This window comes from Canis aureus, chromosome 3 (genome assembly GCF_053574225.1).
Source record: "Canis aureus isolate CA01 chromosome 3, VMU_Caureus_v.1.0, whole genome shotgun sequence".
Classification (NCBI taxonomy): domain Eukaryota; kingdom Metazoa; phylum Chordata; class Mammalia; order Carnivora; family Canidae; genus Canis; species Canis aureus.
Window position 1 is genome coordinate 56,281,116 of NC_135613.1, and position 415,769 is coordinate 56,696,884.

Consider the following 415,769-nt stretch of genomic DNA (forward strand, 5'->3'; position numbering starts at 1 on the left):
CAGCACCTCGGGGGTCGCTGGCACCCCATGTTCTCCACCAGCTCCCCAAGGCCACACTCTCAATCACAATGGGGTGCCCTGGATGCGAGGGTGGCTTCAAGACAAGCCCTCTCTGCCCCCCCCAGGGGGTTTATGTCCTGTCTGAGACACGTGGAGCGGGGCCCCAGTGGGAGAGATGGGTGCAGAGTCCTCTAGGTACCCGAGTGCAGGCCAATGCGAATGCGCACGGGCACTTCGGGCATGTGACGCATTCGGAAGGAGCCCACGGCGCTGAGGATGTCCAGGGCCATGTTGGCGATCTCCGCGGCGTGTCGCTGCCCGTTCCGCTGTGGCAGCCCCGAGGCCACCATGTAGGCATCCCCGATTGTCTCCACCTGCGGGAAGGGGTAGTGTGGATTCGGTACTGAGCACCCCTCTCCCCCCAAGCAATTGTCCCTGGTCAGGGGTTAGTGCAGAGATCCTGGGGAGGCTTCCGATCCCGGAGGGCTGGACTGGGGTCTGGGGCAAATGAAGGAGGAGGGCCAAAGACTAGGGCAGGTGTGCTGGGGACTGGGGAAGCCAAAGGAGGCCTTGCCCCCTGCACAGCCCACCTTGTAGACGTCATGGGAGCCAATGATGGCGTCGAAGAGTGTGTAGAGATCGTTGAGCAGATCCACCACCTCGATGGGCTCACTCATGGCTGAGATGGTGGTGAAGCCCACAATGTCACTGAAGTACAGTGTCACCTCCTCAAAATACTCGGGCTCCACCGGCGTCCCCATCTTCAGGGCCTCCGCCACAGAACTAGGGATGGCGGGAGGCAGGGTTACCCCAGACCAGCTGCATTCCAGCTGCCCTCCCCTCGACCCTTGCCCCCCTCCCCACGGGCACGCACGGAGGCAGCATCTGCGTGAGTAGCCTGTCGGTCTTCTGCTTTTCCAGCTCCAGCTCCTCCGTCCGCTCCCGGATCAGGTCCTCCAGGTTACTGGAGTACTGCTCCAGCATCCTCAGCATCGAGTCAATGATGTTGGTTTTCCGACCCTTGTTGATGCTTTTAAACTAGTTGGAGGAGGAAGCTGGTGGGACTTGGGCTGCCCTTGAGAGCGGCTGTATTAGGCCTGAACCTCCCCTTCCCCCATCACTTTTGACTCATCACCTGCCCCCTACTCCGGGGATAATGTTTTCACACATTATCAGGAGGCATATGGGAAATGAGGGTTCCCAGAGGTCTACTGCTCTCAGCTAGTCATTGACAGGGCGCTGGAACCAGCCCAGCCTTTGGACTCCCAGGCCAAAGGTCTTTCTGCCACACTGTGCTAAGCAATTCAAATGTCATTTGAATTGAATTAAAATTTCTCCCACCCAGAACTCAGTCTCCCACTCCAAAGGCCTCCACAGCCCCTGTTCTAGCTCTGCCCCCACCTAATCCCAGTCTTCAGACTACCCCTTGGAGAGCAGAGATCCTGATATCCTGCCTTCCTGAAGCTTCCCCAGGTGGCCAACAGGTGGCCAGCCCAGCCCCTGCCCAGTCCCAGCCCCTGACCTGGTCGAAGATGTGGCCCAAGGAGGGCCGAAGATCAGGGTGCTCTGCCCAACACTGCTTCATCAGCTGAATGCACTCCACAGGTGCCTGGTCCATGGACACGGAGGGCCGGCACAGTGGAGGGGGGCTCCGCACCCTCTCCACCACTTCTGAAGGCATAAGGGGACCGAGAGGAGCCACCTGACTCTGGCCTGATGGCTGAAGCCCAAGATGGGGGGACTCTACTGGGGTTCTTTAAATCAGAGCTCCAGTGGGTGGAGGAGTGCAGTGAGGGAGGGGTTGCTGGAACCACAAGAGGACCCTGAATCCAGGGGGGCAGGGGGCAGTTAAGAGATGACAGGGGGAGCCTAACATCCATTGCACATAGAAGAGGGAGGGTGAGGGTGATCAAGGAGCTTGCTGACTCTCATAGATGGTAAGTAATATGGATTTGAACCAGACTGGAATGCTCTTCACCCCCTTCCCACAACACTGCTGCCCTGCTGGGATTTGAAGGAGCAGGTTGGATCCTGGATGAGGACCAAGGCCACCAGTGAAGTCTGGGCGCCTTAGAGCCACCTGTGACCATCCCTATGCTGGCCTCTCCACTGTTCTGACTCCTCAGACCCACATAGGGGTGGCCCAGGCTCAGCTCTGGGCTTCTGGGAAAGAGGCTGGGTCCGGCCAGGCTCTAACGCAGGCTGACTTTCTGTGCGCACGGCCAGGCCCCGGCGGGGGTGGGGGTGGGGGTGTGGCTGCGTACCCTCGGGAGTGAGCTCCAGCATGGCATAGGGGGCGCTGCGACACACGACCTCCTGCATGATGATGCCCAGGCTGAAGACGTCGCCGGGCAGCGTTCCCCGGCGCTCCAGGGCCGGGTCCCGAAGCAGCTCCGGGGCTGTCCATAGCTGGTCTGGGGGCCGGGGGGAGGGGGGGGAAGGGGCGTGGGCATGAGGAGGACCTCGGGGGAGGGGGCGCTGGAGACAGACCCCCATCCTAACCGGAAAGGCCAGGCTCGCACCCACTCACCAACTCCCAGCCTGAGTCTGGCCCCGCTGCCTGCAGCTACCCCCAGGAGGGACTATGGGAAATGACGGGAATCCCAGGGGCTTCGCGTCCCCGCGGGAGGCAGCCCGGGAATCTTACCCTCGGCGCTGGGAGGCTCCAGTAACACCCTCTGAGCTTCCATAAGTCGCGCGTGGCCGTGGTCCGTGACCTTAAGCACGAACCTCCCGTCCACCACGCAGTTCCGCGACTTCAGGCGCCCGTGGGCCACGCCTCGATGGTGCAGATACCTCATTCCCTGGGGCGGCAGGAGAAGAGGCAGCCTCAGCCCCGTGGTTCCCGGCCCTGTCCTCCCCGCCACCCCCGCACCCCCCTTACCCCGCACCTTGATGAGGTCCAGCAGGAGGGAGGACTTGAACATCCAGTCCAACTTAATGTCCCTTTGGGCGAGGAGGTCGTGGAGGGAGCCCCGGGCGCAGTGCTCTGAGACCACGGCCAGCACGCCTTCCCCCGCGGCCGAGCCACCAGCTCCCCCGCTGCCGAGGAAGAGCCCCAGGTAGAGCACCACGTTCTCATGCCGGAGCTCCCGGAGCTGGGAGGGAGAAAGTGAACGGGCCTTTTCTGCCCTGGAAGCAACGTGGGAAGGAGACCTGTTATGCAGGCCTGTTTCTGGGTGTCCCAGCTGGGAAGATGGCAGAAGAATGACCAATGGAAAGATCCGTGGGGATTTCTTCCACAGATGGCCTCTCTCTGCAGAAGGCACCAGTCGGTCAAAGGCCGGCTGTTCGGTGCGGACTATGGTTTAGTTTCAAGTTAGGGCTGAAAAGACAACCTTGCACGGGGAGCCAGGACCCAGGCAGGTTCTGATGGATTAGCTGTAAGACTTTGAACTGCCTGGCTTTAGGGAAAAATACCGCAGGCAGAAGCCCCTGGCACCACGACCCTCCCCTCCTTGAAGAGAGAACCAGGAAGAGGCCGCACCACCGCTTTCAGAGAACACCAGAGGGGCCTCTGGGTGACTCAGTGGTTGAACATCTGCCTTTGGCTCACGATCCTAGGGTCCCACATCAGGCTCCCCACAGGGAGTCTGCTTCTCCTTTTGCCTATGTCTCTGCGTCTCTCTCTGTCTCTCATGAATAAATAAATAAAATCTTAGAAAAAATACACATACACACAAAAAACCCAAAGAACACCAGAAATGGCTGTGCTGGTGACAGCTCAGGGCTGTTTTGCCTGGTCCTGTCACTGTGTCAAGTATGTCGGAGACTCCCCACCTACCCAGGTTAGGGAGGCAGGGACTGAGCAGTCAAGCTGTGGCCCCAGAGAAGGACAGGGGCCCTCACAATCTGGGCATGCTAGGAAAACTGGGGTTCATGGGTGATGGCTGTCCTTTCTGGTTTTCCTTTGGTCCAGTAAGACAAGACCTTTCATCTGAGATGCCTGCCATTAAATGGTAATTTAGCTTGTTGACCCTAAGTCATTCTGCAGCCGTGGCCAAAAGCTTCTGTGGAGACATCAGGGAAGGAGGCCAGGTCGAGGCTGCATGATGTAAGGGGAGCTTTAGGGAGAAAGGACTAGAATACAGTCTACAGCCTCCTGGCCAGCTTTCCACCTCACTCAGTTTGCATTAACTAGGCCATTCTGCACAAGTGGCTCAACGAAACTGGAAAGCCCTTATTGTCTCACTCAATAAACATTCATTAGGTCTCTCTAGTCTCTGTTCCAGATACTGTGCTGCGTGCCAAAAATGCAATGATGGGGCAGGGGGAGCCCTCACTTAGCTCACAGTCCAGTGAGGGAGGCAGATAAGAAATGAACTAGAAGAACACCTGGGTGGCTCAGTTGGTTAAATGGCCAACTCTTGATTTCAGCTCCAGACATGATCTCAGGGTCGTGGGACTGAGCCCCGTGTGGGGCTCCACAATCAGTACAGAGTCTGCTTGAGATTCTCTCCCTCTCCCTCTGCCTCTCCCCTGCTCATGTTATCTTTCTCTAAATAAATTAATTAATCTTTAAAAAAAAAAAAAAAACCATGCAAGGGCAGCTCCGCTGGCTCAGCAGTTTAGTGCCGCCCAGGGCCTGATCCTGGAGACCTGGGATCAAGTCCCACGTCAGGCTCCCTGCATAGAGCCTGCTTCTCCCTCTGCCTGTGTCTCTGCCTCTCTTTCTCTCTCTGTGTCTCTCATGAATAAATAAATAAGATCTTAAAAAAAAAACATGCAAGCACACATTGAACATATCATGACAAGCACACCACAGGAAAGAGCTAGCATATGAGAGAGCGGAATGGGAAATCTGCTTTTGAGAGGAGGGGACACCTCCACTGAGACCTCTTGGTCTCTCCCACATTGGGGTCTACCTCTGTAGGGTAGGGCAAAGAGAGGGCAGGGAGGTTAGGAAATGATGCCCACCCCACACCCCAGCCCAGGCCCACCCTCACCTTGGAAAAGGCCGTCTTGGTTGCTGGGCGGATGGCTATGTGCTGGTCCCCGGGGAATTTCTTCAGCCAAACCCAGTCTCCCTGGAGTAGAGATGGGAGCAGTGAACTCAGTTTCTTAAAACCCCACGAGGCAAGGAGCCCTAGGGCCCCTACATTTGCACTTGCCCACTGCCCCAGAACATATCTTCCCTGTGACACAGAGCATCAGGGGCAAGGGGTCTGAGGTCTGCTGGCCCACTTCACAGCTAGCCAGGAGGGAGGGAGTCCACACTTGCAGGGGTGTCCTCACCACCCCAGATGCACTCACCAACAGCCTTATTAAGCAAGCCATTGCTACCACAAATGTCACTGAAATCACAGCTCTCGGCACCATCTGTTGCCACGAGAGAGCACTGTGCTGGGGAGTCAGGAGTCTGGGCTTTTTATTACAAACTGCAAAGTATAGGCAGCTTCCCTCCAAGCTCTGAGCCTCCCTATCCTTAGCTGTCAGTCGGGCTGGTGGGCTGGTTCACGGGGACACAGCCCCAGCAGTCCCACTGGGCCCCACGCTCAGAAGCGCCTGTGTTTGGTTCACCCATCTGCATTGTCACCCTGGATGAACAAGGAACCCTTCACTTTAATTCTGCCTTAGGCTTTGCGACCTATGTAGCCGCCTCGTCTGCCAGTGAGGGATTTGGACTAGAGGGGAATCCTGGTGGTTAGGTATTGACTCCCTAAGGAGCATTTGGAAATAAATATGAGACATTCTTAATCGGGAACTGTGTTTAGCAGACAGGACAAGAGACGCTATCTATTCCTGAAGGCACAGGGTACTCCCTTATGGAGGAGTAACAGCTTGCCCCAAATGACAATAGTGCTCCCCTGAGAAGCAGCTGGCAGTGGCCTCTAGGTGACAGGGCGGGAGCCTCTGCGTTTTCTAACACTTGGGAGCTCTAAATGTCCACCGACTCTTTTTTTTTTTTTTTTTTAAGAATGTTTATAAATTTTTTTAAAAATTTTTATTTATTTATGATAGTCACAGAGAGAGAGAGAGAGGCAGAGACACAGGCAGAGGGAGAAGCAGGCTCCATGCACCGGGAGCCTGATGTGGGATTCGACTCCGGGTCTCCAGGATTGCGCCCTGGGCCAAAGGCAGGAGCCAAACCGCTGCACCACCCAGGGATCCCCTACCGACTCTTGATTAGCTGAGCTCCCTCTGACTCTGTTCAAAATATTGCCCACATCCCACCACATTCAGATCAGCTGACCCATAGTTGAGATCCTAATGCCCTTTTATGACTTTCTTTTCTCCCCTCTAAGGCTTGCTGTTCCTGAATCTGAGCTGAACTGGGTGGAAATGCTGGATGGGGCTCTTGAGTGGGGGATAACCCCATCTGGAAACTTTCCATCCTGAATAATCCATGCCCTAGAAATGTCCTCTTTGTGACCATGAGGCCACATCCCAGATGCTGCTCTGCCCCAAACTTTCCAGGGAGGCCCGTGTCCTCTGGTAACCTGAAATCTTGGATGACTGAGGGGACAGGGACAGGGGATCCCAACAGGGCAGGGGATGGCTTCAGTGGCCACACCAGGCTGCATGGTCCCAGTACACACACCCCCACCAGTCAGGCCTCCAGCTTCTGAGCCACTGTGATTTGCCTTCAAGGAGCTCTCATCTGGATAAAGGCTAAGGCATAATTTTGGGGCAGGAAGTAATCTCAGATGCTCCCTATTGGGGAACCCGTGACCTCTCCCTAAAGCCCATTCTGGACTCCTATCACCATTTCCTGGAGCCTGCAGGATATGACACAAGTCCAGGAATAGAGCTGGGCCTGGCTAGGAGTAAGACTCACTTCAAAGAGGCCAATGTTGGAGTTATCCAAGGGCTGGCTGGGGACGCTGCGAATGTCTGATGTACTGCGGGCGGCCAGACTCGAGCGACTTCCCTGGACCACCTGGAGGGTAGAGGCCAATCAGTGGAAAGAGTCAAAGTATACTGTGGGGTCAAGTCATAGGTTGAGGTCAGCCTGAGTTCTGGTGGTTACAGAGGGGAAGGGGAAGAAATCTCAATTTAGGAAAGTGATAATGACATTACCTCCTCATAGCACTGCACTTTACAGTTTACAAAGCTAACAAGTAGCTTTTCTTGGAAAAGCTAGAAACTGCCCCAGGAAAGCAGTGGGGACAGGGGCTCTTACTCTCACTGCACACCCCCAGAGCTCAGACCTGAGATGGCATCAGGGCAGGAAGCAGGCCTTCCCAGGTGGGGGCTGGGATGAGGGCTGGCCCAGGCAGGGGAGCAGATATACAGGGAACACTTGGAGACCTGGCTCCCTGCTGTCCCACCTTTCGCGTGCTGCCCCCATGCGGGTGGAGAAAGGTGACATCGTCCAGAGTCAGGATGATCTTGTTGGGGCCAGAGACCATTTGGATGTGAAGTAGCCGATGCCTGGTAGAGGGAAAGGGCATTAGCGAGGAAGCTGGCAGAGGATCACGTTGGTTCAGGGGAGACCAGCTGCCCCCAAACCAAACATCCTCTGGTCTGCCTGCCTTTTGGGGCAGATCCCAATCCTCCCTTTTTCTACTCTTGAGTGGGTCCAGCCTGCTGTCTTTGCTGCACAGATGCAATTCTGGAAGGTGGGGAGCTAAGCTCACCTCCTACTTACCTCACTCCCATACTCACCTCAAATAATGGGCCAGGAACGCCCCAGTCAGCCCCATCCCAACCACCAGGAGGAAGCCGAGAAAGACGAGGCCGGGTTCCACTCCTGCAGAAGCAGTGAGAGGAGGGACACTGAGGATGGTGGCCTGAGGGAGGCACCCTCTCTATGGAGGTTGCAGTCATGTCAGATGGCGGATGCTCTAGGGAAGGTGGATGGGAGCCCAGGACCAGGTCTGGGGAAAGGCCATGGGTTCTGCAAAGGGGAGATGCTAGAAAGGTTCCAAGAGGGCATGGGTGGGGGGAGGGGGAGGTTGGCAAGGGAGAGGTTCTGCACAAGCCAGGGGTGTGAGAAGGCTCTGGAAGGAGTTACGGGATGAGAGTTGACTGTCTTTCACCACTTTGTGGAGGGTCTGCGTTGACTGTGACTGTCCCAGGGCAGGCGTTGGAAAATGGGGCGGGGGTGGCGCTGGGGTGCTTGCCCTCACCTCCGTTGCAGATGACACCTGGCTCGAACCAGCATGAGGGGTCGGACCCAGGTGTTCCTCCCCCTCTAGGGAAATGCACGGGGGTCCCAGCTGAGAGGAGGGAGCCCCGGGTGGGGTCCAGCATGTATGTGGCGAAGAGCCGGTCCCCCGCCGCGTCCGTGTCCAGCAGCACAAACGGTGGCTCCTGGGCTCCTCCCAGGGTCCCACAGAAGCCGGGGACCTGGGCATCCGGGATGTGGTGGGCTACCGCGGCTCCCGACACCCAGCCGCCCCCTGCGGCCGCCCGTGCCCGTGCGACGCCCCCCGCCAGCAGGAGGACCGCGTCGTAGATGGTGCCGAAGAGCGGGGACACCTGCGCCAGGACAGCAGGGACTCAGGGCCCGGGCTCTCCGCCCACCTCCTGGCTTCTCATGGCTCTTTTCAAGCCCTCAAGCCCCGAGGGTATAGACTGTTCACACTTCTGGGGTGCTTCCCTGTGTCCCTCAGTGGAGGCGCCCTCCTCCTCTCTCCCCATTGGCTCGCTCGCTTCCCCTCTCTCCTCATTGGTTCTCTCTCTCTCTCTCCTTCTCCTCCTCCTCCCCATTGGCTCACACTCTCCGCCCCCCATCGGCTTACTCCTCCCCTCCTTCATTGGCTCACTCTCTTCCCCTCTCCTCTCTCTCTCTCTCTCTTTCTCTTTCTCTCATTCTCATTCTCTCTCTCTCTCTCTGTCCCCCTCTCTCCCCATTGGCCCACTCCTCTCTTCCTCTCTCCCCACTGGTGCGCGCTCTCTCTCCTCTCCTCTTCTCTCCCCATTAGCTCCCTCCTCTTCCCTCTTACCCACCGACCTTCCTCTTTCCACTCTCTCACCCCTGGTTATCCCTACTCTCCATCACCTGCAGCTCCTCTCTTCCCTTTCTGATTGGTCGTCCTGCTTATAGTTTTAATATCATTACTTCTCATTCACCTAAAAGCTTCCTTTCCTATCTTTTGGTTGGCTTCCATTTTCTATTTTTCCTTTTCTTTCCCCAAGGCTCTCACCCCATGTCATCAAGCTTATTTTTACCAGTTTCCATCTCTCCCCAGTGCCAGGCACTGTGTAAAGCGATAGGTAAGATAAAGTCCCTGTCCCAAGGAATCTTTCATCTAGTTAGGAAGACAGACAGGGAGGCTGAGATAGTGCAAGGGATGGGGACAGGGGGAGGAGGGAGGAAGAGGAGGAGAAGGCTTCTAGAAGTGACCATCCTTCAGAGGATGAGTCAGAATTATCTGGGGGAGAGGAGGGCCAGGGAAGAGTACACCCAGCAGTACAGAGGCAAAAGAGAAAGGCACATTTAGGAAACACAAAGTTGCTCTGTCTGGCTGAATGTCAGGGAAGGTGGAAGAGAGAGGAAGACCAAGAGACCTGGTAAACTGTGTGAAGACACCTGTTTCTATCCAGGATGAGAGAAGCCCCTGGGAGGCTCTGAACAAGGGTGTGGCAGAGTCAGATTTGCCAGATTTCTGAAGTTTGAACTGATTATTGGGTGGAGAAAGGCCCAGGACAGGTAAGCGTGGAAGCAGAGACTACTGGGGAGATGCTGCTTCAAGATTTAGATCAGAGGTGCTGTGTCCTGAACCAGGACAGTGTTGGGGGAATGGAGAAAGTGGAAGGATTCAAATGACTTTTACAAAGTAAAACTGTCAGGACTTGATGTCTGGATGTAGGGGTTGGGGGGAAGGTGAGAAGAATCAAGGATGACTTCCTAGGGATCTCAGAAGGAGCCAGTAGCTGAGAACTGAAGATGCGTTTCACCACTTTCTCCACCCACCCCCCATCCCATCTCACCACGTTCCTGACTCTTGTTCTCCCCTTCTTATTGACTAGTCCCATCCTTCTGCTACTGGCTCCCCCAAATCTTCCAGGAGGAGACTAGGGGTGTTGGTGGGGAATATTTCAACCTGCCTCGATTCACAGCACCTTTGGGGTGGTTAGTTTATTGCCCACTGACATCCAAACTCTCTTCCCTCTTAGTGCTTTCCAGCCCTTTCCCCTTTCTAGGAATGGTATGGAGTCAGACGGTCTGAACGGGGATTCTGGATTCTCAGGGGATCTCAGCTGGTTGTTTGGGTGTAAGCCGTGGATCTAAATGATTATGGAAACTCCTGGTTCCACCTAGGGACCTTTCTGCTCCTCACGAGATGGCAAGGCTGCCAAAAAGCTATGACCACTAGATGAAGCCCCAGAGGAAACCCCTCTAAATGGGGTGTGGAGATTGGATCTGCATCCTTGCTCCTTCCTGTTCTGTATTACAGATCATGTGTGGCCACGGTGCTGGAAGTGGGTTTACTTTGAAGCCGACTGCAGTGTTGAGTTCATAGGGTCTAGTGACCGGAGCTGGGCTGGAGAGGTCTCATCGTCTACACTCTAGAAGCAATCCCAACACACTAACATGGCCCGAGCAAGGTCAAAGCCTCTACTTTACCCAGAAAACGACAGAACAGGAGGGGCTGCTTAGTTGGTCTCTCTCTACTGGTGCAGGGCTCCCAGCTCCCATTGGCTCCATCCTCCTCCCCCCTCTCGGGCATGTCCTCCCCTCTGCCCTCCTCCCTGGTCCCTCTACCTGCTGCAGATCTAGGTCCGAGGGCAGCTCCTGGTGCTCCTGGGCCCTGCGCAGGTTGTCCATCACGCTGCCCCCTGGGGGACAGTGACGCGTCAGGATGAGCACCGCATCGTGGGCCCTCCTCAGCTGTGAGCTGTTGGCGAGCACGGCCAAGGCCTCTGGGCCCGGGGACAAGGCGTAGTGGAGCGTGTCGAAGGGCAGGAAGACCAGGGAGCCATCGGCCAGGCCCAGCTCTTCCGCAGCCTGCAGCAGACAGCGCTGCTCCTCGCCGCCCAGCAGCACCGAGTGCATCACCATGATCACCGCTGCGGACCGTCGGACACTCGGGCTCACCGCCGCGCCCCGCTGCCTGCCTGCGGCGCCCCCCACCCCCACCCCGCGCCCTGCAGGGGAGCCTACCTCTGACTCTGGGCCCGTCCTGGACCCTCCTCAGGGCCTCCCGGGCCCCAGACAGGTCCGAGGGCTCCATGGTGGTCACCAGCGCCACGGGCAGACCCCGGGCCCTGAGCGCCGCCGACAGCGCGCGTCCCGCCTCCACCCACAGGTCCTGGGGCGCGGTGATTAGGGCCACGCGCGCCCAGCGGAAGGCGCGGAGCAGGGCGTACAGAGCATCGGCCGCCGGCGTCCCGGCGGGGGCTGTGGTGCCCCCCGCCCGCGTCCCCGGGCAGCTCCAGGGCACCAGCGCCACCCCCGCCTCCTGGGCTAGTAGCTCAGCCGGCCGGCAGGCTGCGGGGTTCACCGGCCCCACGAGGCCCGAGACGCGGCCCAGCGCGGAGGACACGGCCCCCAGGGAGCCCGGCGTCCGGCATGGCTCGGGCAGCAGCGTCACCTCGAAGCGGGGCCCGTCTTCCAGGGCTGCGTCGCGGTTCAGGCGGGCGGCGGCCAGGCGGGCGGCCAGGTCCGGGCGGGCGCGGGCGAAGATGGGGTCGCAGGCCCAGGGGCCCAGCACCCCGACTGTGAAGACGGCGGAGAGGGCGGAGGGCGGCAGGAGGAGCAGCAGCAGCAGGAGCCGGAGCCGGGGCTGGGGCCAGGGCGGGGCCCCGGGGACGCCGGGCGGGGACCGAGCCCACCGCGCGGGGGCGCAGAGCCGGGGGTCGGGGAGCCCACCCGCCAGGAGGGCGCACGCGCTCATCGCCGGCTTCTGGGAGCAGAAGCGGGGTGCGATGAGCGGCGAGGCCCCCAGAACTCTCTCAGGGCCCTCTCCACAACCCCCAGCTTCTCAAAGCCCGACTAACCCTGGAGGCCACTTCCATAGCCCCAACTCTGGCTTGGATGACCCTCCGGGGGTGAAGGGCATGGCCTGGAAGCCCACCGCACCCCTCACCCCAAACCCCTGTTTCCCTTGCTTCCTGTTCCCTTCTCGTCTGCCCCTCCTCTCTCCTAGAGCCAACAGGGGTCAGGGGAGACATGCCCACTCCCTCCGTACACCCACTTGGGGCAGAAAGGACCCGGGTCCTGGCCAAGGGGCCTTTGCCACTCACCGGAAAGTCCGGGGCGCGGGCCCAGGCCCGGGGTGAGGGGTCACAGGGCTGATCCCCCTTCTGACGTCCTCCCACAGGTCTCTTTGCCACGCGGCCCAGGGTGGGGGTGTGGGAACAGCTGTCCAGAGCCCTTAATCTTCCCAAGCTGATTAGGGTTCCTTAATCAGTCAGGGAGGAGTTGGGGGAGGATGGGGCTCCCTGGAGTGGGATCTATCCTGGCCTCCAGGCAGGCAGGCAGGCAGCCCGAAGATCCCGTCTCCTCCATGCATCTCAGCCCTGGCACCAGACACCCAACATGAAAGCAGCTGCAGGTGTCCCTTCTCAAACTGCTGCCACCTTACCCTGCTCAGCCTGGAAAGCCGGAAGATGAGCCCATCACCTGTGGGTGATCAGTTTCGGGGGAGGGGGGGGAAGGGGGTGTCTCTCAGGTTCATTCTCTCCAGAGGCCCCATCCCTTGGCTGGCAAAGTCCATACCCCAGAGACCCAGCTCAAACTAGTCTGATATCTCTCTTCTCTCATCCGCCCACACTTGATTCTCTGATTTCCCACTTCTCCATGCCTGGAAAACTGGCCCATGGGCCTTGGGAAGTCAGAACCCCGGGAAATAACACAAAAGAGCTCTGGCCTTGGGCAGACCAAGGGTCAGATTCCTCCTCCCTGGCTTTGTGACCTTGGGAAAGTTGCTTCACCTCTCCAAAGGTTGTTGTGAAAATTACTTGTGATAGTGAATAGAGTGCCTGGATGACAAAGATGGCTGAGACAAATTTAAAGGAGTAGGTGATGGGTCACTTGCTCTACCATACATCAGAATTTATTACGAAGTGATAGGACTTAAGACACTATAGTATTGGTGTGGAAATAAACAAATAGACCAATAGAACGGAGTAACAGAATAGAGAACCCTGGAACAAACCCAGCAAAAAATGAAAATTCGACACATGAGAAAGTGGACATTTCTTGCCAGTGGGAAAAGAATGAGCTATTCCACAAATGAAGCCGAGTCGTTAGACATATGAGAGGGGTGAAGGGATAGGATAAGATTCCTCACACTATATAAAATCAAATTAATTTAAAGGCACACATAATAAACAAAACTTAAAAACATTTAGGTGATTCATTTTTCAACCATTATGGCAAAGATTGGATCAGGCAAGAATCATCAGTGGGTGCTGATAACGCTACGGGGAAATTGTCACAAGAAGGGGGAGGCTTGGAAGTCTTAAAGCATCTCCCTAGACGACTTACCAGTTGGAAGGAAGCACAAAATATAGAAAGCATTATCATACAGGGGAGAGATTGGACAAGAATTAGAACCAGGGATCGAAGTTAACCAATGGGTGGCAGATAGACATTGTGTGGCCTCCAGACATGATGCCCTGAGAAAGACAATACTGCATCTCCACGACACTGCATAGATGCAGTACCGCACACCACACAGCTGTGCAGAGCTCCAGCTGAGACTGCTTTCACCAACCTAAATCATGAGCAAACTGGATAAACACAAAATGAGGAACATTCTTCTAAAATGGGGGAGAGGGGACTGTATTCTTCAAAAATGTCAGTATTAAATAAGACAAAGGTTGAGGAAGTATTCTAGATTAAAGGAAGCAAAAAAGACATGACAGTTCAATGTGATACCTACCCCCGGTTTGGATCCTGCATTTAAAACTGCTATAAGATTATGGGGCATCTGGGCTGGCTCAGTTGGAAGAGCATGTGACCCTAGAGCTCGGGGTTGTGAGTTCGAGCCCCATGGTAGGTGTAAAGATTACTAAAACAAATTAGGGACACCTGGGTGACTCAGTGGTTGAGCGTCTGCCTTCAGCTCAAGTCGTGACCCTGGGGTCCTGGGATCAGTCCCACATCAGGCTCCCTGCAGGGAACCTGCTTCTCCCTCTGCCTGTGTCTCTGTCTCTTTGTGTGTGTCCCCTCATGAATAAATAAATAAAATATTTTTTAAAAATTAAATAAACTTATAAAAATAATCATCTAAAACTACTATATGATTATATGATCTATAGGGTTATGGAAAGGCTATGGAGAATGTCCACATCAAAGTTGATGACTGGCAAAATTGAGATATGAATGGGAGGTTTGATAAAAACTATTTTATCTGTGTAAATTTATGAAGTTGATAACTGGTCTGTAGTAATGTAACAGACTATCCCTACTCCTAGGAAATACACACGAGAGCATCTAGCTGTAAAGTACCGTGATGTATGTCACATACCTTCAAATAGTCAAGGAGAAATATGATATGTGTATGTATTACATATGCTGTCTTGCATATATTATATGTATCAAGTGATAAATGCATAAAATGTTAACACTAGGTCAACTAGGTAAAGGGTGTATGAGTGCTCTTTGTACCATTTTTAATTTTGCAACATTTTGTAAGCTTAAAATTATTTCAAAATACAATGTTAATAAAAAAAAGCTTTTAGGTTAAAAAAGAATATCTATATCAAATCAGGGTAGGAAAGGATTTCTCCAACAAGACACATAAAGTACAAACCATAAAGGAAAAGACTGATACATTAGAAAACATTAAAAATAAAATGTCTGGGGGGCACCTGGGTGGCTCAGATGGTTAAGAGATCTGATCCTTGGTTTTGGCTCAGATTATGATCTCAGGGTCATGAGATTGACCCCCATGTCAGGCTCGGTGCTCAGCCAGGAGTCTGCTTGAGATTCTCTCTCTCTCTCTCTCTCCCTCTCCCTCTGCCCCTCCTCCTGTGCTCTCTCTCTCTCTCACACAAATAAATAAATTTTTAAATTAAAATTTCTGGGGGCACCCGGGTGGCTTAGTGGTTGAGCGTCTGCCGTCAGCTCTGCCTGTCATCCCCAGGTCCTGGGATGGAGTCCCGCATCAGGCTCCCTGCAGGGAGCCTGCTTCTCCCTCTGCCTGTGTCTCTGCCTCTCTCTGTGTCTCTCATGAATAAATAAATAAATAAAATCTTAAAAAAAAAACCAGCAACTCATGAATTTCTACTGTGATAGACACTGTTTTAGGCTCTAGGGATCACAGTGCATAAAGATTTCATGGAGGTGAACACTTGATCACTCTATAGAGGGATTTTGCATAATTTTAAATACAAAATTTTGATGTCTGGCCTGTAGTAGATTCTCAAAGCCTAGCAGGTGACAGTGTTCATTTCTCTAGTCCTGGTTATCTTTCTTTTTTTTTTTTTCTTTTTCTTTCTTTTTCACCTTAATTTCCATAGGGTTATTTCCCCTTAAGCTCTCCTCTTCTGACATAGCGTCTTGACTTGGAATCACAGATTCTCCACTCAACTCTTTTATTTCATAATGATCAGACCGAGGTCTAAAGATTAACTTGACTTAGTCCTTAATTTCCTGATTTTCTTCTGGGGTCTGTGAAGCGACAGGTAATATACTTGGGAATGAAGAACAAACCTTTTTTTTAAAAAAAGATTTTATTTATTTTGGGGAAGACCGGAATGCTCAGCGGTTGAGTGCCTGCCTTCGGTTCAAGTTGTGACCCGGGGTCCTGGGATCGAATTCCACATCAGGCTCCCCAAAGCGAGCCTGCTTCTCCCTCCGCCTGTGGCTCTGCCTCTATGTCTCTCTCATGGATAAATAAATTAAATGTTTTTTAAAAAAGATTTTATCATATGGTAATTCTACCTGCAACGTTTTGAGGAAAGGCCATACTGTTTGTCGAGTGGCCACACCATTTTACATTCGAGGGGCAGGATATTGTGAATCTGTCCGGGTCCTCATGTCAAGGTGACACAGCTAGATTCCAGCCACCACACTGACCCCCCTCTCCCAGTGACCCACAGCAGAGCTTGTTTACGTTTCTAGGCTGTTGCCTGCAAAATTTGTATTCAATCTGTAATTGCACTGAAGCCGCACAGCCCTCTTACGTGCAGGGTGGGTAAAGGTGGGGCCAGCTCTGAAAGCAGCAGTTCCTTGGAGTTACCTGAGGGCAGAATTAAATTTAAATCCAACTCCTATAAATAACCTCAGCCACAGGTGGAGCTCCCCCTCTGGAAAGTCTTGGTTTCTCTCCCCATTTAGGGAAGGGAAGAGGTCTTTCTCCTGGGATTTTTTTCCACCACTGCCCCCCCCCCCCCCCGCCCCATAAATTCATGACATTTGGATTAGACGGAAGAGATTAGAAGTTTCTGTTTGTGGAATCGCTATAGCAGTAACAAGGAAAACCACGATTCCTTAACATTGAAATGAGGCAAAAGGACTTTTGATCCTTTTTATCCACTCTGGTCTGAATCTGAGAGTAGCAGGCAAGTCCTGAGGGAGTCTGATGTTTAAAAAAAAATAACTCAGGTTTAGTTAGGAAAGAGCACTGCCTAAGATGGAAGGCAAAAGCCAGGATTGCCCTGCTGTTTGTCACAGTTAAAGAACAGTGAGGAGGAAACATAGAAATATGTTTCCCTATGAAATCAGAAAATGAACTTCAGATTTTTAAAACATTGGTTTATTTGACAAAGAACACAAGCAAGTAGACAGAGTGAAGTAGGCTCCCCGATGAGCAGGGAGCCTGATGTGGGACTTGATCTCATGACCTGAGCCAAAGGTAGACACTTATCCAACTGAGCAACCCAGGCATCCCAGAAAATGAACTTAAATCATTTTTTGGGGTGCCTTGCTGGCTCAGTTGGAGGAGCATGTGACTCTGGATCTCGTGTCATGGGTTCAAGCCCCACAATGGGTGTAGAGATTACTTAAATAAACAAAACCTTAAAAAAAATGGAGATAAAAATGACTAAATAAATCACCATGTTTGGTTGTTCTGACTACAGAGACAACGCACATTTCCTATACAAATAAAAGCAGACAAAAAAGTGTAACAAATACAAGCCTACAATGATACCCACTGTTAATAGCTTTTGCAAAAAACATATACTGGAAAGTATATCATTTTATATACTACTCAACACTTTGCTTCCCTTCTCAAAAATATTTTATTGTATATTTGTTTTATAAAAAGATAATGCATTTATAGGATCAAAAATAAAATAAATAAAAAAGAATACTGTGGAGTGACCAGATGCCTCGGTCAATTGGGCCACTGACTCTTGATTTTGACTCAGGTCATGATGTCAGAGTCATGAGATCAAGCCCCACAATGGGCTCCTCACTCAGCACAGTGAGGAAATTCTGGTTGAGATTCTCTGCCTCTCCTTCTACCCCTCACTCTGCTACCCCCCTGTCTCAAATAATAAAAGATTTTTTTAAGTACTGTTAAAATTCTCCCCCCTACCCCTGTGCCCTCTCAGTTTATCCCTTTGGGTAGGCAGCCACTGCCACTGCAGTTTTAAAATCTTCCCATCTGATATTTGGAAAAAAAAAAAAAGGCAGAAAAAACATCTCAGTGTAGTTTAAATTTATGGCTCTCTTACAAGCAAGGATGAATGTATTTTCATGTTTATAAGCCATTTATATATCATATTGTGAGACGTGTCAGGGTGTATATCACTGCTGTGTTGAGTTATTGGTATTTTTCTTACAATTTTTCAGAGCTTTTTAAATGGTGAGAGAATTACACATTTGTGTGATATGATTCACAAAAGTAGTTTCTCAGTGTCTGTGTTTATTGGTTGCTCAGAATGTGGGTGTGTTTTTGACCAGCATATTTTTAAGTGCGTCTTTTTAAAATCTTTAGGTACTTTTTGGATTTAAAGTAATTTTTTCACAAGCCTTTGCCAGACCAAAGTTATAAGCAAATCCTCCCAGTGGTTCCTTCAAGGACTTACAGTTTCACTTTTAATGTTTAGATCTTTGGCCCATTTGGAATTTGTCCACATTATTAGGGATCCAACATTGTTTTCCTCTAGCCTCTCCTGCCCGTCCTATTACGTGATGCACCGAGTAATGCATAGACATTCCTGAATCTATTTGCATCGATTTCTGGGCTTTCTCTTCTCTTCCATTGGTCAGACTGTCTAATATGAACCAGTAACAGACTGTTTGCATGACTGATGAGAATATTTCAAAATAAGTAATAGAGCTACTCGTTCCCCCTGCATCATTGCATTTCTTTCCAGGATTTTCCTGGGTATTCTTATGCATTTACTTTTTAAAATATAGCCTTTACAATCAATTCATCCAGGCTTTTTTTTTATTTATTTATGATAGTCACAGAGAGAGAGAGAGAGAGAGAGAGAGCCAGAGACACAGGCAGAGGGAGAAGCAGGCTCCATGCACCGGGAGCCCGACGTGGGATTCGATCCCGGGTCTCCAGGATCGCGCCCTGGGCCAAAGGCAGGCGCCAAACCGCTGCGCCACCCAACCCAGGGATCCCCATCCAGGTTTTTATACTAAAACACTAGTATTTTCATTGTTATTGTATTTTTTAAAAAGATTTTATTTTTAAGTAACCTCTATGTCCAACATGAGGCTCAAACTCACGACCCCTGAGATGAAGATTTGCATGCTCTTCCAACAGAGCCAGCCAGGGGTCCCTCACTGTGATTGTATTAAATTTAAAAATTAGGGACCCCTGGGTGGCTCAGTGCATGAGTGTCTGCCTGCAGCTCAGGGTGTGACCCCAGGGTCCTGGGATCGAGTCCGGCATCGGGCTCCCTCCAGGGAGCCTACTTCTCCCTCTGCCTCTCTGTGTGTCTCTCACAAATAAAATATATATTTTTTTTATTTAAAAATTAGTTTATGGAAGATCTCTGTTTTATGATGTTAATATCTCTACACAGGAATATGGCATATATGCTGATTTGTTCAAGTGTATCTTTGTGAAAAGTTTTAAATTTCTCTTTAAATAGGTTTGATATGTTTCTTATTAAGTTAATTAGAAGGTATTTGTCTTTCAATTGCTCCTATAGGGTCTTCTGTTATATCTTCTGTCTGGATGTTGCTTGTTAACTTCTTTTTCTCTTTGGAATATACCTTGGGCATTTTGTCATGTTCTTGAATACAGATTTACCTCATTTCCTTAAATAGTGTTCCTCTGAATGTATATAAAGGTAAGGACCTTGGGATGGGAAATTATTTGGGTGGCTCTAAATACCATCACAGGTGTCCCTATAAGGATGCAATTATAGGGATCCCTGGGTGGTGCAGCGGTTTAGCACCTGCCTTTGGCCCAGGGCATGATCCTGGAGACGCCGGATCGAATCCCACGTTGGGCTCCCGGTGCTTGGAGCCTGCTTCTCCCTCTGCCTATGTCTCTGCCTCTCTCTCTCTGTATGTGACTATCATAAATAAATAAATAAAAATAAAACCTTTAAAAAATGCAATTATATGGGCTCCTGGGTTGCTCAGGGGTTGAGCATCTGCCTTCGGCTCAGGGTGTAATCCCGGAGTCCCTGCAGGGAGCCTGCTTCTCTCTCTGTCTCTCTCTCTCTCTCTCCCCCCGTCTCTCATGAATGAATAAATAGAATCTTAAAAAAAAAAAAACCAGAATGCAATTATAGGGGTGCCTGGGTGGTACACTTGGTTAAGAGTCTGACTCTTGGTTTTGGCTCAGGCTGTGATGTCAGGGTCTTGACATTGAGTTCCGTGTGGGGCTTGGGGCTCAGTGTGGAGTTGGCTTAAGTTTTTCTCCCTCTGCCCCCCCCCTAAAATAAATACATACATACATACTTTAAAAGAATGCAATTATATATAACATGTAATAGAACATATGCTATGGGACATCTGAGTGGCTCAGTCGGTTAGGCATCTGCCTTCAGCTCAGGTCATGATCTTGGGATCCTGGGATCGAGTCCTCACATTGGGCTCCCCGCTCAGAAGGAAGTCTGCTTCTCCCTCTCCCCCTGCTCACACTCATGTTCTATCTCTCTCTCTGTCAAATAAATAAAATCTTTCAAAATAAATAAAAGTCAATTAACTCACATTTTGTATGATATATGTATTATGCATGTGTTTTTACAATAAAGTCAGCTAGAGGAAAGAAAATACCATTAAGAAAATCACAAGGAAGAGAAAATACATCTTTAGTACTGTGCTGTATTTGTCAGGAAAAAAAAATCCACACTGTTCCAACCCGGGTCATTCAGGGGGTTCCTGGAAGGTTTCCCCAATTCCCCAAGTAGTAGAGTCAGTCTGTTCAGGGGCAGCCACAGGGAAAAGCCTAGATCACACCTTAGGCTGACAGATTCTGGGTCTTTCTCATCCACCTGGGTTTCCCATAGCTTACCACCTGTAGAGGGTGTTCAGGGAGTGCTGGGATAATGATAGGGAACCCTTGCCCTGCCCCACAGAATTGCAGTGATCTCTTTTTCAGTTCAGGACACGTGTCCTGAGAGCTGCAAAAAAAAAAAAAAAAAAAAAGGGTGAGTGGCACACATGGAGTCTCACCTGCATCTGGACCTGATTTGAAGGATGAAACCCCTAGGCTTTGGGTTGATGGCATCCATGAGAGGTGATAAGAAATGGGGCACTTATGGGAGGAAGCATGTGTGTCATGTGGGTGGAATGTGAACCATCGCGGCCAGAGGGTGGTCTGTGGCAGCACCACCACCCCTCATGTCGCATCGTGTGACTTTGACACTCCTTCCATAGAAGCAGTATCTCCGTCCCGTTGGTTCTAGAAGGGCTTGTGATGAGGGCAGAGGGGCTGCCTCGCACCTTCCAGGGCTGGGTCATGAAAGCCACCATGCAGCAGTCTGAGTACCCTGAGGCTCCATGCTGTGGCCACATGGAGAGACCCGAGTCTGTACACACAAATGGGGGGAGACCCTTGTGGTTTTTCTTTTTTTCTTTTTGTTTTTACGATAGTCACAGAGAGAGAGAGAGAGAGGCAGAGACACAGGCAGAGACACAGGCAGAGGGAGAGGGAGAAGCAGGCTCCATGCACCAGGGAGCCCGACGTGGGATTCGATCCCGGGTCTCCAGGATCGCGCCCTGGGCCAAAGGCAGGCGCCAAACCGCTGCGCCACCCAGGGATCCCTGGTTTTTCTTTTTAATCTGAATTATCGAGGCACAATTCACGAGCCATAAACGCATCCGTATTAAATGCACACTTTGGTTGGGTCATGATACATACATACACCCCCATAACCACCACCACCATCTAGATTTAGAAGATTGTCGGGATCCCTGGGTGGTGCAGCGGTTTATCGCCTGCCTTTGGCCCAGGGCGCGATCCTGGAGACCCGGGATCGAGTCCCACGTCGGGCTCCCGGTGCATGGAGCCTGCTTCTCCCTCTGCCTGTGTCTCTGCCTCTCTCTCTCTCTCACTGTGTGCCTATCATAAATAAATAAAATTAAAAAAAAAAAAAGAAGATTGTCATCATCTCAACACTTTCATGGCCATTTGCACCCAGTCCTTCCCCAGCCCCTGCCCCTGCCCCTGGCAACCACTTGTGTCTCTCACTATAGATTAATTTGATTTGGCTTGTGTGTATGTGTGTGTGTTTTGTAATTGAGATACAACTGACATATAACATTGTATTCCTTTTAGGTGTACAAGGTAATGATTCTGTGTACATACATATTGTGAAATGATTATCACCATAAGCTTAGTTATCCATCAGCACTGCAGAGAATTTAAAAAGTCTTTTTCCCTGGGGTGCCCGGCTGGCTTAGTCAGTAAAGCAAGCAAGTCTTGGTCCTGGGGTCGTGAGTTTGGGCCCCACATTGGATATAGAGATTACAAATAAAGTAAAATAAAATAAAATAAAATAAAATAAAATAAAATAAAATAAAATAGGGGCACCTGGGTGGCTCAGCAGTTGAGCGTCTGCCTTTGGCTCAGGGTCCTGGGATTGAGTCCTGCATCAGGGTCCCCACAGGGAGCCTGCTTCTCCCTCTGCCTGTGTCTCTGCCTCTGTGTGTGTGTGTGTGTCTCTCATGAATAAATAAATAAAATCTTTAAAAAAAAAAAGACCCAAATAAACCTGAAAAAAAATGTTTATGATGAGAAATATTAAGATCGACTCCTTAGTGACCTGCAAAAACATAAGACAGTGTTGTTAACTATACTCACCCTGCAGTACTTTACATCCAGGGGACTTATTTATCTTATAACTGGAAGTTTGTAACTTTTGACTGTATTTACCCATTTTATCCACTCCCCCCCCACCCCACCCTGGCCAGCAACAACCAATCTGTTCTCTGCATCTGTAACTTTGGGTTGGCTTTTTTGTTTTTTTGGTTTTTTTTTTTTTTTTTTTTTTTTTTTAGATTCTACATATAAGCAAGATCATACAGTATTTGTCTTTCTCTGTCTGACTTCTTTCACTTGGCATAATGCCCTCAAGTTGTCACAAATGGCAGAACTCCTTTGTTTTTTATTTTATTATGTTTTAAAGATATTTATTTAGTTTTTAAATTTATTTATTTATTCATGAGAGACACACAGAGAGAGGCAGAGACACAGGCAGAGGGAGAAGCAGGCTCCGTGCAGGGAGCCCAACGTGGGACTCAATCCTGGGTCTCCAGGATCACACCCCGGGCTGCAGGCGGCGCTAAACCGCTGCGCCACCAGGGCTGCCCAATTCACAAGATTTTTAAAGCAGTATTCATTCTCTCCAGTTTGTCACTTTTTACCATTATATTCTAAATTTCTAAGAATTCTTTTTTTCTGCTCCTTTTTCTACAATAGGTTGGTTTGAGGGGGGTGGTTTATTGTAGTAAGATAAATATCACCTAAAACTTACAATTTTAACCATCTTTACATGGTACAGTTTAGGGGCACCTGTCTGGCTTAGTCTGTAGCATATGACTCTTGATCTCAGGGTCACGAGTTCGAGCTCCACGCTGGATGTGCAGCCTACTTAAAAAAAAAAGTACAGGGATCCCTGGGTGGCGCAGCAGTTTAGCGCCTGCCTTTGGCCCAGGGTGCGATCCTGGAGACCCGGGATCGAGTCCCACGTCGGGCTCCCGGTGCATGGGGCCTGCTTCTCCCTCAGCCTGTGTCTCTGCCTCTCTCTCTCTCTCTCTGTGTGACTATCATAAATAAAGATTTTTTTAAAAAGTACAGTTTACTGGCATCAAGTATATCATGGAAGCATCACCCAGAATATCTATATCCCCAACTTTTCCATCATCCCAAAAAAACTGTGCTCATGAAGCAGTAACTTCTCCTCCCCTCGCTCTAGCACCTGGTAACTGTCATATTTTTCCATCTCTGTACATTGGCTTATTCTAGGTACCTCAGAAAGGTGGAATCATGCAGTATCTATTCTGCCTCTACCTTACTTCACTTACTACAATATTTTCAGGGTATATTCATGGTATAGCATATATCAAAATCTCATCGTGTATGAATGCCACAAACGAGGTTGGTTTTTTTATGTGTGCAGTATTTTATCATAAACATGTTTGAGGGGCAGCCCCGGTGGCGCAGTGGTTTGGCGCCGCCTGCAGCCCGGGGTGTGATCCTGGAGACCCAGGATTGAGTCCCATGTTGGGCTCCCTGGATGGAGCCTGCTTCTCCCTCTGCCTGTGTCTCTGCCTTTCTCTCTCTCTCTCTGAATAAATAAATCTTTAAAAAAAAAGTTTAAAAAAAAAACATGTTTGAGGTGTTCATTTGAATATTCTAAGTACATTTGTTTTCCCTCCGTTCCACGGAGGGCCATTCCTTTCTAGCCCATCCTTCTTGATTGATCCACCTTTTTCAGGATGCTGACAGTGAGGGGATTCTCTGTTGTCTAGGAGACTTCAGCGTGGTGGTAGGAGTCGAGGAGGCATACAGGCTGGTGGGAGCACCCTGGGTATTTGCACGAATCATTTTTTGCCTCCTCCATCTGGTCTTGTCCCCTTGCTTAGCAGAGCGGAGGGCTGTGTGAGCGGAGACAAGGCAATAGGGACATCTCCCTCCGGGGACCGGACCAGCCACCAGGCCCCCCAAGGGGGTAAGACCAGGGCTGGGGGGACAAGGGGCTGGATCCACACAGATCTAGGGGCACCTGGCTGCTCTGCCCACCACTCTGTAGAGCCGTGTGGGGCAGGGCCACCCTCTCCCAGCCTCTCCTCCTCTGGCTGCCACCTCTCTGGCCAACCTTAACCTTTCCCACCCATTTCAAACGAGGCCTTGGCAGGTTCCCTGCTGGCTTATTGAGGAAGGGAGGACAGGGTGCTGAGCCACTAGGCACCAGCGCAGCTCACAAACCCTCCTGCCTGGCCCCGTTCTCAGTGCTGGGGGCTTGCAGGGGATGCGCTCACAAGGGCAGGTGAACGCCTGGATTGTCTTTGAAACCAGAAACTAAAGAGATCACACTTGACCGGATTTTAACATCCCACCACCTTACAGTTTCCAGTGTCTCTTCTATCCTCCTTCTTATTTTTCTCTTTTCTGATAGTTGTAAAAATAGGCTCCTAGGGGGCAACTGGGGTGCTCAGTGGTTGAGCGTCTGGCTTCAGCTCAGGCTGTGATCCTGGGGTCCTGGGATCGAGTCCTGAATCAGGCTCCTTTCAGGGAGCCTGCTTCTCTCTCTGCCTGTGTCTCTGCCTCGCTGTGTGTCTCTCATAAATAAACACATAAAATCTAAAAGATAAAAAAAGTAACCCAGACATACACAGACTAAGGGGACACATCGATGGAAGTCCTGGGCTTATACCTGGACTCTGAAAAAAAATGCAATATTTTCCACCAGGGGGAGCTGTAGGCCATGTCTGCAGATTTTTAGAGGCATTGTTTCTTTGTGTCTTTCTGGTGCCACTTTTAAACACGATTCTCCTGCCAGATGCAGGAGGGCCAGGAGACCAGACTGGCTAAGTGGGAGAGCCCAGATGGTCTCTTGTTACTGAAAACTCCAGCGATAGGGCTCACTGCAGGCACAGCTAGATCCAGGCGTGGACAACCCATCTCAGACCTTGCTCCAGATCAGCTTGATTATCCCAATATCATCCTGCTCCTCTCACAGTGGCAAAGTGGCTGCAGCTGCTCTGGCCCCCAGCCTCCCACACTTAAGTCTAGCAAGCAAAGACCCCATTCACCCGATGGCTTCAACAAAAAGTCCAAGAATTTGGGTCTCTTGTCTCTGATTGGCCCAGCCTTGGTCAGGAGTCTACTCCTGAGCCCATCTCAGCCACCGACAGCGACAGCGTGATGGACTGGCAAGGACTGGGCCACAGGGGGCTGAGGGTGGGGCCAGCCCAACCCAGAGGACGGGGACGGAGGGTGAGGGTGGAGGGGTCTACAGACAAGATCAGGCTCTGCAGGGTGAACGCGGGCTGGTCGGTCCCCAGGAAACCTGGTGAGGATGCAGAAAACTGGGCATTCACAGACGGGGGTGGGGTGGGATCTCCTTTGGCCCTAGGGAGAGACTCCCTGGCCATCGTGACCAGCAGGCCAGTGCTGAACTAGTGACTTCAGCGATGGGATGGGAGAGGATGCAGCCCAGCCTGAGCTTGGTCCTGTGAGGGGGTGGCTGAAGCACGTGTGCTCTGCATGCCACAAGGAGGCAGGAGTGACAGAAAGTTCCATGGGGGGCGGGGTGCCGAAGTCTCCAGGATGAGAAGAGGAGATGGAGATGAGCAAATAAATGGTGTGCTCCTCAAAAAGCACTGGCAGTAAGGAAGACGGCGACCCCAAACCTCCCAACCGCTGGGAGGACCCCCAGAGCAGAGGAGCCCATGGGTAACAAAGGAAAATTCTGTGCACATGGGAAGAAGGCAGGAGAAATGACAAACCCACAGATTAAACATCTATTTGTCTCTGCTCCATCCCAAAGCCCCACAGAAATAACTCTAAAGGAGCCGAAAGGGGTTCCTTGTGAACCCACAAGGACAAGAGGAACAAGGGAGGGAATGAGAGCAGATAGAGAGAAGTTGGCATTCTGGAACCTGGGAAGGGTGTGGACGAGGGAGAGTGTAGACGATCCTGGCTTCATGTGGCAGAGAAGGGACAGCTGAACCCAAGGGCTGGCTGGGACACAGATGTCCAAAAAGCAGAACCTGGGAAGCCTCGGGAATTGCAAATACCAGGTGTTTCGTCTATTGATGCTGGAGAATAAAATGCCCCAATATTTATTTATTTATTTATTTATTTATTTATTTATTTATTTATTTGATTTTTAAAAATGTTTTATTTATTTATTCATGAGAGATGCAGAGAGAGGCAGAGACACAGGCAGAGGGAGAAGCAGGCTCCTTCCGGGAGCCCGATGCGGGACTCGATCCCAGAACCCCGGGGTCACATCCTGAGCTGAAGGTAGACGCTCAGTGAAGGTAGATGTTCAACCACTGAGCACCCCCAGGCATCTCATCTTCTCCCCGTTTATACGCACATCTTTCCACCTTGGGAAGGGACACTAAGTTTGGCCACCGGGCTGGTCCAGAATGCCCTTGGCAATGCCGTTCTGGCAAATGCCTTCCCTCTCAGTCCCTCCCATTCATCCAGAGTGAGTCCTGCACGCACAGAATAGTGGGCTGTCTCCACCACCAGGTAGCGTGCCGTAGTCATCGTTCACCCCAACTTTGCCAGATGAGGTGAAGACACATTCTACCCCATGAGGCCTTTAGGGATTCTGACACAAATGTTTAATGGTGCAGTTTCTTGCTTTGGAGTCATGCCCCTGCTTCTGGTCCCCACGATCGCAGCCCTGGTCCTGGGAGCCCTGCAATGGGTAGGCCAAAAGGAAGGAGGGGCGCCTGGCTGGATCAGCTGGTGGAGCACGCAACTCTTGATCTCAGGGTTGTGAGTTTAAGCCACACATTAGGTGTAGATATTACTTAAAAAAAAAAAACACACAAAAACTTAAAAAAGAAAGAAAGGTGATGTGAGAAAGAGCTGTAGGACTGTGCCAGTTTCTTTATGCTGTGGCTGCTCTCCAGGGCCTCCCGTCCTGTGAAATGTGGCCACACGCTCAGGAAAGTGTGTATGCCAGCTCTTCATGCCTCATTTTGGACAACAAAAGTTTCCATTGTCTGTTCTGATTCCTGTCAAAGCACTGCTCTGAGGGTGAAGGTGTGGTCCTGGCTTGAAATACAGGCCTCAGGACCACAGACCAGGGCAGCGTTTTCTGTTCTAATCCTCTTGCAGAGTTTTGGGCATTGGCATATGCCACGAGTGTGTAAAGTTCCGTCCAGAGTACATGTGTGTTCTTTTTAGGGCTCACTGGTAGCACCCTACAGTTCCCTGTCTCTTGCTGCCAGATGGAAAGGTTCTAGGTAGCCCTTGGCACTTCCGAGGGTGCAGGAGCAGTCTGGGTCCATTCAATGCATCTCTGCTTTCTCCGGATGCACCCATGTCCACTCACTTTATGGATGCATGTGGCCTCTTCAAGCGAGAGCGCCAGGATATGCTGGCTCACCTTGCTGTCACCTCCCAGGCCTGGAAGAGAGTTCTTGTGGGGGGCATTGGCATGTCCTAACGTAAAGCACCCCTTAAATTCTCAATGATTTCCATGGAGCCGATGCTCCCTAGAGGCATCCTTTTAATAGTCTGGTCTTCTCCAGCCCCTCGGATGACCCTATGGCCAGGCCATCAGCCACCACCCTTGAGCGGGTCGAACCACATGCCACTCCGCCTCCTGAGCTGAATGGACCTTCCCTTCTTTGGAGAGGTGGTCTTCTAAACAGGATGCTGCCTCTTTGTCTTGGAACCAAGAAGCTCTTTGCTGGTCCCTGGAGAGCTGTTCATAGGGTGCCACCCTAGGATCAGCAACTCTTCAGGTGGCTCTGGAGCTGACCCCGGAGGGGAAAGAGATTTCTGGCTCCTAAGGAGCTTCTGGCATCCCCCTGGCAGAATGTTCCTGCATAAACCATTTCTATTTAGTCATGGAACTCCTTCCAGCACCGCCCTTCCCATTGGGCTGGTTCTCCAATGTCGCCCAAGGTGTGGGTATTTAGGTTCAAGATTATTCTCTAATCTTGCGGCCCTAGAGGCAGTTTCAGTGAAGGTCCACTAGCAAGCTAGTAATTTGTGTCTCAAATGGAAATCTTGTGGCCCCAAATCCCAGTGGTCAGTTTTGGGGGGCGCTGTAGCCACAGCCCAGGTCCATACGGCACACAGGGCTGCCTCACAGACAACCTGTGGACACTGGGCCTCCACCTGCTAACCTAGCGCTACTTAAGGCGGCAACCACCTCTTGGCCACCTGCTATCCCACACTGTGTCGAATTAACAACCTGTGTGGGCTCGGGCAATTTTATGGGCTCCCATTTAGCATGACCGATCAGTATTGGCAGGAGGGCAGATTTACGTGTGCTTCATGGCACCAGGCCGGATGGGGTGAGAGAGAGCTGTCTCCAGACGGACACCATAGCCATCCCTGGAGCACGCTCACGTAAAGGACGCCAGACCACTGCACACGAGGTCTGTTTAAACACTACAATTTGCATCTGAACTTCCATTTTCATCCCATCAGCTGCATTCCCAAATCCTTTCAAGCTAATTGTAGCCCCCAGGAGGACTCACCACGGTTTGGGAACCGTAGTAATTGAGGGCTTTGATAGCGACAAGTCCTGGAAACCCAGGGACACGGGCCCTTCCAAAGGTCCTTCTTTGATTAGACTGTGGGGTCTAAGGCAATTTGAAGTGAGGGTTCTCGTATTTCTCCAAACCATGGCAAATAAAGCAGATTTGTTTAGGGTCCCTCAGTGTTGGTGGAGCAGTGGGAGCTTTCATATGTCTCCCCAAATCCTAAGAGTGCTCCCTGAAGACCTTTGTTTTGACCTCACCAATGGAGGTCCTCTTCATTCATTCCATTTCTTGTAAAGAATTAATTTATTTATTTGAGAGAGAGCGTGGGAATGATCAGGGGAGGGAGAGAATTTCCAGCAAACTCCTTGCTGACTGTGGAGTCTGACGCAGGGCTCGATCCCATGACCTCAAGATCATGACCTGAGCTAAAACCAAGAGTCGGATGCTTAACCCACTGAGCCACCCCGGCGCCCCCATTCCATCCCTTAATTACCCTTTGAAGATTTTCACCTTGCTGGGATGAGTCCTTGAACTCTCCTCTCTCTCTCTTTTCCATTCTCTTACAAGCCAGTCTCACTTTTTTTGCCCTGGGTGGCTTCAGCACAAGCTTGACCCTTGGCAGAGACCCAGAAACTAGCAGCTACAACGGACTGGCTGGAGTGCAAGGCTGCCCCAGTGAGATCCACCCCAACACTCCCTCTCCTGTCAGCTATTGTGGAAAACAATACCCAAGAGAATGTGTCTTGGAACCTTGCACTTCCTTCTGTGTCCAGTGAGCCAACGACTTGGGAGGCAGATCCACCATTTCTAAACCTCACTGGTAACTTTTATCTCTCTTAACAGATCACGGTGCAGCTGCAGTGTCAAACCAGGGGTGACTCATGCTCAGACTGCAGGGGTCTCTGGGGACCGTCTGTGTCACCATTCAGGGTCACTTATTTCTAATGATGGCCCTGAATCATTGGGGAAATTATTTATTTTTCTAAATATTTAATTTATTTATTTATTCATGAGAGACACAGAGAGAGGCCGAGACACAGGCAGAGGGAAAAGCAGGCTCCATGCAGGGAGCCTGATGTGGGACCTGATCCTGGGACTCTGGGATCACGCCCTGAGCCGAACACAGATGCTCAACCGCTGAGACACCTAGACATCCCTCATTGGGGAAATTAAATTATGTTCACTGGTTTCTGCTTTTTACAGGAAGGATTTTAGGACTATCTTCCATTAAAAAATGATTTAAGTGATTTAAATTGTGTGCTTCCCGGTTGCCTGGAAAGTCCACTTCTTTGCCCTCCTTTCTGGAGAAGAGGCTCCAGCTCCTTTGGGAACTGTTCCCTCTGGCTCCACAGGCTTCTGCAGTCCCTATGGGTCACCTCAGGTCATTCCATGGTGCTCATTCCATCCTGGTTACCCTCTGGTCCTGTGCCACTTACAAGTGACCACGATGCCAGAGCTAAATCCTATGCAGAACCCCAGGGAGCTATGGTTGACCAGTTGTCCAGACAGTGTGGGCTTTTGGGGGACTGTTGACACAAAAAGCAACAACCTACATTCCTCCCCACAGCGTGTGCTGCCTCTTCTTTAGTAAAAGGACTTAGGGCTGGAGTTACTTTCACCAGAAATCTGGGCTGCAGAGCTTAGTTTCACACTATTCACTAGGAACCCTAGGCAAGTGAATTCTCCTCTCTTCGTTTCTCTCACTTGTGTAAGAAATAAAAATATGGAACTAGATGACTTTGAAGGCGGCATCCTTCTCCAACATTGACGAGCTCTGCCATCCCATCTGTAGATCCCTGAGCTCCTGTTCATGTCTGGCATCCCAAATAACAGGTGACAAGTTCCATTCTACCCTCCCCTGCTGACGGTCTCTAAGTCTTGGGAAACTTTTTTGCAAAAACAACTAAAAATCATGGGACACCTGGGTGACTCAGCAGCTGAGCATCTGCCTTTGGCTCAGGTCCTGATCCTGGGGTCTTGGAATCGAGTCCCTCACTGGGGAGCCTGCTTGTCCCTCTGCCTGTGTCTCTGTCTCTCTCTGTGTCTCTCATGAATGAATAACATCTTTTAAAAAATGCTAAAAATCACAACTGTATAAAAAGGCATCGCCAAGAAGCCAAGAAGCCTGGCTTTCCCTCTTGTCTGCCTTGCTTTTCCTCCTCCCCCCTCCTCCCCTAGAGACTTTTGGTACAAATGTGTATTCAGATCCCCTTTCTTCACGATGAAACAGCATACCCTTTATATTGAACATTGTTTTCTTCACTTAGCAATGAACCAGGAACTCTCTATCAGTACATGAAGACCTTCCTCTTTCTTTCTTTTTTTTTTTTTTAAGATTTTATTTATTTATTCACGAGACACACAGAGAGAGGGGCAGAGACACAGGCAGAGGGAGAAGCAGGCTCCGTGTGGGGAGCCCAATGCAGGACTTGATCCCAGGACCCTGGGGTCATGCCCTGAACCTAAGGGAGATGCTCAACCCCTAAGCCACCCAAGTGTGACCTTCCTCTTTCTGACCCTCATATTCTATTAGTCTATTATGTACCTGGCTCATAATTGATCAACCAATTGCCATAACAGGACCGTTTGTTTCCAGTCTTTTGCTATGAGAGCGTCCCATTGACTATCCTGTGCTCGTGTCATCTCATTTTTATGTGTGGATCTCTATCTTGTGCACACCTGTATGCATCCCAGGTGTGCCATTGCTGGGCCAAAGACTACAAATGCAGAGTCCTGTTTCCAGCCAACAGAGTGTTTGCCCACCTTTGGATATGGGTTTTTTTGCCAATCTAGTAGGTAGAAAAAACGGTGTCTCACTTCATTGTAATTTGAATTTCTCTTATGAGGACGTTTGAATTTCTTTTCACATGCTTCAAGACTTATCCTTTCTGTGAACTGTCTCTTCATGTCCTTTGCTTTCTTTTTTTTTCCTATTGGATGGGTGGTCTTTTTATTCTCAATTTGTAGAAGCTCTTTGTATATTAGAGTCAGGCCTTGGTCTGTGATAGGAGCTGCAAATATTTACCACAGCTTGTTGTAGGTCTTTTGACTTTATTTACAATGTTTTAATTTTACTTGTTATCTTGAGGTGCGTGTAGATTCACATATAGCAGTAAAAAAAATAACACAGCATCATCTTGTGTACACTCTCCCTAGTGTATCCAAGGGGTATGTAACATCCTGCAAAACCACAGTGCAATAGATTTCTGATTTTATTTTTATTTTTTATTTTTCCTACCCAAAGTTTTTTTTTTTTTCTTTTTCTTTTTAGGCTTGGACGTGGGGGTATTTACCCACTGATTTACAGCTTCTGGATTTTGATGCAGCCACAAAGCCCCTCTTGCAGTATCTGTGCCACCACTAGAGGAAGCAGGGACTTCCTCTAATCTCCTACTTCCTTGGGCAGGGCAAAAGGACTCCTGGAGAGCTGCTGTCTTCCTCAATGGTCTCCAGTAGTCCTGGTGCTCCTCCTCCCAGCAGAGCCTGCTTCCAGTAGCCTCTGCCTTCCATCCCAGCCTGGGGCAGACCGGTTCTGGCCACCTGGGAGCACACTCAGCAGCCCTGTGAGGCTCCACTCACAGGTCAGCAGCTGGGTAGGCAGGCTTGAGGGGCAGTGCCACCGTCAGCGCCCCCTCGGTCCTGTCCCCCTCCCCCAACCACCACTGCCCTGGGCTTGGGACAAACCTCTCGATAGCTGGTTTTTCAACTGCGGAGCCTCTTCTGCTCGCCACTCTCCTGTCCTTCCTGCCCGCTAGAGATTCAGGGGCTTTGAAGTCAAACTCATCCCCAGGCTGCTATCGATCACCTGTCATTTCTGCTGCTTAAGCCACAATTACTGCGCTTCCTACACTTGACCTATAATTGAATTTCCTTGGGAACTCAATGACAAGATTGATTCAGCCTAATTGAGTCAAAGATCGACTCTCTGTGCCATTCATCTAGTCTCTGTCTCTGCCTGGGGCTGTCTCCCGTGCGGCTCTAAGATTTGCCCAGTTTTGGTCTTAAAAGTTGAGAGCCAGCTGATACATTTTAAGGGCCATTTCTTCAAACGATCCTATGGGATGTTACCTTTCTTCACCTTCCCCTGTCTTGGCCCACGGAGAGCAGAGGAAACCCATATTTAAATTGCTTGTATTCCCTTCCAATGAATGCTAAAATGAAACTCTAAGGGAATGAAAATCTGGTCTGGCACAAAAGCAGGTGGGAAAATGTATAAGAAGTAGGGGTCTGGGCAGTTTGGGAAATTAGCAATTTGTTCTTCCTAAATTCTCATGATAGGACTCGATGATAAAAAGAAAAATAGCCCCATTTTAAGATGGGTAAAGAATCCAAACAGACATTTCTCTAAAGAAGACACATGAATGACCAACAAGCACACGGCAGGATGATTAACATTGCTGGTCATCAGGGAACTGCAAGTCAAAGTCACAGCGAGCAATCCCTTCACACACCCCAGGATGACTGGAATCAAACCAAGAGGGCACAGTGTTGGTGAGGTTGTTGGAAAACTGGATCACTCCAGTGCTGCTGATGTGTGTGTGTGTGTGTGTGTGTGTGTGTGTGTGTGTAAATGATGTTGCAGCTGCTTTGGAAATAGTCTGGTGATCCCTCAAAAGGTTAACCACAGAGTTACTCTGTGACCCAGCAATTTCAACTCTAGGGATGTTCCCACGAAACAAAAACAGGTCTTCGGGAAAAACATATATACAAATATCTAAGCAGTATTACTCACCATTACTGGTGAGTAGAGAAACAGAATGTGGTTTATCCACACAGAGGAGTATTACTGAGCCATAAAAAAGAGACAAAGTAGGGACATCTGAAGCGTCTGCTTCAGCTCAGGTCATGATCTCAGGATCCTGGGATCGAGCCCTGCATCTGGCTCCCTGCTGCGCTGAGAGCCTGCTTCTCTCTCCACCTCTGCTTGTTCTCTCTCTCTCTCTCAAATAAATAAATAAATAAAATAAATCTTTTTAAAAAGTCCTTGAATTGATCATGGCTGTGTTTATGAATAGAATAGAAACTCTTGAACTGTATATGTCAAATGGGTAAATTCTATGGCATATGAATATCCCAGTAAGACCATTAGGAAAAAGAAGTTAACTCCAGGAAAGGGACCTTCCTGAGGCAGAGTGTCCCCAGCTGCAAAAAAAAACAAAACCAAAACCAAAAGCCCTCAAAAAACAACCCCCTAAATTGCACACCCACATAAAAAGACCAAAAAATCTGGTCTGTTGAGAAACACACAGAGAAGCAGAGCATTTGTTGCCTACCTTTCTCGAGCTTTAACTTTCATGAATCCAAGAGGATTCGCTTGCTTTTGGGATGCTCACCCCTGCCCACCCCCTGCAAGAAGCCAGGCACTGTGAGGAGTCGGGGCCCAGCCGAGCTCCCCGCCAGCAGCCAGAGACAACTGCCAGCCACGTCATGCACTCGGACGACCTGTGGAGGGGAGGCCCGAGATGGGTGCCCTCCACTGCAGGTCCTTGGCAAGAACCCCTCAGGAAGTCCCACATAGCACCGCCAGTGATGGGGAGACCTTTTTGTTTAAGCTGCTGAGGTTTGGTGTGGTTTGTTATGTAGCAATATACAATGGGGACAATGTACTACCCCACACTCGTCACCTGACAACTGCCTGAAACTGTGGAGGTCAGGGTAGCAAATACTCTGTACCCAGATCATCACTGGTCTAGTGCTGCATGCCAGGGGCCAGTGACTGGTTTTATTGCCTAAATTTCAAACTCCTTAATAAGCCCCTCAGGCAGTTCCCAGGTTCGAGATATCACAAAAGAAAATGAGGACAGGAAAAGAAGCATAGAAAAAAAATGGGAGCAGCTTAACAACAGGAGAGTCAGAAAAATGAACTTTTTATTATGTGTTATTATTTATTATGTATTTATTTTATATTTATATTTATTTATTTATTTAAAAAATTTTTTTTGAAAAAATTTAAAACTTCTAACATTTCTCAGAGATGCCTGGGGGGCTCAGCAGTTGAGCATCTACCTTCGGCTCAGGGCATGACCCCAGGGTTATGGGTTCGAGTCCCACATCTGGCTCCCCACAGGGAGCCTGCTTCTCCCTCTGCCTGTGTCTCTACCTCTCTCTTTCTGTGTCCTTCATAATAAATAAATAAAATCTTAAAAAAGAAAACAAAACTTCTAACCTTTCTCAAACAAAGACTTTATCACAATATCCATGTGACGCATCTCTGCCATGTGTGATTGTGAACAAGTGATGGGTGCAAGTGACAGAAAAACCAAAATTAAAGACAATAACAAATTAAGTTCAAATGGCACATATCACAAACGACTTCTTTAAAATATTCGTGAAGAAAGTCAATGTAATGGCAAGAAAAGATTCCATTCACAATAGCGATCGAAGGCTTAACTACCTGTGAAAAATTAATAAGATATATGCAGGACCTATAGGAATAAAATTGTTAAGCTTTATTGAAGAAGAAAAAAAGAAACAGATAAATGGGAAAAATCACAAAGATAAGAGATGTACTATAGTAAAGACAGAAATTCTCCTAAATTAATTTGTGTTATATCTTGTTTCTTTGATGCCCTTCAATTATTAGCTCTGTAATTTTGAGGAGCTTTTCATTTCATTTACAAAACATGATAGTTCTATTCTTTCCTATTCTTTATGTGTCTCTTTCTGACTCTCCTCAAAGAGCTTTGTCAGAATTTTAGAGCTAAGTTAAATACTGCTGATAATGTGCCCTTGTATTGTTGGCGTTTCAAAGAGGAATAATTCATGTTTCTCCATTAAGTGTAATTTTGACTTTTGGTTTTCAATAGAGCCTTTTGTCATGTTAAAGAGGCAACCTTCTATTGCTTTCAGAAAGAGTTTCAATGAAGAAATTCCCTTTTGGCATTGATAGAAATAGTTACATGAATTTTTACAATTTTTTCCAATAATATTATTGATTATATTGATGACTTGAGCTTTAGCGAGGGTCAGAGAAACCGGGAACTAGTTAAAGTGTATGTTCCTTTTAAACTTATATTATATTCTGATTGCTAAAATATTTTCTAGGATTTTTGCATATTTGTTAATTCATGAGTTTACCATACAAGCTTTTTTTTTTTGGATGTTATTCTTGAGATGTATGTAATGATCAAAATCTCTTTCATCAAAGGGAATAGGACAACCTACAAAAAGGTGAAATAAATAGCAAAAAAAATTTTTTTTAACTCCAACCTCACGAAAAAGAAGAGAAATGTTAGATAGAACCATAACAAGATACCAAAACAACAAATTGACAATTTAAAAAATAGTCCTAATTCAGGGGATCCCTGGGTGGCTCAGTGATTTGGCGCCTGCCTTTGGCCCAGGCACGGTCCTGGAGTCCTGGGATCGAGTCCTAGCATGGAGCCTGTTTCTTTCTCTGCCTGTGTCTCTGCGCCTCTCTCTTTCTCTCTATGTCTATCGTGAATAAATAAATAATTTTTTTAAGATTTCATTTATTTATTCATAGAGACAGACAGACAGAGAGAGAGAGGCAGAGACACAGAGGGAGAAGCAGGCTCCATGCAGGGAGCCTGACGTGGGACTTGATCCAGGGTCTCCAGGACCACACCCTGGACTGTAGGCGGCGCCAAACCATAAATAAATCTTTTTAAAAAAATAGTCCTAGTTCAGAAAAAACAAACAAACAGATGCCTTTCAAGCATTGCTGGTAGGAATGAAAATCAATACAAACTTAAAATTGCATGTACATAACCCCAAATGCAATAAATTCAGTGAAGGAAGGAGGAAGATGGTGGAATACAAATGATTTTCAATTTGTGGGGGAGGGTTGTACTTCCCAAATTTTTATTTAATATTTATTTTATTTTATTTATTTTATTGTAGGTTCCATGCTCAACATGGGGCTTGAACTCAAAACCTTGAGATCAAGAGTTGCACACTCTACTGACTGAGTCAGCCAGGCGCCCCTCTGTGTATATGTAAATATGTCACTTTCATAATAAAAATATGCATATCCAAATTCAAACCACAGTGAGATTTCACTACGCATCCACCAGAATGGCTAAGATGAAAATGATCGACAATACCAAGTGCTGAGGAGGATAGGCAGTAAATGGGACTCTCATCCATTACTAGTTCGAGCTGCTTTGGAAAACCACCTGACACTCATCTACCAAAGGTCAACAGACCTGCCAGCAATTCCATTCCTAGGTATATTCTCAACAGAAATAAGTGCACCGAGAAAACACACAAGAACACTTGCCACAGAATGTGAACTGGTGCAGCCACTCTGGAAAACTGTGTGGAGGTTCCTCAAACAGTTAAAAATATACCTGCCCTACGACCCAGCAATTGCACTGTTGGGGATTTACCCCAAAGATTCAGATGCAATGAAATGCCGGGACACCTGCACCCCGATGTTTATAGCAGCAATGGCCACGATAGCCAAACTATGGAAGGAGCCTCGGTGTCCAACGAAAGATGAATGGATAAAGAAGATGTGGTTTATGTATACAATGGAATATTACTCAGCTATTAGAAATGACAAATACCCACCATTTGCTTCAACGTGGATGGAACTGGAGGGTATTATGCTGAGTGAAGTAAGTCAGTCGGAGAAGGACAAACATTATATGTTCTCATTCATTTGGGGAATATAAATAATAGTGAAAGGGAATATAAGGGAAGGGAGAAGAAATGTGTGGGGAATATCAGAAAGGGAGACAGAACGTAAAGACTGCTAACTCTGGGAAACGAACTAGGGGTGGTAGAAGGGGAGGAGGGCGGGGGGTGGGAGTGAATGGGTGACGGGCACTGGGTGTTATTCTGTATGTTAGTAAATTGAACACCAATAAAAAAATAAATTAAAAAAAATAATAATAAAAAATAAAAAATAAAAAAAGAACACTTGCCACAGCTTTGTCACATCCCCAAACTGGAAACCACCCAGAGGCCTGTTAAAGGGCAGCAGATAGGTTTGGTATATTCAAACAACAGAGTGCAACACCACGCAGGGGAAGAGATAGAATGAGTAGTTGATACGCGTGATACAACGGATGACTCTCACCGACATGACGTTGGGACAGAGAGTCAGATGCGAGAGAGCGAGTACTGATGATTCAATTTATATGAAGTTCAAGAAGAGGCAAGAATATTCCTTCGTGACTGCTGGGGAGTGGGTGGGTGAGCACTGACTGGGAGGCGGAGTATGGGAGGCTTTCTGGGTGATGGACATGGAGACGCTATATTTAGGTCTAGAGAGCATCTACCTGGGTGTTTATCAATGTTAAGATTTCATCAAGTGTGAGACATACGCACCTTTTACGTAAGTTACATCTCGATAAAAAGAAGAGAAGAAAATGCACATATCCTCTTTAAACTACTTTAATCCTACTTCTGGGAAATCACCCTAAAGAAATAACCTGGGGGGCCCCTGGGTGGCTCAGTGGTCGAGCGTCTGCCTTTGGCTCAGGTCATGATCCTGGGGTCCTGGGATCGAGTCCCACATTGGGCTCCCCACAGGGGGCCTGCTTCTCCCTCTGCCTGTATCTCTGCCTGTGTCTCTTATGAATAAATAAAATCTTTAAAAAAAAAGATGGGAGTTTATATATACCTATTCATAGGGAAAAGGGAGTGGGGAGGGAAAGGCTTCTATGGGAGGAACAAATGGGTTTCTTTAGGAAAGATAAATGGGCTTTTCTGGAAATAAAACAGGAGATAACATAGTCTGTGATAATGCTTGTGGTCTTTATCTTTCTCAAGACCCTGTATCTCCCCCAGAGAGGGGATTTATGATAGTTTCATGCTGGATCTCCTCCGGAAGGAAGCCACCCCAAAGAGGGGATTAATGGTAATCTCCCTCCCAGAAGTTCCACTTTTGGTCAGATAAGGGAGGGTTCAGGCAAAGCCTCATCCCTCATCTGTTAATTCTCACATGTCTTTGGCCCCAAATAATTTTTATGCCGCTGTGATATAATTGGAACCACTTCACATGCATGAAAGTATAATACTTTGAAATATCTACCTCTTTCCCCCTCTTCCCCTGAAACTCTCACCCTTCCCTCCCTCAATCTTCCAAGTAGTATTCTGCATTTACTGCCTTGGGAGAAGGGTGACACTACCTGAACACAGAAGGAAAATGTCCGCTTCCAAAGCCAGGGCCCTGGGGGACACAGGGAGGAAGTGCTGGCAAATAGGGTATGGCTAGACTCTTCTCTCCCAAGACAGGATGGCTGAGTGTTGAAAGAGGAGGGGAGTGTATGCAGGATGTACTTCACCCTCACACCAAAACCAGGCTCAACCTCAGGGTGGGTTGAGTCAGAAATCCAGATAAGGGGGCACCTGGGTGGCTCAGTGGTTGAGCATCTGCCTTCAACTCAGGGTGTGATCCTGGAATCCTGGGATCAAGCCCCTCTGTTCCTCCCTCTGTACCTCTCTCCCTTGTGCTCTATCGCTCTCTGTCTCTCTCAAATAAATAAAACATTTTTAAAGAAATTCTATGTACTTAAACGTTAATCTCAAAAATGCCTTCATAGGGATGCCCAGGTGGCTCTGCAATTGAGTGCCTGCCTTCCGCCACCTGCCTTCAGCCCAGGGTGTGACCCTGGGATCCTGGGATCGAGTCCCACATCGGGCTCCCCTCAGGGAGCCTGCTTCTCCCTCTGCCTGTGTCTCTGCCTCTCTCTCTGTATCTCTCATAAATCAATAAATAAAATCTGTTTAAAAACCCAAAAAGCGATATATTATTCAAACATACACAAGTGAACATGCCTCTGGGACCGCCACAGGACAACTTGAAATGCTGGTTCATTTGCTGATGTTACAAGAGCCCAAGTCCAGGCTAGGAAGGAAGTTTCGGGGTCTCGGTGGTCTGTATATAAGATAAACATGAAAAAGTTGGTAACAACTCATAATAGAGACTAACCTGAGTCCTGCATGCTGCCTCCCAACCTCACGCCAATGGCTGCTGGGAGATCTTCTATGATCATGAATGAAAAACATCTTTAGAGGGTGCCTGGCTGGCTCAGTGGGTTAAGCGGCTGACTCCTGATTTTGGCTCTTGTCATGATCTCAGGGTCCTGGAATGGAGTCCTGCATCAGGCTCTGCTCAGCAAGGAGTCAGCTTGAGATTCTCCCTCCCTCTCTCTCTCTCTCTCCATCCCTCCCTCTGCTTGCTTTCTCTTTCTAAAATAAACCAATACATTAAAAAAAATAAATAAAAAGGAAAGCATCTTTTGGTCCAGAATCTCTATGACGGTTAATTTTATGTATTAACATGTCTAGATCACAGTACAGAGGTAGTTGGTCAAACGTTATTCTAGATGTTGCTGTGAAGGGATTTTAAAAAAAAAGATTTTATTTATTTATTCATGAGAGACACAGAGAGAGGCAGAGATACAGGCAGAAGGGGAAGCAGGCTCCCTGTGGGGAGCCCAATGTGGGACTCGATCCCAGGATCCCGGGGTCACACCCTGGGCCGAAGGCAGGCAGCGGAAGGCAGGCGCTCAAATGCAGAGCCACCCGGGCATCCCTATGAAGGCATTTTTGAGATTAACGTTTAAGTCCGTAGACTTCCTTAAAAAATATTTTATTTATTTGAAGAGAGACAGTGATAGAGCACAAGGGGGAGAGGTACGGAGGGAGGAGCAGAGGGGCTCGATCCCAGGATTCTGGGATCATGACCTGAGCTGAAGGCAGACATTCAACCCACAGAGCTCCCCCAGTGCCTAAGTCTGTAGACCCTGAGTAAAGCAGATGGCTCTGCATACAGGAGGGGGCTCGTCCCTTCAGATGGAGGCCTAAATGGGAAGGCTGGCCTCCCCCTCTGCAAGGAGGAGCTCTCCCTGCAGCAGTGGGCAGCCTTTGCTCTGAAATGGCAACTCTGGCTCCCGCCCCCAGCCTGCCACCCTACCCTGCAGATCTGGGACCTGCCAAGTCTCTGCAATTGCATGAGCCAATTCCTAAAAATAAATCTCAATCTCTCTCTCTCTCAATATATGTACATATTTATTTATACACACACACACACACACACACACACACATCCTATGGGTTCTATTTCTCTGGAGAGCCCTGACTAATACAACCTATAAATATTCATGTTCCATATTTACTCTCACCAAAGACTTCCCAGTGCAAAAAAAATAAAATAAAATAAAAAGCCTTAATATTATACTGCATACAAACACTTATTTTGTGGTTGTTGGTCCTTCTACTTCAGTCAACCCAAAAGGCAGGGGTAATAAATTATTATCAACATCGGCAGCACCAATTTCCTGCCCCGATGTGGCGCGGCCACAGCCACCAGTGCGGAGTCCCGCCGTGTGGTTAAACCATGCGGTTTGCAATCCTGGCTTCAGAGCCCAGAGCCAGCCTTAGATCATTTCAGCACAGACACAAGAAGATGTTTTGTTCACCAATTTCTGACTATGAGGTAGTATTATATTTGAATTTTATTTTTTAAAGATTTTATTTATTTGAGAGAGAGAGAGAGAGCAAGCACAGAAGCAGGGAGGGGGAGTGGCAGAGGGAGAGGGAGAAGCAGGCTCCTCACCAAGCAGGGACCCTGATGTGGGACTCGATCCCAGAACCCTGAAATCATGACCTGAGCCGAAGGCAGACGCTTACCCGACTAAGCCCCCCAGGTGCCCCTATATATTGATTTAAAGAAAATTTACATACACTGTAAAAACAAAAGCCAAATGATAAAAAGTGGTGCCAAATGAAAAGCCTCCTAGTGAGAGAGACTCAGAAGAAGGGGGAGGGGGCCCAGGACACCTCATTTTTAATTTTTTATTTTTTTGAGTCTTCTGATACAGCAAAAGGAAAAAATGCCAGAGAGCACCAGTGTGAGAATAGAAGACTCTATGTTGGTCTCTACACACAGAGCTCTTGAAAACCCTGTAGTCTCCTGGGTGGCAGGAGTAGTTTGCGTTCTACTGAGGTGACCCTGAGTGGGGGGCCCCTGGGTCGCTCCTGTTGGGGGCTGAGCCAAGCTGGGAAGCTTAGGAGTTTTCAGCCTCTTGAGAAGGGAGGTGGTCTGAAAGTAGACTTAATGATCCATCATGCTTGCGTGATGGAGCCCCCATCACAATCCCAGTGGTACAGGGTTTGGGGAGCTTCCAGTTGGGTGAGCACATCCCCTCCATGGGGGCAGAAGATCCCACACATCTCTTCACTGGCTGGTCACCTGCATCCTTTACGACACCCTTTAATAAAACGCTAAGTGTGTTTCTCCGAGTTCTGGGAGCTGCTCAAGCAATTTAGTAACCTGAGGACGGGGTCGTGGGAACCTCCAATTGGCAGCTAAAGCAGACAGCCGTGGGTAACGGGGAACCCACTTGCTTGCAATGGGTTCTGCAGTGGGGGGCAGTGTTGCGGGGCCAGGTCCTTAACCTGTGGGATCTGATGTTGTCTCCAGACAGATCGAGTCAGATTTACCTTGTACTTTTATCCCGATCCAGACCTGGAATGGACCATTCCCCCCAAGGAGCCCTCTTCCTTTTCAGCACAGAATGGCATTTAAAAGGCAAGAGCCGGGTGCTAGGTGTGTTCCTTGTTAATGGGATTGTTATGGGTTGGATTTGTATCCTCCCTCCCCAAAAAAAGATATCTAAGTCCTAACCCCTGAAACCTCTGAAAGTGACCTTATTTGGAAATAGGGTCTTTGCAGATGTAATGAGATAAGATGAGGTCCTACGGAATGAGGGTGGGTCCTAATCCAACGGTTGGTGTCCTTGTAAGAAGGCCAGGTGAATGCACAGGGGGGGCGGACAGACAGAACCCTGTGTGACAACAGAGGCAGGGAGGTGCTGTGTCTACAAGCCAAGGAATGTCAAGGACTGCTGGTGGTGGAACTAGGAAGAGGCAAGGAAGGACCCTCCCCTAGAGTCTGCAGAGAGCAGGGCCCTGTGGACATCTCGATCCTAGCCTTCCAGCCTCCAGAACCCTGAGAATACACTTCCGTCATGGAATGCACCCCGTTGGGGGCGGTTATAGGGCAGTCCTAGGAAACTAATACGGGGGTGTGCTGGGGAATCTGTGAACACACAACACACACCAACTTACACCTACGTCTATTTCCATAATATCTGTCTAATGTGGGAGGCCAGGAGTCCACACTGACACATCCAGTTCTAATCCAACACCAGAGAGTTCTAGTTTTTTCCCTTTTTGGTGTTTGTAAATCCTTTCTCCAAAAGTGAAAATCCCAGCTCCCACAGCATCATCCCACACTTGGTCCTCCTCCTGAATCCCCGTATTTGACGATCCGCCACCACATCCTCCCCCACACAAACACCCTGCCTCTGCCATCCCTGCCCCGACACCTGCCGGCTGTCCTGCCAGCCCCTTGCCTGCAGCGCCCAGCCAAGCCACCCCCGTCGGGGCCCCTTCTCACCCCCTTGGTCTCCAACAACACCCCACGCTGGATTGGACTGCTTGTTTTCAAACTTTACATAAATAGTGTACAGTGTATTTTCTTCTGCAATCTGCTTTTTTCCACTCAACATTATGTTTGCAAGATTCATCCATATTGATGTGTGCAACTTTAGCTCATGCATTTGCACCGCTGTGCAGTGTTTCATCACACGAGGGCACGTCTGCTAAGGGACGTTCCTAGTTTGCAGGTTTCTGCTGGGACATTCTCGGGACTGGTCTCAGATGTGCACGCCGGCAGGTGTGGTTCTAGAACACACCTCTAGGGATGGATTCACTGTGTCTTAGAGTGTGAGCATCATCACCTTTACTAGATAAAGCCAAAATGCTTCCCAAAGGGGCCTGCTGACCCTCTCCTGGGTTCCCCACCAGTGGAGCACGAGGGAAGTTTCTGTTGCTCCTTGGGGACACTGGAGGCACCTGAAAGCTTAGGAATATGTACACATGCCCGGTGAGTTGTTCCTTTGGCTGCAACTTAGTACTGATGACTGGCATGCACTTCTCAGCAACTGTTGTCACCGTCTCCGAAGTGCCACTCGCGATAGGACAGACTGTCTGCTCCAAATCCATCCTACCTTCTTCCCTCCTTCTTGCATCCTCCCAGAGGTAGGCCTGCAAGCATGGCGGCCAGCCCAGCCACACTTCTGAGTCTCCTGTGGTCGTGTGTGGCCATGTAACTCGGGTCTTGGCAATGAAACATAAGCAAGCGCTTGATGCTTGGCATTTCCAAACTTGGGTCTCAAAACATCAGGCCTGGATCTTCCCCACCTCTTGCCAACTGGGAGTCCCATGTGACAACCATCTTGCTTCGACAACACAAATGACACTGATCTAGAAGGAGGCAGAGGGACGAAGAGCCTGGGACCCTGGGTGACCAAGTGGAGCAGGACCAGACACCCGCTGCTCTGGACCATTTCTAGGGAAATTACACTTTGCCCCAGGGCCAGCGTACAGCTGGATTTCTTGGTTGTGGGGCTTAGTATTCACCCCAACAGATTCCCCCGCTGGAACCCCCCACGCGCACCCTCTGGTGGCTGTGGGGATTCTTGGTGGACAGGGTCCCATGTCACACTCCATCCACACTAAGTGGAAACTGACTGAAAGCCTGCACCCACCCCCTTCTCTGTGTGTGGGCCTTTCTAGAACTCAACATCTTTCATTTCTTCCCCTCTTAGAATATTTCCAGGATGATTATGGAAGGAAAAAGCGAGGGTGCTGCTTGTCTGTGGGTTTTCTCCTGCTCCCCAGCCCCTCATTGCTGGTCTTCAGTGAAGAAACAGGCTTTTAACATACATTTTTTAAAAACTGACGTTGTCTTACTATAGTTAGCTCACAAAATGGTTAAATCAGCACTGTGCCCCATTCTGATTTCGTTCTAGAGAGCTGGGCAGCATTCTGCAGACCATCCTTCACGTCAAGAAAAATGCAGGGTCATGTTGACGGATGGTGGCAGGTTGAGACCCAGGAAACGAGGTGAGACTCAGTGTTCATTTTACCAACTTTTCAAAATGGCACAAAATGATCTCTTGCCCATGGTGACAGAATGCCACAAATCACAGAGCTTGTTCAGATCGGTTTTATGCACTTGAGGTTAAAAAAAAAAAAAAAAGCAAAGTAAATGTTTTCCTAGGTGGGTAGAGACAGACGGGGCTTGGAGTGTGGCCCGAGAGGCCCTCTGTTTCTCCGCCAGAGGGACCAGCCCTGAGCATAGGCACTGGGGGCCAAGCTGTCCCGGCCAGAGCTAGTCCTGGGCACTCACATCTCCTTTTCCCTCCTCTTGGGGGCTAGAAGGTGACTTCATGGTGGCGGGAAACAAGACCCATACATTCGCTGATAACGAACCCGTGTGACGGGTTCTATCACGTTCTATTGCATGCTATCGCGTCTGTTCTGGTGCTAACCAAGCCATTTGTAGCTCTGGGCTCCATGTGCTCTGGGCTGGAGCCAGTGTGGGTCCCAGAGTGTCGTCCTGCAGCTGGACCCCAACTGCACTCACTGGTGTTCAGTGTTTGTGCTGTGATCCTGGAGCCTTCCTCAGCTTCGCACACGGGTCAGTTCTCAACTGGTGTTTCCTTATTCACTTTGGTATGAGGATGGTGGGTTTTGTAATGATGGCTTTTTTTTTTTTTTTTTTCCTGGCCAGCAGTCTAGTCTCAGACCCATGTTTTACCACCACAGCAAGTCTGCTGGCTGGAGCATGAGGCCAGTCAGCATCCTACCCATGCAATCCGCAGGCTTTACTGGCTCCTGAAAACCAATAATCTCCTTGACAATCAAATTTTTACTCAAACTCTTTATACAATAATTTATCTTTTATTACAGGATTTTTTCCAATTATTAAGTAATACATACTTGTTTTAGAAAATGTGGAAATACAGAAGTGTATGAAGAAAATTAGGATCATCCATAATTCCTCCACCAACCACGGCTAATCACTGTGTGCTCTACTCTTGAAACACTGAACCTTAGCTCAGTGGAACTACTCAAACCTAGCCAGGGGTGGTCTTTTCTTCAAAACCTAGCCAGGGGCGGTCTTTTCTTCGAAGCATTCATGTCTTTTCCACAGAATAAAAAACAGGAACACAAAACATATAAAAAAAACCATACTCAAAACAGAATGAGGTTTCTTTTCAAAGTCGTTTCCTAGAAAAATCTCCATTTTTTCAGATTCCTAGGAGTCAGAGACTTGAACACAGATTCTCGAGTATTTATTAAAAGAAAAAGAGTAGAAAAAAAAAGAAAAGAAAAAGAGTAGGAAGGGCAAAGGGGGCTCATCTCCAGATGCCACCTCGACTTCTGGTGCTACTGGGGCCAGAGTGCCCACCTTTCCTGCGAGCTGGAGGTTTTTCAGTCTTAGGGGCTGGAGCCAGGCGGCGAGGGAGCACCTGGGAGGGGATCTGAGGTGAGAAGAGGAGGGAGAGTCAGTGTCCCTGCCAGGGGAGAAAGGCACCTGAGCGGTCAACAAGCAGAGGAGAGACCATGCTACCCAAGGTGCACAGGAAGCAAGGGGTCAGGCAACAGAGAAAGGGCCCCCACCATGCCCCCGTCCCTGCCCCACTATCCCTCACCTCTTTCCGGGGGATCTCACCCAAGCGGGAGTCTGTGTTCCTTCTGGGGACATTATCCCCTTGGCCGTCCATCCTGCCACACAAACCGAGGGGTGAGGATGGGGAGCTGCCTCCCACCCCACTCCCCAATCTGTCTCCTAGGAGGAGGAACAAACGAGACAGACCTGCGGATCAAACATGAGGAGCCACTGGTGGACTCACTAGTGGGCTATGCTAGGAGGTCACAGTCCTACATTGTGGGTTCTGAGCTGCGGGGCAGAGAGGAGAAAACTAAGGCAGAACCTACAGACATGGAGGTGGCGTTTACAGGTGAAGAGAAGACAACAGAAAGGAAGAGACCAGACAAAGGTGGGAGCAGCCAGTGACGGAGGGAGGGAGGAGGCCCTGGGCCCACTGTTCACTTGTGCTTTCCTCCCCCGAAAAGGACAACAGATGCTTCTTGGGAACCACACTCGGGCCTCTCCTCCTGCCTGAGCTGGGCCCACCCATGGGCCAGACCCTAGACCTGTCCGTCTGCCCCTCTCCCCTCCCTCCAGGCCAGTACCTGCCCTGGTCCTGCCTCTTCAGGTAGAGCAGCAGGTCCTCGGCAGGCAGTGCCCCCCAGCCCCGTGCCTGGTACAGTCGCAGCAGCTGAGACACATCCATCAGCTGTCCTGTGGGGGCTGGCCCATTTCCACCTGAGGGGCGCATGGGAAAGGCCGGTCATGCTGGGGCCCTGGCTCCGCCTCCCCAGGAACCCAGAGGGGCCTTCAGTCCCTGATCCTGGCTCTGCACCCACAACCTGCCCTCTTTGTGTCCTGGGAAGCCCTGGCCCACGTACCCCTCTCTGAGGAGCCGCCACTGGGACCGCTGCTCTGGGAGTGGCTTGACGGAAGCTCATGCCCCCGAAATAGACTAGACGCCATGGCTAGGGGCACTTTTGTTTTATGAACAGGGGGTGGGAGGTGCGGCACTGGCGGGGCTTCCTCCCAGGATGGGACAGCCAGACCTAGAAAGGGAAAGACATGGAAGAATCAGGAAACGGGTAAGAGCTAAGGACACCCTACCACCCAGCCTTCCTTAGGCTCTAGGATGTTGGCCAGCTCCCCAAAGTCCATCCTGATAACCAGCTCCCACCTTCTCCACGCCTAGGTCCAATCCTCTTTGGAGCTGGCACTCACCAGACTTAGGGGGCAGATCAACAGGGGGGCCCTCGCTGTTCTGGGGTACCGTCTCCAGGAGCTGGGGGAACAAAACATAAGGTTCCCTGAGAGCTGATAAGGAAGAAGACCTGGGTCTGGGAGGCAGGCAGAGGCCAAGGAAGTAAGGTGAGGGTTAGCCACCGAAGGTCCAGAAGGCGCTTAGGAGACAGGACTCAGGCCAACTGGGAGAGAAGCCCTGTCCTTGAAGGGGGTGCAGCTGGCATCCTGGACTCCTGGAGGAGAAAATGAAGAAGGGGAGAAGGTGCAAGGTACGACGAGTGGGCCCTCTCTCACCTGGTGCAAAAAATGCTTGAAGCCCTCGAGCTGGGTAGGGGGCGGCAGCCTCTGCTTTAGGAAGCTTTCCCCATCAGATCCAGGATCTTCCTCAGGGAATAGCCGCTCGGGCCTGTGGTCAGGGTGGAAGGCCCCAGCTGGAAAGTGAGACAGGGCTGCATGTGCTGCAAGGGAGGGGAGTCCTCCACTAATCAACTCCCCAAACGCCCAGGGAAGGGGCCTGTGAAATACAGGAGGGAATCCCAGCTGGGAGAAAGGGAAGGTCAGAGTTCACAGCAGCAGAGGTGGCTGGCAGGTAGCACAACTGAGCTCTGAGAAGTGTGGACACAAGGGAAAGGCTGTGGTGCTCAGACTCTAAGAAATCCCACCATAAATTCCCTAATGGACAGAAATAGATACTTGGACTGGCTTGGGATTAATAGACACAGTCTGGCCTTTACCAGAACACGCCCTCATCCTTCTTAGTTATTACTACATAATTTTTAAATTTAAAATTGTGATGTAATTCTTCCCTCATTCTTCACTGGACCTGGGTTGTCACGTTTGCACCACACAGAGCACCGCTATCCACCCAAGCCCCAGCTGAAGGAGCTAGGGAAAGCCACCGCACCCAAGGGTGGCCGATCCAAGGAACAGTTACCAACCTGCCAGGTCACCTCTCCTTGACGGACCCAAGGCACAGAGACATCAACATGTCTATATGGTTGTCTAGGGTATCGGCTGGAGCCAGGATCACAGCTGTTCAAACCCACATGCCAACCCAGCTTAGGAGAGCAAGAGCCTAAGAGAGAGTGCTGGTCTACCAGAGGAAGGAGCCATGCAGGGAGAGGCAGAGGGCCCACCTGGCTCAAGACCAGTTCTGGAGAGCGCTTGGGTCTCAACGCTGGTTCTCATGAAGCCCAGTGACGTCGGATCCCCATGAGCTCTTGCTCCCTATTTGAACCAACATGAGTGGATCTCTGCCCCTTGCACCTTCTGGTCACTAAGACATCTGGGAAACTAATTGCTTAAGTCCCAGGCAAAAAGGAAGCTCGGTAAGAGGGAGCCCGTCAGTGTGTGTGCCAGGAACCCCAGTGATGTCTGTCCTGTTACCAGAAGATGAGGTGAGGCCTGGCTTTGGCTCCAGGGGCTGGAAGGCGTGTTGGCTCTGGAAAGTGGGGCCCAGCAGGAGGCTGAGATCTGGGGAGGAGCTGCAAAGAACCTGCGGCCCTCCAGGCAACTCTTCGCCAGCTTCCCGGCTCTGCTGCAGTACGGGTTTCAGGGCCACGGCCACGGGAGGCAGAGTCCAGAGCTTCCTCTCCCCCTTCTCTAGGTCCTGCGGCCCAGGGCTGGCAGGGCTGGTGGTCGGAACCTGGGCAGAGGATGGAGGCAGGAAGGAGGATCAACACCCTTGTGCGCACACACACACACACACACACACACACACACACACGGTACAGACACTGGGATTCCAAGTACAATGTTACAAATTAGCACAGAGTCCTTAGAAGGGGATTTGGTGACGTCTATCACATTTCTATCCACTTTTGAAATGCTTATTTTTGACCTTACAATTCCATTTCCAGATGCTGTACAGAGATGCTTGCATGAAGACAGGTGTGAATGCTATTTATTTCAGCACCGTGTGTAGCAACAAAATACAGAGAGCGACTCTGACGTCCACCAATAAACACCTGGTCAAACGACAAGTCGGACAAGTCACAAAACCACATACAGGAGGCGACCGCTGGGGGCCAGGGCCACACCTGAGGCTCGAGCACCAGCGGGTGCTTCCAGGGAGAGGGCCCAGAGACTGCGGGGGAAGAAGATTACACCTTTTTGAACTGTTCAAATTTCTTTTTTGACCACGTGCATGTTATCACCCCATTCCAAAGAATATTTTAGCTTAAAGTAACAATCTCATAATTACAAAGAGGAAGGGAAAGCTGCCAACATAAGTGTGCCAGGGCAGGACGGAACAGTTCTCGGCCCTCGCCACGCAGCAGAACCTGGGGCACGCTATCCCTTACCACCTCTCAGGCTGTGGCAGGAGAGCTGTGCCTAGTGCCAGCGCCAGTCTGGGTGAGCTGTGACCACGACAGAGACTTCCTGGGATGAGGGTGCTCTTGGAGCAAGTACACGGGGTTGTTCCCCCCCACCCCAATGCAGGTGTGAGAACTGAACTTAGGACCAGCTGAGCTGGGGGGCGGGGGGGATGCCTACCGGGGGGTTAGGAGGCAAGGTGGTGGCGCTGAGCAGCTGGTTGGCCTCCTCCCAGTGGGCGTGCAGCATGGCCTGGAGCCGCTCCACCAGCTCTGCCCGCTGTTCCTCTAGCTGCTGCTGTCCACTCTGCAGGTCCCGCACACGTGCTTGCTCCCGGGCCAGTCTGAAGGAAAGACGGGAGAGGGGGTGGATAGCCTTGGAGGGAGCAGACGTGTGAAACCTGGCACAGTGCCGGGGCCTCCGCAGGCTGTGGGCAGGCAGCCCTTGGCCACTCCCAGAGTGGGCTCCATGCAGGGAACAGGCAGAGGCCTACCTGAGCTCATACTCCTGGGCCACCTGCTGCTGCCTTTCCTCTCGCTCAGCCATCTCCACCTTAAACTGGGCCAACTGGGTGGACAGTTCCTGCTGGTGTTGTCCGTTCAGGTCCTGCAGCTGCTTCCTGAGAGGACACAGGTGAGGGAGGAGGACTGAATCTGGAAACAAAAGTCATCAAATGCAAAGAGCCAGAATGCGTGTATGTGACAGCGAGAGAGCCAGCCAGCCAGGCCAAAAGCACAGCGGTTTCATCAGGAAACAGGGACAGAGCTGGTGACTTAGGACAGGCTCCCCTGGGGGAAGAGACTGGGGTGAGGAATTATGGGATAAGTGATTCATTCAAGAGGCATTTCCAGAAAAAGCTGGTAGGGGAGAGGGGATGGGAAGGGAAGGGAATGGTACAGGTCATAGCTCAGCACTGTCCCCATCAATACAAGGGAGCTGGAGATTTATATGCACCCATAGGGTGCATGCACAGGTTAAGGGCTGGCCCCCAGGGGATGGACACGCCCGGGCACTCGCGGCTCTCCGTGTGCACCCAGGGACACTCTCCCTCGAGAAGACTCGGGTCCTGGCTGATGGGAGCCAGGAAGCTGGAAAGTGGCAAGGGGACGAGGACACGTGTGGGTGGCGCTGCTGTTCTGCAGCCACAGAAAAGCAGGATACAATGAGCGCCAAGTACCTGTGATGCTCCCGCAGGGAGGCTGCTTGCCGCAGGCTGCTCTCCTGAGCCTGGGCCAGCCGCTCTGTCACCCGCTGCTCCAGTTGCACAGCCAGCTCTGACTCCATCTGGATCCGCTGGCTCTCGTACCGGGCCTGGGAGTAAAGGGAGGTGAGCTATCGGCTCAGTCCAACTTGGGCTGCGCAGAGGATGGAGGCCATGAGGGCCTGAGGCACAGCTGGTGCTCAGCTAGTGTCTCTGACCCCTCCTGCTGCAGGATAGGGCTGCATTGCCGTCTCTTCTTTCTCACCTTGTAGCCCTTCTGCAACTCACCATAACCTGATTTCCCCTCATAGGAGTTCACGATGGAAAACTCAATTTCTAAATTTCAGTGATGATCTCAGTCTCTCTCTCAGGGGATTCCCCTGCAACACCTACCACCCACACCAACCCCTGCGACCTTGTGCCTACTGCTCCCCGGCCCCAGCCCACTGCTCTTCCTCCAACTGCTCATGCTTGAGTTCTGTCCTTGGTCTTCTTTCTGACTCCGTGCTAACATTCCAAGTCACTGCTCTGACACGTGGATAATAAATGTGCAGCATTTAGGCCATGTCTTTTTTTTTACCACTTACACCTTAAAATGCTTTCTAAGTATCTCTCTTTAGCTGGACCTTTCATCCTCCAGGCTTTAAGTCCACATGCCCAGAAGCCTAGTGAAGAAGTGTACTTGGATACACTTTGAATAAAACACGTTCCAAGTTGAGCTCATTTGGTTTCTGAATCTTGAATCTTCTCCTCCTATTATATTTCTCACCTTAGTTCATGGCACTGCTCTCCACTGAAACATTCAGGCTATCTGAAACCCTGTGTTACTCTTGACTCCGACTTCTTTCCATCTTCCAAGGAATGGGTCATTCCATCCTACTTCCTTAACATCTCCTGAATTTATTCCTCCACTCACTACACCATGGTAATTCAGTATTAAAGATTTATTTATTTGAGAAAGACAGATTTATATATATATATATATACATATATATATGTATATATATATATATATATAGAGAGAGAGAGAGAGAGAGAGAGAGCGCGCACGAGCGTGCATGAGCAGGGGGAAGGGCAGAGGGAGAGGAAGAAGCAGACTCCCCACTGAGCAGGGAGCCGGAGGCAGTACTAGATCCCCGGACCCTGAGATCATGACCTGAGCCGAAGGCAGATGCTTAACCAACTGAGCCACCCAGGTGCCCCTTTTTAACCACTTTTAAGTGTACAGTTGAGTAGTGTTAACCATATTCACATTATTGTGCAGATCTCCACAACTTTTCATCTTATAAAATTAAAACTCCCCACTGAACAAGCTCTCCCCATTTCCTCCCACCCCAGCCCCATTCTAACTGCTGTTTCCTGATATTGACTGCTCTTGACAGCTCATTACCTAAATTCTCCTAATGCAAAAGTCCCTCTGAGCCGGCAATGGCACTTTATGGAATCTATCCTACAGAAGTGGCACTGAAGATTTATGTACAATGATGCTCACCGCAGCACTGCTTTTAATAGTGTAAAAAAACTGGTGTCAGTGCACATTTCTCATGGAAAGGAAAATGCTTAAGAAAACTATGATTCACCCATTCACTGCAACATTATACAAATTCTTTCTTTTTTTAAAGACTTATTTATTCATGAGAGACAGAGAGAGAGAGGCAGAGACACAGGCAGAGGGAGAAGCAGGCTCCCTGCAAGGAGCCTGATGTGGGACTAGATCCCAGGACCCCAGGATCATGACCTGAGCCAAAGGCGGATGCTCAACCACTGAGGCACTCAGGTGTCCAACATTAAACAATTCTTAAAAATCCACAATGTACATCTACCTACATGTACTGGGCATACTGGACATGGAAAGATGTTTCTATTAAGAGGTAACAATGACAAGTTGCAGCAAATGTATAGTTTTTTTAAAGCAGCAACCCCCAGGGGCACTTGTGTGGCTCAGTCAGTTAAGCATTTGACTCTTGGTTTCAGCTCAGGTCATGATCTCAGGGTCCTGGGATAGAGCCCCACATCAGGCTCTGCACTCCGTACACTTTACTTGGTATTCTCTCTCCCTCTGCCTCTGACCCTCCCCCCACTCGTTCCCTCTCACAAATAAATAAATCTTAAAAAAAAAAAAAAATAAAGCAGCAACCCACAAACTTAAATGAAAAGGTCCTGAAAGGACACACACAAAGGGGTGTGGTAACAGAAGGTAATCAATACTTTTACCACTGTATTATTTAAACTTGCCTCATAGATAACTTTATATCTTAAATATACTCTTAAAACTTCTTTGGGAATCACCCAAAAATGTTGATACTGGCTCCCTTCTTCGTCCATGGTATTTACCTCCAATAAATTCACTTTGATTGAAGTATGAGTGTTATAATTCCTAAAGGAGCCCCTAAACAAATAGAAACCAAGTTTGTGGCTTTAAAAATAGCTGACAAAGAAAGAAAATGAGGGGAAAAAAGTAATGAATCTAAAAGATGACAAGAAAGGAAAGGAAAATAAACATTAAATAGGTAAGACAAAATGAAACCTAAAGTTAAAACACAGATCGGACCATATTCACCAGGAAAGCTCTACTTTAAGGAAAAGACTTAGAAAAAATATTTTTTAAAAAGGCTGATATAAGTCTTATAACATTATAATATACTATTAGGCAAAATTAGACTTTAAAGATAAAAAGAGTCACCTCATATGGATAAAACATTCAATTTACCAGCAAAGATATAGCAATTTAAAAATTTATATGCTCTTAACAACGGCCTTAAAATATATAAAGCAAAAACTGATAGACTATAGAAGGAATAGAAAAATCTACATTCAATGAGATTTTAAAGAAAAAAAATCAATAAGGAAACAATGATTTAAACAGCAAAATTAACAAACTAGACATATACAAATAGACACACACACAAAACTTCACCCAACTATAAATTATACTTTCAAGCACACGTGAAACACTTAGAAAAATGGACCACATATTAGAACAAAAAATAAGTCTCAAAAAGGTTCAAAGAATTTACGTAATAAGAATAACATATTATCGGGCAGCCCGGGTGGCTCAGTGGTTTAGTGCCACCTTTGGCCCAGGGTGTGATCCTGGAGACCCGGAATCGAGTCCCACGTTGGGTTCCCTGCATGGAGCTTGCTTCTCCCTCTGCCTGTGTCTCTGCCTCTCTCTCTGTGTCTCTCATGAATAAATAAATAAAATCTAAAACAAACAAACAAAAAACATATTCTCTCATGTCTACAAGAAAACTGTACAGTGATGGGGCTTGGGGAAGAGAGAGAGAGGGACAGGGAGGTGCAGCCAGACAAAACAAAAATGTTGCAAAATGTCAAAAATGTCAACTGGTGAATCTGTCATTTGTAAAAAAAAAAAAAAAAAAAAAAAAAGTCATTCATTATACTATTCATGCAACATTTTGTTAACATAGAACTATTTCAATACAAAAAGTTGTGTGGAATACACATCAGCAATTCTTTTTTGAAAAGACCATGCTTTTTAATCACAAAGTTAAGCTATAAATCAACAATAAAAATGTAAATAGAGGGGCACCTCAGCAGCTTAGTGGGTCAAGCAGCTGACTCTTGATATTCGATCAGGTCATGATCTCAGGGTTTTGAGATCGAGCGCCCGCATTGGGCTCCAGCTGAGCTCAGAGTCTGCTTAAGATTCTCTCTCCCTCTGTCCCTTCCCGAGCTTGCACTCACATGCGCTCGCTCTCTCTCTCAAATAAAGTCTTTAAAAAACACATACATAACGTACACAAAAACCCAAAAAGTAAATTGAAAAACCATAAATGTTTGAAGATAGCTCAGGAAATCAACAACTACAACTAAGATGGTTTTAAAAAGAGACAAATGAAAAAAAGAATAGTATCAGGAACAAATAGAAGTAGAAATGATGCCATGAACATTAAAAAATAAAATTACGTACAATTTTAAGTCAGTAAATTAGAAAATTTAGACTGGATGGATAAACAGATAAAGAGCGCCAAAAATAATTCAAGAAGAAACAGAAAACCTAAATGTTTCCATAAACAGTAAAGAAGCAAAACTGGTAGTCAAATATCAAATATTCAAGAAACACATGAAATCCAAATGTACAAACTACTTTAGAGTATAAGAAGAGAGGCGGTACATCTTCATGTTTCTAATACTGGCAGGTAAAGTTGTTCAGATTAACTCTCCTGCTGAACCAAAACAAACAAATATTTTTTATTATTTTACTTTATTATTATTATCATTTCTAAAGATTTTATTTATTTATTCATGAGACACACACAGAGAGAGGCAGAGACACAGGAAGAGGGAGAAGCAGGCTCCCTGTGGGGAGCCCAATACAGGATTTGATCCCAGGACCCTGGGATTGTGACCTGAGCTGAAGGTGGATGCTCAACCAGAGTCCCCCCAGGTACCCCTATTTTATTATTCCTTTTAAGTAGGCTCCACAACCAGCATGTAGCCCAACGCGGGACCTGAATTGATGATCCTGAGATCAAGACCTGAGCTGAGATCAACAGTTGGATGCTCAACTGACTGAGCCACCCAGGGAACCCTGAATTAAATATTTTTATATATATATATATATATTTTCCTAAAAAGCACCAAAGAGTTAACAGAACCATATGGAATTACTAGGCCAGAGCAAAGGAAACATGGGGGCTCAGCTACGTTAACAACCATGGTAGAAAGCCATTTTTGCCGTAGGGGTATCTGCCTACCCTAGAAAATTAAAACCCTTGTTTGGACTGTCTTTCAAGGGCACATGAACAGAAATCAAAGGCCAGGGCCCATACAGGTTGGAAAGTCTAACCGGAGACGCTCTCCACCATAAATTAGGGCTAATATCCTTACCCTCAGGATGGAAGGTGAACCAGAAGTATAATAGCCTAGACAAAATTAAAGTTCAGCTTTAATAATAGAAGAATCCCAATCCCTGAAAATTTGGTTTAAATCCTGGTCTTGTAGTGTCTTTCAGGGCCTGATAAAAGCAAATCTTCTCTGGAGTAAAGTACTTTCACTGTAGGCGTCAATTTATTCCTATAATTTTTCAAATACAGAGTGTAGCACACAATCTGATATACACAGAACCTGGGGGTGTCTAGCTGGTTCAGTCAGTAAAGCATGCAATTCTTGATCTCAGGGTCTTTTTTTTTTTTTTTTTTGATCTCAGGGTCTTGAGTTTAAGCCCCACGTTGCATATGGAGCCTACTTAAAAGATAAAAGAAAAAAAGAAAGAAATAGGACCTAAGGAAAGTAGACTCTATGGGAACTGGTAAAAACAAGAGATAGCAAAAAAGGATCATCAAACATTTTACATAAAATTATCATCTGTAAGTAAGAACACTAAAGCGATCAAAGACAAACATGAAAATATCAGAAAACAAACTATGAAAAAGCAAGATTTAAAAAATAAAAATAGTGGGCAGCCTGGGTGGCTCAGCGATTTAGTGCTGCCTTCAGTCCAGGGTGTGATTCTGGAGACCCGGGGGTCGAGTCCCACGTCAGGCTCCCTGCATGGAGCCTGCTTCTCCCTCTGCCTGTGTCTCTACCTCTCTCTCTGTGTCTCTCATGAATAAATAAATAAAATCTTTTAAAAAATTTAAAAAATAAAATAAATATAGTACCTTATAAAATGAAAAAATACAATAAATACAATTAAAAACCCAGTCAGTGGCTAGAAAAATAAATTAGACAAAACTGAACACAGAATTAATGAACTGGAAGATAGGAAGTTATCCAGAGTAAGTATGAAAACAGAAAAGATGAGGGAAAAAACGGCAGCAAAGACACAGAAAAAAGGTAAAGGTACACTTAATTGGATTCCAGAAAGAGATGACAATGACAATGGAGCTGAGGCAATATGCAAAGATAATGACAGAATTTTCTAGAACTGATCAAAGATACCACACTGATTCAAGAAGCCAATTGAATCCCAAAAAAGATTATTAAAAAAAATTCATATTAAGGGCATCCAGTTAAAAACATAAAAATTACAAAGAGAAAAATTTAAAAGCAAGAATAGTCCAGTGATAGCTGATTTCTCAACAGTAATAATGAACGTCAGGATGACATTTTCTATATGTTAAAATAACTACCAACCTAGCATTCCATGTCCAGGAACTACTTCAAAAATGAATGTGAGGGACACCCGGGGGGCTCAGTGGTTGAGTGTCTGCCTTTAGTGTCAAGGCATGATCCTGGAGTCCCAAGATTGAGTCCCGCATCAGGCTCCCTGCATGGAGCCTGCTTCTCCCTCTGCCTGTGTCTCTGCCTCTCTCTCTCTCTGTATCTCTCATGAATAAATAAATAAAATCTTAAAGAAAAAAGAATGTGAAATATGGAGTGCCTGGGTTGCTCAGGTGGTTGGGCATCCAACTCTTGGTTTCAGCTTCAGTCATGATCTCAGGATTGTAAAACTGACCCCCGACATTGGACTCCGTACTCAGTGGGGTGTCTGCTTCAAGATTCTCTCCCTCCGCCCCTCCCCCATGCATTTTCTCTAATAAATAAAAATAAATCTTAAAAAAAATGAATGTGAAATATATTATTTTATTTTTTAAAACTAAAAAAAAATTTTAATTAATTGAGTAGGCTCCACACCCAGCATGAGCCCAATATAGTGCTTGAACTCATGACCCTGAGATCAGGACCTGAGTCAAGATCAAGGGTCAGATGCTTAACAGACTAAGCCACCCAGGTACCCCTAAAAACTTTTTTTAAAGGATTTATTTATTTATTCATGAGAGACACACAGAGAGAGGCAGAGACACAAGCAGAGGGAGAAGCAGGCTCCCTGCAGGGAGCCCGATGTGGGACTTGATCCCGGATCCCAGGAGAGAAGGCAGAGACACTCAACCACTGAGCCATCCAGGCATTTCCCTAAAAACGTTTTCAAACTAAACTAACTAAACAAAAACGTATGTACATACATATATACATGCATAAGAGATTTTTCCATCAAGAAAAAGATCTCACCTGGGAGGTCTGAGTTCAAAGAAGGCTAGAACAGCAAAGAAAACAGCAAATTCTGTAGATACTCCTAAAGAATATTGACTTTAGAGAACAGTATCAATAATGTTTTATGGTGGTTTTTTTATTAAAACAATTTAAAATAGTCACATCACAGAAAATGGCAAGACAGGAAATTGCAGGGGTTAGTCCTTCTCCTGAAATATCCATTAAGCTGGTGGAAAAATATCAAAACCCACTATTTGGGAATTCTGGAACCTGATCAGACACTGAGACAACCAGGAGGGTGCTTGATGAAGGCAGAGGCTGCTGGACTTTGGTACAGAGCTATGTATGGGAGTCTGCTTCCATTCCTGCATCCCTCTGCAGCCCTGACAATGGTAGCCCTAGAAACCAGAGGGGCTGGCTAAAGCAGGGTGGGCAGTAAAGACTCTCTCCTCTAAAAACATGGGACTGGGTGTTCTGGTCAATTTGGCAGTTCCCTGAGGATCCAGAGCAAACTACCACCTTTGTTTGGGGCCACTGCAGAAGCTTCCCTGGTGGCATCAATCATAAGATTTAAAGAGACATATATACTTATTTGGGAGAGGAATTCAGACATTGAAGGAAATCTCTGTCAACTTCCAGGCTAATCAGAGAAAACAGAACAGAAATGTCAGTCACCACACACAACAAGAAACAGACTTTGCAAAAACAGTTGAAAAAGTCACTATACAAATGGATGACTGTAGCCATCAAAAGAAACCCAAGGAGAGAGAAAATATCATTTCTGTAATTATATTATAATACATAACATGTCTAGTTCTCAACAACAAACTATAAAACATCAAAACAAGAAAATATGACTCAAAGGAAAAAGACAACTAGGAGCACCTGGCTGACTCAGTCAGTAGATGCAACTCTTGATCTTGCGGTTGTGAGTTTGAGCTCCATGTTAGGTGTGGAGAGTGCTTAAAAAAGTAAATCTTAAAAGAAATAAAATAAAATAAGGAAAAAAGAGAATTTGACAAGAACATTTCCCGTGGAAGTCCAGACACTGGGATTACCAATCAGAGACATTAAATCAACAGTCTTAAATATGCTCAATGAGTGATTTGGACAACAAACTAAATGAAATCAGAATAATGTTTGAACAAATAAAAAAATATCAATAGAGACGTAAATTGTAAAAAAGAACCAAAGAGAAATTCTGGAGCTGTACAGTATAATTGACAACATGAAAATTTCACTAGATACCACTACATACCCCCATTTTGCAACATAGCCCTATTGAAATAACCAAAATCTAGAACACTGACCACAACAAACATTGGAGAAAGTGCAGCAAGAGGAACGCTCGTTCATTGCTGATGGGAATGAAAATGGTACTGCCCCTCTGGAAGACACTGTGGTGGTTTCTTACAAAACAAAATGTACTCTTACCATACGATGTAGCAACCACGGTCCTTGGTATTTACCCAAAGGAGTTAGAACTGAGGTCCACACCAACACCTGCACAAGGATGTTTATAACAGCTTTATCCTTTTTTTTTTTTTTTTTTTTTAATTCATGAGAGATACAGGGAGAGAGGCAGAGAGAGAAACAGGTTCCATGCAGTGAGCCCAACACAGGACTCGATCCTGGGTCTCCAGGATCATACCCTGGGCTGAAGGCAGGCGCCAAACCACTGAGCCACCCAGGCATCCCTAGTAGCTTCATTCTTAACTGACATAAGTTAGAAAAAACCAAGATGTCCTTCAGTAGATGTATGGATAAATAAACTATGGCACATCCAGACAGTGGAATATTACTTAACACTGAAAAGCAATGAGCTATCAAGCCATGAAAAGACATGGAGGAAACTTAAATGCATATTATTAAGTGTAAGAAGCCAGTCTGAAAAGGCTATGTACTGTAGGATTCCAACTACATGATATTCTAGAAAAGGCAAAACTATGGTGACAGTAAAAAGATCAGTGGTTGCCAGGTGTCAGAAGGAAGAAGGGATGAACAGGCAGCACATAAAGGATTTTTAAGGCAGTGAAACTAAGTGTGACACTATAAAGGTGGATACATGTCATTACAAATTTGTCCAAACCCACAAAATGTACAAAACCAAGAGGAACCCTAATGGACTCCAGGTGATAATGACGTGTCAATGTAGGTTTATCAATTGTAACAAACATACTACTCCAGTGGGGGATGTTGGTAATGGGGGCAGCTATGTATCTGTGGAGGTAGGGAGTATATGGGAAATCTCTGTACCTTCTGCTCACTTTTGCTCTCAACAAAAAAACTGCTCTAAAAAATAAAGACTATTTTAAAAATTCACTAAAGGGGCTCAATGGCAGATTTCAGCAGGAAGAAAGGGCCAATGTACTTGAGGATAAGCCAAAGAAATTATCCAACCCAATAAGGAAAAAAAAAAAAATCAAGGAAAACGAATAGAACCTGAAGGATCTGTGAGACATCATACCAACCGATGCACTAAGGAAGTCTCAGATTGACAAGAGAAAGAAAAAGAACAGGAAAAAGTAACGGAAGAAACAGACAAAAACTTCCCAAATTTGATAAAAGACATAAATCTACCCATCTCCAAAACTCAACAATCTCTAAGCAGAATAAACCCAAGGAGATCCACAGTACAACACATCATAGTCATAGTGTCAAAAGCCAAACACCAAGGGGAGCCTGAGTGGCTCAGTAGGTTAAGTGGCCTACTCTTGATTTTGGCTCATGTCATGATCTCAGGGTCATGGGATCAAACTTGCGTCAGGCTCCAGCTCTGCACTGGGCTCTGTGCTCAGCACAAAGTCGGCTTGTCTCTCTCCATCTGCTCCTCCCCCCGCTGGCGTGCATTCTCATTCTCTCTCTCTCTCTCTCTTTCTCTCTCTCTCCCTCTCTCTCAAATAAATTAGTTTTTTTTTTTTAAAGACAAACACAAAGAAAGGAGCAAGGGAGAAGCGCTTTATGAAGCCATATGAAGGGGATCCCTGGGTGGCTCAGCGGTTTAGCGCCTGCCTTTGGCCCAGGGCGTGATCCTGGAGTCCCGGGATCAAGTCCCACATCAGGCTCCCAGCATGGAGCCTGCTTCTCCCTCCTCCTTCCTGTGTCTCTGCCTCTCTCTCTATGTCTATCATAAATAAGTAAATCTTAAAAAAAATAAATAAATAAATGAAGCCATATGAAGAAATAAAAACACAAATAAGGAAAATACAAATGTCTATTACTGTACTTTCAATTTATAACTTCCTTTTTTCTATAGGATATAAATGGCAGATGCATAAAACAGTAATGGTAAATCTGCACCAGTAACACTATGAAAGAAGAGGAACACTGATACATAGGAATAGTAGTTGTATGCTACTGAAACTAAAGCTAGTATCATTCAAACTAGGTTATTGTCACTTTAAGATGTTAATTGTAATCTTAGGATAATCATTAAGAAAATAACTTTGAAAATGTACAGAAAAGGAAAAACGAAGAGAATCAAAAGCGGTACACAAAATATTGATGAAATACCCCCAAAAGACAGTAATGGAGCAAATGAAAAACAAAATCAAGTAAGGCATACAGAAAACAAATAGTTAAATGGAAGAAATAAGTTCCTCTTTACCAGTAATTACTTTAAATATAGTAGGATTAAACTCTCCAACTAAAAGGAAGAAATTGGCAGAATGGATTAAACAACAAAACAAAATATGATCCACCTGTATATTGTCGACAATTCACTTTAGATACAAAGAAACAAAAGCCTGTTAAGTAAAAGGATGAAAAAAATCAGCCCATGCAAACAGCAACCAGGAGAGCTAGGGTGGGGGCTAAATTATCATTAGACAAAATAGATTTTAAGCCAGAAAAGGTTGTATCAAGAAGATATAACAATATAAACTTCTATGTATCTAACAAAACCCCCAAACATATGAAGAAAAAACAGCCAGACTTGAAGGGAGACATGGACAGTTCTATAGTAATAGTTGGAAAAGTCAACACCTCCCTTCAGATAATGGAAAGAGCAATAAGAAATTGATGACACGAATAACACTAAAGCCAGGGACTATTGTGGGATTCAATAATGAACAGACAAAAATCTTTGCCTTCAAAAAATACACCAGATTTTTTTTTTAATTTTGTTTTCTTTTTTTTTTATTTTTTATTTATTTATGATAGTCACAGAGAGAGAGAGAGAGGCAGAGATACAGGCAGAGGGAGAAGCAGGCTCCATGCACCGGGAGCCCGACGTGGGATGTTATGAGAATGTATGTATGTTAGGAGAATCAAACAGGGAAGGGGAACAGGGATTGTCAGAGGTTACAGATTTCATTCAGTGTGATTGGGGGGAGACCTCACTAGGAAGATGACATCGAGTCAAGAGTAGTTCTCCTGTCCATCAACTTATCACCTATCATACTACTTCAAGAATGTGTGTGCTAGGGACATCTGGGTGGCTCTTTTAAAAAGGGGGGGGGGGCACACTGATGAGGTTCTCAGAACAAGTCAACCTGAGTGACTTTCCTTATTAATTAATGATCAATGGAAGGAAATGCACCCAGGTTCTGGGTTAGTGAGGTCAGTGTTTGGAAAAACACACTCCTTTTACTTTTCACCTAGCACACTGAATTGGCGGACTGAATGCACGGAAACTAATTTCTCACGAACCAAGGGTAAAGATGTTTAGTACAGTTCCATAGCAGTGCATGAGCCCTCTGGACTGGTGCTTGCTGTGTGCGTGTGTTCACTGAGTCTACTCAATGGCCCCACTGAGTAAGTGCTGTTTTGGGAGCTGGGAATAGTCCTGGCTGATGAGGAGCCCAGTAGCTATATGGGGAGTTGCCTAGCACATACATTCTTTTTTTTATTATTATTTTAAATTTTATTTATTCATTTATGAGAGACAGAGAGAGAGGCAGAGACATAGGCAGAGGGAGAAGCAGGCTCCCTCTGAGGAACTCAATGTGGGACTTGATCCCAGGACCCCGGGATCATGACCTGAGCCAAAGGCAGATGCTCAACCACTGAGCCACCCTGGTGCCCCTCACTGTGCCCTTAGCACCCTGTTTTATACACACTGTATTCCTCTCTCCACAGTTTTGCTCTTGGCAGTTTCAGTTATCCACGATCAACCGTGGTCTGGAAGCAGGCAATCCCCCTTCTGACATATTGTCGGAAGGTCGGTAGCACCCTAAGGCTGTCACACACCTGTGCCCCTCACTTCCTGCATCCCACCCTTCGGGCACTTCCCCAGCTCACATCCTCACTAGAAGATGAGTGAGCGCAGGACATTAAGATGTGTTGAGCAAGACCTCATTCACATAACTTATTACAATCTGTTGCTATAAGGATTCAAGTTCACAACGAGTTATCGTTAACCTCTTACTGTGAATAACTTATAAATTAACCTTTACCATAGGCATACACATACAGAAAACATGTGGTATATATAGGGTTTAGTACTGCAAATGGTTTTGGGAATTGTACCCCCCACCCCATGGATAAGGGAGGGGGGCTCCTGTAAAAGCAGAAGCCTTTAGGAGTCAAAATTCTAGCTAAAACTGGGAGTGACTGCCATGACTCCCAAAGGGTGCCTCAGGCCTACTTGTCCTCACCAGGAAGGCAACCTCAGGTACCTGTCACCACCTGACCTGCACCAAGCTCATTTCCAGCTGCAGGGCGTCTCTCTCTCTCCGAGCTGTATCCAGTTCCCCCTCTAGCCGTCGCACCTCTGACTGCACCAGCACTAGCTGCTTCTGGGCCTCCCGCGCTGCCTGGGCCTCCCTCTGGGTGTTCTCCTGACAAGGGAAATCAAGCATAAGTACAGGCCTTGTTTCCTTTCTCCTGTTACCTCCATTCCCCAAGTCATCCTCCCATGCCCTAAAACCCGCACTGCTTCTCTCCTTCTTCAAGTTTGACTATTAGCTCATCTCTGGTTAATCTCACTCTTCTGCCTTCTGTGTATAGCCCTCCCTGCTGGCCCAGCACTCTCTACCTCGTCCCCCACAAATCGTTCTCCACTCTCCAGACCAGCCCCCTACCCGCCATATTTGGACATCCCATTTCATTCCATTATTTTGCCCTTCATTTGTTCCCCATTCCCCAATGGCCACTCTCATACCTTCTCCTTTTCTAACTGAGCCTGCACCTCCTCCTGCAGGGCCCCATAGCGCCCCTCCATCTGGCGCTCTTGCTGAACCCAGGCCTGCCGCTCCTCCTCGAGAGCCAGCTTCAGGGTCTCCAACTGTCGATGCTCACTGAGCTGCCCAGCCCGAGCCTCGTCCCGTTCCTCCTGCAGAGACCGGCACCGCTGCTGCTCCAGCTCCAAGCTCAGGCTCAGAGCTTGCCTCTCCTCCTCCTACAGGGAAAACCAAGATTCTCAGCAAGCCCTCAAACGACCAGCAATCGGCCCCCTCACCCGCATACAGTGTACCGGCTGAGAGTCAGGTCCTCTGAGAACACAGCAGTTGACAAGCCCCCAGGATTGTAACATAGGAAACAGGAACTTCTGTTCCAGAATTAGGTGCCTCTGTGTTCAAATTGTTTGAATCGGTTTGAATCCCAGCTGTCACTATGTTCTTAGGCACACATCTTTACCTGAGAAATTGGCATAATATCTAGGGCCTACTTTTTGAGGATTAAAATAAAGAGTGTACAGAAAGCAATTAGCACAGTGTCTGGCACATAGTAAGTGCTCAATACAAAATAGCGGTCACAATCATCATCAAAAGAAGTTGCACAAAGACTAGAAAACCCAGCCTCCGATCATGTACTAGACAACCGGCAACCATCATCAGTGCTGTTGGATAAAGCCTGCTATGATGACAAGTGCCAGCACGCGTGGAGCAAGCATGCATCATGCATACAACTGAGTTCCAAACCCGGCTACTAATCGTATGGGTAATCACCTTATCATTTCAGCAATAAGAAGCCTGAGTCTCATCCCATAACTTTTTGGGCTCTGCCCTGGTCCAGAGTTCCCAAACCTGGCTGCACACAATCACCCAGGAGGCTGCTGAAAATATTTAATCTCCCCAGCCCCACAATAGATCTACTGAATCAAAACCCCTGGTGATTAGTCCCCCAAACCTACATCTTAAAATGATCCCCCAGATGATTCTAATTAGGAAATGATTTGCAGAGTCTCTCAGAGCCTTGTTTGCAGAGGATCTAGCAGAACAAGTGTTCTAAGGGATACACTTTGGGAAACACTCCCCTGGCGCGGTTCCCACAACCCACCAATGGGCCACAGTCCTGTAGAATTAGTTAGTGGCCTTTACTGGAATGAACCCAGCCTGGCATCCTCACCAGCGTCTCTTTTTCCCGCTGTTGCAGTCTGGCACTTTCCTGCTCACGATTCAGGGCCTCCACAGCCTCGGAAAGGCTTTGCTCAAGGTGGGTTACTGTCTTTCAGAGACAGGGGGGCACAGGACACAGGAAGAGAGGAAAATCCCTGCAGGTTATACTTCAATAAGCATTAGTGATATATATATATATTTTTTTTTTTTTTTTTTATTTTTTATTTATTTATTTTTTTTATATATATATTTTAAAAGTGAGACCTAACTCAATGACTTAGGGGCCAAAGAGAAGACTGAGTGGTGTGGGGAAATCTGGAAAGACATCAATGATGCAAGTCTGGCAGCAAAAACAGTGAGGGGAAAACGGGAGAATGACCAGGTCAGCAACTGCAAGGCTGAGCTCAATCTATTTCGGAGCTATTTGGACTCCTTTCCCTCTACCGATCTGTGACTAGGTTCTATGCCATCTGATCCAGGTTGCCCACCTCCTGCTGCTTGCTTCTGGTGATTTCAGCTGCCTGGCGTTCCTCCTGGAGCCCCCGAAGCACCTCTGCCCGCTCAGCTTCGTGACGGTTCCAGCCTTCCACGACACGGGCCAGGGTCTCAGGAGAGGAAAGTCATAGGGAATTTCAAAATAATTGTTTTGCCCTCTTTCTGCCCCTAGGGGCGGGGTCAACAGCCACTTTCTCCCAGTAGTCAATAAACCCACCCTGTACCCTAGCTCCTAGCGTGAACAAAGAAATGCTGGTTGGCCACCCCCTATTTACTATTCTTTGGCGCCCCGCCCCAAGGAGAGACCCTGGCACCTTGTCCAATTGTTCGATCATGATATCTTTCTTGCGGTCAGCAGTCACAGCCACAGCTAACTGTTGTTGAAGCTCTAGCACTCGGGTCTGTAGGCTCTGAATATGGTGCTCACAATGCTGGGAAGAAGGATGGGAAGTCTGGGTGTTACCATCCCTAATCTGACCAAGGCATCAAACCTTCCAGCTCCTTTAGGCAAACATGGGCGGGAGACAGGAAGCCTAGTTCCCAAGAACAGAACAGGTTTGGAGAAGAATAATCAAGAATTTTGGAGCGGGAAATTAGAGGCCTGAGACCTCTGACACCTTCCTCTACAGCTCAGGAGACAGGGGCTTGGCTTTCAGGCTCTTTCCTCCTCTGGATATCCTGAGAAAAATTTCCATGAACTTTTTTCTTCTTTTTTTAAAAGATTTTATTTATTTATTCATGAGAGAGACAGAGAGAGAAGCAGAGACATAGGCAGAGGGAAAAGCAGGCTCCCTGTGAGGAGCCAGATATGAGATTTGATCCCAGGACCCCAGGATCACAACCTGAGCCAAAGGCAGATGCTCAAACACTGAGCCACCCAGGTGTCCGTCCACGAACCTTTTGGCAGGAGCTCAACAGCCCACACTGCAAAGAATGGAAAGGGACTCATGCCTAAGAAGCTCACATAGTGAAACACGGCAAGGAGAAAGGAGAAAGCCTTTCATTTAGGTCCAAGCAGTTTAAAATAGATAAAGAGATGGTTCCCAAAGTGACAACACAGCCAATGATTGTAATCTTTCCCCTGCCCAGTCTGTCTCTCTGCCCCCTTCAGATAAGCTGAGGTTTGCAGAGATAATGTCACCAGTAGCTATAAAGCCTTCACACAAGCCAGCACAGCTTGTTGTTCATTCAAGACACAACACATGCTTCTGGAACGTTTCTTTGTGTTAGGCACATTCTAGACCTTAGGAAGACAGTGCTGAACAAGATAAGGTCTGACCCTCATGGAGCTTAAATTTTAGAGAAACAGACAAGATATACCAGACGGTGATTACCTATATGAAGGAAACACCAGAGTGCCCAGAATGAACACCTGGAGGAGAGGTGTGCCTCTTCGATGGGATTTCAAAGTCGACCACCCTGAAGAGCCATCTGAGCAAAGTCTCAGCTTGCAGGCCCTCAACCTTCAGCCCTTTCCAGCACCCAGCCTATTTCTAATCTTTGCTACTTTCAAAAGGAAGCTTTGGTAACTCACCTTGCGACGGGTATGCTCGGAATCCAGTGCATCTCTCAGGCCCTGGAGATCCGGAGGATTGAGTGGGGGCCCTGGCCGAAGACTGGTGTAGCGGGGAAACAACTCCTCCAGGGCTTGAGCTGAGCTAGATGGAGATAAGTCTTGCAGGGGCCGAGTGCTGAGCAAATCAGGCAGAGAATATCAGGGTGGGGAAAGCTTTCGAGAGCCCCTAGTCCAACTGTGACATTTTACCAATGAGGAAATGGAAACTCAGAGCAAGAGACTTGCCCAGTCTTAGAGCTAGACAGCACTCAGGTTCTGTGATTCACTCTAGAGTGCTCCTTCCTGTATACCACAATCCCCGCAGTGAAAGTCTTAGCAGAAACAAGCTAACTCTTCTGGGGAAAGATGGACTAGAGGTTGGGAGGAAGCCAGGTAGTAGGCATCAGATGCCCATGTTCCTGAAGGAGTAAAGGAGGCAGAAGACAGGAAAGAAAGGATGAAAATGAAAACTAAAGCACAAGCACCTTAGGTCCCTAAGAGGTAGAAGAGCAGTAAAGAGAGAACTAAGGAAGAGAACAATTGGCTTTCCAAGAAAGCAAGCAAGCAAGTTAGCAGAACCCTAAAGGGAACTCACTTAAGCAAGGTGGCTGTGCTGTCACTGTCAAAGGAGTCCTCTTCTCGCCTTTCTGAGCCAGGACCTGGAGTGATGGGATCCCCTGCATGCAGCCACAGGGACCCCACAGCCAGGGTCAGTTAAGGATAAGAAGAGGGACCACTTGAAGGTGAAGGGAGGAGAGGGCCTTCCTTTCTCCTTCACCCGCTCCTCCAGTCCCTCTTCCTGGAGCCTTTCCTCCTAAACTCTCTTGTCTCCAATGTCTTTCTTTCTCCACCTTCTCCCACCCCTTAAATCTGGGTTCTTCTTTACAGAGAATGCGTTAACTCACGATAGGCTGTAACACGTGAGGTTTGGAGCATGCTCTGGAGTTGACCTCGAACACTTTCCATCTCAAAGATATGCCTGGAACCATCCTAGGAAAAAGCAACATGAAAATCGGATGCAACCTGAATGATCTATGTTCTACCAACTGCCAGGGTACATGACATCTGGTACCCTCTAAAATACAAGAGTTTTTACTCCAGCACCTGGGAAAGCCCAGAAAGCCAGAACTGGCTCAGCAAGGGTTGAAACTCAAACGTCTACAGAAGCCAGACAAGGGATGCCTGGGTGGCTCAATGGTTGAGCCTTCAGCCCAGGGCGTGATCCTGGAGACCTGGGATCGAGTCCTGCATTGGGCTTCCTGAGGGAGACTGCTTCTCCCTCTGCCTCTGCCTCTCTCTCTGTGTGTGTCTCTCATGAATAAATAAATAAAATCTTAAAAAAAAAAAAAGAAGCCACACAAATAGTGTAAGTAAATTAACAGGGTACAATAAGACAAGCCTGATGAAGATTCTTGCAGACTAGAGAGTAAGTATCCTGTCTGAAGACTGTACAGTCCATGGCTATCGGTGTTTCAAACTCTGGAAGACCTATGCAGTCTTCAAATTGCTTACGACACTTTTTCTACCCAACGCTAATAACCAATCTCTAACACGTGACATCAATTAGACCGTATTTTAATGATTGACAATACCAAACTGAAAATCACATAATCAAACTAGCTTTGAGCTGGAAGGATTTTAGCATATTTTGCTACCCCTAAGGACCTAGTTCCCCCCCCTTGAGCTGAAGAAACCTTATCCTCACTTGGTGCCCAAGTCCCAATCAAAGCACAGCAATCTGTCCCACGGTGCAGGTGTCTCTGACCAAAAAACCCTACAAATTTCACCATTTTCCAGATTATGGCATCCCAGGACACTTCCTCCCTCATAAACATTTTGTTCCCAGGAACAAGCACAAAGAACACTCTGTAGTTAAAAGGAATTGAAATCCAACAATAGGAGTTCAAATCTCAGCAAATTTTTTATCACCTCCAATTCCAAGATCCTAGAAGTCCCCAAGACACACCTCTCTCACCTGTTTCTTCAAATTGTTCTCCAATCCAACCGACAAGCTGTGACTCAGCTCTTGGGCCAAGCCATCTAACATTTCATGAGGAGGTGGGGAGGCGGTGGGGAGATACAGCTGGGCTCGGGCTGTCGCCTCCGCCTGACGACTGAGGTGCAAGGAGGCATAGAGCTGGGAGGTCACCTCAGAGGATACTTGGTTCAGCCCAGGGGCGTCGGATGGATCACTCAGAAGATCCTCAGCCCGGAGAGGTGAACCGGGTCTGGTAGCTGACGTTGCCATGAGTACAAGCAGGAGACAACTGCAGACAGCAGAGCTAGGAACACCTGGTCCTGCTTCAGGAGACCCCAGGCGGGGAAGTGCACGGGGAAAGATTTGGGAGAAAGGAGAAAGGCTCCAAGCCAAGAATCCTTGGTGAGTAACGGTAGGGAAGCTTTCTGGTTAGAGGAAAGGTTTCCAGCAGTTCCAGAGGCCATGGGAGAGGGCAAAAGCATTTCCTTCCACAGGGCCTGGGACCGGTGGAAAAGGAGGGTGAAGCAAGTAGGGGCTTGGGGAGAGAAGACCGAGGGGTGACAGCACTACTGCAGTTCCTTGGAGCGCTGCAGGTTCTTAAATTCTCACACCCAGAACGTGCAAAGTGAAACGGACCTAAATCCAACAGGGGCCTGATTGCCCTCCAGCAGTCTTACTGGGCCCTCACCTGGTCCCGGTCTCGGAGAGGCAGGACCCTCACGCTCCCCACCTCCTCATGCCCCTCGCCTCGCCGTGCACCTGTTCCAGCCACGGTCAACCCCTCTGTATGTCCCCTCTGACCGCTCCTGGCAAGAAAGCCATTGGGGGCTCCCCAGAACCCCTCCCTCCGTGCTATCCCAAGAGAAACTGTGAACACCCGGTCGCCTCCTCAGACCTCTCTGAAAAAGTTCGCCGCCCCCTAGCCCAGGCTGAGATCCTCTACCCCGACTACGCCCGGCCACTCCACGCCACACCGCCGGACCTCAGCGCCCCCCAGTCTGCCAAGGTGTGGACCAGGGATCTTCCGCCTCCCCTGAGCCCGGACCAAGGACCCCTCCACACCCACCCTCACCGCCTTCCCTACACTCAAAACCGTTGGCAGCCTCCCGCCCACCGTCCGCAGCCCCGCCTCGCCCGCCTCGATGACGTCACCAGCCCAGCGCTCTCCCTGGTCTGCGCCCAGACAGCTTCTGCAGCCCGGGAGTCCTAGACGCGCATGCGCGGCGCCACGGATTGGCTGAGGGAGGCACGGGCGGAACTATTGCCCCACCGCGGCAGTTTGAGGAGCCGACGGGGCGGGGCTCTGCGGAAACCGGAAGTATCTGGTGACGGGCCTCACGAGCAGTTCCGGTGAATCCGGGGGAAGGGTTCCCGCCTGCTTGGGGGAGTCAGGGATCCGGCTCTGGAGCCCCCGGAGTGTGGGGGTCTCGCATCGAGGCTTACACCCTCTGCCCTGCAGATGACCGTTCACAACCTGTACCTGTTTGACCGGAATGGAGTGTGTCTTCATTACAGCGAGTGGCACCGCAAGAAGCAAGCGGGGATCCCCAAAGAGGAGGTGACGGGAGGGCCCCGCGCAATCCGGGTGACCTCGCATCTCCAAATGCATATAGCCCCAGCCCAGCCCTTCCTCTCCAAACCCCGTCTGGTTTCCAGCTCCATCCCGTCCCCTTCGACAACCCGAGCTAACTCTGCCCCTTTCCCTCTAGGAGTACAAGCTGATGTACGGGATGCTCTTCTCTATCCGCTCCTTTGTCAGCAAGATGTCCCCGCTAGACATGTACGCGGAGTCAGAGGGGATGTTGAGGGAAGGAGGGCTAGCCTTGGGAATTTGGGGGTTGGGGGAGACTGGAGTGGAAGAGACATTGGCACCCAAGAGAGGGAAAGGAGACAAGAAAAGAGAGGCTGAGTCTGGAGCGAGAGCCCTGGAGCTGTGATGGGGAAGATCTGACGATAGAGAGGTTGGGTGCAGGGGACAAATTGAGGGGTGAAGATGGGAGGTGTCTTTACTAAATCAAGCTCCTAGGAATGATATGTTTAGGGAGTCGTCCTAGACAGGATCAGAAGTATCTCTTTGGAAGAGATTATGCTCCTGTTCCTTAATGTCCTCATCTCTGCAGGAAGGACGGCTTCCTGGCCTTCCAAACTAGCCGTTACAAACTCCATTACTACGAGACGCCCACTGGGATCAAGGTGGTCATGAATACTGACTTGGGTGTCGGACCCATCCGAGATGTGCTGCATCATATCTACAGCGCGGTCAGTGCCAGCCCCTGGGACCCTTCCTTCCCCTAACAGCTGTGGCCACTTAGAGCCTCAAGACTCCTTGAGCTTCCCAGCCTTAATCTTATCGTAGCTCTGTTGAAGCCAAGAGTTCTCCTCGGGACTCTTGAGGTCTTGAAACACCACCACTTTCTCCTTAGGGAGAGCTTGCCTCCCAGCCCGTGATCCTTGTGTATTTGCACACCCCTGAGGTTACACTAGGTTTGGGGTTGAAAACAAGTGTCCAAAGCCTGGTTCTAACACCCTTCTTCTCCGTAGCTGTATGTGGAGCTGGTGGTGAAGAATCCTCTGTGCCCGCTGGGCCAAACTGTGCAAAGTGAGCTCTTCCGCTCCCGGCTGGACTCCTATGTCCGCTCTCTGCCTTTCTTCTCTGCCCGGGCTGGCTGAAGGAAGCATCCTACCTCACCCCTCAGGAGAATCCCTGTCTACCTGGGGCCATTCCTAACCTGTTTCATGTGAGGGCCCCCACTGCATGCCCCTCCACCCCCTCCAGCTCCCCAGCAGCCCTCCTGGGGCAATGGCCTACAGCCCACTCAGGTGCCCTCCCCATCAGAGGAAGGAAGTGTACAGGAGTCCCTACACCTCCACACCAGGCCCTCTCCAGTTTTATCCCCTACCTGGTGCTGCAAAAGTACAGAATAAACTTTGTCACCCTCTGCAGCCTAAGTGTGTCACTTTGAGTGGTCGGTCAGGGTCCTGTCCCACTCACGAAGGCATGAACAAGGGTGGCCACATCCCCTGAGCCTGTAAAGAGGCTTTGTCCATGGGTTTCTCAACAGTGACAGATCTTACTCAACTCACAGTGGGGTACGTCCAGATAAACCCATCATTAATTGAAAATATAAGTCAAAAATGCATTTAATGCACCTACCATACCAAACATCATAGCTTAGCCTTTTAGTATGTGTGCTAGTATATGAGCACCATAGCTTAGCCTTAAATGTGCTCAGAACACTAGTTATATTAATCTACAATTGGCCAGAATCATCTAACACAAAGCCTATTTTTATAATAAAGTGTTAAATAGATCATGTGACTTAATACTGTACTGAAAGTAAAAAACAAAAAACCACACACAGTATGGCTGTAACTGTATCAATGGTTTACACTCAGCATCCCGTGGCTGACTGGGGGCTGAGACTCCCTGCCACTGCCCAGCGTCAGGAGGTATACAGTATATTGCTAGGCCAGGAAAGATCAAAATGCAAAGGTTTCTACTGAATGCCTATTGCTTTTGCACCATCCAAAACAACAACAACAAAATTGTAAATCAAACAGTAAGTAGGGACCCTCTGCATTGACATTTTGGGGGAGAGGGTCTGTCCTGCGTTTTGTCCTGGCTGCTGATAGCACATCCTTGCCCCCCAGTCCCAGTCCTGACAATCAAAAATGTCGCCAGACCCTGCCACATGACCCCTAGGGGACAAAATCGCCCGGGACTGAAAACCACCGTGCTGGAGGAAGGCCGACCTGCTGCGGGTCCCAGGGGGGTGGGATTCTGCCCTCTAGGCTTCTCCTAGCGCACAGAATATTCAAGCTGCAGAGCCTTCGAAGGCGGGGCTTATGCAGATAAGCGGCAGGCTTGGCTGAGAGGTGGGTTTAGCAGATGAGGGGGCGGTGCCTACATGTTGATGATCTGGGCCGGCTGCCGCCGCTGCTGGGAGCCTAGCGGTCCCGCTGCGGTCTGGACAGAAGTGGCACCTCTCTTCCACCACCGCCCCTCGTCCCCGGGTCCCTATCCTCCGAGGACCGCCCTCGACCTTCACCTTCACTTATTTTCCCGTCCTCCTCCCCGCGCCAGGGACCCCGTATCCGAATATCTGCACTCGTGCCGCCCCCCGCGTTCCTCCCCTCCCGCCGCAACCCCGCGACCTCCAGCAGCCCGCCCCCGCGGGCCCGATCCTGCCCCGCGGCTCCCGCCGCATCCCGCTCAGCCCTCCCGCTCTCCCGGGGCTTGCGCCACTACACCCCCCGCCGTCCGCACCGGGGTTTCCCCGTTCCCAGCTCCTCCCGCCCCCTTAGAGCCCCCTCCCCCGCCCTGGCCAGCTGACATGCAGGTGTCTATCGCGTGTACCGAGCAGAACCTTCGCAGCCGGAGCAGTGAGGACCGTCTGTGTGGACCCCGGCCGGGCCCCGGGGGCGGTAATGGCGGGCCGGTCGGCGGGGGGCATGGGAATCCTCCGGGGGGAGGAGGGTCGGGCCCCAAGGCCCGGGCCGCACTGGTCCCCCGACCCCCAGCGCCCGCTGGGGCCCTCCGAGAGAGCACCGGCCGAGGCACTGGCATGAAATACAGGTATGGGGGTGGCCGAGCAACCCACCCCAGCTGCTCCCCTTTCCTGACCCCTGAGGCTTCCTGGGATGCCGCCAGGACCCCCTCCATCTGCGTCCCAGCTCATTCTATCTCTTCTTCCCATCACGGGGGTACTCCCTTACTTATTCCCTCTCTTTGTCTCCGTGGATACCCCTGACTAGGAGAAAATCAACTTTACCAAGGTTGACTGGTTCTGTCAGAGAGCCGGGGGATGCTCCTGAGCTTACCTCCTTATCCCCAGGAGGGCCAGGGATGCACAGATCTCCAGGCTGGGCCCCTTCTGGGATGGAGTGTCCTTGGGTCGGTGTCCTGGGAAGAGGCAGGGAGGAAACAGCTTCTCACTCTGGCCTGCTTGGGATACCTGACCCAGATACTGCCCTCACCTGCCCCAAGGGCCAGGTCTCCTGGGACCTTTCTTGGTAGGGAGGGGAAGGGGGCTCTTGGAACATTAGACTCCATCTCTCAACCCCATGCTGAGGGACAGAGGCCTGGCGGAGAAGGTGGACTGAACTGTAATCGACTTTCTTAGAACCACTGGGCTCTCGGATTTGCATAAGGGAGGGAGGGAGGGGCTCCTGCTTGGGAGTGAGCAGAGGTCACTGATCTGACCTGACTCTGCCCCTTGAGAAATTAGATCTCCTTCATGTGTTGGCTCTGATTGAGAAACTGAGCCAACTCCCTCGGTGAGGAAGCCTGGGGAAGAGGGAGGAGGCTCTCTGGGTCAGAGACAGACTCCACAAGCCCGCAGGAGTGGAGGGAGTAGACAGAGGAAGAGGGAGAACTGGCCTTTCCCAACCCCAAACTCCACACACCCCAGAGGTGACTCAAACACAGACGAGACCCCACCAAAAGAAACCTGAGCCAGGTAGCACACCATCAATGTGATAGGAGGGAACAAAAGCGCTGGACATGGGCTCCAGAGTCATTTACTCATTCATTTGCACTATGGGCATAGCAATGACCAACTTGGGAGGCCCACGGGGTCTAGTTCCTTTGGACTGAGATACCAGAGGGCTTCTGATTCTGGAAGGAGTGGAGCTGGGGGCTGATAATCTCTGTCCTTAATGGAGGCTCCACCGTTTCCTGCTGCTTCTGTATCCTGCAGGAACCTAGGAAAGTCTGGTCTTCGAGTATCCTGTCTTGGCCTAGGTAAGTTAGAAAGCAGAGGAATTGGGGGCTTGTGTGGCTTGTGTCCCCCCGCCCCATGGTCACATGCCTGGTTTCTTTCTCCCTTGCAGGCACCTGGGTCACATTTGGTTCTCAAATCTCAGATGAGGTATAAGTGATGGGACCTAGAAGCAGGGTGAGGGGGTATGAGGGAACCAGAGAAGAGGGAAGTGGATTTGGAGACACGTTTGCACAAGGCACAGAGAATGGGGGGCCTGAGGCTGGTGGGTGGGGGAAAGGGATAATGTAGAGGTCAAGGCCAAAGTGCAGTGGGGCTGGAGTGCAGAGGGAGATCCCTGAGGGTCAGTGGCTGATCTTCATCTATTTCTGTCACCTCCCTAGACAGCAGAGGACGTGCTGACGGTGGCCTATGAGCATGGTGTAAACCTGTTTGACACGGCTGAAGTGTATGCAGCGGGGAAGTAAGGACCAGGGTGAAAGAGCCAAGTCACATTTGGAAAGCTTCTTATTTTCCCTCTAGAGAACCCTGGGAACTCTGGGAACACCAAGTTCTGACCCTTCAGCTGATAGGCCCCCAAGGCACTCTAGGAATTGTAAACCCAACATTGGTCCCTCTTCAGTTTAGAGGACAAAGAGCATTCTGTGCAGTCAAAATAAAATAAAGCCAACAAATATATCCTGGGCATCAGTGATGTGCCACAATGTAAAGATTCCAAAGCTGAATTTTCAAACTTTGCATACCTACGGCTTCACACTGGGTACTCCCAAACCCAGCCAAAACCTAGGATGACCTTTCCCTGCTGCTTCTCCATCTGGCAAACTCTTCTGCTCATCTTCAACACTTGGCCCAATGTCAGCTCCTCCAAGAAGCCTTTGCCCAGCTCCCCAAATTGGTCATCACCCACCTCAGCTCCTAAAGCATTTTACACTGCCCTCTGACACACCATCTGCCAATGATGGCTAATGTTGATTGGCTAATGTAGCCATGTTTGCTGCTCAACTGGGAGGGTCCTCCTTCCACAGAACTTGTCTTGCTCTTCCCCATGTCACCTAAGTACCTACACAGAGCGGAGCACAGAGCAGGCACTGCTTGTGGGATGACAACACGCCCCCCCCACACACACACCCCAAGCTCATAGTTGAAGTGGTTAAACAAACTGAAAACACAGGGAGATAGGTTAAGTAATAGGAAATCTTCAGTGACTATCCACCATAACAACCTGAGACCTGTCACATGTTAGCTCCTAAGTGCCAAAAAATTTGAGCCCATAGCAGCTATGCAAGGTGATGAGAAGGGCTGAGCACAGACTGTGACAATCAGAGAACATTTTCAATAAAAAGAGGAAGAATCCAAGCTAAGCTTTGGAGGATGTGTGGGATTTTGCAGAGACTCAAGAGAAGGGGAAGGGCAAGGTGGATGGTTGGAACCAGACTAGACAATGCAGTGTCCTCCCCCCTACATTCATCTGTCCCTATGCCCTCATATTCTAACCCTTTGACACCCGGAAGAGAGCTTGGTGTGTAGTTGAGGTACAATTTACCAAATGAATGAAAAGTTTATAGGACTTCACCCCGAGTTCTGGGAACCCCTTATTTTGTCCAGGATGGGTCTGACAGCCCAATGGGTTCCTGGTGGATGGTCTGCTTTAAGAGAGAGGAAATGGGTTGAAGAGGTGGGGAGGAGGGGAAGTAACTGATATACCTTGGAGGGTCAGTGCTTCCTTGTCTTATTTCCAGGGCTGAAAGAACGCTAGGCAACATCCTCAAGAGCAAAGGATGGAGGTGAGACTGTGGTTGGAGGGGTCACTGGGGAAATAGTCATCCCGAATTCCTTTTCTTGCTTTTCCTTTTGTCTCTTTTTCCAGGAGGTCAAGCTATGTCATCACCACCAAGATTTTTTGGGGAGGACAGTAAGTGGCTGCCACACTCTATTTGGGGAGAGCTACAGAAAATGTGTGAAAGCACATGGGAGAGGTGTGGGGACAGCTGCCACCCCAGGCGTGTGTCCTGCCTGTGAGGACCCGTGCAATCCCAGCTCCTCATGGCACCAGGCCAGCCCTGGTCCCCTATCTTTTCATTTTTCTGCAGGGCAGAAACGGAGCGAGGCCTGAGCCGCAAGCACATCATTGAGGGTGAGAGTTAGGGGCTAGGTACAGAAGCCAGAAGAGTTGGGAACACCCTCTGAACCTTTGCATTGGAGGCTTTGAAGAGGGAATCTGGGAGTTATGTGGCTGTGGCAAGGGGGCAATGTCTGAATTCTCAGCAAAGGGAATCTTAAGTATTGACCTTTCTCCCCCACCCCTGCCCCAGGCTTGCAAGGATCCCTGGACCGCCTCCAGCTGGGATACGTGGATATCGTCTTCGCCAACCGTTCAGACCCCAATAGTCCAATGGAGGGTAAAAGCAGCACCTCAACCCTGACCGTCCTTCAAAATGGCAGTTCCTCAAACATTCAGCAGGAAGCCAGCTCCTGCTCAGGAGGCCTCCCAGCCTCCACGGTGGAGGCTCAAGACCCCAGGTCTTGGACAGGGAGGGAGGTGAAGAGCAGATGCCCATCTCTCCGGTTACACAAAGATGCCTGGGGTCTTGGCATGGCCTGCAGAGGTCTACCGACCTGGTGCCCTGGATGCCAGGGGGGTCTGACAGGTTTGCTCTCTCTCTCCCATGTGCCTAGAGATTGTCCGAGCTATGACCTATGTCATTAACCAGGGCCTGGCCCTCTACTGGGGGACATCCCGATGGGGAGCTGCGGAAATCATGGTGAGTGTGCTGCCCCACATCCCCCTGCCCCACAACCAGTTTCTGCTTTTCACTCCAAAACCCACTCTACTGTGGGGGTAGGGAAGGGTGTGGAATAAAGTGGGAAAAGTGCTCTGAGCCCCCCCCCATCTCTTCCCCGCCCCCAAACTAGGAGGCCTACTCCATGGCCAGACAGTTCAATCTGATTCCTCCTGTGTGTGAGCAAGCTGAGCACCATCTGTTTCAGAGAGAGAAGGTGGAGATGCAGCTGCCAGAGCTCTACCACAAGATTGGTTCGTAGCCCCCATACCCTACCTTTCCTTTCGCCTATTGGTCACCTGGATCCCAATCTCCACAATCCAATTCATCTTAGGTGTTGGCTCAGTGACCTGGTCCCCTCTGTCCTGCGGCCTCATCACTAGCAAGTATGATGGGCAGGTCCCAGATACCTGCAGGGCCACCATCAAGGTGAGATTTGGGGGCTCAGGATGGCAGGAGGGGCTATCTGGGCAGCTCTCTCTCAGGGGGGGAGTGCTGATTCTCCTTGGCCTGCAGGGCTACCAGTGGCTCAAGGACAAAGTACAGAGTGAGGGGAGCAAGAAGCAACAAGCCAAAGTCCTAGACCTTCTTCCCATTGCGCACCAGCTGGGCTGCACTGTGGCGCAGCTTGCTATTGGTGAGACACTGCCAGCCCCTGGACCCTGCGGGGGTCCTCATCTCCTGCGGGGATACCCTTGGGTGTCCGATTTGACCCTAGGGAGGACTTCCTCAGTGGCACTTCTGAAAGTGTGGGTGCTTGGTGTTCCCATCAATTCCCTTTCTTCTCTCCTCTGGCCGCAGCATGGTGTCTCCGCAGCGAGGGTGTCAGCTCGGTCTTGCTGGGGGTGTCAAGTGCAGAGCAGCTGCTAGAACACCTGGGGGCCCTGCAGGTGAGCTAAGGACTGAGAGGCAGAGCCCATCCCGGTCCCCTTCCCCATCAGTCAGGGCCTCGCTGTCCAACCGGCATGGCCTTGGGACCTTCAACCACTACGTCCCAAGGAGGAGAGGTCCCGGGGGACAAGGCTAGACTCTGTTCCAGTCCCCCACTTCCCCACCCCCACCTCCGACCCCGCTGCGCTGCTCCGGGGCCCTGGAACCCCACGTCCTGTTTAGGAGAGCCAGCCTGTGCCGCTCTCTTCTCCAGGTGCTGAGCCAGCTGACGCCGCAGACGGTGATGGAGATAGATGGGCTCTTGGGGAACAAACCGCATACCAAGAAATAGTCCGTCGGGGGGCGCAGGCACCCGCAGCGGGGCCGCCTCACTCGCCCAGTGCGCTTTCCCGCGGCCACCCCGCCTCCCGCCGCGTCCCCCCTCTGCCCCGCGGCCAGGGAGGCTCCACCCCTAACGAGTCCCGGCTTCCAGTAGCGATGCGCATGAACAAAGCCATATCCTCCCGCAGTGGGGCTCGAGAGGAAAAGTAGTGCGCCGCCTCCCAACCCCCTCCTCCGCTGCGCTCCTCCAGGCCTCCTGCTAATCCCAGGCATGAGCTTCCGGGCTGTCCCCTCTCTGCCCTTTGGTCTCGTTTCCTTCTCCCTTCCCCTAATCGCTGAGGCCCGGGGGGGGGGGTGGGGGGGGGGCGTAAAAAAAGAAAACAAACCACAAAAAACAGGGCAGATACAGGAAACATGCACATTACCTCAAAAGTGGCCCTAGAGATGTCATCAAGGGGTGATAATCTAGTAAGAAGTGAGTTGCGACGTCATCTGGGACCAAGGAGCCGGGGCTCTAGCGTTATTCTGTACAAAGGCAGCCAGGCTGGTCCTGGCAGGAAGTAAATGACAGTTTTGAGGGACCCTGCCTCCCCGTAGAAGAAGGTGAAGGGGAGCTTGAAAGTAGCACTAGTATCAGTCAATACTTTGTTCTTGCCGAGAGGGGACATGGGGGGAAATGCAGTGACACAGCACTGAGGCAGGTAGAGTGGTTCTTGGGGTGGCCTTGGGGAAAGAGTTGGGCTGTGCTTTGCAGGACATGGTGACAGCCTTTGAGGGCAGGGCAGAGACCTGGGGCTGGCATAAAAATGCCAGCCTGGAGCAGGATTTCCTACCTAGCAGTGGAGGACTGCAGTTTTCCTCCTGGCAATAATCTTTTAAAGCAATAATGCTGGCCCCTCTTCTGTAAGACTTCCCAGGGAATAAAAAATAAAAATAAAAATATGTAAATAAAAATCTCAGCTTGATCCTCAATAACGTGTCTGAAATTGTGGGGTTGGGAGGTTAGGACCTCGGTCTTGGATAGCTGGACCTCGGCTAGCTCCCTGCCATTAGAAAGCTCCAGTACTTGCTTTCTCTCCACTGACCAAGGCACCGTGTTACCCATCACTGCCCTCACGGAGGACCCAGGCCCCAAGGGCCACAGGCCTTAGAGGCCAGAGATCTGGCTCCATTGTTTGGTTGCTCTTCCCTCTGACAACTTTGCCTTTTTTTTTTTTTTTTAATTTTATTTATTTATTCATGAGAGACACAGAGAGAGGCAGAGACATAGACAGAGGAAGAAGCAGGCTCCCTGCAGGGAGCCTGATGTGGGACTTGATCCTGGGCCCAGGATTATGTCCTGAGCCAAAGGCAGATGCTCAACTGGCTGAGCCACCCCCCCCACCCCGCCTTTTTTTTTTTTTTTTTTTTTTTTTTAAGATTTTATCTACTTACTCATAAGAGACACAGAAAGGGAGGCAGAGACAGGCAGAGGGAGAAGCAGGTTCCCTACCAGGAGCCAGATGCAGGACTTGATCCCAGGACCCCGGGATCACACCCCTGAGCTAAAGGCAGATGCTCAACCACAGAGCCACCCAGGTACCTGCCTTTGTTTTGTTTAGTTATATGGGTCACACTTTTTGGCCCATACTTCTCAGTTCCCTTTTCCAGATACCCACACAGACGCCAGGGAACTCTTGGGATGGTCGTCTTGTGTGGCTGAGTGGGAGGGGCCATTCTGAAGTTGAAGCCTTGGGATTTGGTGAAGGAGACATAAGCTGAAAACTGGTCTATGGCTGAGATGATCCAGAGGGAGGGAGGGAGGGGAAGGAAAACGTGAGACCAGTGAAAGATGGGCTGTGAGAGTGGCAGAAAAGCAGACTCCAGCGGGGTTATATCAAGATACCACCCCTTAATCTTCCCTAAAGGACTCTGATTTCCCTGGGACACAGAGTGGGTGGAAAGTTACAAGCTTTAAGGATCGAGACACGGGAGGATGCGCTCTGCCTTCCTTAAAATTCAACCTTTCCATCTCCCTTCCACCCGTCCTCACCCTTCCTTGATCCTGAAGCTGGGAGAGCAGCCTAAAACCAATTTCCAAAAGGAGAAAAGTCAGCAGTCTGACATTTGCTGGCTGGCAACCAACTGGATCAACTAATGATACTTCCATCCACTCCTAACATCTCCCACTCGTTTTGGAAGACTGTGGAGGAAACGAGGTAAATGTGTGACTAAACTATGATTAGTTATTCTGTAACAAGCATACAAAAATTCATAAATTCAAAATAGTATTCCCTTTAAATGGTTACCTTGGAGGAATATTCTTTTAATAGATATTTCTCCTCCCAACCTCGCTCATTAAAAAAAAGTCCTCTAAGAAATTACCTTTAGAGGCTGTTTGTAGAGCCTTGGTAAGAACCTTCCTTTATAGTCACACCTCATTTAACGTATTTATCACCCATCTTGTTCATTAACTTAACAAGTATTTATATACTGAGTCCTACTGTGGTATGGCACAGAGACACAGTGGTGAACAAAATCAGACTCAGAACAACCTTTGTGGAGTTTACAGATGGGAGAGACGAATAACATCGAGCAAACACATTTACATTGTCCAAAGTCCAGAAGCAAGCATGTGCTGCTTGCTACCAGTCTACAGTGGCATCTGACATGGCCAGGCTGCACACTGTGGTGACGGATCAGCAGGTGTTAATAAGGTGAAAACAAGACGGTGAGGGGAAGAGTGCACTTGGAAGTTTTGTGGCAGAAGGGAACACTCACCAAAAGTCTCCAGAGCTAGAGGGTCTAAGGAGAGCATAGAAGCAGAATGGGAGATGTGGGTAATTCAGAACATACAGGACCTTATAGGGCAGTTTGGGATATTCTCTTTATCCTAAGGGCAACAGGAAACCTATATTAGTTATTCAGTGATACCTACAAACCACCCTGGAAATTTAGTGGCTCAAAACAACTTTTTAAAACTTTAGTTTTTCTGTATTGTCCTGTGGTTTGGCCAGTTCCTCTGCTCTTTTCACCTGGGCTAAATCATGTGGCTGGACTAAGCTGGCAGGTCAGTTGAGTGGGAAAGTCAGATGGCCTCACTGTACATCTGGCCATAGGCTGGGACTCCTCAGTTCTCCATGTAGCCCTGTGTGCTGGTAAATTCCCTTACATAATAGACTCAGGGCAGTGATCCAAAGGAATGAAGGCAGAAGCTGCAAGGTCCCTGAAGGACCATGCCCCAGAACTCATACGACATCACCTCTGCCACGTTCTGTTAGTCACAGGAAGTCACAAGGCAAGCCCAGATTCAAGGATAGGGAAACACGTGGAGGCTGAGAAAAATTAAGGCCATTCCACCTCAAGTTTAGCATTAGCACAAGTACAGCCATCTTAGGTCCCTGGGAATAAAAGCTGAACTTTACAGGAAAGACTGCAGATTGTCCTAGGCAGGGAATCCCATATCGGAAAGACAATAAAGCTCAGAATGCCCTCGGCAGAGAATCCTATATCAGATCTTAAGAAACTCCCCCACCCTTTCCCCCATATTGGAATGGAAAAAATTCCTCCACTCCTTCTGAAGATCCCCTAGACCAGCCCATGCTGCAACCCGCTTCGGGGTCCAAGTCTCTGCTCTGCTGTGTGGAGTATACTTGGACCCAAGCTCGAGCTTGTAAATAAATCCTCATGTACTTGCATCGGCGTTGGCTCCTTGGTTTCTCGGATTCGCAATTTTGAGCACAACAAACAGACCCCAATTCTTGACGGAAGAAGCAGCAAAGTTGCATGGCATAGGAATTTGGGGCTACTAAACTATCACTACATTAAAAGATTTTATTTTATTATTTTTTTAATTTATTTTTTATTGGTGTTCAATTTGCCAACATATAGAATAACACCCAGTGCTCATCCCATCAAGTGCCCCCCTCAGTGCCCGTCACCCAGTCACCCCCACCCCCTGCCCACCTCCCTTTCTACCACCCCTAGTTTGTTTCCCAGAGTTAGGAGTCTCTCATGTTCTGTTTCCGTTTCTGATATTTCCCACTCATTTTTTCTCCTTTCCCCTTTATTCCCTTTCACTATTTTTTATATTCCCCAAGATTAAAAGGTTTTAAATAGGAATGGAAGTGGTGTGTGGTAGAAGCTGGTCGGGCTTGAGATCTGGAAAGATCACTGGGAGCAGTGTAGAGTGAAGCCAGCAGAAGGCCAGAATGGCCATGGACAGACTGGTGAAGAGGGTCCTACCAGGGTCTAAGCAAGAGATGATGGCAGCCTAGATTGGGATGGTGTACTGGAGGTGAAGAAGAGTAGGTGGAGCAGGGAAACATTTAGGAGGCAAGATGAACGGGGCTTGCTGAGAAGTCGGTAAGGAAGGTGACAGTGTGGGGGGTTGGTGATCAAAGATGACTTCAGTTTCTGGAGCTGGGTAGATAGTGAAAGAGGTGGGAAATGCTGGAAGAGGTGCCAACTTGGGACAAGGAGACCATCACTTTGGGTTCCTGAAGACGACAAGAAACGAAGGTCTGGAGCTCAGAGAGGCTTTGGCTGTCAAACACTTTGGGAACATCTATATAATCACATCTACCCTAAAAGTTTAAGATGTAATAATCAACCAAAGATATTAGAAGATGTGAGGACAGGGTACCTGGATGGCTCAGTTGGTTAAGCATCAGGTCATGGTCTCATAGTCTCAGGGTCACAGGGTGGTGGGATCAAGCCCTGTGTCAGGCTTCCTGACCCATGGGGAGTCTGCTTCTTCCCTCTTCCTCTTCTCTCACCCTGCTCATTCTCTCTCTGTGTCTCAAATTTAAAACCTATAAATACATAAAGATGTGAAGAGACCTCTGAACAGCATTCCAAAGTTCCCAAAAAGTTTTGAGTTATGACAGCATCGCTGGCATACATAGATAGCTTCCCTCATGTGACCATGAAGACAATGCAACTCAGAAGTTCTGAACTATTCGCTTTCAAACAATGGTATGCCTCCTTGCAAAAGATTATCCTCTAGGGTCGTAACAATCTAGTTAAAAAACAAAATCAGGGATCCCTGGGTGGCGCAGCGGTTTGGCGCCTGCCTTTGGCCTGGGGCGCGATCCTGGAGATCTGGGATCGAATCCCACGTCGGGCTCCCGGTGCATGGAGCCTGCTTCTCCCTCTGCCTGCGTCTCTGCCTCTCTCTCTCTGTGACCATCATAAATAAATAAAAAAACAAAACCTATAACAAAATGAGAAAATTCTTAAAAAAAAAAAAATCAGCTCTGTGCTGCCTGTTAAAAGCCAGCAATGCCATGCTTGTAGAGAAGCCCACCCTGTACTGACCAAAAGACACAGGTACGAAGAAGTGAACACAATATAGGCTGGGGACACAATAAAAACAGCGAACACATGGTGCTAGCTGGTGTAGGCCAGGCTCCATTCTGAGTACCTTGTCTCATATAAGCTCATTCGATCCTGTTATTATCCACATTGTATAGACGAGGAAACCAACCAGCCCAGAGAAGTTAGGTAACTTGCTCAGGGTGTCACAACTCCTGAGTGCTGGAAGGCTAGGATTTGAACTCCAGCCAGCTGCCATAGAGTCTGCCCTACAGCCTCCCACCACAGAACCATGCCTACAGGTCCAGGAAAGGAGGATGAGGAGCCAGCTGGAGATAGGTGTGGTACCACAAGGGCATGTGGGCTGTGTTACGTCCTGTTTACCTGTGGGGGAAGTCAGACCCCTGAGTCAGAGCTCCAGCTGGGCTGCTTTGCTGAAACCATCAGGGTGTGTGGGTGTCCGGGCCTGGCTTCTCCGGAAGGAAAGGATTCCCAGCATTCTTGGGAGGAGGGCCACCTATGGTCCTGGCATCCAAGTGCCTCCACAGGCTCAGAGGTCAGGTGAGATGTGAAGTTTGGGAATGAATTCAGGAAGCTAGCCTCAAGAAAACGCAGGGAGGGCGCATGTAATATAGCAAGCAGTGGGCTGCAGCGGTGCCGATGTCCAGGGGCCCACCAAAGCTTGGGCAGCCTGGGCAGCCTGGGCAGCCTGGACAGACCCTTCCGCCGTAGGCAGTGTGTCTGGGTGGGGCTGTGATGAAGCGTAGGCCTCCGAACCAACAGGCCAGGTGGGCTGCAGGCGGCCAGGGCTGGGGCGCTGCGGCAGGAGGCTGGAGACTTGCACACAGGCTCCAGGAGCACCGGCTCGCGGCTGGGGGACGACGAGGGAAGGCGTGGAGGGCGCGAGGGGCCGCGCGGGGCCGTGCACTACCCCGGATGCCTACTCCGCTCCGTGAGCTCTGGCGTCGGGGGCATCCCAGGCCTCGGGCCTCCACGCCCCCACGCGTGCCTCGGCGGGGAGCGGCGCGACGGCGTGACTCCTCGAGGGGCGGGCTCTCGCTCTTAAAAGGGGCCCGAGGCAGCGGCGCCCGCCCCAAGAGCCGACCCAGCCGCGGGGCGAGCGGCCCGTCCCGTCCAGCGAGTGCGCGCCGGGCACCATGCAGCTCTTGGTGAGGGTGCCGTCCGTCCCGGAGCGGGGCGAGCTGGACTGCAGCATCTGCTACCGGCCCTTCAACCTCGCGGGCCGCGCGCCCCGCCGCCTACCCGGGACGGCGCGCGCCCGCTGCGGCCACACGCTCTGCACCGCGTGCTTGCGGGAGCTGGCGGCGCGCGGCGACGGCGGCGGGGCGGCCGCGCGCGTGGTGCGCCTGCGCCGCGTCGTCACGTGCCCCTTCTGCCGCGCGCCAACGCCGCTCCCGCGCGGCGGGGTCACGGAGGTCTCCGTGGACCGGGACTTGTGGTCGCGGCTGGAGGAGAGCGCGCGGGCCGAGCGCAAGCAGGATGAGGCGGGCGGCCCGGTGCCGGGAGGCGGCGACGCCCACGACGGAGACGAGAGCGAGGAGGAGGCCGGACCCAAGACCGCGGGCTGGCGCGCGTTGCGGCGGCTGTGGGAGCGGGTGCTGGCGCCTGCGCGCCGCTGGCGGCGGCCGCTGCCTAGCAACGGTGAGGGGCCGGGGCCGCGGGGCCTGAAGGCGGGAGGGCAAGGCGGGCCGCCGGGGGACTTTGGGAGGCCGGGGCACCCGGGATCGCCAGGGGAGGCTTCCGGGATCGGAGTGTGGGGGGATGCCTGGGATCGCCGTGGGGAGGCCTTGGGGTCGGGGTGTAGGGGAGCGCCCGGGATCGCCAGAGGAGGCCGTGGGGTGTGTGTGTGTGGGCGCCCTAGGTCGGCAGGGGAGGCTGCGGGGACCGGGGCCGGGGGGGTGCGTGGAGCACTCGAGGAAGCTTTCGGGGTAGGAGTGCAGGGGGCGGGGTGGGGGGGAGGAGAAGGCTGTGGGGACCGGGTGCGTGGGAAGCGACCCGGAATGCTTTTGGGGTCGAGGTGCAGGGGGGCGCTTAGGGGTCGCCGGGGAAGGCCGTGGGGTGTGTGTGCCTGGTTTTGCCGGGGCAGGCAGCGAGGGGCGCGGTTGGGATGGGAGCGCCCCGGATCGCCAGCGCTGCCCCATGCCCCGCCGACACTGACCCTCCCTCTCTCCCCCAGTGCTGTACTGTCCGGAGATGAAGGACCTGGCCCGCATGAGCCGCTGCACGCTGTGACCACGGAGCCCGGTGGGCGCTGCATTCTCGGGGCGTGCTGGAGTGCAGGGGTGATGACAAGGCCACCCAGCGCCCATCCGGGGAATGGCGCTGCTGCAGGAGTTGAACCTAGGGCAGGAGGGGCCACCCTAGCCAATGGCCCCCTCCCGTGTACCGGCTGGACCAGCCTCGCCAGTCTTGTGTCTTCAGGGGGAGAGGCCCGGAGATGGTGGAGATGGGTCCTCATTCCCGTGAGAAGGACAGAGTGTGTCCCTAGCTGTGACTCTGGCTTTTGTCCAGGGCAGCTCTGGGCAGTGGGAACAAAGGCCTCTTCTAGCAATTCTGTTAGTGGTTTGAAATTTTTTTAAAGATAGAACATGAGAAGAGGCTGATTTTTGTGTCATGTTAATGTCACTTCTGTGGCAGGTTAGAGAACTGAGAAAAAATTTTTTTCCAGTGCTGGTATGCCTGTCTCCCCAGGCCTAGTAGTGTGTTCCTAAAATTATTGAGATGCCTCTGTGCCTCGCTTCATTTCACAATCTCCCTTCAACCTGTGAGGGCAGGTATCACAAGGTCCAGAGGGCATTCATCTGAAGCACCTAATTAGGGCCTATCAGGGATAGGAAAGCCATCTGGTATCACATTATTGTTTTTTTTTTTTTTTTTTTGGTATCACATTTTAATCTTTTGATATTATCTATATAATCACAGGGAAAGCATTGTTATTATGGAAAAAGATGTGTATCATACAGATTTTTTTTCTTTTTTTTAGAGTGAGCACAGGGGCAGGTACAGAGAGAAAGTGAGAGGAGCTCAGGCAGGCTCTCTGCTGAGCTGGAGCCGGACTCAGAGCTTAATGTCACAACCCTGAGATCATGACCTAAGCTGAAACCAAGAGTCGAAAGCTTGACCCACTCAGCCACCTTCCACCCAGGTACCTGTCATCCTCCAATTTTAAATTTGTGCTCCTTACTTGGACATCTACTGTAATGCCATGGATTCTATTTTAAAATCCTATAAACATCTCAATGTAGTTATAGTTTTAGTCTAGGAGCCGCAGCAGCATCACTGCAATTATAAGATCTCAGGATCCCACTTCAGACTCCTCTGAGTTTTCACAAGAATCCCAGGTGATCTGTGTGCACATAAACATTTAAGCATCACTGATTCAGGTCCTGGACTTGCTGGGATGTCACCTTCTGTGGGTAGTATATTTAACACTAGTTGGTATAAAGGATATAAACTCTATTGGAAGTTGTAAAGGACGTTCTGTTGCTAAAGAAATCTGTATGTATGTGTGGCTTATTTATTGTGTGACCTTTTCCTGAATTACAAATATGAATTTATGAAATATAAACCTCAATTTTTATAACCATATTTTGGTATTTTTCCTGTGTTTTGTCTCAACATCGATGTTCCCTCTTTGGGGAGAACTTTCTCAGTATTCCAGAGTGTGGCCCCTTCCCTCACAGGTCCTGTTACAGAATGAATGCCTTGTTTTATAACCCAATAGCATGTGTTTTGTGGGCAGAAGCTCCATGATCTCCGGGACAAATGGTAGTGTTTCACATGTAGTATGTACTTAATAAACTTTCGTTGGATTTAGCTTTTTTGATACACTAGCCCCTAAAACTAAGTGTCTGGTCCGAACCCTTGAGAAGCTCTGGTAGTGAACATCACGTGTCAAGGAAGTGTCTAGCAGCTCACATCTTGGGCAAGTATGAGCCCCCAACTCTACAAAAAACCAGCACGCTACTTGGAACCGAACCTGTGGAGCTGTACTGACCTCTACTGACTCTTGGGGGAACTAGGCAACTTGGTGGAGGAAAAGATGATCAGACAAGGCCAAAAGGGAGGCAGCTAAGAATCCTGCCAGGCACCCTCCCCCTTTTTACCTCTGCCTGGTGAGCCCCACCATGTTTCTGATCTCAGCCCTGGTGACTGGGTATCCTGCTGCTCCCTCCAACTCTACACTGAGTTTTTCACATTGGGGTTTGATGATCCAAGAAAAAAAAACAGTAAGTCACAAGATTAAAAAAGAGAGATGGGTAAGGTGGAATGGCAGAAAGCAATACCCTTTCTTTCCTTATCCCCCCCACCACCAAGAACTACCCCCCCAAAAAAAAATAACAGAGCACACAGAAAGGAAAGTATAATTTATATGTACAACCAATACACCTGATACAGAAGAGGGAATTGGGACAGCCCAGGAGTGGGTGCCAAGAGACCGGGAAAGGGGCAGCAGAGGGGAAGTGGGGGGTTCGCCATGCAAACTGCCACTCTCCCCAGCCCCTCCTGGGGAGGAGGACGTGCCCACGTCTCCCCAGCCTGCCCTCCACTACTTTGTTCTGGTCCCAAAGGCAAGGGAGTCCCCCAGCTAGGCCTCCCTGCCTGGTCCATTCAAAATTCAGTCAGTATCTAGGCCTTGGCAGGGAGGGAGGCGGGGGTAGGGTAGAAGTGCTCCCAGAACCTGAGCCCCAGAGCTGGGGTTCCCCCACATCTGGCCTGTACGTTTTCTCCCACCCTTTCTAGGTTACCCGGTCCCTAGAACAGATTGAGGAGCTCCTCTTTGGCTTGAGGGAGTATCACCCAACCATCACTCTCTTGGGGGCGGGGTGGTGGTGGTGGTGGTCCTTGGTCCCTAGGGAGAGGGAAGAGTCCCAACACAAGATGCCGGTACGCAGGAGGTAACTGAGCCAGTGAATGGCGCCTTTATTCGGAGGCTGAACAGCAACCGACTCCCTCCCTTATAACTGCTCCTCCCTCCTTTTGGGAAGAGGTAAGGGGAAGGAAACATGCAGCCACCCCTCTTCTTCCCTTCCTCCCTCTCTGAAGTCCCCCCTCCTCTCTTCAAAGCTCTTTGCCCCAACCAAGTTCCTAAGGTCCAGGCCAGGCTAATCCCCCAGGGCTGTAGATGGAGCTCAGCTGTAGATGGAGCTCGTATTGCAGGAGTAGAGACCGGGGGAGGCTCCACCGCTTTCCTCCCTCCACAACCACTTACTGGGAAGCTGTGTGTGTTTGGTGTGGGGGATAAAGATACTTGGAAGACCCTGCTCACCACCCCCCACCCAGACCTCTTCTCACCAGCACAGGCTTCAAAGCGTGGTGGGAAAGGTGCACGGGAGTGGAGAGAGACAAGGGGCCCTTCCCGAAAAGAGGAGTTGTAGAGAGGGGCAGAGGGGCTCCTAGCCCAGAGGTGGCCCATGGGGTGGGGAAGGTGGAGGATTGGCAGCAGGTCCCAGAGCCTGAGCTGGAGGTCGACCTCGGGCACGGGGTCTGGGTGATGGGCAGGCCTGGGATCCAGTCAGTCGTCTATACAGATCACCTCCCCGGCTCGGGGCTCCTTCCGATCCAGCCCGTCTGACACCAATGCCCCCACCATTTCCTTCTCCTTCTTCACCAGCACTGGAGGGCCGTTGGTGGCGGCTGTTAGGGAAGGGAGTAAGGAAGTGAATCCCTGACTCACTCCTAAACATCACCTCCTGTGCATAGCGTAGTACTGCTAGGTTGTCTCCTGCCACTTTTCCGTTCCCGGGGTAGCAGGAGTGGGAAGACCAGGATGAACCCCTCTCCCTGAGGGTCCCCCTGTGCCTGTGATAGACCCCACGTGCCAACTCTCACCATACCCCCCTCCTGATCTCATATTCTCTTTCCTGGGGGCAACCCAGACGGAGGAGGCTTAGGAAAAAGGTACCAGCCATACAGCCACTGACACCCTTGGTGCATTTTGGATGATGAGAATGGTAGAGAAGTCAGGGCTGCGAAGAACAAAGCCCAGAACAACTCTGTTCCCTAGAACCGTGGATGCTTATAAGGAAGTGACATAGGCTGGAAAGATAAAGGGTGGCTGAGCGGGGCTGAAGCTTGGAAAAGAGAGCTGGGAAAGGCAGAGAGTGGGAAGTCATCACCTGACCTGTGATGAAGGACCCGGCAGGCATCTGGCTGTAGTTGGCGCCTGCGGCGGCCAGGGCCCCGACGGGTGCGGCGCTGAAGGCCGCCCCGTATCCCGGAGGTGTAGCGTAGGGCCCCGGGGGAAAGGCCTGGAAGAGAGAAGAGAGGAGGCCCACATCAGAGGCTCCAGAGTCTGTGAGAGGAAGAAACTTAGGGGAAACTGGGGCCAGGCTCCAGAACTACCACGACTGTAATGTACAGGCAGGGACACTGGATGGTAAGGAGTGTGTCGGAGCAAGTCTCCACACTAAGGTGCTGGGAATGTGTGTGGGCGTGCACATGCATGTGTGTATAGAAGGAGGACTTTCAGGGACAACTAGAGTTAGGGGGAGGAGGGTTACCGGTGTGGGGTGAGGCTCCGTGCCCTTGCTGGCCAGCCGGCTGAGAATGCTGCGCTCGGACATCTGAAGGCGGGCTGCGATGGGGGGGATTCGGGACAGCGTGGCTGGCAGGCGGGTCACGTCCGCCTTCATGTCGCTCAGCAACTCCTCCAGCTGGTTCAGAACTGGGGCCCGGGCCACAGAGAAAGAAGGGCAAGAGAAAGACAGGGAAAAGGAGAGATGGAGCCAGGAAAAGAAAAGGAGTCAGATGGACAGACACAGTCAGAAAAGGAGAGAGAGAGAGAAAAAGAGAGAGAGAGGAGAGAGAGGAGCACACAGATGTCAAAGAACCAGAGGCCAAGAAAATGCCAGAAGGAGGCAGAAAAAGTGACTCGGGGCAGAGGGGGGAGAAAGAAGAGGCAGGTGAAGAGGCAGAGACCAGATGAGCAAAGGATAGACAGAGAAAGAGGACAGGACAGGACACGGGAGGCGGGGGGGACATTGGGAGACATGGGGCGGGGAGTTGTCAGAACATCCCATATTGCCAGAGTGACGTTTAGGGGGTGGGGATGACGGGGAGGAAATAGGAGATGTGGGAGGAGGTAAGTGGTGTCAAAGATTCCAGGAGTCAGGGTTTTAATATGTGAGGGGGAGGGAGGTTAGATGGTCAGCATCACAGATTCAGGGAATTAGAACAGGAATCAAAGGGGCCGGGAGTCAAGTCACTAGTCAGACAGGATTAGGTCATTAGAGGGCTCTGGAGATCAATCTATCATCATCAGGATAAGAGGGTTTGGGAGGAAGGGTTGGGGATCACAGGGAAGTTTCAGGGGGTAGGGTCACAGGGGTGAGATGGGGGGGTAGTTTCTGCCTGGTGGGGCAAGTGAGATGGGGGGATGTGATTTGCAGGATGGGGGTAAGGATCTAGGAGGGGTCTATACACAGGCCACGGCCCCGGAGAGGGTGCTACTAGCAGTATGGCAGGCGTGTGGGTCAACGAAGTTCCGCCCTGTGGAGGGGACGTGGCACAGTCTCACGGAGTCTGGGGAAGGCGGGGGGGAAGGTCCCTCTACCGGGCACTGGCATGAACACTCTTAGGTACAGACAAGGGCAGCCTTGCACAAACCCAAGAGGCTAAAAACCACGGGGTGGCCGGGTGGGTTGGGTTGGGGTGGGGTCAGAGGGGGGTGGTTCAGAGGGAAAGGGGTCAGAAGGGTGGGAAGATTTTGAGGGGTGCGGGGTGAAGACTTACGCAGCGTTGTGGGCCCTCCCCCGCGCGGGGCCGCCGCGGCCCTTACCCTTGTGCAGGACGGCGTTGGCCGGCTTGTTCCCCGCCAGCGACTCCTTGGAGAGGTGCTGGTGGCTCTCGGCCAGGCATTCGGCCTCGGCGAAGCGGGCGTGGAGGGCCATGGCGGGGTGCGCCGGCTCCTGCGATAGGTTCAGGTAGGCCGCCCGCCGAAGCTGCTCCTCGATCACCAGCGCCTGCTCCAGGAGCTGAGGGCACGGGGGTGGGGGTGAGTGCGGGCATCTGCCAGCCGTGGGGGCCCAAGACCCATACTGCCCTCCCTGCCCGCCCATCCTAAGGGTGGACCTAGCACAGACCTCAACCTACACCATCCCAGACACAGGGTACACCCCGCTCTTGGCCTCAGGCACCTTCCCTCCATTCCAACCACCCCTGGTCCCACCTCTGACCCAAGCTCTCCACCTCAACGCTGTTCCTCCTCTCTCTGATCCCCACCTTGAATCTCCGGGCCAGGAACTTATTTTTCATCTCCAGAAAGTTCCCCTTATTGGCTTCAGTTTTAAATGGCTCATTGATAATGGCAAACTGAGCATCATTCTGGATGTCCTGCCACCGTGCATAGCCATGGCTGCGACGCAGGAAGGAAACGTCAAGGAATTTAATAGGAGAATTTTACACTGTGCCATAAACACTTCCTCCTGACTCGATCTCCTAAGTGAGGCACGACTCCCCCTTCCCTGGGTGTGGACTCATCCCCGTTCCAGGTTAAGAAAACCACTTCTTTCTTGTGTTTGTATCAAAGGATACAGGACAATCCCAGCCAGAAGCCAATAGTCATGTCTTCGGTGCCAGATCTCATTGAGTTTTCCTGAGGAAATAGCTGCCCGTTCCTCATTCTGCCACAGCGTGTGAAGCTCTGAAAAGCGGACCACAGGGGGAGGGCTGTCAGGAGTTTGGGAACCACTGCCAGCTCAACAGATAGGCAGAGATGAGGGACCTGAACAGTGGGAGAGGACCAAGGACTCTTTAGGAGAAAAGGGAAAGGTTAGGTTCAGGGTGAGGAGCAAAGTGGTTACAAATAAGGTTCCAGCTCGAACTAGGAATAAAGGGGGGATAAAAGACGCTCTGGAGGTAGGGGTGCGGCCATGGAGGCCTGCAGGCCGGGGAGGGATTGGAGGCAACACAGCAGGCGGTGCTCCAAGGGCAGCTACTTGGATGGAAGGCAGCAGAAGGCCTCAGGCAGAGCAAGAAGACTCAGGAGGGGGAGCACACCTCAAGCGAGGAGCCCACCTCAAGTGAGGAGCCCAGGGGAGCGAGCACAGCCCAGCAAGGGGCCCCCACCTGTGAAGCCTCCATCTGCGATATTGAACATGAACCGAGGCTTCTCTGCCTTCTCCTCGCGCCGCCCATTGGGCCGTGGCTCGTCCCGGGGAGGGCCAGGTCGCAGCTCCCGGTCCCCTTTCACATCTTCTGCTAGGACAGACGAGGCAGAGCTCACATCTGCCGCCAGCCTCTGCCCACCCCGAAGACTACCCTGTACTGGACTGTCCCTTGAACAACTACCCCCCAGAACCCAGGCGTCTGCGCCCCCAGACTCCACCTCCCAATTCCCTCGGGGACCCAGTGCTTCCACCCATTACCTCGCTTGCCCAAATCCCCTGTTTCCCCCTCCGGCCTCTCCCTGTGCTCCTGTCCATCCAACGGCTTCTCCTCCCCCCTCTCTCCTGGCGTCGACTCTGTGGCTGTGGGAGGGGGTGGGGGACAGGAAGGGAGGATGTCACCCTCATCCCCTGACCCCAGAAGAGGGAAATGCTGGATCCTAAGCACCTCATCGTCCCTAAGCCCATGCACCCACCTGACTTCTCTCTGTCCCCCCGGTACCCAGGCTCAGGCTCCATTTCTCCAGGCACTCCTGGCACCTCCTCCTCTAGAGAAATCTTCCTTGGCTCCAGCCGCTCCCCAAGTGATGGGGCTGGGCTAGGGGCATCGGCCTAGAAGATGACCGTGGAGTTAGGATGGGGCATAGGGATCCCAAGCACCCGGCCTTCACTCTCTCCCCTCCCAGGGAGTCAGGGAGCCACAAACCTCTGTCTCTATCTTCTCCCCAGTTCTGTTCTTCTCAGGCTTCTCCTCCTGGTTTTCCACTTCATCCTTTTCAAGAGGTGTCCTCGAGCCGTCTCCCTTCTCACTTGGAGCTGGAGTAGCTGCGGGGGAGGCAGAATGAGGAAGCAGAAAGACCCACCCTGACTCCTGTCTATGTTGGCAGGGCACTGACCCCAGCCCCACCTCTCCTGTCATCCTGCTCCTTGTTACCAGGTTTAGAAGTGCAAGGACTGTTGGTGGCAGAGGCCTCAGGGGTGGTGGGAGACGTTTTGGTAGGAGAGGAGGCTCTAGAGGAGCGCTTAGAGTCGGCACTGGGATCAGGCATCAGCTCAGGCATCGACCAGCGCCCATTGATGTGTTCAAACTCCTGTACCTGAGGGGGACAGGGGGGCATAAGGACGGGTCAGCTGCGGGCCTTGAGGGGGGCAGGTCGGCTGCAGGCAGTGGACATACAGGAAGCTCAGTCTTGTGTCCCCTCTCCCGCAAGCCTGATTCCAGAACTGAGCAGTGCTAGGCAGAGGGGGGACAGGGACTAGGTGGCCAGTCTGACGCAGGCCAGAGAGATGGATACCTTCTTCTTGACAAGAGACATGACTCCAATTCGGGTCAGCACTTGCTGGCGACTCAGGCCCTCCCGAGGAACGCCGTCAGCAAATGTTTCAGAGCCGTCCGCCCCGGGCTCACAGAGATGGCGCATGAACAGAGACACGTAGGCCCTGACAGGCATGGGGCAGAATACAGGTTAGGAGGGAGCAAAGGGCCTACCGAAGCCCTCAACCCTTCAACTCCGCAGGTGCCTCCATGGCTCCTCCTAGGGATGAACCCTCCACATCCCCACTCCCACTTCAGCCCCCCCACTCCCCGCATCTCCAAGGCCCTCGGCTGCCAGGCCCCATCAGTCAGCACATCATCCTGTCCACTGGCTCCGGGCCGAGGAAATGTGAGGCCAGGACAGGCCCAGGGCAGGGCTCCTATCTCCAGCGCCTCTCCCGTAGTAGGGGGACCAGGCCTCTGTGCTCTAGGCTCGGCTGAGGGGACATGGGGCGCACTGAGCCCACGCCCCAGGAAACCAAGCCATGTGATGCCCCACAGTGCCATGTGGCCAGGAGCACGGTGATCAGTTGAGTAAGGTCACATCATGTGGTGGCCGAGCGAGCACAAGACAGGAAGACCCAAGGCTCCCTCCCATCCCCTCTGGCCAGCTGGGCCTGAGGCACCCACACTTACTTGAACTCCTTCTCTGTCTTTCCCCTCAGGTCCCGCACCAGCCACTGTGTGGTGAAGGCATCCTGTGGGGGCATCCCCCAGCGCATCACTGCATTGAGGAAGGCCTTCCGCTGCCGGGTGTTAAAGCCCAGCACCTGTGGAGTGGGGTGGGGGAGGGCATGAGCCATCAGTGTCCTGGGATCTCTCTGCTGGGCCCCCCCAGGGGACACACGGGGGCCTGAGCCCAGCTCCCACCTCGATATTGCCCCCGACTCGAGCCAGCAGCGGAGGCAGTGGTTTATCCTTCTCATTCCGGAGCTGCCTCTTTGACTGTCGACGCCCTGGGTTTGTGTGGGGGGGATTGGCCTGGTTAGTGGGGGGCCCCATCTCCCTCAACCCTCAGTCCTTCTCTGCACCCCACGCCCCCAGGAAGCAGAACCCGGGAAAGGCCTGGGTCACATCTGAGCCACTTCTAATTTTCTTTCAAGCACTTTCTGACCTAGCAACCGAGCAGATCTAGGAGAAGCCGGTCCCGTTAAAAGCACTAGTACCAAGACCAGCCCGTGAGGATGTAAAACATAAACTCTCGATTTTCCCCTAGGCAACTAAGCCTGTGTAATCCTACACTCCAAGTTTTAACAGTAGAGAAATTACGTTATGTCTTGCACTTTTAGCTTATCTGTGACCTTTAGCTCATCTACACAAAAGCACTTGTCTGTAGAAAAGCAGATGAAACAGATGTCGTGAGGCGAATGGGAAGAGCTATAGCTCTTCCTCTGAAAATGAGAAAATCAGATGTCACCTTCTGGACGCTCATCAAAGTCTTCGTCTTCTTCCTCTGATCCCACTGAGTATTCGGACTGGTTATCTGTGGGGAGACGGCTCAATGGTCAGGGACAGCTCCTGCGCTAAGCCCACACAGGGGCCCTTCCTGCCTGGAGGCCTCCTGGGGATGCCGTCAGACTCCAGGGCCACATACCCTGCACAGGGCCCACTCGTCACTCACCTGGTCCCTGGGCACCTCCCGACCCCCACACATCTTGTGCCAAGTGAGGACCCTGGGTGTCCAGCGGGCCCCCCTCTGCAGCCACCAGCCGGCTGAAACCACCTGCAAGCCCCTCCAGCCTCCAGGCAGCTCCTTCCCTCTCAGCAGGAAAGGCCCTGACCCCTAGGCCTCCCTCTTTCCCTTGAAACGCCCTCCAGGCTCCAGGCTCCCTGTCAGCACTCCTGCCTTTCCTGATCCTCCCTCTTGGGCAGTCCTCACCTTGGTCCTCCTGAGCAGCATCGTTGTAGTTGACCTGTTTGCGAACTCGCTTGCCTTTGCCCAGGTTCCGGGCCAGGTCCTCCTGCTGCTGCTCATAGTGATGCCTCAAGAGCTTCTCCCAGTAGTCGGGGTCCACATTCTCCTCCTGCTTGATGATCTCCCGTTCGATCTCCTCAATCTGGAAGGCAGCACAACACATGCTGGCAACTTCCCTCTGCCACCCGGTGCTCTCACCACAACCAAATTCCAACTCCCCTGCTGCCCGGTCTCATCAAGGCTGCGTGAATATTCTGGATGTGGCCCATCTTCTTTGCCTCTTACCTGCAACGTGCTTCTCCTCTCTGCTCCCTGAATCTTCCCTGGAACCCTCCTCTAGCACCCTCCACATCCCTCCCACTCTGACTCCTAGGCACCTACTTAGGTTCTCCTTAAAGCCTGGTTTCACCTATCAGACCCTTACTGCCTTTTGTTGGGTGCTATAGTAAGAGATAGGGTCAAAAATGAGAACAAAGAGGGATCCTCGCCCCTCGAGGTCCAACAAAAGGACACTGTTCTGAGGTGGTCCAGGATAGAGCATCTGGTCCCCAGTCTCTCACCTTGTCTTCCTCCCGCACCACATACTGGGCCACCTTGAAGGAGCTAAGATACTCGTTCATGTTCTGCACGTCTGTGTCCTCTGTTGCATCCTGGTTCCGGTCCAACAGCCGAGCGATGGCCTCGTTGTCATAGTGAATAACACTGCTGTCCTCCTCCTTGTTCTCGCCTGGTGGAGATAGGGAATGAGAGGGGACTCTGAGTTCCAACCAGAATCTGGCGCAACTGGACAGAGGTCTGGGGGAGAAGGCCCTTCCCCAGGGAGTCCACGGACACGTGTTGGGGCTTCCAAACATCCACGCAAGAGAAGAGACCCCCTTTCCCCCGAGGGCCGCACGGGAAAGTTTTTATTCTGGAGCTTCTGAAAGAAGTGTGTCCAGGAGAGCAGGTTCTCACCCTCGTTTTCATCCTTGAACAGCTCCTCAGTGCCAAATTTGAGGATGTCATCCAGCTCCTGCTTGGACATGGAGCCCGCCTTGGAGCCTAGCCCAGGCCGTACCACCAGATGCGTCAGCATCATCTTCCTCTTGGCTACTTGCGTGATTCGCTCTTCCACGGATGCACGGGTCACAAACCGGTAAATCATCACCTTGTTGGCCTGGCCGATCCGATGAGCGCGGCTGAAGGCCTGCGGGGAAAAGGAAGAAGTGGGGATGGACCAGGGGACATGCGGCCCACGTGCTGGGGAAAGGAGGCTCTTCTACCCCCCGGAACACAACTCCCTCCACTGTGAACCCACGTCTCCCTGCTAATTGGTACACGGGCTTTCGGAGGTGAGCTCCCACCTGGATGTCGTTATGGGGATTCCAGTCAGAATCGAAGATGATGACCGTGTCAGCAGTGGCCAGATTGATGCCCAGGCCTCCAGCTCGGGTGGACAGCAGGAAGCAGAACTGCTGCGCCCCGGGAGCTAGGAGGGGACAAGATTATGCAATGGTTCTGTGCAGCTGGTACCAGACACCCTGACCGACAACCATGTCACCAACTCAGAAGCTAGGAGGCACATATCCTCCTGTACCAGGGGACCTAGCACAAGTGGCTCGGGCCTTGCACACCCAGCAGGGACCAGGGCCTCTCGTCCTCACCATTGAACCGATCGATAGCCTCCTGCCTCAGAGCGCCTGTGATGCCGCCGTCAATGCGCTCATACTTGTACCCTTCGTAGTCTAGAAAGTCTTCTAGCAGGTCCAACATCTTGGTCATCTAGAGAGAGAGAACCACAGAGTTCTCTGGAATGACGAGGCAGTGGGACAGGCCCAGTCTGTACTGACCATCTATCTCACCACCGTCCTCAGATGCCATGCCTCCCCAGTGCTGCTCCCCCTCCTCACCCCACACTCTTATCACACTCGCTTGACTTAGGGTCACTTCTCCTAAAGCAGAGGTTCTCTTCTGAGACCTATGAGAATGTTTCAGGGACATCTCCAAATGCCCTGAAACTTTACGAAATTGTCTGTGTGGCTTTCCTCAGATTTCCAAGAGCTCTGAGCCCTCCTCTCTCTCCCGTGGTTAAGAAACAGGAAGGGTCCCACAGGTCACCCTCAGGCGACACGTGATTACACGTGGAGTGGCTCACCCTTGCCCTGCTCCCCATTTCCAAGAAGCTGGCCTGCAACCTCCCATGACTTTAACTAATAATGGGGGTCCGCCCGCCCAGAACCTCTCAAGACTGCCACCACTTGACCTCTCACACCACGGCAGCCACAGAAACAGGGAAGGGCCTGGCCCCAGGGGCGACACAAGGTGAGGGGTACAGGTCACCTGAGAGAAGATGAGGACTCTGTGTCCTTGCTCCTTCAGCTTGCGGAGCATCTTCTGCAGGAGCATTAGCTTGCCAGATGCCTTAATAAGTGCCCCACCTTCATAGGCCCCACTGGGGAGTTTGGGGGACTCCTGCAAAGAAGAGAGCAGAGAGGAGAGGGTCAGAGAATGCACCCCCATGTTTGGACCAAGCCCAGAAAGCCAGGAGCCGAAACCCAGCCTCCAGTCCTTTTAACTGCCCACTCGTCTGGGGGATCCCATGCCTAGACCCCTGCCCCCTGCCCAGCTCCATGCCTGCCTCGGCTCCTCCCACCCCCCATTTTCAAAGAGCAGCACAGCGGAAGCCCCCAGCTCATGCATCACCATAGCAGCCACGGGGAAGAGGTAGGGGTGGTTGCAGCACTTCTTAAGATCCATCATGATGTTGAGCAGCGACACTTGGTTCCCACCACCTCGCGAATTCAAGGCCTCAAAGTTCCGAGTCAGGATGTACTTGTAGTATTTCCTAAAGACCAGGGTGGGGGCGCAGAAGAGACAGAGAAAGGAAGTGGTGATGAGGCCACTGCACCCCCAACCAAGCCCCCAGTCCAGGTCACCCTGCTCTCATCTCACTTCTGCATGGGGCTCAGCTCCACCCGAACAATGAGCTCTGTCTTGGCTGGCATGTTCTTGAAGACATCAGCCTTGAGCCTCCGCAGCATGTGCGGCCCCAGCAAATCGTGCAGTTTCTTAATCTGGTCTTCTTTGGATATGTCGGCAAATTCCTCCAGGAAGCCTTCCAGGTTGCTGGCAGCCGGGAGGAGATAAGGAACTGAACAGGCTGTCGGGGTGTTTTTCCCCTGGCCTGGGGCTCCCTTCCTCACTTGGAGGAACCCTCTGCCCACTCAGGTTCTCAGCCCCTCCACCCTGCATCTCCCACCCTGGTGGGGCACTTACTTAAACCTCTCTGGGGTGAGGAAGTTCAGCAGATGGAAGAGCTCCTCCAGATTATTCTGCAACGGAGTCCCTGTCAGCAGCAACTTATGATCTATCTTGTAGCCATTAAGGACCCTGAAAAACTAGAAATTGGGGCAAAGAAAGGCAGAACGGTCCCGTTAGTGGCAAACGGCTGGACCACGGTATCTGCCTTTTCCTGTTCCCTTTGGGATAAAGGCCCCAAATCGCTAGTCCTCCCTCTTTCCCAACCTGCACTTCACTCCTTCTGGACTGCACGAAGTCCAGAACCTTCCTTTCTCAGGAGCAGGGCAAGACTCCAAGGTCTGGGGATCTCACTCACCTTGGACTGGTTATTCTTGAGCCGATGGGCTTCATCCACCACGAGGCAGGCCCAGCGGATGGAGCCAAGGGCCGCCTGATCGATGGTGATCAGCTCATACGATGTCAGAAGAACGTGGAACTTCACCTGCGCCTCCCTCTGCCAACACAGCCACTGTCCGCCGGGCTGCCACCCGACACCCACGCACCTAGACTTCCACCCTGGTTCTTTCCCCGACACCCCCCCTTCCTGACTGAGATTGCCAAAGGGAGCCAGGAACCCTGTCCCGCTACTTGGTGTCCAGGTGGGGATTACAGAACATGAGCCCCCCAACCCCTACCACACCATCCACTAGGGACATAAGTGTACATTCCTCAGAGGACCTGCAGTGCCTCCAGGACAAGACAGCAGGGCGTGTCGTTGGGTGGAAGACGGGGAGAGGCCAGTGGGGAACAGAGAAACTGAAATGCTGGTCAGGGGGCAAAGAAGTAAGATGTTGGGGTCTTGGAGAAGACAAGATTGAGGGGCCTACCTTCATCTTAAAAGCTTTCTTGCCACCCTTGATAGCATTATCTTCAAAGGAAAACTCGTTCTCTCGAATGATGGCGCGGCTGTCCTTGTCACCCGTGTACGTCACCACATAGAACTTAGGTGCCCACATCTGGAACTCCCGCTCCCAGTTAATGATGGTAGAGAGAGGGGCGCTCACCAGGAAGGGACCCTTTGTGTGGCCCTGGGAATTGGGCGGGGGTGGGGTGGCCATCAGTCAGGGTTCGAGGCTGTCAGCCTCCACCCTCACATTCCCCCGAGCCAGTCAGGCCTGAGCCTAGCTGCTCCCCTTAGGGCCCCCAGCCCCCCACACCTCCTTATAGAGTGAGTAGAGGAAGACGATGGTCTGTATGGTCTTGCCCAGTCCCATCTCATCAGCCAGGATGGTGTCAGTTCCCTGGGCCCAGGAGAAGCGCAGCCAGTTCAAGCCTTCCAGCTGATACATGTGCAGTGTGCCTCCCGTGGCTGTGATAAACCGTGGCTGAGTCTCATATTTCACCGTAGGCTGTGGAGTCGAGAAGGCAGGACAATCAGGGGAATGAACATCTGGGCTCCTCTGGTCCTAGGTCTCCTCTGCCTGCCTCCCTGGCACTGATCTCAAGCTGGGCCACAGTTCCCTCCACGAGGCCTAAGCTCAGGAAGATTCTCATCTTCATTCCCCCGCCCCCAGTTCCTTAAAGCCAGACAGGATAGCAGCAGCAGCATGAGGAAGGGAGCTGGGGATGCCAGAGCCCCGTCTGCTGCTACTCCTAGCTGCTCTCCGGTTCCTTTGCCAGAGTTCCTAGCTGCTCTCGAGGCATGGCTGGATACTGTTCGGGAGGCTGCTGAGACTCAGGCAAGCCCTGTCAGTAGCCCCTGGGAAATCTTCAATCACCACACTTCTAGAAATGGGAGAGAGGCCAAGAGAGAGGACTTACGTCATTAGTAGGAGAGCTGGGAGGTCCATCTCCCTGCAGCTCCTTCTTCTTCTTCTTGTACTTGCGGGGCTGGGCGGGGTCCTCCCCCATAATCAGTTCTCTGGGAAAAGAGCAGGTCTGAGTGAGGCCTGCTCCTCAGGACCTTGCTTTCTCCTGAACCCACTCCAGACCCACCTCCTGCTTCCCGTAAGCTTGATTCTCTCACATTTGCTTTCTCCCAGGCTCTTTATCCTCACTGCTTGATTTTCACCTCTAGAGGTGACCCTCCTCATCCTCAGCATCCTCTTCCCCACAGCTCTGGCTGGAAGTCTTCACACTGCCTCTTTGTCAGTCCCAGCCCAGACAGCTAGAGCCGGCTCCCACTGCCCTCAATTCCAGGTTGGGTCTGTCTGGAGTGGACCTCTTCTTATCCTAGAGGGGTAGCTTTTGCACCCCCTGCCCTCAGCATCCCCTCCACCTCTCAACCTGGCTCCCTCACCGGTGTCTCCAGTAGCTCTGCTTATGGTCTTCATATTCAGGGATATTCATTTCATCCTCCTCCCACGTGGACTGGTCATAGGGCAAGTCCCTCCATTTCACTAGATAGTGGTAATTCCCCTTTTTATCCACACTGTAGGGCAGAAAACAGAGAGAAGGAGCAGGAAGAGAAAAAGAACATGAACTATATGCAAGTAGAAAGAAATCTTACCAAACGCAATCACAGGCAAACACGGAGCCTTTGTTATTAGTGAATTAACCACAGTGGGCCCCTGGGAGGGAATTCAGGATGGCTAGAGTACCACCCTACCCTTTTCAGGACAGCTGCTTAAAAAATCAATGATCAGGGACGCCTGGGTAGCTCAGTGGCTGAACATCTGCCTTTGGCTCAGGTCGTGATCTCGGGGTCCTGGGATCAAGTCCTCCATCAGGCTCCCCACAGGGAGCCTGCTTCTCCCTCTGCCTATGTCTCTGCATCTCTAGTAAATCAGTAAATAAGATCTTTTTTTTTTTTAAAGATTTTATTTATTCATTAGTGAAAGACAAAGAGAGGCAAAGCAGAGACACAAGCAGAGGGAGAAGCAGGCTCCACGCAGAAAGCCTGATGTGGGACTCGATCCCAGGACTCGGGGATCACGACCTGAGCCAAAGGCAGATGCTCAACTACTGAGCCATCCACGCGTCCCTTAAATAAAATCTTAAAAAAAAAAAAAAAATCAACAATGAGAAAATATCCCTGGGCTTCTTACCATGTGTTCGTCTAATTAGTATTAACCAAACAGCCATTAGGTGTGAGGCACTATTCCAGACGGCGGTGATTCAGCAGTTGTGAACCAAACAGACCACCGACCCTATTCTCATGGGGCTCACGTTCTGCCGTGCATGGCAGCAACGAAACGGGAATACACGCACAGAGAGCCATCACGCTGTGACAAGGGCCACAATGGAAGAACCACTGCAAACACTGGCCTGGTTGAACTGCATTTTTCATATTTGCTTTCACACCCCATTATACCCAGCGTCATGTGTCCTCAGATTAAAGGCAATGGCTGGACTCTGCTCCTGGATTCTCTCAACCCTCCCAAAGGAGCCAAGCCCAAGGAGGGCTGGCGGGCAGGCAGGAGTTACGCAGGTGGAGCAGGTGCCGGGCTCATGGACACACACCTACGTGGGGCTGTTGCTGCCAGCCCCAGAATGGCCTAGCCCAGGAAGCCGTGCCCACGGCCAAGGCTCACCTGTGGTTGATGATACGGTGGACGGTCATCCACTCCGGCTTGATGCCAAAGCGATAGTACTTCTCTTCCATCTCCGCGTAGTGCGGGTCCTTCACCTTGCGTTTATCGCTCTTCCCGTCGTCCTCACCGGAGCCGTAGTCCAGGGGCGGGGGCTCATCCATGTCATTCTTTCGCTGGTAGTTTCGGTACATTACCAAGTGGAAGATCTCCAACTGAAGGGGCACAGGAGGGGAGGGAGAGAGATGGTCAGAAAGGACTCAAGGGGATGGGGACAGGCCACAGGGGCAGTGGTGGGGGATAAGACACCCAAAGTGACCTGGGCAAGCTCGTCACAAGCAAAAGGAAGCAGGGAATATGGTGTGATAGAGGAAGAAAGCTGAGGGAGGCTGCTGGAAAAAGGACTGGAGGTGAACGAAGGAGGGAGGGTGTGAGGGCGGAGACCGGAAGTGAGGACGAGCACAGGGTCTGGAACACAGGAGCCACAGGAGACAAGCGAGAAGAGTGGTAGGTAGGGTCACAGGGAGGCACAAAGGGGCCTGGTACCTGAAGCTCCTTGGCCCAGGAGCAGTGCCAGTAGGACAGCCCCACCCACTTGACGAAGAACTCGCGCTCTGAGCGGCCTTGAAGAGGACGGGGCGGTGGGGCATCAGGGTTCCCGTCCGCCTGCTGGGGTGCTGGCACAGACACGGGTGGCTCCCCCCACCGCCAGTGCAGGATCTTCTGCACACGGCCCTTCAGTACAGGGCACTGCGGGAGGCAGAAAAGTGCATCATTAGGGGAGGAGGACCGTGGTCCCCCCCAAGGGAGGCAACAGCCCACTGATGGGGCGAGAGAGAAGGATGGAGCTGGATGAGTGGGTCCCAGGTATGGGGTGAGTTGGGGAAGCCAGGTAACACCGCAGGAAGGGGCCACTCACCGTGCACCGGGGACACAGCCACTCCCCATTGGGGATGTCGGGCAGGGGCGGGTTCAGACAGTGAATGTGGTATGAAGAAATACATGCATCACAGCACAGGAGCTCGCCCCCATCCTTGCACACGCGGCAGTACTCCATGTGGTCATCTTCCTCCTCCTTCTCCCCTTCTTCCTCTCCCTCTTCATACTCTTCCTCCTCCTCCTTGGCCTCCCACTGTACCCCCTCCTTCTCCTGGGAGGCCAAGGCCAGACATAGAGATACATGAAGGGAAGGAGACGGGCAGTGAGACCAGGAGATGGGGACAGCGACAGGACACCTAAACCCTAGATGCACAAAGGAGACGGGCAGGAACGAGGGAACGGGACACCTCTGTTTCCAAAAATGATGATGAGAGCCAAAGGGGATGGGGCGGGGGTGGGCAGAGGAGCCAAGAACATAGACCCATACACACCAGCCACCGAGAAGGCCAGGCTTCAGTGGGCAGGTGGGGGATAGGGGGCAGGTGGAGGACAGTGAGCCAGCACAGGAAATGGCCAGTGGGTTTCCGGGGGCACCAGGTACTCACACAGTGGGGGCAGCTCCATTTGCCCTCAGGAGCCCGGTCCAGCTCAGGATCGAGGCAGACAAGGTGGTAGGCACGAGGGCAGGTGTCACACAGAATAATTTCCCCACCCTGCTGGCACACCTCACAGTAATCCTGATGATCCGTCTCGTAGCCATCAACCTCCTCCTCCCCGGCCACTGTGGGACAGCCCAGGACTGTCATATACACCAGTGGAGGCACATGGCAGAGAAAGACAGTGAGAGAGAGATGATGGAAAAGAAAAGGACTGAACAAAGCAGTCAGAGGGGAAAATAAGAGGGGCCCCCAAGGAATGAGGGGAGGCCAGACCACCAGGTCACATGTGGCTGGCACTCCCTACCTTTCCTCTTCTTCCTTCCTGGCCGCCCTCTCTTGAGCTTTTTGGTGCGGACAGGGCCGTCAGGCCGGCCTGAGGCGCTGTGGACGCTCCCGCTGTCCAGATCTGACTCCTCGGCCTCTGGTTCAGGGCCCTCATCACTCTGCAAGACATACTGCCCGTAGCCCCGTGGCGGTCAGGGAGGCCAGCTTCATCCCACTCCCCTCCCTGGGCCTCTGGCTCCCGTTCCAGCTTCCCGCACGGACCCCTGGCCCAACATCCCCCTCAACCCCTGGGTGCCTAGTAGATGGGGAAGAGCCACTCACCGAGCCTCCCTTCTTCCTCTTGCCACCTAGCAGCCCTAGTTTGATTTTGAGCGGTGCCATCTTCTTTCCCCGAAGCTTCTTGCGTCCATCAGGCACTCGGGGGCTCTTACTCCGCCTTTTATGGCCTGGACCTGAATGAGGAGAGGGGTGAAAAAGAAATAGCAGAGATCATGACATCCTGGAATCATAGAGGTCATAGGGGCCTCTGGACCCTTCTGTGGGCTACGGCTTCCCTGAGACCTCTAGGAAGAAGCGTTTCTTTTACCACAATCGCGGCTACAAAGACAAAAAAAAGTTCTAGACTCTAACTTGAGATTGTGTGGTTTAGAGAGCAGGGGCGACAGTTGTTCTAACCAGAGATTTTCTCACCTTTGCCCTCTTTGGTTTTGGCTCTTCGGATGGGTGGGGGCTGGGTATCAGCAGAAGGAGGTGGTGGGAGGGTGGGGGGTCCGGAAGGTGCTACTGGGGCAGCCGATGACACAGCAGCTGACACCTGCTCAGCCACAGCTGCGGCCGCTGCTGCCGCCGCCGCCGCCACAGCAGCTGCCGACCCCTTGAAGGGGTTGTTGGCACTGAACTCTCTCCACTTGGCCCCAAGGATGGTCATCATCTTAGACATTGGGATCTTAGGATTCTTCTTTGCAATCAGGGGCCTGTGAACACAGAAGCAAAGACGCAGGACCTTCACAGATGCTCCGTGAATACTTCTCTGTCCCTCACTGGCTAAGTCTGGGTGCTGAGGACACATCCGTTAGGAACGACGGCACTTTGAAGGTAAACAGATACAGAGCCGGAGAGAGAAAAAAATTATACAAAAAAAACAAGAAAAAGAAACCGCAAATGTGAAACAAATAAAACAGAGATAAAACGACATAAATAAAAATGCTTTGAACGTTTTAGTTTGTGAGATTTTTAAACACAGGTTAGGTCTCATTTCATCTTCATGAGAACATTGCAAGCTGCTAGGATTCTCTGCATTTTTCTAGTAAGTTCCACGGGCCCTGGTGAAGGGTTCCCGTACTTGGAGCCTGACGGGCTGCGCCGGTTCTGCTCTGTGGCAGGGTGTTAAACTCCCGGGACAACACGGAACCACAGTGCTCACAAGAGCCCTGCCCTTAGCAGCGAGGCAGGAGAGACAGAGCATCAAAGACACCAACGAAAGCTACCAGGCATGGAACACACACTAGGGGACAGGCCCTGAGCACACAGGGCTCTGCTTACCCCAGCAAATCTCCACAAGACCCCCTAAGGGAGGGAGGGACACACTGTGACTGAGGGACACACCACGACTACATCTATTTTGCAGATTCGAAAACTGCAAAGCAAAGAAGTCACCTGCCCCAAGACGGCAGCAAGACCGCTGCTACCTAAAGCACCTGCTCCCCAACAGGCATCTCCACTCTGGCTTATTCTACTCAGGGAGTCACTGAAGCTCAGCCTCCTCAGCCAGCAGGCCATGCGCCTCGCGGCCACAGGGTCCTAAGCAAGGGACAGAGGGCTTGATAACAGAGCAAAGGAAGTTGGGCAACACTGAACTTGCAGCTTTGGTCTAGAGAGAAGTCACGCAGGGGAAGGGCCACGGGCCCTCGGGGTCTGCCATCTCTTGGGCTTTTGAACCTAGCACTGGAGTTAGGACCCTCCACCCTCCACCCCCAGCCATTGGGAAGGGCTCCTGATGGGGTCGGGTCCCTAGATCCTCTGGAGTCCAGAAATTCTCCGAAGGTATGTGCACAGTTGTGTGTGCCTGTGCTGTGCATTTCTCTGGGGAGCAATGTCTGAGCTTTTTATTGGATTCCAGAGGGGCTCTCATGCCACTCCCCCCACCACCCCTAAAGTAAAGCATCTGCTCGCAGGCGCCCACCAGTCCTACCGCACCTCATGAACTGGCTAAAGGCTTTGTAGTTGGTAAGTGTGTGGTAATCCTCCTCAGAGAACACATGTTCCACGTCCTCCAGGCCCCAGGTCAGAAGCAGAGTGGCTGACGACTTCTGTTCTACCTGCTGCAAGAGACCGGGGTTCATGGGGCTTTCAGCGGGGGGGCTTCAGTGGGGGTCTCCCCCACATGCCTCCCTACCTACCCAGAGCTTCCAGCTGTGCTCTCCAGCTGATTCCCCCTTCACTGCCGCTCCACTGAGCACCCCTCCTTGGGGCCCTCACTTCCTCCCTCTTCAGGGATTGATGTGTCCTCCCTACACTAATTCCACTCACCTTTTGTCCCCCATCTCCCTCCCCTTTTTTCCGCCGCTTTGTCTTCTTCTCCTTTTTTTCCCTGTGCTTCCGCCTCCGTTTCCGACCTGGTCCAGTTCCATATTCGCTGCCTCCACTCTCTGACTTCTCCCGGTACTCATCTCGCTCAGAGCCAAATTCCTCCTCACTGTCCTAAGGGACAGAAATAAAAATAACATTTCTTCAGTCCGACCATGTGCCAGGAACCATTCTTAGCCGATAACATGTATTACCCCTTTCAATCTTCACAACAATTCTCTGGAGATAGTAGCTCATCTATTTTTACCTAGTTTTTTTTTTTTTTTTTTCAGATAAGGAAACTGAGGCACGCGGAACTAAGCAAACTGCCAAGGAGACAAAGGGCTGCTTGTCTCTGAACACATACAGTCTGCCCCCTGGAGCCTGCTTGCTAGGGCGAGTCATGTGCACAGAGGGGCTCTTTCCGGGGTCATGGTGAGTGAGGTTAGGGTCCCAGATCCAGGAGCCACAGGCCAGCCAGAGGGGAGAGGATGTCAGGCCTCCCTGATTTCCAGATTCCCCTCCTCCACCCTTGAAATAATAGGACCTGAGAAAACTCCTGGTCCCTGGGAAAGGGTCTGCTGAGCCTTACTGTGGAGACAGGAGTCTTTAACACTTACAAGCTTCTTGCGTTTTCGGGGTTTTCCTGGCTTGTTCTCCTTCTGCTTCTTGGGTCCTCGTTTTCTCTTCTTCACACCCAAAGCTGAAGGCAGCAGCCGAATGTCATCCTTATCTTTGGAGCAGAGAGCACCAGAGAAACTAAGTTTCCAGGTTCCCTGACTCAGCGGCCCCTAGACCTCCCCCTCCTCACCTTTTCTGTTCCCACTCTCTAGGAACTCAGGCATTAACTCCTGCAAACCTCACAGCCCTTCACTGGGTGCAAACACAGAGTGTTTCGAGTACTCTGGGATCCTTGGGTTCTGAATGGGAGGTCAGGGGTCAGAAGGGAAGAGTAGCCAAACCACTCCCCCCTCTCTCCTCCTACTAACAAGGGAGCAGGCTCTAGGCCATGGGCTCTGACTGTGGCAGGTCCTTTCAATCGCCGCCAGGGCTCCTCCTGCCTTCCCCCTCACTTAGCCAGCTGGCATCCTGCCCAGGAACTGGGGAAGCCATGCCCAGCTGCTGGCCTGGCCTGACCCCAGCACTTGGAGTGGGGAGACACAAGCTGGCAGCTCCCTAAGCCAGATGCTGAGAAGGGAGAGCCAAAGGTGGACACCTGGGATCTCACACTAACACCCGGGGCCCTCACATCCTTTCTGCCACGAGGGAGGCCTCTATTTATACTTCCTCAGACGATTGCCAAGCCTCCTGTCACCCCAACACAGCCCTGGAGGAAAAGAAGTCCTTGCCAGTCATTTTCACATCTTGCCCACAGGACCACAGCGGCTGGCTCCTCCATAACACCCTAATACTATGGGGAGCAGTCTCCACAATTACCTAAACGTTCCTCCTCTTCCCAAGTAGCCTGGAACTTTCCCTCAAATCTATTTCCATATCCCTGCTCCTTTTGAGAACTCAGGGGCACGACCCTTTGACCCTTTGTCTTACCCTTCGTGTCCAAATTTAGTCCCATTCATACACAGGCGGTGTGGGAGACCCAAACAAAGCTGGAGACAAAGACACACCCAGCACACACATTGTCAGATGCACAAGCATGCACACACAGTCCTGAGCACAAATCCAGAGGACAGCCTGTACCCTTCAGCAGGACTAGGTGTCTGGCTTTCTCCCCAGATGTCTGTCAGGGGCCTGAGCTTCCCTGATGTGTTCCCAGGCCCCCCTTTCCACACGGGCCCCTGCCAGTCTGGGGAAGACACAGATGCCACACATCTAGGGCCCTGCTTGGCCTCTCCCCCCACCCCCACCATGCCCCTGCGGGCACTAGACTAACCAGCCAGACCTGTCCTGCTCAGGCAGAGGCAGCTGTGCAGGAGGAAAGCCGGGGCGGGCCCAGCCCCTTGCTCTAGGACACGCAATCCTTCGGCCCATAGCAGCCAAGGGAAAATTAGCCACAATTAACACGGCTTGCTTCCACTGCCTGCGGTTCCGGGCGTCTCCTTCCTCGGCGCTACCTGCCCTCAGAACTCCAGCATCCTGTGTCCTCTGCAGAGTACAGGAACACCCTCTAGGACGGAGTGCGGAGGGGGGGGGGGGGCGCGTGCTGCTGCCCCAGGGCGTGCAAAGAGCGTGCGGGCTGGAGTAGGAAGTCAGAAAGACGCCATGCTCCCCCACCCCGCACCCTTCCCCCGGCACCCTCCTCGGTCCCCGGCCAGCAGCCAGCTCTCCCCAAACCCCGGGACGTCGCTTAATGTGAACATGGGAACGGGAGGCCACTAGGGCGGCGGCAGGGGCAGGCCCGCTGGCTCCGCGTCAGGGAACAGGCCGGCGCGGCCACCCGCCCCTCTGGGGGTGGGGCACCTAACCCCGGGACCTCGCCGCCGGTCCGCCCCGCTCTCCACTCCCCGCCCCGCAGGAGGCTCCCGAAGTCGGGAGGCCGGCGGCGGCGGCGAAGGGAAAGGCAGGGCAATAAAGCAAATCCAAGTCCCAACCTCGGTCTCAGCAGCCACTCAATGCTGGCCCGGCGCCCAGACTCTCCCACACCCCGGCTCGGATCCCGGGAAGCGGGCGGGGGCGGGGGGGGCGGTGCGCGGCGGGGGCGGGGCCTGGCGCGCCGGGCTGCGGGCGGGGGAGAGGCGGGCGGAGCCGGGCCCAGGCCGCGCCTCCCGCCCGCCCCGCTCTCCCTCTAATCTCACCATCAATCTCTCACACATATATTTATTTTTTCTCAAATTCCCCTCCCTCCCCCACCACGCACCACCATAATAGGTCTGCTGCACATGCGTACTGCAGGCAGGGGGTGGGTTTGTATTTTCAGACCTTTTGCAAAGAAACTACCAGAATTTTCCGCACCACCCACAATCATTCCCCACCCCCACCCCCAAGGAATCACATCTATATATTATGTTATATTATTTCTCGAGACTTGCCAGAAGGGGGAGGGAGAAGAAATGAGTTTTTGGCTTCCTGCTCCCTTCCCCCACCAACATGAGTGCTATTATTTTAAACGTTTTACAACGTAAGGAGCCGAGAAGGGAGGGAGGGATAAAATTGGTCTTGGGTAAGAATGTAAAACAAAATGGTGAGAATCAAAGCAGTCAGGATGAAAAACAATAGACCTCTAATATGTGCGAATTCATATTCTGGAGAAGGATGAGGGAGGGCAGCCCGCACACATTTCCTTCTAGGAGGCTTATTTTGCCCACACCTAGGTAGACAGAAATAACGAGCGGACCAAAAATATTTTTCTCAAAGTTTTGCCTCAGAAAGTCCGGGGTGGGGGGGGGTAGTGCATCTGGGTCACTCTGTTGACTTGGGAGGGCCTCAAGACTGGGGGAGGGGGGGTACGATCGCCCTGGAAGAGGGAGGAGGTGGGTTTTCATTTCAGATACAAATTTTTTTAAAAACATTTGACGTTTCTTCTGGGCTGTTGAGAGAGCAGAGGGGAAGTGGGGAGGGAGGACTGACACAAAAGACCCAACCTCGACCTCAGATTCTTTCATGCCCCTCTCTTACATTCCCAAATCTCAGACCAAAAACGCATAAACACCACATTCCAAGTTGGCCCTACAAATAGGTGAGAACTGTCCGCGGGGCAACACAACCTGACATCCTTTCTCTCCCTCTTTTTAGCACATCAGCTGGGTTCCAGGCACCCCCTCCCCACCATCCTTTATTCCTCCTCCCTCCTGAAACCTCGTGGGTTCTCTGGGATAACTTTCTGAAAACTTTTCTCTTTTTCAGACAAGCTTGGGGAGGGGAGGTGTCCCCGTTTCCATCAGACACGTACCCTCCACCACCCTCACCCCAAGAAGGTACCCCATACTCCTCAAAGGCTGTCTCAACCGAACAGGAACAGTTGCCACATAAGCCACACAGATCAATGTGACAGTTTTACAAAGATAGACGTCCTGAAGTTTGATGCATTCGTGCTACAGGGCTCCCAGAGGCCTGGGGGTGTGGATGTCCCCTTTCCAGCCCCAAAGATGCGAGCACCGTAAGGATGCTCCCCTGTCCTCCAGAAGATCGGCAGTCACTGCATTAGGAGGGTGGTCTGAGGGGGGCCGTTGCTGCCGCCCCCCCTCCACTCCAGGCAGCAGGCTGTCCCAGTCCCTTCCAGCCCTGGTGGAACTGCCCAGAGAGCGCCAGAGGACTTGTCATCCCGGGGGAGGGGTGCCGAGTGACGGTCAAGCTGCAGAACAGCTGGGTGGGCAGTGCACGCCCCCCCATTCCCCGGCATGATCAAGGTGCGGGTGGTTTCAGCGAGAGTGACAGTGAATGGCAGCCACGTGAGAGTCACAGCTGGGCAGCTCGGCCACCCCAGACTGACGGGGTCACACGGCGGGGGGGTGGGGAGGGGGCTCGCACTTGACACAAAAGAGCCTGGAGCAGGGTGCTGATAAAGGGGGTGGAGTTGGGGGCATCTGGTCACAGACACTCTCCCCGCGCTCCCCAATCTTCAAGGAGTGCTCTCCCGATTAGGACGGGGGGGGAGGGGGCGCCCTGAGGCGGATTAAGCGTGAGTCCAGGAAGTGGTCTGCGTGGAGTGCGGCCACCACCTGCCCCCCATCACCCGCCGCCCGCAGGCGCTCACGCGACCTCTCCCCCACGCGCCACCGCGAGCCCCGGGGAGTCGGCGGGCGCCCAGGTTCCCGAAGGTGGGGGGTCCCAGGGACGCTGGCCCCCACCCCCACCCCCGCCTCCCCCGCCCCTGAGGGGGGGCGGTGAGGCCCGCGGTCCGCTCCACGCGCGGAAACTCCCCGTCACCTCAGTGCAACCCCACTCGGGCGGGAGCCCGAGGGGCGCCCGCGCGGCCGCCCCTCCCCCACGCGCCCCTCCTCCACGCCGCCGTCCGGCCGCCAGGGTCTCCGCGGTCCCTCGCTCGGCCAGGGAGGGGGCCCTGGCTTCGCCGCGGCCGTTTCCTGCCTACCCCCTCCCAGCCGAGGGTAAAAAAAAAAAAAATCTCCTCCTCCTCCTCCCCCGAAAGCCGCGACCGAGTGGCCCGGTCCGCGCGCGCAGCTCGCGCCCAGCGCTCTCCAGCCCGGGCGGCGGCGACGGCGGCGGCGGTGGCGGCGGCTGCGGCGGCGGCGGCGGGGGAGGGGTGCGGCGGGGGAGGGGAAGAGGCCTGGCCCCGCGGCCGCCGCCGCCGCCCGCCGCCCGCCGGCCCGGCCCGCCCGGGGCCCCGGGCCCGACGCTGGCGCCCCGCGCCCCCGGATTCACCTCGGCTCGGCCGCGCGGTGGGTGCCTCGCCCCCGGCCGGCCTCGCGCGCCCGCGGCTCCCGCTCGGGCCGGGGGGTGGGGGGCGGGGGGAGAGCTTCGGGGCGGCCGCTTACCTGGCGGCGGGGGCGGCGGCGGCGGCGGGGGCAGCGGCGGCGGCGGCGGCGGCGGGAAGAGGTGGCAGCCGGGGGGGCTGTGGCGGTCGCGGCCCCGGTCGTGGCCCGGCCCGCGCCCGAGCACTCCCTCGTCGTCGTCCTCCTCGTAGTCCTCGTCGGCCGCCTCCACCTCCTCCTCCTCCTCGTCGCCCTCTTCTTCCTCCTCTTCTTCCTCCTCCGACACCACCATCTCCTCCTCCTCCTCCTCCTCGTCCCTCAGAGGGGAAGCCATCCTGTGGCTCTGGCCCCCCCACCACCCCCCCACCCACCGCCCGCCCGCCTCCCCCACCGCTACCACCACCACCTCCTCCTCCTCCTCCTCCTCCTCCTCCTCCTCCTCCTCCTCCTCGGCGGCGTCCTCCTCCTCCTCCCCACCGCCTCCCCCAGCCCCCCAAACCCCCGGGCCACCCCCCTCCAGAACCCCCCCTCGGGGCCGCCGGCTGAAGAGGGGGGCCGAACCACCCCCAAAAATTGTCTTGGAAAAAATTGAGAGACTTTCCCCCCCTCCCCTTCCTCCCAAGAGAACGAGAAAGGGGGATTAAAAAATATATATATATATAAAAGTTTTCGACTTCTCTCTGCCCCCCTCTCCGTTGCTTTAAATATATTTAAATTCTGAGGGGGGCGCTCAGAAATATTTCTCAGAGCTGAGGCAGTAAGATGGCCGCCTTGAAATTATTTTTAAAACAACCCCCCCCCAAGCACCGCCACCCCCTCCATGAAGAAAGGGAGAGGGGGGAAAAATCCCCTTTTAAAACAAAATGGCTGGCTTAATATTTCAGTTTTCACCCCCCCATTCTCCTCCCTGTTACACCCCCATCTCCTAGCCTCTACCCAGAAACCCACAAATTTCTCCCTTTTTTCATAACTGATTAGTGCACAGATTAATAGAGATATTTTCCTTGTGTACTGTGTGTGTGTGAGTGTGTGTGAGTGTGCGCGTTGGGGGGGCACGAAGGGTTTCTGCATAAAACAAAAATGGCTGCTCTTTCTAACTCCCCCCCCATAAAAATATTTGAGGGGGGGCATTAATCAGTACTCATGCTCAGTCTGACATCAGCATAAATTGTTAAAGGTTAACTAGTTAGATACTAGTCCAACTAGATTTAAATATTTTTCTTTTCTTTACTAGTCTCTTCCTCCCCACCTCCCTTCTCTTAAAGAAAAGCTTTTTTTTTTTTTTCTGAATACTTCAGAAGGGAGTGGTTTGATGTGAAGGTTTTTTTTTTTCCCCTTCAGGCATTGAAAAGGAAAAGATGAAATATATGTTTATATATAACTCTTGTTTCTACATACCTCGCTGGAGTCAAAACGCATTTAATTGTGTACGTACCGTCCAAGTGAGGCACGGGGCTGGATTTTTCCCCCCTTTCTTTTAAAAAAAAGTGACAGAAATCCTAGTGACTTTTGGGGGGAAGAGATATGAATAGATACGATGATTGAGGTTTTTTTTTTTCTTCAAAGGAGTCCATGTTTGATTCTCCCCTTTGCCCAGGCTTTTCAGTGATTTATAATTGTTGTAAATTTTATCTGCACTCTTTTCTGATTTACTCGCTCCCCCCTTACCCGACCCCGCCTCCCCCGATTGCCTCGACTAGAAAATTCATCTGACTTGGGAAATGAATTTAGGGGGCCAGGAGTACAGATTTTTAGAATAAAGGGGAGTCAAGTCTGAAAAATTGTGAAATTGTCTCCTCTTTTCTCCCATTGCAGTACGTTCCCCTGTCTCCGTGGTCTTCCGACAGTGGTAAAGTGGAAGAAACTGAGGCACGGTGAGATACAAAAGTATCTGGGACTGAGGAGAAGACAGAGGTAGGGGTCCCCCTGGCATTTCCACTGGGCTTGCCTGGGATTTCTCACTGTACCCCGGTGTTTATGTTAGAAGTGGTGCCGGGAATCAGATGGAAGATTGGAGAGGAGTCCAAAAGTGGCTCTCCTGTCCAGAGATTCCATCAGTGAAGTCCTCTAAAACTTGCCTCTGGAGCAGTGCTAGCAAAGGAGGGAAGGCAAAAAGCTCAGATCTACCTTTTTTTTTTTTTGGTCCTCACCTTTCCTAACTCCACCTTCCTTTCATTCTTTTCATCTCTTTTTGCCTGTCCTTGCCCCAGGGCATCCTTTCTGTCCTGGGTTATTTCTCTCCCCCTGGAGTGTAGCTGCCAGCCCCCTGCCCCGGCCTGGCAGCCCCGCAGTCCTCCAGAGCGTCTCAGGCCTGAGGGGTAGGTAGGCAGCAACCAGAAAGCATTAATGACAGGGGATACCATGCCAATGTTTGCTTAGGAGGCTGGAATGTTCTTTATTGACACGCCACCCCCCTACACACATGCACACTGATGCACTTCATTGAGCGTGGATGTCCATCTTTTTCTTAACCTGGCCTTTGGATGTCTCCCGTCTCGGCTCCTGTGTCCTTCCTGTGTGCTCAGTCTACCTCCTGTCCCTCTTCTGTTCCAGTCTGTTCCCTTGCCCGGTCTCTTTGTACGAGGCCATCTGGGTATCCTCCTCTTTCTGTGCGTGGGCTCCTCTGTACGTGTAATTTTATTCCCCCTTCACCCCCCCCCCCCACACGGACTCCCATCCCTTCGATTCTCTGGACTCTCAGGCTCTGTCACCTCCAAGTGACTTTCCACCTCTGTCTTGTTTGTGTTTACTTCTCTCTTTCCGGCCTCTGACTCCATGTGTGTCATCCTCGTGTGTGTGTGTGTGTGTGTGTGTGTGTGTGTGTGTATGTGTGTGTGTGTCCGGCTCCCTCCTCTCTCTGGCCCTTCTGTGTGTGTGTGTGTGTGTGTGTGTGTGTATCTGTCTGTCTGGGAGAAGTGTCCCCACGTGGATATGGGCCAGCCTACACACTGGTGTGCACCGTAGCTGCCCCATCTCCCTGCACCCCCTGCCTGGGTGCCAAGCACCCAGGCCCGCTCGCCACGTGTGCCAGGAGCTGCAGGTGTGCCTGCCTGTCCAAACATTTGTCATGTTGTTAAGTGTGCTTTGCATGTGGATCTACTCATTTGCTCCCTTCCCCCTCTGGTCCAGGGCCCCCCTCTGCCTGCCTGGCCTGCCCTCGCCTGGCCTCTTTCCTTTCCGACGACCTCTCCATTTCCCCTTGTTGGGTCGTTGTTCCCGCCTGCCTCCCTACCTGCTTGCTCCTGTTATGATGTTTGCCTGCCTGCCTGTCTGCTCCTCCCTGACTGGCTGGCAGCCTCTTTCTCGGTTGTCTGTCTGCTTCTCTGGCTGTTTGCCCACCACTCTCTCTCCAGCCATCTGTCTCCCCGCCTGCCTGTCTCTGTCACTTTTTTAGCCCCCGTCTCTTGGTTTGTCTACCTTCCAGGGCCTGCCATGCTTCCCCATCTTGGTGGGCCTCCTCTCTTGCCCTTCTGCATGGCCCACCACTCACGTGTGTGCCCGTGGGGTGGGTGGGTTACATTCACCTCCCTGGACGTCCGGCCTCCCGGCCACCTGCCCCACCGTCCAGTCCTTGCATCCTTCCAGTCTGACTTCCTGGCAGCTTTTGGTTCCTTGGCTTCCTCAAAGCTGCACCCCCATCCATACGGGTGGCCTCTCTGCCCCAAGGCTGGCTGCCCCCGTGCCCCTGAGTCTCTGGGCCTTCTGGCTGCACCATCGTCGTGTCTTTTCCCTCTTCCCTTAGACGAGCAGCCCACCCCAGCCTCCCTACTACCTTCTTTGCAGCGCCTGCTCTTTCCCGCCTTTTTGCCGCTGTCTGCCTGGCTGGCTCTGGCTGGTCACGTCTCCACCTGCTCTCTCATCTTTTTCTTCTTCTTTCCTTGTCCCTCGGGGTTCAGATAGGCAGTACATACACAGCACAAGATATGTGAAGTGCTAACGGTGTCCTGTGGGGAGTAAGCCTCCCTCCTGCATCTCTCCCCGGGGTCCCCTGTTCCTCCCCCAGAAGTAGTCACTGCCTGATGCTTCTTGGATGTTCCAGAGGAGAGGCCAGGCATATCTGAGTCCACTTGCTGTTGGCCACACCCCTTCCTACTTTCCTCCCTGTTGTGCTGGACACTTCCTTTTCTGTCACTCTTATCAATATGCTTTCCCACTTCCCTGGGCTTGCCATTTCTTGCTCCTTGTCTTTTTGAGTCGACTCGGTGGCACCTGTCTCTTTGATTGACAGGCTGCTAGTTGTGTGCTTTTGTTGCCAGTACCTGAGGATGCTTGGGAAGGCCAGCTCCCTCCTGGGTCCTCCTCTGAGTAATGAGCTACCTGGAGACAGCACAGCTCTGCTGGTCCTCTCATCGCCAGCGAGCTGCGTATTAACCAACACAGATGTGAAGGCCCAGGGAGAACTGAAAAGGACCACATATAAACGGGCACGGTTACTAAGGTACAGGTAGCCCGTGTGTACAGAGTCCATGCAGGCCCGTGCGGCCTTCCCAGCACATCTGCGTGCACACCCATCCGGGTGCAGTCTCGACAGGCCTAGGATTCTAGATCCCTGGAGTGCGTCTTCCTCCTGGTCTGAACAACTGTTTCCTCCTCTCACTTTTCTCCCCCTCTCCTCCTTCCTGTGGGCTCCTCTGCCCTGCCACCTCGGAGATGGTGACGCTCAGTCCGGGGGGGAAACAAAGACATGCCCTCTGTCCAGGTCTCTCCAGAAGGACAACAAGGAAACTTTGGCACAGAGTGCACTGCCCTTTGCCCGTATTCCTGAATCGCATGGTGTCAGCCTCTGCCTCTGGGCCTCCAGGCTTCTGGGCCTCTGTCCTCTTTCCCGCCCGCCCTCTCTCACTTCTCTTTTCTTGGTTCTGTCCTTCCCCTCAACTGTCTGTCTGGGGCTGCATTCCAGCGTCCCTCTGATTGGCCACCTTCCCCCTCTTCTGTCTGATTGGCCTACATCCCTCCATCACCCCATCTATCTGCCGGATTCTCCCTGTCTGCCTGTGGTAATGTATGTGATGGCACTTTATCAGTCACCGAGCCCCGTGCGGCATTAGACACTGTTACCACTTTGTCTTCTCTCTCTCCTTGTTCTTTCCCCTCCCGGCTGGCCTGCCTTCTCTCTCTCTCCCGAGGCCTGCTTGTCCTCCCTGGTCTCTCCTTGCACTCTTACCGGCCTCCCTGTGTCTGTCTGTCCTTAGGCCTTTTTTCTGTGCCCGCATATCTCCCTGTCTCTAGTTGCTTGTCCCCGTACCTATCAGTATCAACGTGGGCACTGCCCCCTGCCTTTTTCTCTCTCTCTCTACTTCAGAAACTAAAACTGAAATACAAAATTAAAATGCCATCCACCTCATGGTTAGAGCAGAATGGTTTTTGGTTTTAATGAGAAGACCATTAAGGTGAGAAAAAGGAACTTAGGCACACAGCCTGTCTAATGCAAACCAGAAATTAGACACCCCCTGCCCCCAAGAAAGAACTAGAAGAAAATTTTGAGGGACTCCTAAGCCACAAGATTACTTCTTTAAAGCAAAAGCAAGAAACTTACTTATCCAAAACAAGAGTTGCTAATCCTTTTTGGTTCATGGAAAGCTACAAGCCCTTCCCCCAGAAAAACAGTATACAGTTGACCCTCGAACAACACAGGTTTGAACTGCGTGGGTCCACTTTATGTGGATTTTTTTTCAATAAATATATTGGAAAATATTTTGGAGATGTGTGATAATTTGAAAAAACTTGCAGATTCACTGCATAGCCTAGAATCATTGACAAAAGTAAGAAAAAGGTTATTTCACGAATGCATAAAATACATGTAGATACCAGTTTTTCATTTGCTACCTAAAATATCACATAAATCTATTTTTTAAAGTTCAGACTTATGCACAAAAATATTAGAGACCACATGCTATGTTTTCATTTTGACATCCAGTATTAGCAATGCACATCCACGATATATAACATCTACCAAGTGTCTATATTCTATCAGACAGTATAGACATAGGTACTGACAGATGATTCATCTTGTAAACAGATGACATAAACTTACAGTATCGAGGACGTCTGGGTGGCTCAGTGGTTGAGGGTCTGCCTTTGGCTCAGGTTGTGATCCCAGGGTCCTGGGATTGAGTCCTGCATCCGGGTCCCCAGAGGGAGCCTGCTTCTCCTTCTGCCTATGTCTCTACCTCTCTCTTTCTGTGTCTCATGAATAAATACAATCTTAAAAAAAAAAAAAAAAAACCTTACAATATGGATACGGTACTGTAAACACTTTTTTTTAAAGATTTTATTTATTTATTCATAGAGACAGAGAGAGAGAGGCAGAGACACAGGCAGAGGGAGAAGCAGGCACCATACAGAGAGCCTGACGTGTGACTTGATCCGGGGTCTCCAGGATCACGCCCTGGGCTGCAGGCGGCGCTAAACCGCTGCGCCACGGGGGCTGCCCTGTAAACATTTTTTTTTTTTTTAAGATTGTATTTATTTACTCATGAGAGACACAGAGAGAGAGGGGCAGAGGGAGAAGCAGGGTCCATGTGGGGAGCCCAAAATGGGACTTGATCCTGGGACCCCAGGATCATGCCCTGGGCTAAAGTCGGCGCTGAACCGCTGAGCCACCCAGGCTGCCCTATAAACATGTTTTTGTTATGACTTCCTTAATATCATTTTTTAAAAATATTTTATTTAAGAGAGAGCACAAGTAGGGGCAGGAGGAAGAGCAGAGGGAGAGGGACAAGCAGACTCCATGCTGAGCACAGAGCCTGATGTAGGGCTCGATCCCATGACCCTGAGGTCATGATATGAGCTAAAATAGTCATTTGCTCAACCCACTGAGCCACCCAGGCACCCCGCCCCATAGTAATATTTTATCTTCTCACAGCTTTATTGTAAGAATACAGTATGTAGTACGTATAAAATATGAGTAATCAACTGTTTGTGGTGTCCAAAAGGCTTCTGGTCTATAGTAGGCTATTAGTGGTTACCTTACGAGAAGTCAAAAGCCGGGGCAGCCCAGGTGGCTCGGCAGTTTAGCACCACCTTCAGCCCAGGGTGTGATCCTGGAGACCCAGGATCGAGTGCCACCTCGGGCTTCCTACCGGAAGCCTGCTTCTCCCTCTGCCTGTGTCTCTGCCTCTCTCTCTGTGTCTCTCATGAATAAATAAATAAAATCTTTAGGAAAAAAAAGTCAAAAATTGTGCACGGATTTTCCACCACACAGAGGGTCAGCACCCCTAGCCCTCATGTTGTTCAGGGATCGACTGGTATGTGCAAAATACCATGTATGTTTTCACGGTGTTAGGAACACCCAGAAATCTGTGGGCCCGGGTTAAAACTCTGATGTAGGGAACCGGTGACAACGATTGGTAGAGCACAGACGTGTCATCGTGGCACCAGGCAGGTCAGAAGACTGAAAAATCGCTCTGCGGCCTATGATATATCTACTCAAGGAAATGTTAAAAGAGATTCCTGGTTGTCTTCTGAAATCTATAATTTAATGGTAATCATGCAAGTCATGTAAATACTGAGGGTACTCTAGACTTATTCACGGAATTTTAGAAAGGCATCTAGACCAGTGGTTTCCAAATGGCTAAATAAGCTTGCCACCATCCCTCCCTGGGAAGGTCTGTCCTTTGTTCTAGGATGACTTTTTTTTTTAAGATTTTATTTTATTTGACAGAGAGAGCACAAGCAGGGGGAGGGGCAGAGGCAGAAGAGATAGGTTCCCTGCTAAGCGAGGAGCCTGATGTGGGGCTCGATCTCAGAACCCCGAGATCATAACCTGAGCCAAAGGCAGACGCTTAACCAACTAAGCTACCCAGGTGCCCCAAATGACCTATTTCTTATATAGATTTTTTATATGGAGTAAATACAGAATATACTATGTATGTAAAAAGCATGTCATATATATGCATGCTCATATATTAATAATATATTTGTTTAAAAATGACCTTTCTGGGCAGCCCCGGTGGTGCAGCGGTTTAGCGCTGCCTGCAGCTCAGGGTGTGATCCTGGAGACCCGGGATCGAGTCCCACGTCAGGCTCCCTGTGTGGAGCCTGCTTCTCCCTCTGCCTGTGTCTCTCCCTCTCTCTCTGTCGCTCATGAATAAATAAATTAATTAAAAAAATAAATAAAAATGACCTTTCTAAAAATAAGATCTGTGTGGAAGGAGGTCCATAATAGATTTTATGAAGGAAGAGAAAGAAAGTGACTTTTTATACTTCCATACATTTGAAAATTTTTCTTTTTTTTTAAATTTTATTTATTTATTTATGATAGTCACACAGAGAGAGAGAGGCAGAGACATAGGCAGAGGGAGAAGCAGGCTCCATGCACCGGGAGCCTGATGTGGGATTCAATCCCGGGTCTCCAGGATCGCGCCCTGGGCCAAAGGCAGGCGCTAAACCGCTGCATCACCCAGGGATCCCTGAAAATTTTTCAACATGCACTTCTTTTATAATTATACAACATTGTAAGGATCATTTCACTAAATAACGGTGATAGGTATATAGGTTTGAGTTTTGTCGTTCTTAATGTACTTAAGACAAAAAGCAACTCCATGTTGGTCAATACTTTTTTGTTGTTGTTATGTTTTGCTGGCTATCAAAGTCCAAAGGTGTGGGATCAGGGTGCCTCAGTGGTTGAGCATCTACCTTTGGCTCAGGTTGTGATCCCCAAGTCCTGGGATTGAGTCCCACATTGGGCTCCCCTCAGGGAGCCTGCTTCTTTCACTAGGTCTCTGCCTCTCTCTCGTGTCTCTCATGAATAAATAAATACAATCTTTAAAGAAAACCCAGAAAACAAAAGTCTGAGATCTATAGCTTTAATCTAACCTCTTCTTGGTTCCACGAACAAAGAAAGAAACTTCAGTTCTTCTTATACTGTATTCATGATTTGCCATATTTGCATACCACCTTGTGCTGTTGTACGCATGCTATTTTTCTTTAAGTCAGTTTGCTTTAAGTTAAACAAATGTCCTTTAAATTTTTGTTTTAAAGTTTATTATTAGGGACACCTGGGTAGCTCAGCAGTTGAGCGTCTGCCTTTGGCTTAGGGCATGATCCCGAGGTCCTGGGATCAAGTTCCATATTGGGCTCCCTGCAGGGAGTCTGCTTCTCTCTCTGCCTGTGTCTCTAACTCTCTCTCTGTGTGTGTGTGTGTCTTTCATGAATAAATAAGTAAATCAACCTATAAAAGAAATAAATAAAGTTTATTATTATTATTTTTTAGTAATCTCTGCCCTGAATGTGGGCCTCAAACCCACAACCCTGAGATCAAAAATTGCATACTCCACTGACTGAGCCAGCCAGGCACCCCAAACAAATGTCCTTTAAAAAGTAAATTTCATGGTATGGAGAAATAATACCTATACATATAAATCCTTGATTTGATAGGGGAATTACTTCCTAATTTGTTTTTTTTTTTAAGTTTATTTATTTATTTATTTATTTATTTATTTATTTAGAGTGCAAGCGGGGGGAGGGGCAGAGGCAGAGGAGAGAGAAAGAGAGTCCCTGCTAAGCGCAGAGCCCGGCTTAGCTTGGGGTTCAGTGTCATAACCCTAAGATCACGACCTGAGCCAAAATCATGAATCAGACACTTAACTGACTGAGCCACCCAGGTGCCCTGTTCCTAATTTATTTTAAAGTACAAGTAACTTTTTTTTTTTTAAAGATTTTATTTATTTATTCATGAGAGACACAGAGAGAGGCAGAGACACGGGCAGAGGGAGAAGCAGGCTTCCTGCAGGGAGCCCAATGTGGGACTCAATCCCAGGACTCCAGGGTCATGCCCTGAGCTGAAGGCAGATGCTCAACCACTGAGCCACCCAGGAAACTGTAAACTACAAGTAATTATTAAAAAATAATAATATACTAGTAATTATTAAAATAAAAATCAAGAAAAATAAAAGGATCTTGCATGCTATCAATGGTGGTAGAGGCCATATTTTAGGAAACCACGTTTCATCTAATTTTGTAGATCCAAAAACAGACCCTTAAGTTGAAAGGATTACCTGAGATCAAGTTGGTTTTTATGAACAGAAGCAGGATTTGAGCCTCTATCTTCCAATTTCTAGTCTGGCATTCTTTGTACTATATACGAGACAAGACAATGCCTAAGTCAATGGGATATCCTCGGGTTTTAAAGGGACTAATGTGAAATTGATGGCCCCAGGCATAACTTATCTGAAACAACTATATTGTAGGACTGGCAGTAGTCCATTTAATTGTATCTAGTACACTTTTAAACTTTTTTCTTTTTGAAGTAATGTGTCTGCCCAATGTTGGGCTGGAACTCACAACTCTGACTACCAACTGCACCAGTCAGGTGCCCCTCAAGTACACCTTTAAACTTACTTTAAACTTTTCTTTTTTGTTTGTTTGTTTTGATTTTATTTATTTATTTATTTGAGAGAGAGAGAGCACAAGCAGGGGGAGGTGCAGAGGGGGAAGCTGACTCCCCACTGATCAGGGAGCCCGAAGCAGGGTTCCATCGCAGGACCCTGAGCCAAAGACAGATGCCTAACCAGCTGAGCTACCCAGGTGCCCCTAAACATACATGTTTTCTTTTTCTTTTTCTTTTTTTTTTTTTTAAAGATTTTATTTATTCATGAGAGACACAGAGAGAGAGACAGAGAGGCAAAGAGGCAGAGACACAGGCAGAGGGAGAAGCAGGCTCTATGCAGGGAGCCTGACATGGGACTTGATCCCCGGTCTCCAGGATCACGCCCTGGGCTGAAGGCGGCGCTAAACTGCTGATCCACCGGGGCTGCCCAATATACATGTTTTCTGACACAGAATTCCACTTCTTATCATCTACCCTGAGAAGCAGTCATCATACTTGTGTGTGCATAAGATGACACGTACAAAGATATTCATTACAGCATTATTTGTAATAGCAAAAAATTAGAAACACCCAAATCTCCAGCAGTAAGGAATAGCTAAATCAACTACCCAGCAATTGAGAAAGTGAATTACATCTACGTGATAAGATTCATTACTGTATTACCAAAAGACAAAAAGCAAGCTGCAGAACAGTAAATATAATCATTTAGTTTATGTTCAAAGAAACTAAAAACAATGCTTTATGTTTCTACAGACATATGTAATTTTTAATTACATATAAATTATACATGTTCTCTATATAAATTATATATGTTACATATAAGTATTTTATATATTTATTAAATGCCTTTAAAAATTCTGGCCATAATACATACCAAATTGATAATCATGCTTACTTTTGGGGAAGAATAGTCAAGGGGGTATTTAGCTCTATTTATAATTCTGAATTTTTACAATGAGAAAATATTAATCATATGTATAAACAAGGGCACTTGGGTGACTCAGTCGGTTGAGCAGCTGATTCTTGGTTTTGGCTCAGGTCTTAACCTCAGGATTGTGAGATCCAGCCCTGCATCAGGCTCCATGCTCAGTCTAGAGTCTGCCTTGCCTCTCTCTCTACTCCTACCCTTTCTCCCCCCACTTGCTCACTCTCTTTCTCAAATAAAAAAATCCTAAAAAAAGACATTTAAGTAGCCTATGATCACGTTAACAAATGAAGCCAAAAGGGACAACAAGTAGTACAATTTCTCTAAAGAAATCATTCTTCACTAATCTCTAATTCTTTGAGGAGGAAAATACTTCAGCAAAGTATATCTGTGGCTGTAATGTAAGTTTGTACACAACTTTTGAAAACAACAATGGGGTTCTAGTTTACTTTGGGGGGGTTCTAGTTTAAATACAAATGAGAGTATGAAAGGAAGAAAGGAAAGGTACAGAAGAGCATATATATAATATGATACTGTTGATGAGAGGAAAAAAATGTGTAAATATCCATAAAATATTTCTAGGAGTTATACAAGAAAATGTAGTGGTTACCACTGAGAAGAAAAACATTTTTTCACTGTGCATCTTTTAAAGCAGCCTGGAAATTTTTTAGTGACCAAAGGATTACCTAGGCAGAGGGAGGAGAGACACTTGAGATTAGACGTAAAACACACCAAAAAATTAACTAGCAATATGTGGTAGTGATTATTGCTATGGGCTGTAAAATCGGAGAAATCAGAGAAGAGAGACCTTGGTGGGGAGAGGGAGAATCACTGAAGACCTCTCATGTATAGTCGTATCTGAAGTAGGTCCCTAAACATCACTAAGATGTATAGCAGAAAGGAGGAAGAAGTCTATTTTGATCAAGAAAGTACTTAGCAAGTAGTGTGTTGACCCATCTAGCTAGGGTGGTAAGGTTGTGATAGAAAGTTCTAGTAGATGTTGGTACCTCTTTAAAAGGTAAGAACTGTTAGTATATCAAGTGAAGAGTAGAGGCCAGAAGTTCAGAGGAACTTTGAAAAATGGAGAGTGGAGAAGAGAACCCAAAGGGAAAACAGAAGTTGCTAAAATGGTAGGTACACCAGATGGTGTTACTGTGGTGGGACAAGGAGACAGCTTCTGGAAGCAGGCAGGCATGATCAGTATTGCCGGATGCCTAGTGGAGGGCAAGAAGAGCGCCAACTGACTGTTCCTCAAAATGTGAAATACAGAGTTATTGTATGACCCAGCGATTTCAATCTTAGGTGTGTACCCAGGAGAATTGAAACGTGTCCACGCAAAAACTTTTACGTGCATCTTCATAGGGGCATTATTCATGATAACCCCACAGCAGAAACAACCCAGATGTCCATCAACCGATGAATGGAGAAGCAAAATATGTCCAGAATATTATCCCGCCAGAAAAGGGAATGAAGTAGCAATAAACACTGCAGCATGTAACATCACACTAAATGCAAGAAACTAGATACAAAAGGCCACATGTCATATGATTCCACTTGTATGATATGTCCAGAATGGATCAATTCATAGAGGTAGAAATCAGAGTAGTGGTTGCCCAGAGTCTGAGGGGAGTAGAGCATAGGGAATGAGTACTAATGGGTAGATTTCTTTTTGCAGTGATGAAAATGCTCTGGAATTAGATAGTGGAGGTAACTGTACAATCTTGTAAACCTTATATTAAAAGCTCCTGACCTGGACACCTTGAAATCATAAATTTTATGGGATATAAATTATATCTCAACTTTCTTTTTTAAGTGCAAACCGTGAAAAGTATTGTTCTTGGCAGCTGATCACCTTTTTTCTAAGACTTTAATTTTTTAAAAATATTTGATTTATTTTTAGCAAGTGTGAGCAATGGGGAGGGGCAGAGGGAGAGGGAGAAAGAGAATCTCAAGCAGACTCCCCCCTGTACACAGCCCGAGGCAAGGCTTGATCCCATGACTCTGGGATCATGACCTGAGCCAAAACCAAGAGTCAGATGCTCGACCAACTAAGCCACCTGGGTGCCCTAGATTTTCATTTTTTTTAAAGTAATCTCTACACCCAGCATGGGGCTTGAACCCACCATTCAAGAGTCCCATTCTCTACTGACCAAGCCAGCCAGCAACCCCAGCAGTTGGTTACCCTTAAAGGTAGTTTTGGTGAGGAAGTCAGCAATGAAAGATTAGGAGAAACCATTAACATGTTATTTATGGAGCTTTTTAATTTAAAATTCTTACCTACTAATGAGAACTATTCCATAGGCTCAAAAGAATCCACATAACATATATAAGCCACAAAGAATATTACAATGAACATGCGAATCCATTACCTGGTTTAATAAATGTAAGACCCTGTCTCATCTTCCCACATTCCACATCCCCCCCCCACCTCCACCCACCCAGTATCCTGAATTTTATGTTATTGTTTCCTTGCTTTTTCTTTGGGATTAGGTCCCTTCCCACCTGTAACTTCTCAATTTTGAGAAATTGCAAACCTACAGAAAAGTGGAAAGAGCACTGTAGTCACTATATACTCGTTTTTTTTAAGTTGTTATTTACATTCTAATATTATGTTTCAAGTGTACAATGTAGTGATTGAACACTTCGTACATCACCAAGTGCTCATCACAAGTGCGCTCCTTACTCCCCATCACATACATCACCCATCCCTCCCCTTTGGTGACTGTCAGCGTGTTCTCTACAGTGAAGAGTCTGTTTCTTGGTTTGCCTCTGTCTCTTTTTCCCCCTTGCTCATTTGTTTCTTTGTTTAACCGTTTTTAAAATTTGAATTCAATTACTTAACATACAGTGTATCATTGGTTCCAGAGGTAGAAGTCAGTGATTATCAGTTGTATAGAACCCCCAGTGGTCGTTACATCACGTGCTCTCCTTCATGCCACTCACCCAGTGACTTCATCCCCAGGTCCCCCTCCCCTCCAGCGACTCTCAGTTTGTTTCCTATGATTGAGTCTTTTATAGTTTGACTCCCTCTCTGATTTTGTCCTGTTTTATTTTTACCTTCCTTCCCCAATGCTCCTGTGTTCTGTTTCTTTAATTCCACCTACAAGTGAGATCATGAGGTATGTGTCTGTCTCTGGCTGACTTATTTCACTTAGCATTCTAGCTCCATCCATGTCATTGCCAATGGCAAGATTTCATTCTTTGTCATGACTGAGTAATATTCCAAGTACACACACACACACACACACACAGACATACACACACACACATACACCGTGTCTTCTTTATCTATTCATCAATGGATGGACACCCCCTCTGCTTCCATGATCTGGCTATTTCCCATAATGCTGCTATAAGCATCAGGCTACATGTATCTCTTTGAATTTGTATTTTTTTATCCTTTAGGTAAATACCCAGTAGTGCAATTGCTGGGTCGTAGGGTAGCTCTACTTTTAACTTCTTGAGAACCCTCCACACTGTTCTCCAAGAGTGGCTGTGCCAGTTTGCATTCCCACCAACAGTCCCCTTTCTCCAGACTCTCACCAACACCTGCTGTTCCCTGACCTGTTGATACCTATACACTGTCCTAAATTCACTGACTGTTCACCTTTTTCCACATTGACAAAATGACTTGAGCAAATGCACATGATCTGATTTCGTTTTGTTTTTTGTTTGCTTGGTCAGGTTTTTTTCAGGTGTACATCTTGAGTTTCTACCAATGTATACTCTTGTGTAAACACCATCCAGGTAAAGACATAAAATATATTTACGGCACCCCAGAAGTTTCCAATGTCTTCCGAGTAGAGGCCTCTTCTAGAAACAAGCACTGTTCTTACTGCCAGCATGGCTCCTTTTTTTTTTTTTTTAACAGCTTATGATCTACTGTGAATTGCATAAGGCAATATAAAGTCATTTATGTAGTATAATCGCAACCATGTAGGAAAATACTAGGGAGGAAGTGGTTAAGATGTTAATACTGGTTTCTGCTGAGTGATAGGAATAAGACTGATTATGCTTGCCTACCTGGAATTTTCTGTATGCTCTACAGTGAAAATTGAAACTAAGCTTTAAAAAAATTAAAAGAAAAAAGGAGGGCACCTGTGTGGCTCAGTGGTTGAACCTCTGCCTTTGGCTCAGGCCGTGATTCTGGGGTCCTGATATCGAGTCCCACATCGGGCTCCCCACAAGGAGCCTGCTTCTCCCTCTGCCTATGTCTCTGCCTCTCTGTGTGTCTCATGAATAAATAAATAAAATCTTTTAAAAATCAAGTAAATAAAATTTAAAAATTAAAAGACATACAGAAATAGAGAAGAGGAGGTAGTATCGAGCATTTGGTCACCAAGTTGGGTAGTCTCCAAAAACTAGTTTACAGTAAAGTGGCCAGTAAGTCTGGAGACCACACATGTAAAGGAATCTGTTTCTTCATCTCCAGGGTTGATTCCAGGTCTCCCATCCCAGGTGACAAGCCCCACCCGAAGGTCCTGCAGCCTGGCTGGGCACCCCGGCACTCATCTTCCTGGCCGCCCATGCTCCCCCCTGGTCCTGCTCCTCATTCACTGAAGGGTGGCACCTGGTTTGCCAGGTTTCCGCCCTCGGCTCCCTAACCAGAGACCTTTCTCTCCATTCCATGCTGGTCCCACCTCTACACTTACCTCTTCTGAAATTCTAGATTTCGAGCCCCCTGTTCTGCCTGCAAATTTGTCTCTCCGGCTGTTATTTCTCTGCTGTTCTTGGGTCTGTAAGACAATCAAGTGCCTTAACCGGCCATGATCCCTGTCCAGCTTAGAGCCCGCGGTCATTTCAGCCACTGTCTGGCCGGTGTCCTGTTCCAGTTGTCCCCCACACGTTGCTAACTGTGGCCACTTCTGCTGCCTCTTACCACCCAGCTGCCCAAGGAACCCCTGAGGCCCTGCCCAGAAATCCTTTCCCCTAGCCCACCTCCTTTCAGTTCTCTAAGGTTACTTTTCCAAACTGTCCTTGCCTTCCTCAGGCCGCCTCCACCCTATTACCCCAGTAGGAAGCCTTCTCCCCTTCCAGGGGCCGGATCACCAGGTGAAGGCTCCCTGGCACTGAGGCACAAAAGCCTGCATATTTTGTCCTCCCTCCTTAAAAATTTTTTTTAATTTTTTTATTTATTTATGATAGTCACAGAGAGAGAGAGAGAGAGAGAGAGAGAGAGGCAGAGACACAAGCAGAGGGAGAAGCAGGCTCCATGCACCGGGAGCCCGACGTGGGATTCGATCCTGGGTCTCCAGGATCGCGCCCTGGGCCAAAGGCAGGCGCCAAACCGCTGCGCCACCCAGGGATCCCTGTCCTCCCTCCTGATGGTCCTGTCGGAAGCTGGTCTAGCGGCCCCGGCCCTGGTCCCCAGCCCGGCCGCCTTCTTGGGATCCAGCAGTGCTCCCTCACCTCCCATTTCATCTGCTCCTTCTCAGCCACATCCCCCTATCTTTAAAAGAAGTCCTCTGGACCCCCACCTCCCTCCAGCTGCCGCCCTACCTCCCTGTGCCCATTCACAGCCTCGCTGCCTGCACTCACCATCTACCTGCCTACACATGCCAGCTCCTCCGAAGCTGCTGCCATCAGACTACCAACAGCTACCCGGTTGCCAGTACAGAGGCTATTTCTGAGTCCTTAACTTGCCACCCCATCCTTGAAATAGTCTTTGCTTGGCTTCTGTGATCTCACATCTGCTTACGCTTCTATTGCTGGCTTCTAACTAAATTCATTCCCTGGCTCTTTGTTGAGGAGGAAGCTCTAAGCCACCCCCACCCCCGCCCAGTCCTTGGTCTTTCTCCTAGGCCTGCACCAATGGACCACTGTCATGGAAATCAAATGGCTGAAGCCAACCCTTTCTTCCATTCTGCCTTTTAACGGTGTCTTAATACCATTGGCAGGCCAGCTAGAAATGCCATCTAATGTCAAGCCCAGCATTTGAGTAGAATTGCCCTGACACCTTTCCTGGCTGATTAACTGTCTTTCAGATTATAGATTTGTCTTCCAGATGATAGATTTGTCATACTAAATGCCAACCCCAAGCTTGTTGCATCTTGTGTCTTGGCCTGCCTTGGGCCTTTTCACCATTTAGCTCTCTGGACAAGAGTCATTTTGTTTTTATTTTTTTTTAAGATGCATTTATTTATTTGAGAGAGAGAGAGAGAGAGCATACAGGGGGAGGGGCAGAGGGGGAGAGAGGATCCTTAAGCTGACTCCTGCTGAGCGTGGATCCTGATGCAGAACTCGATCCCACAACCCCTGAGATCATGACCTGAGCTGAAATCAAGAGTTGGACACTTAACCCACTGAGCTACCTGGGCACACCAGAAGTCATTTTAATTTTAGACTAAATTAGATATAATCAGTAAATTAAAATCAACTTTTTTTTAAAAAAGATCCCATCTTCCAAAACCGTGTAACTCCTAGCATGTAGTCCAGAGCCAAGTAATGAAGTTTACCCAGTCCTTGCGTTGGAGTTTGAGCTTCGGGGTCAGGGAGCACCTGCAATCCAAGCTCTTCCACCTACAAAGTGACATTGGATGAGCGGCTTCTCCCTCTGGTCTCAGCCTTCCCACCCGTGAAACAGGCCTATGTCTCAGGGAGAGGATTAGGGAGCTAACCTCCATGCTGGCCACTCCGACCCTAACCAATCACATTCACCATTGGCCATTTCTCACTGCAGAGAGATTCACTTAAGGGGATTGAAGGTGAGAGGATTCGGCGACCTGAGGTTCGGACAGCATGTAACTCTGAAGGAGGTGGGGACTGCTTGCAGCTTCTCTTGCTCCCAACAGTTGGCCCTGTTTCCAGACTCTCGCCAGCTTCCTCTCTATAAGCCCAACCCTGGAAAATAGGAAACAAACCAGGTTTTTGGACCCCATTCTAATGGAGGCACAAACACAATTGTTAGTCACAGGTATGCCCACTGGTTGTTTTTGTTTTAAGATTTTATTTATTTGTGGGAGACCCAGAGAGAGGCAGAGACACAGAGGGAGAAGCAGGCTCCCCGCGGGGAGCCTGATGCGAGACTCGATCCAGGACCCTGGGATCAGGACCTGAGCTGAAGGCAGACCCTCAACCACTGAGCCCCCCCAGGCGCCCCGATCTACTGGTTTTCTAATCATGACAAGTGTTACCTGGATGTTGAATAACACTGAATCTCAGGCAATCCCACAAGAAGCATGAATTACTAAATTGTGGCTGGCCCGAGGAAGGGAAAAGAAAACTGAAATTTTAGGGTGCCCGTTCAAAGCGCCCTTCGTACTGCTGGCGGTTCTTCCATACTCCATCTCATTTAATTTCTCAACAACACCGTAGGGAGCTTCTACGTAGAGAGATCGTGTCCTGCTTGATGCCTTTTGCGGAAACTACCTCCTATTGTTCATAGGTGTTCATAGGTCTATAGATGTTTACATCTATAGAAAGGGAATCTGAGGAAAGCGAAGTATTCTGTGAGTGGTTCCAAAGCCTCCTGCAGGTGTGGTTTCCTCGTCTGGGTCTTGATGGAACTCTGCACACCTGCTGCACACCGTGTAGCACCCCCTCCTCTCAGACTCTCTCTTTGGCGTCCATGGCGCACCATGGTCTCACCACCCTGGCTTCTCTCCCTCCTCCAGGGGCTCTTCCCCAAGCCTAGCACCTGGCGACAGCTGCTCAGCTGTGCTCTCACAACCCTACCTCCAGCCCTGAGCCCTCTTCTCTCTTCAGGATCCTGTCCCATGGAGCCATAAGAGCGGGACATTGGTGTTCAGTGTTAGTGTGGCCCAGGTCACTTCCCAGCCAACTCACAGCACATCACCTGCTTCCCAGATCAGGTCCCCTGCTCTGCCAGTGAACTCTTCACCCTCTTGCCCTGTGGGGTGTCCCTTTGTCTCCTCCTGCTGCCCCAGCTCCTGCTCCCAGGAATCATGTAGCTGTGCGATTCTGTCCTCACGTCTGTCCTCCTCTGCCCTCCACTGCCCCTGACTTAGTCCCAGCCTGGCCACTCCAGTCCTCTCCAGGATGGCTCCACTTCCTCCCTCCCTCTCTCATCTCTGAGGCAAGTCACCTTCTTAAAATGCAAATCCGATTGCACCATCGCACCCTTCTCCCTATAAAACCATTAACCCTGAATTGTATGCTTTGAAAGGGTGAATGTTACAGTGTATGAATTATATCTCAACAGACAAAAGCCAGGTTGAGAAAGTCTCACTCCACCTGGTCTGACCTCCACACCCCTCCTCACCTCCCCTCCCCAGCCCCTAGCCTCTGTTTCTTAGCTTTGCCTTCTCTCCAAGCTCTGAGCTCTCTGCTCTTACCCCTAAACTCTGCACTGTTTGTGCTGTTTATTCTTTGCAGGAGGCCATTGGCCCACCAGGCTCCGGTTACCCTCCCCCGGCCCCACCTCTGATCCCTGTCCTGGCCCTCTGGGTCTCAGCTGAAGGTGATGCTTCTCCCTGAGGCCTTCCCTGATCACCCAGCTGGGAGTCACGTGTTCCTCAGGCACCTTGTACTTAGTCTTGGGTATTTGTGACTGATCAGAGACACAGAGACATGCTGTCTGCCCTCCTAGAGCTTCGAATCTAAGAAGCAAGGAAGGCAGACATTAAACTGTGAATTATAGTCAATAAATTCATTGCAGGGCAGCCTGAGAGGGGGTGAAGGAATATTTGACCTCAGCAAAGGGATCCGGGAAGGCTTCCCTGAGGAGGTGACACTGGAGCACAGCTTTCAAGGGGAAGAGCTGGCCAAGCAATGAGTGGGGGGTGGAATGTTCCATGCAGAGGAAGCCATGAGACAGAAGGGATCCTGGGGGTTGAGGGTGTCTCAGGAATCACATCTCACAGCAGCATGTGTTTGCTACAACGTAACTTTGACCCTTTTCCCTCTGAGCAGCCCAACATGGTTCCCTCCCTTTGGGTAGGAAGCTCCCTGGTAATTACAGAGGACTCCAGCCACCAGGCTGGGAGGGATCCCACACTGCCCTGCAGAGGGGTACAGGTCAAGGGGTCCCCACCGTCCCCAGCACCTCGCTGCTGTGCAGGTGAGCCGCCTTGCAAGCAGATCCTGCGGCTCTGGGGGTGGAAACACACAGTGCCCCCTGCGCCCTGCCCGCATCACATCCACCCGCAGAATGAAGGGTAGTGGTTGTTTGAAGTCTCCTCCGGAGTCCTGGGCTGGCTGAGATAAGCAGGCCACTGGGGCGGCACCCGTGTATGGCATGCAGGGAGGTGGCGCCACTCCGTGGTTAAGTGGGTGGCCCGCAACCGGCTTGGTTCGAAGCCCATCTTGGCTACTAACTAGGTAGTCCTGTGACCTTTGGCGAGTTACTTCATCTCTCTCTGCTTCCACGTCCTTGCTTTGCAGTGTCAATAAAAACAGCTCTTAAGCCTGTTGTGATGGCAGGTGAATGATTGATTGGGGCCGGTGAATGCAGCTCTCCAGGTCACAGGGGCCCGGCCTGTGTCATTGGCCCAGGCAGGCCTCGGATCATTTGACCATCACTCCTTCAGGCGGCTCTGCTGCTTTGTTTTTATAGTACTTGTAGCAGATGTGAGCATGTGGTGTATGTGTGAGCACATGCATATACAGTGTATCGCTCTTAGTACTATGTGCAGTAACCCTGCCTGTGCATTTACTGTTTATCCCACCAGAATGCTATGTCCCTGGGAGTCGGGAACCCACACATGACCCTCACTTACGCATCCCCAGTATCTGCAACAGGACACAGCACCTAGTAACTTTTTGTGGCTCACAGGTGGACAAACAGCATTGCTCATGATTCACGGAAGACATCGCTGGTCCCCACCAGTATCCATCCTGACCCTGCTTTAGTTGTGGGCGTCAGTAGAAAATACACCGTCGGGGATCCCTGGGTGCCTCAGCGGTTTAGCGCCTGCCTTTGGCCTAGGGCGCGATCCTGGAGTTCCGGGATCGAGTCCCATGTCGGGCTACTGGCATGGAGCCTGCTTCTCCCTCCTCCTGTGTCTCTGCCTCTCTCTCTATGTCATAAATAAACAAATCTTAAAAAAAAAAATACATATCTGAGCTTGCACACAGGTGCCAACACACACACAGAATATTTAGACACCACCTCTGCAGTTCTGCAGATCCAGCTTAAGAATCCACTTGTGGGGGTCCCTGGGTGGCGCAGCGGTTTGGCGCCTGCCTTTGGCCCAGGGTGCGATCCTGGAGGCCCAGGATCGAATCCCACATCGGGCTCCCGGTGCATGGGGCCTGCTTCTCCCTCTGCCTCTCTCTCTCTCTCTCTGTGGCTATCATAAATTAAAAAAAAAAGAAGAAGAAGAATCCACTTGTGATTTGCCATTAAGGTGGAAGAGTCTCTATACCATAATCTGGTCCTTTATCACATACTGTTTTCATTTCCCTGTTCATGTGTGTGTGTTTTAGCCCACTGAGTGGGCGGCTCCCTGCAAAGACGTACATGTCTTTATTATCTTCAGTGATATGTGCTTGTAGGGACCCCGGTCGTGGGAAGTATTTGACAGTTGAGTCCTTTGAAGTCACAATATCCCAGCTATCACCCCACGCCCCTCCAAAACGAAAGAGGTCACCACCAGAGGACTTGGAGCCTACACTCATGTGTTATTTACTCTCTAGATTTTTGGCCCAGGCATTTTCTACTTACTCATGCAAGTACCCAGCCTTGGATTGGGAGAGAACGACGTAGTGCCTCGTGAAAAGCCTTACACTGCACACACGAGTCCCTAACTATTCCTAAAGGAATGTAGTCTATTATCTTTGAAGCACGTGGTCTGTAGGCCTCCCACAGCCCCCACGCTTGCCTGTAATCAGAGCTCCTACTTGTGCTACCCCATGGATTTTCTCTCAAACTGCACTCCTTTCCTGGCACGAGCTTGTGGACAAAATGTAGAACAGAATTTAACCCAATACTGATAAAATAGCAGCCATGTGGTTTTTCCTTTTTAAAAAGATTGTACTTATTCATGAGAGACACACAGAGAGAGGCAGAGACACAGGCAGAGTGAGAAGCAGGCTCCCTGCCAGGAGCCCGATACAGGACTCAGTCCCAGGACCCGAGGTCACGCTCTCAGCTGAAGGCAGACGCTCAACCACGGAGCCTGCCAGGCATTCCTTCCTTATATTTTCTGATCCTTCCCTCCACCGGTACCTCTGGAGGAACCACCTTTGATTGTAACCTCTTTAGAATTTGGGCAGGTTTTCCCTCCTCCCCCGCCATGCCAACTCTGTAGGCGATTACAGCCACCTGGTGGCAGTATGGGGGAATGGCAGATGGATGCCCCCCTCCAAATTTGGGGAGAGGAAGCCTCTAGTGTTAGGTCTTGGTTCTGAGGGGAGCCAGCCGAGAGCCAGACCTCCTACTGCTTGGCCTCACCTTGCCTCCAGGACACAAGGCCCCATCCACTCATTATTAGGGACACATGGATTCACTCAACATTTGAGGTCATTCTATCAAAGTTTATTGAGCAGCTACCATGCACCCAACACTGGGAAGATGACCATGAACAAGGTGGACCCGGCCTTTGCCCTCATGAGCTTCCAGCCTAGCAGCTGAGCAGCCAACCACATCTAGGATCTTAAAATTTTCATTGTAAGAAGTGCTCTGAAATAAGGGCGATGCTAAGAGACCATCTCATGGAAAGTCTTGCTTTCTACACCAAGATAGCAGAAAAGTTTGCCAGAGGAAGAAACCTGCAGGGTCAGCTAGGGGGTCGATGGGAGGAAGAGTGTGGGGGCAGAGGGAACAGTGTGTGGGGGTCCTGAGGCAGGAGGACATTCCATGGGCGGCAGGGACATGGAACAGAATAGAGTAATGCGAGGCGGGCCCAGGCTGGTTCACGCAGCGTCTTCGGACTGACAGGGCTTTATTGCCAAAGCACCTGGAAGCCACTGAGGAATCTGAAGGAGCAGAGGCAGATGCCCGGGTTTGGTTCTCAGAGCTCACCTGTCCTGCTGCATGTGGGGGCAGGAGTTGGGGGCTGGTTAGGACATCAGTACAGCAGTCTGGACAAGAGGGGACAGTGGCTGGGAGGAAGAGGGAGCAATGCCCCTGGGGCATTTAGGGGCTAGGATCTACTTGGAGGGTGACCAGGGTGCAAGGAGCAGGAGGCACTGAAGCAGAAGACTCTGGGGGAGGGGGGAGGGGAGCAGGTTTGGGCTGACCCTGGAGGCTGGCGCCAGAGCAGCAGCATTGCTTGGGTTCTCGAGTCGGGTCAGTGCAACTGAGCCAACAAGAGGCACATGAATCCACCGCAGGGTTGACTACACATCAGAAAGCTTCATCACTCACGGCCTCTTGGAGGACGGGACAAGGGGCAGCCCTGGGTCTCAGTGTGTTTGGAAAGTGCTGAGGCAGGTACCTGCCTCCACCTCCGGGCAGCCCCTCAGCCAGCCCCTCTGAAAATGCCCAGGCCTATGAGCCTGGTCCTGAGCCTCTGTGGCCCCTATCGGGACATTCACCTGTCATTCTCATCCCCCTTCCCAAGGTTCAAGGGGACAAATCTGGCCACTGCCTCCCACGCGGTTGTCTTTTGATCACCAGTGTTCTGACCCAGTGAGCTTCTCTCTTTACATCACCCCTGTCGAGCTCCCTGTGGAGTCGCTGTCTTGCAAGTGGACCTTGTTTTCCTCACCTTCCCTAAGGGGCACAGGCCCATCATGAATATGTGCTACCATCTGCCTCCATTTTGATCCCCTATCCAAAGGCCCTTTCCCTATTCTCGTCTTCCATGGAGTCCGTATCCATCCACCTCTTTGCCTCAGAAAAGCCAGAAGATTTAGCTGTGGGCTACTGGGGGGCAGCCTGGCTAGCCATTGCTTAGCTGGTGGCCCTCCCAGCCTCCTCCCTGCCCCTTCCCTGCCACCACAGAGCTCTGCTAACTCCCTTCCCGAGACACTAAGGGCAGAAGAAACTGCGAACACAACAGGCTGGCAGGGTCTTGTTGTGCAATGAGATGAGGACAGCGAGGTCCTCTCTGCACTGAAAGAACGTGAACTTTGGATTTGGATTCGAGTTTGCATCCTGGCCGCTAACTTGTGTGCTTCTGTGCTACTAAATATTGTTGAGTTTAGGTAGCTCCCCTCTTACTTGCTAGAGGCAAAGCTGCCAGGGTCACCCATTGCTTACTAACCCCCAATAGGGGAAAAAAAAAAATCTAAGCTTCAAAAGACTCATGTATAAAATCGTGGGGATGGTGCCCATCTTAGAGTAGTCGTATTAAAAAGGGTGTATGAGGCACGTGGCCTTAATTACCTACTAACCGTTCACTTTCTTTCTTCCCTTTGGGGTTTCAACTATCAAGCACTCTTCAGGAGGCGAGTCAGCCAGTTTTGTAAGGCTAGCAATAGACATTTCCTGTTCCTGTCTGTGTAAATCCCATCTTCCTGCCGCACTGCCACAAAACTCCTTCCATCCCTCATCCCTGGGTAGGACTTCTTCTCTGACTGTCTAAAAGTTCTTCTTAAGCTCTGGCTGGCTGTCTCCCTCCTCCAAGATACTTCTCGTTTCACTCCTGAGAATTAAGTAACGTGCTTCCAACATTCTCCCTAACTCTCTCTGAGCAAATCACAGTGGGCCTAGGAAAAAGATGTGCACGCTTCAGAAGGACGCAAGAGCCACTGGCCAGTTCCCAGCATGGAATGGAGGTCTCAGCCAGCACTGCCCGCCACCCCCCACTCCCGGCTCTCTTCCTGCAGGGGCACAGAAATAGCAAACTCAAAACATGTTTTGAGTCTACATAAGCAGTCATCTCGTCCCCTATAGCTCCGTGAGGTCATCATTGAAGTAGAGCAGTATGGCAGGTATGTAGAGTGTTCCATCCATATTGAGGTAATCAAATTCTTCATCCTCATCCCGGATCCCATTCTCTTCCAGGGTATAATCCATGTTCAGTTTCTTCCCTTCGTATTTCCATGTATAGCTGGCAGCATGTGCGTTATAAGGGAGATACCGGTGGAGGATTTCCCACATTGATTCCAGGGCCCCCACCTGCAGAACATGAAAGCACCCCATCCCCCAGGATTTCGGATGGGACACGTGCATGCATCATGTGCATGTCCCACGCTGAAGCCAGGAGCCCAAAAGATGACAGTGCTGAGAACAGAGAGCCTCTCTTTGGTGGATAGCATTTCTAGGCACTTCTCTGGTCCCCAAATGAAGCTGGGGCTCCAGCACGCAGTGAATGACCCCGAAGTGTCACCTGTCTCTAGGGCAGCCACTTTTAACAAACAGATGGCCCTAAAGGGTCAGAGTCAGTGCCCCCTCCCCTCATCCCTTTAACAGAGTTTATTAATAAGAGAGTCCGGCTGCAACTGCTCTCCAAAAGACAGCCTGGAAGTGCTTCCAAGCCACCACCGTGGCTAAGGTGTATGAAGGAGTCTCGGTACCCTGTGATCCGGCCACTACTAGGGTCCCAACCCTGGAGACCGCTCTCCAGGTGGTCCGCCCTCCCCGGTCGCCCCTAAAGATGGGAGGGAAGGGATCCTGCTCCCATTTTCTACGGGGAGACCCAACGGCCCGAAGATCTCCTGGCAGACTTGCTGGGATCCCCAGTTCCCTCCAACCTGCCCGCAGGCGCCCGTTCTCACCTCCAGCGTGTGCTCCTGCGACGTGAGCGTGTTAATGATGCGGATGCTCCGGGTCTTGGCCGACAGCCGCCCCACCTCGTAGCGCGTCCCCTGCCACCAGGGCTTCCCGAAATCGTTGGCCCAGTCGGAACGGGGCAGCTGAGGCGGGACGTGCAGAAAGCGGCCCCGGGGGGTGCGGTATCTCAGCGTTCCGGTCAGCGGATCTACGTGCTTGCGGATCTTTAAAGAGGGTTGGGGAGGGGGTTGCAAGGGGGAGGGGCAGTCAGCACCTCCGACTCCCGCCACCCCCGCTTCTCCCCCCACCCCACCCTCAACCCGCGGTCCGGCAGGGCTCACGTCTCTGGTCTTCGGGTCAAACCAGTGACTGATGTCCTGGCCCGCAACTTCTATGATGGGTTTTAGCAGCAGGTCCCCTGGGGAAGGAGCAGCCGCCGTCAGGGCTGGCTGCCCAAGCCCGCCCCCGCTCCCATGCACGCCCTGCCCCTGGTCCAGGGAGCGGCCCTCACCCTTGTGCTCCTGAGCCAACGGCGTCAGGTCGTACACGGATCCCAGGTAAGACACCCACAGGTCTTCCGGCAGGTTGTGTTCGGCCACCTCGGCCGGCGTAAAATAGCGACGCTGGAAAAACTCGAAGTCCGGCCCGTCCACGAGGCCCCGGCGCTGCATGGCTCCTGCACTGTCGGCCATCAGCTTCTCTGGTTGCTTCGTCACCCTCAGCACGCCCTCACTCACTCACTCATTCACTCCCTGCGCGGCATCTTTCCTCCTAGCGAGCGCGTTGCTCCGCTGACATGGAAACCATTGTCCCTTCCCGGCCACCGTCCACGGAGATCAAACACTCGGGACGAGGGGCCGTCCGTGCTCACGGGAAACGTAGTCTGAATCTAGCTTTCAAGAAACTGAGGCGTCCTGCAGAGGTTTGGGGGCGGGGGGAAGCGAAAGCTCCGTGTTCAGAGTGGTCTGGGCTGGAGGGGATATTTAGGACAGACTCTGTCTCGAGGCAGAAAAGCAAGGGACGATGGGGTGCAAAGCGATGACGAGAAAAGATCGTCTCGCTACATGCCAGGATTTCTGAAGGATTTGTATGAAACTAAAGAGGGAAAACTTCTCGCGATATCTTAAGGTATCCGGCGCCGTAGGCCGCAGTGAGCCACAGTGCGGAACAGTAGGAGAAACTCGCGAGATCTCTGCAGTTGCCCAGGAGACAGGAGGAGGAGGGGAGGTGATCTCGCGAAAGAAAAGAGGTCGGGAGCACTCGCGAGATCTCGGACCAGCGGACCCAAAAGGTTCTTAGGAAGTTGAAGGGCCCGGAGCCGGCCCCGGGGCAAATGGCCGGAGCTGGACCAGCCATGCTGCTACGAGAAGAGAATGGCTGTTGCAGCCGGCGTCAAAGCAGCTCCAGCGCCGGGGTTAGCGCGGGCTCGGGTTCTGGGATCGAGGGCCAGCCGGGGAGCAAGATGGGGGGGACGGAGGGGGAACTGCAGCTCCCGGCAGCCCCCGGGCTCCGTGTGAGCGCCCCGCGGGCTGTCGGGAGCTGTGGTTCCGCGGGAGGGCGGCCGCCGGGGCTGCGCCGTCTCAGCGCGTGTCCCGCCCCGCGCAGGACTCAGACGGGGAGCGCGAGGACTCGCCGGCCGCGCGGGCCCGGCAGCAGCTAGAGGCGCTGCTCAACAAGACTATGCGCATTCGCATGACAGACGGTCGGACCCTGGTCGGCTGCTTCCTCTGCACCGACCGCGACTGCAATGTCATACTGGGCTCGGCGCAGGAGTTCCTCAAGCCGTCGGGTCAGTGCCCGAGGACATCCTCCCGGGACTGCGGCGGAGTCCCCCGGTGTTCTGGGGCGGGACCGGCTCTGGCCTACCTCCCTGATGCTCTGACCTCTTCTTTGCAGATTCCTTCTCCGCGGGGGAGCCCCGCGTCCTGGGCCTGGCCATGGTACCCGGCCACCACATCGTCTCTATTGAAGTGCAGAGGGAGAGCCTGGCGGGGCCTCCCTATCTCTGAACACGATCGCGCGTGCTTTGCACACCATTAAACCTGTAACGAAGTGCCTGGTGTCCGAGTGTGGCTGGGATGTCGGGAGCACTCTCAACTCTCCTTTGCCTACCTGGCCGTGTGGGGCAGCCAAAGGCTCCCTCCGGTTCGGGGGTGGGGATGCACTAAGGACCAGCAGGCCCCAGGGTGGGCCCCTCCATCTTCCCTCCCACGCTGCTGCTCCAGAATTGTGGCTGGAGGGGGTGTCATCCTGCTCCGGAAGGCCCATTGTTTCCCTTCCCGGCCTGGCAACACCCGAGTTCCTCCAAGCTGGGGTCAGAGAACGGGCTCGGGTCCCCAAGGGGGAGCAGGGCAGGCGACAGAGGCCTCTATTGAGGGGGAGGTGACTCTAGAGTCAGGGACGGAGCTCTGGGGTCTAGCCAGGAAGAACGGGCTAACGCGATAAGGGAAGGCGGGGAGGCTGAAGGATGCGCTCTGGAGCCCTGGCCCCCCACCCCGTGTTGTTTCCTGCCTATGGGCACCAGGCAGGAGTGACAGGACGTGTGCAATCCCTCTGTTCACAGGATCCCGGGGACGCATTCAGTTCACTCTTTATTTGATGTGTGGTCACTCCTTCCCCTCCAACCTCACCCCCCCAGCCCGTAAATACTAGAGGAGCTGCACCAGAAGAGGACACGAGGCTGAGTGGTCCCAACGACGAGGGCGGGGGAAGGGAAGGGTGGAGTGGTGGAGTGTGTGTAGGGTCCAGCCCAGATGTTCAGGATTCGGATCTAGGTAGCAGGAGGAACGTGGGTTTTCCGGGGTGTGGCGGATTTCCGCCAGCTTTGGGTCCGTAGATGCATAGCAGTTCTTCGAAGGGATGCTGGGCCCCGGCTTAGGCTGGGGTGGGGGCGGGGTAGGTCGGGCGACCCCTGGGCTTCAAGTTCTCGGGGAGACTGAGAGACGGGGGGTGGGGGGTGGTCGTCGGGGTGGCTCTTGACTCGAGAGGATCCTCAGACCCAGACCTTTCCTGACGTGGGGCCGGCCTGGGTGCCCGGCAAGGCCCGGGTCTGCCGCGGCTGCGGGGAGCGCCGGCGCCGGTACAGAGCTCGGCTGTAGGGCACGAGGCAGTCGGCCAGGCGGAGGCGCAGGCACAGGCGGCGGTAGCTGGCCAGGGCCAGCACGAGCAGCGGCACGAGGAGCAGGAATCCGGTGACCAGCAGGGCCGTGAAGCCCGGGTCCCGCAGGTGCGCGGTGCAGGGGGGCGCCTGGGAGCGCAGGAACTGCAGGAGGAGACGAGGCGTCGGGCCCTGGCCCGCGGACCCCTGCGCCCCCCTCCCCACGAGGGCCCGCGTGCTCACCTGGGAGTGGCAGAGGAAGCCGAAACCTAGCATGGTGACGGCGGGCAGCAGGATGGTCCCCAGCACCAGCGCCAGCAACAGGAGGTTGAAGGCGGCCACCAGCAGATTCTGGGCCGTGACCAGCACCGCGCAGGCCCAGCAGTCCAGGGGGTCCCGGGGCTCCGGGCCGCCGCCGGGTGCGGGGCGCTGCGCCCCGGGGACCTCCGCCATGGCCGGCCTGGCTCCCGCCCGCCGGGGCCGCAGCCCTTATAGCGCTCCTTCCTGCCCCTCCCCCGGCCCAGCCTCTCCCCACCCCCCCTTATCCTGGAATGCGGCGCCGGGATTAGGCACCCCCCCACCCCAGACCGAGGAGCGGACCGGCGCTCTGGACATTCCACAGGCGCCTGGGGAGGGGCTCGGCCGCCGGGGTCTGTGCAGTTGGTCCCATAGCACCCCCCCCCCGCCGGGGCGCGCCCCGCCAACATGAGCACGTTGTCAAAACCAAATGTTTTTCTCTGATTTTATTTTTAATATTAATATTCTCACACAAAAATCACCGAAAATAGGGATAGGGTTGGGAAGACCCCTCTGCCCCTCGGGCAGAGAGACAGTGCAGTGCGAGGGGCGGGACTGTAAACCCCCCACCCGACCGCAGCCCCAGCGTGGGAGAAAAAACCACCGACGAAACAAAAATCAAGCCCCAGAGAAACTCATCCCGGGGTGTCCCTGCCCCAGTGAGGCCCTGGCCCTGGGCTGGTTCACGCTTTGAAAAGAAAAGGGGGCGGGAGTGGGTAGGGAAGGGGAAGGTCCGTGTGTTTAAAATTGGCCGGGGCTGGGAAGGACGGGGTTCCTTTTCCTCATAGTTCTTTCTTTAAAACTTTAAATTTTTTTATTTATTTATTATTATTATTTTTTTTTTTACAAAATACCATTTCAGTTCCCACTTCTTCCCCTACAGTACAGGAGTCGCTCACCCTCAGGTGGGGTTGGGGTCGGGTCGGGAGTGGGGGCCTGGTCCGAGAAAGTGCAGGACGTCGGGGAGGGGAGCGGGTTTGAGCACCATGAGAACCCGGCTGGAGCCGCGGGCAGAGACGGACGGGCCGGGCCCAGACACACACTGGGGGGGCAAGGAGAGCCCGGCTACGGGCGGTCCCTGGAGGGGCGGGCAGGATGGCTTGGGGAGGGGGGTGCGGGAGATCGGGTTTTCCCAAAAATGAATAAATAGAGGTGAGTGGGACTGTTATAAATTAAAAACCAAAAAACAAAAAAAACCCAGAAAGTACAAATCATAACCGAGTGAATAAACAGAGACATGTACAGGGATCACAGCTAGCATTGGAAGTAAAAAAGGAGGTTCTGGGGGAGGGGTAAAGCCCATAGAAAGAATCTCATGAAAACCTCGGCTGCCGTAACGTCTATGTACATACACGAGCCGCGTGCATCTGCGCCGGGCTGCGCGCCGGGCGGTCTGGCGGCTGGCAGGCGTGAGGGAACCCGTATGTGACCCCCGCCGCCGCCGGAGCCTGGTCCTTGTGTCTGTTGCTAGAAAGGCCAAAGTCGGTGAGGGGAGGCGCTGGTGGGCGAGGGGCTGCCAGCCCTCTCCCCCGTCTCCCATTTTTTTTCCTTTTTTCCTCGTATTTGTTAAAAAAAAAAACAAAAAACAAAAAACAAAAAACTTTCTTAATAAATTAAGTGAAGGGGAGCTGCCAATGGGGTGGAAGGGCTGGGCCCGACCCCCTTCCCGGCCAGAGGCGGGACCTAGGTCCAGCCCAGGCGTGTGCTGGTGGCCCCGCGGCGCCTGCGGGCGTGCGGGGCGTCCGGCCTCATCGCGACGTGCTGGCGGGGGCCTGCCGGGAGAGAGCAGGCGGCGGGCTCAGCGGGGGCGGGGCACAGCGGCCCCCACGCCTGGCCCACACCTCTTGCCCACCCGCCCCGGTGCTCACCAGCGTGAAGGCGTCGTAGGCCTGCGCCAGCTCCTCGGTGCGGTACTGCTCCAGCACCACCACGCCCTGTAGGCCCGCACTGCGGCGCCGCGCACAGGCCTCGCAGTGCACGAGGTACGTGTTGCGGCTGCCGTTCTCGCTCGTCACAAACAGGATGTTGAACACCTCCACCTGGGGCCGGGCGCAGGAGGCGGGCAGGGGGCCGTCAGCAAGAGGACAGCTCCCGGGGGAGGGGAAGGGGGAGGGGCAGGGGCGGGCCCACTCACGTCGCACTCGTTGCAGTAGTAGGCGGGCTCGTCCTTGACCCGGCCCTGGTAGGCGATCTTCTTCCCGGCCCGCACCAGGCTCTCGCGTTGCACCTGGCAGTGCTTCATGGACTGCAGGAGGCAGAACCTGCGCGCGGTGGGGGGGTTGTTGGTGGCGGTCAGGCCACAGGTGGGGAGGGCCCCGGTCCCCGACAGGTGATGGGGTTTGTATCTATTTGGAACCGGCAAGCGCCTGGGGGTGGGTCCCTGTGGTCTGCCCCGGGGGCCCAGGAACAGCACAGGGCAGGGGGGCAGGGGTGGAATCAGACAAGTAGAATGGTAGAACTAGAGCCTGGCCAGGTGAGGTGGAGAGGGATTCCTCCCCCCGTGGGGCCCTCACTTGATCATCCTGAACAAGTCCGGGTCGCTGATTTTGACCGTACGAGCCACATTCCAGGATACGTGAATCATGGGCACGATGGATTTGACGTTCTTCACCTCGTTCCACTCGTATCGTTCCAGGGCCAGCTGGTACTGATAGGCTGCGGGCCGGAGGGGGACGCTGAGGCTGCCAGGCCCACCGGGCAGCGGGGATGGGGTGAGGGGCAGGCCCTTCCCCTCCCAGCTGTGGCCAGCTCCCACCACCCCCCTCCTCCACCCCGCGCTGGGATCACTCCCTAAGGGCCCCACCCTCTCACCGGTGAGGGGCCCCACGTTCCAGGCGATGTTGTTGCACCAGCCAGTGGCCTGCACCCAGTGCACGGTGCCTGCATTAATCCACACGAGGTCTCCGGGGCGCTGCACGAAGCGGTACACAGGGATGTTGGAAGCATAGAGGTCATCCAGGATTGGCCACCAGGAACCGGTCAGGTAGTCCACGCCGTGCCTGCGGGGTGGTCACAGGGTCAGGTGAAGTCCGGGGCACCCAGGGTCAGGTCTGCAGGGCAGGGGCCGGGGCGGCGCGCACCGGTCGCAGAAGGCGCTGATGGTCTCCCAGTAGTGTTCGTGCACCGCGAACCACTCGCAGTCGCCTGGCCCGATGTTGATGTTGACGGAGCAGAAATTGTTGTTCTCCTGGTGGCCTGCGGGAGGCGACAGAGTACGGCGTGGCTGGCCAGAGCGGAGCCTGCGCTCCGCGCCCAGCCCGCCCTCGCGCTCTCATTGGCTGGTGGAGGAGCGCCGGCGGCAGCCCCGCCCCCGACCCCCCCTAGCCCCTGCAGCGCGCGCGCCACGCCTAGAAGCGCACCTGGAGTTCGACTGCCAGGGACCTTCATGTACAGCTGCACGGTGTTCATGCCCAGGATGGTGTGGCCCACGTGGCTCAGCATGTTGCCAGTGGATGTGACCCGCATGAAAGCGGGCAGCTTGAGCAGCTCCTGCAGCTGGGGCTTCCACCTGCGGGGTTCAGGGTGCAACAGAAGTGAGGCGCGACCCCCACCCAACTCTGCCCACCCAGCAGCACAACAGGCCCGACCTCACCGACCTCTTGGCATCGGATAGGTCGATGTTGGTGCCAAACTTGATGATGTGATGGTTCTTCGGGTCCGGTGCACTGCTGCCGGGGGCAGAGAGCAGGGGTTGGTGGAGAAGCACCGAAGGAAGGAAGGAGTCAGGGAGGGGAGGGCCGAACCGGACCCACCTGGGAGGGGTTCCTGTGGTGCTGTCGGGCTCCTCAGATTCCTCATCCTCACTCTCCTTCTCCTCCTGCTTGGCCGCGAGGGTGTGAGAGGAGCGCAGGAGTGGGTCAGTGCCTATCCAGGGGGTGCCCCCCATCCCTCCGCCTACGATCCGGACCACCTGCCTCCACCACCCCCCTCACCTGCAGGGACTCCTGAAAGGATGAGGCCTGGTACTGCGCATACTTGGCAATGGTGGTATGGGAACGGGAGCTCTCGCAGGGCCAGATCTGCCGCGTGCCCGTCAGATCCCAGTTCTCATCGGAGGGCTGCTGCACCTGCGTGCGCACCTCCACCGTGTGCTCGCCGCTTGCCTCCACCAGCGTCTTGGTGGAGAAGAGGCCCAAGTCTGCAAGGGAGGACCAGGCAGTGCGTTGGGGCAGGGGCAGAGGGTGGGGGGTGGGCCTCTGACGGGCTCAGCCCAGGAAGCACGGGCCACAAGCCCAGGCCCACAGGCAGCTGGGAGGCTTGGCTCTGGGGGCCTGGCCTTCATCTGGGTCACCTGCAACCCCCTTTCTCCCACTGCTGCTGGGCCTCTCCACCAGAATTGTCGATGTGCACACAAGAGCGCTCTACGCATACAGGTTTCCTTAAGTTATCGTTGGCTTCCACAAGAGATTTAGTCACGTGACAGCCTAGAATATGTTTCAAATAACTCAGTGGGGAGAAGGGAGGGTATGTGGAGATAGAGGATGCTACCGGGATAGAAAAAACAGAATTTTTGTTTCTACGTGGTTTCCCTTTCTGTGTATGTACCTCTGTCTGAAATTTTGCACAATAAAAGTTTTGAAAAAGGGAAAACCCCAAACCTGTGGGTTCTGTATCATCTGTACCCTTCTCCTATAATCAACCAAGAAAACCAAAAGTGACTCTAACCAGGTCCTGGGATCCATCCCCAGTGCAAACAGCTGGGACAAACAGCTGGGAGACAAGCCCGAGGCCCGCAGACCCATCCCTCTGAGCACTCTTCAGATATGGCCTACAGGTGACCAAGAGCTCATGATAGGCCCTGGCAGGGGTCCCCAAGTACAGGGGCAGCCCTCAGAGGCCTCTTCCCCACACCCTCCTGTCCTCTCCCCACTCACTGAGCCGCAGGGAGCCCGCCAGGCCCCGGATCACGGTGATGGGATTTCGAGGGTCCGTACAGAACTGCAGTAGCACGGGTGAGAAGGCATCCCGTTTGCTCTCCAGCTGAGGTGTGAGGAGATGGACAGGGGTGAGAGCCGGGTCTCAGGCTCAGGGCCTGAGGGTCCCCCACCCAGCCCCTGGCTGAGAACCCGGTGGCAAGGGTGGTTCTGAGCGTGCAAGAGGCACACGTACATAGATGCTGGGGGTGGGTGGGTTGAGTTTTTCCCGGGGTAGCTTCTCCTCAGTGTTGATCTTGGGTTTCACAGACTGGGCGGGGGAAAGGTAGGACTCTCGAAACTTCCCTTTCACCTTGGCGTTCCTGTGGGAGGACAGAGACGGAGTGCAGGGATACCAGGGCAACAAGGCAGGTGTGGGGACAGGTGGGGGAGCCTCCTGGGTGCCTGCCCCTGACTTACTTGCTGGCCCGCACGACGTCGGCAGCGCAGTGGCTGATGGTAAGGTCCGCCATGCGCAGCCTCCGCTCTTCCACCTCAGAGGCAATAAAGGTCTCCTTGTCACCGCTCTCCACCTTGATGAGGCGGATCTTCAGCTCCTTGGGGGGCCCCTCACTAAGTGAGCGCAGCTTCAGCATGTCAGCCCGGCTGACCCCGGGGGGCCCCGGCGCTTCCTCCCGGGCCTTCTTCCCGGGTGTGGGAGCGGAGGGCGGTGTGGGCTGGGCAGCAGGTGCAGGAGCTGGTGGAGGGGCCGGGGCTGCGGGTGGCTTGGCCTTGGAGGCCCCGCCGAGATCGGGCCGAGCCTTCTCACGCCCCTGGATCTCCTCACTCTGCAGGTCCAGGTTGCCCAGCACCCGGCGGCTCTTTTCTTTGGGGGCCTTGGCCTTGGTCTTCACTCTGCCCTCTCGGGGCCGCCGACCCGTGCTGTCCTTACAAGCTCGCCGGTGCCGCCGATGCTCCTTCTGGTGCTCCTTCTGATGCTCCTTCTGCCGCCGCTTGCCACTGCCAGGTCCTGCTGCTGCCACTGCCCCGCCACCCTCCTCCCGGGCCTGGGCAGGAGGCAACAGCCGCTCTGTCCCACAGTCCACCGGGCCTGCCGTGTCCACCGGGCCGGCCAGGTCTGCGGCGCTCCGGCCCACCCGTTCCACGAGGGTCTCACAAGCCCGACTGATCTCTTCTAGCACCTCAGACTCAGATCGAGCAGGAGGCAGAGGCAGGGGTGGGGGCGGTGGCGGCGGTGGGGCAGGGGCTGTGGGGCCTCGGGCTGGCTCTTCGCCCGCCCTGCGCTCCCGGGCCCAGGGCCCGCCTGAGGTAGAGAACTGAGATGACGAGGAAGCAGAGGGCTGCGGGGAGCCCCGGGCGCTGGGGGCCGCCGAGGCAGGCGGCGGGGCGGTAGCACCTGACGGGGGGCCGGGGGAATACTGCGTGGTGGGCAAGGGCCCGGGCCGGGTGGCAACAGCTGCTCCGGTCCCCCGGTAACAGTACTTCTGTCCCTCCAGCACGGAGGCCAAGGATTTGAGCAGGCTGGCTGGGCTGGCTGCTGGGGGTAGCGGGGGCGGCGGTGGGGGCTGGGGCTGGGGCGGTGGGAACTTCGCAAGAGGCGGCGGCGGTGGCAGGACTGGTGGTGGCTTCTTCTCTTCTTCCTGGGTGGCAGTGGTGGTGGTAGCGGTGGCTGCCGGGGCTGCCGTGGTGGCTGGGGCTGTGTCACTGGGGAATGAAGGCTGCAGAGATGGAAAGGGCTCCTTCAGCGGGGGCGGGGGGCCCACGCCTGCCTCCTGTTGCTGCTGCTCCTCCTCCTTGCGAATGGATTCGTCCAGCATCTTCATGATGTTGGCCAGCCCGTCAGGGAGGATCTTGAATTCAGCCGGCTCCTCAAACTGGTCCTCCAGTGGGGTAGGGGGAAAATCGAAGAGCCGTGGGCCTCGGGCAGGCAGCTCCCCAACCCCGGGCGGCACAGGCTGGGGGGCTTTATTCAGTGGGCCTGGGGATGGCCCCGGCCCCACCTCGGGGGTCTTTGGGAAGGAGACCCTGGGCCGAGGGCTCTCCGGGCGCCTGAAGCTTCCTGAGGTATTTTGGTGGCAGGAGGAGGGAGGAGCTGGAGGCAGGGCAAGAGTCAAGGGTGCAAGAGGTGGGTCCTGGGGGCTCAGTGTGGGGCTGGGGGGCCGCGGAAGGGGGTCCAAACTTCTGGCCAGATAGGGAGGCGGAGGGAAGGACACAGGCCCCGTAGGGCTGCTGCTGTGGCTGCCATGGTTGCTGCTGCTGCTGCTGGTGGCTGGGGGGGTGGGAGGGGTGTGAGAATCCTGAGTGCCCACAGAAAAGCGGGGAGCCGGAGGCCCCAAGAAGCCCTCGCGGTGGGGGAGGGGTGGTGGGGGAGGGCGGGGGCGTCCCTCAGCCCCAAAGAAGAGCTCCTCTAAGATCTCCCCATCCTCGCGGGCTGCCCGGCAAGCCGGGCCCTTCAGCCAGGCAGGAGGTGGTGGGGGGCGTAGGAGGCGGGGACAGGGTGGTGGAGGAGGGGACGGGGGTCCAGGTGGCAGGGACAGGTGAGGAGTGGCAGCGGGAGCCGCCAGGAACGGTTTCCGACTGCTGTGCGCCGAGGGCCCCAGGCGGCCTTGGTGGGAGGAGATGTCCAGCGCGGGAGTTTGGTAATGGTCAGTGCCGGGCTGCAGGCAGAGAATGGGGGGAAGCACCAGTCAGAGGGCTGTTCTGGCCACTCCCCATCTCCTTAGAGTTCCCGGAGGCCCAGCGCCTCACTCTGCCCGCCGCGGGCACTCACGATGCCTGGGTTCGGCTCCGCGCCCCGGAGACCGGTGTTGCTGCTGCTGCTGCTGCTGCTGCTGCTACTGCTGCTGCTGGTGGTGGTGCCGGGGAGGCCAGGGGGCCGGGAAGGGGCGTAAGGCACGCAGGCGGTGGTTGCTGCTGGTGAAACGCTGGAGTCCATCCGCGACCTCTGAACTCTGCTCTCTCTAAGGTCACTTCCGGGGGGACGGGTGGCAGGCGGGCAGCCATGGCTCTCTGCTCCTGGGGGGCGGGGGCCGGGGCCTGGGGGTGCGGCCGGGACCAGCCGGTGGCCAGGGGGGTGCGTGGTATAGGCCGGAACCGGGTATGGATACGGGTGGGGCAGCGGGTGCCGCTGCTCCTGTAGGAGAGGAAGGAGGACCACAGGTGAGGAATGCAGGGCATGGACCTCGCGCTTGAGAGATGAAAAACAATAAACAGGTAGGTGCTTACCTGGCGTTCTGGGGGCACCGAACCCTTGCGGTCAGGGCCCCAGACGTCTCCATGCAGGGTACTCCACAGCCCTGGCTTGGTCAGCTGAAATGGAGGGCTGGTGGCTAGGCCAGGCAGGGGTGGGGGGGGCGGTGGCGGTGGTGGCGGCGGTGGCAGTGGTGGTGGAGGCAACGGCAGCCCTGGGGGAAGGCCAGTCTAGAAGGAAAGGGAGTGTGAGAACCCCTGCTCCGCGCCCCAGCCCTGTATGCTGGCTGCCTGCCTGGTCACACACAACCATACCTGCTCTGAGCTGCAGCCTCTCCTGCGCTTGCCTCCAGGACTGAGGCCCTCGTCCCCCGAGGGGCCTGAGAGCGCTGCGGGAGGCACAGGCTGTACCACAGGGGGTTCAGCAGCTCGCTTCACTGGGGGGCCTCCCCGCTTGGCCCCATAGCTCCGCTTGTGCTGGAGACAAACAAGAGAGAGAATGGCACAGCTGCAGCCCCAGCCCGGGGCACCTCCCCACTAGCCCAGTCCAGCCCCCAGTCTCACCTCGAGGTGCAGCAAGTTCCACACTTGCTCCAGTGGGGGCAGGACCTTGGCTCGGTGCTGGCAGGAGCCAGCATGAAAGTTCCAGAACTGGGCCTGGGGGCAGAAGCGGAAAACGAAGATGAGGGTCCTGGTGCAGAGGCACAGTTCGGGCTCCCCCGGGGCCTGCCTCATCCCACCTGCTGTAGTCGCCCGATGCGGGGCCCCAACTCAGCCAAGCTTCCTCCGTATCGAAGGGCGCTGTGGTAGCAGCGAATGGCCTCCTCACTATCGTGCTCGGACTCGTACAGCTGCCCAAGCTGCTCCCACAGCCCTGGCTGAGCTGGCTCTCGGAGCAATGCCTGCACGCAGCCATGCAGAGATTCCAGCTTCCCATGGAGGGGTCTCGGGGTGGGGGTCCTAAAGAGCAGAAGGGGTTGTGGGGGTTGGTGAGGCTTGGGGAACTCTTCCCAGGGCTCCAGACTTACCACCTGTCCCCAGCACCTTTAACTCCTTACTCACCCTGGAGCATAATACGGTTTGTTGGGGTGCCCAGAGCTACTGCCATGTGAAGGGGGTAAGGGAGCAGAGAGTGGGGGCTGCCCGATGCTGGCAGAGCACCTAGAGAGAGAATGGCTGTTAGCATACAGCAAGATAAAGTAGTCCTGTCCCTACCTAGAAAGGAGGAGCCTGAGAGGCCAAAAGAAAGCAGCCAAGGGCTGTGCGGAATGGCAAAAACCCAGAGAATGACAGGGACTGAGGAGCCAAGGGGATGGGAAAAGGGGTGCCTGGAGACAGACCCCAAGTTCTCACCTGCCTCCAGGCAGCCATGCGCTACGAGGAGGGGGATGGGGCGGGCAGGAGCTCCAGGCCCCAGCACAGCTCAAGCCCCCAAGGGCAAAGGCTTCCCGTGCAGCGCGGGCCCCTGGAGGGTCCACTGCCCGATGCATCCAGCCTGAGCCAGGGAGAAGAGATGACGCTGTCAGTGGGGGCGCAGCTTGAGCCGGCCGGATGCACCCCGCCAACCCTGTCCCAGTCTTTCCCTTACCAGGTCAGCAGTGGCCCCAGGAGCCCTGGAGATCGGGCACGGCCCCCTGCCCCAGCTCTCGGGGGCGATGGTCCGCTCCAGCTGCTCTGACAGGAGTGCCCGCTGCCCCCAGATGGCCGCTGGGGCCGTTCACAGACAACTCTACAGAGGGGAGGAGGAGGAGTGAGGGGAGCTGGCCAGCACTCACCTGAGGCCCAGGGGCTGGCCAGCGGTCATCTGCACCAAGGGTCCCGCCCCGGCTTCCCCCAAGAACGGACCCCCGCCGCCCGCAGAGCCCCCAGCGGTCCGGGAGGGAAGGCGGGCGGCCGGCGGAGGGGAGCGGGCCGGGAGCCCGCAGCCCCGCGGTCCGGAGCCCCGGGGAGGACCGGCAGCACCAGCACCTTGGCGGCTTACCCGGCCTCCGTGGGAGCGTCCTCTCACGGCGTCGGCGAGCTCTTGAGATCCGGCCAATCACAAGACTTCCTCTCTCCCCAGACAGCCAATCATCACCCGTGTCTCCGCCTCAGTAACAGCCTGGCCGGGACCAATGGGAGCCAGGTTAGCCCGGCCGCCGCCGGCCGGGGGAGGAGGGGTGGCGGAGCCGGTCAGACGGGCTCGGCCCGGGGTGACCCCGCAGTGACCCCGCGGCTCCCAGCTAGAGTCTCCATCTCGGACCTGCCGCTCGGGCCGCCGGAGCCCGGGACCCCCGCGGGTGACGGCGGCAGATCGCACGCTTGGGCCGGCCTGGGGGACGGCGCTACCCACGGGTCCCACGCACCCACGGAGCCACCGGTAGTTCCCGCAGGAGCGCCCGCAGCGGCCCCCGCCCCGCCGCCGTGAGACCGACGACCGGCACGGACTCCCCGCGCGGACTAAGGCGTCGCTCCCCCTTCCTCACCTCCCCTCGCGCAGTGCCTCGCTCCCACCTCGAGCGCCCCTGTAACTAAGTGCTCCGGCTGGCCGGGTCACGGCGACTTCTCCGGTACCCGGGCCCGCCCGCGCCGCGAGCTGAGCGCTCCACCCCCGGCGCCTGACCCCATCCCATCCACAGCCAAGCCCCCCGCCGCCTCGCACCTAATTCCCCCAGCTCCTCCACTCCCCCCACCTCTCTACATCTTCAATACCTAGCGGCCCCCCAAACCGAAATCTTCAATCCCCCCAACTTCTGAGAAGTCGCGCACCGCGGTCCCGAGTGGCCCCTCTCGCGTGGCTCCCGTATCCTCTATGCCCTTCCCCGTCGGGGCCACGCGGTTCCCCACGGCCCACGTGGCCCCCGCCCCCCAAGGGAGGGGGGATTTCGGGGGTTGCCCGTGACGTGGCTACTTGCGCAGCGGAAGCGGCGTGTGTAAGTGTAAGGGGGGGTCCTTTGGGAGGGAGGAGGGCGGGGCCCGACAGGCGGTGACATCACCCCTGTCCCACTCTCACCGCCCACTCCCTTAAAGAACCCAGAGCCCGTTTCACTTCCTCCTTCGCCTCCCCCCACCCCCCGCCCCTTCCCGTTGGTGCCTCCACGACCCACGACGGGCGCAGTGCTCCCCTTGCAGGCACCTTCCCTTCAGCCCCAGCTCTTCCCGGTGGCCTCTGCGGGCCTAGGATCCCCGTCCCCGCGCCTCCGCCGCGCCTACCCGGCGTCCCCCAGGTAGGGAGCCGGCTCCGCTCCCGGGATCGGTCCATTGAGAGTCTAGAGTACAAAGAGCTGCGAGAGGCGAGCGTAGAGTACAAAGCGGCGGGGGCGGGGCCAGCGCTCCAGCTGGAGCGAGCGCCGGGCAGGAAGCCGGGGGAGAGCGCGGCCCCGGGCTGGGGGCGGCTGGAAAGTTCGCCCTCGCCCGGAGAAGTGTGCGCCGCGGGGAAATTTCCACCCAGCCCGCAAGGGCAGGCGGGCTTCTGCTGAAAACAGCTTCCCTCCGCCGGACAAGGTCGTCTGTTGATGTGCGAGCGCTTGGACCCCACCGGCCCCAGCACGTCCCTCCCCGCCGAGGCCGGCTCACGTCTGGGCGCTGCAAACCCCCCCTCCGCGGCTCTGGTCGAGTTTCTGCCCCCAACTCTCTCTCGTCACCACAAAGACTTTCTCTCGGTTCCCAAGCCCCGGGGCGAGTGGAGCGCTTAACGGCGGTCAAGGGGAGCCGCGACCAGGTTCCCGCACCCAAGTCCCGGGGCACGCATGGGAAGCCGGGGGGCGGGAGGGACGGGACGGGGGGGGGTACTGGGAGTCCGGGCATCGGAAGAACAGGTCCCCGCTTGCGAAGAGATGCCCAGGGCGCCGGCAGTTGCCAGGAAATGCAGCTTCCCCCAGTGCGATGATGACACTTCCCCTCCACCACTTCCCCTTTCCCACGGGGAACTGACTCAGCTCTCCCTAAAGCGCGGAGCCCCGTCCCTCCAGCCCCTCTCCACCTTTGTCCACTTAGAATGCAGCAGCCCTCACCGGAGAACAAAAACTTCCTGTTCACTAAACACACACGTACTCTCGCCAACAACCTCCGATCCCTGTCCCCACCCGGGACCCAGGCGCCTGACTGTCCCCCCACCCCCACCCCGTGCCCCATCCGCCTCCCGTACAAAGCCCTCCCTCGGGGTCTGATTCAGGCTCGGGGTGGGGGGGGAGAGCGTGAGTCACCCAGAAAACCTTCCCCTATTCCCACTGACTCAGTCCCCGCCTCCCTGAACACACACAGACACACAGTCAGAGGCAGACACAACTCAGCCCACACACCGCTCACCACCGGTCCCGCGGAAATTCCCCTCCCGTCTTCCCCACGATGCCCCCCCCCCCGCCGCGCCGCCAGCCCCGACGCCCCGCGCACACCTGTTCCCCAGGCGCCGGCGGTGGCTCGCGGTCCACTCTCCCCTCGACTCTCGCTTGGGGGCAGGAATAGCCCTCCCCGACTCCCTGCGTCCGCACTAACCGAGGGGAGGGGACGGCCACGGGCAGGCACAAAGACAGACACAGCCACAGACTCCTCGAAGGCAGAAGGGAGGAAGACGTACGCGGCCAGGGCCAGGCTGGGGAGGACGCGGTACTTCTGGGGCGGACCTTCCATTCCGGCCTCTCTCGCCCGGCCCGCGCGGTGCCGGGCACCAGCCGCCCAGAAAGGGTTAACGCTTCTCCCGCCGAGGCCACGCCCTCTCCATCCGGGCACTCCCGGCCGAGCCCAGCTCCGCCCCTTCCATCCGGGCCCTGGACTCGGGGACTTTAACCGACCCCCTCCCCTGGAGACCCGAGAGAGAAAGAGAGAGAGAGAGGAGACAGAGAGAGAGAGAGAGGAGAGAGAGAGGAGAGAGACACCCACTCCATCAATCACACCCACTTAACCCTCTCCCGGCTCGAGCTCGAGAAGCCCCTCCGCGCGGCGCTCGGGAGGCGCGGGGCCGGGGGCCAAACGTGCGCACGCAGACTCACGTGCCGGCCACCGACAGGACCCCGCCGCCGCGGCCGTCCCGGCAGGCCGTAGTCAGGCAGGCAGACGCGCCGAGGTGGGGCCGGTCCGGGGTCCCGCCGCGTCCCACTCCCCGCCAGGCCGCATTCTGCCCGATGGAAGCGAGGGGTTACACGCTCGCTTCTTACCTGGTGGAGCGGAGGGGGGGAAGGCGGAGGAGGGGAGGGCCGCCGGCTGGGGCGCCGCTGTGACTCAGCCGCCCGGGCAGGCCGCCCGCTCGGGATTCCCTTCCCCAGCCTTCCCCCGCTGCCGGCCCCTCCCCGCCCCCACCGCGTAGTGACAGTGCCGGCCCCGGCCCGCTCGGTGTCACTGCGAGCCTTGTGTCTGCCTCTGACTGGACCGCTGTGTTCCCCAGTGTGTCTGACAAGTCGGCTGTGTGCACCTGCATATCTGCTCATCTGGTCCCCTCCAGTGTCTGTGTCTGACGCGCTCCTGTCATTATGCCTGTCTACATGACTCTGAGGGGCTGGCTCTGTCTGTGTGTCTGCCTGGCTCCTGTCTCGGTCTTTTGTCTGGGTCTGCCTCTGCATCACTTGCGTGATCACGTGTGTCTCTGCACATGCCCTTCTGTGTTTGCCTTCATGCTCCCGAACAGAGTCTGGGAAACACTGGAGCCGGCTGACCCTGCCGACTCCCTGCCTCACTCCCCTGAATCCTGCCGGCTTGCTGGATCAGTGGTCCTTCTGTTTGAGTCAAATATTTGGGCGTCTGTCTGCCTTCAATCAAGTTCTGTCCTATTCCTCAAGGTCCTTGCTTATCCTCACAGCTCCCTGCGGCTCCCATTATGATGATAATTGCTAGCATTTAGTGAATACTTATTACATGCCTGGCACTGTGTTAAGCACTTTACATACATTTTTAAAATTACCCCCCCCAACACCCCAAACCTAAAGTAGGAGGTACTTTTTTTTTTTTTTTACCCCATTTTACAGAGGAGGAAATCGAGGCTCAGAGAGGTTAGGTAACTTGGTCAAGTTCACTCTACAAGAGAGTGGAAGAGCTGGGCTTCTAACCAGGGCCTCATGCTTTCCATTCTTCTAGAAGGCCTCTGTCCTATTCTGGCTCCCTTGGTGTTATCTTCACAGGCTATCTCCTGGGCCAGCCTGACCCCAGGGTTCCACCCCAGACATCTCTACCATCCCAAATGCCTCATGGCCTCTAGAGCAGGTGTGGGCAGGAGACTGTGTAGCAGATCTCAGAAGCCATTCCTTTCTTGGCAAGAAAGCTCATTCAGTTAACACATTCATTCAACACAATTCCACTGAGGCACCCCAAAGTGCAAACCATCTTGCCAAATAGAGACACACAGAAGAAAACAGTCCCACTCAAAAATTCAGTGAGCAGTGGAGAAAAGCGACACACACTCAGAGAACTCAAGTCCCTGGCTTAGGTATCATCTTTTCTCCTAGAGAGTGAGGGGTGGAGGATCTGTCCTCCAGAGCCTCAGACAGGACCAGCAGAAACAGAGGCAAGCAGAGGAGATGGAAGATGGAGGGTGTGGGGGGGCAAATGCTGTAGTACAGTGGGGACAGAATGGTACAGAAAGGACTCTGGAAGGAAAGGTGAAATTCCACGATTGCCATGGCAACAGCAGGCCCTGGTGGTAGTGGCCTCCAGTGCCTCTCCCCATCACTTTCCAATCACCATCCGTAAACCAGACTTCAACAACTCTTACAGGGCACCCCTGCCTCAAGAAAACCCACCCCCCCAAGGCAGCTCAACGTCTATCTTGCTGCCTGCAAACTCTGGCTCAATTCAATTCGATAAGCAACTGAGTTGTAGCACTGGGGGGTGACGGGGAGATGATTTTTTGGTGGTAGTGGAGAGGCTGGTGAAGTACGGGGGCTGAACCATTCAGAGGCAACAGAGGGGAGCTCCATAAACCAGGAAGGCTGAACCACTCAAGCACCACATGGTGGGGGGATGCTCAGAGTTGGACTGGACCATTCTGAGGAGTGGGCACGATACAGATCATACCACTGCTCTTCAAGCATGTGGTTCAGAGTTGGACCGAGCTGGTAGGGGGAGGTGTCGCTCAGGGGCAGGACTTACCAGATGGAATCTGATGTGCCCTGTCTCATTGGAACCAGTGCCCCAGCGGTGGGGTGCAGCAGACCACAGTGGGTGGGGTGAGTGGTACTATGGGGCTGGCATGGTGCCTGGGGGAACCTAAAAGGGAAAAAAAGCCAGTTAGAAGTAGGGTCTCCCAGACTGAAGAATTTTCCTGTGCTCCCTATCTTCTTATTGAGGAGAAACCTGGCACTGGTGGTCAGATGGGATGGGAGAACCTGTTTCCATGGCAACCAGAAAAAGCCATCCCCAAAGTGGTCCTCCAGCCTTCCCCTTTCGGAAGCAGCCTGGACAGGAAGGGGGCCATGCCATGGCATCTGTGTAAGTCCATGGCAGACACCCAATCCACGATCTCTCTGCTGACTGAACCCTCCTGCTGGGAGCCCCTGGTCCCAGAGTAGCCCCAGTTGCCCCTGACCTCTGCATCTGAGTGGGGCCTCCATCCTGGCCCCAGGCCTACAGATCCTCAGCGGCCTTCTGCTCAGCTTCCTCCCTAACCTTATCAAGACACCCGTCAACCCCACCCTCTGGACTCTGCCCCCTCCCCTTCCCCCAGGCGGGTGCAGGCAGGTCTTGGCGAGGAGCACAGGTGGCCAGACTAGATGAACGGGCCCAGCAAGGAGGAGTCTCCCTTGGAAGGAGGCCCTGACTCTGGGCCTGGGTCTGGAAGTGGCCTCTGCTGAAAGCCACCCTTCCATCCCACCCCTCAAGGCCATATCCTGTTTCTCCATCACCTCCTTCCTCTCTGTGGCCCAAGAAGGTGACAGAGGCCCACTCCCTCCCCTCCTCTCACAGACAAAAAGCTAGGCTTTTGAACAGAAGTCCAGGGTCAAGAATCAGGTGTCCGTCTAGGGTCAGGCCTAACTCTTGCCCTTTCACCTCCAACTCCCTCCTCAGAGACCTATGGTTGCTGCTTCTTTAGCCACAGCTGTCTGCCCTCAGGGTCCCAGACACTTGGGTTCCCAATCTAGTCCCTCCATTCCCTGGCCTTCCAGCCCGCATCCTTCCCCCTGCCCCAGGGACTCAGGCCTCCAGCCCCCAGCCTCCATGATGCAATGTGCTGCAAGCTGCCTGGGGTGATGACACAGCCCCAAGGGAGGTGCTACTTCTGACCCATGCAGGGCCCCTCCCGTGGGCCAGGTAGTGGTCAGTGGCAGGCGAGGGATGCCAGGTGGGCAAAGTTCTCACGCTAGAGAAGGAAGCTTGAGGCTGGAACCTTCTGGACAGGGACATTGAGAATGTGGGACAACTGTGTGTGTGTGTGTGTGTGTGTGTGTGTGTGTGTAGTCTGTAGCATTTGTGTTTGTGGTCCTGTGGCAGGGGAAGGGGGAGCTGGGAAGGGTCTAGCCTAGAGAGAGAGGAGTGGCAGGCCCTTAGGGCAGACCAAAGAAGGAGTGAGGGGCAGCCAAGGGGGTCACCGGGTGTGTATGGGGTATCTGGACACAGAGTGGGGGAGGGGCCACCAGCCATTTAAAGGGCCAGCCCCAGAGCTTTAATCCCTCACCAGCCCTGGCCCCAAGCCGGAGGCTGTAATTCATCTGTCCAACAGCTGGGGTGGGTGTGTGTGTTGGGGGGGGCATGTGGACGGGAAGGGGGAGCTGGGGGAGGGGCTGGGGCTTTCTTGTGCATGGAGCCAAACAACAAAAGGGAAAGCTGAAGGGCCAGCGCCAATGTGCCCAGGCCAGGCTTCGGACCTGCAAATGTGCCGGCGGTCCCCACCTGATGGCCCACAGACTCCAGTCTGGACTGAAGGACTCTTGGCCAAGGAGTCCAAGAACCCAAAGGTGGGGCCCAGGAGAAGGCCCAGGCTGAGTGCCCCCCTCCCCCGCAAGCTGTCACCCCTCCTTGCAGGTCCCAGCTGCAGCACCATCCCAGACCTGGCAGGCCCCACAACAGATTCAGCCTCAGATGCCCTGCTCACCAGCCCTGCCTCCCCAGACACGGCCTGCCGGCTCCCCCTCCCGCCGGCACCGGGTGGCAGCGGCCACACCGAGGCTGTCCCTTTAAATCATTACCACCCCTGATTGTGTGGACAAACCGAGGGCCCTGCCCCCCCAGGCAGGCGGCTGGCCACCTCCCCCCCAAGAGTCCCCAGAAATGTGAGGGCCATTTAAAGGGACACAGAGAGGCAGCCAGGTCTCCAGCAGCCCCCACCCCCACCCCACACGCACTCATAGCCCCTTCCCCAGCGGGCCCCCCAAATTCCGGTTCTCTCCCCACCCCTGGAGACTGCTAGAAGGAGAAAAGGGGCCAGAGTTGGGGGGGGAGGGAAGGACAGGGACTGCCTCCTTACTCAGAGCCCCAGGGGACAGGTCGGAAGGAGAGCAAAGCAAGCCGGAGCCCCGAAAGGTGCCGCAGGCAGAGCCGGGGTGCACAGGCTGTGTGGCTGCATGAGACGGCGGCGCGGCCAGCAGGCGACAAGCCCAAGTGGGGGAGACGGTACAGGGAGGGCAAGGAGGCAAGGCCGGACGAAAACGGGGAAAGGGGTCATCCGGGAGGGTGTGGAGGAAAACCCGAGAAGGAAGGGCCAGCCAGGCCGGGGTTACCTGCTGGGTGTCTGTCCCCCGGCGGTGCCCCCGGAGTCCGGGTAGGGAGGGGGGGAGCAGCAGGGGGGGGAGTGGGGGCTGGGGGGGCGGGGAGACGGTCCCTCCTCTGCCTCCTGGGCCTGCCCCGGCGCTTGCAGCCTCTGCCTCCCTCCCTCCTCCTCCCCGTCCCTGAGTCCCGGAGTCAAACAAAGAACTGTAGCAGGCTCTCCCCAACCCCCTCCCTCCTCCTCCTCCTCCTCCTCCTCCTCCTCCTCCTCCTCCTCCACCTCCTCCTCCCCTCCCTCCCTCCCCACCAGCAGGCTCCCTCCTCCTCCCTTCCGGTCTCTTCCTTTAACCACCCGCCCCCCCCTCCAGCCCCCAGCACTCGGCTCTCTCCACCCACCCACCCAACCTTTTACACACCCCTCAGCCAAGCCCCGGCCCCGCAAAGAAAACTGTGGAGTCCCTCTGCCAAATTGAAAGGCTCCAGAGAACAACACGGGAGGGGATCGGGGTCTTGCTTAAAAATCAAGAACCACAATACAATTATTTTATTTCACGGCCAGAGGAATAATGTGAGCTGTTTCTTCTCCAAGAGAGGGAAAAAATAATACTCCTAAAGAAAGCAATACAAATCTGACTAAAGCCCTCATCAAATAAAGTGCACAAAGCAGTGGACGCTAATCCCTAGCCCCCTCCCTCCCACCCGCCAAATTAACACCAACTCTCCACTCCTCCCTAACGAACTCCTGAGGTCCCAGCCAGGCCGAAGCCAAAGCCGGCCTAACAACTATAACCATAAAAAGAATAACTACCACCATTTAACAAGAATGAGCATTTCATAACAAGCATCCGTTCAGGATTTATTCTGTGCCAGGCACTGTGCTAAGTACTCTGCATAAATTATCTCACCACCACCCCATCGCCTAGAAGGTATGTACTGATATTTAAATTTTCCAGATTAAGAATATGAGGCCCTGGGAGGTGGTGACCTTTCCAAGTCCCTACAGCCACTAAGTGGCAGAGCTGGGAAGGGAATCTGGATCTGATCTGACAGCCCAAGCTCTAAGGTACCTGAAAAGAAAAACAAAATTTTGCCAATATCATAACCAAACCCCAAGACTTAATAGGGAAGGGCACTTGGCAGCTATGAGCCAAATCTTACTCCCTCAGAAGGACTTTTTGCTCTAATACTGTTTCCTGACTCTTTCCTTCACGGTTGGGGTGTCAATGATTAAGGTCAGAGAGGAGCTGCCGTCCAGCGAACCCCCATTGCGCACACACTCTTCTCCCGGGAGTAGCTACCTTGCAACCACTCCCACTTCAACTCGGAATGAGGAGGGGGCAATAGGACCCTCAGCAAGGCAGCAGGTGGGAAATTAGAAAGACGCTCGGAGGCTCTTTCAAGGAGAGCAGGGGGCTGGCAAGGAACGCTCTCCGTACCAATGAGAGGAAAAGTGACCCGGGGTTCCCGGAGCCAGCCAAGGGGCAAAGTCTCAGGGCCACACCACACCCGTGCCCCTCCCCCTCCCAAAACTCCAGGCCAGGGTTTCCCACCTGCAGGCCGCTGAGGCCAAGGGAAGGGAGAGGGGGAAAAGATGGCACGGGGTTGGAACTGGACTCGGGGCAGGGGTGGGGGCGGCGAGTGGGCAGGGGAGGCGGCCTCTGGCCTGGCAACAGTCCCAGGGCACGTGCATTGGTGACATCATCCCAGGCCACCTCTAACACAGACCTTTGACCCCTAGGGCGGAAAGGGGCCTTTGGCTAAGCTTCCTGGGAAATAGCCTTAGGAATTCTGGGAACCCAAAAAGGGGGGGAGGGCAGGAACCCGGGCGGCTTGCCTTTATCTCTCGTACCCCCAGCACGGCTCCAGTTCCGGGGCTCGGGCTTCTCCGCTCCTCCTCCCCGCCTCCAGCCCCTGACCTCCCAACCCACATTTCTGACGGAGTCCCGACACGCCTCTCGCAGATACTGTGCCTTCTCTCCCCCGGGCGGGGTCTCGGGTGGGGGGCGGGGCGCCGGGTCCCGCGGGGCTCCGTCTCCCATCGGCGGGCTCCCCTGGGGCCCGGCCGGCAGCCCGCCGGAACCCGTCTGGGTCCCCAACTCTCCTGCCCCTCCCCGCGCCGTTCCAGGGCGGAGTCTGTGGAGTTGAAACCAGGACACGGCGAGAGGAAGAGTTATATAACCGGGAGAAGCCGGGAAGGACGCGCGGAGAGCAGGGCGCGCGGCCCGAGGGGAGCCCCGGGAGCTCGCAGAGCGCGAGAGCAAGCGCGGAAGGAACGTTAGGGGTGGGGGGATTTCGGGATGCACCAAGGAGGAAGCCACGCGGACGAGGGGCGGCAGGCCCGGCGGGAGTCACCCGGGCCGCCGGGGGCTTCCCTGCAGCGTCCTCCCCGCCGCCCACGGCCGCCGAGCCCGAGTGCGAGCAGCCGGGGAAGGGGCGCCGATACCCGGTCCGCTCCTCCTGAGGAGGCAACCGGAGCCCAAGCCCGGGAAAGGCGGCGGCGGAGCAGAAGGGGCCGGAAACCACAGCTCCGCCCAGCCCACCTGGGAGAGTGGGGCGGCAGCTAGGGTGCGGTGGGAAACAGGTAGCCGGCCCCTCCCACGCCGGGCCGGGTACAAACGGTTCGAGACCTAGCGAGCGAGGACGGGCGCGTCCAGACGTCTGGGTCCCCAGGGCCCGAGGAGCGCGGCCCCGGACTAGTTTGCAAACAACACAGCCAGAAACCGGGTTGGGGAGGGGGACAGTGAACAGCGCGCGCCGACTCGCCGCGCAGGCGCAGGGGAGCACCGGGGCGCGTGCGGAGGAGGGAGGGGGGGTGGGCGCGAGCGTGTGGGAGTGCACGTGCGGGTCCCGAGCAGCTCCCCCCTCCCTCCGCCACTCCCCCCCCCCTTTCCAGTCGCTCTACGAGGCCCCCTCCGTATTGGCTGCCGGGGCCCTGATGTCAGGGACGTCCGCCGGAGCGGATTGGCGGACGCGAGAGTTCGGGAATCCTGCTCCGGAGCCCGGCTCTCCGGTTACTCCGGCAACGAGGCAAGCAACCCCTTGGAGGGCGGCGGAGCGCCGCTCGCGGCCGCGCCTGGGGCCCGCCTCCCTCCGACGACCGCCGCGCCTCCACTGCCGCAGCCCGGCCCGCGGCCTCCCTCCGTCCTTCCCCGGCTCTCCAGCTCCCGAGAAGCGGTCGCCCCCCCCCGCCGGGTCCCCAGGTCACCGCCACCAGCTGCGGCGGACTGGAAGCGAATGCGCGTTGCTTAGTAACCTAGCCGCGTGCCCCCCTCCCCGCTATTTACCCGGGCCCGAGGAGGCGGAGACTGAGTCCCAGCCCCCTCCCCATCCTTCGCCCTTCGCCCTCCCGCCCACAATTTCCTGTGAGGGGCCAAGATGACAGGAAGTCGGCGGCGCACCTCGGCCCACCTGTCCCTCGGGCCGGGCGGGGGCTGCTGCCGCTCTCCCGGCCACCGCGCCCACCCGGCTCCCGCGGTTCGGGCCGCGCGTCTCGCCCTCGCCATCTCGTGGCTGCGCGGCGAAGGTCCGCACGGCGCTGGGCTCGGGGCCGGGCGAGGAGCGGCCAAGTGGGGTCGGACCGGGAATGGAGCGGCTGGCGAGGGCCGGCGGACTGCACGGAGGCGGGGGTGCCGCGCGGAGGCTGGCTGCCGGCGCCAGGGGCAAGGCTGAGGCCACACACACACCTCACGGTGCGGAGAACTGGGGGACACCGAGGGAGCCCCGGGCCCGGAGCCCCATCCCCACCCGACCCCCGGGGAACCGTCGCACTGCCCCAGCTGCAGACTCTGACCTTCCCTCCTGCCCTTCCGTTAGGGGCCGCCGCGCCACGCCCCAGTGTCGGGGAGGGGAATCCCAGCCAGGGGGGACCCGGAGCCCTAGCAGGCCCCTCTGGACACTCGAACCCAAGGGTTCCGCCTCCCAGCTCTTCCCCACAGCGCCCCGCCCCCCTCTAGGGAATCCTGGCATCCTGCGCCCCGGTCGTCTCGCCAGGTCCTTTGCTGAGACCCGACCTTCCATCCCCAGCTCTACCGGTCCTGAGACTCAGGCGTCCCGCCCCCCTGCGCGGAGATGGGCTTCTCTCTCTCCAGACGCCCCCGCAGCCCCCCGTTACCTGGTTCTGGGGTGTCCCAGGTGCTCATGCTCCCCGAGGTCTCCCAGGGGGTCGAGCGGGCCCCCCCTCTCCCAGGCCAGGGCCGGGGGGGCCGCTCCGCCCCGTGGCGCAGTTGGATTTTCCAACACAAACACCGCCCCCCCTGCGCCCCAGCCCCGCCCCCTCCTCGTGGTCCCGCCCCTCCTCGCGCCCGAGTCCGTCTCCCGGGCCCCGCCCCGCCCCCTGCCTGTCCCACTCGCCTCCGCGCAGGTGCGGGGTAGGGTGCGGGATGCGAGGTGCGGGTGGTGCGGCGCAACGTGCTGGGCCCGGCCCCATCCCTGCCTGACAATCCCTATTCGGATCACGCGCCTTTCCAAAGTAAGCCCCGCCCCGCCCTCTCAGGTCCAGCCCCGAAATTTAGCCACACCCCGATTTAGGTCCCACCGCCCTGCTGCGGGTTCAGGGCCACGCCCCCTCCATCTCCTAGCCTCCTACTTCCCTAGCTCCCTTCCCGGTCCTGTAGCAGTTCCCTGGAGTTCCCTTCCTCTGCAAAGCCCAGACTCCCTCCCTCCCTCCCCGAGCCCCCACCCCATTGAGAGGCTCGGTTAGGGCGTCTGGTTGAGAGTGTTTTACTGCTCTGAGTTCCAATACAGTTCTTCCACCTTCACGGCTAGCACGACTGGCCATCGGTCGCTGTTAGGCAACAAATTCAGCCACGGCCAACCCCCCAGTTAAGTCCGGCCTTGGTCCCTGGAGTCCCCGACCCTCCCTCCAGCGGGGAGGAAGAGGGGGCCCTCTCAGTTGTCCAGGCTCATGAGGAGAGCAGTCCCCCTCTTGATCCAGTGATCGGGGGGCATGGTCCCAGACCGAAGGTCAATGCCGATGACAAAGGAGGCTCTCTCGGAGCTGCCGGCCCGGTCGGGGTAGTAGTAGCACGGACAGGAGTACATGCCTGAGGAAAGACGGGGAGGGGGGTGAGAGCCCTAGAGCCTCTGGGAGAGCAGGCAGGAGGGGGGGCAAGGGTGGACTAGGACCCAAACTAAGGATGGGAAGGCGGGTCCCAGGGAGCTATCCCACCCTTGGCGCTCTTCTTTCGACTTTCTGTAGGCCTGAAGTGGATCGTGGGCATGAGGCAGACAAGCTGCATGGGCTCTGCCTCCACCAAGCAGGAGTTCTTCCTATCCCAGCCGGCACCCTCCAGGTACAGGCCACGGACCCAGACACCATCCTGGGAAGACATGGGGGCAGGTTTGGGGGGGGAGAAGTCCACATCTTCACTTGCCAGCACCCCTGATTTCTCTTTTCTCTCTCTCTCTCTCTCTTTTTTTTTTTTAAGATTTTCTTTGACAGGGCAGCCCTGGTGGCTCAGCGGTTTAGCGCTGCCTTCCACCCAGGGCGTGATCCTGGAGACCTGGGATGGAGTCCCACATCGGGCTCCCTGCATGGAGCCTGCTTCTCCCTCTGCCTGTGTCTCTGCCTCTCTCTCTCTCTCTCTCTCTCTCTCTGTGTGTGTCTCTCATGAATAAATAAAATCTTAAAAAAAAAAAAAGATTTTTCTTTGACAGATAAAACCCACAACCAGGGGGAATAGCAAGCAGGAGAAGCAGGCTCCCTGCTGAGCAGGGAACCCGAAGGCAGGGCTGGATCCCAGGGCCCTAGGATCACGACCTGAGCTGAAGGCAGATGCTTCACCAACTGAGCCCCCCAGAGGCCCCTCTTCTCCCATCTTAACCAGTTGTTTTTCACCTGTGCTCTCAGCACCCTCCAGACCTGCCTTTGTTCAGAGCCCTAAGCTCATCTGGCTCCCACCTTGGGTGGGTACACGAGGTTGCTGTCATCCACCGTGGAAACAATAAACTCCCAAGAGAGGTTGTCCACTGGAATCTGGGGGTTAAAGGTGAGCATAAAGGAGAACCCCTCAGGAGGAGAGCAAGTCTGTGTCCCCAGCAGCCACCCTGCATCACACTTGCCACACTGCTCACATTGTTCTGGCGAGCTGAGGACTGCAGCACAGCAGTGAGGAAGCCGGTGGGGAAGGTGAAGCCAGACAGCCAGAAGATGACAGGAGGCCGGGCACGGCTGGCCCACAGCTCAAACTGTTCCACACGCATGGCCAGGTCCCGGGTCCATGAAGCCAGGGGCTTTTGTGAGGGATATGCCTGGAGGAGGAGGCAAGTGTGTGTTTTTGCACTTATTTTCTCATGCATCGAAATCTTGATTTTTGAGCACTTGGAGCAGATACGAGAAGTATCAGCCCATTCCCCAGTTACAGTTGGGCAAAGCTCTCCAAAAGCCAGCTCCCGGGCGGGAAGCATAAAACAACAACCATTTCACAATGAGAGCAACAGTAAGACTAACCCGTTCCTGTTAACGAAGCACCTACTAACAGTCACACACAGTACTAAGAATCCTGGAAGCGTCCTTGGGGAGGTTAGGAACTTGCGCTAAGTTCCTAGGTTAATAGGTGTAAAGCCAGTCTGGGAAGAGCAGAGCCAGATTTCCACCTTGAATCTATCTGGCTCCAGACCCCAGGCTCCCTGCATCCTGCCATATGCCTCCCGGGACCCAGAGACTGAGGGCACAGGGGGTCAAGAGCCAGTGATCTTGCCTTTCCCCAGAGTGGAGGGACATGAGCATCGAAGATGCAGTTGAAAATCTCTTCCAGGCTCGTAGACATGACGATGAGGCCCTGGATGCCTTTTTCCAGGTCTGTCAGTGAGGACCTGGGCAGGATAGGGTGGGTGCTTAGAGATGGGATGGACCTGGCAGAGCCATGGGGGGGTGGGGGAGGGCATTGGCAGGGAGCTCTTTCACTCGCCCCTCCCTGCAAGCCGCAGAGCCCCTCTCCATCTTACAGGATGGTCTCCAGGAGCTTGTTGTATCTCTGGATCTCCTGCAGGAGGACCACGTTGAGGGGGGAGGGATCCATGGCCAGCAGTTTCCGGGTCCCCTCATAGTCGATCATTTCAGGGATCTTCTGTTTCACATCAGTGGCCAACTCGAGGACCTGGTGCGGTGGGAGCTGTGAGCAGAGGCCTCTCTGCCTCCTTGCTGGCCTCCCCCCTACGAGTGGACCCGCTCATACCTTCTCTTCCCGGCTCTGGCCCCCTACCCTGGTGGGTGTAATCTGGGGTTGCAGGGACAGCAGAGTCTCAAACAGAGTTCGGGCCTCGGTGATCTGGGAGGCCACATCCGCATTGGGGTGCTGGCCAAAGGCCTCGGGGGGGTCCATGCCGGGCAACATGCTGATGTACTCTTTGTAAGAGGCCAGACTCCCATCTTTGGGGATGACATAAGCCTCCAGCACCGACAACCTGGTGGCCCACAGCATAATTATCACCATGCAGTGGGCCTTGGGGGCTTCAGTGCCAGGCTGAGACCCTGGTCACTATGCAGGTCCCCGTTACCCTGCTCCCGCATATCTGCCTCTCCTCGGTCTCCTGGCCTCTCCTCCCCACAAACGCATCTGCCCCCCCACCCAGTCCTGCCACCTGGTCTGTCGGTGGCCTCTGGCCCCGGGTTCAGTGCTACCTCCCCTCACCGGTAAAAGGGGGTTGACAGAGCCTGGTCACAGAAATAGTCGTTGATGTAGGTCGTGAGCAGACGCCGGTCCCAGTCATCCGTGACGTGCCCACCGTAGTTGACACCGGCAATGAGATACTTGAGTGCGTCCCATGGTGTCTCCTCATACTCATCCAGGTATAGACTCAGCAAGTTCTCGGACACCTGTGCGTGCCCCCCCACCCCACGCACACTGTTATGGCAGGAACTCTTCAACACAGGCTTTTCATGCAGGCTCTCTGTCTGTGGCTCTTCCCACAGGGGGGCCCAGGGCAGGAGGTGGAAGGACAGAGGGCTGGGGGGACAGACACCTGTTAGTACAAACCTCAAAATCAGAGTCATTGAAGCCATAGATAATATTCCAGCCAAGCTGCAGGAACTTTTTGCGTTCCAGCAGCACAGAATGGAAGAAGCAGAGTGCAAACAGCAGCTTCTTATACTTGGCAGGTTTGGAGCAATGGGAAAACTGTGGTTCCGTCATCAGCTGGTAGAGACGTGTCATGTTGGCCTTCAGGCCCTGGGGACAATGCAGAACAGAGGTGGGGTGATGTGCATAATGCTCAGTCCTGCCCCTAGCACCACATTGTACAGTTGTGGAGGTTGCTCACTGCACAAGGGCGCTGGCTGAACGGGTGAGTGAAGGCTGAAATTCAGCCCTTGATCTGCATGCCAAGATGTGCACTGATTCACAGGATGGGGTGGGTGCCTTTCTTTAATTTGCATGCAGGCACTTGTCTCCCTCAGTTTTGATGTTCTCAGCCACATTGTTCTCCATAGTGGGTAGGTACCCAGAAATACAAAGGAAGATGAAGACAGAGACATGCAACTATCAATGAACAAAAATGTACACTGCCATGTGCTAAGGTTCAGCGTACATTAAGGGGCCATAGTATGTCATCAAGGAGGGACTGTCTGTGTGATGGATTTTCAGGCTTTGTGAATGCCCTTGTGGGTCTAGGTGGATTTACCAATAGGAGGGACATGAGGAGGCTGAGGGGAGGGCATTGGTATCCTGGAGATGGAAAGGGTGGAAGGGATAAAGGGGAGAAGAAGTGAAAAGAGAGTGTAAATGAAGTCAAGTGCAAGGACACGGGTGGGGTCAGAAGGGGCATGAACAGATGGCACCATCTGGACTTGATTCACCAGGAATCAAGTCACGGGGCCACTTTCTATCTTGAGTAGCTCAGTGATATGTTGAAACAGCGCTTTTACGAGGACGCGTCCATAATGGACGTGATGGAGTGTTAAAACATTGGAGTAAGAAACCTTCCATTTATAACCTCAAAATACATAGAGTTTCTAGGAATAAATAAAAATGTACAAATCTTAGAGCACCTGGGTGGCTCAGTGGTTGAGTGTCTGCCTTTGGCTCAGGTCGTGATCCCAGGGTCCTGGGATCAAGTCCCACATCAGGTTCCCCACAGGGAGCCTGCTTCTCCCTCTGCCTATGTCTCTGCCTCTCTCTCTGTGTGTCTCTCATGGATAAATAAAATCTTTTTTAAGAAAGAATAATTTTTTTTAAAAAAATGTACAAATCCTTATAGAGAAAATGACAAAACTTTGTTGAAAGAAAGATCACATGTGGAGACATACTATAATCATGGAAGGGAAGGCTCGATAAGAAAGATGTTTTCCTCCAAACTGACCAATAGGATTTTTTTGAGTAGAACTTAACAAGCTAATTCCAACATTTACATTGGGGAATAAAGGGCCATGAATAGCCCAACAAGGAATATGGTATAGAGACTTGCCTTACCAGCCATCAAGGATTATTGTAGAGCTACATAGCAATTGAGACCATGCATATAGACCCCAATGCTAACAACCTGACCAATGCACAGGATAAAGAGCTCAGAAACCTTGTGTATATAAACATGATTTAAGGCTTAGCAGACACAGCAGGTCCAAAGGGTAATTGTGGGCCATTCAATGATGGTCCTGGGAGAACTGGTTATCTCTGTGGGGGAAAAACCCAAATTAGACCCCTCCCTACTCATTCCACACTTACAAGAATCAACCTCAAGTGATTAAAACACTGAAATGGGGAAGTCAAATTATAAAATGCTTTTTTAAGATTTTGTTTATTCGTTCAAGAGAGACAGAGGCAGAGACACAGGCAGAGGGAGAAGCAGGCTCCCTGTGGGGAGCCCGATGCGGGACTTGATCCCAGGACCCTGGGATCATGCCCTGACCCCAAGGCAGATGCTCAACCACTGGGCCATCCAGGGGTCCCTATAAAATGCTTTTGAAGACAAAGTATAGGAGAGCGATTTTACCACCGTGGAGTAAGCAAAGATTTCTTGAACAAGACCTAGGAGGACAAACCACAAAGAAGAAACAAGGTGAATTCCGCCCACCTCCTAAAAATTAAGGACCTCTATTCACCTAAATAAATAAACAAATAAATAAATGACAAAGAAAAAAGACAACCCACAAAACACAAAACTGACAGAAGGAGTAGGATGTGGAGCAAGGGGATCCTTGGGTGGCTCAGCGGTTTAGCGCCTGCCTTTGGCCCAGGGTGCAATCCTGGGGTCCCGGGATCGAGTCCTGCGTCGGGCTCCCGGCATGGAGCCTGCTTTTCCCTCTGCCTGTGTCTCTGTCTCTGTCTCTCTCTCTCTCTCTATCATGAACAAATAAATAAATCTTAAAAAAATAAAAGGATGTGGAGCAAAACAAGGAACCGTGGAACGTGAGCCCAGAGTGCTGAATGAGAAGAGCACACTGCTGTGCGTGTGCAGCTGGTGCAGTCCCTCCAGCCAGACACCTCAAGGAGAGCGGCTGTGTTCCAGGGCAGAGGGAGGGCAACGGGAGGGACAGTCATGGCAAGACGGGCAGGCGGGTGTGTGTGGAATTAGGATCCTTCACCCCTTGCATATGTTTTCTATTCTTTTGTATCTGCCTAATATTTAGTTAAAAGGAAAAGACCAGACAGCAGGCAGTGACCCAAGAATACACTCCAGAACCAGATCCTGACTGGCACCTGGAGGCTTCGGTTATGCGGACCTTCTTATTTGAAGTAAAACTTGGATGAATCACTGTCCCCTTGACTGTTGGGGTTGGCTTGTATGTCTAGATGCAAAAACTGGCCTCCCTCATGGGACAACAAAATTGCAATATCTGATCTAGAGTGGATCCTGTGTTGGGGGGCGAGGGAGGAACCGTATAGAGGACAAGATTGGGTCACTTAAGAAAATTAGAATATATAATAGATTTAAGTTAAACATCATTGGGGTGCCTGGGTGTCTCAGTCAGCAAAGCATCTGGCTCTTGGATTCCCGCTCAGGTCCTGGTCTTGGGGTCATGACATTGAGCCCCACATCCGACTCCACACTGAGCATGGACACTGCTTAAGATTCTCTCTCTTTCCCTCTGCCCCCCTCCCTTTGCTTGATTGTTCCCTCTCTCAAAAAATAAAAAAATTTAAAAAATCAGGGGTGCCACGAAAAAATGGGACAAAGAGGCACTCTCTGGTGGCGGGGCCTGGCAACTTCTTTTGTGAGTGTGGGATTTCCGGGGCTGGCTGCCTGGAAGCCATGTGGAATCCAGGCCTGGGACTGAGTGTGCTTACTGAGGCCGGAGATAAGGATTGGAGTTGAAGTGAGGGAGAGGACAATTTCTCCACCAAAGGAGGAAATGTAGCATGGGCCGAGCTGGGGGCCAAGGAGCAAGTGTGGAGCTAAGACCACAGGAGGACAAGGGACAAGGAGACACGGATGTGGTAAGTGACCAGGCAGGAGGTGGAGGGAGAACCCAAAGCTGGAAGAGCACAGGTCACAGAAACCAGGGGAGAGACCAGCAGCTGTGTCAACGCCCAGGGGCAGCCAAGGATTGAAGTAATGAATGATGCGTGTTCAGATGATATTTGTTGAGCTCCTACTACATCTAAGCCCTGGCGCTAGTCAGGAGGTGAGCAAGACATTGAGAGGGGAAAAAATTTAGAAAGACATGGCCTCTGCCCTCGAGGAGCTTCCAGTCTCGAGAAGACAGGAGTCTATCTGAACCTTGCGATCGCGGGTAAGATGACCGGGCAGCGGGGGCTGCAGGAACAGTGGCAGCGGGAAATGGTTTTATGAGCAGGGATCCCTGGGGTGACGGCCTAAACGTGCAGGGCAGGGGCTTCTCAAGGAACTGGTAATAGGCCCAGGAGGGGGTGGGGAGGACATAAGGGGGGCTGCAGCAGGTGCTTCCAGAAGCCTTGGGCTGGGGGAGTACAGAGTCTAGAGGAAGAGGGACAAGACATTTTAAGAATGAACTGTGGAGGTGCAGCAAACAGAGCCAAGGGGACCCCGTGGCAGTGGGTGATGCCAGGAGGCCCCCTCTGGGGGTGGGGTGGGGGAGGGGGACACACACAGGCCATGTAAGGACGGGGTTTGATCTTGGCTGAAAGCGAGGAAAAGGGGCTAAGGCAGTATACGCAGAGGTAAAGGCCAGCATCAAGATGGTTGTGGGCTGTGGGATCTTAGAGGATCAGCGTGGTTGCATTTAATGGTGACTTTGTCATTCTGGAGAGAAGCTTCCAACAGAGCTTGCGGGGGGAAGCAGGGAGGCTGGGGCCCAGCCCGGACCTCAGGGAGAGATGAAAAGAAATGCTGGGAGGCAGAAAAGTTCTATCCACTAGTTATTTACTACTATTCTTCCCCTTCCTCCCCTCCTCCTCCTCCTTCTTCTTCTTATTCTTCTTCTTCTTCTTCTTCTTCTTCTTCTTCTTTTTAAGATTTTACTTATTCATGAGAGACACAGACAGAGAGACAGAGACACAGGCAGAGGGAGATGCAGGCTCCCTGCGGGGAGCCCGATGCCGGACTTGATCCCAGGACCCCAGGGTCACGCCCTGAGCCAAGGGAAGACACTCAACCACTGAGCCACCCAGGCGCCCCATACTATTCCATGCCTCAGCTTCCTCTCTGTAAAGTGGGGGTAGCAGGACTTGCCTGATAATAAGGTGTGTGCATTTTAAATGAACTAATAAATAAACAACGCCTGGCGTGCAATAACGCTCAAGAAATGTTTAGGGATTACTGTTACGTTCTAGGGGTTTGGCACATGGAGGGAAGAACTAGGGTAGAATTTTTTGAGAGCAGGAGAAGCAAAAAGCCGTGGTTAAGGCTGGGACTCCCCGTGACGCTAGCAGGAAGAGCGCGGTGCCAGATGGCACGGTCGGGACTGGCTATCTAATGTCACGGTACCTTTGGTGGTTCTGTGGTCATCTTGATGCTGGCCTGCAAGATGGAGATGGGGAAATCTGGGTGGGGGCTGGAGCTGAGCCAAAGGCGGAAGGAAGGGTGAGGATCTTCCACCTGCAGCTGTTCCACCAGTTTGTCCAGATTCGGCATCCAAGACAGGGACAGGTGGCAGTTGGCTAGGAACACCCAGTGTCCTGCAAGGAGATGCTGGAGTCAGTGGGAACCGTTCCCCGAGCCCCATCTGTCCCATGCTTTGCACCTGATGGTGTGTGCTTGGTGGGGAAGGGGTCCACACTCCTGGGTCTGCCTTTCCCAGGCCTCCTGGGGAAGTGGGGGCCACAGTCAGAGTCCTGGACTGAGCTCAGAGGCTCCGGGGAGCAGGACTAGTGCCAAGGCTGGGGGCTGAGGAGCCAGGTGGCTACTGACCCTGAATGACACCCTCTCGGAGGAGCCGCGCCGCGATGGGGGCCTGGCCCTGGCCCAGGGACAGGGCGTGGAAGCGCTGGGCCATGCCTGTGTGCTCTGCCAGCTGGAGCAAGGCACTGGTGGGGTCCACACCAGGGGACAGGATGAATACCAGTGGGGTTCGTGGAGTCGAATCCTCCATCACCTGCCGGGATCACAGGACGTGGCCTCAGGCAGGAACCGAGAGAGAGAGAGAGAGAGAGAGAGAGAGAGAGAGAGAGAGAGAGAGACTGCAGAGAAGCGTGAGGATGGAGGGACAGAAGGAGCCAGGGCGGGGTGGCCTGGGAAACCAAGCCACTGACCAGCTTCATGTTCAGCACAGGTGACTCGATGAAGCGGGAGCCCAGGTTGGACACGATGAAAGACGTAACACAGAAGGCCACGCGGTCCTGGCGCAGAGAGCGGACGATCAGCATCCGCTGCATCTCGTTGCAGGTGTTCTCCCACTCACCTAGGGATGAGGGGAGCAGCCGCAGGGACTGAGCCCCCTGGGGGTGTGGGGGTGCAGGAGTCTAACCCAAGGGGCCCCTGCCAGGGATGCTCCACCAGGAAGCGCAGGCAGGGCTGCGGCAGAGAGGGGCGCACAGAAGGCGGGAGAGAGCACCTGGCAGCATGGCCTTCTCCGGGGTGGCATTGGTGTACCACAGGTGCCAGTCCCGGGGATACTGCTCAAAGGAGTTCATGAGTCCGTGGAAGTTGGTCAGTTTGTCCAGTTCTGTGATGTTGTCCCAGTAGGCATCCGCCAGCCAGCTGGTACATGGGTTATCCATTTGGCCCTCCCGGTCCAGGACCTGGGCAAGGAGGGAGGAGGAAGGGATTGAGCAAGAACATCTCCAAACAATGACCGTTATTATTATTATTAATTATTATTATTATTATTATTATTATTATTTTATGATGAGGAGTCTTGCATGAAAGAGAATGAAGGAAGGAGGACAGGAATCTGAGATAGATTGGAATGTACCTTTTTTTTGTTTAAAAGGATTTTATTTATTTATTCATGAGAGACACACAGAGGCAGAGACACAGGCAGAGGGAGAAGCAGGCTCCATGCGGGGAGCCCAATGCGGGGCTCGATCCCAGTACCCCGGGATCACGCCCTGAGCGGAAGGCAGACGCTCAACCACTGAACCTCCCAGGCGTCCCGATTGGGGTCCACCTGGATGGGGGAAGTCTAGGTGGGGGTCCAGGTCTCCGCCTGCAGTGACCGCGCAGTGCAAATTTAGGAAGCTGGCGCCCTCTGGTGGTTTGCTGGTGTTACTGTCCCTCACCGTAAAGCTTCCCGGCGGCAGCCTCGCCCCTTAGAGTGGTTTGTTCATTCCCTTCTTCAACAGATATTTATTGCTCACCAACTACGTATTTTCGGCCCTTGGGGCACATCAGCAAATAAACAGGATAGATATCTCGGCCCTCGAGGAGCTTATTTTCCAACACGGGAGGGCAGATAATGAGCCAAAACACATACCAGATAATTAAACCATCTAGTCGGTTAAAGATGGTAATGTCACACAAGAACAGAGTAAGTGGAGGAGGATAAAGACTGGAAGTTCTGGGGGGCGGGGGGCGATGAAGTATTAAATAAGAAGGGGCACCTGGGTGGCTCAGTCCGTTGAGCATCCAACTCTTGGTTTCAGCTCAGGTCGTGATCTCAGTGTCCTAGGATGGAGTCCATCCAGGCTCCATGCTCAGTGGGGAGTCTGCTTCTCCCTCCTCCTCCCCTACACCCCGTCCCTCACTGCTTTTCCCTTCCCCTCAAATAAATAAATAAAATCTTAAAAAAAAAAAAAGTCAAGGAGGTCTCAGGGATTCCAGCGCAGCTCGAATCCAGTGTCAAAGGAGATGAAGGCGGGCTGCCTGCACATGTGTGGCCAGAGGGACGAATGCAGAGGTGCCAGGGTGGGGCCTGCCTTCGGAGGGCTTCTGGGGCTGCCGCAGGTGGACAGAGGGAGGAGTTGGGTGGGGGAAGGTTTTAAAAAGTCTCTGGGCGGCCAAGTTGAGAGGGTGGGGGCAGGGAGCGTTGGGAGGCCTTTGCTAAAATCTGGAGGAGAGGTGAAGTGTGTGCAGCCAAAGGAATAAAAGGGAATAAAGGGGAAAGGAGAGAAAATGAGTGGGAAGTATCAGAGAGGGAGACAAACCATGAGAAACTCCTAACTCTGGGAAACGAACAAGGGGTGGGTGGAAGGGAGGTGGGCAGGGGGTTGGGGTGACTGGGTGATGGGCACTGAGCGGGGCACTTGACGGGATGAGCACTGGGTGTTATACTATATGTTGGCAAATCAAATGCCAATAAAAAATATACAAAAAGTAAAATAAAATAAAATAAAATAAAATAAAATAAAATAAAGAAACCGGTTTGCCTTCGAGGGTGGAGAATGACTGGCCGGAGGAACCTGCCATTGCGGTCTGGCGTTTTTTTTGTTTTTTGTTTTTTGTTTTTTTTCGGTCTGGTGTTTTTAAGGGCCTAAAGGATTTTGAGCAAGTCCGTTCAGCGTGGGAGTGCACAGGAGCAGGAGAGCTGGGTGCCACCAGGGTGGCGGTTTCGCCAAGCAGAAGAACCATGGGGGTGGGCAGTAAGGGTGCTTGCAGGGAAGAGAGCGGGATGTGGCACGGCAGTCAGGTGGGGGGAGGAGAGGATGAGCAGCAGTGAGAGAGGCAAGATCACACCAATCAGTAGGTCCCAGGTCAGAGGGGCCCCAAAGCTCTGCCCCTAATGCAAGTGAGGAAGCACGTGGCCAGTCAGCCCCCACGTCCCCAGGGAGGTGGGCGTGCACCTGCTCCCACTGGTGCTCCTGAGCCCGCTTGCTAGGGCCTTGGGCCTTCCGGTCGGCCTGGAGTCCTCCTCACATGTACCCCCAGTCCCCAACCTTGATGCCTCCGCCCGACTCACCACACCCCCGCGCAGAAAAAAGTTGTACTCATCCATATTGAGCTTGCCAGAGGTCTCTAGGATTTTGGCGCACATCTGGAAACTGAACAGTAGCTTATGGCGCTCAAACAGTGTGCGGCAGGTGTACCTGTGAGATGGGCGAGGAGGGTGGAGGAGGTGGGAAACACAACGTGAACACTTGCTGCGCAAACATCATGCAAATGCAGGCTTGCAGGGCCGCCGGGCAGGGCCATTTGCAGAAAGACTGGTGAGCAAACCCTGGTGCCCGATCTGAGGAGGAGGGTCGGGAGAGGAAAGGTCAGGGACAACTTCCGATTTCTGGCCTGGGTGACTGGGAGGTGGGTGTTGGTGCCACTCGGGGTTGGGGGGAGGCCCCTGAAGGAAAGAGGGAGGTGAGGGGTTTGGTGTGAAACGCGCTGAACCTGATAGGCCAGGGGGCCATTCATGTGGAGAAGTCAAGTTCACCACTTCCCAGAGGTGGTCCCCAGACCACCAGTAGCTGTAGCGCCCCCTGGGACCTAGCTACGGATGCGCAACCTCAGGCGGGCCCCAGGCCCCCTGAATCTGAATCTGGATCTTACCAAGATTCCTAGAGCTTCCAGGGCATTGCCCCTCAAGAAGCGCAGAGACAGTGGACACTTGTAGGTACAAGTGTAGGGCTCAGGGACAGCTGATGGCTGGGCCCAGGGGTCTGGCTAGAGCCCCAGGGGGACCTGCTGCCTAGGGAAGGTGTAGGGAGAGGGGAGCAGGGGACTGGGAGTGGTGGCCGCGGCTGGGACAGCACCAATGCGGGAGGGCAAGAGGGGCAGCAGCCACACAGACGCAGTATGGTGCGCCGACCTGTACACTGCGTAGGTGTGGTACTCGTTCAGGTAGTCGATGCGGTCCTCCAGCTTGTTGCTGCGGTGGCTCTTGTCGATGCTGAGGATGAAGAGGCCAATGTAGGCGTCCAGCGAGAACTGGTACATGGGGTCGATTCGGCCCATGTCGTTGAGCACAAAGAACAGCACTGAGGCCCGCTGGGCGCAGGGACGGTAAGCCTGCAGAGGGGGGGCGTCAGGGTGCGGAGCCATGGGGCGAGGTGGGGGTTGGCCACGGGGATGACCCCCCCACGGAGGCAGGATCCCTCCCCCCCAGCTCACCTCGCGGGCCATGTCGATGTTGATCTCTGTGGTCTCACTGGTCTCCAGCTGCTCCGTCACCTCGGTGGCCGTCATCTTGGAGGTCCGAAGGGTGTTCACCAGCTGCACATCATCGAGCAGGGAGCCCGTGGCCTCATTCAGCAGCCTGCAAGGAGCCCCGTGGGTGCGTAGAGCCAGAGATCAGGACACGGGTGTGGGCAGGCCTTCCTCCACTGCCCCCTGGGGCCCTGCAGGGCCTGCAAGGAGGCCAGTGGCGGGTCAGGGGCGATGGGGGTGGGGGCAAGCTCTCACCGAAGGATCTCATCTTCCAGCTCCTTGAGCTTCCTCTTGCCAGCAGCAATATTGATGACGAGTGAGTCCTTCTGCTCCTCCAGCTCCGGCCGCTCCTTCCGGACCACAATGCCCAGCAGTTGAGCCTCCAGGCCCTGGAAGTAACAGGATGTATGCTGAGAGCTGAGACTCTCACTCTGGTGACCTCACCCTTGTCGCCCCACACATCTCCCAAGCACTCATCCCCTGTGGCCTGATGCCATGGGCCTCCTTCTCCATCCCTCTACAGTGCCTCCTGCTTCACCACTTGAGTCCTGCCACTGCCCCCCCCACTTACCTGCTCTTTAACAGCAAAGTTGACAATGGTGGTCTTGGCAGAGGTCTCCGGGCTGTAGTGGGGGTTGGAGAGCTTGGTGGTGATGTAGAACCGGAAATTTGTATTGTACTCCACCTCCTTGTCACCAATACGCATCAGCAGCCGCCCACCTGTAGCCACGGGGGTCAAGGGGGTCAAGGGTGAGGACCCACTGTGACAGTCATGGGCTAGCCCATCTCCCCACTCCAGTGACAACCCCCTCACCCCCCCACCCCTGCCCTCAGCAGCCTCAGCCCAGGGCTAACCGATTCGGGCAACAGATTTGTTGAGCACAGGGTTGAGTGTGGGATCCAGATACTCCTGCACATTCTGGAGCAGCACAGGGTATCCAAACTGGATGGCCTTTTCTAGAACCTGAAGGTAGTCCCTCATTTGTAGGTCAATGATCTGGAGACCCTAGAGAGCAGAGGGGACAGTGGGAGAGCCACTGAGGGACCAAGGGGGAACAGTCTCAGGGGCAGGGCCTCGGGAAGAGAGAGGGTTGGGGAGCAGCCCCCACCCCCAGCTTTGCACCTGGTTCCCTTCCATGTTCTTGATCCACTTCAGGGCCTGGGCCTGGGGGTCAATCATCAGTGCCCACCTGCAGGAGGACGGCCCTTCAGAGGACAGGGTCTGCCCTCATCCCCCTCCCATCACCTCTCCTCGCCCCCCCTCCCATCACCACCCAACCCCTGCCCCCAGGAGCATCCTAACCTGTTGCCACGGGTGACGATGATGCCATTCTCGGTGGAAAAAGCATCCGAGGGTAGCCCTTGGATGTTCCAGTCTCGAACTTTGGTAGGATTGGACAGGAAGTTATCAAAGGTGAAGCGAGGAGAGCAAGGGACCTGAAGTTCTGAGATCTGGATGAGGAAGTGCCCCACATGTCAGCCTGGAGACCTGAGCCTGGCACCCTGGCCCCTGCCGGGGATCCCGAGCCCTGCCCGAGCCCTGCCTCACCTTCCTCATCCAGATCTGGTTAACGATCTCGTCCCGGTAGTTGGTCAGGAAGGGGCCCATGTAGGACAGGAAGGCAGCAGCCAAGAGACAGTCACCCACCAGGTAGCCCAGATCCTTCTCCAGGCCCTGGGGGGCAGCAAGGGGGGTGTAAGCCCTGCAGGCTTCCTCCTTAAGACACTGTCTAGATCAAAGAGGTGCCTCCCCTGTCCTGAACCTTTGGCCCTGAGGGCTCTAAACTGATTCTAATAACTTTTGAGTCTTTCCCCCCCACACACCTTGTCTTTAACAGCAGTTCTGTTTACACTGTGGTGATAAGGCCTAACCCTTTCCCAAAGCCAGGAACTCAGTAAAGGCGGAGACAAGATGCCCCAGGACTGTTCCTACCAGGTGGGCCGGCCACAGAGAGGGCCCTGTTGTGTGACCCCTAAAGTGCACAAAGGTCTTTCCTTCTACTCTTCTCCTGAAATAGGGGGAGAACTCCCACCCCGCATTCAGACGTCCCTGCACCCATCCCCAGATGTCCCCCTGTCCCTTGACTGTCCCTCAGCCAGAAAGGGGTGGAACCCTGGGAACTGGTGGGCGCGGGGAGGGGGTGTGGAGGGCGGGCGATTGGTGGCGCTGAAGTCACCTGCACGGTCTCCTCCCAGCGCGCCTTCTCGCCAGCCAGCCCCGACACCAGCAGCCCGGCGCGCTCCAGCTTCACCTCCATCTCCTCGGACCTCTTGCGAAGCTCCTCTTTCTGCGCCAGCTTCTCATCATACTGTTTCTTCAGCATCTCCAGTTTCTCGGCCACCTGGGAGGGACCAGAGCACAGGGTCGAACACAGCGCTGGCCGCCCAACGGCTCTGGGTTCGAATCGCCTGTCTGGCATTTTGTGGCTGTGTGGCCTCGGGGTGAACTGATTTCTTTGTGCCCCGGGTTCCAGGCATGCAGAATACAGATACGAACACCTGCCCTCTAAGGCTGTTGTATACAGAAAACGAGATAAAGCATGCGTGATGAAAAGAATTTTCTTTCCCTTCCCTCTGCCACGGTTTCCTTAGGCCAGGAAACCACTTGTGGTGAAACCCAAGACTGGGCTGCAGGCGGACCTCTTGTGGCAGAATAAGCCACGCGAGATATGATGGCAGGAGAGGGTCAGATGGCACAAAACACCTGCCTGTCTACGCAGGTGTTTTGTGGCAGGACCTGGAGAAAGAAAAATCTAGAAATGGTCCCAGGAACTGTTGGGAGAGAGGGTGAGGGGCTCTGTTCCAGAGAAAGGCCCAGGTCTAAGGACCCACATAGGGATGGGGACCTGGGAGGAGCTTTCCCTACTAGAGAAGCCTCCCTAAGGGCACCTGGGGGGCTCAGTGGGTGAGCACCTGCCTTCGGCTCAGGTTGTGACCTCAGGGTCCTGGGATCTAATCCCACGTCGGGTTCCCTACAAGGAGTCTGCTTCTCCTGTGTCTCTGCCTGTCTCTGTGTGTCTTTCATGAATAAGTAAAAATCTTTAAAAAGAAAAAAAAGAAGAAGAGCTCCCGTGGACTCATTGCCACCTGTAGGCTCTGCTGAGCTTGGCACCTGTCGCTCAGATCTGAAGTACAAGCCTGATGAGCTTCTTCCAGGATGCAGACGTGTGCCCGACTAGCTAACACAGTACTCGCTGTGTCACCCCCCCCCCCACTTTCACGAAGCGCACAGGTCTGGCGTGGCTGTAAGCACCTGGCACACAGTGCACACAGGACAGACATTGGTTCCCTTCCTGCTGCTCCCCCCCCGGGACAGGCAGCCTACAACAGTGCGGAGCTTGCCCTCTTGCCCTGCTTCACAGACAGGCCTCGTCGGGTGGTTGGAAGGAGAGTGCAGTCCTGGCACAGAGCACTTAAGCGGTACCTGGGCCAGAGGGAAATGGGACACCCGACTCCCCAGGATGTCGTCCTTCAAGCCGAGTAGAGGTTCCAAACGTCACCTTCGGATGACCGCTTCTCTAGGTGGGGCCTCAGCGGCCATCCATAAGACAGCAGTAATATCTACAGAACCACGGGGTGAGACCTGGGGATCTGGAGGTTTCGAAAGGGGCACCCTGGCCCCTGCCCCGCACGGTAGGCATCATCCCCAGGCGAAGCCACACATCCTGTGGTCCGTGCTGTGTGCCACCTGTCATCGGTTCACATGAACCCTGCACTGGGTCCACACTCATCAGCAACGCTGATTATAATTGGGCTTCCCGTGGAGATGTCTGTGGAGAGGCAGGCAGCCCACAACCGTTCTGTGTTTCACTATTCATTTCGCATGTGCTGTCGTCTTCACGGTTTTTATTTTTTATATGAGAAATCTGTGCAGAAGGTTAAAGACCTAAATGATATGATGGAAGGGTCATAATGACAAGCAGGAGTCCTCTGGCTGCCTCCTGGTCCTGCCTTTCTGTGGCAAATTCTTTTTTAAGTATTTCTCTTATGTCTTCTGGCAGCTGCCTCTGTATCTTTGAATATTATACTTAGGCTAGTTTTTTTTTTTTTCTTTTCTTCTTTTAAGTAGCCTCCACCTCCATCACAGAGCCCAATGCAAGGCTCGAACTCACAACCCTGAGATCAAGACCTGAGCTGAGATCAAGAGTCGGTCTTTTAACTGAGGGAGCCACCCAGGTGCCCCCTTAGGCTACAAATATATATGTATGTATTTTATTAAATATTAATATACATTACATATGTATATACACACAAATCTGCAGTTTTAAAATTGTTGTAGTTTTAATCTTTTTAATTCAAAAATTGTGGGATTCCTGGGTGGCTTAGCGGTTTAGTGCCACCTTCAGCCCAGGTCCTGATCCCGGAGTCCCGGGATCGGGTCCCACATCAGGCTCCCTGCATGGAGCCTGCTTCTCCCTCTGCCTGTGTCTCTGCCTCTCTCTCTCTCTCTCTCTCTCTCTCATGAATAGATAAATAAAAATAAAAACCTTTAAAAAAACAAACAAAAAATTATGAAAAATCTCGAACCTAAGGAAAAGAATCCTATGGTAAACACCTCTAGGCCCGTCACATTTTTTTTTTAATTTTATTTATTTATTCATGAGAGACACAGAGAGACGCAGAGAGAGGCAGAGGGAGAAGCAGGCTCACTGCAGGGAGCCTGATGTGGGACTTGATCCTGGGACTCCAGGACCATGCCCTGGGCCGAAGACAGGCACTAAATCGCTGAGCCACCCAGGGATCCCCGCCTGTCACATTTAACAGTTGTTCACATGTTGCTATTTTTAATCTCATTGCCTTGGGTTTGGCCAAAGTATCTCAAAGGAAGTTACAAACTCATGAAATTCCCAGCCTCAAGACTTCATGATGCTTCCCGAGAACAAAACCATGACATTTGCCACATGACCATGACCATAACCCCATTATCACACCTAACCACAACTTTGTCTTTCTTTTTCTTTTTCTTTTTTAATAATTTCCCTCTTTTATATGTCTTTTCATAAACAGTGAATCCACTTCAAAAGGAAGGAAGCGTACACACAGTGAGGCATCCAGCTTCCTCCCAGTCCTGGGCTGCCCCCCACCCCCACCCCCCTTGCTGGCTGCTGGCTCCAGAAGCTTTCCAGACAGAGCCCGCCAAGAATAAATACAAGCTCCGTGAAGGCAGAGCCTTGCTCGCCTGCTCAGTCCTCACACATAGAAGAGTGCCTGGCGCTCAGGAAGCGCTTCATGCCTGCGTGGATTTTTTTCCATGAAGTTAAATGCTGGCACATTACTGGTGCTTTACTATTTTTTTCCCTGTCTCCAAGTCGGCGCTCGTCAAGCTGCCTCATTCTCTTTAGCAGCTGCAAAAAGAATCTTGTGAATGACTGAACCATAATTTATATAACAAGTCTCTTTCTGATAGACATGTGTGTCTTTCCCACATTTTCTATTATTAACAATCCTGGGACGGATATCCTTGTACGTGCGCAAGCACATCTTGACACGGCTGTTTCTTTTTCGTTTACGTGGTGAATAAGTCGCTCAAAAATTCAGAAGGCATGAGCGCCTGGACAGTGTCCCAACCCTGCCCTCCATCGGCCCTCCTCCCTCCTCCAGGTAGCCAGTGTGACCAGCTTCTTGAATATTCCTCCAGAGGCATCTTGTGGACACACAAGTACATTCCACACGGCTGTTTCCTGATTTCTCCATTCAAAACTATTTTTATTACATCGATGCTATGATGGAGGCAGGTGTCACCCCTGACCCTCCACACCGCCACCTGTTTCTCCCTGATCCTACTAGGTTTTTGTTTTGTTTTTTTAAGATTTCACTCTTTATGTATTTATTTGACAGAGAGGAGGAGGGTCAGAGGGAGAGGGAGAAGCAGACTTCTCACTGAGCAGGGAGCCCGATGCAGGGATCGATCCCAGGACCCTGAGATCATGACCTGAGCTGAAGGCAGATGCTCAACCGACTGAGCCACCCAGGCGCCCCCACTCTTTATTTTGTTTTTTTAAAGATTTTATTTATTGGGCAGCCGGTGGCGCAGCGGTTTGGCGCCGCCTGCAGCCTGGGGTGTGATCCTGGAGACCCGGGATAGAGTCCCACATCAGGCTCCCTGCATGGAGCCTGCTTCTCCCTCTGCCTCTCTCTCTCTCTCTGTCTCTATGAATAAATAAATAAAATCTTTAAAAATATATTTTATTTATTTATTCATGAGAGAGACAGAGACACAGGCAGAAGGAGAAGCAGGCTCCCTGCAGAGAGCCCGATGCGGGGACTCCATCCCAGGACTCCAGGATCACACCCTGGGCTGAAGGCAGGCGCTAAACTGCTGAGCCACCCAGGGATCCCCCCCCACTCTTTATTTTGTAAAGTACTCTACACCCAATGTGGGGCTCTAACCTACAACCTTGAGATCAAGAGTTGCACACCCCTCTCCTACCAGTTTTAATGCTTCTACTGTTGTTACCTTTGTAACGCTGAAGAACATCTTCAAACCCTGTTTTACCTTATCTACTACAGAAGCATTGCCCAATCTCCCCTGTTCCCCCACCTTTATGGTCATCTTTTTATTTTTACATGGTCGAGATTGATAACAATGTTCCCACTCAGAAGTCACCGTCTTCTCTAGGTCAACCGTAGTGGCCCAATGCACGAAGAGCCCCAAACGTGCCTGTGACCAGGGTTGCTGTCGCATGCACCTGGTGGCTGGCTGAGCCACCTGCAGGTCACTGCACATGCCGTGCTGATTGTGAAGTATTTTCCTATTGAATTTCCTTGTGGGAATTCTTATCGGAAGGATCAGGTCTCGGGTCTCGTAGCTCTCTTGCAGGGTTGAGTTTGTTGTGGCTTTTCATATTCCTTGACCCTGTCTTCCCACCCTTCTACTGACTGTCAGATGTTGATTGTTTTTAATTTTCCCGGAATTCTTTCTTTTTCTCTGTTGGTGATTTTTCTCTTACCGTCCTCTTTTTTTCTTTTAAGATTTCATTTATTCATGAAAGACACAGAGAGAGAGGCAGAGACAGGCAGAGGGAGAAGCAGGCTCCCTGCAGGGAGCCCGATGCAGGACTTGATCCCAGGACCCCGGGGTCACAACCTGAGCTGAAGGCAGACACTCAACTGCTGAGACACCCAGGTGCCCCTCTTACCATCCTCATTCTGCTTTCTGGGTGTCATTTCTTCCTTAATTACCCTCTGATGATACCAATTTTTACCTTCAGTTTGCTTAAGTGCTTCTCCATAACCCGAATGATCTCTGGGTTTATTTTTTCTTCTGGGGCCATGCTTTGCTACAATTCCTAATCATGGCCATGCCCTTGTATGCTGGAAGACTTCTTCAGGGCTTCACACACTCCTTCTCCAGGGGACGTGTGTGGCTGATCTGAGTGGTGAAATCAGGGAGAATAAGCTAGAATGCTCAGCCGAGCTCAGCCCCTTTCCACTCTGGCCCCCAGCATTGCCCAAGACCAGGAATGTGTGTCTGATGCCCAGGTCACGTCTAGCGAGGCCACTCACAAACCGTGTCAGCCACGTCCTCCCACATGGTCTCTACAGGGGATCTTCTGGCCAAACCCCTTTTGATTTATTTTCCAGTGTGTTTAGAACCCCAGGGGTAGAAGGCAGCTTCTCAGCTTGCTCAGATTCCTCGAGAGTATGTGTGCAGACTCAGAAACCCACTGAGAGGTTTTGGGCGGATGCAGGGGCGGCATGTCACGCGCACACTTTGGGATGTGGATGCAGACGATTTGTACGGGCTCATATTAGGCTGGGTGGGTTTTTGCACCGGTACAGTCTTCTTTTAAAGATTTTTTTTTTTTAATTTATGAGAAACACAGAGAGATAGAGAGGCTGAGTCACAGGCAGGCTCCATGCAAGGAGCCCAACACAGGACTCGATCTCGGGTCTTCAGGATCACGCCCCGGGGCTGAAGATGGCGCTAAACTGCTGAGCCACCAGGGCTGCCCCGGTTGGCTTCTAACAGCTGTCGCAGGATGGTAGGGGGGTAGGAGGAAAGCCGTCGCCTCGATATTCTGACCTTGGCAGATGACGGTGGCTTTGTCCATGGGTGGGTGGTGGCTGTTTCTGGAGAGGCACGACTGTCCCACTGTGAGCAGTGAGAACCCGTCAAAGGAAAGATGTGGGCTGCAGGGGTGGGTGGCCTCCCGATGAAGGCTGCCATGGCTACGGCACAGAAGCCACCTGCCCCGAGTGGCTCGCAGTGGGGGCGGGGTATGGAGGCTTGAGGACAGCGAGGACAACATAGGACGTGCGCGGTTTTCCAACAGTAAGACGATGTGATCTGTGTGCGCTACGGGTTCTAGCTTTCAGTGGTGATTGCCAGGCCTGCGTGGCGCTAGGCCAGCTGTGTCGCTCTTCAATTTCTTTGCGTTCAGGGCTAAGGAGGCAATCGTGGCAGATGGATCTGAGTCCATGTGGTCTGTCCACAGGCTTGTGGGCCACCAGGATTCCGTTTGGGCTGAGATTCCAGGAGATGCAGGTAGGGTAGGCGGCAGGTGGGTGTTACCTATGCCTGGAACACTTGGGGCACTCAGATGAGGAGGAAGGCTGTGCCCTGAGATGCAGATGGCAGAGGACCGGTGCCCTGCAAGGCATGGTGAACATCTTCATGCCACTCGATTCTATGCTTTCTGATGGGCGATGGTGGATCTGCAGGGGTAAATCTTGTATTTTAACCGTGATAACTGCCATCTCCAAAAAGTACATACACACGTATGGATTTCCAGCCTGCCCTCGATGTAGCAAATGCCTTTTGGTTGGATGACATCTCATATTAATGTCTTGTGGGAGGCTCCCCCAGTTTAAGTTCACAGGTCACGGTATCCTGATAACTGACACACCGGTGGAGCTAAAAGCAAGATTTTCTCCATGAATTCTCCCTCCGGCAAACACCGCTGAATTTTTACTGTGGTCTCTGGGGCAACAAGAACGGCTGGTTCCCAGGAACATAATTTTATCTGGAAGTCATGTATGCCTTATTAACTCCTCCAATTTTTTTTTTCAAATGCTGCTCACAAGAGACTTGATTTGGAACTGCTGCAGCCTCTGCGGCCCTGCAGGCATGTCGCCCGGTTCCAGCGCGTGACAGCCCTGGCTGAGGCTGAAAGAAACGGGCTCTCCTCCCCATGCTAGGAACCCCTCGGCTGAGACTGAGCAGAAGAAACTGGATGGTTTGGGGACTTTAACTTGACAGTGTTAGATTCTAGATTTTTAACTCTCAAAAGCAAGATAATTTGATTTCAGATTTTAATTGGTTTGGACTCTAGTTCACATGAGGATGGAATCTTTGAAATGTAGTGTCGTTCTCCCCGCCCCCCAGGGTTATATTCAAATGTGTGGACTTTCTATGGATTATTCATACTATTACAGCATTTACCGCTGCCACACAGTCTCCCTGCACAGCCTGTGACACGCTGGGTTGGGTGGGGTGACCAGACATAACTGGGATGGGCAAGGGGAGAGAAGGCCAGCATTCAGCCCTGGGTATACAGTAGCTGTCTTGAGGTCGATGAGGAATCTGCTCAGATCCATTTCAGAGCCTTTTGGGGCAATACTAAGCCAGTGGTTTGTAACCCCGGCTGGGGGAAAAGAGGTTTTCAGGGTTCCCAAGCAAGGGAGTCAAGGTTAAGACTATGTACTCAAGATCTGAATCGATAAGCCATATAGCTGAGGTCGGGCCCTCCTACCGTGGCTAGCTCTGACAGGCTTTCAAAATGCTGATTTCTGGGCTCTTGCCAAGTTGTGCCCTAGCCTGTCTGGGGTGGGGCCTCAGCACCATGTCCGCATGGGTGAGGGCAGGCAGGCCGGACACGTGGCTCTTGCACTTCAGAGCCTGTCCAGGAACGGAAGGGAAATCTGGGGTCCTTGTCTGCTTCCTCTTATCAGTTAAGGGCTCTCAAGGGACCTGACACTGGGTGCCCTACGAATGCTTGAATGCTCGTCCAGCGCCTGATGTTGGCTGGTGACCCTGCAGGCCCCACTTTTCACATGTCAAGAGAACACTTCCTAATTATTCATCCCAGGATATGAATCATCCAGGGGTGAGAAACCTTTCCAAATAAATCTCCATCTCTGTGATTATTCACTCTCATTAGAGAGAGGAAAGGAGTGGCTGCTCTGAGAGGGGCTGGGAGGTGACACTGCCATGGGGAAAGGCGGGGAAGAGGGTGGGGAGGAGCAAGTGCAGGCAGGAGCAGCTCGCCCAGCCTGGGCGGCTCTGCCCCAACGGAATCAGAATGGAAAGAGGCCCCACGGGCAGCTGCCCTCTGACAGCAACTTCTGTCCGAAGCGGGGAGAGTGGGGCCTGGGGCCAGGAAGCCTGGGCTCTAGCCCTGCTCCAAACCGGAAAGTCACTTTGTTTCACTAAACCTTGGGGAGGTCCTCATCCCATTCCAGGGGGTTAGGCCTGCATGATCTTCATTGGTGGTTTCTGGTGAAACATTCTGAAATGGTAGGACCAGCTTTGGATCCATAAAAACTTGGAACCGTGCTGTGGTTAAAGCTAGCGTCAACAAAGTTTGAGGACCCACAAAGATCCAAAGCTTGGAAACAATGAATATCTCCATCAGAAAGGGCAACAGAGGAGCAAATGCACCCTCCTGCAGGGTAAGAGGGAAGTGCAAGCACATGTGCCCACACAAAAGGAGCTTCCGTGCACAAGACGGGAAGGCCTAGAAGCTGCGTGTATAATGTGGAAAAAACGACAAAAATGTGCTTATGTAAGCATGGAACAGCGAGCGCCGGACGGATAAACATGGAGTTGTAAGGAGGCTGCTTTCCAGGAAGGGGAGCAGAAGGCATGAGGGAGGCCCCTCGCTCGATTCTCTCTATACCTTTGGAAGTTCACAGCACCTGGATATTAAATCCTATTGAATCAGGGTAGGAGGCGTACAGAGAGAGGGGAAGAACTCTGAGCTCTTGACACTATCATTCTGCGTTCTGCCTCATGGGAGGCGCTCGGCCCCGTGTCTCCTAGGAAGGCACCTGGGAGTTTGGCCTGCGCCACAGGGCTGCTCCCTCTCCCTGCAGCCAGCCAGGCACACCCCCACTGCTCTGGGCCTCCACTACAATGCTTCACTCCTGCCTGGTCCCCCATGTCAGCTACTCTATCTCCAGGTCCACCTCCCCAGGCCACAAGAGCTTACCAGGCCAGGGGTCAGTGTCTGGAGGGGCTCCCCTGGGGCAGGGCCTTTGCAACCCACTGCCAGGGACTCTGCTCTCTGAGCCAGGGCAGCCCGTCCCAGAGGGCACAGGGTGGGGCGTGCACGGGACAGTGAGGCAGAGGTGGCCGTGAAGCTCCCCAGAAATCGGGGAGGGCCGCTGCGGAAGGGACGGGCTGAGGCTCACCTCCCGCAGCTTCTCCTGGGCCTCGGCCAGCGCCGCCTGCTTCTCCTGCAGCTGTGCCAAGGCGGCATTCATCCGGATCCGCTTGGGCTCCACCACGCGGTATAGGCGCCCATACAGCTGCGGGTGGACAGCCGGGCTGTGGTGGCTGCCTCCCCACTACCCCGCCCTAGGCCTCCCGCAGCATCTCCCCCCACCCTCCACTGCCCCAGGGCTGCCCGCTCACCTCCATGGCCCGCACCCACATGCACAGGGACTTGGCGGCCAGCGACACCCGTCCGATGATGTCAGGCTGGAAGTCGGGCTGGGCGCAGTAGGCCCCAATCTTCTTCAGAACCTTATCTGAGATGTTGTCTTTATCAAAGTGGATCAGGGACTTGATGAAGTTCTGCTCCCCTGGGGGGTGGAAAAGGGGGGCCTCAGCCTGAGCGCCTAGCAATTCCCAGGCGTAGCTGCCAAGGCCGGAACGTCTGACCTCATCCCGACATCCCCCCGAACCCCCAAACTTGCTCCATCCCTGGACCCTCCAAGCTGCCAGGACCTTCACCAATCTCCCTAGCTCCATCTGCCACCACTTTCCTTGGACACTCTCAGCTAAACCCCCCACCCGTCCCAACATGCACACATGCACACGCACATGTGCACACCTGCACCATCATTTCTACATGCACACACTGACATTTTAGGGCAGGGCTCACCACCAATGGCTCGCAGGCTTCATTCTACCAACACTCTGGTTTCACATTTTCTGATTCTCGTCCCTTGGGGGCCCCCAAAGGCATTGCTGTCTTTGGATTCTGACATGTGTTCCTAAATCTTTATAAAAATTTCTTTTTTTTTTTTTTTTCATAAAGATGAGTTGTTTTCTGTTACTTATGACCAAAGAATCTTAACTGCTAGAAGTCTCCTCCTTCGTACTAGGCTCTATCTGCTCTTGCGGGTCAGAGGGACGCCTCACTGGTCTCTGACGTACAGCAGATGATTTAGAAAGCGCGGTGAACTGGCATGGGTCCTGCCGTGGCTCTCTAGCTTACCTAGCTGCCTCTTGGCCTCTGCCCAAGTGGGCTCGTTGCCACGGAGAATCATGACTGCCTGCATCACGATTTCCACTTGGGCGGGGGGCCGTCCATAAGACTTGATCTCCCCTATATCCTTCTTGTTCAGGGACTCCAGGGCCTGGGCAGAGGGACTCACTTAGGGAGTAGGGCCAGAGGCGACTCAGGTAGCAGGACAGGTCCCAGCTGAGGCCTGCCCACCTCTTCCCACTTCCCCTGGGACTTGAAGGACGAAGAAGACTGGTCCCATTCCCTCCCCTGGCCTTCCTGCTCTGATACCCGCATGGCTTCCTCCAGGGCTGGCAAAGCCTCTTCTAGATCCTTCTGGGCATTGTCAGCCAGGGTCTGGCACTTGACTTCCTCGATCGCAATCTTCTCACTATTGGCTGTGACCGCCTAGGGACAAAGAGGACAGGGTTTCGTCTTCACTTCGGGCAAAGGTGGGAGCCAGTGTTTGTGGCAGTGATGAAAATGAGGAAAGGCATGAGGACAGTCACTGGGCAACTGGGAAGCCCCTGCCGTGGGTGCTGGTAGTGGTAGGGTGGGGAGTGCGGCGGGGGGCAGGGCACGGGGCTCCCCACCTTCTGCTGCTCATCCGCTTCTCGCTTCTGCTGCACGATGATGACCAGGTACTCCTCACACTGCTTCTGGAACTCAGCCACCTTTTTCTTGGCATCCTCCAGCTCCAGGGACATCACTTCGACCTTCTCTCTGGTTTCATCGATCTTAAACAGTCCCGTCCGCAGCTTGTTCGCCTGGTCCAGCAGCTCCTGCCGCTTCTCCCCCAGCAACCTGGGGTGCGGAGGAGAAGGTGCTGGGGATGCTGGGCCCCCAGAATGAGGAGCGCCCCGGATGGGTCCCCATCTCCTTTTCTTTTGCCACCACTGCCACCACCACCATCAGGTCTTTATCATTTCCTGCCTGAATCACTGCTAACAGCTTCCCAGCTGGTCTCCCTGCTTCCAGACTCTCATCCCTCTGGTTTATTCTATGTGCCGCCGCTGTCAAAGCAGTCTGTTAGATGCTGTTGTCCTCACACCCGCTCCCTCTGTGAGGTGCTCCCCACTGCTCCCCACTTGCAGTAAGCAGGGGCTGCAGCAAAGCAGCAAACACAAGCCTGTCCCCAGGGGATGGCCACCCCTCATCTCCACCCCGTTTTTCCCACATGGAAAGGAACGCGGGCTTGGTGTTGACCCAATTTCTGATTTTTAAAGAAAAGCTGGAAATCTGGATTTTTCTAAGCCTCCCATGTTGTTAAATGCTAGCAACTTATTTAAAAAGTTTTCAACACTGTACAGGCCAAAAAAAAAAAAATCTATGCAGGATTATTTTCTGGATGAAGTGAGAAAATGTGTGCGAAGGGCTCAGCACAGTGACTGGCAACTGGCCACCTTGGTGCCCAGGGAAGGCAAAGGGCTTTATTTTGCAAACTGTGGGACTGCCAGTACCTGGAATAGTGCACAGCACGTAACAGCTGCTCAGAAGTATGTTAAGCGGATAAGCAGATGATCATCATTATTACAAAAGGCTCTTTCTTCACTTTGATGGAAATACTGAACCCAATAAACTAGGTGGGTTTCTTTTTACATCTGTCTTACATCTTTCAAAGCAAATTATTGCTGTGTCATGCACATGAAAAGACACTTGATTCAGCTTAAAAAATGAATATATGATTCTCAAGAGCAGTGCCAAGCTTAGAAGACATGAAAGGCGGAGGGGAGAGGACTGGTCTCTGTCTTATTGGGCGGATATGGCACTGGCCATTGTGTGGTGCTTGGAGAAAGAAACGTCATGGCAGAGAATGAGGACAGAGCAGAGAGGGTGTAGAGAGGAGTGCTGGCCTGAGGGCCCTAGAGAAGGCCATGGGCCTAGGCGGCACCCTGGCTCTCATTAACTCCCCTGGTGGAATGAGACACCCATATCTGGGCCTCTCCACCTGGGTGCCTGGGTCCTCGAGCCCCTGGGTCCCCCACCCCCTGGGCTGGCTCCAGATATTTCCCATCCCATCATTCCAGCAAGTTCCCTGGGCCTCCCTGTCCTCCACTCCCCTTCCTACTTCTTGTATCCAGATACGAGCTCTAGGTAGTTGGTGGGTGTGACGTAGTTGTGTCTCCGAAGCTCCAGCAGCATCTTTTGAGAGTACTGTGCCACTGACCAGTGCATGGTGACGAAGATCTTGGCCACCTTCTTATGGATCTGAGGCCCGAGGAAAGGATGGGGGATGGACAAGGAGTGAAGGCCAATGGAAACCGGATGTGGGAGGGGGGCCAAGGCTGGGTGCAAGGTGGGGAGGGCTCACATTCTCCTGCGTCCCCAGGTCCACTCCCACAAGGTACTTCTCAGCCACCTCCAGTAGGGCCTCGCGGGGCCACTCTGAGAACCAGTTGATGGTTGTGCAGTTCACCAAGGCTGGATACTGGCGGATCCAGTTCCTGGGGAGGGGTTTTGAGAGGCAGTTAAGCCCCTCTGGGGAGGCAGCCTCCTCTCTTGGCCTCCTCACAGGTCCATCCACTTTTCAGGAGCCTCAGGGTCCCATCCCTGTGTCCTGATCCCGTTCCCCTCAGAGCTAGCTCAATGTGGGATTTAGGAACAGGTTCTGGCTCTAGCTGGGGATCTTGGGCAGGTGCGCTAACCCTTCGAACATCAGTTTCCTCATCTCTAAAATGGGAGTAACAGGAGGAGCTAGGGGGGCTCAGTCAACTGAGCATTTGACTCTTGAGTTCAGCTCAGGTCACAATCTTGGGTCGTGGGACTGAGCCCTGCTTTGGGCTCTGCGCTAAGCATGGAGTCTGCTTGAGATTCTCTCCCTCTGCCTCTCCACCCCCACACTTGCTTGCTCTTTTGCTCTCTCTCTCTAAAGAATAAATAAATAAAATCTTTTTAAAAATAAAATAAAATGGGAATAAGAGGAATACTAACCTGGGTTGTTACTGGATTCAATGAGGTGACACATATAAAATAGTGCAGCACCCAGTGTGCAATAAATACACCACGTACCACAAACATAAAAACACAACATGGGATCCCAAATTGCCTCTCCCTACAATTCTGTTTCCCTCCTCCTTTCTGCTGCCCTTAAAAATTGAGTCACACCAAAAATGGATCAACAGAACATGGTACATACATATAATGGACTATTATTCAGTCTTACAACAGGAAATTTTGAGGCTTTGCGGCATGCTACAACAAGGAAGAACCTTGAAGACACAATGCTGAGTGAGCTAAGCCAGATGCAAAGACAACTACTATATGATTCCACTTACATGAGCTATCTAGTCACTTGAAGAAACAGAAAGGGGCTGGTGGTTGCCAGGGGCCGGGGGTTGGGGTGGGGGGTGGCGTGGAGGAAATGAGGAATTATTCAATGGATATAGAGTTTCAATTTTGCAAGATGAGAAAGTTCTAGAAATAGAAATCTGTTGCACAATGATGTGAATATGCTTAACAACACTGAGCTATATGCTTGCAAAATGGTTACGGATGGTAAATTTTATGTTCTTTTGTTTTTGTAAAATCACAATTAAAATTTTAAAAACAAAACACAAAACAGCAGCAACAAGGTAATCTAGTCATTGGAAAAGGGAGTGGACACCTCCTCTGTAAGCAGCAGGAGCTCTGGAAAAAAGGGGAGGTCTGGGGAGAGGAGCCAGGCCATCCAGGGCGGGAGAGCCCGGATCATGTGGGAGACTCACTCGTGGAAGGCAGGGCCACCCCCCCAGAAGAGTGGGGGGCCAGGACAGGGGGAGGGAGAGGCTGTCACCAGAGTCACCTGAAGGGGTCGCCCACAGGGCTGAGGCAGAGCACGATGTGCAGATTGTTCCGCACACGCTCAATGAGGTAGGTGAAGAGGCTGTCCGAGGACTGGGACACCTGGTCGGCCTTGGCCTGCTCTGCGATAAGCATCTGGATCTGCACCAAAGCCACATGCGCACTCGAAGGGCTGCGCCACTTCCAGTGGCAGAGCCCTGGGAACCAGGGTAGGGGGGACGGCAGGGGGGGGCAGGGGAGCACCTTCAGAATAGCCCCCCTGCCCCAGGGAAGGGACTTGATGGGGGGATAGAGGGGGCAGGAGGGACGTGGGAGGGATGGAGGGGGAAGGAGGGATGTGGGGGAAGATGGAGGGGGAGGGAGGGACGTGGGGGGACGGAAGAGGGTGGCAGCTCCTTCCTCAGGAGTGAGGCTGGAAGCGGCTGGAGGGTATGGAAGGGCTGGTACCTCTTCGAATTCATCAGTCTTGTAGAGGTTGGGGACCTCACCGGAGCTCAGGATGTTGTTAATGTCCTCCAAGAAGGACTCGTCTGCGATCTGGGTGTCCACGAAAAGGAAGGATGTGGCCTTGAGCTCCACTCCCGCCTGGCGGTACAGACGCTTGATATCTGGGTCAGAGGTGGGAAGGAAGAAGGGGGGATAGGCTGACTTCAAAGTTGCCCTCCACCCCCAGCCAGCACCTGGTAGTCTAACTGCCTGTCACTCTGGGCCTCCCCCCTCCCTGTTCAGGTCACCACAGGAAGTCAGGCAGCTGACCTCGCTCCTGCCCCCAAACACCCCCCCATCACCCCCACCCCCCCCAGCTCAGGAGCCCAGCTGTACCTTCTCGGAACTCCTGCTTTCGGTAATGCTTGGTGACCTCGATCTGGAAGGTGATGTACTCGCAGATGGAAGAGGCCAAGCGGGCCAGGCTCTGGCGCCCACTGCCCCCAATGCCCACCAGGAGCATGTTGCCGCGAGGCTGTCCAATGACTCGCACGATCCGCGTGACTGGGGAGTCGAGACAAGTGCAGTGAGGTGGCCGGGCCACCTCCTGGGACCCCCAGGCCTTAAGCTAGAGACAGGGATGCCTGCAACTGAAGTCGAGGGACCCAGGGGTGTGGGGGGGGGGCCTGGTGCCTAGACAGCCACGCCACTTGGAGCAGCCACCCCGTCTGTAAGGCACCACCCTCAAGCAAAAGCTGTTGGGCCAGAAGGGAAGGCAAGTCCCTAGCCTTGCAGGGGCACAGCTGGCCATTGGAATTCCGGGATGGGGACGCAGGCGCGGTGGCTCACTGTGCTCTATGGCCTCACGGAAGAGTACCAGTTGCATTGGCACCACAGCAGGGGACAGGTTGTACTCCTTGAGCGCCGTCTCCATGGCTGCCTTCAGTACCCCCAGGTCCGTCAGGTCCTCGTACACCTTGGGCTCCCGCATGAAGTCCCCTGGGCCGAGGGAAGTGGGGCTCAGATCTCAAATCCCAGCCTTCACCCCTCCCCTCCACCATGGCCCCAGCTCTGCCCCCAGGGCACCAGCTCACCGAAGATAGGGGAACGCCTGCTGGGACAAAGATTATGAAAGGTGAGGTCAAAGAAGGAGCCCAGCTTGTCGCTGATGATGGCCATGAAGGCCTCCATGTCTGTTGCATCCACCAGCCGGTCAGAGAAGACTCTGCAGGGAGGGAATGGGCTGAGACCTGGGGACACAGAAGGGCAGCGGGCAGGGGCAGGGGGCGGGGCACAGGCATTGCACCTGAAACACTCATGGATCCAAAGTCTTGTGATGCTAGACTTGGTGTCGTGAAAGTCCTTGTTGGCTCTGAGCATGCCCTGGAACACCTGGGGAAGGGGCGTGGCCAGTGGGTGGGCGATGTAGAGGCCCTCTAAGGCTCTAGGGGGAAGGGGCAGGCTGATCTAGGGGGGGTACTGAGCCTAGAACCCTCCCTATGAGGGGAGGGAAGGCCTCCATTGAGGCAGGGTGAGAGGCCAGAGTGTCACCTTGGAGATGTCACGGAGGTTAAAGAGGTAGTGGATCTTGGCGGGCGTGGGCAGGAAGCGCTGCACCACTGTGTTGTACACGTCCAATGTGGCTTCGGTCACCACGTTCCCGATGGGCTTCACCTCCTCCTCAAAGTCCTGAAGCTTCTGATTGATCATGGTGCCAAATATCTGGATGATCTGGGACTCCTAGGAACAGGCCCCCATACTCACCTCCTTCTAGCCGCCGCTGGGACCCCAATGAGGGGAGCACAGTGCCAGGGTGAAGGGCCACTCAAAGGGGCACCAGAAAACCCCACAGGATCAAGAGAAATAATGTTTGTGTGCAAGATTTAAAAATCACAATCAGGGCTGCCCGGGGGGCTCAGCGGTTTAGCACCGCCTTCAGCCTGGGACGTGATCCTGGAGACCTGGGATGGAGTCCCACATCGGGCTCCCTGCATGGAGCCTGCTTCTCCCTCTGCCTGTGTCTCTGCCTCTCTCTGTGTGTGTGTCTCTCATGAATAAATAAATAAAATCTTTTTAAAAAAAGTTTAAAAACATAAAATTAAAAAAAATAAAAATCACAATCAATGCAGGATATCCACAACGGACAAATCCCAATATATTATATGCAGAGGGCTCAGGATTGTTGCTTCCTTTTGCCTTGGGCTCTAGTATTGCCAGCAACTCTCGACGCCAAGCTCATGTGTGTAAAATCGTGGTGCTTGTTCACCATGAATTTTTGGCATCAGCTGCTTTCATGTTGCATTAAAATGTAATTTATCTTGATTCCCGAGGCTTTGGGGGGGCACCCCTGGGAGCCTTGCTCACCTCCCCAAATCCTGGCGCTGTTCTGGGCTGCCAGCTGTAGGATCTTTTTTTTTTTTTTTTAAGATTTTTTATTTATTTATTCATAGAGACAGAGAGAGAGAGGGGCACAGAGACACAGGCAGAGGGAGAAGCAGGCTCCATGCACCGGGAGCCCGACGTGGGACTCATTCCCGGGTCTCCAGGATCACGCCCTGGGCTGGAGGCGGGGAGGCGGCGCTAAACCGCTGTGCCACCAGGGCTGCCCCCAGCTGTAGGATTTATCTTCCTTTGTCTACTTGGGCCCCCTGAGCTATCTGCCCACAGGGGCCACTGGGACCCTCAGGCTTCACATTCCAGAGACTGCAGCTAAAGCTTGCTTCCTGTAGCTTTCATGGCTCAGGAGAAGCTAGGGCTCCCACAGTAGCAGCCTTCCCCCCACAACCCATACACACGTCTACTCAGGGGTCTCCCGGCCCCCCTGGATCTGCCCCCTTGTTCTCTGGGACACGGGTGATTTTGCCTCTTACAGTACCCGCATTCCCCCATGGCCCCCACTGCCCCCTCACTGTGGGGAAGGTCATGTTGATGATGTTGAAGCGACTCTGCAGCCTCGGAGAGATGACAGTGCGTCCGCCCCCAGGGGGACCCATGGCGGCCATCAGGAACATGTCCTGGGGAGCAGAGATGGTCAGTTGGGTGGGAAGAGACAGGGGAGGGAATAAGGAGGGTGTCAGAGGAGCCGGAGGAGGGGAGTAAAGGGAGTGAGGATGTGTAGAGGGGAAGAAGGGCTGGGACAGAAGGGTGCAGGGAAGGTGAGGGAAGGAAGGGATCGGGGTCATTTCCTTTAGAATTCTCAAAGCATCATATTTCTTTGTCATTCACTATGATCCATGTACCAAAAACAGAAAATACAGGTAAAGTTAAAGAATATTTTCTAGCCTTCACCTTTTTCTCCTTTTCTCTGTGTGTGTGTGTGTGCACGCGCATGTGGAACGTGTGTGTGTTCTTTCTCAGAAACAGAAGAATATGCTAAGTGTTAGGAGAGTTTCTGGCCCCAAGTGCCAGATGGACGGGCCCCAGCAGTGAGGATGGAAGGGTTGCTGCCCATGGATTTGGGAGAAGGAGTCAAACAAGATGCTCAGAATCTCGGGGGAGCAGAGCTTGGCTGGAGGGAGATGCTGGAAACATGGGGGAATGGGGACCCCAGGCACTTGGGCTGTTGGGGGCGGCAGCAAGGTTGGCATGTGAGCTCACGGAAGGAGCAGAAGGGAGAGCAGAAGATCGTGAGGTCCCAAAGCACAGGGCAGAGTCCCCAAGGAGAGTCGATAATAGGGACGGACAATGTCTGGGTGGAGAGGAACCCAGGTTACAGGATTCTTTCGGGGGGTCCCCGGGCATGGGAACTGACCCTGCCATGGCAGGGAACAGAGGCCTGAAGAGCAAAGTCTTGGGAGGCTTACTCTGATGTACTTGATGGTCTGCTTGGAACGATCATACCAGAAGCCATAGTCGATCCAGAGGCGAATCAGTTCAAGGGGTGGCTGAGACCCAAAGGTGTCCTTGGCTGGCATGTTCAGGTCATCCATAAAGGTGATCATGCTTTTTCCCCCAAATGGCACGTAGACACCCTTGGTTCGCTTCTCTACCCTGCTCTCAATGATGCTCTGCACATTATTGGATGTGGTCTGGTGGAAGGGGGGGAACAGGAGGAGGGCTGGGGTCTCACAGGAGAAAGACAGGGTTCAGAAGCAGTGTGGCCAGGCCCGGGACCCCAAGGGAGGGCCAAAGGCAGGCAGAGCCAGGGTCCCCGGCTGCACACCTGCGCAGACATGTTGACCGTGAGCACCGACCACTGGATGGAGGGCAAGGACTGCAGAACACTCTGGGCGATGGATGTCTTTCCCGTTCCCACGGGGCCCACCAGCAGGATGGGGTTCTGGTTGGCCACCAAGGTGCTCACCAGATAGTTGTAGCGAACAGTGTCAACAGTAGGCACCATGATCTTATAGAAGGGGGAGCTGGAGAGGAAGGTGAGCACTGTCCAAGGGCCCGGGCCACTCCTTTCCTGCTCCCGCTCTCCTTTGCCTCACCCGTCACCAACCCTGACCCCCGCAGAGCAGGCGTCCTCCTTCCCTCCTTAAGAACCCTGTCCTCGCCCTCTAGACCCTGCTGCCCCCCATCCGGGAGCCCCCCTCCCTCCTATAGCTCCCTTTTGCTTCTGGCCACATCTCCCACCAACCATAGCCCCAAGGCCGGCCCACCTGGGGCCTGCTCTCACTTGGGAGGGTAGCGCCAACTCTTAGGAAGCTTGCCCTCAAAGGATGTCCAGTTCCGCATCTTGGGATCCACAAAGTATTCGTACACCGTGTCCTGAGGAGGGAATGTGTGTGAGGCTACCATGGCCTTCATTAGTTCTCTGCAGCCCGGCAGGGGTGCCCACGGCCCACTGGGTGAGAAAGCAGCGTTGGCAGGCTGAAACCCCGGCAGAGCGTGGTTTCAGGGGTACTGCAGAGTTCTGAAAAAATAGGACACCGAGGGGGCGCCTGGGGCCTGGGTGGCTCAGTCCGTTGGGCATCGGCCTTTATCTCGGGTTGTGGTCCCCAGGATCCTGGGGTCAAGCCCTGCATCCCTGGGCTCGACCTGCTCAGTGGGAAGCCTGCTCCTCCCTCTCCCTCTCCCTTTTTCCCTCCCCCCTGCTTGTACTGTCTGTGTGTGTGTGTGTCAAATAAATAAATAAAATCTTAACAACAATGAAAAAAATAGGATGCTAGGAGAGCTGGGCCCAAGCGTCCTGACCTTATTGGGAAAGGAGCCCTCAATCTCCCGGAGGTAACTGTCGATCTTCTTGCGTCCCTCCTCATCCACGGAGGCGCACACTGACCAGATCATGCTGAATACAAAGGTCAGCTCCACCATGGAGATGTAGTTTTCACCATCGGCTGGGTTCACCTGGATGGGAGGAGGGAAGGGGAAGTAGCCTCCTCTTTCTGTAAGAGATGAGGGTGCGGGAGGGTGGGGTTGTCTATCCTGACAGATCACTGCAAGGGCGTGGAGTTCTCCCTTCCTGCTCTGCTTGTAAAACCACGTTGTTGTGGATGACCTGGATTTAAAACACTGAGGTAAGCCTGAAACTTCTCATAGCTCAGCAGTCACCCCAAGTCTCCTCTCTGCTGTTCTGTAAAGACACGGTGTCAGGGTGCAGTCAGCTGAGTGTCCTCTTGGTTTCATCTTGGGTCATGATCTCGGGGTCGTGAGATTGAGCCCTGCATCAGGCTCTGCACTGAGCAGGGAGTCTGCTTGACATTCTCCCCCTCCCTCTGCCCCTTCCCCTGCTCATGCTCTCTCTCCCGCTCTCACTCTCTCTCTCTCAAATAAATAAGTAAATAAAATCTTAAAAAAAAAAAAAAGACACAGCAGAGATGTCACCACACCATATCTACCCTAAAGAAGCGCCAAAGGCGCTCAAGGAGATAGGTCCAGGGGCATCTGCGGTGTCTTCTTTGTAAGTGCAAAAAATTGGAGATAACCTACACGTCCACCAGTAGAGGGATGGAAAAATAAAATGCCGTGTTCTGTGGTGGAATAGTATACAGTGGTTATGAGCAATGAAATCAATCTACACGGAGCAACGCAGAACTCAAAACCACATTGCCGCTTAGTAAGCATTTTGCAAACGCGCTATGTAACATGATATGGTTTTCAAATACCATATCATGGTATTTGGGGCCATGATAGGGCTTGGGCCACCTATTGACTTGCACATAAATATGTACATAAAAGTTCTGTAACAGGGATCCCTGGGTGGCGCAGCGGTTTAGCGCTTGCCTTTGGCCCAGGCCGCGATCCTGGAGACCCGGGATCCAATCCCACGTCGGGCTCCCGGTGCATGGAGCCTGCCTCTCCCTCTGCCTATGTCTCTGCCTCTCTCTCTCTCTCTCTCTGTGTGTGACTATCATAAAAAATAAATAAATAAATAGTTCTGTAACAATACTACAAACACACTGCAGTGGTTACTTGTGTAGAGCAGGGGAGGTGGCAGGGGGCAGGCCAGGATTGGGAGGGGAGGGTGACCCAACCAGACTTGAGCTTTTTTATATGAAAATTTTTAACTTTTATAAAGGAAATTAGATTCAACTATCACTTGTGTAATGCAAAATGAATCTAAAAAAATGAAAATTTTAATTTAAAATGGACCACGTTCGCGGCAGAAACAGCATGTTTGTTTATTTTTAAGTAAGCTGCACGCCCAACGTAGGATTTGAACTTATGACCTTGAGATCAAGAGTCACACACTCCACAGACCCAGCCAGCCGGGGGCACCCCCAGAAATAGCGTGTGTAGACTCCTGCTCTCAACACCCACCCCAAGGGCAGGTGGCAGGTGCTGCTGACACAGGGGGTGTGGAACACACAAGGCTGTCTCGGGGACGGTGGCATCTGCAACCTGCCACAGGCATGAGTAGGGAGCTCTTGAGGATGGGTTCTGAACTCACATACCTAGAACTACAGATAACATGACACACAAGTTGTTGTCCAATCCAGAATATTGGATTGGGGCCCAGAATAACCCTCAATCACGAGACGTAGGTGGGAAACCATAGGAAACTTTACTGTCCATCACATTTGATGTGGGGTCCTTAGTCGGCTCTTCTAGCTTAGCTCAGCACACAGCTCACCTCACCCCCTCTCCCCTCCCGACCCCACTCTGGCCTGCCCTCCCCAGTACCCCTGTGCCACCATCACTCTACCACGGGCCTTGTTCTGTCCCTTGCCTTCCTAGTTCATCTAGAGAGTTTCAATTTAGATTAACTGTACCAGGAACGGCACATACTGTTGTCCTCTAACTTCATATTAACAGCCTGGTTACCTGGCACTGTCCTTATAAACAAGAGGAACCGTTTCTAGGCAGTGATTTAATCTCAGAAAAATATCCAGTTTTGGTCCTCACCCCACAATCCTAAACTGAACAACATTTTTCCTAAATATCAGTCAGCCTGAAAATTTCGGAAACCCCCTTGTCAGAGGAGGCTGGGGGCTCCGTCCAGCTGAAACAGCATCCCAAGGCCTCCCCTATTCCAAAATTTAATATATATTTTTTGAAAGGATGGAGAAATGAAGAACCAAATGAACTACCCTCCCAAAATAATGGTCAGAGATCATAGTGAGATTTCACTGTGTACGTAATAAGCAAGTCCGAGTCCTGAGTCTGGCCCTCCACGACCGGCACGCACATGCACACGCACACCCTGCACTGTGCCACCATGGGTGAGGTCACCCTCTGGAGGTCCCTGTTCCACTCAAGTCTATTCAAACTGAGGCTGAGACACACCATGTCCAGAGGTTGTTCCCATGAGATCATGAGCCCTTCCTGCCCTGGCTCTGCTCCAACCCCGCTCACCCCATTCTCCGGTGTGGCCAGGGCTGAGTATAGCTTGCAGAGGGAGACAATCCCGCTGTATTCCGGTAGGGGCACCAGCTCAGTGCAATTGTCTTTCTTGAAGGCCAGCATCTTGTTGATGAACTTCTCAAACATGCGCTGCAGGGGCTCCACCTCAGTCTGCAGGCAAACAAGAAGGGTTCTGCAATCGCTCTTCGCGCCTCGGGCCACATGGGCTCCTCTCCCTCCCACAGCTCCCTTCAGACCTTTGGCCTCTTATCCAGCCAGGACTGCACATATGGCTTCCAGCCCAGGTCGGTGTAGTCAGTGTAGACCATCCCGCAGCGGGAAACGGTGGCAGGAGAGGCCATGGCCAAGTTCTCCACTTCAAACACAAGAGACACCTATGGAGATATTTTGTCAGAGCTTCATCTTTCCCACCACTCGACCCCCAGTGAGAGAAACACCCAGAGGTCCCAAAATGTCTCTATCCAAGTGCCAGGTGTGGCAGGATGAATAAAGAAGGAAGGTTTACAAACGACTGGCTTTTTAAAAAGAATTTAGGGCTCTTTCAAGGTCAAGCTTACGCAAGACCACTCTCTGGCTGCACCAAGTGGATGGATGCAGCCCAAGAATCCAGAACCCCAGGCAAACAAGGGAAGGTGGTGTCCCCGCAGGTCCTTGGGGTCTGCATCACTGTGCACAGGGCTTCCTGGTACACAGGCTTCTCTTCTAACAGTTGTCCTCACAGCCGCTGGGATACTCTCCCTCAGCCACAGGTCTCTCTGAATCCAGGTGTTCTCTTCACCCCACCCCCAGAACCTTTCTCTCTGGGGGTGCCCCTGCCCCACTACCAGCCCTGCTGGGTCCGCACCTGCTCAGGCATCGCGATGCGCTCCCCATTGATGAGGGTGAGGACTTTGTTGTCGTCCATGACCGAGTTCATGCTCTCGATCCACAGCGTGTCCACGGGGCCGTCGAAAAGGATCCACTTCTCATCCGGCTTCTCATCTTGGCAGGAGGAAGATGGTCAGGAAGCCAGACCTACTTTCCCCAGATACCTCCCCCTCCACATCCCACACATTCATCTCCTCAGGGATGTGAGCACGTGCCTCCTGGTACCTCAGCACTCCCCAGGCATCTTCCCCCCAAATGTGGACTTCCTAGCCCCAGACCATCCCCCCACTCGCCCCCAAGACTCAGGCACCTGCCTGCCCACCCCATGGCCCTCTGGGCACCTGCGCATGCTGTCCGCATGACGCTGGACAGGACGCCATCTGTCCACTCGTTAGTGTTGAGGTCATATTCCCCATACAACTCCCCTAGGGACAGCGCCTTTGGGTTCAGAGGGAACTCCTAAAGGGACAAGGGGGTGGGGTGTGCGTTGAGCGGCTGGCAGACACCAAGGCCAAGGTCTCCGTCTACTTCCACCCCCACCATCTCCATTTGCCCTTGGGTCTCCCATCTGTCCCAGAAACCCCTCCTGGCTCCCAGCCCTGCCCTCCTGGACCACACTGCGCCCCTGGTCCCCGCACCCCCAATACCCCCACCCCGCCACCACGGTCTGCCCACCCAGCTGGCCTCCTCCAGGCGCTTCACTGTCCCAGCTCAGTACCCTGACGATGTTGAAGTTGGGCTCTCCGGCGCGGCACAAGTTGGACAGGGAGGATTGGAGGACACGCCACGAGGTGGTCTTGCCACTGCCCGTGCAGCCCACAATCATGGTGGAATGGCGGGAGTTCTTGGTCTCATACAGCTGGATGACCTTGGTGAGGGTGAACAGTGTGCTCTGCAGGCCCATGTCATGGATCTCCTGCTCGATGGTCTCCCGCAGCTGAGAGAAGTGAAGATACACAGACATGGAAGAGAAAGCCAGGGGCCAAGAACGACTCTCAAACCACCCCCTGCCCATCGCCGCCATCCAGGGTGGGGGGTGTCACTTTCGGGCTGTTAGAAACGGCTCCAGGGCCCCTGAGCTCCAGCCACCACACACTCAGGAGCAAGCCAGCTCACTGAAGGGCAGAGACCCCAAAGGGTCTGCTCTGGGCCTCAGTGTCCTCCTCCACTAAATGGGAGTGATGAGGGCGCATTCCTTGTCAGGGTGTTGTGTCATCTCCCTGCTTTCACCCCCTCCCACCCCAGAATCTTTCTTGTTTCTTGCCAGCTTAGTGACACATTTACAAGGATATATTCTAACCAGTACGTTAGTGGTTTCGAGTGAAAGGATCATCCAGGGTATCTAAACCATTGATCCACCAGAGAAGATAATTCCTGTACTTTGGAGAATCGTCTTCCCTCCCACCCCTTCGGTCCTACTGTTCTGACACGGCTCCTGCTCTGGCAACCTCTCCACACCCCTGAGGAGGGTAGAAATGTAGAGGCAGGAGGGGCGGATGGGTGCAGAGAAAGTAGGAAGGCTCTGGGGGCTCCATAGAGTCAGAGACCCGCTGAGTCAGGAGCGTGGGGGCCGCAGCAAGAGTGCGGTGTTGGAGTAGGTCTACATGGTTTCGTGGATAAGGAGGCCCGGACTGTGGATGGAACAGGGCCTGGGAGCCAAGCATCCAGCACCTGCACCCACATGCCCATGTGAGGTCGGTGAGGGTAACGAGGAGCAGATACCTTGCCGTAGTCAATGACAGGCAGCTCGACGTTGGGGAACAGATCTTGCACGATGGCATTGAAGAGAGGCATGTCACCCGAGGTTAGCTTGGCAATGTTCATGTCCCGCATCGAGAGCAGCAGAACCTGGATGGGGAAAGATGAAGCCTCCGGCCTGAGGAACCAGGGCCTAGGCACCCACCAGGCCCTCCCTCTGTAAAGGGCTGAACAAGGCACACACCTGAGTGAGTCGTCAGCAGTATGACAGGCAACGTGGGGAACAGGCAGAAGGGTGGGGGGGTCTTGATCTGGGGAAGGGATCTGCAGAGCTTTGGTGGAGGCACCAGGGGACCAGTGACTGTGGAGGGTATGGCCCAAGGGCTGGGGCCCCGATCTACCTCTTCATCAGACAGATCCGGTTGCAGGCGGCGCTTCTTGCCGGCGTAGCGCAGGAGGGACGTGAGAGCACGCAGGCCAAAGTCATAGTGGTCCTGCCTGGAGAGCTGCTGCACAGCCAGCGAGTAGAGTGTGTACACTTTCTTGGCCAGAATCTGGGGAAGGAACACAGAGAGGGAAATCTCGACCTCCCCAGCAGCCTCCTGCCTCCACAGGGACTATTAGCAGCCAGCCCTGGGATGCAGGGTGGCTGGCTGCAACCTGTGGACAATCCCAAGGAGAAGATGTTGGGAATGGTGGCAACACGGATCAGGGACTTGACCGAGGGGAGGCCTCTGCACCCCATGGACAGCAACCAAGACGTTCCATGGAGGACAGGCCGGCTGTGAGTCTCCTGGGGCGCCTCCGTGTGGGAGTCACCGTGGAAGGGAAGCAAGATAATCAATGCCAGGACATCGAGGGCATACCTTACAGTTGCCAAAGCCCTCCCCAAAGAGGATAATCTCTGCGATAAGAGTAGAATCAGGCACCACCATGGCGATGGGGCGGAACATGGATTTCAGGTTATCCGGCAGCTCCGTGCGACCAGCATAGCCTGGAAAACAGTGAGTTTATTTAGAACCCAGACCACTCCCCACAGACCCACTTCTCACTCGGCCCTGTTCTCCCCAACCCTAGCTCGCCCCCCGCCCCCCCCCTGATTCCTCAGCTCCAGCTCCAGGGTCTCCCCTCCTCCGGGGGGGGGCGGGGGCTCAGTCCAATCCCTGGTCCTCTCCTTCCTTTCTACGCGGCCCTGTTTCAAACTCAGATCACAGAGCTGACAATCTCCCACCTCTCCGAGCACGTGCATAACTCACGGCAGCCCGTGTCCTCACCACCCATCTCTCTGACTCATTTCAGTACTTGAGCCCCTTCCTGTTGGCCCTGCAGATCCCTCCCCAGGGCCCATCCTAGGGAGCACAGAATCCTCTGCATTCTGTGGAGATCCCTCATGTCTGCAAAAGGGGTGGCAGGTCGACCAGAACTTAGGGAGCAGGTCCAGCAGGGGGATGGCAAAGTATCCCAGAGGACTGGGGTGGGTGTAGACACAAATGGTTATCCACCCGTTTAGGGCAGCCAGGAAGACTGCCTCCCCTCCTCCAGAAAGTTGGATGTTTACCCTCCTATCATGCTTTCTTGTCCTTAGCCACCTTCCACTTGGGCTAAACATGCTTCCCTGGGAGGGGGGCAGCATGCAGCTATTTGCCCTGGACACCCAGTTCCGCTCCCCACCCCATACCAGGGTTCATGGTGATAAAGATCCCACAGGACCACACCAGGTTTATTTCAAAGCCCTCAAAGTAGAAGCGGGTGAGGCTGGCGGCCAGGGCAGACAGGATGGACAGGATCTGCTGGGCCACCACTGACAGCACCTCCACGTTGATGCGGTTAAACTCATCAAAGCAGCCCCAGGCGCCGGTCTGTGGATGGGAGGCAGAGTCGCTGGGGCCAGAGAAGTAGTGGCCCCTCCAATGGGGAGGCACTGGGAACCGTGGCTAGCATAGCCTGCCTGAAATGTCCTGATGGGTGTGGGGGTCTCTAAAACATCTGTGCTTGGCCAGGGAGAGGGCAGTGGGGTGGCATGTAGCCCCATGGCAGTCTATGGCCAGAACTTCCTGGCCAGACGGGACAATCTCAGAGAGTGCTAGAGCAGGTGGGGGCTGGGAAGAGCCCAGGGTGGGGAATTTGTGAGCACGGAAGCCTGTTCCCTGAACCGGTTGATATGCGCTACCTCATTGAGCCCTGACATCATTCAGGTTTTCAAATAAGCAGAAATTAAGCCTGAGCGAAGCTCCGGGAGGCACAGGGACCTGAGGGGATGACCTGAAGGATGAGGTGGTGGATGTGACAAAGCAGGGAATTGCACTGGGATTTAGCTGACCTTCTGGGACTGTACCATACATATGGGGCCTCTGGGTTGGGGTTCGGGGTATGGACCTGGGCCAGGCCTGAGTACATCCTGCCCATGGACTTATAATCCAGGCCCTCGGAGCAGTTGACCACGATGACGTATATGCCAAGCGCCTTGCCCAGATCCTTGACGGTCTCCGTCTTGCCTGTGCCTGCAGGACCTTTAGGGGAGCCCCCCCGATGCAGGTGCAGTGCTGTGGTCAGCGTCATGTAACACCTGCCAATTGAGGGCAAGAGTGGGTCAGACTCCTAGCAGCATCCCCACAGCATCTGCCGCCCTGCCCCGCCACCGTGTCATGGCACCCAGCCCACCTGTCTGTCAGGGGGGTGATGACGAGCCGGCCAGAGTTGCCCAAGTACTCATAACTGTACTGGAACTGCGTGTTGGTCTGGCGGATCATACAGTCGTCCAGATCCTGGAGAAACGGGGGCGGGGGGTGCTTGCAGGAGCCAGAGGGCCGACTGGGAGGCGGGAAGGCTACCATTACAAGAACAGGGGTTCTGTTTGGACTGCGGAGGGTTCATGGCCCGGATGAACAGTGGGTTTCATGCTGCACGACCCCCTTCCCCAATGTACACAGCAGCTGCCTGCAGTCTCTCTGGGCCCAGTCAAGTGACAGTCATGGTGGGCACCACCAAAAGAATGATTTGCTACTCCTGATCCAGGAGACGAACCAGAGTTAGGAACTAGGTTAGGCTACCGTGGTGGGACCGAGGATGGGGTTAGGGTACCATGGCATCAAGAGAAGGTGATTTAAAGTATGAGGCCCGCAAGCACCTTCTCCCAGTAGAAGCGCAGCTGGCTGAGCCAGTCGAAGGAGCTCATGTCCATGAGGCCACTCTTGTACAGCTTCTCCAGCACGTCCCGGGCATGGACTTCTATCGTCACCAGCGCCACAATTTTCAGCCGCATGATTTTGGTCAAGTTCCCCCTGATGGCTTCCGAATACTTGTTCAGCACCGACACCTGTGGGACAAGGAGGCGGGGAAGAAAGCAGAGGGGGCAAGGCAACCAAACCCTGACCACACCTCATCCCAGCCTCACCCGACTTCCCATCCCAGCGCTGATCCCAAACCCCCGAGATTCCTGACCCCCAACATCCACCAGGAAAGTGCCCTTCTGAGCCTCCCAGACTTTCATCGCCAGACTTCTGCCACAAGGCACCCTCGCTGTGACCCTATCTCTGACCCATAGGGCTCCACACCTGCTTCTTCTTCATGACCTTGAGGATTTTCTTGTCTCCTCGCTCCTTGGCTGTCAGCAGACACTTGGTGACATCTGCCGTCCACTGGATCTGACTGGCAGTGATCACCATCTGGGACACATGCAGAGGCTGGATCTGCTGGTCACCCCCGCAGCCCAGCTCCCAAACCCCTGCCTCTTTCTGTGCCCGGTGCTACTCCTCTCTCCATACACTTCATCTGCTTTGAAGTATGGGGCACAGGCCTACAGGCAGGAGCTAAGCGTCTAGCACTCAGGGTGGCAAGGCCTTTGCCCAGAACAGGGGCAAGAAGCTTGCATTTGGTGAGACTCAACATTCTGTCTTGACATTTGCTGCTCCCCTTCAGCCCTTTCTTATTCCCCGGTTTCTGCTGACCCCAGCTCACCTGGCCAGCCCATTCCTTCACCCATTTGTCTCTCTTGTTAAGAAACTTCTTGAGGGCCAGGCGACAGTTCCGGAGAAGGTCCCGTAGGGTTACCCTCATGGTCCGTTCCACATCACCAAGCCAGGACTGGGGGGAGGGGACAGGGCCTTGGGCCAGAGACAAGCATCCCCAGAGGGCAGGGGTTTAGGAAACGGGACTCCAAGGCTTTGGGCCCCAGAGACAAGCCCAGGCTAGGCAGCAGCTGGCTAGGATCCCTGAGGGACCTGGAGGCTAGGGGGCAGGCTGTCTGCTTTTCAGGTTCAGGGGAGAGCTTAGGGTTTTTAGCAATGGCAGGTGGGAGGGGGGAAAGTGATCAATGTGCCTTCACAGAAAGGTTCTCTCCTCACAGAGCCAAGCAAACTCTCCAAGGGGAAGAAGAGTCAGCTAGATTTTTAGACCCTCACTACCACTCACCTCCACGGGCCCTTCTAGAAGTACTGGGTGGAGGAAATCAATGTACTCGCCATCACCCGAGAACATTCCTACAGCTTCCCATTTGCTGCTGGGTCCCCCAACCTATAAAAATGGGAAGCTCTTAATGGTCTGGCCTGCACACTCATGATATCCACCTAGAAGTTCCTGGGCCCTGTGAAGGTAGTCTCTGCTCCTCCCGCCAACCCTAATGTTAACCAATCAGTTAACCAATTCTAAAAGGTTCTGTCCCAGGTAATCCAGAATCATTCATGTCCCCCTCCTGTTGGGAGGGGACAGTCCCCTCCAAGGCCTGGAGTACCTCTAGGTCATCACTGTCTCTCCCCCGCCCTCCATCCCATCCTGGCTGGCTCTGCTGACCTTCTGTATTCTCAGCAGTTTGATGTTGTCAAAGCATTTTTTGAGGTGGGGCTGGACAGCCTCTGGGTTGCGGGACTGGCCCAGAATCTCCAGGAGGTCATCATTGGACAGGAAGTAGAAACGGGGGAAAATATGGCGCTTGGTCTCTAGATACATATCCAGAGACTTCTGGATATCTTCCAGGACTGTGTTCATTTCTATCAAGGTGTCCAGAAGGCCTGGAATAAGAGCAAGGAATGACATTTGAGGGCCCTTTACCATGGCCCTGAGTGGATCTGGAGTGTGTGACTGTACCCACTTTGCCAGCTCTTGGATATTGGGGTACACATTGCTATAATGGTTGCTAGAAGCAGAGAAGTGTCTCCAAATCACTCTATCCCGCTTAGCCCATCCTCTTCATTAATTAATCATCAAGTGTCCATTGTACACTAGTCTGCATTTTTTACACTATGCATTAATTATACGGTATACAGGATTCCACTAATATAGCGACATGTCATCTCCCTTCAGTCTTACAATGACAGTTCCATCCCTCCAGCTCAGCCAGTCACCTCAAGAGCTGGATATTAGAGCCTGTTCCGCATGAGCACAATCCAACAAATTAGATCATTTGATTTCAATATATATCATATGCACACATCGAAAGAAGTCTGCAGGCACCAGTGTCCCTCAGGTAGAGTGAAAAGCGCATTAGACAGAGGGGCAGAGATGGCCATTCAAACTGCTGCCCTTTCACTAACTAGCACGTCTGTTTGAGCTTTTACCTCTTTATGGGTTAAATGGTAATAGTATCTACCCCAAAGAACAATTCCAGGTTCTAAGAAAAACAGATTCACGGTTGCAGGTTCTCAATAATCTTAGTTTCCTCCAAGCTTTGGGTTTTGATTGGTTTATTCCCTTGTTTTCCCAGTTTCTAGCTTTCTGGAGAAAATATGAATGCCCTGGAATCCAAACTCTGAGGAGATCCTCGTGCCTTCAAGTACAAAGTCTATGGGCTGCTGGGCCTCTGCGTGGCCCCTGAAGATCACAGGGTGACTCAGTAGCAGTGGGTGAGATGAATTTGGTGCTTGTGCTCAATGAAGGGATACTTGTTTCTCTGGCTTTGCTTATAAATTGTTCCAAAATGTAATTTTGCCAATGATCTCAAATATTATTTTCTAACAAATGCATGCTGTCACTCAACTTTGCATATCCTGATGCAGATATTTTATCAGAATAATTAAAATTAAGGCTTTTTAAATACATATACCCAAGGTTCTTGGGAAAATGAAAAATCATTAAGTTGGCCCAAGGGTAAACAAAGGTGTCTTCTGAACCTTGTGACAGAACTCTTCTCCTCAGGATGCCCACGCTTGGCATCCATCATCAGACCTCACTTCCTGAGTCACTTCCTCACACTCTACCAAAACCAACCAGCCTTTCTGTGTGTATGTCTCTCTTTCACCTCCTCACACGCCATCCCACTAGTTTACTCCACCCAAGTATTTGTTGAATTTCACTCACTAAACTGTTATTTCATGCTCAGAAGAGGCAATGATGGTGCTGGTACAAAAGCCAGGTACCACAGCCTCTCAATAAATGAAGCATGTGGACACAACATCACACGTACTCAGCATCAACCCAGCCTCTGTCAGGACAAGAGGCTATGAAGCTCAACAGACCTGGATGGTGAGTGCTCCGGAGAGCATTGCTGTCCTTGCTCATCCGGTCCATGATGGTTTTCCAGTTGCTGTTGACCTGGTCAAAAAGGGCTGATTCACTAGGCAGCTGCTTACGGATGTCCTCTCCAAGGAAGATATTCTGAGGGGCCAAGAGTTGGGGATGAGAGGCTGTTTCTCACCTGTTCCCCACATTCTGCTCTCCACTCCCAGACGAGGAATGACAGCTAAGTGGAAGGTAAGGAGCATTAGAACCAAAGGCAAGATGCCCAAGTTCTGGAAGGACAGTTGGGGCTGGGAGGCCAGATCCTGGGTTCAAGAAGAAAAATGGAAGAAGGGCTAAGGCTGGCTGCTCAAGGAGGGAACTGAACCTGAGAGGTCATCACTAAGACTCAGACACTTGGGCCCAGGGAAAAAATGACTTGAGAGGTGGGAAAACATGGCCAGTAGAGCCAATATATAGGTCATATGCAGAGAAAGGAGTAAAGGTGGTTTACAGGAGCAGCTCAGGCAGGGAGTCCTGACCTCTAGGTACATCCACTGGCGCTGCACCGTGAGCACCATCTCAACAACCTCCAAAATGAGGGAGAGGCAACGTTCCCAGTGGTCCACGTCCTTCTCAAAGGCCTTGACAAAATGAGAAGCCTTCATGGTAGACAGGGCCACCTGGTTATCTTCCAATGCCTGGAACACCTCCTCTGTGCCTCTGCAGTAGAAAACATCAGAACTGTAGTCCATCCCCACGTGCCAAACCTCCAGAGGCTATGCAGCCCGGATCATGCAGCCTGTCCCCTGCCCTGCCACCCTGAGGCCCTCACTACCTGAGTCGGTGATGGCCTTTATCCTTATAGGGCACTATGTCCAGCTGAATCACCTTCCAGGTCTTGGCAATGTTCTGTAAAGCCTGGGAAAAGAAATTGGGGGACAGAACAATCCTGTTTTTAGTCCCTAGGGGGAACAGAACTCAGAGAGGCCATTGGATCCTGAAAAGCTGGCTGCAGAAGACTCAGGGAATGGGGGCTGTGGGAAGGGAATCAGTCATACCAACTCTATAGCCAGTTCTTTGGTCGCTGATGCAGAGATCTCCCCAATTTTCTCCACATGCTGGTCCCTCCCAAGGTCCACAATCTGCTCCAAGGTGAAGCTCTCAGATTCTTGATCAAACTCCCGTTGGATCTCGTCCCTGATCTGATCCCAGTGCCTGTGGCCAGGGACAGAAGGTCAGGTCATGAGGCCCGATATCAAAATCTACTAGAAAGTGTTCGCATCAATCTGCAGATTTTCTTTTTCCCATTGGGACAGAATACGCCATTTACGTATTTATTCACGATTCAACACACATTTACTACATAGGCCCTAAGATGCGATCTTAGGCACTGTAAGGAGGTGAGAGATTAAGGTGTTGATTCTCTAGGAAGGGAGTTCAGACTGATCACTGCAGGTTTACTGTAGACCGTGCACAGGGCCAAGCACTTTGCATGAAATGCCCCATTTAATTCACATATCCACTGCAAAGGAGGAACTTTGGTTCTTCCTTTTGGACCCAAGGAAGCTGAGCCTAGGGGAGCTTGAACAACTGAAGCAGGTGAGGTAGTCAGGTTGTACATAACCACCAGATGCTTAATGGTAAAGCACTATCAAAATCACTGTACTGGATGCAATGGGTAAGAAATGAAATTTTTTCCTTCTAAATGGATAATTATTAAAATGCCACTTATAAAAGAGTTTATTCTGTTCTCAGTGGCTTCAAAGGCCTCCTCTACAATGTAATGGATTCCACACACGTCAAAAGAGTAAAACTTGCAAAATAAAATTATAAAGTATTAGAGGAAAGTACAGAAAGAGTGCATGTTTAAATCTGGGAGGTTTGGGGTCCCTGGGTGGCACAGCGGTTTAGCGCCTGCCTTTGGCCCAGGGCGCGATCCTGGAGACCCGGGATCGAGTCCCACGTCGGGCTCCCAGTGCATGGAGCCTGCTTCTCCCTCTGCCTATGTCTCTGCCTCTCTCTCTCTCTGTGACTATCATAAATAAATAAAATTTTTTTTTAAATGCTTAAAAAGAAATCTGGGAGGTTTTCTTCAACAAAGACCTAAAGCAAAAACCATGAAAGAAAGAGATACTTTTGGCTACAAAAAAAGAAAACCTTCCAGGGGTGCCAGGTGGCTTAGTCAGTTAAGCATCCAACTCTTGGTTTTGGCTTAGATCATGATCTCAGGGTTGTGAGATCAAGCCCTGCATCGGGCTCCATGCTAAGCAGGGAGTCTGCTTGAGATTCTCTCTCTCCATCTGCTCCGCCCCCCCATATTCACTTTCTTTCTGTCTCTCTCAAATAAATAAAATCGGTTTTTTTTTAACATTTTTTAAATTTATTTATGATAGTCACAGAGAGAGAGAGAGGCAGAGACACAGGCAGAGGAAGAAGCAGGCTCCATGCACCGGGAGCCCGACATGGGATTCGATCCTGGGTCTCCAGGATCGCGCCCTGGGCCAAAGGCAGGCGCCAAACTGCTGCGCCACCCAGGGATCCCATAAAATCGTTTTTTGAAAAGAGAATAAAGCCTTTTGGAGACAGAAGACATAAAGCGAGGGAGATGCAAGGGGGAGGAAATAGGGAAGGAGCCAAGAAGGCTAGAAAACCCAGGACGATGCATGAGACAGAGGACTGGGCAGGCCCAAGTGAAGGCCTCCTTAGGGTGTGTGTCTGTGGGCATCACCAGGTGGTGGCCCAGGCCAGGGGATGACCCTGAGAAGCAGAGGAGCAGCCTCACCTCTCTCTAAGGGCTGGGTTTCGAAGGTCCGAGATGACAGGCATGATCCTCTTGAACTGCTCTATTTTGGAGCGAGTGGTTTCAATAATTTCCCAGTTGCGATCCTGGGCAAAAATCAGAGGCATCAGAAGCCCTGACCACTGTCCCCACACTGTCCCCCTTCCTCAGCAGGCTTACCTCCTGCTCCCCCTCCACCCTCCACACACCTTGTACTCTTTGGCCAATCTGGTGAGGCGGCGGAACAGACCATGTGCCATAGTCTCCATGGCCTCTGTCTGTAGGGTCAGGAACTGGCCAATCTTCCACTGGTTCCAGTTCTCCTCCCAGTCCCGTGTGATCTCCCAGACTTGCTGGAGTGCATCCAGCTCCTTCATGGCCAAGAGCAGAGAGGTGCATTAAGTGACAGAACACCTGCCCTCTTCCCCGCTGATGACACTTAGGTCCACAGCTCCTCTCATTCTAAGAAGGCTTTCCCTCCACATAGTAGGGCTGCCTCCTCAGTTCAAACTTTTTCCCTACTCACTTGCCTTAGGATCTTGTCAAGAGACAAACACACGAAAAGATCCTTGATATCATTTGCCAAGAGTTGGACATGCAAATCAAAGCCACCTTGAGATACCACTTCACACCCAGCAGGATGACCAGGCCAAGAAATGGCATGGGGTGGGTGTGGATGAGGATGTGGAGAATTAGGAGCACTCACTTGGTGCTGGGGGGAGCATAAAACACTGCCCTCCTGGGGAAAAGAGCTTGATGGCTCTACAACAGATTAAGTGCAGAGTTGCCTCCTGACCCAGCAATTCTGCTCCTATGGCTGCACCCACGGGAACAGGGAGGGGGCCGCTGGCAGATACAAGAACACACACGTTCATAGCAGCTACACAGCTGAAAGGTAGAAACGAGCCAAATGTCCACACAACAGAAGATTTCTCAGCCATAGAAAGGATCAAAGCACCAACGTGTGCAACAATGTGGATGAGCCTCCAAAACATTATAGTGAGTCAAACAAGCCAGATCTGAAAAAGCCACATATTGTGTGGTTCCATTTATATGAAATGTACAGGGCAGGCAAATTCATGGACAGAAGATGAATCAGTGGTCATGGGAGGCTGAGGGGAGAGGGCTGTAGGTTTCCTTCCATGGTGATAAAAGTGCTTTGGAGCCAGAGCTGATGACCTCACAACATCGTAAAATGTACAAAATGCCACTAAATCGTTTGCTTTAAAATGGTTATCTTGCTTTCTGAATTTTACCTCCTTTTTTTTTTTTTTTAAGGTTCTCACGCTCCCATCTTCCTGGTTGGGCCCTCAGACCCCAGGCTCCTGCTCCCAGCGCCCAGCCCCGCTCACCACAGGGGCCTCGCCCAGCACACCACCTTCTCCAGGTTCTGCAGGTCCTTGGAAGCTGGCTGCTCGATCTTGAAGATGCCCAGATTGGAGCGGAGGCTGTTTTCTTCTTCCTGCATGGCATTGAGCATGGCCCGCACCTGGGCGATCTGCTCTAGGGCCGTCTGATATCCCACATTACTGGTGAAGGGGCCTGTGGGAAATTCAAGGTGAAGCTCAGGTTCCTGCTTGAGGCCATTGTCCTTTTGGGGGATCATCATGGCTCTCCTGACTCTTTGTGGGTAAATCTCCCTTCTTGCCTTGCACAACAGAGGTGGGCAGGAAAACAAGGGAATGCATTGAAAGAACAATGATTAGCCTTAGGAAAAACTCCTAATTGTGACTTGAGAATCAGAGATGGTGGGCCATGGAAAAGAAAACATGGAAAAGAAATACTGGGCAGTGTGTCGCTGACAGCAGTGCCAGGCCTCTATCCCTCCCCAGCAGCAGCCTTCCTCTGCTCATCCTTGTCCCTATCTCCCAGAGAATGAGGCTTTGAAAGATTGGGTCAAAACAGCGGTAAAGAGGGAGGGGTCAAAAACAAAGTACCTTTGGATTCAAAGTCTTCCAGAAGATTATGTGCTTTCTTCTTAAAATCATCAGCTGAGTGGATGAGGCCTGTCTTGAATTTATCCTTGTGTTTCTTCAGCATTTGCTCACTGTCCAGCAGGATTTGTTGGAATATGACCCACTCCCCATTGAGACTGTCCAGCATCTCCAGGACCTGAGGACATGAAGGAGGGGATGATGAGCCACGAGCAGAAGGTCTGTCCTCTTCACCTATGCTCTTAAGGGTTCTTTTCTGACCCTGTGGACCAGAGTCTGTGACCATGTTCTACATGCAGTGAGGCCCAAAGACATGAAGCCACAGCTTCTGGGACAAAGAGGAACCCATCACCTGACCCAAAATATCATTTGAGGTCTTTGGCTCTCTCAGAGGCCTTGGAATCTCACAACTTCTGCCCAGATCACTTCTCTGCTGCCCCTCCTGGTGGCACAGGGCCTGCTATGTGGGGGTTCACTCTTTCCCCAAATCCATGGCTGGTATGGGCCCAACTCCAGCAGACCGTCTGCCATGGGAACTCACGTTTTCCTGAACTAGCACCTCATACTTCTCAAGAATGGTGAATTGCTCATGTATGGGGGGGATCTGGGTCTCCAGGTTGGGCAGGTCATGCTGCAGGGTTTCCATGAGTTGCAGGCTGACCCCTAGTTCCTCCAGCGTCTGTGGGGGATGGCTGATTCTGAAGTCAGGCCAAAGAGAATGTTGGTGAGCAGAAGGGACCAGGCCTGCCCTCCCGCACTCCTGCTGCCCTGTGCCAGCACCCATACTTCTCTGCATTGTCCCGCAGGTAGGTGTGAAGCTCCAGGAGGCGCCGGGCTGCCATCTCCTTGAGCAGAGTCATGAACTTGTTCTGCCACTCATTGCAGTGCTGCACCAGTGAGAACTTGAGGTGTGAGCAGTCCAGCAGCACAAACTGGATGTTGAGGACCGTCTCCTCCTTCTGCACGTTATTGGCAACCTCCGTGTAGCTGCAAGGGCCCATGTCCCCATGAGGGTGGGTTTTTTTTTTGTTTTTTTTTTAGCAGACAAGCCTACTGCCCTGTTGCCAGTTCAAGTGCTGGCTTCCTACCCCTACACCCATGCAGGGTGCTCCTTGGGTCTCCCATTTCAATCCACTCCAGCCATATGGCTGGGATCGTATCATTTTCCCAATCCCTGCCTACTAGGCAGCAGTCAGACTCTGGCATTCAAGGCTTGAGGATCTGAGTTGAGTACCCAGTGCTGCTCCCTAACTCCATGACCTCAGATGGGTTATTGAAACTGTCTGGGCCCCACTTTCTTGTTTTTTAAGAATTTATTTATTTAGGGATCCCTGGGTGGTGCAGCGGTTTAGCGCCTGTCTTTGGCCCAGGGCGTGATCCTGGAGACCCAGGATCGAATCCTACGTCAGGCTCCCAGTGCATGGAGCCTGCTTCTCCCTCTGCCTATGTCTCTGCCTCTCTCTCTCTCTCTCTCTCTCTGTGTGTGTGACTATCATAAATAAATAAAAATTTAAAAAAAAAAGAATTTATTTATTTATTCATGAGAGATACAGATAGAGGCAGAGACACAGGCAAAGGGAGAAGCAGGCTCCCTGCAGGAAGCCTGATGCGGGACCCAATCACCGAACCTGGGATCACACCCTGAGCCAAAGGCAAATTCTCAACTGCTGAGTCACCCAGGCATCCCCCCACTTTCTTATTTCTTATTATCACATGGTGATAATAAAAGAACCCATGTCATGAGGCTGTCAAGAGAATTACATTGTCTACTCTACATAAATCCCTGGGCGCCCTTCCTTTCCCGCCCCTGTGTTCTAGAACACTCACTGCTCAGTGAGCATATGCACATGTTATCACCTTCATGCCTCTCTCACATCATGTTCTCTACCTGAAATGCCCTCCCACTGCCCATTTCTGCCTGTGGGAATCCTACCCACTCCATAAAGCCCAGCCCCAGCCATTCCCTCCAAGTAGCCTCTCCTAATGTCCTGGCTGGAGTGCTCTGTCCTTCCACTGACCTGTGCTGATGCTCTGTACGCCTTAATTACAGTCCTTATCACACTGACACTTGAATAATGAGTACAATTGACAGTGCTTTAGAGTTTGCAAAGTGCTTTAGAGTTTGCAAAGTGCTTTAGAGTTTGCAAAGTGCTTTCACATAGATTTCATGACCTCACAACCTTGAAAGGTAGGAAGGGTCATATCTGCTCCCCAGGAATCTGAGGCCCAGAGAGCAGAGTAACCTGCCTGTGGTGCCGCAGCCCATGAGGGGTAGGGCTGGGATCTCAAGCATCTTCAGGACACCACTGCTGCTGCTCTCTCAGGGACACCTTCACCTTCCCTACTGGGCTGTATCCCTTAAAAGAAAATCCTGTTCATTTCTTTATTCCTCACTTCCCATTCATGACACAGTGGGGTTTACTGAGTGAATAAAGAGAGGACAGAGAGATGGGAGCTCAGAGCAAGACTCAGGAATGATCTTCTTTTTTTTTTTTTTTTTTTTAAGATTTTATTTATTTATTTCTGAGAATACACAGAGAGGAGAGAGAGAAGCAGAGACACAGGCAGAGGAAGAAGCAGGCACCATGCAAGGAGCCTGACGTGGGACTCGATCCTGGGTCTCCAGGATCAGGCCCTGGGCCAAAGGCAGTGCTAAACTGCTTGAGCCACCTGGGCTGCCCAAGACTCAGGAATGATCTTCAATGAAACTCTAATCTGCCTTCTTTTTTTTTTTTTTTTTTTTTAATTCTTTTTAATTTTTATTTATTTATGATAGTCACAGAGAGAGAGAGAGAGAGAGAGAGAGAGGCAGAGACACAGGCAGAGGGAGAAGCAGGCTCCATGCACCGGGAGCCCGACGTGGGATTCGATCCCGGGTCTCCAGGATCGCGCCCTGGGCCAAAGGCAGGCACCAAACCGCTGCGCCACCCAGGGATCCCTCTAATCTGCCTTCTTAAAATCGAGGTGCTCGCTTCTCACCCTTCAAAACTTTATGTTTCTTCTTTCCCACCAGGACCCTGTAGGTGACCCCTCCACACACACACACACACACACACACACACACACACAAAGGCTTTTCCCCTAAATTTTGTCCAGCTCTTATGTGGTCCCCACCCCACGAGAAATAAAGGTCCTGGAGTGCCTGGGTGGCTCAGTGGTTGAGCGTCTGCCTTTGGCTTAGGTCGTGATCCTGGGGTCCTGGAGCCTGCTTCTCCTTCTGCCTCTCTCTGTGTGTCTCTCATGAATAAATAAAATCTTTACAAACAAAACAAAACAACAACAACAACAAAAACAAAGGTCCAATGCTCTAGCTCCTGATCTTCTCCCATAGTTGAGGACACAAATTTTCTACAGCTCTCCCTACCCCAATCCTCTTCCAAGGTTTGTAGGCCTGGACCTCCTCCCAGGATTCTATACTTCACAGAGACAGAGCTTCACAGCCACCATGACTCCTTACCGGGCAATGTCAGCATCAAAAGAAGAGACAGGGGGGTTGAGACGCTGATAGCGGCGAATAAAAGAATCCTTGTTGATCTCCCAGATCTCCCGATACAAATCCCAGGTCTTGAGGTAATTCTGTAGTAGGCTTGCGTTGTTGGTCATGCCACTGCTGATCTGGGCCTGGATCTTCTTGATGTCCTCATCTCGCTCTTCAAGAACCAGCAAAATGTTTCTCACTCACTTACAGCCCAACCCAAGCTCCAGCCTCTGTGCTGGCCACGGGACCCTCCTCACCACATCCCAAAAGAAATTTGGCTCAAACATGAACATTAATGAACAGAGGGAGAGGTGGAAAGTAAAAATAAGACTCCAGCCTAGGATTCAGATGGGCACCTCCTATCCTGCCCCAGTCCCAAACTCATCCTTCCTAATCTCCCACCCTAATCCCAAAGTCCTTGAGCATTGGTCTCCTACTCTCCACTCTGACTGCCACCCTTGCTCCCTTCCCCAGTCTGGTCCCTGATCTGGCCCCAAACCTGGCCTTCCCAGCATCATGTGTCTGGAAACATCATGTGTCCCAGCATCTTCCCTGGCCTCTCCTCCTGGCTCTGCCCATCCCTAAGTCTCTGATGCCCCTGCACCCAGTGCCCTCCCCACTGCCCACTCACCCACGATTACATGGATGGGGTCACGATGAAACTTGCGCTTGATGAGAATTTCTGGGAGGTGGCGGAAGACAGAGATGGTGGAGAAGAGGTGGTGGCCAATGTCATTGACTACACCTGCCAGAGTCTGCAGAGTTGGTGAGAATTCCACCTGGGGGGCAGGGGACACAGGGGAGAGAGCCTTAGCCTGGCTGGAAGAGACCAGCCTCAGGGCTGGTAAGGTTGAACACCTCAGAACCAGCCCTGGAGGGGCCATAAGATGAAGTCACAGCTAAGGGCTGAGGTTAAGGGTTGAGGGAAACTGAAAACAGAGTCTGAGAGTTTTGGAACATGAGGAGTAAAGGTCCTCACCTGTGCCACACCTCCCTGCGTGTCATTCTGCAAAATGACCAGGACTTGGAAGAGTGGGTTGGGTGTGGTCTTTCCATCCCCATTGATGGCCTTGGACAGTTCTAGTAGCGACCACTTCACATTCAGGCGTAGGGCATCCTCCATCATGTGGTCCAGCCTGATTGTGTACAGCATCCACTGCTGCTGAATCTGGGTGGAGAGGGAAACCCTCAGGGGAGATGGGGCAGGTCCTGGGGAATAGGAACCAGCAAGAAGGGAAGGAAACGAGCTAAAGAAAAAGGTAGGATTCTGAGTCCCAAAGGAAGAAGGTCTGCAAGACTGAAGGCTGGGTGCACCCAAAAGTAGAGCCGGGCATCTGAGAAGCACCCACCAAAAGTAGGAGGGAAGAACCGAGAGAAAGTTCTGATGGCACCAGGGGCCTCACCCAGCCCCAAAGCCTTGACACCAGGACCCCCCACCTCAGGGCCATCATTCTTGAAGACTTCGTAGGAGTTGGTCATGATAGCCACCACATCCTGGTGCAGGCTCATCAATTTCTGCTGCACAGCTGTCCGGTGCTCCTGCTGGTCCTCCTCAAATTCCAGGTCTCTATACACCCGCTTGTTGCTGATGTGCACCAACAGCGTCTCGGATATCTCTTGGGCTCGCCAGCCAATGGTCAGAGTGGAGGCCTTGAACTCGTTCACAATGGTCTGCACCTAGAGGCAGACCACACACATGGGTGTGGGAGGGGTGCTCAGTTTGGGAAGGAACCCTCTGGGCCTAGTTCTAGCCTCCCACCTGTCCTATCACTAGACTTGCTGAGATTAGAAATAAAAATAGAAGTCCTGGGGCACCTGAGTGTCTTAGTTGGTGGAACATCTACCTTCAGCTTGAGTCATGATCATGTGTTGGGCTCCCTGCTCAGCGGGGAGTCTTCTCCTCCCTCTGCCCCTCCTCCCGCTCATGTACACTTGAGCGTGAGCACCTCTCAAATATATAAATAAAATCTTAAAAATAAAAATAAATAAAAGTCTTCTATAAGCACAGTTGGCTTCTTTCCCACCACCCCCTGGTCTCTCCAGCACTAGCCAAGACTCAGGTACTGATTATCCATGCAGCGACCTTTGGGTGAGCCTCACCAACCTCCAGAGGCCCATGATTGTGACCCACCTTGCTGGCGTGTATACGGCATTCTGTGATGAAGAAGGCACTGGCCCCCTTCAGGGCCCAATGCAGTTTCTTGAGTCCAGGGTGGATCTTCTTATCCAGGAACCGGATACGTTCTTTGAAGAGGGCCTGCTCATCTGGGGACAGCATGGCAATGATCCTGTGCATGAGAGGAGACCAGCAGCTGGCGGGACAAGCTCTACAGGTCTCTCCTCCACAACAGGAGACCTGGTGGAGAACTCTGGAAGCTCACAAGGCTGAACTGTGCTTTCCAATAAAACTTCTGGTGGTAGTGGAAACACTCTACAATTTGTGCTGCCCACACATAGTCACCACTAACTGTGTGTGGCTGTGGAGCACTTGAAACGTGGCCTGTGCCAATGAGGGACTCAATTTTAAAATTTTCTTGAATTCCAATTAATTAATTAAAATAGAAATAGCCATGTGCAACCAGTGGCTGCTATGCTGGACAGGGCGGTTCTGGACACCCAAATAAGGATGCTTTCTCCACTCCTTGCTCCACCCACTTGGACCTTAATGGGGCTGAGAAAGGCACTCAACCCAGAGCAAAGCCTCACTCCAGAGATAAGTATCAAGGGTACTAAGAGAAGGGGTCCCTGTGTGGCCTCGATTCAATGAAGCAGATGTTATCTCGTGCCCACAATCTTAATGCCCCCCCCCTTCACTCCTAGAAGTGACCCGGGCCCACAGTACACATGGTCCCAGTGCCCTGTGAGGTTGGAGAGGACCTGGTTTGGGTTGTTTTGCCCTCTACCCTGAAGCTAGAAGACAAAAGTGCAAGGGACAGGAATAATCACAGGGCCACATGAGAGAGTAGGAGAAAGAATTTTCTTGAGATGGTAAAAAGTAAAGGATAGATCCCACAGGAGATAGATGACATCACGGGACAGATAAGACGCAGACGAGGCCCAGAACACACGCAGAAGGCCCGCTGAGGACTGCAGCCTTACCGATTGTAGTCTCGAGCCACCAGTAACAGGTTTTCCCGAAGAATGCGCAGGTCCTCTGCACGCTCAGCTACGTTCATCACATAATGGGGCGTCTCAAAGAGCAGCCGTTCCCAGTAGTCAATCTCCACAAAGAGAATCAGCAGGGACCTCAGGGAAAAAAGAGCCAGGCAACTCTGGGAAATGCTTTGGGGCCTGGACAGGAGCCAGCAGGGGCACCAGGGCAGTGGGCCAGGGAGGCACGGAGAGGGTTAGACATAGGAAATGAAGCAACGCCTCCAGGTAAAAGGAGGCTGGCTGGACTCACGGACCTTTGCTGCCCTCCCCAAACCATTACAAGAGGAAAGGGGGTTCTGGTGTGTTTAGGGCATAAGCTCCCTTCCAGGCAGATTGGAAGTTGAGAGGCCAATGGCTAAGGAGCAGAACCAGCATCCTCAGCCGGCCATGGAGACAGTGGAGAGGCCACTCCATTCCACTCCATTCCTGGCCACTCCATGCCCAGGGTGGTGTCTCCAAGTGTCTCAGGAAGGGGAGGTGGGACCGCAACACCAAGGTTGTGGAAATGGTTCCCCACCTGTCCCCTGGCCCCCCTCCATTATTCTGCACAGTTAAGCAAGTACCCTCCTCACCCCAGCATTAGATGGAAGTCTTCTTGTCTGGAGATGCTTTGCAGAGACAGGCAGACAGAGGGTCTTGGACTGGGGACCCCAAGTCCAGCAGAAGGAAGAAGTGTAGTGAGAGGAGGGGGCGTGACGGGCCCATGTGCACACTGAATGTTAAGATCACCGGCCTTCTTTCCCACCCAGCAATGGGCACTCGGGCAGCTCTGACCAGTGTCCAGAAAGAAGTCTGGAAGACGGTTTTCTGTGACCTCTGGCCCAGCTGAGAGGCGAGTCCCAAGGATGGTGACCTCAGGAGTCCCCTCAAGACAGCCCACCGGATAAGCCTGCAGTGAAGCTCACAGGTGATAAACCCCACGACCTGTTCAGGAGAGCTCCCAACCACTCTCCAGCTCCCTGCCCTTGAAGATGGACAACCAAGGATCACAAAACACTGGGCTCTGTCCTTACCAGCAGAGGAAGGTAGAAGCCAAAGCAAACAAACAGAAGCAAAGCAACTATGAGGAGAGACAAGGGGACAGGGGCCATGCAGAAGGATAAGGGCCATCCCACACCAAGAAAAAAAACTAAAAAAAACCTGTGAATATCCTGAGAGAGAGAAAAGAGACAAAAGAGCATCCGTGACCCAAACCCCAGATGCTACAGAAGGGAACACCTGGAGAGCTCTCGGAGGTTCAAGAGGATAACAGGATGTTAACAAACCAACAAACCCATTAACAATGAAATCAACAGAAATCTCTTGGAAAGTAGAGAAAAAGACACAGAGATGGAAGGCAGAGAGGACTCTTCTGAATAAAGGAATAGAAAACCCTCCATTAATAATGTTTCTAGTAGGGCATCTGGGTGGCTCAGTGGTTGAGCGTCTGCCTTTCGGTTCAGGGTGTGATCCTGTGGTGCTGGATTGAGTCCCGCATTGGGCTCCCTGCAGGGAACCTGCTTTTCTCTCTGTGTCTCTCATGAATAAATAAATAAAATCTTTTAAAAATAATAATGTTTATATTTATATTAATTATATGTTGGAATGAGAATATTTGGGGCAATACTGGATTGAGGATTAAAATCGCTTTCAGCTGTTTCTTGTTCCTTTGTTAAATGCAATCCCAGAGAAATCTGCATTGCTCACGTGGCTGTCCTACCCAGGGAGTTCTGGCCCTTCCCTCCCGGCTGTCAGGCTGTCACTCCCGTGTCCTGCATCCGCCACTTCAGAGATCAGCCCTCAGACACCCCTCCCCGCCTGAGCCCAGCTTCCTCCTCGCTTCCAGCACTTGCCCTCCCAAAGGACCAGTTCCTTGACCTCACAAGATCTTCAGACCACTGACCACGGGCTCCCTTCCAGCCTGTGTGTCCCCTCCCATCGCTGCCTCCTCCTGCACAGACCCTGCCATCTGTTATGTTCCTGGCCCTCCTGCCACTCCTCACTTGCTCTTTAGTGTAAGCCACCTGGCGGAACCCCGACCCAGGCTAAATCTGCTGCCATCCCCCCAGGGTCCTGTGTGGAGCTCCCCACCCTGTCCTCCCTCCTGTTCTCTTGGCAATTGCCAGCAGCACCTCCCCACCCTCTCAGGCCTGTCCTGCCCCATCTCTGCAGAAAGCTCACCTCCTACATCACAGATACAGAATCCACCAGGAGACTCCATGTACTTCAGGCTATAAAACCCAGAAGCCCATGTACTTGTGTCACACCAAGGCTTCACCTGTTTAGGGCAGAAGAGCCCCTCTTCCCACCTAAGGCCAAGGCCTCTTCCTGGGCTCCGTGTCCCAACACAGTTTCCTCCTGCTTCCTCAGACAGCATCCCCTCCCACTCTCCACAACCTGCCGGTTCCATCCCATCAACAGTCAAGGAAGGCCAAGTTTCTAGCATCTTGAAAAAAACAAACCAAAAACGGCCCCCCCACCCTGGACAACATATCTCCCCTGCAGGTACCTTACCTTGCATTCCCCCCCACCTTCTTTAAAGATTTTATTTATTTATTCATGAGACACACACAGAGAGAGGCAGAGACACAGGCAGAGGGAGAAGCAGGCTCCTCACAGGAAGCCCAATGCAGGATTCCATCCCAGAACCCGGGATTGCGACCTGAGCTGAAGGCAGATGCTCAACTACTGAGCCACCCAGGCGTTCCCACACTCCCCTTTACTGTGCACCTTCCATACAGAATTGTCCTCACGAGCTCCTCTGTCCCGAAAGCTGCCCCCTTCGCCTGCACAACTGACTTTGTCAAGTCTCTCCAGGACACCTTGTCCCCAAACCCCGCAGGCCTCCTCGGGCCTGGGCCTCCCTCCTCTTTCCACAGGCCTTAACCTCGTGCTGGACTCCACCCTGCCTTGCCTTCCTCGGACATGCTCTTGTGCTCTGCCCTGCCTTTCAGTACAAGGATACTTCTGTTCTAGAATCCCTTGGAAATCCCACCCAGCTAAGCCCTGGAGACCCCGGGGAAGAATCTGCTTGCCCTGCACTTCCCTTCAGTGCAGGCTCCTAGATGTTCTTCACATCCAGCGCTCTCCCTGGGTGATCTTGTCCATGCCCATGGCTTCAGCTGCCTTCTAGAAGCTGCTGACCCCCCAGATCTACTTGGCTTAACATGAGCTCTAGACTTGTATGCCCAACTGCCTTCTAGATATCTCCCCACCTTGGCCTACAAGCACTTCCCATGTGTCCAGAAACAAACTCATCATCTGCAGAGCAGATGCATGCAGGGAGCTCCTGTCTCTGTGAATAGCCCTGTCCCACACCCTAAACCAGAGCCAAGTGTCTCCCTCAGCCTCACCTTCCAGCATCCAACTGACTACCAACTCCTTCAAGTTTTAGAGTCAAGCAAAGTACAGAAATTCTACCTCCAAGGCACCTGTAGCTCAGGCGTGGTGCTAAATGGCAATGGATGCTCAGGTGTACCAAAATCAAAGTTTTCAATATAAAAACCATAACCAGTTAAACATTATCATGGAGGAAAAGAGACCCATGACAATTAAAACAATAAAAATAAAATACAAAAATTAACCAATTAACAAGAATTCTTTATATATAACATTTTTATGCAAATTTATATATATTATGATATCTCTTGTCAATTAGTCAATTTATATGGAAAAAATTATTTATAGACATTTTATATGGATTTAAATACATTGAAAGAAAAATGCTATTCTTGGGTAGAAAGATTCAAACCTTAAACATGTTCATTCTTCTTAAGTTAACCTATAAATTTAACCCAATCCTTGTTCTTATAAAAATAGGAACGGAACTATTTTTGGAACCAAACAGATTGATTCTAAAGTTCTTATGGGAAATAAATATTAAAAATATCCCCAAAAACTCTGCAAAGGGAGAGGAATGAGGTCAATAATTAAAGCAGTTTGGTCCCTTCATATGAACAGACAGACAGAACAGACAGGACAGAAAAGTGAGTCCTGAAATAGACACAACTCTCAATGGGAATTTGTTATGTTATATAAATGAGATCGGGTCAACTGGCTAGTCATCTGGGGATTAAGAAACACAACAACCCAGTCACATGTGCAGTTCTCTCCCTACACCAAAATAAGTTTCACATGGATCAAACATCTACATGTAAAGAATAAAATCATAAAACGCCAGAAGAAAATTTTCAAAATTTTCAAAATTTGAAATTTTCAAATTTTCAAATTTTTGAAAAGAATATTTTCAAAATTAAAAATGCTTCAATTCTTAAAAAAAAATGCTTGAATAAAAATCACATGATTTGTAAAATCTGTGTGGTTTCTCTCTCCCTCTCTCTCTCTCTCTCTTTTAAAGGAAATTGCATTTTTAAATCATAATCAAAAGCCCCACAACCTGGAGATGCTCTCATGAAACTCTGGGTTCTGAATATTACTGAAATGCCACTTGGAAGCACATGAGGTAAAAATTCCAGAATATTTTGTGTCTTCTCTACAGGTAAGGACTGAAATAATAATATAAGAAATATTATCATGGGATGCCTAGGTGGCTCAGTGGTTGAGTGTCTGCTTTTGGCTCAGGGTGTGATCCCAGGGTCCGCATCAGGCTCCTTGCAGGGAGCCTGCTTCTCCCTGTGCCTGTGTCTCTGCCTCTCTTTGTGTCTCTCATGAATAAATAAATTAAAAAAAAAAAAGAATATCACATTTGAAGTTTTGTAGAGGGTTATATTTCAAGTGAATAGGCCTCTCTCACATGTGAACGAACAGTAGATCACCAGGCATTTAAGGGAAGTCTCCAGAATAAAAGAGATAAAAGAGAGAGGTCAAAACAAAGGAAAGTTACTTTCAATCTAGGATTCCAAATACAGCCAAATGTCCTATAAGGGGAGGGGAGAAAAAATTGTGGTCAATCACATAAGAACACAAAAAATTTGCCTCCCATGCACCATTTCCCAGAAAGCTACTAAAGAGTGCACTCCGCCAAAAAGAGGGCATAAACCAAGAAAGAGGAAGACAAAGGAAACAGGAAATCCAACGAGAGAAGAGGCTCAGCAGGGAAGCTCCAGGCTGATACCCTGATATAGCAGACCTCAAAACCAACCAACTGCACCGATGCAGGAGGAAAGGGAGTTCTAGCAGGGGTAGCTAAAATATGAAATCCATAACCTCCCTTACCAGTCAGAGAGTGAGGAAAAATATTACCAGTCTGGGAGAATTAACAATAGCAAACAATGTGCTCACAAAAATAGTAAGGCAATTGTCAATTCTGAAAAGGGCAAAGATCAGACAAGCAAGGGAAGACTTATAACAAAATTCCTCTGCGCGGCAGTAAATGGGACTAACAGAGTCATGTTAAGCTAAACAGTGACCTACCCCAAACTTGCATTATAGCTACACTGGAAGGACAGAGGGGTCTGAGTACATATGGGAACGCTTCTGGCTACATGAACATATCCTCCTGTGTTCTTCAAACTTGTGTGTGCGCGCTACCCAACACCACATCAAAATGTCATCCTGACAAGATTTTCAAAAAACTTTAAGGCATATTGTCAAATTGTAATGCATCAGTCGATGGGAGGAACTTGGAGGATACCATCTTGATGTTGAGCTGGAACCCTAGGAGGAACACATCCCACTCAGTGGGATGCTCAGTCTTTGCCAGAAGCGTGTCAGTTAATTTCCAGAATGCAAATTTTATTTTATCGATAAATAAAATTTCTTTTTTAAAAAGATTCATTTATTTATTTATTTGACATAGAGAGAGAGTGAGCGCGGACATTGACACAGGGCTCCATCTCACGACCCTGAGATCATGACCTGAGCTGAAATCAAGAGTCACATGCCCAACCGACTGAGCCATCCAAGCGCCCCAACGAATAAAATGTCTTTGAAAAAAAAAAAATCCGCCTGGGGAATGATTTCTGTAAGATATTTCATAATTGATCCTCAGAGCAGTGGTCAGGCAGCAGAGGCAAGAGTGAAACAAGCTGAGGTCAGTGTTGACAGCCCAGAAAGAAGTGACCCCATAGAGAAAGCCCTATGTGATGGGGAAGAAAGGAAGAAGCGAAAGCCCTACACACAGAAAGCCAACACACATTCCCGTGTCCCCTCCCCTGCTCTGGGGCACCTGCACTGCACAGAAGGGCCTGCTGCGTACATAGGGATAGCACCCCTCTTCTCAGCCAGGGCAGAGACAACATCTGGGACATATTTGAGTTAAGTCCAATCTGGAAAGCTGCTCTGGCCGTAAAAACGTGGTAAAAGCCAGTTTGGACTTCAGAGTTCAAATATGTGGGATATAAGGTGGATAAGAAAACCCCTTGTGAGATAAAAGAGGTTTTATTAGGGCCTGGAAGGCTCCCAGAACTCAGAGACAGTCGGGTAATTCTGAGAGCAGTCAGGACACTTGAAAAGTAGGCTTATTTCAAGATCTTATCTAGACCTTGAATACAGAAGAGTCAGCCTGATAAAGTCATCTGCACCTCCTTGGAGGGGTGAGATGGTTTGGAAGAGCTGATCGGGTCTTGGATTTCTTTACCAGTCTGATGAACCCAGACTCTCCAAAGTCCTTCCCTGGGATCATGGGTTTGTTTTGGTTTTGGGGGTTTTTTTTGTTTGTTTGTTTTTACCATACATAATTTACTGGGTTTGAGGCAGTTTTATCTTAAAACCACAAAAATGTAAAGCAGCTTATAATAGATCCCTCTAGTAAACAACCACCAAGGGACAGAAACACTTGTCTCTGGAAGAAGCAAGTCTCGCCATTATTTGGGTTTCAGTTAAACCCAGGCCATAAATATTTGGCCCAAAGTTGCCTTGTTAGGCTCTACTATAAAGATTACGCAAACAGTACTTTCGATAAATACCTAATGTGTTCCTCGACAGGAGATGATCACAGCAGACAGGAAAGTTTTCTCCTAAGCTTCTCTGACTCAGATGGACACTGCTCGGGCACCAGGCAAATGCACCACTGGGGAGGGATGGGAATAAGCTGTAGAGAGCCCACCCAAAGCCCTCTGGTACAGAATATTCAGAAGCCTTACGGAAATCGCACAACTTATAAGTCCATCAATCCTGAGCTGATTAAGTCACAGTAGACCCAAATTATAGGATGCTATACACCCCAGAAAATAACTACATACTTCTCTACATACAGAATGGAAACCCACGCACAAACCCGACACATACCATTAACCCTTTAAAAAGCAAGTTGCGAAAACCCTGTTTATAATGTGATTCTATTTTGTGTAGAGTGCATATTTTTGATCACCTGGTTATCAAGATTACCTCTAGAGGACAGGGCTGGGTACTGGATTTTCACTGTTTCCTGTATGTACTTCTATATCAATTTTTGTTTTACAGTGAGCATACACTATTTTTATAACTTAAAAATATCCACTAGGACACCTGGGTGGCTCAGGGGTTGAGCCTTCAGCTCAGGTCATGATCCCAGGATTCAGGATCAAGTCCCACATCGGGCTCCCCACAGGGAGCCTGCTTCTCCCTCTGCCTGTGTCTCTGCCTCTCTGTGTCTCTCATGAATAAATAAATAAAATCTTTTTTAAAATACCCACTAAAGATTTTAAAAATCAAAGAAAACAAATGTATGAAGTAGGGGGTAAAAGAGAGTGGGGGGGGGGAAAGACCAAATCATTAAGCATGGTTGTCTTTGAGGAAACTGTTCTCTCTTCTACTTTTTTGCATTTTGCAAATTTTCTAAACTTGTCAACACTTTTACAATGGGAAAATAAACCATTTTGAAAACTGTGGATGCACAAAACCGTGTATATAGTATGCTACTGTTTATACAAAAGGGCTATTTATGTAACTATATACTCTCGTCGCTGGAATGTTATGCAGCAAACTAGTGACAGACACGGACTCTTTAGAGAGAAACTAAGTCATGGGGTACAGCAGTGAAGCCCGATTGTTCTTTTTCTTTTGAATTTTGTAACATGTACCTTCTGTCACCCCTTGTAAAAGGCTAAAACTTTTCAAAATTAAAACTACTATTTTAAAAAATAATAAAATCTAAAAAACTATTCTATCACCTTGCTAAGTTTGTTTTGAATGTCCTGTGTTCACAGAAGCTTTATGAGGCAATTCTTTTCAAGGGAAAGTAATGTTTGCTGATTGTTGTTTGCTCGTCGTGAGGACTTCCACATATGCCATCTCGCCTTGTGACCTCAGAAAAGGATTTTTGGAGTAGATAAGGAGACTCCAGCTCAGAGGAATTCGGTGGCTTGCCTGAGGTCACAGAGCAAAGCAGATCTGCTCCAGGGTTCAGATTCTGCCCTGAGGACGTGGGGGTGGTCAACCTGTGACACCTCTTGACCTTTGACTCAACCTTTATCTTCTCTCATACTTAAAACGTAAATATGGATCATTAGTGCTAATGTGCTTCTGTTATTTGAACACAATCCTCTGATTCTGGGGGAGAATAAAGCAACTGCTGTTGGGGCTGTGCATGTTTATCCTGGTGTCAATGCAATCACGTCCAACTGTCTTGTCCATTCATCTGTCCGTTGTCTCTCTGAGCACAGTGCCTTTGGAGGCAGCCAGCTTGACAGAGCTGTGTGTCTTGCAGATTCAACCACGTTGTGTGCTTGCAAATGTCTCAGCCCGGGTGATACTGGCCTTGTCTCTACATACAGAATGGAAACCTCCTTGGAGGGGTGAGATGGTGATTCTCAAAATCATAGTGCTGGGGGCCGCTGAGTGGCTCCGTGGTTGAGCATCTGCCTTTGGCTCAGGCTGTGACCCTGGGGTCCTGGGATTGAGTCCCACATTGGGCTCCCCTGCTTCTCCCTCTGCCTGTGTCTCTGCCTCTCTCTCTGCATCTCTCATGAATAAATAAAGAAAATCTTTCTTAAAAAATTCATAGTGCTGACTTATTAAGCCAGTCTTATATGCTGCTGCTTAGTCGTACCTCAAAAACCCTTGGGCCTTACCAAAGCCACTCTCTGGTACCCCTCTCTAGCCAAAGGCACTGTGGAGGCCAAGAAAAATTAAGGCCATTCCACCTAAAGTTTAGCATTAGCACAAGTACAGCCATCTTAGGCCCCTGTGAATAAGAGCTAAACTTTACTGCAGAATGTCCTCAATGTCCTTGGCAGGGAATCCCATATCAGAAAGACAACAGAGCCCACACCCGTGGTAGAAAGTCCCATATTAGAATGAGAACAGAGCTCAAGGCCCTTAAGCCCCATATCAGAATGTAAACAGAACTTGAGAAATTCCTCCACCCCTTCTGAAAATCCCCTAGACCACCCTATAAAAAACCCAGCTGTAACCCACTTTGGGGTCCAAATCCCTGCTCTGCTGTGTCGGGTATACTTGGACCCAAGCTCGAGCTTGCTAATAAACCCTCGTGCGCTTGCATCAGTGTCGGCTCCTTGGTGGTTTCTCAGATTCGCAATCTTGGGCACAACAGGCAGATCTCCAACTTGCTCCATCTCTGGCCCTTTCATGAATGCTTCTGCCTCCCCTGACACACAGCACTACTAATTCCACCTTTGCTTCCTTCCTCACCCATGGCACATCACCTCACCCATGGCAGCTCCATCTCCACCCAGGTCTCCTCTAGGAAAAGCCCTCCAACATGTGCCCAACAGATCAGGGCGTCCTGTGAGTTGAAGGCCCATGTGAGGAGCAACAGCCTAGAAGCTTGGGAAGCAGCTCCTCTTACGGGGCGCAGCTAATGACAACGGGGTGCCAAAACCCATCAAGTAGAAAGTGATTTCCTTCCAATTAGGAAGAAAACTGTCACAAGGAGGTTTGCAATCTCTGTAGACAGATGTCTTACATGGCTCCTTCCTTGTTTTTCTCTTCTGCATCTTCCACAGAACGGAAGCACGGCCTCCAGTTCACTTGCAGGGAGGCAGAGGGCAGGGGCTCAGCTCCTGGCACGTAGAAGGCACTTGCTACACAATTTTGAGTAACTTAATACGTGAATTAATTACATCTGAAATAACTGTCACCTGAGAAGGTCCTAACTGTAAAGCTGCAGGAGAGAGCACAACCGGCCCAGACAGCCAGCTCCACCAGTTCTCAGGGAGGCCCGCCCCTTGGCTGGAGGTCCTCGGGATGCCTTAGCTGGGCCATCACGGCCATCTAGTGGCAGGACACCTACATCACTGGGTTAATGGGTTCCTGGGGGCTGCTTTTTCTGCCGCTGTTACTCTGGAAATACACTCTAGAATCAAACATAGGCAGTGTGGGTACACCTGTTACAGCCTGAGAAAGAGCTTGAAACAAGGTGCGTGGAGTAGAATCTGGGTGGCTCAGTGGTTGAGTCTCTGCCTTTGGCTCAGGTTGTGACCCCAGGGTCCTGGGATCGAGTCCCGCAGGGACCCTGCTTCTCCCTCTGCCTGTGTCTCTGCCTCCTTCTCTGTGTCTCATGAATAAATAAATAAAATCAAGAAAGAGAAAGAAGAAAGAAAAGAAAAGAAAAGAGAAAAAAAGAAAAGAAAAGAAGGAAGGAAGGAAGGAAGGAAGAAAGACAGACACATGGAAACAAGAGAAGGGAGGGACAAGCAGAGGGAAAGTAGTCAGCCTGGGTCTCCTACTTGTCAAAGTTGACGTCCAGCATGCCTGCCTTCTCCTGGCTGATTCGTAACAGTGGTGTGTCCAGCCGCCGAATACAGTCCTTGTCCAGCATTAACGTCCAGTCTTGGAAGGTTTTTCGAACTAGTTCATCGATGGCCTGAACCATCTGTTGATAGGTATGCACACTCTCCTCTCCCGTACCAATGTGGGGCAGGAAGTGAGCGCTGGAAAGACACTGAGGGGGAGGGACAACAGGTGGCCAGAGCCCATGTGCCCCCCACCTCTATGGTCCCGTCTCCCACACCGCACACCCAATCCACAAGCTGTGTGGCTCGCCAGGGAGACCTCCTCTGACCACTCTGGGAACAGGACGGGTTGCACAGCAAAGTGAGAGGAGGAGACCAGGGCACAAGACAAAAGGCGTCAGTGGCACAAAGGGGAGGCACAGGGATTTGGCTCAAGAGAAGGTGTCAAAGAAAGTAAATTATAGGAGGTGAGGATTTAAGCGGGTCGAGGTTGAAAACCAGTATGAACCCTTGGTCCTAGCTCAGCGCTCAGGGAGACACCATATTCTTACCCAGAGCCAATGACATGACAGCCAGCTCCTCAGTAGCCTTAATCTACATTCCCCAAAAGGCCTTTTTGAGGGTTATTCCTGTTTCTGGTCCTTCCAGGACTAGGCGCCCTAAGGCCCCATCCAGGTCTCTGGATTGTGAGGTTATATTCCTCTTCGGGTGGCCCGGTTTCCCTGAGGTGACCCTCCTCCTCCTCCTCCTCCCCACTTTGACAGGAAACACCTCCACTGACCCAGACCACCAGCCACACTGGCCACCGCTGTGCATCCGAAGCCAGGGTCACCTCACCCAATGGCACCTGCCACTCCCCAGAGCCCCACTTAGTCTCCCATCATGGAAAGTCCCTGGGGAAACGCCCTGGACAGCGGGGGGCACTAGAGGGTGGCTACCCTGCCAGCATGTGGCTCAGCCTGCAAACTCCACCTGCTCTCTGAGAACAAGTTTTGGGGACAGCCAGGTGCTCACATTCATGACCCTGTCGATGCGATGCCGCAGGATCCGCATCCAGTGCGCCTGCCCAGAGTACTGGGCCATGTAGGGTTCCAGGTAGGGCCATTTCTTGTTCACCTCACGGTTCACCAGGGCCAGCTCACTATTGAACAGCATGTAGAGATCCACTGCCTTCTTGTCGTAGGTTCGCTTGATAGCCTAAGGAAGGAGAGAAAGAACCTGACAACATGGCCTCGGGTGCGGCTTCCCTCCGGGGACTCATGCTACACCCGGTCCTGGCCCCGTGGAAGGAGGCCTGCTCCCTAGTGATCCGCAAGCAAGGGGAGCAGAAGGAGGACGAGGCTCTTGGGGAAGAGCAGGAATGGGGTTGGAAACAGGAAGCACCGAAGAAGAGGGCGGAGGAGGCAGGGGAAGTAGCGGGGGGCGGGGGCAGGGGGGAGCACCTCCCGCGTGGCGAGCCTGTGGAAGGTGTCCAGCAGCAGCACTCCTTGCTCCACATCTCGGACTAACTCGAAGGCGGAGGTGATCAGGTTCTGAGTCATCACCTCCAGGTCCTTGACTCCAGTGCGAAACCTGCACCATTAAGGAAGCGTGGAGAGGAGCGCACACCCTTGGTCATCCTCTGAGTAAGAATCCTGGGTGCCCCAGACCCAGAGCTCCCTCCGTGCCAGCCACAAAGTGCATCATGTGCATTAATCATTTGCTCCTCAAGACAGCACAGTGAGATGGGTCCTATCACTAGCTTTATTTTTTAGATGAAGAAACAGAGGCTCTAACTGGGGGAATAATTTGCCCAGAATCGCCATCGCCCCCAGTCTGTGGCAGAATGGGGACTCCGGCCCTCAGAGCCTAACGGACCCTGGCTCTGAGCAGTGGCTCCTTCCCTGCACTCTCTCCCGCCTTCCCCATCTCGATCTGTCACCTCCAGGCTCTCCTTTGGACTCTGGCCACTCCTCCTGCGTGGTCTCCACGCCTCCCTCCCCTGCAGCACTAAGCCCCGGGATCCTCACACCTATTGTAGTCTTCATGCCAGGAGGTGTTCTTGACATCCAGGATGCCCCCGCGAACAGCCCGCAGCATCTGCAGGTTCTTATAAAAGATATCCTCAATCTCCAGCAAGTTCCGTGTTATCTGGGGCCCCTGGGCGCCGAAGAAGCAAGGAAGGGGAGCTTGCTTGCCATCTTCCCAGCGAGCAAAATGGTACTGGCAGTCACATACCTGAAACCAAGTCGGTGTGAGGACTCCTGCCCTCTTTTCTGACCTGGTGGGTCCTGAGCTCTCAGGATTGGCTTAAAATGTCTAAAGACAGGGGAGGACCCGCCAGGTGCCAGGTGCTGCTGAGGTGAGTTTTGGCCACAGAATGAGCTATGAGATACCAGGGTTGTGATAACAGATGACAGTCTGACAGAACAGGACGGTGGCAGCGGCTCACACAGCCACACAGAAAGAGCTACAGTGGAGAAGCTCCCTGCTGACCCTCTGCCCCTCTCTCCCAGCCCCTGGCCAGGGTCTGGAGCCTGCTGTGACACCCCCCACCCCTCACGACGGTCTGCCCACCTCAATGAGGTCCTTGCAGCGCTGCACAAAGGCATCCACCTGGGCAAATATGCTGGTCTGGTCCAGCACCCAGCCCCGACTGGAGAACCTGTGTTCGGAGAAAAATGGACCAAATCACAAGTTGGGGCACGACATATCAACCTGCCTGTGGGAAGCTAGAATCCAGAGTCCTGGGTTTGGGGGGCCTTAGGGAAGGAGACCCCAAGAGGCAGTTCTCCTGAAGAGCCGAGGCAAGAAAGGCAAGATGAGAAGAACCAGAGAGGAGATAAAGCACCTCTGGTCTAGAAGGTTTATACATGATGGAATTTCAGACTTCCAGGCCAAGAGTGGAAGAATAAACCAGAAAGGATTCTTGGAATCAGGGTAGAGAGGTTATGAGACTAAGGAGAACCAGGGTCCAGGGGCTAGAAGATCTGCATCCAGAGAGAAGACTGGGATCTGTAGGCTTTTAAAAAGTGCAAGTGAGAGGAGTCCCATCTACAGTCATTAGGAATGGCAGGGGTAACAGATGGGATGGTGGGGGACACGCGTCGTACTGGGTATGCATCTGCACAGCCCGTAGGTAGTGATCTTTCCAGGCCTGACAGCAGGCGATGCAGCCCTGGAGCTCCTCCTTGCTAGAAGTGACGTGGCCCTCAAAGATGCGGTCCAGGGAGATGGCATGGCAGCACAAGCGGATGATCTCATTGCTCATCTGCAGAAGGGGCCAATGGCCTCCAGTCACAGCCCAAATCTCCGACCCCGCCTCGGGTCTCAGCCTCCCAGTCTTGACCTGGCTCCCCACACCTACCTGACACGGGCCTTTGCTGCCGGCTGTCGGCAACCCCGTGAGGGTCTACCCATACTGTCCCCAGCTCAGCTCACCTCCCAGTGAGCGCTCAGCTCAGGGACCCACCTCGGTCACCTCAGATGACATTCGGGCCCTGTGCCTCAAAAGCTGGCTCTCCTTCCCAAATCTGCGTCTCACTCCCTGCAATTTCCACCTTGGGAAATGAGCAGAAGGGAGTCGTCCCCTCCTGCATGGCTCAGCCTGGGGTCTGTCCCCACTGCGCTCTACTGCCTCGCCTTCTCAAAGGCCCTCTTCCCACCTTGGCTACTTCTATCTGGAAGCAAGCTGTCCGGCCCAGGCCCCAACCCAGAGCACAGAGCACGCTGGGGGATGAAGAAGCAGGCAGAGAAGTCCGGGAGCCCTGCCTGACCCCCCCAGGCCACTCCTCAGTGCCTTTCAGCACATATGTCCCCCTGAACGCCTCCCTGTCCTTCAGCAGATCAGAGCTGCCCTTTGCCCCGGCCCCACAGACACGCACCTTTCGGAAGAGAGAGGTCAGTCTCTCCCGAGTGTTGTAGTGGGGAGAGTTGACCCAGATGATGCGGATGAGACTAATCAACTTGGGGAGCTTACTGGAGATGTCCTTAGGCCGCATGTAGGCCAATTCCTGGTAGGGCTCCTTCAGGATTGACAAAAACGTCAGGTTGGATTGTGCTTGACGGGAGCCATCCTGGCAACGAAGAAATGCTGGCAATGGACTTGTCCATTGGAAAGAACTGGTTCAAAGCAAGCACTGCTTACCCCTCTGGAAGCCTGGCCTGACCTGCCCCTCTCAAAACCTAATACCAAGCATCTCAGGCCTCCACAGACCCTGGGGACCCCACCTATCTGCTCTCATTCTTGTTCTAGTTCCAACCAGTGTCCTGTCTCTTCTTATGATGAGTCTCAACCCCCCGCCCCACTAGACTGAGAGTCCCCAAGCTCAGGCTTGTGTCCACTCCTCCAGTTTCTCCAGCTGAATTCAGAACCCGGCACAAGGTAGGTGCTCAACAGCTATTGATCAGCTGATGGAACAGCCCTCCCATCCACCCCTGGTTTCACCCCATGCCTTTGGCCACCCTGTTCTCAACCAGGCTTCTAGACGTCTCCACCTCACTGAAGCTGTTTCCTTACCATCTAGCTCAAAATCCTGCCTGGGAGGAGAAATCCTCCATGTCTAAACTCCACAGGTCACTGCAGCCTTCTCTGTGATCCCAATGTTAACATAATCAGCTTGCCATACTTTATACCAAATTTATTTTTTATGTGTTCATCTTGGCAATTCTCTTGGTTGGACCCTATGGGTTCCTCTTTGACCCCATGCCATCTGGTGATCCTGTTTTGTGTAAGCCTGGTTTTCTGAGCTAGACTGCAGAGGTTGGGCTCATGGAGGTTGGACTCCATGTGTATTTGTCGATGAACTGAGGTCTCCCTAACAAAACTATGAGCTCCTTGGGACCCTGTGTTCTACTACTTTTGTACTCTTACCCCAAGTGCAAGTCCAAACATTAGGATCTATCTTTGCTGTTGAGGATTACGCTGGCTCCCTCTTATTAGCACCTGACTAACTACTGTCCCAACCACCATCCATTCTCTGCTAAGCCTCCATCCTTTGGTCCACTCACAAACCTGGATCTGCTGGGCCAGTTTCATAAAAGGTGCCAAGTAGGATGACTTGGCGAGGCGCAGGATGGATTCAATGTGCTTCACTCCCTGCTTCACCAGCTGTTTACTGATGCCAGACAAGTCCATGCATCGATTGTGCCAGAACTCAATCTCCTCCAAAGGACCTAAATTTTCTCCTGTCTCCACAGACTCCTGGGCACTGAGCACCTCCTTTATCTGCCGGGTCCAGTGTATCATGGAGGCTGCAGGGGAGAGTACAAAACCTCTTGCACTTCTTTATGCTGCTTCCCGGTTGTATCCTTTCCTCTGTCACCTATGTAGCCCTCTTAACTCAGCTCTTTTCTCAGCATCTAGCCCTCCCCTCTCCCCCAACACACTGGCAACACCAGCCACTCACTCTCCAGCCGCTGTACCAGCTCTTTGTCCCTAACCACCACCTCGGGTGCCATGTTCATGGCCTCTGCAGGAATGTAGAGAACGGTGTGACCCTCCAGTTTATACCGAGTATCTGAGGAAAAGAACAGACCATGGAAGTTCACAGAAGGGAGAGAGTTTGTGCCACCCTGGTTCCAATCATGATTGATGATCTAGTATGGTGGATTTCAGGAGAACAGGCAAAAGAAACTATGACTCATTGTCTGGTCTGGGCAACCTTTCACAGCAGAAAACTGTATCTGTATTGGAAGGCAAGTTCTGTGCCCTGATATGCTCCACATAAAGGTACCCATTCCATGCCAGGCTGTATTCAGGATGAGTCTCCCACCTGCCTTATTTGCTCTACTGTCAGTGCAGCACCAGAGAGAAACGAGGCACCCAAGTCTTCCTGCTCACCTGTCAGGCAGGCCAAGAATCTATGCAGATGAGAAGCAAAATGATTTCGAATACTCTCAGGCCAGGTTGTGTTTGTAAAGATCTGAGGTGCAAAGACACCACTGAGCAGCCGAAGCAGGGCCGGGATGTAGGAACCACGCATGGTCCCAAACTGCACGGTTGCCTCAAAGTTCTCCGTGGTGATGGGAACTGGTGTGCAGCGAATGAAGTAGACAATCTGGTTCTGGGGCTGCATGAAAAGACAGGGGACCAGAGATCAGTCTCCAGACCCAGCACAATACCCAGCAGAATCTGAGGCATCTGTCAGGAAAGAACTCTGGCTGAGTTCTTTGCCACATTCCTTTGGGGTATCCTGATCCTTCACCAAATGTGTTGCAAGGTGCCTCCTATTTCTTTCAGGGACATAATAACGGAGTCTGTACCCAAAACTGTGGGAAGGAAATGCAGAGAGTAGGCCTGCAGGTAGGGACTGTGTACTCTGTCCAACTTGGCTCCAGAACCAACACAGTTAACTAGAACATATTAGATGCTCAATAAAAGCTGGATGGATGGATGGAAGGAAAAGGATAGAACGGAGGAAGCCTTTGAGCTATAGGATAAGTGGGGAGGAGAAAGAATGGAAGTAAGAGGCAACTGTCCAGGGTCTCCCGTTTCAGTTGTGTACGCCTGGTCCCCAAATTTTCATGTACCCTTCAATTCTGTTCATGGTGAGTTTCTGTGGCTGTTGTTGTTTACATCCAGAAATGTATGACCCTCATGTAGCTACGGCTTTCAAATTTCAAGTTTCTGACTTCTACATGCTGAGAAAAGCCGTTCGTCCCTAAGACCAGATCCACCTTTCATGCGTGCATGCTTTTGTACCCACTCTTTCTTTATAATTTATGTAATTTCAAAAACTGAAAATAAAGCACAAAGAGGAGATTAATAATCATCCATCTTCCCACTACCCAGAATTGAATTTTGGCATTTCGAGTGTATTTTTTTAAAAGCTTCACACTATTATTTTCGTTAAAATGATATACATATGTAATACCATATGATTTTACTCATGTGTGGTATTTAAGAAATAAAACAAACGAGCAAAGGGAAAAAAGAGAGAGAGAGAGAGATAAACCAAGAAACAGACTCTTGGGGCACCTGGCTGGCTCAGTCAGAAGAGTGGATGACAATTGGTCTCAGGGGCATGAGTGCAAGCCCCATGTTGGGTGTAAAGATTACTTATAAAAACGAAATTTTTAGGGGCACCTGGGTGGCTCAGTCAGTTAAGAATCTGCCTTCAGCTTGGGTCGTGATCCCGGGGTCCCAGGATTGAGGCCCCCACATCAGACTCCCTGCTCAATGAGGAGCCTGCTTCCCCCTCTCCCTCTACCTACCACTTCCCCTCATGCTCTCTCTCACTCTGTCAAATTAAATAAAATCTTTTAAAAATAAAATAAAGGAGAAGAATAAATCAAATGAAGCCTCATCATTTAAAAAATAACATACATAGTTTAGTTATAAATAACTGAAGCAATACAGAGTAGTACAGAGATAAAAACTAAACTGTCATCTAAAACTCCACCAGCCAGACATTAATGCTGTTAACACTACAGAAAACATTATTCCAGACATCTTTCTATAGATCGACACGTACAGAACAAATCGATTAAAAGTTATTTCAAAGTAGGATCACACTATTTTTTATTAAAAGTATTAGATTTAATTTCACTTGGATTTCATAGAATAAAAGGACTCTGGTGTGAATAAGATACAGGCACCCCTGAGCTTCAATAAGTATTTCTTCACCTGCGAGAGAGATTTCTTTCTGAAAGACCCCTTTCTAAAGTTATATGAGATTATTAAAAATACTGAGTTTCAGGGGCACCTGAGTGGCTCAGTCTTTTAGCATTCAACCCTTGGTTTCAGCTCAGGTCATGACCTCAGGGTCATGAGATCGAGCCCTGTGTTGAGCTGTATCCTCAGCCACAAATCTGCTTCTCTCCCTCTGCTCCCCACCCCAAACTCGCACTCTCTTAATTAATTAAATATTTTTTAAAACATTGAGGCTCATTTTCCACTACCTTCCAATGTTAAGTCCTAGTGACTCACTGCTTTGAGAAATAAGAACACTAGCACCTCATACCCTCCCTCTTGCTCAGCACTGCTCAGTGTTCATTATACTGTTACGTTTACACTGTCCAGGCTGGTAGCATTTGCATTTCACAGCATAATCATAACACCAGTGGTTATTTAGTATTAGTTTTTATTTAAATGAATTGAATGTTCGTAGAAGCTCTATTCCTGAGTTGTTTACTTGGTTCACTTTTTTCTTTTTTTAAGTGATTTTATTTTTAAGTGATCTCTCCACCCAATGTGGGACTCGAGCTCACAACTCCGAGATGAAGAGTCAAGCGCTCCATCCACTAAGCTAGCCAAGCACCCCTGCCTGTTTGGTTCATTTCTAATGGATAGATATTCCACGGGTGATATTATTTTTGTTTTATAGAGTAGGGTTCTTTCAAGATTGAAAATGACTGCTCATTAGTGGCCTTTGTATTTGACCATCTTGGCTGAGAATAAAATGCTTGGGGCACACGGTCCTCCTGGAGAACTCTGTGAAAGTATTCTGGGTGATTGGAGAAGTCTGCCACCAGCTAATGTCTCCTCCTGCTAGACAATTTGCTTTTTTGACTAGAGCACTAAGTAATTATTTCCCAAATTTTTATTTTGAAAGCAATTTCAACTCCTAGAAAAACTGCAAGAAAAGTGTAAGTGAACAACACACTTGAGTCACTAATCTTGAGTCACTAATTGTTGACATTTTGCCCTATTTGTGCTCAAGTTCACTCTCTTACTCTCTCTCCCTCTCCTGGCTGAGCCATTAGAGAGTGAGCAGTAGACACCATGTGATATTGCACCCTTAAATACTTCAGCATATAGCTCCAAAAAATGAGGATATCCTCCAACATACCCAATCCTGTAAATGCCACACTCAGAAAATTGAACTTCATACAATACACAATACATATTCAGCTTTCCCCAATGGTCCAAATAACATCATTTACAGCTGTTGTTCGCCACCCAGGATCCAGTCTGGGATCACACATAGTCATGTCTCCTCAGTCCCCTTGAATCCTGTACAGTCCCTGAGTCTTTGTCTTTCTTCCATGGCACTGATCTAACAGTCCAGGCCAATCGTTTTCCAAAATGTCCCTTAATTTGGATTAATCTGATTGTTTCCTCGTCATTAGATTCAAGTTGAATATTCTTGGCAGGAAAGCTGCATAAGCGATGCTCCTAAAGAATTAATTTCTTTGGAGTTTACAGCATACCTAAGATGTGTCTTGGCATTAAACATGGTGTAACAGAATTTTTGGGAGAAAGTACATTATTTCAATTCCCAGATTCAGTTCTTTCTGTAGGTCAGGGAAATGCTTTGTATTTTATCTTTACATTTACACTATTTCATTAGTTGGTGCTCTATATTAGATCGCCTTGTCTTATTAACTTTTCTCTAATTATGTTGTCATTGGCTTTCTCTTCCTCGTGCACTGTAATTATCTCAAGCTTCTCTTCTGTGGCAATTCAGATTTGCAGTGATAGCTAGTCAGTTCCTTGCCACTTCTAACCTACGAGTTTTATAGTATGCTGCTTTATTTCCTAAAATATGCTATCTCCCTTTCATCTCTCTCTCTCTCTCTCATGTTGCATTATTTTGTCTCTCTGCATTTTAAAAATTGAATTCATGCTCCTACTAAGTTGTACTAGGACATGATGCTGTTGTGAGGAGTTTCTTTCTGTTCCACATTTTGCCACTTGATGTAAGATGCTTGCAGTTACCATGCAATTTCTTTCCTCACGCTTGAGCAGCTCAGGGAATTCATCCTTTCTGCTCTAACACCCTGTGGGTGACTTCTTGACGTCCCGCTATGAGAGCCCAGTTTCTTCTCCACCACCTCCCCACCAAAGTGAAAGGGAAAGAATTGGGTATTTTATGTTCTATTCACTTTTCTCTAACCTAAGAGAATTGCGTGAGGGGATGGGTAGGTGGTGAAGACTAATTTCAAGCAGTGTAAGATACCTGGGCTCTTTCTCCTTTTTCAGATTTTTGTTACATGTCCAGGTAAGGTTCCCAACTTTCTGGGCATCCACCATTCCTGTGGGGAGGATGGTTTTCTTAACTCGGGGCATAGACCTTTCATTGGTCATCTACTCTTAAAGTTGATTAGATTATGCTCTTTTCCTTCTTTACACTTGGGTGATTTTTTTTCTTCTTCTAGTTTTACTTTTTTGACCATTTTATCAACAGTAGTAATTTTTTTTTAACAGTAGTAATTTTTTAAGGAAGTTTCAATTGGCCATCTTAACCCAAAAGTATACAACTAAGTCCCTGATCTTATTTAGAGTATATTTCAGTATATCAAATAAATTTTCTTCAGCTTCGTTAAGGCATAATTGACAAATAAAGATTGTATATATTTAAGGTGTACAACTTGATGTTTCGGTATCACAATAAAACTAATTAATATATCCAGCATTCCTTTTTTGTGTATGTATGTACAGCGAGAGCACTTAAGATCTACCCTCTTAAAAAAAAAAGATCTACCCTCGTAGCAAATGTCATGGACACCACATAGTAATACTGTATAATAGATACAGTAGATACATGCTGTATAATAGATCTCTAGAACCATTGTCTTGAATAAATGAAACTTGGTACCCTCCCTCGCCCAGTTTTATTGAGCTATAATTGACCTGTAACACTGTGTTAATTTGGGTGTACAACATGATTTATGTATTTATTGCAAAGTGATTGCCACAATAAGTGTAGTTAATATGCATCACCTCACACAGTTACAATTTTTTTCTGTCTCATCAGTGAGAACTTTTTTAACCTTAGCAACTTTCAAATACACAAGGCAATATTAACTAGTCACCATTTGTACATTATACCTCCAGAACTTATTTATCTTAAGACTGAAGTTTGTACCTTTTGCCAACCTTCACTCATTTTCCCTACCTCACTCTAGCAACCCCCAATCTGTTGTCTACTTCTATGAGTTAGCATGGGGTTTTTTTTCCCCCTAGATTCCACATATAAGTGAGATCATACAGTATTTGTCGTTGTTTGACTTATTTCACCTAGTATAACGCCCTCAGGGTCCATCCAAGTTGTTGCAAATGGCAGGACTCTTCTTTCTCATTGCTGAATAATATTCCACTGTGTGTATATAGAATTTTATCCATTCATCCACAGATGGACACTTAGGCTGTGCCCATACCTTGGCTATTGTAAGTAATGCTGCAATGAACATGGAGTATGGATAGATTTTTGAGACAGTGATTCCAGTTCCTTTGGACATATACCCAGAAGCGGACTGCTGGATAATATGATAGTTCTATACCCAGAAGCGGACTGCTGGATCATATGATAGTTCTATTTTTAATTTTTTGAGGAACATCCGTATCGTCTTCCAGAGTGGTGGCCCCAACTTAAATTCCCACCACAGCACATGAGTGTTCCCTTTTCACATCTTCACCAACATTTGTGATCTCTTGTCTTTTTGATGATAGCCATTGTCAAACAGGTGTGAGATGGTATCTCACAGTGATTTTGATTTGTATTTCCCTGATTAGCAATAGGGACAACTTTTTGAAATACCCGTTGGCCGTTTGTATGTCTTCTTTGGAAAAATGTCTCTTCAATACCTCTGATCAATTTTTGATCAGACTGTTGTGTTTTTTGTTTTTTGTTTTTTTGCTATTGAGTTGTTTGAGTTCTTTATATATTTTGGATATTATATATTTTGGGTATTAACCTCTTATCAGATATATGATTTGTACATATTTTCTCCCATTCCTGAGATTGCCTTTCCATTTTGTTGATGGAAGAAACTTTGCTGTGCAGCTTCTTGATCTGATGTAATTTCACTTGCTTAGCTTTGGTTGGTTGCCTTCGCTTTTGGTGTCAGAAACTTTGTGCCCTCTAACATCTCCCTGTTCTCCCCTCCCCTCAGCTAAATATATTTTTTTAAGATTTTATTTATTTAGGGATCCCTGGGTGGTGCAGCATTTTGGCGCCTGCCTTTGGCCCAGGGCGCGATCCTGGAGACCCGGGATCGAATCCCACATCAGGCTCCTGGTGCATGGAGCCTGCTTCTCCCTCTGCCTATGTCTCTGCCTCTCTCTCTCTCTCTGTGACTATCATAAATAAATAAAAATTTAAAAATAATTTTAAAAAAGATTTTATTTATTTATTCATGAGAGACACAGAGAGAGAGAGAGACAGAGACACAGGCAGAGGGAGAAGCAGACTCCATGCAGGGAGCCCAACACGGGACTCAATCCCAGGTCTCCAGGATCAGGCCCCGGGTTGAAGGCGGCGCTAATCCACTGAGCCACCCGGGCTGCCCTAAATAGATTTTCAATGGAAAATTTTGTTTTCTGGGATCCCTGGGTGGCACAGCGGTTTGGCGCCTGCCTTTGGCCCAGGGCACGATCCTCGAGACCCGGGATCAAATCCCACATCGGGCTCCTGGTGCATGGAGCCTGCTTCTCCCTCTGCCTATGTCTCTGCCTCTCTCTATATATATGACTATCATAAGTAAATAAAATTTTTTAAAAAATTTTGTTTTCCCTATTCCCAATTCTATTCACTGAATAATCCATTCTTCCCTACAAATTTTAAATGCAATTTTTATAGAAAATGCTTACATATACGTTTCTGTATTTTGTGTCTTTAATGTTGTGTATGTGATGCGTATTCCTGGCCCAGTACAAGTCTGTTTTATTTTTTAAAATTTATTTTTAAAGTAGGCTACATGCTCAACACAGGCCTTGAACTGATGACCTGAGATGGAGAGATGGGCACCACAACTCTGTTTTAATCTCTATGGTTTAATATGAGATGTTCATATTTATAGCTCTCTTCCAGTACTTTCATCTTCATCATGTTCTTTGTGATTTTCATGGATTTTTCTGGATATATCTTAAAATCTTTACACAAGGGATCTAGGGACTGTGGTACTTTGATTGGAGTTGCATTAAAATGGTGCACTTGTTTAGATGGAACGGTCTTTATAATTAAGATTCCCACCTAGAAACAGGATATGGCTCACTGTGTCGTCAGATCTGACATGGCCCACAGCACAGTCATTTTCTTTCATAGAAATCCTACACATTTTTGCAAATTTTTGTTCCTTTTATGAATGAGATCTTTTTTTTTTCTTCCATGAGGTCTTATAGCTGACTACTGCTCATGTGCAGGAAAAAGTTACAGTCTGTTTTTGCTTTTGTTTAATCTGGAACATTTCACAAATTGTGTCACTGCACAGGGCCATGCTCATGTTATCATTTCAATTTTTGATGGGCACTGCCAATAAAAGCAAAGCAAAAGCCTTTCTCTTTTCCAACATTTTATTTTAAAAATTTCAAATATGTAGAAAAGTTACAAGAATTTTACAATAATGATCTGTACACGCCCCGCCCAGATGCTACTCTATACCCGTCTTTTAACTGTCTCCCTACCCGTGGTTTACTCTTCACTGATGTATCTTCCACATTGCTGAAATAGTTATCTACCTACCCATGAAGGCCTTCGCTAGTTCCCTCTGGGACAGAAGCCAAATTGTATAAGCATAACACACAAGGCCCTCCACAAGCTGAGCCCTGCCTACCTTTCCACTATCACTTCCCAAAGCTCTTCTCCACACATAGAGTGTTCTTAACCGGAACAGCTCTTACCCAGACTCAGTGAAATCCTATTTACCTTTCATCTCCACCTGAAATATCACCTGCATCGCCAAGCCTTGCCAGGCCTCTACTGGCTCTATTAGTTGTCCCTATAAAGCACTTATGAAGCTCTGCCCATGGCATCATAATATTTGTAAATTTTCTGCATATGCCTGTCTTCCCCACTAGACCATGAAATCACCAAAAGCAACACCCCACCGCATTCCTCTCTGTATTCCACCGCCAAGCAGGGTTCCTGACACAGCATGAGGCTCAAGACCTTGGGTCTAGCAGATAAGACTCAAAGACACTGAGATGCACAGAACTCTCGGCTCCCTGGCAAGAGCGCCTTGGAGTCTGGACAGCAGAGTACCCACCTGTACTGGCATACTCAGTTCTAGCTTCAGCCCTGCATAGGGGTCGATGAAGATGGTGAGGACGAGCTCTGAAGGGTCCCGGGCAAAGTGTTCCAGAACGGCATCATGCTCTGCTGTCCATACGGCATCCACTAGACCTGTCAGCACGGCTCGGGACAGGAAAAGGGGCTTCTACAGAAGGAGAGCAGAGAGCCAAAGCAGGTATGGCTATTAGGATGAGGCCTTTCTCCTGAGTACACTTGAAGACAAGGAGGATGAGAAGCCACACGGATCCAGAATGGTGAAGACAAGGCTAAGGATGAATTGAATGATAGGTTTCAAGCTTCTGAAGAAACAAGACAATAAGATTCCCTTGCTTCTACAAGTAAAACTAGAATAGATCACTGGATGAAAAGTGCAAGACATTATCTTCTCAAGATCTCTCCTTTATACCTATGGTTGTAAAAATGCATCGTCAAGCAATCCTCAACCTCGAAGTCAAACTAAATCAAGAGAACCCATAGGATATTAGCCTGAAGCAAGCAACCAGGAGCAAAGATGGCAAGCCAGAAAAAAAGGGATAAGGCTGCAGCCTCCTGGGACACAGAAGTAATAGGAGATATCCAGTAAAAGCTGATTAGGAGGTAAAAAAGAAAAAAAAAAAGTAAAAGCCAGAGAGGAAGAAGGGAGAGGAAAAGACAAAACTGAGAAACACCAAAGAATATATAACTTAGATGAAAACACTGTAACTGGTGATCAGAAAAAATATCATCTGTAGAACTCCACTAAATAATTCAGGAAACTTAGGGCATCTAGCTAGCTCAGTCAGAGGAGTGTGCGACTCTTGATCTCAGGGTAGTGAGTTCAAGCCCCACGATAAGTCTGTACAGATTACTAGAGAAAATAAAAAAGCTATGGGGCACCTGGGTAGCTCAGGGGTTGAGCCTCTGCCTTCGGCTCAAGGCATGATCCCGGGGTCCTGGCATTGAGTCCCACATCGGGCTCTCCACAGGGAGCCTCTTTCTCCCTCTGCCTATGTCTCTGCCTCTGTGTGTGTGTGTGTGTCTCATGAATAAATAAATCAGATCTTAAAAATAAATAAAGTTAAAATTAAAAAGCTGTAAATATTTAAGGAAACTAGAAGACATGAAGATGAACACAGAGAGCCACCCTGTCCTTCTCCCTGTTCTCCTGCAGGATGAGAAGTCTCTTTCACTTATAGTTTCCAAGCCGAGAAAGCCAGGTGCTCTAAAATTTCCCCTATATAAAGATGTAGATGAACCTATGAGGAAAACATAGCAACCCCAGGAAATGCATGAAAAAAAGGACAGGAGTGGACATGTCACATCATAGAAAATGGAAAGTGAAAATATGAAGAAATGTTCAATTTCACTTGAAATCAAGGAAATACAAATTAAAATAGCCAAGCTATAGCGTGTATTACTATGCTGCTAACACCTAGGTCTGGAAAGCGCTTGTTGCCAGGGTGTGGCCACAATGTGCAATTCATTTGATAAAGAGTCGGGTGTCACAAACTAAGCTTGTCCTAGTTTGACTCAAGGTGGGGAGACAAGGAAGGGAAAGCTAAGAGACCTGCCCCTCACTTAAAGCCCTCTTCTCCTGGGGACAGAGGCTGGGGGGACAACTGTGCCAGTGGACCGGATTGGCGGTAAGCAGGCTCCCAGCAAAGAGGAGAAGAAAGCAAGTGACAGACCAAAGACAATCCCTCGTGCACCATCTTACAACTAACCCTCTGATGCCCTGGTTGTGGGGGAAGAATGTTGGTATGGGGGGGGAAACCCTAACTTACCACGTCCACCTCCGGCTCCTGTAATTCCTCCTTCTCTACTACGGTTTCCTCCAAGGTTGGTTCTGGGGAGAATAAACATTCCAAAGTGAAGGCGTCCCTTTGAAACTTAAACACAGAGTCACAGTACGACCCAGGGTATCTCCCCAAGAGAAGGGGAGGCAGGTACTCAGACACTCAAGCACACGTGTTCACAGCAGCCGAAAAGTGAAAATAACTCAAGTAACTCAAACAACAAATGACGGGATGAACAAATACCAGTGGAACATTATTCAGCCACAGAAAGGAACGGAGTAGCCACAATGCTACACCATGGATGAGCCTTGAAAACACGACACTGGGGTGCCTGGGGGACTCAGCTGGTGAAGCGTCTGCCTTCAGCTCAGGGCATGATCTCGGGGTCCAGGGATCGAGCCTCGAGTTGGACTCCCTGCTCAGTGGAGAACCTGCTTCTCCCTCTCCCTCTGCAGCTCCCCTGCTTATGCACAAGCTCTAGTTCTCTCTAATAAATAAATTTAAAAATTTTAAAGTTTTTTTCAAATTACAAATATAGAATTACAAACCTGTTCTTCTTCTTTTCTGAATGGGAACTAAGAAACGTTTAAGGAAGCACAGGTTGTTAATACAGACCTTGACGGCATGTCTGCCCTTTTAACCCACCTTTACTAAGAAACATTTCAGGCTCTCCTTAGACCAGCATCTGCTCTAACAAACCACCACAAACTGGGTGGCTTATAAACACCAGTAACTTATTTCTCCCATTTCTGGAAGCTGGAAGTCCTACCTGGGGATGCTGGCCTGGTCACTGAGAGCCACCTTCTGGGTCACAAACTCCTCATGGTGTCCTCACGTGGAAGAACTGGGCAAGGGATCTCTCTGGAACCACTTTCATGAGGCATTTATCCCATCCTCATGACTTAAGCACCTCTCAAAGCACCACCCCCCTACTAATCCCATTCCATTGGGCACTAGGATTTATTTCAATGTATGAATTGGGGGGGGGAGGGAAACACACAAACACCCAGACCATAGCAGGCCCCTCCATCTCCAACGGGACAGGCTGCAATGCCTCCCCAACTCCAAAGCTCACAGGGATTACTGTGTTTCGGGGCTGCTTTGGAGGCCCCGGACCCCTCTGAACCTCTGCTGGGGTTACTTGTCTCCACACCAAACGATAAAAAGGCTTAGAGCTAAGGGACTTGTGGAGTCTTTGTATTTGCTGGTCAGTGCTCTCATTTAGAATCTCCCTCCCTCCCCACACTTGAGGACCCTCCCAGCTGAGCCTCACTGCCTCTCCTGCTCCCTCCCTCTACTCCAGGAAGCCAACCTCTAGGAGCTGGTCTCATTTTCTTTCTTTTTTTTTTTTTTTTAAGATTTTATTTGTTTATTTATTTATTTATCCATGAGAGATACAGAGAGAGAGAGAGAGAGAGGCAGAGACCCAGGCAGAGGGAGAAGCAGGCTCCATGCAGGGAGCCTGACGTGGGACTCTATGCCAGGTCTCCAGGATCACACCCTGGGCTGAAGGCAGCGCTAAACCACTGAGCCACCCAGGCTGCCCTGGTCTCATTTTCGATGCTTGCTTCCAAGAGAACTCAAGAGAAAATCTGGGTCCTAGGTACCTAGGTACCCTGCATGCCCTGGACCCTTCTTCCCCACCCATGTCTAATCTCCACTATTAATATGAAAAGGGGACTCCATTTTCTCTCCATCTTGACAGGCTGCCAGCTGTGTAAAGAAGCCCCATGGAAAAGAGGAGGGCTATACTTAGTTCAGAGTCATAGCTCCACTGGCCAGGGCTCGAAGGGGGACAGCCCCGTGACAGCCGCAGGGACCAGAACCCTTCAGAACCCTGCTGACCCACAGGGAAGGAGGCCCTCAGATCAAAGCCATGGGAGGCAGCCTCTTTAAACTCTTTTCTCCCTCCATGCAGATATCAGGCTGCTTTTCTCGTGGCCCTGAACCTGAACCCCCCTCCCTCCTCCCCCCCCCCCCCCCAGTCTACCGAGGCCCTGCCAAAATAGAGGCAGAGCTACAAGAGCTTTAAACAGATGGGAGAAACGATCAGTCAGGCTTAGGACTCAAAGGGTGGCAAAGCAAGCTGGGTCGCCATGGTGATGGGCTTAATGGGAGAAAAACATTATTTGTTTTGCCACCCGGGGTGAAAACAGGGGGGGGGGGAACGGAGAGATCAAACCCTCTTCAGCGTGGCAGGAGCAAGGAGGAACACTCCAAGCGAGGAGGAAGGGGCTGAGAGAAAGCACTGGCTAGTGAGGTGAGCTCTTGGTACGTGGCAGGGGCAGGGGGAAAGAGTAAGAAAGAACAGGTCTAAGGCCGGCGAGGAGCAAAACACAGAAAAAGGACCCCAGCAACAGGCCTGAGATGCCACTGAGGCCCTGGCTTCTTACCCAGAAGCAACAGCCCTCGGACCCTCTCTAAACACAAAGGTTCTGCCTCCATGCTCCTCCCCAGAAGGTACCCACCAAGCTCCTCCTTGAGGGGCTCAGGCTCCACCTCAGGCTCCCCGGAAGGCAGCGTGGTCTCTGCAGCCTGTGAGGCCAGAGCAGCCTGGGCAGCTCTCTTGCGGGCCCCTCCACGGCTGCCACTGCCCCAGGCACTCACTTTCTGCTTCTTCTCAGCTTTGCTGGACATGGTGTGGGCAGAACCTGCGGACACGTGGGCAGTTGAGGGGCACACCCACAACCAGATCCACCCTCACCCGGCCCCCCACCCAGTACACTCAGTTCCTTGTGAATTCACAAACTGACTGAGACACTCCTCCCCCCAAGATCATCATCTCATCTGGGGATACCCACACTCTGCTCCATGAGCCACAGAGGGTCTTGCAGACCTCACTCCTTCCCCTGGGGCAACCTGCTTTCTTCAGGGCATTGGGTCAAAAAACAACCGTCCCTCCAAGGCTTTAGGAATGAATGGAAGTGGAAGAGACGGTAGCCTGACAGACACCCCACTAAGGAGGGTTGAGGAGCCCCTGTCTCTGCCCAGAAGTGTGAGATCGGAAGATCATGAGGCAAAAATAAATAAATAAATAAATAAATAAATAAATAAATGTACCAAGCTGAGGCGTGGTTGCACACGCCCTCAACCACCTTACCCCATGAGGGCCACAGGTGTGTGTGAGAGAAGGCCCAGGAGAGGTAAGACTGTCCCCAGCCTCCCCACCCTTTGTCCTTCTGTCCAGTCAATGAAGCACACCCAGATGATCTTCCTAGGTGGCTCCTGTCTTCCCAGCTTACTAACCTCTCTTACAGGGGGGAGGCATGATGAAACTCTCCTCCTACCCACGCTAAAATGTGCAACCTCCCTAAGCAAAGAAAAACCCTATTTGTGACATGTCTCATTAGCTTTTCATGGCTGTGGGTGGGTAGGAACCTCCATCTGTGTGTACTGGAAAGGTCGCTTAGCATAGTTGATTGACTATGCTAACTCATCACGGAGACCAAGGTCAGCTGACTTCTGGTGCCCTGAGAACAGACTGGAAGAAGAAAGGAGAAAAAAGTCCCCCAAGGTGGAATTTCCAACTGTGTCTGGGGGAGAAGGCACTGGGGAAGGAGGAAGGCTCCGCAAAGTAGGCGCCCGGAGGCAGGAGCATCTCTGGCAGGCTCTCAGAATCCCAGGAGAGGGGGGCAAGGTGTGAGCGGCTGGGCATCCCTCCTTGATCCAGCTCCAGCTCGGCAGCCACCTGTGGCTTTCCTCCCTCGTCCCCTCAAGCGCCCCAGGCATCGATCACAGGTTGTGAGCTTCCAATGTGAAGGATGTGTACTTTGCTCCAAGGAAACCAGTTCTAGGAGGCTGGCGCATCAATAAAACCAACTGTGGCAGCGCCGCGGGTCTCCAGAGAAGCGTCAGGCTGTGCCTCTTGCGGCCCTCGGAGCTTTCGCGGGCCAGGCCCGGAGCACTCGCCCCCCCAGGTCCACCACGGACCTGTCATCCACACCCAACCCTGACAGGCCCAGGGGACCGGCCCTGTCCTGCAGCGGCCTCCCGGGCGGCAGACTTGCCTACAACGGTCACAACGGCCCCCGCCCCCGCCACGCCTCGACCCCGACCGCCCCTTCTCCTCCCCTCCAAGTGCCCCTCAGCGCCCTCTGCCCCCGCCGCCCTCTGTCCCTCCACCACCACCACGGCCCCTTCCCACGTCTCCCTTTGTCCTCCCTGCCCCTGACACACACCTCACGACGCCGACCTCGTCCTCCCTAGGCCTGCTGGCCGGCCACTCCAGCTGCGAAGTGGCCCCGCGAGCCCCGCTCCCGCCCGCGCCGGCCACGCGTCGCCAAGGCAACCCGGCGCGGGGAGGGGCGAGCGGCGGGGGAGCGAGCCCGCGAGCCCGGCCCCCACGGCGCAGGCGCAGGCGAAGGGCAGCCCCAGCTCCGCCGCCGGGGCGCCCGACTCGGCCCGCCGGCGCCCCATTGGGCCCCTGGCCACAGGGCCGGCGAGTGGGGGGCCGGCCTCCGAGTCCCGCTGGCCGGGGCGGGGCGGGGGCGGCGTGTGGTCCGAGGACGGGCAAGACCGGCCGGGGCCCAGACTTCTAGCTGCCCTCCCTCGGGTCACCGGGACGGCCGGCCAGCCCCGCGCGTCCGACCCCGCGCCCGCGTCTGCGGGCCCGCTCCCCGCGCGTCCGGCAGGTGGCGCCCGGCGTCCCGCCTGCGGGGCCGGTCTGCGCCCTGGAAGGCGCTCCAGGATTTCGAGGCAGCCGCGGCCGCAGCTGGGTCCGGGGGAAAAAGCGGGGCTGGAGCACCCGTGCCCTGCCGCCCGTTCCCTCGTCTGCGCCCGGACCGGGGTCTCGGAGCACCGGGCTGCGCGGGGCGGGAGAGGCCAGGGAAGAACGGAACTGGAATTTAGGGGAACCTGGGGATCGGCTCTGGGAAGCGTCGCCCGTTTTGGGGGGAACGGGAGGCGGGGACTCCCTGGGGAAGGTGACCGGGCCGGGGAGGGGCTCGGTTCTCCGTGAGAACAAAGGCTGGGTCCTGGGCGAGCGGGGGGGGCGGGGAGGGGGGCAGACCTCAGCGGGGGCTAGGGGGCGCTGCAGGCCGGGAGCCGCAGAGGGGGCGCCCGCGGCCCCGGGCTCTACCTGAGGCGGGAGGAGCTGAAGGGAGGAAGCGGGTCCGGGGGATGGGCAGGCACCCTCCCTGCTTCCATCAATAGTGCCTAATTAAGACAAAGCCCTCAGCGAGCCCACTGATTACATTTCCATGAGGAGCTAAATGGATGACATTTTCTTTGCTGGATCAGGAGGGGGAGAAGCTGGCACCTCCGTTCCCCCTCTTTCTGCGTGGTGTTCACACCTGACGGGTCTCTGATGCCAACCTGGCACAAGGCTCGGCTGTCTCAGGTGCTCCTAAAGGGCCCTGGGAGTCATCCACACCCAACACTAACCTCACCATCCCACCTGTCCTGATTTTCAGAACTGACACCCCCTGCCTTGGGGACCTCTCCCTACCCCCACCCCATTATCCTTTTTTTTTTTTTTAATTTTTATTTATTTATGATAGTCACACACACAGAGAGAGAGAGAGGCAGAGACGCAGGCAGAGGGAGAAGCAGGCTCCATGCACTGGGAGCCCGACATGGGACTCGATCCCAGGTCTCCAAACTGCTGCGCCACCCAGGGATCCCCCACCCCATTATCCTTAAGGGAGGCGCATGGGCTCTGATTTGCGGTCCCCTGCCCAGACCAACGTCTTAGTGCCAACGTCCTAGTGCCGAAGACCACGATTGAAGTTGCCAGGGGTCCTGCCACACCCCAAACCAGCTGCACAGCAAGGCAAGGAGGGCTAAGTGATTCATCCTCTAACCAAACAGGCAGTGGGTGGCAGAGAGGTGACATGATTGGTCCGATCCCCCCAGGGAAAGATCCCCAAAGGAGTGAAGATTTGTGGGGAGGTATGAGGGGGGCTTCCACCGCAGGGCTCATTGGCTCTCTCAGAAGAGGAAGGTGGTGTGGACCCCATTTCTGACCACCCCCTACCCTTGGCTGTGCTTGGAGATCCCAGCCCCCTACATTATGCTAAATAGGTAATCAAACATCTTGCTTTGCTAATTACTGCTCAATCCGATTAAACACTGCTGAAGCTCATCAACAGAGGTGGAGGTAGGGGGAAGGGGTGAAGGGAAAGCAACCACAGCTGTGATGGGGGGGTCCTGTCCCCAGGGGCTCCAGGGGATGGCCGAGCAACAGCCAGGACACCAAGGCACAATACCTCCCAAAGGAAAGGGACAGAAGAGTTGTACCTGGGTGCAGGACCCTTACCCTTCCTGCACCCCCAGCCTCAGAACCTTCCCTCCTCCCAGACCTTCATTACCCTCAGAACCCAGGCATCCGGCCATTCCCACAGCTCCCCGTGCACACCCCTGTCCCAGATTTAATAAGTTCTGTTCTCTCACTGTCAATATTTGATGTCTCAGAGCCATCTCCACGGAGAGAGGGGGACTCTTTCCTTGCTTCCCCCCTACCTTGGCCGTCTGTCTTTTGCCCACCCCAGTCTCTGGGAGCCCAACCTTCTCTAACTAGCTGACTTAATGAAATGATATTAAAGTCTTAAGCAACTCCCAAAGAATGGTTGTTATGGTGAAGGGAGTGGGCAGGACGCCTGAGTCCCTGAGGGGAGCAGGGGCCAAGGAGAGGGAAGACTGAGCCAGAGGCTCCCCAGTGGGGAGCAGCAGATTTGGGGTGAGCTGGCGGCTGGACCTCTGGATTTTGGCGGGAAGCAGGGAATGAGGGCTGGGGGCCCAGAGAAGATGGGAAGAGAGGACATTCGGGGAGTGGGGTCTCAGCCTGTTGTCCAGAGCATCCGTCAGGGATGGAGAGGCCAACGAGGGAGGGTGGGGGGGGACAGGGCCTCAGTGCCAGCAACCTCCTACTGACTGTGCCCTGGGCTGTCCCGTGAGAACCAGAGGAGAGTCTCCTTCAGCCCTGACTCATCCTTCTTCCCCCCTCTTCCCCCAGCAGACCCCCACAGGTGATTTGTAGCTGATGCCCTCACAATGCTTGGGGCCAGGAGAGAGTCAGTCTATGACACGAAGAGCCAAGAGCTTCCAGGAGAGAAGAAAATGAACAGAGGCCAAGAGATGGGAAGCCAAGGACCCCACACACACAATTCCCCCCACCCATCCCCATCTCACTCCCCTGGGGACCCTGGCCCAGCCCCAGTCCCCTTGGGGTGGTGGGAATCCAAGGACATTTGGCTGGGGCTGATTGATGAGGGAGGAGGCAGCCACGGGCACTGGGGCTGCTGTTTGCTGAGCACACAGATTCCTCCCCATTCACCAGCTGCCACCCCCAGAGGCTGCTCAGTCTCACCGCCACCACCAGCAGCACCAGCCATGGAGCTGGAGGGAGCTGGTGCCTGAGTTTCCAAGGGCACTGGGAGAAGAGGGAGAACCAGGACCCCAAATGCTTCAATGCCCCATGGAAAGCAGGGGTTCCTGGGACCTGGTCCCTGTGAGACCTGCCTTTAGGACTCTGCCTTCCCTGCTCCCTCCCAGACGTCTCCAGTGTCCACTCCTTTCCCAGCTGTCCCCAGTGCTCTGAGCCTATCCCAGCCAGCCCCCTGCCTCCAGACTGCCCTGCGGCATTTCTCCTGGCCTGCCTACAGATCTTGAGACTCACCCTACTGTCAGGGGGTGCCCTGTGTTCACGATTCCCCAAAAAGCCACTTAGGAAGCCCCATTTTTCGTTCTAAGAGGAATTCCACGTACCATGTCGACCATTCCCCATCAGAAATTCCCACTGCAGCTCTACACTCCTTTCCTTAAAAGCCCTCAACGTAACCCTGCTACACACACACACACACACACACACATATCAATCTCATTCATATCCTGCAAAGCATGAGTCTCTGCAGCTCACGCCCCAGGAGAGCCTCTGCTGTGGGGGCAGCTTTAGCACCTGTGATCCCCAGTTCCCCTGGTTTCTTTACTTCCTCTTTGCCTGCCCATTCTAGATGCTGTACCATAGCCCCCACAAAAACCTCAAAGCCTCGTCCTTGCCCTCCCAGAGCTTAAAACGTAGTTGAGGAAAACATAACTCACACACAACACACAAAGCAAAGAAAAGCAAGACCAAGTTAGACCAAGTTCTTCATTGTAGGCTCTGGACCTTAAGAGACTTGCTTTCCTCCAGACCGAGGCTGAGGCAGAATGGGACACATCTGGGGCGCATCTGGGGCTTCCACAAGGTTGTGAGATTCTTCTCGCTCTTCCCAAACACACCCAGAGGTCACCTCCGTGCTTTGCACTTGCTGTTCCCTCTGCCAGGGCATGCCCTTCCCACAGTGCAGGCCTTTGTCTGCATCACTCAGGGTCTGACCCAAATGAGCTCCTCGTCTGAAGCATCTCCCTCTTACTCTCCACCCTCTTCGTCCCATTACTCTGTTTGGTGTCTATCACTTGTCCTTGCCTGAAACTTTATTGGCTTGTCCCCCACCAACACATGGACTTCGTGCCAACCAGGGATGTGGCTGCATTTACTCTATATTCCCAGGAGCCCGACAAGCTACAAAGTAGACAACTTAATAGAATGTTGAGCGAATATATATGTGAACTCCCTCCAAAAAAAAGAATGTCATCCCACCCGTGTGCGTTGTGTTGTCGTTGTTCCCCAGGGAACATGTTGGCGTATTTGTACCCAGAAGGAGCATGGGGTGGCATGTGTTGTTCTGTGTGGAGGTCACCAGTGCCTTCACAGAGCTTGAGAGCGACACAAGCTACCACACATGGGGGGGGGGGGGGCAAGCTGCAAGGCTTACATTATCAGTGTGTGCCTGTTTTGTGGGGGGAGCCCAGAGACGCCTGGGCTCCGAGGGAGTGTGTCGTGGGGTGCTCTGCAGACTACACTGCTCCTCGCCCCAGCTGTGCATCTGTCCCCAGGTGTCTTCCTGTCTCTCAGCGTGTTCTGATGTCTTGGCTGCTTTGGCGAGCTGTTTGTCACCGAGACTATTTATCCCACTTCTCTTCCCTCTTGTCTCTCCACCTGTGCTTCTAGATGTATTTAGGGGGGCCGTTCTCCCCGGGCTCCCTGGCCCCCTCACCACACACAGCCCTGCCCCAGTCTTGAACCCCTCCCTTTCTCACTGGGCCCTGTTGCTGGGCTCTGGGTTGCCATAGTGACGGTTGCCAAGTCCCTGAGGCTGATAGCCAGCGATGGGGCTGTCGGCTCCATCCACGCGGGAGGCTGAGGGGGGCTTCCCATTGTGTGGAGAAGGGGATGTTGCCATGACAACCAACCCCCACTAAGGGGCAGGGACCAGCCCTCCCACCCCCCTCAAGCCTCCGCACCTCTGGCTGCTCCGGGCGGGCTCAGGAGGACAGGAGTAAATTCCAGACAGCCCAGCACCTGGCCTCAGTTTGCAGCTCCCCTCCTAGAGCGCCTGTACCTCCTGGGGAGGGGGGGGGACCCGGCGGGGGGCGGGGGGTGGCGTCTTGCTGGGACAGGGGGAGGAGGAGGGGTCCCATTGGACAGAGTGGGGCAGGAGGACCCCTTGACCCCCAGGCAGATGGGAGACAGCGGGAGGGGACCTAAAGTCAGGGGAGAGGCAGGCAGGGCAGAGGTTGTGACCCCTGCCGAATGGCTAGGGCGATGCTCCTGACGGCTGCTTTTGTGGCTGGAGAATGGGGCTGAGTCTAGGTGGCTGGGCACCCAGGATTTTTAGGGAAGAGCCTGGGTTATGGGCACACAGGGAGGCATGGGGCAGGCAGCGAGTCTTCTGGGGAGTCCCACCACTTCTCCTCACACTGGTCCCCAACAGCAAAACTCTCCAAGTCAGGGGTGCCTTGGGCAGGGGCAAGTATACCCCAGGTTATACTGGGGTAGGGAGAGGGAAGAAGAAGGGGACAAACTAGGCCTGCCACAGCTATGGCAGTCACCCTAGCTGACTTGAACCCACTCTATTCCTGACTGCGACTTGCCTCGCTCATCCCTGGTGCTTTGGTTTAGCAACAGACACATGTGAACATATATTAACCAATGTCCCCACTGGGTGCATTGGCAACTCCTGCTCCTGGCCAGGTTCCCCCCTCCATCCCCGGGAAGTGGCTGCCTTCCTCAGCCTTCCCACCCAGCCCATGTATCCCCAGGTGCTGCCCACCTCACCCCTCCAACCTAGCCGGCTCCCTACACTTCCCCTTGGCCCCATGTGATCCAACTCTCAGCTTGAAAGCCAGTCTACCCATGCGTCCTCTGTCCCAACTCACGCCTAGTCAGCCTACCCATCCCTCCTCTGTCCCAACTCATGCCTAGTCAGTCTATCCATGTGTCCTCTGTCCCAACTCATGCCCTGTCAGTCTACCTATCTGTCCTCTGTCCCAGCTCATACCCACCCAGTCATTCTCCAGCCTTCTTATCAACTTTTGAAGTCTTTTATTCTTTTTTTTTTTTTTTTTTTTGGTTTTTGTTGTTCAAATTTCCCTTTTACAGTAAAACTACTGAGGTGACGGCCATCACCCGCCACCTCCCCCATGGCAATATCAACTTCCTGTCCTCTGGAAGGAGTGATTAGCAAAATCAGGAAGGAGCTGGGAGCTACAGTACCAGAGAGATGATTTGACCTCTGGTGGACAAAGTAACCATCTTGGCTGGTGATTGAGGTGGCTGACTTGGTGCCCAAGGGCAGCTCTGATCTAATGGAACAGAGCTAGGAGGAAAAAGAAGGCAACACCCGATTTGTGCACTACAGGGCAGGTAGAGGTATGAGCTGGTCACCATGGAAACGGTGGCGGTTGCTAAGTACCACCGGCAGCTAGACCAGTCAGTAGGCCACCATTTTGGTCACTAAGAAGGGAGCTGTGTTGAGTTTGAAGGGACGAGGAAGTGGACGATGTGATGGACAAGACAGCCCTCTGGGTTACTGGGGACAACATGTGGGTTCTCGATAGTCCTGTTGATTGACAGAGGTTATACTGGGGTAGGGAGAGGGAAGAAGAAGGGGACAAACTAGGCCTGCCACAGCTATGGCAGTCACCCTAGCTGTCCTAAAAGCAGCAGAGGGAACGGGGAAGGGAGATCCCGGGAAGTGCCACTGAAGAGTAGGAAAATCCTCCTCAGTCCACCCTGTCTTCTTACAGCCAGTAAGTTCCAGCTTCCTCCTGCAACAGGAAGTCCTTCCTGTCCCCCCCCCACCGCCCCAACTTCTCCACAGAGTAAGAACCAGCCACCAGAGCACCCTCTCCCTTCCCAACCCCGCCCCCCAGACTAAGCCACTTCAATTTCCAGCCAGACCACTTCCTCTTTCAGAAGCGCTACTTCCTGTCCTGGATGAAGGCACTTCCAGTGCCCGCTGCACTGCTTCCGCCACTTGCCAGGCCACTTCTGTCCAGGCCCGGTCACTTCTTGTCTGGAGCCAGTCACTTCCTGTCCCAAGTGGCCCATTCAGTGTCAGACCAAAATCTGCGCACTGTGTGTGTCCCAACTAGTTCATATCTTGCTGCTGGCCACTGACAAAACAGGACACCTCTTCTCCTGGCAGCTGTCATGACCCAACCACCCCAGAGGGCTGGAGTAGGTAGAGGCCTGGGGCAGGGCGGAGAAGGAGGCCCTGCCGCCCATGCCCAGAGCTGGGGTGCAGCACCAGAGCCAGAGCCTTCCCCGCGAGGCCCGCATTTTTGGCAGACTGAGGGGAGCAGTTGGTAAGAGAGGTCAGAAGAGGGAGCTGAGGGGAGAATGCTTGCACCTCCCTCCAACCCACCCAGGGAGATGGGAGAGGCCTAGGGAGAGGCCTAGGATAAGAAGCCGAGAGGGTAAGAGGAGCCGGTAAGAGGAGCCTCGGGAGGGGACTGCTAGGGAAGAGGAACAGACCTAGAGACAGGAGAGGGAGAGAGAGACAGAGAGAGAATAAGAGAGAGAAAAGAAAAAGAAGAGAAAAACAGTGAGAGGCAGAAAGGAAGAGATGCCAACCAAAAGACAGACAGTCCCCGCCCCTAGATCTGGGTTTGTGAGGGGCACATGGGGACCAGGGATGGGGGGTGGTTCGCTGGGTCAGAGCAGGAGGCTGAGTCTCTGCGGGGGCACAAGGGGGAGGAGCCAACCAAGGGCAGGAGTCTCAAGGAATCCTACAAGTGAGGAAGGGAATGACAGCAGCAGGAACACAGGAGCTGATGGGGCAGAGGGGCCGAGGGGATGCTAGAGGTGTCCCTCCAACCGTGACTCACACTGGAGGAGCACCCCCGAGAAGGGCTGGATTCAAGAGAGCCAGGTGGGAGAGAGCCCTCATACCTTGTAGTAGATGTTGGGAGGGCTCTGAGGGGGCCCATCCTGCACGATGTACACAGGATGCCCATAGTCACCGCTCACCTTCTCATAGTGGGGGCAGAAGGGGGGGTCTGCAGCCCCACCGCCCCGCAGAGCTATCCCTAGCTCCCCAGGCTCAGCCTCCCGAGGCCCCATGCCACTTCCGCTGCCCAGGCCCAGAGACCCTCCCCTCCCGAAGGAGCCAGGACCAGGGTGGCGACTCTCCGAAGGCTTGGCCCGCCGTCTCCGCCAACACATGGCACCCCCAGCCCCTGCCACGCCCAGCAAGAGCAGCGCCAGCCCCCCCGCTGCCCCGGCCACCGCGGGCATGCTGGGAGGGGGCAGGGGGCCTTCAGCACCCCGGGAGGTTGCATTGCTGGTGGGGTCACCTGGCAGGGAAGGGGTGGAGGAGGAAAGAGGGGAGGGGCTGAAGGAGCCACCGGGGCATCCAAACACCCAGCCTTGGGGGGTCCCCATGGGCTTCCCCAGCAGTGCCCAAGCCCTCCCGGGCACCCCACCTTCCCTTCCCCTCCAATCCCACTCAGAATCCAGGTGTGTCCAGCCCTTCAGCTGGGTGCTGAGTAGTCTTCCCCACTCCTCTGACAGTACTGATTGAAGCACTGGCTGGGCTAATTAGTTCTAATTGAGTCTTTTCCTCATTTGGCTTCCACTCCCCTCCCACCCTCCCATCCTCACTTCTCTTTCCTGTATCGACCCCCCACCCCTCACCCCACAAAACTGAAGGCAGAGGGAGAGGGCGAAGGCAGGGCAGCTGGGGTCTGAGAGCAGAGGAGGTGTGGGGAGTGCGGGGAAGGCAGGAGGCTGGACCCCTAGCTCCTACCTGGCATGTTGTCCTTCCCAGGCTCCAGGCCGTGGGCCGCCCCCCGGTCTCTCTCCATGGGCATTTCAGACACAGGCTTCCTGGGGGCCGCCCCTCCCCGGGGACCTGGAGATGGTGAAGACCCAAGACAGAGGGGCTAAAGACAGCAGCCCCCTGAGCATGCCTGTGCAGCTCCAACCCCAGAACCCCCACTCACTTTGTCCCACTCGGAGAAGCACCTTCATGCCTCTGGTGAGGCACACGCCTCCCTGCAAGCTCTCCAGGCCTTCCCGGGTCCCATCCGACGTGGCTGAGGGAGGAGAGCCAGAGGGAGAAGTTGGCAGCCCAGAGCCCAGCCCCTGTTCCATTCCAACCCCGTCCCCAGCCCTGCTGCCACCCAGGGGGAGGGTATCATGGCTCTCTCTCTCTCTCTCTCTCTCTCTCTCTCTCTCTCGGCCCCTCTGCCCTCAATCTCGGGAGCACCTCCCCAGGGGCCCTGCCCTCTGCCCAGCAGTACCAATTATGTAGTAATCGTGGTGCGAGCGGAACTCATGGCCCCAGAGGTTAGGGCTATACTCCTGGAACTTGATGGTGAAGCGCAAATCCAGGTCTGGCCGGTCACAAGTGAGAAGCAGGTTTGGGGCAGGAGGTGCCTCACAGCGCCGGCCCTGGGCCCCCCCTACCAGGTACAGCTTGTAGAACTCATAATTAGGAGAGGAGTGGGGGCCAGGAGGCCGGGCTCGGGGGCAGAGCAAGTCTAGCCGGTCCCCGATCTGAGGGTAGAGCACATAGCCACCCTCCGCCTGGAACCTGTCAAGAGGAGGGCAAGGTGGACAAGGAGAGTTGTCAGAGGTCTGGCCCCCAGACCTTGGTCTCCCTCACCCCACATCCCTGCAGGACAGCCTTCGTCAGAGGGCAAAGTCTTGTTCTGACAGGGCAGGCACTAAGGACTCAGAAGCAGCAGGAAGCCAGGCTCAGAGGTCTCCAGCCCCAAACGTACTCTCCAGCCCGCCCTCACCACATGCACACTGCCATCTCTCGCTCCATCACTAGCCCCGTTGCCATGGCAACAGGATGCCAGTTACCAAGGAGCTGGCCTCTCTGGAACCACACAGCCCACCCATCCCAGGTGATTTCACTATACCACGGCAGTCAACCATGGGGGCAGAGCCTCCCCTCCCCCAGGCCACCATTGAATTTGAGGGGTTTCAGGGCAAAGGAGAGGTGAGGAGCAGGGCAGGGGGCCAGTGTGGAGGGGAATCCAGACCAGTGTCCCAAGTTAGCCAGGCAATGTGACAGGAGTTAAATGCCTGGTCAGGCAGTGGCCCTCCATGAGGCTAATGGGGAGCAGGGTCTGGGGGCCAGCTGCCCCAGACATCTCCCTGTTGCTCAGCAGCCCTCCTGCCCTGGGGCTCAAGACTTCCCAGGAAAAGTGCCCTATTGCTCCAGAACTGAAGGAGCTGACTCTCTTAACCACAGCCTCTGCAAGCCCACACCTCCCTCTGCCCAGGTAGCCATCAGCCTGGTGCAGCCACTACTTACTTGCCCATGACAGCAGCCCCTCCCTGTGCATCGACGGGGACAGGGACTGCTACTCAGTATCTTCCCAGACTCCCACATGACCCATTTTTCCCCCACCTCCCAGAGAGCCCCAGAACACCCTATGTCCCTTTTCTCAACCCTATAAGAATAAACCTAACTTAGATCCTCCTGGTTCCCCCTGACACTCAAACTGTAGCTGGGAGTTGGTGTAGGAGACTGAGAAAAGACATTTGAGATTATACCCAGAGACATAGCAGAGAGACAGGGAGGCTGGGACGTCAAGAGAAGACAAACAATGATCCTAGTTCTCCTTTAATGAGCATATAATACCTTCAAACACTTTACCTCTCTAATCCTCATAAAAGGTGTGAGGATTGAGGATACAGACTTAGAAAAGTTAAGTGGCTGCCCAAGGCCATGGAGCTGAAAGCAGCAGAGCCAGAGCTGGGACCAAGATCCAGGCTGTAGTGGGCTCCAAAGCCCACCCCCTTCCGGCGGCCTCACACAGCCTCCCCAGGGAAGGGGGGAAGTTTGCAAACCATAGAACTCTTTTGCTAACGCAAAGCGGGCTCTGCATGGAGGCCAGGGACCTAGATGACCTCCCAAGGGTTCTGTCCTACCCCGTGTGACTTGAAGTTTCGTGTGACCCCTGGCCTTTTTTTTCAGAGCAAAGCAAGCATGCTGGGGAACAGAGGGTCTGATGGAAGAGTTTGCAGCAAAGATGGGGGAGGGAGTCACAGGAGTCCCGGGGACTCTAGATGCAAGAGAGAAAGAAGGGGTTCCAGGTTTCTTCCAGAAAAAAGAAAAAAAGAAAAAGAAAAAGAAAAAAAGTCTCCAAGCCAGGAAGGCAGGTACATCTTCTGGTTGGGAGCTCCATCTGCCAAGGGCTCACTGACCCTCTGGCTGTGGGCAAGAGTTAGGGGGCAGACGGTGAGGAGAGAGTCCAGAAGCCCTGCCTGAGCTGCCGGGCGGGGGGGGGGGGGGGGGGACGCCCGGAGCCCCCTTCCCGCCCCTCATCTCTGCCGCCAGGTCCCTTCTGGGGAGGGAGGCACCCTGCCCTTTCCCTCTGCGCTCAGCGGCACCCACTCAGCGGCTCTCCTGAGAGCTGACATTAACCAGGCTCCCTTCAAGCCCAGCCCCCCCCCCCAGGACACAAGTCCCTCAGCAACCCAAATAACCGCTCCACTACCCTCCCGGCGGCGACCCCTGAACTTTCCGCTCCTCGCCCCTGTGGGGTCCTTCCAACTCCCGACACATGGTTGTCGCCACCCACAGCCAGCTCTGACTGTCTGTGACCCAGGAGTCTGGCTCCCAAGATCACCTCTGTCTTGTTACCATCAGCTCGTTTCGCAGCTCCTGCACCCTCCCTCCCTCTGGCCTCCTCCGGGCTCCGAGAGCCAGCCCCCCTCCCCAAATCCCCACAGCGCCCCTGCTCCCCGCCCGAGGGGTGTGGGGTCGCCCCAACCCGGGGCCGCTCACCTCTTATTTGCCGAATTCCAGTAGACAGGCTCCAGGCTGAGCCCAGACACCAGCCCCAGGGCGCCGAGCAGCAGTAGGGCCCCGACTCGCACGCCCCCTGGCCCAGAACGCAGGGCCCCCATGACCCCGCCGAGGCCTGGGGGGGCGGGGCACCAACTCCCCCAAAGTCGCTTGCCCCTGCGGTGGCTGCCGCGGCGGGCCCCGGCGACACGGCCGCGACCACCCCGGCGGCGGCCGCCCCCCGCTCCCACACGGACCCGCTTCCTGCTCTGCCCGCGCCCCCGCCGCGGAGCGCTCAGCCCGCGAGAGCCCTTCCTGGGGCCGCCTGCGGGCGCCCGACGCCCCCGGCCCGCGCTCCGGTTCCCCGGGATCGCAGGGCCGGCCTAAGTGGGGGACTGGGGCGGCCGGGGGCCGGGCGGGGGCGGCATGGGGCGCCGGCCGACGGAGCGAGGGAGGGGCGCGAGCCGGAGCCCCAGCCTCGCCGGGATTGAGGGCAGCGGGCTCGGGGAGGAAACCAGTGCCGAGCCCGGGCGGGGGGAGTTAAAGGAGTGGCGGGGAGGGGGAGAGGATGGCGGAGGGAAAAGCCGGAGCTGGAGCCGGCGTCGGAGCGGGCGGCAGAGCCCGCAGCCCACGCCCCCCGCACCTCCCTCACCTCGCGCACCTCCCGCGCGCCCTGCCGCCGCCCCTTCCCCGCGCCGCGCCCCCTCGACCCCGCGCCCCTTTGTCCCGGCCACCCCCGCCCTACCCCGCCCCCGCGCCACCTCCCCGCTGCTGCTGCCGCCGCCGCCGCGTCTGCCCTCCGGCCCGCGGACCGCCGGGGCAGCTGGAACCTTCCGCGCCCAGATCCAGAAAGGCGCTCGCCCTCGCCGCCCCAGGAGCCCAGCCCCTCCGGCTCCCGCAGCCTCCGCCCCCCTCCGGCCCCCCCACCCCAGCCCGGAACGCCGCCGCAGCTCCCGGCAGGTCTGGAGAGGATAGTGATAACCTTGAAGGCTCCGCACTTTACAAAGTGGGTTGAGTTGGTCGTCACGACTACCTGTGTGCAGTGGGAGGGGCAGAGCTTTGGGGTCCCCAAGGTAGGGACGCAAGCTCTGAGGCACGGGGTGGGGCGCGGGGGGCCGACACCGGCCCAAGGTCACGCGGGCGAGCCCCGAACCCCAACCTGGGGCGCCGGCCTCCTCCTGTCCCGCTACCTGGGACCGGTGAGAGGCAAGAGTTCGGGGCGTGAACTGGGGCCCAGGCTGCCAGGCGGCGGGGAGAGGCGGCCTGGAGAGGAAAAGGAGTACCTACGGCCCCAAACCCACAGCAGCCGGAAGGGCTGTTTCCAATTATCCTGGGGGAAGGGAGGAGGATTTGCCTCTTCGGGTGTAACCCTCCTTTCGGCACCTCTGGGCAGAGGTGACATTCCTCCCCGCCTCGGGGGCCTCCCATCCCTGCCTCCTGCCTCCTGACGGGGAGGTCCCACGTCTAGGCCCCTGCCCACGGTCCCTTCTGAGCCCCCTTCTCAGTCTGGCAAGGCTGGGGGGTGGGGAGCAGCCACTGCTGGAAATAACACAGTCGCCCCCCACCCCCAAAGCAAGTACATAAATGGAGAAACAAGACCAGTGACAGCTGCCCAGGGAGACGCTCCCGCCCTGGTCCTGCATCTAGCGGGAATACAGAAGGTGACGTCTGTGGCTTCTCAGCACCTTTTCTCTCTCATGTGTGTCCTTGACTCTGGCGACTCAGTCGCCTGCATCCTGGGGGAGTCCAGGGGAAGAGAGGCGGGTGCTCCCGCTCCTCTTCCCCCAGAGCTGAGTAATGATGGTCCCTCTGCTGCTGGGTGATGGTAAATAGTGTGTTGCGCGTGTGAGCGGGTGTCTTGTCTGTCACCGTCTGCACGGTCTCACGCAGTCACACCCGACAGTCTGACACACAGCGCCTGCCACTCCCGCTCAGCCACGCTCACCCTGACCCCTGCCGCCCCCACCTTGGGAGTGAGATTTCAAACAGGTTCCCCCCTTCAGTTTACCGAGTTGCCTAGCAACCCGCCAGTCAAAGGCACGAAGCCCCACCCCCACTCGCTTGACTTCACACCAAGTTCAGCCGCCCCATTGGCTCCTGCCTAGTCCCACCTCTCAACCCGGGTTTGGGAAACAATATGCCAGCCCCCACTGCCCCTGGACATAGGCACCCACTTGTACCCCCACGGGCCCCATCTCCATCATGTGCCTCCCAAAAAAAGACACAAAGACCCTAGAGCCATAGAAAACGGTTTTATGTAAACTCACACTCACTTTCCTCAGTCCCTCCCTGGCCCTTCTGGCCCTGGGGAGCATCAGCTATCCTGGTTCCATGTCCCCACCACACCACCAGAGCTGAAGCTGACATTCGAGGTGGACGTGGCGCATGGAAAGCAGGGGAAGGTCCACCTCCCGCTCCCCTTCATCCTCACTCTCTGTGGGCTCTGGGAACACACGCTGACCGGAGGCGGTGGCCAGCAATGGCAGGCTAGGGTGCAGACTGGAGGGAGAAAGACCGGCAGGGTCATCAGCACCTCACCTCCCTCCCAGACCTGAGCCCCACAACCTGTGGGAGTAAATGGTCACCTCACTCCGTTGGTACAGTCTTTCTGGGGCAGAAAACTCAGCAACGGCTCCGGCTTCCCTTCCTGTCCAGCCCCGCCGGTGTCCCACACAGACACAGCCCCACTGGTGCTCCCGCTCACCAAGAACTGCCCAGTCCTGGGAAGAGAGGCACTTGTTGACACGGAATCACCTCCTCAGGGCAGGAATCCCTCACCATCCAGGGCCTGGGACCTCCAGCTGGGCTCTGACATCCCTGGGGCAACAGGACCCTGGGCAGGAAGGTCCCAGTCACTCACGAATCCAGATCGAAGTAGATGCGCTGATTGGTGGTCACCTCTCGACTCAGCGACCACAGTGGATGGCTGGGCTGCCGGAGGTCCCAGCACAGAAGCTCAGCATCCTAAAGACATAGAGCAGGGGCCTGGAGTCCATCCCTCCCCTGCCCACTCCATTCACCCCCTCGAGACATCCTTGCTTCCCTCAAGGTTTACAGATGCTTCCTTAGCTTGGCTTAATTTTTTCCCACGTCTGTCCCCCAACACATCACAGATGACATCCCCATTACTGCCTTCTGTGCACCCTCTTTGGAATCTCAGGACATGACCCCTACCTTGCGGGCTCCTGAGAAGAAGCGGTTGCCATCAGGGTGAAAGCAGAGGTGAGTGATGCCTCCTTGGTGTCCTCCCAGCAAAGCAAGAGGGGAGCCATCATCACAGGCATACAGACCCAGGGAACGGCTATAGGAGCCACAAGCGTAGAGGGGTTGGGCTGGGCTGAAGGCTATGCAGGAGATGATGCCACTCTGGCCCTGCTTTTTGGCTAGGAAAGGAACAAAGTTGGGGACAGGGTAAGGACACCTGACATTAACCAACCTAATCAGCAGTGCACATCCATCTCCTGTCCCATGAGCTGGGAATCAACGACTCCCCTGTCCCGTCTGTCACAAGCAGGATAAAAGACCTCTGATACTCCCCAGAATCTTCTATCCCCGCAAAGGACCTAAATGCTCAAGACTTATTTCCTCCTTCTCAAATATGTATCTTGAGGGATGGAAAGCTGAAGGCTCACAAGAGAATGAAATTGGCTTCATCTCCAATTTCCTAGATACCAGGATTTTGGAGAGCAAGGGGTACATAGCTGACAGGGCATGGGCTCAGGAGTGAACCAGCTCTTTACCATACAGCTTGACCCCAGGAAAGTTTCACCCCCTCCCTAAATCTGTTTTCTCCTCTGCCCACTTAGTACAACCTGCCCCCTCCCCACCTCCCTGGGCTGTCCTAAAGATGATGTGACATGCCTGGTCCCCTAGCTCACACAAGGTCCCTCTGTACAGGTCAGTGCCCTTCTCCTTCCTCCTCCCTTGGGAGGCACAGATACTTACCAAACGTGGCTCGGACCTCACAGTCACGGCCAGGCCGGGCCGTGGAAAAGACCCGTATGGTCCTGTTGAAGCCACAGAAGAGCTGGGAGCCGTCAGGGGAGAAGCAGAGCGAGTGGGCTGCCGTCAGCTCGTCCTAGGAGCAGGAAAGCACTGCAAACAGGCCTAGCAAAGCCTCAGCTGTCCCCAAGGAAAGAGAGCTGGGGCAGGATGAGCCCTGGGACTGGGCGGGACAGTCCCTACCAGGTGGTTGTAGGCACGAAAGGAAGCCCGGAGCTCTCCAGTAAATGCATCCCAGATGTGAATGGGGTTCTCCCGGCTGCTGCTGGCCACGCTGAGAGAGACACGGACACTGAGGTCCCCGTACTGTCAAAGGAAGGGGAGGAAGCCAACTGGCCCTCTCCACTTGCATCTGAAGGGTACACCAAGCTGTCCTCCCCAGAGACCCCTGGCAGCCCCCAGCTCTCCCAGTAGGGGCTCCCCATGAAACTGGGGGGAGGGGAGGGCAGGGGGTAGGCAAAGGACATCACTTACTAGGAGGTGTCTGGCTCGGATGAAGACATCAGAGAATACCAACAATAATCATAGATGGTGTCACCTTCCACCATTCGAAGGACAGGGACCTGGACAGAGATGCAGGAATGCTTGGGTCACCAGCAGTTTTATGACAGAGCGAGACGGTCAGCACTTAACCAAGTGGGAGAAGGCAGACGGCATTAGTATGAAGAACAGAATCCTGATCTCAATATTCAAGAGTCAGCTCAGACTTTAATGTCAGGTTTGGGCCACCAAAAGCCATGCAGATTTATCCTTTTACCTTTTAAACACTTAGAAAGAAGCAAATAATGTCCCAAACAGAAGCCAGGAACCAGCCACTGAAATGAATACTTACTGAACACCTAACTACATGTCATTTGATCCTTTAGAAAAAAAAATTAGTTAAATAAATAAATAAGGGATGCCTGAGTGGCTCAGTGGTTGAGCACCCGCCTTTGGCTCAGGGTGTGATCCTGGACTCCCGGGTTTGAGTCCCGCATTGGGCTCCTTGCATAGAGCCTGCTTCTCCCTCTGCCTGTGTCTCTGCCTCTCTATGTATCTCTCATGAATTAATAAATAAAAATCTTTTTTAAAAATTATTAAATGGTTCAAACAAAAGAAATATTTGTAAAAACTCCTGGGACGACTCCACACAGCTTAAAAAATAAAAGATAAAACAGTTAAAACTTCTTCCCAAGGAAATCCTCCCTCAGAGGTAAATACTATCCTGAATTTATCATTATTGTGCACTTTTTTAGAAATACATTTTTTTAAGGGATTTTATGTATTTATTCATGAGAGACACAGAGAGGCAGAACCACGGGCAGAGAGAGAAGCAGGCTCCCTATGGAGAGCCCGAGATGGGACTCGATCCCAGGACCCCAGGATCACTCCTAGTCGAAGGCAGACGCTCAACCTCTGAGCCACCCAGGCGTCCCTAGAAATATATTCATACAGGGGCACCTGGGTGGCTCAGTCGAGCGTCGGACCCGGCTCATGTCTTAGGATCACGGGATCTCAGAGTCCTGGGATCAAGCACCATGTCAGGCTCCTAGTAAGCTAGGAGCTGGCCCTTCTCTCCACTCTCCACTTCTCCCTCTCCTTCCCCCTCTGTACACACATTCTCCCTCTCTCTCTAAAATGAATAATGAGGGGCAGCCCGGTGGCTCAGCAGTTTGGCGCCGCCTTCAGTCCAGGGCATGATTCTGGAGACCAGGGATCGAGTCCCATACCAGGCTCCCTACATGGAGCCTGCTTCTCCCTCTGCCTGTGTCTCTGCCTCTCTCTCTCTCTCATGAATAAATAAATGAAATCTTAAAAAAAAAATTAAAAATAAAATAAATAAAATGAATAATGAGGGCAGCCCCGGTGGCTCAGCGGTTTAGTGCCCCCTTCAGCACAGGGTGTGATCCTGGAGACCCGGGATTGAGTCACACGTCGTGCTCCCTGCGTAGAGCCTGCTTCTCCCTCTGCCTGTGTCTCTGCCTCTCTCTCTCTGTCTTATGAATAAATACATAATATTTTTTAAAAATAAATAAAAATAATGAATAAAAATCTTTAAAAGAAACACATTCATACCAAAACACTCCAAAACACAATGTATACCGTTATCTTGCATGCCTTTACATTTAATACCAATGGTACTAGGCAGTACACATCCCTTTGTGACTGGGAGGCGTAACCATGGCGACACATCTAGCTCTAATCCAGACATCTTGCTACTGGACAGTACCCCGCTATCTTTCTCTATTGATAGTCACTGGTGTTTTTCCATATTTTGGCAGGTGTGCTTTGAACATTCTGGGGCACATGTGTGAGGGTGGCTCTGCAATTCCTGCTAAGGTACTAGGCTCTCTGGCATGTGCGTCGCCACCTCCACTAGGTCACAGTTGGGTCCCAAGTGCCCACCCCAATCCACTGTCCTCCCAGGCGGCATGCGAGGGCCAGTTGCTCGGCGTCCTCTTGGTATCGCCAGACTTTTAACTTTTTCTCCACTGAAGGCTGTGGAACAGATTTTCACTGTGGTATAAATCTGCATTTCCCTCATGATCACTGAAGGTAGACACACACCCATGCTCACTGGTCACTTAAGTATCGTTTTTCATAACCTCTGCTCACTGTTATACTGAGCATTGTCCTTTCCTCTGATTTGAAGAGAATCTTTCAAACATCTGGGTGACTGTCTTTGTCACTTACTTGCTGGCCCTCGACATGACATCCTGCACCCCTGACTTCTCTCCACTCTGAACCCACATATCAGACCTCCTGGCACAGCTCCACTGGCACACCCCAAGGGCATCTCATACTCGGTGGGTCTATAACAGACCCAACTCCCACCTCCTTCCTTCAAACCTACTGTTCTCCCGGGGCTCCACATTTGTGTATCTAAGCCTCCAATCTGAGCACTAATCTTGACCACTATGGCTCTTCACTCTGCTTCCACTCCTGGTCCAGCCTGAGCAAGACCAAACAGCTGCTGGCAACATGAACCTTGCCAAGCCCACCTTCTGGGGCTCTCTCAAACATGTGCACTCCCTTCCCATGGAGTGGGAGTCCCAGGAAGTCCCATGGGACTTCCCTGGTCCCATGCAAAGTTACTGCCTTCCTGAAACCATTGCTGCAACACTACAAGTTCTCCAGGCCTCCCTACACCATCACACTCCAACCTACCCGTCGTCAGTGCTCCACACTGCAGCCACATGCAGGCCCTGGAGACCTTGTTAAATTAGAATTCTGTCCAGCATCACCTCCTGCTTAAAACATTTACGGAGTCCACATAACCCTCAGTGTAAAACTGAATCTCCTTACCAGGTGGCTACCCCTTACCCACCTCTCAGGGCTCATCCCTCCAGACTCACTCCCTTACAATCTCTACATCCCACCGTTTTGACTCCCCATCCCCAGAAGGTGCCAATGCACCATACCCTCAATCTGCAGGCTTTCACACATACTAGTGTCTGAGTCTGGAATGTTATTCCTTCACCTCCCTCAACAACTCCTTTTGGTTGAATCCTAATCACCCTCCTGGTCCTTTAGATGCTTTTTTCACTGGGAGGCCTCACCTAAAACTCTCCACAGAGCAGGGTGCCCCACTCCACATTCCTACAGCCCTCCATGCTCCTCACTCCACATCATACCCATCTGAGGAGGCAAGAACTGTATCTATCTGGCTCACCACTGGTTCCCCAACACCAAGTATATCACCAGAAATCAATAAGAAATGTTTTAATGAAAAAACAAAGACAGGAAACTCTTCCAGCAATATAAGAGCCCCAATAAAAAGACCTGAATTAAAGCAGGGTTAGCAGAGTGGGGAGAAGCAGATGGATCTGAAAGATTAGTGGGACTTGATGGACTCTGGTAATCAATTGGGTGTGGGGCATCAGGGAAAAGGAATTAAAAGATGAGACCTAGGCTTCTGGTTTGGATACCCGAGATCACCAAGATGGTAGAAAGAGTTGGAGTGCACAGGAGAGCCAGATGTCCTTGGTGAATAGAGACTCGGCATAACCCTCAAAGGGAAGGTTTTCACAAAGAGAGCCCCCCTCGGAACCTGAGATATGCAGGGCACCTGGATAGGGCTAGAGCAAGTGAAGGTCTCAGGTAAGAGCCTCAGGGTAGGGAGAAAACGGGGGAGGAGTGCCAAGGCTGGGGAGTTAGGAATGGGAGTTCCAGAAAGCTCTGTGGAATGTCAGAGACTGCACGTGGGTGGCTCAGTCAGTTGAGTATCTGCCTTCAGCTAAGGTCATGATCTCAGGGTCCTGCGATCAAGCTCTAAATTAGGCTCGCTGCTCAGTGGGGAGCCTGCTTTTCTCTCTCCCTTCACCCCTCCCCTTACTCATGCTCAAATTCTCTTTCCCTTCCTCTCTCTCTTTCAGATAAATAAAATCTTTTTAAAAAAGAAAGAAAAGTCAGAAATGGGAGGAGAGGAATTAGGAAACTAGGTTGGGAAGAAACAGGTATATGGAAACACTCAAAAACGACCTCCCCCAATTTCCCCACCTACACTAATCGTGCCCATTTCCAAATACTAAGCTTGCAGATATAGAAAGTGAAATTATCTAATGAGTGCAGCCGTGATGGAACTGGTACGTCCACACTGTGAACAGCAGTACAAAAAAAAAAAAAAAAAAAAAAAGGAAAAAACACGGGAGGTTTTGAAAACAAGTTGGCTATCTGTATCGCAAGACGTAAAACAAATATCAATACTCCTGACCCAGGGTACTTCTTACTCATAAATCTCTCTTATGAAAAGAATCTCCATCAAAACACATGAAGGTGTTCACTGAATAATTGATGATACAAAATCCCAGAAACCCAACTGTCCAAAACAGGGGACTACGTAAGGGAATGATCTAGCATCGGCACCCAGCACAGCATCATACAACTAACACGTGACCATGGAGTCCCAAATCCTGCGGAAATCACTTAGAATACAACTGTTAAAAATCACTTAGATTATACAACTGTTAAAAAATTTTAAAAAGCACTATAAAAAAACCACCTACTATAGGATCATAACCTTGCCTTAATAGTGAGGTCTTAACGACCATTCTTTTTAAAATTGCAGTTCCCTCGCCCGATCCTCTTCCTTGCTTTATTTTTCTTCATGGCCCTTGGCAGGTAGATCTTTTACGTGGTTATTTCCTTATTCTCTACTCCCTGTGCTAGAATTTAAGTTATCACATAAAGAGGACAGGGACTTGTACCTGTTTTTGTTCCCAAATGATCCCTGGTACCTAAAATAGGGCCTAGCACCTAGAATGCTCTCAACCAAAACGTGTTGACTTAATGAATCAATGAAAGAATGGAACAGCTCCATCTAACACTCTGGTCTCCCCCATCACCTGACTTCCAGAGCACCACCCCCTGCCATGGCCTTCCCCAGACATCAGCCATCATTCCCACGATCAGGTCCCAGGCCGTCACCTCACAATCTCTACCATCTCCAACCTATCCAGCTGACTTGCTCTATTTCTCCCACCACAATTATTCTGCTTCATCAAAAACACATTTACAATCCACTTCCTTTATCTGCTTTACATGCGAGTCAACCACTACATCCACCCTCCTGAGGGTGCTCTCAAGACACCCTGGTCTTTCTCTGCTGGCAAACCCGAGCCAGGCCATCCTCCTATTCCATGCTTGACTCAACTAATACCAACGACTAGGGTTTGCTGAATACAAACCAGGCACAAGTTCATACATGTCACATTAATACTTCTAATTCTCACAACTCCCCTGTGAGCACGATCCTCATCCCCACGTGACAAACAGTGGAAACACAGCCAGTTCACGTACTGGGGAGAGATGCACGATGAGGTTACCAGACTTCACTTTAAATGGATGGCGACACATTTCCAGTGGGCCCTGACCACAGAACAGCAACGCTGCCACGTTCCTTGATGCCTTGGATTCCTGACTGCCCAGGACCAATCATTCACACCTTCTGCGCTCTCCCCACAGACCCTCTTCCTTCTGCTGATAACCTTCCTTTATGCTTCACTGAAAAGCCAAGTGAGGAGAGGCAGAAATCTTCCAACCACAAGCCCTACTGCCAGAGAGTACTCTGCACCTAACGAGTCCTCTGCTGTGCTCTGGATCCTGTCCTCAGCCAGCTGCTCAGGGACCTGTCACGCCCCTCTCCTCTCCAGCATCAATTCCTCCGTCTACTGGGTTATTCCTGACCCTGCAGAAGCACCCCGTTAACCTTTCTTTGGCCCTGTATTCCCTCTGGTCACCATTCCATTTCTATTTTTTTAAATTTTTTTAAGATTTATTTATTCATTCATGATAGACATAGAGAGAAAGAGAGAGAGAGAGGCAGAGACACAGGAGGAGGGAGAAGCAGGCTCTGTGCCGGGAGCCCAATGTGGGACTTGATCCCGGGACTCCAGGATCGCGCCCTCGGCCAAAGGCAGGAGCTAAACCGCTGAGCCACCTGGGGATCCCACCGTTCCACTTCTCAACTCCCTTCCACAGGAAACTTTCCAAAGATTTGTCTACACCTCCTCCTCCACCCGCCCTACTCGGTTTCTGCCTCCATAACTCCTCTATAGGAGCTCTTGCCAAGGTCACTAATGTCTTCTTAGGTCATTCTCTAAGTTTGTCTCACCCTTAACAGCATTAGACCAGACTCTGCCTCTGCTTTTGTCACCCCTCCTGCACTCCACCTCCATCTGCTGGAGCACTCCAGGCTCTACTAGAGTAGAGCCTCTCTATTCTTCTCTGGCTACACTCTTTTTTTTTTTTTTTTAATTTTTTATTTATTTATGATAGTCACACAGAGAGAGAGAGAGAGGCGCAAAGATATAGGCAGAGGGAGAAGCAGGCTCCATGCACCAGGAGCCCGATATGGGATTCGATCCCGGGTCTCCAGGATCGCGCCCTGGGCCAAAGGCAGGCGCCAAACCTCTGCGCCACCCAGGGATCCCTCTGGCTACACTCTTGATACTGAATCTGTTCGCTAGACGGCAGATATCATCTACACACTTCTCCACTTCCTAAAGTACACCCCCCCGCCCCAATTTCTCTCTTAGCTTCACATGTCACAGATCTAAACACCCTTGATTTGTCCCAATACCTCTTCATATCTGTTTCCTCCTGAGTAAATCGTACCACTATCTACCCGGCTGCAAACACCTGGACCCTTGATTGCTTCCTTCCCTACACCTTTCATTTCCATTTGACCTCCACGTCCTACAAAATATACTTCAAATCCACCCACACTTCTCCATTTCTCCTGCTGCCACCTCAGGCCCCAGCCACCAGTTTCTCACCTGGACCAGGATAAATGCATCCTAATGGAGCCCCCTGATTTCACTCTTGTTCACCATAATCCATTCTCTAAATTTCAGCCATCATTTCACTTTTTCGTTTTAAAACTCTCCCCTGGTTTCCTAAATAAATTCTAAATGGCCTACCCACCAGATCGGACACAATGTAGGTCGTTCATGGGATCCATCTCACACTGGCCTCCGTCCAGGTGGGCGAGCCTTCCTCCTGTTCCCTGAACATACAAAGCTCCTTTCTCACTCTGAGACTCTGTAATGTCATTGCCTCTTCCTGGGATGCTCTTTCTACAGCTCTTGGCATGACTGATCCCATCATCCTTCACATCTTAGCTCAAACATCTCCTCAGAGAGCCTCCCTTCCTGACAAGTTTATCTAAAGGGGTCTCCTCTGGCTCTTCCCTCCTCATTCTGTTTATTTCTTTCACGACATTTATCATAATCTTTGACGAACTTTACTCTTTATTGGTTTACATGTGTGTTATCTAACTCTCACGTGAGAAATGAAACCAGCTCTTCATCTGCCTCGTTCAGCACTTTCAGCATCAGACACAGTAACTGATACATTAACGATCATTCAATAAATACGTGTAAGTCAATTAAACACTGCCACGAGAAATTTGTTACTCTTATGAAAAACACATATTCACCACTAAAGGAAGAATGACCACCTCTTTAAACATGAACATGCCACCTGTGTACATTCACGAAGAAACAATGTTTGTGAACATGTGGACTCAAGTTTCTCCATCTACACAGAGGGCTGAAATGCTCAGCGTCCCGTGAAGGGGCAAGGTAGCCCCTACCCTTACCATCTCTGCATATTCCACCTGTTCCCCCTCATTGTACAGCTCTGGGGGCAGGTTATAAATCCGCAGGATGTTATCCGCACTATTGGTCAAGATGCAGGAACCATCAGGAGCCCTGTAGGAATAGAAAAGAGTCAGAAAGCTGGACAGGACTACAGGCCTACACTTTCCAAGTGCAGGGCTAGGGCCCAGGCTACCTGTAGGGTGGGTCAGTGTAGGACCCTCCCCTGCCAAGGCCCTGAGGAAAGCAGAAGACACATAATCCTAGATGAGTTTTAAGCTCAATCCAAGAGGAACTCTTACTCCTTCTCCCAGATAATCAGGGTTTTTACCAATGGTGAAAATCCTGGGCATGGTGATCTTCCCCGCCTCCTTGTCCTCACTTACCACTTACAGCCTTTCAAGAAGTTCTCGGGTTGGGTGAACTCTGACCAGGAACCACTGAGAAACCGAGGGAGCTGGGAGAAGCAGTAGTTCTGGGTGCTGGAAGGAAGACGTAGGGAGAGTGGGGGACAGCAAACCCAGGTGGGCAAAGCACGGAGAAAGCAGGCCCGCAGCGGTGGGGCTGCCGACCCGCGGGTACGCGCGCAGTGCACTCCCACGCACCTTCCACGCCGCGGCGGCCCTGCCACCACCACCTACCTGTATCCTTCGTCCTCCGGGGCGAGGTCCTCAGACACTCCTTCCACCGCCTCTCCTGGCCCCAATTCCGGCCCGTCCGCTTCTTCTGCGGGAAGGCTCACGTTTTCACCAACCTCTGGCTCCTCAATTCGAGGGCTCAAGTCGGTAGGAGCAGAGAAGCCCGCCTGCAGGGCGGTGGAGGCAGAAACGGGGCCGCCCTCCCCTGGCGCCCGGGAGCCCGCCGCGGGATCTGGGAACGAGCGGGCCGGGCCGTCCCCAGCGGGAGGTACCGGCGGTGGCAACAGTTCAGAGTCCGGACTCTCACCCGTCGGGGAAGCCCGAGGAGATAGGGGAGCCGGAGCGGGGGCCTGGTCCGCAGCAAGGCAGTCCGGGGCCGACCGGGGCGCCTCGGGCGCGCTCATGCTGCCGAAGAAGCGCGGACTCCGGCCCCCGCCGCGACCCTCGTCCCTCGAGCGCCCAGCTGCCCTGCCGATACGACAGCCCACACCGCCTCAAACTTCTCGGCTCCCGGACGCAGCCCCGGAAAACCCGTCCGGGGCCCTTCCTCCTTCTTCCGGGAGAGGGCGGAAGACCCCGGAAGGCGAGCGGGACCGGTGGACGCGCCCCGCCGCAAGCACAGCGTCCCTCAGCCCCCGCGGTCACTAAGAGCCACTTGCTCTCGCGGGATTTGGCCCCGCCTTTCCATTGGACCTCCGCATCCCGGGTCAGATTTCGCGGGAGGGGCGGGGCAAGCACGTGACAGGTCGCGGAGGCTTACGGTTCCCATCAAGCCGTAGGGTTCGTGGTGGTTGCTGGGTGTTGTAGTCCGAGAGCCTCTGCCTCGGCGAGCAGTGCCTGAGCTCCCCCTGCCGTCTCCCTCCGGCACTCCTAAAGCACCTACTACCCACCCTCACCTGCGGAGGGCGCTGGCGCTATGTTTGATTTTACAGCTTTTGACCTTTTTTTGCTTCTCATTCCGCCAAATTCCTCAGACTTCCGTCTCTTTTCATTCATTCAATAAGCATTTATTACTGAGCTCTTCCTTGCTACTAGGTGCTACTAGGCACCGAGAAATAAATACAATGAATAAGATAGTTGACAAGGTCTCTGCCCCCCCGCCCCCTCCCCATGGCTTACGCTGCTGTGTAACTAAGACAAGGAACAAATCTTTGCAGAAAACGGTAAGGGCTGCGAAGGAAATTAAACAAGATGGTGTGACACAGGGTCTCTGAAGGAATTCGTTGGATTCGGATAGTAAGGAAGTCTTTCCTAAAAGGTGACGTTCTAGCTGATGAGAAGAGCATATCCAGCCATCCGGGAGGGGAATGACAGGTGCAAAAGCTCTCTCCCTCCCACCTTCATGTCTGACACAGGAGCAGGTGTCTCCTAAAATGGTTTCCACTTATTCTGCCATCCCCGCTCCGGCCTGCCGACCGTCCCCACCCCCAGTGTAAAGTAGCTGTAGCACCAACCCAGTGAGAATCCGGACTGGCTCCCGGCCCTCCTCCCGGGCTCCAGCCCCACCGCCTCCCCGCGCCGGCTAACTGCTTGCCCTTACTTGTCATGGCGACTGTCCAGCTTTGTGCCAGGAGCTTCGCGGGGGTTGCTGGGATTGGGATTTTCCCCTCCCATGTGCTCGGACTCACTGGCGCTAAAAGTTTTGAGCTTCTCAAAAGTCCAGAGCCACCATCCTGGGCGCAGGTAGCCGCCGGGCTCCGGGATCCTCTGGCGTCCGGCCTCGGAGCGTGCTTCCCAGGACGGTGACACGCTCCCCTGAGGTTCGGGTAAGCTCCTGACTGAGCCAGATGAGTCCTGTCTGAGTCACCGGCTCTCGGCTCTGTGTGTTTTGAGCTTGGGGAGAATTGGGGTCTGGGGGTGGGGCACGCGATCAGCGATCGCGGGGGAATGGAAGTTTGGCTGGCGGCACCAATATCGGAATGCACTGCTGGGAGGCCTGGGTGCAGATGAAGGGGCTGTTGGGAGCAGCCGGATTCAGCTTTATAGGAGGGGGACGTGCAGCCGGCCGAAGGGGTTCCTCCTCACCCTTCCCCTCCCTTTCTCTCCCCGTGCCGGGTGTGAAGAACCCCGAAATAAGACGCACAAAGCATCAGGATCCGAGATTGTTTTTTCCCCGATCTCGGGATTTTGGGGACCCCGAGATCTTCGAGCCCGCAGCATCCCTGGAGGGTCCTCTCGGGCTCCGTCCCGACATGATCACATTCGGGGGGGTCGATCCAGGAAGCCCAAGCCGCTCAGGTCCCAGAACTTCCGGACCTTTGTCCTTCCCGGAGGGATCTCCCCAGCGGCCCCTGGCTCCACTAAATGGAGACGATCCTAGTAGACTGCCTGGCGTGGACGTGGGTAGCGCTCCACGAGCAGTCTGCCCGCGACGCCCGGCGGGACGGTCCGGGTCCAGGAGGCCCGCGAGCTCTGTTATTGTTTGGTCGAACATTTACATTTCTGCCCCTTGCCGCAGCGTTTCCGGTTTTTTTCCGGAGCAGTTCACTGTTCCCCCGAGGAGAGGGAAAGTGTCATTTAGACTGACGTGCTCAGGGAGGCTGCGCGCCGCCTCCTCTACTGGCTTTCTTTTCTTTTCTTTTCTTTTTTCTTTCTTTTCTTTTCTTTTCTTTCTTTTTTTTTTTTTTTTTTCCCCTGAACTCCGTAGCTGCTACTTTTGGCAGGCCGGGAGGGAGGGTCTGTTTGGATGCAAACCTCGAGCCCTCCCCCACTCCTTGAATGGTGCGCCCCACCCCATCGCCTGCAATCTGGGCGGGCGAGGGACGAGGTCTCCAGAAGCGTGCCGACGGCAAGTCCCGGGTATTTTCGAGCACGAGTACATTTGAGAATGACAACGATGGCAGAATGCGACGATGCGCCGTTTGTGTGGGGCCGAGACACGGTTTCTCTGGCATCCGGCTCGGGACTCAGCCATTCCGAGTTCCGACGCAGAGCGAACGTCGTGAGGGCGGAAGGGGCGGGGCTTGAGGGGGCGGGGCCCGCCGAGCCGAGCCGAGCCGAGCCGAGCCGAGCCGAGCCGAGCCGAGGGGACGGGATACCGCCTCCCGCCTGTCAGTCACTCCGGGCGCGCGGTGCTTCCAGCCTGCGCTCGCTCACCTACCTGTGCACCTGCTCGGTACCGGCCAGTGCACGCGGTGCTTGTGTGCGGCTTGTTCTGAAATTGAGGTAGCATTTACACTCACTGCAATTAGACAGGTTTGGGCTGCTAACCAGCAGCCTGTCAAATGACACAATTTACACATTGTCATCGCCCCAGAGAAGGTTCTTGGGCCTCTCCCCTCTGGGGGTCTCTGACCCTCATCTTGGAGTTCTGTCACTACTTGTGCCTGTTGAAGAGAGCGTCGTGTAAATAGACCCACACAGTGTGTGCTCCTTTGTGTAGGCTTCTCGCCGGCAGCATAATACCTGTGACACCCATCCTTGTTCCTGTGTAACCAGTACTACTGTATCAGTAGTGTATCAGTGTTTTTTGCACCTTTGTATTTTTGTATTTAGCACATCTCACTGGATGAATAAACCGTGAGGTTTTTTTTAATCCATGTTCCTTTCGGTGACCGCTTGGGTTGTTAACCGTTCGGGGTTATTTTGAATAAAGCTGCTATTAACATTCTTGTACAATTCTCTTTGTGGTCCTATGTTTTCATGGGGTTGGTTTTGGGTGTTTTGTGTGTGTGTGTTTTGTTTTGTTTTGTTTTTGTTTTTGTTTTTGTTTTTTATAACCGTCTGGGAGTGGAATTTGCTAGGTGAGAGAGATCTAAATTTGATTTTTAAAATTAGTATATTTCAAAGTGGTTGTTCTGTTTTATGTACCCACCAGCAACAGCTGTCTTTCCTCACATCTGGTTTTGTCAGACTTTCTAATGTGGTGCATCATTGTGGTTTTCAGTTGCAATTCTCTTAGCTGTGATCAGTTTCCACGTGCTTATTGGCCATTTTAACTTGCATTCAGCTGCATGCAGTTCTTTATATATTCCGGATAGGAGTCTTTTGTCAGTATCTATTTTCTCCTGACCTGTTTCTTGCCTCTCTGTCAGCCTCTAAGGCAGAGCAGCAGCAGATTTATCTTCTGTCTTTCAAATGTGTTCTGTGTGTTTAGAAAATCCTTGCTGACCCCAAGATCATGAAGATATTCTAGGATATTTTCTTCCAGAATCTTTAGGGTTTTAGGTTTTATATTTAGGTCTTTGAGCCATAATTAATTAACTAATTAATTAAGAGTAATTTTTATCGTGATGTGAGGTAGGGGTTCTGTTTTCTTTTGGGGTTTTCCTAGATGTATATCCAGTTCTTCTAGTGCCACTTGTTGAAACAGCCCTCCTTCCCCCCTCACTGGATCACTTTTAATTGGAGTGCTTGGTCTATTTAATTTAATGCAATTATTGTAAGGTTTGGGTTTAAGTCTACTGTGTTAATGCTATTTTCTATTCTATTTCTTCTTCTCTTCAGACACTTGAGGAAGAAACAATAACAATCTTACAAAAACTTTCAGAATGTAGAAGAGGTAACATCTTCCCAACTAATTTCATGATATCCTGAGAATCCTCATATCAAAACCAGACAAGAATGTTACAAGAAAACATTTAGACCAATATTCCTGCTAGCATATATACATATGTGTGTATATATACACACATATGTATATATGCAAAAATCTCACAAATCTTAGCAAAGTAAATCTGATTATCTATAAAACGGATAAATACATCCTAATCAAGTGGAGTTTATCTCTAGACGGCAATGTTTTAACATTCAAAAAATCAGTGTAATTTGCCACATAAACAGATTGAAGGATAAAAATCCTATGATCATTTCAACAGATACATAAAAAGCAGTTGACATCACGCAACACCTATTCATGATTTTAAAAAAAGAAAGAAAAGAAAAGCCAACCTCCCAGCAAACTAGGAAAGGGAAAACTTAGTCTGATAAAGAGCACCCCCAATCAAGTTACCATCAATACGTAACAGTGACAGACTGAATGCTTGTTTTCTAAGATGAGGAACTAGGAAAGGATTTGATTCTCACCCCTTCAACATTATACTGAAGGTGTTAACCAGGCTAATAGAAGAAGCATTGAAAAACTCACAAGGGGCACCTGGTTGGCTCAGTCAGTAGAATACATGACTCTTGATCTCAGAGTTGTAAATTTGAGGCCCACCTTGGATGCAGAGATTACTTAAAAAATGAAACCTCTTAAAAAGAAGAACTATCATGACTGATAAAGGATTATAGCAAGGTCACAGGTTACAAAGGCAATATACAGGGATCCCTGGGTGGCGCAGTGGTTTGGCGCCTGCCTTTGGCCCAGGGCGCGATCCTGGAGACCCGGGATCGAATCCCACGTCAGGCTCCCGGTGCATGGAGCCTGCTTCTCCCTCTGCCTGTGTCTCTGCCTCTCTCTCTCTCTCTCTGTGTGACTATCATAAATAAATAAAAATTAAAAAAATTTAAAAAAAAAAAAAAAAAAACAAAGGCAATATACATAAATTGTATTTTTATGTAATAACAACCATTGAATCTGAAGTCGGAAAATGAATTATAAAAGCAGTGGCATTTACAAAGCATCCAAAAACATGGCATACCCAGGGATAAACTGAAGAAAGACAGGCAAGAGTTCTATGTTAGAAACTGCAAAATATTGCTGAGAGAATTTAAGGAAGATTTTTATTTTATTTTATTTGTTTATTAATGAGAGACACAAAGTGAGAGGCAGAGACACAGGCAGAGGAAGAAGCAGGCCCCACGCAGGGAGCCCGCGTGGGACTCGATCCCTGGTCCCCAGAACCACACCCCAGGCCGAAGGCAGTGCCAAACCGCTGAGCCACCCGGGCTGCCCGGAAGATTTAAGTAACAGTACCATATTCATAGATGGAACACTCAATAGTGTTGAGATGTCAGTACTCCAAGATGATTTCATTTGATCCCCATCAAAATCCTAGCTGGTTTTGTTTGTAGAAACTAACAAGCAATTCCAAAATGAAAGTGTAGTACAAAGCTGGAGGTCTTAAACTAGCTGACTTCAAGAATTCTGTAAAGCTACCATAAGACAACAACCATGAACTGAATAGAGCCCAGGAAAAGACACATAAGTGTAATCAAATGGTTTTCTACAAAAGCTCCAAAATGAATCCATGGGGGAAGGAAAGTCTGAAGAGAGTGCTGAAACAAGCAGAGCTGAGTGGATTCTGACCCCTACCTCATACTATACACAATTTGAGATGGATAGTAGATCTAAGCATAAAATATATTAACTTTCAGAAGGAAACATGGCAGCAGTGTCTTATGCTTGGTAGGGCTGGGTGACAAGGTTATATCAAAATGTGTCAAACTTTGTTATCTAAATGGCAAAATTAAGATTGTGCATTTCAACTTACATAGATTGTACCTCAAAAATATCTGTGGGCTTCTGCGGAGCCACTAGAAGTATAGGGGAGACAATAAAGGCAGAATGTTGATTATTCTTGAAGCTAGAGGAAATTATAACACTTGACATTTTGTCATGTTCATATTATAATAAACAAATAATGTATGAATACCATCTTTTTAAATTTTTCTTCATTAATCAAGTAAGGTCGCTTTGATGGTACCCCCAGTCTCATGAGTGTAAGTTTTAATTCTTTTTATCTGTCTTTCATACTTTCACATATAAATGTTGGTAAGAAATAAATTCAGTTGACCCTTAGAAAACACAGGATTGAACTGTGTAGGACCACTTATACATGGGTTTTTTGGATAAATACAGTAACAGTATTGTGAATGTTTCTTTTTTTCCTTGTGATTATATTAATAGCATTATCTCTAGCTTACTTTAAGAATATAGTATATGGGGGGCACCTAGGTGGCCAGTCGGTTAAGCTTCTGCCTTTAGCTCAGGTCACTATCTTAGGGTCCTGGGATCCAGCCCTGCATCAAGCTCTCTGCTCAGCGGGTAGTCTGCTTCTCTCCCTCTCAAATAAATAAAATCTTTTTTTAAAAAAAGAATGTAGTATATAATATATATATATAATATGTTTTAGTTACTTATGTTATTGGTAAGGCTTCTCAATAGTAAGCTGTTAAATTTTGGGTCACTCAAGAGATAACACCTGGATTTTTTTTTTTTTAAGATTTTATTTATTTATTCATGAGAGACACAGAGAGAGAGGCAGAGACACAGGTAGAGAGAAGCAGGCTCCATGCGGGACTCCATCTGGGCACCCCAGGATCATGCCCTGGGCCAAAGGCAGACACTCAACCACTGAGCCACCCAGGCATCCCTGGATTTTTTTTTTTTTAAGACTTTTTTTTTTTCTTAATTTTTATTTATTTATGGTAGTCACAGAGAGAGAGAGAGAGAGAGAGAGAGAGAGACATAGGCAGAGGGAGAAGCAGGCTCTATGCAGGGAGCCCGACGTGGGATTTGATCCCGGGTCTCCAGGATCGCGCCCTGGGCCAAAGGCAGGCACCAAACCGCTGCGCCACCCAGGGATCCCTTTTTTTTAAGACTTTTTAAATGTATTTATTCATGAGAGGCAGAGACATAGGCAGAGGGAGAAGCAGTCTCCCTGTGGGGATCCTGATGCGGGACTCGATTCCAGGACCCCAGGATCACGACCTGAGCCCAAGACAGAAGCTCAGCCACTGAGCCACTCAGGTGCCCCAACTCATGAATTTTCTATAGCACAGGGTTCGATGCCCCCAACCCCCACATTATTCAGGGGTCAACTGTACTCATTTTATATTTTTAATTCACATAAACTACTTAGGTTACCATGTTTTTCTTTTTTTTCCCCCTCGAATTGTATTTTTTTAATCAATCTGAGCTATATCTATCTAGTTACGTACACACAGATACATTCATTTCCTTAAACTGCTGCAGTAAACTCTTGTATTTCATGTAGCCAATCCCTACGGATGGATAGTGATGTTTCCTGTCACGGAGAACATCACTGATATGAACGTATTTGCGCAGAACTCCTGCTCCCTCCATACAAAACTCTTCTAAGGGAGTCTTACCTAGAAGTGATTCTGCAAAGTAGTAAGTTGTTGAGTCTTACCAGATACTGCCTTGCTGCTTTTAAGAATCATCGTGTTTTCCCAAATAGCTTTCAGCCAAAAAAAACCTTTTTGCACCAAACAAATATTATTATTATTATTTTTTTTACAGACTCTGGATGAAGCCAGAGGAGCATAATTATTTAGAGCTTGGACAGTGGCTTTTGAACAGCCCAGATTCAAATCCCTGGCTCGGGAGTTTTCTGAATCTGAATGAGTGAGTTAATTCCTTCAACCTCAGTTCCTTCAGCTTGAAGATACCCACTGCTATGGTTTCTTGAGAGGATTAATGAGATAAGCCACCGGAGCAGTGAGCCCCTGTGCGGATTACAAACAACAGCCATTGTTAGGATGGTGGTGGGCAACTGGATGAGGGGTGGGCAACTGGATGAGGTCCCAGCTGAGTTTGGCCTTCCCACCAGGGATATCTATGAGTCCTGCCTCCCCAGCCATTTGGAAGGTCTGGTTGAGCTTCTGACAATTTAGTTTAATGGCCCTTGATCCTCATCCATGGGAAGTACATGCTCCAAAAAGGTTTCCTGGTGATAGTGCCTGCTTTTTTGAGAAAAACAGAATTTACTTGCTGCCAAGGACCAAGAGAGGGAGAGACCTCCTTTGTCTATGAGGCTGTCTCCCTCCCAGTGGGATTGGGACCTCGGGCCTAGCATCCCAGGACAGCCCCTCCTGGCATATTTACTGAACAGAGATCCCTGAAAGAGGGGCACTAGCATTAATGAGGCAGGACTACAGAAGCCCCACCCACTCAATTACAAAGTTCTGGGTCTAAAATAATAATCAAACTAATAGAATGGAAAATCCTATAAACAAACACATCTGTTGAGCTCTTACTGTGCCAGGCACAGAGGTTAAGTAACCTCCCCACCTATTAGGTGGTGGGCATGGGATTTAGGCCTAGCCTGTCTGCCTCAGCCCATGCCCTGCTACAGCTGCTCATGTCTCCCCATCCTAGGTATTTTTCACTAAACAAAGATGAGCAAAACTCAATTCCTGCATGTAAGGAAGCCAAAAGGCTAGCCCTTGGGATGGGTAGAGTTGCACAGCAAATATAAGTAATGATACGATGTCAGACCTAGGGCTTTGACTTCTGAGCTCCCTTCCATAAAATCTCAAAAGCTTTTTTTAAAATTTTATTTATTCATGAGAGACAGAGTGGCAGAGTCACGGGCAGAGGGAAAAGCAGTCTCCCTACAGGGACCCCAGTGCGGGACTCGATCCCAGGACCCTTTGGCTCACAACCTGAGCCAAAGGCAGGTGCTCCACCACTGAGCAACCCAAGCACCCCACGAGTGGTCATTTCGAATAAAAGCTCATCCATTTGCCTGTGTGCGGTGGGCGAGTCCCTCCACCTCTCTGAGACCAGCTTCCTCACCTGTTGGGCAGCCAGGGTGGTTCTGGGACAAATGAGATAACCCACAAGAAAGGATTTCACAAACTCTGAGGACATAAGAAAGCAGGCCTTCAATCCAGGTCGAGGTGAATGTTCATGGAGATGCTAATGGGAAGAGCTGCTGGGGGTGAGGGTGGGGCCGGTAGGCTTGTCAGTGCTTTACAAGACAAAAAGGTAATGAATAGGGACTTTGGTTTGCAGTGGGTGTGTTTTTTTGCAAAACTCTTGACAAACTCGGGAGTTGGGGAAGATGTCATGAGATGGTGGCAGCGCAGCCTAGTACAGCGCCAGGGCCCAGACTGGGACCTTCCCTCTGACCTGCTGGCTCCTGGGGACACCTCACAAGGTGCTCCTGGCTTCGGCACCATTCACTTGCTGACCACAGTGAGCCCAACCAGGTGAGAGGCATTTTGCTAGTGCTGCAGTGAGCCGGACAGGTAGCTCACCTGCTTCTCCCTCTGCCACTCTCTCACTCTTGTTCTCTCTCTCAAATAAATTAATTAATCAAATCTTTTTTAAAAAAACTGGTGACAGCGTTTGGCTGGCAGTCTTTGCCTGGGTGGTCTGGGCAGACATCCCTGAGGAGCTGTGACATTCGGGATGATCTGCTAGAAGGTGACTCCCCTGCAAGCAGAGGCTGGACCAGGGTTCCCAATAGAGGGAACCCCGAGCCAATGAACTGGGGTGTGTGTGTGGCAGCAGAGAAGGGTAGCCACTGGCTGGAGAGTACTGGAAGACAAGGTCGGGGATGCCGGCCGGGAGGTCCTGAAGACTCTGCAAGCCAAGGGTGGAATGGAGATAGCAGATCCTTAGGAAGCTTCGTGATGAAGGGGATCAGGTGGGGAATGAGGGGGTCCATGCAGGTATCTTCGTCCAGGTGGAGGGTGTGGGCTGACATTCTTCATCCTTATAACCAGGAAGGCTTGTGGACTCTGTGATGAGAGGGCTGGAATCTCCTTTCTGGTTATCTTTGTACCTTGAGGATGCGTGGGGGTAGGCCGCCCAGGGGTGGAATGGGCAGGAGCAGCCCTGCTCCTGGGGAGGCCCAGGTGGGGGAGCCAAGGCATCCCAGGCCCTGGTATGATGTTGCTGGAAGGGTCCCTCCCACCTCGGGGCTGAGGGACCCGGGCCTGGGCTTGTCTCCCGCTGACCCCTCGCCTTGCCCTCCACAGCACCCACACTCCCTTCCCAGGAGCTGCGATGCAAGAGCCACAGTCAGAGCTCAATATCGACCCCCCTCTGAGCCAGGAGACATTTTCAGAATTGTGGAACCTGTAAGTGGAGGGCAGGCCAGGCTCCCCACCAGCCCTCTGGGACCCCTGCCCACCCACCCCAATCCCAACCCCCAGCACCCCCCCCCGCCCCCCCAAGTAGAAGCCCAGAGGAAGCAAAACCAGCACTGACTTTCTGCTCTCATCTTCCAGGCTTCCTGAAAACAATGTTCTGGTAAGGACTGGGTGTGGGGAGGTCCAGGGCGGGGGTTGGGAGCTGGGGACCTAGGGACCTGACCCTTGACTCTGGTCTCGCCCCCTACAGTCTTCCGAGCTGTGCCCAGCAGTGGATGAGCTGCTGCTCCCAGAGAGCGTCGTGAACTGGCTAGACGAAGACTCAGATGATGCTCCCAGGATGCCAGCCACTTCTGCCCCCACAGCCCCTGGACCGGCCCCCTCCTGGCCCCTATCATCCTCTGTCCCTTCCCCGAAGACCTACCCTGGCACCTATGGGTTCCGTTTGGGGTTCCTGCATTCCGGGACAGCCAAGTCTGTTACTTGGACGGTCAGTGGCCCTGCAAGGCGGGTTTCCATGGGGCTGGCCGGGGCCTGGCTGTGGCCCCTGGGTTTCTCTGTTTGGGATTTTGAGACTCCTCTCGGTCCGCACTGTCAGTCTTCCTGCATTACCTATGTATTCTGTGACCTTTGGCCTCAGCTCTGTGTCAAAGTTGACATTTCCCCCCTTGACCTTGGGCTTTCACCTTTCCTGTCATGGGGCAAAGGGACTCTTCTTCATTTTCCTTCACTTGTTCATTCCTTGGCTTTTAAAGTAAGCTTCTGGGAGATGCCTGGGCAGCTCAGCAGTTGAGCGTCTGCCTTTGGTTCAGGGTGTGAGCCCCAGGTCCTGGGATCGAATCCCATACCACTTCTCCCTCTGCCTGTGTCTCTGCCTCTCTCTGTGTGTCTAAAATAAAGTAAGCTTCTGGAATAGACCCCGACCCCTCTACTTCTCACCACCCACCCCGGGCACACGTGCCCTGACCTGTCCATCTGTCCTTTTCTTACAGTACTCCCCTCTCCTCAACAAGTTGTTTTGCCAGCTGGCGAAGACCTGCCCCGTGCAGCTGTGGGTCAGCTCCCCACCCCCACCCAATACCTGCGTCCGCGCTATGGCCATCTATAAGAAGTCGGAGTTCGTGACCGAGGTTGTGCGGCGCTGCCCCCACCATGAACGCTGCTCTGACAGTAGTGACGGTAAGCCATCGGGGGCTACAGATGGGACAAGGCTGCTCCCCAGAGGGCCCAAAGCCCTGATTCCTCCCCGATGGCTCTTAGGTCTTGCCCCTCCTCAGCATCTCATCCGAGTGGAAGGAAATTTGCGGGCCAAGTACCTGGACGACAGAAACACTTTTCGACACAGTGTGGTGGTGCCTTATGAGCCACCCGAGGTCTGGTTTGGCATCTGAGGGGTCTCTGGGAGGAGGGGGCTGGAGGGATTTGTGAGGCGGGAGTTGAGGGGGCTTTCTCCTCCTTCAACCTCCCCGCAGCCCTGTGAGGAGTGCAGAGGCAGGTGGGTCATCCCATTCTGCGGTTGGGAAAGACTGAGGCTGATAGACTACAGGCCTGCCCAGGGCTGAGTGGCCCGACCCTGGGCCTACCTTCTACCTCAGGTTGGCTCTGACTATACCACCATCCACTACAACTACATGTGTAACAGTTCCTGCATGGGAGGCATGAACCGGCGGCCCATCCTCACCATCATCACCCTGGAAGACTCCAGGTAGGGACCTGCCTGCCACCCTGCTCCTGGCCACTTCCTTACTGTACCCCCCTCCATCCTTCCCATCCATTCCTGTCCCAATGTGGAATCTCCTCTGCCATCCGCCTCCCCTGGTTTTCTTTCCTCTGGCTTTGGGACCTCCCTGACCTGTGGCTTCTCAATAGTCTGTAGGCTTTGGCTCTACGTAGGATGAGGGTGGCTAGGAGTCAGTGGGGCCCACCACCCTCACGGCCCCCTGCTTCTCTCTTCTCACCTGGGTAGTGGAAACGTGCTGGGACGGAATAGCTTTGAGGTACGCGTTTGTGCCTGTCCCGGGAGAGACCGCCGGACTGAGGAGGAGAATTTCCACAAGAAGGGGGAGCCTTGTCCTGAGCCACCCCCCGGGAGTACCAAGCGAGGTAAGCAAGCAAGACAAGAGGAGGTGAAGGAGGGACACCTGGGTGGCTCAGGGGTTGAGCATCAGGCATGATCCCAGGGTCCTGGGATCGAGTCCCGTGTCAGGGTCCCTGTAGGGAGCCTGCCTCTCCCTCTGCCTATTTTTTTGCCTCTGTGTGTATGTCTCATGAATAAATAAATATAATCTTGAAAAAAAAAAAAAAGAGGAGGATGTGGGGCAGATACAGAGGGTGCAATTCTGCTCAAAACATACTCTTCTCTTGTCTTTTCCTCCTCTCTTTCCCAGCACTGCCTCCCAGCACCAGCTCCTCTCCCCCGCAAAAGAAGAAGCCACTAGATGGAGAATATTTCACCCTTCAGGTACCAAGGCTGGGAGGAACAGATAAGGCAGGCTCTTGCCCCCGCTTAGCGGGATCAGATGAGGGAAGAAAAAAATGTGAATGGAGCACATGTGAGGCTAGGCCTGTTCCTCTCTCCATCCTTTTCTCTGGTCCTGTCCCTGATTCTTGAAGTTGATATTCCTGGATTGAAGATTTGTTTCAAGCTGAGGGCCAAGAGCACAGTTTTCTTTTGACTGCTCCGCCTGCAATTAGCACACTTGCCATCAAGGGGCAGCGGTGCCTTGACAGTGGCTGCGGGCTGTGCCTTGCTGCAGATTGGCACTTACACCTTAGTCTGAGTTAAATGGTACTGTGGCTTCCCCCTCTTATTCTTTCTCCTCCTCCCCCCCACTGCCACAGATCCGTGGGCGTGAACGCTATGAGATGTTCAGGAATCTGAATGAAGCCTTGGAGCTGAAGGATGCCCAGAGTGGAAAGGAGCCAGGGGGAAGCAGGGCTCACTCCAGGTGAGTGACCTGGGCCGGCTTGCAGCCCCACCCCCTTGCCTTCATATGTTGGAAAGCCACAGGATTCCATTCTACTCCTACCTTCAAGGTGGAAGGGAACTGATCCCCTCATGGTTGGTCCCACCCTGGGCAAACCTGCTTCTACCATACCCCCAGTTGGATCCTGTACTCCCTTTCCTGCCTCGGGAGGTCCCCAAACCCCTTAAGGGACAAGCATGGGTGTTTGTCATCTCCAGCAACCCCTAGTGCCAAGTGGGGTCTCCAATAGGGACCTGATAACCGTGTGGGAAAATACTGGACACTGCAGGATTGGGCCAGACCCCCAGCCCTGCCAAGGATGAGCAGATCCGTGTGGCCTTGCATCTCCCCTTCTGGGGCTCGGTTTCCTTGTTCATCAGATGGGGTGAGGGGAGAGGAAGCGAACACACAGAAGTTCCCTGGGTGCTCAGTAAATGTGTCTACAGCATTTTAACTTAAATTACCTCATTCCAAAAAAAAAAAAAAAAAAAAAAAATTCCCTTACTCCAGCCTTGGACCCTTCCAAGCCTAGATCTAGGACAAGGAGCCCCGAGGCTCCCACTTGCTAATACCGTCTCTTCCCCTCCACCTTGTGTCCCCAACAGCCACCTGAAGGCAAAGAAGGGGCAATCTACCTCTCGCCATAAAAAACTGATGTTCAAGAGAGAAGGGCCCGACTCAGACTGACTTCCCCTGCTTCCTGTCCTCCCCCAACACGCACACCCTCACTCTCGTCCTCCTTCCCTGGCATTTTTGGAATTGGGAGCTTGAGCACACCTACTCCGGTGTGTTACTTTGCATGGTACAGATGTGCCTCAGAAACACCCTAGATTCTTCCATTTGCCTTTCCCGTAAGTCTCTACTAAAGAAGTTGGCCTGCACAGTTGGTAGGTCGGGAGATAAAGGACGTTCCAGCCTGATTTTTAAGTTTTTTACTGTGTAGAACCATGGGAGAGGTAGGAAAATGTTCCTGAATGTTGGGAGCATTTTATAGCCCCTAAGACACTGAGTCATGAGCCCAGTTCTCTATCATTGTAGCCAGTGGCTGAATTTTTCCTAATTTCACAGGCCATTTTTATGAATTGCTAATTAACCATACCTACCTCACTGAGCTTGTGAGGATGAATGAAATAATGTCTGTCTGACCCCAAAACCACCTTTTATCCCATGTCTGTGACTTGGTGCCTGTGTGGGTGCTCATTCCCTGCCCTGGCCAAATCCTGTCCAGCCTTTTTGGGAGACCCCTGCACCTAAGATGAAATCTCACTCCCATCTCACACCCTGCAGAATCCCATCCCTGGTGTAGGATCTTTGTCTACCAAGGGCTTTTACTGCTTCCCCCCCCGCCCCGCCCCCAATTGCTCAGGATCAATTTCTTTTGCACTCTGTGAGGCACATCTGCATTCATGCATTGATCACCCCCACCCCTCCTCCTCTTCCCTTTTTATATCCAGTTTTTATATCAATCTCTTATTTTACAATAAAACTTTACTACCATGTGTGTGTCAGCGGGCTGCATGGGGCCCGCCATGCCGCAGGGATGAGGAAGGAGGTGACGTTGGGAGGCAGCCACCTGAGTCTCCAGGGAGTGTGGGCTGGGGTGGGGGGGTGCCCAAGGCCGGGGCTCTGGAGAACAAAAGCTGGAGACTGGGTCAGTCTGCAGGCTGCATGACAACAAGGGAGGGGGGTACTCCATTCATAACCCGAGAACCAACTGTCCCTTCCTCCTCCCCTTCTGCCAGGGCTGGCATAAAGTTCTCTCCTGCCCCTGCTTCTAGGATTGGGCTGTTACCCCCCTCCTTCGGCCTCTCACCAAGGATTATGGGATTTAAATGTCTGATTTAGCAAGCCTGAGCCTCTGGGGTGGCCATCTGCTCCACAAGAAAGGGGCAGGATACCTGGGTCCCCGAGGGAAAGGTGGTGGGTGCTGTTGGATGAAGATAGGGGAACAGGGGAGGCCTGCCAGCCAGGGTCCCAGGAAAGTGGGGGCGGCTAAGGTGAGGGCTGGAGTGTGGGGCCGGGGCCTTCCCGACATCCCCTCATCCTGGGCCTCATGCCAGGCAATTCAATGAATTGAAGCTTTAAACTCTGCCAGGAAAACCTTTCAAAGGGCTTCTTGGGGTAGGGAGGAGAGCTGAGGTTGGGGAGCTCGGCACCCCGCCTGTTCTACTCAGTGCTGCTGGCTCCCAGGGAGGGGGGCTGGGAGCAAGCTCTCCCCATCACCCACTGCTGGTGAAGCCAGTGCTTGAAGGGATGGTGAGACAGTGGGGACATGGCTTGGCCCACCCCCTCCCTGGAGGCAGAGGGCGGGGTGCTAAGGTCCAGAGAGGCCTCTGGGGCCAGTGTCCTCTCTGCCTTATCAAGCAGCCTTAAAGTTCCTGTGGGAGTACCTTGGCTTGCCCCAAAGGTCCCAGATGGCTGTGCAGCCACCAGCCTGCCTGGCCTCAAAATCACCTTCTTCCTCTTTTTTGCCTGGGCAATGCCAAACACTCCCCAGGAGACCTGGAACCATCTCCAGAGACAGTTCTCCATCTCTCTCCACCCACTGCAGCCTTGGCAAACCAGAGCTCTTAAAACCCCTCTCACTCCTAGATGGGTCACCTTGAAGCTTCCTTATGACCAGTGTCCAGCACCCCTGACTCACATTTCCCTAGACTATGTGTCCCTGGCTGTTTTCATTTCTGCTCTGCTCCTGAAAACAGATCCCTTCTGGCTCTGCTGAAACCTCTGTGAGCTGATAGATCACTGGCTGGGCATGAGGCTGGGTTTGCAGGCCAGTTCTGCGATGAGTTGTGTGACCTATAATGGGTCCCTAACTTTGGTCCCACCTGGCTGTTTTCTTACCTCATGTTCATTCAGTCATCAGTGGGCATTTGCTGGTGTTTTATGCTGCCTACCTCTGTTCTAGAATGTGGGGGCCTGTGGCAGACATGGCCCCCGCCCACAAGTTCCAAACCTAAGCCCTATATCACTGGAATTTGGAAAACAAAAACTTACCTCCCTGATTCCAAGAACATAGGGTTCCCGGGACACCAGGGTGACTCCATGGTTGAGTGTCTGCCTCCGGCTCAGATCATGATCCCAGGTTCCTGGGAGGGGCTCCAGCATCAGGATCCCTGCAGGAAGCCTGCTTCTCCCTCTGCCTGTGTTTCTGCCTCTCTTTCTGTGTCATTCATGAATAAATGAATAAAATCTTTTTCATTTTATTGAAAAATGAAAAAAAAAAAAAAAGGAACACCGGGTTCCCAAAGCTGAGACCCAGCCAAAGTGGTACTCTGAGGAATGTGTATAGCCGCAAATGCTTTCATTCCAAAATAGCAACAAAAGGAACCTAGCATGCAGACTAAAAAAAAAAGATACAAATTGTTGAGAGACCAAGCAAACTTGGTGGAAAAGGTAAATCTAGTTAAAAGTTTAGGGGAAAAAAAGATAAATTTTAAAAAGGAGAGAAGAGTGTGTGGCTGGCTTAGTCAGTGGAGCTCTTGATCTCAGGGTCATGAGTTCAAGCCCCACATTGGGTGTAGAGATTACTTACAAAGTACAATACAAAATAAAATAATAAAAATTTAAAAAGAAAAAAAATAAAGAGCTTGATGAAGAAAACAGCAAAGACCATTGACTGCTCCAATGCTACTTAACTATTCCATGTCACAAGAAAAGAATGAAATGTCTAATTTATGTAAAGTTTTTGTGGTTTAATTAATAGAAAAATCTGATAAAGGCTAAAAATGGGCACCTGGGTGGCTTTGTTAAGCAGCTGCCTTTGGCTGGGGTCATGATCTCAGGGCCCTGGGATCCAGTCCCAGGTCTGGCTCCCTGCTCAGCGGGGATTCAGGGTCTCCCTCTGCCTCTACCCTGCCCCCCTTGTATGTACTCTCTAACAAAAATCTTTTTGAAAAAGACCATAAGGAGGATCCCTGAGTGGCTCAGCAGTTAGGCACCTGCCTTCGGCCTAGGGGCTTGATCCTGGAGTTCCAGGATCGAGTCCCACATCAGGCTCCCTGCATGGAGCCTGTGTCTCTGCCTCTCTCTCCCTGTCTCTCATGAATAAATAAATAAAATCTTTTTAAAAATAAAAAGACCATAAGTAATGCCTGGGTGTCTCAGTGGTTGAGCATCTGCCTTTGGCTCAGCACGTGATCCTGGGGTCCTAGAATCAAGTCCCACATCCGGCTCCTCACAGGGAGCCTGCTTCTCCCGCTGCCTATGTCTCTACCTTTATCTTTGGGTCTCCCATGAATAAATATATGAAATATTTTTTAAATAATTAAAAATTAAAAAGACCATAAAAACTCAAAAGCTAAATTAACTTACATTGATGCAAAACTCTAAAAATCATACCAGAATACATTGATGAATCAAAAGATGAACACTGTACGTAAAGGTTTATTACAGGAGCACAAGGTTTGTTTAGTAGAGAATCTATCAACGTAATTCATTACATTAACAAGTTAAAGAAGAAAAATATGATCATATCAACAGATGGTGAAAGGAATTTGATTAAATTTCAGCATCCATTCCTTTAAAAAACATCTTAATTAAAAATAGTGATGGAATACCAAGAGGTATTATCCTAATGGTTAAACACTAAGATTGAAATAAAGAACCATACGGGATGCCTACTGACAATGTTATCATGCATTCAAGAAGTTCAAAAAAAAGAAGCCAACATGGGTGAAATATTGCTTTGCCTTTTTGATCATATGACTGTACCTAAAAACTCAAGAGACTATGATAAAGAATTGTTGGGGCCACCTGGATGGCTCAGCAGTTTAGTGCCGCCTTCAGCCCAGGGCCTGATCCTGGAGACCCTGGATCGGGTCCCACGTCGGGCTCCCTGCATGGAGCCTGCTTCTCCCTCTGCCTGTGTCTCTGCCTCTCTCTCTCTCTCTCTCTCTCTCTCTCTCATGAATAAATAAATAAAATCTCAAAAAAAAAAAAAAAAGAATTGTTGGAACTAAAAGTAGACACACAGTAGATGGGGAAATATTTTTTATCTTCTCAAAAAAGTACTGAGAGGGACGCCTGGCTGGCTCTGTTGGAAGAGAATGAGACTCTTAATCTCAGGGTCAAGGGTTTGAACCCCACGTTGGGTGGGTGTAGGGATTACTAAAAAAATAAAACCACCCCCCCAAAAAAAAAAATCAATGCAGGAAAACCTACTTGCTTTGCTAGACATCAGAAAACACACTGTAAAACCACTGGAATTGGGATCCCTGGGTGGCGCAGCGGTTTGGCGCCTGCCTTTGGCCCAGGGCACGATCCTGGAGCTCCGGGATCGAATCCCACGTCAGACTCCCGGTGCATGGAGCCTGCTTCTCCCTCTGCTTGTGTCTCTGCCTCTCTCTCTCTCTCACTGTGTGCCTATCATGAATAAATGAAAATAAAAAATAAAATAAAAAATAAAAAAAAACCACTGGAATTAAATCAACATGGCTTGGTGTGTGGAGTGGTAGACAAGCCAGGGGCAGCAGGTACTGAATCTGAAAGTAAATCTCAGCATACAGGAAATTTGATCATATGGCCAAAGTTGGCAATTCAACTCAATGGGAGTGAATCATAGATTTTTTTTAAATATATTTTTTATTATGTAAACTAGGCCCAACCTGGAGCTCAAGCTCACCATCCCAAGACCAAGCGAGTGCTCTACCCACTGAGCCAGCCAGGTTGCCCTAGATTTTTGAAATAAAAGCAAAATAGACAAAACTGGAAAACCCAATAAAATTGGACTCCTGGTTTACACCACACACACAAAAAACAAATATCAGAGGAATTAAAGTGAACATTGAAGTTTAAATGAAATTAATATCCTGCTCCCCACCTCCAATCTAGAAAACATGAGTATACTCTAGTGACTAGAAACCCAGAAACTGAAAAAAAAAAAAGGCTAAGCATGTTGGACTATCTTAACACCTAACACTTTTCAACAAAGAGGCAAACAATCGCTTGGGGGGAAGTTCTCAACGCAGAAAACAGTTTATATCTCTAGCTATCAGAGAGCTTGAACAAATTAAGAAGGAAAGAACAACCACTAGGAAAAATTTTACACAGCCATCTTAAAAAAATAATAATAAAGCATATATTAGAGCTCAACCAGGTGAAATAGTGGCACGCAAAATGTATTGAGTGAAAAAACCAGAATGCACCTAAGGGTATATACTAGGATCCAGTCCTGGCACAATAGCCAAACCCAGTGATCTGTGTGCATGTGCACATGTGCGTGTGTGTACTATGCACTCATGATAAAATTGTGCATGTATGTGCCTATGTCATAAAGCTACTCTCATGGTAAATCCTAAGACTATTTGTAAACCAACCAACAAAAATAAACCCCAAGAAAGCTAAAAATTAGCTCTAGACTCATCCCCATACATCACAACAAATATTTTATATGGACCCATGCATCCTTTTTTCTTATGCTTGCGTGTATGCTTTTTACACAACATTGAGATCCCAACAGTTATATTGTTCTGATATCTGTTTCTTCCGGTCAACTTTTCTCATATCCCTGGGCATTTTGCTGACATTATTCTCTTTCCCCAAACACCCTATGCTTTTAAGCCTCTAAGAAACCTGCCACCCGAAGCCCACAACAGAAAGTCCAGAATTTTGTCCTTGCTGGCTTGCTCCCCTCCCTGGAAGCACGTTTGTGGAGGTCTACCTGGTATGAGTTTCTTGTACTCCTCACCTCTCCCGTTAAACTGGGAGGCTCCTTGGGAGCAGGAACTCTGCCTCTTTCATAAGTCTGTCCTCACGGTGCCTAGAATGCACACAGTAGGCACATCATAAGTATCACTATACAAAGTGGTGTAGGCTTCCTGCCTCTTGCACCAAATGATCTCAAAGATGGTACAGATGAAGGAATGATCTGGATGCTTGGATATTGGACGGAGAGGTCAAAGCTGAGAAACAGGCCTGGGCAAGCCCTGGATCACTCAAATCCACCACCCCAGACCCCCTTTCCCAGAGCCCTTCCAAATGCTTGAAAAGGAATAACCCGCACGCAGGGCTCCGTGTATGATATATATTTATATATATAATTGCTCTCATTTTATTGTACTTTATCCTCTTTTTACAGTAGATCTGACACAGGCATTAAATAACTGCAGAGAGAGACCACTGGGGTGAGGGGGGAATGCAGGAGAACATGGGGACCCGAAGGGAAGAGACTCAGATCCAGCGAGAGGGAAGAAGGGAAGGGTCCATCTGAGGGTGGGGTGTGGAGGGTGCAGTGTCAGAAAAGAAATGGACAGTTAGAGAGGGCGGAATGAAGGGCACTATCGCTCAAGAACACCAGAGGCCCCTCATGGAATGTTCTATGGGCACTATGGGGACGTTTAAAAATGCCGAGGGGTCTGAAGGAGATGGGGGGGGCAAGAAATTCAGAGCCTTAGACAGAGGGGCTATTTGCAATGTTCAGGCTGTCATGCAGAGGAGGAGGAGGAGGAAGAGGAGGAGGAGGAAGGAGTTAGTGATTAGTTGATAATGTGCTCAGAGAAGCCAGAGAGAGGATGGTGGGGGTAGCTCTGGGCCTGGGGGCGGTGGGGGAAAGGAGGTGAAATAGTCCCACAGCCAGCTGACGTTTCCAAGGTGGCCACTGGGGACCCATCCAAAAAGGCTGCCCCTCCCCCAGGGCTCCGGGGAAGTGGAATTTGAAGGATATTCTGGGAAAACAAACAGGGAGAAGTGAGCCATCGGCAAACACAAAGGCATATTCAGCCTAGGTCAACCCCATCCCTCTGAGGACTGCCTATTTGGGTGACAGGAGAATATTCCAGAAGAGCCAACAGGGACTCCTCTTCCCAACCCTCCTTCCCAGCGCACGCTGTCACCAAAGGGTGAGAAGACAGATGTCCCAGAAAACAGGGAAAAGGCCACGGAACCACCTGGTCCTCGATGACAAACAGCTGTCTTTCCAGAGGAGGGAATGGGGATGGAGGGGAGGTGGGGACAGACCTGCCACCGCCACCACCACCATCGCCGCTGCCAGAGGAGCCAGAAAAGTCAAAACCCACGGAGACAAGTGACTGTGTGGATGAGGCAGAAAGTGTGGGAGGGACAGAGAAAGGTGAATGGAGTGTCTGCAAGCTGGTGTGAACAGAATGTGTGTGTTGTGGGGGGTGGATGAGTGTGAAGGCAGGTGTGAAGGGGGTGGGTGTGGTGAGAAGGTGTGAAAGTGGGCAGGTGTGAAAGTGGGCAGGTGTGAAGGTTGAAGGTGGGAAGGTGTAAAGGTTGAAGGGGGCAGGTGTGAAGGTAAGATGGTAGGCAGGTGGGAAGGTGTGAAGGTGTGAAGGTGGGCAGGTGTGAAGGGGTGAAGGGGTGGGTGTGAAGGGTGGCGGGTGTGAAGGGGAGCGGGCAGGCATTTCTGGGGATGGGAGGGGAGGAGACAGCCCACGCACAGCTAGAGCAGAACCAGAACAGTTCCTGACTGGGGCCGCCCTGGGACCGGTCTCCTGCCCTGACCCAGCCAGAACCGGGAGAGGTCGGGGGCTGAAGGCAGGGACTAGCAAGGGCCATCAGGCTGGGTTCACAGGTACAGAACAAAAGGGCGTGAGGCTCAAACAAGTCATAGCTCTGTTATAAAAAATACCTTTGGGGTGGGTGAGGGAGGGATCAGGCAGGGTCAGGGACATTCCAGAAGCATCCATAGGAAAGAGGTGGGGGGGGGCGGGAAGAAGGGGCCTCAGGTTTTGTTGATGCGGAGTTTGAAGGCCACACGGCCAGCGAACTTGTCTCGCTCATCATCTGTGGCGATGTTGGCGGCATTGATTCGGCACTCCACATTCACCTCCACATTGGGGGTCACGTTCAGGAACTTCACAGCCACCAGGGGCTGCGTGTAGTTCACCTGGGCCAGAGGAGGAAGGCAGAGGTCCAGGCCCATGGCAACTCAGTGTCCTCCCCAAGGACCCCGTTCCACCCCCCCTCCCCCGGGGAGGCATCAGTGGGGGCCTCCCACGGGACTTACGTGGAACCTTTTGCCATAGTAGGGGAAGTACATGAGGTCGATGTTGCCATTGGCAGGGAACATGACAAAGTTGCCAAGATTCTCAGCATCTTCATCTCGCTGTGGGGGCACAAGGAGGGGAGGGGGAGAGCACGTTAGGGATGCCAAGAACCCAAGAGCTCTCTAGACTTCCCTCCATTTTTCCTTTGCCCCCAAATAATTTCTGTCTTGGATCTGTTTCCCTTGGGCTGTGAGCCTCTGTGTGTGTGTGTGTGTGTGTGTGTGTGTGTGTGTGTTTGCCTAAACGCAGGAGGGGGCATCCTGTCTCCTTCATCAGACTGGGAAGTCCTGAAGGGTGCTAATGACGTTGAAGCGGCCCACTGCAGTCCCCACACCACGTTCTTACCCCGGTCTCAGGAATCAGTTTCTGGAGCAGAGCCAAGAGAGAACAGAGAAATGAATCAAGGCTCAGTAGGAAGGGGAGGGTGGAGGCAGTGTGAGTGAAGAAGGAGAGAGACTTTCTAGAGCGGAGAGAGGTGGGGTCCAAGGACAGTGAGTGGTGGCAGATGGTGCTAACTACCAGACACCTAGAAAGAACCGGGAGGGTGAGCAGAAGCCACAGTCATCAGGAACTAGATGAGAAGATGGAAGGGCTGGGGCTAGAAGCCGGGGGCCCAGGCTTGGGTGGAGTCAGAGAGGTGGGTGTCTATCCATCTACACAAAAGCAGGTTCCTGCATCCTAGAGAGAAGCAAGGGGGTGGGAGCCCCTTGGCGTTTGAGCCACATTGGCACCCACTCTTACCCCCTTGTCCCTATAGTGACGGGGCCTCTGAGAGAAGAGAAGACACGGAGAGATAAGTGAATCAGGTGGAAACCATGAAGGGCAACAGGTGGGCAGGTGGACAAGGCTCGACGAACTCACCTTCCCCACACAGGTAACATTCATGCTCTGATTTGCTCCTGCATAGAAGTTGATGACCTGGAGGGAGGAGAGAGAGGGTGAGGAGCCAGAGAAAGAAGATGGAAAGGACACATGCGTTCAGCCTTCCCTCCACGGATCTCAGCCTCCAAAGGCCCCATCTCTCTTGTTGTCCCAGCCACTCAAACATCCCAAAATCTCTCGAATGCCCATTGGGGAAAGAAAGCAACTGCCAGCAGAGGGTGGCCCCAGCCCACTTCCTGCGTTCTCCCTGGTGACCAAGATCACACATACCCGGTTCATCTTGATGAAGACACAGGGCTGCCCCGTGCTGTACCCATAGTGGGTGGGGTCCCCAATGCCGGAGCAGTCCCCCAGCTGGGTCCGGTTGAACTGGCAGGCACGCTTTGGGTAGTTGAGAACTCCATTATCTGGCTGTTCATAATAGCGTCCAGGGCGGCAGACATCATTCTTTTGGGCTTGGATGGAATCGTTGTAAGCTAAGGAGGTGGGCGTGGGGAGAGTCACAGACCGGCTGTCCTGCTCCCAGGGTCCCCCAGTCCCCAGCCCAAGCTCCTACGCGGCCACACTCACGCTCCAAGAACTTGTTCAGCTTCTGAACATGCTGGTCCCAGCTTTCAGTGTCACTGACATTGACAATGACATCGAGATTCTCAGTCTTGGGGCGAATCATCAAGCCTGTAGCCAACATGGGCAGGGGCGGAGAATATATATATATATATATATATATATATATACACATACACACACATACACAAATGGATATATATGTATGGACCACACACTGAGGAAAGACGACAGAAATAAGGAGCTGCTGCAGGATGATGGGTGGATGGGGTAAAGATGTGAGATTGTCTTCACAGGAGGAAGATCTAGCACCTTCCCAGATCACAAAGGTCTCAGGTACAGGAAATGAGAAGAAAGGCAGACTCCAAGCACTTCCCTGCATGTGGTCATTGGGTCATCAGAACCAAGTCTCTGTGAACCATGAGTTATTTTGGGGGGAGGCTTGGCAGCACAGGAGCAGTTAAAGGCTGGTGGGGAGCCGCATCACTCACCCGGTGTGGCCAGCCGGTCCTGATACTTGGGGGTATGGTCAGACACGGTCTGCAGCATGACCCACATGGTGAGGGTGAACATAGCCGTGAGGAAGCCATAGAAGACGAGGTAGAAGAGGAGGATGAAGGCTAGGGAGGAGGAAATGGAGTCAGGGGGTTCCAGGTCCCCTGTGATGACTACATCTGTCCCCACACACCCTTTTCCCCCTCAGAGATTCAAAACCCGGACGGGTCACAGAGTCTTGGGGACATCTTAGAGCCTTCCCCCTGGGAGCAAAATGAGACAAGCTGGAAATAGGCAGTTGTGTCTGGCTTCCAGCCACGGCTCCCAGCCCCCTCCGGTCCTAGGGCATAGTGAAGCCCAACCTTGTGGAGGCCACAAGAGGCCTAAATTCTCGTTGCTGGGACAACCCCAAGTATAGGCCACAGTCATTTTGCATCAAATTATGTTCCCAACTTCTCGAACCATTCATGGCCCTGAGAAGGCCCAACATCTGCTACTGCTACATCAGTACTGGTCCTTAAAGCTGTCCAGCGTGATGACTTTAAGCTGACACTGGCCACCACTCATGACTAAACTCTCACACACACCCCAGGAGTGTGGACCCTCACACTCAAATAGCAAACTCTCCTCTCCCCTGGCACCCATGGAAGTCAAAGCTTGGACGCAGTTCCTGCCCACCTACCACATCTCTCAGAGCTGCCCAGAACCTTCAACAGCCACCCCACCCCCAGTTCACGCACAGCACCCACAAAGCAGAGGTGGAGAGCACTTCCCGTGGAGAGCAGGTCCTTGCTGGGCCTGACATGTAAGCCCCTGCTGTTTCCACCACCCCGGACCTCCAGTCTTTCCATCTTAGAAGACACCTTCCCCATGAAGCTTCCCCAGATTGCCCCCCAGCAGTCAGGGACCCCGCCAATCCCAGGGGCTGGACTTCCAGGTCCCATAAGGCAAGGAGGACACTGGACCCGCCTCAAGGGCCCCCAGTTAGGGGGTGCTGATGGGAACAGCATGCAGTCAGTGTGGATGAAATGCAAATTCAATTGCTTGGAATCCCCAGTTTAACAATTATTTTTGGAAAAATGGCACCCTTCTCCCGCACTCAAGCCCAGCACCAGACCCTCGACTAGAGACCAACCACTCCCTCCACACCGCCTGAGTCCCTCTATGGGCTGGGAAGGCGCCCGGAGCCACGGCAAGCCCACAGACACGCTCTGCCGGAGGATGCACGCTTCTCACCACCACTGGTATCTACTCCTCCCGGCGCCTTGCGACATCCGAGCCCGAGCCCGAAGCATGCAACCTCCACAACCTCCCCGGACCACCCCTCCCTGCCAGCCCCCCACCCACAAAGCAGCCACAGAAAGCTGAGAACGCTCAGCAGTGGAATACTGACAACTTCCGCTGTGAAGAGCCCCCCCACACACACACCCCCAACCTCTCCAAGACCCGCCCCCTCATGAATGTTCCCAGGGTCCAGGGGATGGGCACGAGCTAAAAATAGACGGGCTTGGCTAGCTAGTGAGAGCCAGAGGGAGTGAAGGGGCGCTTTTCTGAGGACGTGGGGGGTGGGGGGGCGCCCGTGCGGAGCGGACCTGCCCGGAGAGGGAGCGCGAGCGCCGCGGTGCGGACACGCGCGCACAGCCCGCGACCCCCGGGCGAGGGGGCTCGGCGGGGGGCGGACAGGCGGCGGTGACCTACTTTCTCCGCCTCCGCAGCGGCCGGCCAGGGAGATTAGACCGGCGATTGGGCCCCCTCCCAGGCGAGAGCCCGGCAGGGGGGCCGGACGCCGGGGACCCGGGGCGGGAGCCGGGGCCGAGCCCGCGGGACCCAGTGCCCCCCGGGCGTCGCCCGGCGGACCCCCGCCCCGCCCCTCGCGCAGCGGGCCCTGCGTACCCCAACTGGTCCCGGTGCGGCCCATGAACTGGTGCGTCCTCGGGTTCCACACGAACTCCTTCCACTCCTCAACCACCTGCCCGCAGCTCTTCTTCTCCTTCTGGATGACCATCTTGGCGGCGGGGGGCGAGTCCCGCGCGGGGCGGGGAGCTGCGGAGAAGCTGGGGTGCGGCGCGCAGAGGCCCCCTCACGCTCAGGAACGCGCGGGGAGCAAAGGCAGCGGGGGCGAGGGAGACCCTCCTCAGATAGGCAGCTGCTGCAAATTCCGGGGTGCACCGCCACGCGCTGCAGGCTGCTGGCAGCGCGGCGTAGGATGCACGGCTCCTAGGCCCCCCAGCTGCGATGAAAAGGGGGACCGTCAGAGCAGGGGAGTTTGAAAGGGGAAGGGGTGCGTTGCAGCCTCCCCCCCCCCAAACCTTCTAGAAACAAAATGAAAACGGATGCAAAAATAGACGGCTGCAAAACCCGAGCGAAACGCAGAAAAAATAGGGGGGCAAGGAGGCCAGGGAGGGGTGGGGGAGGGGGCTGCCCCTAAATCCGAGATGCAAAGAGGCTGTGGAAAGGGGCCGGGGCACCGCTCAAGGCCCTTCCTCCAAGCGGAGACCGCCACACCAGCGGTGGCTGGGCCGCGGGGGTGGGGTAGGGACGCGCAATTGGGGGACGGCCAGGGATGGGGGCCCCCCAGGCGGAGGCTCCGCTCCTCAGCAGTGCGGGGCCAGCGGTCGCTGCGCGCAGTCTTTATACTCCGCGGCTGTGGGGGTGTCCGCCCCCTTCCCACCCCCAGAAGCCCCGCCTCCTCGCCGCTGGCCCGGGCGACCTCATGCATATGCAAATATGGAGAAAGGGATTGGGTCCGCCCCCCTGCCGCCTCTTTAGGACACGGAGGTCTCTCCCCTCCCCCCGCCCCAGGTACTGGACGGGATCAGATGGACGGAGCGGATGGAGGGCGTGTCGGGGCGGAGCGGAGGGAAAGATAACCCCGGAGAGATAGGGAGCCGGAGAGGGAAGCCGATCTCTGCCGAGAAGGGGCCCCAGGCCGGCCATTGGAAACTAAGATCTGGAGATGGACAGGGCCAAATGCGAGAGGAATGGAGAAAGAGCCAGAGACCAAGACAAACAGAAGACACCTGCCAGGATGCTGGACCAGACCACACAGAGAAGGACAGACGTCACTACCGGAGGGAAATTCTCCTTGGGGGAGCAGCTACCAGCCCCCACAACACCTCCTTCTCCACTTCCCCAGCCCCTGGTCCTCTCGGAATTCAGGGGCTTCCTCATGTCCCCACCCACCCTCTGGGCAAAGCCCTTCCCAACATCACATTCCTGGGCCCTAGCATGGCCCTGAGACCCCAGCCCTGGACACAGGTCTGCTCAGGTATTGTGTGTCCCCCCAATCCCCCATGTCTGAACTCCCCCTTCCCCATTTACCCACTTGAGTCCAGGAGCATTTATTGAGTATCTACAAGAGACCTTGCACAACTCTAGCCCTGGGGATGCAAAGTCATGATTCTCCTGGAGCTCAAGAGACCCACAGTCTAGTAGGAGGGCTACCGGAGCCTCTAGAGACCACGGCTTAAGAATCATTATCTGTCACTTTTTATCTCAAATCTTGTCACTTTTCCTTGGAGAGATGTTTCTTCTTTCAACTCTCACCTCCTATCCTTGGCTCTAGTCCTTAACGATGCCTGTTCTATCACCCTCCTCTTTAAATTCTCTCCCCCAGCCCAGCTTCAGGGACTTGGGATCTGCTCAATGAGGCTGGTGCTCAGAATGGCCTTGTGCTCGGTTTAGTGCTCTGCTATCACCATCTTGTAACTCTTCATTTTATCTTTGAACTTGTCATTTGTAAGTGAAGTTGAACGGGACAGTGGAGTGTGTGTGCGCAGAGGAGATACTTGTACCCTGCCATTTGTGAGGCTCCATGGGCACAGAACTCCAGCAGACCCACCACACGTGGGGGCTGGGCCAGATTCAAAGGGAAGAAAGCTGAGCATTTTAGGCATACACCTGAATAAGCGGAGTGCTAATAGCTGAGAGGCCACGCTTTATGTTGGAAGCAGGTGTTGCTTGGAACACGGAAAGAAGGGAATGAGTGGCCTTCTAGAAGACATGGGTGGTTGAAGCATCTTATTCTATTCTTTTTCAGGTGCGCAAGCTACTTCCTGACTCAGCAGACCACTTCTGCTGACCACGGTGACATGGGAGGAAGGAGAACTCTGAGCTGCCCACAATTCCTTTTCCTTTCAGTCCTTCTGTGCTCATCAGAAACCTGAAGGTAGATAAATGTTAATTTTTCTTTATTTCGAACAACATTAAATAATAAAGCCTGGTGAGAATTTGAGACAAGAACACCAGAAGAAAAGGAAAGCCTTTTCTCTTTCAATGCCTTGAATGGCACTTTCCCCCCTGCGTTTTGAACAAGGGATTCCACATCTTCATTCTTGCACTGTGTCCTGCAAATTATACAGCTGGCTCTGCTTCGGTCTCTTCTGCGGCAGGCTCTGGATTAATTTTCTCAAGATACAGTTTTAATTAGGCCACTCCTCAGCTCAAAGATCTTCAATGGCTTCCTGTTACCCTGCAGGACGGAGTCCTGATTCTTTTGTCTGTTCTTCGGAGCACTCCACAATCTAGACCCAGCCCGTGTCCCCAACCTCCTTTCCCTCTAGGACCCGACTAGTCCTCTGCTGGAGCTGAGCCGGCCACTCCCAGGACAGGCTGTGCTTACTCCTGACTTCACACCTTTGTCCATTTCATTCCCTCATCCTGGAAGACAGCCCACCCTTCAGAGTCCAGCCCCAACTCCCATTCATTCATTCAATGCGTAGCTAATGACCATTTACTTAGAGCCAGGCACTGTTCTGGTCCCGGGATTCCCATTTCAATAAATAACAAAAACAAGCAAACAAATAAAGCAGTGCATTATAATATTATGCAGAAGAAATAAAACAGGGTGAGGTGCCAGAGAACCCCTGGATGGTCCGGGAGGGCCTTACCAAAGAGCTAAGGGTCAGCGTGAGACCCAAGTAACTCAAAGGACCCATGGGGACCTGTAGAAGAAGACTCTTCCTTCCAGAAGGAGGAAAGTGTAATGCAAAAGCTGGGCTTCGATGAAGGAAGAAGGGAGGTAAGATTGGTTCAACAAGAGATCTGAGAGGTAGGCAGAAGCCAAATCATACAGGTCAAAGGGAGTAGTTTGGATTTTAATCCAATTATTGTAGAAGCAATTCTAGGGTGTTAAGCAGGGGAGTGATACGATTAAATTTCATGAAAATCACCATGGCTGCCATGTGGAAAGAGGACCACGGGAAGCAAGGAGACCAGTTGAGAGGGCTTTGCAGGAGCCAGTGCAGGAGACATGGGTGCTCTGGACCAGTGTAGCAGGTTTGAGGGTGGAGACAAGAGGATAGGTTCAGGATTTACGTTGGAAGTACCATCACATGAATAATGGGGGTGACAGAGAGAAATCAAGCCTAATGTCTCAGTTTTCATCTTAAGTAACTGGACTGAAAACCTCTGTGGTGTATTTTATCTTTTCAATCAGACTGCAAGCATTTCTAGAACAGGCCTTGGCCTTAGCCTTCATATATGTCATCCTATGCCCAAGCAACCCACAGAGCTCTGGAAGATAAAGTCTGATTACTGAATTGCACTTCAACATGGAATGGCCCCTTCTGCTAGAAACCTCAGGGAGGCTATCAGGCAAACAGCATAGAAATGAGCCAGGCTCCATCTGGAGAGATGAGGCCTGGATCGTACCCTCAAACCACATGCCCTGGCAAATACAGGGGTGGGGATAGCCTCCAGACTGCTGGCTCAGTCTCTGTCCTGTACACCGGTCCCTTGAAAAATAATGTATTTTTGGGGTGAGGCCGAGCTACCTGTTGCTCCCATGCACGTCTTCTTCTCCTACAGGTACGAGGGAATACGCTACTAAGTGCAGCACTGGTATTCAGAGGGAAATAAGCTAAGGAAGGAATGGGGCTCAAAGAGCCATCACAAACCTCCAACCTCTTCCTGGAACCCAGCCTTCCCACCAGCATCTCCAGGAAGAAGGAAGGGAACAAGAACTCCCACACCCTCTTTCCCATATCCAGAGGCTATCATAAAGTCTGTGTTCCTTGATCCTCCTCTCCACCACCCCAAATCCCAGGGATTCAGCTATCTGGGTCCCAACAAGATGAGTCTTTTCAGAGACAAGAACAAGGAAAGAAGATAACTCCAACACACAGATATGGGCATGTTGGCAGGAGGGCTATCATTTAATGGGCACAGAGTTTCGCTTTTGCAAGATGAAGAGTTCCAGAGATGGATGGTGGGGAGAGTTGCCCAAAACTGAGAAACGTAATCCCACTGAGCCATACAAATAGTTAAGATGGTACATTTTAGTCCATCAGGGTCAAATTAAAAAAAAAATTTGTTTACAAAGATGGTAAATTGGGGGTGCCTGGGAGGGATGAAGTTGGTTGAGCATCTGACTCTTGGCTTCATCTCAGGTCATGATCTCAGGGTTAGGAGATTAAGCCCCAACTCGGGCTCCACGCTCAGCTCAGAGTCTGCTTGTGTTTCTCTCTCCCTCTGCCCTTTCCCCCTGTAGAGCTCTTGAGTGCTCTCTCTCTCTCTCTCTCAAATAAATAAAATAAATCTTTTTTTTCTAAAAAAAGGATGTATGTTATGTATATTTTGCCACAATTAAAAAAAAGGGGGGGGAGGAACATAGATGTCCTGCCACTGACCTGACCAAGCCCCCCAACTCCTCAGGAGGACATACAGGGCCTCTCACCACCAGGCCCAAGGAAGCCTCCTTGGGATGGCTCAGATGAGGATGTCTGCCTTCATCTGGTCGCAGCTTGCCCCTGGTCAGCCGCATCACACCACCTTCTTTGTCTTTTACACCCGGCAGGCTCCAACTTCTTCTTTTTTTTTTTTTTTTAAGTTTATTTATGATAGTCACACACAGAGAGAGAGAGGCAGAGACACAGGCAGAGGGAGAAGCAGGCTCCATGCACGGGGAGCCCGACGTGGGATTAGATCCCAGATCTCCAGGATCGCGCCCTGGGCCAAAGGCAGGTGCCAAACCACTGCGCCACCCAGGGATCCCAGGCTCCAACTTCTATTTCAAGAACTGTGCATGAGGGATCCCTGGGTGGCACAGAAGTTTGGCGCCTGCCTTTGGCCCAGGGCATGATCCTGGAGACCTGGGATCGAATCCCACGTCGGGATGGAGCCTGCTTCTCCCTCTGCCTATGTCTCTGCACCTCTCTCTCTCTCTCTCTCTCTCTCTCTCTGTGTGTGTGACTATCATAAATAAATAAAAATAAAAAAAAATAAAATAAAGTAACTTAAATCTTAAAAAAAAAAAAAAGAACTGTGCATGAGGTTCATGGTGACAACAGAAGCAACATCTCTCATATACTGAACACTTCCTACAAGGCCGAACTCAGTGCTGGCAAGGCCTTGGGCCCACATGACTCATCAGCAGCTCACAGCAGGCCTACAAGTAGAGTCATTTCCCCATTTTGTAGATGGGGAAAGTGAAGGGTCAAGAGACCTAGGCATGGGATCCCTGGGTGGCGCAGCGGTTTAGCGCCTGCCTTTGGCCCAGGGCGCGATCCTGGAGACCCGGGATCGAATCCCATGTCGGGCTCCTGGTGCATGGAGCCTGCTTCTCCCTCTGCCTATGTCTCTGCCTCTCTCTCTCTCTCTCTCTCTCTGTGTGTGTGACTATCATAAATAAATAAAAATTAAAAAAAAAAAAGAGAGAGACCTAGGCATTTCTTCAGGTTCATACATTCAATAGTTGACCTCTTTGATGATCCTTGGTAGAACTTTGCAGCCACTTCATGGGGATCTTTATGAAAGCATTTTATTTTTTACTTTTTAAAAAATTTTTATTTGTTTATTCATGAGAGACACAGAGAGAGAGAGGCAGATACACAGGCAGAGGGAGAAGCAGGCTCCATGCAGGGAGACTGATGTGGGACTAGATCCTGAGTCTCCAGGATCACTACCTGAGCCGAAGGCAATCACTCAACTGCTGAGCAACCCAGGCATTCCCATGAAAGCATTTTACACGTCTTTCTACTTCCCTCCCAAGACTCTGGCTCTCCAGGACCAGGGTGCACCTTATTCATCTTTGGAATCCCTCTGGACTACCCAATACAGTATATATTACAGTATGCCTGGCATACTGTCAACAGCCAATACTCTCTGGTTAAAAGCAGGGAAAGGAGAAGGAGGGAGAAGGGGAAGGAGGGAGGGAAGAGAGAGCATGCAGGGTGGAGTGAGTAGGTAGACCAGGCCTGGAAGATGCAGGTTATGCTGCCAAGCTCCGGAAAGGTTGTAGGGGTGTAGGAGAGCCAGGGGACACTGGGCAGGCACTGAAGGTGCCCTTGGTGGGGGCCTGGCAGCCTCTGCGTCAGAGCCAAGTCAGTCTTAATGAAAGAGTGTAGACAGCTCTGGATGGTAATCAGGAATCCTGAAATCTAGGGCAGACTGGGGAAAGAGGTTGGGAGTGTGGTACCCTGGACAGGGTGGGGTGTGGGGAGGAGGGAAGGGCCAGCCCCTGGGAGAATCCTCAAGGACAAAAGTTCAGGACATTGCTGCTCAGAACCACCCCTTGATGGGGACCCTAGTGTTTAGGGTCCTTTAATCCTCCCCGCTGGCTCACACCTGAGGCGCCCACGAGACTGGTTTCTTTTCATTATTCAGGTCTTTGCTCAAGTGACACCACCATAGAGAGACCATCCCTGACCACCTGGCCAAGGCTGCCCATCTACTACTGTCCTCTGTGACGTTACAGGATCTTATTCCCTTTAGAGCACCAAGCACTACCTGAAATGATCTTGCTTACTTACTTTTTTTGTTTATGGCCTGTCTGCCCTGCCCCCATCCTGGGAGCTCCATAGGACCGGGGATGGTGGGGGCACCTGGGTGGCACAGTTGGTTTAAGCCTCCAATTATTGGTTTTGGCTTGGGTCTGTGATCTCAGGGTTGTGGGATTGAGAGCCCCTTCTGGGGCTCTGTGCTGAGCATGGAATCTGCTGGAGTTTCTCCCTCTCCCTCTGCCCTCCCTGCCTGGTGCTCTCTCTCCTTCTCTCTCTTTCTCTCTCTCTCTCTCTCTCAAATAAATTAATTAATTAAAAAAAAAAGAAGAAGAACAGAGATTGTTTCTTTTTCATCAATGCATTGTCAGTGTCTAAAATAGTGCCTGGTACACAGTAGGTTCTCGGTAAATACCCGCTAAATGGACATATCCATGGCCCAGGCAGACCCCAAACATTGCTCAGGGAGTTGAATCTGGGCTTCCTGACCATGTTGAGGACTCTCCACAACACTCCACCTGCTGGAAGCATCGGTAGACCAGCAACCTCAAGATTGGGAGGGTCCAAGGAGAAGCCTAGGCTTTGTTTCTTCCACCCCAGAGCCTCTCCTGGAGCCTCCTCATCCAGGGGTCATTTAGGTCCTGGCTGATCCCTGCAGAAGGGGACAGCAGGGCCAATGAGTGACTCACCCTGTTGCTGGGGTGACTGGGAGAAAAATCATTTTAAGAAGCCAGGAGGCGGAGATCCCTATGGGTTCTGGAGATGGGGGATGGGTTAACAGCCCTAGAGAGGGTTTGAAGTTTTCCCAGGAAGCTAGGGGCTGAGACAGGAGGGTGCCCCTAGTACCCTGGGATTCTGCAGAGGTCTGGGGGGCTGAGGGCTGAGTTACCATATTCTTTGAGGGCAGAGATATTCCTGACTCTGTTTCTCCCAGCTGGGACCAGCCTAAACCAGCTCTTTGTTTAATGGAGTAGAGATGAATTCATCTAGGAATGCTGCAAGTAGACCAAGACTGGAAGAGATGCAGACTGCTTCTTCCTCTGCTAGGACTCCTTTTTTCTTTTCTCCCAGCTGCTCCCACCCTCTTTCCCAGAACCCCTGCCCTCTCTCTCAGTGGCTCTCTCACTCCCCCTGCTGTCCCTTCCTTGCACAGCAGTGGCCCATCGAAGGGACAACAGAATTCCACTGCTTTCCTTCCCTCCAGACCCCTCAGGAACCCCTGGGCTGGAAGAAGGCTGAAGTTATACAGGGAGGAAATGCCCAGGAAGTGGGTGGGCTCCTGGTTCCCAGAAAGTGACCTGCACTGAAGTGTGTGTGGGGGCGGGGGGGTGAGTGGGTGCTGCTGGAATCTCAGCCTGAGAAGTCACAGCTTCCTCCCTAGCCCTGAACCCCCAGACTAGGTTAGGGTCCCAAGCTTTCATGATGATTCCCTTTATGGTGCTCATCACTTTCCAGTCATCCGCTATGCCTTGGTCTTTGCTGAATGACTGCCTCCCCCAGGGGACTGGGAGCACCACGGTTGGTTTTACTCATCAATAGGATCCACTGCTCAGCACAGCGACAAAGTTGGAGACGCACAGCTAATACTTGTTGAATAAATGAATGAGCGACGTTCAAGGAGATTCGTAGGTGGGGATTTAATGGGTGGTGTCAGTGCCATTGCTTGGGATCTGGGGACAGCTGTGAGTCCAGATGTCCTGACTTCGTCTAAGGGCCCGGTCCATGTCCAGCTTCTGGCCTTGTGCCCAAAGGCCATCCAAGCAAAAGGAGGCAGAAGAAGCCTCTCCTAGAGGGAGGGCGCATGGAGGGGTAATTAGGGCAGCTTAGACCCCCAAACAGCCCCCCATTTTCGCAGCTCTCTGACTTAAGTTTTTTAAAGTGCTTCCTCCCACTGCCTCTATATCCCCTCTCTTCTTGTGGCCTTTCTTCTTCCTTTCCAGACGTTTCCTTCCCCCTAAAAACACATACTTGCCTGTCTTCTCCTCTCCCTCTGGCTACTTCCAGCTGTGTGCTGAGGAACATGAACAGCACCGTCTTACCTGGCAGAGCTCCCAGGAATAGGAACCCCTGGGGCTGGGCCCACAGGTTGAGGAGGAAGCCAAGGTGCAAGGCAGGCAGAGCAAGGATCTCCTTCTTATAACCCTGGGTCAAGATCACCCTGGACACAGCCAGCTTCAGCTGAAGAGGGAGTCCCAAGACCAAGGGCAGATCCAGCTCCAGCCCCGACCCAGAGGATAGCACCATCTTCTGCAGAGTGTGTGGGACAGGGGTGTGAGTGGGGGGGTGAGGGGGAGAGAGAAGGAACTGCATCAACTCCTCGTAACCCCACCCCTTGCCACTGCAATGGGGCCTCTGGGCCATACCTTTCATCTACCGACCATTCCTACCACCTAAATGCTGCCTCAATTTTCCTTGCTTGATACTCTAAAACCACACTACCCTCCACCCCCACCGCCCGGTAAATGCAATCTAAATAAAAGCCATTTGTAGGGGCGCCTGGCTGGCTGACTTCCTACAGCGTGTGACTGTTGACTTCAGGATTGTGAGTTCAAGCCTCATGTTGGATATAGAGATTCCTTAAACATAAAATCTAATGAATAAATAAATAAAATGCCATGTGCTTACTGTGAGCAGCTTCAAGATGTGTCTTTAGCTTTCCTCACATTAACAGTTTGGAGTCCCCCTTCACCCCACCCCAACCCTGTCTGCCCCCAGGCTCCAATGAATACAGGCAGCACCCTCTCTTACTTGGTCTTGGAGGTAGAGGCTGAGCCAGGAAGGGTTTTCTGGGGTCCCCAGGGCAAGGAGGTGGCCGGAACCTGCTGCCAGCTGGAGTCCCAAGTCCAGAGAGAAGGCCCAGGGCTCTGCGTGAGGCTGGGGAATGTCTGGGGGCAGGGGAAGAAGTGATCCACCTGAGGACTCAAGGCTGGGGACTCATGGAAGAAGGTGGCTAGTGATGGAGGGAGACAGGGGAAGTCAGACACAGAACTGACCATAGAGGAAAAAACAGCCTTTTACCTTGGAGACTGAATTCTGCACGAGTTCCTGGAGGGAAGAACGTCCCAGGTTGGGACTGGACAGCACAGCTTCTGAGGCTACTAGCAGGGGTAGACTCTGAGGTCTGGGCCTGTGGGTCCAGCCAATTACCCTGGCGCACGCAGCCATCCAGGGCAGGGACCAGCTGGAGCAGGTGGACAGAGGGAGGATGCGGGGGTGTCGTGATCAAGACATGGGAGTGCCTCTCCACCCTCAGTTTATTCTCCTCCAGACACAGCATTTGGCCTCTACCACCCAACTCTCATGCCCTTGGCTCTCTTTAAAAGTGTGGCCTTATCTTTCTTTAAAAAAGGGGGTGGGGAAAAAATAAAAATTAAAAATTAAAAAGGGGGTGGGGGCAGCCCTGGTGGCTTAGCGGTTTAGTGCCACCTTCAGCCCAGGGCATGATCCTGGAGACCCAGGATTGAGTCCCACGTCAGGCTCCCTGCATGGAGCCTGCTTCTCCCTCTGCCTGTGTCTCTCTGCCTCTCTTTCTCTCTCTCTGTTTGTCTCTCATGAATAAATAAATAAAATCTTTAAAAAAAAATAAAAATAAATAAAAAAATAGAAAAGGGAGTGGGACAGCCCAAGTGGCTCAGCGGTTTAGCTTCTGCCTTCAGCGTGATCCTGGAGACCTGGGATCGAGTACCATGTCGGGCTCCCTGCACAGAGCCTACTTCTCCCTCTGCCTGTGTCTCTGCTTCTGTGTGTGTGTGTGTGTGTGTGTGTGTGTGTCTCATGAATAAATAAATAAAATATATTTTTTTAAAGTGTGGCCTTAGAGCCCCACGGTCACCTAGCCAGCCACACTTTAACAGCTCTGGTCTGTGATCTCTAGCCCTATTGTCCTAGTTACCGGCAAACGGAGGTTGGAGATGGGAAACAGCAGTCCCCCCAGTGCAATTCTGATGATGGGCTGGGGTTTGTTGGTGGCTGGAGGCCCAGAGACCTGTCTCAGGCGCAGCACCTCCTCCCCATCCACAGTCAATAGCAGTGAATCCTCAAGGATCTTCACTTCCACCTGCAGGGAGGAGCGGAGCCGAATCAGGGGCCCCTGGGTCTGCCTCCACCACTCTATTCAGAAGCAGTCATGTATAGCAGAAAGAACATGGACTTCTGGAGTCAGCAAGCATCCTTGGCTCACTCAGTCTTTGAGCCTCAGAGCTCCCCTCCAGGAAGCTGGAGATGAGCATAGCAACTCCCCCCATAGTGGGGGTTTTGTGTGGATTGAATAAGATGACAGAAGGACAGGGATGCCCAAAAACCCATTTCTGTTCCCTTTCCATGGACCAGCTCAGGACACCCCGCCCCTCAGGACCAGATCTAGCTTACCTGATGCCACGTGCCATCATCTAGCCGAGGCCCAGCACCCACTGTAAGCTGGGCCAAGTGATTGTGCAGTTGGATCTCAGGCCTGCCATCTCGAAGTCCTAGCACAAACCAGTCATCCTTTGAGTTGGTATCGCCATAAAAAATCACTCCCTCTGGATCCCAGGTTCGAAGCTCAAAGGAGGAAGAGCTTCTGGGAGGACAGAGAAGGACAGACTGTGTATGAGGCATGTCCTCTAGGGGTAAAAGTGGGGTGGGGGAGACTAAAGGTCAGGGATGGAGACAGGAAAAAGAGAAGATCCACAGGAGAGAAGGTAGGGTCAGGGGACTCAGTCAAGGGGGGCTAGGTCAACCTCATACTTCTTGATCTTGGTAAAGTTGAAGGTCATGACAGTGACAGGCTCTCCTCCTGAGCCGTTGCTGAGGTGCACAGAAGGGAGGTCCTGTATCCTCTATCAGAGAAAGAAAACAAACAAGGTAGACCGAGGACAGGAGGACACGAGAACACTGCCACAGCATGGGGGAGGGGAGGCGAGGAAGGGAAGGCAGGAGCAGAGCCAGAGTGTAGCTCATTTAAACACACACATGGGCTAAGCACCCATCCCAACAGTCCTGCACCTGAGTGGAGAGACCCTGTCTCAGGGCCAGTCCCTGGTGGCCGGGAGGTGGAAGCAGCAGCAGCAGTATCAACAGCCACCCAGGCAATGTGGCCAGCGGGCCTCTGCAGTCCATGGTCAGTTGCAGTCCTTTCTGTGGCTCAGAAAACTCTGGGGATAATGTGTGGGGGCAGGAAGCCTTTCTGTAGTTGGTGTTGGGTTAAAGGTTGCCCTGGGGGGAAGAAGGGGGGCAAGAGACCGGGCACTGACCCTCTGGCCCCTCTGACCCCTCTCAGGACAACTTGGGGGAGGGACAGTATTCCTCCACTACACTCCCCCTGCTGGGAAGGTTTATGAGCTAGGATAGGATACTTCCCCACTCCTCCTTAGAGCCTGGCCTGGGACCTGGAACCTTCTGCCCAGCTGAGGAGATGCGTCTACCGGCCTGAGGTCTAGAAAGAGTCCTGCTCTGCACCCCAAGAAGCATGCTCTGTGCCAACTACAGCTGACACGTGGAATACCCAAAATCTAGCTGGGTGAGTCTGGGGACATCACTCTCCAATGGTGCTTTAGTGTCCTTATACATCAAGTGTGAAAATAGGACCTACTTTATGGGATTACTGTAACCAGGATTCATTGAGATAATGCAGTGCTTGTTGTCTGCTCTGAGCTCCTCCCTCAGGATTTTCCCAGGGCTGTGAGGCTAGCCTTAGAGGAAGGCTCTGGCCCTGAGAATGATTTAGTGACTACTAAGAGGAGGCCCGGCCCCCACTCCTAATTATCTCCTCTTCCCCATTTACTTGGAAGTTTCAGCATCTACCAATAGAAATTCATCACCCTCTCACTGACCCGTTTTGAAATCCCAGTGCACCGGAGAGAAAACACCTGGAGTCACTCAAGATCTCCTCTACAAAACACGTCTCGGAGCTGGGGGGACTTGGCCTCCAGTGAGGGAGCGAGAGTGAAGGGTACAGCCGGGAATCACTGCACATTTCACTTAGGGAAGTCCGGGGGATGTGACTTTTGAACTGCGGGGTTTCACCCACGGAGGCTAGGACACCCAGGCGACAACAGCAAGCTAGCGGCCAGTCCAGCCTTGACCCCTGCCCTGGGGCCCAGTCACGGGGGCGGGCGGTGGGGGGCAGGGCCAGGGCCTCCGGGCTGGCCTGCTGTGCCAGCTGATTGGCTGGTGGGGCGCGTCCCGCCGAGGTAGGGGTGCGGCGCGGAGAGGGCCCCTCCCCCCACCCCACCCCTGGGCGGAGCACTCGGCAGGCCTCCGGCGGGTGCAGGGGTGCGGCGTCGAGAGGACCCCCGCCCCTCGCGCCCATCGCTCCCCCGGCCCCAGCTGGCGGCGCCCCCCCACCCCCACTCCTGGGCGGTCCGGGGTCCCGTGCTCACCCTGCCTGAAGGACTGTAAGGGAGAGTCGCGGACTTCAGACCCAGACGATGGCGGGGGTCCAGATGGCTTCCGTGCAGATCCGAGAGGCCAAGGAGGGAGACTGCGGACACATCCTGAGACTGATTCGGGTGACGGCTGCGGCCCGGGAACGGGAGGGGGTGGGAAACGACCCCGGGGCAGGGGTGCGTGGTGGGGAGGCGGGGTAGCCGCGGGAGGGCCCCCCCCCCCCCCAGCCCTGATCCGGCGTCCGTCTTGTCACCGCCGCAGGAACTGGCCGAGTACGAGAAACTCTCGGACCAGGTGAAGATCAGCGAGGAAGGTAGGGACCCCGACACCCGCGTTCAGGCCCGGGCTGGGGCGAGAGGACGGATCGGGGGAGGGATGGGTTCTCCAGGCCAGGTTCTCTCTCGGTCTCTTTGCCGCCCCTCCCTCCCCTGCAGCCCTGAGAGCAGATGGCTTCGGAGAGAAACCTTTCTATCACTGTTTGGTGGCGGAGCTTCTCCCCGCCCTCGGGGAGCCGCAGGGTAAGAAGAGCCGGACCTCCGAGGTCCCCTGTCCTGTCCTGCCAGGTGCCCAGTCCCTGAGCCCTCTTCTCTGTTTTCTCAGGGCCCTGTGTGGTGGGCTATGGGCTGTACTACTTCATCTATAGCACGTGGAAGGGGCGCAACGTTTATCTGGAAGACATCTACGTGATGCCCGAATATCGGGGTAGGAGAATATCGGGGTCCGAGGCGGAGGCTGGGGCCAGCCCCATTCCTGCTCCCTGATCGCGGGCCTCTTCTGATTCCCTTCAACTGAAACAACCCCCCTTCCCCTTTTTTCCGCTTTTTCTCCCACAACAGGTCAAGGGATTGGCTCCCAAATAATCAAAAAGGTGGCTCAGGTGAGGCCCTTGAAAAGCAGGCGGGTGTGGGAGGCACAGGGGTCAGGTGTAGGGTCAGAAAGGCTTTCCTAAAAAAGAAAAAGAAAAAGAAAAAAGAAAAAGAAAGAAAGGGATCCCTGGGTGGTGCAGTGGTTTGGCGCCTGCCTTTGGCCCAGGGCATGATCCTGGAGACCCGGGATCGAATCCCACATCAGGCTCCCGGTGCATGGAGCCTGCTTCTCCCTCTGCCTCTCTCTCTCTCTCTCTCTCTCTCTCTGTGTGACTATCATAAATAAATAAAAATTAAAAAAAAAATTTTAAAAAAAGAAAGAAAGCCTTTTCCTTTCTTTAGTAAAGATTTTGATTTATTTATTCATGAGAGATAGAGAGAGAGAGGCAGACATGTAAGCAGAGGGAGAAGCAGGCTCCATGCAGGAAGCCCAGTGTGGGACTGGATCCCAGGACCTGAGCCAAAGACAGATGTGCAACCTCTGAGCCACCTAGGTGTCCCACCTTTTCCTTTTTGAAAGGAAAAGTAAGTGATGTCTTCTCCCACAGGTGGCCCTGAACAAGGGCTGCTCCCAGTTCCGCCTCGCTGTGCTGGACTGGAACAAATCAGCCATGGATTTGTACAAGGCCCTAGGAGCCCAGGATCTGACAGAAACTGAGGGCTGGCACTCCTTTCGCTTCGAAGGAGAGGTGATGAGGGAGCTGGCAGGAAAGTGACACCATGCCTTGGGGGGAATCTCTCTTCGTTGATCTCCTCCTTCCCCACCAGCTCAAGCACTCAGAGACTTGTGTCCCCTGGCAGAGATCTCCCTGAGGAACGGGAGGTTGGGTGTGCAGAATCGGGGGAGAGGCCTTTCCACCTCCTTGTTGAGGGTGAAAAATAAATGAGAATTACTATAAGCATGGTGCTGGCAGAGCCCTGGGTGATTCCATAAGCTTCAGCCGCTCTGGGATCCTTCCCGAGCACCTTGGTCTGGTCTCCTGATGGCTGGATGCCACTGCTGGGGGTAAAGGTGAGCCCGAGGTGACTTTCACTCTCAGCGGCCCAGACTTTTGGCTCTGGCCTGTGGAATATAGAGAAAAGAAGAACAAGCGGCCAGCTAGGCACATCAGGCCCATTGGTCCCATTTGGGACCCAGACAAAGGGTGTCTGGGGTGTGTGGACTTCAGGTGTAGGCCGTGAAGTTGAGGCTGGAGGCTGGCTCAACAGATGGAGCGGGCTGCCACCTGCTGGTGGTGTTTCCGGGGTGCTGGGAAGGGCCATTTAACTCAACTTTGGGAAAAAAAAATCAGCTTGCTAATGCTTTTTCTTTTTCAAAAGTCACAAAGTCCTTATTTTCCAGTTCAGCAAAACCAAAACAAACCTTTAGCACCCATGGAGACAAGGAAGGAAACAAGCTCATGTCCTACTTTCACAGCATTTTATTACACCAGTAATGTGGATTGGCTGCACGAAAATTGGAATGACCGTATGAAATAAAAATAGAACCCATAGCCTTAATTGCATAACTATTATTAACCCTTTGGTATCGATCAATTCTTTAGATTTTTCAGTGTCCATATATACACATAATGAGTTAAGTGAATAGAGATGGGATCATATACTTTTTTTTTTTTTTTTTTTTTTTTAGTGAGCTCTACACAAAACTTGGGGTTCAAATTCACAACCCTGAGATCAGAAGTCACATGCTCTACTGACTGAGCAGGCCAGGCACCCAGGAATCATATACTTCCTAATATATCAGAAACATCTATTTTCCATCTATTAAACATAAACCTGTCATTTTTTTTAAAGATTTTTATTTATTTATTCATGAGAGACCAGAGAGAGAGGGAGAGACACAGGCAGAGGGAGAAGCAGGCTCCCTGTGGGGAGCCCGATATGGGACTCAACCAGGACCCTGGGATCTTGACCTGAGCCAAAGGCAGACTCTCAACCACAAAGCCAACCAGATGCCCACATCTGTCATCACTTTTGATGGTGGCATATTATATTCCTTTTGTTAATGACCCATTGGTTAAGTGGTCATAATTTAGACAGTGAAAGGGGGCAGGTAGGTAACATAAATGGGTAAATTGTAAGAAACAGGATCTCTAGACTTCTATGGAAATGTAGAGAAGTGAAGATTCATCATAAAATTCAAATTTAAAAAAAAGGATGCAGCCAAACAGAACACATCAGGGCCTTGATTCTTCCTGAATGGTGCCAATTTGGGGCCCTTAAAACCAATTTAGAGCAAATGGGCCTTTAGGACAATCTTAAGAGATAATGAAGGTGGTCAACCCCTCCTATAAATGGGAGCCAGAAAAATCCAGTACTCTTATCCTTGGCTTATCTCAATCTGACAGGGATTTATATATATATATATACACACACACATATATAATTAATGTATAAATAATATACAAATAAATACAATGCATATAAATTATATATAATTAAATGTAATATAAAATATATAGGGATCCCTGGGTGGCGCAGCGGTTTGGCGCCTGCCTTTGGCCCAGGGCGCGATCCTGGAGACCCGGGATCGAATCCCACATCGGGCTCCCGGTGCATGGAGCCTGCTTCTCCCTCTGCCTGTGTCTCTGCCTCTCTCTCTCTCTCTGTGACTATCATAAATAAATAAAAATTAAAACAAAAACAACAACAACAAAAAAAACCTGGGAGAATGAGCTCTACAACTAGGGTTTAAAAAATAAAATAAAATAAAATATATATATATTTAAGGATTTACTTATTTATTCGAGACAGAGAACACAAGTGCACATGAGCTGGGGGAGGGACAGAGGGAGAGGGAGGAAGAGAATCCTCAAGCAGACTCTGCTGAGCAGGGACCCTGACTCCAGGCTCAATCCCAGGACCCTGAGATTGTGACCTGAGCCAAAATCAAGAGTCGGAGGTTTTACCAGTTGAGCCACCCAGGCACCCCAGGATTTATATCTTTCAAGGATGACCAACTTATCTAGTGATGGGGCTTTTTTTAAACCTTAAATATCATTAGAATTCATTATTTCTGGAAAGATGCACAAACAAGCACAGAGAATGCAGTCGCCTCTGAGGAGAGGACCTGAGTGGCCAGGGGACAGCTTTTTCCACTTGCCACTTTGAATTTCCTGAATTTTGTGCCATTCTCATGTATCACTTCAAAAAAAAAAAGCATAAACTTTAATACTTTTTTTTTTTTTTATGATAGTCACAGAGAGAGAGAGAGAGAGGCGCAGAGACACAGGCAGAGGGAGAAGCAGGCTCCATGCACTGGGAGCCCGATGCGGGATTCGATCCCGGGTCTCTAGGATCACACTCTGGGCCAAAGGCAGGAGCCAAACCGCTGCACCACCCAGGGATCCCTAAACTTTAATACTTAATCCAGAAGAAAAGGGCATGAACTAGGAAACAATACTGCCAAAATTTATCTTGCCCCATCTCATTTTGCCTTTGCATTTCAGAGTTTACGACTTTCACGTTATTCTCTTGCCTTGGCCCCAGTCTTGGCCGGTTTTCACAGGATGTCTGCAATCCAGCATCACTCTGTTCTACAGCCACAGGCTCGCCTTGGGCTCCTGCCCACTCATCACCTCATTAGCCTCCCAGGAGTTGATTCTGTTAGATGTGGAGCCTGATCAGTGGTATGAGGTGTAAGGGCCTGGGTTCTGGCCACAGCAGCAGTGAACAAACTGGAGGGCACTGAGGGGGAGGGCTTTTTAAACAGATGGGATCCCTGGGTGGCGCAGCGGTTTGGCGCCTGCCTTTGGCCCGGGGCACGATCCTGGAGACCCGGGATCGAATCCCACGTCGGGCTCCCTGCATGGAGCCTGCTTCTCCCTCTGCCTGTGTCTCTGCCTCTCTGTCTCTCTCTGTGTGACTATCATGAATAAATAAATAAAATCTTTAAAAAAAAAAATTTAAACAGAACATAGAGGGGTGCCTGGGGGGCTCAGTCGTTTAAGTGTAAGACTCTTGGTTTCCGCTAAGGTCATGATCTCAGGCCTAAGATCCTGTCTGCGTCATGATCAGGCTCCACACCCAGCAAGGAATCAGCTTGAGATTCTCTCTCTCTCCCCCTCTGCCACTCCCCCATTTGCGCATGCTTGGGCTCTCTCTTTTTTTCTCTCTCTCTCAAATAAAATATTTTAAAAATAAATAAATAAAGGGAGCATAGAGGGGCAAAGGGCTGGCTCAGTAGGTGGAGCATACAACTTTTTTCTTAAGGTTTTATTTCTTTATTCATGAGACACAGAGAGAGAGAGGCAGAGACATAGGCAGAGGGAGAAACAGGCTCCCTGCGGGGAGCCTGATGCGGACTCAGTCCTGGGACCACGGGATCACGCCCTGAGTCCAAGGCAGATGCTCAACCACTGAGCCACCCAAGTGGCTCAGCATACAACTCCTGATCTTGGGGTTGTGAGTTTCAGCCCCACAGTGAGATTACTTTAATATATTTTTTTAATTTTTATTTATTTATGATAGTCACAGAGAGCGAGGTGCAGAGACACAGGCAGAGGGGGAAGCAGGCTCCATGCACCGGGAGCCCGATGTGGGATTCGATCCTGGGTCTCCAGGATCGCGCCCTGGGCCAAAGGCAGGCGCCAAACCCCTGCTCCACCCAGGGATCCCGAGATTACTTTAAAAAATAAATAAAATCTTAAAAAAAAAATAAAGGGAGGTGCACTTGGGTGGCTCAACCACTGAGCCACTCAGGGGTCCCTAAATATATTTTTAAAGATTTTGATTATTTATTTATTTATTTGTGAGAGAGAGAGAGCACTCATGCACATGAGTGGGGGGAAGGGCAGAGGGAGAGAGAATCACAAGCTAACTCTTGAGTGTGCAGCCTGACACAGGGCTCAATCTCAGGACCTCAGCCAAAATCAAGAGTTGGATGCTTAACTAACTAAGCCACCCAGGCACCCCACCCCTGATAGTTTGTTTAAAAATGTTTTTCTCCTTGCATAGTCTTTATTTCTTCTAAACTATTTTTTTCTTTCTCAATTTTTTTATTTTTGTTTTTTTGCAGGTAGGGGGTGCAGCTCTGTCTTTCATTTTAGAGGCTTTCCTCAAACATCAGGTAGTCCTCAGTTGTGTGCTCATATTTAAGATTGGCACACTAAGGTACAATTGAAAACTGTGTGAGTGTGTGTTTATGTGGCAGGTCCCTCCCTAGGCCTGTTAAATGTGGACTTTACTAAGGGGCAATCCACTAGGCCATTTCCTTGAGGAATCCCTAATGCCAGTATCTTTAGGTCTTTTTTTCTCATCTGATCAGATTTCTCAGAAAATTCTTCCCCACTCCTACTTGGAGGGTAAAAGATTGGCCATATGTATTCTTAGAGTGGGGTGAAGAAGAGGTCAGGGGCAAGTGTCAACATTCAGTATATAAATTTTCATGTAGTCCCCATTTTCAGTATCCAACATTCTTCTATCAACCTATCCATCTTTCTAGCTCCTCTTAATCTTGGTGTATTTAGAAGTCCAAAGACAAGCTGGGCCTTTTCTGTTGACACATCCTTCATAGTCTGGCCAGAGTAATCTTGCTAAAAGGCACGTTGGCTGAAAATCCTGTAATGGCTCCCACTGCTCTCAGCAGAAAGTCCAAACTTCTAAATTTGTTCCACTTCCTCCAAGCTCTGGCCCAACACTTCCAGCCTTGTGTTTCCTGTCCGGTTGGTTCTAACTATGTTAGACTCTTTCCAGTACCTCACTGTACTCTCCCCTTTGGGCCTTCTGCACAAGCCATTCCCCATCTGAAATGCTGTTCCCTCTTTTCCTACTCCGATCTTTTGTCTGAATAAACAACAACTACAGCAGATAAAGAAAAGTTAAACCCGAGAGGATGGTTGGTGTCAGAGGCTTGGAAGTTTGCGATGGTACCATTTCTAAAACAAAATTCAGTCACTGCTATTGCTTAAGAGCCCAAACCCAGGGCAGGCCAGATGGCTCTGGTTTAGCACCGCCTTTGGCTCAGGGCCTGATCCTAGAGACCCAGGATCGAGTCCCACATCAGGCTCCCTGGATGGAGCCTGTTTCTCCCTCTGCCTGTGTCTCTGCCTCTCTCTCTCTCTCTCTCTCTCTCTCTGTGTGTGTCTCTCATGAATAAATAAATAAAATCTTAAAAAAAAAAAAAAAAAAGAGCCCAAACCCTAACTGTTCGGTCTGACAGCCACCGTCATGATCATCTGCTCCATTTAAACTCTCTCCCTCTCCTTGTCAGAATCGCTGCTGTTCTTTACCATCTCTCTACTGTCTCTGCCACCCTACTTACCAATGCTCGGATACTCTTGAAGGCACCTCTTCTCTCTTTTTTTAATTTTTAAAAAATATTTATTTATTCATAGAGACAGAGAGAGAGGCAGAGACACAGGCAGAGGGAGAAGCAGACTCCACGCAGAGAGCCTGATGTGGGACTCGATCCTGGGTCTCCAAGATCATGCCCTGGGCTGCAGGCGGCGCTGAACCATTGCGCCAACAGGACTGCTCTCTTTTTTAAATTTTATTTATTTTTTCTTTTTTTAATTTTATTTTTTTTAAAGATTTTATTTATTTATTCATGATAGTCACAGAGAGAGAGAGAGAGGCTCAGAGACACAGGCAGAGGGAGAAGCAGGCTCCGTGCACCGGGAGCCCGACGTGGGATTCGATCCCGGGTCTCCAGGATCGCGCCCTGGGCCAAAGGCAGGCGCCAAACCGCTGCGCCACCCAGGGATCCCTCTTTTTTTAATTTTAAAAGAGATTTTATTTATTTATTTGAGAGAGAGTATGAGAAGGGGGAAGGGCAGGGACGCCTGCGTGGCTCAGCAGTTTAGTGCCTGCCTTTGGCCCAGGGGATGATCCTGGAATCCCGGGATGGAATCCCACATTGGGCTCCCTGTATGGGGCCTGCTTCTCCCTCTGCCTGTGTCTCTGCCTCTCTCTCTCTTTCTTTCTCTGTGTCTCTCATGAATAAACAGATAAAATCTTTTAAAAAGTGGGGGAGGAATACAAGGGGGAAGGGCAGAGGGAGAAGGAGAAGCAAGCTCCCAGCTGAGCACAAAGCCCTGCTCAATCCCAGAGTTGACCACTGAGACAACGACACCTGCAGAAATCAAGAGTTGGAGGCTTATCCAACTGAGCCATCCAAGTGCCTCTGAAGGCGCCTCTTCTTTTGCCAGCCCTTTAAATACTGCTGTAGTTGAGAGTTTCATCATGGACCAACTCATTTCTCAGTTGACACTTCTCTTTAGAGATTTATTTTTGTCTTGTATCTTTAGCTATGACTAATATACTGATGATTCCTACGTCTGCCTCTCTAGCCAAGACCTATCCTGGACCACGTACCTGTGTGTCCATGGACCTGCAGAACACTGATCCTTTCATTTCAGTTGATATTTGCCGTGCAGGGAACTGTGCTAGATACTGGGTATACAGTGGTGGCCACAAACAGGCATGGAACCCAGTCTCTGACCTCACAGATGGCAGAAGACAGACGTTGAACAAATTATTAATAGTACAACCATGATGAGTCCCACAAAGGAGTATAGGATGCTTTGGTGGTGTGAGGTGGAAGGCCTGACCTAGTAAAGGCATAGTGGAAGGCTAAAGAAATTATATTTAGGGGCATCTGGGTGGTCAGTGGTTGAGTGTCTGCCTTTGGCTCAGGGCATGATCCTGGGGTCCTGGGATCGAGTCCTGCATTGGGCTCCCCACAGGGAGCCTGCTTCTCCCTCTGCCCCTTTCTCTGTGTCTCTCATGAATAAATAAGTAAAATCTAAAAAAACAAAACAAAACAAAAACCTATATTTAAGTAGAAGGAGAAGTTTGTTGAAGACAAGGGATGTCTACCTGGATGGTGGACCCTTAAAGAGCAAAACCAAACTCAAAGTCATCAACGTGTCATCCAAAATTTTGTCTCCTGAATTCTTTCTTCCATGATTGGCAGCATCATTCACTCGGAGACACTAAGTACAAATCTGAGAGTTGTCTGGGGATCCTCCCACTTCTTTACTGGCTCCTGAGCCCACCTCTCACCACCCTCTTCACCAATTTTTATTGATTCTATTGTAAATTTAACAGGCACCAATCAACTGGTACCTCTGTTATCCACAGCCACAATCCAAGTAGGTCTTCAGCATCTTTCTTACTTACCTGCAATAGTTACTCACCAGTCTCACACCTTGGGACCTTGGGACCACCCTTACTCTTTAATCCATTCTCCACAGTTGAAGCATGCAATTCTTGCCACATTACACAACTGCTTAAAATCTTTCTGTGGCTCTTCAGTATTCATAAAGCAAAAAGCCTTTCTCTTTAATCTGATTTACAAGTGCCTCACAGACCACCTTCCTGCAGCTCCCTGCTTCAGGCCTATTTGAACTAGTTGTGGTTCCCTAAAGGACAGGCTCTTTCTGCTCCTCTGCATCACCAGCCATATTCTGATAGCTCGAGACTACTCTTACTGCGCTTTCCCTCTAGCAAACACTTACTCAGACCTCATATCTCAATTCAGGTTACTTCTTCTGTCTTCTTCTGGTCACTCTGAAGACCCTTGGAATTCCCTCTAAACCTAGTCCTGGTCTCTATCACGTCTTCGGTCAATCCCTATGCACTTACGGATTGGTTTAAACTTGTTTATCCTTCCCTTCCCGGTATATTACAAAATCATTCTTTTGGGGACTATATCTTGTCTTTGTACCCCTAGTTCTTAGCACAGCGACTGGAACACCGTGAGGGCGAAACAAATACTTCGCTGAATGATTAAATGCACAACACATGATTCTAATTTCTGTGCTACTTTATATCCATTTCTACAACTAAATTTTTTCTTTTTTTTTTTTTTTAAGATTTTATTTATTCATGAGAGACACACAGAGAGAGGCAGAGGCACAGGCAGAGGGGGAAGCAGGCTCCCTGCAGGGAGCCCGATGCGGACTCGATCCTGGGACCACGGGATCACGCCCTGAGCCGAAGGCAGACGCTCAACCACTGAGCAACCCAGGTGGCCCAACAACTAAATTTCCTATCTTAGTTCAGGAATCTAAATTTTTCCCTCTACGACCCCTTCTTACTCCACTCCATTTTTTTTTCCTATTGTGAATATCCTCAGTATTTGGATACCAAATCCAGTAGCTAATCTAAGTCGTCTTTGCTTTTTTGGTACCGCCTTGAAATCGTCCTTTAACGTTTCATTGTATGCACGATCGGCATCTTCTCGAGGCAACAACGCGGTCCCTAAGTCTCCAGCTAGAGTTACAGATGCTCCTAAGAGTCTATACGTGCGTCCGGACGAAGCCCGGCGCAAGAGCACCAGGCTGCTTTTTTTTTTTTTTTTCCTTTGGAGCGTGCGCACCAAGAAAGACAAAGGTGGGGAAAGTGACCAAGCAGTCATCCAGGCGCATGCCCGTCCCCAGCTCGCCCCAGCCCGGGGATGCTCCCGGCGGGGAAGTGGGTGTGGCCTGACCCGGAGCGGCAGAAACCCAATCCGACCGAGTGGGCTCGGCCCCTCCCTCCGCACGATTGGTTCGCGCTCAGTGTTGTGGGGCGGGGAAAGGAAGAGATGTGGGCGGGGGGGGAGCGGATGGTGAAGAAAGGAAGCCGTCTAGTTCTGCGCAAGCGCAAGCGAGCGACCAGCAGGGGGCGCGAAAGAGCGAAGGGGAGTGTGGAAGCCCTGATGCGCTGGCGAGCGCGAGCTGGGTCGCCAGCCTTGACGCCTGCGCCGTGGCCCTCCGGGCCCCGCGCGCGGCGGGCGGGTGCCCGGTGCGCCTGCGCAGTAGGCGGCAGCGGCAGGGGGAGGTGGAGGCCGTAGAGCGGCAGCGGCAGCAGCGGGTCCCGGGACTGAGGCAGCAGCGGGGGCGGCGGCAGGCGGAAGCTGAGGTGACGAAGGCAGCGGCGGCGGCGGCCGTTTCCCTCACGGTGGCGGAGACCAAGGCGGCGGCGGCGGACGGGGAGCGGCCCGGCCCCGGCCCCCTGCTCGTTGGCTGTGGCAGGGCCGCCGTGGGGCCGGCCCGGCTCCCGCCCCCGGCGGCTCCCCCTCCGGCTCCTCCCCCGGGGAGACGCCGGGGGCCTGGCCCGGCCCGGACTCAGACCGCCGCTGCAGCCGCCGCCGGGGCAGTCGGAGGCGGCGGCGGCGGCGCCATGGGCGGCCTGGCCTCCGGGGGGGACGTGGAGCCGGGACTGCCCGTCGAGGTGCGCGGCTCCAACGGGGCCTTCTACAAGGTGAGGCGGCGCTCCGGCCGGGGACACCCGTGTGCGGCCCCCTCCCCCCGCCGGGGCGGGGGCCGGTGGGGCGGGATCGCGTTTCGGGAGCCAAGTCCGACCCCGCGAGCCCCGGACCCACGCTCCCGTCCGCAGCCCTCCTGGGGGGGACCTCTGCAAGTGAGCCCCCTTTCCTCCGATTTTCGCTCCCTCTATTAATTACACTTGCTTTTAACCACCCCCACTCCCCAACCCCCACTCCGTCTTGGAGAGAATGAACATCGGGGCATTATTGTGCTCGGATCGGCACCCGGTCGTTCCCCCCACCCCACCCCACCACCAGGAGACCCCATTTCCCCAGCTTCTCGTTGACTTTTCTTGTTTCCCTAGTAGAAGACATACCTTAAACCTTCATCACATCCCCCCACCCCGCACGGTCCAAGCACATGGAGAATTCTCTTTATTCCTCCCTATTACCCTCTTGGGAAGGCCGTCCCATATTAGATCCTTTTATCTTCCTCCGAGAGGCCTCTGCCTCCTGGCTCTGCAGGACTCACCCCACTTTCCTGCTGTATTTCTGCTCCCAACCCAAGGAGAAACGGTCAAAATCCATTGATGACATTTGCTATCGTTGACCTCAGCAACTCTGGGTTGTTGTACCAGTCAAGTTGCCTCCTAGCCGTAAGGTGGCATCTTTCCCCCAAGTCTCTCACTCCAGCCCTTTATCCCAAGGCTGGCTAGTCTGCCATTCCAGGAGGGTGCATTTCTTTTTTGTATCTCACTTTGACTTCAGCTATCTTTAGATCATTCCTATAGTTTCTTCCTCTGGAGCAGGGTGAGCTTCACCTTCCTAATCACATGAAGAGATCTTCTCTAAGGGAAGATTCTCAAGGGATTGCCACTTGGAGAAGACTTCTGGTCAACTCTCAGTTTGGGAATCTGATAGCTTTTTTTTTTTTTTTTTTAAGAAGGGGATTTATCTTTAAAGGATCCTTGTTTACATCCACTTTTGCCTTGCCCAGGATGTGGTTCCTTAGAACTCCTTTTGCTACCACCATTTTTATTCTGAAACCATTTTCTAGGATATTGTTTTCCCCTTTGGATTAAGCCAGAGGGAGACCCCTTCTTGCCTCTCAGGAATTTTTCTTTGTGTAACTGTTATTTTTGATCCTCTTTAGATTTTATGCCTGGAATCATCCCAGAGATTTTTCTCATTCCTGTCTTCTTTCATTTTACCCTGAGGAGCAAGAGCAGGGATATCTTCTTATCACATGGGAGGGAGAGTCCCCTCTCTTTTTCTTTCAGGCCTTTCCTCCTGTAAAAGACCTCTGCATCTTCGTGCCCTTGGAAATGACTTTCTCCAACTCTATCCTAGAAACTGGAACAGAAGTCCTGTAACTGTAAGGGTCTTGTCTTTGCCCTTAGAGTGGAAGGTTTCTGCCCTGGCTTCAGTTGATAAGTTGAGTGTAGTGATTTTTTACCCACCCTAAATGCTTATCGATTTCTGCCTGGCTTCCCTCACCAAATTTCATTCTATTCAGAGCCTGTGGCAACACTTATCTCTTTATTTTAGATTATCCTGTCAGCCTTAGTCTTTGGTTTTTTATCCTAAACTTGTGTATCCCCCAGGAACCACCTTATTCCATGTCTGAAGGAAGTTCCCAACTGACCCCTTCTGTCGTTTTTTTCTGCATACTTTTCTAACTCAAGACTTTTTCTTCTAGCCTGCCTCCATAGTGTTTCTGTTTTCTTGGCAGAAGTCTCTAATTCCTTTCTGATTCTGATAGAGTATGCTTGTCTCTTGTATCCCTTTACTTCAAATTTGCGTACCTTTGTTGAAATACCCTTCCTTGTAAGATTTTAGCCCCATTTTCCCCAGTATCTTGTTCTTCATTTGGGTCTCTCCCACCCCGAATTCTGGGTTTGAAGAAAAATGACTCTAAAATTGAGATAATGATACTTGCTTTTTTCTAAGAAGCATAGGTACCAAGCATTGCTGGGAAAGATTGGTATCCAGTTCAGATGAACTGTGTGAGACTGGGGACACATTTCTCTTTACACATACAAGTGTCTAACAGAAAATCTCTCAATCTTTCCCTTTACCCCATGGGCTATGACAATGATAGACTTGGGTGAATTAGGGACAGGATGCTTTGAATCAGAGTTTGGAGTTGAGCTGAAAGCCAGGTGATGTGGATTTTGTGTTCTGGCCATGTTAGCATTTTCTGCCTCATGGGTCAGTTAAAAACAACAATAAATTCCTAAATTCAGACTAATCTTTCTTCAACTTGCAGTGCCATATAGATACTTATCCATTCTGACCTTGCTGCTGATTTAATATTCATGACTCAGCAAACTTTGGTGTGGGTCAAGGAATGTTTACATTGCTTCTAGAACTATAAATTTGGGGAGGCCCCTTTCTCCTGTCTCAGAATTGGGTCCTGTTTTTGATCATCTTCCACAATAGCACTGCACATGTCAGATCTGGAATATAAGTTATCCTGTAGCTATCCCACCAACTCTTCATTTTCTCCGGTACCTAAAAGTGTTTTAGTCTCTAGGTTGTACTCTCCTCATGAAATATCTGTTCACCTTTCAGGGCACAATCAGCCAACGTTCCAGACCTTGCCTGGATGTCCACATTCCTCTTCCTGTCTTAAGGAATACAGCATCCCCAGCTTCAAGCTGTGGTTTTTATCCAGACCCCTCCTGTTTTTCTCCCAGAACCCCCTCCTTTCTTTTGAGAGTCCAGGACTAGAAGATAGGGTAGAGGTGGGGAATAATTTTCTATCTTATTTAAGGAAACAAGTATCTAGAACGCTTGGGTACTCTTCCTCTTTCTGGTCCTAAGCCCTTTAAGCCAAAGCCAGGATATGCTGCAGCCACTGAATTGAGTCATTCTTTGGATCTAGTTGGCTTTCTAGAGATTGATTCACCTGCTCCTGCTCTCACCTGCTTATCTCTCACTTTCTACCACTGGTATCTTTGGAGGAAAAAAATGGATGATGTGGGTGAAGTTAACATGAGTTTGGGAAGAAAACTTGTTCTGGTGAGTATTTGAAGGAAAAAGACCCTAGAAGTTTAAGATTGTGTGGTATTTGGTTGAACTGCTGAGTAATGTGAGGGGAAACTCCATTCTGAGCTATTTCTGCCTTGGGGACAGATAGTGGTAGCTAGGAAAAACAGGGTGGTAGTGCTACCTCTCCCTGAGGGCTAACCCTAACATGTTGGGGGAGAATGGGATTAGAACCATGGGAATATCCTTTGCAAAGAAGTATATCTAGGAGCGGGAATCTCTTCTTAAAGGAGGCAGACAAGTGATTCTCTTCTATCTCCTCCATGCTTTTTATCTCATCCCTAAAATGTTTTGAGAAGAGCTAATCCTCTCTTAAACTATTTTTCAAGTTTAGGGACAGACATTTTGGATAAAGAATTGGATAAAGAAAAAAAAAGAATTGGATAAAGACAGAAGGAGCTAGGTAAAATGTTTCTAGAAATCCACACAGACCCTCACAGAGGGAGAAAAGAAAAGGAAAGTGATGCTGTTAGGAGGGGAGGGTGGAGGATGCTCAAGGAGCTGAGAACCCAAGGGGGAAGAAGGACTCAGGCAAACAGTGAGGAGTGAAAATGCCTCAGAAGACTCGTGTGTGGAATAGCAAGCTTGGGTATAGGTGGAGCTGTACAAAGAGTGGAGAAAACGTGGGGAATGGCAGAGAAAACGAAAGCACAGCTGAGCAGGAGGGCAGGCACCAGGAGGACCAGATGCCTTGGGCAGTAGTAAAGCTCTGCATAGTGAGGCGCCGCAACAAGATCTGATCCCAAAAGAAGAGAAGGATGGCCAGCTGGTATCAAAGAATGAAATCTGAGTTTTGGTTTTCCCACCGTAAGGAAACAGCAGTATAGTAAATGTTTACGTTCAACCAGTTCATTGAGGTGGTAATGATAGAAGTGTGCATTTTCGGTGTTTTCTCTCCTAAGCTCAGCTGTTACGCATAGCTGCAGAGTTCAGGAATGGTTCTTGTGTGTTAGACTTTTTGAAATCCCTAAATTTTTTTTAAAAGATTTATTTATTTGAGGCAGGGAAGGGCAGAGAGAATTTCAAACAGACTTACTGCAGACTCCCCGTTAAGTGTGGTGCCTAAAGCCCGGCTCGAGCCTACCACCCCAAGACCATGACCTGAGCCAAAATCAAGGGACAGACACTCAACCCATTGAGCCACCCAGGCGCGCCAACCCCTAGTTCTTTGTTAACAGCTTTATTGAGGAATAAATATTGAAGTGCATATGTTCGAAGTATAAACTGAGAGGTTTTGACTTAGATACCAGTCTACATATCTATATAGATACGTGTCAAACCATTACCACAATCAAGATATTTCCATCACTCCCAGTTCTTTCAACCACCAATCTGCTTTCTGTCTGTTGGTAATATGTTAATTTGCACTTCCCTGATTTTTGACAAAAGCAAAAAGGCAATTCAGTCGAGAGAGGGTAGTCTTTTCAACAAATAGTGCTCAACCGGACTGTCCACGGGTAAAAAATGAACTCTGCATATCTTGCACCATGTACAAAGTTTAACTCAGAGCAGATCATAGATCTAAATGTAAAATAAAAACTACAAAACTTAGGACGCCTGAGTGGCTCAGCGGTTGAGCGCCTGCCTTTGGCTCCGGGGGTGATCCCAGATTCCCCGGTTCAAGTCCCGCATCGGGCTCTTTGCATGGAGCCTGCTTCTCCCTCTGCCTGTGTTTCTGCCTCTCTCTCTCTCATGAATAAATAAATCTTTTTTAGAAAAAAAGAAAAAAAACCTACAAAACTTGTAGAAGAAATAGGCGAAAGCTTTGGGTGTTGGATTGAGCAAAATTTTCTCAGGAAACCAAAAGCTCAGTTAGAAAAGAGCAAATTGATAAATTGGACTTTCAAAAACAACAATCCCTAATTTTGAATATGTGAAAATTAGAGAAGGTAGAAAAATTGGGAGCATAGGATTGAACATAGAGCTTGCCTGTCTTTGTTGAGATAGTAGGAAGTGGACCAGCTATTCAGTCATCCCTGTTCCTCTCCCAAGTCATGGTCTCAATTTGGGGTGTGGGGGTCTTACCCTTTTCAGATTCGTAGCAGCGTGTCATAGTCTAGCATTCAGAAATCTCACATATCCTAAGTCCTGATTTCTCCTTCTATAAATTGTGTTCATCCTTTTGAACTTCAACAGTGTTCCAAGAATTCACTTAGGACCCAGGCACGAAGGCACCGAGTTTGCTCAGGTCTCTTGCTGCATTGGGGAGCTATACCCTTTTCTCTCTTGGCAGATCCTGATGTCCTCTAGGTGTTCCAGGACAGCCTCACACTGTCTCATGGGATATTCTTAGCCTTGCTGAGTATTGTTGGTATTTTAATTGAACTCTGGCAAGTTGCTCAGCACAACAGGAGGCAGATAGATAGGGAGGCCCCTGTGGGAATTATAGTAGACCCATCAGTCTCCAGGCTGTTCTTATGCAGGTGATGTTTTCCCCTTCTGTGTCATTTGTCTCATCTTATTTGTGGATTTTGCCAGTTGTCTTTCCATGTCAGTGTCATTTCTTTTGTCCCTGCCTCAACTTCATATTCTTGCCCCAGTCCCCAGTACAGGTAAGTTTTTCTGGTCCTATCTTTAAATTTCCTGTGTCTCTATCTAAAACTCTAGGTAACCATCTCTTTTCCCTTGATGGTAGTAAATTGTCGTTTTCTTTCTTTCTTTCTTTCTTTCTTTCTTTCTTTCTTTCTTTCTTTCTTTCTTTCCTCTTTTCTCTTTTCTCTTTTCTCTTTTCTCTTCTTTTCTTTTCTTTTCTTTTCTTTTCTTTTCTTTTCTTTTCTTTTCTTTTCTTTTCTTCTTTTCACTTTGTTCTAAAATCCATTCTAGGGCTTTGTGAAGGATGTCCATGAAGACTCTGTCACCATCTTCTTTGAAAACAAGTAAGACCTTGGGAATAGAGAATCCAGCATACTAGGTCCTAGAAGGAGAGTGGAGAAGAGGGGGCGGCTGAGTCCTATGAGGCATGTAATAGGTGGGGGAGAGCCAGGGGTGTGGGTGGTCAACTTATATAGACCCCAGGAGAGGAATGGGCTGAAATGTGTGTGTGTGGGGGGGGAAACGGTTGACCTAGTATTTGGATTCTAGCAGGAGACAGAAGATACAGTGGAGCAGGGCTTAGAATTTAGCCTCTAATCACCAGAGAAGGTGGGAACTGCCCAGCAGAGGCAGTAACCCCTTCCTGAAGAAATAGCAACATGATCCCAAATAGCTTTCATGTCACGGTTTCCCTTGCAGCTGGCAGAGCGAGAGACAGATTCCTTTTGGGGATGTCCGGCTCCCACCTCCAGCTGACTATAATAAAGAGATCACGGAGGGGGATGAGGTGGAGGTAAGAGCCAGGGCTCCACCCCTTCTAAATGTCACTTTTTCCAGGATTCTGTGGTCTCCCTTGCCCTGAGACCAGTATCCCAGGCTCTCCTCTGGTTGGTTCACTCTCCTCCCTCTGAAACCCAGCCCAGTAGGCTGTGGAAGAGAGAAGTGCACCAGCTCCCTTTCCCTGTTGTGATCAAACTCAGGGAGCTTCCCAGTTTCAGGGGAGTTACTTTCCCGTTATGGTGACAGCACCCTCTGGGCTTTTATTTATTTATTTATGTATTTATTTATTTTTTAATTTTTATTTATTTATGATAGTCACACAGAGAGAGGGAGAGAGAGGCAGAGATATAGGCAGAGGGAGAAGCAGGCTCCATGCACCGGGAGCCCGACGTGGGATTCGATCCTGAGTCTCCAGGATCGTGCCCTGGGCCAAAGGCAGGCGCCAAACCGCTGCGCCACCCAGGGATCCCCCCTCTGGGCTTTTAATTAGCTCCTTCCTCGTGTCTCCTTTGTTGTGGTATAATGTGCTTCCCAGGGTCTGAAAGTTGCGTTCATGATGTTTTCATTTTTTAATTTTTTTTCGTTCGTGATGTTTTTAGCTGGGCCTCAGTATCTCTTTATTTTCGGCTCCAGGTTTATTCTCGAGCCAATGAGCAGGAACCTTGCGGCTGGTGGCTGGCCCGGGTGCGGATGATGAAGGGAGATGTGAGTGATGGGAAGCACGGACCATAGTCACAGAAAAGGGGGGGGACAGACGCTCAGGTCATCCACACTTGTTTCTTCCTTTCTGCCAGTTCTACGTCATCGAATACGCTGCCTGTGATGCCACTTACAATGAGATTGTCACCCTGGAACGGCTCCGGCCAGTTAATCCCAATCCCCTTGCAACCAAAGGCAGCTTCTTCAAGGTTACCATGGCTGTGCCTGAGGATCTGAGAGAGGCGTGAGTCAAGGACATCGGGATGGGGGCTCCGTTGACAGTCCTCCTGTTGGCCCACCTTTCTCCCAGGCCCCTCTTATTTTTGTTTATTTGTTTTTAAAGATTTATTTATTTATTTATGGGGTGGGGAGAGAGAGAGGCAGAGACACAGGCAGAGAGAGGAGCAGGCTCCATGCCGGGAGCCCGATGTGGGACTTGATCCCGGGGCTCCAGGACTGTGCCCTGGGCCAAAGGCAGGCGCCAAACCACTGAGCCACCCAGGGATCCCTCCCAGGCCCTTCTTGTACTGTCAGTCTTCCTCGTCCTCCCCCATCCTTCCTCATCTCATTTTTGTCATCCCCATCTCTCTGAACCTCTGAACTGCACACTGTGCCCACTGAGCACTATTCTCTTCCTTGGCAGCTGCTCCAATGAAAATGTCCATAAAGAGTTCAAGAAAGCGTTGGGAGCGAACTGCATCTTTCTCAACATCACAAATAGTGAGCTCTTCATTCTGGTGAGTTATTTGACCTGACTTAAAACGTAAACCCTCTCAGTGATTTTTTTTTTTTCCTCCCCTTTTAACTCCTTTGCAGAAAGGAAGGGGCTCAGATGTGCTTCTGTTTATTTGTCAAAGAAGACTTTTTGTATGGCTCCTGACCCCTGCGGGCCCAGGCCATGTTTCCTGAGTCTTCCCTCACATATGACCTTAAGTTGTTTTTTTTTTTTTTAAGCCTGGCCATCCTTTTGCAGTCTGGACCTTCCCTTGCATATTTGGGCTCTGAAAAAATAGACTATACGATTCTCACCCCTCCCTCTGCCTAAAATCACTTCTCTTAGGTACCCTGATAATAGTAGGCCCTTGTGAAACTGATAGTGATTTTTCTCTTCTCTCATTTCATTTCTTAACTCCTGTCCTTTTCCAGAGACTGAGGCATCCTGGTTCCCAGTCCTGGGTCTTCCCCGTTGTGTATTCAAAGTCAGTTTCAATGATTTTGTCCATTGGTTTCTTCCCAGTCAACTACAGAAGCCCCTGTGAAGCGGGCGTCTCTACTGGGTGACATGCATTTTCGAAGCCTGCGCACCAAACTCCTGCTCATGTCCCGCAATGAAGAGGCTACCAAGCACCTGGAAGTAAGTTTAGGCCTCACTTCATACTGCTGAATGGTATTGTTATCATCCTGCCTTCCCATCCCATCCTCCCCCCATGCTCTTGTGTTTACAGAACAAAAAGACTAAGGTCTTTCTGGGCCATTAAACCTGGGTCTGCTATTTTTTCCCAGACTCCTCCAGATGGCAGAGCTTCATCATGTTATAATAGTACAGTTGTTTTCATTTTTTTCTTAACCATGGGACCCTTTGATCAAGTGAAGTTTTACTTGAAAACACAATGCCTAAAACAGATCAGAGAAGCTCTGCCTAAGTAGAAGAAGGGAGTGTGACCCGGACCTCCACTGGCCTCCCCCAGATCACCTCTGGGAATCAAACGGCTTTGCAGGGTCTATTTGAGAACCATTTGTATTCTGGAAGGACCACTGTCAAATATTGACCTTTGGCAAATCATTTGATTTCACTGAGCTTTATCTGTGTGACAATGAGGTGTTTAGACTAAAATATTTCAACAAGGTCTTTTTGAGTTCTGATATCTTAGGATGGTCAGATTCCCTTTGCTTAGGTGCCATACCATCCTATACAAATAGTGTGTGTGTGCACATCCATTCCGTTTATCAATAGAACTGATCTTTTTGGTAGGCTTTTCTCCGAGCCTGTGCACATTGTGAATCATAGTGGTCTGTCACTTCTCCAGGGATGCTACTCAGGGCACTGGCAGAACTTCACCATTACCCCCAGATGATACAAATTATGTCTGCTCAAGTTCCCAACGAGCAGATTCCCTGGTGACAAAAGGTAGACTTCAACTCTCTTAGGACCTGGTTGTATTGATCAGTGTGGTAAAGAGTGCCAGATATGGGGCGCCTGGGTGGCTCAGTCGGTTGAGTGTCCAACTCTTGATTTTGGCTCAGGTCACGATCTCAGGGTTGTGAGATCGAGCCCTGAGTTGGGACTCCGTGCTCAGCACAGAGCCTGCTCAAGATTCTTTCTTTTCCTTTCCGCCCTCACTTTTTCTTTCTCTCAAATAAATAGTCTTTGAAAAAGATAGTTAAGTTGGCCGTACATGTAGTCTTGTTTTTGAGAGATCTTGTTTTTCTTCTTTTTTTCTGTTTTGTTTATTAAATTATCTTGAAATAATTGTCTGCATAAAGGAAAAACATAGTATATTAGGTACACTTGTACCCGTCAGGCAGTTTAAGAATAAAACTCTTGGCAAACTTCTAGAGGACATTTGTAAATCATCGTAGAGCCTCTCCTTTCCTCCCTAATGCAGTTATTTTGAATACCCAGCGTGGTCCCTTTTTGTCCATCCCCTTCTTGCCTGAGGTAAGTCCTTGCCATAATACAGTCCCACCCATCTTGGAAGTAGGATGTAGTGGACTGGGATCAGGAATGACCCCTTTCAAATAGCTTTCCTGTTTGGTGCTTCTACCTAGGACTTCCTCTTCCAGAACCTTCCATGTCTTTCTGCCCTTGTGCCCAGGTATCTGAGGACTGATGGAGAGAGGAAGTGGTAGTGTGGTTTCCATAGCTCTTTATATGCTTTCTCAGCCTCTTGCTTTCTACTCAGTTTTTTGGGTTTTATTTTGGGAGTTGATATTAGTTTGGTCCGAGTAATTGTTCCTTACTCTTACATTTACCTTGTGAAAGAGCCTTTCACACCAGCCTTAATTAATCCTTCTGATAGTCTGGGAGTGGGATGAGTCAGGTGGAACAGTTCAGCAGATGACAGAACAGAGACACTGAGTGTATTGTGTTTTTTTTTTTTTTTTTTAAAGATTTTACTTATTTACTCATGAGAGACGCAGAGAGAGAACCAGAGACACAGGCTGGGGGAGAAGCAGGCTCCCTGCAGGGAGCCCCATGTGGGACTTAATGCTAGGACCCCAGAATCACGCCCTGAGTTGAAGGCTCAACCGCTAAGCCACCCAGGTGCCCCGAGGGTGTGTTGTGTTTAGTGTCACATAACCAGATAGTGTCAGAGCCAAATCCTGAACTGTGGTGGCTCCCAGCCCAAACCCTGCCCTCGTTTACCTCCCTCACCCCCACCCCAAGCCATTGGTGTTCGCCAGGTAGGAGTGGAATGGCTGGTTCCTGAATTCTCCATACAGGTCCCAGGGGTCTGTGGAACCAAGGTGGTTCTGGCTTGCTTTCACATATTTTTGTCTGCTTAAGTCCTGCAGAGTGTTAGGGACCCGGGACAGGTGTCTGGGGTTCCGCTGCCACAAACCCCACTGTGCCTTTTCATTTCAGACAAGTAAGCAGTTGGCGGCGGCCTTCCAGGAGGAGTTCACGGTGCGAGAGGACCTGATGGGACTGGCAATTGGGACTCATGGTGCCAACATCCAGCAGGCCCGAAAAGTACCTGGGGTTACTGCCATTGAGTTGGGTGAAGAGACCTGCACTTTCCGCATCTATGGGGAGGTCAGCAAAAGACAGCTGCTCTTTAGGTCCCTTGGGGGTCGAGAGAGGAGAGTGTGTGATGAAAAAGAAATCTGAATCCTGTGGATCTCCCTCCTTGACTTTGGTGGCAGTGCACTTTCCCAAAGGCAGAGAGTGGCAGGAAAATGAGTGTCTGGGTAACAACTCCCTACTCCTCTCCCTGTAGACTCCTGAGGCGTGTCGACAGGCCCGAAGCTACCTTGAGTTTTCTGAGGACTCTGTGCAAGTGCCCAGGAACCTTGTTGGTAAGTTGAGGGTGTGTACGTGTAGGAGAGAGTACAGGGTGGGAGGAGGGAGATTCCCAAAAGCTGTTCTGGGCTCAGCACCTCAGTTTTCACAAGGAAACTTCAGTCTGTCATAGGAGTGACAAGAACGGAAGAACAGGGCAGCCCTGGTGGCTCAGCAGTTTAGCGCCGCCTTCAGCCCAGGGTGTGATCCTGGAGACCTGGGATTGAGTCCCACATCGGGCTCCCTGCATGGAGCCTGCTTCTCCCTCTGCCTCTCTCTCATGAATGAATAAAATCTTAAAAAAAAAAAAAAAAGGAATGGAAGAACAGATTCCTAGGGATTATAGTATTTTGTCCCGTGAAAACTCCCCTGAAACTTAGAAGAAGGAGAATAAATTGAACAGAATCCAAATGTAGAAGTTGATTTTATCTTCTCTGTTTTTACTCTTCTTTCTTTCCTTCATTTCTTAAAAAAATGTCCTAATTCCTCCTTTATCCATTCAGGCAAAGTGATTGGAAAGAACGGGAAAGTGATTCAGGAGATTGTGGATAAATCTGGTGTGGTGAGGGTTCGAGTAGAAGGTGATAATGACAAGAAGAACCCGAGGGAGGAGGTATGGGGCAGCTGCATCTAGAAATTGGTTTCCAGAAGGAGATGGGATTGTTCTTGAAGCCCTTCTCTGTGGGCTGGGATTTCTAGGGTGGAAGATGGGAGTTCCCAAGCGGTAGAGGATGGGAGCTTCTGTTTCCCCATAGTAGATGCAGAGCCCAGATGATCCCACACAGTGAGCTTCCATAGGAGAGGGTGGAGTCAGTACGTGTGTTGACTGTCCTGCTAACACCCCCCCTCTCTGCTCTCCAGGGGATGGTTCCTTTCATATTCGTGGGCACCCGGGAGAGTATTAGCAACGCCCAGGCCCTGCTGGAGTACCATCTCTCGTACCTGCAGGTACCCGAGCCGGGAGCCAGGGCCCAGAGGGTGTGGGTGTAGCAGGGAGGCTAAGGTGCTGGTGGATAAGTTAGGAACTGTGGTGCCAGTTTGTCTCTGAGGAGAACAAAAACCACTGAGTGCAAATTGGGGCTGTGGGGTTGGGTCCCGTAATTTTCCTGTTCAGCCAATGTCTCTCTTGGTTACTGAGCGTTTCGGTATGTAGGGGCGGTCAGGGCAAAGAAGCCTGAGTGACGGAGCCTGTTCATCCGTCTTACATTTATTCCTCCTTCTGTACCTTTCTCCGTCTTCTGCCCAACCAGGAGGTGGAGCAGCTTCGCTTGGAGAGGCTGCAGATTGATGAGCAGCTTCGGCAGATTGGGCTGGGCTTTCGCCCTCCTGGGAGCGGGCGGGGCAGCGGTGGCAGTGACAAGGCTGGGTATACCACGGACGAGAGCTCCTCCTCTTCCCTCCACACCACGCGGACCTATGGGGGCAGCTACGGGGGCCGGGGCCGGGGCCGGAGGACAGGCGGTCCTGCCTATGGTGAGACGCCACAGGTCTTGTGGGGGAGAGGTGCAGGTCTGGGGGCAATCTCTAGGACAGGGTGACACATGGAAGATGGGACTGACTGGGGGGCTGAAGCCAGGGCGGGTGGGTAACCCTGACTGAAGCCCTCTGCACCCTGCAGGCCCCAGCTCAGACCCATCCACAGCTTCTGAGACCGAGTCAGAGAAGAGGGAGGAGCCCAGCCGAGCTGGGCCAGGTGACCGGGATCCCCCAACACGCGGGGAAGAAAGCCGGAGGCGGCCAATTGGGGGCCGGGGTAGGGGACCCCCCCCTGCCCCCCGGCCCAGCACAAGATACAACGCTTCATCTATCAGCTCAGGTACTGCTGTCAGCTGGGGTTGTGGATGCAGGCCAGACGGACAGGGGACAGACCCCTGTAACAACCTCTTCCTCCTCTGACCAGTGCTAAAAGATCCAGACAGTAACCCCTACAGCCTACTGGACACATCTGAACCGGAGCCCCCAGTTGATTCTGAGCCTGGGGAACCCCCCCCAGCAAGTGCCAGGCGCCGCCGCTCCCGCCGCCGCCGCACAGATGAGGACAGGACCGTCATGGATGGGGGCCTGGAGTCCGATGGGCCCAATATGACTGAGAATGGCCTGGGTAAGGGCTGCTCCGGGGGTCTGAAAGGTTCAAGCTGGGCAGTAATCGAGGTGTGGACGTGAGATGCACCACTTGAGTTTTCTCTGCCCCACAGAAGATGAATCGAGACCCCAGCGTCGGAACCGGAGCCGCCGCCGCCGTAACCGTGGAAACCGGACGGATGGCTCCATCAGTGGAGACCGTCAGCCAGGTCAGCCAACACTGGGTGCTGGCATCATTCCTCAGATCTGGGGGACGGGGTGCCCTGTGCCAGGCGGTGGGGCTGCGTGGGTGTCTAGGGGCTGGACACCTACTTCCTTCTGAAACCGTCCTCTGCCTTCCCCAGTGACCGTGGCCGACTATATCTCCCGAGCAGAGTCTCAGAGCCGCCAGCGCCCCCCCCTGGAACGCACTAAACCCTCAGAGGACTCTCTTTCAGAACAGAAGGTAGGCAGGCCGGGTGGGATGGACCCCACGGCGTTTTCCTCCTAGGGCAGGGGGCACAGGGGGTGCAGGGAATTCACGGACAAGGCTATGTCAGATGGAGTTTGGGCTGCGTGTGCAGCGGGAAAGGTTGGGCTCGGACTGTCTGGGTTCCCTAAAAGTCCCCAGTCAGGGCTGGGGTGCCAGCCAGCCGCCTAGAGCCCAAGGCTGGGGGCGGGGAGGGCATTAACCTGAATTTCCACTTACCGCTTCCTTCCTTCCTCTCCTTTTCTTTTCCACTCTCCCCTCAGGGTGACTCTGTCAGCAAGCTTCCTAAGGGCCCCTCAGAGAATGGGGAGCTCTCAGCGCCCCTGGAGTTGGGTAGTTTGGTGAATGGGGTTTCATAAACCCTCCAGCCCTCATCCCTCCCTTCTCCATCTCGCTTGCTGCCCAACACCATGGCCCTCACAGGCCCGACTGACCTGCGCTGGAGCTGCTCTTTATCTAGGGGGGAGGGGGGTGGCACAGCAGCTTGGGTCCCCCCTCAGCCTCCAGGAGCTCGTGGAGGGGTGTGTAACAGGGTCATACCCCCTTCCTCTTGTCCGCCCTACCCCCAGGGTGAGGGGAGCCTCTCTCCTTCCCCATCAGACTGGATGTGCCTTTATCCTCTAATGCCCCAATCTCTCTGAACACCCCCGTTCTCCGCCTGCTGGTGCGGGGTGCTCCTTGACCCACCCAGATTTGACAGTTCAGGGGGGCTCCCCTGCTATCCCTCCTCCCATCCTGTACCCCCCATTTCTGGGGCCTCATCACTGTGGAAGACGGGGATAGTAAGGGTCTAAGTGGGTGGGAGGCATGGGGAAGGTTTTGGAGTAGAACCAGGGGTGTGTGTGAAGGGGGGTGACAAGGTCCCCCGGGGGAGGGGGACCAAACTTGTCTGGTGGATGAGAAGGCGTATTTATTTTTCACTGTACAGTATTTAAAAAGAGAATAAAAAAATCCAAATGGCTCCATGGTTCCTGCACCTTCCTTGTGCCCACTTGGGTTGTTTAGTTTCTCTAGGATTGACCTGCCTCTGCCTAGGCCCTTGTTGGCTGCTTCTCTGGGCTGGCTGCTTTGGGAATTCCTGGCATTCCTGTGTCCCCAGGGCCCAGGGCCCTTCCTAGTCCAGAACACAGTGGCTGGTGGCCTGGGTCTTGTTGCCTGTCCCCTCCCCCAGGTGCGGGGCGGGCGGGCTGTCAAGGGAGCTGGGCCACTCCTCTACCCTGAGTCACGGTGGCTAGGTAGGGCTGCTCTGGGCTGGAGCTGTTCCTGCTAAGAGCCGAGAGCCAAGGCCGGCTGCCTAATCCGATTACTTGAGGCCTGGGGCTTGGGCCGGGCCTGGGGCAGAATGGGGAGCCAGGCTTCCACTGGCAGCCTTGCAGAGTTTGGTGTCCAGCTCTCCTTTCTGCTGGTTCTCTGCTCTGGACTCACCTACTCTGCTGACCACTCGGCCCCTGGTGGTGGGATTGGGAGTGGGGGTGTCCCGGGGCCCCTGGCTCCCTACCTTCAGACTGAGGTTGCAGATAACCACCTGCCGTGGAGAAACCAAGGTTTGGGGCTGGAGTTGGGAGGGCCTAAATTTTCTCACCTGGAGAAAGGGGCTGAATCACCACCTAAGCACCTGCTGGGATGACTCAGGAAGCAAAAATGGTCCGTCTTCTGTCTTGGCCCAGGGGCAGGTCAGGGGTTTGAGGAGCAATAGGCACCAGAAAAAGATTTGGGGTAGGGGTGGGGTGTTCTGACTTCCTCCTGGTTCAATTGTGACCCTGAGGGCTTTTGATTCCCCTGTGCTTGATCCCATTGTGCAAAGGAATTGACTTTAAATTGCCAAAGCTCAAGAAGGGAGGGGAAGGCGTTCAGAGCTTCTCTGGCTGGAAGGCTTGACTTCTGGGTCCTGGGTGGGGAGGGGGCGTGGTGCCCCAAGGGGAGCGTTGGGGGCTGGGGAGAACAGGACACCTGGGTTTGCCTAAGGGAGGGGGACGTTGGCGCCCTTAAGGAGGCGCGGTCTGCTGGGAGGGAGTGGGGAGGAGTCTGGTTAAAAGCTGTTCCCGGGTCTGGCCCACCCGCCAGCCACAGACGCTGAGGCCAGGTGAGAGGGGCCGTGGCGCCCGAGCCCGGGACCGCTCCGGAGACCGAGCGCGCCTCGGTGGAAGGCCACCTGGGTTTGGAGGACCTCGCGGCATCCAGGACCCAAGTGCAACCTGCCCGGTGCGCCGGACCAGGCAGCGGATTCGGCACCGGCTCTCCAAAGTGCCTGATTTGTTGGGAGCAGGGGCTCCGTTCTAAGGCCTCTGAACTTGGGGACACCTACTTTTTAAGGACACGATTTGTCTGGAACGACTCCAGACTAGAAAGACACCTTCGTTTTAAGGACACCGGTTTGGGCATCCACGCTCCACTTTAGAGGGGAGGGCGTGTAGGACGGCCTCTCAGGGCTTCCCTCCACCCCCCACCCTCCCCATGGCGCTTCCTGGCTCTTCCCACGATCAGGCCTGGAGCCTGGCGCCTCTTGCTCCCCCGGCCCCGACCACCTCGTCCTCGGGCTGCCAGGAACGGGAGGGTGCTGGGAGCCCAGGGGTCCCTGGGGCGCTCCCGCTGGAGAAGGTGAAGCGGCCCATGAACGCGTTTATGGTGTGGAGCTCCGCCCAGCGCCGCCAGATGGCGCAGCAGAACCCAAAGATGCACAACTCGGAGATTTCCAAGCGCCTGGGCGCGCAGTGGAAGCTGCTGGGCGAGGACGAGAAGCGGCCCTTCGTGGAGGAGGCCAAGCGGCTCCGGGCCCGGCACCTGCGCGACTACCCCGACTACAAGTACCGGCCTCGACGCAAGACCAAGAGCTCGGGCGCCGGGCCACCACACTTCGGCCAGGGAGGCGGTGGCGTGGCTGGCGGCGGGCCCCTCTGGGGGCCCGGACTCATGACCACCCAAGGCAGCAGGGGCTTTGGGTACCAGCCACCCAACTACTCGACAGCCTACCTGCCTGGCGGATACGGGTGAGTGCCCAGGAAGCAAGTGGAGGGGCTGCAGGGAACCCCCACCCCCACAGTGTCCCACTAGGGTGGGAGCTTTCTGGGGGCCCAGGGTTTCCACGGAGGGCGTCTCCATCCCAGCCTGGCAGCAGCGGCCCCTCAGGATCAAACTACAGACCCCCTGGATGTGATTGTGCTCTAGTTACCTGAATTTCCCGTTTCCTCCCTGCTCCTGGCCCTCCTGTGACCCGGCTCCCTCTCCCAACCCTCCGGGCAAGGAGAGGCCAGGCCCAACTCTACCCCTTCCTGGCCTGCCGCCCCAAAAGAGGAAAACAGGCACAGCACGCAAGCCTGCTGGGGAGCGTGCCTCAACAGGGCATGGCTGCGGCACTGCTCTTAAGCCCTTAGTCCTGGGGTCTGGTTCTGAACCTGCGTTGCCCAGTGGGCCCGGCTAGGGGCTGGGAGAAGAGTTCTACTGTTTGCCAGAGTGGGGCCCACCCACCCCCACTTGTGAATGGGGGCCCTGCTGACCCCTCCCGCCCCGAGATGGGCTCTAACTCCAGTGTCTCTCTCTTTGCAGCTCTTCCCACTGTAAACCAGAGGCCTCCTCGCCGTGCTCCCTCCCTCAGAGTAACCCTAGGCTCCAGGGAGAGCTGCTCCCTCACTTCAGCCCCTATCTGCCCCCGGGCTCGCCCACTCCGTACAACGCCCCCCTGTCAGGGGCCCCCATGCCCCTGACCCACCTCTAACCCTTGTGGACATGGACCTCCCAGGAAGGGCTCCCTTCTCCTCCTCCTTCACCCAGAACCTCCCACCCCCACCCCAGGCTGCAAACCTTTCTTTAGAACTCAATGTTCCTCCAGTACTGAGGAAGCCTATGCTCTGGTGTCTGCCCTGCCCCCAAAACACAACACACTTCTTTTTTGTAGGACGAACACAGTTTTTACTATTAAACCACGTCTCAGAGTCTTTATTCCCCCATCTCTGTTCCACCCTCCCCTCGCTGCAGCAGGAACCAGCAGTCTCCGCTCCCTTCCGCCTGGACCTGCCAGAGCAGGAACCTCCTCACCCCACCCTGGGGCCCTACCTGAGTCACTCTGTCTCCTGCCCCCCACCCAGCAGTGGGGTCCTGGAGACGGTTCGGGGAGGGAGGCGGCCACACGCCTACCACCCGCCCCCATTCCTTCCACTGGTCAGGCCCTGGGGAAGACGGGTAGCACAGGGCAAACTCTCACCCCAGAATACCTAAGTAGCTGGGAACTGCTGCCAAAAGAGGAATCTCTGCCAAATGATGAAACGAGTTCATCGTACACGCAGGGGACTGCACACTAGGTGTCAGTCTGAAAATCTCCCCTGCCCCCTTCCCCCCAGGATCACGTTCCCACTAAAACCCTGGCTCACTAATTCACAATTGCAGAGGAATGAATGATAAATCCTGCCAGCTGACTGGTTTGGATGGGAAGGACCCAGAGGGCGGGTGGATAACTCGAAATGGGGAGTGTGCTATAGTAGCCAGCTCTGCCCTACTGCTTTTTCTTCTCGTGGGGAGCCTTTGCGTTCCAGTAGTACAGCAGCTGGGCGGCGATGAGGCCATTGCAGAGGGAAGAGACCACGAAGGTTCCGGCCATGAGGGGGTCTCCAGTCTCCTAGGTGAGAGGCAGCCGGTGGGGGGGGGGGTCACTTCCACACAGCCCAAAGTGCTCAGAGGGGGCAGCCTGAAGTCCCTGGCTGAGCCAGGACGGGATTTTAGCGCCCTCTAGAGGGGAGAAGGTGAGCTCACCTGAATGGAGGTGAAGATTCTGGCCAAGGAGCCCCCAAAGAGCAGAAAGACTGTGATGGCTGAGAGCTGGCCTGTGTGCCCGTTCTGGTAGTTCGTTGCTGCCTGGATCAGCTGGGGAAGAAATCAAGAACCTTTGTTCTGTTATCTGAACTCTTCCATGTTCCCGCCACAGACTTCCCATCGCCCTCTGTCCAACACCCCCATACCTGGGGCTCCCACTCTGCTCCTCATCCAGTCCCCACCTCACTCCCTCTGCCCAGCATCCTTCCTTCCTTCCTTCCAGTACTCACCCGCCCCACTACCACAGCAGGCACATTGGAGGCCTGGAGCAGGGTGATTACGGCCTGCGGTGTCAGTGGTGACAGGAGCGCAAGCAGGACCAGCGCATAGCAGGCTAAGAAAGTGACACCTGGGGGCCAAGGAGGTAAGGAGCCCTGGTCAGCCTCTCCTACTCCTCTGGCTTCCCAGAGCCAAAGTTCCCCATCAGGGCCCCCAAGAGCCACACCCTGCTCTCGGGTAAACCCCGGCACCTTTCATAGTTTGTCCTCTGTAGTGCAGGACCAGGAAGCAGATGGTGACTGTCTGGAACAGCAGGAACAGAGCTTCACCCCAAGAGCTGCAGAGTCAAGAGTTGGGAGGAAGAAAGGCGGGCCTGGAAAGGGGCAGGGAAAGCCTCCATGGCCCGTCCATCTGGGGACACAGTTCTCTGACGCCCTCCTCAGCCCCCACCTGTCTAGTTCCCGGGCATCCCTGGGATGCTCTCCTCATCACGTCCACAGGTGATGGCCAGATTTCCAGAAAGGCTTAAATAAGCCCTCTCCCCTGCCTCACCCTAAATCCCACTTGCGAGCATTCACCCTTGGGGATTGAGGGTAGGCTCCCCTCACCTGAAGGGGAAGTTGTTGGTGATGCTGTAGACCATGGTCCCCGTCAGTGCCACTAGTTCTAGCATCACTGACTGAAGGCTCAGCCCTTCGGCGCTCTTGGCTTTCAGGATTTTAAACACCTGGGGCAATTTTACTAGAGAAAGGACGAGAAAGGCAGAGGTAAGGAGCCCACATCCCTTGGGAGCCCCACACAACAGCCATGGGGCAGACTGGGAAGCATGTCACCTCGACTGGTTAAGAGACCCACCCTATTTCTGGTATCTCAGCCCTCCACCTGAAGACAGGGTACATACCCAGAAGTGACCCGGCCACAATGCCCAGACCCAGGCTCTTGCTGAGAAGAATCTTGAGGCAGGGGACTGAAAAGAGAAAGCGGAGTAAACACAAAAGCAGCCCCTGGAACCCAGCTCAGGGCTAAAGGTTTTTCAGGCTGCTGGGGGTTGCTGCTGCTCCCTAAGACCTGGGCAAACCCAAACAAGGAAGATCAGGGCTGTCCGATGGCAGGTGAAAAGGCCAGAGGGCCTTCCTGCCCCAAATCCTATCACTGTCAGGTGAGTTTTCCAAAATAGACGGATTTACGTCTAAACTCCTTGACTTCCGAGGCTTTCCATTGCTTCTCTGCAGAAAGCTGGGCAATGTCCAGGAGACCTCCCATCCTTTCCCCTCTGAGCAACCCAGGCGCTCCACTTCGCGTGTGTTGCCCTTCCAAGGACAGGCCTCCTGCTCCCTCGTGCCCGAACTCCTGGCCCCTGCTCGGGGGCTTGCTGGGAGGCCCTGGTACACCCCTCCAGCCCAGCGAGAGTCATGAATTCGACCCAGACAGGTGCACAGTGGGAGAGTGGGGGGCCGGGAAGAGACTGGGCCTGACGTCTGCGGTGGGCTTTGTGTGGACCTGCCTCGCAGACGGAGGCCGGCAAGCAAGTCATCCCAGGATTAGACCACCAGCAAATGCTGAGGGCGGAGGGCGCCTCTGCAGATGCCCCCGAAGCCTAAATTCATCAGATGCCTTGGAGTAAGCGCGGGTTTGCTCAAGGTCTACTAATCTATTAAAGACCGTAACGACCTGGTCAGATTTTAACTTCGTTTTGTGCAGTCTGTGTCTTTCCACCTTTCACGATCACCAAGAAGTAATGATGCCGCCGCCCTCTCCCGGCCTCCCGCTCAAACATGGCGAGCCCCCTCTATGGACGCCGAGGCACTTCCGCCCCCCGCCGCAGGGATTTCCGCCCGGCACGGCGTGGCAGGGGTCGCCACCGTCCGGCCCGCAGTCCCGCCCCCCTGATGGCCCGAGGGCGCTCGGGCAGAACTTTTGACAAAGATACCGAATAAAGCTCACCGTGAAGCAAGTCCCACTGGACGAAAATTTGGTCGTAGCATTTCTCAGGTAAGAGAAGCGGTACAAGCGCTCGTTTGAGCAGGCCCTCCTCCTCGGCCGCCATGTTGCAAAGCTAGCTTCCGCCCGTCTCTTCGGGCCGCCATGGAGCGACGCTGCGCATGCGCGCCCTGGCCTTTTACACCCCCACCCCCACCCCCGCCCGGCCCTCTTTTCCTCGCTCTTTCTTCACGCCACCCCACCCCGTAAAATAGATCTCGTGCAGCGACCACGTTTCGGAAGCGCCCTGCCAGCTCGAGTCTTACGGCATGCTGAGGCGGCGCGCCTGCGCAGTTCCATTTCTCGCGCCTTTGTTTATGCTTCCAGTTCGGAGGCAACCCCGCGCCTCCTACCTCTCTATCCGCTCCTTCTGTGCGGCGCCATCTTGTGTTCCCCAGCCGGCTCCACCTTGTTCGAAGTTGAGAGACGAGGAGCATGGGTGTCCGCAAGGGCTTTGGGTGGGGGCGCCATGGCTCCCTATCTCCTGTTGTCTGGGCGGCTCCAGAGGGAAGGACAGCGTGCGCCAGGCAGTCCCCCGGAGGCGCCGAGCTCCACGCAGCCCCATGTTCCTCCCTCCTGGCTGTCTGCGCCCGCAGCTGCTGAGCCGGGAGGGTGAAGCAGAGGCGATGGCGGTGGGAAGGCGAGCCCCCAGGCCCGAGGGTTCTGTCCTTCCCACCCGCCGGCCACTCCGCCTTGTGCGGCCCTGAGCAAGCACATCAGCAGCGCCCCCCCCGCCCCCCCGCCCCGTAAGGAAAGGCCGCTGGGGATTTGTGACCCCAGCTCCCAGCCATTCCGGTGACCCCACGCCATCAGCAAGGTCTCACGGGCTGCCCGCCGGGTGCGGACCGCGGCTATCTGGGAGACCCTTTGGCTGTCTGGGAGACCCTTTCTAGATCCTGGACACCGGCTGCCCTGGGGGTGCCACCCACTCCCACCGCAGGGGAGGGGGGCGGGCTGGAGGCAGGCGGCTCCTGGGAGCGCCCGCGTGATAGGGGGTGGAGGTCAGAGTCTGCTGCTGCTGCAGCCCGTGGCAGAAATAGAAGTATCCCTGGACACGGGCACCGTGTTCGTGTTGCCAAGGAGCTCCCACACAGCCTTCGGAAAGGAAGTGACCCAGGTGTGACCTTCCCCGAACACTCCTCGGCTACTGCTACCTGCTGCACTTGTATTTGTGAAACTGGTTTGGAGGGCCTGGGGAAATGAAGCAGCCAGAGGCCCCAGAAAAAGAGGAAGGGGGATGCGGCAGATTTCGACACCAGCTGTGGCAGGCTCTAGGGAACGGGGTCACAGAGCATAGGATGGTGTCCATCTCTCTTCACCTGCTTATTGTCTGGCTCCCTGAGACTCTACCATGGAAGGTGCAGAAAGGCATGTGACAAGACAGCTTTTAGTCCTGGCAAGAATGGGGAAATCCGAAGACAGTGTTTCGAGCAGGTTTTATTATGCTGGGGATGGGGGAGGAGAAATATGTCATGTTTATGACCCTTTCTCTCTCCTGCATCCCTTCAGATGGCATTAGTTCTATTTTTGTTCCAGAAGACTGAGAAGGAAGGTAACTTTGTTTCTGAGTCAGTTGGGTGATGAGAATGCCCCCGCCCGGCAAGCTTGATACTGGTATCAAGGATGGGGACATGCTCAGAGGGGCTGGTAGGTGGGTGGGCGTCTCCTGATAATGCAGAATGTAACCAGCGCCAGGGCGAGGAGGCCGAGTGAGATCACGCCGACGATGAGGGGCAGCAGGTTGAAGTGTTCGCTGGGACAAGAGAAACCTGGCAGAAAGGGAGGGCGGGCAGGCATCAGGGTGGTGGTGGGGCACAGGTGGGAGGAGGATGGGAGGAAGGCGTGGGGGGGACATGGGGAAGTAGAGTGATGAGTGCCCTCGAAGCTCCTAGGGAAAGAGGGCAGAGTCCTGCTGAGGAAGTAGGGCAGTTGCCCTAAAGCTACAAGGCTGAGAGAGAAAGGAAAGTTCAAGATCTCATAAAGGAGGCGGGTGGCCGTCAGAGCAGTGGGAGCCTTCTAGGAGGGAGGACTAGTTCTTACTTGGCCCAAAGGCCCCTGAAGGGGGCAGCTGAGCAGCCTGCAGCTTCAGGTGGAGCAGGTCAAGGCGCAGAGCTGGTGTAAGAAGGATGCTTGCATTTCTGCAGCTGAAGCTCTGGCCCAGGGGGGCTTGGAGAGCTCGGAGGGATGCGTTCTGACCCGAGAATGTCCACTCTGAAAGAGCGAGGAAGGCTCAGCTCTGGAGCCTTGTCCCCGCCACCCCGATTTAGATCCCCTTTCAGGAGCCCGGACATTCAGGGCAAGCGACCTGAGGGCGGGTGACTCACGCGCCGCCTGCGGAAAGGACACGTTGTACTGCAGAGCCAGGTAGTCCAGGTAGACTGAACCCTGCTGCGGCTCCTGCGGAGGCGACCAGGAAGGCTGAGGGTGGCCGGAGCCCCCAGCACAGCAAAGGGTGGGGGGATAGGGGGACACGAGGGGGCCGGGGTGGGGAGGTACCTGTGTGAACCCGAAGCTGAGCTGCCCGAAAGGGAAGGAGAGAAGCAGATGGGGGCGGGCCCCGTCACAGTCCCCCCAGGGCTTGGTGCTGTTGGGGTTCAGCACCGAGATGCCCCAGGCCTGTAGCAGTTAAAAAGAGGTTTTGAAGGCCGCAGCCGCCCTGGGTTCCCTGTTTCCTCCATCCCCTCCCTGCGTGCCCCCTTCTCTCTTCTTCCTTCTGCAGTGCGGTGGGCGGCCTCACCCCTGCCCCCACGGGTGGCTCTACCTGGCCTCCGGCCTGGGTTGGGTACACAACCCCGATCTGAATCCGGGCTTGGAGCCGGGCGCAGGGCTGGGAACCCGTAGTCCAAGTGTAGTCTCCTATGGCGTCCTGGGGGCCAGGGCCGGGACTGGGAGGTGGTGGCCTTGGCCCTGGCCCCGGCTGGGTGTAGCTGGTGGAGGTGTGGGGTTTGCCGGTGCCCGTGGTGCCCGTGGTGTTGCTTGTGCTGTTGCTCGTGGTTGGGTGAATGGTGGTGTTTCTGTGCCCCGGGGTGGTCGGGGCCTGGTGAGTGGTGGTGTTGGGCGCATGGCTGGTGGTCTCCGCGGTGGTGGTGCTGTGGCTGGTGGTCCCAGGGCTTCCTGTGCTCTCTGTAGCCGTAGGGGTCACCGTGAAGGAGGGAAGCAGGGTGGCCGACTTTTTATGGGGACAGTCGCTCCGGGTCCCCTGGGCTTGGAGCAGAGGGGAGGGTTGGTTAGCAATGGGGCAGCGTCCCCCTGAGCCCCTTCCCCTCGGGCCCCCCCTTACCTGCTAGCAGCCCCACCAAGGCCCCCAAGAAAAACACGGCTGGCCTCATAACCGATCGGCCTCACCCCAGTCGGTGCGGGACGGTGTGTTCAACACCAGCCTGTAGCCTCTGCCTTCTTTTGGAAGAGGAATTAAGTGTCTGACTTCCTGTGGCAGCCCAGTCCACCCCCAGCCTGACTCAGGCACCTCAGCCCCAGCCACCAATCACTTAGTCATTGAACCCCTGTCACCAAGTGAGGGGATGGGTCACCAGCCTCAATATCACAGGTAGATGCGGAGTTTGGGGACAGTTGGTCCTTGCGGACCTACTTGTCTACTTCAGCCTGTTTGGTGGGCCGGAGGGGTTACAGAACCAGCGGGGAACAGCACCCCACCCCTTGCTTATGTCCTCCAGTTCTAGGGGTTAAGTGTTTCTATTCCCTCTTTTCCATTTGTCACTTCCTCTTGACAGAACATGTGAGGCACTTATGATGGTGCTTGCGTCTTGGCCTTTAGAGTGGGTCACTAGCCAACAAATGCTACCCCACTAGCGGGTCAGCAGGGAGAGGATAACAAAAAAAGGAAACCCAAGGGAAACTTGAGGGACTATGAACTGGGGGTGGAGTGGTGGCCCCAGCCAGGGAGGCCCTGGGACACAGGTGGGAGGGAAGGGGAGGCAAGAAATGAGAAGCCCAAACAGGCAGTTTCCAAGTCATTTTATTCAGAATTTTGTGTTTGTTTTCTGAATCAATAAATACTATACAAAACAATGTAAAAATGGCTACCACTTTTTCTCCCCTGCTCCCCCCCCACCTGGGGACAATCCTCTGGGCCATTTAACTCTGGGATTCTCCAGATTTGGTCCAGCAAATGAGGTTGAGTGACACTATGGCCCCTGGCAGCCTCTGAAGAGGCACGTAGCTGGGGTGGGGGAGAGCCTCTGGGGTTTGGAGGTTGACTAGGTTACGGAGATGGATTAGTGTTTTTGGGAGAAGAGACGGCGCCTGGAGCAAGAGCCTGCCCCAAAGAAAAGGGTGTCTAAAATGTTCACGTTCCTTCTTTTGCCTCAAAAAGTGACATTTATTCAAAGAAAAAAAAAGGAAAAAATGACAAGATGTCCATCCCTTGGCTCCCTTCCCTCCCCCCTCCTGCTCTTCTGCCCCCCCCCAGACTGAGGCCAGGGTCAGGCTAGGTAGCAGGACCACCCCTCAGATGAGGTCAGCAACATTGAGGGGCATTTCCTCAATGGAGGTGTTGTAGAAAGTCTCGATGTCTCGAAGAGTCCTCTTGTCTTCTTCTGTCACCATGTTAATAGCCACACCCTTCCGGCCAAATCGTCCACCACGGCCGATTCTGGTGAGAATAGGACAGGTTCAGTCTGGCTCAGGATGGGGGCAGGACAGAGCCTGAGCTCAGGGCTGGGGGAGGGAACGTTTTAGATCTGCACTTACCTGTGGATATAGTTTTCCCTGTTGGTAGGAAGGTCATAGTTGATGACTAGAGACACCTGCTGCACATCGATGCCTCTGGCCTGGGTCGGGAGAGGACAGGTCAGCAGGAGGAAGGGTGGGGGGCCAGTGCGCGTAGCAGGGACCGCTGTGTGTGTAGGCAGCCAAAGGGAAGGCAAAGGAAACAGCAGCCCCTCTTCCCAGCACCCTGAGGCATGTCACATTTTATTCCAAGTTGCTACTTTCCTGAGGGGGGCACAAGCAAGCCCCCTGGAGAGGGAATCAGCTTGGGTCCTCCCTCCTTCCCAGGGTTCTCCATTCCCTACTCACCAGCAAGTCAGTGGTAATCAGTACTCTGCTAGAGCCTGAGCGGAACTCCCTCATGATAACATCTCGCTCCTTCTGGTCCATGTCTCCGTGCTATAGTGGGGACCAGAGGGGAGGGCGCATGTCACAGGCGCGCACAGGCTCGGAGGCCCAGGCACACGGGCACTACGGGGAACAAGGGAGAGAACGCACCATGGCAGACACGGTGAAGTCTCGGGCGTGCATCTTCTCGGTGAGCCAATCCACCTTCCTTCGGGTGTTGATGAAAATGACTGCCTGTGTGATGGTCAGAGTCTCGTACAAGTCACACAGCGTGTCCAGCTTCCACTCCTGGGAGGGGGAAGGAGATCAGTGAGGGGCTCTACCCAGGGATGTGCAGCCAGGCAAGCCCCCTGCACCGGGCCCCACCTCTCGCTCCACGTTGATGTAGAACTGGCGGATGCCCTCGAGGGTCAACTCTTCTTTCTTGACCAGAATCCGAATGGGGTCCCTCATGAACTTCTTGGTCACCTCAAGCACGTCAGAAGGCATCGTGGCAGACAGCAAAACCACCTAATGGGAAAGAGCAGCCTCGGGGTAGGGGATCCTCCAGGCTGGCCCCCCCTCCCCTAGCAAGCAAGTTGTCGCCTAACGCAGAAGCTAGGGCATGAAAAGGCTTGAGGCCCCCGGATTCTTTGTGGCTCCTGCAGCATGTGCTGCTGCTGTGACCCCCACCACACAGCCACCTACAAAGGAAACCTTGACCGCCCACTAGAGTCTGTGAACCCCTTTCTCACCTGGGTGTTGCTGTTGAGCTTTTGGAATATGTCATAGATCTGGTCCTTGAATCCACGGCTTAACATCTCATCAGCTTCGTCCAGTACAAACATCTTGATATATTTGGGAGCTACAAGAGGAGAAAACCCCAATGGACAGTAGTGAGGGAACCAGGAAACCAAACTTCAAGTTCCTGATCGAGAACACTAAGGAACAAGAGATCTGCTCTCAGGATACGAAGGCTGATCCTTTGCCAAGACTCCCACACGAGGCCAGCTGACAGGCCAGGGAAGTAGAACACTCCCCGGGGCTGAGGACGGGGAAGCCAGGCTCAGATGACACGCATGGGCTCATCACAGAGCAACTCTTTCCCAGGTGCATGCTAGCCCGTCAGAGGAGGACACTGCGAAGGGGGGGGGGGGGGGAAGGCACGAGTGGGAGGGTTAAAGAGGACAGCCAGACTCACATAGGTATCTCCGGTTCAGCATGTCAAACACACGACCCGGGGTGCCCACGATGATATGAGGAGCCTCCATCTGAAGCTTCTGCACCTCAGCACGTACATTGGTCCCCCCAATGCAGGCATGGCAGGAAGCACCCATGTAATCTCCTAATGCCATGACTACCTTCTGTATCTGGACTCAAAAAAAAAAAATGTACCCAATTATGAGCTACGATCAAGGCAGGTCCCGTTTAAGATGCTTCTAGTAAAATAAAAAATAAATAAGTAAGTAAATAAATAAATAAAATGCTTCTAGTGTTCTCTCCAACTCAGACGTGCACCATTAAACTCACTTTTCAGACAAGAAACAGGCAGATACTTCACTTAAGATCACACTGCCAGTAAGTGGCAGGCTCAGGATTTGAGCTTGGTCTGGCTCCTAAGAATACAAGGATTCACACTAACAGCCCTTTCTAAAAGCCATGACGACCCATTGACTTGATCTCACTCCAACTAGTTTTATGAATGGAAGGCCATCTACCCGTGTCCTACTGAACTCCTGCCACAGAACCTGTGCTAGGTGACACGTTCGCTTTTTTTTAAAAGAGCATGTTCTGCACATACATTAAGGCCCTACTGAATTCTTCCAGAACTCTTCACTTACAGTACCTTACCTCAATTCACCGATAAGCATAGAATCATCCTAAACTCACCATAAAACTAATATCCTACTTATGAGACTAGCATTTCTGACCCTTTCTCCACCAAGACCCAAGAAAGGTCTCATTAAAATTTTATGTGCCCTAGGCATGAAACAGCTCTGGCCACCAATCCAGGCATCAAGCTAGGATGAACACAGGACTGCCCGTCTGCTTTGCCCCTGGCTGATATAAGAGCACCACCACCACCAAGGTGTCTCTTTGCCCATTGCCAGGGGGTTTGTTCATAAAACAGCCACCAAACTTGCCCAGCCAGCCAGGCTCCACCTTGCAACCTTTTCATTTGACTCAGGAAATGGGTGGAGAAAATAATGCTTATTGTGTTTGGGTAGGAAAGACCTCGTAATTAATCCTAACAAGCTCTCAAACATCCGGAAGTCCTCAACTTATTTCTTTACACAGTCCCCACCCCCCCAACCATTCAGTTCTTAAATAGATAGTGGTCCTGAGGAACACACATCTATGCTTTTTTTAATGACCACATTTCTAAAGCAGTCCTTCAGGGGAGGAACAAAAAAGCCTACATACTCACCTGCTGAGCCAACTCCCTAGTGGGTGCCAGGACCAAGGCCTGTGTAGCCTTTAGATCCAATTCAATTTGTTGCAGAATCGATATGGCAAAAGTGGCTGTTTTCCCAGTCCCAGATTGGGCTTGAGCGATCACATCATAACCTAAATAGATCGAGAAAAACAAGATATGAGAATACATACATTTCAGAGTCATGAGATGTTCAAGGCTTTACTTTACCCACAAGAAGCCAATGGAGCCATGTGCCAAGCATGACGTGCTCCACAGACTTTACCCCATGACAACAGAGTGCCCACACAGGACATTAACTCATTCAGTACTGCACAAAGCTCAGAAACAGGTACCAGCAGAAATCAAACCAGCCACGCATGTGGCCAGGGCATGAACACAGACCAAAAGCCAAGATTGGATAAACAAGGAGTTGCTGGGTCCCCGAATGATAGGAGACAGGCACCAACCAGATACCACTGTACCCAGTTTAGGGACAGCCCAGAACCTGTCCTGGGACAGGAGGCTTACCCTTGATACAAGGAAGAATGGCTCGCTGCTGGATGGCAGAAGGCTTCTCGAAACCATAAGCATAGATGCCACGGAGAAGGGACTCGGAGAGGTTCATGTCATCAAAGCTGTCAACAATCTCATTCCAGTTACTCTGTAGGACAGAGAAAAATCACAGTAGTCAAACGGGGGTCTGTGTTCTGGCAGAACAGAGGGCACCTTGGTACCAGCCCCAGAGCTGCAGATCCCTGCACCTCTCCTCCCTCTGGGGAAGCCAGCTGGCTCTACCCGGCCTGGGCAATCAGTGAGGGCCAGTCCACTTGTGAAACCAGAGGCTAAACAGGGCAGGAGAGGAGACCAGACTCCTCCGGCAACCTGATTCGTACAACCCAGGACGTAGATACTTTATACCAATCATCGAAAAGGAATGAGAATTGGGGAGAGGAAACAGGAACAGGTTCCTGTTAGGGGACAGGAACCACCCCTCCCGAGGTCAGGGGAGGCTGCTACAGACCGTCTTTTCCAGAGAGGGGGAACAATGGCTCAAAGCTCCCGGCTCACCTCGATGACGCCTTCGGGCTCCATCCCATCGGGGCCATTGTCTCTGGATCTGTTGGTGGAAAGCAGATGCACGCCAACTGAGACGAGTTAGAAATCCGCGCGGCCGGGCTCTCCCCAGCAAGCGGTCCCGCCCGTGCCATCAGCCTCCACTCCCCGAGGACACAGCCCTTCCTCCTCCACCGACTCGGGCCCCGGCCCCCGCAGGCCACAGGGAACGCCGCCGCGCCCCCCGGGACCCTGAGGGGGTCCGCGCCCCCGCCCACGTGTCCCGGGCCGGCCGGAGCGCGTGCGCCTCCCCCCGCGGCCCCGGCGCGCCGGAAGTCCCGCCCCTTGCCTCCCGGCTGCGAGGGGAGGACATCCCCTTCCCCCCACGTCACTCCGCCCGCGCCCTCCCCCACCCCTCCAGCCCGTCTCCCCCCCTCGCGGTGCCCGGATGTGGGAGGCCGCGGGCGGTGGCGGCCTCGCGCACAATGAGCCCCAGCAGAGCTAGAGAAGGGGGAGATTGCACAACACTCAGCAGCGAAGGGGGCTGGGGGAGGGGAGCCCCTCAGGCCGCCATGTGCTCGCTCCCTCGACCACCCGGCGGCGTCTCCCCCCGCCACGGAACAATCCACAGCCCGCCCGCCCCGTCGCGAAATGGCGTCGCCCTCCCATACCTCAGGCCGCTCACCCCTGAAGGAAAGTGGACCTGCCCATCCGCAGTTTGCCAATTGCCCGGCTTGTGCGGCAAAATGGACCCGCCCGCCCGGCGCCGGGTGGGCTCCCGGTGCCTCACGCGGCCGCTCCTCGGGGTCAGGCTCGGTCCTGGCCGTCAAGAAAACCAGCACACTGAACGGCCGGCTTCTCCCGCCCCGACCCGGCTCTCCGCGCGACCGAGCGCCCGGCTCAGAGGACCCGGGCGCCCCCCGCTCCGGCGAGTGGTCCCGTCAGAATCCCCCAGAACCCCGAGCGCGCGCGAGCCCTCCCTCGCCAAAGAGGCGTCCGGACCCGCCGGCCCGGGCCACGCGCGCTGCCGGCCGCCGCCGCCGCCGCCGCCGCCGTCGTCCCCCGCGCCGGGTCGCGACCCCCGCCTGGCGCTCGGGCCGGGGCCTCGCGCGCCGCGTCGGGGACAGCGGCCTCAGGGCAGGCCTCGCACGCCAGGCCCCGAGGGCCGGACCTCCCTCGCTCGCCTTCCCGACCCGGCCCCCTCGCTACCCCCCCCCCCCCCGGGACCGGGCCTCCCGGCGTAAGGCCGCCCCGCACAACCCCGGGAGGGAGAGGCCCGGGGTTGGGCCTCGGCTTCCCCCGCCCCCCGCGGGACCCTCGAAAAGGAGCGGCTGGGTAAGTAGCCTCGATCTCTTGCAATAAGGATTTCTTACCGGGAATCCTGACTCGCAGACATGATCCTTAGAAACTAGGGCGGAGTGCCCGCCTATCGACAACTTATAGAGCGCCCGACCCCGCCCCAGCCATCGCATTGGCTCGGCCGCCTCGGCCCCGCCGCCGGCGCTCAGCGACTCGGCGTGACGTTAGTTCGCCGGCACCCCGGCACGCCGCCACCATTGGACAAGCTAAACGCCTATCAAGATGAGGACCCGCCCCTGCAGCCCCATTGGCTATGCGGCCCGCCTTTCTCGCCGGTGCGGAAGTGACATACGGGAGTCAGGCCTCGAGGCCCGGCAGCCATCTTGGGGCCCAGCGCCCCTACACGTGCGGAGGCGAGAGCGCCCGGGTCATGTGCTCCAGCGGGCCCTATCGCGCGCGAGGGGCGAGGTCTCAGCCTCCAGGGACTTCCGGGCTCCCGGGACCGCCGCTTCCCTTGGCCTCCGCTCCAGGTGCGCACGGGACCCGCACCTTAGTCGTTCGTGTTGTGCAGCAAAGGTAGACGGACTCCGCCCCGAGCCGTCGCGAGCGTGCGGCGCGGGTGGAAGCCGAAGGCGTGCGCACCTGGCAGGGGCAGGGGCGGGACGGGGGCGCCTCCGGGCACTTGTGGGTGCTGCCCCGAAGTTCCCTTACCTCTGAGCCCCAGCTTCCCTGCGGTGGGGGCTGAGGGTGGGGTCCGGGGATGACCGGTCCCGGGGGAGAGGGGGAGGACGGGGCATGGCGGGCCCCGTGGTCTCGACACCTATGGCAGTGTGGCCAACGGTGACTGCTGAGCCCGAGCCTGACAGAAGGAAGACCAGCACTGTGTATCTCCAAAGGATCCTTTATTGACCAGAACAGGACCGTGGCATTTATATATATATATATATAAAAAAAAGTTTGAAGATCTGGCAGGCAGTAATCCCTTTGCCCGCCCACCACCCCCAGCACAAGATTTTCCTGCCCCCGCCCCTGCACACATAAGGGGGATGACTGCCCCACCCAGGCCACAAGGCGACGCTCCGCCCCAGCAGAGGGGGGAAAGGGGGCTGTTCCGTGGCCACCCCCTCAACATCGGAAATCAACAAGTATTCTCTCAAAGAAAAAAAATAACAGAAATCAATTAAACATTTAAATATGAAAAACCAAAGGGAATCGGGTGGGGAGAGGCAAGAGAGGAAAGGAACTGGAGTTTCATGGGAAAGAAGGGTGCCCCATGTCCCCATGCCCATTAATGAATGGGCTTGAGGCCTGGGATACGAGGCTCACACAGTGAGTTTGCAGTGACACAGCTCCTTGTAGATCTGCCGACGAAGTTTGGGCATGTCCTGCTGGGTGAAGCTGAATGGCTGAGACAGGGCCAGGTGCTTGCAGTACTGGGTGTTAACAAAGCAGGCCATAAGAACCATCTACTGAGCATCCCCCCAGGTCAGGACCTGTGCTGTGCTGCACAGGAGCCAGATCCACCTCACCAAACCTTTCACAGAACATCCACATTTCACACACAAAGCCAACGTCCCATAGCCTAAGGCTCAAAGCCTGACTCTAGAGTCACTGTTCTCGATACCTGAAGAAAATGCTTTGCACTGGGGGTTGGGAAGCAACTGTACCAGGGCCAGAGACCAAGGACCAAGAGACCCAGGCCAAGTGTGGGCCCGGGGAAGCCGGGAGACCAAGGGGATCCGAGTTTCTGCACACTAACACCTAAGGTTCCTCTCTGCTTCACAAGTGCCTGTGAGCCAAACCAGAGAGGTGGAACAGCCTCCCACCTCCTTACCAAACCTTTAACCCCACCGATCTCTGCTTACCTGTAACACAAAGGCACCACAGTCACTGTCATTATTCTGCCTGGCCACGTTCTAGAGAATAAAAAAGAAGTCCTTCACCTGGACGCTCCTCGGGGTGTGGCTTCCACTTCTTCCTCCTACCGCTCCTCTACCACCACCATCACCACCTGTACCCCTCCCTCCAGACACTTACCATTTTGAAGTAACCTTTCCAGCCCTGGTGGAAATCCAGCCGGTCTTTCTTCACTGCCTCTGCCTGTAGGTACTTGGCAATATGCTATGGAGACAGGAAAAAGAGGAAGTGATGCCTCGGTTTCCCAAGTGAACCTAGGGTACAGTGGTCCCAGGCACCAGGCCCGCCCTTCTGCCCACGATGCCTTGCCACTGGATTCTCCACCCCCCACCCCCCCCACCCCCCCCCCGCCTTCCCTCTCAAACCTTAGGGCAGCGGCGGTTTAGGGTGCGCTGCGAGTCAAAGTAGGTGATGGTGCGTCGCCTCACGTCAACAGAGATGAGGGACCAGTGCACCTCCAGGTGGATGGGGATTAGCAGGAGCTCCTTATTGAAGATGTCCACCTAAGGAGGGTGGTGTCAGAGGTCAGGTTGGACAGCAGGAGCCACCTGCCCATTGCCGCGAGGGTCCTAAAGAGTGGAGGCGGAGACAAGGAGCCCAGTGGGCAAGCACACAGCTGAGCCCCTCCCACTGTGAGGTGAAGTTCAGCATGTGTAGATTCCAGGGGTGAGGGAAGAAGGCAGGTCAGAAGACCTACTGTCACAACACACCTGAGACCCCAGGATGGCCAGGTACTTTCTTTCCACACATTAAAGGCACGAGTACTTAATAGCTAAAAACCCAGGCTCAGGATTCTGGAGCCAGCCCGCTGGGGTTTAAACCCAGCTCCTCCATTTTCTAGCTTGTGACCACGGGTGAGCTACGGAATGGCTCTCCGTGCCACCGTCCTCTTAGATGTAAGAGGCTGCGAATAACAGTGCCTATCTCACTTGTTTGTTACCAGAGTTAAATTAGTTCCTGTCCATGATACGTTAACAGCACCGCACAGGACCTAGTAAGGGGTCGGCCCGTTACCACAACCACCCTGTGAGGGAGTTCTCAGTCAGCCTAACGATGGAACTGCAGCCTGGGAGAGTAGGGCACCTTTCTGACGGGCACAGGAGAAAGGACACAGGGGACACAGGCCACGTTCTTTCCACTGTGTTATCCCACCCATACTGGGAGAAGCGGGCCTGCCAGGTCACTGCAGGTGTAAGCCCCTGAACCCAGGGACAGAAACTAAAATGCCAGAGCCAGTCCCACTTCACTCTAGACCAATTTTTTCACCTTTGGCAGGGACCCCAACTAGAGGGGAGAAAAGATACCCACCCCTACCCCATCACCAAACGCGTTCCCTCATTTTCCCCAGTAACTTCTGCCACTAACCCAGGCCTCCCCAATTCCTAGCTCTTCTTCATTCCCACATCCAACCCATCTGAAAATACCATGGTTCTACCCACAAAACCTATCCTAGAGAAAGCCACTTCCATTTCTGCACTCAGCGCCCTGCTCCAGGCTTCTGTGCTCCCCTCCCTGGCCAGTCTGCCTGCTTCTACTCTTCCCCCCACTTCCAGTCTACATGAAGCAGGAGTTGAAAACATGAGGGACTTCCCAGGCTCCTTAAAACTTTTCAGTGGCTTCTCCATGCACATCAAGAAAGATCCTCCTCTGCCTCTCCTCCATGCCTTACAGGATCAACTCTGACCGGATTTCTTACTACACTCCCTCCACTCAGATGCTCCAACTATACAGGACACCCACATGGGCCTTCGGTGCCTCAAATGCTCATTCTCACTCTGGGTCCCATGTACTTGCTACTCCTTTGCCTAGACCACTCCTCCCCCAGATCTGCAGGGCCAGCTCCTTGGCCTTCAAACCTCAGAGAGGAGAGGCCTCCCCAAACCGCCCAATCTAAAGGGCCTAGCTCCCGGGCTACTGCATTACCCTTTCAGGTGATTCATAGCACCTAGCACTAGCTGAAATTTAACCTATTTATTTACCCTTAACTCCATAAAGGCAAGTTTTCCTTACTCAACACTGAATCCCTTGTGCCTACGACTACCTCACACATACCAGAGCCTTATTAATACTTGAAAGACTGAGTGAGCAGGCTTTGAGGAAGGGCTCCTAGAAAACAGAACTCTAATCCTCTACAGGCAAGGTGTCACACCAGCGTATATGAATTGATAACTCACGTTTTTGGTCCACCTTTTCACCCCATCATAACCCTTGGTGCGGAGTTTATCATAGAAGAAACTGTTGAAGAAATGCACCTGTGCCAATGATACAAAAGACCTGGATGGAACTGAAAGAGCTCAGGCCCCCTTGCCAGGTCCCCTCCACCCTGGCCGCTTGCTTCCTTTCATTAGGGCTCCAAGGGCCAGTTTCAATAACCTGCACTCCAACTCACTGAGGGTAAAAAACCAAAGCCTTTTTAACCTTATCTTACTGCTTCCCATCCCAATTTGTGGAGTTAGCCACAGGGAAAAACCCTACACTGGGGGAAAAGAATTGGTAAGTTCAGGACCACGATTACAAATTTGAGGAGCGCCTGGGTGACTCAGTCAGTTGAGTGTCTGACTCTTGGTTTTGGCTGGGGTTGTGATCTCGGTATTGAGAGCTCAAGCCCCTCGTTGGGCTCTGCACTCAGCAGGGAATCTGCTGGAGATTTCCTGCCTTCCCCCCCACTCTCCCTCCCTCCCCCCTCCCTTCCTTTCTCTCTCAAATAAACAAACTTTAAAAAAGAAAGATTACAGATTTAACTGACTGCCTTCTACCACCTCTCCCCCAAAACCAAGATCCTCTTTATGGATGAAGAGATAAAGGGGACTGAAAAAGCTGCTTCGAACTGCAGAAGGGCTTCTGGGGACTGAGGTACCTGGTTTGGGCCTACCTTTTCAGGGACCGTGTCCATGACCAGGTCTCCATACATGTTCATCACCTGGGGAGAAAATTGGAGGCAACTTGCCATGGAGAGTGCAGCATAGGTATAGGGCTCCCCCAAACAGAGGGCCCCAGACACCCTGCTCCCTAAATCCCCTTTTGGGCCCATTTCTCCACTACTCCTCACCTGGTCATTGAGCCAGTTCTGTCCATACAAGGTCCCCAGGTCATCCATGGTCAGTACATGCCGCTTATAGGCCACTCGGAAACCCCTCACCATGGCATTGCCTGGCATCCGCTGGTACGACTGGATCAGCTGCAGCACCAGGCCCTTCCTGAGTAGGCCAAGGGTGGAGTCACACAAGAGACAAGGGGGCTAGAGCATACAGAAGTACTTTTCTACTGCCCAGAATAAGAACCTAAACTAAGTTCTTATTCTTAAGAATAAGGGGGCACCTGGGTGGGGGCACCTAGGTGGCCCAGTTGGTTAAACATCCGATTCCTGATCTCAGCTCAGGTATTGATCTCAAGGTCGTGAGTTCAAGCCCTGTGTTGGGCTTCACACTGGGTGTGGAACCCACTTCAAACAAAAACTAATCCTTTCTTTGGGCCACACATCCTTTTGAGGACCTGCTAAAGGCCTAGTCTCCAGAGAGGCACAGGAGTATCAGGTATACATAATATTGCAGGATCTCAGGTAAAGACTCCACCCCAGTCAGTTTACAGGGGCGTGGCACTCTGCCTACAGGTTCCTCCCCCTCAGTTCTACCTTCCTCCATCCGCCAAGTACATCCCTATGGGAGAGAAGGCAGCAGCAAACTCTCCATACTCTCAGGGCCCAGCCCTCTTCTGATGACATCTCTTTCATGCCTCACCTGGAAGGTGTAGAGAACTCCTGCTGAAAAATGTCCTCCAATTTCTCTACCACCTCATCAGTGCTAAGAGGGATGAGGCTGCCATAAGTTTGAAGGAATTCATCCAAGATGCCTGAGCGGAAGGAAAGAGGAGTGGCGTGAGGCCTCCAGATTCCAACTTAGGAGTTGGCTACTAAGCAAGAGACTGGGTCCTCTAGGGTCCCTTACTCTGTACGCAGGTCACATGCTCCTCCCGCAGGGGGCTGTGCTGGCCAGCCTTTTCCCCAGGCCGCTCCACCTCTTCTGCAGCACTCAGATCTGAGCCCTGAAAGAGTTCCTGGGCCACATGGTCCCCGATGCTACACACGTTGCTGATGAGGATGCTGGCATCAGGGGGTGCCAGACCTCGTTCCCCTTCTGGCCCGGGTGGTCCCCCAAAGCCATTGGGAAGAGTACAAGAGAGGAGGCCTGTAGGACGGGGAAACAGGATGGAGATGAGAAATTGGCTCAGATCAAAGAACAGTGGGATAAGATTAAGTGACCCACACAAATTATAAAACCACGAGGATGAACTGAAACGTATCTACCCATATAAACCCTAAGGATGAAATGAGCATGTCTGAGAAGTTATAAAGAAACAGAAAAGAAAAAGTACTACTCATAACACAAAAGCAAGACAAGACTAAGGAGATAAACTTCAGAGATATCTATCACTATTAACCTGGCATCTAGTATAGGACCCTGCAAACGCTCAATTAATAAAAACATACCCCGAAATTGTTTGGTTGAGAATCCATAAAAGAAACATTCTGAGTGAGAATGGCACACAGAACAAGACAGGCGATGTAGTCCACTAGTCAGAGAAATCTCATCCCACCACAAGGAGAATGGCACCCTTTGCAGACACACATGCAAGGGTCCCCTTTATTCTCAAAGGGCAAATGAGGAATTTTAAGTGTCTAAAACTGTCCTGACTTTTGTAAACCACGTCTCCCTTTCTCATCTATACACAGGACACCTACTTAGAGACTCTGTATTCCAGCTTTGACCATCTCCCCAGACTTAGTTGCTGCTCAAAGAGGCGCTTAAGACATCTCACAGATATTCCGGACTCACTCTGCCATCCTACTAGCCTTCGGCCCAGCTGTCACCACAGCCAGAAGCTCCTGATCCTCCAGGATCTGAACCCGCCCTACCCTCTCCCTCCACCCATTCCCACCTTACCAGAGTCAGGATCCAGAGGAGACTTTGGAGTCCACCTTAATCCATCTTCCTCCACTGGGGGCCCAGAGGACATTGGTGGAGACCCTCTCACCCCATCCTCAGCCATGAGAGCACCTAGCAGACCCAGCCGGGGTGGAGGTGGCCCCCGAGGGGAGTCAAAACGACAGCAGGGAGATGGCACCTGTGGTGTCGCACCCCCTTCCTGGGGTGAAAGATGGTTCTTGGGGTGTGCGAGGCTCCGCCGCCGGCCCCGGTGGCGCCCCCAAAGCTTCCAGTGGAATGTCAACGAGGTGCTTTTTGGGTAGAACAGCATCCGGAAAGCTCTCTTGGCTCTGCGGCGGCGCTGTGAGCAGGTTTTTCGATGAGTAGGGCGGGGAGGGCGAGGTCGCTGGGAGGCCCCCAGCTGACCCCATCTTGGAGGCAGTCTCCAAGCTGCCACTTCCTCTTCCTCATCTTCCTCCTCATCTTCCTCCTCTTCTTCCTCCTCTTCACTAGCTGAGGCATCAAAAGAGGGCCGAGGGACAGGGAGGCGTCTGGCTGGCGCTGTGGTCCCCGACCCAGGATCTGGCCCAAACCCTCCACCTGATTTGAGTCGGGGCTTGGGGGGTGGGGGCCAACGAATACGCTCCCGTCTGGGACTTGAGTAAGCTGGGGCTATGCCAGGTCCAGGAGGCTCAGGCCCCCAAGACCCGGACCCTTGTATAGTCTCTTTCATCTTCCAGTAGCCTGTAAAACAATGGTCAGAGTGTCAGAATCCAAACATCCTATACCCCAGATCTTGCTTCTCTTCCTCAGCATGCCTTCTCTGGAATCAGATGCAAATAATCTAAGGAGATAGGGCAAAACGCAAAACTACTGACTGCTGACATTTCCGGTTAACACGGTTCACAAGGGGCCCTTTAGAGCCTGTGCCATCATCTCTCCTCTGACCAGACAGAAGCAAGGGAGACTGGCTAAGCAGCAGGCCTCCGGGATCTTATTTCTCAGATCCCCAGGCTAAACCCAGTATTCTCAGGCTCTGCTTCTCTATTTTACTGCCAGGGGTATCCTAATTGAGAACCTAACGAGGGACGTGGCTCAGCACGAGAATGCTGACATGACACGGAGACAGCTGAGGAGAACACAACTTCCACAAGGAAACCGCGGTCCGGAGTGGGAAGAGAGTTCTCTACCACCCTGGAATGAATGGGGGGCTGGGGTGGGCAGGGTACGGGCATGCTCAGGTCGTCTCGGGAGGTCTCGGGGGGAACGGGGATCCCAGGGCTACGGTTCAGGGAGTAAAATCCAATGAAAACGGAAGAATGTTAAAGGAAACTGAAAGAGAACCCAACCGGTGCTCAGGCAGCCGGATCAAGGCGCTGGGACAGAACTGAGCCGCGTGAGCCAGGCTGGCCCAGCCCCCTCTCCTGCTTCCCGGGGGCCAGAATGCGTCCCACACCGGTTTGGTCCTACAGGCTCAGGGCAGTTCGGCGCCAGAGGGCCTTAAGAAGCCCCTTCAAGGGCCTCCTGGGCCCCCGTTAGGTAGGAATGAGGTCCAGGATTGGGAGAGGCCGCATCAGGGCTGGGGGAAGGGTAGGGGGCGTCCTCACCGGGAGCGGGGAAGCCGGGCTGACGGACCCGAGGGCGGGCGTCTCCGGCCTCAGGCTTCCCGGCTCATCTCTCCGGCGACGGCGGCGGCCCCGCCACTCCTGCTGTCTTCAGGCGCAGCCCTCTCAATTCAGGATTCCAACGCTTCTGGGCCGCGCGCCGCGCCGCCGAGCCGCCCCGCCGCGGCCGCCTCTTGCTCTGCTTCAGCCTCCACCTCCACCACCTCCCCCTCCTCCTCCTGCTCCTCCTTCCCCTCCCGCGAGCCCCAGGCCCACCGGCGCCGGCGGCGCACGACTTGTACGTCACACCCGGCAAACAGCGCCGGCGCGGCCAGCACGCGCCTAGTCCCGCCTACCCGGGGGCGCAGACGCCACGGGACGGTCCCGCCCCCCGAGCCCTGCGCCCGGCTGCGCCTGCGCACGCTAGCTGCTCGGGGCCGCGCGCGGCGGTCCCACCGCTATCCCGCCTGCGCGTGCGTGCTGTCCGCTGCTGCGTGTCCCGCCGGGAGCGCTCCTAGGCGCTTGCGGGCCCGGACCCCGGGGCGGCGGGACCTGGGTCCCCTGGGGGCGCAGGCGGGGTGGGGGGAGGGCAGCGAGGGCACTGGAAGCCGTTTATTCTCTTTTATTGAAGTCTAAGCGGGTCTTGAGCGGAAAGAAGAGCCCAGAGGAGTGAAGGCAGGCCAACCCTAGGGCGCACGCTTGACCCACGCTCCCCGGCCGCCCAGCCCAGCCCACAGGGGCCCCCACGCCGGCGGGCGGACAGCACGAAAGGCAAAACTTGGCACCACCCGAGGGAGGAGTGTGGCTGCACGGGGAGCGTCGTCGTCGGGCGCCTAACAAGCACCCCCTCCCCCGGAGATCGTGGTGGAAACCGGGGCGCCCCACAGCCGGGGAGGGGAGTGGGGGGTGAGGCTGCTTGTGCGGCGAGGAGGCAGCGGGTACCTGGGGACAGGTGTGGCCTGGGGAGCCACGAGTCTTTCCGAGTGGAGGGAGGCTGCGTGGACGTCTGCCAGCAGGCAGGCGGACTCTCTCAGGCTGCCGCTAGGTGGTGGTGCTGTTCTGGAAGCCTTCCAGTGGGACCCAAAGTGGGTCTAGACACGGCCTGGCATTGCCCGCCGCCACCCCTACCTCCCCCAAGAATGTGGGGCTGGATGGGGGACAAAAGCAAGATGTTACACCTCTTTAATATCCGTGAAAGCGAAGTCTAGAAGGTGAGGGCGCGATGAGGCAAAGGGAGGAAGGGAGATGGATGAGCCGTCCAACCCAGGGTTGAGGTCAAACCCAGAAGAGGCCTCTGCTCCTGTTAGCTCGTGGCTGTGTCCAGTATTACCCACCCTCGTCTTCCGAGCTCAAAACCACCATCCGTATCATAATCACAGTTTCACAAACCCCAGGAAGGTTCCATGCGGAGAGAGGCTAAGTTTCGCCCTTCCCCGGGGGATTGTGACACTCAGAATATCGCCCTGGTGCAGGTGGAAGACACCTGAGAAACGGGAGAAGATACACACTAGGTGAAGCACAGTCCTGCGGTGGACCCTCTGGTGCCTCCCCTCCCTTCTCCAGCTCAGCCTTCCTCCTGCTTCCTGGCCAGCATCCCCCAGATCCACCTCTGCACCGGGCTTCCAGGCCCCGTTCCCCCTGGCCTGGTGGCCTGGTCATTAACCCCCCTGGGGTCAGAGCCGCCCTCTGTGCCCACAGGCCTCTCACCCGCACTGTAGCAGCTATTGTAGGCCCAGTCGGGGTTGGAGGGCATGCTTCGGATACATCGGAAGAGAGTCTCCTGCCTTCCCTGGCCCTCCCGAGACACCACCTGACCCATGGTGAAAGTCACGTCATGAAACAGGACCTGGCAGGGAATGGAGGAGAAGCTGAAGGAAGTGAGAAAGTATGGCTCAGTACTGGGAGGCTCGGGAGCCTGGACAGGGGAGCCAAGGAATGAAGGAGGGTCTTCCAAGTGCTGTGAACAGAGGGTTTGGGAACCCTCAGGACCAGGGCATCCAAGTCCTGGGAGAACAGACCTCCTGGCCCCCAGGCAAGGCTTAGGGTATGTGTGGGATTACCTGGCTATACAGCAGATAAATTCCAGAGTCCCAGACTCGAACAACATATCCTTGGGCCTCCAGACCTCTCCCACGCTTAAGAGCCGGTTGCCACATCACCTCTGTCACATCAGAGTCCTCTGGAGGTGAGGAGTGTGGCAGTCAGGAGTTGTGCACGTTCTCAGAGACTTTTCACCTCCAGGATTCTCTCAAGCTCAGGTGCCAGCTCCAAAGTTCCCCGACCTGGCCCCTCCCCCAAAGCCATTATTTAAAACAGTGCTCACCCTTGGAGGTGATATTGATGGGGACAAGGTGCAGAACCGAGTGCTTCTCTGAGGAGAGAAGGAGGAGATCTAAGCAGCCCCGTCCCCCTGTGATCAGCCCTCCACCCTCACCCTGGCTCAGGGCAACAATCTCGAGGTCCCCATGCTGCTTGATCACCTCCCACCCCTGCTGCACCCCGGAGGCCTCACTCTTCTGTTTATGGATGAGTGCAGCTCTCTTTCTCCGGGATCTCTCCCCATTCTCCCAGGATTCCAGGGCATCAGGGCTCTGCTCATGGGAAGAGGGTCAGGGTTAGGCTAAGAAGCAAGGGCCCCCAACAGTTCTTCCTCCCGGCCGCCCCTCCACACCCACCCCTGCCCCCGCCCCAGGAGCGCCTCACATCACTCCTGCACTTTTCCCCAGCGACCTGAGTCTTGGCGCTGGCTGTCCTCCAGGATCTGGTAGACATGAGAAGCATTAATCTTTAACAATTTCCTTTCCTGGAATGGCTGCTCCCTTGACCTCCAAACCTGGGACCCTCTCTTGCACCTACTCAAAACTTTACAGACCGGGAGGCTAGACCCAAGAGGCCCCAACCCGGCCCTGCCACCCATCCTCAGCTCCCCTCACTCACCTGCTCCTGGAGGCTCAGCCATGGATACCCTTCCTCCTTCTCAGAGGGCCCTCCAGTCCTCTGCAGCCGAGCCACCTCTCTCCTTAGATTTTGCAGCTCTGTTTGTTGGGTCAGCAGGGCCATGGCACAAGCCACGGCCCCCAGAGCTGCCCCCCAACTCAACCAGAGGGCGACTGAGAGTGCCGGCTCTCGGACTGGGCCCCCCATGTCTCCTGGGGGCCCTTTGGGGGCTAGCAAGGAAGGAGATGAGGCTGGCATGAGCTGGGGACCCTGCCGAAGGCTGTGGCCTCAGGAGTGGGGTGGCGAGGAGGTGGTGGGAAGGGTGGGGGTACAGAAGGGAAGAGGAGCGTTACGCAAGGGAGGAATAAAAAGGAACTTGAGAATGAAAAAAGGGAGGAGGAGAGCCAGCAAGGGGCACTGTTGGTGCTCCTGGCACCCCGCCGTGGGGCCAGTGTTGTGTTGAGACGCCCCCTCCTCCAGCGTCAGGAGAACTCGGTGTCAGTCTCTCTAGGAAGGACAGGACTGCCAGTGACACCCAGGAGGAGCGGCCGGAGCATAGGAATCCTGGGACGGCCCCAGAAGTGGGGGAGGGAAGGTTGGCTGGCTACGGGGCATGGTGCCAAGAGCAGGGATGGAGGGACAAGCTGGGCAGCCTTGGGGGTCACGGGTGAGGGCGGGAGACCCTCTGGCTCAGACACCCCAGAGATCCTCGGACAAGTCGGCCAGGAATGACTGAAGGTGGAAAAGGAGAGGAGGGGGGCAGATGGGAAGGAGAACCAGGGTCGCGGAAGCAAGAGACGGGCTGAGTTCTGGGGTTAAGGCCAGGCCGGGTGTGTTGGAATAAGGCCTGTACTACTCCCTGTGCTGAACTTGGCAAGCAGGACTTCCTGTTTCCCGAGAAAAGCTCTTACATAAGGCTCTGGTCAGAGAGAGAAAGAGAAAGCCCCAAGCACCCTACCACTGTAGGATTCCTGCCCTGGCCCCTGGGGTGCAGGTTCTCATATTCCTGGGCCCCAGCGTCCTGCCGACTGACCCTGGGCTCCCCTTGGGGCCTGCTCCCACCCCACAGGCCGCCAGGCTTATGCCAGCACCTGCTGAATGTCCCGAAGCTGCCAAGAGGAAGGGCTCCTGCTCCTCCCAGCCTGGGATTACCTGCAGGAGGAAGCCGGCCTCCTAGGTAAATGAGGTAGCTGCTGCTGGACCTTGGGCAGATTGATTTTTTTTTCCTGGCAGCTTGCCTTTTCAGTCTCTGCTCATGCCTCAGGGGTCAGAGGCATGTGGGTCTCCACTCCTGGGCCTGTACCTTGCCCTGGCATCCTGCACTCCACTCCTAGGTACCCAGGCCCCCTTCCCATGGAGCCCCCAGCTCCTCTGAGCGATGTTCCCCACACCCCAGTAAAGAGAGAGACTGTGGTTTATTCTCTTTAATATCCACTTATTGACATCTTGTCACAATAATAATAAAAATAATATCTGTTTTAAAAATCCACAGGGAAGGAGCTCATCCTGTTCTCAGCCCTCGCGTATGGGAACTCCCGGCCTCCGTGTCCCAGTCGCCCTGGCGTCTAGCCCTGATTAGTGCCTGAAGTGGGGGGAGGTTAGGGACCCATTCTCACCCAGAATAGACACAGTGTCCTTTGGCTGGTGTTGGGGGGGGGGTGGCGGGGGTTGGCCAAGAGTTAGGAAGTCAGGAGATAAATGGGGGCTTCAAAAGACCAGGGGTTCAGGGGCCAGTGAGGTGGAGGATGGGGGTGTCAGAGGGGAAGAGGATTATGTATGTGGCACGGAAACAGGTGAACAAGTCCAAGCAGCCTGCAGAGGGCAGGCAGGTCAGGGCAGGGGGTGGGGGGAGCTGCAGTGGGGGCGCCCCCAGGGCGCCTCAGTTAACCTGGAAGAGTCCGAAGTAGGTAAGGAAGGGGGCGGCCTTGAGATGGGCCCAGGGGAGGGTGCGGATCCGCAGGGAGGACCCGGGCCGGAGGGGCAACAGCCCAGACACTTGGCAGAGGCGGAGCTGGGGGCCCAGGCTGCTGGCGGCTGTGGCGGAGAACTCTTCCAGGCAGCGCAGGGCCAGGGCGTCATCCACCAGCAAGTCCAGCTTCAGGTAGACAGCCTTCCCCTCATCAAAGTGCACCTGGGGGCCGGCAGGAGGCCGCAGAGTCCGGGGTCCTTGGTGACCCCAGGATCCCATCGGGCCCCGACCCTAGGCTCCCCACCCCAACCTGCCCCCTGAACCAAACCCTCTCCGTCTCCCTCAACCTGGGGCCCCCGCTTCCTGCCCTACCGTGGAGCCAGGTGGGGCTTACCTGGCAGTACAGGTAGTAGAGCCCAGCCCGCGTGACTATAAATTCCCCGCTCTGGCGGTCATAGCGCAGTGGGTTGGAGCTGTTGATTTTGGCCTCTTCCCAGCCACTCACCGTCCCATCCACACCTGAATGCAGGGGTTCAGAGATTGGGGACAGTCCCTTTGCAGGGCCTTCTCATGATCCCCAGGGGCCTCTGCAAATTCATAGGCCTGGGGGGGCCCTCTTACCCCAGGAGATGAAGAGACAGCCCTGCGGCCCAGGGAGGAGCCACAACCCCTGCAGCATCAGAGGAAATCATGGGAAGAAATGCCACACTTGTGTGACCAGAGCAGTAAGGAGCAAGTTGTCCCCAGCCACCTCTGGGTGGGGAAGAGCCGGGTGGAAGGAGAAGCGCGGGGGCTTTGATATTTTGTGTCTCTACCGTGTGCCTCTCTCACTCCGAGAATGCCCACATACTGTACCTGAGTCATACAGTACCTAATTAAAACTAGGGCAGCCCGGGTGGCTAGGTGGTTTAGCGCCGCCTTCAGCTCAGGACCTGATCCTGGAGACCTGGGATCGTGTCCCGCATCAGGCTCCCCACAGGGAGCCTGCTTCTCCCTCTGCCTCTCTCTCTCTCTGTGTCTCTCATGAATAAATAAATAAAATCTATAAATAAATAAATAAATAATAAAACTAATCACAAGGGGGATGCCTGGGTGGCTCAGTGGGATAGGCATCTTGACTTCAGCTCAGGTAATGATCTCAGGGTCCTGGGATCAAGCCCCACATCGGGCTCCCTGGTCGGTGGGGAGCCTGCTTCTCCCTCTACCTCTGCCTGATGCCCCCCACCCACTCATGCTCTCTCTGTCAATTAAATAAAATCATTGAAAAAAAATTAAAAATGAAAGTAATAAAAAAAATAAAATAAAATAAAAATGAAAGTAATCAAATGGTACACAAATGTCCATCAAACAATGGCTGGATAAGGAAAAGTCTGGCGTAGCCAAGCAATGGGGTATTATTCAGCCACCGAAAAGAACTGCTACCATGTGGATGAACCGAAAACATTATGCTAAGTGAAAGAAGCCAGTCCCAAAGGACCACATATTATGAGGTTTCTATGAAATTTCCGGGTAAATACATAGAGACAGTAAGTAGATTGGTGGGTGCTTAGAGCTCTGAGTGGTGGTGGGTGGGAGACATAGGGGTGCTGGCTACAGGGTACAGGGCTTCTTTCCATGGTGATGCCTGCATAACTGTGTGAACAGACTAAGAGTAAATAACCCACCGAATTGGCACACTTGAAGCGGGTGAATTGTATGGTATGTGAAGCATAGCTCAATAAAACTGTACCGTAAAACAAATTAAAAAAGGCTAGAGCTAATTCTCTTTCCACCTCTGCCTGCTGCTCTCCCTGCTTGTGTTCTTTCTCTGTGTCAAATAAATAAAATCTTTATTTTCTTTTTTTAAACCGATAGCAGGATGTCAGGTGGCTTCCTGGGTCCTCCCCAGGGCCACCCTGGTCTCTCTCTCCAATCTACCACGACACAGGCCAACTCCCAGGGCTCCTGCCATCCTCTTGTTCCCTCTGTGCAAGGGCTCAGCTGACAGGCCTGCCCTGGCCCCCTCAGTTCCAAACAGCCAACCCCAGCCCTGCGTCTCCTCTCTTCCCCAGGCCACCCTGGTTCCTGCATAGCCATCAACGACCAGGGAAATCATCCAGTTTATTTACGTATGTGTGAGTGAGAGGTCTGGCAATGGTCTTACTACCGAGTCGTGGCACTGAGAGCTGGGCCTGCAATGAGTGGGCACCAGCAAACACTGGTGGGAGGACAGAAGGAGGCGGCCAACAGGGCCCACAACTTGGGCAGGGTCTGGATCGGGCTTGGTCTAGATCCACCGGACACTCTCCGGGGCTTCACTGGGCAGCTGCCTTCCCCAACCCTCCCTCCTCCGCACCAATCTGATGCCCCAGTTCCCAGTTCCTGCCAGTGCTGCCACCTAAATCGCTCTGTCCCATCTCTCCGCCCCCAAGCCAGGCCCCTGCCACCACCACTGGGATTCTTCTCAGCCTCCTTCCTCATGCGACTCCCTGGGTTGGCCACCTTGCAGGCTCCAGCTTCTTCCCAGCAGGACCAGAGAGTGAGGTCTCTAAATCACAGATGTGAGCCTGCCTCTACTTGCTCTGACCCCAGAATGACTCCCAGACCCCATCTGTGGCTCCGCTAGCACTTCCCTTCCACCAGGCTGAGCTGCTCCTGGTCCCAGGCTGAGCCTCATCATACTCTTGCAGAACTCAGGACATTGGCACCAGTGCTTCCTTCTCCCTGGAAAGGCCCTGAACCCCTTCCCTTGTCCATCGGACGTTCACGCATCAGGGCCCATGCCTTCTTGGGGAAGGACTTCCTGACTCCACTGTCTTCCTTCTATGCTCCCGTTTCCCTGTGGCTGCTTTTGTGATGGTTCTTGTCAAGGTGAACCACAGTTCACAAATGAATATGCTCGTATCCTCTTCTAGATGGGAATTTATTTGAGAATAGGCCTGGGGGTGCTTCCCCAAGAGCACCAAGCCCGGCCCTTCCAAAGAGCAGGTTCTCAATGCTTGTGTGTCTAGTTGGTGGAGGAATGATGTCTGGGTAACTACTGAACTAAATGGCCCCTGGAGGGGTTGGGGAGGACACTGGCCTGGGGCATGAAGGGCAGCAGAGAGGAGGAGCGAGGGCATCCCCCACTATAGATCCAGCTCGAGGAAAGGCTGGAAAGGCTGGTTGTGGCCAAGGGCGCAGTGTGGCTGGGACCGCGGTGTCACCGCCACAAACCAGAAATGGCCATTCTTTATGCCTGGCAACTGCTCTTCCTCATGGAGCTCGAGCATTGACGCAAGATTTTGTACCGTTTCTCCTCTCTCCTCGAACCTCTTGCCCATCTTCCTCACTCTCCAGAGGACCTAGAACTCACCAGGCCAGGGCTCCCTCTCCTCCCCCGACCAGAGCTAAAAACTGACCTGTGCTCACATTCTCCACTAACCCTCTTGTGATGGTGGCATGATGTGTCCCTCCCTTTGTCCTGAAACCTCCCTGCCCCTCTCCCTGGGCGCTGCCCTACAGGTTCCCCTCCCCCCTGCACGAGGTATGTCCACACTCTAGGTAGCTTTAAATCCTGGTTCCATGGGGCACCTGGGGGGCTCAGAGGTTGAGCATCTACCTTCCGCTCAGGGTGTAACCCCAGGGTCCTGGGGTCGAGTCCCATATCAGGCTCCCCGCAGAGAGCCTGCTTCTCCCTCTGCCTGTCTCTGCCTCTCTCCATGTCTCTCATGAATAAACAAATAAAATCTTAAAAAAAAAAAAATCCTGGCTACCCACTGAGTACCATCACCGCCTCAGACGGGTTCAGTAACCTGCATCTGTAAAATGGGGCTGATCAAAAGATCTTCGTTTTAGGACTGTTGGGAGTTCTAGATGAACAGAACATTCAGTAAACGTTAGCCAGGAGTCCTGTAGCACCGCTTAGCACCAGGACTAAATTTGTCCTCCATCCATATCTCCCTCCAGCTACTGGCCCGTTGCTTGGCTCATCACGGAGAAACTTCTGGAAAGGGCTGGCACTGTCTCTGATGGCTATTTCCCATTTTCTCTTAACCCAGTCCATGCTGGCTTCTATCCTAACTGCACCACTGAAACTGCCCTGGCTGAGGTCACCAGTTGACTTTTAAGGTTACCAAACCCCCCCAACCCCCCAACCCCTCCCTGCCCATGGTCAAATCAAATCATGTGACCTCTCTGCTGCATTCAGCACGGATGGCCACACCCTCCTTGGTGAGAAGGCATCTTCTCTCAGATCACAGGACACTCTCCTTCCCGGTTTCTTCCCTTCTGTCTGGCTGCATCTCTGCTGGATTCTCCTCTTCCACTCCACTTCGGGATGTCTGGGGGCCCCATGGCTTCACTCTTGGGGTCCTTCTTCCCCCGGGTGTCTCATCCAACTCTATGGCTCTAAACACCATCTGCATGGCCACGGCTTCTGACCAGATGCATGCTGACCCAGCCTCAGCTGACTACGTCTAGCCATCTCTCCGTGGAACTCACTCATTCATTATCACTTCTCCACTTGTTCAGTGAGAGAGCTAAAATTTCATGATTCATTTACATACCTCCCAACCTATTTATTCCCCGGTTAACCCCATCTTGATAAACGGGATCCTTATTCCCAAGGATGCCCACGTTAAAAATCTAGAAGTCACTTTTGATTCCTTCTCTTCCCTTACCCTGCACATGCAACTCAAGAGCAACCTGTATCCTCCAGCCACACACCCTATCCATCTACTTCGCTCCATCTCAACTGCCAAACCCCCTAGACCAAGCCACCGTCATGTCTTGCCTCCTGGCCTGTCCCATGGAAGGACATTCCAGGTGAGGGAACAGAGTATGCAAAATCCAGAAGAAGGACATTGGTGGGGCAGGGTGTCAGGCCAAGTGTGGAGATTGCATAAAAGTGTGCGACCAGATCACGGGGAGGCTGCAGCCAGGCAGGGAAGCAATGGAATAATGACAGTGAGTTTGGAGGGCCTCAGCTTGGCAACACAGTTGGGATGGAGTATAGGGGTGGGGAGAAGCTGGGATGGGGAAGGGGTAGAGACTGGATGTGAGGTTCTGATGTCAGTGGTGCTGAGATGGGAGGTGGGGTGGGGTGGAAAAGAAGCACAGTAGAAACATTTTGAGAAAAAACTATCAGAGCGTGAAGACTCAGAATACACGGGGGTGGGAGGAGAAGAGGGAAGAATCAAATGTGTTTCTTGCACAAGAGTGAGGGCTGGTGGCTGGGTGGGGGGAGCCTGCCTGGCTTCTCACACCTGGATCACAGGCAAACACCAGGTTTGGGAGCTGAGAAAACAGAGCCCCCAGGATGTCCTTGACCTGGCTTCTGGTGTTCCCAGGCTGAAGGCGGGTGGAGGTGGGGGGGGTGGGCAGTGGGAAGTGAGAGGTTTTGAGGAGCCCCTTTTCCAGGGGCCAGTGCTGTGGGGGTCAGGGGAGAGCTCAGAGGTGGGAATGGGGTCTCACCGGCCTGTCCTCCGTCCTGTCCCGGTTGTGGATGAACTGTAAGGCATAGGAAAGGGTTGGTGAGACCTGCCCTGCCCCTCTGTCCCCTGTCCTCCCTGGGCATAGCTCACCCATCGCTCACCTTCATAGTGCGCTGCAATGGCTCTGCGAGCCCGCGTTTTCCGGCCTTTGGATGCTGAGATTCAAAGAAAGAGACAGGGGCCAAATAGTCCTCCCTACATCTGAGGGGCCACCCCCCAGCACCCCCGTACCCTCAGAAGCCCAGCATTCTGACTCTTGTCCAGACTCCAGGCCTCAGAGCCTCACGCCATACCTCCCTCCATAAGCAGAATGACTACATCATTTATCACCCAAACTGGGTTGTTTCTGAGAGCAAAAGGGTGCTATTAATAATCATACAGAAATAACAGTTGTAAGCCGGGACAGTCGCCTGCAAATCTGGACATACGGTCACATGGTCATCCCATTCACAAGTTTCTTTGCTTACTGGGGCCCCAGTCTCTGTTTCGCCTACCTTCTCCCCATCAGTTTTTTTTTTTTATATTTTATTTATTTATTCATGAGAGACACGCAAGGAAAGGCAAAGACACAGGCAGAGAGAGAACCAAGCTCCCTGTGGGGAGCCTGGTGCAGAACTCGATCCAGGACCCTGGGATCACAACCTGAGGGGAAGTTTCCCAGGCAGCCCCCTTGTCTCCATCAGGACTCCAGGGGTACTCCTAACCCTGGGCCATCCCCTCTTTCATACGTGGCGTAGGGTCTCAAATGAGAAGCAGGTCCATGTGATGGAAGGGGTTTCAAGGAGAGGCCCAGAACTCTAGGCTTGCATCTCAACTGATTAGATACATGATTCTGAACTCTAGCCCCCACCCTGTCTATTCGTCAGTTTCTCTAACCCCACTTTGAATGAGGATAATGGTTTTGGCGCTGCCCACTCCGTGGGGATGAACAAAAGCAATAATGGGTGCAGAACCCATCACTGACCGGCCACTATTATTATTCCTGAAGGTAGGATGAAGGGATGCTCACCGTTCCTGCGAGTCCGGACCAGCCGCTTCAGGAAGGGCCCAGGATCCTGGCTCTCCTCTGTCTGGGAATTCAGTTCCTAGGGGAATCAGGGGCAGGGCTAAACCAGGGTCTTGCCGGGACTACCACAGCCCTAAACTGAGACCGACAGGGGGCCCGGTCGGGAGAGGCACCAGCCAGCAGCCAGCACAGATGTCTTAGGGAGCCAAGGGGAGGCAAGGTCCTGGGGTCAGGCCCCAGCCCTCACCCTGCTCCCCAGACCTGCCGCACCTTGCCGGCCTCCCCACAGCCCCACAGCCCCCCAGCACACAGAACAAGCACCGACCCTTCAGCCCAATCGGCACACTGCACACGCGCCCACACCCAGTCGGCGTGCATACTGGGTACACACCCTGCACACATCACCAGCATCCCTCCTCCGCGGCAGGCTCCCCCCATTTCATGCCCCCACAGCACCCACAGCCAATAAACACTCCGGACTCAGGTGACACCAGCCCCTTCCACACGGCCGTCACCATCCCTCCCTCCCTCCCTCCCTCTCGCATACCCAGGCACGGCGGTGCACACCCCCCGCACACACGCGGCTGGCACCGTCGGGGGCGCCCCGCAGCCTCGGCTCGCACCCACTGCCCGCGCCCGGCGGCCCCCACGGCCACTCACCGGCGGGTCCGGGTCCTCGTCCGCCACCAGCTCCCCCTGGGAAGGCTCCTGCCGGGAAGGAGGCAGCGTCACCCCGTCCTTCTCCACCTGACATCTCACCCGCCACCCCACTTCCTGGCCCCGAGCCCTCGGCCCACCCGGCCCGGGCCGCCGCTCCGCCGCCCGGGCTCGCGGCCGGCCCCCGGGAGGGTGCACCGCGGGGCCTCACCTGGGCGGGCGCCGATGCCCGGCTCCCCAGGCTGACCGCGGCCAGCAGGAGGCCGAGGCAGGCCAGCGCCAGGCCCAGGCCCAGCGCGAGCGGGGCCAGCAGGGCGGTGCCCGGCTCCCCCCGGCGCCCCCTCCGCCTCTGGCTCCGACGGGCGGCCATGGGGGCGGGGGGCTGTGCCTGCCTCGCCGCCCCCGCCACCGCCCGGGACCCGCGGGGGGCGGGGGGAGCCGGCGGGCGGGGCGGGCGGCCGGGAGGGAGGGGCGACGGGCGCCCGGGCGGGGAGCGCGCAGGAAGCCGGACGCGGCGGGGCGGCGGGGCGGCCGAGTGCGCTCCCCGCGCCGACCCCCGGAGGAGGCCCTCGGGGCCGGGGTGCGCGGAGGGGGGGACCCGGGCGCGGTTGTGGTGCCGGTGGAGGGGGGCGGCCGGGCAGCGGGGACCCCACCCAGGCTCGGGTGCCGGGGGGGCGGGGGGCGGAGAGGCGGCTAGACCCCCGGCGCCCCCGATCGGGCCGGTGGCGCCCTGGGCCCAACCGGCGACGTGGGGCTCGGGACCGAGTGCTCTGGCCGCCGGCTTAGGGCCGAAGCCGGTTCGGAGTTTCTCGGCTGCACCAAAGACAATACTTCCGTGCCCAGGACTGGGAAGGAGCCTGAGGACATCACTCACTCGGGTCATGTGCTCACTTCTGTCGGCGGATCAGTGGGGAGTTGATTAAAACTCCGGCTCCCGCGCTGGGAGGGAGGGCCGCCCCCGCCCCCGCCCCCGCCCCCGCGCGCGGTTAGCCGGTGCCCCAGACGCCTCTCCTTCTGGAAGCACGTGGGCCGCTTCAGCTCGTCGCGGGGCTTCAGTGAGCTCGAGAGGAGCAACGAGAGCCCTGTGCACGAGTTGCGTAAAAGCCGGACCCCTTTTGCCTTGAAAACACTTTTGCAAACTGGAAATCCCTCGAGGATGCATTTAACCTGCAACGTGCCTTTCTGTGCATCTGCAGTGAAAAGTGCTAGAAAGCAATTCTGTTTCGAGGGTAACAATTAGCTCTCAGGCGAAGCCGTGGTTCTGACCAAGGAAGTTCACAGAGAGGCTCAGCTCCCTCCTCTCTCCAATGCCACCTTCGGGTCTTGTGTTCCGGATTCTGTTCTGGATTCATTGTGTTGTGGAATCTGCTGAACCGCCTCGGGCCGCAGGGTCTCTGACACCTTTATTCCACTTACTTGGCACACTCGTCCACTCTGTCCCGGGGTTAGTCATTTCTGACAGTTTTCCAGACCCATCTTTTCTCAAGAGGATCCGAACTGCCTACTCATGTCTCTTCTGGTACCTTCTCTTTCTCAGCTGTCGCAGTTTGTAATGAGAGATCTGGCTCCTCTCCCCATCTACGTTGTAAAGTATGAAATCATATATTTCCTGATTTCTGCTTATTGTCTGTTTCTAGGCAATAGACAAATTGCACCAGAGTTTTTATTCACTTATGTTCCTGGCACCTCCTGAAATACTGGTTCCCAGCAAATATCACTAGAGCACCCTGTTGATAAGACAAAGCAGAGTATATTGCTGGTCCCTCAAAGGCCTGACAATGCCTCATAAGGAGACAGGCAAACCTATGATATTTATGGAGACTTTGAAGTCTGTTTTTTTTTTTTTTTTTAAGATTTTATTTATTTGAAAGAAAGCACAAGCAGGGGGAGCAGCAGGCAGAAGGAGAAGCAAGCTCCCCCCAAAGCAGGGAGCAGGATGCAGGACTCCATCCCAGGATCCTGGGACCATGCCTGAGCCAAAGGCAGATGCTTCACCAACTGAGCCACGGAGACACCCCTGAAGTCTGGTTTAAAGGTCTTTGCAAGCTGGGGTAAGAGCAGGGGTTGATTAGGGTTACAGTGGAATCCTGAAGAATTTGCATATCCAAGTGAGAGGCTCAAACAGTCTTAAGATATAAACTGTTGGTAGATATTTCTATGGAAAATCAGCTGATTTTTTTAAAGTAATCTCTACGCCCAATACGAAACCCAAATTCATGACCTCCAGATCAAGAGTTGCATGCTCTGCCCACTGAGCCAGCCAGGCACCTCTGATTTGGTTGTGGGGTTTGTCTTTGTGTGTTTTGTTTTTTGTCTTTAATAAGCTCTAGGCCCAACATGGGGCTTGAACTCACAACCCTGAGATCAACAGTTGCCTGCTCTACAGACCGAGCTAGAGCTAGCCAGGTGCCCGAAAGTCAGCTGATGTTTTCCATTTAAGAGTTGATGAGTCTTTCAGGAAGTTTCTGGAATAAGCAATAAAGTTAATTTGCAACATTCATCTTCCTGGGTGAAAGTCTCCTGGAATACTAGTTAACGCCAGTGAAGACAAGGGTAGTCATGTTAACAGAGATGTAAGTGCCCCCCCCCCCCACCCCCCGACTGGTGGTTTCAGTTGTCCCCCTGCAGCGACATAATCATAATGGATGCTGAATAAACATCTGTTGGTTGATTGAGCTAAAAGCTCCGGGGGGACAAGGACCACATGTCTTCTCTTCTGTTTATCCTCCGTGCCTCCTGCAATGTCTGGCACACGGGGTACACTCAGTAAATATTTCTTTTTTTTTTTTTTTAAGATTTTATTTATTTATTCATGAGAGAGAGAGAGGCAGAGAGAGAAGCAGGCTCCTGCAGGGAGCCCGACATGGGACTCGATCGGGGGTCTCCAGGATCATGCCCTGGGCCAAAGGCAGACACCCAACCGCTGAGCCACCCAGGCGTCCCAATATTTCTTGAATGACTGAATGGGCAAATACTACATTTGGATTTCTAGTGGGTGACATTTGTAAAAGAGAGAAGGAAGAAGCACAAGACACTTTGGTGGAAAGCCCAGAGGGAATTCTGAACACTTTTGGGATCGATATAACTTAATGGTACTGCTCAGCTGTGAGCATCTGCCTTCCGCTCAGGGTGTGATCCCGGGATCCTGGGATCCAGTCCCACATGGAGCTCCCTGCAGGGGTCCTGCTTCTCTCTGCCTGTGTCTCTGCCTCTCTCTCTCTGTATCTCTCATGAATAAATGAATAAAATCTTAAAACAACAACAACAAAGAGATCGAACCAATTCCCTGAGGGAAGTTAAACTTTCTTGTATGGATGCTGGCAATCCAGAATAAATGTTTTTTTATTATTTTAGTTTTTGGGGTGATCCATAATCTGACAGCTGACCATCAGCCCTCTCCACCCCAATCGAAGCTCTTCAGTGGATGTTCCTCATCGTATCCTAATCCATGAAGAATTCCTAGGCAGAATTTCCAACCAGAGAAAAACAGTGTAATTTACATAGAAATCTAGAGGAAAAATAGTATAATTTACATACCAGAAGGGGAAACTCAGGATATCATGGTATTTTTTTTTTTAAGATTTTATTTATTTATTTGAGAGACAGAGCATGAGTGTGGGGTGGGGAGAGGGAGAAGCAGGCTCCTCACTGATCAGGGAGCCTGACAGGAAGCTCGATCCCAGCACCCCGGGATTATGACCTGAGCTGAAGGCAGATACTTACCTGACTGAGCCCCCCCAGGTGCCCCAGGATATGTTGGTATTCTTTATGAAATATTACCAATGATCACCACACATATGAGAATCAAGACCATGCAAAGAAAGACAAAATAAAAAATGGGCACTAGAGAAAACAGACACATGCATAACTCCTTTATTGTGTTTCACTTTCTTGCACTTCACAGACATTGTGTTTTTTACAAACTCCAGGTTTGGAGCAACCCTGAATGGACCAAGTGTTGGCACCATTCTTCCAACATCATTGGCTCACTTTGTGTCTCTGTGTCACATTTTGGCAATTCTTTTTTTTTTTTAATTTTTATTTATGATAGTCACACAGAAAGAGAGAGAGAGGCAGAGACACAGGCAGAGGGAGAAGCAGGCTCCGTGCACCAGGAGCCCGACGTGGGATTCGATCCTCGGTCTCCAGGATCGTACCCTGGGCCAAAGGCCGGTGCCAAACCGCTGCGCCACCCAGGGATCCCTCTTTTTTTTTTTTTTTTAAGATTTATTTATTTATTCATGAGAGATACAGAGAGAGAGAGAGGCAGAGACAAACAGAGGGAGAAGCAGGCTCTTCGCAGGAGCCCCACATGGGACTCGATCCCAAATCCCGGGATCATGACCTGAGCCGAAGGCAGACGCTCAACGGCTGAGGCACCCAGGTGTCCAACATTTTGGCAATTCTTGAACTTTTTCACTATATTTATTATGATCAGTGACTTGCTGAAAGCTCAGATGATGGTTAGCTTTTCTCTTATTTATTTATTTATTTATTTATTGAGATTTTATTCTTAAGTAATATCCATACCCAATGTGAGGCTCAAACTCACAACCTGAAGACCAAGAGTCGCACGCTCCAGCAACTGAGCCAGCGGGATGCCCCAGCATTTTTTAAGCAATCTAAGCTGTTAGTTACTAGCTATTGCACATCTAATAGACCATAATATAAACATAACTTTTATATGCACTGACAAACCAAAAAATGTGTTTGACTTGCTTTATTGCGATATTGTTTTATTGCCATAGTCTGGAACTGAACCCACGAAAACTCTGAGGTATGCTTCCAATGCATAACTGAAAAATAAATAAATAAATAAATAAATAAATAAATAAATAAATAAATAAAATCTTTTCAAAATTAATTTAAAAAAAAAAGACAGGGATCCCTGGGTGGCGCAGCGGTTTAGCGCCTGCCTTTGGCCCAGGGCGCGATCCTGGAGACCCGGGATCGAATCCCACGTCGGGCTCCCGGTGCATGGAGCCTGCTTCTCCCTCTGCCTGTGTCTCTGCCTCTCTCTCTCTGTGACTATCATAAATAAATAAAAATTTAAAAAATACTAAAAAAAAAAAAAAGACAAAACATCCATTACACAAGAAGAGGATGCTATGTGAAAAAGAACAATCAGAAAACAAGAAATGTTTCCCAGTGGCTAAAAATGTGGTTGCCTCAACAACCTCCTTTTCAACTCATTTCTTAACCTCAGGTAAAAGACCCTACCGCCAAAGCGTTCCCTGAAGGGAACCGAAATTACCCCTCAGGCAATAAGGACTGCTGGGAGCCAGCAAGACCCCACCCATGAACAGCCCCAAGATAGTGATCGACTTGACCTTTTCACTGCCGCTTGCACTGCTTGCACACACACACCAACCTTGGCCCCAGATACTCCTCACCTAACGCTATAAGGATTTTTAGCACTTGGGAGACTGATTGAGACGGTGTTGGCTGTCTTCCTGGGGTGGGCCTCACTGAAATTTTTTTTTTTTTTTAATATTTTACTTATTTGGGATCCCTGGGTGGCGCAGCGGTTTGGCACCTGCCTTTGGCCCAGGGCGCGATCCTGGAGACCCGGGATCAAATCCCACATCGGGCTCCCGGTGCATGGAGCCTGCTTCTCCCTCTGCCTGTGTCTCTGCCTCTCTCTCTCTCTCTCTCTCTCTCTCTCTCTGTGTGTGTGTGTGACTATCATAAATAAATAAAAATTAAAAAAAAAAGATTTTACTTTATTTATTCATGAGAGACACACAGAGACACAGGCAGAGGGAGAGAGAAGCAGGCTCCCTACGGGACTCGATCCCAGGATCCCAGGATCACGCCCGGGGCTGAAGGCAGATGCTCAATCACTGAGCCCCCCAGGACCCCTTGAAATGAATTATTTTTTGTTTCCGCACCCCTCATCTCTCTGCCTTTGGATTTTGTCAGCAGCAAGTGGCTGAACCTGTTTTGTTTGGAACTCCAGAGCCCAGTGCTCCTGCACCTGTGCTTCCTGGCTCCCATCTGAGAGAGAAGAATCTCCTTCTAGCATTCTGTATGGAGCCAGATGATCCCCAAGTGTAAGGACAAGAGAAAGACAAGTGCTGACAAGCCAAGTTGGCATCTACACACTCTTGCCTAGAACACTGGGGCTACATTCCCCAAAATGTGGGAGGACACCAGAAAAAAACAACAGGATATTCAGGAAATAGTGACTCTAACTCAGATGAGGGTCAGGATGACCCCTGTGCGGTTCTCACTGGTAGAGGAGGCAAGATGGGATTTGAATTGACTAAATGTCATGAATCATAACCTGACTAAAAATAAACAGAGAGGCCTGGCTGGCGCAGTCAGTGGAGCCCACTCTTCATCTCAGGGTCGTGAGTTCAAGCCCCACATTGGGTGTAGAGATAAGTAAATAAACTTCGAAAAATTTTTTAAAAATAAATAAAGGTGTGATATAGGTAAAGAGTACCAAAAGAAAAAAAACAATTAGAATTTCTAGGGAAGTACTGAAGAAGAAACTCTTTTGTGTCCCCCCCTTTTTTCCTCAAGGTTTTATTTTGAAGTCATCTCTACACCCACTGCGGGGCTCGAACTCACAACTCCGAGATCAAGAGTCACTGGCTCCACCAATGGGGTCAACCAGAGACCCCAGGAAACTCTTCATTTAAATGAAAATCAAGGTATATTATGACATGATTGTATTTCATTGGCACACTTTTATTTAATGATCTTTAATGCTTGAAACAGTCTCCTGGATTGTGGGCTTGAATGCAGGAAGTAGGAAGTGTAATCCCACCCATTGTTCAGCCTGGTTTTGACCAACATTCCCAAAGCCATAAGAGTACAAGCACTGCTTCTCGGATATCAGCTTTTAGAGTCAACCTGTAAAAAATCCAGAACACCTGGTTATGGTTGCAGGAACGATTGTCAAGCCTCAAAATCTTGAATTTGTAAATGTGGGCTGAGAAAAGATTGCCAGAGGAAGTGAGGAAGAGGAGTTACAAGCCGGCTTCTCTGGCCAAACACACAAAAGTAGACAGGACAATAGGGTTTTACCTGTATGACCGAAATAAGTAATATAAAACCAGAAATAATTAGACACATATCGTTAGGAAGAGTGGAAGAGGAAGTGGAGCTACTCAAGTGCCTCGTGTTTTGTGTTGGAAAGTCGATGTTCACGAAAGATGATACAGAAGGGAATTGAAGGATGCGCATTTTAGCTAAGATTTTGGAAATAATTTCCAGAAGAAATAGGAACAGAAACCCTTAACAAGGCTTGTTTCCGGGTCGCAGGGTTGGAGTGGGGTGGGACAGGACGGGGACGGGTGAGGTAGCATTGCTTTCCAACTTAACAGTCTCTGTTCTGCTGGGTCTGCTCTCAAGCAAATGCAGCATTTTGGTTCATAGAAAAAAAAAGAAAAAAATTATTGGGGCGCCTGGGGGGCTCAGTCAGTGAAGCATCTACCTTCGGCTCAGGTCATGATTCCAGGGTCCCAGGATCAAGTCCTGTATCGGGCTCCCCGCAGGAAGCCTGCTTCTCCCTCTGCCTATGTCTTTGTCTCTCTGTGTCTCTCAGGAATAAATAAGTAAAATCTTTAAAGAAAAAGAGAGAGGGAAGAGGGAAAAAAAATGTAAAGCAGAAAAGCCTAGCCGAGCAAGAAAAAGCCTGGACTCACACCTGCTAATGGAAAAAAACAGAGATTGGACCCTTGGAGGCATCATCCTCAGAGCCTTTAACTTTGGCTTGAAAAATTAATTCAGTACGCTTAACCTTTTTGTTCTTGGTCTGCGGCCAAAATGAAAATCAACTTGCATTTGGACACCGACTGGAAAGTGGCTTGGGAAAAGTGGGAAGCGTAGGAAAAATACTGAAGGGAAATACGCCAGTCTGATTTGTTTTCCTCTGGCCTTTTATGCTTTCCTTCTCAAATTTTCTACCATTATGAGAGAAAAATCAGGCTTTTTTGTTTTTGAAGGCCCGGTTTGATTAATATCATTCACGTGCAGAGAATTTCCCACGGTCTGGGCCAGGGGGCTGGGAAGGCTCTGCTGGCTGTCCTATTTTCTTTTCTTTTCTTTTCCTTTTTTTTAAGATTTTATCTATTTATTCATGAGAAACACAGAGAGGCAGAGACACAGGCAGAGGGAGAAGCAGGCTCCCTGCGGGGAGCCCGATGTGAGACTTGAACCCGGGACCCCAGGATCACGCCTAGAGCCAAAGGCAGACACCCAACCGCTGAACCACGCAGGCGTCCCTGGCTGCCCTATTTTCAATGCCAGCAAAAGTTTGTTGAATGTGTTAAAAAGAAAAGTCCTCAGAGGCCCCCAAATGGTCTCATTTTGGGGGGCTCCATACACCATCTCACTGCAGTTCAACCTCCCGCAAGAATGGAACCCAGCGGTCAGCAAGGGGTTTTAGGGTCCGACCAGAGTGGGCCACGGGGGCTGGGCCCCGTGCCCTGAGGCTGAGGCCCTGTGCGGGTTAAGACACCTGGCTTTTCCCCTAGAAAGCTGGCCTTCTACAGAACATTCCTTTTCTTTTGCTAATAACTTTCTGGCCCCACCCTCCCCTGTTATAAAAGCCTTGCATTTTGTACAACCCCTCTGAGAGTCTCTCCTTGCTCCCTGGGGTGCTGCTGCCCTACTCATGAAGGGTTTAATAAAGCCAATGAGGGGGCGCCTGGGGGGCTCCATCGGTGAAGCATCTGCCTTCAGCTCAGGTCATGATCTCAGAGTCCTGGCTGGGATGGAGCCCTGAATGGGGCTCCCTTCTCAGCGGGGAGCCTGTTTCTCCCTCTGCCTCTATCATCTCTCAAACAAATAAATAAAACCTTTAGAAAAACATCAATGAGCTCTTAAAATGTACTTAGTTCAATTTTTTTAACAAGAGTTTACAAAGACGCTGCATGAATTTTTTTAAAGATTTTCTTTCTTTCTTTCTTTCTTTCTTTCTTTCTTTCTTTCTTTCTATCTATCTATCAACCAATCAAAGAGAGAGCAAGTGAGCACAAGCCAGGGAGAAGCAGACACCCCGTTGGGCAGGGAGCCCAACTCGGGTCTGGATCCTAGGACTCCGGGATCATGACCTGAGCCAAAGGCAGATGCTCAACCGCTGAGCCCCCCAGGCGCCCCCTCCTCCTCTACTGTCATTGCTACTCTGCTTTACTTCCAACACCTGGTAAGTGGGTCTCCACACACCCCCACCAGTTCTGTGACAGCCGCTGAACACCCTCACCCCATTCCAGGTTCTACCTGGAGGGAGCGTGGGATCCCGCAGGGTAAGGAAGAGCTCAGTCCTGTAGGGCTGTCCCCAGCCCCACACACTTTGGACACCAGCGAGCATCTGGCACCTGTAATTTTTTTTTTAATATTTTATTTATTTCTTCATGAGAGACACAGAGAGAGAGGCAGAGACACAGGCAGAGGGAGAAGCAGGCTCCATGCAGGGAGCCCTATATGGGACTCAATCCTGGGACTCCAGGATGACCCCCTGGGCCGAAGGCAGGCACTAAACCGCTGAGCTACCCAGGGATCCCTGGCACCTGTACTTCTGACCCACTGGCTATCTCATCAGAGGCTCCCGTGCCTTCCTCTCCGGGTCGATGACCCGGCTAGAGCAGCTCACTCAAGAAAACAGTGTACTTGCTAAGATTTGATGATGAAAAGCTACAACTCCGAACAGCCAGATGGAAGAGATGCTCCGGGCAAGGAGTGTGGGAGGAGGAGAGCCACCCTCCCAATACCTCTGCGTCTTTAGCAACCCAGAGACTCCGGCACTTTGGGGGTTTCATGGGGTTGCGTTACCAGGTTCGGCTGATCAAGTCATCACTCATGGGGGACTGAGCTCAATTGTTAGCTCCCCTCTCCTCCCGGAGGTTAGGAGGTGGGGATAAAAGTTCTAACAGCGCCCCTGGGTGGCTCAGCGGGTGAGCATCTGCCTTCGGCTCAGGGCGTGACCCCAGGGTCTGGGATCAAGTTCCGCATCCGGCTCCCCTTATGGAGCCTGCTTCTCCCTCTGCCTGTGTCTCTGTGTTGTCTCTCTCTTTGAGTCTCTCATGAATAAATAAAATCTGAAAGAAGAAAGAAAGAAAAGAAAGAAAGAAAGAAAGAAAGAAAGGAAGGAAGGAAGGAAGGAAGGAAGGAAGGAAGGAAGGAAGGAAGGAAGGAAGGAAGGAAAGGAAAGAAAGAAAAAACAAAGTTCTAACCCTCTAATGGTGAGGTTGGTTCCTCTGGGCCACCAGCCCATCACTAAGGGCTTCTATTAACCTAACCTCATTAATATAAACTCAGGTGTGAAAAAAAAAAAAAAAAAAACTCAGGTGTGGGTGACAGGGGCTGATTGGGACACTCCATTCATCTTTATGGTTCTGGAGCCATTTCAGGAACCAATGACAAAAGACCAAATACCTCAACAGATGTGCCCATTGTTCTCACACACTGGGAGATTCCAAAGGTTTTTAGGATCTCCCTGCCAGAAATGGGAACAAAAATGAAATCTCTCTCTCTTTCTCTTTTTTTTTTTATAACACCCAGCACCTCAGAGTGTCCCGCCATGTTTTTCTTCTGATTAAATTCCGGTTGCACATTTTTGGCAGGAAAGCCACAGCAAAGCTATTGTGTGCTTGATGCCTTACAACAGGAGACACAAAGCCTCAATTCATCCTATTACCGGCGATGTTTACTTGGATCCCTTTGGAAGGCAGCTATGCTCACCACTATACCACCAACGCCTTGGATCCCTTTGGTTAAGGTCTGGTCCGCCAGGCTTCTCTACCCCAACGTGACCATTTTTTCATCTTCATAACAAACAAATGGTCTGTGCAAACACACTTGGGACTGCCCTCCAGAATCGTGTTCTCCAACCCACAGCCACCTGAACATTTGAGTATACGTTAGTGACCCTCGCCTGAATCAGCTATTACTCCATGGGTCTCAAAATAGATATCTTCATTCTCCCTCTACAGGTCTTAACTACATTCTACTGTGATTTCCCTTCTGCCTCATTTAGTATTTGTTTTTTTATTTTTAGTACAACCATGTCCTTGTTACTCATGTGTTGGTTTTCTTTTTTTAATGCAGTATAATCCATTAAGTCATTATCCATTTTCATACTTAAATTGTTCCAAATTGGGATGCCTGGGTGGGTCAGCGGTTGAGCACCTCCCTTCTGCCCAGGGCATGATCCTGGGGTTCCAGGATCAGGTCCTACATTGGGCTCCCTGCATGGGGCCTGTGTCTCTGCCTCTCTCTCTGTCTCTCATGAATGAATGAATAAATAAATAGTTCCGAATTTATTCAGTGGGAGATTTTGCCATCTGGTTCCTGGGTCCTCCTCAGTTTCTGAGCTCTTCTTTCCCCACTTCTTGCCTTTCTCTCTCTCTCTCTCTCTCTCTCTCTCTCACACACACACACAATAAGAAGTTCCAGGCCCTCTATGTACTTCCTCAACACCATCCCTGGGATCAGCAGCTATTTCTGCAAGGAACTCTGTTTCTTGTCACAGAGAAGGCTATTGAGAAACCAAGGTGACAGGAGAACTTTGTGCTCCTCCTGGAAGGTCGCTGATTCTCAGCCCTTTGTCAGAGATAGGCTGCGTAAGTGTTGTGTACTAAATCTCTAATGTTACTTCTCATTCTGGGCCAGCACTCCGGGGGCTCGCTCCCCTGGCTCCGTACCCCCCACCCCTGCATCTGTATCTCCTCCCCCTGTCTTCCTGTTCAGGACACAGTGTCTCCCTCCTTGCGTTCACTACAACTGATTATCTATTGCCTGTGTCCCTCGCTGGAGTGTGAAGTTCCCCAGGTGTGGAGCCTAAGTCTGCCCCCCCCTTTTTTTTCCTTTTTTAAGATTTTATTTATTTATTTGACAGAGAGAGAGCATGAGCAGGGGGAGAGGCAGAGGAAGAGGGAGAAGCAGATGCCCTGCTGAGCAGGGAGCCCATGCAGGACTTCATCCCAGGACCCTGAGATCATGACCTGAAGGCAGATGCCCAACCAACGAAGCCACCCAGGGGCTCAAGCTAAGTCGGCCTTGTGCACCACTGTATCTCTAGTGGTTTGCTTGGTGCCGGGCATACAGTAGGCACTTCGTGTATTTGATGAATGAATGGCTTCTTTCCCTTGGTTGGACCCAAGGAATTCCTCAAGCGACCTTCCAGGTGCTCTGCATGGGCTCTCCCTGGTTAGGACCTCCATCTGCGTCCTAGCCACCCGCGCTCACCCCCACCATCATCACATCTCATCACGTCATTCATCCGACTCTCCCTTTGTCAGCTTCGTGGATGCAGGAACTTGACTTATTTACCTTTGTCTCCCAGAACCTGGCTAGTGCCTTGCACACAGTGGGCACCCCCTGAATATTTCTTGCACCAGTGAGTAAATGATTTTGCTCTGATGCCACAGTCGGGAGGTGTAGGCCCCAGAGTAAAAAAAAACTGAAATCAGAATCAGAATTCAGACTTCCTCTCCCCGCAGGCAATGTGACTTTTTGGAGGAGGGGAAAGAAGACCTGGCTTTGAGGACGAGGTAGGGTTTGGTGAATGAGGAAGGGGGGGTAGTTGGCATTTCAAGGCTAGATGGGCAATCGCCAGCCTGACCTTCATCTCATTCTTTTTCCATTCTCTATGTCTTTTTTCTTTTTTTAAGATTTTATTTATTTATTCATGAGAGAGGCAGAGAGAGAGGCAGAGACACAGCAGAGGGAGAAGCAGGCTCCTGAGGGGAGCCCGATGCGGGACTCAATCCTGGGATTCCAGGGTCACGCCCTGAGCCGAAGGCAGATGGTCAACCACTGAGTCACCCAGGTGTCCCGTACATTCTCTATTTCAGAGATTCCTGGGTCACATGGTTTTACTTTTATCGCAGCTCTTCATCCATTTCATATGTGCCTTTGAAGTAAGACTCAACCCAGAGGAGAACTGAGTGTCAGGAGCGGGCCAGACTCTCAGGTGCTGTAGGCCCTGGGCCCCCTACTGGCTCCTTGGCCCCAAGCTCAGACTTGGATGTGTTGGCCCCTGGCCTTGGCACCTGCCTCAGCCTTGAGCCCAAGCTGCAGCTTGACTCAGCTCTGGCTTGGCTATGATGGGCCAGACCAGCCAGCCTCCCACTAAGCAGGAGAGAATATGGTAAAAGCAAACACACGTCCTGATACCTCAGTGGCACCTGCCTCAGACCCTTTTGGGATATCAAATGTAAATGCACAAATTAGTTTAAAAATTGTTTAAATTTTAAAAAGCATCACATCTGCCAACAGCCACAGTTGCTAACCTATTGGCCAAAAGTGAGTTGGGTAGGGATCCCTGGGTGGCGCAGCGGTTTGGCGCCTGCCTTTGGCCCAGGGTGCGATCCTGGAGACCGGGGATCGAATCCCACATCGGGCTCCCAGTGCATGGAGCCTGCTTCTCCCTCTGCCTTTCTCTCTCTCTGTGTGTGACTATCATAAATAAATAAAAATTTTAAAAAAAAGTGAGTTGGGTAATAAGAAACCTAGGTCTGGTCTCCCCTGGTCTCTGGCCTTGGTTGGCCACCCAGCTCTGCAGGTCTCAAATGGGAAAATGGGCTGGAAAGAAATCAGGCCTGGCTGGTGGCAGGATTCCTCTTTTTTTTTTTTTTTTTTTTTTTTTAAGATTTTGTTTATTTATTCATGAGAGACACACAGAGACAGGCAGAGACACAGGCAGAGGGAGAAGCAGGCTCCCTGCGGGGAGCCTGATGTGGGACTCAATCCCAGGACCCCGGGATCACGACCTAAACCGAAAGCAGACGCTCAACCACTGAGCCGCCCAGGAGCTCTGGTGGCAGGATTCTGCAGGAGTGCAGAGTTGGGGTCACCCCATGGCTTACTTTAAAGCAGTGTATTTTGAGACACCTGGGTGGCATATTTTTAACACAGAGACAAATGCGTGTCTATATATCTGTGGGGAGAGAGAGTTTTGTACTTGTGTATATAAATATATGTATGCACATGCCTGTGTATAAATGTCTCGCTGTAGAAATATAAGGGGTCTACTGAGCCAGACACGGGGCTGGATCCTGAGATCATGACCTGACCCAACATCCTGAGCCCGAAGCTTAACCAACTGAGCCACCCAGGCACCCCTCTCTTCTTTTTTTCTTCTGTAGGCTCCCTGCCCAGTGTAGGCCTGGAGCTCACGATCCTGAGATCAAGAGTCTCAGGCTTTCTTTCTTTTTCTTCGTGTTCCTGACTCCCACCTGGATCTAGAGCCTGAAGCTAACAGTGGGAGCCCTTGGAAAGTCTCAACAAGTCTTGTGTGTACTCCTCGCCATGGCTCAGCTCCAGACACGCTTCTTCACTGACAACAAGAAATATGTGGTAGATGATGTACCCTTCTCAATTTCTGCAGCCTCTGAAATTGCTGACCTTAGTAACATCATCAGTAAATTGCTGGAGGCCAAAAATTAGTTCCACAAACATGTGGAGTTCGATTTCCTTATCAAGGGCCAGTTTCTCTGGTTGCCCTTACTCAAACACATGGAACTGGAAAACATCTCATCAGAAGAGGTTGTGGAACTGGAATATGTGGAGAAGTACACTGCACCTCAGCCAGAGCAATGCTTGTTCCACGATGACTGGATCAGTTCAGTCAGAGGGGCAGAGGAATGGATCTTGACTGGTTCTTATGATAAGACTTCTCAGATCTGGTCCTTGGAAGGAAAGTCAATAATGACAATTGTGGGACATACAGATGTAAAAGATGTGGCCTGGGTGAAAAAAGATAATTTGTCTTGCCTACTACTGAGTTCCTTTATGGATCAAACTATTCTCTTATGGGAGTGGAATGTGGAGAGAAACAAAGTGAAAGCTTTGCACTGCTGCAGAGGTCATGCTGGAAGTGTGGGTTCTATAGCTATTGATAGCATGGGAACTAAATTTTGCAGTGGATCCTGGGATAAGATGCTAAAGATCTGGTCTACAGTTCCTACAGATGAAGAGGATGAAATAGAGGAGCCCACAAATCGACCGAGAAAGAAACAGAAAACGGAACAGTTGGGACTGACAAGGACTCCTATAGTGACCCTCTTGGCCACAAGGAAGCAATTTCCTGGGTTCTGTGGTCAGATGCTGAAGAAACCTGCAGTGGGTCTTGGGACCACACAATTAGAGTATGGGATATAGAGTCTGGCAGTCTTAAGTCAACTCTGACAGCAAATAAAGTGTTTAATTGTATCTCCTATTCTCCACTTTGTAAACGTTTGGCATCTGGAAACACAGATAGATATACCAGACCATGAGATCCCCCGAACTAAAGATGGTTCTTTGGTGTCGCTGTCCCTGACCTCACATACGGGCTGGGTCACATCATTAAAGTGGTCTCCTACCCATGAGCAGCAGCTGATTTCAGGCTCTTTAGATAACATTGTCAAACTGTGGGATACAAGAAGTTGTAAGGCTCCTCTCTATGATCTGGCTGCTCATGAAGACAAAGTTCTTTTTTTATTTTATTTTAAAGATTTTATTTACTTATTTATGAGAGATACAGAGAGAGAGAGAGAGAGAGGCAGAGACACAGGCAGAGGGAGAAGCAGGCTCCATGCAGGGAGCCCCACGTGGACTAGATCCCAGGTTTCCAGGATCATGCCCTGGCTGAAGGCAGCGCTAAACTGCTGATCCGCCGGGGCTGCCAGAAGACAAAGTTCTGAGCATAGACTGGACAGACACAGGGTTACTTCTGAGTGGAGGAGCAGACAATAAATTGTATTCTTACAGATATTCACCTACCACTTCTCATGTGGGAGCATGAAAGTGAATGACAAATTTGACTACAGAGATTGTTTCTGTAAATGCAAGTGATAAAAAATCCTTAGATTACATCAGTGACGGTTCAGAAAGCCACCTCTTTAAGTTTATATAATGTTTTCACCCTTGTTAATTGCTATCACTGTTTATTTTTCATTTTATATTTATTATACAATAGTTTGTATTGTTAAAATATAAAATGTGAAAAAAATATTTAAAAAAATATAAAATGTGACCTGCCTTCTCTGCCATATGCAAACTCTTGAAACTAAACTAAGTTTTTTAGTTTCCTTTTAGAGGTATTGGTTTGAATTAAATTTTGCTTTTGAGATGCTGTAAAAGTATGTATTAAAAATATAGTAATTGTCCAGATTTTTATTTCTGATGAGGAAACTTGAGTTTTTTGTACATTAGCTGTTTAAAAAAAAACTTAAGAAAACTAATACATTCTAATAGAGAAAAAAATTGGAAATACAATTTACTTTGCGTAAAATAATTGATATTTAACTATAATAAGACTTTGTGGGGGCAGCCTGGGTGGCTCAACGGTTTAGCGCTGCCTTCAGCCCAGGGTGTGATCCTGGAGACCCGGGATCGAGTCCCATGTTGGGCTCCGTGCATGGAGTCTGCTTCTCCCTCTGCCTGTGTCTCTGCCTCTCTCTCTCTCTCTCTCTCTCTCTCTGTCTCTACTGAATAAATATATAAAATCTTAAAAAAAAAGACTTTGTGGGTATTCAGAAAATTAAAACATTTATTTTTTTTTAAATTTTTATTTATTTATGATAGTCACACACAGAGAGAGAGAGGCAGAGACACAGGCAGAGGGAGAAGCAGGCCCCATGCACCAGGAGCCCGACGTGGGATTCGATCCCGGGTCTCCAGGATCGCGCCCTGGGCCAAAGGCAGGCGCCAAACCGCTGCGCCACCCAGGGATCCCTCCAGCATCTTTCATTGAATCTTTACAACAGACTCCTCTGGGGATTGTATGATGCCCATTTTATGGATGAAAACGGTAGACTCTGAGAACTCAGACAAATAAGTAGAAAGCTGGGAGTCAAGGGCAAGAGCCAGGTCTCTGATTTCCGCCTGTGGCTCCTCCCTGAAGCCCTTGGGCAAGTTTGAGGGTGCATCTGAATCACCTCAAGGGCTTGGTAAAATACCCTCTTATTCTGATTCTGTAGGTCTAGGAGGGAGAATCTGCATTTGGGGTGATGCCACCACTGCTGGCATGGGACCCCTGTTCCGGCGAAGGGAATCCTGTGTTTCCATGTCCTTCTCAGGCCCTGCTGGAGGGGTCTCCTGGACCTAGGGTGGCCCTCGGACCAGCTGTGGACTTAAAGCCTCCACTTCAAGTTCTTATCTGTGGCCGAGCCATAAGAGTTGTTTTTTTGTTTTTTTTTAAGATCTTATTTATTTATTCATGAGAGACACACAGAGAGAGAGAGAGAGAGAGAGGCAGAGACACAGGCAGAGGGAGAAGCAGGCTCCACGCAGGGAGCCCGACGCGGGACCGATCCCGGGTCCCCAGGATCACACCCCCGGCCGAAGGCAGATGCTCAACCACCGAGTCACCCAGGGATCCCAGCCATCTGAGTTTTTACAATAAAAAGCCACCCCTGGCATTCATAAGCAGAAAACGAGCTTATTGGAAGGCCATAGGTGGCTTCTGGAATCACCAGACAGGCTGGATAACCAGGGCTGGGTCTACTGCAACAGGGACAGGGGCCAAAGCTCACCGCTGATCTCGCCCTGGTGAGGACACGCCTGCCGCGGGTCCTGCGGGGGCACGCGCGCGCACACACACGCACACGCACAGGCACAGCCAGGAAGGCCAGCATCACAGGCCCTGGACGCTGGGGGGCGCTGCCGGCCCCAGGATGCTTGACGCTCTTGCTCCGTTACTTTGCCTCACCAGCCCTCTTAACTCAAGTCTGAGGGGACAGGGGGCCACCTGGCTCAGCCTGAGTCACGGCCTCCCTGTCAGCTGCGAGGGATACTGGGAAAGCAGATCTCTGGCTTGGAGACCTCCGAGGGTGGGAAGGCCTACCTCCCACCAACATGCATATGGCAGGAAACTCTCCAGACACGATGACTAGGTCTTGGGCAGCCAAAGGACCCCAGATGTCCACACTGCTGGTAGCTTTGTTCTTGGGCTTTTGGCAGATTCTGAGCCTTGCTTATATCCTTACGTTCTTTTTACTTACTTTCTTTTTTTTTTAAGATTGTATTTATTTGGGATCCCTGGGTGGCGCAGTGGTTTAGCGCCTGCCTTTGGCCCAGGGCGCGATCCTGGAGACCCAGGATTGAATCCCACGTCGGGCTCCCGGTGCATGGAGCCTGCTTCTCCCTCTGCCTGTGTCTCTGCCTCTCTTTTTCTCTCTGTGTGACTATCATAAATAAATAAAAATTAAAAAAAAAAGATTGTATTTATTTATTCATGAGAGACATAGGCAGAGGGAGAAGCAGACTCCCTGCAGGGAGCCCAATGTGGGACTCCATCCCAGGACCCCGGGGTCATGACCAGAGCCGAAGGGAGACACTCAACCACTGAGCCACCCGGGTGCCCTTCTTCTTATGTTCTTGAGTCACTTGGGCTAGGCCGCCAACAATTATCGAGGCCCTCTTTCTGTTTCCTGCCAAGTGATTTACTGAGCCCTCACCTGCAAGCAAGGAGCCAGGCGAAGCAATTTTCCAATGCAATTTTCATATTCAGGAAATCGTAGTGGGATACAGGGTGTATATTCTGTCTGAGCTGACCATTCTGGGACGATCCATCAGGCTTCGCCCTTAACCTGGCGCTGAGGGCAGGCCACATTCCGCAGGTTGCTGAGAGACTGCCCATCCCAGAGCCTTCATTCACCTGACCTATGGGTTCAGGGCCCACTGTGCATCCCACTGTGTGGGGCGGGGGTGGCCGATGACAAGGACCAGGCCAGTGTGTGCACGCCACCCAACGTACCTGCAGGACAGGCTCACAGGGTCACACCAGGAAGCAGAGCGGTGGCCACTTAGTTCTGTGCCCAGGGGTTCTCAGTGAGCTGCTCAGCTGAAGCCTGAAAGGTCACTGCGCTTAAGGAAAGAGCTTGGTCCTCCATGTACAAAAGGTTTCAGAGGAGCAGAGGTTTCCATGCGGGCCTTGGACTCACCAGCCCCTCCCCACTCACATCCGTCCTGCACCCTGCTGCTGAAGAATCTTTCAGAAGTGGCATTTTACTGTGTCATAAGTTCCAATTCTCATGAGTTTGCCTCATCCTTCTGGTCAGGCTCCTGTGCCCAGTGCCGGCGGGGCCCCCCCAGTCCTTTGGTCTTCTTCAGCTGCCCCAGACAGGCCAGACACCCACTGAGGTCAGATGGCCTTGCTCATTCTTGTCTCTGAAGCCAAGCTGTTCCTTCCAGCCAGAAGCCCTTCCAAACCTTTTCTCACCAAACCTTTCCTGGCCTTCCATGCTTAACTCAGATTTCCCTTCTTTCTGACCACCCAGACTTTCCCTCCCTCCATGGTTGTCTGTCCCGTTGACTTGGCTAGCCCATCCATCCATCCATCCATCCATCCATCCATCTCAACATGAATGAGTGGAGGTCTGCAGGTGGTGGTTGCTGTGCTGGGTGTTTGTCCTACACCAAGAACAAGAGGCTCCTGTTTTCTTTCTTTATTTTTTTTTTAAGATTTTATTTATTTATTCATGAGAAACACAGAGAGAGGCAGAGACATAGGCAGAGGGAGAAGCAGGCTCCCCACAGGGAGCCCGATGCGGGACTCGATCCCAGGACCCCAGGGTCACACCCTAAGCCGAAGGCAGATGCTCAACTGCAGAGCCACCCGGGCGTCTCAAGTCTCCTGTTTTCTTTTTCTTTTTTTTTTTTAAGTCTCCTGTTTTCAAGATGATAAATCCCCACCAAGTAAACACCTCTCTACATTTGTACAAAGGGGCCTGTAAGGGAAGATGTTCCATATGGGCCATAAGAAAATGTCACAGGGCAATGGGAGTATGGCCTCCTGGGAAGGACATTCCTCATGCAGCAAAACCAGAGTTGCAGTGAGCCAGGGAGAGAGAATTTTATGAGCATTCCCAGCTACAACTATAAAACTCTTGGAAGAAAATGCAAGGGGAAAACTTGGCAATAATTTCTAGTCATTAGGAAAATGCAATGAGGTATCACCTCGCCCCCACTAGGAAACCCACAAGAGGCCCACGAGATAACAGGTGCTGGCAGGATACGGAGAAGGGGGGACCCTCGTGCCTGCCTGTGGAGATGGAACATGATGCAGCTGCTGGGGGAAACAGCACGGCAGTTCCCCAACAAATTAAAAATAGAATTCTCATATGATCCAGCAATTCCACTTTTCAGTCTAAACCCCAGAGAATTGCCAGTAGGAATCTGAAGAGGTATTTGCACAGCAGCACTCGCAGCAGCATTATTGCTAATAGCCAGAGTGAAAGCAACCCCATGTCCATCGATGGGGGAATCTATACGCAAAGCACTGTACTTACATACATGGAATGTCACTCAGCTTTAAAGAGGAAGGACATCCTAATACCTGTGACAACACGGGTGGACACTGGGGACGCTGTGCTGAGTGATGTAAGCCGGTCACAAAAAAGACAATTATTGTATGACTCCACATGTATGAGGTACCCCACGTGGTCAAGGTCACAGGAGCAGAATGTTGACTGGGGGTGCCAGGGGCCAGGAGGGGATGGGGAATTGATGTTTAAGGGGGACATAGTTTCAGTTTGGCGAGATGAAGAGTTCTGGGGGCACCTGGGGGGGCTCAGTTGGGGAAGTATATGGCTTTGGCTCGGGTCATGATCTCAGGGTCCCAGCATCGAGCCCCCACATTGGACTCCCTGCTTAGTGGGGAACCTGCTTCTCCCCCTCCCTCTGCCGCTCCTGCCTGTTCTCCTATTCTCTCTCTCTGTCTATGTCAAATAAACAAATAAAATCTTAAAAAAAAAAAAAAAAAGATGAAGCATTCTGGAGACAGATGGCCGTGATGGGTGCCCCACAGCACAAATATGTTTAACACTGTTGAACCTGCACACTTCAACATGGTTAAGATTTAAAAAAAAAAGAATGTTTACAGTGATAGATTTCATGTTCTATGTATTTTAACCACAATTTTAAAATGTTGAAAAACAATAAGAGGGGATCCCTGGGTGGCGCAGCGGTTTGGCGCCTGCCTTTGGCCCAGGGCGCGATCCTGGAGACCCCGGATTGAATCCCACGTCGGGCTCCCGGTGCATGGAGCCTGCTTCTCCCTCTGCCTGTGTCTCTGCCTCTCTCTCTCTCTCACTGTGTGCCTATCATAAATAAATAAAATTTAAAAAAAAAACAATAAGAAATACGTTGACAGGGGCGTCTGGGTTGCTCAGTCAGTGAAGCCTCTGCCTTCAGCTCAGGTCATGCTCCTGGGGTCCTGGGATTGAGTCCTGTATCGGGCTCCTGCTCCTCAGGAAGCCTGTTTCTCCCCCTGCTTGCGCTCTCTCTTTCTCTCTCTCTCAACTAAATAAATAAAATCTTAAAAAAAAAAAAAAAAGAAAGAAATGTTAACATAAATTACATATAGTGGGGGGACTGGGGAGGGGAAAGGAGCATCACTAGAAGGCAGATGGAGGCCTCATGGTGGGAAGGACCTGGCTGAGCATGAGAGGGGAAAGCGTTTCCCCAGACTGTGTCCTCCACAGTTTGGAGTTTGTCCTGTGGACAGAGGGAAGCCATTAAAAAGGCTTCAAGCCAGCGAGGGAGGAGACTCTATCTGCCAAAGATCCTGCGGGACAGCCTCTTAGGGGCTCTGCAGCTGGCTGGGGGGGGCAGCGGGGGAGGCGGTGGGAATGGAGGTGCGGCTGCCGGGAGAACGGCCCGGCCACACCCCTTGGAGAGGGTCCCAGAGAAGAGCTCTGGCGGCTGAGCATGTGGGGGATGTAGGTGCCGAGCATCCGGACAGGGACCTCGGGGAGGAAGGCATTTGAGACCAGAGCTCTACCCTGACCCTGCCAGGTTGGAGTGCCTTGGGAGGTCCCAGCAGGGAAGTCGCACCGGCACCTGGTGGCGGGCCTGGAGCCAGGCTGAAGGTATAAGCCGCAGTTTCAACGAGGGCTGTGGGAGAAGAGGAGGGAGGGAGGGGAGAGGCAGAGTCGGGCTGAGGGCTGAGCCCCAAGATGCTCAGGAAGGAAGCCTGGAAGGGGGGCAGCCTGCGGAGGAGGCAGGGAGGCGGGGAAGCAGGGCCAGCAAGATTTCACAGGGAGGCTGGGGCAGCTTGAGGGGGTGATAGGGGAGCGGCAGCTGCCCCCCCCCCCCCCCCCCGCCCCCGGGGACAAGGTGACGTGGGACAGGACAGGCAGGGGCTGGGGGAGGCGGTGGCTGAAGAGGGGCCATGGCACCAGTGGGAGGGTGCTATTTTAGTAGATTAGATTGTTTTTTTGTTAAATATTAAAAATCTTCCCCTTTCTGTTTTACTTGCAAAAGGAACGCATGCTCCCGGGAAGGAGAATTTGCAGGTGGTGGAGACCCTAGGATCTTTCATTAGTAAAGAAGTCAGTGGTGCAGAAGGCTGGCCCTCCGAGGGGACCCCAGCCAGAGTTTCCCAGTGTCCAAGTATGGGTGTTGTCTCTTTTGGTTGTTTTTTCTTAAGATTTTATTTATTTATTTGAAAGAGAGAGGGGAAGAGGATGAGAGTGGAGAGAGGCAGAGGGAGAAGCAGGTTCCCTGTGGGGAGCCCGATGCAGAACTCGATCCCAGGATCCTGGGATCACGCCCTGAGCTGAAGGCAGACACTCAACCGCTGAGCCCCCCAGGCACCCTCCAACATGGGACTTGAACTCACAACTCAACCTGGATGCCCTGCCTGTTTTGTGTGAGGGGGCCCCACAAATCTGCTTCAAGCATCCCAGAAGCTAATGTAGGAAGAGAGGCTCTATCATTAACCATTCCAACAGTCCCTGAGATTAACAACCAACCAACTGTTCAGGAAAAGTTTTCCTGCTCTTGGTATGAAGGTCATGGATGAATTTCTCCTGAAATCCCCCTAAACCCCAGATAGCTCAGCGGTTTAGCGCCACCTTGGGCCCAGAGTGTGATCCTGGAGACCCAGGATCCACTCCCATGTCAGGCTCCCTGCATGGAGTCTGCTTCTCCCTCTGCCTGTGTTTCTGCCTCTCTCTGTCTGTCTGTCATGAATAAATAAATAATATATATTTTTTTAAAAATTGAAATCCCCCTAAAAGAGTGGGGTAGAGAATGACATCCTCACCAGGCTTTGAGAACAAGAGTCATGGGGCATTTCTCAAAAAGACCCTTCTTCTGTGCAGGCTGCAGCCTCACAGAAGAGTCCTGCAGCCCGGGCGTGGGGGTGGGAGGGTGGGCTGGTGACAAGCCCTGACCTCTGCAGAGCTCCCTGCTCCTGCAGCTTCCTCCAGGCCATGTCCTAGGAGAGCCAGGGTAGTCAGAGGCTGAGCAAGGAGTCCTGCCTCCCTGACCTCATTTCTCTGACAGAGCCTGGAGCCTGACAAAGCCTGTGAGGTGGTGACAGGGACACCAGGAAGGCCCCGTGGTTGGTGGAGCAGACTCTGCTTCCCATAGACACAAGGAAGGAGTTGGTTCAAGAACTTTGGGGAAAGCTGAAAGCATGACAAAGACTCAGTCCTGAGCAGAAGGGCCCCTGCCCCAAGTCTCCCAGAGACTAAGGCTAGGGTGACCAACAGTACAGATTGCCTGGGACCGAGGTGTTTCATGGGACCCTGGACTTGCAATGCCAGGCAAACAAAAATGAGCTGGTCACCCTTGAAAGGGGCTCCTTCAGATAAAACCAACACTGCACAGAAAACCTCTTTCTAAAGGGATCCAGGGAGCCCTGTAATGGGAGCATCAGGTACAGGCACTCAAACCTTACAGTGGCTGCAGGGACAGGGAGCAAATAAGTTGCTGCATAGGTATCCAAGTATGCAGAGGGGGTTTGGAGATCCAGTTACAAAGCCCTATCTAGGGGCACCTGGTTGGCTTAGTCAGTGAAGCATCTGCTTTTGGCTCAGGTAATGATCCCAGGGTCCTGGGGTCCAGCCCCACATTGAGCCCCACATTGAGCTCTGCTTGGTGGCGGCCTGCTTCTCCTTCTCCCTCTGCCTGCTGCTCCCTCTGCTTATGCTGTCACTCTCCTCCCTCTGTCAAATAAATAAATAAAATCTTAAAAAAAACCCCAAACACAAAGGCCCTATCTAATTGGGTGCTGGGAGTCAGGGAATGGTCAGGGAAGGCATTACTGAGGAAGGTAAGTCTGATTTGGCACATGAAGGATTAGTTACAATTAGAAAGGTATAAACCCTTTAAGTTGCTGGTCAACCAATTTTTTAGAAAGTAATATATGGTTGTTTTTTTTGTTTTGTTTTGTTTTTTTTTTTTTTTTTTTTTTTTAGTAATCCTGGGGTGCCTGGGTGGCTCAGAGGTTGAGCATCTGCCTTTGGCTCAGGACATGATCCCGGAGTCCTGGGATCGAGTCCCACATTGGGCTTCCAGCAAGGAGCCTGCTTCCTGCCTGTGTCTTTGCCTCTCCCTCTGTGTCTCTCATGAATAAATAAATAAATCTTAAAAAAAAAAAAAAAAGTAATCCCTATGCCCAACATGGGGCTCAAACTCACAATCCCGAGATCAAGGACCTAATACTGGGGCAGCCCCAGTGGCGCAGCGGTTTAGCGCTGCCTGCAGCCCAGGGCGTGATTCTGGAGACCCAGGATCCAGTCCTGCATGGGGCCTGCTTCTCCCTCTGCCTGTGTCTCTGCCTGCCTCTCTCTCTCTGAATGAATAAATAAATAAATCTTTTAAAAAAAAAAAAAGAACCTAATACTGAAAAAAAAAAAAAAAAAGAACCTAATACTGTACTGACTGAGCCAGCCAGGCACCTCTAACCAATTTTTGATACAAGGATACGGGTGCCAAATGGAAAAGATAGTTTTTTTAACAAATGGTCCTAAGACAAGTGGGCCACATGAAAGAATGAAGTTAAAAAAAATAAAATAAAAATTATAAAAAAAGAAAGAATGAAGTTGGACCCTTACCTCACACCATATACAAATGTTAACTCAAAATTGATCACAGATGTAGATGTAAGAGCTAAAAAGTCATAGAAAAAAAGAGACCTAAGTTTTTGTGACCTTGGGGTAAACTTCTTTTTAAGATTTTATTTATTTATTTATTTATTTATTTATTTATTTATTTATTTATTTGAGAGAGACACAGAGAGAGAGAACATGAGAGCTGGGAGAGGCAGAGGAAGAAGCAGATTCCAACTGAGCAAGGAACCCAATATGGGGCTTGATCCCAGAACTCTGGGATCATGACCTGAGCTGAACACAGACGCTCAACCAACTGAGCCACCCAGGCACCCTGGCAGTGTTTTCTTATATATGATACCAAAGGCATAAATAATCAAAGAGGGGCACCTGGCTGGCTCAGTCAGAGGAGCATGTAACTCTTGATCTTGGGGTTGTAAGTTCATTCCCCAAGTTTGGTGAAGAAAGAAAGAAGAAAAGAAAGAAAAAGAAAGAAGGAAGGAAGGAAGGAAGGAAGGAAGGAAGGAAGGAAGGAAGGAAGGAAGGAAGGAAGGGAGGGAGGGAGGGAGGGGAAATCTAGATAAACTAGACTTTGTCAAAATTAAACACTTTTTTTGCTTCAAAGGACACCACACAAAGAAAGTAGAAAGAAAACACGTGAAAGGGAGAAAATATTTGCAACTCATATATGATAAGGGACCTTATACAAATATCCAAAGAACTCTTACAACCAAAAAAATAAAAAGATAAACAATCCAATTTTTATTTTTTTATTTTATTTTTTTTTCAATCCAATTTTTAAATGGGCAAAATTTTTTTTGGGGGGGGGCAAAATATTTTTTGAAAGGTTTTATTTGGGAACCCTGGGTGGCACAGCGGTTTAGTGCCTGCCTTTGGCCCAGGGCGCGATCCTGGAGACCCGGGATCGAATCCCACGTCGGGCTCCCAGTGCATGGAGTCTGCTTCTCCCTCTGCCTGTGCCTCTGACTCTCTCTCTCTCTCTCTCTCTCTGTGTGACTATCATAAATAAATTTTTAAAAAAATAAAAGATTTGGGATCCCTGGGTGGCGCAGCGGTTTGGCGCCTGCCTTTGGCCCAGGGCGTGATCCTGGAGACCCGGGATCGAATCCCACATCGGGCTCCCGGTGCATGGAGCCTGCTTCTCCCTCTGCCTGTGTCTCTGCCTCTCTCTCTCTCTGTAACTATCATAAATAAATAAAAATTAAAAAAATATATTAAAAAAAAATAAAATAAAAGATTTTATTTATTCATGAGAGACACACAGACAGAGAGAGAGAGAGGCAGAGACACAGGCAGAGGGAGAAGCAGGCTCCATGCAGGGAGCCCCTGGTGGGACTCAATCCTGAGACTTGATCCCGAGACTTGATCCCGAGACTCCAGGATCAGGCCCTGGACTGAAGGTGGCGCTACACCGGTGAGCCACCCAGGGATCCCCTAAAATAGGCAAAATATTTAAATACACATTTCTCTAAAGAAGGCATAAAAATGGGGGCGCCTGGGTGGCTTAGGCAGTTAGGTGTCTGCCTTCAGTTTGGGTCATGGTCCTGGGGCCCTGGGATGGAGCCCCGTGTCTGGCTCCCTGCTCAGTTGGGGAGCCTACTTCTCCCTCCTATTTTTACTCTCTCTTGCTCTGTCTCACTCTTTCTCTTTTTATTTACAAATACATAAAATCTTTTTTTAAAATTTTTATTTATGATAGTCACAGAGAGAGAGAGAGAGAGAGAGAGGCAGAGACACAGGCAGAGGGAGAAGCATGCACCGGGAGCCCGACGTGGGATTCGATCCCGGGTCTCCAGGATCGCGCCCTGGGCCAAAGGCAGGCGCTAAACCGCTGCGCCACCGAGGGATCCCACAAATACATAAAATCTTAAAAAAAAAGAAGAAGAAGAAGGCGGGATGCCTGGGTGGCTCAGCAGTGGAGTGTCTGCCTTCCGCCCAGGTTGTAATCCTGGAGTCCTGGGATTGAATCCTTCATCCGGCTCCCCACAGGGAACCTGCTTCTCCCTCTGCCTGTGTCTCTGCCTCTCTGTGTCTCTCAGGAATAAATAAATAAATAAATAAATAAATAAATAAATAAATAAATAATTTTTTTTAAAAGAAGGCATAAAAATGGCCAATAAGCACAGTTCCTCAAAATGTTAAATACAGACCAAGTGATTCTACTCCCTGGTGTATATCCAAGGAAATTGAAAACAGAGTTACACAAAAATGTGCACGTGAATGTTCATAGCAGCATTATTCATAACGGACGAAAAGTAGAAACAACCCAAATGTCTACCAACTGATGAATAAATACACAAATGTGTTGTAGCCATACAAAGGATTATTTGAGCGTAAAAGGAAATGAAACCCTGAACTGTGCTACAGCACGGATATAAACCTTGAGAACATTGTGCTAAGTGAGAGAACCAGACACAAAAGGCCTCATATCCTGATTCCATTTATACGAAGCGTCTAGAACAGGCCAGTCCATAGAGACAGGGTGTGGTAGTGGTGGTTGCCTCTGATTGGGAGAAGGGGGAACAGGGAGCAATGGCCAACAAAGTTTCTTTTCGGTGTGATGAAAATGTTCCGAAATTGCTAGTGGTGGTGATGGTAGCACAACTTTGTGAATATCCTGAAAACCACCAAATTTTACTCTCTAAAAGGGTGAATTTTATGGTATATGAATTGCATCTCAGTAAAGCAGACATCATTCAAAAAGAGTGAGAGAGGGTCACCTGGGTGGCTTAGTTGGTTAAGTGTCGGACTTAGCTTCTGCTCAGGTCATGATCTCGGGATTATGAGATCGAGCGCCGCATCAGGCTCCGCACACAACACGGAGCCTACTTAAGAGTCTCTCTTCCTCTGCTCCTCTTCTCTCTCTCCAAAATAAATAAATAAATCTTTAAAAATAATAATTAAAAAACAAAGAGTGTGAGAGACTTCGGATTTCTGGTCCAGGACGTAAGGAGCTTGGAAGTTGTCACTCCAGCTTACCAAGGAGAAAGCTGAACAAAGTAAACATTAACAGTTCTTAGATTCATCAAAGAACTGAGGTCACAGTGTGAGCTGCTCCCCCCGCCAAACTGGACAGATGGACAGGCAGATACAAAAGAAATAGAACTTGGCAGAGCAAAAGCCCATGAACAGAAACCTCCACGAGAGCTGTGTTCAGCTTCGGAGAAAGCCGAATGGTACTTGAGGAACTGCTGAAGGCTCAGGGTAGATAAGCTCAGTGTAGAGAAGCCTGAGATTTAGAGACACTGGGCCCAGGCGGGATGGGGGGAGCACTGGTGTGTGTGTGTGTGTGTGTGTGTGTGTGTGTGTGTGTGTGTGTGGGGGGGGCATTCTTGGTGAGATTTTTGTTTTTAAGATTTTATTTTTAGGGGTACCTGGGTGGCTCAGTCTGTTGGGCAACTGCTTTCTGCTGCGGTCGTGATCCCATGGTCCTGGGAGCGAATCCTGAGTCGGGCTCTCTGCTCAGTGCAGTCTGCTTCTCCCTCTGCCCCTCCCCCTGCTTGTGAAGTCATATTCTCTCTCTCAAATAAATAAATAAATAAATAAATAAATAAATAAAATCTTAAAAAAAAAAAGGATTTTAAAGTAATCTCTACACCCAATATGAGGCTCGAACTCACAACCCTTAGATCAAGACTTATGTGTTCCACTGATGGAGCCAGCTGGGGAACCCCGCTCTTGGTGAGGTGGGGTTTTTTGTTTGTTTTGTTTGTTTTGTTTTGTTTTTTTAACTCTAGGAGTCCTACCAAGTTCTTCCAGTAAAGATGGAAGAAAATCCCCTTCTGCTTCAGGCAGAGGAATTGAAAAGGAGCCATTCTGGAAATCATCCAGAGCATTCCTTTTTTTTTTAAAAGATTTTATTTATTTATGAGAGACACACAGAGAGACAGGCAGAGGGAGAAGCAGGCTCCATGTAGGGAGCCCGACGTGGGATCCTAGGTCTCCAGGATCAAGCCCTGGGCCGAAGGCAGGCACTAAACCGCTGAGCCACCCAGGCTGCTCCATCCAGAGCTTTCTGTCCTTCCTGACAGAGCCCGCCCTCCAGGGAAACTAGGGAGCCTAACCAATTGAAGTGTAATCAGGACCTGATCCACCTGAGAGAAGGCAAATACCCTACTCCAGCCCCTCAGGCAGGCCCGTACCTCCAAGGGGGAGAAAAAAAATTGAGAAGCTTCACCTGAAACTAAAGTGTGGAAGGCTCTGTGTCCAGTAGATGGGATGGGTCTAGCCTGTGACTCTTGAGCTCTGAGTTGTGAGTTCAAGCCCCACCTTGGGCACGGAGATTACTTAAAAACTCATAAGCTCAAGACAAAATGAACTCTGGTTAGAATCAATAAATGAGAGGCGTCTGGGGGGCTCAGGGGTTGAGCATCTGCCTTCAGTTCAGGGCGTGATCCCGGGGTCCTGGGATCCAGTCCTTCATCGGAGTCCCCACAGGGAGCCTGCTTCTCCCTCTGCCTGTGTCTCTGCCTCTCTCTGCGTGTCTCTCTTGAATAAATTGATAAAATCTTAAAAAAAAAAAAAAAATCAGGGTTGCCTGGGTTGGCTCAGAGGTTCAGCGCCTGCCTTTGGCCCAGGGGGTTATCCTGGAATCCTGGGATGGAGGTCTGCCTCAGGCTCCCTGCATGGAGCCTGCTTCTCCCTCTTCCTGTGTCTCTGCCATTCTCTCTCTCTCTCTCTCTCTCTGTCTCCCTCTCATGAATAAATAAATAAATAAATCTTTAAAAAAAAATCAATAAATGAGAAGTTTATGGCCCAGGGACTCAGGCTTCCTAAAGACAGTGGGGCCACAGCACCCCTGCCCCCACACCCCAGCCACATGGGGAGGCCTATTTATAGCAGTCCCCATCACCCAGCACATGATGTCTGGCTCCCAGACAAAACTTTACAAGCCATACTAAAAGTCACAACTCGGTCCAAAGAGACAGAGCAAGCATCAGGACCAGACTCACACAGGGCAGCTGTGAACATTTAAAACCATGGCCGGCCCTCAGGACTTGACTCTCTTTTTCTGCTTCCAATAAGGATCCATGTCTGAGTTTGCCATTTTGGAAATTTGGAGACAAAACAGACAAGATCACATTTTTGGTGCCTTCCGTGGGAGCCCAACAGGGCCCAGGCTGGCAGGGAGCATGCCCCCCCGCCTCCCACCCCGGGGTCACCCCTCTGCTTCACAAGTTCCAAATGTGATCTCCTGCATAGAACTTTCCAGCACAGGAGGCATCCGGAGTTGCTGTGAGTCTTGCGTTCTGTCCCCTGTGATGCGACTCACGGTCACGAAGGAATATGACCAGACTTCCTTTCCAGGACAGAGAATAAAAGTGGCAGAGGTCAAGGATACTTGCCTCATTCCAGATCTTGAGGATGTTTCTCCATTCTGTTTTCTTTTTTTTTCTTTTTAAAGATTGTAAGTAACCTCTATACCCAGTGTGGGGCTTGAACTCATGACCCTGAGACCAAGAGTCACTCACCCCACTTACTGAGCCAGGCCAGGTGCCACTACATTCTGAATGCGTCATCTTAATGCTTCACCAGGGAGGGTGATGTTTCCGAATATTTCTGGTAGATTCTCTCTATCATGTTAAGGAAGTATACTTTTATTCTATTTGATAAGACTGTTTTGTAGGTTTTTCTAAAAAGTCATGAATAGATATTGACATTCATCAGATTTCCTTACTGAATTTATCGGTGTGACCATTTGGTTTTCTCATTTTAATATTTAGTTCTTAATGAATTATGTTTCTAGAATTTATTTTTTGACATTAGGTGTGGTGCACAAAACTGGATTACTCATGACATGTTACTGTTCCATGCATGACTGTATTTTGTGTTCTTTGTCTGTTTCTTACTCTATTTTTTATTTAATATTTTTCTTTCATTACTATTTAAAGATTTTATTTCTTTATTTGACAGAGAGAGACAGAGAGAGCATGCCGGGGGAGCAGCAGAGGCAGAGGGAGAAGCAGATTGCCCGCTGAGCAGGGAGTCTGATACAGGGCTCGATCCCAGGACCCCGGAGACCACAAGCCAAGACGAAGGCAGATGCTTCACCAACTGAGGTCCCCGGGTACCCCAGAACTTGTTCACCTTATAACTGAAAGTTAGCACCTGTTGACCAACATCCCCCATTGCCTGTATCCCCCAGACCCTGGCAGCCACCATTCTATTCTCTATATCAATGAATTTGACTTTTTAAAGATTCCCCATGAGTGAGATCATGCCATTTTTGACTTTCGGTCTCTGGCTTGTTTCTCTTAGCAGAGTGTCCTCCTGGTTCACCCATGTTGTTGCAAATGGCAGAATTTCCTTCTTTTGTAAGGCTGAAGAACACCCCATTGTACATGTACACCACATTTTCTTTATCTGTTCATCCATCAATGGAACATTTGGGTTGTTTCCGTGTCTTGGTTATTTATTTATTTATTATTTATTTATTTATTATAGTCACAGAGGGAGAGAGAGAGAGGCAGAGACACAGGGAGAGGAAGAAGCAGGCTCCATGCACCGGGAGCCCGACGTGGGACTCGATCCGGGGTCTCCAGGATCATGCCCTGGGCCAAAGGCAGGTGCCAAACCACTGCGCCACCCAGGGATCCCTCCGTGTCTTGGTTATTGTGACTAATGTTGCAATAAATATGGGGGTGCAGATATCTTTCTGAGCTAGTGACTTCATTTCTCTTGGGTACACACCCAGGATTGGGAAGTCTGGATCATACGGTAGTTTGACTTTTAATCTTTTGAGGAAACTGTCTAGTGTTTTCTTTTCTTTTTTTTTTTTTTTGTCTAGTGTTTTCCATCGTTGTTGTACCAACTTACATCCTCACCAAATATGCACAGTTTCCCCTTTCTCCACATTGTTGCCATCACTTATTATCTTTTGACTTTTTGATAATAGCCATCCTAACAGATGTGAAATGATGCCTCATTGTAGTTTTGGTTAGCATTTCCCTCATGATCAGTGATGCTGAGCATCTTTTTTTTTTTAATATTTTATTTATTTATTCACGAGAGACACAGGCTGAGGGAGAAGCAGACTCCCCGCCGAGCAGGGAGCCCAATGCGGGACTCGATCCCAGGACCCCAGGATAACGACCTGAGCCAAAGGCAGACTCTCAACCACTGAGCAAGCCAGGCACCCCCTCTTCAGTGCCTTTATTTTTTCCTCTTTTTTTTTTAATATTTTATTTATTTAGGATAGTCACAGAGAGAGAGAGAGAGAGGCAGAGGGAGAAGCAGGCTCCATGCACCGGGAGCCCGACGTGGGATTCGATCCGGGGTCTCCAGGATCGCGCCCTGGGCCAAAGGCAGGCGCCAAACCGCTGCGCCACCCAGGGATCCCTCTTCAGTGCCTTTAATCTTTAATTTTTTTTCTTCCAGCAGTGTGCTAGAACTTCACTGGATTCTAGACTCCTGGACTCCCGTTAAAGATACTTTCATCCAAAAAAAAAAAAAAAAAGATACTTTCATCCCTGGTTGGTTTTCAAAATCAATGTTCTGCAGGAAGATGACATAGAAAACCCCTCTCCTGGGATCCCTGGGTGGCGCAGCGGTTTGGCGCCTGCCTTTGGCCCAGGGCGCGATCCTGGAGACCCGAGATCGAATCCCACGTCGGGCTCCCGGTGCATGGAGCCTGCTTCTCCCTCTGCCTGTGTCTCTGCGCCCCTCTCTCTCTCTCTGTGACTATCATAAATAAAAATTAAAAAAAAATAAATTTAAAAAAAGAAAACCCCTCTCCTGCCAACTTGCTGACGTCACTTGGAATGACTGTCTTTTACTTTTATCACATATATGGGTGGTGCCACAATATTGCCTCATATTAATTCTTTTTGTTTTTTTATAAAGATTTTATTTATTTATTCATGAGAGATACAGAAAGAGAGAAGCAGAGACCCAGGCAGAGGGAGAAGCAGGCTCCATGCAGGGAGCCCGATGCGGGACTCCATTCTGGGACTCCAGGATCAAGTCCTGGGCCGAAGGCAGGCGCCAAACCACTGAGCCACCCAGGGATCCCCTATTGCCTCATTTTAAATATTAGCTTTACAAAAAATAGGATCATGTTATCTTCTGACATTTTTTTCATTTAATATTATATTCCCAAGATTCGCTAGATTTGACTACATTGTTGTAGTTCAAACAAATGTATAATATTCCATTTTGTGAATATGCCACATTTATATATTCGTTCTCCTACCTGTAGACTTTTGAGTTGTTTCCATGTTTTTCTTTTCCAAACACTGTTTCCACAAACATGTTTTTTTATACATGCCTGCTGGTGCCCAGATGAAAGTTTCTCTGAGCATATAGCTAGAATTGGAATGCTGGGTCCTGGGGTATATATAATGTCCAACTTTGATTTGAATTCCCTAGTTACAAAGAAAGTTGGGGTTTCTGGGTGGCTCAGTTGGTTGAGAGTCTCCCTTCAGCTTGGGTCATGATCCCAGGGTCTGGGAATTGAGTCCCACATCCGATTCCCCACTCCATGGGGAGTCTACTCTCTCCTCTCCCTCTGCCCCGACCCCATGCTCATATTCTCTCTCAAATAAATAAAGTCTTAAAAAAAAAAAAAAAAAAAAGAGGGATCCCTGGGTGGCGCAGCGGTTTGGCGCCTGCCTTTGGCCCAGGGCGCGATCCTGGAGACCCCGGATCGAATCCCACGTCGGGCTCCCGGTACATGGAGCCTGCTTCTCCCTCTGCCTGAGTCTCTGCCTCTCTCTCTCTCTCTGTGACTATCATAAAAAAAAAAAAAAAAAAAAAAAAAAAAAAAAAAGTTGAACATCTCCTCATTGTTGCTTGTCTCTGAAGTTCCTATTATGTGTTTTGCCTATTTTTCTATCAGATGATTTGTTCTTTCCTTATTTGTTTTTAGAAGTTCTTAACACATTCTTTGTCAGTTGTATATGTTCCAAACCTCTTTTCCCAGTTTCACAACTTATTTTTTTTCACTTTCTCCATAGTGTCTTTTGATGAACAAATGTTCTTAGTTTTAATATTTTTGGAAGTGATCTCTATACCCAAAGTGGGGCTCAAACCCACAACCCTGAGATCAAGAGTCGTACACTCTACTGACTGAGCCAGCCAGGTGCCTCTTAAGTTTAATTTTTTCAAATGTATTTATTCTTTTACAGTCAGCAATTTTGTGTGTCTAATTTAGTGAATTTTTCCCTTGGGACTCCTGGGTGGCTCAGTGGTTGAGCGCCTGCCTTCGGCTCAAGTCGTGATCCTGGGGTCCTGGGATTGAGTCCTGCATCAGGCTCCCCACAGGGAGCCTGCTTCTCCCTCTGCCTGTGTCTCTGCCTCTCTCTGAGTGTCTCTCATGAATAAATAAATAAAATCTTTAAAACAAAAAATAAGATAAAATAAATCTTGATCTTTGATTGGGCAAGTCCCCCTTTTTTGCTCCTCCATTCACAAGTATCTCTCCTCCATTCACAAGTATCTATTCTTGGCTGTTTGCTTTTCACTATAAATTTGAGAATTAGCATGTCATGGTCCACTCTAAAACACCTAATTACAGACATAGAAAGCAAATTAGTGGTTGTCAGTGGTTGGGAGGAAGGAAAATAGGAGGGACTGCTAATGGAGGGAATAGGGTTTTCTTTTGAGAAAGATTTCTCCACGCAGCATTCAATGCCAGAAGATGATAATGGTTAATTTTTATGTCAATTTGACTACCTGTAGTGCCCAGACTAATCACGATTTCTGAGTGTGTCTGTGAGGGCGGTTCTGGATGGAGTGAGTATCTGAATCTGTGAATTGAGTAAAGCAGATGGCCTACCCCAGTATATGTGGGCATCATCCAATCCAAGGCCCAAACAGAACAAAAGGCAGAGGAAGGAGAAATCCACCCCTCTTTTTCCTGCCTTGCTTGTGTGAGCTCATCAACTCTCTCATCTGCTCTGGCCCTCAGACTGGGGTCAACACCCTCAGCTCCCTTTGTTCTCAAGCCTTCAGACTTGAGCTAAACTATACCACTGGCTTCCTTGGGTCTCTAGCTTATAGATAGCAGATTATGGGAGTTCTCAGCCTCCATAATCTATGAGGCAATTCCTGACAGTAAATCTCCTTTGGTTGTGTTCAGTTTCTTTGGATTACCCATACTAATACAGAAATCAAGCAACGTCTACAAAATTCTTTTTTTGTGTAAAATTTTATATATTTATTTAAGAGAGACAGCAAGCATGAGCTGGGGGAGGGGGGCAGTGGGAAGAGGGAGAAGGAGAAGCAGGCTCCCCATTGAGCAGGGATCCTGAGATCACAACCTGAGCCAAAGGCCAATGTTTAATGGATTGATCCACTCAGGCACCCCTGTCTATAAAATTCTAAGGGAAAGAAACATCCAGTCAAGATGTGCTTCCATTTTAAATGCTACAGGAGGGGCGCCTGGGTGGCTTAGTCCATTGGGCATCTGCCTTCAGCTCAGGTCATGATCCCAGGGGCCAGTGATCAAGCCTTGCATCAGCATCATTGGGCTCCCTGTTCAGTGGGGAGTCTGCTTCTCCCTCTGCTCCTCCCCCTGCTTGTGCTCCCTCCCCCCCAAATAAATAAATAAGTAAGTAAATAAATAAATAAATAAATAAAACCTTAAAAAAATGCTACAGGAATATATTCTCAAAATTTAGAAATACAACAAAGCACTGATGAACTCTTTCTGAAAAATGTACCAGGGATCCCTGTGGCTCAGCAGTTTCGCGCCTGCCTTCGGCCCAGGGTGTGATCCTGGAGTCCCGGGATGGAGTCCCGCATCGGGCTCCCTGCATGGAGCCTGCTTCTCCCTCTGCCTGTGTCTCTGCCTCTCTCTCTCTATGTCTATCATGAACAAATAAATAAAATCTTTGAAAAAAAAAAAGAAAAATGTACCAGACAGATCAAGAAAAATGATGACAGGGATCCCTGGGTGGCACAGCGGTTTGGCGCCTGCCTTTGGACCAGGGCGCGATCCTGGAGACCCGGGATTGAATCCCACGTCGGGCTCCCGGCATGGAGCCTGCTTCTCCCTCTGCCTATGTCTCTGCCTCTCTCTCTCTCTCTCTCTCTCTCTCTGTGTGACTATCATAAATAAATTTAAAAAAAAAAAAAAAAGAAAAATGATGACAGTAGAGAAGTAGAAGTAAGAAGATAGATGAGCCATTTAAATACAATAATTAGGGGCACCCGGCTCAGTCTGAAGGACAGTGTGGGACTCTTGAAATCAAGGTCATGACTTCAAGCCCCACATAGGGTGTAGAGATTACTTAAAAATAAATACATAGGGCAGCCCCGGTGGCGCAGCGGTTTGGCGCCGCTTGCAGCCTGGGGCGTGATCCTGGAGACCCTGGATCGAATCCCACGTCAGGCTCTCTGCATGGAGCCTGCTTCTTCCTCTGCCTGTGTCTCTGCCTCTCTCTCTCTCTCTGTGTCTCTATAAATAAATAAACAAAATCTTAAATAAATAAATAAACTTTGAAAATACAAGAGTAAGTCTACATAACCGGACAGATTATATTTGTAGAAAGAAAGAAAATATTACAAAGCCTGACAAATTAAAAAAGAGAAAAGCCATAACCTGGAGGTAGGATGTCCATAACAGTGGTCTAGATATCCTAAGTACTGTCCTAATTGAAAAGACTACCATCCCAGGGGTCCCCTGACCTGCTTAATCAGTAGAGCAAGTGACTCTTGATCTCAGGATGGTGAGTTCACGCCCCACGTTGGGCATGGCGCCTACTTAAAAAATAATAATAAAATTTAGAAAGAAAAGACTACAATCCTGGATGAGATATTTTGTTAAAAAACACTACTGAGCTGGCACAATTAGAAAAGTATTCCTACAGAGGCCAAAATGAAGTCAAATCAGGAGGCCTAGTGGATAAATGTAGGCCAAAGTCAGCTTTTCTTCCCAAGGGTTTCTGTGAAACACAAAAGATCTTGAGTTTTGCCTAGATTATTCTTGGATGCATGGGACAGGGGATAAAGCCCAGGGCTCCGCCAAAATAGTAGTACATTTCTACATATGGTGGGGACCTCCTACAACCTCAGTATAAAGGCATACAAAAACCAGAACCAAAACACATTATAGGGGACACCTGGGGGGCTCAGTGGTTGAGTGCCTCCCTTCGGCCTAGGGCATGACCCCAGGGTCCTGGGATCAGAGGCACATCGGGCTCCCCACAGGGAGCCTGCATCTCCTTCTTCCTGTGTCTCCTGCCTGTGTCTCAGCCTTTCTCTCTGTGTCTCTCATGAATAAATAAATAAAATCTTAAAACAAACACATTTCAGGAAAGGAAGGAGCAAGGGCACTCGCCTGTCTTAACTTTGAACGGAAACAAACAAAAAAGGTCTCTCCTGAGAACCTGAAACCACAACCAAATTGTCCTATGGTTTGTCCTCAATTTCATCCCACCTAAGTAACCCAAGGAAAACTTTTTTTTTTTTTTTTAAGATTTTATTTACTTATTCATGAGAGACATACAGAGAGAGGCAGAGACACAGGGAGAGGGAGACGCAGGCTCCCTATGCAGGACTCAATCCAAGGACCGGGGTCATGCCCGAGCCAAAGGCAGACACAACCGCTGAGCCACCCAGGTGCCCCTACATATAAATTTGTCTTTGCCGATATTTTCAAGTAATCTCTACACTCAACGTTGGG

The 415,769-nt window shown here is 52.2% G+C and overlaps 24 protein-coding genes, 5 long non-coding RNA genes, 5 other non-coding genes and 1 pseudogene across 108 annotated transcripts in view; 13 read left to right on the plus strand and 22 right to left on the minus strand.

Annotated features, from left to right (window-relative positions):
- Positions 1-11,786, minus strand: part of GUCY2D (guanylate cyclase 2D, retinal) — a 14,309-nt gene extending 2,523 nt beyond the window's left edge. Inside the window, exons 1-14 of the mRNA XM_077892739.1 lie at positions 11,054-11,786; positions 10,655-10,959; positions 8,073-8,424; positions 7,609-7,693; positions 7,272-7,374; positions 6,779-6,880; positions 4,947-5,027; positions 2,892-3,098; positions 2,648-2,804; positions 2,265-2,414; positions 1,523-1,671; positions 875-1,038; positions 591-783; positions 200-374 (exon numbers count right to left, since the gene is read on the minus strand). Coding sequence (XP_077748865.1) covers positions 200-374; positions 591-783; positions 875-1,038; positions 1,523-1,671; positions 2,265-2,414; positions 2,648-2,804; positions 2,892-3,098; positions 4,947-5,027; positions 6,779-6,880; positions 7,272-7,374; positions 7,609-7,693; positions 8,073-8,424; positions 10,655-10,959; positions 11,054-11,786 — 2,956 coding nt within the window. The remainder of the gene's footprint in view (positions 1-199; positions 375-590; positions 784-874; positions 1,039-1,522; positions 1,672-2,264; positions 2,415-2,647; positions 2,805-2,891; positions 3,099-4,946; positions 5,028-6,778; positions 6,881-7,271; positions 7,375-7,608; positions 7,694-8,072; positions 8,425-10,654; positions 10,960-11,053) is intronic.
- Positions 11,787-45,158: 33,372 nt separating this feature from the next.
- On the minus strand, positions 45,159-79,172 carry CNTROB (centrobin, centriole duplication and spindle assembly protein). Of its 25 annotated transcripts, none has more exons than XR_013376617.1 (21): positions 77,676-77,788; positions 74,501-74,638; positions 73,721-73,802; positions 67,827-67,911; positions 67,517-67,598; positions 66,901-67,057; positions 65,681-65,797; positions 65,360-65,476; positions 64,882-64,980; positions 63,695-63,931; positions 63,225-63,371; positions 50,608-50,741; positions 49,924-50,049; positions 49,611-49,773; positions 48,501-48,759; positions 47,409-47,545; positions 47,094-47,154; positions 46,754-46,921; positions 46,478-46,610; positions 45,934-46,070; positions 45,159-45,762 (listed from the first exon to the last, which is right to left on the minus strand). XR_013376617.1 is itself a non-coding variant. In XM_077892749.1 (21 exons), exons 1-21 carry the CDS (start codon positions 79,060-79,062, stop codon positions 45,637-45,639), a joined length of 2,667 nt encoding a protein of 888 aa, XP_077748875.1. In that variant the 5' UTR covers positions 79,063-79,172; the 3' UTR covers positions 45,159-45,636. The 25 variants fall into 25 exon arrangements, 23 of the variants coding, with proteins under 23 accessions (XP_077748875.1, XP_077748873.1, XP_077748871.1 ...); XM_077892749.1 differs by lacking the exon at positions 77,676-77,788 and adding an exon at positions 79,037-79,172 and having other exon boundaries at positions 45,934-46,006; XM_077892747.1 differs by having other exon boundaries at positions 45,954-46,070.
- TRAPPC1 (trafficking protein particle complex subunit 1) lies at positions 70,123-71,842 on the plus strand. The gene is made up of 5 exons (XM_077892765.1): positions 70,123-70,249; positions 70,359-70,457; positions 70,609-70,679; positions 71,020-71,158; positions 71,441-71,842. The coding sequence occupies exons 2-5, from the start codon at positions 70,359-70,361 to the stop codon at positions 71,567-71,569; spliced, it is 438 nt and encodes a 145-aa protein (XP_077748891.1). The 5' UTR covers positions 70,123-70,249; the 3' UTR covers positions 71,570-71,842.
- Positions 79,173-84,951: 5,779 nt separating the features above from the next.
- RNF227 (ring finger protein 227) lies at positions 84,952-86,787 on the plus strand. Its single transcript, XM_077892766.1, has 2 exons — positions 84,952-85,568; positions 86,104-86,787. Exons 1-2 carry the CDS (start codon positions 85,064-85,066, stop codon positions 86,157-86,159), a joined length of 561 nt encoding a protein of 186 aa, XP_077748892.1. The 5' UTR covers positions 84,952-85,063; the 3' UTR covers positions 86,160-86,787.
- Positions 86,788-88,279: 1,492 nt separating this feature from the next.
- CHD3 (chromodomain helicase DNA binding protein 3) lies at positions 88,280-113,095 on the minus strand. 21 transcript variants are annotated; one of them, XM_077892772.1, is made up of 40 exons: positions 112,792-113,095; positions 108,022-108,134; positions 107,366-107,536; positions 107,033-107,154; positions 105,527-105,810; positions 105,158-105,288; positions 104,856-105,006; positions 104,498-104,691; positions 103,933-104,163; positions 103,560-103,763; positions 103,017-103,228; positions 101,783-101,914; positions 101,305-101,404; positions 100,701-100,892; positions 100,371-100,571; positions 99,860-100,024; positions 99,520-99,641; positions 99,196-99,369; positions 98,947-99,088; positions 98,584-98,715; positions 97,908-98,025; positions 97,608-97,732; positions 97,219-97,450; positions 96,825-96,991; positions 96,229-96,406; positions 95,767-95,832; positions 95,220-95,305; positions 94,986-95,119; positions 94,330-94,474; positions 93,942-94,131; positions 93,741-93,859; positions 93,511-93,646; positions 93,296-93,397; positions 92,997-93,128; positions 92,463-92,571; positions 92,151-92,283; positions 91,662-91,903; positions 90,431-90,594; positions 90,052-90,178; positions 88,280-89,564 (listed from the first exon to the last, which is right to left on the minus strand). In XM_077892772.1, the coding sequence occupies exons 1-40, from the start codon at positions 113,060-113,062 to the stop codon at positions 89,324-89,326; spliced, it is 6,390 nt and encodes a 2,129-aa protein (XP_077748898.1). In that variant the 5' UTR covers positions 113,063-113,095; the 3' UTR covers positions 88,280-89,323. The 21 variants fall into 21 exon arrangements, with proteins under 21 accessions (XP_077748898.1, XP_077748911.1, XP_077748910.1 ...); XM_077892785.1 differs by having other exon boundaries at positions 91,708-91,903; positions 92,997-93,125; positions 93,969-94,131; ... (1 more) ...; positions 104,856-104,994; positions 107,033-107,157; XM_077892784.1 differs by having other exon boundaries at positions 91,708-91,903; positions 93,969-94,131; positions 99,860-99,997; positions 104,856-104,994; positions 107,033-107,157.
- On the minus strand, positions 94,695-94,835 carry LOC144311632 (small Cajal body-specific RNA 21). The gene has a single exon (XR_013377228.1).
- On the plus strand, positions 112,602-138,237 carry LOC144310990 (uncharacterized). Its single transcript, XR_013376623.1, has 3 exons — positions 112,602-112,695; positions 114,544-114,642; positions 137,658-138,237. It is a non-coding gene; the product is annotated as an uncharacterized LOC144310990 (long non-coding RNA).
- Positions 135,399-140,058, minus strand: CYB5D1 (cytochrome b5 domain containing 1). Its single transcript, XM_077892809.1, has 4 exons — positions 139,055-140,058; positions 138,885-138,961; positions 138,549-138,767; positions 135,399-137,949 (listed from the first exon to the last, which is right to left on the minus strand). Exons 1-4 carry the CDS (start codon positions 139,233-139,235, stop codon positions 137,719-137,721), a joined length of 708 nt encoding a protein of 235 aa, XP_077748935.1. The 5' UTR covers positions 139,236-140,058; the 3' UTR covers positions 135,399-137,718.
- On the plus strand, positions 138,879-140,598 carry NAA38 (N-alpha-acetyltransferase 38, NatC auxiliary subunit). 2 transcript variants are annotated; one of them, XM_077892811.1, is made up of 3 exons: positions 138,879-139,100; positions 140,149-140,332; positions 140,440-140,598. In XM_077892811.1, the coding sequence occupies exons 1-3, from the start codon at positions 139,017-139,019 to the stop codon at positions 140,550-140,552; spliced, it is 381 nt and encodes a 126-aa protein (XP_077748937.1). In that variant the 5' UTR covers positions 138,879-139,016; the 3' UTR covers positions 140,553-140,598. The 2 variants fall into 2 exon arrangements, with proteins under 2 accessions (XP_077748937.1, XP_077748938.1); XM_077892812.1 differs by lacking the exon at positions 138,879-139,100 and adding an exon at positions 139,144-139,957.
- Positions 140,599-141,121: 523 nt separating this feature from the next.
- TMEM88 (transmembrane protein 88) lies at positions 141,122-142,124 on the minus strand. Its single transcript, XM_077892810.1, has 2 exons — positions 141,884-142,124; positions 141,122-141,805 (listed from the first exon to the last, which is right to left on the minus strand). Exons 1-2 carry the CDS (start codon positions 142,091-142,093, stop codon positions 141,536-141,538), a joined length of 480 nt encoding a protein of 159 aa, XP_077748936.1. The 5' UTR covers positions 142,094-142,124; the 3' UTR covers positions 141,122-141,535.
- A 244-nt stretch (positions 142,125-142,368) lies between these two features.
- KDM6B (lysine demethylase 6B) lies at positions 142,369-163,874 on the minus strand. Of its 14 annotated transcripts, none has more exons than XM_077892807.1 (24): positions 163,718-163,874; positions 157,057-157,173; positions 151,982-152,101; positions 151,589-151,729; positions 151,354-151,495; positions 151,063-151,161; positions 150,741-150,960; positions 150,565-150,657; positions 150,316-150,477; positions 150,037-150,120; positions 149,582-149,944; positions 147,271-149,468; positions 147,047-147,173; positions 146,812-146,917; positions 145,870-146,075; positions 145,690-145,754; positions 145,534-145,605; positions 145,297-145,445; positions 145,018-145,132; positions 144,749-144,936; positions 144,451-144,592; positions 144,072-144,198; positions 143,806-143,976; positions 142,369-143,709 (listed from the first exon to the last, which is right to left on the minus strand). In XM_077892807.1, the coding sequence occupies exons 5-24, from the start codon at positions 151,488-151,490 to the stop codon at positions 143,686-143,688; spliced, it is 4,848 nt and encodes a 1,615-aa protein (XP_077748933.1). In that variant the 5' UTR covers positions 151,491-151,495; positions 151,589-151,729; positions 151,982-152,101; positions 157,057-157,173; positions 163,718-163,874; the 3' UTR covers positions 142,369-143,685. The 14 variants fall into 14 exon arrangements, with proteins under 14 accessions (XP_077748933.1, XP_077748932.1, XP_077748920.1 ...); XM_077892806.1 differs by having other exon boundaries at positions 145,534-145,602; positions 150,037-150,231; XM_077892794.1 differs by having other exon boundaries at positions 150,037-150,231.
- LOC144310989 (uncharacterized) lies at positions 162,454-165,245 on the plus strand. Of its 2 annotated transcripts, none has more exons than XR_013376621.1 (3): positions 162,454-163,295; positions 164,804-164,897; positions 165,033-165,245. It is a non-coding gene; the product is annotated as an uncharacterized LOC144310989 (long non-coding RNA). The 2 variants fall into 2 exon arrangements; XR_013376622.1 differs by lacking the exon at positions 162,454-163,295 and adding an exon at positions 163,318-164,074.
- DNAH2 (dynein axonemal heavy chain 2) lies at positions 164,310-252,216 on the minus strand. Of its 3 annotated transcripts, XM_077892767.1 has the most exons (88): positions 252,105-252,216; positions 250,395-250,577; positions 247,915-247,976; positions 246,126-246,296; positions 238,039-238,267; positions 237,605-237,715; positions 237,211-237,449; positions 236,081-236,272; positions 235,310-235,467; positions 234,774-234,861; positions 234,229-234,434; positions 233,660-233,789; positions 233,232-233,414; positions 232,212-232,426; positions 221,611-221,757; positions 220,643-220,799; positions 219,949-220,188; positions 219,491-219,679; positions 219,143-219,290; positions 218,491-218,683; positions 215,820-216,020; positions 215,575-215,731; positions 215,037-215,211; positions 214,478-214,641; positions 213,309-213,470; positions 213,103-213,206; positions 211,379-211,535; positions 211,156-211,238; positions 210,860-211,040; positions 210,338-210,476; positions 208,677-208,894; positions 208,299-208,400; positions 207,846-207,971; positions 207,443-207,553; positions 207,016-207,204; positions 206,550-206,653; positions 206,265-206,454; positions 205,567-205,747; positions 204,755-204,882; positions 204,290-204,442; positions 203,913-204,038; positions 202,909-203,127; positions 202,532-202,649; positions 202,168-202,304; positions 201,560-201,697; positions 201,315-201,473; positions 198,714-198,866; positions 198,196-198,287; positions 197,737-197,935; positions 197,378-197,602; positions 196,484-196,588; positions 195,126-195,314; positions 194,881-194,966; positions 194,669-194,799; positions 194,424-194,573; positions 193,971-194,138; positions 193,596-193,756; positions 193,150-193,289; positions 191,680-191,812; positions 191,437-191,576; positions 189,962-190,172; positions 189,660-189,776; positions 189,360-189,501; positions 188,552-188,721; positions 188,329-188,445; positions 179,151-179,315; positions 178,523-178,648; positions 178,277-178,425; positions 178,097-178,163; positions 177,829-177,979; positions 177,545-177,693; positions 177,229-177,362; positions 176,938-177,082; positions 176,636-176,835; positions 175,796-175,922; positions 173,513-173,699; positions 173,211-173,359; positions 172,870-173,053; positions 172,447-172,637; positions 167,583-167,774; positions 167,238-167,422; positions 166,782-167,010; positions 166,552-166,703; positions 166,305-166,419; positions 165,679-165,855; positions 165,506-165,580; positions 164,774-164,924; positions 164,310-164,648 (listed from the first exon to the last, which is right to left on the minus strand). In XM_077892767.1, the coding sequence occupies exons 2-88, from the start codon at positions 250,561-250,563 to the stop codon at positions 164,494-164,496; spliced, it is 13,533 nt and encodes a 4,510-aa protein (XP_077748893.1). In that variant the 5' UTR covers positions 250,564-250,577; positions 252,105-252,216; the 3' UTR covers positions 164,310-164,493. The 3 variants fall into 3 exon arrangements, 2 of the variants coding, with proteins under 2 accessions (XP_077748893.1, XP_077748894.1); XM_077892768.1 differs by lacking the exon at positions 246,126-246,296; XR_013376620.1 differs by lacking the exons at positions 164,310-164,648; positions 164,774-164,924; positions 165,506-165,580; ... (2 more) ...; positions 166,552-166,703; positions 166,782-167,010 and having other exon boundaries at positions 167,284-167,422; positions 173,211-173,297.
- On the plus strand, positions 185,064-186,224 carry LOC144310991 (uncharacterized). The gene is made up of 2 exons (XR_013376624.1): positions 185,064-185,461; positions 186,001-186,224. It is a non-coding gene; the product is annotated as an uncharacterized LOC144310991 (long non-coding RNA).
- Positions 252,217-258,266: 6,050 nt separating the features above from the next.
- EFNB3 (ephrin B3) lies at positions 258,267-264,647 on the minus strand. Of its 2 annotated transcripts, none has more exons than XM_077892815.1 (5): positions 263,997-264,644; positions 261,493-261,785; positions 261,193-261,285; positions 260,997-261,101; positions 258,267-259,723 (listed from the first exon to the last, which is right to left on the minus strand). In XM_077892815.1, exons 1-5 carry the CDS (start codon positions 264,116-264,118, stop codon positions 259,398-259,400), a joined length of 939 nt encoding a protein of 312 aa, XP_077748941.1. In that variant the 5' UTR covers positions 264,119-264,644; the 3' UTR covers positions 258,267-259,397. The 2 variants fall into 2 exon arrangements, with proteins under 2 accessions (XP_077748941.1, XP_077748940.1); XM_077892814.1 differs by having other exon boundaries at positions 259,581-260,544; positions 263,997-264,647.
- A 1,586-nt stretch (positions 264,648-266,233) lies between these two features.
- On the minus strand, positions 266,234-279,285 carry WRAP53 (WD repeat containing antisense to TP53). Its single transcript, XM_077892816.1, is given in 11 exon segments — positions 266,234-266,332; positions 266,335-266,495; positions 266,582-266,716; positions 266,857-266,960; positions 267,171-267,379; positions 267,942-268,074; positions 268,182-268,272; positions 268,473-268,561; positions 276,079-276,190; positions 276,463-276,558; positions 276,718-279,285. Coding segments are annotated over 11 exon segments (1,614 nt in total). The 5' UTR covers positions 277,119-279,285; the 3' UTR covers positions 266,234-266,249.
- On the plus strand, positions 278,314-291,905 carry TP53 (tumor protein p53). The gene is made up of 11 exons (XM_077892817.1): positions 278,314-278,480; positions 287,329-287,430; positions 287,581-287,602; positions 287,693-287,932; positions 288,435-288,621; positions 288,703-288,815; positions 289,038-289,147; positions 289,409-289,545; positions 289,830-289,903; positions 290,284-290,390; positions 291,014-291,905. Exons 2-11 carry the CDS (start codon positions 287,357-287,359, stop codon positions 291,093-291,095), a joined length of 1,146 nt encoding a protein of 381 aa, XP_077748943.1. The 5' UTR covers positions 278,314-278,480; positions 287,329-287,356; the 3' UTR covers positions 291,096-291,905.
- A 5,513-nt stretch (positions 291,906-297,418) lies between these two features.
- ATP1B2 (ATPase Na+/K+ transporting subunit beta 2) lies at positions 297,419-303,977 on the minus strand. Its single transcript, XM_077892818.1, has 7 exons — positions 303,251-303,977; positions 301,354-301,482; positions 300,869-300,973; positions 300,569-300,774; positions 300,278-300,334; positions 299,377-299,475; positions 297,419-299,256 (listed from the first exon to the last, which is right to left on the minus strand). The coding sequence occupies exons 1-7, from the start codon at positions 303,360-303,362 to the stop codon at positions 299,092-299,094; spliced, it is 873 nt and encodes a 290-aa protein (XP_077748944.1). The 5' UTR covers positions 303,363-303,977; the 3' UTR covers positions 297,419-299,091.
- A 188-nt stretch (positions 303,978-304,165) lies between these two features.
- On the plus strand, positions 304,166-307,872 carry LOC144310996 (uncharacterized). Its single transcript, XR_013376625.1, has 3 exons — positions 304,166-304,625; positions 305,397-305,525; positions 307,166-307,872. It is a non-coding gene; the product is annotated as an uncharacterized LOC144310996 (long non-coding RNA).
- A 3,814-nt stretch (positions 307,873-311,686) lies between these two features.
- SHBG (sex hormone binding globulin) lies at positions 311,687-316,953 on the minus strand. 5 transcript variants are annotated; one of them, XM_077892823.1, is made up of 9 exons: positions 316,434-316,953; positions 315,058-315,206; positions 314,800-314,891; positions 314,443-314,632; positions 313,967-314,131; positions 313,093-313,255; positions 312,823-312,959; positions 312,114-312,321; positions 311,687-311,860 (listed from the first exon to the last, which is right to left on the minus strand). In XM_077892823.1, exons 2-9 carry the CDS (start codon positions 315,169-315,171, stop codon positions 311,712-311,714), a joined length of 1,218 nt encoding a protein of 405 aa, XP_077748949.1. In that variant the 5' UTR covers positions 315,172-315,206; positions 316,434-316,953; the 3' UTR covers positions 311,687-311,711. The 5 variants fall into 5 exon arrangements, with proteins under 5 accessions (XP_077748949.1, XP_077748946.1, XP_077748950.1 ...); XM_077892820.1 differs by having other exon boundaries at positions 315,058-315,267; positions 316,434-316,952; XM_077892824.1 differs by lacking the exon at positions 316,434-316,953 and adding an exon at positions 315,885-316,142.
- SAT2 (spermidine/spermine N1-acetyltransferase family member 2) lies at positions 316,332-318,205 on the plus strand. Of its 2 annotated transcripts, XM_077892825.1 has the most exons (6): positions 316,332-316,562; positions 316,702-316,753; positions 316,875-316,958; positions 317,041-317,142; positions 317,277-317,317; positions 317,855-318,205. In XM_077892825.1, the coding sequence occupies exons 1-6, from the start codon at positions 316,482-316,484 to the stop codon at positions 318,020-318,022; spliced, it is 528 nt and encodes a 175-aa protein (XP_077748951.1). In that variant the 5' UTR covers positions 316,332-316,481; the 3' UTR covers positions 318,023-318,205. The 2 variants fall into 2 exon arrangements, with proteins under 2 accessions (XP_077748951.1, XP_077748952.1); XM_077892826.1 differs by lacking the exon at positions 316,875-316,958.
- Positions 318,206-327,309: 9,104 nt separating this feature from the next.
- Positions 327,310-342,075, plus strand: FXR2 (FMR1 autosomal homolog 2). 4 transcript variants are annotated; one of them, XM_077892828.1, is made up of 17 exons: positions 327,310-327,494; positions 333,373-333,425; positions 333,781-333,874; positions 334,495-334,566; positions 334,656-334,804; positions 335,204-335,297; positions 335,798-335,914; positions 338,147-338,317; positions 338,502-338,580; positions 339,067-339,176; positions 339,425-339,511; positions 339,814-340,036; positions 340,182-340,379; positions 340,464-340,664; positions 340,759-340,854; positions 340,990-341,090; positions 341,378-342,075. In XM_077892828.1, exons 1-17 carry the CDS (start codon positions 327,414-327,416, stop codon positions 341,471-341,473), a joined length of 2,022 nt encoding a protein of 673 aa, XP_077748954.1. In that variant the 5' UTR covers positions 327,310-327,413; the 3' UTR covers positions 341,474-342,075. The 4 variants fall into 4 exon arrangements, with proteins under 4 accessions (XP_077748954.1, XP_077748955.1, XP_077748956.1 ...); XM_077892829.1 differs by lacking the exon at positions 327,310-327,494 and adding an exon at positions 330,481-330,522; XM_077892830.1 differs by lacking the exon at positions 327,310-327,494 and adding an exon at positions 331,560-332,972.
- A 1,026-nt stretch (positions 342,076-343,101) lies between these two features.
- On the plus strand, positions 343,102-345,642 carry SOX15 (SRY-box transcription factor 15). Its single transcript, XM_077892841.1, has 2 exons — positions 343,102-344,101; positions 344,658-345,642. The coding sequence occupies exons 1-2, from the start codon at positions 343,569-343,571 to the stop codon at positions 344,824-344,826; spliced, it is 702 nt and encodes a 233-aa protein (XP_077748967.1). The 5' UTR covers positions 343,102-343,568; the 3' UTR covers positions 344,827-345,642.
- MPDU1 (mannose-P-dolichol utilization defect 1) lies at positions 344,994-348,244 on the minus strand. Its single transcript, XM_077892840.1, has 7 exons — positions 348,081-348,244; positions 347,038-347,103; positions 346,745-346,877; positions 346,388-346,473; positions 346,148-346,266; positions 345,858-345,968; positions 344,994-345,723 (listed from the first exon to the last, which is right to left on the minus strand). Exons 1-7 carry the CDS (start codon positions 348,181-348,183, stop codon positions 345,601-345,603), a joined length of 741 nt encoding a protein of 246 aa, XP_077748966.1. The 5' UTR covers positions 348,184-348,244; the 3' UTR covers positions 344,994-345,600.
- Positions 348,245-349,535: 1,291 nt separating this feature from the next.
- Positions 349,536-351,924, minus strand: CD68 (CD68 molecule). Its single transcript, XM_077892835.1, has 6 exons — positions 351,397-351,924; positions 350,878-351,320; positions 350,613-350,732; positions 350,441-350,513; positions 350,157-350,327; positions 349,536-349,885 (listed from the first exon to the last, which is right to left on the minus strand). The coding sequence occupies exons 1-6, from the start codon at positions 351,443-351,445 to the stop codon at positions 349,752-349,754; spliced, it is 990 nt and encodes a 329-aa protein (XP_077748961.1). The 5' UTR covers positions 351,446-351,924; the 3' UTR covers positions 349,536-349,751.
- A 150-nt stretch (positions 351,925-352,074) lies between these two features.
- On the minus strand, positions 352,075-358,124 carry EIF4A1 (eukaryotic translation initiation factor 4A1). Of its 2 annotated transcripts, none has more exons than XM_077892834.1 (11): positions 358,014-358,124; positions 356,656-356,704; positions 356,116-356,248; positions 355,600-355,739; positions 354,373-354,541; positions 353,927-354,036; positions 353,559-353,702; positions 353,343-353,480; positions 353,154-353,243; positions 352,827-352,906; positions 352,075-352,728 (listed from the first exon to the last, which is right to left on the minus strand). In XM_077892834.1, the coding sequence occupies exons 1-11, from the start codon at positions 358,034-358,036 to the stop codon at positions 352,584-352,586; spliced, it is 1,221 nt and encodes a 406-aa protein (XP_077748960.1). In that variant the 5' UTR covers positions 358,037-358,124; the 3' UTR covers positions 352,075-352,583. The 2 variants fall into 2 exon arrangements, with proteins under 2 accessions (XP_077748960.1, XP_077748959.1); XM_077892833.1 differs by lacking the exon at positions 358,014-358,124 and adding an exon at positions 357,326-357,366.
- Positions 352,976-353,116, minus strand: LOC144311613 (small nucleolar RNA SNORA67). Its single transcript, XR_013377210.1, has one exon. It is a non-coding gene; the product is annotated as a small nucleolar RNA SNORA67 (small nucleolar RNA).
- Positions 354,131-354,268, minus strand: LOC144311640 (small nucleolar RNA SNORD10). Its single transcript, XR_013377234.1, has one exon. It is a non-coding gene; the product is annotated as a small nucleolar RNA SNORD10 (small nucleolar RNA).
- On the minus strand, positions 355,143-355,287 carry LOC144311627 (small nucleolar RNA SNORA48). Its single transcript, XR_013377222.1, has one exon. It is a non-coding gene; the product is annotated as a small nucleolar RNA SNORA48 (small nucleolar RNA).
- Positions 355,963-356,083, minus strand: LOC144311628 (small nucleolar RNA SNORA48). Its single transcript, XR_013377224.1, has one exon. It is a non-coding gene; the product is annotated as a small nucleolar RNA SNORA48 (small nucleolar RNA).
- Positions 358,125-358,824: 700 nt separating the features above from the next.
- SENP3 (SUMO specific peptidase 3) lies at positions 358,825-366,589 on the minus strand. The gene is made up of 11 exons (XM_077892832.1): positions 366,386-366,589; positions 364,797-365,522; positions 363,801-364,040; positions 363,594-363,705; positions 362,906-363,053; positions 362,729-362,776; positions 362,031-362,108; positions 360,222-360,359; positions 359,977-360,060; positions 359,805-359,855; positions 358,825-359,372 (listed from the first exon to the last, which is right to left on the minus strand). Exons 2-11 carry the CDS (start codon positions 365,509-365,511, stop codon positions 359,262-359,264), a joined length of 1,725 nt encoding a protein of 574 aa, XP_077748958.1. The 5' UTR covers positions 365,512-365,522; positions 366,386-366,589; the 3' UTR covers positions 358,825-359,261.
- Positions 366,590-367,547: 958 nt separating this feature from the next.
- On the minus strand, positions 367,548-370,599 carry TNFSF13 (TNF superfamily member 13). The gene is made up of 6 exons (XM_077892836.1): positions 369,320-370,599; positions 368,895-368,973; positions 368,706-368,753; positions 368,443-368,561; positions 368,090-368,228; positions 367,548-367,865 (listed from the first exon to the last, which is right to left on the minus strand). The coding sequence occupies exons 1-6, from the start codon at positions 369,575-369,577 to the stop codon at positions 367,756-367,758; spliced, it is 753 nt and encodes a 250-aa protein (XP_077748962.1). The 5' UTR covers positions 369,578-370,599; the 3' UTR covers positions 367,548-367,755.
- Positions 370,600-370,728: 129 nt separating this feature from the next.
- Positions 370,729-378,729, minus strand: TNFSF12 (TNF superfamily member 12). Of its 2 annotated transcripts, XM_077892837.1 has the most exons (7): positions 378,556-378,729; positions 378,348-378,395; positions 377,691-377,766; positions 376,783-376,836; positions 376,662-376,697; positions 371,623-371,747; positions 370,729-371,450 (listed from the first exon to the last, which is right to left on the minus strand). In XM_077892837.1, the coding sequence occupies exons 1-7, from the start codon at positions 378,712-378,714 to the stop codon at positions 371,199-371,201; spliced, it is 750 nt and encodes a 249-aa protein (XP_077748963.1). In that variant the 5' UTR covers positions 378,715-378,729; the 3' UTR covers positions 370,729-371,198. The 2 variants fall into 2 exon arrangements, with proteins under 2 accessions (XP_077748963.1, XP_077748964.1); XM_077892838.1 differs by lacking the exons at positions 376,662-376,697; positions 376,783-376,836.
- Positions 378,730-387,333: 8,604 nt separating this feature from the next.
- LOC144305431 (ribosome biogenesis protein WDR12-like) lies at positions 387,334-394,183 on the plus strand (annotated as a pseudogene). The gene is made up of 3 exons (XR_013372457.1): positions 387,334-387,501; positions 392,444-393,758; positions 393,967-394,183. The product of XR_013372457.1 is annotated as a ribosome biogenesis protein WDR12-like (transcript).
- Positions 394,184-399,895: 5,712 nt separating this feature from the next.
- On the plus strand, positions 399,896-409,794 carry LOC144311007 (uncharacterized). Of its 2 annotated transcripts, XR_013376626.1 has the most exons (4): positions 399,896-400,153; positions 400,548-400,676; positions 409,058-409,487; positions 409,589-409,794. It is a non-coding gene; the product is annotated as an uncharacterized LOC144311007 (long non-coding RNA). The 2 variants fall into 2 exon arrangements; XR_013376627.1 differs by lacking the exon at positions 400,548-400,676.
- Positions 409,795-415,769: the final 5,975 nt, after the last annotated feature.

Excerpts from the sequence above, each read along its gene's own strand:
- TRAPPC1 (XM_077892765.1), top strand. The coding sequence starts at position 70,359 with ATGACCGTTCACAACCTGTACCTGTTTGACCGGAATGGAGTGTGTCTT. Across the intron at positions 70,680-71,019 it reads AAGATGTCCCCGCTAGACAT|GAAGGACGGCTTCCTGGCCT; the intron begins GTACGCGGAGTC and ends TCATCTCTGCAG. Across the intron at positions 71,159-71,440 it reads TGCATCATATCTACAGCGCG|CTGTATGTGGAGCTGGTGGT; the intron begins GTCAGTGCCAGC and ends TCTTCTCCGTAG.
- CNTROB (XM_077892740.1), bottom strand. The coding sequence starts at position 77,776 with ATGAGGCCGCAGGACAGAGGGGACCAGGTCACTGAGCCAACACCTAAG. Across the intron at positions 67,912-73,720 it reads GCCCTCCTGGGGATAAGGAG|GATGGTTCCAGGCATATCTT; the intron begins GTAAGCTCAGGA and ends GCTTTTTCCTAG. Across the intron at positions 47,546-48,500 it reads AGGCCTCACCTCATCTTCTG|CTGGGGCCTTCCACCCTGAC; the intron begins GTAACAGGACAG and ends CTCACTTTCCAG.
- RNF227 (XM_077892766.1), top strand. The coding sequence starts at position 85,064 with ATGCAGCTCTTGGTGAGGGTGCCGTCCGTCCCGGAGCGGGGCGAGCTG. Across the intron at positions 85,569-86,103 it reads GCGGCCGCTGCCTAGCAACG|TGCTGTACTGTCCGGAGATG; the intron begins GTGAGGGGCCGG and ends TCTCTCCCCCAG.
- CHD3 (XM_077892770.1), bottom strand. The coding sequence starts at position 113,062 with ATGGCTTCCCCTCTGAGGGACGAGGAGGAGGAGGAGGAGGAGATGGTG. Across the intron at positions 101,405-101,782 it reads CAGAGCTACTGGAGACACCG|AGAACTGATTATGGGGGAGG; the intron begins GTGAGGGAGCCA and ends CTCTTTTCCCAG. Across the intron at positions 98,716-98,946 it reads TCTTCCCCGTGGCTGCTATG|GAGTCCCCCAAACTCCCCAG; the intron begins GTGATGCATGAG and ends TCTTCTTTGCAG.
- NAA38 (XM_077892811.1), top strand. The coding sequence starts at position 139,017 with ATGCACGCCCTGCCCCTGGTCCAGGGAGCGGCCCTCACCCTTGTGCTC. Across the intron at positions 139,101-140,148 it reads AGGTCGTACACGGATCCCAG|GACTCAGACGGGGAGCGCGA; the intron begins GTAAGACACCCA and ends CGCCCCGCGCAG. Across the intron at positions 140,333-140,439 it reads GGAGTTCCTCAAGCCGTCGG|ATTCCTTCTCCGCGGGGGAG; the intron begins GTCAGTGCCCGA and ends TCTTCTTTGCAG.
- CYB5D1 (XM_077892809.1), bottom strand. The coding sequence starts at position 139,235 with ATGGCCGACAGTGCAGGAGCCATGCAGCGCCGGGGCCTCGTGGACGGG. Across the intron at positions 138,962-139,054 it reads GTTGGCTCAGGAGCACAAGG|GGGACCTGCTGCTAAAACCC; the intron begins GTGAGGGCCGCT and ends CTCCTTCCCCAG. Across the intron at positions 137,950-138,548 it reads CGCAGGAGCACACGCTGGAG|GTGGGGGCCCTGGAATCAAT; the intron begins GTGAGAACGGGC and ends CATGTTCTGCAG.
- TMEM88 (XM_077892810.1), bottom strand. The coding sequence starts at position 142,093 with ATGGCGGAGGTCCCCGGGGCGCAGCGCCCCGCACCCGGCGGCGGCCCG. Across the intron at positions 141,806-141,883 it reads GCTTCCTCTGCCACTCCCAG|TTCCTGCGCTCCCAGGCGCC; the intron begins GTGAGCACGCGG and ends CTCCTCCTGCAG.
- KDM6B (XM_077892794.1), bottom strand. The coding sequence starts at position 151,490 with ATGCATCGGGCAGTGGACCCTCCAGGGGCCCGCGCTGCACGGGAAGCC. Across the intron at positions 149,945-150,036 it reads CGGTGCCCCCAGAACGCCAG|GAGCAGCGGCACCCGCTGCC; the intron begins GTAAGCACCTAC and ends CCTCTCCTACAG. Across the intron at positions 149,469-149,581 it reads CGGAGCCGAACCCAGGCATC|CCCGGCACTGACCATTACCA; the intron begins GTGAGTGCCCGC and ends CTCTGCCTGCAG.
- DNAH2 (XM_077892767.1), bottom strand. The coding sequence starts at position 250,563 with ATGTCCAGCAAAGCTGAGAAGAAGCAGAAAGTGAGTGCCTGGGGCAGT. Across the intron at positions 176,836-176,937 it reads ACATCGACATGGCCCGCGAG|GCTTACCGTCCCTGCGCCCA; the intron begins GTGAGCTGGGGG and ends CCCCCTCTGCAG. Across the intron at positions 167,423-167,582 it reads TCAATGACTCTGATTTTGAG|GTGTCCGAGAACTTGCTGAG; the intron begins GTTTGTACTAAC and ends GGGCACGCACAG.
- EFNB3 (XM_077892814.1), bottom strand. The coding sequence starts at position 264,118 with ATGGGGGCCCTGCGTTCTGGGCCAGGGGGCGTGCGAGTCGGGGCCCTA. Across the intron at positions 261,786-263,996 it reads TGGAATTCGGCAAATAAGAG|GTTCCAGGCGGAGGGTGGCT; the intron begins GTGAGCGGCCCC and ends TCCTCTTGACAG. Across the intron at positions 260,545-260,996 it reads TGGGAAGGACAACATGCCAG|GTGACCCCACCAGCAATGCA; the intron begins GTAGGAGCTAGG and ends CTTCCCTGCCAG.
- TP53 (XM_077892817.1), top strand. The coding sequence starts at position 287,357 with ATGCAAGAGCCACAGTCAGAGCTCAATATCGACCCCCCTCTGAGCCAG. Across the intron at positions 287,431-287,580 it reads TTTTCAGAATTGTGGAACCT|GCTTCCTGAAAACAATGTTC; the intron begins GTAAGTGGAGGG and ends CTCATCTTCCAG. Across the intron at positions 289,904-290,283 it reads GAGAATATTTCACCCTTCAG|ATCCGTGGGCGTGAACGCTA; the intron begins GTACCAAGGCTG and ends CCACTGCCACAG.
- ATP1B2 (XM_077892818.1), bottom strand. The coding sequence starts at position 303,362 with ATGGTCATCCAGAAGGAGAAGAAGAGCTGCGGGCAGGTGGTTGAGGAG. Across the intron at positions 300,335-300,568 it reads TCTTCATCAAGATGAACCGG|GTCATCAACTTCTATGCAGG; the intron begins GTATGTGTGATC and ends TCCTCCCTCCAG. Across the intron at positions 299,257-299,376 it reads ACTATGGCAAAAGGTTCCAC|GTGAACTACACGCAGCCCCT; the intron begins GTAAGTCCCGTG and ends CCTCTGGCCCAG.
- SHBG (XM_077892819.1), bottom strand. The coding sequence starts at position 316,027 with ATGTGCAGTGATTCCCGGCTGTACCCTTCACTCTCGCTCCCTCACTGG. Across the intron at positions 314,633-314,799 it reads AACTTTACCAAGATCAAGAA|AAGCTCTTCCTCCTTTGAGC; the intron begins GTATGAGGTTGA and ends CTGTCCTCCCAG. Across the intron at positions 314,132-314,442 it reads ATGATGGCACGTGGCATCAG|GTGGAAGTGAAGATCCTTGA; the intron begins GTAAGCTAGATC and ends TCCTCCCTGCAG.
- SAT2 (XM_077892825.1), top strand. The coding sequence starts at position 316,482 with ATGGCGGGGGTCCAGATGGCTTCCGTGCAGATCCGAGAGGCCAAGGAG. Across the intron at positions 316,563-316,701 it reads ACATCCTGAGACTGATTCGG|GAACTGGCCGAGTACGAGAA; the intron begins GTGACGGCTGCG and ends TCACCGCCGCAG. Across the intron at positions 317,318-317,854 it reads TAATCAAAAAGGTGGCTCAG|GTGGCCCTGAACAAGGGCTG; the intron begins GTGAGGCCCTTG and ends CTTCTCCCACAG.
- FXR2 (XM_077892827.1), top strand. The coding sequence starts at position 332,967 with ATGCAGGTGATGTTTTCCCCTTCTGTGTCATTTGTCTCATCTTATTTG. Across the intron at positions 333,875-334,494 it reads CGGAGGGGGATGAGGTGGAG|GTTTATTCTCGAGCCAATGA; the intron begins GTAAGAGCCAGG and ends TTTCGGCTCCAG. Across the intron at positions 340,855-340,989 it reads CAGTGGAGACCGTCAGCCAG|TGACCGTGGCCGACTATATC; the intron begins GTCAGCCAACAC and ends TGCCTTCCCCAG.
- SOX15 (XM_077892841.1), top strand. The coding sequence starts at position 343,569 with ATGGCGCTTCCTGGCTCTTCCCACGATCAGGCCTGGAGCCTGGCGCCT. Across the intron at positions 344,102-344,657 it reads TACCTGCCTGGCGGATACGG|CTCTTCCCACTGTAAACCAG; the intron begins GTGAGTGCCCAG and ends CTCTCTTTGCAG.
- MPDU1 (XM_077892840.1), bottom strand. The coding sequence starts at position 348,183 with ATGGCGGCCGAGGAGGAGGGCCTGCTCAAACGAGCGCTTGTACCGCTT. Across the intron at positions 347,104-348,080 it reads CCAGTGGGACTTGCTTCACG|TCCCCTGCCTCAAGATTCTT; the intron begins GTGAGCTTTATT and ends TTCTCTTTTCAG. Across the intron at positions 345,724-345,857 it reads GAATCTTCACCTCCATTCAG|GAGACTGGAGACCCCCTCAT; the intron begins GTGAGCTCACCT and ends CCTCTCACCTAG.
- CD68 (XM_077892835.1), bottom strand. The coding sequence starts at position 351,445 with ATGAGGCCAGCCGTGTTTTTCTTGGGGGCCTTGGTGGGGCTGCTAGCA. Across the intron at positions 351,321-351,396 it reads CTTGGTGGGGCTGCTAGCAG|CCCAGGGGACCCGGAGCGAC; the intron begins GTAAGGGGGGGC and ends CTCTGCTCCAAG. Across the intron at positions 350,733-350,877 it reads CAACCCAGGCCGGAGGCCAG|GCCTGGGGCATCTCGGTGCT; the intron begins GTAGAGCCACCC and ends TAACTGCTACAG.
- EIF4A1 (XM_077892833.1), bottom strand. The coding sequence starts at position 357,351 with ATGGGCAGGTCCACTTTCCTTCAGGG. Across the intron at positions 355,740-356,115 it reads CATTCTTCCTTGTATCAAGG|GTTATGATGTGATCGCTCAA; the intron begins GTAAGCCTCCTG and ends CGATCTATTTAG. Across the intron at positions 352,729-352,826 it reads AGGGAAAACTATATCCACAG|AATCGGCCGTGGTGGACGAT; the intron begins GTAAGTGCAGAT and ends TATTCTCACCAG.
- SENP3 (XM_077892832.1), bottom strand. The coding sequence starts at position 365,511 with ATGAAAGAGACTATACAAGGGTCCGGGTCTTGGGGGCCTGAGCCTCCT. Across the intron at positions 364,041-364,796 it reads TCCTCTGGATCCTGACTCTG|GCCTCCTCTCTTGTACTCTT; the intron begins GTAAGGTGGGAA and ends CCCGTCCTACAG. Across the intron at positions 362,777-362,905 it reads AGAACTGGCTCAATGACCAG|GTGATGAACATGTATGGAGA; the intron begins GTGAGGAGTAGT and ends TTTTCTCCCCAG.
- TNFSF13 (XM_077892836.1), bottom strand. The coding sequence starts at position 369,577 with ATGCCAGCCTCATCTCCTTCCTTGCTAGCCCCCAAAGGGCCCCCAGGA. Across the intron at positions 368,974-369,319 it reads GGCTGAGCCTCCAGGAGCAG|AGCCCTGATGCCCTGGAATC; the intron begins GTGAGTGAGGGG and ends TCCCATGAGCAG. Across the intron at positions 368,562-368,705 it reads CATCAATATCACCTCCAAGG|AGGACTCTGATGTGACAGAG; the intron begins GTGAGCACTGTT and ends CCTCACCTCCAG.
- TNFSF12 (XM_077892837.1), bottom strand. The coding sequence starts at position 378,714 with ATGGCCGCCCGTCGGAGCCAGAGGCGGAGGGGGCGCCGGGGGGAGCCG. Across the intron at positions 376,698-376,782 it reads CATTGCAGCGCACTATGAAG|TTCATCCACAACCGGGACAG; the intron begins GTGAGCGATGGG and ends TATGCCTTACAG. Across the intron at positions 371,748-376,661 it reads ACAGGACGGAGGACAGGCCG|GTGTGGATGGGACGGTGAGT; the intron begins GTGAGACCCCAT and ends CCCTGCATTCAG.